Here is a 408,953-nt window from a genome sequence, read left to right on the forward strand (position 1 = left end):
GCTTAAATTCATGGACAACCTCGTTTGCTGGTGCTATTCACCTCGCGCCAACAAACCGCTTCTACCTTACACATCAGCTCATTCTAAACTCGTGAAACGAGGCATTATTAACCTCTGCACAGAAAACGCCTTTCAAAAGTCATGCCCCCATCAATCCGCATCTAGCTTTCATGAACAACTCGCGAGGTTCCTCGAAGCAGGGTACCCTAAAGATTTCGTGGGTTCAGTCGCCGAAAACCTCCTGAAAAAGAAGCTCCGGAAAGAACCTAACACTACAGAAGAAATGAGAGGCAAGGCGGCTGTCATTCCTTACGTCCATTGTCTCGCGCACAATCTCAAGAAAATAGGGAAAAAGGCAAACGCTCGCGTGGTGTTTTCAGCTCCACAAAAGCTCAGTGTGTTATGCAAAAGGTCCGTGCCCTCCGCACATAGCTCCCAAAAGCAGCAGTGTACCATCCGCCACAGGAAAAGATTTGTTAAATGTACTGAGGGCATTGTGTACAACATTCCACTCTCCTGTGGCAAGCAGTATATTGGGCAATCCGGTAAGTGCCTGAACAATAGGCTTCGAGAGCACAATAATAACATGAAGACTTATACCGGCAGCAATCTAGCTTTGCACTGCAAAGATTGCAAATGCGTGCCTTTTTTGGACAAATGCTCAGTCGTTGCTAAGAGTAGAGATAAGCTAACTCGCGGAATTGTGGAAGCTGCACAGATTGCTGCCTTACAAGATAACTGCGTTAGTACTCCGTCCATTTCCTTGTCTAAACGAGAGCTGGCCTTCTTGGGTTCAAAACAACCGTGATCTCACATTTTTTATCCCATTTTATTGCACATTTTTTTTCGATTTTTTTTTTCGATTTTTTATCTTAGGTCAGCGCATGCGCTACTTTTGCTCAGGTTCCGTTCACTTGGTTGGGTTTGGTTTTCTTCGTCAGTCGGCCGGAAGTTAGCGCCTGTGTTGTTGGTGTGTGTTCTCTCCCCTTGTGTCCGTCGTCCTGGTTTTGCGCTACTCTTATGTTGTTTGTTATCACCGGATGTAGCTGACCGGGTGTTCTTGGGAAGAAAAAGAAAACGAAAGGCGGCTTTTTTAGGCGTCTGCTACACAAAGAAGGAGTGCCCATACATGAGCGACACATGAACTGAATGAGCGCGCTTCAGTTTTTCTCGAAAGATGCGGGAAGGCTGCAAGACGACACGTTTTTGGTACAGTGCAGCGTCAAATGTCATTATTATGGGCTTGCATCGGCGCTATAAATACACGTGCTCGTATAATTTAATAAGCAGCATTTTGGAGGGGCAGAGCTGGTTGTTATCCTCTTTTTCGTTGCGCGTTTTAAAAGGTAACACTCTTTCTTATTTTGCGTCTTTCCAACACAGTAAAAGGCTAGATCGTCAGAACAGGGAATACCTTTGGGAAGACACGTGCAAACTAGGGCACAACATTAACCAGTGCCGGCAACATCTCATTAGGCCTGCAACCAGAATAAAGCGGGAGATGTGAGGTTGCAGCCGCTTTTAAATACATAGCTACAAAGAATATTTCATAAACATATACTGAATTATAGAAATTTTATTGGGAATCCCATAAACGTGTTATCCGTGGCGTAAGGTTAGTTTAGCTCACTAATATTTTCGATACTGAGACTGTAGATTGCTGAAAAGAACGTGGTGAGATTACCACTTCCGATAGCTGCTCGGTTTATCCAACCTGCTGTAAGGAACACCTAATGTCGGAGTTATAAAACCAACCAGGAAATATCGTTAGGGAGGAAATAAAACCGGGCTTTCCGTTATTACGACCCAGTCGCAATAACAGCGGCCGTATCCTCGTCGTGCGATGAGAATCATCTGTTGCGGCAATCTTGGGTCCCCCGTCTTGACGGGACTGATGAGTTGTCTTCTTGGCGTCTTTGTCATTGGCGAGTCAAGGTGTTCTGGCCGGCTGTAGAGATATCGAGCACTCCCGGATTCCCGTCTCGTGCTGGCCGGCGCACAGTTCGCATTAGGGCTGGCACTGATGTGGCAGGGGCGGATCCTGGACCCCGCAAAGGCGGCGGACTCTGACATTTGGTGTCGGGCAGACGTCGGGACGATGACCAGGCTGTATGCATATCTGGCAGAATTGCCTGACTGGCCTGTACGTGAAGCACGGGTATTCGCAGGCGTCGTAGTATACGGATCGGGGAGTTGGGGTCCTTTGAGAGTGAGAAGAGCTGTCGTCGAAGAGCCGAGAATTCTGGCATCCAAGAGCTCGATGCGGTTTTCTCTGATGCGCGACCCCGCCATGAGGGCGTCGCGTGCCTCTCGGGAATCGAGTCCGTGAATGACCCCTCGGAGCGCAGTGGTTGGAAATGGGACGTATGCTCGCGCGGGGTGGAGGCTCGTATCCAGGGTTAGTTGTTTAATTTCGCAAAGCTCCGCCGCTTTTTCTTCGTGCGGGGTGCTAACCATGAGGATGTTGGATCCGACATGAGCTAGGTCAGAGTATGTACTTGTCTCTCACCTTGGGTTGGGTCTCGGCAGGAAAGAACGAGCACTGCCGAAATGTTCCCAGTCGGGTATGTCTTGAGCGCAAGTCCACATGACGGTCGGATGACTACTTTGATGTCATTTTTTGAAAAGAGTCGAAGTTTGGGACGGCGAGTACCCAGTTGACGAATTTCTTGAGGTGCTTGTCCTGACGTGTTCGGCGGGTTTCCGCCCACGAAGGCGGAAGATTCCGAATTCGAAGAATTCGGAGCTTGTCTGGCCTGTCTGCGGAGCTGCTTTTCCCGTCGCTTGTGGAGTGCGTGGTTCCAGCTTGAACCACCACCAAAAGGTGAGCTCGCATTCTCACGGATGAAGAGCACAGAAGATCCTGGTTCTTTGGGGAATCGTCATGGGAATCCATTTCGGTGTCGTCGTGGAGCGGGTTTGGCGAGTATGTATTCTTGAGGGTGCCATAAAGTGGTGGCGCACCGCTCGACGACGACCCAGTGGCCATTTGGTGGCCCGTGCTCACACGACAAGCCAAACCATAGTTACGCCACTGACTGTAGTTGACGTAACCAAGCTGGCTAACCTCCGTTTGCGGCCTTTCCGACAAGATGCAGGCGCCCGCGGCAGCAGAAACGCCGATGTCAAGCGAGTCGTCCTCCCAGAGGCGTGTCAACTGGCCTGATGCAGCAACAGCGGCCTTGATACGCATCTGGGAGGACCATCTCCCTGCGCTGCGAGGCAACGCAGCGATCGCACACGAGGTGAACGCCGGGCTAGCGCCGGGCGAAGGCCCAGACACTGCCAAGCAAGTCAAGCAGAAGATGGACAACCTCAACAAGAAATACCGGTAAGTGCGATCTTAAACGAATAATACTCGTGCAATATTGTTTTCATGGTGTTGTTTACACAGTGCAACAAGCTATTGAAGAACTATGGTGCTACTGAGCTATAGCCCTCCATGTGCGGCCGTAGCCCATGTCGCTTGCGATTACTAGTTTCCGAGTCGATCTTGCAGATATGTTATCAAGGTCGTAAAGTTTTCGAGAGTAAGGACACATGACGGAGGCAGCAAACACGTCACTCGGCGTATAGTCGTTCTAATTTGCCTTCGGTCGTGCACGCGTGCATCGTACTGCATGACAACTTCATCTTCCATTTGTGTTGTTGTTGTCTACAATCTGCATCGCCAACAGCGTCGGCATTTCATCATCGGTACGCGTCGGCATTGCACGCACACGTCAGCGTTTCAGGCCTCATGCTATAGCAATAACTGAGCAGATTTATTTATTTCTTTCATATAACTTTCCCGCGTTCCACTCTGTACTGCCTCGCAGATACTTGAATGCCATTAACAGAACCATAGTACGACAGTTGCGGCTTCGCTTTCAAAACTGCAACTGGCAGGATTAAAGGAACATCGTAAATTTAAACTGAATTATTTTTAGCAGCACCTGTGCCTGCTGGTTAGGCACATATTTGTGAAATATTAGTCTCGCAGTGCTGATGTGCACAGTGGCCTTTAATGCACTGAAGATAACTGCTGAGATTGCAAACAGCTCGGGTTGCAAGCTTGAATGTCGTTTATTTAAGCAGTACAATTTTTTATTCAAATAATTTCCATTTTTTCAGGCAGCTGAGACGGACGGGCACTACTACAGGCTCATCCGGTGTGCCATGGTTGTTGTACTGGCAGCTCCAGAGTTTTTTTGGCTGAGCGCCCATCAACGATGATGGGCGAGTCGAGGAAAATATGGAGGTGATTTGCTATTTTTAACATTGTCTATCAGTTCATGAAATCACTGCACAATTCCATCACAACCCATTTCTCAGTGCACTGCGTACTTCGATTTACGACAGGCTGGCCAGTGGCAGACAGTAAAGAGCACACTTGGGAGTTGTGCAGAACAAACTCCTCCCACAAACATGAGCATCTGCAAAGCAGAGCAAAAATGGCACTTGCCTCTTGGAACCATGTTCAGACCCGGCCGCGTTTCGATGGAGGCCAAGCGCAAAAAGCCCTCGTGTGCTGTGCGACGTCAGTGCGCGTTAAAGATACCCAGGTGGTCGAAATTATTTGAGCTCTCCACTATGGCACCTCTTTCCTCCTTTCTTCTTTCACTCCCTCCTTTCAGTTAAGGTGTAAACCAATATGTGCGGCATTTAATGCGCCATTTCCTTTCTTCATTGACCAAAAAAGACCTCTTCAACCTGAGCGCAATGCCGAAATGCCCACCTCACCGTGGCCGTCAATAGCTTCAGTTTTTCTCATAATGCTGTGGCAGCTGGTGAGTGCATTTCATTAGGATGCCTCTAACCTCTCCTTTCAAATGTTAAGAGCATGCTGTTTTCTGTGTTGTGTCATGTGCAGCTGCCAGTCGTCAATGAGGCACCTGACGGTGCAGCAGTGGTGATGTCGTGGGAGGACGGGCTTCCAGAAGCAAGCAGAGACGACCAGCTGCAAACTGCTGCCGGTCCCGCCAGCTGCAGCACCACTCCTGTGGTACATGCACTGGCAATTGCAAGTGGCAGCAATGGCGGTGGAGGAAGCAGTGCTGATACTGCTGGCACAAGTGGTAGCAGACCGAAAACTCAAAATAGTCGCCACAACAGACCGGCCACTACTGTGCAGCAGCTGATTGCCCTCCATAAAGAAGCAGAGGAAGCAGCACGGGCCGAACGAAAAGCCCATAAAGTGCTAAAAAAATGTTCCGCCTTCAAGGAGAAGCGAACGACATTAAGCAAGCATGGTCAGGCATCTGGAAAGATTCCTTGAGAGAGGAAGCAGTCAGTCACAAAATAAGGAGTGATCACAAGTGCTTGTTGGTTTGCAGTTTGTGATGTATACTTTCGAGGGCTTCCTGGTGTCATATTGTTCACTGGACTGTCACGTGCACCTTACCCTAGCAGAGCTTAAGAGGCAATGGAATCAGTTTCTGATACTCGAAAGAAGAGGCGTTACGACAATGCAGAGGCTAATGCAGAGGTGTTATTGCTGCTTATTATTAATTTGTGGCCTTTGTACTTTTTTTCTTAATATTTGTACTTACCTATATTCTGTATGCTCACCCTGCGAAAATCCCTTCCTGGGATTGCAGTATTAATAAATAAATAAATAAATAAATAAATAAATAAATAAATAAATAAATAAATAAATAAATAAATAAATAAATAAATAAATAAATAAATAAATAAATAAAGGTCTTTAGCAGCATGTGATGGGATGAAAACAGCTCTTTTACTTCTGGAATTTTATACTGTGGTTTAAGCAGCAAATTATGCTGTGGAAAGCATAATTATGCTATGCTATGGAATTATGCTATGGAAAGCAGCGAGCTATGGAAAGGAAAATGATAGGTGTAACGCTAAGAGACCGGAAGAGGGCGGAGTGGGTGAGGGAACAAACGCGGGTTAATGACATCTTAGTTGAAATCAAGAGGAAGAAATGGGCTGGGCAGGGCATGCAATGCGAAGGCAAGATAACCGTTCGTCCTTAAGGCTAACGGAGTGGATTCCAAGAGAAAGCAAACGTAGCAGGGGACGGCAGAAAGTTAGGTGGGCGGATGAGATTAAGAAGTTTGCGGGGATACAGTGGCGACAACTGACAAAGGACAGGGCTAATTGGAGAGACATGGGAGAGGCCTTTGCCCTGCAGTGGGTGTAGTCAGGCTGATGATGATGAAGCAGCAAATTACACTGTGGGGGTTGACTACCACAGCAGTGTGCAGTATACATATTGACAATGGGTGTGTGTACACTACAGAAGAATATAGGTGTGGGTGCAATGAACGAATATGGCTGTTGCAAGCAATACTGCTGTTGCTCCCAGGGTATCGCTCCACATACCTTTCCACATTGAACTTCCTGCTGTTGCCTATTCACTGATTATCATTTGCAAGCGGCGTTCATTTTTCTTCCAACCAAATGGGCTTTCTTTAGGGTAAGTGATAGCGTGCGAGGAGTCTGTGGGGAATATTAATGGTAGCAAAATAGTACTGACATGAAAATGCACAGAGAAAGTTTACTTTTGTTAAACAAGCAACAGAAAACGCAATAGCATTTATCACACTGCACTTCTTTCAAAAACTGGGAGTGCGAGACTAAAAGCTTCTCGAACTAGTAAAACAGCAACATAATGGCCAGTCATACACGAATATTGTGAAGAAATACACAGCAAGCAATATAGAGCAACAGACAATGCACAGATCATGCTACAAAATGAAATAGCACAATGACAGTGAATCAGCAAAAAAACCGCAATACTCAACAACAATGACTACTATAAAATGTTAAACTTAAGCTACAAAAATGGGAGCGTAAACCAGTTTTTTATTACTGTGTGCCAGCAAATTGTTTGTTTATTGGAAGGATTCAGATCTGCACGATTTAACAGGTTTGCCAGCGAAGGTAGTGTGTAGGTGAAAGACTGTTTGTCGCAAGAAGGGCTAGTGGTTGGTACGAACCGCAGCTTTTTACATCTTAACATGAGCTTCTAGCTGTAGAAATGATAGATTTTCATGCTTTCCAAAGAAAGTTTTGTGGGATATTAGTAAGGTATGTGAGCACTGTGTAAACAAATTATTGTTTAGTAGTGTTTCCCTTCTCAAACTATATTTTGTTACAGGTGTAAAAGACCAGCTTAACAGTCTGCAGTATGCTTCATCAAGTTCTTTCTTGTCCTTCCCTTGCTTTGTGCTGCATTTTATCCTTACATATGACCTACTCACCCAAACCTTTGGCTTAAAACAGTTAACCTCCGAGTATCATTACACCTGACTCATCTTGGCAAAGCAGTAGCCTCTGCACCAAGTAATCTAGCTGCAAGGCTTTCATCTGGTTTGTAGCTAAATGGCCTTCCTTTATGGCAAGTAAGTGTTGCAGCTGAGATTAAGGCATTTAAAAGTAGAAAATTAGTTCTGACATAAAATTGTACATGTCTGATATGCGTTGCTTACAAGTATTTTATTGCAAACATATTACACTACACTTTAATGTCTTGTTTTTTAGCAACAATCATTTCTAAAGCCATGAATGTTGACACAATGAACTGGATTTATTGATGCTTGGTTACCAGAGCCTGTGTTCATGATTTCAGAATGCACAAGCACACGAGAATTACTCTTATGGGGAAATAATTGCGTATGTGTTGTCTAAACCATTACCAATAAAGGAAACAAATGTGAACTTGGACGTAGATGAATTTCTACTGGAATAAATTTGTGCGAATGATAGTATGACGAGGCTCGTAGCATTCCTGAAATGCTAGGTAACAGCAAGGAGTATACAGTCGTGCATCAATTTCAATGGACTGTCTGGTTCCTGGGCAGTACTGTTCATCAGGAGAGTCATTCGCAACAATGAACCATGGCAAGTAACACAGGAACAAAAATCTCCTTATCAATGGTACATAATGGTTGACATGCACAGCATAAAACTTTCACACTGTGTTTTACTGGTGGCCAAACTAAAAATACAGGACTACAAACATATCGTTGAAGACATGGTGTTACAAGGGGTTAATTCCAATTGCACAATGACTAGGTATCCCAAATAGTACCTCCATCCCCTGCTGCACAACACACACGCACTCTGTCGCCGCTGGATACACTAATATTTGTCACCATAACTGCTTGAAGAGGGAACCATTTTAGCAACTCAAAGGAAGGACAAAATGACCGCCATGCAATAAGACTCTACTTTAGAATGAGTGAAAGCAGACTCTCATGCAGCGTCCGAGATTTGAAAAAAAAAAAAAGAAACAGTACAGGCTTGACAACAAAATTCTCCACATATGGGTGTTAATGTAATCGTGAACAGGTTAAAGCACTGTCTTGCCCACCATGAAGGTGTACACTTCATGGCATATGCAGAGAACGTCATCATCTGATTAGAAGTATGCAAGCGGCGCACACCCACCAAAGTATCACATCCCTTCATGAAGCTTAAGATTCATTTGAGGAAGAGCTTATTACCACAGGCATGCATATGTCTCCAGAATAAAATGAAATGCAACATAATCAAAGAAGCACCGACAAAGAGATGCAAATGGCAGCTCACCATGAGAGACAACGGGTTAAAATGGTTAAAAGAAAGGTAGGTTGGTATTCTTGGAATTCCTGTGAGAAGAGAGCAGTGGCACAAAAGGTACAGAAGTAGAAAGTCAAGCCTTTAAAAGAAGACCTCATAAATGGCACCAGCTATACCAGCAACGTATCAGCTTTGCTGTAGTGAAAGCAAAGCAACCTCGGGCAAAACGCCTTTTATGCCAACCTACAGTCGCCATTTCCCGTCATTATCAATATAAACACAGAGCCAACTCCTGTTACATCGTGCCATCTCTCACGCTGCTACGCAGCTGAACCACCTATTTATTCATCTTGAGCCCATTTATGTGGCCCCAAACAAAACTGAACCTCAAATAGCCCAAGGGCCCCGCCGCGGTGGCTCAGTGGTTACGGCGCTCGGCTGCTGACCCGAAAGACACGGGTTAGACCCCGGCCGATCCCGGATGGATGGATGCATGGGTGGATGGATGGATGGACGGACGTACGTTCGGACGCACGGACGGCTAGATGGATAGATACAAGGTGCCTTACTTGCCATACCCTTTGTAATAAACGAACATCGCCAAGTTGGGAGCCCAAACAAGATGGTTGCGCCATCTAGGAATTTTTGCAAAAGCTATAAGATACGTTTGGCTTGCCCGCCACATTTAAAACAGCTGAACACGAAATTCAATGCCAAAATGACGCAACTGTCTCGAGCTATAAAGTTTCGACAAAATCATCACACTGCAACAACGCGCATGACAGTGCGCAGTAAAACACCAGCTCGTGTTTTTCGGAAGACGGTCATGCAACGCGGACACAACCATATAGTGCCCCAAAACTTACTGCCCACAAAGGTCATTACCCGCCGCGGTAGCTCAGTGGTTACGGCTCTCGGCTGCTGACCCAAAAGACGCGGGTTCGATCCCGGCCGCGGCGGCCGAATTTTGATGGAGGCGAAATTCTAGAAGCCCGTGTACAGTGCGAGGTCTATGCACGTTAAAGAACCTCAGGTGGTGGAAATTTCCGGAGCCCTTCACTACGGCGTCCCTCATAGCCTGAGTTGCTTTGGGACGTTAAACACCAATAAACCAAACAGAGGTCGTTAATTAAGAACCTAAATTTTTTAGCGTGGCTATTTGTGTGCAAATCAGTGTTGTACGCAGCAATACGAGCACGTCAGCCTGAAAACGTTGGTCACGAGGGAAGTAAGGTTTGTATCACGTCTCGGCTTGCGAGTACGTGTGCAGGCGAGGTCAGTGCACATTAAAGATCCCCGGACAGTCAAAATCACCGGAGACCTCCACTATGGCATCTCTTTCTCTCCTTCTTTCACTACCACCTCCCTGTCGTCTTTCCTCACGTCGTGGTTCAGCTACTCACCCAGAAGTAAGATAGTTACTGCGCCATTTCCTTTCCTCAAAACATTTTAGAGTGAAAGCAGTACTTAAGTGGCCCAAACCCATTCAAAAATCATGTGGCACCATTGACCGTGAGGGTACAGAAATGAAATAAATATTGCCAAGTGCCTAATACACCGCGCGGCCTCCGCGCTGAGTCGAACACGACGACGAAGCGATGGTTGCCTCTCGAGGCGCGCTTGCTCTGTAACCTGGGACCTGGCTCTCTAATTAAAAAGAGGCTCTCAGTCTTGCGTTCTCGCCGACATCTACATGCCCGGCCGACCGTTTCGTGTCGTCACCGACCACAACTCGCTGTGCTGGCTTAAAAATTTAAAAGACCCTTGCGGCCGCCTAGCTCGTTGGGCATTAGGCCTGCAGGAATTCGATTTCTCCGTCACCTGTAAGTCAGGCCGGAAACACACCGACGCTGCTAGCCTATCACACGCTCCCGTCGAACCTCCTCCACAAGACACCACCGACGACGATAGCTTCCTTGGAGCGGTCAGCAGGTCTGAGCTCGTCTCCAGACAGCGTGCTGACGCCGAGCTGCGTCTGCTCATCGAACATCTCGAAGGTGCGCGCCCTGAAATACCACGATGATAGTCCACGATAGCTCGTGGACTATCATCGTTCTGCCTGCGGAGAGGGGTGCTTTATAAAAAGAACTCTGCTTACAGTCGGACAACTTACCTGCTCGTCATACCGTCTGATCTACGGGATGAAATCCTCCTTGTCTGCCATGATGAACCGGCTTCCGGCCACCTTGGTGTTACACGCACCTTATATCGAATCCAGCAGACCTACTACTGGCTCCAGATCACTTCAAGTGTCAAGCGTTATGACCGGATGCTGGCAATGCCAGTGGCAGAAAAAACCCGCGCTCATGCCTCCCGGACTCCTCCAGTGCATCAAGCCGCCACAAATACCAATCTACAAAGTCGGCAATGACCTTCTGGGTTCTGAGGCCATTTCCTCTCTCGTCGACAGGCCACGATAGGATCGTAGTCGCCTCAGACTACTTGACCCGCTACGCTGAAACGAAGGCCATTGCACGAGGTACTGCCGCCGAAGTTGCCCACATCATTATGCTCGACATCGTGCTTAGACACGGCGCATCATCGACCATCATTACTGACCGAGACAAATCGTTTACAGCCCGGCTCTTATGTTCAGCCATACAGCTCATCTACCAACAACAGCGTATCATCCCCAAACCAATGGTCTAATGGAACGGCTCAACAAGACATTGGCGGACATGATCTCGATGTACGTCGACGTTGAACATAAAACGCTAGACGAGATCTTGCCGTACGTCACCTTCGCATATAATATATCATCGTCATCATCATGATCATCATCGGTCTGACTACTCCCACTGCAAGGCAAAGGCCTCTCCCATGTCTCTTCAATTAACCCTGTCCTTTGCCAGTTGCGGCCAACTTATCCCCAAAAATTTCTTAACCTCATCCACCCACCTGACTTTCTGCCACCACCTGCTACGTTTGCCTTCTCTTGGAATCCATTCTGTTACCCTTAAAGACCACTGGTTATCTTGCCTTCGCATTACATGCCCTGCCCAAGTCCATTTCCTCCTCTTGATTTCGACTAGGAAGTCATTAACTCGCGTTTGTTCTCTCAACCACTCCGCCCGCTTCCGATCTCTTAAAGTTACAGCCATCATTTTTCTTTCCAGAGCTCGCTGCGTTGTCTTAAGCTGAACCCTCTTTTTTGGCCTCCATGTTTCTGCCCCATAGGTGAGTGAGTACTGGTAAGATACAACCGTTGTAGACTCTTCTCTTCAGGGATATTGGCAAACTGCCATTCGTGATTTGGGAGAACCTGTCAATTGCGCTCCACTCCACTCTTATTATTATAGTTATTTCCCTCTCATGATCCAGATCAGCGGTCACTGCATGCCCTCAGTAGACATGTTCTCTTACTACTTCCAGCACCTCGCTACCAATTACGAGCTGCTGTTCCCTTGCTAGACTGTTGAACATTACTATGGTTTTCGGCATGTTAATTTTAATCCCACCGTTCTGCTCTGCCTGTCTACCTCATTAATCATGCTTTCCAGTTCATGTCCTGAGTGACCAAGCAAGGCAATGTCATCAGTGAATCCCAAATTACTTAGGTATTCTCCATTAAATCTTACCCCCAACTGTTCCCATTTCAGGCCCCGGAATACCTCCTGTAAACAGGCGGTGAATAGCATAAGCGAGATCGTGTCTCCCTGCATGACACCTTTCCTTATTAAAATTTTATTGCCGACTTTACGGATGACTATAGTAGCTGTGCAATCATTATCAATATCTTCAAGTATTTTAACAACAGACTTCTGCAGCCTGATTCCGCAGTGCCTGCATGACAGCTGAGGTTTCCACTGAGTCAAATGCTTTCTCGTAATCAATGAATGCTATATATAGGGGTTGGTTATATTCTGCGCATTTCTCTTATCACCTGGTTGATAGCGTGAATATGGTCTATTGTCGAGTATCCTTTACGAAAGCCTGCCTGATCATTTGGTTTATTGAAGTCTAGGGTTTTCCTGACTCTATTCGCGATTACTTTAGTAAATACCTTGTAGGCAACTCACAATAAGCTAATCAGTATGTAAGTGCTCAAGTCCTTGACGTCTCTTTTCTTATGAATTAAGATAATGTTAGAGTTTTTCCAAGCTCCTGGTACGCTCGAGGTCATAAGGCCTTGCGTATACTGGGTGGCTAGTTTTTCTAGCACAATCTCTCCTGCGTCCTTCCGCAAATCTGCTGTTATCTGGTCCTCACCAGCTGCTTTCCCCCCTCTTTGCATTGCCGCCGCGGTGGCTTAGTGGCTATGGTGCTCGGCTGCTGGCCCGAAAGACGCGGGTTCGATCCCGGCCGCGGCGGTTGAATTTCTTTGGAGGAGAAATTCTAGAGGCCCGTGTACTGTGCGATGTCAGTGCACGTTAAAAAACCCCAGGTGGTCGAAATTTCCGGAGCCCTCCACTACGGCGTCTCTCATAGCCTCAGTCGCTTTGGGACGTTAAACCCCATAAACCAAACCAACCCTCTTTGCATTGCTCCTAAGGCTTTCTTTAGTTCATCCTTCTTTACTGGCCGGATGTCCCATCGCTGTGCAGGACTCCTCTCAGTAACGCTCTGATTACATTCGCTACTATATAGTTTGTGTAAAACTCTTCGGCTAATTCAACTATCTTATCCATATTGCTGATGACATTGCCCTGTTTGTCTTTTAGCACATACATCTGGTTTTTACCTATGCCCAGTTTTCTCCTCACTGATTTTAGGCTACCTCCGTTCTCTTTAGAGCATGCTGGTAGTAAAGTTTCGCCTAAACAACCAGAGGCGAATAGGTTCTTTTCTTCTTCTTTCCCTTTGCACCAGGGGTGCCCCGTCGGAGACAGCTTTCGATATCTTGAAGGCTGAAGGTCTGACTAGACAATACTTGGCAACAACAGAGAACTTGCAAGGGATATAAACTGAAGCTTTATATACAATAGTTTACATATATATACAAGTTGAGCATTGAGCACAACAACAACATGGAACTGGCTAACATTTAGGGGAGGCCCCTACTCGGCGTAGCCGAAGATGCGTTACATCTATCTCCGTAGCCCAGAACCCCTTTTCCGGGCTCCGGGACCCAGTTTTAAAGACACATGGGCCCGGCCCATATTCATCAGCATCCAATCGTGTCAAACTCTTAACACGATTGGTTCTTAGGCGCGTGGCCCTCCCTCCAACTTCCGTAGGGCACATAGCCCTCTCTCAAATATACATATTGTAAAAAGGGCATCATTTTCACCTAAAACATGGTATATTCCGAGAATGCAGACACATACGGATTGGCCCCCTGGGTTACGCGCCCCGCCCCACACTTCCACCGTACTAAACAAACTCTCTCCCCTATGGAAAGAAAAGCGCAATACTTACAAACAACATAGCAAAACACTCCCACTATACCAGACCAACTCTCTCCCCTAAGGAAGAAAAAGCAAAACACACAAAACAACATAGCAAGACACTTCCACGGGTACGTCTGTCTCCCCAGTACCCGTGACCTTCACGCTTCCCGGCACTAGGGCAATTATCGGCCCCAACCCAGCTGCGACTGTCGCAAACAACACCCGGGAGCGCAGATCCACTTTCCGATAAGAGTCGGATCACAATGGACTCCCGACCCCACCAGCCGTCCTCCGGGGCCCGGGCGGCGACATAAGTCAAGTGGCCGCCACTGTTCCCAATTAAGCAGGTGGCTGTGCTCGTTCTGTCCGGTGGTGTCTTCTGCGCGCTCCCGTTTCTTGAGACCGAGTTGTCGAGCCTCGGGGCTATACCGGACGCCAGCCAGCTGCACCGCCGCCCACAGCTCCCATTCATCCGGACGCGCCTGGCCCCGCTTCGTTCAGCAGTGTTCTCTTTTCAAAAGAAAAGCGGTCGAACCTCCGAACGAAGCGTTCGAATCTTAATTGGGCCGCAAGTGGTGCTTATCAAGCCGCGGTGAGCTGTCGGCGTACGATGAAACGGCGGCGTTGACATTTTTATGGCTCTTGCTCTTTCTACACTGGCACAAAGCGGCCCCGGCGAGAAACACGCGTCCTTCCCCGAAAGGGGACAATGGGAGGCTTGGGTGAGCCGGCCGCTCCCTCTCTGGCTGTAGCCCGCTTTGCGCCCTCCTCGCAGCCCCCCTCGCCGGGGGCTCTCCGGGGTCTGTTGCGGCGACACAGGGGACAGAAAGATGGGTACTCCTAATGAGACCGCGCGCATCCACAGATCTCCTTGGGGCCCGCTCAACGGCGAAGCTCCCCTCCCTTAGCTGCGAAGAAAGGAGGGGGGGGGGGGGGTAAGGGGGGAATAAACACACATGGCGCATGCTAGCCCTCTACACTGGACTTTCTCCATGTTAGACTTTCTTATGTCGTCTACCTTACGCTTATTTATTAACTTCGATAGCTCTGCTAGTTCTGTTCTGCCTGTGGATTTAGACGTCCTCATGCTTTGGCGTTTCTTAATCCGACCTTTAGTCTCCTGAGATACCTTGCCGGCATCCTGTCGAACCATCCTACCACCTAGATCTGCGGCACACTCCGTAACGATAGCTGTGGGATTATCATCCATTGTTTCAACATTACTCTCGTCTTCTTCCGTTAGAGCGGAAAATCTGTTTTGCAGCGGCATTCTGAATTCCTCTACCTTCCCTCTTAATGCTAACTCGTTAATAGCCTTCCGCTTCAGTAGTTTCCTCCGTTCCCTCTTCAAACCTAAGCTAATACGATACCCTACCATTCTGTGGTCGCTACAACGGACCTTTCCGAGGACCTCCACATCCTCAGCTATGCCAGGGTGAGCGCACCTTATGAAGTCTATTTCATTTGTAGTCTCACCATTGGGGGCTCTTCCAGGTCCACTTCCTGTTTGCTTGTTTGCGGAAGAAGGTATTCATGATCTGTAAATTATTTCTATCTGCGAACTCTACTAATAACTCTCCCCTGCTATATCTAGAACCTGTCCCACAGTCGCCTACCGCATTGTCTCCAGCTTGCTTCTTGCCGACCTTCGCATTGAAGTTGCCCATCAGTACAGCGTACTGTGATTTTACCTTCCTGTCTATAATCTTTAAGTTTTCAGTGCGTGCCCTCTGTCCCCGTGACATAGTGGTCGCTGGACACTTAGAAAACTCATTTCATTGCTGCTCTTATTCCTTTTTTCCCCTTTGTTCCCCTCCCCAAGTGTAGCGTAGCCAACTGGGCATCGCCTGGTTAACCTCCCTGCCTTTCCGCCCTTTTCTCTCTCTCTCTCTCTACTTTGGTCATTGCTGATTCCACATCTTCATAGAAGCATTCAACAACCTGGTCGTCATGACTTGATGTAGGCGCGTAGGCCTGCACCACCTTTAGCTTGTACCTCTTATTAAGCCTAATTACGATAGCTGCCATTTCTCGTTAATACTATAAACTCCTCTATGTTGCCAGCTATACCCTGATTGATGAGGAATCCCTCACCAAGTTCTCGTCTGTCTGCTAATCCACGTTAACACAGTATGGGCCCGCCCCTTAGGACTGTATACGCCTCATCTATCCTAACATCACTAAGCCCTATGACATCCCATTTAATACACGCTAATTCCTCCAATAGCACTGCTCAGCTGGCCTCACTGGATAAGGTTCTAGCGTTAAACGTTGCCAGGTTCAGTTTCCAATGGCGGCCTGTCCGGAGACAGAGATTCTTACAACTTCGGCTGCGTCAGAGGTCTGACGGCCGCCTTGGTCAATTGCTACGCAACCGCTGTAGACTGAAGGCCGAAGGTTAATTGGTTTGTTCATAGAAGGTTGCGGCGAAGTACTACACCAGGGTGGCCAGATCCTGTTCTGGTGAGGAAGTGCGTTGTCGGTTCTGGTCACCGAGAACGTGCCGCACTCCAGGCCTGGTTATGCAATTCCATCGACACCCGGATCTTTTTTTAAACCCGCTGGACAATTGCGTGGAACTAGGATTCGAGCCCCGGTCCTCTTGCACGCGAGGCAGATGCTCTACCTCTACGCCATCACTGCAAACCTGCATATAATACAGCGACGCAGGAGACCACCCTGTTTGCCCGTTCCGTTTCGTCTATGGCAGGGAGGTCCGCATGATGTTGGACGCGATGCTCCCGTACGGCGGCGCAGAGGTCCCCTCTGGAGCAGGCCACTTCGTGGAACAAGCAGAACAAGCCCGTCAGCTAACCCGCTTGCACATCAAGGACCAGCAATGCGCCTATGGCCGACACTATAACCTTCGCCACAGGGACGTGCACTACGAGCAGGGTGACCAGGTGCGGGTGTGGACACCCGTGCGCCACAAGGGGTTGAGCGACAAGCTAATCATTTCTACCTGCACCGCCTGAACAGCGTCAACTACGAAGTTCCCGATGGAACTATGATCGTCGGCCCTCAGCGTAAACGGCCTGAAATCGTCGATGCCGTGCGCTTAAAGCCGTACTTTTCGCGTGACTGAATGCTGTGTTCACGCTGTGTTTTGTTTTTTTATCCCCTTACGCCACGTGCGGACTTGACTCTCCCCGCATCTCATCTGGCGCGGATTGTATAGTCACCTCACCCCTATTTTTTTGTTCCTTCTCTCCCTGTACATATCCCACTCCACATCGGAGACGATGTTCGCTTTCGGAAGAAGGGGGGGGGGGGGGGGGGGCAATAATGCCACGTGCCTAACGCGCCGCGCGGCCTCCGCGCTGAATCGAGAACGACGACGCAGCCGCGGTTCGCTCTCGATTCGCTCTGGCTCTGTGACCTGAGACCTGTCTCTCTAATTAAGAAAAGGGTCTCAGTCTTGGGTTCTCCCCGACGCCTACCTGCACGGCTCCTCAGGTCGTGACAATATTGCCGCGACTGGTTTGAAGGGTATGTCAAGGCCTTCCTAACTGAACAGCAACGGCAGGATTGGGAAAAATAAGATATGTGTCCTTCGAAGCAGCAAACAAGGGAATACCCCAAGGCTTGGTCGTATCGCGCTACTCTTCAATGTGGCCATGATTGGACTCTCGAAGAAAACAGACAGAATCGATGGAGTCAGATACGTGATGCACGCAGACGACATACCGCTGTGGCCCACAGGGGGATCATTGGGAGAAAAAAGTGAGATTTCAATAAGGGGCAACGACGGTGGACGCGTACGTCAAAAAGCTGTAAACTAGTACGCTCTACAGACAAATCGGAAATTATCAGGCTACACAGGGAAAAGAAGAACGCAGATGTTTGTCGCTGCTCTGAAGATGAACGTGGTGGACTTTACCAACGTTTCTTGTGTAGCTACGGGGTAAAATGGGAATTCGTTGCCCACTAAGCCCTCAACTAGATCAAGAAGCTGACGGCGCACCACATGATCAGACCCACGTTTCTAATCCTCAGCATAGCGCCACAACCTAGAGCTAAACAGCGCGTTCCCAGACACCCTTAGAGCGTGTGAGGGTAGCGGTCTCGGACTCAAAGGAGATGCCCTCGACTCAGCGTGGCAAGCTCAGGCCGCAAGACAGAGAATGGGTCGGAGACAAAGGTTTACAGACAAAACAAACTTTATACAGGAATGAGACGATACAGAGGGTTTAACAATCACTCGTACAAGCACATACAAAGTGATTAACAAAAAATGGCTGAGGCTTAACTTGGTTAAGCCTGGAGAATGCGAAGCATCATCGTGTCGCATAATTTGGAGGCGCACAACCACAGCGACGGCGCGAGGTGGGCCCCCGTTTCTCCACTGCCGTGACTCATCTATAGAAGTATTATTACTCATGCAGAGTTATACTTGAGGGAGATTCCGTGGATAACATCGTGGTGCCGTACGGGACGTGAAAGTCGCCCTGGTGAAGCGCAGCCGTAGAAGGGGTTGGTTTCCTTCATCGACTCCAGATGGCCCAAGATTGGTCACCGGCGCCTGACATGTCGATGGCGGTGCCTCTGGTATCAGCAGCATTCCAGGGAATACTTGTGCAAAAAATGCGAACGGTTGGCGATGCTCATGATGGCGTTGCCGCCGCACCCACTGCGGAAGGAACCAGAGAAGTAGCTTTTTCTACTGCACGTTCTTGATGCCTGTGATGATGCGTTTGTCGCTTCCGTTGATAGCAGCATCAACGGAAGCAGCATCAAAGGGCGCCTGGCATGTTGATGGCGGTGCCTCTGGTATCAGCAGCACCTGTGCAAAAAAAGCGAACGGGTTGGCGATGCTCATCCTGGCGTTGCCGCCGCGCCCAAAAGATATCAGTGGAATAACTTCAATTTGGGTTATATTGTTACGTGACGGCAAGCCGATGAAGACTGGACTACATGATGGATGGCGATGATATGATTTAATGGTTGCGGGCCTAGCACGAGCGCTCCTACCCGCGCCACTGCCCGCTTCGTCGTCTTCTAGTCCGTCACATGACTCGGGGCCACGAAGCGATCGTCCCGATCGCGCGAACTAGAAGAATGCCACAGACGATGACCAGCAGGACGTGGCGATGGGCGTGGCAGAACATATGAACAGAGAAGAGAAGATGAAGGGCTTGCCGTCACGATGAAAGAGACGATGAGCGGGTGAAGCCAGGTCCGCGAAGACTAAGGAGCCACCGGTTTCTGGAAGTCAACGTCGAGGCCCGTGGACACACCCAACGGCAGGGGCTGGGGTACTTGTTTCTCGTCTGAGTGTCAGTGGTCAATGGGTTCTCTGGTCAGTGGCGGCGGACTCGGTTCAGTGGGGTCGTAGGTCGTTGGGTCTCATGTGGGCGGCGAGTGGGGTCACAGGGCAGTTGCGGCGGTCGTTGTGTCGTCGTGTCTTCTTGTCGGGGCTTGGGGCGGGGCGGTGAAGAGCGGCGGCGTCGGGGCATACCTGGCAGGCTGGGGAAGCGCCGGGAGGTGCGAAGCCGTGAGCTCTCCACAGAAGACCTCGGTGTACAGCAGGCTCCTAAGCTCCGGGACCGGGATGAAGAAGGTACCCAGCACCTCCACCAAATGTTACGTGACGGCAAGCCGATGAAGACTGGACTACATGATGGATGGCGATGATATGATTTAATGGTTGCGGGCCTAGCACGAGCGCTCCTACCCGCGCCACTGCCCGCTTCGTCGTCTTCTAGTCCGTCACAATATTACCCTCTTCCCATGACTCTGTATCTTTCATTATCAACGAGCAGCCTTGCACTAATCCCGTAACCATTTCTGAAGCCTTCAATAGCTACTTTCACTCTGTCTTTCATCTTGATGATGGTACCAATCCTCCCTTCATTCATAGCTCGGAACACCAGTTACCCAACCTCGAAGTAAGTTACCCTGGGGTTCACAATCTTTTAGTAAAAATTGACACAACTAAAAGTGCGGGACCAGACGCCATACCTAACATGTTTTTAAAGAGGTACTCGGAATGGAGTGCCCGTTACCTTACAGTGATTTTCAACAAATCACTGGACACATCCTCCGTTCCCCGGGCTTGGAAAATTGCCAATGTCATCCCGGTGTTTAAATCTGGCGATAAACAACGAATTAGTAATTACCGACCGATCTCCCTAATTTCCACTTGCTGCAAGCTTCTTGAGCACATTATTCACAAACACCTTGTTCAGTTCTTAACTTGTCATAATCTACTGTCACACTGTCAGCACGGTTTTCGATCTGGTTTTTCCACTGTCACTCAGCTCATTGAATTTACTCACGACATCGCTTCCGCTTTAAATAACCGTGATCAAATCGATGCAATATTTATAGATTACTCCAAAGCATTTGACATGGTCTGCCATAATAAGCTTCTTCGTAAACTACGCACCATGTTTAACGGCAATAAGTTACTGGACTGGATAACCGACTACTTACACTTAAGATCCCAGTTCGTCACTTTTAACCATGCACAGTCATCGTCAGTCACTGTAACTTCAGGTGTGCCCCAAGGGTCGGTGCTTGGGCCTCTACTCTTTATAATTTTTATTAATGATGTAGCTAATGTTACTAACGACACCGCAGTGAAGTTACGCCTATATGCCGATGACTGTGTGCTTTACCGCAACGCTGCTAACGCCGATGATCAACAGGAACTAAACAAAGTGTTCTCATTGTTCTGTGAATGGAGTAATGCATGGCAAATGAAAATTAATTTCACTAAAACAGTTGCAATGACCTTTGGTAACAAAAAGAATCCGCTGCATTTCTCTTACAGTAACAACGGTAACTGCTTGACCCACGTCAGCGAGTTCAGATACCTGGGCGTTATATTTTCGCATAACTTAAAATGGAATGCTCACATAAATAACATATCTGGGAAAGCACTTCGCAAACTTGGTTATCTCAAACGAACCTTAAAAAATGCCACGAAGGAATGTAAATTAACTGCTTACAAATCACTAGTTCGACCCATCCTGGAGTACGCCTCAAGTGTCTGGTCCCCTCATTACGCGCGCGACATTGACCGTTTAGAATCAGTTAAAAAAAAAGCAATAAGATTCATCTTCAGCCGGTATGATCGCAAGTTTTCACCTTCTTCCCATATGCACAGTTTATCTTTACAAACATTAGAACATAGGCGCACACGTGAACGCATCATTATGCTGCACAAGATCGTTCACACATCATCTGGCATTCAGGCACCCTTCACATTTGTGTCATCAAGCGCACGTGCAACCCGACGGAACCACCCATTAAACATTGTTCCCTTCAAACCACATATAGATTGTTTTAAATTTTCTTTTTCCCCACTAACCGTTGAAATTTGGAATGGATTGGATGGCTCACTTCGTTCATTGCCAATTGAAGAGTTTCTTGTTCAGTTGCCTGACAATTTGACCCGTTGATCTGTTTTTAATATTTCTGTGTTATCTATTTCTATGGTACCCATGTTATTTGTTTTTACTCATGTATTCACCCACTCCTGCTATGTCTCTCCTCAGAGACAGCAGTATTTATAAATAAATAAATAAATAAATAAATAAATATGTTTTTATGTTTTTATGGGGTTTAACGTCCCAAAGCAACTGAGGCTATGAGAGACGCCGTAGTGGAGGGCTCCGGAAATTTCGACCACCTGGGGTTCTTTAACGTGCACTGACATCGCACAGTACACGGGCCTCGAACTTCTCCTCCAAAGAAATTCAACCGCCGCGGCCGGGATCGAACCCGCGTCTTTCGGGCCAGCAGCCGAGCACCATAGCCACTGAGCCACCGCGGCGGCTAAAATAAATAAATAAATAAATAAATAAATAAATAAATAAATAAAGTACTTGAGAATGCAAACAATAGTGCTTACAGTGACAAACACAGCGGAAGAACGACGGAGGACAAACGCTATCCTTCTCTCTACAGTATGGAACTTCGGGACTGTGAAAATGAACCTTCACGTCAGTGCCGTACGAGTCTTTAGGCTGCCTACAAAGCGTTATTCACCGAAATAAAAATTATTAGCGAATGAATATTTTTGTGTGCGAATTTATTTACATTACGCCTCAAGGCCAGTGGCATTACAAAGGGGGAGTGGTCAATATCCAAAAACTGAGATCAAAACAGTCGAATACAGGAATGTTAAACAGCACCTGAACATAGAATGTTAGCGAGTGCTACGCGGAACTGCTCATAATTTTTGGATGCCAGCAAGTTCAGAGGGAAGTTGTTCTCGGTAATATGAGGTTCGCGGCAGGGATGACTGCGAGAAGTACTTCGCGCTTCATGACACAATTCCGACTCTGATTATAATCATTGCGGCGGGGTGCATAAATTGGCTGGGGGATGAGGTGTGGCGATCACGAAAAGCGGGATGATGGTACAACTTGTGGAATAGGGCGATGCGAAACACTTTTCTAAGCGATGTCAGCGATGGTAGGCAGAGATTAGACTTCATAGTAGTTATGCTCGCTGTGTGGTTGCATTTAGCAAGGATAAAACGTACAGAGTTTTTTTGCCCCAGGTCAAGATCATTAATTAAGTTCTCATGAGCAGGGTCCCATACTTGTGTTGCATACTCGTGTTTGGATCGTAATAGTGTTTGATAAAGCAATAGCTTAGAAGTAAATTAGAAGTAATGTGAACGCCGAGGTATTCATATGACGAGGCTGATTCCAAAGAAGTATTATGGATGTATTAGTGAGGTGGGGCGGAAGTTTTTTTAGATACACGCATTACTTTGCATTTGTTAATATTTAGCGGCGTTAAGCATTCTTTGCACCAGTTCCTCATTGTGTTGAGGTCTGATTGAAGTAATGCAATGCCGTTAGCGCTGGTTATATCTCTAAAAATGACGCAATCATCAGCGAATAGGTGAATATGAGAGTTCACAAGAGAGGTGAGATTAATGTAAATTAGAAACATTAGGGATCCAACAACTGAACCTTGTGGAACACCGGAAGACGCCACTGTAAAACTGGGCTATAACCGTTAGCAAAAACATATTGTGAGCAACTAAGCAGACATTCAATCCATTTCAATATGTTACAGTCAATATTCAGTTGTTTTAGTTTGTGAAGTAAAAGTTTGTAGCATACCTTGTCGAAAGCCTTTGAAAAATCAAGAAACATACACTAAGCTAGTGATGATAGATCTAGAATACGATGCAGTGTATGTGTAAACGATGTTAACTGTGTTTCACAAGAGTAAAAGTTTCGAAAACCATGTTGCGCTGACGTAAAAAGTGAGTTTAGGTCAAGGGAGTTGACAAGGTTGGTGAATATTATAGGTTCGAACATTTTGCAACACATACTGGTAAGGAATATGGGACGATATTACTAGGGGATGCTTTGCTTCCTGGTTTGTAAACTGGAACCACCTTTCCGATTTTCTACTCAGTAGGCGGCGTTGACTGGTCAAGTGATTGCTGGAAAAGTTTGGTTAGTAGTACAATGGGCGAATAAGCTGCAGTGCTTTTTAAACTTTGGTTTAACGCTGTCATAACCTGGAACGGAATGAACACTGAGTCCATCAATCAGCTTATTGACACCAGGAGCAACAACAGTTATAGGTGGCATGAAAACATCGTTTACCAGCCTGTAGTCAGCATCATGGCAATCCCAAAAAATGATTACATTGCCCCATCGGACTTTCGAGAAGTCTGTGGAGGGGAATATGCAAATGCTTTCAAACTCTTTCATCTCAATGCCCAGTCAGCACGAAAAAAACCCGCCGAATTTGAAATACTGTTCAGTAGGCTTGATTTTGCTTTTGACGTAGTTATGTTAACTGAGACCTGGTATAATGATGAAGCCAATGCTCTAAAATTACCTTCTTACAACACTTATCTGTTAAACAGAACCACCTCTCGTGGAGGAGGAGTGTCTTTGATGGTGAAGAAACACCTTGTTTGTGACCAAGTGCCAAACTTTACTTGCATGCATGAAGATTATGAAGTTCTTTGTTTGGTAGTTGAAAAATATTTAATCGGCGTAGTATATCGTCCGCCAACTGGGAATGTGCAAAACTTTTTTGTATTTTTAGAATCATTGCTGACATTTTCTAATGAAAATAAGCTACGTGTAGTCATTGGCGGTGATTTCAACATTAATATGCTTGGGGATTTGCCTTTAAAACGAGAACTTGAACAATTAATAAACGTTTACGGATGTAAGAATGTTATTAAGGAACCAACAAGAGTGACTCCCACATCTTCCACTTTGCTTGATTTGTTTATAATAAACTTGCATGGAACAAATATAAAGGCCGGAACAATGTGCACACATATAAGTGACCACTTTGGCATATATATGTGTTTAGAGAAGTGTACTATGCCCAAAAAGAAACTTGTACCGCAATATTTTCAGGACTTTTCAGAAACAGCCATGGACATGTTTAAAATGCAAATTTCATGTGTCGATTGGAGTGTTGTGTTTAATGAGACAGACGCTGAAAGTGCTTTTAATATATTTTTTCTGATATTTTTAAAAATATACAATCAGTGTTTTCCTATGAAGATACTTTCAAAGTCAAAGAAGATACGTAAGCCGTGGGTGACAAGCGAACTTCTGCGAAAGATGAAAACAAGGGACAAACTATATGCTAAATTTCTAGCGACTCGTGATCTAGATGTATTAAAAACTTATAAAATATTTCGCAACAAATTGACAAAAGAGATTAGGTGTGCGAGAAATGATTACTTTTGCAATTCTTTTGAGACCTCAGCAGGCAAGACAGATGAAATTTGGAAAAAACTAAACGCACTCCTATACCGCCGCACGAATCAAACCGTTGTTCGAAGATCGAGCTTGGCAAGGAACAAATCTCAGGGGCACGATTGGCGGACGAGTTCAATAGATATTTCGTCAATCTTAACCCAGACAGTCCTACTGATGGTGCACTCAGTTATATTAAAGTAGCACACCAGGAATCCCTTTTCTTGAGCCCTGTAATTGAGGATGAAGTTGTTTCAGTATTTAAGGGACTAAACAATAGCAAGAGCAGCGATGCAAATGGCATAAAAATCCAGCCTGTGAAACATGTAATTGAAATTATTTCACCTTGCTTGGCCTACATATTTAACGTGTGCTTATTGCAGGGAGTGTTTCCGAAGCGATTACAGCTTGCGAAAGTCACAGTGTTGTATAAAAAAGGTGATAAGAACGACGTTGCTAATTATAGACCTGTGTCAATACTTCCAGTTTTCTCTAAGGGTTTAGAAAAAGTGATTCTCTTCAAAATGACTAACTTTTGCGATAAACACAACATACTAACCAGGTCACAGTTTGGCTTCCGTAAACACCGGTCAACAGAACTGGCATTACTAGAACAAAAAGAGTTCATCTTAAATGCTTTTGAGCAAAAAGAATTGGCCTTAGGTGTGTTTGTGGACTTTACGAAAGCATTCGACTTTCTAAATCATTCTCTCTTGCTTAGAAAATTAGAAGCATATGGAATACGTGGAAATGTTCTAAAGCTGCTGAAATCGTATTTAAATGATCGTCAGCAGTATGTTTACCTCAATGGTTTCTCGTCAGTTGTAAAACCAATAACGTCAGGAGTACCTCAGGGAAGTATCCTTGGTCCCTTTTTATTTAATATCTATTTAAATGACATTGTACATATCGATCCGAACACTAATTATATAATTTATGCCGATGATACGACTATGCTTTTCTCTGCTGCGAATCCTAATGACCTGATCACTAATGCAAACAACTCATTAGCACGGCTAAATGATTGGGCTAAGGCTAACGCATTAAAAATTAACACGTCAAAGACTAAGGCCATACTTTTTCGTCCCAGAAATAAAAACGTTTCTGTTAATACAGATTTGTTGTTAGGCAACTCAAAAATAGAAATAGTCTATGCCTTCAAGACTCTTGGTGTAGTTTTTAATGAACACCTGTCATGGGATGATCACGTGGAACATGTTGTTTCCAAGATTTCAAGCATCGTAGGAGTTACATACATTAATAAAGAGTTGTTGCCATTAAAGGTGAAGGTCATTCTTTACAATGCTTTATTTGACTCTCACATTAATTATGCCCACTTAGTCTGGGGGAGTACTACTGCTACAAATTTAAGAAGAGTCCTTACATTGCAGAAACGAATGCTGCGACATATTTTTAATGTTCCACGGGATCACCCAAGTTTGCCTTTATATGAAAAGTTAGGGATTATAAAAATCACCCAGCTCTACCCTTACCGCCTGTGCTTAACTTACAAAAAAGATGTCAAACAAAACATCAACTTCCTTTCTTCCTTAGCTTCCTTAACAAAGAGAATACCTTCGCATGATACACGTTGTCGGGAAATCTGGAACATTGAGAGATGCAGAACAAACTACGGAAAGCAAATGATTAAACATAAACTGCCAGAAATATTGAATATTTGTTATAGACACACCGTACATCCCGAAAACGCATCAAAGCAGGACCTAAGATTTTTTTTTTCGTGCTCAAATGTGTTTACTTGAAGATCATTTCTACCTTCATCCTACTGTGCCTGAATTGATTTTTTTTCCTCCTTTCTTGGATCTTGTGCTCTTTTTGTTATGGCTTGAAGTCTGCTATTTTCCACGCGTAAATATGCATTTGTAGTTTTGTGTATGTCTAGAGCAATGTGAATGCGATATATCCTAAATAGCACTACAGTTATATCAGTGTCTGTTTGTTTCTTGTTACTACGCTGTCTTTTTTTCATAACTTGCTTTATTACGTGTTATTCTTATTTGTCATGTTAGCTATGATTGTTCTTTGAAATGTATTCTGTTGTCCGTTGATTTCTGCCTTGATGGAAGCAATCATGTATTTGATATGGGGGGGCGGGAACCAGTCAAGCTTTCCAGCTTTTTTTCCCTAACCTCCCCCATCATGTTGATGGAAATAAAGGCTATTATTATTATTATTAAGTGGCGAGTTGTAGGTATGCGAGTATGTGCATCAGGAAACGCACGGTTAAGAATCGTGGTGCAAATGTCGGAAGGAATGGGGTCGCCTAATGTGTCAGATAAGGCGACGCTATCAACGGTGGAAGGATTAATGACACGCAGGAATTTTTTCCCTTCGGCGGTTAACATAAAGGGTAGTGCGTAGGAGTGAAAGTGCTTTTTAGTGCCTTTGAGCTCCTGAACATACGCGTTGGAAGCCACCGAACACGAAGCCCATCGCTCACTAGTTGTCGAGAGCTTTGCGGTGCGGTAGTCATTTTTTTTTGTTACATAAACACGTAATGTGATAATTATACCAGGGAGCGTTTTAGTGGGTGGTAACAGTGCATGGATGAATGTATTGTTCTGTGAGCTGGGCAACTATAGCTGTGAGCGCGCATATGAATGCTCCGAAGGAAAGTATCGATAAAAGAAGATAGCTCATTAACTGTCATATGAAAATTTGCTTTGTTGTAGTCTCGTATTATTTATTTCTTTTGTTAGTATTTGGAGGGGCTAGATTAATGTCAAAGTGCATCAGCAAGCAGTCGCTGATGCCCGGCAGGTATGTAATAGGTGAGGTATGTAACAGGATTAAGTCTAATGTATTCGCCGCGTTGGCAGTTATTCTAATTTCTTGTGGGCACAACTGCACTAACGAGAATACTGAGCACAAATCGAAAAATTTGCCACTTTGAGACGAGAACGGGGACATTAAAGGGGAGTTGGTATTCCATGTTATGTTCGAAAAATTGAAATCGCCAAATAAGAAAACAATAATGAAATAGATCATGGTATATTATTTTTAAGTGTGCCCCTAAAAGAGTATGACACCAGCTCGGGAAAAGCTTAGGTGGTCGATGAGGTTAGACTGATATATACTACAACAGCTTGACACAGGTCAAAACATCATTCATATGTACTGGGACACTACAGGAGCACGCACAAAACAAATGTCCAAAGACAAAAACACGCTTGAATTGAGATTATGGCCCGAAACTGGATGAAATACAGCTACATAAAAGTGTGAACCGAAGCAAAGGATATAATGAGCCAGAAATATGTCTCTCAAAGAATACGCTTCATTAAGAAAATGATAGCATGAAATAAGTGTGCAGCACAAGTGCGACGTACAGGTCTTTATCGAAGAATTTAGTTTTTTCTAATGTCCCACTTCCTGACGGTATTAGCTGCATAAAGGTATTATCAAAATTATCGATATTGCTAATTTTATTTGCTTAAAACATTAGAGTATTAAGAATTTGATTCATAAATACATTTCAAATATTTCCATAAATCGCCATACTCTTCTTCCTGGGCCACAAGAGCTGAGGCTTCATGAGATAATTATTATGGTACATTAACAAAAGTTTGAATGTGCTGCCAGTATGTAATGATTTTATATGGGTCTAAAAAACACATCTTATTTTCAAAATTTTCACTGAGCGGAGGGAGTAACACTTTCTTAAAGGTGCACTGAAGAGGAATCTCAACTCGTCTTATTGCAGCGGTGACTCGATATACGCGTTCCGAGCCTTCTTAGAAGGTTCGAATTATAGCTCCGTGCGGCCGATTTCCTTAATTTAAATCGAGTTAACGACCGGCTCCCGCACTTTTTTTTTAATGATGGGAGGAGTCAACCAACGCATGCAGTGCCTTTCAGGCAGTCGTGTGGCGGCTTTGCTTTTGCTTTTATTTTGTTTTTCAGGTTTCCGTGCATAAACAGATCTAGACAGATACTACATAGCTGCGAATTAGGCCCACGGAAATAAAAATACGCGTGGACTCTTTGCTTTCGCCGATCACTGCGTATCACTCCGCCGATGGCAGAGCGGCAAGCCGCCACGGGTATAGTGAACTAGAATACTTTCTAGTGGCGCGACCGGCGGCTGCTGGGGCCAGCTCGGGTGCAGCGAATTGGCACTGACGGCCGGCAGGGGCGCTGCTGCGCCTTTTCCTAGCCTCCGGCGCGCGCGTTGGCAGGACATGGCAATGCGGTGTGTGGTTTAGCTCGCTTTGCGCGCGCTCTGTTACGCAGATAATTTCACTTCAGCGTTCGTATCTTGCTGCTAAGTAGTGATAGCAGTGAGCAGGAACTTTGTTGCACCAATGACAGGAAATTTGACGAAGCTCTGGCGATAAGAAGAACTGATTCCCACTGTTTTGCGCCAGGTTGCCGCACCGGCTATCCTGGCGCGCCAAAAGCATCGTTGTTTACCGCACCAATATATGTCGGATAGCTTCGGTTGAGTATCATTGCATTGGGTAAATTTAAGTCTTAATTAGCTGCCAATAAAAAGTTACTTGTGATTCGATATTGAACTTCATGCTGCAGTTTCAAGACATATATCGATGGATAGCTTATTTCGAGTACGATTGAAGTGCGCTAATTGCAGGTCCTAATTAAGTTCCGTTAGATAATTATGACTAAAACAAATTCGCGATACAGCAGCAACTCATATCGTTTAAAAGGTCTCAACGAGTAGAATCCAAAAACAAATGAAAACCACGCAAAACCGAGCTATCGCTCATCTATCTCGGTTGAACCATGATTAAACCACTGCCACTTTGTTGTTTAGCTAAATCTGGTATTAACGTAACACTTTGAATGGTTCTTAGCTGTACATGCATCTCATTGTAAGATTGCTCTTGCAGTACCATTCATTCATGGTGTTATTCAAGTCATGACATCACGCTTTCCAGCTGAAGCATTGCCTCCTCTGCATGAACCGAGAAGTTGAATTCTTTTCTGTCGTTTCTGTCAGAGTGGGTACGCCACACAAATGGGCAGCGAGGCTTTCTAAGTCAGTCCGCAGTAACTGGACTGCGTGTAACACTATGCAGTACCTTATCGCTGTTGAAGTAATGACAAGCAGGGTGAGCCAAGACCCCGTGGAACATCTTTTTGGCATCGTCAGGCAGTCATCAGGATGCAGTACTCATCCTACACTTCAGCAATTCATTGCTCTTGCGCACTCTGTGTCAAGAGGAAACTGCGAGCCCGCTGTTCTAAGTTCACTCTTGAATGCAGATGCTGGTGAGCAGGACACTTGCTCTGGGGGGGAGAAACTGATTGACATATTTCTCGATGCCGGAAACTTGAACGCAGCCGACGCACTGCTCACAAAAGCTGTGCCTGACCATTCTTCCGTTGTTGTGGCATCAAGCGACAGCAGGCTAACCTTTTAAATTGCTGGTTATGTCGCGCGAAAGTTCGTTGCTTGGATGCCCTGAGCACGCTCAAACCATAGCTGCAGAAATAACTGCATTTTACCTCACAACTCGTCTGCATTTCTTCACGAAGAGCATTAACGGAGCCAGCGACAGCAGGCGTCTATGTTGTGTGCGTCCTTGTCCTGTTTTGCGCTAACTCACATACCGTGTCAAAGCGCCGCGTTGACTTAGCGCCTGTGTTGTGTGCGTCTTTCTCGGTACCTTGTCCCGTTGTCAAAGCACCTTAAATTGAATAGGTGCTGAACAAGTCAATGGCAGGGAAGTTGTGGATTTTCGCAAACAAGATTTTTTTGTTATCATTTCTGCACTGAAGTCAGTGCTTTCGGGTTTTGATCTTCAAACCACAGTAATGGTCGCGCAAATAATCTGCTCCGCATGTGATGCTGACCGCTTGGTATTCTGCGATGGCGTTTCGCGCCAGAAAATCACTCTGGAAGTTGGAGTTTAGTCAACGACGCGACAGTAGGAACGTTGTATCCTCGCTTAATTACGTGGTTTTCGGACACGCGTTTTAATCCTTAAGAAGGCTAGTCATTGTAACTAACAGGTGGAGAACAGCAAGAAAGAATAAATGAGCGATTATAATGAGTAAATGAGCTGAAAAACGCAAGATAACAGACGAACTTTTCAACACTCCGCGAATTCCCGTGCCTAGGAACAGTTGCGGTGGCGCCATCTGGTGGCGTCTGTTGGAAAATGGCTTGCCTGCCCCTCGCCGCTCGCGCCACTAGAGAGTATTCTAGTTCACTATAGCCACGGGACTGTTTGAAATGTTGGTTGACTCCTCCCGCCGTCTGCGGGAAATTAAAAAAAAGGCAAGAACTGGGACAGTTAATCGGATTTAAATTAGAGAAATCGGCCGCACAGGCAGTAATTCGACGGTCCTAAGAACGGCCGGGAGGGGTAGATCGAGTTCCAGCGGTAAAAATACGAGTTGAGATTCCTCTTCAGTTCACCTTTAACTGCTCTGCTCTGTTCCTAAGTAAATGTAAGAGGAAGTGCACTTAAGTTGCACAAGTGCATGACAAATTAAGGAAAGGAAACCAGCGCAAAGTACGGCGACCCAGAACACAGGAACACAGAACACAGCGTCGTCCTGTGTTCCTGTTCTATGTCTCCGTGCTTCCCGCTGGATTTCTTTCCTTACTTGGTCATACACTTGTGCCAATCAAGTGCACTTCCTGTGAAGTTTGCGCAAAAGTAATCTATTTTTGCATTCGCCATTTTTATACACTGAGTTGTTTTATCTTTTCGTCACTTCAGAAGAGAGGAGTTAGCATAGAAGTTATAGCGCCCGGCGACGCTATAAAGCGCCGGCGCTGAGATCGGCGTTACAGCGCGCGCTAGAAAAAAATAAAGATGAACAGCGCGTGTTCGGGGCGCACGCCCGGCACGAGCAGTTCGGAACTAGAAGCCTGCCACGCTGGTCGTCTCTCTCTGGTGCTCCGCTGCGACCCCACAAATTTTCAACAGTGGTGACCTGGCGAACCGTGCCTTCTATCCCAGCGGCGTCCTAGCATGGCGTACTGGCAGCACCCAAGTTTCGACCCGCCGCTCCCGGCGTTCCGGCCTGCAGGCGTCGGCGGGTGGTTCGCCCAACTGGAGGCTGCGATGTACTTGAACGGCATCACCATCCAGCCGTTTAAACACGCAGTCCTTTGCGACATCCTCCCGCCCGACCTCCTGTGTCGGCCCACCTACTCTGCCTTCGGCTGCCGGCCATACGATGAGCTGCGTGCGGCCGTCTTGGCTGACTACGGCGCCTACTATGTTCCGCCACAAATTTTCAACAAAGTGATTTACTTGGAGCATGCAAGAAAATATTAACTTACAATGGATTTCCTCATATTTTACTTCTGCCTGGTGGGAATGCATTACGAGCCATGCGGCGTTACTCAGAACCAAACCCCCAGCTGGACAAAGCCTGTATCATGCGCCGAAGTGCGAATATGGCCATGGTGGACTGGGTGTCTTGCATGCACAGCAGGAAGTGCTTTTTGCCTTAACTACATAGGAGGGAATGTACAAGGAGGGGAGGATAGCACAAATGCTAACAAAAAGCAAACAAAAGCTAGCTGATGCTCGAATGGCATTTTCAGTTCTAGCAAGCACCAGCGCCGGGGAAAAGCCACCAGTAGTGGGCTCCTTGCAGTAGGAAGGGTAAGAAGAATGAGCGCTTTTGGGAAGCAGAGGTAAGGCTGCATACGGAGCACGCGGGGTCACGAGGTCGTGGCGCCCAGAGAAGCTTTTCAAATGAACCGCGGTATTGCTAGAAGACTGGTCATTGACGGAGGTCGACGAGAGGAACACATCACTGCCAGCGCAAGGGACATCTATGTTTTATTGGCGGAGTGCCTTGGGAAAGGGTGCTCTTTCATCAAATCTGTCCCTTCATTACAGAGATTGTCATCTGAACGAACCCGGTGTGTCCAAGGTGTCCAATAAAAAGGCATGCTTTCCTCTTCTTAACAGGGCTAAGATTAAGTTAAGACATCAAGATCAGCTGGCTAGGGAGTTGTGTGAAGCCTATCTGTCACGAAGTGGGAGCACGCCACCAATTGGGCTCCACACTCTCTGTTACCAATTCTAAGGGAGGAGAGACAAACACCTCCACCCAGGTGCCAGATCTTAAGCAGGACCGAGTGGCTAACCGGCGATAGGTCCAAGCCTGACCAGCCGCTGACCGGAGGCACGACACAGGAGTCGGGAATGAGAGTGAATAGAATTTAATTAACAAAGAGAACAACAATTTCACCAATTCATCAAGAATAGCACAGCGTAAACACAGGGCACACGGAACAAGTTTTAGCTTTGACACACAGTATCAAATATGACAGGCGAGAGGAAATACAAATACAAGTCACTTTTAAAGGAAAGAGTTTAGGGTATAGTTCGTAAATGTGGGAGTGGCGGGGGCTTAGCTGTTCGGGTGGTTGAGGTCCGGTCCGAGATAGGCGTCGGGCTGTCGATGTCGGGTCCCCGAAGTCGCTACTTGTTGCCCATACACTTCGCGACGAGCCGACCACCTCTCGGCTGACACTTCACACACACGCGCGGTTAGCTAACACACCGCCACATCCAAGATCTCCACCTCGACTGCCCTCCGCCACATTCCACAGTCCCCCCGTAGTGTGCCCCCTCTCTCCCTCACCATCTCCAGACAGCCCGGGGCCCGGGACCGACGAATCAGAGGCGGCGACGAAACGTAAACTATCGCGCCGAAACGTCCCCCGCGCCGAGCCCCGGCTGGCCCCGCAGACGCTCGAGCCGGAATTCCGCGTACAGGAGGTCACTGGCCAGGCAACTGCTTTCTCACCGTTGGAGACTAGACAGCGAGAAGTGTGTGCGAGAGGGGGGAGGGGGGGGGTCGCGCGTGGGGATTCTTAGGACGGAGTCCCCGCCGCCGGGCTCAACCGCCGCTGGGGAAAATCGCAACTGGCGCGAATTCTGTTTAACTATCACATTCACAAGAACAGCGACACGTGCGTTAGCACACCTTCTGTAACCATACATGAGTGTGAAATTTCGTATCTGTATTCTTAACTTTCTTTTGTGTGCTTTTTGCAGGAAGCGCAGGCGCTTCGGGTTTTCAGTTCAGGGTATATATCTTGCGTTTTTTCAAATAAACTTCCAGTTGTTAGTAGCGCCTGTCTGTCCTTCCTTCTCTGCCTTTGTTCCTCGTCGCAGCGCTGGTGAAGTTGTGGAAGGGTTAACTTCCACTCGCCGCAGTCGGTATCCACGGAAAGGAACGATGGAACGTTTTGCAGTGCCATTCGCGGGAAGACGCTTCGCAACGCACCGCAGAGCCGACTGCCTTCTCTATTGTTTGTCTACACGGCAGGAGCTACTCGCTCCGGTTCCAGCAGCCGCCGCGGTGGCTCAGTGGTTATGGTCCTCGGCTGCTGACCCGAAAGACGCGGGTTCGATCCCGGCCGCGGCGGCTGGAATTTCTTTGGAGGAGAAATTCTAGAGGCCCGTGTACTGTGCGATGTCAGTGCACGTTAAAGAACCCCAGGTGGTCGAAATTTCCGGAGCCCTCCACTACGGCGTCTCTCATAGCCTCAGTCGCTTTGGGACGTTAAACCCCATAAACCAAACCAAACCGGTTCCAGCAGGGGAGACGAACAATAATCGCGGGTGAGAGCGAAGGGGGGGGGGGGCCCTCACCACATGAATGACGTTAGAATAATGCCACTTGCCCCTCCACTACGGCTCGTAATGTTCTGACGCAGGCTTGGCTGTTGCGTTTAGCCGTAATCGCTTTTCAGCGAGATGAACACGGCACCATGCTTTCCCGTGAATAGCAGAAGCAGGGACGTCGCGGCCACATCGGCATTCGCAGGAGAGTGCCGTGCTGTCGCTTATTTGCTGGCTTATCCTCTGACAAGTAAAAAAGTCTTCCTGTCGTGGCACGCTATCCAAAGCTTACTACAGCACGCTTCGTACTTGTTTCGCTTCTTGCTAAGAAAGTATTAGCCGTTCCGGCCACCAGTTCAAGCAGCGAGAAAAATTTCAGCGCCGCAGGATTCGTAATGAAGGAGCGCCGCTCTTGCCTCGATCAAGCCACCACCAATGGAAGACTTGTTCTTGCATATTAACTTACAGTGATAATTCTCTTCCTTTATGCGTTGTGCCTGGTGTATATTCGCAAACTTTCATCGGGAATGCGAGGTCAAAATTGAAATGCCTTTGAAATAAACTAATTTTCCTGAAATTATCTCTTCTTCTGTCGTCTTCGCTTTGCAGGTCGGGTCGGGCCTTCAATCAGAGACTAGGGCCGGGCCCGAGCGGGCTCAGGGTCCTTCAATGTCGGGCCCGGCGCGGGTTCGAAATTGTGGCACATGTAAAGCTCTATTGAGGAGCATAACCACATTTCCTTTTATGAAAAAAGAGCTATATGTAGAGTTTAAATCGTACAAATATGAAGCCACAATGAAGACAATTACAGTGTTCTGTACAACAGCTTGAGGAATTTCAAGAGCATGCTATGCAGGGTTGTGCAAGGAGCTGTGCAGCTGTGTAGCTGTAGCTGTGTAGGGAGCAAGTTCGCGGCAAACAGTTGAACAGCCAGCTCTCGGCGCATTCGGGCTTGGAAGCGAAGCCTTTGACTGGCGAAGAGCTATTTAGCGTTCATTCCTCGAATTCGGTGGTGTGGTAGGATATCGGGATTTTAATTTGCAATTTTCAGAAAATGCAGCCGCCTTTGTGCACGGTGAAAATGATAGTAGTGTTCCCGAGGAATAATCTGTTTTTGTAGCTTAAGGTCTTGCTTCATCTCTTTAGTCTCCGCTTAAGCAGACAACTTAGCCTTTTCAACTGGTGGTTACGAACATAGCGAAAGCGGGCTACACAAAACCTGAAAAACTTTTTTTTTGTTTAGCTCCTCTCCTGCAAAATACTGCAAAGGTGCCAGCACAAAATATGAAGCATAGAAAAAAATCAACCAGTTTTCCTGCTGCGGCGCAAAGAGAGACTGCGCTAGTGTTTACGCCACACGTTCTGTCGCGTGTGTTGACATATTCCCCGTGTCTTTGTTCTTATTGTTCACCTTGTCTGTTGTTGACAGCGTCCGAAGGTTGACGATAGGCGCCTGAAACGGCGCAAACTTTCGAGTGCGATAGCACACGCGTCGTCCTGATTCCACGGCCTTGGCTGGCTTATTGGCAGGCAGGTGCGTCCGCACTTGCCGCACTCTTTCTTTTTCCGAACAAGGGAAACAGCTCGAGCTTTGGAAGACGAAAGGTTGAAAGAAAAAAAGATTACCGACGATTACGTTACTTCCTAATGCGAAATTTGAGCGCAGCAAATAAGCTGTTTCACCTTTTCGATAGATTGAGGCAAAGAAATCGAGCAACATATGTATGCGCTATCACAGAGTTTTAGAGCGCAGCTCTTTGGCGTCCGTTCCTGGGTTTCGCGTCGTCGTCGGCGTCGGCGTCGGCCTCGTAACCAGCTCCGCCCCCAATGTCATGCTTTTCAATTGGTCGAAATGCTCGTGACGTCACAGTGCGCGAATTTCAAATGGGGCCAATTGTACTTTGGCTAGTAACCATGCAACCAATCAAAGGGATCGTATAGTGATGCTGCAACTAAGTTGGACTGAGTTTAGTTAATTGCTTAATTAACCAATTAGCCTAATTAATATAGAGGAGAATGAAGAGGTCAGCAGAAAAGAAAAGAAAGACGCGCGCCGCAGCGACAACAGCGTCCGCGGAAGGAGACGCTGCTGAAAAAAAAAAAGATAAGTGCGAAGCCGCGTTCCCACCACCACCACGCACTTCCCCACTCAGTAAGACGTTGCTCGTTTCATATACGTTGTGTCGAACATCTTAGACAGTTCCAACAATTGACAGGTTAATGACAGAACACGACGGATAGAAATGCAATAATGTAAATATGAAATAGCCTAATTAACCTTTCTAGTTAGACCGCATAAATCTATAAAACTGAGAACGAAATTGGTCGAGTTGGGGAATCGAACCAGGGTCTCCGGAGTGCGATACGAGCACGCTAGCCACTCCGTAATGCCAGCTGAATGGTTTGGAATGAACAAAGGCGCGTCTAGCTAATACGGCGTCTTCGTTCACTCCCATCTTCCCCCTTCCACTTACGGCGAGGTGCAGGTGTCCACCCAGATATGCGAGAGAGATACATTTCCTTTCCTCAAAAAATAAATTTACCGTCCAGCAAGGCGTACAGCCGAATTGGCGATGGCGTTCTGTGGACTCCCTGGCAGCGTTGCAAGACGCTGTCGCGTTCCACTCTTACAGGCGAAGCTTAACATGTTAACCACACATCAGTAACACACGCAGACAGCCAATGGACGCGTCATTCGCTGGCAGCACTTGATTCATCATTCACAACCACATTCTTAACGTACGCTCCCTTGCCGCACATGCCAAGGACGTACACCACGATCACATTCTGCGCCATTCCTCTGTACTTTGCTTTGCTGAAACCTGGATGGATCCCGAAGAGCCTCTCGAAATCATAGATTTCCTATACTGCTGTGGTGCTCGCAGAGACCACAACAGAGCGGCGGGAGTCACTATCTACTTGCGCACAGGTCTCTCTGCAATACCAGTCGAAATGTTTGGCACGTCACATGAAGTTGGCCAACTGTGCGCCGCAAAGTTGCCCAACGGCTTGCTGGTAGTAGCTGCCTACTTCGCCCCTACCGCACTCACGAAAGACGTCGTGCACTTCCTGCAACTCGCATTAACCGTCCATCGATCCACACCGATGTTAGTAGTGGGGGACTTTAATGTTGACATAAAGACAAACAGCAATTTCCTAACACTTATGCGGGAGAACATCCCGTTCCTCTCGCTCGTAACGCGTCCCACGGCTGTGACAACCTCGCGAGGCACTTGTATAGATCTCGTCTTTGAGAATCAAGCATTGGTGTACCAAGTCGAACATATATCAGTCTATTTCTCCGACCACAAAGCTTCATTCATGACTGTCAAGAACTGTTAGTGGAATCTTTGTTAAAGGAATACGTGTGAAAAATAAAAAAAACTCTGTGATAGCGCATACATGTGTTGCTCGATTTCTTTGCCTCAATCTATCGAAAAGGTGAAACAGCTTTTTGCTGCGCTCAAATTTCGCATTAGGAAGTAACGTAATCGTCGGTAATTTTTTTTATTTTATTTTTCACACGTATTCCTTTAACAAAGATTCCACTAACAGTTCCTGACAGTCATGAAGGAAGCTTTGTGGTCGGAGAAATAGACTGATATATGTTCGACTTGGTACACTTGATTCTCAAAGACGAGATCTATACAAGTGCCTCGCGAGGTTGTCACAGCCGTGGGACGCGTTACGAGCGAGAGGAACGGGATGTTCTCCCGCATAAGTGTTAGGAAATTGCTGTTTGTCTTTATGTCAACATTAAAGTCCCCCACTACTAACATCGGTGTGGATCGATGGACGGTTAATGCGAGTTGCAGGAAGTGCACGACGTCTTTCGTGAGTGCGGTAGGGGCGAAGTAGGCAGCTACTACCAGCAAGCCGTTGGGCAACTTTGCGGCGCACAGTTGGCCAACTTCATGTGACGTGCCAAACATTTCGACTGGTATTGCAGAGAGACCTGTGCGCAAGTAGATAGCGACTCCCGCCGCTCTGTTGTGGTCTCTGCGAGCACCACAGCAGTATAGGAAATCTATGATTTCGAGAGGCTCTTCGGGATCCATCCAGGTTTCAGCAAAGCAAAGTACAGAGGAATGGCGCAGAATGTGATCGGTTTGGTTTGGTTTATGGGGTTTAACGTTCCAAAGCGACTAAGGCTATGAGAGACGCCGTAGTGGAGGGCTCCGGAAATTTCGACCACCTGGGGTTCTTTAACGTACACTGACATCGTACAGTACACGGGCCTCTAGAATTTCTCTTCCAAAGAAATTCTAGCCGCCGCGGCCGGGATCGAACCCGCGTCGTGGTGTACGTCCTTGGCATGTGCGGCAAGGGAGCGTACGTTAAGAATGCGGTTGTGAATGATGAATCAAGTGTTGCCAGCGAATGACGCGTCCATTGGCTGTCTGCGTGTGTTACTGATGTGTGGTTAACATGTTAAGCTTCGCCTGTAAGAGTGGAACGCGACAGCGTCTTGCAACGCTGCCAGGGAGTCCACAGAACGCCATCGCCAATTCTGCTGTACGCCTTGCTGGACGGTAAATTTATTTTTTGAGGAAAGGAAATGTATCTCTCTCGCATATCTGGGTGGACACCTGCACCTCGCCGTAAGGGAAAGGGGGAAGATGGGAGTGAACGAAGACGACGTATTAGCTAGACGCGCCTTTGTTCATTCCAAACCATTCAGCTGGCATTACGGAGTGGCTAGCGTGTTCGTATCGCACTCCGGAGACCCTGGTTCGATTCCCCAACTCGACCAATTTCGTTCTCGGTTTTATTGATTTATGCGGTCTAACTAGAAAGGTTAATTAGGCTATTTCATATTTATATTATTGTATTTCTATCCATCGTGTTCTGTCATTAACCTGTCAATTGTTGGAACTGTCTAGGATGTTCGACACAACGTATATGAAACGAGCAACGTCTTACTGAGTGGGGAAGTGCGTGGTGGTGGAGGGAACGCGGCTTCGTACTTATCTGTTTTTTTTCAGCAGCGTCTCCTTCCGCGGACGCTGTTGTCGCTGCGGCGCGCGTCTTTTATTTTCTTCTGACCTCTTCATTCTCCTCTATATTAATTAGGCTAATTGATTAATTAAACAATTAACTAAACTCAGTCCAACTTAGTTGCAGCATCACTATACGATCCCTTTGATTGGTTGCATGGTTACTAGCCAAAGTACAATTGGCCCCATTTGAAATTCGCGCACTGTGACGTCACGAGCATTTAGACCAATTGAAAAGCGTGACATTGGGGGCGGAGCTGGTTACGAGGCCGACGCCGACGACGACGCGAAACCCAGGAACGGACGCCAAAAAGCTGCGCTCTAAAACTTTCAGTATTAGACCGTATTCCTGCGAGACAAGCTTGCATCATGACTACGGGGCCCGGGCTTCGCATAAACGCCGACCACATGCAACTCTCTGGCACGCCTCGAAATATCGATGTATCACAGTTTATTTTTTTCATTTATTTATTTATTTATTTATTTATTACAATACCTTCAGGGCCCCAGTGGGGCGTTACAGAAGGGAGTGGTTAAAAAAAGTATAGACAATGCAGCAAAATGAAAACAAAAAGTAAATGCAAAATGTAATGTAATACAGCAAAGAAAGAAAAAAACGTAAGCTTCAACAAAATACATATCAGATTAGGTAACAAAACAGCCTAGTCAAACACATAGTTTTCCGCGGCATTTTTAAATAAACAGGTGTCAGAAATATCGGCAACCAAGGTGGGCAGGTGGTTCCAATCGCTCGCCGTCTTGGGTATAAATGAGTTGAAGTATGGATTGCTTCGGCAGTATGGAATGCGTACCTTGTGGCGATGATCCGTGCGAGGTGATATGAATGATGGTTCTGATAAAAGATCCCGTTTTAGCTGATGATTGTGGTAGTAAATCTTGTGAAAAGTTAGCATTCGCGCGAGTTTTCTACGAAGGGAAAGGCTAGGAAGGTTCAAAGTATTTTTCATTGCAGTTACACTAGCAGTGCGGGAAAAGTTAGACAAAATAAATCTGGCGCTACGATTCTGTACTGACTCTAACTGATTAGTAAGAGTTTCATGTCCCGGGTCCCACACAGAGCACGCATATTCTAATTTAGATCTAACTAAGGTTTTATAGACTAGTAGCTTTAAAGAAGATGGAGCCATGGAAAAATTACGACGCAAGTAGCCAAGCATGCGGTTAGCATTGTTAACAACATAATCAACATGTGCCTGCCATGAAAGGTTAGAAGTTATATGAACCCCTAAATATTTATATGCGGTAACTTGCTCAAGGAGAGTACCTGAAATATTGTAGGGAATAAGACTTTCGTTAGCAGATCGGTGTGAAATACGCATGACCTTACACTTGTTAGTATTCAGTCTCATGAGCCAACTATTACACCAATTAGATACCTTATTTAGGTAACTTTGAAGTATGGATGAGTCTGAAGCGGATTTGATTACTCGATAAATAACGCAATCATCTGCGAAAAGCCTAATTGTGGAGTTAATAGAAATTGGCAGGTCGTTAATGTATATTAGAAACAATAGCGGCCCGAGTACGGAACCTTGAGGCACGCCGGAGGTAACAGAGCATGGTGAGGAATCAGCGTTATTTGCAGTGACGAATTGAGTTCTGTTACGCAAAAAACTTTCGATCCATGAAAGAATGTTTGGGTCGATGTTCAGTTTACCGAGCTTAAAACAAAGTAGTTGGTGATTAACAAGATCAAATGCTTTCTGAAAATCTAAAAATACGCAGTCAATGAAAAGTCCCTTGTCTAATGCGTCAAATAAATCATGGGTGAAGGAAATGAGTTGCGTTTCACAAGAAAATGATTGACGAAAGCCATGCTGATGAGGGAAAAAGAACGAATGTTTTTCTAGAAATTTAACCAGATTAGAAAAAATGACATGTTCAAACAGTTTACACGGGACACTTGTTAATGATATGGGTCTGTAATTAAGGGCACAATGAGCATCACCAGACTTAAATATTGGTACCACCTTACCCACCTTCCAGTCCCCGGGCAGCTGTCCTGAATTCAAAGATTGCGAAAACAGTGAACACAAGTAAATGGAAGAATAAACACTTGTATTCTTTAAAAATTTAGAATTTATGTCGTCGATTCCCGAAGATGAAGAAATTTTGAGATTATTAATTAGACTTTCTATACCAATACTGTCAAACACAATTGGGTCCATTAGTGGATTCTGCACAGACTGAAAAGAGGGCAGAGAAACAGATGATTGCTGTAAAAAAGCATTAGAGAAGGCGTCATTGAGCACTTGAGGGCACTCTGATGAAGGAATGGCTGCGCCGCTGCTATCGTTTAGAGCTATTGCTTTATGCTTAGGACCAGAAATGATGTTCCAAAATTTTTTGGCATTATCAACCAACAAAGACGGAAGCGTACTCTGGAAAAAAACCTGCTTGGCGTTTTTTAAGGCTTTTCGATAATCAGATGTTATGGCACGATACAAATCCCAGTGATCAGAGCAACCGGTGGTTTTCGCCCTGCGGTAAACTCGTTTTTTTTTTTACTTAAAAGGCGTTTTAATGCGGTAGTGAACCACGGGGAACGTTGCTTGCCTGATATGACGCGTGAAGGTATGTATTTTTGGACGAGAAAATCAACCTTTTCTTTAAAAAGATGCCAGTTCGTTTCCACAGAACGGTTATAAAAGTTTGGCATGCACTCACCTAAGAAGATTTCGAGTTCTGCGTTAATCGACGGAAAATTTGCCTTTGAATAATCTCTGATATATTTGGGATTGGGTCGCACACGTGTGTTAGTGTCTTTAAGCTCAAACTGAATGAAGGAGTGGTCACTGAGGCCTGGTAGAATTGCCAATGAATGAACTAGCTCAGGAAGCGTAGTTAGAACAAGATCAAGAATATTAGCGCTAGTAGTGGTGGTACGGGTTGGCTGGGTAATGAGCTGGGAGAAATTGAAGTCATTGCACAGATTTGTGAAGCCAATCGTGTCAGGCGACGAATCTAGAGTGGAAGGAAACGCGCCAGACCAATTTATTTTTGGCATGTTGAAATCCCCAAGTAAAAAGATTGGCGAAGAAGGAAACCTAACTAAAATTCGATTGAGCACATCATGAAGTTCACTACAAAAAGATGATGGAGCATTTGGAGGGCGATAGCATGCGCAGAAGATTACGTCTCGATGATGAATGCGTATAGAGGCGCATACAAATTCTAGTGAAGAAACAAGTGACACGTGTGAAGAATGCAGATGATCAGCGACCGCTATCAGAACACCGCCTCCTATTCTGTCTCCACGGTCACATCGATAAGTAATGAAATCCTTTTCGCAGTTTAGTATTTCATCATTCGAAATCTTTGAATTCAGCCAGGTTTCGGTGAGTACCAAAATGTCTGCATCGCACGTGTCGATGAGAGTACACAGTTCATCACGTTTGTTAAGAACACTACGAATATTAGAGAACAAAACGCATATGTCATTTGGAAGGTCATGACCACGAGCAGGTAGCTACGCGGTAGAAAGATCGGCTGGCAAGGCACTACTATCAGGGCTGCGTGGGGTTGCTTTGTTATTGATATGATATTCACAGATGCTATCTGATGCCGAAATGTAGATGTAACACTTATTCTTTATGAACAATTTGTTCTGACGAATAGCGTACTTCTCTCCACTTGCCTGTCCAAAGCCGAAAAGTTTTTTACGTGCGTTGCGAGTTGACAAGCAGAAATCTTCCGTAACCTTTACCCCAGCATTTTTCATTTTGGTTCGGTCAGTAAACACAGCTTCTCGGATCTTAAAATTCGTAAACTTGACTATGATAGGACGGCATTTGTCATACGAAAATTTACCCAGCCGATGCGCACGTGCTATAGCCTCGCTGGGTAGCTCAAGGTCCATTTCAGAAAGAAGCTTTTCACGCACGAGCTTTTCAGATTCATCCCATGATTCGTTTTGCGCGTCAGGGAGGCCGTGAAAAAGTAGATTATCGCGTCTTGACCTGTCTTCGAGGTCATCCAGTCGTTTATGAAACGCCGCTGCTTCATTCTGTACAGCCTCAGACACTTCCCGGGTAATGTCAAAGGGGCTAGAGGCTTGCGAGGCAGCTACTTTTTCTTCGACGGCAACAAGCCTATCGTTCATACTGGCCATTTGACGCTCAAGCTTTGATTGCGTTTGCCGAACTTCATTGAGCTGGGAGAGTATTTCGCCATGGTTCTTATCAATTTTTTCGTTTAAAGGTTTTAACAGAGTGACTACGTCATCATTGGACTGGCTAGCATCTTTTTTAGGGGGCCCTGGGTTCTGTTCAATATCACCACCTAAGAGCAATAATTTCAGCACATATACACATTCGCACACTATGCACATGAATACACTTGGGCATGGTACGAGCAGCAGGTTGACATTACTTGTGCGTTTACAGTGCAAAGAAGGACATGGACTGACCTGCACCAAGAAATAGAAGAACATTGGTCGTTGCTGCATTGCTGCTGCTGTTCCATGCCCACTGAAGGCGCTCGGTGATTGCCAGTGCTTAAAAGGGCGCGATACGCTTGATGACTGTGACGATGGGGCTTGCGCGGCCAAAGGTGCAGACCACTTGAAGGCGATGGCTTCTTCCGGTGGCGTCGGGCAACAGTCGCTCATTCGTAGCGAGTCTGACTTGAACTGTTCAGGCAGCCGAAGAGCTGATACGGCGCGCTCAGTCGATGTCAGGCAGGGAATGTGCTGCCGGTCGCTCGAAACATGACAAAGGCCGCTCCAAGATAGCATCTGCACCAAGAAATAGAAGAACATTGGTCGTTGCTGCATTGCTGCTGCTGTTCCATGCCCACTGAAGGCGCTCGGTGATTGCCAGTGCTTAAAAGGGCGCGATACGCTTGATGACTGTGACGATGGGGCTTGCGCGGCCAAAGGTGCAGACCACTTGAAGGCGATGGCTTCTTCCGGTGGCGTCGGGCAACAGTCGCTCATTCGTAGCGAGTCTGACTTGAACTGTTCAGGCAGCCGAAGAGCTGATACGGCGCGCTCAGTCGATGTCAGGCAGGGAATGTGCTGCCGGTCGCTCGAAACATGACAAAGGCCGCTCCAAGATAGCATCTGCACCAAGAAATAGAAGAACATTGGTCGTTGCTGCATTGCTGCTGCTGTTCCATGCCCACTCAAGTAATGTCAACCTGCTGCTCACCGAGATCTGATCGAGATGCGCTCAATGCAGCCAGGAATGAAATGTGCGAAATCGTGCTTAGCAGCGATCGTAACTGCAGTTTCATCTGACTCGAACTTTCACCTGCAGATACGCTCATGGCGTCATGAATGCGAAGCCTGCGTCTGTGTGTCACTAGGAAGAAGAAAAACATAGGGGGGAACACTAAGTGACAATCGTGAAGCCTACCCGTCCAAAGATTTTCGTAACTTTCATTACAGTCTGCAGACAAATGTTTACAAAGCCTATTAAAAAAAATCAAGTCTTTTAAGTGCCTTGTATTTTTTTTTGTAACAATCTATCAACCATCATTTGACATTTGAGCAACGAAGTTAAAGAAATCAGCTATATACAAACTCTTTATACAACTTATTATCGCCTTAACGACAGTTCTGTGTACTTCCTATCACCGACTTACCAACAATGTATATCAAACCTACTAACGGTCTTACAACAACTGGTAACCAGACACTCAAGTACGCAAAAAGCCTTTAAACCTCCTGTAGCCGCCGTGGTGGCTCAGTGGTTATGGCGCTCGGCTGCTTACCCGAAAGACGCGGGTTCGATCCCGGCGGTCGAATTTCGATGGAGGTGAAATTCTAGAGGCCCGTGTCCTGTGCGATGTCAGTGCACGTTAAAGAACCCCAGGTAGTCGAAATTTCCGGAGCCCTTCACTACGGCCTCTCTCATAGCCTGAGTCGCTTTGGGACGTTACGCCCCATAAACCAAACCAAACAAAAACTTTTGTCATCGACTTATCCACAGTTTCTATATGCTTAAAAGCAACGACATAATGACACTGTCTATCAACAGCATATCAAAGGTCTTCCTACTAATGGCCACCGATATTCAAAAGGCGCATATATATAGAAAGTCTATAATTCTTATCGTCAACATACCAACACGTAAAAAGCGTGCGTAGCGACACTGCCTGATATTTTTATCAACACTCTTCTTGTACCTCAAAAACACTTGTGAACGCTGCTTTATAGAATGTTTAACAAATGATGGCAGCAAATGGAAATTAGTACATTCCTTTATTGTAAACAAGCCCCCGGTGCAAAAATGCTGCAAGACATGCAAGACACTCATATAAAAAAATAAGGGTGTACAAGAAAGGTATTGTCTTCGGTACAAAAGCCCTAGCGCCCCTCAGATCCCTCTTGCTAATAATGATGACAGGATGTTTTTGACATGCAAAACAATCCAGAATTTTTCACTGTGTGCCCCAGAAGAAACTGATATTTGGTTGTACGAATTAATTGTCTGTCTCTCGCAATTTTGTATTATTTATGAAAAGCCCTCTTGAACCATTAAGAGAAAATGCTATTGTGAGTAGGCATTACGGATGTAATTTAACTTCTTCATATGAATATAGATTCTCTCCATATAGACCCTTTCAAAAAGAGGTTTCCTGGCGCTGCTATACTGGGCTGTGCTCGTAGTGCAACAAGGAGTTGAGGATTAAGCTAGCCCACGTCCTCCGCACAGCCCAGAAAACCGCCTTTCCCGAGGGTCGTGAAAAGGTCTATACATACAGGGTGTTTCACCCAGGACTTTAATAAGGAATTTTTGAAAATAGGCTTTCTGGTGGCTTTCTGAGTTAGAGGGCTTTTTTCGGCATAGCATTGTAAGCGGCCTAGTACCTAAAAATACAGCTAAGATGGGCGCGTTAACTAATACTGAATAGTTAACTTTTAACTATTACTCTTAGGCTCATTAATTATTGAGTGGCGTGTAGCCCACGGTAAGTAATATCATTGCCAGACTTTCGAAGTTCGAAAGCGCGGTTACTCTCGTTGTTGTGGCCCAACAACGTTTGGCTACATCGAGCCAAAATGCATGCGATTTCGAGAAGCTTGCAAACAAAGCAACCTCTGCAGTGCACGTCCTGGTCGGAATCCAGAGGAAGAAATGGGCTTGGGCAGGGCATGTAATGCGAAGGTAAGGTAACCGCTGGTCCTTAAGGGTAACGGAGTGGATTCCAAGAGAAGGCAAACGTAGCAGGGGGATTCCAAAAAATCAGGTGGGAGAATGGGATTAAGAAGTTTGCGGGGGTGCGGTGGACGCACCTGGCAAAGGACTGCGACAGTTACGTCGGACTTCTGCTCTCGCCTTTTTTACTTTTACAAGGTTCTCGCTCGTTGGATACCTGAGAAAAATTGCCTAGGCTTTATTTTGTCTTTTTGAAGTGAAAGTTTCACTACGGCGCCTCGGGCTTCATTCGCGGACCGTGCGTATTTGACCTTCAGCTCAAGTACAGGCCAAACCATGAAAAAGAGAAATAGAAATTGAATCAACATCCACCACTGTTAGTCGAACCTGCGGCTGCGTGAACAGATCTTTAAGGGCCGCTCAGCGAGACCACTGGGCTATCGCCGCTTTTTTGTTGCGAAAGCAACACTACGCGAGTCGCCGAGCCATTTCGCGGAGCCGAGGAACAGCCATACTGCGCATGCGCGAGGAGCAGAGACGTCACACGGCGCACAGCTGGCACGCTGCCGCCGTCGCTGCGCGGGTGACTCAGGGGTGCCGCCGCCGCGCTCACCATAATACAACATTTTGGGCGAGTTGGTTACCTACATTCAACAACCTTCAGCTAGCCATGGGAGAAGACTGCAAGATTCTCAGGTCTGAATGGCTTCAGCAAGTGCGAGCGTACAAGGAGCGCTTGAAGGTTTTGGTACAGTTCCATGCTGGGCCAGAACATTCGAATGCACAGTGGCACCATTTATCACGGTCCATTGACCGCACCACCGAGTTCCTTTGGCAACAGACCCTTCCAGCGCTTCGTGCACTTTTTTCCTAAGAGGACTCCAGTTACCGGACAACAGATCCACGTCATGGAGGGCATCTCCCTTCCCGACAACATCAGGCAAGTCCTTGGCCGGGGGTCCAAGTTTGCGGTCGAGCCAAAAACATCGAGACCGGAGCTCTTGGCTATGGTGAAAGAAGTTTCCCGACGCGCGCAGAAGACCGAAGCAGACCGTTGCATCTCTGAAGGTGTCGACGTTTTGGCAAAGTACAGACAGGCAGGCAGGAAGCTCCCCTTGTTCAAAACATTTAATTGGTCAGCGCTGTTCTGACCCCTTCTTGTTCTGTGCCGTTTGCGCTGTAATAATGAACGCGCTCGCCAGTTGCGCATGCGCAGTAGCGGCGCATAGCTAGCGTGCCGGGGCCGCCGCCGCTGCCGCGCGCTCCCCATCGCCTCTCTCTCTCTCCTCGTTGCTTTCGCAATCTTCCAGGTTTAACCAGAGCTAAAACACTACCAATTTTTTTTCATGGTATTTGTTCCACATGGTTATGTACAGAAAGGATGTATATATACATATATATGTGTGTGTGTATACACACACAAAAGAACTATTTACAGAGCACCTAGGTAGGCGCTAAGTGGCGCAAATATTATAGAAAACATAACAGAACTAAAAGGCCGACAAGGATATACAGCATATCAGGAGATTAAACCAATCGGATAAAAATTCCAGTTCTTTGTAAATTTCCGTTACGTGCCGCAACATTCGGCAAAAATGAATTCTGTGCGAAACAACCGGCTCAACGTTGCGGTCTTGCATGCATGTAAGGTAGCGCACACTGTAGGAATTTAGGAGGAAATTTTTCTGTATCGTCGTCTGCAACACATCCTAAAACAAAATCGCGAATTTGCAGTCTATAAAACAATGTTCAATTGTTTCAAGCACATTGCACAAGCGGCACTTTACAAAAGACACAAAAATGTTTTTCCTGTTGAGCCACGGGCTGACAGGTAAAGTTTCGGTGTGTAATTTATAGAAAAATGTTTTTGTGGAAGGAGAAATTGGCATTTTACGTATTCGCTGTAAAACGCCATGATCCATCAGCCCAAGGTAGACAGAACGATACAGTGGGGGTGGAAAGAGCGTCGTTATCAAATAAAAGTACTCATTAGAAAACCTAACTGTCAAAAACCGCACGGAGCCATAAACTTCCTGCATAAAGCCTACTAAACGGGGGCGTTCAGTAAAATTAGAAGAAACTACTAAGTTCGGAAGTAGAGTCATGAAGTTAATCTGCAAGAATGCACTAATAATCGGATGGGAACAATCACGAAAAAAGAAGAAACCGGCAACCAACTGTCTCACATACAGGTGCTCTAGGCCCCGTCCTCCTGCACAAACAGGCCTGAAAAGGTTATCACGCCGCATGGGCTCAAATTTTGAAGACCTAATAAACACCGCAAATATACGATGGAAACGCTGTATGTAATGTCTGGCGCAGTGAAGGACCTGGAGTACGTAATAAATTCTTGTTGCCAGAAAGGTGTTGCAAGCATGGTTTATTGGGGATTAACGTCCCAAAGCAACTCAGGCTATGAGACACGCCGTAGTGAAGGGCTTCGCAAATTTCGACCACCTGGAGTTCTTTAACGTGCACTGGCATCGCACAGTAAGTTGCCTCGACCAAAAATTGACAGCCAATGCGGGACAAACGTCTGAGCATAACGCTCAACGGCCGGAACTCACTATCTCCAGTAATGCACAATTGATTTGAAGGCATGAAGTAGAACAACAAGATATTTTGGAGGCACACAAGATCCTTCTATTCCAACGTACGGGGGCGGATTTGTACCCCATGAATCAAACGATAGGCCAGAACTTTTAGAGCGATTCATTTCAGCACCAGAAACGATGCCAAACCGATCTATCACCAATGCTGGGCTTGTCAATGCAGAAAAATGCGAGATCGTCAGCATATGATAGCAATTTGACTTCATTACCGCAAAAATTGGAGGCTTATCAAGGTTAAGCCCAGTGGATGCGAAGCATGTCCTTAGCGTTTGGAGGCATCTTGACCGCATACACGCCCGGCGCAAAGACGCTGGCGCGGTTGCGGGCACAGAGACTGACGCGATGGTGGGCGCGCGCGCAGTTCATCCCTGGCGTGACGTCACATATCACGTGATGCAGCGATGGTGGCGCCGCCGCCGCGTCGCGCGCGACGGCGCGAAATCGGCGCGATATGAGGCCCCATCTGCAGCCGGTGTGACGTCATCACGTGACGTCACATCATGTGATCTCACTTCAAGGTCAATGGTGGCCACCGCCGGGAGGCGACTGACGGCGCGATATGAGGCCCCATCTGCAGCCGGTGTGACGTCATCACGTGACGTGATGTCACGCGACCTACTTGAAAATCACTTGAAGGTCAATGGTGGCCACCGCCGGGCGTCGCGCGAAGGCCCGAAACCTACGTTAATATGCTTCGCATAAAACAGGGAACCCATAGATGTTACTGATACGCAAAACACTCAAACAAAGCGGTTCCAGGTAAAGAGCAAAAAGCAGAGGAGACATCGGACAGCCTTGTTTCAAGGAAGAGCGGATTGGCACAGGGTTCGAGAGCTGGCCATTAGTTATTAATCGTGTTGAACAGTTGCTGTAGCGAAGTTGCAGCCCCCTCAAGTAAAGTAGACCCCATGTTTGCTCGCTCTAGAAGTGAAAACAGAAATGAATGGCGAACACGGTCAAATGCTTTCGCAAAGTCGATCTGAAGCAGAGCAAGCTGTTTATGACAGCTGGAGGAATATTCAAGAATTGTACGCGCAGTGTGAACATTACACTGAATGGAGCGGCCTCTCAAACCACACGTCTGGTGCGATCCAATGAGTGCCGACATTGCGAATTGCAGGTGATTTCATAAGACATTAGCAAAAATTTCGTAATTCATATTTGTCAATGTAATGGGCCTATAACCCTCTATGGAGCGCAGTTTCTCTTCACCAGTAGTTTTCGAAATAAGCACTGTGTGGCTTTATGTAAAATACTAAGGGATGGCTCCTATATCGAACCCCACCGTGAAGACCTGCAGCAGGACAGGAGTGAGAATAGATTTAAAAGCCTTGTAAAAATTCACCTGAAATTGCGTCAGGACTAAGAGTTTTTGAGACTGGTAACTGATCGATTGCATGTTCTACCTCTTCCTGCGTGACAGAGCCGCTAATAACAGAACAATCGTCTTTTGAAAAGGGCTCACTAAGGTGCTGATATGTGCCAAAATTTGCGAATTATACGCATCAGAAGAAGCACTAAAAAGGTCTGTGTAATAATCCAATACGGTCATCACCTCATTTGTACTGGTCACTAGTTTTCCATTGGACATCATCCCCGAAATAAACTTTGAAGTCGCATGACAGCGCCCACTGTCGTGTCGGGTGCTAACATTGCAAATTACGCTTGGCACCAGATCGAACGCGGGCACCCCTGCAGCGTTCTGCATCAAATCTTTGTAACTCACTTTTGAGACTAGCAAATTCGTCCGTATATAAGCCAGGTGCTTCGAATTCTAATTCATACAGCTTGTACAAATTTTTCCTTAGTGTCTGCTCCTGACATTTCCTGTAAAACAACCTTACAGAACCAATTTGTACAGCTGTAGCACGCGCATCCTGCTTAAACATTTCCCAAGCGGCAAACAACGGCATCTTGCTCGAGAAACAGGATTCCAGTTGCGAGCGGACACGAATGACAAATTATTCATCGTTAATTTCTGATGAGTTCAGCTTCCAAAGCGCCCATTTCGGCCTAAAGTTTGAACATTCACTGCCTCCGAGGCGAGGAACCACCATAGAGTGATCAGAGAATGAAACTGGTACGGTGTCAAAGATCAATCCTCGGGAGACAAGTGCGAAAGATGCATAAATTCGATCTAGGCGAGCGTGAGAATGGCCCTGACTGCGTGTGATTAAGCGGGAACCAGGACATGAAGCTCCGGTATCAATGAACCCTGCATATCCTGTAACCAGTGACAAAAATTCACTGCTCCTATCCCTGGGTGTATGAGGACCGGCACGATCAACTGGATCGCACACACAGTTAAAGTCACCCATTAGCACAACGTGCCGGTCACAGTCCATGTAAGCTGGCTATGATTTCAAAAAGACTGATGCGCTGCGGTGCAGTATTAAATGCATAGACATTAATTAGTCGGCAGGGATTTCCACAGAGCAAAAAATCGCAGCGTATCAACCGGCCCTCATTATAGACATTATAGGTCAAGCCCGAACAGGGCAGTGTCTTGCGTAGAAACAAACAGCAGCCCGCCGACAAGCCCACAACATGCGTTACGAGGACATTATATTCTGTTAAAAAGGGCTGCGGGGCCACCTCGGTATCCTCCTCACTTTCAATTTTCGTCTCCTGGACGGCGATAACATCAAGGTGCCTGCTGCAGAAGAGTCGGCGGAGTTGCATCTGCCTTTGGCGAGACCTAAGGCCACGTACATTCGGTGTGACGAATACTAACTTTGCGGAAGCAGCCATGACGACTGTAAAAATTTATGCCTACAGTTCCATGTGCCTGTCGGTAGGCGGCGAAGCCGCCTTAGAACCACCGCGTGCGTAGCTGTTCCTGTCGGAACCTTCCTGACCTACTTATCGCTGTCCGTGACTGTGCAGGCCCCATCCGCTTGGCTGGCACTAGAATTCCCAGAAATGTGGCTTCTAATGGTGGTGTCAGCCATTTTTTTTCCAATTGACCGAACCGTTCTTGAAGTTTTGGCTTCTTCTCTCTCTACATCTAGCCCTTTTTCTAGAGCATCCATACGTAAGGCTAGTTTGGTGTTCTCTTGGCAAACCCTGTCCAGGCGTGCGCTGCAACACCGTGTTTTGCTGTGCCCCCCACGCACCACAATGGCGAAGTTTTTCTTGCTGCGAAGTTGAAAGGGTTTTTTGCATGGAACACTCATCGTGCTTCCTTAAAAGTGATATTTTGCTTTGTCTTCACGGTTATTTCTCATTCTTCCACGAAGGACATGACCTTGAATAGGAGGGGTGATCACCTTCACAGTTTGTGCAGTGCAGCTACTGCTTCACAGTTTTCAGAAACATGCTGATTTAAGGTATATTTCGCACAAGTTTTCGAACCACAGCAACCCTGCGAGCCATGACCGTATCGCTGGAAGTTGAGAAACCGTAGCGGGTTCGGAAGGTAGTGTCGGACATTTACCCTCAGAAACAGAAAGCGAGCATAGTGGGTGGGGAAAAAATGCGGGTTGATGACATCCAAGACGCAATCAGGGGGAAAAAATGGGCTTGGCCAGGCCAACTAATGCGAAAGCAAGGTAACCGTTGGTCCTTAAGTGTAACGAATTGGATTCCAAGATCATTAAGGCAAGCGTAGCAGGGAGCGGCAATAAGTTAGGTGTGCGGATGAAATAAAGTTTGCGGGAATACGGTGGCAAAGGACAGGGAAATTAGAGAAACAAGGAAGAGGGGGCCTTTGCCCTGCAGCGGGCGTTGTCAGGCTGCTGATGATGATGACAAACTTCTATTGATTCAGGGAGTGTGCTCAACGTGAGGACAAGATGCTAAACGTGAGCAGAAGATGTTTAGTTGCTATTTCCTTGTTTTCCTTCCTGATTTTGGTGCGGTGGACATTGATGACATTTTGGTCTTTGAGATCCTTAATATTTCTTCTCTGAGTTCCAGAAAAGCGGTTTCAGCGATCATACCCCAGACAGTGTTTAAGGAACTTTGTGCAGTGATTGAGAGGGGGGGTATCCCCAATGAACACTAGGTTGGGAAGTTTGGAGTACTGGACAATGTCTTTCAGCTCTGGTAGCAAGTCATCAGCGGGCATTTTTGACAGTTTGTAGCCTAGATCCAAGGCATCGGTTAGAGATCTGGCGATTAAGAAAGAGGATGTAGTTGTTGCAGTTTTTTCTGTTTCTTCAGTACGAAAATTATGGTATTTTGGAACTTTTCTTGCTTTAAGGAAAATTTCAGCTGTGACTTCGGTCCGCACTTTTATCGCAGCGCGACCATCCTGGTGGTAGGTGGAGCCATAGATTATACTTTACGTTCGGTCACGTTGCCAGCTGCCCAACACGGAGTCCAAAAAAAGGACAGGAACTCGCAAGCAAGCCCTGCTCACGTCAGTTGTACACCTCAACTATGACCCAGTATGAAGAAACAGCGTAGTCCGCCGCACAAGATTAACCTTAGCCGCTGGGAAAAGGAAAGAAAAAAACATTGCTGAGGGTCTAACTCTTGTAAACCTAGCTACAGAAGGCGAAAGCGGTCGATATCCGCGGGGTGGCCAGATGTTGTCGCTGGCTGACGACGTTGCCGGGTCCTCTGCGTAGCGGTCCGAAATGCCCCAGCTTCGCTCGGATCCATGGCGAAGAGCGCACGGCCTAGGCGAGCGGTGAGCTCCTCTTTAAAGCGCGGCCAAGCGCTCAACGAGTCACACGGTCGGACAGCAGGAGAGCGCGTGCGCGGCGGCGCCAGCTGCGGCGACGGAACCACCGCGGCGAGTGACTTGAGTAGTCACATGGCCAAGCCGGCACGCTACCGAGCGGCTGAAGGTCACTGAAGGTCAAAGCGACGCAGTTGGCGAAACATGCGGAACGTGGAGTAGTAAAGCTCTCGCTTAAAAAAAGCTGGTGCAAAAGCATAGTGATGATACTAGCGCGGCAGCTGCAATGCGCTTGACCGCGGACCCAGCAGAAAAAAAGGCTGCATTAAATCCACGCTTTGGTAATTATCGCCACCGAACAACATAGCACTACTATCTCCGGCGGTCCAGTCCAATGTGCTCAGGAGAGGAAGCTAATCAGTAGTTTCTGAGAAACACAGCACTGGTAGACAACGGACGAGAACAGAAAGGACTCACAACGGCGCTGACTAACTTTATTTCGGAATGCAGGCAATCTGCACTTTATACTGACAGAAAATAGCGGAGGGAGTGATACGACCGCCCAGGGACAATCAGAGTTAAAGCACGGAAAGAACCAACAGATGCATTACATTTTCGTCATTGTCACCTAGAAACAAAAACGCAGCCCGAACAAGCGGAGAAGAGAGAGAGGGGGAAGAGAGGGCGAAACCGAAGACAGAGTGTAATCAAAAAAATATAAAACCTAAATATTAAATGATGAACCAACACGGCTAAACGAGTGACAATGAATAAGGTACAAAAACAGCAACGTAGCGACAGCCGTGCAAATAATGTGGCAAGGACGCTTAAACCAATTACAACTGAAAAAACCAGCAGGAAAACCGTGTGAAATAAGTGAAAAACGACATGGCTAAAACATGACGGTATTGAAAAGAAGCGTACAACCAATTAAAACAAAAAACTGGAAAAGCTGGTCACAATGATAATAAGCGAGGTCGAGGTCAAAAGGAAACCAAAGCAGATCTATCAGAAAGTAATCAAAAACTAGATAACATGTGAACGGTGGTATCTCATGTGACCGAACTGTCTAAAAGGCTTGAGGAATCGGAGAAAGAACTCCATTTCGCGTGCAAGCGTGGGCACAACATGTCGAGAAAAATCGAACACCTAGAAAATCAATCTGGTCAGAACAATGTCGTCATTCACGGAATTGATCAGGCTCCAGGTAAAACGTACCAGCAGCTAAGCAGCAGTGCAGTACGCGGTGTTTTTCACGGAAAATTGGGCGTTTCTGTCCAGCTCACCGAGCGTTTTCATAGGATAAGACAACCAAGCACATAGTGTCCAGGCCTGTAATGGTTTGGTTTGGTTTATGGGGTTTAACGTCCCAAAGCGACTAAGGCTATGAGAGACGCCGCAGTGGAGGGCTCCGGAAATTTCGACCACCTGGGGTTCTTTAACGTGCACTGACATCGTACAGTACACGGGCCTCTAGAATTTCTCCTCCAAAGAAATTCCAGCCGCCGCGGCCGGGATCGAACCCACGTCTTTCGGGTCAGCAGTCGAGCACCATAACCGCTGAGCCACCGCGGCGGCAGGCCTGTAATGGTGCGTTTTGGAAACTAGAACGAAAAAGTAAAAATGCTATAAGTTCTAAGTAAGACCAAGCCCTATTGAAAGTTTCCATATAGTGAGTCCCATAATTCCATATATTTCCATATGGATTACGTCGAGTCAGATGGACTTTAGGGAAAGTTGGTATGGAAACTTAGGAACTCCATATTCACATAATTCCATACGAGCGACTCGTATACATGGAACCTTTCAGTAAGGAGAAGTTGAAGGATACAAATTTTTTCGTTCGCGTAGATTTCTCAAGTATCGTCAGAAAAATAACGTAAAAATTTTGAAGAGTGCTTCAGAGAGCGGAAAGAACGAACAAAAATGGCTTTAGTTTTTGAAAAGCTGAAAGTAGATGGAGTCATTTATGCGTGGAACGGTGTTGCAAATGAACGTTACCGGGTCCACCTCTTGCTAATAACTCGAGAGAGTGCTTCTGCGTCTACCCAAGACTGACAGACACGCGGAAATGAATTTGATATACTGAACATAAATGCGCGCAGTCTTGTTAACAATGTAGAGGAGTTGGAGCACGTTTTGTTTGAGCACCAACGTGATGTCGTAGTTGACGCAGAAATTTTGCTTTATCCCGATATCTTGGGTACGGAGATATGCCTCCTGTGTATGTCGTTATCAGATCTGAGCGGAGCAGCCGAGGTGACGGCGTAGCTATTTTCATTACAAATACAAAACTTCTAGCTGCTATTCGCAGTTCTTATATATGCCAGGTCGTCGTAATATTGAATCCGCTTTTTGCTGAGTTCATCACGAAACACATGAACTTTTAATTGGCGCCGTTTATCGTCCTCCGGGCGCAAATTCACACGTCATTGAAGCATTAAACGGCTTTCTGCACAACCTGCGAATGCAAAGAAATAACTCGATAATCGCGGGGGATTTTAACGTAGCGGGTGTAAAATGGGATAAAACGATGCCGAACGAGAGGCAGTGCTCGGTCTTATCGATATGTGTTTTCCTCATGTGCAGGCAGTACGAGAGTGCACAAGAGCACGGGGTAAAAGCAGATCAGTTCTAGGCCTTCTGTTTCTAACTCAAGGTCTTGCGTAACAGCCCCTTGAGGTTGAAGTGTTACCTGGCCGTTCCGATCATTGTTTACTTAGTATGAAATTGTCCCACAGCAGATGCAGCTTCTTAGTTAGACGCTTAGTTGCGAGTCAGCGCTTGTGGTGTTCTCTTCTTTGTCCCTGTCCTGTGTGCGCTGGCTTAAGAATGTTGACTCTAGATTTGATGAAAAAAGGTCCCTTTCAGTGCTCCTAATAAGATGCAGCGTGTTTGCTCGATCGATAAGAAAAGCGCAGAATGAGAGCGCCAGAAAATCTGGTTGTTGTGTACGGCATAAATACAACTTTGTCGAGTGCAAGGTTGGCGTTGTGTACATCATTCCGTTGTCTTGCAACAAGGTGTACGGGGGCCAAACCGGCCGGTGCTCGTATGTGCGTTTACAAGAACACGAGAGGTGCATGAAAAATTTGTATGGGTCAGAGCTGGTGGAACACTGTCGAGGGCGTGAAGACCGATTGCTAACCAAAATTGCAAGACGCGCGTATTGTTTAAAGCACGCGAGGAGGTGTCTCGTGAAATTGGCATCGCGAAGCCTTTGACATCGCGAAGTTTGGCGACCAATGTGCGAACAAGCCTTCCATTTTGCTTCATGAAAAGGATATCACGTATCTCTGCCGGCATATCTCGTGAGTTGTGTCATTCCCACGTGTGGGTGCCCGAGTGCGTGTCAATGCGTGACGCTTGGCTATGCGCGAAAAAAAAAAAAACGTTTTTGTTTCTTCGATCCCTTTAAAACTCGTAAACTTTCAGTTGCGAGTCAGCGCTTCTCCTGTTGTGTCTCTGTGAGGGGAAAAGTTCCCGAAGCAGATTCGAGCGTCCTCCGAGGTGGGGCCCTGGAGGATCCAGAAAACTGTCCAAGACCGAGCACATCAGCAGAAAGAACAGAAGTGGTTCTAATTAAAAATGAACCAGTCACTACTAGGTAGAGGACTGTGCGGCCGATGGTCTAGGAGTGGTCTCGGAGGGGGAATTCGCTGTCCGTCGCTGGACAGGCGCCGGGGCCAAGCACCACCGCAGGCCTGATCTCCCAGCGGCCGGAAATCGGGCGCGGAGCTCTCGCAGCAGTGGCCTCGGCGACGCACCAAAGGGAGGAGAGGGCCGCCCAGGTCCGGACACCCGGCCAGGGAGGCACCTTCTCACGGCAGCAGGCCCTGGCCACGGGACGGCAGGCATGAACCGTCTGCAGGGCCGGCAGGAACCCCGGGAGGGCAGCACCTACCTGCCTGTGGCCAGTACGGCGCCCAATCTCTCAGGCAGCAAGAGGCCGGAGACAGCAGGCCCCTCGTTGCGCTGAACCGGGCCGAGACGGCTTCCCCAGGCCTGGTCAACCGGGTTCAGAGAGGCCGTTCAGCCATGAGCTCGCCTGTTCGTAGCTGTTGTTGTCGCCTTGATGGAATGGCACACACCCACGACGGGGGATGGGCCAGGGTTCAGTGAGGAGAGCCGAGAGAAGGTAAATTGGGGCCAAGCTAATGGCTTGGCTTTGATTCCCAAGCTATTGATTTAATTTTGGGTAAGAATTCAGAGGGATTAAAGATAGAATTAGAAATTAAATGAAAAATAAAACATAAATAAAAAATATTTTGGAAAATATAAACGGGCGGAAAGTTTGGAGAATTGAAGACAAGAAAAGTTGCTGAGAGATTTTGCAATGTGGAAATTTCGGATACCGTTAGCAATGGAATCTGCTGGCAGCAATTATGTAATTGCGAAGGTAATCGCAAACTTGATGAAATGCGAAACCTCCGGCAATAGTGTAGGAAATGCTCCAATGTTTCAACGTTTCCACAAGTCGCGCAAAGGTTTGCGGGTCTGAACCCGCATCTGCATAAGTAAAGATTTAAGCTGGGGATTCTGCACCGCATGAGACTCATTGCTACCTCACACTGCCGAGATTTACGTGCACGAACCTTCCATGGGTACGTGAGATGTTGGTAGTCAACGGTAAAGAGCAAGGGATCGCTGCACAGGGGGTAATATACTGAAAGCGCTGAAAGCGAGACATTCTGAAAAGGATGAGATTAGGGACGCTAGAGGCGACCGGTGCATTGAGAGCTGATTTCGTTAAGAAGTCTGCGGCATCGTTTTGAAAAATACCGCAGTGACCTGGGATCCAAACGAAGCGCACCTCTTTCACCCATCCAAGAATGAAAGACGTTAGTTACTGAGCGGCTCAAAAGATCGTCCCGTTTGGACTCCTTCGCCAACAAAACAGAGAGGCAATCTGACAGGAATATCACCTGGGAGACATTGGGGGGAATCTTTTAAGCGGCCAGCCCAAGAGCCATAAAGTCCGCTAGAAATATGCGAGTGTAATCCGGGACTCGAACCGAATAACTCCAAGAGCCTCTGAAAAGATGCCAGCCGCTGCCTTCTGGCCAGCCCCGGACGCATCTGTAGCAATAACAGTGTTCGTTGTCCGAGCTCGTCTCCTCGCGCCGTTCGCGCCACGCCCCGTGTCTCCCTTCTTTTTTTCTGCTCTTTGCCAAGTGAGCGTCAGGCCGACGCTCGTGGTGCAGGGTGCTGGTGGCATCACGGTCTCCCATGTCCCTGTCGTTCGCGCTGTTCGCCACCGTTAACAAGGAAGGGTGTCAAGCAGGGAGACTCGACCTCGCCAGTGGTATTCACCGCTTCTTTACAATTCCGAGGACTGGATTGGGAACAGTTGGGAAAAGAGTTAATGAAGAATACCTAAGTAACCTGCGATTCGCTGATGACATTACCCTGCTGAGTAATTCAGGAGATGAACTGCAGAGCGTGATCAATGAGTTAGACAGGCAGAGAACAACGGGGGGTCTCAAAATTAACAAGAAGAAAACCAAAGTAACATTCAACAGTCTGGCAAGGCAGCATGAGCTCCCAGTTGGTACCGAGGTACCGAGGCGTCTACTCTGGGAAGGTAGTGATCGCTGATCCGGATCATGAGAGGGAAATAACTAAAAGAATCAGAATGGGGTGGAGCGCATATGGCAGGTTCTCTCAGATCATGAATGACAGTTTGCCAATATCCCTCAAGAGAAAAATTTGCAACAGTTGTTATGTCTTACCGGTACTCACCTATGGGGCAGAAACGGTGGGGCTAATGAAAAGTGTTCAGCATAAGTTAAGGGCAACGCAGCGAGCTATGAAAAGAAAAAGAAAAGTGACAGGTGTAGCCTTAAGAGACCGCAAGCGGGCAGAGTAGGTGAAGGAACAAACGCGGGTTAATGACATCCTAAATGAAATCAATAAGAAGCAATGGGCTTGGGCAGGGCATGTAATGCGAAGGCAAGTCAAGCGCTGGTACTTAAGGGTAACAGAGTGGATTCCAAGAGAAGCCCAAGCCCAAGCCCATTTTGTATCCAGAAGGCGCGACCACGACTGGAAAATACGTGAAATAAAATGCCGTACGTGTTCAAACACTCTTTCTTTCCGCACGCCATCAATGAATGGAATAAGCTGCCTCATCGTATTGTTCAATGCCAGTCCGAAGAAAAGTCCCCAGAACTGTTGTCGGAACTGTGATTTACACCCATGTTCATCTGCTCTTTTCCTGCTTTTCCTCTTCTTGTCTTTTCCCGACTAATTGACTAATGTGAATGCCCTGTTGACGCTCTTTTTCATCCTGTGCCATCCATTCTTTCCTATCCTGTACAAAAAGTTGGCACATGCTATACGATTTATAGTTTATGTATGTATTCCCCCCTGCAATTATGCCTTCACGGCGCTGCAGAAATGTAAATAAATGAAATAAATGAATAAAAAGGAAGGCGTAGCCGGGAGCAGCAGAAAGTTAGCTGGCAGATGAGATTAAGAACTTTGCGGGGGATACGGTGGCTGCAGCTGGAAAAGGAAAGGGTTAATCCGAGAGACACGGGAGTGGCCCGGCCATCAGTTGTGCCTTTTTTCCCTCTTTTAATTGGTTTTTCTTAAATTTTCTCTTGGACCTACACCCTCAATTGGTTCGCCTGCGATAACCTCTGGTAGGGTGCGGGCTTCATCTCACATTTATTTTATTTTATTTCTTGAGAGTTTTACATTAAAAGGCAAATGGTTATGATGATGAATTACAGAAGTACTTCAGTTGCTCTCGTAGTCGAAACATGAACAACAACAAAAAAAAAACGTCAAGAAGCGGACAGAGGAGCACCTGCGCACAATGCTGACTGCGAGGGCAGAAAAAAAGCTAAAATTTTAAAGCCGCTCAGGCTCCCAAGACCCAACAGTCGCCGCATTTTTCGTGTGCGACTTGCCTTGTCCTACTCTGTCATGCTATTAAAATTTCCGCAATAAATTATGACATAGCCCGGACTAAAACTTTGATGCTGGTTCTCGAGGATACAAGTCGGGGGGAGCCCCTGTCTGTGCCGATTGGCACGGCGTGTTCCCCCCCCCCGAGGCATCGGAGGAGCGCGCTCTGCAAGCCAGCCGGTCGAGGCCGGTCGGCAAGGGGTGTCTGTTTCCGTAGGCGCTTCCCTCCCCGCCCTTTGGCTCCCTGCCGCGAGCTCCGTACGCACAGCACGCGTCGTCACGCTGCGCATGTAAAGTCTCAACGCGACGCCTCCAAGGGCACCGGGGGCGGCACGCAAAGAGTGCGCTTCGCTCGTCGCCAACTTGCGTCAGCGGGGTTCCTCGAAGGTGAATCACGTCTCACTGCTGAGGAGCATCTTGGCGGGTGCGCCGCAAGGGCTGGTCGCCAGCGCTGCACGGTGACGCAAGGTAGGGCCGAGCGGGTTGCTGTCACCGGCCTCTTTCCAGATCGCCGCGCAGGCGTCATTGAGAAAAAACCGGCCGTAGTTCTGCTTTACGCTAGCCCGATGCGTGCTCCGGGGAAATCAGCCCTTCCGCATTCAACTGTATGCCGTTATTATGCAGTGGAATATGCGGTAAATGTTAATTCGGTTGTGGGAGGCTGGAAGAAGCCACAGAAATGAAGCTGTTTCTACAGTTTTCGCCCGACTTCGCAAAGAATCTTTTAACCTTATCAGTTTTAACCTTATCAGTTTTTTTCCTTATCAGTTTACGTTGACAGCAAAAAGCGTCCCATTGTTGTGAAAAATTTTAACAGAGCTGATGATGTAGGAATTTTGGATTTTCTAGAGACCCACCTTGACAGCTTTAGGGCTGAGGAGAATGTAAATGTGTTATGGTGTATGTTTAAAAAAATATGCGTCGATTGCTTGACAATGTATGTTCCTAGTGTTATTAAGAAAAAAAAACATAACCCATGGATTACGCGGGATTTATTTATTTATTTATTTATTTATGAATACTGCGATCTTGTACACAAGATCATAGCAGGTGGGAAACAATGTATTAAGATACAAAAATACAGACACGTACTAACAAAACATAATTGCACATAGACAAATCAGAATTGCACATTGAATTGCACATAGAACAAAACAGAATTGCACATAGAAAAATCAGGAAGGAAAATACCGCGGCAAGGTCATGAACAAACAATTATTTCAAATGCTCTTCAAACAAATGCAAGGATCTCTGCCTGACAACATCATCCGTAAGGTTATTCCAATCAGTGATGGTCCTTGGAAAAAAAGAATATTTAAAACAATTAACTCGAGAATTTAATGGCGTTATGGTAAGAGAATAGCGATTTCTAGTTTGGTACCCCGAAGAATAAGCAAGGATATTAGAGGTGTCAACTTTGAAATTATTATGAATTAATTGAAAGAAAAATTTTAAGCGACATATGCGATTTATGTTAGGAATAGAGGGTAAGCCGCTTTTTTTGAAGAGATCACTGACTGATGCTCGCCCGTAAGTGTTATAAATAAACCTTACTGAATTCTTTTGGATTCTTTCAAGTTTATTTATGTTTGCCTTTGTGAACGGGTCCCAGATAATCACTGCATATTCTAAGATTGGTCTAATAATAGTGTTGTAGGCAAGAAGGCGTGTAGCAGGGGTCGCTAACTTAAGCGAGCGTCGTAAAAGAAAGAGCTTTTGGAGAGCTTTTGCTGAGACATAGTCGACATGTTTGGTCCAAGACAGGTTATCAGAAATCTATAGGCCTAGATACTTATATTCTGTAACTTCATGAAGAAAATTATTATTAGCAGTGTAGTGATATAGCAGAGGGTTCTTTTTAAGTGTTATTCTCATAAATACGGTTTTTTGAAAATTAATTGACATTTGCCACTTCTCACACCAAGAAACTATTTTTGCAAAATCATTATTCAGCCTTACTTGATCGCCAGTCGAACTAATTTTCTCATACAGCACGCAGTAGTCCGCATACAACTTAATACTTACTGACAGATCATTAACAATATCATTAATAAATATTAAAAACAGTAGGGGGCCAAGGACGGATCCCTGGGGAATGCCAGAGTCGACAGGAACGTGATTGGAGCGGGTTTGATGTATTTCGACAAACTGATGGCGATCAGATAGGTACGATCGTATCCATGTTAATATCTGTTTATTATTTATAACAAAACTGAGTTTATGAAGTAGTTTTTTGTGCGAAACCTTATCGAAAGCTTTTCTAATGTCCATGAATATAACATCTGTTTGCTTTCCTTCGTTGATTGCTGTTGCAAAATTATGGATCGTCTCGACCAACTGAGTGCATGTTGAATAACCTCGTCTGAACCCATGTTGAACATCTGCCAGTACATTATGCTCGTCGAGGAAATTAGTTATATGCTTATGAATGATATGTTCCAATAATTTGCACGTTGTCGAAGTTAATGAGATAGGGCGATAATTTTCTATACACGTCCTCTCACCACTTTTATACAAGGGCTTAATTCTAGCAGTTTTCCAATCACACGTTAAAACACCTTCTTTCAAAGACCGAGTGGATAGGACGCAGAAATACTTAGAACCCCGCTCTGCATACTGTTTAAGAAACGCATTCGGAATATCATCTGGTCCGGGTGATTTCTTAACATCCAGTTTTAACAACAGATTAAAAACACCCTCTTCAGAAATTAAAACATCAGGCATGGGAGGAAGGGACATACTAAAGGGTGGGAGACGCTCGTCATCTTTTGTGAAGACTTTCTTAAAGGTGTCATTATCCACACTAAACATAAGCTAAAGCGAATGCGGCTTTCACGTAATCGGAATGAGTCTAATGAGAGGATGCTAGGCAGTCTATTAAGAAACAAGATCAAGCAAGCTAAGGATTCCTTTTTTAATATTACGCTTGGGCGCTTTCTGAGTGAAGCACCGGAGAAGTTCTGGCGATACATTAATGGCGACAAACAACGCAATGTGTCATTAATAGTTGATGGTTCACCTGTCACAGGGTCAAAAGATACTGCTGGTGTGTTTAATGAGTACTTCCAATCATTGTATACCGATAAAACCTCGAGTTTTCCTTCTAAGCCAGACGGCTACATTTCTCTAATGCCAGATGTTACTATCTCCCGCGAAGGTATTTTGAATCTTCTTCTGAAACTTGACGTTAAAAAGTCTAGTGGGCCTGATAACATCCCTCCAGCTTTTCTCTGCCGTTACGCAGAATGGTTATCACATTACTTACATATTATCTTCAACGCCTGTCTGTCTCAGTGCGCAGTCCCATCAGAATGGAAAACCGCACGTGTCGTACCTGTTTTTAAAGGCAGTGACCCATCTCGCGTATCTAATTATCGCCCGAATGTCTTTGATCTCGACCAGTTGCAAAATGTTCGAGCATGTGATCTGCCGAGCTCTGACGGAATTTTTGGAATCGACCCATTTTTTATGTGATGAGCAGCATGGATTTAGGCGTGGTTTATCTACGGTCTCACAACTGATAACCACTTGCCATGATTTTTTTATTGCAGTTAATAACAAACAACAAATGGACGCTGTTTTTCTTGACTTCGCCAAAGCCTTTGATAAGGTTCCGCACACTAAACTCATACAAAAGCTTTACACTGGCGGAATCAATCCTAATATTATTGACCTTATTAGAGCCTACTTAGAAGACAGATTTCAATATGTCCTTGAGTACTCTGATGAACTTCCAGTTTCATCTGGTGTTCCGCAAGGATCAGTTCTGGGGCCTATCCTATATTTAGTTTACGTAAATGACAATTAATGTGGTTGATTCCGAAGTTAGAGTTAAACTATTTGCAGATGAATGCGTTTTATATTCCTTAGTTAACTCCAGACCGGACCAAATTAAGCTTAAGAATAACCTGCAGAAGATCTCAAACTGGTGTAATCAATGGGGTATGTTTCTTAACGTTAATAAATGTTCAGTACATAGAATTTGTAAAAAGAAAACTGTTTTGATACATCCATATTGTATAGCTGGCGTACCACTTCCAGAAACCTCGTCTGTGAAATACCTTGGAGTTCAGATAACTAATTGCCTAAACTGGGATGCTCACATCGATATTTATTACATGCGGGAAAGCTCTGAAGACTCTGTGGTGTTTGAGGCGTAAACTGTCAAAGGCCCCAAAACATGTCAAACTGGATTTGGTGCGGCCTCGTCTAGAATATGTTTGTTGTTTATGGGACCCATTTACGGCCAAGAATATCTCCAAATTAGAAAGAGTGCGGAGGACAGCGGCCCGTTTCATTTGCAATCGATACAAACGAACAAATAGTGTATCAGCTATGATCAATTCTATTGGCCTAGAATCTCTTCAGACAAGGCGCACTGAAGCATGACTGAAATTTTTGTACCTAATATATAATAATGTGTTTAGAATAAACACCCATGATTATATTACTCCTGTTTCACGCGCAAGTACGTGTTATAACCATGGAAAAATGCTGCAAGAATTTCGTGCATACTCTAACACAGTTAAACACTCATTTTTTTTTTTTCAAATCAATTGCAGAGTGGAATGAATTGCCGAAGTGTGTAGTGAACAGCCCAAATGTAGAAACGTTTGTTGATAATTTGAGAGCCTTTTCTAAGTGAAACCCTTGTCTTTTTGGTTTCTTTTTTCGCATCATCGTTTGCTCTTGCATGAAGTTCGTGCATATCTTGTTTTTTATTTGTATCTGTGCTCATGCCCGTGCTCATGTCTGCTTGGAGTCGAGCGACTCTGCAGTATTAAATAAATAAAATATAAAGTAAACCATTTTATAAGTATAAATCTGACCGCGTGAACACAACACTTGTCACTTGTATTTTTACAGAGATGATCGGCAGCATGCGGAACGCTTTGTGTTCTGGCCTATTGTCGCTCTGTTGGAACAGGGCTCATGTTCCCTGTTGCTCTGCATTGGTGCAGAGCAAATTTTCAGTTATGCCAGTGAGAGAATTTATTTATTTATTTACAATACCCCTAGGGCCCTTGTGCGATGGTAATACATAGGGGGAGATACAAGCATGAAAATACGGCACAGGCACTTGAAAAAAAAACATGTAATAACGAAGTGTGAAATAAAGCTAGTAATTGTACACAAATAACACAACAAAGAACGCAGAATAAAATGCTGAGTAAATGCACATAATACAACAAAAATACAAAATCTGTTAGTCCATGGTTTGCTTTAACGAATGCTGAAACGATTGTAAGTTAACCTCAGTACCTATGTGTGATGGCAAGTTATTCCAGTCTATTACAGTGCGAGGAATGAATGATTTCGCGTAAAGCGATGAACGGCATATTATGCGTTTTATTTTGTTTTCGTGGTCGCGGCAAGGAAAGACTCCAGGGTGTGGCAAAAAGAAGTCGTCGTGGAGGGTTGGATGCTGGTACAGTTTGTGAAGTAAGGTTAAGCGAGCGAAATGGCGTCGACATGATAGTGGTTTCAACTCGACACGTTGTTGTAATGCTGTGACACTAATGAAGCGTGAATAATCTGAAAAGATGAAGCGAATGGCACGGTTTTGCAGGGATTCAGTGTTGTTTATGATGTACGCTTGTTGAGGGTTCCATATGGCAGATGCATACTCAACTTTCGGGCGGTTAGCGTGATGTAACCAAGTTTTTTTAGTGTGAAGGCGCGTGTTTGATATTACGCCTAAGAAGGACGAGTGCGCGATTTCCAGATGCTAAGATCGTGTTAATATGGCGATGCCAAGTATTGTGCCCAGGAAAGGCGAAATTGAAAAAATAGAGAGAATCAACTGCCTCCAATGGCTACGATAGGTGACTGCAGCGTCACAAGAAACACTTCGTAGCAGCGCGTGATCAACTGTTAAAAATTTTGGATCTCACTGACTGTCTACTTTCAGATCTCCGCGTGCGCGCAGTTGTAAGCAGTGCTGCCGGTATTTGTTCAGTCGTCACGCATTTCCCTGCAGCAAACACGGGCCGCTTTTATTTGGTTCTGAACACCTGTGGACACAGTTCGCCGCCACGCTCTACAAACCACTGCGGGAAGGATCGCGCAAAAGGAAATAAGCTCGTCGCTTAGCGGTGTTTCTCTTCGGTGGCGATTTAAATCAGCTGTTTCACCATGCTATCGCATTTCAGTGCCCATCTGAAGTGAAATATCGGCTTTGCTCTCTAACGAAAGGCGAAGGAAAAAACAACGAATTGAAATGTTAAGTCAGCGTGTTTTTTTTTATATGACCCGCCTCAATTGGCGTTCGTGTCAGATATTATAGGCAGTGTACGCCCCACGTATCACAGCTGCACCGCGCTCTATGTAACTCTCTTTAAGCGCCCCTGCGGGCGAATTGGCAATTCTGGTGGCCTCAACCGCTCAATTTCAACGCTTTCTCTGAAGCGCGATGAAACACGGCGGCTATGTGCACCGTCTGCCAACGAGGCGCGTTTCGTTTACTGAGCCGAAGCTGAGAAAGCACTCTTTGAGGGTCAGCCTCAATTGCGTTGCCAAACATGAGCCCAGGAGGGATTCCGATGCTGATCGGGTTCTTTGTTGCGAAGCGCACCGCTGGAATGATAGCGGTAAATATGATTGGTTCTGCAGCTGTGTTTTCACTGCCTTGCGGTGTAGAACAGGCGACAAAACTGGCATTCAGGATAAGCAGGCATTAAGGGTTCAAGAACACCCATACGAAACAGGCCGACCGGAGCAGATCGGAATATAACATAGCTTTAATATTCGTACTGATTAGCGTCGGTTATTTACAGATTGTGTAATAAATAAGGTAGCAGAGAGGCGCTCAGTAACAAGAGAAAAAGACAACCGCTGTAGGAATCAACCCCCGAACCACGCATGTCGCATCCAGTCCTATACCTGATGAGCTTCTGTGGCGCTAGCGACCACTATGGAGGTTAAGTTACACGTAGCACACCTGAAAGCCCCTGCAGCTCACTTAAAAGAGCACACTGCACGCGGCAGGCGGATGTCGTGGACTCGGGTCCCACCGGTGGCATGCAGTTGCTTTTCTTTGTGAGAAGCTACCTTCTTCCTGATAGATTACGCAACTGATTTCCCGCACTGATCACCACGAACGCGCACGAAAAGATGTTGCATTCTCCTCGGCTCTCCATGACTTCAGTGACTTCGGGCTTCTTTCGTATCTCCGCCTATAAGAGCCGGGTCCTCTGCGGCCGCACACCGTTCCGACGCCAAGCGTCCGCAATGCAGGCCCCGTGCCTGGAGGGGAGAGGAAGAAGGGGCGCTGCTCCGTCTGCTCACCGGCGCGCACAACACAGAGCCGTGCGGCACGCGCCGCTAATCGGAGCTCACGGCTATCTGCGCGGATAAGAGGCGCACGCAGTGGCCGCGCCGGACAGAACCATGAGGACGGCGTCGGCGCTGGCAGCGGCCCTGTGGGCGCTACTGGCGCAGTTCTACTGGCGGGGAATTTCCCTCTGGCTGGACAAAGGTGAGTCTCACGATGCTCCACTACATTTGCGTACGTTCGATTCGCATCGAACATTCATGAAGCGCCGATGCGTAGGAAATAGGTACGATGCTTTGAACCACAGCGCTTACTGCAATCGGCCGCCAGCACCACGGCACAGCGGACCTGCGTGGCGGCTGCCATCACAGAGTGACTGAGGACAACTTCAGCGAATTTTTGGTGTTAGTAAAAATTGACCCTCTGGCTACCTCTGACTGTGTCGATGTTTGCCCGGTGGCATAAGAGGCATTTACTGCCGAGGGAATTGGTTTTATAAACGGATGATTTTTAATGCAAAAGAATTAGACGTATAAGTTCAGAGGGAGCCCGGCGTCGCCAGAAACTTGGTCCCAAAAGTGGCGTTCAAAACGAGGGATTGGTCGAAACGATGTAATGTCATCAAAGACTGGAAAGCACGAAACCAGTAACAGTTAGTACTGGAACTCACAACTGCACCACTACAAAAAAAAAAAAAACGAATACGACTCGAATAGAATTGGAATAAGAAGGAAATTTAAATAAATGCTTTTCTATTAGTCACACTTAAGTGGCTCCGGTAATTTTTGTCCCTGCCACTCCACTGAGACTCGCGAGGTCGAGACCGAAAATAACTGCGTGGCCTAGCCTATACCTCAGAGATGCACGCATAAAAAAACTTTTTGTGTCGCGTCAGTTATTTGCGAGAAAGGCCGGTGGGGGCGATGCCTGCATTTGGTAGATTTTTTAAAACCCTCTTCTAGCCTACAAAAACTCAGTTTTCAGTGGAGTATCGTTAAAACGTCTGTCGATGCAGGCCTACTGGAGTTAGTATCGGAGTCTGTTTCAGGGGTCCAGAGAACTGCTCGAGGTTTCTACCCTTGATAACTGCACGAGAGTCATCCTTCACAGCAGCCATGCAACATGGGCGGTCCCCAAGCAGTAGGCAGTCGGGGCTAGGATAAGACCACTGTTCTGCGTACCCTTCAAGTCGGTGCCGTCGGCTCTCCTCAGCCATCGCTTCGCGAGACAATATCTGCTTGCTCGGGGTCGTAACTATTCGCTTCATATGGCAATGGAGTGGGATCGAGCCATGCAGGACTTTGAATGCTAGAGTCCCGCAGGTTGGGCACCTCTTAATATTTTGCTTCAACACCTGATAATTTGGCCGGAGCGGATCCAAGGAAGCATCTTTTATCTGGCGCAAATGTGCGACGCCGCGGGCTTTCCTCAACCACTTGCGGTTTCCAGCAGCGTGTTTGTGTGGCGGTTCAAGTTCAGCGTGCCCATGGAACGAATCACCTCATTTTAGTACTGGAGGTAACAAGAAGCTAATGGTAACTCAAGCGTTCCTGTACCGGTGAGCAGTTGTCGCGTGGCTCAGTGGATGCAACATTGGGCTCGGGAGCACGCTATCGCGGGAGCGAATCCCAGCTGCTGCGAAATGCAGAAGGCATCCGTGTTTTGCATGAAATCTGCGCATCTAACTAATGCCGAGTGGTCTAAAAGAGCGCGCTACAACGACGTCTCTCCATTCACCCCCTGCTCCATCTCTTCCCACCCCAAAGACGCAGTTTGGGGCGTCCAGATACCGCTCTGAGACAGTTTGCAGACCTGTGCCTTTCCCCGTAAGCAGTTATAACTATATTAGGTGCGAAATCCTTCCAACCCTAGCCCTTAAGCCATGGCTGTCGACAATTTCATTCCAACATCTTTCCGAATTCGTGGCGAAATTGACACTGAATCTGGACCCGAAACTAGAACGTATTTCTGCCCGTTGAGCTTTCGTGAAAAAGAAAGCTAAGAAATGTGTTAGGAGCTAGATTCAACCTCCGCTAGCGCAGAACTGGCGGCGCGGATGACTGGCGCCTGAGATCACCTGGGCTCGGTTGTTATTTTATTATCTTTCTGCATGGTGGCTATTTAACACGCTTACGTAAAATATTTCACTCTGTGTGCAGAGGCTATTTCACAAAGCGTCTAGTAGTGGTTGGCGCTCCTAATACTGTTGCGGATCATAGGTAGTGCAGGGTACCGACAGCTCCTTAAGCTAGCATTTCGGCATATGAGCCGCACCAACAAGAACCTCAGTATTGACAGGCTGTATTGTTTTAACTGTGCTGGTACCGACTGCGTGAGACAACAGATGGGGGCCCCTAACGCAGTGGCACTAAACGGGAAGCGATAAGTAGATGCATGTCATCGTGAACAGAAAACTGGGCAAGTTGGAACGGATTCATCTTAAAGCAGCGCGAAACACAGGTCGTAGTGGAAGAAACAAGAGACGACACGAGTGCAATTCTAACAACTGAAATTTATTCCTAGAAGGGTTAGATAGATAAGCACCAAACACAACGATAAAACACAGACACATCACGATAGCCCCTAAAAAGCCCGTACGCGCATGCAGCGAAAGGCTAAACACCTCATCTCAACAAAGCCATTCAGCAATCTTGGCACATGACAAGGACCTGCCATCACCCTGTCGCCACACATTCCTCGAGAGCGCGAATCTCTTTTTCCACGAGATTAATAGAAGACGAGGCGACACATGTTTTTGACTCCTCGCTTATCAGAAACGCCTCAACTAACTCTCTGCAGGTTCGCTCGGCAGGCCTCTTGTTTCTTCCACTACGTCCTGTGTTTCGCGCTGCTTTAAGATGCATGTCATCTTCATGGGCCGCCCTTCGTCTCGTCCCAAGCTGCACGCGCTGCATGATCGCTTGGCACTCCGATGCTTTAGGCGGCAGGAGTTGTCGGATGGGGCTGGGCGACTGCAGGGCCAGCAAGCCTGTTCAGAGCGAGGAGGCAACGCGGGCTCGATGCCGGAGCACAAAGGCGCTCGGCGGACGCCGTATCATTATGCGCCGGCATGCGAAAAGGCGGCCCTAGGCGGCCCAAGAAGAAAAGTCGGGCCCGAAGCCGCCTTAAACGCCTGGCCGAAAGAGGTTCAAAGAAAGACTGTGGCTGGTAGCATCTATGAGCTGTCCGGAAATGTGGCACACCGGCCCAGCTGCGAAGCGTTTCATGCTTGCACCGTTTCCCGACGATGGCATTCACAAATTGTTTTTATTCTAGTCCGCGTAGATTTGACTCTTCAAATAAATAACGTCAAGCTATGATGAAAGGTCAGTCTGAAAAAAAAAATGCCACGATATCATTATTTCTTGGTGGGCTCTTGCTGACCTGCTGCTAAAGCAGAGCACAGTTAGCTTTGGAGGCGGGGTCTACTTGACCAAACTCTGTTATTACAAGAAAGCAAATTCGTACAAAACGCACAGTGTGTGTGAAGGAGCAATCGTCTCTTTATATTTTGATATTCGAGCTGGAATTCGAGTCAACGAACGTGCCTATATCCCGGGCATTGCAGCAAGCGAAAGTGTTATGGCTAGTAAAACTTGCAATGCACTGGGGATCGGGCTGAATCGGGTCAAAAGGCCGAAAGCAAGCCTGTTGCCTTAAGGAATATAGCTCAGTAATCATCGCTGACGAGAAATCAAGCATGATCATGTTGCTGCAATTCAGGGGTTACTGTGCGTGTCCTTTGCGTCTCCCCACTGCCTCCGTTTGCGCAGAGTTCTCTCTTAAGTATTTCTGCATATTACATGCGGCGTTGCACTTCCTTCGACAGAGTTTGACCAAACGCTGCATGGAGCTGTAAAACAATAACCAGCCGGCTATGATTCCAGTCTGAGGTCTTCGGTTTCATAGTCGGAGTAGCTTTCCGCTGCGCCTCACGACCAGGGGTACATTACCAAGGTGCAGCGCCATGCGCGTTTGCGGGGAACTCACGACGCTGCCCATCTGCGCTTGCGTCACTTCACACATCGTAAGAGCATGCTCGCGCTGCCCAAGCTAAGGAGTGTTAGCGTCTTTGTATATCTAAGGAAAAGCATGGCACCGGGCGAGCCTTGCCAAGCTGCTGAAATGCACTTGTTCTCTCACATCCTTCGTGAATACATGAAATAGATGATTTTGGTTTGGTTTTTATGGGGTTTAACGTCCCAAAGCGACTCAGGCTATGAGAGACGCCGTAGTGGAGGGCTCCGGAAATTTCGACCACCTGGGGTTCTTTAACGTGCACTGACATCGCACAGCACACGGGCCTCTAGAATTTCTCCTCCAACGAAATTCGACCGCCGCGGCCGGGATCGAACCCGCGTCTTTCGGGTCAGCAGCCGAGCACCATAACCACTGAGCCACCGCGGCGGCTGAAATAGATGAAAATAAAAAGGAGTCTCACAGTGGGCGGACACTTGGACCAGAGTAAAGGGGCAGATATTTTGAATAACAATGTTACCAGGCATAAATGTAGCAGCTTCGGTGGCTGCATCCTTTTACGCTGTTTCTGTGGCGGAATAGCCTGAGAGCAATAAATCTGCGCAGTCTACAAGAATAATGTGTGAACACGGCAGTGATCTCCGTGCACTGAACGAGCTACAGCGTGTTTAGTGCCAATCGATTAAGAATCGCCGATTACCGAGTGCATATTGGCCACGCCGCTGTTGGTGATGCGCTTCGTGAGGTGCTGCGTGAAGCGCATGGGTTCCTTTTTAGCGAGCAAATAACGCACAAAGGAGGGAATTCAAGCGGCTTACCGACTTTGCACACCGCTTGTCACAAAGGGCGTGCCTATTATATCTCATTTCACTGTCTGAAAGAGCAAAAACAATATAATCAATAGTAAAATGTTCTACCTTTTTCTCAGGAAAGCTATTGAAACCGAGTTCAGTGCTGTTTGAGCAATATTCCGATGAGGGTAGCTTATTAAAAGAAGATTCTGCTCCACCGTGCTCAGTAACGTTCGACATCATTTATACAGATTCTATATGTAGGATCCTTTGCGAAGTTACTCGAAATTGGAGAGGTTGAAACAATGTCAAGCAAGCGTGCTTGCGCTTCTCTGTTAGAAATTTTTTTTTTTTACTCAGCGGCTGTAATTTTCGTGTCTTTTGCGCTTAGGCGTTTTAGGCCCTTCGGTACCCGATTTATAACGTAGCGTCGGTAGCAAATTGCGAGCTAAATCTCATGTTTACACTTCTTAATTTTCGGAAGGTGCTGGAGAGACAGCAGTGCATTTGACTTATATCGTAAGCGTAAAGAAGTCAAGTTTAGGTCAAGCCAAGTCAAGTTTACTTTTTTTCCGTTGAAAGGAAGGAGAAAGGACTAAACATTGAAGGGGAGACTTAAGCTCCGCCACGAGCGCATTACACAATAGCATTAATGTGTTAATGCCTACATATGCCGAGTTCCTCATTCTCCACTTTACACCATGGACCCGAAGGCAGGTACTGTTACCGGTGGAGCTTGTGCAATCCAGGCTGCTCGGGCTCGCGACCTGTGAATAATTTAACTGTCACCTGCAACGGTGGATAGGTTATGATGGCGCCACAGGGTCACATGACCTATAGGTGACCCGCCTAGGTCGCTTCTGCGAGGATTTCTCGTTCACAACGCCGACGATGACGCCGGATTTTCTGCAGAACGGCCGCCGCAACACATACACAGTGTCAGAAGCTGCGAAGAACCGCTGCACAAGGCTCTCGACCCCTTACAAGAGTTGGCAGAATAACGGGCAGGAGGGAAATCAGTTTGGAATGAGTACAACATTTTTATACGTAGAAAATTTTCCTACTATTACTTTTGCACTTGTAAAAATAAGATTCACGACAGAAAAAAAAAACAGAAAAATAAAGCGTCGGCTCTCAGCGGCAATATCGCAGAAACTCTGCTAGCGTCGTACGCTTGCGTAAAGATCAAAGTCTAAAATTTTGAAGCGCGAAATACATGCGCAGCACGTTTTAGAAGACTGTGAACGGGTTCATAATAGTCGTACTCTTTCCAGAGAAAGCAGTCAATAATAATGCTTTAAAAGGGGAAAAGGTGCTCTTTGTGAAAACACCGGCCACTCAGTGCCGATTGTTCGCAAGACAAAAGAGGAGGCAGAGGTTATCTCGCGTCGACAGAAGGCAGACCCGGTATCGGCGCGCGTGCACCCCGCACGCGTATGCTATCGTCTCCTCCGGTATCTACGAGTGACCGATCGCATGAGGTCAAGCAGTAGGGCAAGGTGCCGTCGCAGTGACGGCGCCGAACACTGTCTTCAGAGTAGGCGGCGTTCGCGTCGCAGGTCCTGCGCGAAAGCTTCTACCGGCTCACAACGCAGGGCGATATTAAGGAAGCAGTGTCAGACTTCACGTTGTTTTTTTTGCCGGTAGAGAAACCGTGATCTGAGCTAGTTGGTACATCTTCACAACTTCACCAGCGCCGCGACGAGGAACAAAGACAGAGAAGGAAGGACAGGGACAAGCGCTACTAACGACTGAAAGTTTATTTGAAGAAACACACCGGTTATATACCCTCACAGGACAACCCGAAGCGCCTGCGCTTCCCGCAAAAAAGAACACAAAAGAAAGTTAGCAATCCAGATAAAAAATCTCACACTCATGGATGGTTACAGAAGGTGTGCTAACGCACGTGTCGCTGTTCTTGTGAATGTGATAGGCTTCACACAACTCCCTAGTCAACTGATCTTGTAGTATAAACTTCATCTTAGCACGAACGGCATTTATTTCCACGAATCTGCTGCCGCTCACTCGTCCTAGTAATCGCTGATCTCTTTATCATTATTCTCTTCGTGCAGTGCAAAATCTTCTGCGCCATCTATAGTACTAACCAAAGCCGAAAGTTGGGCAAGTTGGATAACGTTCATGGTGTAACAAAAGCGCACAAGGAACACGGGGGACGGTAAGGAAACGACGCAGACAAGCGCTATAGTGCTTGTCTGCGTCGTTTCTTTTCCGTCCCTCGTATTCCTTGTGCTCTATTGTACACCATCTATAGTGCACTGGAAATAGCGCACTTTCGTAATGAGCGCGCAACCAAGTTTTCCGGGATGCCATCCCAGGCTGCAGTGACCAGCTTGCTACAACTAGCGGTGCGCACTTGCTGCGGGCTGTTGGAGTTAGCTCGCGCGCTTTACTGGTCAGGTGGAATGCCTCACTCTCTTGCTAGCTCTCTCGCTTTGGCTGCTAGCATTTCCGTGGTCACTGCAGGCGGCGCCGACCTCCACGATTTCGTGCCGGTGCGGATTCCACTTCGAGATAGCGGCCCGATGAAGGCCCTCCTCTTTGCGGCGCAAACAAAAATTTCCTCATGCTGTCCCCTCCAACGGCGATTCTCCTTTCGTCTACACCGAAGTTCCGACCGCCCTGCAGGTTTGAAGACTGCTCTGCAGCAAACACAACTTTTCGGTTGAAGGCAGCACGATAATGACATCATCTGCTTGGTGGCATAACGTCGGTGGAAAATCGCGTGTGAAAACTCGCACCGCCGCGGAACGTGCCCAAAGCACCACACGAAGAGAAGAGCAGGTGAATATTGACAGCCAGTGTACAGTGTACAAGATAGCCAGGTTCTAGTGAGTTCTCTTATCGGCATCGGGTACGGATAGCAACGCCTACAGTGCCGTCTGCTGTTGGCATTTCGTGGCGTGCCACCCGCGGGGTACTTTCTTGCGCTTTGATGCGTCATCGTCATATTTTATTAATGCAACGAAAAAAAAAAATCCTCGAATATTATCCGAGCTGAGAGTTTCATATATCGCCAAATATCCTCCGTGCGAAGGAAGACGGGCATATGCGACCGCCCGTCTAGGGCAGGCCAACCTGGGTAGCATTTTGCCACCGGCACCGGGGACTTCATATATCGCGTTTTCTACAATACTATCGGCCTAGTTCGAATAAATACAATGTAATTGTGGTGGAAAGTACATTATGAAATCCGAATGCTCTCATGTATTGAATAAGAACAGCGAGTTTGTTTATATTGCCACGACGCGGAAGGAGGGCCACCACAGGCGTAGAAGCGGAGCTTAGAGTTTTAATCTCAGAAGACTCCACCACCGCCCGAGCGCTCCTCACGCTACTGTGTCCGCTTTGTGATCCTCGCGGCCCAGCGCGGAGGTGTGGCGGGTCAGTCGCGTGGCAATATTGATGAAAAATGACCAAACTTCGGCCTGGGCTGCAAAGTACCATGTCATTTCCACACTGCACACTTGTTTAAGAAATCCAACATCGTTCTCATTATATGACTACGGGATTCAAAAACATGCAGCAAACAAACATGTAATATAAAGTATTGTGCACCTTTATCCTGAAGATTTCAAAAAATTTTATCGCCTCAACTGCTGGCTCGTTTGCGGTAAAACTGAGCACAGAGCTTGCGTATTGTGGTAACTTTTGTCTGATAGCGAGTTTTTCATTCCTTTTTACTACTTGATTCAGTCACGAATGATGTAACTCTGTAATCGACTGCGCCGGGATCGACGAACTGAAAGCCGCCAGCGCCAGATTGCCACAAAGGGTGACAGTGGCGCCTCAAAGGACCTGCGCAGCTTGTAATGCTGACCTCGGCGCCCTTCGCGTCGTGGCGCTTTCCTGTGCACACAACAGATGGCGCGACATACTCCCTTTCGCGAAAACCCAGAGTTGGCGGCTTTCGGTTCGTCGGTTTCTGGGCAGACGATTACGTGTTTGCATCATGCACGGCTGAACCAGGCAAGTACTGTTGACAAACTTACTACAACAAAAAGTTGCCGCAATACCGAAGTTCTGTGCGCCGTTTCAGCGTGAATGAGCCAGCGGTTGCGGCGAGGAAATTTTTAAGTCTTCAGGATAAGTTGGAGAGGAGGAATAACCGCGAACTTGACAGGATTGAAGAACGAGAAGAGGATAGGACGAGCGGTAACTAGCAACTGAAGTTTATTGAAAAAAGACATGTTGCAGCAAAAGTTGCATCTGCGCATAGCGTACGAGAACTGAGATAGTGACACGGGGAACACACGAGATAGTTAATGAAATACATCGAAACGAACAAAAAACGAACAAAAAAACAATGAAATGCCCGTCAATGGTTTAACAGAAACCGGGTCTCTTTATCTAAAAGCGCCACGGAAGGCTCGCTCACACACATATCAAGCCCAAGTTTGCGCATGTGTGCCGCTTCTAAAATCTCCCTTTCAAGCCTCGACCTGCCCCTTCCGATGATGGTGGCTTTGTTCAACTGTGGGTAGCAGCCATCGCATTCCTGCAGTGTCTCGGCAGATTAGCGCCATTATCGGGTTTCAAGGAGCGGAAGTGCTGTCGCAGCCTATCGTTGAGATATTGACCCGTCTGGCCAACGTATGTATACTCTGCCGCATCGCAACGGGAACTGGTATACCACATCAGTGGCACAGTTGACATATCTGTGTTCATGCTTCGTCGTGCACGCGACCCTGCGCCTACCTTCCGCCACGCGCCCGCAGAGCTGCGATAGCTTGCAAGGAGCTGAAAAAACAATTTGAATGCCTTGCCTACTTGCCACCCTCTTGAGGTCATGGGCCATCATGTGCACATAGGGCACAACTTCAAGCGGCCTTTTGTCCAGAGGGATCGCCTCCTCTTGTCCACGCACCTTGTTCCGCAGTTTCCACAACAGAGATTCCACCACTGCTTGAAGAACGGGTGGCGGAAAGCCTGACTGCAGCAGCTTATCCACTTGGCCCTGAAAACTACCTGCAGCTTTCTGCTGGCATGACTTCAAGAGAGCTGACCTCATACAGGTCATGCCTATACCTCTCTTAGGTGGCGAGCCGGCTTGTTCACTGCGCGGTTCTCGAAAGGCGACTACAATCTTTTTCGTTCCAACTGAAGACTAGGCGTGTACGATTCAGAAATGTTATGGTCGAAACCAAATCCAAAAAAATGAAGATAATGCACGAATAATTTCAAACCGAATGCTTGGAACACATTTCGTTCACCTCTCAGATGACCAAGTACACGAAAAAAAAAGGATGCGCTGCAGAGCATGCTGAATTTAATTGCAGTGACTGGTAATGATTTTCACTCTCGATTTCAGTATAATAATATTAAGGAGCATTTCTTTATTATGAGAGTACCATGAACAAATCAAAGGGGTTGGACAGTGCTGATGCTCAGATCAGGGACAATATTGCCGTAAAGGTTCGTAATGATTGTTTTTCCACTTTTCTTTCTTATCGCCGCTGGAGCAGGTCTTTGCCCTTTTGCTACGCAATACGGCACCAGATTTCTTCGGAATTGTTGTAACAGCGTGCAGCAATTTCGGCGGGGTTCGAGATTGCTGTCGGTGTTTTAGGCGCCTCATCTCGAATGTCCTCCGCCACCTCTAAAACTTTAACGTGAAATGTCGCGAAATAGCTGTTTCATTGTATGTCGTGCAAAGGTAAAGAATGAGCCAAGTAGCGCATGGAATGGAACACATTTCTTTTATTGGCGGGTTTCGTAGAGCAGACTGACCGTGGGAGCTGGGCCGTCAGAAAGCCCCCGAGCGGGCTTCCGGTGGGTATAGCAAGCTCGCGTTCTCACGCTACGCACACACGTGCTCCATACACGATAGAGTAGCGACGTAGCATTTGCATGACATATACTGGTTACGGAATGGAGGTTTTGATGAAGACATATAAAATGTTTGACGCGAATGAGGACACTGTGCGAAGAAAAAGCTCGAGAGAATGTGCGGCTTCAACCCTTCGTTCTATAACTCCTCGATTCTCACTTTCTGGCAAATACGGTGCGAAAAACTGGGAGAAATTTGTTGCACAAAAAACTGTCTACTCTCTCTGGGCCCTCTAAAGTTTCTTGTGCCAAAACTAGGTGCTTAAAACAAAGTTTGGGTGAATAATTTGCTCATGTTTGGTACGTCGCAGATTGGCAACTTTGGGAAGTTGCTCCGCTTTTTCCTTATTCCATAAAATACCATGCGTTTCACCTGATTCAATACAGATTTGTCTTAGAAAAGGCATGAGAGGTACGACAATAATGTTTGTGCAAGTGGATTCTGCAGCATGGCGGATATTATGTACTATCGTGGACAAAAGTGGTATACTCCACGCGGCGGGAGCCGGAGCAACGGAAAACTGCGGCAATTTGGGGAGATAAAGCCCGAAACATTTAAACGAGCCAAGCGACATGCCTGCTGACAATAAAGGTCACGGACTGGCTGTCTTGATGCCAGATGCCGCCTGTAGATGGCGTTGCAAAGCAGTTTTCCGTAAAGTCTGAAAGTACCGCAACCAGCGGGCGGCGCGTGGGCAACATTGGGGTGCTGTTGCCAGAGGTGGTCCAGCGCGGCGAGCGCGTCGTCTGCTAGGCGAAGAAAGTCTCCCTTGCGGCCGCCTTGTTCATCGGTTTCGCGCAAAAATTAATCAATGAAAGTATTCATGATTGAGAGCTTATATGAGGTGAGGGTTTCGAAAACCTTGAAAGCGTCACGCGACAGCTGCGCAGCCTGTCGTATTCTTGAGCACACGGATGTGAGCTAACAACGCAAGAAGCAGGCTTGTCCTTCGCTTCCGTGAGAGGTTCGCAAATGAATGTTTTCGGGACCCAGAAAACTTTAAAGCCGGCAGGCTGCGTACATACGAGCAGGATATAGCAAAACGTTTAGTAAATCGGTTCACTTGGAAGTCTGATGCGTAAAAAACATTCCCTTTATGCTTTCTCTTACGCTTTCTCCTGCTTGGGCCTTAACGGCCTGCAGTATTGTAAAAATAAATAAATAAAAAATAAAATACTTATAATAAGGGAGTAATTACTCATTGGCATCCACCCAAGCGCAGCCATACGGCTACAAAGGAAAGCTATACAGCTTTCTCAGAAACTTCGTAGTTAAAGAAAAATTCGTCCTGGTCCGGGTTTCGAACCCAGGACCACCGCTTCACCGCAGCAGTCGCTCTATCAACTGCGCTAACCGGGACGGCAAGCTTATGGTAGGGTAAGAGCGAATTGATCAATAACTCGAAGTGGGAACAGCGTACAGCGCAGCCGTATGGCTGCGCTTGGGTGGATGCAAATGAGTAATTACTCCCTTATTACAAATTTACTCCACCTTGGGGGCTTCCCCTAAACATTTGACTAACACTGTTCCCACTTCGAGTTATTGATCAATTCGCTCTCGCCCTACCATAAGCTTGCCGTCCCGGTTAGCTCAGATGGTAGACCGACTGCTCCGGTGAAGCGGTGGTCCCGGGTTCGAACCCCGGACCAGGACGAATTTTTCTTTAACTACGAAGTTTCTCAGAAAGCTGTATAGCTTTCCTTTGTAGCCGTATGGCTGCGCTTGGGTGGATGCCAATGAGTAATTACTCCCTTATTACAAATTTACTCCACCTTGGGGGCTTCCCCTAAACATTTGACTAAAATAAAATACTGTTTCCTGCCGCCTGTTCTTCCCTCCGTGTGGTCAGTCGCCGGTCGGAGGCTTGTGGGAGGTAGTTGGGCGACCCCAAGGTCGACGAGGGGGCCTGCGCTCTAACTGTGCGGCCAGATAGCATAGCCACATAGCATTCGGACGCGCTGTGGCTGTATTTCGATGGAGGCGAAATCAAAAACTCCCGTGCGCAGTGCGATGTAAGTACGCGTTAAATAACTCCAGGTGGCATAAATTCTCCCCCTGAGCTCCACTTCGGCACCCCTCATAGCTAACGTGTCACTTCGGGACGTTAAACACCGCAATTTATTATTTTTTATTTAAGCCTCATTAGCCAATATCGATGACAAGCAGGGAATAAAAATCTCGTAAAGCAACGTCCCCGAAGACATCGGCCCGTGCACTGTGCGATGTCAGTGCACGTTAAAGAACCCCAGGTGGTCGAAATTTCCGGAGCCCTCCACTACGGCGTCTCTCGTAGCCTTAGTTGCTTTGGGACGTTAAACCCCATAAACCAACCAACCAACCATTTATAGCTGTCACACTCACACAAACGCAGACACACGACGCACAGAGACACGCACACGCACGCACACTGACACAAGCGGTGCACAAAGACGCGCGCGCACGCAGACACGCACTAACAGACACGCATACACAGACACACGTGGTGCACAAAGACACGCGCGCGCACAGATACACACGCAGACACGCGCACGCACACAGACACGCGCGCGTGCAGCGCACATGCGCGCACACAGACAGGCGCGCGCACAGACACACACACGCGCGCGCACAGAGACACGCACATGCATGCAGACATACGCTCAGATAGAGGCACAGACACGCACGCGCACACGCATACAGACACACGCACACAAACGCGATACTGAGCGTGCTACTTCGTAAAACACGCCGTCCAACCACCTCGGAAGCACTGCGCCCCGTCGGCTCCTAGAGCGAGTGGACCATCTATGGAAGCGCCTAATCACGTGATCGCAAATGGCCAATAGGTGGCGCGGCGAAGAGAAAACAGGAAGACAGAAATTTAACGAAGAAGATGACACATGTGCAGTGTGTGGTAGATATGTGGAAACAATTGAACACCTCATAATCAAATGTGATGGTATCCATCCGGATGTCGATGCAGGCACAGTCACTCTTTCTGAGGCCCTAGGGTTTAAAGCATAGAGTTTCTTACTATTACCTAGAGGGAAAGCTGGCGGCCCGTCTATGGGAGTTTGCATGGCGACCCCTCGAGACCACTTCAGCCACCATGGGCGCTCAAAGCATCATGAGGCGGTGAGCTACTTGTTGCGGAACTGCAACTTTTGGCCAAAAAATAATAGAAAAATAGAGCTGTTTGATAACTACAAACGTCCTAACATTCAATATCTGGTCTAATGATTGCAACAAACGAGCAGAAAAGCATTTAAGTGCAAAGTTTGCCCAAAATAAGAGACGACTCGCTCTCCTATTGGCCAAGTAAAGAACACTATAAAAACAAATATTTTGTAATTAACAGGCGCACTCTTAAAAGTAAATATGTTTAAAAAAAAATGTTGTTGCTTAGATACTTTAAGAGGTTTTTTAATGGCATTTCGGAAGAGTAGAACCTTTTATTGGCATCGTGTGTCATCGCGTTTTCACTACTATGACTTTTGCACACTGCGTTCGCGCGAAAGTCGTCTGCGCATACACGAACAGCGTTTTTGGAATGAAACATCTTAGTAATGACACTCCGTGTTCCTGAAAAACTACGACTGTCTCGCAGTCAGGCAGCCTGGCGAACTCTTCGGAAATACCAGCGTATCTCTGCCCAAGCTACCGAATGCTTGTGGGCTCAACATCTGCCACAACTACGGGCCGACCTTGCGAGCAGGACGAAGACAGCCCGGAGCACCGTCCACACCCTGGAGGCCCTGGATCTACCGGATGACGTGTCAAGGGTTCTATCGTTAGGGCCAAAGTTCGCTGTGGAGCCCAAGCCGTCAGCTGCACAACTACTTGCGATGGTACGCCAAGTATCGCAGCGTGCAACGCAACTGGAACACGACCGCTGCATTTCAGAAGGAGTCGACGTTTTGCAGTGCTCAAAGCCAGGATCTTCCAAGCTACCCCTCAAGCGCGTCGAGTCCTTCATCAAGGAACAGGACCTGATCGTGCTGCCTGCTGACAAAGAAGGTGGCTTTGCAATTCTATCCTGTGAACTTTACAAGTCAAAGGCTGACGAAGCCGTGTCTTCTGTATTTAACTGCCGCAACGAAGTAATGGTGTCAAAAGTAAAAGCTAAAGCGAAGAAGCTATGCAACAAGTTAAACCTTACCAAGCTGGCTAAAGAAATAGGCGATGCACGAAAAGATTTTTTAGACGTGTTTTTCAGTGCAAAAACCCATAAACCGGAAAAACCATTCAGGGTGATCATTTCTGAAACTGGCACATGGCAAAAAACGGTTTCAATGTACTTACAAAGCAAACTTAACCTTTTACCGCTTGACGACCCCTTTATGGTTAAGAAATCTGACGAAATTTTAGACTTTGTTCGGTCGCGCTGTGATGACAGCATGGTTGCATTTTCTGTAGATGTTAAGGATCTATATTACTCGCTGCCGAATGACAAGGTGCTGTGCTGTGTAGAGGAGTGCATAGATGAGTTTGGGTGTGTTGCTTTCCAGAATGCGGCGGGTGTGTCGGCGAGCAGTTTTTTAGAAATTTTAGCTATTTACTTGCAGTCAACGTTTATTAACTGGGAAGGAAAACCCTACCTTCAGAAAGAAGGGATATGCATCGGGTCGTGCATAGCGCCGATTTTGAGTAATCTGTTTTTATCAAAACTTGACAAGGCTGTTTCCAGCCACCTAGACAGCTTGGACGTAATCAAGGCCTTTAGATTTGTTGATGACTTTTTTATTCTTGTTAAGTGTGACCACGGCTCACTTGAGTCAAAGGCTCAGAGCATTTTAACTACCATGAGAAAACATTTTAAACCGCTTGTTTTAACATGCGAATTGCCGATCGATAACTCCATTAGATTTTTAGATATTAACTTCATCTTTCACGCTCATCACATATGCTGGGCCTACCAGCCGCGTAGTAACAAGCCGATGCTGCCATATCACTCCGCTCATTCAAAACTGGTAAAAAGAGGTATTGTCAATTTATGTTTTCAAAATGCTCTCCAGAAATCTTGTCCGCACATGATGACCGATAGTTTTCAAGAGCAGTCTGAGAGGCTGACTAATGCCGGGTACCCCTCTCATGTTCAAGTTTCTGTTGCCGAAAAACTTGTTAAGAGAATGAAACCAGAAAATCAATGTAACCTAAACCCGGTTCCTCGTGAACGAAAAAACCTTGTTGTAGTACCTTATCTACACAAGATTTCCCACAATTTAAAAAAGAATTGGTCAACGAGCGAATGCGACCGTCGTGTTCTCGGCGCCGAAAAAACTTGCAACGTTGTGCAAACTGGGAAAAACCAACACCAAAAAAGCGCGCGGTTGCGCAACTAGGCACCAGAAGCCCTACGTCACGTGCGATGAAGGTGTTGTATATCAAATTCCCTTGTCATGCTGGAAACACTATATCGGCCAGACGGGGAGATGTCTGAACGAGCGCCTAATGGAATACGCTCGCAACGTCAGAAACGGGCAAGGCGGATCGCTGGTTGACCACATTCTCGCATGCAAGTCAAAAACCTGTAAGCCTTACTTTGATAAAAGTCTGGTAATAGGAAAAAGTAGAGAAAGGTTAACGCGCGAAATCATTGAAGCCGAAAAGATAAATAGGTCAGGAGGCTCGTGTGTAAGCACACCTTCCATTCTCCTCTCAGATAAAGAGCTCGTTTTTCTAAGAAATTGATACTGTTCGCACGTGTGATTACTGTTTTCTGGTGTATAAAAGTGTGATGCTTCAGGAGAATAAAGTTTGTTGGAAGTTAGCGCTCGTGGTGTTCGTCTCTCGTTTCTTGTGTCCTCGTCTTTTGCTGCGCTACAGTGTCTTTGAAGTATGTACCAACAAGCCCAAAAAGCCACACTACAGTAAAGAAAAATAATAAAGAAAGAAAAACTGAGCATGATGGCAATTGCCACCCCCCGTTTCAAACGGGGCGCTCCCATCCATCCATCCATCCATCCATCCATCCATCCATCCATCCATCCATCCATCCATCCATCCATCCATCCATCCATCCATCCATCCATCCATCCATCCATCCATCCATCCATCCATCCATCCATCCATCCATCCATCCATCCATCCATCCATCCATCCATCCATCCATCCATCCATCCATCCATCCATCCATCCATCCATCCATCCATCCATCCATCCATCCATCCATCCATCCATCCATCCATCCATCCATCCATCCATCCATCCATCCATCCATCCATCCATCCATCCATCCATCCATCCATCCATCCATCCATCCATCCATCCATCCATCCATCCATCCATCCATCCATCCATCCATCCATCCATCCATCCATCCATCCATCCATCCATCCATCCATCCATCCATCCATCCATCCATCCATCCATCCATCCATCCATCCATCCATCCATCCATCCATCCATCCATCCATCCATCCATCCATCCATCCATCCATCCATCCATCCATCCATCCATCCATCCATCCATCCATCCATCCATCCATCCATCCATCCATCCATCCATCCATCCATCCATCCATCCATCCATCCATCCATCCATCCATCCATCCATCCATCCATCCATCCATCCATCCGTCCGTCCGTCCGTCCGTCCGTCCGTCCGTCCGTCCGTCCGTCCGTCCGTCCGTCCGTCCGTCCGTCCGTCCGTCCGTCCGTCCGTCCGTCCGTCCGTCCGTCCGTCCGTCCGTCCGTCCGTCCGTCCGTCCGTCCGTCCGTCCGTCCGTCCGTCCGTCCGTCCGTCCGTCCGTCCGTCCGTCCGTCCGTCCGTCCGTCCGTCCGTCCGTCCGTCCGTCCGTCCGTCCGTCCGTCCGTCCGTCCGTCCGTCCGTCCGTCCGTCCGTCCGTCCGTCCGTCCGTCCGTCCGTCCGTCCGTCCGTCCGTCCGTCCGTCCGTCCGTCCGTCCGTCCGTCCGTCCGTCCGTCCGTCCGTCCGTCCGTCCGTCCGTCCGTCCGTCCGTCCGTCCGTCCGTCCGTCCGTCCGTCCGTCCGTCCGTCCGTCCGTCCGTCCGTCCGTCCGTCCGTCCGTCCGTCCGTCCGTCCGTCCGTCCGTCCGTCCGTCCGTCCGTCCGTCCGTCCGTCCGTCCGTCCGTCCGTCCGTCCGTCCGTCCGTCCGTCCGAACAAACACAAAACCTCCTCAAAATCTCCCAAAAATGACCCATCGGGACATCTGGAATCTCCCCAGGAGGTGCTCATTTTTCCGGAACACATCTAAAAAACGTCCCCACAACTAGCAATGTCCAAAAAGTTGTGCGTCCCATGGAAAGCCCCAAAAGGTTAATGCTCGATTTCTCGGCTCTGGTTCAGTAAAATTATTCCTCCTTTTTCGTGCAGCCTGCAGGCATTCAAGCGCACATATGTGCCAAATTTCAGGTGCATATTTACGTTACAGGTGGTGTAATCCACCTTTCCACTCGTCTGAATGCGTGCTGGCCCGGCCGTTCTGCACTTATCCGTTTACGTGAAATGTCCTAGCATTTTGCACATAAAAGAAATATGAACTCAAAAAGTAACCCGATTTGGCTCATATAAGAGCAAATAGCAGCGCCATGCAGAAGTAATTTCAGTTTACTAGCTGTGCTCTTAGCATGAATTGCATCCTGTCGTCCATGCCGGCGACCGCACCATACACCACCACAATCAAAATGCATTCATGTTTCAGTCAAAGAAAAACAATACAGACCGAATTGAAAGTCCGTGCCGAACAAAACTTACGTCCAACGGCGCAAATCTGAATGAATACAAACAGCAGACGCAAACGTATCCACCATTTAATACACAGTGTACATAACACTACGGCGCCATGCGTATAATGATGGCCACTTTTTTCTCCAGCACTGAGAAATCTGCAATATGAAGCAAGTAAAACAGAATGCAGGCTCAAAGTTGATGCACCTTAAACGAGCATTCTAAGGGCTACAAAAGCAGATATGCACACGCAAAAGAAAACGTATGTAAAGAGCAACTTCGGTGACAAAAGAAAAGACGAGATGGGCGTACGCTGCAGACACGCAGTTTCAGGTCACGGATTTTCTTCAAGTTGAAACCCCCCTCACGCTTACAGACTCGGGGCAAGCTTCAGCGACGTGTTATCGAAACAGAAAAAAAATATTAGTTCTACTAGGCGAAAATAAAAAAAAAGTGTGAAAAGGGCCTGCAGCATGCTTAAATAAATAAATTAATTAAATAAACAATTAAAATACAAAAACATACCTTGACGACGTTGCCTACGGAAACCCAGGGATGAAATACAAGGCTGTAACAGCTGAAACCATAAATTAAACGCAGGCTTCTGTCCTGCGCAGGCCTTCTCACAGCACAGCGAGCGCTCAAACATACGCGTTACACCCTCGTAACGATCCTGGGAGTTTTATTTTCTTGTGACTAAGTGTGGGGATAAGACTGCTTGGAGCCAGGCGGGAAGGTGAACGTGTTCAGGTACGTGCGGTGGCGCGCTGCATCCATGGTGCGGCAGACTGCGCATGCGGCACAGTCCAGCTTGGGAGTCGAGATCAAGGCACGATTAATTCAGGGGGAGAGAGTCAATATAACCACGCGAACACTGCACAAACTATACCGCTGCGGCAGGATGGCTGCGCGGTGGCGAAGTTGGTAGAGCAGGCTAATCCATGGGCACTCGCAGAAAGAGAGTGGTGGGTCTCGGAAGGTCTTTCCCGCCTCAGGCCGTAGTAGACGGCCACGCTGCCACCACCAACGTGCTGCAGTCGTCGGAGGCGCTGAGGAATGCAGGGTGCGTGCGAGGAGTCACCTATTGCCACGAACTCCGCTGCCGCGAACGCCGCCTCGAACAGCGGCATCAGCAGGGCCGTGGCGCTACGCAAAGGACTTGCGATGCGCCGCCGCGGCATCAGTTCCAAAAGGAATGGTGTGGGCACGCCGAGGTGCGCGGGAAAACTTCCGTGAATCCGTAGCTACGAAGTCCACGACAGCCCAGTTGGCGCAGTGACGAGAGCAAGAACTGCCGCGCGCTGGGGCTTGTGCTCGAACGTCTCGGGCAGCACGAATAAGCGCGCGCAAAATGGCGTCCGTCCAGCGAGGAAGCCGGGCGAGCGACGGGAGGCCATTACTGCACTTCTGGTAGACAGCGGCGCAGCGAGGAGTGCCGATAGTCGGAGACGCCTGGAGGGACCACCACATAATGTTGAAGTTGGGCGCAAGCTGGGAAAACGCTAGAAGACGTGAAAGCTGGTGACCGCCGCTGCCGGCGCCGCGATGAAAATGCAGACCGCCGCCGCCTGCCTGCAGCATGGAGCCGACGGCCCACGTGCGAGAAACGCATGCGCCGAGAGAGATGCGGGGTTTACCGTTTCCTTCGGCTGTTCGAATGAAACTGCCGTTTCATCTCTCAAAACGGCGAGTGCAAGAGGAAAACCTTCTCTCCCCGCAGCTTGTGGCGCGAGGGAGAGAGAAAAGAGAGCGAGCTGTCAATTTTTATTTCTTTTTGAAAACCATTGGTCCGAAAACGTTATACCCAGTTACCTTTCTGGGACCAAAATGCATTAATTTTTTTTGTTGCTGCTTAAAACTCTCGAAAGAACGTTTCTAGACCTTTAGTGGGAGCACTGCCTTTTTTTTGTGTTTCTATGTCTTGCCTCTATGGTCTGGAAACGTTTGATAAATGCTGTACTGGGACTGGGACATTCCATCCTTTTTTGGAGTTCCTGAGGAGGTTTTGTGTTTGTTGGGATCCATCCATCCATCCATCCATCCATCCATCCATCCATCCATCCATCCATCCATCCATCCATCCATCCATCCATCCATCCATCCATCCATCCATCCATCCATCCATCCATCCATCCATCCATCCATCCACCCACCCACCCACCCACCCACCCACCCACCCACCCACCCATCCATCCATCCATCCATCCATCCATCCATCCATCCATCCATCCATCCATCCATCCATCCATCCATCCATCCATCCATCCATCCATCCATCCATCCATCCATCCATCCATCCATACATACATACATACATACATACATACATACATACATACATACATACTGTGGGAATCCTGGCTTTCCGCCGTCGCCTTTGCGCGGCTGTGCCGGCCGCCCGCGTTGTTTCTCCTCTTTCCCTTGCTCCCGCCTCAGGCGGTGGAGAGGCGGCTGGGTGACTAATCACTGTCATTTAGCCACAGCTCCGCCCCGGCTCCCCAAGGGCCTTTGCCATTGGCGCCTTTTGGCGGGAATTCGGGACCCCGCTTTGGGCGGCCGCGCGCCGCGCGACCGTCCGAGCGGGGCCCAGAGAGAGAGAGATCCCTCCGAGACAGCGTAAGGTGCGTACGTTACTGTTTGTCCGTGCCGGCCTTTGCCGTTCGGACCAGTGCTTACTCGAGCTCGCCCGCACGTGTCCTCTGACCTGCAGCGGTTCGAGCCTGTCCAGCGGGGTCCAGCGACCTCCGACAGGCGTACCTTGCGTTGATTGCCCACTCTCTCTCGCAACCGGCCCAACGGTCGACACGAGAGAGAGATCACAGCACTGCCGCGGGGACATTCTCCTGCAGCGGCGTGTTAGCGGCGCGCATTACTCTGGTCGCTTCGTGCGCGCAGCGGAGCCTTGCTCCTCGCGCGCCCCCGGGACGGGGTGACTATTGAGTGTTTGTGTACCTGCTGAAGGACGACGTGAATAAACGTCTCCTTTGTGAACTTGGAGGCCTATTTCTTTGCGGCGAATCGCTCTCCTCCCAGCGGAGGTTGAGTGCGCTGCAGCGGTGTCCCAGTGTGTGTGTGGTGACGGCTGATCGGGGCCCTTGGCTCGCGCGAAGCTCGAACCCGCGGTGGGTGGTGGCCTGTGTCCACTTAGAAACCCATAACTGGCGCCCAACGTGCTAAGTCATTGGCGCTTACGCCTTTGATGACACATTAGCCGAGCAGGTCGCCTTGCCGATCACGCTCGCGCACCGTGTCTACCCCCAGCGGGGCACTCGGCAGCTACATGTCGGCTCCCTACGGAGTTGTAGCGTCGTTTGATCCGCTGGCTGCTGTTCCTTCGAATAGCCAGACACCGTGGTTTGCCGCGGCCCCCGTTGGGGTTTACGGCGACACAACCCAAAATGTCGACCACGCGGCTCCCATTGGAGCTGTATCGGAAGCACCCTGCGGTGCATCCGCTGGTCACATGCCTCAGCTGTGCAAGCTTTCCGCCCAGTGCGAAAGCAGTTCGTGTCACGCTGCCGCAACCGGCAGTTTCGAACAGCAGCAGCCGTGCCCCGCGAGCAGTCAATTCGGCTCTGGGAACGGCGAGGCGCTGGCCCGGTTCCCTGTGGAAACCACGCCGCTCATCGAACTAGGAGCCTTGCCTCCCTCGTTCGTGTAGCCCGCCCAAGCCTCCACTGAGGCAGGGGTGCAGTGCGCTCAGTTGGCTGATGTGGCTCCGCGAGCCTGCGGGTCGGCTGGCGCGCTGGGCTCTCCTGATACAGCATTACGACTTTTCCGTGCAGTGTCGAAAGGGGAGCACAAACGTGGTAGCTGACGCGCTATCCCGTGCCCCACTCGCCAGCGGCGCCTTGACGCCTGTAGGCGGAGGGGGCGAAACAGCGGACGAGCCGCCGGGCGGCAAGGAGGGGGAACCCGCAAACGGGTTAACCCATTCCGCTAACCAGGCGAGCAGCGCTTCGCAAAGCGGACGAGAGGCAAAGCTCTTCGTGAGCGCCTCGGAGGTGCCGACGCGAACGGAAATTTTTGGCTGCAAACCTGAGTGGGGACGAGACCAGGCTCCCCTCTGGGATGACTGGAATCGTTTTCAGCCCTAAAGAGTTACTGAAAGCCCAGCAAAATGACCCGTTTTGTCGCGAGGTGAGCGACGGTCTCAGGGAGACGGAGCGCCGTGACGCTACTTGTATTGTAGCGGGCGCAGGGGGGCAGAAGCCAGCGTGTGTCGCGGCGAACCCCGGGGATTCATATTTGCTGGACAATGACGGGCTCGTGCTGAAGTACATAGCCACCGATGACGAGTCCATCGACCCGTTCTAGGTGGTTATCCCCAAAAGTCTAAGAGGCGCACTTTTGCGATTCTCTAATGACGAGCCACTGGCCGGTCATCTGAGTGGCTCCAAAGTTTTTGCAAAACTGAGTCATTCGGTGACGTGGCCCGGCATGAAGCGTGACATTTTCCGCTATTGCCGTTCCTGCCATGTCTGTCAAGCGGTGAAGTCACGGGGCGGCAAGCCGCCTGGAATGATTGATGAAACCGATTGACAGTGTGCGTCCGTGGCAGATGGCCACCTGCGATTTGATGGGGCCTTTCCCCAGGAGCAAGCAGGGGTTCATAGACCTGAAGGCCTACGCGTCACGGTCTGACGAGCTTGCGCCGGTACCCATTGGTATCAAAGGCAAGCGCAAAGGCACAACTGGTGCTGCGGAACGCAAGCGTACGGAGCACCGGTACAATCTGAGGCGACGGTCACCGGTGTGATTGATGTCGGACGGCGGACTTTTCCGCAACCGAAGGCACGCAGCCTCAGCTAGCTGGCGAGCTTTCTCGTCAGGCCCTACCTAGGCGAAGCACGGTGTGTTATTTTTTTTTGTTTTTTTTTGTTTTTGCAGCATGCTCAGTTCCAGCCTTGTGTGTTTATCAGTTTATTTATTTGTTTTGTTTAGTCAGTTTTTAGCCACTTTCGTTTCCAGCTTGTACGTCGGTTTTCGTTCTAACGTACCGAGATGTAAATAGGTAACATGCGTCTGCGTTGGCGTTCAGTTTTTTTTAACCAGACTTGTACATATGTATACTTCAGCCGCTCTCTCTTGCGCTTATCTTTTGAAGCGCAGAGTTTGCCTGTCGTTTGTACGGCGCCTTTTCTCATTTCCGGCCCGACTCTGGGTGGTTGGCTCGTTAAGGAGCCGTGTGTCGCGGTGCGAGTTTTGTGCGGCCCGTATGGAGGGGAAGTTGGCGGGGCGTTTGGGACGATGGGGGGAGGAAAGTGCACCCTTTGACCCTCGCCGCGGCGCCTCTGGACGCTTCTGATGAGGGGTCGTTGTCGCCGACCAGCGTCCGCGCACTTGCGGGTGTATGCGTGGTTGTGGCTGTGACTGTGTGCGCGCGTAACCATGAGCCAAGGTGACGCCTGTGAGTTGTGCCGTTGTGTCCTTCTGCGTGAGCGCGAGGATGAGAAGGACCCCTCGCTGTGGACAAGGACGCCGCCGAACGTCCTCGCCCGTTTCAGCCGGCGTGAAAGGGGTGCACTAACTTTCTTGTGCCCGAACGTGATGCCGTGTCCAAGGGCGCGAGGTCAGTGCTCTGCCGCGGCCCCGTCGTCATCAACGCACCCTACATCAACGGAAAGAAGACCGCCATCAGTCGTCTGCCTTCCCAGCCCGTTCAACTTGAAGTCTGCGAGCGGTGAGTCGCCGACAGGCCCATTGGGCCGCGCCACCGAACTTTGGGACTGTCACCCACCTGTCACATAGTTGTACAGTTGAATTCACATCGTCTTGTGTACCGTGTATATAATCTGCAAGCTGTTTTGATTTACTGAAGCGTCCGCAAGTGTTTGTTTGTTTGCCTTGTTTTTCCTTTGTTTTCTTACGTTGTTCTGGCTGGAACTGAAGGGTAGCTAGTTTTTTTTTGTGTATTCATTTATTTATTTTGGAACTGAAGTGTAGTTTTTTTGTGTATTGATTTCTTTATTTTTGGCCGCGTGCTTTGCCGATGGGTAGGAGGGCATTTAAGGAGAGGGGGATGTGGGAATCCTGGCTTTCCGCCGTCGCCTTTGCGCGGCTGTGCCGGCCGCCCGCGTTGTTTCTCCTCTTTCCCTTGCTCCCGCCTCAGGCGGTGGAGAGGCGGCTGGGTGACTAATCACTGTCATTTAGCCACAGCTCCGCCCCGGCTCCCCAAGGGCCTTTGCCATTGGCGCCTTTTGGCGGGAATTCGGGACCCCGCTTTGGGCGGCCGCGCGCCGCGCGACCGTCCGAGCGGGGCCCAGAGAGAGAGAGATCCCTCCGAGACAGCGTAAGGTGCGTACGTTACTGTTTGTCCGTGCCGGCCTTTGCCGTTCGGACCAGTGCTTACTCGAGCTCGCCCGCACGTGTCCTCTGACCTGCAGCGGTTCGAGCCTGTCCAGCGGGGTCCAGCGACCTCCGACAGGCGTACCTTGCGTTGATTGCCCACTCTCTCTCGCAACCGGCCCAACGGTCGACACGAGAGAGAGATCACAGCACTGCCGCGGGGACATTCTCCTGCAGCGGCGTGTTAGCGGCGCGCATTACTCTGGTCGCTTCGTGCGCGCAGCGGAGCCTTGCTCCTCGCGCGCCCCCGGGACGGGGTGACTATTGAGTGTTTGTGTACCTGCTGAAGGACGACGTGAATAAACGTCTCCTTTGTGAACTTGGAGGCCTATTTCTTTGCGGCGAATCGCTCTCCTCCCAGCGGAGGTTGAGTGCGCTGCAGCGGTGTCCCAGTGTGTGTGTGGTGACGGCTGATCGGGGCCCTTGGCTCGCGCGAAGCTCGAACCCGCGGTGGGTGGTGGCCTGTGTCCACTTAGAAACCCATAATACATACATACATACATACATACATACATACATACATACATACATACATACATACATACATACATACATACATACATACATACATACATACATACATACATACATACATACATACATACATACATACATACATACATACATACATACATACATCCAACAGCTGCGGTACTTTCAGAGTTCCAGTGACTTTAGTTTTCCGTAAAACCCCTAAAAAAGCTAAAGTAGCGACAAGACGCCCTCCCTCTTCTATCCTCCTCCCCCGCGCGCCGGGCGAACGACTTTTGTTTTCTTTGTGATTTCATATGATTGCGGTGCCGACCTCTAGCCCGCTCCGAAGAAACTAACGCCCCTTTTCAATTCGTTGCGCTGGATTCCCGTACTTGCCGAGTTCTTCTCGATGCCTCCGCATTAAGTGCGCGTTCCGCTGCATAAATACATCGGTGACTTAGGAGAAACATTTGCATGCTTTACTGATTCGTCTAAAGGCAAAAATAAGCACGCATAGATGGATTGTTTTGGTAGAGCCGCACGCGCAAAGTGTACGGGTGCGCCGGGCTTTATGCGGCGTGCCAAGTTTGATATCGAGAGTGGGGCGTGCATTGAACGTGACCGTGAATAACGAGGCCGTAGAATGAATTTGCGGTGATCTGTTTTGGTGAAGAGGAGTATACAAACAGAACGACCGCACCCGCCGGAACGCTGGACGTGCTACAACGTATGCACAGGTTTGACATTCCAAAAGACACCTGCAAGTGAAGGCATTCTAAATGCCCGTAGTTCATCCGCTCTCCTAGTGGCTTTTGGTCTGCTGCAGTGTATCGCGGGCCAGGTAAGACGCTTAAGGGAGTGCTCGAAATACGGTATGAAGGCCACGCTACGTGTGTACTTATCTGTGCCTCCCCTAATGCTCTCTCGCGTGCATGAACTGTAACGATATAGACTCCCGCATTAAAATTTTCTTTGGAATAGTTACTTAGGAGGAAACCTACCTCGCAAATATCCTTCGCCTGCCAGCAAAGGGATAATAAAGTTCTACGTAAATGTTTCATCGGCATCAGTCATTTAGTGAGAAGCAAAACCTACCTCGCTTTTAACACATCTGTCCGATAATCTTCCATATTCGTATAATCGCTATTAGAGCACTGCACGGGCCTTAAGTATTCACGCGTCCCGAGCCCGTCAACCTTTTTCGTAACCCGCCCCAGCCCGCCCGATTTTTTCGATATAGGCCCGAACACGGCCCGGCCCGCGAGGTAGACATGCCCGGCTAAGGCTCGGAAACAGCTCGAGTACTAAATGAACATCGGTAAAGCCAAAGCCTTTTGTTATACGGATCTCATTTAAAAAACAAAAAGCGGCTACAAAACTTTTAAAAATGGAGATAATGGAGGCCTCACTGCGGGCAACGTTAACAAAAAAAAAACGTTTTAGCATAAATAAAAGAGGTTATCACAGATTTGCTCGCATTCGTAGCCTCTTCCTAACTAGTTAGGCGTCAAGGGGAAGCGAGAACGCGGAAGTGATATTACAAAGTATGTGACAGGAAACGAGCGACCCACTTACGATGGGCACTATCACGCATACCCACAGCTACTGGCCAAATTTCGAGAGTAAACGCAAGCCAGAGCGCGCTAGCTGGTGTTTCCACCAACGGTGCCTACGGTGCCTTGACGATGCATATCGGCGCGATAATTCTCTTTTTGTCTTTTTCTGTAATATATCTATATATAATATACACGCACGCACGCGCGCACGCGCGCCACTGAAGAATGTAACGCGTGCGCTTCACCATGTCAGAGCGCAGTTTGACCTGCGCTTAAAGTACGCATGTATGTCTGCGGCATGCGCTCAAATTTAAGGAACGTCACTTTACAGTTAGACGTGTGCCTCGGGTCAGTTACAGGTTTGCGTGCGTGCAATCACGATGCGCTCAACGCAAGCGCCCTTATGTCGAGCTTACTGCGGCCATACGCTCGATTGCGAACAAACCACTGCAGAGCGTAGCTTGAAAAAAAAAAAAGGAAAACTCAGCAGCTATTGAAAGCAAGTCACTGACCTCGCAAAGTCTGATCGATGGCGTTGCGTTAAAATTCGCCGGGCCAATTCTGTGTAACCAAAACTTCCTCCAGCCCGCGTCGGTTTCCGATGATGGGATCGCGAAGAACCGCTTTCCACCTTCGTGACGTTTCATGCACCCGAAGGCGCAGCAGCCCGTCATGCCGCACAGATAGACGGCTTGAAGTTGGGTGACTGACACGCATTCCGAGCAAAACAAAAGGCGCTGTTCTTCACAGCAAGCAAAAGCGCAGTGTCCGCAACGACGCCTGCCGAACCTACGGTGCGCGGTTGGAGCGGACAATATGGCGTCTGCGGCCGCGAAAAGCGCGGGTTTAAAGGACTCTTGCGCGCGAAACCATCGACCAATGGGAAGAGGCGACGGGCGCAGGAGAGGGAGAGGCGGCGTTCTGCAAAGGTTGTCGTTACTTTAAAAATTTCCAGGGGCTTTAGTTTTCCGGGGCTCCGGCTCCAGCCGCGTGGAGTACACCACTTTTGTCCCCGATAGTACTTACATTTCAGCATACTGAAGAAAACGGCACTCGCCGAGATAACAGAGGAAAAGAAAAAACATACAAAACATAAACACATTGACGTTTCGGCACCGCTCCGGGTGAACAAGGCACCCGTAGCCGTGGCGAAACGTCAATGTGTTTATGTTTTGTAGGTTTTTCTTTTAACCTCTGTGACCTAGGCGAGTGCTAGCTGTTTTCTTCAATATGCTGAATTTCCCTCGCCGGACGGGTTTCCGTCGAATCCTAAAGTATACTTTCATTTTATTTCATTTTCATTTTATTGCTCTCAGGACCGGTCAGGCGTTAGAGAGAGTAGTGGGAATATAACGAGAAAATATACAGAAGATAGGAAGGAAACGAATGGTCGCAGTACGTGAGTAGAAAGAGCATCCTTGAATTTTACGTGGTCCATTATGGTGACGACGGAGGAGGGCAGGTGGTTCCAATCCGAGCCAGTTTTGGGGACGAAGGAGTTTATGAACTGGTCACTCCTGCACTGTGGAACATGAACCTGTAAGTGACGATCTCTGCGAAACGATTAGTACATTGTAGGAATAAACGAGGGATTGCTTTGAGCTCTTTTTTGTGTAATATATTTCATGGACAGTGCACAGGCAGCAATGTGACGTCGTATTTGATACAGCTCATAACTAAATGATGAATTAAATTTAACTAATCAACTTTCTATTGTTATATTTGGGGCCAAGATTATATGGCGAAATTGAAGGCCGGCAAGATTCAAGTTTAGCTGTCTTTGAATTCCTTTGATCGCAAATGGATTTCGAAATATCAGACTTCAAATAAAAGACTTCAGACCTTAACCTAAAAGAAATCAGACTTCATTATAAAGCTCACTGAGTTGGCTTTCACGCGCTGCTTATTTATAAAATGTCGGCGCTCGCATTTCCGATACATCAGATACAGACGCCGTTCGTGCATTCGACGATACTGAAGAAGTTAACATAACTCTGCGATCATGCCGCGCGCAACGACGCCACTTTAGAAATAGCAATGAGGAAAAGCCGCCTTTCAAATCTGTATTTTTAACGTTCGGTGTTTCGATGCACACTGCCGATAAGAAAATTTAAAAAGGGGGCTACCTTCGATTTTTACAGCCTTCAATTTCGCATTATATAATTGGCCCTAAGTGAAAAATAAATGACCGATTATTTTCATTTAGTTAATTATTCGTATATTTATAGGGATGTATACGCATTGCACACAAAGCCTGCCTCGCTGTAGAATTCACCTGCACAAACCACACTGTCTTATCTCTCATGCATTAAAAAATAATGTGTACTCATTAATTTGAAACATCCGGTAATTAATACTCTTTCACCACGGACGATTAGGAACAACCTACACGAATCAATTTCTATATAGAATTGGGCTTACGACAATCCACCGATGTGCATGCGGCCAGGACGATAAGGATGTGCCTCCTCTGCTACTGGATCGCCCAGAGCATGAAAGTGTTAGGACGCGAAGAGAGCACGTGAAGAGAGACTTGAACCCCCCCCCCCCCCCCCCCCCCCCTTGATATAAGGCCCTTCAGTCTTCAAAAAGGTGTTAGGTTCATGGCCGACGCATGCGCTACAGAAACGGGTGATCACAGCACTGAAATCTTCTCTCGAGGACAGTGGCTTCCTCGATACGTACTAGCTATTACTGGTGTAACTACTGTTATCGTTCGTCTCGACACGTGCCGTCCGGTGCCCCAAAAATCATTTACATGTGTTTCTATTATGTATTTGATGTATGTGATATTTTTATTGTTGCAGCTCATTGTTTCTTTTTAATTTCTTGAGTTTGTGGTTTTTATACCGTTTACTCTGATTCGTACATATCATTTCTTACAGAGGTATCCTCATTTTATGTCACTAGGTAGTAGCGTTACTTACAGTTCATTTTTTTTAATTTTATGTAAGCGTTGCTGGCGTGCCTTGCAGATTGTGCGTTTGAGCTGTGCTGTGCTGAGCGTTATGTCGCCAGTTCGTGTTTTTCTTTACCTAAGCGCTAAGCAGGGGTCGGAGCCATAATCAGGCGCCAAGATCTCCTTGTATACCAACGTAAATAAATAAAAACTTCTTCCGGGGGGGGGGGGGGGTTGAGGGGGGGAGTGAATCGTCTCTTTTTTCCTTGCACAGTACTGGAAGCTGTTACAAGTCTAGTAAGCTTGAACGGCAACTGCATATAGGTTTTAGAAATTGTGGTGTTCTTCCGTGCAAGCAAGAACCACGAAGCTGCAGCAAAGTGCGTCGACGGAATTTCTTTATTCCATCTAACAAAGTTACTGGCGAGCGCCAGCAGAAGGGCCGACGTCAATGACAAGCTAGGAAGAAGTGCCCGCGACAGCGCTCGGTGCCGCGGTATATAAGCCCTTATCAAAGGGGCGTGTCCCAGTAGCGCGCGTGTTGTTATCATAAGTAGGCGCGCAGCCACTACAGAAATCAACGAGCTTAAGAGGGTCGAATGTGTGAAGCTTGCAGGTAAAGCATGCGAAGTATTTTTGGGAGACTTCGGAGAAAGCAGGATAGCAGTGGCTGCCTCAGTACTTCAATGGCTGCCCTGACCGAGGGGACGAATCGGGTAGTCGGCAGCTTGCTCGGCCTTCAGAATTTTGTACTGAAACCTTTCCAAAACGTGGGGCTCCCAGCGTCTGCACTGCTAACGCACGGAGAAACTTGTAGTCACATATTGGCTTGTTGAAATACTGTGCAAAAGACTGCCTGCTGCCGCCGCACTTTTCTTTCCCTTCCAGTTATGCGGTGTTCAAGCATCGCTAGCACGCAGTGCATAAGAGCAACCACTTGTGGAAACGTAGTGTACCGTGCGTAGTGTAGTGTATCGTAGAGTATCGTGCAAACATCTTTGCTGTAGCTGGTGGACTACCTGCACACACTGGCATCTCGGATAACAAGCTGTCTTTATTCATAAGCGAGGCACTACATTTACAACACAATGCGACGCGACTGCGACTGCGCGCTACAACAGCTACAACATTCACTGGCTAGTACTATTATTTATTCACGTTGCCTCACAGGCTTCAAGCATGGAGTATTGTGTGAGGGGGGGATTACATAAATAGGGGTAATAACAGGAGCATGAATGACATGATTATATAATGCTGATTGGCTGTTAGTACTCATTAAACAGTAAGAACATCATTACACAATGCCAACTGACTGTTAGTACTTACCGTCAAACAATGAGAACATCATTATACAATAGTTATTGACGCGTCAGTAATTAGAAAAAATGGCTGTTATTTCGGTCCTAAAAGAAGCTGGATCACGAATATAGACGATGTGTTCCGGTAGACCATTGCAGTGAACAATAGCCTGCGGCAAAGCGGATGAATTGAATGCAACGGTTTTACCTGAAAGGCGTTGGAAGCTGAGATGGTTGTTTAAACGGCGCGAGGTGCGGTGAGGTTGGGCAAGAGGGAGAGTCGAATGATTAGTGCTATAGACTATCTTGTGAAATAAGCAGACTAGGGCAATTAATCTTCGTGATTGCAAGGTACAAAGAGAGAGCGATAATTTAATGTTTGTGACGCTTGAGTGACGGTCATAGTTTCTGGAGATGAAACGCGCAGCACGATTTTGGACTGATTCAAGGGAGTTAATTAAATAAGCCTGGTGAGGTGACCAAATGGATGACGCATATTCGAGTTGCGGACGAACAAATGTTTGATAGGCGAGCTTACGGGTAGTAGCAGGAGTTCCATGAAGATTACGTTTTAGGTAGCCTAAGGTCCGGGATGCTTTAGCTGTTATTTTCTGTATATTGCCACGTATCATTGTAGCGTCTGTTCGTTCGCGCAGAAAAGGGGTGTTATCATTTGTGTTCGTGACGCGAGAAGCGACCGGACTAATCTCGATTGATCACAGCCATGCCGAGCTGCATCTACGTGTTTCCAGATTACTCTAGATGATCTCGACTTGTTATCTCGAAGTTTCCTTGCCGGCTTTAAATTTAACGATGCCGCGAGCAGCGGGCATTCGTAGTTCGACGATTGACGAGCACGCTTGTTGCTTACGCCGCCACCGAGTGATTCAGGTCTTTTTTGCGGGCGCAAGTCAGCCCAAATAAAGAGCTTCGTTTGCAAGTCTTTCTGGTGTCTTCCTGACCGCTGGACTGCCGTCACTACAACGTGACATCTGGTGGAGGTGCTGGGTAGCCTTCCAGGTACCGGACAACCCCTGCAAGTCGTGACGCCAGCCCTGTGAGTTATTCACTGGAGGAGCTGACTCCAGTCTACCACGCAGCCTCTGGAGCCTGCAGCCATGACTTACGCCGTAGCAGTGCACCGTCCTGTACTTCGACGACGGGACTCAAGCACCCATCGCCCTTAGCCAGATGCGCTGGAGCGCCGCCCTCTCGGCCCAACCCGCCCGTCCTACGAGCGTCGCACACGGCCGAGGAAATGCGAGGAGTGGAGAACACCAGACCAGCGCCGCCCACTATGCTTCCACTGTGGACAAGCCGGTCACATTCTCAGGTACTGCTCATACAGGAGAATGGGCATCCGAGGGTTCTCTTACGACGCCCCACGACCACCACCCGGCCAGCGACCAGCCGAAATCGTAGAGTTTTTGCGTCGGGAAGAGTACTCATCGCCCAGCCGCCTATCACGTTCCCTGTCGCCATCGTCACCGCGCTATGTATCTCCAAGCCGAGGCTACGCAGTGCGTGGACGCTCACCCAGCCCTCGAAGGTTCAACTGAATAAAGCAGCCTCTGGAGGTGAGGTTGCTTCTGAGTGCAGGAACTAAGTTCTTGCATCGACGAAAACACAAGACTATGCCTAAACTACGACGAGAGCTACGACGACCCCTACTACGACGACCCCTACTACGACGACCCCTACTACGACGACCCCTACTACGACGACCCCTACTACGACGACCCCTACTACGACGACCCCTACTACGACGACCCCTACTACGACGACCCCTACTACGACGACAACTACGACGACAACTACGACGACAACTACTACGACAACTACTACGACAACTACTACGACAACTACTACGACAACTACTACGACAACTACGACGACAACGACGACGACGACACGGCTAGACTTGAAGCTTTTACCGCTGCCCTTAAACCTTATTATGAACGCTAAAGGACTCGAAGTTAGAATTCTGCGCGTTTATTTTAATTTTAAAGCATCGAGACGATGCTTCTTTGAGAGGGGGGTAATGCCACGTATCATTGTAGCGTCTGTTCGTTCGCGCAGAAAAGGGGTGTTATCATTTGTGTTCGTGACGCGAGAAGCGACCGGACTAATCTCGATTGATCACAGCCATGCCGAGCTGCATCTACGTGTTTCCAGATTACTCTAGATGATCTCGACTTGTTATCTCGAAGTTTCCTTGCCGGCTTTAAATTTAACGATGCCGCGAGCAGCGGGCATTCGTAGTTCGACGATTGACGAGCACGCTTGTTGCTTACGCCGCCACCGAGTGATTCAGGTCTTTTTTGCGGGCGCAAGTCAGCCCAAATAAAGAGCTTCGTTTGCAAGTCTTTCTGGTGTCTTCCTGACCGCTGGACTGCCGTCACTACAACGTGACAATATGAGTGGACCAGGACAAGTTACATGAAAAATGGACACCGAGGTATTTGTAAGAAGACACCTGAGAGCCTTTTATCGAGCATGTAATTGAACGAAGAGTTAGATTTTTTGCGGCTGAATGTCATTAACTTGCATTTTTCAGTGTTAAGTGACATTTGCCATGATGAACACCAAGCGGTTTCATGATCGAGGTCCCTTTGAAGTGCAAGATGATCTGCAGGTGATCGGATTTTGCGGTAAATTATGCAGTCATCTGCGAACAAGCGAATGGTTGATGTAATGTTGGATGGCAGATCATTAATGTAAATCAGGAACAGCAACGGGCCCAGGACTCTTCCTTGAGGAACACCAGATAGAACATCGCTAAACGGAGATGAGTGGCCGTTAACAACTGTGAACTGTTTACGAAAAGACAAGAAATTCCTTAGCCATGAGATAGTTAGTGAGTCTAGGTTGAGGGAAGTAATTTTACCTATTAAGCGTGAATGCGCAACGCGGTCGAATGCTTTTGAAAAATCTAAGAATATGCAGTCTGTTTGGAAGTTCTCGTCCATGTTGTGTAGTAGCTCGTTAGTAAATTCCAGTAGTTGAGTCTCACAAGAGAAGCCTTTCCTGAACCCGTGCTGGTTAGAAAAAAAGAAATTATTACTATCTAGATGCTGCGCCACTGCTGATACGATGATGTGTTCGAGGATCTTACATGGGACAGATGTCAAAGATATAGGGCGATGATTTTGCGCGTTCGTTTTATCACCTGATTTGAAGATGGGGATAATTTTACCAATTTTCGAATCCCTTGGAATCTCACCAGTTGATAGCGACTGACGAAAGATATGGAAGAGAATATTGCTTGAATGGATCACTGTGCTTTTGAGAATTTTTGTATTAATATCATGAATACCGGCAGAAGTCGAAATCTTGAGATTGTTTATTAATGCTGCAATACCGGAGACACTTATTTCTATGGGACTCATGTACTGGTAATCGGCATCTACTAATGGTGGATTAGTGGAATGGTCTTCCTGTGTGAACACTGAAGAAAAATAATTATTAAATATAAGTGGGCATTCTTCTTCTATAACTGGAGCACCAGTGTTATCCAACAACGAAACAAGAACCGGAGTGTCAATAGGTGATATCGTTTTCCAAAATTTTTTAGGGTTGTGTGTCATAAGGGATTGAAGGTCATGGGAATAATATTTAAGCTTTGCTTTGCGGATGGCACTACAATATGTTTTTTCGGCGATTTTGTGTTTCTGCCATGAAGCCGGTGTGCCAAGGCGTTTGGCAGCTTTGAAAAGTCGCTATTGTGTCTACTACTAAAAGTACTATTGTGTCTCAGTTTTCAACATTATTGGATTCAGACAGCTCCTTGGATGCCGCGACACCATGTTTCAACAGCACTGCGTGTTGTATCAAGCTTTGCACTGCACTGCACTGCATCGAGCTTTACAGCACGAATCAGTAGAATATTGTCATATGAATGTGTAGAATCCGCTCCTGCCCGTACACATATCTTCTAATGTCCAACAATAGATCTTGATTTTGTAAAAGTCGACGGAAACTAGCAACGTCCTTTTTTGTGCCACCGACGCAAATTTATATGACACGGGGGCAATAATCTGCACATCTTGCGTTTTGTCTTTTCGCGTACATGAGGCTTCTTACCACATGCTCCGCCTGAAGCCTGTCAGGTGCAATCAATAAATAAGAAGCCACGGTGACCTGACCTGGCGAAAACTCCAACAAAGCTTATTTCACGAAATGCTCCCAATCCATTCGAACTTGATTTTTTTTTATCATATCGTAGTCTTTTTGATCAGAAAAAAAAGGCGACGTAATTAGCACAGACCAAAAACTTAATTTTACACTTTATTAGGGGCCAGCCGCGAGTAGCAGCGTTTTTGAAGATACTGAGCTCTAGGGGCGTAATGCAGATTACAAACGTGATGCCTAACAAGTTTTTTTTTAGAAGAAAATATGTTTGGTTAACTGTTTGTTGTTAGGGAGAGTCAGTGTTCCTACGAGGATCCTGTTTAATGGGAGATGCGTGGTTAAGGAGATGCTCGCATATTCTCATACTATGTGCAAGAGGCTCGATGACTACTCAGAAAGGGGGGGGGGGAGGACGAGGGTATCTGACAAGTCTGTTTTGGGGCTACAGAAAGGTGTGTGTGTGTATAGTTGTTGAAGTTGAAGTTTATTTGTCGTACTTAGTGGTACAGGTATCACTGGGAGAGAGAGGACGCAGGGAAAAAAAGCTGCTTGAATGCAGCTTGAGAGGCACCCTGCGCCCACACTGCTGGGGCAACGTATTGCCTCAGTTGTTTACAAGACAGCTGCAGGTGAGGCAGCCGAAAAAAAATAAAGTATCATCATGAATGGTATATTTACAGCGGCATTTCAACATTAGTATCACAATCACAACAAAAAAATTGGCGGGGGCTTAGCTTTGGTTACGCCGGGTAGGTTGCGAAAGCAGGTGTTTTGGATGGATGGATGGATGGATGGATGGATGGATAGGAGCGCCCCCTTTGGAACGGGGTGGTGGCAATTGCCACCATGCTCAGCTTTTCTTTATTTATTATTTTTTTTTGTTTACTGTGTTGGCAATTCTCATTAAGATTCTCCATCACCTTTGCCTACGGTTTCCTACTATTCTAACCTTATGCCACATCTCTGCTTTTCAGCCACCAATCCTCCAATCGCTTTTTGCTGACTTCCACTGCAGATTTATTTACATGACCATTGTTATCTTTAAACCCTAGGGCCTCAGAAAGAGTGACTGTGCCTGCATCGACATCCGGATGGATACCATCACATTTTAGTACGAGGTGTTCAATTGTTTCCACAGATCTACCACACACTGCACATGTGTCATCTTCGTTAAATTTCTTTTTGTAGCTGCGCGTTCTAAGACACCCTGATCTAGCTTCAAAAAGTAGGGCACTGCCTCTTGAGTTATCATAGAAAAATTCTTTCCTGATCTGCCTTTTCCAGAATCGATATAGTTCTACACTATGTTTCTTTTCCATTGAATTCATCCAATTTTTAACTTCCGCGTTTTTAACCTGTCGTTTAATGCTCTTTCTTTCTCCGTCCTCATGACCGGCATACTTACTGGTTAGTTTTCTAGTTCTTTTCCGCCACTGTGAGTCAACGTTCTTTCTGTATAAATATTTAAATACCTTAGCTGCCCATCTGTTATCGTCCAATTTCCTCAGGCGTTCTTCATATAGTATTTTACTCTTAGCTTCCCGTGCCTCGAACGATGTCCAGCCCATATCCCCTTGTACTGCCTCGTTTGTGGTTTTGCCGTGGGCACCTAGTGCTAATCTTCCAACAGCTCTCTGATTTACGTCTAATCTCGACTGAACTTCTGCCCTTAAGCACAGAACCGCATTGCCGAAAGTAAGTCCCGGCACCATTATTCCTTTCCAAATACCTCTTAGTACTTCATATTTGTTGTACCCCCATAATGCCCTATGTTTCATTATCCCGGCGTCTCTTCGTCCTTTTGCCCTAAGGGCCTGTTCATGCTTTTCCGTGTATATCTGCCCTTCGTTTAGCCATATCCCGAGGTATTTGTATTCGGCCACTTTGGGTATTTCGTGGCCTTGTATTGTAAGCACCTGATCAGTTATATCGTTAAAAATCATCACCCCTGATTTAGTTGCTAAAAAACTGAATCCTAGAGCGTCTCCTTCGTCTCCACAGCAATTAACCAAAGTTTGTAAATCTTCCTGGCTATCTGCTAACAGTACAATATCGTCCGCATACATTAAACCCGGGAGTCGCTGCTCAACTACATTTCCGCCTAATCTGTACTGCAGTTTTGTACTGCATATGCAGCGCCTCTAGCGGGAAGAGCGCAGCGCGCCGTGCCAAGCGGCCGCCGTTACCCGACGGGCCGAGTTGGTAGCCCGTCTCTCGCTTCTGGTATGACGTCACGCTGTGACGTCACAAGGCATGGTATGACGTTAGGGGTCGGTGGTCCCGGGTTCGAACCCTGGACCACTGCTTCACCGGAGCAGTCGCTCTACCAATTGAGCTAACCGGGACGGCAAGGTTATGGTAGGGCGAGAGCTTATGGCTGCACTTGGGTGGACGTCAACGAGTAATTACTACCTTATTACAAATCTACTCCACCATGGGGGATTACCCTAAAACTTTTGGTCAAGGTTAACGCGGTACGGCACAAACATTACGACGAGAAACATTCAGCGACAGGACGAAGAAAGGAGTTCAAGAGAGTGGGGAGAAACAGTGGCTTAGCTGCGGATTGGCGAGGATCGTGGAGTGTTGCGGATACGGGCGAAGTTGGGCCACGCGTATTCGGGCCGCTGCCACCGCGCTGCACACGTCAGGCCCCCGCCTAGGTTCGCTAAGCGTGCCGACCACTTCCCTCGTTGACCTCACGCACGTCCGCACGCACCGATATCTCCAGGCCAACTGCCTGGCCGCGTTCTCATGACAAACAGACAAACAAACAAACAAACATACCGACAGACAGACAAACAAACAAACAAACATACAAACAAACAAAAAGCTCAAAGTACAATGCACCAACGGTTCGCAGACGTCAAAAGGAAAAAAAAATTCGCTGTGGCTTAGCTTGGTTAAAATATCCGTACCTACGCCATGGTTCAGCTGGTAGTGTAGCTGGTGGTGGTGCTTGTGGTTAGACTTGTGGCGATGCATATGTTATACAATCCAATCCAATGTAATCTTGTTGAGGATTTTGCGTGGTCGCAGCGGAGCACCAGAGCAAGACGACCAGCGTGGCAGGCTTCTAGTTCCGAGCAGCTCGTGCCGGGCGTGCGCTCCGAGCACGCCCTGTCCATCTTTATTTTCCTCTATCGCGGGAACGCCGATCTCGGCGGCGTATTCGCCAACTGCAGCCTGTACAGCCACAAGGCTTGAAACCACGGTGAATTGATCACGGTGACTGAAGATTGTCACAACGGCTTACCTAAAAGGGATAATAAATCCTCTTAAATGGCGTTATATGCCACTAAGCATCACGATTTGCGACCTAAAAGGGAAAAAATGGAAAAAAAATGAAATTAAAAAAACAATAAAATTACAGTACAGAGAGCGGAGTCGAACGGCCGACCTTCCATACGCAACACGTGCCTCTAATCCACTGCGCCATAGCGGCGATGTCAAGCCGTCGTTCTGAATGAATATTTATAACCAGCCTTAATGTGGCTGCTACCTGCCGGTGGGCGGCGCTGTCATCGCTGGCTGTACCGGCTGCATTTGGCGAACACGCATCTCGGCGCTTGCGCTGTATAGCGTCGCCGGGCGCTATAGGGCCCCCCGCCTAGACGGAACGTCGAAATATGCGCGCCAACGGGGCAGGGATGGAGTAGCCATGGCAGGCAAGCAGGCAGCTAAAGGAACAGTGTCCCCACGGGGTCGCTACAAGGTCCGGTAAGTTCATGTCAGGGGCCGGGAAGAGCCGTCGTGTGGAGGGCGCGGGCTCAGGTGGACGAGCCTGGGTGTTGTGCAATGGGCGAATGATGCAGGGTGCCGAGCTGACAATGGACATGGGGACAGGGGAGGCCATGGTCGGGCCGTCACCGACTGTGGCTGTGGGTGTCTGCAAGAAGGTTGTGGCAGTGACAGGCCGTGTAGTTGAGACTGCTACATCAGACGGCTGGCAGACAGCAAGAGACACAGCTGGTGGATGGAGAGTTGCCACACTACTCGGTGGGTGTAGCTCTACCATTCGTGGCTGAAGGTTGCTCAAGTCAGGCACCAAAGCAGACGCTTGCCGCGACAGTGTCGAGCTGCCAGGGTCAGACTCCGAGAAGCGGTTGACAGTACTAAGGGCTTGGGGTGGGGCCTCTTGGGCAGGCGATGTGCCGCCGGGGTAGTGGGGCTGGTATGTGGCATATGCTGCGGTGACAGCAATCTCACTTCGCCTTTAGCACGATCGCTCAGGTCAGTGACTGACGGCTTTGGCGGAATGAGCGATGAGGCGGCAGGTGAGCTTTCGGCTGGCAGCGATGCTACGCAGTAGGTTACAGAAATTGGCGGAATGGGGCACTCGTCGAGGAAGAGCTCGACTGACGGCGGCACTATTGCAGAGGAGAGAAGTTGCTCACCGGGCTGTGCCGAAGACACTGTATCGTCCTTATTGGAGGCGGTATGGCCGGAGGCGCTGTACAGGGTGGCGCGAGACGCATCTGTCGCTGAATTCGCTGTATGTAATCTAATGTAATCTAATGCAATCTAATCCAATCAAATCCAATCCAGTCCAGTCAGGACGCCGTTCATGTGCACTCCCGTCGCACACGGACGGCGCGAGATCGCGAAGCAATGTTAAGCCGCTGGTGGTTGGCACAGCTACTGCTTTCTAGCGACGTGAGTCGAGCCTAATCTCTTACGCCACAATCGCGCTCCTAGCGGAGAGCGCAGGAGTTAGGCGTCGGTGGTGGCACCGCCGCGGCTTGCGACGGCGCGAGTCGGTCGCCCTTCTCTTCGGCGTGACGTCACAACACCTGTTACGCTCCTAGCGGAGAGCGCAGGAGTTAGGCGCCGATGGTGGCACCGCCGCGGCTTGCGACGGCGCGAGTCGTCCGCCCTTCTCTTCGGCGTGATGTCACACATGACGTCACACATGACGTCATACATGACGTCACACAGAGGTCAACTAAAGGTCAATGGTGGCACCGGAGCGCCACGGCATAGGCTGAAAGTGCAAGTAGTAAAGCTTTCGCTTTAAAAAAGAAAACAAACGGCGAAGGAACGGGAGAGACAGCCACGGTCTTAAAGAGGAGCGTATGCGAAGGGTGCCGTGGCATTCGACGCGAAGCGCCCCATCCCCGTCGCGGCCGACACCGTTTAGCCGCGTGAGTGGCCATTTGCTATCGCGTGTCAACGTGCAAGCGCCCGCGTCCAAGCAACTACACGGAGAGGGGACGGAATGGACTTAATAGTAGGTTAACCACGCGCAAAAAAAGACAAGGACACAGAGAGAGACGTACGCAGACTGTGCTCTAAGTCCGTCGCTTTCCGTCTTCTTGTCTTTCTGAGAACTTTCACGATCTAAACGCTTTCACTGACATTGCAGAGTAGTTGGTGGCTAACCGTCGAAGCGGGAGGTCAAAATCGTCGCCGCCATGCTGGGAGATGTTCCTTGGCGCCTTGGCTATCTCGACCGCAACAGTGGGCGAAGGACAGGGCAGGCACGAACATTTTGACAATCCATTTACGCCGCGTGGCAGGAGTCAGGTGCCATTTCGCATAGCGACTTCACTATGTGTGAGAGAGATCACACAAAGAAACTACCACACATTCGTGATTTTTGCCGTGCGTAGGCTTGAAGTGCTTGAAGAACTTTTGTGCTGCCTAAAATGGGAACGCAAGTACAATGCGCATGGTGTACTCAGGGCGGCTGCGTATTCCCTTTTGTCCTCTGTATGTATTTGTGCGATTTCGTGAAAACTCACAGTTGTCGCTTTTCATCCCGCGTTCCTTCTTTTTTGCGCTCTACTCATATTGAGAGGTGCGCACTTCTTCACATTAATGCAACGCTCAGTGGCCTTTTTTTTGTTGCTTAGGACTGGGCCATCTGCTGCGGTACCTGCTGGTCGTGGCCCGCTTCACGTACCTGCAGAGGAAGAAGAAAGGGCGACGTTTTCACTTCCTGCACCCCGAGAGTCGAGACGACGTCATCAACAATGGCGCCCACTGCACGCCTCAAGAGTGGGCGCAAGAATGTCCGTGCCCGGCGAAAGAGCACCTGCACAAGGCGAGCGCTGTTGCTTTGCGCATAATCTGCATCATGATCAGCCTGACTACAACCACTGCAGGGCAAAGGCCTCCCCCATATCTTTCCAGTTAACCCCGTAGTGTGACAGCCGTAGCCACCCCATACCAACCAACTTCGTAATCTCATCTGCCCACCCAATTTTCGGCCGCCATTCGCTACAATTTCCTTTTCTTGAAATGCAAACCGTTTACCTTAGTGAACATTGCTTATATTGCCTTCGCATTACTTGCCCTCATCATCATCATCATCACCACGATCATCTCTGTAAGCCTGACTATGCCCACTGCGGGACAAAGGCCTCTCCTATCTCAATGCAATGAACCTTTTCCTATGCCAGATGCGACCACCATACCCCCGCAACTTCTTAATCTCATCCGCCCACCTTTTTGCTGCCCCCTGCTACGCTTGCCTTCTCTTGCAATCCATCCCGTCACCCTTCAGACCAGCGGTTATCTTGCTTTCGCATTACATGTCCTGCCTATGCCTATTTCTTCCTCGTGATTTTGACTAAGATGACAATAACCCGCGTTTGTTCCCTCACCTACCCTTCCCGCTTCTGGTCTCTTAACACCTTTTTTTGGGGCTAGTTGGTGCATACTTAAATTAGAGAAAAAAATAGCGCCAAACCATGCGCACCGCGAGAAAGGAACGAGGACGAGACACAAGCGCTAACTCACAACTGAAATTTTATTGAAGCCAGGAAGCACTTGATATAAGGTGAAGTTTGAAGGGCAAAGAAGGGTGACATGAAGGAGAAGGTGAACAAACGCAGCCATCTCGGAACGCAGAAACAGGCATGGGCTGCCTGCCTGTTTCTGCGTTTCGAGATGGCTGCCTTTGTTCACCTTCTCATCCTTTCACCCTCCTTTCCCTTTGAAACTTCAGCTTATATAAAGTGCTTCCTGGCTTCAATAAAATTTCAGTTGTGAGTTAGCGCTTGTGTCTCGTCCTCGTTCCTTTCTCGTGGTGTGCATGGTTTGGCGCTATTTTTTCTCTAATTCATGGTCTCTTAAAGTTACACCTATTTTCTTTCCAAAGCACGCTGCGTTGTCCTTAACTTAAGCTGAACTCTTTTTCGACGCCCTCCACGTTTTTTGCAAAGAGGTGAGTATACCGGTAATATACAATGTTATATACTTTTTTTCTCTTGAGGGATATTGCTAAACTGGCATCCATGATCTGGGAGAACCTGCCAAATGCGTTCCGCCCCATTCTTGTTCTTGTTATTTCGCTGCCGTGATTCAGATCTGCGGTTACTGCCTTCCCTAGGTAGTCGTATTCCTTGATCACTTCCAGCACCTCTCTACCAATTGTAAACTGCTTTTAGCTTTGGCGATTGTTGAACGTTACTTTGGTTTTCTGCATTTTTAGACCCACAGTACTGCTTTGCCTGTCCATCTGACTGACCATATTTCGCAGATCATCTCCTTAATGACTTAGTAAAGCAATGGTAGAGGCAGGTTGGTCAGCTGCTTCTTGATAATGACACAGTGAACCAGGGAAGTAAAACCTCAGGGTGCTTGCGAACGTTTCGAGAAGCAATGTCATACCAAGGTATTCTCCATTAACTCATACTCCCAACTGCTCCCAATCCAGGCCTAGGAATACCTCCTGTAAGCAGGCGGTGAATAGAATTTGCGAGATCGTGTCTGGGCATGACACCCTTTCTTATTGGAATTTTATTGCGGACCTTATGGAGAACTATGGTAGCTGTGCACCCGCTAGAGATATCTTCCAGTACTCTCGCATAAGAGTCTTCTACACCCATTTCTTGCCCTTTATTTCGACTAAGATGTCTTCACCCGGGTTTGGTCCTTGACACATTCTGCCCTCTCCCTGTCCGTTAGCGTTCCACCTATCATTTTCCTCAAAAATGTGGCCTCGAAAAACTTGCAAAAGAAGTGAAGACAAGTAAGGAAGTAACTTTTAGACCATTCTTCACGATAAAAACACATAAACCTGGCGCCCCATTTCGAACGATAGTAGAAGATGAGAGAACCTGCAAAGGAAAGTCGCTGGATACCTGCAGATCCATCTGAACAAGCTTCCTGTGAAAGATCCGTTCATGATCAGAAATTCGAATGAGGTCATCGAATACCTAATGAATGAGCCTAGTGTGACATACTTCTCCATTCACGTCACCGACCTATTCTGCAGTGTTCCCCGGAACCAAGTGCTAGAAGGCGTCACAATGTGCATGGAACAATTTGACCCTGTCAAGTTTATAAAGGAGTGTGGCATCAGGAGTACAGATTTCCTCGCGCTTTTGAACGCTTATCTCACATCATTGTGTGTTGAGCTGAAAGGAGAGGTATTCTCTCAGAATGAGGGGATATGCATTGGAACCACCATAGCTCCCCTTCTCTGTGACCTCTTCCTTGCCAGAGGAGACAAGAAACTTGAAGAAGCGTTGGCTCCGCTTGGTGTCACAAAGTGCTTCCGCTACGTCGATGGCTTTTTAGTCTGCGCTGACAACACTATGGCCATACCCAACCTGGTAAAAAAACTTTGGAACAATTCAAGTTAGCCCACCCAGGACTGTCGTTCACTCATGAAGTTCCCACAAACGGCAACCTGCAGTTCCTTGATCTGGCTATATCTCTGGAAACCCACTTGTGTTGGGAGTACGCAAGACGCAGCGAAAAAGGCCTACTGCCATATGACTCGGCCCACTCAAAGCTGATCAAGCGAAACATGGCAACGTCTTGCTTTGAGAAGGCCATAAAAAAGTCCTGCAGCCACAAGATGCGAAGTAGCCTGAACAACCAGGCAGCAAGACTGGAAAAAGCCGGTTACCCGAAACCTCTGCTTGTATCAGTAGCAGAAAAAGGGCTTAAAAGAATTGTGATAGGAACGGACAAAGGCAAAAAGAAAGAGAACGAAAGGCCTGTGGTACTACCGTACATTCATGCCCTTTTCCACAACTTGAGAAGAGTTGCTCAAAGGCATGAGGTGCTAGTAGTTTTTTCCGCACCAAGAAAATTCAAAGGAATGTGCACGAGGGTGAACGAAGAAGCCATTCCTAGAGAAGAGCAATCTTGTGGCGTCAGGCACACAAACAGGTTCGTCGAGTGCTGTGAAGGGGTGGTCTACAAGATACCGCTATCTTGCGGCCGAGCATATGTGGGCCAGACGGGCAGATGCCTAAATGAAAGACTAAGGGAGCACAACCGCAACTGTCGCCAGATTAACTCACCTGGAAATCTGGCGACGCACTGCGCCAGGTGCGATAGCTGCAAACGCCACTTCCAACAGGCCACAGTTCTGCTGAAATCCAGAGATAGGGCAATCAGGGAGCTGTGGGAAGCTTACTGCAGGGACTCGGGAAAAGGGACTTGTGTAAGTGACCCCTCGGTTTTGCGTTCCAAACAGAAAAGGCAACTCTTGGATCAGTATTAACGAATATAATCCAATCAGCTGGGACAAAATCTTTTTTGATGCTTGTTCACATGATTGCAAAATTGGTGCTTAACTGCGTTCTTTGGGGATTTCAGTTATGACATGTGAAACTTATATATGTCTGCTCATCGCAATAAAACTTCAGTTGACAGTTTGGCACCAGAGTTCGTGTCGTCCGCGTGTTGTTCCAAGTCTTTTTCAAAAACGCAATTATGTGTGACCGTGCTCTGTCTCCCTGGCTTTCGTTCCTTTGCGGCAGGTGCGAGGAACGAACCCTTTGCTGTTACATTTGTAGCATGCATCACCGATGTGAGGACACGCTTCGCTAGAGTTATTGGGTGACCCACATCGCATGCAGATTGCGACGTCGTAGAGAGTTTTTCGGCTCTGACTTTGCTCAGATCTGTTACCGCGGGCACGCTGTTATTTTTTATTTTTTTTTTATTTCTGATACCCTCATGGCCCACAGGGCATTGGTACATAGGGGAGTGGAGGGAGTGAGGGGAGTGGTACATAGATGTAAAATGAAACTGCTACAAAAAGGGGGGTTACGCATACATAGACATGCCTACAAAAAATGATACGCATGATAGCAAAAAGAAAACTAGCTGCAAGAAAATACATGATTAAAAAAAGCGAAACAATACAATAATTAGGAATACCAACACCAAAACGAATGAATTCACAAAAATAGTCGAAAAACTTTGCAAGTAAACACAAAGATATGAACTAGAACATCCCCATTCGTAGAAACATTGAACGGGTACGATGGCAGAAGGCTGTAAATAAAAGAAAGTGCATGCGAAAAAAAAGAACAGAGCTAAATACACAATATTCAAAACGAAGTGAACCAACTGAGGTTATGGTAAACCATATTGTAATGACAACATTGTCCTAAACTCATCGACGTCCTTTGCAGCTACAATATGTGGTGGTAGGTGGTTCCACTCCGACGATGTTTTTGGAATAAAGGAATTTATGCAGGATGTTGTCCGGCTACGAGGAACGCCAATTTTCCGTGAGTGATCGATGCGGGATGAAACATATGTTGGTGTTGTGATCAATGCATCTTTCAGAGTAAAGTTCATGCTGTAAATTAAAAAAAAAACCGACACAGACGGGACACTTTTCTGCGCAGAGCAAGAGGGGTTAACGATAAACTATTTTTTATTTCTGTGACACTGGAAGCACGATCATAGTTGCGCACAGTAAAACGCGCTGCTCTATTCTGCACAACTTCTATGTGTTAGTGAAAGGGTCCCATACAGAGTTAGCGTATTCTAATTTTGAGCGCACAAGTGACTTATACAGAAGAAGGTTGACAGGGGTTGATGCGAAGTAAAAATTGCCCTTAAGGTATCCAAGCATGCGGTTAGCGGAAGCTATGATAGAGCTGACGTGTGCTTTCCAAGTTAGATCTGATGTTATAATGACGCCGAGATATTTATAAGATTCCACGGGTGTTAGCAAGGAAGTAGAAATAGTGTAGGCAACGGGACTTGAATTTTCGCGTCGGGAAAAGCGCATTACTTTGCATTTAGTCGCATTAAGAGTCATTGGCCATGACTCTTAATGCCTGTGCCCCTTGGTTTCTGTGGCTGTTTGCGTCTGTCACATTGTGAACACCAGTTAGAGATAGTGGTTAGGTCTGCCTGAAGTAATTCAACATCATTCACATTTTTTATGTCGCGGTAAACGACACAATCGTCAAGACAAACGACAAGAGTCCTACTGAAGATGTTACATTGTTAGGCAGGTCATTAATACATACAAGGAACAGCAAAGGACCTATGACAGAACCTTGTGGGGCTACCCTACCCAATTTCCAGCCATCTGGGAGTTTCCCGTCTTGTAGGGATTGCTGAAATAATTTTGACAGTATTATGGCAGAATATACTTTAGTGTTTTTAAAAATTTTACTGCTGATATTATCTGGACCGCAAGAAGAGGATAGTTTCACGTGATCTATGATACTTATGATGCCTTCAAAATGAAAATGAATGGGATCCATTGGGAATGTGATGTGACCATCATAATCCGGCAGTGATGTGGTAGAGGAGAGATAAAATGCCCCAGCAAAAGTTTCGTCAAGTACCTTAGCACTGTCGCTAATAGGGATGGGATTTGATAGTGCATCGAGAAGAGATACAGATGGCTGGTCTGAACCGTTGACAACATTCCAGAACTTTTTTGGATCAGTTTGTAAAAGTGATGGCAGAGTAACGTTAAAATATCGCTCCTTGGCTATTTTTAACGCATTTTTGTACTCTTCAACCACACCTCTGAGTGCTGTCCAATGTTCAGGTTTTCCCGATGACTTTGCCTTGGAAAATAACCGTCTTTTTTTGTTACCAAGGCGTTTTAATGACAGGGTGAACCATGGTGACCTGCCATTAGTAGTGATGATTCTTCGAGGAACATGCAATTCAGTTAGCTCATGCAGTTTGTTCTTAAATAAGCACCAATTATCATTAACAGACCTTTGGTCAGACTTTATGAGAAAATCATCCAAAAATAGCTGAAGGTCATCATTAATTGACGTAAAATTTGCTTTAGCATAGTCGTAAATGGCTTTAGTTTTATTTCGCGATTTGTTAGACGGTAAGCTTAATTCGATAAGGAGTAGGCAATGATCGCTTAAACCTAATTAATCGCTTAAACCTAATTAATAAATAATAATTAATTGCAGCCGAGAAGAGACAACGACAACGAAGGAGCACACACACAAAACGGGAGGAGCATCGTCCTTATCTGCGTCTTCGTTCGTTATCAGTGTTTATTCTCTGCTGCAGTTTATTATGAATTATGTATACAAACTAACTTATCTATCTAGCTTATTAACGCTTTTATGAGTCAGCGCCACCTTTTTAGAAGAGGTTTCCTTGGCTTAGGCTCTTCTGTAAGGTTAGCTTTTAATCCCCCGTGAAAAATGCACGCTGAATGTCTTCTCGGAGCAGGCCGCAGACGAAACAGTCCCGCAGCGCTTCATCCAGGAAGCTTCCTTATTCGTAACTGTCCACCAGGCTTCGAAGTTCAGCAGCAAATTCGGCAATGGACTATAACCACTTCGCTGCGGTCGCTTGTAAAACATCGCTCGCACAGGGATGTGGGAAAGGCCCCGTCCTGCAGTCGACACGCTGAGGAGAGCAGTAGTTCTCTCGCATGCAGGCCGAGGACAGCCTCGTGTTCAGCGGGATGAACTGCCGAGGCGATCGGCTGGCGCTGAGCGTGTCCCGCCTCAAGAACCGCGTGGCCCGCGCCTGGCTGGCGCTGTACACCGCCGACGGCGGACGCTACTCGCTGCCGGACACCTTCACGCTGGACCGAAGCGAGGGAGGGTGCTTCTCGGCCGCCGGCCTCCGGCTGCACTGCCTGGCGCCCAACCGTCGGTGGCGCGTCGCCTTCAACGGACTGCTCAGGTGAGACATGAAGTAGTTGGAGGCACAATAAATGAATAATAAAATAAGCCTCTCCCGCACCACTACTGTATCGCGGGTTCAAGCCAATCAAAATAAATGAACTGGCCCGTAGGCAATTGTAATTTCACCACCCGAAGGTAGAAAGAAATCAATAAGGGAGTACTACTATAGCGACCCACAGCCAGGAGAGCGGGCCCGGGGAGGCTCCCCTGACCTCCCCTGGGAAGTAGCGGAAAGGGAAATGGGACATGGGAGGGGAATGGGGACAGCGAGTGTTTTGCTCTGATCCTTCAATGACTCGACTCCATTACTGGCCTGCCTGGCCAGGACGGGGAGAGCGTCGAGTTGCCCAATGGTGCGGCCCCGCTCACGGGATGCCCGACCACCCACCATACGCAACGGGCTCTGACCGACGAAGACAGGAAAACCTAACACGGGGTCAGCAGCTACTCAAGGGCCCCTTAACGACTGGGTTTTTTTCCAACATGCCGGCTACCAACCGACGAGGGCTTTTCACGGTTTTTCAGACTCCGGAAGTATGTGTGATGAGTCCGGCCAGCAGAGGCCCCAGATCGCGGACCTACGCGGCACCACCAGCCCTCGGTCTCGGACCTGACACACTCCATGGGGCCCATCTGTGCTTCCTACCAACCATCCATGCACTTATTTCCTCCCCTAGCTTGCTCGTCTCCTACAGAGGAGCGAGTGTTCAAGGCCGGGCGACCGGGCCACAAACCAAGAACGGGGCTTAGGGTGAGAGGACCGGGCCTACTCCACCGTTACTCCACCACATCGCCGGAGTCACTCGGACTAACAGTCGTACTCCATCCCCGTTCCTCGGCGTCCCGCAAAGGCCATGACAGCCCTGCGGCCGGCCGTGAGGCCGCTTCCCCGAGGTGCCGTTTCAGTGCCTGGCTACTGTAAACCCCCGCGCGGACCTGGTCTCTCCGGAACCAGAAACCGGCGCGTCGGTAGCCAGACTTGCACGCCCAGACAGCATCATCATCATCATCATCAGCCTGACTACAACCACTGCAGGGCAAAAGCCTCTCCCATGTCTCTCCAGTTAACCCTGTCCTTCGCCAGCTGCGGCTACCGTATCCCCGCAAACGTCTTAATCTCATCCACCCACCTAACTTTCTGCCGTCCCCTGCTACATTTGCCTTCTCTTGGAATCCACTCCGCTACCCTTAAGGATCAGCGGTTATCTTGTCTTCGCAGTACATGCCCTGCCCAAACTTACTTCTTCCGCTTGATTACAACTAGAACATCATTAACGTGCGTTTGTTCCCTCATCCACTCCGCCCGCTTCCGGTCTCTTAACGTTACACCCATCATTTTTCTTTCCACAGCTGGCTGCGTTGTCCTTAACTTAAGCTGAACCCTCTTTGTTAGCCTCCGTGTTTCTGCCCCGTAGGTGAGTTCCGGTGAAACAGCGACTTCACGCAATTTTCGTTTCGCTCTTTCTGCCTGTGAGCTGATGAACCAAAGTGGCCGTTTGGCCTTGTTGGTGGAGTGATCAGGGTTGAAGAATGCAGTGCGAAAAGACAAGGACAAACGAACAAGTGAACAGGACTGGCGCTGACTACCAACACATTTATTCAGAGAAACGAGCAGCTGTTGTTTCTGTTTCCTCGTTTCCTTTTGGTCATTTAGTCATGTAGTTTTTTTAGGGTGACGTTGTGTCACCTCGATGTGCTGTTTCTTCGATGTTGTGTGCAGCGATGTGTATCTGTGTTAGATAGTTTCGCCACGCCTGCTGCTTTATGTGGTCAGGTGGGTCTCGGATGGCATTATAAAAGCTGCTCGGTTCTTTGAATAAATGTGTTGGTAGTAGTCAGCGCCGGTCCTGTTCACTTCTTCGTTTGTCCTTGTCTTTTCGCGCTGCTTTCTTTAACCATGTGAGCTGATGCCTGCTCCGCAGCAAATGCCGCATTTTTATGTTAGCGGTCTGCTTTCTGAATACTCATTCATCGTTTCGAGGACGAGTGCGTATTGTACCGTCCTTGAACCAGCGAGTCGTGTGTTTGTCTCCGAATACCACTAATCCTGTACTGAGTCCTATGCACCATCGCCGAAGCTGCATACCTCATATATGCAAAATTGACGAAAGATGCGTTATCTTTCATCATCATCATTAGCCTGACTACGCCCACTGCAGGACAAGGGACTCTCCCATGTCTCTCCAATTAACCCTTTCCTTCACCAGTCGCGGCCACCGTACCCCCGCAAACTTCTTAATCTCATCCGCCCACCTAACTTTATGCATCAACTATTTTAAGTACCTTCGTTTTCACCTAATGATTTTTCATGCCCTTGCCCCGTTAACCACACAATTAGTTCCTCTAACTGAACGAGCGGATACCTCTGCCACAACCGCTCCATGGTAACACTTCTCCAAAGCTGCCAGCTTAGAAAGCGCATCGAGGGGATCAAGGCAGCGCGAATAGACAACAACGCACTCGAAACTGACGAGACTGGGGCTGAAACTACCAAGAGTAAAACAGTAATCGAAGAAATAATAACAATAGTAAAGTACCGAATTACAAAGGAAATGGTCATCTGCTGATGAACCTAAACACAAACTCAAAACTTTTTATTCAGTTTGTTGCACGTTCTAATAACGTGAATTTAATATACAGTAGGAAGTCTCAAGGTAAACAAACCGTAGACGAGACCTACTAGCCCCGAAAAATACAGAAAAAAAGTCAGTCGACACATGATTGCGATTTGACAAAATCGAGAAAGAAAGCACTCCATTTATAGACATGAAAAACCAGCGGCAAGTGTTCATGACGAGCTTCAGAGAAAAGGAATCACCAATTAAACTGCGAGCACGTGAAACATATTTAAACCTTTGGTGGTGAGCAGCAGCGCAGAAAAAACAAGGACAAAGAAAGGCAACACAATACCACCGAAGCATGTCAACTAGCGTCAACTAACCCAGTTTGCAATTCTTACTTAATTATACGGAAAACAAATTTTAGATAATTGCGCACATTTTTAAAACATACAAAATACAGCTCACTACAAAATCGAGGATTTGAACAGTTAACACGAAGTGTATTTGAAGCATTTAGAGCAAGAAGTTAATTTTTTAAGGTAATTTTGAACAGTCGAACTAATTTACTTCCCAATGCTGGTGTTTTGGGTATAGGCAAGGTTAGTGACTTCAGCAAGGTGAAGTCTGGCTGGCTGACGCATGATGTTGTGGCGAAAAACAGCGCTAGATGAGTGTGGGTGTTGTTATCATGTTGTTTCAAACCTCCTCTTTCTAGTTTAAGCGCTGCTTTTCGCTACGAGCATTAGCAACTATAGCTGAAACTACCAAGAGTTAAAGCAAAGAGCAGGAATCATTTGCCAGCCGTGACTAACGTGACAACACGGAATCAAAAGCAAGAATTAATCAAGGAAATATTAATAACAGCACGTTATCCAAAGAAGAGGTCTTCCTTTGATAAACCTAAAGCACGATTACGCCAAGAACTCGAAACACAGTCACAGTCAAAAGCGATTAGAACCAAAGGCCAGTTGACGACTAACTAACAGTTAAGTCGTGGTGGAGCAGCGCAAAGGACGGGACACAAGAAACAAGGAAAGACGTACACAGGCGCTGTCTATACAACTCATTAGTTCCTGGTGCGGCAACGAATAGTACAAGTCTTTGATATCGACGGAGAATCCTTTAAGATCTTGGTGATGAGACGAGGATAAAAAAGTGATGATCTGTTCTGAGCTGTCAACCACAAAAGGGTCGTCAATCACTAAAAGTTTTAGATTGTTTTTAATGAAGGTGGCGAGTTGCTTCTGCCAGGATTCTTGCTCGGAAACAATGACCCTAAACGGATAACCTGGTTTGTGTGTCTTGGCAGAAAAAAAGACATTTCCTGTTAAACGGTTGGTTGACTTCAGGTTCCGGGCTAGCGCGTCAAGTTTTGCGGTCTTGCATAGGCGCAAGGCTTGGCTTTTTACCTTGGAAAGGTTTACGGTGTCCTTCCTGTGAAAAGCTGACTCCAAGGCAGAGATGGCTCTCGAGTTGTACTCGCCTGTGGTGAGCACTGTGAAGCCCCCTTCTTTGTCAGACGGCACCAAGAAAAGTCCATTGGTTCGAAGAAAGGTGGCGGTGCGGCGTACAGGTAGTCTCCTGGAGGACGGTATATGCTTGACCAGAACGTCCACGCCCTCGGAAACGCACCTGTCCTTGTCGGAATCTGGAGCTTGTTGTCCCACTTGCCTCACAAGGCTTAGAAGTTCCACAGGCGATTTTTTCGGTTCCACGGCGAATTTTGGGCCCTGGCTGAGAACATTCCGAATGTCGTCCGGTAAGTCCACGTCGCCAACGGTGTGCACGGGATTCGGGTCCCACTTGGGTCTCTTCGGCTTCCAGTCCCGTAGCTGGCGCAGACGTTGTTGCCAGAGAAATTCAACTGTGGTGTCCAGGACTGTGGTGCACACCGTTGGCGACGTGGACTTACCGGACGACATTCGGAATGTTCTCAGCCAGGGCCCAAAATTCGCCGTGGAACCGAAAAAATCGCCTGTGGAACTTCTAAGCCTTGTGAGGCAAGTGGGACAACAAGCTCCAGATTCCGACAAGGACAGGTGCGTTTCCGAGGGCGTGGACGTTCTGGTCAAGCATATACCGTCCTCCAGGAGACTACCTGTACGCCGCACCGCCACCTTTCTTCGAACCAATGGACTTTTCTTGGTGCCGTCTGACAAAGAAGGGGGCTTCACAGTGCTCACCACAGGCGAGTACAACTCGAGAGCCATCTCTGCCTTGGAGTCAGCTTTTCACAGGAAGGACACCGTAAACCTTTCCAAGGTAAAAAGCCAAGCCTTGCGCCTATGCAAGACCGCAAAACTTGACGCGCTAGCCCGGAACCTGAAGTCAACCAACCGTTTAACAGGAAATGTCTTTTTTTCTGCCAAGACACACAAACCAGGTTATCCGTTTAGGGTCATTGTTTCCGAGCAAGAATCCTGGCAGAAGCAACTCGCCACCTTCATTAAAAACAATCTAAAACTTTTAGTGATTGACGACCCTTTTGTGGTTGACAGCTCAGAACAGATCATCACTTTTTTATCCTCGTCTCATCACCAAGATCTTAAAGGATTCTCCGTCGATATCAAAGACTTGTACTATTCGTTGCCGCACCAGGAACTAATGAGTTGTATAGACAGCGCCTGTGTACGTCTTTCCTTGTTTCTTGTGTCCCGTCCTTTGCGCTGCTCCACCACGATGCAACAGCACCAACTAGCCCAGCAACTTGCTCTTCTAACAGTTAAGATTGAGCAACGCTAAAAACCGCAGAGAGAGCATAGTAAAGTGCAACGGAGCAAAATCTGAGTCAGAAGTACAACTTAACAACGTGACCAAAACAAAAACCGGTTAAAGTGAAAGGTGAGTTAAATCTTCAGCCGCCGCAGCCAAAAAGCGGGCTGCAGTTTCAACCAATAACTAAAAAAAGCAGATTAATGGGAAAGCAGTGCCCGTACATTGGTGCCGAAGCAGAATCAGTTTGACACAACGGTGTCAAACTGATTCTGCTTTGGCACCGAAGTACGGGCTCTGCTTGACTGCACCTACGAGCATTTTGAAACCGTTTTGTCAAACTGCTAAAAAACCAAACTGCCTTTCATGCAGTAAAATCAAAGGTGTGTTCTCAGGCTAGCCTCCGGCTTTATTAATCAGGAGTGCCCGGATGATCACGGTTTAAATGTTAACACCAGCGTGGGCCTTGACCTTCGCTCTTGAGTGCATTGCTTCAAACCCTTTGTGCGCATCAAAGTGCCGGCATTGTTAGGTGCAAAGGCGGCGATGTTAAAGAAATATTTACTGAGGCACCTGCCAGTTTGGCCGATGTAAACACTTCCACACTTCAAAGGAATCTCATAGACAACACACACAACACAGTTCGTGCAACGATCGATGTGTTTCTCTCACGCCAGCTTCACGGAGGTGCACGGAGGCGCAAAGGTTCCGCGCACCGGTTACCAAGAGGACATATCCGCTCACGTGGCCATGGTTTCACCTAAACAACCACATCAGCCTTTCCTCAAATAAACCAGCTCTTGGTTTGCAACCATCTTATATCTGTGTTTTTCATTCCTCGATTTTGCCCGTCGCAACGTATCGTCGATGTGCAGCAACTTCAAAAAATTTCTTTATCTTATTTAGGGAAATTTATGCGCTCCATTTGCGCGTCACATTGTTTAGTACACCTGGCCTACGTTTCCGTCTGAACTTATCTTATTTCGCGCAAAATGACCTAATCTAAAGCTGCTTGTGTTTGAAAATAGAGAACTCGAATTTTACGAGTGTTGGAGAACATTTTACTTTCGCACCTGCGTAACCTTGCTGCCCAGAAGTACACAATTGCGCGATGCGGTTGTGCGGTGAGAAAGGAGGCTTAATGCGATCTTTTCCCCTCATTTATGGGAGCAGAAAAGGCCTGACTTTCATTTTCATCCCATTGTTATTCCTCTGTTGCTTGTGATGCTCCTCAGTCGCCGTACATTTGCGTGCTCCTTGATTGCCGCGGTCCTGAGCTCCAGAAGTCGGGAACATTCCCACCCATACCTCTCCTATAATGTGCGCATCATAGAAATGCATAGCAACGACTTTAATCGAGTAAACAACATCCGTAGCTTTTTAGTCGTGGTCAGTATGAATGTTGCAAGAACAGGGATGATTTTAAAGGTTGTTTATGCAATTTAGCCACATTCTGCATTGGGCTGTGTCTGAAATGAAGCAGCTGGGAATAAGCGATTAAAATATTTTCACGCCACACCTTTCTAATGAACCCTGATTTGCTATTTTCTCCACAGTAATTTAGGCAAAAAAGCATGAGGTGCATGCATTACGCTGACCACCATCTGTATGCATGCCATCCACTACAGGTGTGAAGGTAGGAACACCTTTTAGATGTCTCAAGTAGCTGCTGTGAATCAGAAGATGTGGGTCGTCCCTGTTGTAACTCTAAAATTAGTTATCTACGCCGTTGTCTATCAATGAATTCATATCCTCGGTATTGGAAACCGTGCTCCTAGCTCTTTTTGCCTTAGATGTCCTGGCGTCAATAAATACAATCAGTAATGACCATTCCGAAAAGCCACGAACAAGTCGAGTATTGGCAGGCTTGTGAAGTGGTAAGTCGAGGTCTCAAAAAAAGGTGATTTGTTAGTTTTTCAGCGCAAAATCCCCGTGGGTAATGTTTTATACATGCCAGGAATTCCCGGAATCGAATCGAATGCCAGGAATTCTCACGGAAGCAGCCTGAAGACCTTGTAATCAATTTCTATTTTCAAGAGGCACGATACGCTTTAAATTGTAAAAATAAAAAAATTGTGCAATTGCTGATGGAAAAATTTGCGTTCATAAAATTGGCGGACATGTTGCAATGCTCTCTTTCGAGAAAAATTACTTACTGCGTTCGCTACATAGCATAAAAATAATATTTTGCGACATAGAGGCTGAAAAATTTACCAGAAACAAAGAAATTGCTGCTAGGTGCAGCTGACTTTCAGAAAAGCTGTTTGTGAAATACATCTTTGGAATATTTTCTTGCGGTATGCAGAAAGCATGGAGAAACAGGAGCTGCAAGCGTGAAAGAAGCCGATGTCCATGTGAAGTTTGGGTTTATGTGAGTAAGGCTTATTTTGATGTTTGTGCATGAGTTTTCGGTTCGACAAATAATAATGATTATAGAAACATAATGATTTTAATTGTAATTTAAATTTTTATTTCGCTTGTGTTCTTTTCATCTGTGATTCTTTCCTATTTCAATTTGTTGTTTATTACTGTCAGATAAAACTTAATTTCATTTTATTTCACGCAGGAAATGTTTAGGTTCGTACGCTAAAAAAAATTGGGAAACGGGGTCCCCATGTCCGTGAGAGAACAGAGCTACTTGAGAAGCACAAGAAGTGAGCTAGAAAGTGTGTTTACGAACTTTCTGAAGAGCACAGACGCACTAAGCTTCTTTTTGGTCCATCCGAAGAGCAACGAAGTTGCGCTGAGTGCGAGGAAGGTAGACGAAGGTTAAGCGGACCTGCATCGTCGCAGGAGGAAGCGAGAATGTAACTTAAGAGATTGCCCAAAAATGTGATCCTTCTTTGTCCTTCCCTTCTGTGCAATGGGCGCAACTCCGCTGGGCTCACCGAGAGTGGACAGAGATGGAGGGGAAAAGAGAAGGCTCTTGCGGCTCCCGAGGTAGGCAAGGCGGCATGTGCATTCAGCGCCAAACTAAATGCCAACGAGAGAGTGGAAAAATGAACTGCCAAACTGGAAGATGTTACACTAGGGAGACAGAGTAGTACAGCGGTTCATTTTCGCATCGAAGGCGTAAAGACCCATTACCAGAAATATTGTTAGGCCAAGCCTGTATTTCCTCTCCAGTAGCTAATATTTTTGATTGCGCTCGCGTTTCCGTTTTGTTCGAGTTTCATTTACGCTGATGCTACAGGGGAATGCTGCCCGTCGACATTGTGTTAAGAGGTGGAGTGGCCTCAACCTCTCGTTTTTTCTCTTCTTAATTGCGGTGACGGCCCAGCTGGTCGGCCGTGTCTCACACACTGGATCAGCCGGCCGAGCTGTCTTCGGCGCTGCTGGCGGAGAGTCTCTCCAGGAGGGCCACGGCGGATGCGCTCTGCGACGTCGACAGGTACGCGTGGCCTTGTCCAGTTTCACTGGCTACCTTTTGTTTTATCTTCCTTTGAGTTTTTGTTTTTTACTGCTCGGATTTTCGCTTTACATGTTTTTTTTAGCATTTATCTCTTTTTTAGTTATCTTGATTTGGCGTTAAGCCAGGCAAAGCGTCGCTGGTCCGGGCTCCCTCGTTCTTTTTTTATTCTTTTTTCTTTATTATTTATTCAAGAGTAGCCCCGCATTTGCCTGAAGGCGTTATAGCAGGGGGGTTACAGAGTGGCAAAAAATACATCTTCACTTGCAGAGCACACTTGCATTTCGGAAAGCCGGTTCCACTGTTGCACTGTTTTAACAAAAAAATGAATTTGCAAGCAAGTTCGTCCTGGTACGGTACTCTATAATTTTACGGGAATGGTCATATCGTTGGGAAACGTAAAAGGGCTGTTTTAAGTAACTTTTAAAATCAATCAATAAATCATCATCATCATCATCATCATCATCATCATTTATTGAACCCTTAAAGATCCCGTCTGGGACATTACATAAGCGGGGAGGAAGACAGTGATGTGAAACAGTCATACAAAAGCATGTAAGCATAGAAAAGTATAACAAAAGAACAAAAAATAACAAGAATAACAAATTTGACGTGAAATTAGCGTCAGGTGATTCAAATAGAACAGAATATATATGGCAAAGCAGTAGTATATAAATTACACATTAAAAAGTACGGAAATGAAATAAGTGGGAAAACACTTGGGGGGGGGGGGGGGGGGGTGTCGCAATAACACAAGCAGTTCAAATTGCACTCAGAGCATCGCGAGGGAAGTAGCTATAGTTGGATCAAGTGGTCTGTTATTAGCTGCCTAAATCTGGTGGGATTAGTTTCGATGACAACGGTTTCAGGAAGATTGTTCCATTCCTCTATGGCGATGGGAAGGAAAGATTTGTTGAAAGCGTTGGATGAACCATGCAACCGCTGAATGCTGAGGGAGTTGAATAATCGGCGAGATGAGCGTAAGGGAGCAGATAACAAAGTTTGGCGTAGTGCAGGGAATTTAAAGTATAGTTTTTGGAAAAGACAAAGCATTGATACTTTTCTGCGGAATGCTAATGGTTCAAGGCCGAGAGACGATTTTAGGTTGGTAACGCTGTGTCGAGACGAATACTGCGACGTTATGAAGCGCGCTGCCCGATTCTGGATAGCTTCGAGCAGTTGTATTAAGTAGGCCTGGTGAGGGTTCCATATTGCTGAGGCATATTCCATTTTAGCGCGAATGAATGTTTCGTATGCTTGTTGTCTGATTGGTGGGGGGGACATTGATAGTGATCTTCGGATAAAGCCAAGTGCTCTGGAAGTGCTTGCGCAAAGTTTGATAATGTGGTCTGACCATGTTAATTTGTTCGTTATTTCGACGCCAAGGTACCTGTAAGAATTCGTTACTGACAGCGCCACAGAGTTCAGGGAGTACTGGAAATTAGTAATGGAACGTTTGCGTGACATGTGCATGCATTTACATTTCGAAATATTAAGCTGCATGAGCCAGTCGGAGCACCATTTCTGTATTTTATTTAGGTCGTCCTGTAATAATTCCTGGTCAGTGTTATCAGATATTCGGCGATAAATGACGCAATCATCCGCAAAAAGACGAACAGATGACGAGATTCCAGATGGCAGGTCGTTGATGAAGATTAGGAAGAGAAGTGGAGCAAGGACGGAACCCTGGGGTACACCGGAGATAACTACGGTAGTTGCAGATGCGTGATTAGCGATGACGGTGAACTGCGAGCGATTAGTCAAGAAGCAGCGAATCCAGGAAAAGACTAGAGGGTCGAGTGACAGGCATGCGAGTTTACAGATGAAGCGTTGGTGAGGAACGCGATCAAGTGCTTTAGAGAAATCTAGGTAAATGGCGTCTGTTTGAAATAAAGAATCTAGACTTAGATGAAGATCAGTTGTGAATTCGAAGAGTTGAGTTTCACATGAGAAGCCTGCCCTGAAACCGTGCTGTTTGGGAAAGAAAAAAGAGTTTTTATCGAGGTGATCTGCAATATTGGAGTACAGTATATGCTCAAAGAGTTTACACGAGATGCATGTTAATGAAATAGGACGATAATTCGAGGGGTCAGAGCGGTCACCGGTCTTAAAAACGGGCACAACTTTGCTTGTTTTCCAATCGTGCGGAATTTGGCCGGTCTTTAGAGATTGGTCGAAAATGAGCTGTAGGATTTGGCTAGACAGTTCTTTGGTTCCTTTGAGGATTTTGGCAGGTATGTTGTCGGGTCCTGGGGAAGTAGACGGCTTGAGATTTTCAATGAGCTTAGAAATTCCCTCAGATGTGTTGGTAACAGGTGGCATTGAATCAAGATTAAGTTGCGGTAAAGTAATCATGTTGTCCGGTGGTTCGTGGGTGAAGACTGAGGTGAAGTAGGAATTCATAGTATCAGAGCGTTCTGAAAGCGGAACGTGTGTGCCATTTTGTCTTTTCAAAGAAATGTTGTATAAGCTGTTTTTGTTGGGCGTTATCAGATTCCAGAATTTCTTTGGGTTAGAGCGCATTATGTCTAGGAGATCATGATTGTAGAATTTTCTTTTAGACGACCGTATTAACTGGGTGTATTCGCGAAGACTGGTGAAGTATTTGTTCCATTTCACAGATGATGTAGAATTTTTGGCATTACGGAAGAGGCGTTTTTTCTTCCGCGATAATTTGCGCAAAGCATTCGAAAACCAAGGTTTAGTGGCGTCGCCGCGGATGCATATGAGTGGTACGTAAGCGTCAATGAGCGACAAGAGTTTGTGCTTAAAAAGGCACCAGTTTTCATTAACGGATCTCGTAGACATGGATAGGAGGAAAGCAGCGAAAAATTGTTCGAGGTCGGAGTTCACACTGGCTAAGTCGGCATTACGATAATCGCGGATGTATTTGACGGAAGGTTGGTGGGCGGAAAGTTCAATGGTTAGGTCGAAAAACAAGAGACTGTGATCACTGAGTCCACTAGATTGCGAAAGTGATTGGATTAATTCTGGACTGGAGACAAGAATGAGGTCAAGGATGTTTGAGCCCCGTGTTGGCTCATGAACTGCTTGGAAGAGGTTGAATGTAAGGACGAGTTCAAGGAAGTCTTTAGATTGGCGAGACGATGCTGTCAAAGCTTCCCAGTCGATATCCGGGTAGTTGAAATCGCCACAGAGTATAAAATTGGCGTATAAAATAAAATAATCCCCGTTTTCCCGTTAACTATTAAGTACAGCAATTTTAGCCTCAATTTTCTTCTACGGGAAGCGAGTGGTTCTCATTGCATTGCTGTACAACTATCCCTTCGCCCGTACCTGCCCAAGACGAACCTTGCTGCTTTGTTATGAATTTTTTCAAGTTTGTCAATTAACACCCGATGTGCAGGGTCCCATACAGTACACGCATATTCGATGATAGGTCGAACACAAGAGGGAAAAGCAGTTTTCTTGAGGTTTGGCTGCGAAAACCTTAAACTCCGCTGTATGAAATTTAGCGCCCTACCGGCTTTGGTATCCATATGATCCACGTGAGCATTCCAGGAACAGTCATCTGTTAGTATAACACCTAAGTATCTGCAAGTACATTTCTGTGTGATCAATTCAATACTTATGCGATACTGAGCTTGGACTTTGATTCTTTTTCGTGAAAAACAAAGATGAGCGCATTTCTCGGTATTCAAAGACATTTTCCATTTCAGACACCAATCGTGGATAAGTGTTAAGTCAGTTTGGAGTTGAACGACATCATTGGCTTGTTAATTTTCCTGTACAAAATGCAGTCATCTACAAACAGACGTATACTTGAAGAGATACCGAGTGAAATATCATTTATATAAATTAAGAACAGGAGTGGCCCCAGAACCGACCCCTGTGGGACCCCTGATGTCACATCAACGTAATCTGAACATACACCGTTCAGGACTACACGTTGGCGGCGGCCGAGCAAATAATTCTGAATCCATATTATAACAGCTGAGTCCAGATTCAACATTTTTAGTTTATGTATTTCTTTTGTAAATTTTCTGAGATGAGCAATAAAACGGGTAAAAGCCCTACCATGGATCCACTCACTTCTTTCCTGTCTCGGAGAAATATTGACTCATAATTATTGAATGAACGAATGGCTTTATTTTCCATTCAAAGAGGATGGTCAGGCCTCAGACGGGAAAATACAAGCACATGGCTTGAAAGTGCACATCTCTTGGACATCTTGGCAGACGGAGCTCACTCATTTGTACGCTAACATTTGAAAACAATTGGCGGCACTTACGTAGAGGAGAAAATGATGCTCACCGATAAACAGCTCAATTAGAACAGTGTATTATATACTATATAGGGTTGAAAAACTCACGGGCTCAGGAGTAGAGCATTTGAGAGATGTTCCGAAAATAATATGCAGTATTTTTTTTCGCTCACAGGGAGCGTAATGAGGACCCCTTGCGCAGCTGGTCTGATAGCCTGCCTAATTTCTGCCTCGCAAAAGTATCTACATGTCAGGGGTGGCCGTAGGTGTAGGGGGCAGGAAAAGTTGTCGCGCCCCCAAGCGAGAAATCTTAAATAGCAAAGCCGTGCTGAACACCATTCTCTGGACGGAAAAGACCAAGAAATAGGTGGTTGCAAAGGCATCGCCTCCGCCAACTGCCTCATCTAGGGGTGAGCAATAAATCCACCCCTGATATGCACCTTTCCATCCAGCGAAAATGATATCGAAACGCTTCCTCTCTGGGCTGTTGCGAACCGGTTCCGTTACCAATTATACATAAGTAACATTGGCTCAGTGTGTATACATTGGTTATACATTGGCTCACTGGTAAGGCTGACCGCGGCGGCCGCGTTTCGATGGAGGCGAAACGTAGGAGGCGCCCGTGTGCTCTGCGATGTCAGTGCACGTTAAAAGATCCCCAGGTGGTCGAAATTATTCCAGAGACCTCCACTACGGCACCTCTTTCTCTCTTCCTTTTTCACTCCCACCTTCCTCCCTTCCCTTACGGCGCGGTTCAGATGTTCGCCGAGATATGTGAGCCAGATACTGCGCCATTTCCTTTCCTCAAAAACCAATTTAACAATTTAAAATATCCGACAACACTAAGAGTGCTTGCTCCAGTGTCAGAAGTAGCAGCGGGAACGCGTGAACGAGCTAAACAGCACTAATATACTGTTAATGTTATACCATCGCAGTGCATGAAAGATAATTTTGCTGTGGCTATTTGTGCCAACATCTCCATTAGAAGCACGATGAATAGATAAGAAATATGAAAATGTATTTAGGTAATAAAGAGACCCTTTACCTACAGATATCAATGAGGCCAGTGGTATTCTTCCGTGTCCGTGGCAGGCGTTTAGGTTTCGGCCACTTCTCAGACAGATAACCGACCATAAACAGAATCAAATTAGCTCTTCCAGGCGCATTTTACGAGTGCAAAATCGCGGTGCTGCGGCAGTCGTCCAGCACGGTTAAAACAGAGAAAGTACGTGCATGGATGTTAAGAAGCGTTGGGTGACTCCAACCATTCTTTCTCTCCCATGTGCGAAGTATGACGAGGTCAGACCGGCATGTTTCCAGCTTCTCACTGTGTGAACCACTGGTCTTTAGTTTCAGCTCGGAGCATCTCAGTTGCTTTGCAGGGCTCCGTATAGCGAATAATCTCCGGAGAGCATTTATGAAATTTGACTTAACAATTGACTCGATCACTCTCAAGTGAACAACGCGAACGCTCATACAAATGAAGAGCACGGTCCGATGTTTGCTGTTGGCCTCGCCGCCTGTGGTCCGACGAGACGTGACTCGCCACTGCACAAAGACATCCGATCTAACGTAAGTGAATGACGGCTCCATGCAAAGTCGTTCTGCCAGCAGGTCTGCCAACTTCTGCGTTAGTTGTCTGCCTTGGAGCTTGCAAAGTGCTGCATAATTGTGTACGTATGAGGCGATGCTGCGCTAAGCTCTGACGATCCGGAACCCAGTTGCTCAGACTGCGCCCACAGTGAAGTGGCGCCCTTCAATGTTTGACCTGCTTGTGTTAATGCCACAAAATCAGGGTGATGACATGGTGTAACTCAAGCATGATGGGGGGCTTCGGTTCCTGCTGGTTCAAGTGGCTGGCCCTGTCGATGCGGCTACCGCTTCTGGAAAGGCCGTCAGAGTCAAACCATGGGTCAAGTTTCCTCAAAGAGGTTGACCTCGGAAGTCCCTTTCTTTGTCGCAAGCTTTTCAACTCCCCTGAATAGGCATCTTGCTGGACGGAGAAAATAACGACTGCCTTCGCTTGGGCTAGATGCTCTGCACAAGGTCATAGACCGCAAGACGAGCGGTTTCGCAATAACGACATCCACAATGACGTCACATGCACCCCTCAATCTGTTTGCCAGACGTATGAGCGCTGTCGCTGTAGGAATCAGCCTAATACAGCCTAAAAGAGCTCAAACCGCTTAGTGTCCCGTTCTTGGCACCTGCACTGGTTGCGTGAACATCCGCCTGGGGCCGGACCTCCATGTCGCAGTCAACATCGGCCAAGTGGAACTTCAGTAAGCGTGAGAAATATTGGGGCCTGTCAGCCAGTTTGATCCTGCCAGGTGGGCTGCAGGCATAGACCTTGTTCCGAGATCCACAGGGTTCATGTCAGAAGTAACGTAGTGCCATCGTTATGGCCATGTAGAGCTTCCGATGCGTTACACCCTGTTACTGGCACATACATAAAACCTCCCAGCCTCATTATGCATGTCACCTAGGACTCCCTTGACTCCAGTATAAAAGTTTAACGCATCAATGCCCATGTCCATTTCACGATTAATGAGCTCTTCTAGCTCCTCTGCCAACACACAGCTCAAGCCTCGGAATGGTGTGGTCCGGACGTGGCGCTAGATTAGCCTACCTGAATATGTCACTCTGAGTTAAACCACCGCAGCAACAGCTTCGGTTGATATATCTTCGAAGATGTGCAGTTACTTGCGGTGTGCGATGGGAAGCGATGCAGGTGTATAGGTGCAAGGTTTGTCGAGCTGCTTAGACAAGGAGTCTTTCCAGATTTCCTGCCTAGCTCTCTTGTCATCAGGAAGTGGACAGTCCCAGCCACACGTCTCAGTGACTAGCTCTGGGAAGAGGGACTTCCTTTGGATTGTGTTTGAAGCAACAAACTTAAATGGGTTATATAGACTATTGAGCACTGACAAGACACCGTGCCGAGTGAATGGTTTCTCTTGGAGCTTTGGAGGTGACCACATCCTTCTTCAGGTCCCAAGAAATGTCCAGTTCGCGTTGCGGTTCACCATGGCGCAAATGAAGATCATTCAGATTCTTAGCACAGTCTTCTTCCGACAATGCTTCGAACACTGTGGGGTAGTTTGAGGCTATTTTGTGCACCGTAAGCTTTCAGGCTGCCAGCATTTCTTACGTGCGACTTATTAAAATGATGACTGCTTTCGCTGTAAAGAGAGACTTGAAACAATCGTCGACAAAGAAATCCTTTTCGACGAAATGCCTCGCATCACTTCCAAATCCTTCCTCCTCCTCGTACTGGTCACCGAAGCCGCAACTGCTGGCGAAGGGCTATTTCCAAACACATGAACCTTCATTCGATACTCGATAACGTCATTGTGGATGTCGTTGTTGCGAAACCACAAGAATCTCAGATAATTCATTCCGAAGTTCCATTGCACGAGGAAGCAGTAGACGTGTTGACTGCCCACTGTTAGAGTGACGGGTTCCTACCTGAACAGGATCAGCACCCCACAGCAGGCTTTCAATCATGTCTAGGCAGTCAGCAGCACACTTTTTAGTGACGCGGTATCAAAGTATGCACTGGAGTGAAACATGACTCGTGTTTCTGCAGCCATTCGTGGATGGCCAACTTCAAAGACGAGGAGTTACCAACACTCTTCTCTCCCTCGAAGCGGTGGGACTTCCTCTGCGTGGCCGTTCTTGTACATCTTGCTAATGAAGTCCGTGAACTGTTCCCCCGGTTCTGGCTTCTTCTTCAAGGTCCATAGCAGGGAAGCGAGGTGCGATTTGGCCGGGTTTTTGTTATACGGAAGCCGAGGTATTGGAGCGTGAAAGGGAAGAGGCGCTACCCAGCTGCTTAATTCGTACCTAGATAATTATCTGTCCATGATCTTCAAGAACTTGCTTTCCTCCATAGAAAGAAAAGGTCTGTTTTCGTCCTTTGTTGTCTGGAACAGGGTTTTTGCAATCCCGTACTGGAAACTGTCGGTGAGAGTAGATTCGAAGCGGTGTGTCAACTCTAGAGTATCAGCGAGTGTCTCCTTGACTAGGATATGACGCTTCTATGGTCAAAGAAGAGAAGGTCATCCACTTTAGAGCATAATTGTCTTGTGCATCTTGACGCAGTAAGGTGTACAACTTCGACCTGCGCAAACGTACCCTGCGATAACCCACCCGAGGTCCCAAACTGAGAAAATGGAGCGTCAACAGTTCCATTGCGCTGTTGTCGAATCTTGCCTGCTTTATGGTGTCTCTTCCAAGGAGAAACACAGTTTAGGCCCCTGAGTCCAAGTAATATACGGAAGCAGCTGCTGCTCTGAGATGAGAGTAGTAGAACACAGCTTCCGGTGTTATAATCTCGTTGCTGTTGTTAGGAATCTTGTCGCGCTCAATCACTGTTGGTAAAGGTAGCTTCACGGAGCTATGAATGTCTTCAATGAAAAATCGAGATGCCTTTCTTCCTGCTGCCTCCGTTTTAACGGCAGATGTCCTTAAAACGTGGAGAGAACTGTGCCCATGAAGGCCGAGAACGTTGAAGCACTCCGTTCTTGCCAGGGAGCTTTCGCTCTGATCGTCGAGGATGGGGTACATTTTTGCCGTCTTCTGAGGCTGACTTGGATGACTCGCTTTCACCAAACGACCCTTCGAGCAGAACTTGCCACTGTAGCTTTGACCCGACACTTTTGTGCACTAAGACGCTTTAAATGACTAATCCTGGTCTGTTCTGGCGTCTTCTGCACTGTGGTCCCAGGCAGGATTCCAACGGCTGGCACTGCCCGGATGAAGTGCTACAGCATGCCTATCGCTACCGCAATAAGCGGACTTGAAAACCGTTTTGCAGTGTCTCGCAAAGCGATGTGTAAAAGTGCAGCCCCTGAATCAGATCCCATACTCTTTCAGCAGGGACTTTCGTTCATCCATCGGCTTTCCTGTGAAGCAATGACACTTGTGGAGAGAGCTATGCTTGTTTGTATCGTGCAGCTTCTTCGGCATGTTTAGAAGCATATGCTCAATGCCGACCTCCATATCAGTCAATTGGAATTAGATGGGTGCTCTCCTCGCACGTTTTCTCTGCACATCTCTGTGATCTTGGGAGCTTTGAAAGCGTGCTCGCTGAGCCGAGTTTGAAATTGGGGTCGTTCTTTTCGTTGGCCTGGTTCCTGACAAAGCTGGAGAAGAACGCGAAGGGGGAAATGCAACGTGATGCTCTGGCTTGTACTTCGATCCCTTTGTAGGCACCGTTTCTACGATGGGATTACCCCTCTTGCGGTGTCCAGATAGGTCAGCCCAGTTAGGTGAGGGTCGCCCTCCGCAGCCTCAATCTGAAGAAGGAGAGCTCCCTGGTCTCTCAATTTGTGGGTGCTTGCCGGACAGTCTGGGGAAGTTTCCGGCCTCCTTGAGTCTTTCCCATACTTCTTAACCCGGACTTCAGGTCATCAGTGCGCACTTACCGTAGCCTTTTTGGATAGCTAATGACTCAGTTCCTAGCCACTTTCGCCATTTAGATTTTCATGACCGGTAGTTTTCAGGCCGGTCATCGAAATTCATTAGCGCGGTGCTCAGAAAATCGCGTCCAATCAGATACTTTGCCATGGCGGTCAGTTCAGGGGCGTTAGCTTGAGCCACTTGCTGATAACGCGATAACATTCTGCGTGACCCCTTGTTTGAGAGCGCTTGGTGTGCATGGGGCGTAGCCTTAAAGAACCTTAATTACGTTCAGACAGACGTGGTGCTCCCCGTTGTCATACTGTTGCGGTTGTGGGCGCGGGGCGTTGTGCAAGAGGGCTTGGTCAAGCACGTTGTCCAAAGTGTGCTAACTCGGCCTTGGGATGCCTCTGAGACAGTCCGACAGATGTCATGCTCCCCGCCTCGTTGATCTGCGGCAGCCTTCAGGAGCGACGCTTGCGCTTCTGTGGCGGCCATTTCCGTTTCCAACGGCCAATCTTCCAACATACTGTCCAGCTGGGCGTTCTTGCCTTCAATGGCCACAACTGCGCTTTTCTGTAGCTTTCGAGTCCGGCTCTTTCCAGCTTCACAGCTGCTTTTTTCTTAGAAACGCCTGCTTTCGCGCCGCGGCTGCCGCCGCCCTTGCTTTGGAGGCTCGAGCATGGTGGCGGTGGTCGAGGCAGAATACTTAGAATGAGCTGACCATAGAGATGCCTTGACAGCTGCGAGTTTGCGGTTTTCTCAGAACGTACAAAGAGGAACTGGTCCGGACTGACGTGAGCAGCAGGCGACTTGCGGTCTGTTGGCTCCATGTTGTCCGTCATTGCGATGTGAATTCGTGAGTGAGTGAGTGAGTGAGTGAGTGAGTGAGTGAGTGAGTGAGTGAGTGAGTGAGTGAGTGAGTGATTGAGTGAGTGAGTGAGTGAGTGAGTGAGTGAGTGAGTGAGTGAGTGAGTGAGTGAGTGAGTGAGTGAGTGAGTGAGTGAGTGAGTGAGTGAGTGAGTGAATACACTTTTATGGTCCAACAGAAAATGCGTCCCGGCCCCTCGGCGCTAAGCCCAAGGGGGCGCCGCCTAGACGGGAGGTGTTGATCCCTGACGGAGCATTCGTGAACCTTGGCCGAACAGCGGGGCGGCGACGCTTAGCTGCTTCCGAAGAGCCTGCAAGATGCCGGCTTGACGATCATCCCGTTTTTACTGTTCCGAGTCACTGGCACACGTTTGGCCTGCGGCCACTCCTCGGGCACAGATCGCAATACACAAGCAAATGAAAAGTTTATAGATCCGTTTTACGACTGTAAAAACGCGGTGCTGCAGTAGTCCTGTAGCGTTTTTATAAAACGAAAGTATACGTTTGAGACAAAACCGCGAGAGGGCGACGTGTGAGAGAGAAATCTCATGACAAGGAGGAGTATGATGTTACCGAATAAAATGGGTGAGAAAAAAACGTTCAGGTACTGGTTGCAGAATGTGTACACTTCAGCTGAAAGTACACCGACAAAACATTTTCGTTTGCTCACAGGCGCTGTTCGCGTTTCATTCCGGCCTGTTTGTACATGCCGGTGACCTTGTCCCTTTCGACAACAGGGATAAAATAGATAGAATATTCAGTGCTTTCAGCACTACACATACACACGGTCTGTCGTCGCAAAATTGCCTTTCTTTCTTTTTATGATAAATTTTTTCTCACTTTGAACCACGGAGCTGCCCCTCTCACACGTGTTCATCGTATACCTCGTAATAGTCACCCGAATGCTGTCGGTCCCAAAAAAGTACGCAGAAAAACATTTCCGCACGTGCAGTACGAACGACAAGAAAAAAAAGATACAATGCAAACCGCTTTTCGACAAAACAGTTCTATTCAGGCACAGGGATCAACACATGCGTGAGCTCATGGAAAAGTTCATATGCGTATCAGTGGAGATAAATGCGCCAGTCAGACTTCGGTCCGCTTCTCTGGTAGGGAGTTTCGGATTTTGGCCAACTAACTCTGGTACACGGGGTGACACGAGACGTTCATGATGACAGCCTTGCTGTGGTCTTGTTTTGATTGCCCTATGTATATGTACAAGTATTTGGAATAAACTTAAGTTGAGAGTTAGCACTCATACATGATTTTCTCGCCTTAAGCCTCGTGTTACTGCTAACTTTTTAGGTATGCATATCATCCGTATTTTTCATCAGAACAGCCAGCGGCTGGAATGACCCTCCTTCCGAAGTGGCGATTACGTACAGTCTTCGTCAAAAGTAACCAGGCTGCATGGTTTTGCTTCTCAGTCCTATATTTAAACTATTATGCTAGCCCTCAAGCTCTAATTCTCTGTATGGTAAGGAGAACACCTGTCCTCACCTTAAAAGAACTTTTAGACCTTAAGGAAAGCCGTAAAGGCTATAATGTACCAATGAGAAGCAAACCATGCAGCCTGGTTACTTTTGACAAAGGCTGTACGTTCTGGTTCACTTCAAACCCGTCATCATAAACAGTAATGAAGTTTCTCAAGATACGATTGTGTATATGTCATGCAAGCTAATTCAATTAACTGCAACTATGGGTCTAAAACCTGGTGCAAAATTCTGACTGCCGGCCCGACACCAGCAGAACTAATTAACCTACTCTGAAGACATAAAACTACGCAGGAGACAGGACATAGAAAAGATGCAGACAGGACGAGCGTAGACTAGCAGTCTACGCTCGTTGTTAGTCTACGCTCGTCCTGTTTGCATCTTTTCTGTGTCCTGTCTCCTGCGTAGTTTTATGTCTTCAGAATGTCTTACCAACTAGCCTCTCATCACACACTTCTATAATTAACCTAGTTTGGACTCCGGCTCACGAAGGCCTCCGGGGAAACGAGACAGCGCAGACATTGGCCCGAGGACTCACACACCAGGACCCCAATGCAGTCTCGTCGAGCAGAGAGCCCCTTCAGAGGGACGAGGAGCTGAACACGTACCAAGATATTTATAGCCATTACAGACTTAGAAGACAGACACTACCTGGAGCATGCAAGGGCCTCAGCAAAAAGAAAGAGGTCATATGGAGAAAATTACAGGCAGCAGTGTTTCCGAACCCACTAGCACTAAGCAGATGGCATCCGGCGATCCAAGACCCGAGGTGTAAACAGAGTAATGAAATAGCACACATGATCCACATGGTGTGGACATGCCCTAGCCACAACAATCCAGACAGGAATATAGAGTCCTGGAAGGCTTTAATGGCCACCCAGAAAGAAGAAGAACAAAAAAGCCATCCGTCTGGCCCTGGACACCACTGAATCCCAAGGGATCCCAGCCTGCTGAAACCGGAGGAAGATGACGGCGGTCAAGACTAAAGTCTTCATCGCCCTGTGATTCCTTGACGTTTGCAAATAAGTCATTTCATCATTCCGCCAAAGAGGACGCCCGAACACCGCAGAGTACTTGAACAGGCCATTGAGGAACACGAAGTCTTAATTCTTTTCAAATCCAAAATGCTAGCGAGAGATAAAATGATAACCGGCCAATCATCAGGCTATCACTCGCGCGTGCTCTTTCAGCTTTCAATTGTAAATCTTGTATAAAATGCTAAGCGGTCAACATTATTAACTCTCCTTCCGGCAAAAATACCAAGCTATTAAAGCAAGCTTTCACATCTACTGCGCTTGTAATCTGTGCAGTTTGAGAACCAATTGCGTTGTAAACGAAAATTGTTTGGATAAAATTTGGATAAGCTATAGTTGACGGCCCAGTTAAACAATAAGCGTGAGATGGCGGCTGGGCGACGGCGGCTGCTTCGCGACGATGGTTCCTGCAGTCTCGCTGCAGCGCGGCCAACCCTGCTCGAACCTCGATTCCAGACGGCAGTTCCGGCACTTGAATGTTCGTCCTCTACGCGGTGTAGCCGGCGCCGCTCTGGATACTGCGAGGACTTGATCGCCCGAAGATACTCGTACTGTCTTGGCGAGCACCAGTTCTTGTCGACGACAAGCCTTGCGATCGCGGTTAGCGTCCTCCGCGTCAACCATGCCACAACGCGGCAGCTGCTGCGCCATCCGTGCGCGATGGCTTTTCGGTTTGTTAGTTTGTTTCTCTGCGTCCGGTCGCAGAGGAAGGAATCTTGGTTGAGCTCCCTCTCCCTGCGCTGGTCTCTCACTTAGCAGGAGGACATACTAGCCCGCAAACTCACCGCCGAGCACTCACTTCTCTCTCAAGCTGCAGCGGCTCGGACGCAGAGAGAAATACAGAAACGATTAGACTCAATCATCTGAAGGCAACGACATGTACTCCTCCTCTTCCTATGCTCCATCTCTCGGCTCGTCTTGGGCGCTGATGGTGGCCGCACGTACAGTGGTGAGCAGCCTTGTCTAGAGCGCTTGAGCAGTGCGCACTTGGTAACAAAAACCGAAATTAGAGAGCAGCCCCTCATTACAGGGCAAAGTTTTCGTGCCTGCTTTGTTTACGAGGCTATCTGGCGCTACTTCCGTGCAAGCGTTGCAGCTGGACCCTAGAGGCTGCCACAAAATCTGGATTTGTTTGCAAGGAAGTGCATCGCCCGAGCGCTCTAGACAAGGCTGCTCACCACTGTACGCCGCGCACACCTATCAGGCGCTCCAAACGCTCGCTTTTTGAGGCGCAGGAGACCGAATGAATTGTCTCTTGCATTCTCTGCCTTTAAATGAGATCATGGCAAGCAAGATTCAAAAAGTAGTTACTCCAATAACTGCCGCGACTCACGTTGCGCCGCTTTATCGAAGCTTTTTCCATTGTGATCATTTTGACTGTGGTGTATACGGTAACGGCAAAAGTGGCGTTCGCGAGCGTACTCGCATTATAATACTGGATATTCTCGAAGTGTTTTCCGGATGGCCTCTTTAGCCCTATCTCATTTGAAACTTAATCCCGGCAAAAGGAAGTGACACGACATACTCTCTGAATGTGGATATTGACCCTTTTACTTTTGTTGGAGGCAACGTTGCTACCTGGCCTTTATTGAGCCGATGTTAGTGCAAGGCTTCTGCATTACATTCTTCTCTCAAAGGCGTGGGCAGTTGTCCATTCGTTTCATTTATAATTTTTTTTATTGCAGGATTTTTCTTTGTCGAGTGTTTCTAAGTTGCTATGCCTCGCAGACGTCACAAGTTAACGTACAAAGGATCCGACTGGCAGTGTACAGCAGCTATAGTCGCGATTCGTACTCGAAGAAATGCTATGTTAGAACTCGTATGCAAAGAAATCCGCTCATGTATGCCAACGAGCGATTGTGTTTAACTGCATTTTCTAACGGGCTGTCTTTCCCTTCGACAGGTTGGTCACTGAAATGGACGCCTACGACCAAGCGGGAATGATGACTGGCGAAATCACCGTGGCTGAAGAAAGAAAGGAGTTGTGCCTCTGGGGCTACAAGGTCCGAACAAGAGGTGCGTGTTCAAGGAAACAGCCGCTTTTGGCGACGCAAGGTCTGATAGCAACTATTAGTTGTCAAGAATACTTCGCCACCACTACAAAAAATACGCTGGTTGCTTGGCACTCCCTAGCGCCAGGATGGACCGCAGACAAACGCAGGGAGATGAGGGTGGAACCCCTTCAGGCGTATTCGCATGGGGTATTCGTCTACTCTTCGCAGTGTTGCTCCACTTATGCGGAATGGTGGCGTACGTCACTGCTGGCATTACTGACCCCCGATTAAGCTCTGCCTGAGGAAAAAAATTGGCAGTGGCTTAGCTCTGGTTAAGCCTGGATATACAAGCGAAAAGCTGCAGTTATGCTTTGACGTCATGGCTGTCGCAGTTCGCGCACAATGCACTGGGAGCACCATGGTAGCGGTGTAGATTTTGAGCCAACTCCCTCGCTACCACTTCTGGGTCTTCTTTTCTTCCTTCCATGGCGAATGTCTGGGCCTCTTCTACGGCCGCCGCCGCCGCTTACGTGAGCGTTTTCACAACGCCTTGGGAAAGAACCTTCTCTTGGGACGGAGACCGCCGTCCCAACCGTCCCAAGCGGTTAACCGATGGCGAGGAGGAGAAGTAACGACGAAGCGCGCGCCGCGGCGCGCGGCCTCTTATGTCCGCCGCCGCCGCTCGGGCGTTATCGCAACGCCTTGCGATAACGCGATAAGAACGCGATAAGAACCGCTAGCAGCGACGAAGGGTAAACCGGTGCCAAGGAGAACGGAGGGGTGGCGAGGAGGAGGAAGGGCGCACCGCGGCGGCGCCAAGGGGTGGCTCACGCGAAGCGCGTTGTTGACGAGCCTAGTGAAGCTTTTCGCTTCAAAAAATAATTGTTCGCCCATATCCCGCAGTATGTTGCCAGTTATTAGGAGCTCTCCTCCACTCTCGTATGCACGGAGCAGACGCGAGTTGGGAGAAGGGAAGAAAGGTCAGTTGGAGAGGTTTGATTCACCCAAAATGGCTAGCTTATGGGGCCGCCATTGCAGTCAGGAAAGTGTTAGGATAAAAGCTTCGATCCTTCCCGTTTTACAGTATTATTTCTTGTTGTCGCACATTTCGTATATTTTATTTTCTCTTAGGTGGTCTCTTTCAATGCAACGCAATTGAATACAATACAAGCCCTCAAATGGCGGTGCCTAGCGGTCAGATCACAAAAAGTGCAGAAACTATTAGCGCAACACAAGTTTAAAATAAAACAAAAAAGTTGTCTCGGACATCTGATGATATAAATGTTGTCCTGATTTTACGTATTGTGCTTCCATTTAATGCAGGTAGTGCCAAGGTATGAAAGTGGTTGGAATGAAATATTCACGTGTTCTGGTTTTATATGCTGCTGCTAACTGGGGGATCAGGTGTAGTTTTTTTTTTAAATCTTAGTCAGTGGACAAGGGTATACCAAGGGCTGTGACTTTTTGGTGCTCATTTTTTTAAAATTCGGCAGAACTTTTGCTGTGTGTATTTCAGAACAGAGCCCTCGGTTATTTTTAGCATACGTTATTTCCTGCGGATGAGGAATGGTTTTTTATTCGGTGATATAACGTGGTACTCTTGTGCAGGGATGAGTCCTGAGAGTTTATCTTGGAGTGGACGCCATCTTGGAGCCATGCTCAGTGTGCCATTTCACGCCATCTTTCAAACTAAACGATTTGATCAGGCGTTGTAAGCAAAGAGATTAAACCGGCATCGTTGCTCGATACCGATAGCGTATATCCGGGGATGGGAATCATCCGGACTAGCTCCCCCCCCCCCCCCCGCGTAGCTGGGCCCCAACCGTCGACGGAGCCGCTGCCTGCTGAACGTGTGCCTCGTGTGTTGAACAGCGCGCTCCCAAAGTCAAGCACCCAGTTTTTGCTTAATTGTTCGTGTTCCTCTGCCGTCATAGTGTTCACTGCGTTACCAGTACAGTCCTCTCTCTCCAAAAGAGTAGCGGGCCGCTCATGCGGGGCCGTGAGCGATGCAGAGAGAAGCACCCACAGTCGGGGATCTGCAGATCACGTGTTCCTCAAATGAAGCCGATACTCTGTTATTAGCTGGAGGCCCCACTTGTAGAGATGAAAGAGTACAATTTCGAGTTCCACATTCACAAGTGTGGTCTTCAGCCGCCGGATAATAGCAGAGCTATAGGCTTCGTTTGAACAACCAATGCTCCGCAGACTTTTGTCCCCGGCTGTACATCTCCCAAATACGGGCCTGTACATATACCGCGTTGTTGTCCTCGTTTCATCAGTTTACACCATCACGGTTGTTCAGTGGTTATGGCGCTCGGCTGCTGACGAGAAAGACGCGGGTTCGATCCAGGCCGCGGCGGTCGAAATTCAATGTATAGGCGAAATTCTAGAGGCGCGTGTAATGTGTGATGTGAGTGCACGTTAAAGAATCCCAGGTGGCCGAGCCGTAGTCGTCCCTCATAGCCTTGGCTGCTTTGCGATTATAAAAGCCTCCATAAACTAAGCCAAAAGCATCTTTTCATCACCTTGAAGAATTTTGAAAATAGCGTGCGCTTCCCGTTCTATTTTTATCGTGCGAGGCACACGATATTAAGAAGTGGGTTGCTACTTTGAAGAACGAAGGCTTAAAAACCAGGGAGAACAAAACGACAAGATTGTATACAAAATTGTGTGGGTACCGGGGCACACGGGGGGGGGGGGGGGGGGGGGGGCAGGAAACCAAGAGGCCGACAGGATAGCTAGAGGATACATCACTTTCCGAGCATCCGACGAGCCCGCGGAACTCGCGCCAGCACCCAGGGAATACTCGGCCATACTACAAAACTATAGAGGCGGAAGAATGCGATATCCCCCACCGCACAAATCTCTCAGCAGAGAGGAAGCTGTCGCTTGGAGACAATTACAAACAGGCTCTTTCCCAAACCTACATATACTAAACAAAATGCACCCTACGATATACGCGGACCAATGTCCCTGGTGCGACAAAAAACCTACTCTCTATCACATCACATGGGCCTGCCAAAACATAGACGTGGTCCCCAAAATACAAAACCCGAATGCGGAGCAGTGGGAGACTGCTGTCCAGCGACCGCTGTGAAGACCAACAAGGTCTGGCACAGCGAGCTCAACGGGCGGCATTGGCCAGCGGAGCCCTGGACTGAGGGCAACCGACCGTTTATTAGAGGCGGACGACTTCGACAGAGAAGAGTGCTGGGGATAGAACCAAGACGTCTCTGAAGATGCCCCCAAACCGCAGGAGAAAGGATTAGAGTAAAATGAAGTTTTCCTTTCCTTCCTTCGAAGCGATAACTTCCCGACCTCCAATCGGAAGAGAGGAAAGGCTCAGTTAGGCTTCCATTTGCGCGCGTGTTCGTGTAGACATGGGGGAACTGGGATGCGCGCAGCGTATTCAGGCTGAGGCAGGATAAATGATCGTGCACCACGCTCCGCTGATTTGAAGGACTTGATTTGTGCACCACTCTCCACTGATTTACATCCAGCGCCTGGGGTGACTCATCGACGAGCGCAGCTGACGTCATCAAACGGATGACGAGTATCCACCGAGGTATGTGAGACAGCTATTGCCTAATTTCCTTTCCTCAAATACAATTTTCATTTTCTTCATTACGGCCCCTCTTCTTTTGCTCCCACTTCCTCCCTTCCTGTACGGTGCGGTTCGGGTGTTCACCGAGATAAGAGAGAATTTCCTCAAAGAGCATTGCGTTCCAAGGGCAAGGCGTCGTGCTGAACGGGTGGCGTTCCGTGGACACCCTGGCAGCGCTACAACACGCTGTCGCGTTCCATTCCTAAAGGCGAAGCTGAAGCGTCATTAATTAGCGGTTAATTAGTATTTAGTCATTAATCAGTAATTAGCCATTAATCAGTAATTTGTCATTACTTAGTAATGAGTAATTAATTCTGTGTGACGTGATCCAGTGGTGCCGTCACCAGCGCCTCAGAGGCAGTCAAAGTGGCGCGGAAAACGCTTTCGCCTCTGTGCACTTTAGACAGAAACAGAAGTGCCCCCTGAATTTTGAAGCGAAAAGCTTCACAAGGCTAGTAAGCACTGCGCTTCGCGTGAGCCGGAGGCCAGATTTGCCACAGCTGCGCATGCGCGAAACCGAGTGACGTCACGCGGAGCTCAGGTGGCCGCTGCTGCCACAGCCGTCGTCGCCGCCGCGCGCCGACTCCGTCGCCTGACCTTTCGCCGCCGCCGCGCGCTACTGCGCATGTGCGCCGCCGCTTCTCCTCCTCGCCACCGTTTGACCTTTCGCCGCAGCCGTGCGCAGTGCGCATTTGAAAGGAGGGGTATATAAGGCGCGCTTGCCCATAGAACAGGCGCAGACGATCGCCATGGAAGGAGAAGAAGAAGCAACAGTCGGACGGCGCAGAAACACCGATCCAGAAGTGGCAGCTTGGGAGTTGGCTCTTTGAAACGCAGCGAGAGCTTTTCGCTTCGAGATATCCAGGGTTAACCTTAGCTAAGCCACAGCCAATTTTTTTCCAGGCGTCGGTGATAACATTTGGTGGCAGAATTCGTTCGACATCTGAGAAAATGCTTTGATCGACACGGAGGATTAATTCTTTCTCGATGAAAACGATTCTAGGATTTCCCAGGTCTCAAAGTTCTGCTTTTGGCGGCAGTTCTTGCAGCAGAAGAGCAAGGCTTACTTTTGCAGGAGGACTGAACGTGCAGTGGCAAGTGCCTACCTTGGTTGTTTTCAATGCAACCGTATGTTTCCTGAATCGTTCCCTGTTCCCGTTCGTTCATGCACCCACTGGTTTGGCATGTGAAGGACCCACCGCGTCTTAACAGAACTTCGAGACCCACCTGCGTGAATCAGGACGAGGGAATAGGCCAGCTTAGATGGTTCCTTCTGGAGTGGTCTATGTTACTCTGTCAGTGAATGTGTGCATGGATGGTGGCACTGCAATGGAAATTGTTCTACTGTGCATGCATAGATGGTGACTGCGGGAGTGGAATATGTGCTATTATAAATGACTGTGCGCATAGCGGGGCAGATGTGACCGGTTTTACGACGTTATTAACATATCAGTGACGCTACGGTGGAGCAATTGCCGGCAGAATAAGCCAGGCTAATTCAACCGGTAGCATCCAACAACTCAACTCAACTCAACTAGGCCACCGAGATTGTTATGGGTAGAAATCGAGAGAGAGCCCCGCACCAAGCCAACTCCCTCAGGTGGTGGGCGCCTGAGCAGCGCGTTCTTGAGCCGAAGTGCCACGTGTTGCCACTGCGCCGCTTAAGGCCGGTTCACATGCAAGCGACTGAGCGATTGAGCGGCGCGTCGCCGCGAAAATTTCCAACTTGTTGAAACCTCGCCGCTCATCGCAGCGAAGACTCAAAACAGGTTTTTCCGTCGCGGCGGCAGGTTTCGCTAGCATATTCGCTTGCATGTGAAACAGGCTTTAGGCGTTCGCTCACTTGGGCTAACCGTTTTTGTCCGTTTTTGTTGTTGTCCTCAAGTTACCCGTCACTGTCTCTTCGTTGCGTATGGCTCCAAGGAGGCGACTTACGGCTCTTCGTCACTTGTCTGCGTGTGCAACCTTGCAGCCCCACACTTGCCGCGCGTCGTTCGTATTTTCGAGGCGCCCGAGTCTCCAAGGACGGGAAAACTTTATTTTCAGTAATGCTTTTTCCTGCGGTTTGGGGGCATCTTCAGAGACGCCTTGGTTCTATCCCCAGGAGCCTTCTCTGTCGAAGTCGTCCGCCTCTAATCAATGGTCGGTTGCCCTCAGTCCAGGGCTCCGCTGGCCACTGCCGCTCGTTGAGCTCGCTGTACCAGACCTCGTTGGTCTTCACAGCGGTAACTGGACAGCAGAGTCTCCCACTGCTCCGCACTCGGGTTTTGTATTTTGGGGACCACGTCTATGTTTTGGCGGGCCCATGTGATTTCGTTGCAACACGGACATTTGTTCGCGTATATCGTTGGGTGCATTTTGTTTAGTAGATGTAAATTTGGTTAAGAGCCTGTTTGTAACTGTCTCAAAGTGACAGCTTCCTCTCTGCTTGACTAAAGCTTTGCCGCTTCAAAGAGGAGTGATTGATTTTGAAAAGAAAGTGCCGAAATTAATTTATTCTTTTTGCCGTGGAATGACTGCCACAAAACATTTCATCAGATTGCATTATTCGAGGGCAAGACTTATCCTTTACATAAAGATATCGAAAAGTAATTAAACTATTATAATTTGAGGCCAAGTATGCTATCGTTTTTCTCGACAGGACTATAGTATCTCGTATCTTCTAGTCGTATGTATCACACTGCCCTATTATTTCGTGCCATCTGGCATGCTGCTGCATAGCAACAATGTATCTTACACTACACAGTTTTAGTTCTTAGGCGTCCACCTGACACCACATCTTTCTGGGTTGAACATATGACCATCACTTTCGGTAATGCTTCCAGGTTTTTACGGTTGCTTAGCGTCAACGTGCAAAGCAATACCGCTCGCGTGCGTAAGCCGGCCTGTATAACTTTGTCAGAACGCAGCTAGAGTACGCTTCATCCATCTGGTCACCTCATTAAAAATACTTACCAGGTTGGAAGCTCCCCAGAACAGGGCTTGCCGTTTTATTTCGCGAATTATAGTTGCCAGTCTAGGGTGGCCCAACTGAAGCTCCAACTTCCACTCCACGCGTTGAAAATTCATCGAGACATTGCTCATTTATCCCTCTTTCACAAATGCGCCTTGGCCACTCATTCACCGCCAGCACAACTGCTACGCCCCCCCCCCCCCCCTACTTATCACGCTGTTTACAAAATAACTGCATCCGCGCCCGCATTTATGACAGTACATATGCTTTTAACTTTTCATCACTACCGCGTGCCACCCGCCTGTTGAACAATCTTCCGGACTCCATCGCCGTGCCGCGCAATCACGGCAACTGTCGCGAACATCTACTCGAACACTTCGTTGATAACGCTTAGCGCGTCATTTATATACTCGTGTTCGTATAACTGCTTTCAGCCACTTGAGACTATTGCCTCGTTGGTTCTGTTTATGCGCAGCGGTCCCCACGTGTGCTTCATGTTTTCTTTTGTGTATTTGTACTTGCGCATTTTGCTCATTTTGTTCCATGACATATACTTCTATTGTAGTTGATATCTCTTCTCGTGAATTGCGGTGTCTTGAAATTCGAGTTTTTGTCTGTTTTGTTGTGCTTACAGTTATGTCTTTGTTTCAGACCTACTTTAAACACACTTTTGTATTTGAGCCCCCTTACTCAATGCCTCTCTTGAGGCCTGATTTAGTAAACAAAAGAAAATAAAATTAACAACATGCATGACCAGTGCCTTTCCAGTATGCTGGCTGCAGCACATTGCTCGCGTTTAAACGTGTTTCTTAAATTGACTCTGAGAGCAGCAATCTTTCGCAGGTCACATCATTGACGAACCTTACGTTGAGGATCATCACTTCGGGTTCTTCGAGGTAAGTGCACGTATATTTTTCAAGGCGAGAAGCTTTAATGCCTCATACTGTCGTTCGCAGCCGTGTCGGCAGATTTGTCCGCGTTTCGGCGTCACTACTTAGAAACTGCGTGGAGGCTGGGAACCGAACCCAAGGAAGAGAGCCCAAGTGCCTCCTGAATTTTTCTGTTATTCTTTCCAACTACCAAACAAGCTCCCTCGCCGTTCTCTCACCAAGGTCGGGGGCTCGATTTCAAAGCGCGTTCGCACTTCGGAGTGGAAGCAAGTTCCAAAAACACCGCTGTGCGCTTCTTTTCTGAGGCACCCTCCGCCTGGGCCTCCACTACGCCCGTGAGCTCTAGCAGTCGGTGATGATTATTTGCTCCTATTCCTGCTTCGCTAGCGTCATATCGGTACATATGGCAGGGGATGGCAGACAAGAGCGAATTGGGTAGCTTACTGTCCGTTGCCTACAAGCCATTTTGGACGGTAATCACTTCCAGAAGGTTATCTATTTTTATTTTATTTACAAAACGCTGCAGATCAAATCGGTCCAAGCAGGAGAGGGTACATTACATACTGTAATGGGCCTTGGAAACAGTCAAGGGCGTCCGAAGAACTTTTTCCAGGGGAGGGGGGCGGGGGGTGCACCCGATGGCTTGGGATGGGGGAGGCGGTAGGTTAGCACCGAAAAGGAACTATTTGTGATCTAAAGTGCGCACATGAAACAAAAATTAGAAGCAGCAAATTAGTGCTAGGCTTGGAGAACAAACATTAAAATTTATTAATGAACAAAGTATTGAGCTCAATAAGCAAGATCCGAAAAGTTAATATCACCTAAGCGTGCTAATCAAGCTGTGTAGTTGTTTTCTGCTAGTGCATAAATAATATCCGCAATTCCAGGAGAGAGGGGGAGGGGGGGGTCCTTCCTTTCCCCCCCTTCCGGACACCCATGCAAAACAGCAACAATAAGGCGGCTACAAATAAGTTTACGCCAGAAACTATTCATTAACATAGAAAAACACAGTTACAAAACAAATTATACATGGTGTGGAATTACATGTCGCAAACACTGCCGAATAAAGATAGAAAAACAGTATGACTCCGCAATTAAGTGACCCTTTTATGCATGGTGCCAGATATATGAGTTCTTATGACATTGGAGAAAGGAGAGGTAAATCGTCAGCAAGGAGTTCAGATCGGGTATTGCTTTGGGAACAATGAAAATTTGCGCGAATTTGTACGCGCAAAGGTTGGCTTGATGCTACAACCGTGTTTATGTCGGGATGGCCTGGCTGCGGGCTGTTGGAAGTAACCACGTGGCTGAATGCCTACTTTATCAAAATACAGAGAGCGAAAAAAGCGCAAGTCAGCCAGCCTTTCTTTCAGCCAACGGTTCAAAGCCTGCCTGAAGTGACAAGGCGGACGGAGAGTCTCTTCGCTTGTACCGGTTATATATTAATCGAACTCCTAACCATTAGGCATTTTTATAATTTTTCTATGTTCGTTGGAGTGTGGGTCCCCATATAGGCTAGCGTATTCAAAAGTGGATGGAACTAAGGATTTGTACGCTTGATGCTGAAGTGCACTGGATGAATTGCTTAGTCTGTGCTTTAAGAAACTTAGCTTGTTCCTTGCAGAGGAGGAGATGTAGGAGATATGAGTTTACCATTTAGATCCAATGTTAAGGTCACCCCCTGATACTTATATTTATCTGCTTGACCAATTAAGTTGTCCCTACAACCATACGTAAATTTGATTTGTTGATCTTGTTGGCAGCACACAAACAAACGGTTTTGTCATAATTAAGAGAAGTTTCATCATAATGTAGACAAGCTGGTCGGATACAGAATATATTTGAAAGGTGCAAGGTACACAAGTTAAACTAGGGAACGTTAGTCAGACAAATCTGAAAGGCGGGCGACACAGCCAGTCAGTGTACACAACCTTGCACCGTACGGCCGCGCTTCGTCGTTTTCATCTTCATCAGCCAGGGCAAGATCAGGCGCGTCCGTCGTGGTTCGCAACAATACCTTTAAAATAAGACAGTCATCGGCGAATAACCTGGCCGGCGTTCTCGGTTCCAAAACACTTAACAGATCGTTGACGTAAATATTGAGGAAAACAGCTCCCATACCGAACCCTGTGGAACATCTGAGTAAACAAACGTCTAGAGAGCGACAGCAGTCCCCTTCTACATCCACAACATCATCATCAGCTTGACTGCGCCCACTGCAGGGCAAATATCTCTGAAATATGTCATAACCCAAAGTGTGGTTTGAGAAGGGATGCCTATTGCTTCATTTTAGTTATTAGCTAATTGGAAGAACCCTATCGAATGCTTTGGAGGAGTTCATTAAGGTAATATCAACCTGAACGTCTCTGTCGAGAGTTTTAGGTAGTTCGTGTACAGTGACAATTAGTTGCGTAATAGTAGAAAAATGTTGCCGGAAGCTATATTGTGCCTCTTGCTAATTATTCCATTCATATCTAAAAAACTGTCTAGATAGTTCTGTATAATATGCTCAATTAATTTGCAAGAGAAGTAAATGATATTAGCGTTAATTATTAGCGGTTTTTCTTTTTTTGAATACAGATAAAACGAACGCAACACGCCTGTCATGAGGCACAACGCCTGAATCTACAGATTTCTGAGAGTTTATGAGGAGAAATCTCGCTAGAATTTATGCATACATTTTTAATAATGCTGCGGGGATATTATCACGGCCAGGTTATTATTTTTGATCCAGCCGCAACAATAGTTCGATAAATTCTTCTAAGGAAATGTTAATGCTGTTTGTCCCACAAACGACTGGCGTCCTTTGACTTTTCGGTCACCCAAGAAAATAGACTGGCTTAACGGAAGGGGTAAACGGAGTATATCATACTTACACCATGAGGTAAGATAAAGAGGAGTTGCCAGGATAATTCATTCTATTTATCGCTTTTGCAGATTGCAAAAAAAAAAATGGTTTCCTTCGAAACATCCGCAGTCATGCGTCTGCACGGCACAAAAAGGGTGTGGTAGAGGCACAGAAAAATGCGCTGGCACAGTGAGCTGAGAGTAAAAATCGCGAAGCGTCTAAGAAAAGGCCACAAACTCTCTCCTTTGTCCAGTAAGTCATGTTGGCGGGCTAGTTGGTTATTCATCTTGAAACTTGGGAAAAAACCCACCTAGGCACAAATGACTTTCACGACACAAAATGAGACGAGGAGACAACGGACAGGCGCCTGTCCGTTGTCTCCTCGTCTCTTTTTGTGTCGTGAAAGTCATTTGCGCCTAGGGGGGTTTTTTCTCCTTTGTATATCACTGAATGTTCACAGGAGGCGATCAGAAGTTTTGTTGGGAAGCCCACGGTATAAAACCTCATGAAGGACACTACGGAACTCTCCAATTTCCTCATGGCAGTGCTCTGCTAAGTAGCCCGAGCAAGAATTACTGCGCGTGATTGAGGACCCAATCACTCAAGGCAGAAAGATGGGCCCATGCATTAATAAGGTGCAAAGGATTCAACACTCTGGGAACCGGTCAATGGTGAATGAGAGGCAGCAGTGTATTGGAAGTTGCTTGGGAACACATGTGGGGAAAGTAGCGACCGCAGGTCTCAACTCCGAAAGTGAAATACCTGGATAAACAAGAATGTGAAGGATTGCTTATGGCAGCTACTGTAAACAGTTCAATGGCAGCTTGCGAGCATCCGTCGGAAGAAAAAAAATGTAATACGTAGCTTCTATCTTGTAAGTACTGCCCAATATGGGGCAGCAACATCGATGCTAGGAAAAGGCAAATTGAATACAGCGCAGCCAGCTATGGATAGGAAATTGAAACTGCAACGTTAAGAGTCCGGGAGACAGCCCAATGGGTCAAGGAACAAAGGCGAGTTGATGATATCCTAGTCGAAATAAAAAATAACGAACAGGCTTGGCCACGCAGTTCGAAGGAAAGATTACGGATGGTCCCTCAGGAGCGGGCGTCCCTCATGGCCTGAGTCGCTCTGGGTCGTTAAACCCCCATAAACCAAACAAACCTTAGGCGTGGATTTCAAGTGAAGGCAAGCGCAGCCGGGCCAGCAGACTGTAAGGTGGGTGGATGGGATTAAGATGTTTAGTGGGGCGAATACAGTGCACAAACCTGGCACAGGTAGAGGTTATTTGAAGGGGTATGAGAGAGGCCTTTGTTATGGAGTGGGAGTAGCTTCGGTGATAGTGATGATGGCGCCTGTCTCCGTGTCACCGACGAGCGCTGGTTTTGATACCGGATCCGGCGACTCACCATTATCAGTGACTATCGGCCTTGACGTGACAGAGTGAGGCTGCCAGCGGCTGAAAAATAATTGGGGGCAGCACACCCCAAAATGCGGTCCTAGATGGAACCTTTTGAGACGAATATTTTGTCGCGAGAACTACACATGCAGCTATAAGGTAGTATTATTACGGGCGTTGGCTCAGCAGCAGACGCGACAGGCCGCATTAGGAAGGCGCAGCAAAACCAGGTCACCCCAAGCACTAGCTGCAGCGTCCTTGTCGTCGTCAACTGCCCAGCATCAAAACGACACCCTCTTCTCACGAGTGTGCACCGTAACACTACCCCCCTCCGCCCCGCAGAAGGAGGTGGTGAGTTCGTATGGTAGCGCTTAAGACGGGCGACGTGTACGAGCTGTGTGGAGGGGGCCGCGGGAGGAATGTGGGGGTGCAGGAACGTGATTTTGTAGGTCACATTGTTCATTTGCCATAAGACGCGGTAAGGACCCACGTAACGAGGCAGCAGCTTCTCACACAGGCACACACGGCTCGCCAGAGGAGTACGAGAAAGCCGGGAGGGTAGTGGGCGTCACGGTGATGAAGATCGTAACGACGTTTTTGAGCGAGCGCAGAAGCGTCGAGATGATTCTGAGCGATTTGGCGGGTGGCGTCTGCACGGTGAATGGCGTCACAAGCGTAACTGCTGGTAGAATGGTCATGAGGCAGTGTAAGGCACTCAGAACAAGTGTAAGGCACTCCCGCTCCGTAATGGAATAGCTACGTTCGGAGGGAGATAGCAGGCGGCTTGCATAGGCATAGGCATATCGCACAAAAGTGCTCGTGTTGGCCCTGCTGAAGGATGGCGCCAATACCATGGCCATGCACTGGCGTCTGTGCGAAGTTCCGTAGTGGCAGAGGGGTTGAAATGGGCCAACACAGGTGCAGCATTGAGGGCCGCAGCAAATGCTGTGAAGGAGCGAGCTTGGTCAAGGCCCCAGGAGAAAGGCACATCCTTCTTCAAGAGGGTGGTAAGGGTACGGATGGTGTAGGCGAAGTTCGGGATAAACCACCGGAAATACGAGCAAAGCCCGAGGAAACTTCGCACATCGCTTGAAGACCGGGGGTGGGGAACTCAGTAACGGCAAGAACTTTGTCAGGGTCGGGCTTTACACCAGAAGCATCAACCAAGTGGCTGAGGGCACTAAGTTGGCGCTGACCGAAGCTGCACTTTTTGGAGTTCAAATGGAGACGAGCCAATGGAAGACGGCAAGGAGGTAGAAAGACGGTTCTTTCGAACGTGGGGGAAAATGACAACGTCATCTAGGTAGTACAAGTACTTCGTTCATTTGAAGCCACGCAGGAGCGAGTCCATCATGCTCTAAATAGTGGCAGGACATTTGCAGAGGCCGAAAGGCATAACTTTTAATTGGTACAGGTCATCGGTGGTGAGTGACAAAGGCAGTCTTCTCACGATCCCGTTCGTCAAAAGCAATTTGCCAGTAGCCCGAACGGAGATGAATAGATGAAAATAGCTGGCATCGTGTATACAGTGGAGGGCATCATCAATTCTCGGAAGATGATAGACGTCTTTTTTTGTTACCTGATTAAAATGGCGATAGTCGACACAGAAGTGCCAACTGCCATCTTTCTTTTTGACCAACACTACAGGGGACGCCCAAGGGCTGCTAGAAGGCTCGATAATATCGTTCTACAGCATCTTGTCCACCTCTGTCTGGATGACATAGCGCTCAGGGAGGGAGACACGATAGGGCCTTCTGTGTAAGGGGCTAGCATCGCCCGTAATCATGCGAATATGGTCAGAACTTCAGACATAATTTCAGCTCGAAGGAAATAATAAAAAAGAACATGCAAGCTAAGGACAACCTCTGCATTTCCAACTGTTTATCGAAGACAAATATAACATATCCTGGACCCTTACCCTGCAGTTATTTTACCCTTATGAGCGAGAAACCCATCTTGTTAATCCAGACAATTTCGATCTGATACTGAGTAAGCAGCTCTTATGTGTATTAGTTGATCCCGTACTAGTCTGAGTGGTTCAAATGGGTTGAGTATGAATCTGTACAGCTAACCTCTACAAGCAGCTCTAACGGGTGTTCTTTAATCCCGTATGAGTCTTAGAGGTTCAAATGGGTTCAGTATAAATCTGTGCAAGTATCCCTTACGGGTCCTGTTTGATCAAATTTGAGCCTAAGATGTTCAAACGGGACTGGTCTAAACCTTTTCAAGGCGCCTATACTGGTGGAGTTCAAACCCATACGAGGCCAAAAATGGTCATTCATACGCCGTTTAAGCCTGTGTGCCTTTCTAACGGACCATTTCAGCACCCTCCTAAAACATGTTTAAAGTCGTGCGGGTTTTTTCTAATAGGGAAGGGATTAATCTGGAGCCGAAAATACAGCGGTGTTGTCTGCATCAGCGCGACGACCGCTGCTGAGAAAAATGAAAATAAAGAATTTTCCATCTTACACGATCTTCTCCAAGGAAGTAAGTCCACGGGCACTTTCGGATAAAGGGCGTTCGCTGCTTTAAAGCGGAAGTGGGCCTGAGCCCAGCTCTTTAGTGACGCTCAAAGCAAACAAAGTTCGCTGCTCGTCGTCGCATGTGTGCCCGTCAGCAACGAAGGAGAAACGATGCAAACGGGAGCACTGTGCGTGACGAGAGCGGTGCCCAATAGAGAGAGGGGCCCCGAGGTGATCTTTTTCATCCTGTTCGAGCAGTGATCAAGAACCGGTCTACTATGGACGGGATCTTAAAAGGGGATGTGCGCACGCAGCTTCGTGTACTGCGCTGTGATTTCATTGTATTTCGCCGACAATCAGGGAATGCTTTGTGTCTTGTGCCCAAAATGGTGAATGTTGTTTCGTTGCTGTGAAAGCATGCTGGGATGTGATGTCATTGGTCAGGTTATTACCTTTATAAAACGTAGCTGTTCCTTTAGTGTTCGCCGGTGGCTCAACAAACGTCTGAACCACTGTCTTGTAACGTGCGCTACAGCTGAACGGTACACGTGTGAACACACTGCACAAGGGAATAAAAGGACAAAGCGGACAACTGCGTCGTATTATCTCGCTGCAATATCATAGCTGGTCTTTTAAGGCGAAAGCCTTTAATGTCTCATCGTTGTAAGCAGCAGTTGTCGACAGAGAATGTCACGCTTTTCAGTTGGTCGAAACGGTCGTGAGGTCACAGTGCGCCAATTTCAAACGGGGCCAATTGTACTTTGGCTAGTAACCATGCAACCAATTGAAGGGACCATACAGTGATGCTCCAAGTAAGTGGGACATAGCTTAGTTAATTGCTTAATTACCCAATTAGCCTAATTAACTTCTCTAGTCAGGCCATATAAATAAATAAAACCTAGTAAGAAATTGGTCGAGCTAGGGAATCGAACCCCGGTCTTCGGAGTGCGAGACGAGCATGCTATCCACTCCGCCATGCCAGCTCGATGGTTTGGAATGAACAAAGGCACGTCTAGTGAATACGGTGTCTTCGCTCACTGCCATCCTCCTCCCTTCCCTTCCGGCGAGGTTTAGGTGTCCACCGAGATATGAGAGAGAAATACATTTCCTTTCCTCAAAAACCAATTTACCGACGAGCGAGGCGTAGAACCGAATGGGCGATGGCGTTCTATGGACTCCCTGGCAGCGTTGCAAGACGCTCTCGCGTTCCACTCTTAGAGGCGAAGCTTAACATCTTAACCACACATCAGTGACCACACTTTAGGTCAAAAAAGTGCACCCCCCCCCCCCCCCCCTGAATTATGACGGGTGTCCACCGAGATATGTGAGACAGTTACTGCGTAATTTTCTTTCCTCAAATACAATTTTCATTTTCTTCATTACGGGCCATCTTCGTCTTTCTTCTTTCACTCCCACTTCCTCCGTTCCTCTACGGTGCGGTTCAGGTGTCCACCGAGATGACAGAGATTTACTGCGCCATTTCCTTTCCTCAAAAACCGTTGCGTTGAAACGGCAAGGCATCGCGCCGAACGGGTGGTGGCGTTCTGTGGACTCCCTGGCAGCGCTACAACACGCTGTCGCGTTCCATCCTAAAGGCGAAGCTTAAGCTTAAGCTTAATTAGCAGTTAATTAGTATTGAGGCATTAATCAGTAATTAACCATTAATTAGTGATTTGTCATCACTTAGTGATTAGTACTCAATTACATGTGACGCCACCAGTGCCACAGAAGCACTGAAAGTGGTGCGGAAAACGCTTTCGCCTCTACGCACTTTAGACAGTCAAAGTGCCCCCTGAATTTTTTTGTGGCTTTGTTAGCCTCTCTTCACTCTCGAAATACGAACGTGCCGCTTAGAAATGTCCAGTTAAATTGAGAATATTGTTTCTCGCTTCTACATTTCAAACTCGTGATATTGTGATTACGTTAATTGCATAGCTGACTCCGTAATCGCAAATAGAAAGAGGTTAATAGCGCACTCTGGTCCGGACGCATGAGAAAAAACCAACAAGATCGAGACTTTACAGCGACTTCTTTGCGAACACCGGCCTTGGTATTTCTAAGGTATAAAAGCTTCGTTATAATGTAAGTAGCTTCCTTGCCTTTAGAACATGGCAACGCGAAAGAAGGGTAACGTGGCAACATGCCACAGGGACTACCTTCAATTAGCCCTTACTGTATCTTCACAAGAGTCGCTTTAGTGCGGCGAAAATGTGTTAAACCTCAGCGCTGTAGTCACTACACTCATTCGCCTGTAGAAATAATCTATTTTATTCCAAGGACAACGAATGCGACCAAAAGTGCGGACAAAAAGAGAACACCAAAGCCTCGTTCTCAGAAGCTTTGCTTTCCAAAGCAATTAGGATGCATCTAGGACTGGTATTATTACACCATGCGAGGAAGTTGCTACTTACCAGCACCTCTGAAGTGCCTCACTAAACATGACTCAACAGTGATAGCTCTCTAGAAAGCAGGGTATTTAGGGTCGTTTTCTGAGCTGGAGCCAAAGGCGTTGCATTTTGGGCGACTTGGGTCTTCTTACTTTTGGAAATAATTTCTCCCACAGAAGAAAGGACACACACAGGAGCAAAATTCAATTAGGTTTCATTGCGATAGATATGCTTCCACAATCAGGATGATTATTCGGACATGATAAATAGAAACTATCAATGACACGCGTGTCGAAACCCTAATACGACTTTGTCGTATCAGATGCCCGTCCAAGAATTTCACTTCTTTCTCCAGTGAACCTCCCGCGGAGCACTCACGCAGCCAGGGTTATGCCTAAACATTTCCCTCGCCTCGGCAACCTCTCGTGTCCTGTCTTGTTTTTGCGCAGTTATTTTCAAAAAGACTTTGGCCAAAGCTCATCAAATGCCTTACAGTTGGCGTTTCAGTTGGGGCCATTGGTTGCTAAGACAAATGGTGCATTGTCGTTTTTTTTTTTTTTCAGGATGGCAACATGTTCCATTTGGTTCACACGAACCGCTACGGTGGACGAAATGGGTAAGCTCATTCGGCTGTCCGGTTAAAGCGGAGTTTTGTGAAAGCGGAAGTTCCGAAACTCTTTCTAGTGTACTTCCACTGCCGAAGGTGTACAGTTCACTGATAGAAGCCATTGCTAGGCCCTGTAGCATTTCGCCCGTTGTGGACTTCAGAGAGGTTGGGTATAGCGAAAGTGGGGCTCGAGTTTTGGCCGTCTACGTCTAGCTTGCGAAAAAGGAAGGGGACATAGGTATCAGAGTTATGGGGTATGCTGGGAAGTTTAGGGCTGTGACAGTGGTCATGCGCTTTCGGAATATCACCGCATCGTGACGACGGATAGCGTTGCACTGTGACGCTACTATCCCCAGGGTACCACCGGTAGCCTGTAGCCGCGAAAGTAACATTGGGAAATGCATCACTATAAATAAAAAAGAACTCAATGTCGAAACCAGACCACGAGTATTTGCAAATAAAAAACGCGCGAAAAGGAGTCCGCTTGTCATGCAAAAATAAGGAAGCAGCAGAATGCATGAATGAAAGTGTTCAGGTGTTCAATGTGAAGTAAATACTTCAAAACGACTGCGAGTTAGTGACGCAATACTATCGAAAAATTCACTATTGATAGTATCGATAGTTTTTTTGAAACTCTCGGTAGTGTAAAAAAACTATCGATAGTGCTACTGTCGATGGACTATCGATAGTGTCGCTATCGATAGTATTACTAGCGATAGTACTGCTATCGATAGCAAGAATATCGTTAGTGAAACTGTCGATGGTAAGACTATTGATAGTAACAATATTGATATTATGCATTCGTTGGCCAGCGATATAACCAAAACATCTGCGATACCTGATTGGATTCACGGTCTCATGAGGCTTAACGTCCCATAGAGACTTAAGCTATGAGGGATGCCGTAGTGCAGGTCTTCGGGTGAATTTCGTCCAGCTATGGTTCTTTTGCGTGCACTGGGACAGTTCGGAAAATACTTGGAACTGCATCCGACGAAAGAACGAACAGCATAAGTTGTGCTGGCTTACATGAAACTATCGTGCACTGCAGACGTCGTCTTGCTGGCGTAACCGCTGCAGAAATACTTTTCGTGCACATGCTTCGCAACTAGGACATTCACACGCTAACAATTTACCCAGTAACTTTACGTAGGGAACGTCTGCAGAGCTCGGTGATGCGTAGGCCACGAAAAGGGGCGAGTCCTGTTAGTTACCCATGCCATCACCTCCATGCCACACACTCGGGAAACCAAGTTTAGGATGCAGGAGGTACGCGGGGTTGATTTTATAGAATCTATAACACTATATATAACAAGTAGTATCGACACGGCTGCCGATAGCACTATCAGCAGAACTATAGAAAGTACTATCGATAGTACTATCAATACAACTATCGAAAGTATTAACTCTCGATAGTCTTTTTTACCATCGATAGTTCGATAGCGACGCACTATCGGTAGTATCGATAGTGCTATCGATAATTTTACATCACTACTACGAGTGCGAGCCACGGCTGCTGGTCGCTGGCACTCTTCGCAGCGTGTACCTGGGGTCCGTGTATGCGCCGACGTCGGTGATGCGGCCTGTCGACTGCAGCCTCGTGAGGACCCAAGACGCCGCTCAGACCGGCCGCGCTCTGCTGCACGTCGGAAGCGGTAAGTGCCGGAGACATCTAAAACATGTAAGCACTGTATTTAATTGAGATTTAAGTTAGCAACGAGTGTCAACCAAAAAATAAAAAAGAAACACTTCCTTTCAGAACCGTTCCTTCTTCAGGTTCAGAGTAGGATCTGAAACTTTTTTTTCTCATTTTTTGATTGGCGTTCTTTTGCAACTTAAGTTCCTTTTCGCAACCAGACAGGCCTCTGTCGAATGTTTTCTTTTGAATGTAGGCACTGCTTCTTCATGATTGATATGTGTTGCCCTAGCGGTAACGAGCAACGCCATGGTCCATACTGCAACGCTCCACTATACAGGGTGTCCCAGCTAACTTGGACCAAGATTTATAAAAAAAACTAAGCGTTCTTCACAACTGAAACCGCATGGATGTTGTTAGTGTTTAAAGTTACAGCACCATTTTTTTCACTCGCCCTATTTGAATAATTACTCAAGATAGGTAAATTAACTTTTTAGATATTGTCTGAAACGTTCAGGCGTCAATACGAAAGTTGTGGAGCTCCACAAATATTGTCCAACCCAGGCACTTTCAACGAGATAGACTTAGCGTGGCCGTTTTTATTCGAGGAAAACGGAAGCCCGCAGAGTTTGAAATATACCACGTGACAACGCGCTCCGTGCGCCCGGTTGCGCCGCGATTACAGCGCTCTCATCCGTGCTTTATAAAAAGCATGCTTTGCGCTTTTCGTGCTGCCAAAGACAGGGCTTCGCGCTGTTCTTGGTTCCAAGATAAGCGCCAGTGGGTTCGGGCGGCAGTTGAAAGAAAGCACGGGTCCTGTTCCTTCGGCGATAATCGCGCTGTCACCTTAGCAGAATGCATTCGGAGGAACGATGACAATCTCCTGAGTTCGAATTTGGGAGCAAGATCCCAACAAGCAAAGGCACATATAACAAGCCTGATAACGTCGTGTCAATTACGCTGAAAACAGGAGCCGCGCTTTCTTTCAATTGCCGCCCGATTCCTCTGGCGCTTATCTTGGAACCAAGCACAACGCGAAGCCCTGTCTTGGGCAGCACGAAAGGCGTGAAGCGGGTGATGCTTTCTACAAAGCACGGATGAGAGCGCTGTAATCGCGGCGCATCCGGGCGCATGGAGCGCGCTGTCACGTGGTATTTTTCAAACTCCGCGGGCTTTCGTTTTTCCCGAATAAAAAGGGCCACGCTAAGTTAATCTCGTTGGAAGTGCCTGGGTTGGACCATATTTGTGGAGCTCCACAACTTTTCTATTGACGCCTGAACGCTTCAAGCAATATTTAAAAAGTTAATTTATTTATCTCGACTAATTATTAGGTTTAGGTTTAGGTTTAAGGGGTTTAACGTCCCAAAGCGACTAAGGCTATGAGAGACGCCGTAGTGGAGGGCTCCGGAAATTTCGACCACCTGGGGTTCTTTAACGTGCACTGACATCGCACAGTACACGGGCCTCTAGAATTTCTCCTCCAAAGAAATTCTAGCCGCCGCGGCCGGGATCGAACCCGCGTCTTTCGGGACAGCACCCGAGCACCATAACCGCTGAGCCACCGCGGCGGCCGACTAATTATTCAAATAGGGCGAGTGAAAAAAATGGTACTGTAACTTTAGATAAACCCTAACAACATCCACGCGGTTTCAGTTGTGAAGAACGCTTAGTTTTTTTATAAAGCTTGGTCCAAGTTAGTTGGGACACCGTGTATATGCCGCCAGCCCTCTTTCGCCGGCCTGTCACTGGGCGCTCGAAAGGAACAGGCCTTATACGGTCTGTGTATGTTTGAACATGATTGGAAGCAGCCTTACCCACGCTCCTCGTACAATTGCACGCCATGGATTGCTGTTCTTGCGAAGCGTAAATTGCAATGGGACTTTTCATTTCATTTTAGAAGTTGAGGCGTCGTTTCCTTTTGCTTTCGTCAACGTGCCGTGGGTGATGGCATGTTACTTCGCCCTGGATAATTGCCTATTCAGTGCTGATTGCAGATTTTAGACTTTGAAACTTCTGTTGACTCCCGACATTTAATATTACTGCACTGTTCGAATTTTAGTCATTTGCCTTAGCGAGCACCTGTCTTCAGCTCCCTAAAAATGCCAACTACTAGCTGCACAATATCATAAAGAAGTCGCAATTGCAGAACACGTGTTTTATGGGGACTGGACACTAAGCGGTGCGATACAAAAAAGAAAAGTTTCAGAATGACTGACCTTATTTCAGAGTTCTCTTGTTCGCACTGAGCGTTGGAACCTCGCGGCATAAGGCGACGAGGATTAGAGAATAGCTGCCGGCAACATCGAGACGGCGGTAATGTATAGCAGCGCCATTTCAGCCTAAGAGTGAAAGGCGAGGCTGTTTTTCAAAAATTTCATTTTCCATACACGTTATTTGCGCCCAAACAATAAGTAAATAAATAATGAAAACAAACTGTTCATCAAAAACCCTCGTAAGCTTTTGAAACTTATCCCCAACCTGACTTTCTCCAGCGTCTTGACACGGAAACACGCGCTATATAAACACACTCCTATCATAGCACACCACTGGGCTGCAATACGTAGGAATAAATTTATTTATTTATTTATTTATTTATTTTACAATGCTTTGAACCTGATTTCCAGGCTCATTCAGGACTGGGCTGCACAATATAGCTCAAGCAAACAGTGCTTCTTGACGCGACGTAAAGTGCAGTCACAATAACATATCCCAATAAATGAAGAAATAGTACGTACTGAGTGCACTCGTTTTATGTTTTTTTTTTCTGCGTCGCTCTTTGTTTGTAGGTCCGATTTCGATGCCAGTGGACGCATTGTATCGGACGCCATCTCTGGTTTTCAAAAGCGAAGACAATTCCTGCGAAGTTCACATGACGGACGCTGACCTGTGGTGCGGAGAGAGCAAAGGATCCGGCCTCTCCCTCTCTGTGAAGCGGTAAGAGATAGGGCAGAGTCCTCCGCGCTAGCCTGAAGGGGCTCGGCGCAGGTCAGTGACGGGCGCAGCAAGTTTCAAAGTTAGGGCGCTGTAAGTCGCTTTCGATGCGGTAGAGCCCTGCGGGTTGCACCTGCGGCATTAATGACACTTTCTCAAGGTTAAGCGACTGCGTCGATGCAGTCGGCGCATGTCAGAATAGAAGGGTAGTCCACGTTGGCCATGCACATGATTTCTCACAGTTAGCCGGGCTTTCAGGAACGGTATGAAAAATGTTATAGCGGCGATTTCCGAGAGTAAATCACCTCTATAAGATTTCTCGAACTGCTGGCTCATTTCAGGGCTTTATTTTTTTTTTTTCAAATGCGCAAAAAAGATTTATGGGAGGGGGGAGGGGGTTAACGTCCTAAAGCCACTCAGCCTATGAGGGACGCCGTAGTAGTGGAGGGCTCCGGAAACTTCGACCACCTGGGGTTCTTCACCGTGCACTGACATCGCACAGTACACGGGCCTCTAGAATTTCACCTTCATCGAAATTCGATCGCCGCAGCACGAAAAAGACGCAAGAGAGAAAACGAGCACGGACGAGCGCACACCGTAGTGCACAACATATTTTAGAGATCATGCGCCAACTAGCCTGCGCAGTTCAAACTAAGCGCGGAAAATGGGCTTAAGTGCTGTTCGAATACTTGTAGTTAAAAATAACTGATCGCTGATTTATCCGCTGAGACGACTGTAACGCTGTGCCTGGCCTTCTGCTGAGTGAGCTCCTGGTTCACTTTTGAAGGCTGCTCTCGCGCATGCTCCACTCTCTCGGCGGCTGCTGCAGTGCGCGAGAGAATGGAATTCTCAGCAGCTCTTCGTTGCGCGCCTGCTAGAGCCAGCCGGAAGTTTGACGCTTTTCGGGGAGCGGACGAACCCTCGTTGCCCTCGCTTTGCGTCGCCTCTAAGAGCAGCCACGTCGTCTGGCTTCCTCCCACAGTTCCCGTGAGCCAGCGTCCCTTAAGGTGATGAGCGTGTGACATTTTTTGCTCCTTCTCTCGTTCATTTCGAACACTTCGACTCACTCAGCCCAGCTACACTTCCTTGTAGGGAGTAGACACTCAGAAAGCACCGTGCTTGGGTTTTGCCTGGATCTTTTCTTTTCTTACATCGGCATCTATTGTGACGGAGCCGTACATTTTACTGCCAACCTGAATCGGTCATCTACTCCATCCAAATAGCTCTGATATAGGAGGTAATCTTCACCAGTGCTGTAGGTCCAACACGACCCATTACGGGAAAGGCGATACCGGTAGTGTTTTTCATCTTATCTCTATAGTTTTGCGCTCTCTGTCCTCCCAGAGTGCCTAGACGCGCAATGTTCAGTGCCTTGGCAGCTGCTATCCGCCTGCAGTAGTGCGAAGACAAGCTGGATGATGCGAAGCTAAATCTCCGGTGTTGAGAAGGGAATTCACAATTCCTCATTAAAACTTCCTGTTGGGCGAGTTGGTAGTTCATCTTGAATTAGAAATGTTATAGCGCAAACAAAGACACGGACAAAAAGAGAGGAAACACACACACAAGCGCATAGCGCTTGTGTGTGTGTTTCCTCTCTTTTTGTCCGTGTCTTTGTTGGCGCTATAGCATTTCTAATTCACAATTCCTCATATTTTCATTTCATCACTCGTCGCTATCACTCCTCGTGCATTTCATCATTCGAATTAGCACAGCATTTTCTCTGGTTGGGTTAAAAAAAGAAAACTAAAAGAAATTACCATTTTCTTGAACTCTTCTGCAGGATCTACCTGAACAACTAAAATTGGAGCCTGTTAGTGCAGCTCCGTATGAGTGCGGCATGGGCTACTCAGGTTAGACAAAGACCTCAGAAACATAAGTAGGGAGATAAGACTTATCTTCTGGTCGTTTGCGCACTTTCGGTAGCGTGTGTTAGGTCGCTGAGCACAAGCTGCAATCCAGGATAGATCCAGAAAACTTGCTGCGCTTGTACTTCTGGAGCACTGAGACAGCAATTTGGGAGGTTGATGGCGCCGTTATATTATTTTACTAAGGCCATGACATTCAGCGCAACTTGTTTTTATCTGGAGGAGCTGTCATAGCCGCTTAACAAAAGCCTTTGACTCACGGGCGAAGTGTTATCACTTGTGGACTTGTGTTTTTTACTTTGCGTTTGTAGTACATTACATGATTACACTTGCTTGAGTTAGAGGAGCGCTTTTTCGGCATAGCATTGTCGGCGGTGTAGTATATAAGAAAACAGCTGAGATGCGCTAACTAGTAGGCTGGTTAACTAATATTGAATAGTTAACTTTCTAACTGTTACCGTTAGGCTACTCAATTATTGAGAGGCATGTAGCCCACTGTAAGTAATATCCATATTAGGTTTTAGAATTTCCAAAACAGTGGTTGCTGTCGGCGCTCAACGAATTTTGGCTACACAGAGTCAAAATACAGGCGCTTACGACAAGTTTTCAGGCAAAGCAACCTTTTCAGGGCACCTAACTCGTCGAAAAAGGCGTAATTTGTTGAACTACCGAGCCGAAGGTAACCGCTTTTCTGAAATTCTAAAAAGTGACCTGGCTATTACGTACGGTGGGTTACTCGCCTCTGAATAATTAAATAGGCTAACAGCAATAGTTAAGAAGTTAACTATTCATATTAGTTAGCACGCTAGTCAGTAGACTAGTTAGCACATCTCAGCTGTACTCTGATGTACAGCACCAGTTACCCTGCTATGCCGAAAAAGCGCTCTTCTAAGTCACAAAGCGTATTAAAAAAAATTGTGTAAAATCTTAGGTAAAACACCTTGCATATTGGTCGAACACCGGACGCGAAATTCGTAGGTCGTGGGTTACGATCCCACCGGCAGCATGGCTTTTTTCTTCTTTATAATCAATTGTTTTTAAGCGAAAGATTAATCAAAACATCATTCTCTCATTTATCAACACGACAAATTAAAAAAAAATGGGCACTAGCTTAGTTCGGCTATGCCCGGATATACGTAGCGATAGCGAGCGCAACGACGATGCAAGCGGTGCGACGTCACACCAAGCGGCGATGGCTGCTCCGCACCGAGGCGCGCGATGTGACGTCATGACAGGTGGCGCGGCGAGCGCGCGCCGTCCGCAACCTGCGGCGGTTGCTAGGCAACGGCTCAAGGTCGGTCTCTGTGCTTCCCCGGAGCACTGTCATAGCGAAATCGCAAGTTCGTGGCCAATGTAGCTTTCGCTACAAAAGTAGAATTCCCCTATGCCTGTCGGTTTCGGTGGCCGTTGGCTTCCTTCACACACACGCACACCCACATCCACACACAACACACGCACGTACACACGCACACACACGCAAGCACGCCCGCACACGTACATACATACACATACATACATACATACATACATACATACATACATACATACATACATACATACATACATACATACATACATACATACATACATACATACATACATACATACATACATACATACATACATACATACATACATGCATGCATGCATACATATGCATGCATGCATATACATTAATGCATGCATACATACATGCATGCATGCATGCATAGACACATACACACATGCACGCATACACACATGCACATACACGCATACACACATGCATGCATACACACATACACGCATACACGCATACACACGCATACACACATACATACACACATACATACGCACATACATACACACATGCATACATACACACACATACATGAATACATACATACATACACACACACACACACACACGCACACACGCACGCGCAAGCACACCCGCACACACGCACACACACACACGCACGCACACACACACACACACACACACATATACACACACACACATACACACACACATACATACATACATAGCCCCGCCGCGGTGGCTCAGTGTTACGGCGCTCGGCTGCTGACCTGAAAGACGCGGGTTCGATCCCGGCAGCGGCGGCTGAATTTCTTGAAGGCGAAATTCTAGAGGCCCGTGTGCTGTGCGATGTGAGTGCACGTTAAAGAACAACCCCAGGTGGTCGAAATTTCCGGAGCCCTTCACTACGGCGTCTCTCAGCCTCAGTCGCTCTGGGACTAAACCCCAAATAAACCAATAAACCAACATACATACTTACATACGTACATACATACATACATACATACATACATACATACATACATACATACATACATAGCCGCGGTGGCTCAGTGGTTACGGCGCTCGGCTGCTGACCCGAAAGACGCGGGTTCGATCCCGGCAGCGGCGGCTGAATTTCTTGAAGGCGAAATTCTAGAGGCCCGTGTGCTGTGCGATGTGAGTGCACGTTAAAGAACAACCCCAGGTGGTCGAAATTTCCGGAGCCCTTCACTACGGCGTCTCTCAGCCTCAGTCGCTCTGGGACTAAACCCCAAATAAACCAATAAACCAACATACATACTTACATACGTACATACATACATACATACATACATACATACATACATACATACATACATACATACATAGCCGCGGTGGCTCAGTGGTTACGGCGCTCGGCTGCTGACCCGAAAGACGCGGGTTCGATCCCGGCAGCGGCGGCTGAATTTCTTGAAGGCGAAATTCTAGAGGCCCGTGTGCTGTGCGATGTGAGTGCACGTTAAAGAACCCCAGGTGGTCGAAATTTCCGGAGCCCTTCACTACGGCGTCTCTCAGCCTCAGTCGCTCTGGGACTAAACCCCAAATAAACCAATAAACCAACATACATACTTACATACGTACATACATACATACATACATACATACATACATACATAGCCGCGGTGGCTCAGTGGTTACGGCGCTCGGCTGCTGACCCGAAAGACGCGGGTTCGATCCCGGCAGCGGCGGCTGAATTTCTTGAAGGCGAAATTCTAGAGGCCCGTGTGCTGTGCGATGTGAGTGCACGTTAAAGAACCCCAGGTGGTCGAAATTTCCGGAGCCCTTCACTACGGCGTCTCTCAGCCTCAGTCGCTCTGGGACTGAACCCCAATAAACCAACATACGTACATACGTACATACGTACATACGTACATACATACATACTGCAGCAGGAGATCCAAAAGTCTAAACTGCTAGTAGGGCCTGATATATCTGAAAAATTTACAATAAACTAGTGCGTGCAGATTTCGTAGTTCAAAGAAAAACAGTGAAATGACGAAGAAAAGAAGCAACAAGAGAGATAAATATGTAGTAACAGGTCTTGATAAAGAATGCCAAAGGACAAAACTATATTAAATATCTAACTGTTCAAATATGTGCTGCTTTAACACTTCTTTAGCGAAAAAGGCCAATGGTGATTTCAGTGGAGGATGCAAATTATTCCCAGTGGGATTGGCAAAGAAGGAAGCGATTGGCTCGCACAAATATTCCGTGCTTCCGGTAATAAGAAATTGTTCGACAAAGCAGAAGGAGTCTTATTGTTAGTAGTAAATAAATTTTTGAGGGAGACAATTAATAGAAATACATTTATTGGGCACTTTGAAAAGGTAAACCAGGACCTGAAATTCGTGCAGCCTTTTTTTATTTTTGATGTTTTTCAATAGGCGGGTGACCAAAACGTAACCGAAGATGGGTGGCCAAGAGAAGAGAAAGTGATCACTCTAAACGCTTGCTTCTGCATATAAATTAGTCTTGAAGAGATGATTTCTGTACATGCTATGTAATTAACTGCTGTAAATTAGTATGGGAGTGTATGAATGAGTGATATATGGAGAGCAATTCATCTAAATTGATAAACGGCCTTTTCTCACGAGCGGTCTTATTTCAAAACCAACTTGATGAGCTACACAGGCAACAATATGATTAAATTTCAAGCGGTAGTGAAAGATCACACCACGTAATTTATCACAGTATTTTTGCGGTGTGGCATCATTACTGATGTCTATTGATATGTCAGGAATAATTTTTCATTGAAGGGCGTGGAATGCCACAAAACTGTTTCAACGTGTTTTGGCTGTGTCGAGCTATATCCCTGCCTCCTCTGTTTGAAACAGGCACGGGCCAACAACGTATCGCATCGCGGATCATTTTAAGCACAAGATTGTTCACGGTAAGTGCTGAAAATTTTATTTTTTGTTTGTTTGTGGTTTGAATGTTTAGTTTTTTTTGTGTGCGAAAATAATGTTTCTTGAAAAATAAAGAAGCTAAATAAATATGGTGCTTCGTGAACTACTAGCAGTGATTTTGTACGCGTTAAGTGGGTTTAAAAAATTTTTCAACTACATTTCTAATAAAAGCCTGCTGACAGGACACTGTAGTATTAAATTATTAGCGACAAATCGTCTTTAAAAGTGAGCGTTCCTCCTGCTGCATGGTGAAGTTTTTATATTCCAGACCATGTCCTGGTTTGGATTAAAATGCATCTATAACGCTGCAGTTTACTCGAGTGATATGCAAAGTACGACTTTCGTTTCCATGAGCAAGGTGACTGAGGTATATTTATGGTTTTTGGCTTATGCGGGTTTAACGTCCCAAAGCGACTCAGGCTATGAGGGACGCCATAGTGAAGGGCTCCGGAAATTTCGACCACCTGCGGTTCTTTAATGTGCACTGACATCGCACAGGACACGGGCCTCTAGAATTTCGCCCCTATCTAAATGCGACCGCCGCAAAGAGGTTGGCTTCGTCGAGAGAGAATGCGAACGGGCTTTGATGGAAGTTTTCACGGCTTTTCAGTACCCGCCTGGCTCAAAAATGAGAACGAATTACAAGAGTAACAGAAAGTAAAGAAATGAAAACAATGTTACGCTCACAAATACAACCGAGGATAAAAATCATGCTTACAGAAGACTGAAACGCATGCTTCTGGCAGCAAGTTCCACTCTTTCACTATTTTTGGTTGCGAATAATTTTGCAAAAGTGTTCGTTTTGCCGTAATGTTTGCGTGCCTTTTCGGAGTGTTCATGCTAAGTCGGGACTTTGGTTGACTCCGACTGGTGGTTGCGCTTATCAAAAGGGGGGCAGCGGATCGGGCTAGTTCCCTCCCTCCCTGTCTGCTCCCTCTGCGTCCTTGTTGTTTTAGCGCTTCTGAAAATGTCAAATCGCTTATCAATGCGCTTTTGTTAATAGAAGATACTGCGAAAGAATTTGAGCGTGAATTATTTTCTTCTGGCGCGTAACGTTTCCTAATCCAGCGCGGCCTTTACCTAGGTGATACCCTGAAATGGGTTATAATTATCGGAGACCAAGCATACACCCTGAAAAAATAAATAGCAGCGCAAGGAGACGAGGACTAGACGAGACAACAAGGACGGCGCTGAACTTCCAACTTTTATTTCCAACGAATCGTGCGAACATATATGCACTCTGAACAATGCGGCGTCATTGTCAGTGCATTCGCAAATATTTCAGCTCTTTATCAGAGAGAGTGATAGAAGCGGAGCTAACACATGCTTCTCCCCGATTATAAATCAACTCCGATTCAATGATTTCGCGCGTTACACGTTGATTATTCTTTTTTCTAATGACGGTGCTAGTAAGATCTGGGGAACATTCTGCACACGTAAGGCAGTGGGCGGCCAGAAGTCCTTCAAAATATTTTCCTTTAAGGGCATTACCTACGTTTTTGGCATGTTCCCTCAACCTGTCATTCATGCATCTCCCAGTTTGGCCGAGAAAAGTTTTGCCACAGTTTAACGGAATTTCTGCGCATTCAACAAAGGGCCGCCGATGCTTCTTTCCACACTTCTTTTGCTTCGCTGTCTCGGGATCAGTCATCTTGCACAGCTTTGACAGCTTGTGAGGAGCAGAGAAGACGACTTTCACGTCGTACCGCTGCGCTACCTTTTTCAGGTTGTGTGACAGTTGTGAATGTAAGGTATCACAGCTACCTTTTGTCTACGCTGCGCGTGGGCGTCACACTTACTCACGTCAGTGCTCAACTTTTTGAGTAGGCCTCCAGCAACCGAAATGAGAAGGTGCTGCAGATAACCGGCACTGCTCAGCCTATCGACTTGATGGTTCAACGCTTCTGCGGCGAGATGCGGGCAACTTTTGCTAAGCGCACTGACGTGAGTAAGTGTGACGCCCACGCGCAGCGTAGGCAAAAGGTAGCTGTGATACCTTACATTCACAAGCTGTCACACAACCTGAAAAATGTAGCGCAGTGGTACGACGTGCAAGTCGTCTTCTCTGCTCCTCACAAGCTATCAAAGCTGTGCAAGATGACTGATCCCGAGACAGCGAAGCAAAAGAAGTGTGGAAAGAAGCATCGGCGGCCCTTTGTAGAATGCGCAGAAGGCGTAGTATATGAAATTCCGTTAAACTGTGGCAATACTTATGTCAGCCAAACTGGGAGATGCCTGAATGACAGGTTGTGGGAGCATGCCAAAAACGTAGATAATGCCCTTAAAGGAAAATATTTTGAAGGACTTCTGGCCGCCTCTGCCTTACGTGTGAAGAATGTTCCCCAGATCTTACTAGCACCGTCATTAGAAAAAAGATTAATCAACGTGTAACGCGCGAAATCATTGAATCGGAGTTGATTTATAATTGGGGAGAAGCATGTGTTAGCTCCGTTTCTATCACTCTCTCTGATAAAGAGCTGACATATTTGCGAATGCACTGACGATGACGCCGGATTATTCAGAGTGCATATATGTTCGCACGATTCGTTGGAAATACAAGCTGGAAGTTCAGCGCCGTCCTTGTTGTCTCGCCTAGTCCTCGTCTCCTTGCGCTGCTATTTATTTGTTCTAGACATGTACCAACGCGCCCAATTTTCACAGTTGGTCCTACACACTGACTTTGGAGTTTTTCTATTGAATGTATCAAATAGTCCTGGTATGGGTCCCAAACAAGGCTTGCGTAATCGAGTATAGACCTAGCGTGCAAAAAATGAAGTGGTTTTTAGACATCTTTGGACGTTTGTTGAAAACTTCTGCGAATAAAAAACAACGTTTTACTTGCCTTAGATACTGACTGCTTAATGTGTTCGTCCCATTTAAGTTTCTGTGAGAAATGGCTAGGTAGTTGCATTATAACACGCTTTGCTTGTTATGTTTTCAATTTTCTATCGTGTTAGAGGTTCTGGCTTTTTATTTCAAAAACGGTTCTGATTACACCAATATTAAAAAAAAAATAGCGACTGAGGCAATCTATACGGCATCGTCCTTACTGGCGCCGTAGTAGTCGCATGGAGAACAACGAAACCAACGACGCCGCTGGGATGTATTCGTGTAAAGTTAGCGGGGACTGCCGATGAGCAATGTGGTGAAGCCACAGGTAAAAGGTTTTATTTATTTATTTATTTTTTTATTTACATATACTGCAGCCCCGATGGGGCTATTGCAGGAGTGGGGGGAAGAAAAAAAAAATCATCCGTTCTAAGAGAGGAAACTGACATCTCCACAAGCGTAGACAGCTGGGCCTGAACAATTTTGCTTCTATATCCGGATGGAGTGTTGGGGCAACAGGTTGGTCGATATTAAGCGCTTTGTGCTAGAGGTTTGCTCGAGTTCAGGTTCTTTTGCTGTAAAATTCTGCCAAATTTTTGGAAACAGCATAATTAACAGAATAATTAAAAACGCTAGTGATGGCAAGCTTCGGATTGTAATTGGTTGTGGGTTTCTTGCGCAAAAAACCCACAATGCTTAGGCACCAACTAGCCTGCAAAAACATACTCGTAATTGGTTATTAGAATTCTCGGCGTTGACGGTGTTGACCGCGTCTCAGAGAATACGCAATTTACACAGCCATTAGGTAGCAGCGCATTTTGAAAACCCGTTTTCTTCAGACCACTGCTGGTCATATCAACATTATAGTAGCCGACAAGTATCGAACGGTACCCACTTTCGTTGACGAGTGAAAAATGATTACTCTAGAAACACAAGGACTTCGGGGTCCCGTCGGCTTGCATCGACATGGGACCTATTTCGAAAAGGAAAAGCAGAACGATTCGATCTGTCGTTGCACGACACCTACATAGGCGAGGCAGTTAAACAGCAGACCCATCGAACGACTTACATTAGGTCATCATCATCAGCCTGACCACGCACACTGCAGGGCAAAGGCCCCTCCCATGTCTCTCCAACTGACCCTGTCCTTCGCCAGTTGCGGCCACCGCATTCCCGCAAATTTCTTAATCTCATCCGCCCACGTAACTTTCTGTCGCCCCCTGCTACGCTTGCCTTCTCTTGGAATCCACTACGTTACCCTTAGGGACCAGCGGTTATCTTGCCTTCGCATAACATGCCCTGCCCAGGCCCACTTCTTCCTCTTGATTTCAACTAGGATGTCATTAACCCGCGTTTGTTCCCTCACCCACTCCGCCCTCTTCCGATCTCTTACCGTTACGCTTATCATTTTTCTTTCCATAGCTCGCTGCGTTGTCCTTAACTTAAGCTGAACCCTCTTTGTTAGCCTTCACGTTTCTGCCCCATAGGTGAGTACCGGTAAGATACAGCTGTTGTACACTATTCTATTGAGGGATATTGGTAAACTGCCATTCATGATCTGAGAGAACCTGCCATATGCGCTCCACCCCATTCTTATTCTGCTGCTTGGTTTTCGCTTTTCTCATCTTTTGGAGATAAGCGTGGAGGCATAGAAAAAAACTGAGGAGAACGTAACGGGCCATCGAGAGGACAACGCTAGTGTGACGTTAAGCGAGATGAAAGGACACCGACTGGATATAATGACTTCCTAGCGGAAATCAAGAAGACGAATCAAAGGCAAGGCAAATGCAGCAGGGGCGGCAGATAGGGATGAAACCAGGAAGTTCGAGCTGCGACCCCAGCTGGCACGGTGGGACGCGATTCACGGGAGACGCCTCTTTTCCCCGCGTGGTACCTGACTGGAGTTATGACAACGAGTGTTCGGGAAAATGTGAAAAAGTTTGTCAAGACGGCCATGGCCGAGGAGCGATCGCTCTGTTGTTCTTGCCTCAAAAACGATGGGTCTCCTCCACTGCCATGTCGTCGTCTTCTTTCCCCCGTAACATTCATTTCTTTGAAAGGCCGGAGTGGGCAGTGCGATAAAGACATGAACAAAATGAAGAGCACTAAAAAGCATTATGAGAACGAAAGTAAAGAACAGCAATAAAAGTACTGCAAGAAATGACTTGGCTTAGAACGGTTGCAGAAAAAGTTGCCTCTGTTAGAGATACTGAAACATTTCTTGACGCACACAAGATGTACACAAGATTCCTGCTATATGCAACGAAGAGCGAAAAAAGTGAGAAGGAGGGAAGATGTAAGAAGAGATAATGCGAACGAAAAGGAAAATGTGACATCGACAACAAGGAGCAGGAAAGGCATCCCATTCATACTGATACGCTGAATGACATCCGGACGCGTACACCGATTAACGAAAACCAACAGGAGAGAGAAACGGAGACCAAGAAGCAATAGACGACGAGGACGATGCTGCCACTGACGACTGAAAATTTATTAGAAAAGCCAGCCAGCCAGCCGCACACACGCACACGCGCACGCACGCGCACACACACACACACACACGCACACACACACACACACATATATATATATATATATATATGTATATATATATATATATATATATATATATATATGAGAGAAGCCAACAGCCACAGAAACCAAGGGGCACAGGGGATTTTTTATTTTTTTTTATTTATTTTGTGGTGTTGATCAATTTATAATATTACTGACTATGTTATCGCTTAAAGCTAATTGATTAGAAAAGCAGAAGAAAAAACAACCACACGCCGCCGGTGGGATCCGAACCCACGACCTCCGAATTACGCGTCCGGTGCTCTACCTCTGAGCTACGGCGACTGCTGTCAAACCTTCTGCTTTCGGGGGTATTTATGTTTACAAATAACCTAACCTTGGGAGTGTTCACCAGCGCCACCCACGTTCTTAAGCGGCGGACATGGCACGTCCTGAGTTACCGCTGATGTGACGTTGAACGTCATCGAACGAAGAGGGCGGAAGCTGTGTGAGAACCCTCTTATGCTTCCTAAGGCATCAAGGCTGCCAGAACCGAGGCCCTCGTTAAGCAATTAAGCAGACAAGGAAAGGGGATTGAGGGGCTCGTTATAAATATGAGAGAAGCCAACAGCCACAGAAAGCAAGGGGCTCAGGGGATTTTTAATTTATTTTATTTATTTTGTGGTGTTGATCAATTTATAATATTACTGAATATGTTATCGCTTAAAGCTAATTGATTAGAATTGATTCTCTCATATTTATAACGAGCCCCTCAATCCCCTTTCCATATATATATATATATATATATATATATATATATATACGCAGGAACTGCCACCACTTTGAATGATTTCTTACAAATATCGGCATCCATCGCCACGGAGGAAATTCATTTCTTTCTTCGTCAAGCCAACCCATGATGCTCTGACGCATTGCTCTCAGGAATCAAGGATTGCCCTGGATTCAACAAAGATTTCTTGAGCGAGCTTGTCTGTGTTGTTTTTCAGCACCTGCACGTTGCGAAGGTCGGCTAGACTTTTTTTTTTTTGCATATCCCACATTCCTTGCAGTGCATCGCAAGGTTGGTGCCCCTGCTATCGCCGTTGCGTGCTCTCTTGTTCTGTCGTTTAAACGTCTCCCCGTCTGTCCTATGTAATGCTTTCCACAGAATAAGCGCATGCGATCAACAATGCCTTGAATGCACTTAGAGTACTTGTTACGGTGTCCGATTTGACACAGGGATTTGTTCTCCTGTCCATTCTCTCGGGCACATATGCTTTCCGTCTTGTTGGATGCTGTCGAAATTATCTGGAGGTCATGCTTATTCAAGATCTTCTTGAGGTTGTGGGTCAGCCCATGGACATAGGGAGAGACGGAAAACTTCTTTGCACGGTTTCCTCGGGCGCTGTTTCCCTCTCTCAGCCACGCTTGTTCTGCAGCACGAGGCTTTCTGCTATGCCGCTCAGCATTGTCATAGGGAACCCGCTTCCTCCAGCCTAGTAATTTGCCTCTGAATGCTCTGGCTCATCTGACTTGTTTAGAGCGGACTGCAACACCGCCGTCGCGATTCCTCTTATGACCATCTTGGAACGACTTGAAAGGGAGGAACTGCTTATTTGCTTGCAGTTCCTCAGTATAAATATGCGGCTTATCTAATGAATCTTCAGCTGTCAGTACAGCATCGTCCTGGTCGGGTGTGAGTTACTTCTTGGTCTCTGTTTCTCTCTGCTGCTCAGTTTTAACTGATCATGTACCAACATGCTCAGCAGTCCACTTTGTTAACCGTACGCCGAGTTCCCGTTATTTTTGAAACCGTATTTTTGGCCACACCAGATTTACCGAAACGCCGGAAGCGGATGTGGCAGCTCGGATGAAGCGCACTCTGTCGAAGAAACTGGACGATGACGTCACACACATATCGTGTGCTTAAGGGACCCTGGGCCACAATGAGATAAACAGCCAAGTTGGCGGTACGCTCTGAAGCACAGTCTCTCGCTTCGCTGCGAACTCGTCGGTGTTACTGCGTTTTTCGGCACTCCAACTGGCTATAGGTTGTTACATGGCTTTCTCTTCGTAATATCTTGCTTATAACAAAATTTTGCCTGACTTTTTCTTTCATTATAAAATTCGGTAACTGTAGCATTTACGAGCACTCGTTTGTCGCAGAATGGTTCACTTTATGAAAACCAGATGGTGTCACTATCACCGGAGTTATCGTTGCGCCCGCGTTTGCCGACGTGGACGATGTGACGTAAAGCGCAATTTCCCGCAGAATGCTTGTGTTCTCTCTATGCAGACGCTCATTCGCTACTGTAGAACAGTCTGTTAGCTGTCAGAGCGCCCCGCATCACAATCGTGTGCAGTCTCGCAGCATGAACCCGGTCATCAAGTGGATGACCCGCAACGCGTCGCTACACTGGCATGTTTGACATCCCAGAGGTGGTTTGTAGCATTCGTGCTGCGGCTCTGCGTGCGCTGAGACCACGCGCCAGCTCCCAAGTTTTCAGGCGTCAGTGCGCATGCGTACGCTTCGTACAATGGCGAAGCTCAGAAAAGTTCGTCTGCGAAGTCTCCCAATGCATACATGAAGGAAAAGTCAGCAAGAAATTTTTTTACCTCCTGCGTTTTATTTGCTGCAGAAAAATAAAACTCCTAACAATGACACATTTCGTTTTGTGTTTTGTGTATGTCCTCATTTGCAAGAGCTGTGATTCCACGATGATTGACAAAAACAAACTAGAACAGCAGCTCACCATGCATAAGACATTTCGCAGTTCTTGCAGTGGCGGCATAAAATAAATGACAAACACAAATTATCTTGTGAACAAAGGCCCGACCACTGCAGCAACTTAGGCTTAGCGATTTTGCAGACGACAAGCCGTCTCGGCGTCGTCCTGGTTCGAGTGAGTGAGTGGATTCAGCAAACTTTCTTCTACGGTCCACTTCGTCTTCGAGATAAATGTTAAACGCCGTGTTGCACAAACAGTCTGACGGTATTTTTTTTACCATAGGCGATCGGCGGCTACAACGGGCACCATCTGTCTCTAAAATGTCCTGCGCGTGGTCCACATACTCAAGTCCACCTCAAAACACTCTGGCAGTAGTGTTGCTTTCAACAGAATACTTGCTTTACGCGTCTTCTTTCAGCTATCTGTCTGTGTGGAAGTCGGCGAGTTATGTGTCGGAGGATGTAAGTTGCGGGGCCGTCTGACAGAACAGGGAGTCCCTAAGAGTGGTTACGTAATATTTTTCGGGATATGCGCTGCCGTAGGCCGTGGCATGGTAATGGCCGTCCATTGCCGGTCCATTGTCTCTCACGAAGTAAGCATCACGCTAGCACCAGTGTTGACCTCGAAGTTAGGGTTGTGAAGTTGAAACTGTGAAGTTGGTAACAACTTCTTTGCGGAAGAAACGTTACTTACTTGCCAGTAATCGATTACCGCAGAAATAATTTAATTGGCCACAAGGTTACCATTGTACCCCCTAACGGAAACATTTCTTAAGAGGCACTAACTGGTCATTTGTTACCCATGCTGTCATATTGGAGCGAACCCCCGAAAAGATTATGGAAGATTCTAAGCAATTCTAGCGATGTGTACATACGAGAGTGTTCCTTGCTAAGTTTAGTGCAGCGGTGAAATTTTGCTGAGTATAGTTCTACTGTGTCTGTAGTGCGAAAGCACTTTCAGCCACACTCCCCAGGTTTCAGCGGTACAGCAGGTTTCAGCCTCTGTACAGCAAGTGTAACGGGCTCACTGGGTCAGTGGACAGACAGAAAGAATAAGTTTTTTTTATGCGAATTTTAGACCTCGCTGTGTCCCTGGGCCACTGCGCTGTCCCGCACTGCACCAGGCTGGTCATGTCGGATCATAACTTCGGCAGCCCGAGTCACCGCAGCAAAATGTGATGTCGGGTCTGCAGACGTGAGCAGGACCTCCCAGTCCTCCCAGTTCGAGATGGCCTGCAGTCCCTGCGGGGGAGTATCAGCAGGGCAGCCGAATAGGATGTGGGAGAGTGTGGCGTGAGGGTTACCGCATAGGGAGCATGGAGGGGACTTGCTACAGTAGTGGGATAAGAGCTCAGGGGATGACAGAGAGTGCGTCTGGAGGCGTCTGAAGAAGATCTTTTGGGAATGGGTAAGGGACGGGTGTGGAGGAGGGTAAGTCCGACGGTCCAAACGGGGTATTTTCGGGAGCTAGGCAAAGGTGTGGGCCCAGTCCCTCGAGAATCCCGGATCGAGACTGTCCTGAGCCCGGAAAATGAAACCTCGGGCCTATTTATCGACAGCCTCAATTCCAGGCTTCCCAGAGTGAGCCGACGCCACTGGAGCTCTACCCTGCGCGGTAAATTTTGTGCAGGGGTGTTCAACAAGTGCCAGGCAAGGGTGTGAATCCTGCCTCTGGCAAAGTTGTACAGAGTAGTTTTGGAGTCGGTAAAGATGTATTGATCGTCGGAATGTACATGGGCTAGGGCGATGGCGGTTTTCTCTGCCTCCTCAGGCGTAGAGCCCGAGGGAAGACGGTGAGTTAGGGGGTGGGGTAGGGTTATATTGTGGCCAACTACTACCGCATCATGCGCTGTACATGTGGCGTCTACCCAAATGGCAGCGTGCTCTTGCCCATAATACTTATGAAGGGCATTAGCGCGAGCTACGCGGCGAGGGTTATGATACTGGGGATGGAGGTTTCGAGGAAGGTGTTTCACAACTAGAGGTGTATTGATATGTCGAGGATTGGCTATAATGTTTCGTAAAGCTGAGATCTGGGCGAGTTGGTATGCATTCATACAGGTGAACAGCGCAAAAAGGCGGGACAACGACAAGACAAGCGCTGACTATCAACTGGGTTTATTGAAGGTTTATTGAAGGGTTCATTGATACATACCACAAAGAAGTAAGAAAGAGTGAAAAGGGTCGTGAAAATCAAAAACTGTCACATGGGAAGTGATGTATGCTAATTCCTTGTTGTTAAGTGTCACAGAAGGATTGCTGATGCATTTGTCACCTTGCCTGTGGATGAAATGCGCTTCCATTATTTCGCGCGTGAGCTTATCTTTATGGCAAAACAGAACTTCGGTTTTCTTGTACTCAGGTGCGCACTTGCACTTTTTGCAGCGGAACTTTGTGCGCGGAAGCCCGCCATTTTGTTCCGATTTCCTTTGTGGTATGTTTTCGTATATATACCCGTCCGTCCTTCAATAAACCCAGTTGATAGCGCTTGGCTTGTCGTTGTCCCGCCTTTTTGCGCTGTTCAACAGTATAATGTTTCACTGGTTAGCGGGTATGTTGATGCGAAGGGAGGAGAGTATAGGGCGGCCAGTGGCGCTCGCGGCAAGTTCAATGCAATGTGTCTGAAGGTTCACGTGAACTAGTTCCCATAGAGTGTTATGCATGCCTAGTGCAAGGATTTTGGCTGTGGTAGTGCTACGAGGTAGGTTTAGGGCAAGCGTCAATCGGGTTATGAGCAGGCGATGGCGTCTATTTAAATATTGACCCAGTTATGCGCCTTTCCTTTTCTCAAAGTCAACGGAAGCTTTAGACTTCGTTGATTACGAAGAAAGGAAAGGCGCGTAACTGGCTCAGTTTGTAAGTGGACACCAAAATCTCGCTTTGAGGTACGCGGCGGTGGGGACGCTGGCGGCGTATTGCTACAGGAGGGTGATGACGTCATTTGGGTTCGCACCATGAGCCAAATAACGGATGTCCTTGCATTAAAATATGCTTTGATGTTTCTTACTCGCCTTAAACCGGAAGCACAGTTCCAGAAAGCGCAACAAGAACTGATGTCCTCCTGGAATGCAGGAATGACAGTTGGCTTATGACGAGCCTGCCTCGTCCAAGTCCGTTAGGGGTTAAAAAAGCAATCAATCTGTTAAAAAATTTCAGCAAGCATGATTTATTATACATAATTAATTATTTGGCAATGATTTATAAGGAAAAGCAACTCCAAAACACGGGAAGAGAAAGAACACTACGCCGCAGCGTACACTCTTCGTCAGAATCATTAAAAGCGCGTCATAGAGACATGGTTCATGTTTTGTGACAGCGTGATCTTTATCGGTGCTCAGCTGGTTGTTTTTTCAATAGTCCGACAAAACTTGCAAGAACGGGATGTCTTGGTAGTATTATCATTAACAATGCAGGAAATGTTATTTCTCAGTGCTCAGACGAGTAATTAGCCAGACTTGACACTTCAACAAATGTAGCAAACTCACCAATCGTGATGCTCCTCTCCATGAGATGCTCATTTGTTCCGTACTACCTGCGTGTTGTTATTCATGATTCATGGCTCACATCGTGTTTCTGTTCCTTTGTTCAAGGCTTTATCACCCTTACATTGTACAGAACCATATTTATTTCCCCATATTCCAGAACACAAAGTTCCCGACCCGCCTCCCCTGGTATCCGATATAGCGAACGCGTGCAGCAAGTGCCCACAGCTGACTGGTGGCAAGGGTTCGTCCCTTGCGGTGTTGCAGTCAATCGCCACGCAGTTGCAGACGGTGAGTGCTTTATGCGGCCTGTTTTATTGCAGCAAAACAAAGACAGTCGTTACAGCGAGCATAGAACGTCCGGGAAATGTGTATCCACATTTTTAAGAAGGCTGTCGGCTTTGTACTGCCAGAAGAACCGCATGTTACAAAACTTTGCGCAGCGAAGCAGATACATGACCCTGCCATATGGCGTTTGCCTGCTCTACAGGTTTCTTGGTGGCAAACTGATCAGCTAACGGTTATTTTCTGCTCACTGTCCATGAACGTCGTTAAGAACTTTAGAACTTTAGAAGGGCGCACAGCAAGAGGCAGCAAACGAACATTGGGCATCCTCCCAAATGAGGCTGCAGTTCTTGCACTGCTCTATTAAGACAGATATAAAAGAGTCTCTAATTCCTTATCCAACTGAAAAAAAAACATGGAGGAGAAATTCCGCGACAGTGTTCTGTTACCTAATGAAACAAGGCATTTCGCCTAAACCCTCGCCAGACCCAGCACACATTATAGGCATGTCTGCGTTTTGCAGTGCTTTAAAAAGAAAACGCGTAAGTCCTAACCGCACTAGAAGCAATAATGCGCTCTTACGCTCTTAAGAGCTGCGCCACAACAAGGGCGCTCTGAGCAGCCGTAGATCTCGACTGAAGTTGGCTGTGGCATGCCACAGCGTTCTTTTGAAGACACACGATAGGGGCGCTGACATAGTGGTCTTAGGTCGTCAGCAACGATAATTCGGTGCTTGGTAAGCGGCGTGTGTCGCACCTTGGAAGTTGATGCAAAACAGTCGCGGAAGGAATAGATGAAGTTTTCTAAGCAGTGTTTCTGACTGGCCAAGAGGTGCGAGTTTACATCGGTCGGAATGGTTGTCGTCGCCTTGTCGAGGTCTGACGTGGTGGAAAAAGAGGTACACTCGCCTGGTGCACTCTCCAAGCTCGTCAAAATAAGCGACGGCCTGTCTTCGTTAGATGTTGCGGTTGACGGGTAAAATTGGTAACTAAGATGTCAGTGCGACGTTTCGCGAGCTCTACTAGGCCTCGAGCTACACAAACTTGCGGAGCGAGTAGAAGCGACATGTTTGCTTCAGCGATGCCTAGAGTGCTGATGCTGTCATTACACTCGACTGTGACGAACTTGCTGGCTCGCGCAGTGATCGTTATGTGGTCGTCACAAAGGCGCAACATTACTCTGCTGGGCTCAGCGTTGGTGTCAATGCTCGCTGGGCGGAAAAAGATTCCATGAGCTCCCTAAGGTCGATGACCGCACCATACTCTCGAAGGAAATCCATGCCAAGAATCAGATCTTTGGAACAGTTCCGTAACACGGCAAGGGAGCCAGTGAAAATAAGATCGCGGATCTGGATACGGCAGGTGCAGAGGCCGATCGGCGTCACTACATTGCCAGCGGCGGTGCGAATCATGGGTCCACACCAAGGTGTCAGAACCTTACTGAGTGTCGTAGCAAGCCGACTACTCATCACAGAAAAATCAGCGCCGTTATCGACGAGTGCGGTCACTTCATGACTGTCAGCGGTTACTAAAATTTCAGCAGAATCAATTCCTTCGTAGCACGTCGGTGAGGTCGTCGGATCGGGTGGTTGCCGCCCGGGTCGTCGCGTCGAATCGTCGGGTGAAGGCTGTTGACTCTGTGCAGTGGCGGCGGCCCTACCCCCGGAGGACGCCGTCTTCAGTTTTCCCGGCGAGGGGACGCGCGTCTAAACTGACCAGAAGTTGAGGGCCGACTGGGCGAAGCAAAGCGCCTCGGGGATGGCGATCGCGACTGGCGCTGCTGCGAGGTCGGGGGCAGCACGCGAGCGGCGAGGTACTCCTCTATGTCCTGTGGTCTTTCACCATAGCGCGGTCGAGGCGCGTGTGGTGGGAATCCTCTCAAACCCATACGCCGGTACGGCAATGCCGCAGAATATGGCCAGGCTCCCCGCAGTGGTAGCAGAGCGGGCGATCGTTGGACGTGCGCCACACGTGCGCTTTGCTGATAGGAGGGCGCAGGTCTTGCTGCTGCTCGACGGGGCGCAGGTAACGGGGGGGTGGTCGTGGTCCGGCAACGGGACGAAACGCTTGTCGCACAGGGGCAGGTCGGCGCAAGAGAGAGAGAAAAGGACGGAAAGGCAGGGAGGTTAACCAGGCGATGCCCAGTTGGCTACCCTACACTTGGGGAGGGGAACAAAGGGGAAAAAAGGAAAAAGAGCGGCAAGGAAATGAAAGCATCGCTGTAAGACAAGGACGTGCTGCTCCGGTAGTGGCGCTGGTGGTCGCTGCACCACTCGCTGGATTTCGTCAAGGAGGACGTCCACTGTGCCCTGTTGAAGAAAATAGGCGAGGTGAAAAAACACCACTTTGCGTGACGTTTCGGCCCGGTACTGTTTGGATGTACCCATGAGATCATAAATGTCGAAACAAAGGTATTTGTACTTGCATTTATTTGGAATAAAATAAACGGAGGCGACGCACACCCTTCGCCGTGCATGGCGCATACTACGTGGGTAACACTGATTAACCTCGCGAACAGAACTTGGCAATGGCCAAATGTTTAGGGGAATCCCCCAGGGTGGAGTTAATTGGTAATACGGGAATAGTTACTCAATGACATCCACCCAACCGCAGCCACATGGCTGCAAAAGAAACGCTGAACAGCTTCCGCAGAAACTTCGTAACGAAAAATTCATACTGGTCCAGAGTTCCAGACCCGCACCATCGCTTCAAACGAGCAATCGCTTTACCAACTGAGATAGTCGGGCCAGCTAGCAAATGGTAGGGCGAGAGCGAATTGATCAATAACTCGAAGTTGAAACGGCGTTGGTCAAATGTTTCGGGGAATACCCCATGGTGGAGTAGATTTGTAATAAGGGAGTTATTGCTCACTGGCATCCACCAAAGCGCAGCCATACGGATGCACAGAAAAGCTGAACAGCTTTCATCTGTGCAGCGTTCCCTTATAGCCGTATGGCAGTGCTCAGCTGGATGCCAGTGAGTATTCCCTTATTAGAATTTTTGTTTGGGCGTTCGTTCGTCACCGTCCTGAGCTCCGTATTAGTCATAAAAAGCACATCTGCAGTCCCCAGCCGTCTGGCTATTTATGCACAGTGCTGTGCTTAACATTGCTCTTTCTTTCAGCGGGAGGCTAAGGAATAAATTTCCCGTCATAAGCTACCCCTTGAAACTACTTTCTTTCCGAGCACTGCAGCCTTGTCGTAGCTGCATAATATAGAATCTCTTGTCTTACTCGATTAGTTTTCAGTTCCTCGTGGTTTCGTGGTAACAACGGCCTCTTACAAGCTTCTAGCTTCGAGTGGGGAGTTTAGAAGCCTTGTTCAGCAGATCGAGAGGTCAAGAGCGAGGTAAGTGTTTATTGGAACATGAGTATTCCAGACTACTTTCCTTTGCTATATTGGGGGGAAATGTAAGGGGACACCCATAGGAGTGAGCTCTGAGGAGAAATCAGTTGAATACGTGGACTTCACTGCAAGGCACAAACATGAGAACAAATGACGCTGACGCGCAGCCTGCTAGGAAAGTAATTAAGCAGTCGAGAGGAGTTGTGTTGAGCGCGGAGTCTTGTTGATGCTCTTTCTAAGAGGAGGTCCCTCATTTTTCCTGCATTCACTAAAAAGTGCCGTGTGAGGCAGATATATTATTTGATCATTTAAGCATTTGGTCTGTTTTTATTTTGTTCCGAACTCTGAGTAGGCTCGCAGTTAAGGTCCTCACAACGGTGACAGTTCGGTGAAGTGAGCGAAGCACTCCAGTTCATTGAATTATTCCGGTTCGCTCAGCTCACAACACCAACGCACGTTTGTCCTTTCGTGTTTACTAGGAGTTCAAAAGCTGGAAGTGGATTATATCCAGTACCATCCAAACAGATGCAAATAAGCAGAAATGGTTGCTCAGTTTCGGAATCATTCCATTAGGCGGTAGCCTAAAAAGTTCATGCAGTTTTTGTACTGTAATAATGCAGCTTTTAAAAGCGAAGGTACAGAAGAAATTTGGTGTCTGTTCAAAAATGATTAATATCGGTATTTCTGGTAGATGTCGGTCCTTCCACACAGAGCATATGTTGATTCAGAAAGCTTGAAAGCTAGGGACATTTCTTTGTCGCAGTTCTTGAGCAATGAGCAGCACTGCTACGTTGCCTCAAATTTGCCCTGAGGCACTTTGCTCGTTTCGCCCTGACGTAGTTGCTCACCATGTGAGTGCCAAATGCGGTCCATTTTTAACAGCGATGCTGTTTAAGCCGGAGGCTTTTCCCTTAGTTTCGCGCAGCGGCTGTGTTCGCAGTACTGAGGTCACCCACGGACACCTAACGTCCTCTGTCGGAGCGAACAACTATTGTAGTAGTTGTCCGCTCCGGCAGGTGGCGTTAGGTGTGCGTAAGTTGCACTGATATAAACACTTTTACGTACTGATGAATGAGTGTTGATCTTTGTGTGTGTGTGTGTGTGTGTGTGTGCGTGTGCGTGTGTGTGCGTGTGTGTGTGTGCATGCGTGTGTGTGTGTGCGTGTGTGTGTGTGTGTGTGTGTGCATGTGTGTGTGCGTGTGTGTGTGTGCGTGTGTGTGTGCGTGTGTGTGTGCGAGTGTGTGTGCGCGCGTGTGTGCGCGTGTGTGCGCGCGCGTGTGCGCGCGTGCGTGCGTGCGTGGGGGAGCACTATAGAGGACAACAGATAGAAATGACGAGTATAATCACGGTTACCCCGCCGCGGTGGCTCAGTGGTTACGGCGCTCGGCTGCTGACCCGAAAGACGCGGGTTCGATCCCGGCCGCGACGGCTGAATTTCGATTGAGGCGAAATTCTAGAGGCTCGTGTGCTGTGCGAGGTCAGTGCACGTTAAAGAACCCCAGGTGGTCCAAATTTCCGGAGCCCTTCACTACGGCGTCCCTCATAGCCTGAGCTGCTTCGGGACGTGAAACCCCAATAAACCAAACCAAACCATAATCACGGTTAACTTAGTCGAATCAAACTAAAACAGCATTGATGTGTCATCAGTCTTACAGGAGGGAGTAATCTGCCTCCAATTTTTTTTTTCAGGGATGATAGCCACTCAGCGCTGAAAGACGTCTGCATCCGGTAAGCACGGTGCTTGTGAGCGAGACTAAGTTGGAAAGATCAAACCTAATGTTTCAGTTTGACGAGGTTTTACATTCGACACGGGTAGACCCGGCTGCAAAAATTAATCTGAAGCACATCGGATCTGTCCGCGCGCAAGGAAATCTCAATTCACTCGTGATAAGAGTCACAAGTGGGGCAAGGTGATTTGGCTACACGACAGCTCAAATGGACCGATTGTTTCTTCGTGACGATGTTGGGGGTGTTCTTAAAATTCGTCGCCATTGCATTGCCTATAAAATGGAACCCGCGGACTATCGCTGCTGAGCAGCCAACCCATCGTGAGGGGCAAAGCTCCAGTTCAGACTCTGCACTGCAGCTGTTACTGACGAAAGTACCCCGAATAATTTGGAACTTGTTAGAATTGTCCGGAATTTCTGTGAATAATAAATTAATACACTGGTCAAAGGTTCGGTGAGGAGCCGTTAATACGGACGTTATTTTTGAGACCATGAGGAATTTTGAGGCTTGCCAAACTTTGATTCCATAGGAGCGAATGTAACTCCTTCCTTCGGAACGAAAGCACGTCTCAAGTTGCAAAGGAATACGAGAGGACGCACCCTACAGAGTCTGGCTATGCCCATAAGTGAGCCACTTTTGATGCGATAGTGTCACAAAAATAATTCCTCCATATCTGTCACGAAATTTCATGATTGGTCAGAGGGTCATGATGCAATCAGCAGCGCCAAATTTAAAAATCTGTGGACTGCAGTGATCGAGAACATTCTCTTGGATTATTATATGAGATTAAACTACTCCGATTCAGTATTACACCCTAATTAAGCCACCAATCCTTCCTAACTCTGCCACCAATCCACCTTAATTCGTTTTCAGGGGTTGGCCTGCTTCCGAAATTTCTGGGGACATTTGTAATTTTCGGACGCGGGCCAACATCCAAAGCTAACACATTTCTTGCACAAGAAAGTTGTTAAGAAAGCCCCCTCTCTCTCCCTGTTTTTTTCTTTCTGTCCAGTGACAGTTATGATGCTGTGCAGTAGCCATTACTACAGAGCCAAGGCTTAGACAAGGCTTGCTAGTTTGCGTCCCCTTTCGCCGGTCCTGTTAACGATAACGAGCGGGGCACCAATGAATGCCACGGGAAATTGGCAGCTTGTCTGAATTTGAAGGATAAACCGATAAGTCACTATTGCCGTCGTGCTCGACGTTGCAGGAACTATGCCAAGCGGACCATTATGTGCTCGTGTCTCCTTCAGGATTGGCAGACTGACTTCTGCCCGTGTATTATGCAATGATTTTTAATTTTTTATTTGAGTACTGCAAGCCCTTTTCGAGCTGTTACAGAGTGGTGAAAACAATGCAAAAGAAAGGCTCCTTATATAGAATGAAGGCAAATGATACAGAAGAAATGCGTGTTAGAACAATTAAGAAGCACAATTCCATTATCGTCGGCAACCATTCTTGTTTGGACAGCATGTGAGGCTTGATGCATCCTCGCACCTCTGGACAAACTTTAGCTTGCAGAGATAAATCAACATTCTGTGGAGTCCCATTAGGTGTCCATGTATATAGGAATGAAAAATACTCTAATTTAACCTTAAACAATTACCAGCCTTGCACATGTCAGGTGCAGAAACTGCGGGTTAATTAACCTAAGTTCAAGACTCTCAACTAAAGCTTCCCACTACAACTCAACACGCCCTTAAAGACAGTCGTTCTAAAAGCCCCCATCTTTAGTGCTGTCATGCTTTAATAACTTTACTATAACAAGCCCCTGTGTATTCTCGTGCAACTGCCCTTGACATCGCGGCGTGTACAAACACACAGTTTCATGTTAAACACATGAGTACCAGTGGTACTTCAAGAGGGTACGTATGTATTGAAATCTTAGGAATACGTTGCGGAGAAAAACTTTCAGCCCGCTTAAAGTTGTTGCTTTTCGACCATATGACTCCAGTAATTCTTCCCGCAAGGCTCAAAAGCAGCACACCGCAGTATGACAAGTTACGTTGTAGAATATGAAACATATGGTGCTTGAGGGCTTGACATATATAGAGCGGCGCGAATGTGCGCCAAGACGAAATTAGATTGAGAGAGGAAAGAGCACTGAATGACTATTGATTTTTATTGAGCAAAATGTGCACAATATTGAGCAGTGGCAGTGGTAATCAGGTGCAGTCAACGTCACATGGTGTCATCACTATCTTGCACAATATTGAGCAGTGGCAGTGGTCATGAGGTGTAGTCAACGTCACATGGTGTTATCACTATGATGCACAATATTGAGCACTGGCAGTAGTAACCAGGTGCAGTCAACATCACATGGTGAAATCATTATCTTCATTATTACCTTGATTACACCCATTGCAGGACAAAGGTCTCTCCCATGTCTCTCCAGTTAACCCTGCCCTTCGCCAGTTGCGGCCACCGTATCTCCGGAAACTTCTTAATCTCATGCGCCCGCCTAACTTTCACCGCACCCTGCGACGCTTGCTTTCTCTTGAAGTGGTGTAAAGAATAAAAGCGTTAAAAGACATAACAAGGTGACAAGGCTAAACGACCATTAAATCTTAAAAGGGATGGTGCAAAAAAAGTGACGTACACTGCATGAATATATAAGACTTAATTTGACGTCTTGTAAAGAGCCATAAAATCGATATAAGACACCTATAACAGAGTGACAAGGGTCAGTATGGACTTTACTTAGGTGAGAATGGGCCAATTAGCCCAGCAAGGAGTTCTACTTGAACACCTTTAGGGTTTTTTCGGCCGTGAGCACGAATCTGAAGAGCTCGCAACAGTCCGCTAACAATGCGAACATTGAAAAGAGCGCGTCGCTGTAGTAATTCTTTTTTTTTGTTCGCTTTGCTAGCAGTAAATCCACTAATACACGCAGCTAGCACAACAACGGGGAAAGTTCCCATAATATGGAGGGTGTAGTCAGGAAGTTTGGATTTCTTTACAAACTTGGCCGTTTTGCTTATCGAAGTACTCTGAGAAAAAGGCGTAGTGCCTCATTCATACTTCTTACGGGCTCACGTGATTATCGCGTGCCCAGACAAGTAGGCGGAAAAATTTCCGCTTCGGATATAGAGCTGAGTTCCGAGGAAAATTTCCGCAGTGTGGCGGCCGGGATAGAAAAGCTGGAGATCCCAGCCGAAGTGGAGAAGGAAATATCCAGGTGCCTGAACAACTTCGAAGAGGACACAAGGTTTGCCGTCAGGTCGTCGGCGCTGGGTGAGTGCTGACGAAAGCCAGAGAATAAAGGTGAGCACCGAGCAAAACTGTCGCATCATGCAAATCGCAGGCGAAGATTCTGAGGATATGTCAGCGGCCGGCCAGATGACGACATTACTCGGGCTCCGCACCAAGAAAAAGGTAACCGTACATGCGAAAGCATGGTGCGGCGCGCCTGTATACGTCTAACAATTTCGTACTAATACCACCGTTCATATGTGTCGCAGGTCATCGGTGGCGTGCTGAAATGTTGGGCTTCGCAGTTCAGCTTCACGAATGTCAACTATAAAAAGTAAGTGCGAACTTTTGCAACGGAGCGGCTGGGAGCGGCGCGCGCAGCAGCGCGGGCGAGACAGAGATGGTCACGTGGGACATGCGCCAAGGAATGACGCGATTTTATGGGCGTCTCTGTGCGTGCAGCACAGGCTCGCGGTGTTGGCCAATTTTTTTGAGCTACAGCGGCGTGGGTTATCCCGTTGCCGAAATTTTAAGAACTAATATGGCGATTGCTTATAGCCAGCTTTAAATCTGATTGCAAGCAGGCGCCTAAGTGTAATAGTTATAAAGGTAACTAATAAAATTTACTTAATCACTTCGCTACTTATATTTGCATATATTCAAGTGTCCACCAACATTGGTATTGCTATGCCTCAAAAAACTATTTTAAAAAATTGATGGCGGGCTTCTATGAAACACTTCGTATATACGCGTACCTGCTGGGCGTTTGTCGTTTCTCCCGCAGCTCCCGTTTGTCTCCTCGCGACGCGGATCAGTACCCGTCCGCAAACAGTCTGCACATTGCTCGGAATGGGTGTAATTTTTAATATGCGCATTATTTGCAATGTTGAGTGCTTTCTGAAATCTTCAGTGCGAGGGGAGGAGGAGGAAAAACATTTATTAGGTTTGTTTTGGTTTGGTTTGGTTTATTGGGTTCAAGATAACTGATCCCATTCGAGTGGTCGAGTGAGTGGCTTCTCCATTCCATTACTCTACTGGCCATGGCTGCTCGACGAACTTGCTAGACAAGGCTTCTTGTCCAGCCAGGGTGTCACCGGACAGCTGTACCTAACACGGCTCGAATGATATGTGCCAGGCGCCTTTAAGTGTTGGGGTTTGCACCCCCCTCCGAGATGTGGAAGAGTGTGGGACATGTGTCGGCGCAGCAAGGAAAGACGCCAGTGGGTACATTTTACTGTATCTGTGTAGCTTTGGGAATGAGTTTGTTTGAATAAGTCTTCGCGCTACGGCGTCTTCAGTACTGAGCTTGTTGTGAGGGGGGAATAAATCCTGAGCTTTAGCCAATGATTTCGAGGTTTCCGCCGGAATCGAATGGCAGGGGCAAGGAAGTATAGGGTGGGTATGATCAGATGATTGGTTTTGCCCCGCTCGGTTGGTTAACGGTCGAGCGAAGACGCCCGCCGTTTCGGTCCCCTCCAGTCCAGCGTGGCGCGGCGTCTACGTGACTTGATTGCAGTTTTCCTGCTTCGGGGCCCAGGATCTGAGCCGCCAGTCTCGGTGTTCGCCGGTTGGTAAACTTCCTGCAGGCTTATTGCGAGTCGGAGACGACGTGAACCTCCGTGCCCAACCTGTCGTGGTGCTTGATGACTAGCGCTGCGGCTATGGTTTCAGCCGCAGCTGGGCTCTTTGCCCTGACGGTGGCCGCGAGGTTCGAGGAGCTGTCGCTTGAGTCACGGCGGCTAGCGCAAAGAGACCCCTTCAGACACGCCACTACATTCCACGTATAAGTTACGTGCCCCTTGAATTTTCGCCGTCGTCGGTGAACGCGTACCTTGCGCCGACCTCCGTGAAGTTTGTGGTTCGGGATGGGGCTCGCCTTGGTCCTGCTTCTGACCTCGGACGGAAGCGACCGTTGCCCATCGAGAGCCCGAAGCTCTGTTACCGTTCCGGTCCGGTGGAGGATTACTCTGCCCGCCGCCGTGGTCTGCAGTCTGGCCTTTTGCGACGCCAGAACCGCGTCCGACAGCTCGTGGTGAGAAAACCGGCGGTGACTCTAACCTTCATCGACCGGCGACACGTTTTTTGCCGTCACCGTCGTAGAGTTATGAACGCAAGTGAGAGTTTCCTCTGGGAGTCTTCCTGGCTGCCAGCCTGCCGTCACCATGAGGTGCCAATACGAAACACTCTAGGCTGAAGAAGTCGTTCAAACACTCGCAGTGCGTCATTGCGCGTGCAATGCGGCATGGCATTACAGAAATCGGAATTGTTCCAGTGACTCAACAGGCGACTGCGCTCCTGGCTGCCGCGCCTGTGGTCGCGTCGGTGTGTGTCAGCATCAGCAGAGGTTAAATGAGCTACCATGTAGCGGCTTTCTGAGACATTGCCGTCAAGACGATGGCTGACACTAGCGCGCAGGCAGCCGCTCATCCGCGTATGCTGCTTCCCTGGCCTAGGTTGACTTCTAAGGGCCTAAATCAGTAAAGGCGACGCCAAAGCTTCGCCCGCACACAGAAGAGCAGTGTTTGGTTTGGTTTTTTAGGGTTTAACGTCCCAAAGCGGCTCAGGCTAAAACGGACGCCGTAGTGAAGGGCTCCGGAAATTTCGACCGCCTGGGGATCTTTCACGTGCACTGACATCGCACAGTACACGGTCCTCTAGAATTTCGCCTCCATCGAAATTCGGCCGCCGCGGCTGGGACCGAACCCGCGTCTTTCGGGTCAGCAGCCGAGCGCCGTAACCACTGAGCCACCGCGGCGGGTTAGAAGAGCAGTGTGGCAGTATTTTAAACTATGGTTATTTCGGAAGTGATTAATTACTTTAGCCGCGATATTGCTGTCCCAGTGTAATTCATTCCTTTTATAAATTACTACCACATGAAAGAATTCACAAGTTACAACGTATTTCACTGCAGGAACTTAATTGCAATCTTGAGTGATTCTAGGTAGCGCTTGGAGTGTGTCATTCCTAGTGAAATGGGTTTGAAATTGAGAGGAGGCGTTTCCGTTCGTGCGCAGGCAGTACGGGCAGCCACTGGACGTGCCTATGGCAGTGGTCGTCCAAGAAATGGTGGGGGCAAGCGCGGCCGGAGTGATGTTCACGTGCGACCCCGTCACCGGCAGCCCCGAGCGAATCACCGTCACAGCGAACTACGGTCTTGGCGAGGTGAGGACACAGTTTCGTTCGCTTTTTGTGTGTGTGTGTGTGTGTGTGTGTGTGTGTGTGTGTGTGTGTGTGTGTGTGTGTGTGTGTGTGTGTGTGTGTGTGTGTGTGTGTGTGTGTGTGTGTGTGTGTGTGTGTGTGTGTGTGTGTGTGTGTGTGTGTGTGTGTGTGTGTGTGTGTGTGTGTGTGTGTGTGTGTGTGTGTGTGTGTGTGTGTGTGTGTGTGTGTGTGTGTGTGTGTGTGTGTGTGTGTGTGTGTGTGTGTGTGTGTGTGTGTGTGTGTGTGTGTGTGTGTGTGTGTGTGTGTGTGTGTGTGTGTGTGTGTGTGTGTGTGTGTGTGTGTGTGTGTGTGTGTGTGTGTGTGTGTGTGTGTGTGTGTGTGTGTGTGTGTGTGTGTGTGTGTGTGTGTGTGTGTGTGTGTGTGTGTGTGTGTGTGTGTGTGTGTGTGTGTGTGTGTGTGTGTGTGTGTGTGTGTGTGTGTGTGTGTGTGTGTGTGTGTGTGTGTGTGTGTGTGTGTGTGTGTGTGTGTGTGTGTGTGTGTGTGTGTGTGTGTGTGTGTGTGTGTGTGTGTGTGTGTGTGTGTGTGTGTGTGTGTGTGTGTGTGTGTGTGTGTGTGTGTGTGTGTGTGTGTGTGTGTGTGTGTGTGTGTGTGTGTGTGTGTGTGTGTGTGTGTGTGTGTGTGTGTGTGTGTGTGTGTGTGTGTGTGTGTGTGTGTGTGTGTGTGTGTGTGTGTGTGTGTGTGTGTGTGTGTGTGTGTGTGTGTGTGTGTGTGTGTGTGTGTGTGTGTGTGTGTGTGTGTGTGTGTGTGTGTGTGTGTGTGTGTGTGTGTGTGTGTGTGTGTGTGTGTGTGTGTGTGTGTGTGTGTGTGTGTGTGTGTGTGTGTGTGTGTGTGTGTGTGTGTGTGTGTGTGTGTGTGTGTGTGTGTGTGTGTGTGTGTGTGTGTGTGTGTGTGTGTGTGTGTGTGTGTGTGTGTGTGTGTGTGTGTGTGTGTGTGTGTGTGTGTGTGTGTGTGTGTGTGTGTGTGTGTGTGTGTGTGTGTGTGTGTGTGTGTGTGTGTGTGTGTGTGTGTGTGTGTGTGTGTGTGTGTGTGTGTGTGTGTGTGTGTGTGTGTGTGTGTGTGTGTGTGTGTGTGTGTGTGTGTGTGTGTGTGTGTGTGTGTGTGTGTGTGTGTGTGTGTGTGTGTGTGTGTGTGTGTGTGTGTGTGTGTGTGTGTGTGTGTGTGTGTGTGTGTGTGTGTGTGTGTGTGTGTGTGTGTGTGTGTGTGTGTGTGTGTGTGTGTGTGTGTGTGTGTGTGTGTGTGTGTGTGTGTGTGTGTGTGTGTGTGTGTGTGTGTGTGTGTGTGTGTGTGTGTGTGTGTGTGTGGAGATGCACTGTGTACAAAACAAGAACCTGGATGCAACTCCTCTGCAACCAGACGGGGGCGCCGAGCCGAGAATGGGCCGATTTCGGTGCAGCTTTCACTGTTCACTTTCTCCCGCTTAGCATGCCAGCCGCGGCAGTCTGTAGCGGGCGCTTGTGGGCACCTTGAAGGCGTTTCCACTGCTGGTTTATTTTTTCTTCCATTGACGGAGAAGAGGGCCTGTTTTCTGGCAATACATCACGGCTGTCATTGTGTCCATAGATACAAAAAAAAAAGAACTGCTATGGAAATTGTTTCGTATTATTTGTCTTAATAGGATTGGTTGGTTTATGGGGTTTAACGTCCCAAAGCGACTTAGGCTATGAGAGACGCCGTAGTGAAGGGCTGCGGAAATTTCGACCACCTGGGGTTCTTTAACGTGCACTGACATCGCACAGTACACGGGCCTCTAGAATTTCTCCTCCAAAGAAATTCCAGCTGCCGCGGCCGGGATCGAACCCGCGTCTTTTGGGACACCAGCCGAGCACCATAGCCACTGAGCCACCGCGGCGGCCTTAATGGGATTGGCATTTGACGTGACAAGTACATTTTGACGAGGTCTCAGCGCTTCGATCTCTAGCACAAAATGCGGAATTTCGGGTGTAAAACTGAATTTGGTTAAACCATAATTTTTCGGAATACTGCGCGAGTGAGATAATCTGCCATCCCTTGCAAATAAAATTGTAGATAATGCATAATTAGCATTAATTTTCTCATCTCTTTTGTACGTTTGCTTTCTAAGGTGGCCATGGACTTGCGTGGTACTTTATTCTACTCTATAGCCCCATCTCCCTCGACTGTAATGCTATAACTTCATTTATCCAATATGTCCAGCCACAGTAAATAAATAAACAAACAGAAGTTGGGCCTTTATCATCTTTCGTGAGCCCGTGTCTAGTGCTAATCGTGGCTGGATGATGAAAAATGTCTGTTTTAAGGACGGAGTTGTATACTTAAATTTTCTTTAAAAAAGGTACAGGAGGCTTGTTTACAAATCCATGGACAATCCATGGATTTACGGCCGCACACTTTTCGTAAATTGGTGTCTATAAAAAGTCTATAGACTGTTAATAGACAAACGGTAATATCTGTAAGGAGGCAATACAGTCCATGGAAAGTCTGAAGAAAGTCTATAGATCCTTTTTTGTCAGTGCTGGTAGCTTTGACAGAGCTGGAAAGAGCGAAATGTGCACCGCGAGGACGTGCTGAGGAGCGGCAAAGAATTGCGGAACGTTCTCAGCGCGCAAGATAAAACACGAAGTTGCAGAAGTCGAAAAAAAAATTGCCAAGAAATGTTGCAGCGATCAAAGTTTATCTTGACTGATGTAGAGTAGAAGCTATTGCGCATTTAGCCCATGAAGTGGAATTGTGATGCGAACAATACCGCCCCGAGTGCAGATAGTTGTGAACACGCTTCGGCAGGTACTATCAGCAACAAATGAAACGCGAACAAGGCGACAGAACCTTGAACAGCAAAGTAAGGAGCTCTCCGCTGAGGGAAGTTCAATGCTAGTAAAGGATCATTTTACTTCAGAGGCGGAAAGACTGTCCAATCTCGCTTGTATTCCTCTCCAGCAGCTAATATATTGGTGTTTTGTGTTTACACCCGATTTCTCTTGTTCACATTTCATTCGTTGCCGATAGGGCAGTGACAGGATAGAGAAGCGGGGAGGATCGTGGTAGCCGTGAACCCGAAAGCCCCGAAGGTTAGGTCGCAAGAAGCACTTCGAATTCGCGGAAATAAAAAGAGCAGTGCGAGAAAGAAGCAGGCGTGGCGAGGCATCTTGAACGACGCGACATTCATTTCGTTGGAAGGCAGGCAAGGCAGGCTGACCACTGACGGCCGCGCAGTGCCTTTATTTAGGAGCCCCACAGGCACCCCGGGTTTAAGACCATGCGCCAGTAGTGAAGAGTGCCCAATCAGGGGATGTCAGGGTCAACAAATTAGCGAGTGGGGAGATAATGAAGAGAACAAAAATAGGAGCAAGCTTAATGGCGTAGACCTGCAAGGGGGTAAAAAAAAAGACCTAATGTTTAACAATGGAAAGATAGCTAAGGGAAGAGGCAATATGAGTGCATGCCTCCTGTGGGACACATGTCGAAAGGGCACGTGGTGACGATCGCTTGAGAAAAAAGAAAAGATACCAGGCATTAGCCATACAGACCTCCTGCTGCTGACTTGACCTCGAAATGCGTGCAGAGTACCTGTATGGGGCAAGCCCAGGGACGTATGTAACGGAAGCGAAAATCAGAGCAAAGAAAGAAACAAGCACTGCAACCTCTCATCTGTATGCTGTGCCAAGAACAGCGTCTTTTGTATAGCAATGGCCAGCAGTTGTTGTGAAACTTATTGAGTTTCGTGCAAGTGTGCACGGTCAGGTGAAGGTAATTCATGCCCCTTTACCACCTCTTCCAATGCTCATATATTGAACTGAATGTAGTGATTTGCCTCTATTCTTCGCATTTTAGAAGGCATCTGAGGAGCAAATGTTTCTTGCCGTTGCACCGAAACATCGTCCAGTGACCGTAACGAAAGTCACGAGTTTTAAGCATGAAATGCTTTTAGCCCCCGTTGTCGGCAGTGTGGTGACGTCACGCCGAGACCGAGAGCCATCATCCGGGCACTGAAATCCACTCATCCGGGCACTGAAATCCAGTCATCCGGGCACTGAAATCCAGTCATCCGGGTACTGAAATCCAGTCATCCGGGCACTGAATTCCACTCATCCGGGCACTGAATTCCAGTCATCCGGGCTCTGAAACGAGAACATCCGGGCACCGTACGAGATTTAACGAGATTTAACGACTCTCTCTAAGCCCTCCTACGCGACCGGCATGCAAGCGCCGGTTGGTCTCCAAACGAGACAAAAAATAACTGCTGCCAGTGCCTTCTCAATGTTTATCAAGATATCAGTGGAGCTGTGGGTTTGATAATGCACGGAATTATAATTTCCGATTTCTAATAACGCGTGCAAAAAGCACATAAATGTCACGTTACACTTCGTTGTCATACGTGATCTCTTAGGGGCTTCGCGCATCGAAGCAAAGCCGCGCAGGCGCACAGGGGCCCGGGGGAGAAGCGCTGCGTTCAAAGGGCAAGGCATCGCGCCGAACGGGTGGTGGCGTTCCTCCCTTCCTTTACGGTGCGGTTCGGGTGTCCACCGAGATGGCAGAGAATTACTGCGCCATTTCCTTTCCTCAAAAAACCTTGCGGTCAAATGGCAAGGCATCGCGCTGAACGGGTGGTGGCGTTCCTCCCTTCCATTACGGTGCGGTTCGGGTGTCCACCGAGATGACATTAGGCCCGTAAACATTTCATGCTTACTCTACTCTCGTTTACGGGAGAGGCAGAGATTTTCTACCTCTATATCTGTTACTTCTGAATGGCCGCAGTTCATCATCCGGATCTTTCCGCAAAGGAAAATAATCCGCGGGGCAGTTTTAGTGCTTTAAATAAAAAGCCACAACCCTGTTATTAAGAATCTCATCCTAGCTCCGCCTACGAATCAGGCTACCCACTAAGGCGCATCGTCCTCAAATGTGGACATGTAACTATATTTGTTACCAGGGCACAGACACATCTATGTGGTTACTTTTCTCCTGAAAAGTACAAAAAGTGTGCGAAATTATCCGTACGCTCAAGGAAGTAGTTGGGGAGGAATAAACGTCAAAATATGATTTGATTTATTGGGGTTTAACATCCCAAAGTGATTCAAGCTATGAGGGACGCCGTAGTGGAGGGCTCCGGAAATTTCGACCACCAGAGGTTCTTTAACGTGCACAGACATCGCACAGTACACGGGCCTCCAGAATTTCGCCTTCATCGAAATCCGGCCGCCGCTGCCGGGATCGAACCCGCGTCTTTCGGGTCAGCAGCCGAGCGCCGTAACCACTGAGCCACCGCGGCGGGTAAACGTCAAACTTGTTCATTCCGTGGCGTTCTTGGCTTGTGTCACGCATCGCCTTCCTCAACATTTTATAATTCGTCCTCTACAGGTGTTCTCAAAGTGACTTTTATTAAGCAGACACTGCAAAAAAAAAAAAAATACAGAGCAACACTATGTTCACGTCGAGACCTTTTAGCGCCGCCTATTTCACCACGTCGCTCAACCAAACCTGCACCTCGTTGGTAACACTTGTACAGCAGTGGACACGATTTCAGCAAGCTCACTGTCTGCCATGTCGTGGCGTCACTTATGTGTCTTATTAGACACCTTTAGCATATCGTGTACCGTGTTACCGCTACCGGTACCGGAACCGGGAGCCTGTGCGCAGCCAATGCGCATGCGCAAATCGCTTTGAAAGCGCCAGATGGCGCCATGTACCCGGCAGCTGTGGGCGCGCCTGCAGCATCGGAACCAATCACCGCGTGCTCACCGGCGGTGGGCGGTCTTCCGGTACACCGGTAAGGGCAACTGTAACACGGTACACGGTATGCTAAAGGTGTCTATTGAGTGCCAAATACTGTTGAGCCTTTCACTTTCCCCTCCGTCCCTGTTGCAGTCCGTGGTGTCGGCGTCGGCAGAACCGGATGCGTTCGTGTTGAAGAGGACGGGGGCTGCACGGCCGTTCGTCCACTCCTTACATCTCGGCCGGAAATCCGTCTACACCACCGTGTCCGGTAAGATGCAGTAAATACGAAGTATACGACCGCACAAATCGAGGCGAAAGCAACCGAAGAAATAACAGAAGGCAGAGATGCCGCCTTCTCTCCCCTTTGCGTTCTCCTTAGCCTTGCCCGCACGCGAACTTTGCAAATGCAGCCGCGAGACCGGAGACAAACTCGAAAGCTTTTTATGACGTGAACCAAAAGGAAAAACACACAGAAGAGACAATCTAACTTATGCAGTATATTAATGGATTTTTTCAGACACGCCTAATAAATTGTCAGAGGAATATAAATTCAGTGATTACAGAAGTTATGGAGGTCCTAAGAAGGGTGTTAGCATCGCAATACCTAACCTAAATAGGAACAGGCAAACAGGGAAGGTTTAACTGATTTTGTCCACGCCGAAAGCTCGGTGATTACCCTCTACTCCACAGCAAGTGCGTGCTATTAAATCCTAGCATCCTGAATTCCACCCAATTAACTGCCAGCTTTTCTATTTATTTGATTTATTTATTGAGAACATGCTGCTAGCCTCCTTCGAGGCTGTTGCAGGAATGGGGAAAAGTTGGTTTTATTTTTTCACACACACGAAATTCACAAAGAGGGTCTACAGGACGACGATACAGGCGCGTGTTTTCTCTGTTTTGTAGCGCCTTATTTCTTGAAGTGTAACATGCATACCCAAATAGCCCATCACCAAACGTCACTTAAGGAGACCATCAAGGCGTTTGCCATCACTTCCGTTTTGAAGACGTTACTCCCAGTCATCACCTTGGGCTTGGTGCCGTCAGCACCCCTTATCTGTCCCGGTATGATGACGTAACTTCTGGTTTGGTGGTGCCACGTGGTAGTTTACCTTCCATGATATTGCCCAGAATGTTAGTAGTGTTTGTTCATTCTTCAAAGCTGCCAGCACGCCGCTTCATCGCTTCGTTTGTGATGCAAGACGCGCCTAGGTATATCTCGATTGATCGCGCCCAGGCGGAGACGATTCTACGTTGTTCCAAAATGTCCTAGAAACTTCCGAAGCTTTACCTCGAAAGTTCGCTATCGGCTTTAAAGAGAGCATGGCCGAGAACGGCCGGCATTCTGTCCGACGACCGCCGAGCACGCTTGTTGCTACGCCGCCGCCAAGCGATTCAGTTCTTTGCGGGCGCAAGTCAGCCCAAATAAAGATTTTCGTTTGGAGCCATTCTTGCTGTTTTCTGGTTCGCCGGACTGCAGTCACCACTACGTGACATCTGGTGGAGATGCTGATCTGCTATGCTGCTATGCACCCCACGATGGAACCTGGCGCACAGCCAACGCCCGTCGAGCTTCGTCAGCCCCGTGATCCTTCGTCTTTCTGCGGAGAACCACACGAGGATTTAGAAGAATGGCTGGACAATTACGACCGTGTGGAAGCGCTGAACGACTCGGACGACAGCGCTAAGATTCGAAACGTTTATTTTGCGTTGGATGGCACTGCAAGAACGTGGTTTGAAAACCACGAATCTTCCCTCACGACATGGGCGACCTTCAAGAAGCAGCTAGTAGGTATGTTCCCTAGCGTCGCACGCAAGGAAAGAGCGGAGGTCCTGCTGTAGACACGAATTCAACACCCAAACGAGAACTTGACTGCGTATGTGGAAAAAATGAAACTCCTTTCCAGGCGCTGCAACTCTAACATGACTGAAGAAAAGAAGCTCCCCTTCCTGATGCGTGGCGTAAAGGAGCAACTGTTCGCCGGCCTGATCCGGAATCCTCCTAAAGCCGTCGCCGAGTTCGCAGTCGAAGCTTCTACCGCCGAAAGACCCTTGACGCCCGGACCCGGAAGTGCAACCGACAACTTCAAGCGCTGACGGCAAGCCCCCCCCCCCCCCCCCCCCCCCCCCCCCAGAAGATACCCCTGCAAACGGGGATAACCTGCGAGATCTAATACGCGAAATGGTTCGCGAAGAAGACTGTTGCCATCTCCAACAGAGCAGACGCAGCAGACTCAGGCGGCGTCGCTCACGCACTGCATCCATGAAGAAGTAGAGCATACACTTCGCTCCTTGTCACAGACGACACCAACGGAAGCTGAAGCCATGACCTACGCCGCCTCACTACGCAGTCCTCCTCCCCGGCGAAACCCCCCAAATACTCTTCGACGGCCACCAGCTCTACAAGAACGACGGGCCCTAGCTCCGGCACGCCCACATTACTAGCGAACAGCTCTAGTAAATGCGACGAGTACACGACTCCCGATAACTGCCAACTCTGTTTGCACTGTGGCCATGCCGGGCACATACTTCGCCGCTACCCGCACAGACGCATCGGCCTCCACGGCCAGCGACCACGGGAAATCGGCGACTACCTGCGCAGAGGGCAGTACGTGTCGTCAAGCCGCCTCTGCCGCTTCCCGTCGCCGTCCACCATACGTTTTGCATCTCCGGGCGGCAGCTACGGCCCGGCTGTCCGAGGAAGGTTCCCTAGCCCACGTAGGGGAAACTATACAAAGCAACCTGTGGAGGTCGGGTTGCTTGCCGAGGAAACGACGAAGATCCTCCACCGACCAAGCCGTATGAAGACGCCGCACCCACTAGGCCGACGCCGTATACAATGACAACCTTGACCACGACTTGAAACGGCTTCAAAACGACGCCACCATCCAAAAAAGCTTCGACCATGAACCCCACCCACGATTCACATACCCGACGAAGCCGTGACCCGACGCGGAGGACGACGTGCATTGCGCAGAATTAGCTCGAAGACTTGCCCGATTAAGGATCAAAGACAAGCAGCGGACCGACGCCAGACGCTACATCCTATGAAGACGCAACGCGGAATACAAGCCAGGAGACCGAGTCTGGGTTTGCACGCCCATTCGCCGCCGAGGATTGAGTGAAAAGCTTTTGCGCCGCAATTTCGACCCGTACAAGGTTATTCGTCGGCTAGGTAAGCTGGACTATAATGTCGTCCCTGATGAAATAACTGTGCGCAGCAGTTGCGACGTTAACGAGCACATAGCGCCAAGCGATTGGTGGTAATCGAAAAATGAAGACGTGAAGATTATGCCGAAGAAAAAAATTATGTCAGTAGGGCGAGTAGTTAATTAATTAGAGCTAGAAATGAAAAAAAAAAACGTCGAAATAGCGTGGACGTCGATATAGTGAGCGGACGGGAAAACAGTAGCGGATGGTAAAGTAGTACAACATTGTGCAAAACAGCGAAATAAAAGTTTGAAATGAATTGAAAAGTGTTTGATGAATGAAAAGTAATCAATTAAAAGAGTTGGGTTGACCGGGAGTAATTAGGGAATTACTTATAAGCAAACGGCAATGGACGGTTGAACAGCCTGGACGGGTATATAGTAAGCGGGCGAGAACAAATCATGGCACCAAATTTGAAAATTCAAAATAGGTAATTGAGATGAAAAGAGGATATAAGCAGAGCAAAGTGATAATCGATAAATAATCAATTAGTTAATGATTGGTAAATGAAAACAACAGTAATTAAGGGAATCAAAGAGAAGCAAAGTCGGGCGACGAGTGCCGCGGAGGCGTCAATGCTTTCGCATCCCTCCAAAGCGGGTAGCCGCAGTGATCTTAAACGTTTTCTATTGTTTGGCTTAAAGTACACTAACCCTGGAATATGGGCTGCATCTGGAAACTTGATCACAAATGTATGCAAAAAAAAAACTAGACGCGACAGTCAACCCAACAAACATCGAAAGAGCTCACAGACTGGGAGTATTGGATAACAAAAACAGACCAATTATTCTTTATTTTGCTCGCTATAAAACAGAAGAAAAAAATATTTCTTGTGCTAGAAAAGTAAACGACACTAGATATAATGTTTTTGAAGTCTACTCTGAAACTACTCTCTTTTCCAACAAGCAGCTACTTGCATATGGAAAATCGGAAAGCGAAAAATACAAAGTCCGCTATAATAAGCTATTCATCGGTAACACCATCTACACATACGAGCAAGTTTCAAACAAAGTCTTTCCTCGCACTCCATATCTACTCCATGACCCTCCCGGAAAGCCAAAGCGAGGCCCTTGGCCATTCTTTACAATAGCATCCGCAGCCTTCCACCTAAGCTTGACACCCTCGACAGACCCGTCCGCATGACCGAGAGCGGCGGGATTGTACTAAGCGAGACACGGCTAAATTTGTCTATAGGAGACTCCGAGATACTTTCCACATTTCCCGGCTTCAATATCTTTCGACGTGACAGGATAAGTGGGCGAGGAGGAGGCGTACTATTAGGTGCTCATCATTTATGTCGTTCTTCCGAGATTAAACTTGCATCCCTCTAGAACTGCTTTTCATTCTATGTCATGCTTCGTTCCCTTCAGTTATCATCATCGTTTGCTACCGACCACCATATCTAACCGATTCCTTTGTTGCTCACTTCCACGAGGCACTCCGCGTCATAACTACGTCACATCAGCGCATTACCATCCTTCATGGTGACTAAATTTCCTGATAATACCTGGTCTGATCTCACCGCTATTAAATCCAAATATATCATCGAAAGTGACGTTATTAACACGTTCCTACCTTTGGCTTGTCTCAGCTCGTGTCTAACCCTACCAGGAAAAGTGATCGCTCTTACAACATTCTTGATCTCGTTTTTGCATTCCACCCTAGTAACTTTTCACCGCTACTTCATTTACCCGGGCTTAGTCACCACTGCGTAATACTGAACACTTCCTTACCCACTGGAATGCCTGAAAAGCAAAAAAAGAAAAGAAACACTCAGCTTATAGCACAAAGCAAGCTACACAGCCATGAACACAAACCTATCCAATTTTTGGGTGTGGCTGGTTCTTGATTTCCCAAACCGGTCAATAGAAACTAACCGGTCTCTCATCAAACACAAAATGCATCAACTGATATAGATTAGCACATCCGTACGACCTCCATCACCGAAACATCAACGTCACCGTGGTTTAACAACGAACTGAAGCGCCTGAACAACAAAAAGATAAGATGTTTTCGAACCACCAAACGCCTGGATACCGCTTGTGCGTGGAAGAAGTATCAGCCTGCCGAAAAAAACATTCCAATCTTTAGCAAGCTGAACCAAACATCCCTTTTCTTCGTCAGTGCTGCGGACCAACCCTAGCAAGTTTTCGAAAACTATTAACCCTAAACTCCACAAGCCTCTAACATTACGCAACGATGACAACATTCTCATCAACATCATGACATCAACAGACATCATGTTCCAGAATGAGAATTAGTTTTTACTAGTGAACCTGATGGCGAATTACCATACTTCCCTTTCTTCGATCACCCAGCTATGGCAGATATTTTGTTCGATCCTAATGGAATTATGAAACCAATCCAGTCATTGAAAGTGCCATCATCGTCTGGTATTCATGGCTGAAACTCGAAAGTCCTGAAAATACTAAGCTAGTCTTAGTATTAGTAATACCAGCTAGCCTTAGTAATACCAGCTAGTAGGAGCCGCAAGGGTCAAGTGTACACTGTAACGGTGCCGTGGCGCCGCGGCAGGGATTGAACAGCGGTCCTCCCGTGCATAAGCCGGGCGCTCCAGCCACTGAACCACCGCGGCGCGGGGGTGCACATAATTCAATAGCATTTATACTGTCGTCTCGCAGAAAACTTCAGGCTTCTCGGTCACGCAGTTCCCTGATTGGTCCACAAGGTTAGGCGTCATCAGTGCAGCCAGATTTCAAAATCCAACAACTTGAGTGTTCGAATATCTTCCATTGGATTATCATATGGTGCTTATACTAATCCGACCCACTAATCCACCTTAATCTACCCACTTAATCTCTTTCACTGCCCTTGTCTCGTTGTGCGCTTCCCCTTTATATCATGTCTCACCAACACGCCCAAACAACCACTTTGCTGAACTTCATTATCTGAAATATTCTTGATTGCCACATCTTGGGCGTCTGGAATTTTTATTGGTTGGAACACTTCCAAATGTCAAATTTTCATATTGCCACGTATCATTGTAGTGTTCGTTCGCGCTCAAGGCTTCAGGAAAGGGGTCTTATCATTTTTTTCCGTGACGCGACAAGCAACCAGACTAATGTCGATTGCGGGCATTCGTAGTGCAAGGACTGACAAGCACGTTTGTTGCTTACGCCGCCGCCGACTGATGCAGTTCTGTTGCGGGCGCAAGCCGGCCCAAATAAAGAGCTTCGTTTGCAATTCTTGTTGCGCCCATTTTTTTGGAGGCCGAGTGCCGTGTAGCAAATAGCGTCTTAATAGAAGGGGAACTGAGTTGAACCTCACTTTTTGCTGAACGTTGCAGTGTCCCCTGCAGGCGAGTATAACAGCCAGAGCTGTTACTGCTAAAAGTGCGGCCTATGAAGGGACCACCCCGTTCACGCACTCTGTGGCTCAGTCCTTGTGCAACCACCGTCGTCATTGTGTCGGTCACGCTGTCCTAAGACGGCGCGGCAAACTTCGAAACACCTCTCGGACGACTCTAGTAGCCGGGAGGCCAGAATGAGCCAACTAGGCAGCTGGTTCGACACGCTGAGCTCATCGTGTTGGACGCACGTGATGCACACGCTCGTGACACACCTCTCATTGTCGTCATCATCAGACAGACTACGCCCAATGGTGGACAAAGGCCCCTCCCATGCCTCTCTAATTGATGCTATCCTTTGGCATCTGTTTCCGCCTTATCCCCACATATTTCGGTATTTCATTCGCCCGCCTGACTTCCTGCAGCCCTCTTCTACGCTTACCTTCTGTTGGAATCCAGTTCGTTACCCTTAAGGACCATCAGTTATCTTGCCTTCGCATTACATGCCTTGCCCAAGCTCATTTCTTCCTCTTGATTTCGACTGGGGTGTCATAAGTTCACGCTTGTTTCCTTATCCACCCTGGTCTCTGCCTGCCTTTCCGCGTTACGCCCCTTAAAACAGGGCTTATTACTCGTATGGATGAAAGGAGCGTTCCGAGAGTAGGTTCACACCTGGACCGTACCGTTGAGGAAGGGATTAAAGAAAAGGTGAAAGGCTTGCGACGTTGACATTAGCTCTCCAGAGTTTCGCGAATTACGTAGCACAGCGTACACGTAGTTATTATTTTATCGGAACTGCGAAATACAAAGACAGAGGAGACACCTCCAGAGTTATGCCCCTTGTATTGCCTCGACTAGTGCGGTCGCTGCCTAAGTGCGACGTCAGGAGCCATCCTTAGAACGCACGGTCGCTTTAGATCTCCCTAGGTGGGCGTCTAATCGCTTCCAGGTTGATACGGAGTGCGCTTCAGCCTTCTAACTCTTTCTAAGCGTTACTCGGAGGTGTCAGCGGCACTTCCATATACATTTATCATCATCATCGTCGCACTTACTAAACCCACTTCAGTGCAAAGTCCTCTTCCATTGACTTCCTGTCCGGTGCCTGCAGCTGCGGTCACACTGTCTGTCCACAAACATGCTATCTCATACGCCCGCTTTCCCCAATGTAATACATTCCAGTAGCCAAGGGATCATCATTTATTTTTTTCTGCCATGGCATGCACTACCCTGCCCATTTCTTCTTTCTTGATTTCTGCTAAGATGTCATTAACTCGCCTTTGTTCGCAAACTCACTCTGCTCTGTTCTCGTCTCAGCGCTAAATCTATCGTTTTTCTTTCAGTAGGTCGCTACGCCTTGGTTAATTTCATTTCAAACCTTTCCGTTAGCCTTTCTGCCTAATAGATTAGTACTGGTTAGATACAACCATTACATACTTTGTTCACCGTGTGGATTAAATAGCACCTAATTTTCTGGCTCCTAGGTTAGTACTGGTGAGATACAACTTTAATATGCTTCCCATTGCCTCTTCTATTGCCCGTCTCCTCAGCAGTCGGGTTCCTACCCCCCACCTTCTTTATCCATCACCACCTGGCTCGACTGGCTTGGCACTGAAGGGGAGGAAGAACAGCGACTTCTGGTCGTCCAGGCGTTCGACATGCTCGACCTGTAAATTATGGTCGAATAAAGGTCTTTACTACTACTACTTTCCTCCATGTGTGGATTACATCGTTCCTAGTTTTCTCCACGTCAGGCAAGAGACGAGTTTGATAGCCGAAGTGTGCTCCCTGTTATAATGGCCGCTAAATGCTTCACGCGGCCGAGCCGAACTGGTAGATTCGCCTGGCTGGGACCGAGACTTCGTTCTCACTGGTCCCGGAGGTAATATAACAAATAGCATCAGTGCGTTATATGACAGATCGTGAAATGGCTCTTTTAAAGTTCCTTTATAGAAAGACTGCAAAATCGCTACCTGAATTGCACTGATTATGTCTCGAGTTGCTCAACTTTAGGGTTTTGAAGCAGATGTACAAAATTGTCAGTTGCACTGAAGAGACCTCACATCTTGTGTTGTTTCTCATTGTTCGCTGGCTCATGACACATTCTTTGCAGAGAGCGATGGAGTCGTGATGCTGCCAGTGGCTGAGGACCAATCTCGAGCGGCTTGCCTCTCGAATGAAGACGTGGAGACATTGGCTTACATTGGCACGCAGGTAAATGAAGGAGGCGTTCCTAGATTTTCGGAGAAGCTTCTGAACCTGAAAAAAAAAAAGAAAACTAGCGTACTTGCATACGTAATGCCTCACGCAGTCAAGTGTACAGTCGCGTGCAAAAAATATTGACACAGATCCCTGGCGATCAGAATGGGGATATCTCACCACGCGGCGCTGCGGTTCGCAGACCTGGTTATCGGGCCGTTTCCATGTTTGCAGCGTAGGGGGGGGGGGGGGGGGGGGGACGGCAGGAAGTAAGCTTTATCAAGCGTGCACCGCCCGAGTGCCGAAGTGCCGACCCCACGTGACTGCGCATGCGGAACTTATTTTGGCTCGGTTATCATGAGCAAAGATGACTTATTTTTATTACTGTTTTTTTTTTATGTCTGCGATGGTTTGTCAAAAGGAACTCGCGGGAACAATAGATGATAGCGCTGCTTTTAGCCAGTAATTTTGCTGGTTCGTGACACTTCGCTGAACCTCCCTAATACTGTAGAATGGGAACGGCCCGGCACTCTCGTTATCAGCCTCTTCGCCACCCGCAGAGCCACGCGTTGCCATTCCGGCGCTCCGGTGTTCCGTCATGTGTGCTGATCTTTTTTATTCGCGACTGTACCTTCAACGCCGCAGAAAGATGCGTACATAATATTATTTAGTTTAACGCTAATTTAACCAGAACAGTGAATGAAACAGTTTTGAAAACTGTTGACCTTATAGCTTAATCAGCATTGCTAATGATATATATACTAACAGAATGAAGAGATTTAGCGTAGCGAAGGCTTACTAGCGTAGACGTATGCCGGCTTACGGGACGGCGGCTGCGCACGAGCAGTTACATGGGCGCGGCCAGGAGGAACCACCGGGTTTGTGCGTCCGGAGTCCGGTAAGCCTGTATACGTCGACGCTAGTTCGCCTTCGCTACGCTAAATTTTTCTAATTACTAATGTGCCGTAAGATAATGAACCATGTGTTTTACTCATGTCGAAGAGAGAGAGAAAACTTCATTGTCAGCAATACGTTGGTGATGATGTTCTTGGGTACTTCAGCCGCTCCAGGCGGCCGGCAGTTTGAGTCTGTCGGCGATCTCCCGCACTCTTGCCGTGGCCCTGGACTGAACGTCCGGGTCCGGGCTTCCGAGAACAGCTTCCCATTTTTCAAGCGTGGGAGATGTGACTAGACCTGCCGGAGGCGGATCCTCCGTGCAGTCCCAGATTATGTGGTCTAAGGTGGCAGGCTCGCCGCACAGCTGACAGTAAGAATTTACCAAATCGGGAAAGATATTGGAATACGTCCAAGGGTTTGGCTGCGACCGCGTTTACAATCGCCTCCACATGGTAGCCTGTTCGCGGCTGAGCGAAACGCGCTGAGGAGGCAGGCTCACTCTAAGCACCTTGTAATAATTTGTTATGGTCTGATATGTAATTAGCGAAAAACCACAATGTTCTTGACCCAATACAGTATGGATTCCGACGAGGATTTTCTAGTACCACGCCAGCTGTTGGGCTGTGTGCATGCAGCGTTTAACGCGGCAAGGTTACAGCGGACGTTCGGAGGAAAATGCGTGCGTGTTGTCACACTAACTTAGGATTGGTCAGAGAGGCCTGTGTGGTCACACGTTAAGCTGTGGAATGAAAATGTCTAAATGTCGAGTTCAATTGTGATTATGAGTTTATGACGTGCCTGGAATGTTTTTATTAGATTTAAGGCTGTAAAGAACATAATAACGCCGAAAAGCGGATCGGGGTAATCAGTAGCCACTAACAACAACTACAATCATTTGGGAACCCAACTAGGCCATTGAGACACGATCGTTCGGCTTAAATCGATACCTTGTGTGCATTGTGGTGCATCACACGATTTAGTATGCCTATTGCTGTATGCTAATGAGAGTGCGTAATTAGAAATGTATTTATTAAGAAAGCAGCAAATAGCCATGAGCGCTGTCGCGTCATACCTTTAAGGCAGATCTTCTGTCCCCTTAATTTGATTAGTTGTATGGAGCATACTACCTGAATGAAAACATTATCGACTTGATCGACGAATACCTTCTCTTTCGCAGCAGTCATTGTAGCTCTTTGTCTTTTCTTTTCATGAGTGATATTAGAGTCACTAGTCATATTTCACTTCAAATATTCGCCGATTACTATGGCTTATTCGTAAACAATGGAAATTCCAGTCATCCTACGTGTAAACCTACACGCGTGCAGAATAGCCTAATGTAGCACCTTGGTGATAGTAAAAACATTTATTTAGGGCTAGTTATATAGCCGTCCATGATGGGCGGAGCCCTTATCACAGGACCTCGATGGCTGACGTGATCCAGCACTCATGCTCGATCAGCGGTTGCTGGTCGCTCTGGTCCCAGCCTGACAGGGCAAGAGGAGAATGAAAGGTGGGAGGTGGTTGTTTGCGTTCCTGGAGGATTCGGGCACTCCCAGACAGTGCTAGAACGTTGAGTTTGGTTTGTTGCACTGGGACAGCATTTAGGGTACTGCCTGGGGAGAGAAGGTGCTTCCGCGAAATGGAGGTAGGTATTTGAGAGTTTGGAGCCGGTGCCAGGATATGGCGTTCACCCTGTTGAGGGTTTTGTGGGGTAGATGAACCATTCTTCTTTGTGCTTTGTACTAATCGGTTATATTCGTTCAAGTGAGTGGTTCTGAGCATGGAGGCCGCGCATGCCTCGTTAGCGATGCCAGTGGTTGAAACTTCCGGAGCCCTTCACTACGTAGTCCCTCATAGCCTGAGTCTCTTCGGGACGTTAAATTTCCATAAACCAGCCTTATCGTTTCCATTGACTGCAGCCCGGTCCTGGACGAGGGCTCTAGCCTTTTCTTCGACTGGGCGTTGTTTCCTGTGTGACAAGGCACGTACCCACGAAGGAGGGCTGGCCAGGGTTCAGTGTGGAGGGCCAATGGAAAAGGATGAATTGGTTGCAAGCTAGTTTAGATTTAGATTTATGGGGTTCACTTTGGCTATGAGGGAAGCCGTAGTGGAGGACTCTAGGAATTTCGACCAATTGGGGTTCTTTAAAGTGCACTGACATTGCACAGTACACAGGCCTCTAGCATTTCGCCTTCATCGAAATGCGACCGCTGCGTCGGGATCGAACCCTCGTCCTTCGGGTCAGCACCCGAGTGCCATAACCCCTAAGGCACCGAGGCGGCTGGTTGGTTGCAAGCTAATGAATGTGCTCAATGTACGAATTCAAAGATTATTTAAATTATAAAAAAGTTTAGAGAATTGAATAAAACAAAACACTGAGAGTTTTTGTATTTAGGAAATTTTGAATACGATTAACAAAAGAGTATGCGGGTAGTTGTTTGTAACCGTGAAGGTATTCGAAAATATGTGACAATGCGAAACCTCTGGCGATCGCGCGTAAGGAGAGAAGAAGAGGGACCGACGAAATAAGTCCAACTTTGTAATGTGGATTTCTATATGCGTCCTTTTCTGATGCGCGAACCCCCGGCAAGAGAGTTAGAAATGCTCCATTGTTTGTAGCTCTCCACAAGCCTCGCAGAAGCTTTGTAGTACTGAACCGTATGTACATAAGTAAAGATTTAGGCGGGGGATTCTGCTCCGCATAAGAATCATCGCTACATGACACAGCCGTCATTTACATGCCCGAACTTGCCATGTGTACATGAGATGATGGTAGCCAGCGCGCGGTAGAAAGCAAGGGATCGTTGCAAGTGGAGGGCATACTATATCGATAGCGCTGAAAACAAGACATATTCCGAAAAGAGCGAGGTTAGGGACGCTAGAGACAAGGCGCCAGAGCAACTACAACAGTCCGGAGCAATGTGGAAATAGCCGCGCCTGGCTGCCGTCGTTCTAAATAAGGCTTGTCGCTTCTAGCGTCACAAGCAAACTAGTAAAGCCATCCGAAGGCTTTGAGCGGGAGCAAACAAACAGTACAAAAATTTATGCAATGTAGCCGCGGAGGCAGCCAGAGAAAGAAGTGTCGCTCTAGCTCAAGAAACAGAAGCGGGCAAGGGGACCCAGTGAAACAACTACTCCGAATGCGGTTGCCGTATCAAAAAGTTCAGCCTAGAATGCGCTACGCCGTTTGAGGCATACATTTTGCGCCCCGAATAACCGGCACTTTCTGTCCTTTGGGATTTCAATTTTATTCGCAACCCTGCTTGTCTCCCTCCTCTCGCAGTCTAATCAGTTTCGTCTGCATGATTCCAGCTAAGACGCCATTGTATCACATCTTTCACCAACCAACTTCTGGACTCTAAATGCTATCGCATTCATTTTTCTTTACATTGCTCGCTGAGTCGTCGCCTAATGAATCTGAAAACTTTCGCTATCCAAGTTCAAATTTGAAAAATTTAGGTCTTTATTCATCTTATTCCCTAGTCTACAACTGATTACGGCCCCGCCCCGGTGGCTCAGTGGTTACGGCGCTCGGCTGCTGACCCGAAAGACGCGGGTTCGATCCCGGCCGCACCTGTCGCATTTCGATGGAGGCGAAATTCTAGAGGCCCGTGCGCTGTGCGATGTCAGCGCACGCTAAAGAACCCCGGGTGGTCGAAATTTCCGGAGCCCTCCACTACGGCGTCCCTCATAGCCTGAGTCGCTTTGGGGCGTTAAACCCCAATAAAACAATAAAACAAACAACTGACTACGTAGTTTTTTGATCGGCGATCATCGGCTAGTTTTCCCAAATAGCCACTCCTCTCCATTGCGCCCTGTGATTTCTACTTTACATCACGGTTTCGTTCTGGGCCAGCTTCTCGTCTTAATCTACATCACTGGCCTCCCTAATGATATATATTTTAACATACGTGTATATGCTGATCACTGTGCTATATTCCGGCTCATTAACGATAGCTCAAATCACTTAATTCGACAAAACGACTTACAAACAGTAGAAAAATAGTGTAGCACATATTTAATCTATTTAAATATCAGGAAAACATCATGAATCTCTTTCCATCAGCTCCATCCTTACGTAGCACCCGCGTATTTCTCTGGGATATCTTATAAATATTGTCATGTAGTGGTGACCGCAGTCGAGAGAAGAGGAAGACAGCGGAAATGGCTTCCAAACAAAACTCTTTATTTGGGCTGACTTGCGCCCGCAAACAACTGAATGAGTCGGCGGCGGCGTAGCAACAAGCTTCTCGGCGGTCGTCGAGCCCAATGCCCGCCGCTCTCGGCAGTGCTCAACTTATAGCTAATACCGAACTTTCGAGGTAAAGCGTCCAAAGTTGCTAGAACATTATGCAACAGCGTTGACTCGCCTCCACCTGGATGCGATCAGTCGAGAAAAATCTGGTCACGTCTTGCATCACAAACAAAGCGATAAATCGGCGTGCCGGCAGCTTTGAAGAATGAACAAATAAACACTACAAATATTCGCGGCATTACTCCCCTTTCAAAGATGCATAAACCGGATGCTTTAAAGCAGAAGCCGACAACATAAAAAAAATAAAACGGATTGTGCAAAAATAAACACCGAGTTTGGAAACACAGCGTCCTTTAGCGCGCATAATAGCGCTTCAGGCGGACGACATGGAGAATATCTAGCCGCGCGTGGCGTCGATGTGATGCAAGAACCTTCTACGGGTCGAAATAACGGCAAAAAATCTTTTCGCTCAGTTCGCGGCGGCGAATGGGCGTCTAAACACAGACTGGGTGTCCTTGCTTGTATTCCGCTTTGCGTTTTTGTAGGTTGTAGCGTCTTGCATCCGTCCGCTGCTGGTGTTTGATCCGTAATCGGGCCTCCGGGCTTCTTCGCTTTGAAGGTAGGCGGCGACGTCGACGTTATCTTCTTTGGTAGTGTTGGGCAGCATGGCGTCTAGCGTAATCATGGCCTACATGCCATAGAAGAGCCTAACAGGCGTCATCTGGGCGGTCTCCTGCACTGCAGTGTTGTAGGCGAAGACGATGTAAGGTAGGAAGACGTCCCAGGTCTTCTGTTCGGCATCGATATACATGGCCAGCATATCGGCGGAGGTTTTGTTCAGGCGCACGGTCAGTCCGTTGGTCTACGCATGGTATGCAGTTGTCCTCCTGTGGCTGGTTTGGCTGTAACGCAGGATGGCTTGCGTCAATTCCGCCGTGAATGATGTTCCTCTGTCCGTAATGTGCACATCCGGGGCGCCGTGTCGCAGAAGAATGCACTCCACGAAAGATTGGGCGACTTCTACTGCTGTTCCATTCGGTAGGGCCTTTGCCTCGGAGTAGCGGCTTCGGTAGTCGGTCGCTCTGATGATACACTTATTTCCAGACTTTGAGCTCGGGAAAGGGCCAAGCAAGGCCATGCCGATCTGCTGAAGGGTTCCCGAAGGGGGCTCAATGGGGTTCAGAAATTCTGCTTCTCTGATAGGAGAGGTATTTCGTCGCTGACAATCTCGGCAGGTTTTCACACAATGTGCTACATCCGCAGCCAGTCAGGGTCAGTAATGCTTGTCTTGAATGCGACGTAGGGTGCGAGAAAACCGGAGATGTCCACCTGTCGGCCCGTCGTGTGAGGCCTGAAGAACTTCTCCGCGGAGATATACAGGTACAACAAGGAGGTAGGCTGTCCTGTTCGCTGCAAAATTCTTCTTCACGAGGACGTCATTCTGTAAACAGAACGAAGACAATCCTCGCTTGAGCGAGGCGGGGGGTGAAGAAACCTTGCCTTTCAAGTATTCGATGAGGCATTTTATGTCGGGGTCCGCGCGTTGCTGTTGTACAAAAGAGCTGGAGCTGATGGGTACCAGGAAGGCGTCCTCATCGTCGTCCGGCGGTGGTGCATCTACAGGGGCTCGTGATAGGTAGTCGGCGTCAGAGTGCTTGCGTCCGGACTTGTAAACGACGGTTACATCAAACTGCTGGAGCCGCAGGCTCCATCGAGCGAGGCGGCCGGAGGGGTCCTTCAAACTGGCGAGCCAGCACAGTGCGTGCTGATCGCTGACCACCTTGAACGGTCGTCCGTACAGGTAGGGACGGAATTTCGACGTAGCCCAGATGATGGCAAGGCACTCCTTCTCAGTTGTCGAATATTTAGCTTCGGCTTTGGACAGGGAACGGCTAGCGTGCGCGATGACCTTCTCCACTCCGTCAATTTTCCGAACGAGAACAGCGCCTAGGCTCACACTACTTGCGTCGGTATGAATTTCAGTCTCGACGTTTTCATCGAAGTGCGCGAGGATCGGTGGGGACTGTAAACGACGTTGAAGTTCATTGAAGGCTTCTACTTGCGGCACATCCCGTTTAAATGACATGTCTGCGTTTGCCAGTTCTGCCAGAGGCTAGGCGATGCGCGAAAAGTTATTGAGAAATCGTTGCTAATAGGCGCTCAGTCCGAGGCTGGCGTCGAAACAGTTTGATATTAACTGTTTTCTACTGGTCTCACTCCTTTCTAACGATGTGGCCTAGAGACAGCAGCTTTTCATAGGCAATGTGGCACTTCTCTGCTTTCAAGGTTAGGCCTGACGACTTGACTGCGTCTAGTAATGTTCGAAGCCTTTTTAGGTGCTGTTCAATGTTCGAGGCGAGGAAAACGATGTCATCTAAATATGAGAGAAATGTGGCACTTCAAGCCTGCCAGCACTGTATCCATTGCTCGCTGAAACGTCGCTGGTGCGGAACAGAGACCAAACGGCATCACCTTGAACTCGAAAAGGTCATCCGGAGGGATGAATGCGGTCTTCTCGCGATCTCGTTCTTCAACCTCAATTTGCCAGTAGCCGCTCTTTAGGTCCATCAATGAGAAATACTTAGCGCTGCAGAGCCGGTCCAGGGTGTTTTCAATGCGGGGAGACGATAGACGTTGTTCTTTGTTGTGTTGCTCATGCGCCGGTAATCAACGCAGAATCGAAGTGCGCCGTCTTTCTCACTAGAAACACAGGTGTCCCCAGGGGCTCTTTGAAGGCTGGATGACGTCGTCGCGAAGCATTTCTTCCACTTGGTCCCGGATGGCTTGTCGTTCTCGAAGTGACACACGGTAGGGAGCGTTGGCGTAGAGGTCGGACGTGCTGGTCGGTTATGATGCGATGCTTGGCAATTGGAGTTTTTCAGACCTTCGGTGATGACTGCATCCCAGCGACCCCGAGTACGACCAGAAGTTGTCCATGTCATCCGTCAAAAGCCCTATTATGCGCGCTAAAGGATGCTGTGTTTCCACAATCGGTGCTAATTTTTGCACAGTCCGTTTTATTTGTTTCTAGTCGCCGCATGTTTTAGCTTCGGGTCGTTACTTATTAATGGGAAAGCATTTCTAGGCTATGCAGGCGGGGTCGTGTCACCAAAACGTGTCCGAAAAACGTGTCCGCAGCAATTGTGATGTTCTCAGAAGTAGCAGCATCAAACGAAACGATTGGTTGTGATCGACAGAGGACGATGGGAGGATGATGCGCCAACAAAAAAACATGCCACTAAGGTCATAAGGAAACCAATGACAGACAATAATTAGTCAAAATGTCGAAATTCAATGCCGAAATAGCGCGGATGGACAATGTATACAAAATGAGTGAAAAAATATAAGTTCGGAATGGATTGAAATGTGTTTGGTGAATGAAATCCAAAGTAATCAATCGAAAACATTTCATTGATTTGTAGTAATTAATTAGAAGCAAAACTAATGGAAGACTGAATGATTTAGACGGGTATAGTAAGCGAACGGAAAAGCAATTAACGCGTTGAATTTCAACAACAAAATGGGTCAATTATCAATCGATAAGGTGAAGAATCCCTAATTAGTTAATTAATTAGACAGAAATACAATGAAGGGTTGAATGACTTGGACGGGTATATAGTAAGAGAACGAAAAAGCAACTAAGGCGCCGAATTTGAGCAACAAGATGGGTCAATCATCGATCGATAGGTTAAAAATCGATAATTAGTTAATTAATTAGACGCAAAAAGCAATGGAGAGTTGAATGGTTTCGACAGGTATATAATAAGGGGATGGAAAAACAATTAAGGCATCGAATTTCAACAACGAAGTGGTTCAATCATCGATTTATGAGGTTTACAAAGACATTTACAAAGCTGCATTCAACTATGCCCGACATAACTGTCACGCCAGAGGGCGTATCCTCTGCCATAGACCGTCTACCCGCTAACTCCGCACCCGGCCTCGATGGGATATGTCCCAAATTACTCAAAATAGCAAAACCTGCAATATGCCCCATCTTAGCTGCTATCTTTCAGCAATCCATTGACACAGGTTGTGTTCCAAAGGACTGGAAAATTGCACGTGTCATTCCCGTTTTTAAATCTGGCGATGCTTCTAACCCTTCAAATTACAGGCCCATTTCGTTAACTAACATCAGCTGCAAGTTGCTCGAGCACATACTCTCATCTGCCATCATGGGTTATCTGGTACAGCACAACTTCTTTTTTGTCAATCAGCACGGCTTCTTACACGGTCGATCTTGCGAAACACAGCTGTTTGAACTGATCACTGACCTTCATCACGCTGTTCATGCTCACTCTATAATAGACGCCGTATTCGTAGATTTCGCCAAAGCATTCGATAAAGTCCCACACATACGTCTAATAAATAAACTTGAGAATCTGAACTTAAATCCTAAAATTATTTCTTGGATCAAGAGTTTTTTGGCCAGTCGGTATCAAACAGTCTTTGTTAATGGGCATTCATCGTCCCTCTCCCCCGTTAAATCTGGAGTACCGCAAGGGTCTGTACTCGGACCTATCTTGTTCTTAGTTTATATTAATGATATAAGTAATAACCTAAATTCCACGGTCAGATTATTTGCAGATGATTGCGTGATATACAGACAGATTACTGATCCTTCCGACTCTACTCGTCTACAATCAGACCTTAACAAAATTAATGACTGGTGCACACAATGGCAAATGGAGATTAACACCTCAAAAACAAAAGTTGTTAGATTTACCACAATATCTAGCGCCGAACCTTGTCGTTACACTTTGAACAATGTGCGAGTAGAATCGGCACCCATCATAAAATATTTAGGCTTGCATTTAGCAGCAGACCTCTCATGGAACAGGCACATCGATACAGTTATTAACAAAGCTTCCAAAACACTCGGCTTCCTCAGACGTAACCTGCGTTTAGCTAATCCAGGCACAAAGCTATTAGCATACACTACATTAGTTCGCTCGAAATTGGATTACGCCTCTTTGATCTGGAACCCCCATCAAGCATACCTAGTAACAAAATTGGAGTCCCTGCAAAATAAAGCCGCCCGGTTCATATCGAAGAACTACTCTCGATCAGCGAGTGTAACTGAAATAAAAAAAGCTCTAAATTTACCTCTTCTCGACAAACGGAGAATGGTTTCCATACTGTCATTTTTCTACAAATTATATCACAGTCATTCTTCCTTTGCTTCGTACCATATCAAGCCGGCTCATCGGATATTCCCACGCATTGATCACCAACTTAAAGTAGAACCCATTTTTGCTAGAACTAATCTCTTCTTTCATTCGCCTCTCCTCATCGCCATCCGTCAATGGAATCTACTCCCTGGCACCATTGCGTCTGCCAATGATTACGAAGCGTTTGTAACCGCTCTAAAACGTCACTTCGAGCTGTAACCTTCATATTTTTGCATTCTTGTTGAAGCACTGCTTTTGAAGGAAACCTGAGTGTTCTTTGTCATGTGCCTTTATATTTTGAGTGTTTGATGCTTTTCAACAATGTGTTCCCGGCCAACGAATTTTGTACTCATCGGAAATTTTTTCTGTTGTTCCCCCCTATGTAATGCCCGCTCGGGCCTTTAGGGTATTTGAATAAAAAAAAAATAAAAAAAAAATAAAATATTGATAATATTGAGAGGTGGCGGTGTCCTTCTGGCTGTCAATAAAGTGATCACTGCTGTGCCTATCGAGGTCAAGTCGTACCTAGAATCGGTATGGGTTCGGTTGAGTTGTGGTCCCACGTTCGTCATTATTGGCGTCATTTACCGCCCTCCGGACATGAATTCTTCTTTCGCAAGTCAGTTTTCTAATTTGCTAAGCGATCTTACTTGTCGTTTCCCGAATTCAAGCTTACTTTTGCTTGGTGACTTTAACTTTGCGGCTATTAACTCGTCGTCATTAACAGCTCCTGCCAATGATTCTGAAGCTCAGGCTTTCCTCCAGTCCTGTCTCGATTTCTCTTTGCAACAACTTATTTCTGAACCTGCGCGTCGTTCCGCCACTACAGCCAATATTCTCTATCTTATCCTGACAAGTGATCCTTACCTTTGCTCCAACATTGCGCTCTTAGAAGGCCTTTCGGACCATTCCATAATCACGGGTAACCTGAATATTGTGCCCCATAAAAAGGTAACTCATACTAAACAAATAAGGTGGTACAACCGAGCAAACTTCGGTGAAATAAACGCTCAGTTGTCAGTCTTTGCTGATCATTTTCTTCACGATTTTTCGTCACACTCCGTGGAAATGAACTCGACCCTGTTCAGCGTGAAACTTTCTACTCTCATTGACAGATTCATGCCCGTCATCAGTGTGCCATGCACTAACACAGCGCCTTGGTTTAATAGGCATCTAAGTCACCTTAATAACAAGAAAAAGCGCCTTTACAGACTAGCCGACAAGAACAGACACTTCGAATCTTGGCAACGGTACAAACTATGTGATAAGGAATATCAGTCTGAGTTGATATCTGCACGTAGGCACTTCTTCACACACGATCTACCGGCAATGCTAACAAACAATCCACGGAAGTTCTGGCAGATAATAAACCCCGCTAATCATCCTGACATTACTCTTACCAACGCGGAAGGCAGCAGTGTTCCAGTGGCCGAATGCGCCGAACTTTTCAATAACGCATTCACATCCGTTTTTACCCGTGAAGATCTCCCTCTACCTCCTATTTCTGTCACCACTTCTAATACGTCAATGTCCGAAATATGCATCAGTGAGACCGGTATCTTATCCTTATTAGGGAAGCTTAAACAACATCAGCATCAGATCACCTTTGCTTTAATAACAAAATACTCAAAAATTCATCTGATTGTATTCATCGAATCTTGTCCGCTATTTTTTCACAATCTCTATCATCAGGCGTGATTCCACTGGACTGGCGCCTAGCTAAAGTTGTGCCAATTTTTAAGTCTGGCGATCGTTCCTCACCACTAAATTACCGACCCATTTCATTAACTTGCACTGTTTGCAAACTTCTTGAACACGTAATTCACTCGCAGGTAATTAACTATCTTGAAGAACATAATATTATTTTTAAATATCAGCATGGGTTCCGTGAAGGCTACTCATGCGAAACGGAACTTGCCGGATTCATTCAAGACATACATTCATCGATTGATGCTAGCATTCAAGTAGACTCCATATTTCTTGATTTTTTCGAAAGCTTTCTACAGAGTACCTCACAATCGGTTATTAATGAAACTAGCACTGCTTAATATTCACCCTCTTGTCATTGCATGGGTTAAAGATTTTCTCCTTTCCAGGCCTCAATTTACAACTGTCAATAACCACAATTCGTCTTTCAGCCAAGTACACTCTGGCGTCCCGCAATGAAGTGTGCTTGGCCCCTTACTTTTCCTAATATTTATCAACGATTTACCGGATTCCATTTCTTCTCATATCAGACTTTTTGCTGATGATTGTGTAAGTTATCGCAAAATTTATTCTAACACCGATTGCCAATCCCTTCAATCTGACCTGGATTCAGTAACAGCACGGTGCTCAACCTGGCTTATGCAACTTAATCATTCAAAAACAAAATTGATATATTTTACTAACTGAATGTCTCGAATTCAAACAGCATACTCCTTAAATAATAGCTCACTCGAGCTAGTCACCACGTATAAGTACTTAGGACTCTGATTATTCACGTAACACCAGCATCACAGCCTTGAAGAAACGCGCATGTCTCAAGGATTTATGCCTCCGCCGCAAAGTTGCACGACTATCACTTTTTCATAAACTTTATCATCATCCATCACTTCATAACCACTTTTTTTCTTTGCCTCCTACGATTTTTGACCGCCGCGATCATCCCTTTAAAGAGAGGCGTTTCACGTGCAGAACATCTAACTATGCGCATTCATTCTTACCACACAACACAATCTGGCGGGCTAGTTGGTGGGAATCCATACGATTTCAGCAGCGCGAACACGGTTAGGAAAAGACAGAAGGCGGACAGGACATCAGCGCTCTGTCCTGTCCGCCTTCTGTCTTTTCCTAACCGTGTTCGCGCTGCTGAAATCGTATGGATTCTTACCACGCACAATATCTGACTGGAACACTCTGCCTTCACATATCGCAACCACAACTGATCCTGATAAATATTTCAATCTTATATCTTCAATAACTACTGCTTAACTCTTCGCGTACATTGTTACTTTATTTGTTCATGGCTTCCTTTCTTGCAGGGTATGTTACTAAAATGATTCATTGCATTAGTGTTCTGTTTGTTTAATTTTAATACTGCAGTAATTTTCGTTCTTTGCCGCGCTGCATTCTTTTGATTCTTTCGCTTATTTATGTCATGCAAAGTGTCTTATTTGTGGTTTTGTTGTTTTATATTTGTGGTTTTGTTTTATTCTGTTCAATTGCCTGTGCCCCCCCCCCCCCTATGTAATACCGTCTCGAGGGCCTTTAGGGGTATTTTGTATAAATAAATAAATAATTAGTTAATTAGATGCAAGAGCAATGGAGGGTTGAATGGTTTGGACTGATATATAGCAATTGAACGGAAAAGAATTTAAGGCATCGAATTTCAACATTTAAACGGGTAATCAATCACCGACCGGTAAAGTTAAAAATCGATAATTAATCAATTCGTTGAAAATTATTGAATTGATCTATGATTAATCATTTGACCCACAATAAATCAATAAATTGATCGGGAACTTACCTGTTGATCGATGAATAATCAATTTAAGAACACTTCATCAATTGATTGATAATTAATAAATTCGTCTATAATTACCCAATAAAGAAAGGCAAAGAGAGGCGACGAGTGCCGGGGAGGCTTCAGTGCTTTCGTATTCTACCAGTGCGGGTCGCCGCAGGGGTTTATAATTTTTTTTCAATACAGAATCTTTCGTAGTCCTCTCACATAGCGAACACACGGAACGAGGCTGATCGCATCCTTCGCTCTCTCTCTCTGCCGACATCTGAAGTTTGTCACCCCTTGCGTAGAAACCCTTGCTTATACGTCTCTTGTAAGGCCCGAGCTAGAATATGCTTGCTGAGTTTGGGGCGCTCATCAGAGTAATACCCCACCGCGGTGGCTCAGGGGTTAGGGCGCTCGGCTGGTGACCCAAAAGACGCGGGGTCGATCCCGGCCACGGCGGCTGAATTTCGATGGAGGCGAAATTCTAGAGCCCCGTGTGCTGTGCGATGTCAGTGCAACCCAGGTGGTCGAAATTTCCGGAGCCCTCCACTACGGCGTCTCTCACAGCCTGAGTTGCTTCGGGACGTTAAACCCCAATAAACCAAATAAACCAAATCATCAGAGTAATCTTTCTAATTCCGCTGAATCTATCGGAAACCACGCAGCTCGACTTATCTTCCACGACAATTCTTCCTATACTAGTGCCAAGAACTAATGCAAATCTTCCCAATATATAAGCTGTATCATTGGTGCTGTCGGAACAGTAACTGCCGGGACCAGTTCCGAGCGAACGAAGATGCCCCTAGCGTTTATTCTCGCTCGTAAAATAACCGTTATGGGGAAGGCAACACAAGCGGCGAGCATGCGCCGAAGATGCTGCATGCAGGCTCGCATCGGATCAGTCTTATCTACATGATAGAGACACAAGATGCAAGATACCCAGGCATATCAATTTTTATCGTGTGCGTGTTCATCACACCGTTATATCAGTCGCCCCATGTATTGATCTCGGACAGTCATTCCATGTCGGTATACCCTTTGCACGGGCGAACGTCATCGCACCTTCGCTCGTTTTTTCCACATACAAGGAACAGGGAAAGAGTGGAATGATCTACCTTATGAAGCAGCACACCACTCCAGTGTGACGAATATCAGGACTGCCATTCAGAACCTTCTGCTGTGATGCCGCCCACCACTCATGGCAAACCGCTGCCACCCAAGGGCATTTAAAGGTTAATAAATAAAGAAATGAATGCAAAATGATAATAGAGCGAAAGTAATGTGCAGCAGAAGGTCTCAAGGTAATAAACCGTAGGTGGGACCTCCCAACTTAGTAAAAACTTAGTGAATTGAAACTGTAAAATGGAATTCGTTAAAAAAGGAAGAGATTGCATGAAAAAGAGCAAAATGTTCCTGTGCAGGGATACAAAAAAAGTCAAGTTTTTACAAGCTTCAGGGAAGCCTGATCACGACTTCAGCTCCGAACATGGAAAACATCTTACAACTTTGCCAGTTTGCTAATGTTCACATTACTGAAGCTGATAACACACTTCAGTATGCAATGATTAATTTCAGAGGCTAACGTAAGAGTATGTAACGCAAAGGCGATAAAAATTAGTATTCATTTAATTTTTAGCGTGTGCTGTGCGATGTCAGTGCACGTTAAAGAACCCCAGGTGGTCGAAATTTCCGGAGCCCTTCACTACGGCTTCCCTCATAGCCTGAGTTGCTTCGGGACGTAAACCCCAGTAAACCAAACCTAATTTAATTTTAAAAATATTGAACGCAGTTATAACTACAAAATGTCCATGCTTTAGAAATAAAGAGGTGTTGACGGCATGCAGCCAACGAAAACCCGTAGTCGTCTTTATATCCTGCGCTTTATATCCTGCGCTGCGATTCACTATTACGAGTAAATAGTGAATCCTAGTCGAAATCAAGAGGGAAAAAATGGGCTTGGCCAGGGCATGTAATGCGAAGGTAAGATAACCGCTGGTCTTTAAGGGTAACGAACTGGATCCCATGAGAAGAGAAGCGTAAAAGGGCGCGGTAGGGTGGTTAGGAGGGCGATTGAGATTAGGAAGTTTGCGGGGTTAGGGTGGCCGCAGCTGGCACGGGGCAGGGTTAAATGGAGGGAAATGGGAGAGGTCTTTGCAGTGGGCGTAGTCAGGCTGATGACGATGATGATTACGATGATTGAAACTATAAGTTTAGCACGGAAATAAGTAACAATCCTAATTTTTTTTGTTGCTGCCGCTTTCGTTTGCGTCTTCAACAGATCGAGAAGACGTATACAACGCCTCAGGATATCGAGTGGGCAATATGCAACGGCAAGTTCTACATGCTCCAGGTACGTGGACAGCCGCGTCTACTTCTGGAGGCTGTGATGCATATGTCGCCTATATTCATATGTGCTTTTTAAGAGATGTAATGAAAAATTACACTTTTCAGTCAAGACCGGTCACAACGTTCTTCAGGGAATCGGACTGCGAGATGATTCACGAATTCGACAATGGCCTGAAGTCGGAGAAGGAAGTTCTCAGCAAGGCAAACATGTCGTGAGTTGGCAGTTATTTCCTCTAGTTAATTCGGATTCAGTTTCCTCGACAACTGCATTGCAAATAATTTGGAGCGACAGAACGTTTTGTATTGTTCATTATAAATTCATTAAAAGCTTAAGTGCGACGTTACGCAGGGGGTTCCAGAAAACTTTAGCCAAGGCATAAAACAACCAGTGAACTATAGACAGGCCTCCGAAACTTAAGGTGTGTCGTTGGCCTCTCTTTACAACGACACAATATTTATTGAGTTCTCAGTGTTGGAATATATCATTTTATTAAGGCGCAAGCGTTACTAGTCCCATTACGAGAAAAGCCGGCGGTGTGTGTTACTGTGTGTGTACTCGCAGATGGTGCAGAAAACCCTAGCGATGGCAATAGGGAGAGGTCAGCGAGCGGCCGTAGCAAGGCAAGCAACTCCATTTCAAACATTCGTATAGATATCGCTCGACTCTATATACACCCCCAACTGGCCGAGCGTAATGTGGCACCAGTTAATGTGGCACCAGCACCGAAATTGAGCAAGCGATTCTCGTACAGCGTTCCGGGTGTTGTCAAACGATTTCTCGTTGCATACAGCTTACATGGGCTGGTCAAGTTTGAGGGTTATAGCTTGCGACAGGGATTTGAACCGACGACACATGCACCTTCAATTGTATGCCTTCTCAGATTTTTTTAACTCTTGCTTTAAGGCGCGGCTGAGCTGCCCACCGAGATGTCAGACAGTTAATGCGCTATTTTCTTGCGGTATTCTTGCTATAATCACAGACCCAAAAAATATTGCAGAGTGGAAAAGGTTTCCCGTACCGGGATGATACCGGGAAGCAGTGTAGTCAGCTGCTTGCTAGTGCATTCAAAGCTTCCTCTTGTGGAGCATGACCTATCATTTTTTTTTGTAATTGATTTGTTTCCCAGCTGATAGAATTGCCGGGAAAGGTTGTACTGTTGTGAAATGAAAGAACCCCAGGTGGTCGAAATTTCCGGAGCCCTTTCACTACGGCGTCCCTCATAGCCTGAGGCGCTTTGGGACGTTAAACTGCCATAAACCATACACGATTTCCTTCGGAACAATATCATCATGTGTTCATTGCGCCCCCTGGTAATGATTGTGGTTCCACTGGCAGCTCGACTTTGCAGGTCTTGTTGCGGTTTCCGATCACAGTGGCGGTAGCTCACAAAGTAAGTTGCAAACAGTTTCTGATCGCTGCCGTCCTGCTGGCTGCACTGCCTGGCCCGAGGAAATGCATAAATTTAGCTTGCCGGCCTCAAAATGCGCCAGTAGCGAAGTTTTCGTCTCGTACACTCGCTGCTCCTCTGTCATTGCTTTTTGGTAGGATTCATACCACCCCTGCAGCCGAGTTTTCTTGGTGCTTCGCTTTCTTATTCAGGGTGCGGCCGGTGCGAATTCTTTTAGCGTCACTGCAAGGTAGATCCGCCTTGGCCAGTGTAGCACGCTTCTCGTTGTTTTTTTTTTTAAAGCGCTTAGCGCTATATGACATGACGAGCTCGCGGCACGAGAAGAAACGGTGCTCCGTGGCATATTGCGACAGCTTGGACTCCACTACCGTCGGCGCCATACTGCATCTGTTCCCGCTGGACCTTCATAGGTGATCAATTCTGGCATGCAAGAGTAAACATAGCTGTTTTCTTGCAGCTGACCAAATACAGATCTGAACATTAATCTGGCTTCTCTATGCTTCATGTGCATCATGCTGCACCGACATTCCATCTCATGCTTGTCTCTGTTGCCGCGATCCTAACGTTTTTTTCCCTGCACATTTTAGTTTCTTACTTGGTGAAGCGTTGCAGCACTTCACGCCTTTTGTGTCGGTGCTGTGATCAATGAGCTATTTACAAGCTATATGTCTTTGTTTGTACTGTCTGTAGCATAGAGGTCGGTATGATTCATCACTATTTGTGTAGTGATATAATAAATCCCGAATGTAATAGACATACTTATCGGTCGATCCACTGCGAATTGTGCAGCTACGGCAGCGCTTTTTAGGCGATACCCCTCTGCCGTGTGAGGAAAAATACATTCTCAAGAATTTCTACCAATAATTGAGCTGGACTGTTCCCCTGTAAGGGCTGCTGCCTATCTGCGCCGTTTTCTTTGGCAGCTACTTTTGTCGGGTTACCAACTGCACACATATAGCAGCAACTCAAGGCAACAACCCTCAGAGGGACGGGCTCTTAAATGCGACGCAGCGAATGAAATAAAAAACTCTTTGTAATTCGCGTCAAAAGCAGACGTAGGCGTTACTTCATACAACGTCATGAAATTGGCTGCCTCCCCCCCCCCCTCCCCTAGCATCCAGAGGCGCTGGTGAGCTCATGAGACCAGATGTTTTGAACGTATGACCATCTATGGAAGCCTCGCTACTATTTTGCATCTACCTTGCGACACCAGCAGATGTGCAAGATTAACAATATTCTTACGTGACGGCAAGCCGATGAAGGCGAGACTACATGGCCGATGGGGATGGAATTATTTAATGGCGGTGGCCCTAGCGCGAGCGTTCCGTGCCGCGCCACGGCGAAGTTTGTCGTCTTCTAGTCCATGACAATATTTGTCTGGAATTCGGCGAAAGGTGTGAGAAAACGCGAAGTTCCCAGCTGTCGGCTCGTGGTGTGAAGACCGCAAACTTTCTTTTCGAAGGCTTGCAGGTGCCAAAATAAAACTGATTTTGTTCGGTGCGAACAAAATTGGGGACATCGTTACGTGCGCGAAGGGCCGAAAATCCGCGTTTGAATGACGCTGCGATTACCGAATGAGACGTTGGAGGTCGGTGTGCGAGCGTTGCTGTTGCGAGGAGGTGCTGGCACTGAGAGCTCAAAGGAAGGAGTACTCATCGTCGTCGAAGGCGCATCGACAGGGACATGTGGTCCTCAGTCGGCACCAGACTGCTTGCACCGGGACTCGCAAACACTTAGGTCCGTAAGCTCCAGCGAGCGAGACGGCTCAAGATGTCTTCCAAGATGGAAGACCTCTTGCGACTCCGCACAACAACGCGTGCTCTAAACTGGCTCGCTTATAACCTCGACTTCCTTCCATTGGGGTAGGGCGATACTTTGCTGCAGCCGAGATTATCGCAAGGCCGCCTCTTTCCTTCTCTGGATTGTCCTCTGCCTTTGATGGCGAGCGGCTTACGTAGGCGATGACTCGCTCAGCACCTCTTAAGGACGACCACGGCTGTGAGGCACGAACTGCTTGCGTCAGAACAGACCACGGTTTTGTCGTCTTCATCGAAGTGGGCGAGACACACGTGGCTCTCGAAAACAACGATGAACTTCATTGAAAGCTTCTATCTCCGGCACCTGACACCGGATTGGGACATCTGTTTTGCCATGCTCGTCAAGGGTTCCGCAATGCTCGAAAAGTTGCTTACAAAACACCGCTATTTTATGCGTATTTCGACATATTTGCGGACAATTTCTTTGTCGGCAGGCTGCGCTAATTGGGCTACAGTGGCCATCTCTGCTGGATCGAGCCGCACTCCGTACTTGCTGATAACGTGGCCTAGAAACGACAGCTTCGCATTGGCGAAGCCGCATTTTTATAGCTTTAATGTAAGTCCAGGAGATGGCTTCAGGCACTTTACGCAGATGCTTTGGGCGTTCGTTGAAGTCTGCTGCGAATACCACGACGTTATCGGGATAAACGACGGAAGTTAGCCACTTAAGGCCTGCCAGCATGTGTCCAGGATCCGCTGAAACAGAGTGGGTGTGGTGCAAAGTCCAAATGTAATGACGCTGAATTCGAAGAAGCTGCGGGGCTTCATAAAGTCTTCTCGCGGTCTCTTTGTTCGGCATCAACGCGCCTGTAGTCTCGCTTGGATCGATCGACGAGGAGTACCTGGCGTTGCACGTTCGGTGCAGTGTGTGGTCGATATGTGGGAGGGATAGACATCTTTCTTGTTTATATATTTCAAGTGATCGAAACCGCCGCTAAAACGAAGTGTAAAATTTTTGTCCTTGACAAGAACAACCGATGACGCCTGGTAGCTTTTCGATGGTCCGATTATGTCGCCGCGTAAAATGTCGTCGGTCCAGCCAACGTGATGCGATGTTTCTTTACTCATGCTCAAAGCCTCCAGCATGCAGCTTTGATGAGAAATGAACAAACGTTAGCAAGAATAATTTTAGGGGCCTAAGTGCTTCTGCAGGCTGCGCTAGCCGGGCCGCGCTGTGTGCTATGGCTGCCAAGCAGGCTACATTCTAGTACAAGCACGTAATGCTCTGAGCAGAGCTCCGTTTACGGATAAAACTGCGTCTCTGTAGGCTAGCTCATCTGGTGGTAAAACAGTGCGTAACGAGGCGGGACGAAGCAGGAACACACGACGACACAAGCGCTCGTTCGGCGTGTGTTCCTGCTTCGTCCCGACTCGTTACGCGCTGTCTTACAACCACGGTTCACCAACTCGCCCAACAAGCATCGCTTCTAGCTCAAACATTTCATGCGCATACTACCTCAATGGCCTCAATGCTTTGAAAAGCGGAGTCGCAAGTTTTACATGAACAGCTGTTAACTTGGTTGTTGTGCCGCCTACGCGCTGACTGGTGTCCCTTCCACCATCCATGGAAACGCAGCACTCTCAACACAGTGGCTTAACGAGTGACAGCATTACGGCATCAGCAGCACGCCACCAGCGGAGACGACAAATGAATAATTAATGCACAGTACTACATGCACCGGCGCGAGCAGCTGTGTCTGCATCTCTCTTTAGACGTTGGCGAACACCTCACTCTTTTAAATTTACTGTCCATTCTTGCCTGTTCATGTGTTTGTCCCGGCCTTTTTCAGTACCACCTTCAATGGCGACCACATTCTCTTTTCAGGGAAGTGCTACCCGGAGCGACGTCCCCCTTGAGCCTGTCCTTTATGCGTGTCGCCTTCGACGCCTACTGCAGGGTACTTGCGTTGCACCTTTTTTGTGCTTGTTAACCTCGAGTGTCAAGTCCTTAAAATGAATTTTCAGGGTCCAGTGTTTAGTGGAACCGTCATTTCTCTTTTACCCATTAACTCTTAGACAACTCCATGCAATTATTGTTCGGGGCGAAAATTGCTTCTGTGGGCCTTCCTTATCGTGTTGACTTTGTCCAGCAGCAGAGACCCAGTTATCGGATCCAAATATGCATTTAGAAATATTCCGGAACCTCCATTCGACACCCTAACATCCTTGCAGAAAACGAGGGGTTGACACCTCTTTTAAGTGAATGGAATGTGGCGTAGCCTCTCTGATCCCAGCAGAGAAAATATAGGTCTCGACGCACGCACTAGAATGCGATACTCTATTGACAAGGCCAGCGTCTATTCGTCCTGAGTGCCCCTTTAACAGCAGTTTGTTGTCGTGCAATGTATGCCGAGCCTACCATGGCAATTATCGATTAGCATGGAAAAAAAAGGTAGGCTCCGATCTTTTGGCAGAAAATACGTGTAGACACTGAAGATGTGCCTTTTGTTTGGACACTACTGACACCTATCATGACGGTGCCTATGATCTCCTGTTACGCAAAGCTTGTATTCTCTGTATGAAAAACGCACGGAATGTAATGTAGAAAAAACAGGGAGTTTTCCCAGAGAGCAAAGGGTCTCCTGGACAAAGGGACACCTTTGCAATCGTAGGCCCCCGTGTCGATGAAATTGTACTCATAGTGTCTTTAAGAGAAAAGAATTCCCTGTCGTGTCAACGCCTTCGGTCGGCGCATGAAAGCGTGCGAATTGGGGGTGTCTAGCGGGGCTTTACATAGGCTCAAAGATAGCAGGAGCCAACCGAAGAGGACACAGAGAGGGAGGCTGGCTTATCTTCATTTGGGCCTACGAACAGGTGAATCAGGAGGAAAACGGCGCCAAAAAAGGTGGACAAAAGAGAAACAAACACGACAGGACCAGCGCCAACTTGCAACTGAATTTTATTTCGTGCCAAACCCGCCTTTATGTAAGCCAACACGCCGTAACATCAGTGTAATCACGCACACGCAGTAGAATAGATCACTGAAAGATATCTAACACATGAAGCACGATAGCAACCACGTAACATAGTATCATGGCTATCCGCAAAAAAAAAAACAACAAATGAATAGCAAACAGCTCTACAACGCTAAACAGTCATGACCAAGCAACTCTTAAACACCGAAAACGATAGAAACCCATGAGTGATACGAGATGACCAACAAGAAACGTGGGAAAAAGGTGAAGAATGAAGCGTTGAGACCAAAGCAGTGTCAATTCTTCACCTTTTTTTTCACGTTTCTTGTTGGTCATCTCGTATCACTCATGTGTTTCTATCGTTTTCGGTGTTTAAGAGTTGCTTGGTCATGACTGTTTAGCGTTGTAGAGCTGTTTGCTATTCATTTGTTGTTGTTTTTTTTTTTGCGGATAGCCATGATACTATGTTACGTGGTTGCTATCGTGCTTCATGTGTTAGATATCTTTCAGTGATCTATTCTACTGCGTGTGCGTGATTACACTGATGTTACGGCGTGTTGGCTTACATAAAGGCGGGTTTGGCACGAAATAAAATTCAGTTGCAAGTTGGCGCTGGTCCTGTCGTGTTTGTCCCTCTTTTGTCCACCTTTTTTTGCGCCGTTTTCCTCCTGAATCATGAACCAATTAGCCCAAACTAGGGTTCTTCTTGAATGGGTGAAAATGAGAGGGGGGACAGGGCGACAGAAGCACGGCATGCTGCGCAGTCACGAGATAAGTAGCTAGCGTCAAAGCTTAACATCTGAAATAACAAACAAATGAAAATGTGCAAACTCCAAAAGACGTAAAGAGCCAACACGGAAGGAACATTACCGAAAGCGATAAAAATCTGAAATCGAGGTATGAACACATGGTAAAAAAAGGTCAATGACAGAACAGTAAACAGCGTAAAAGCAGTTGAGAAGGGGCAAATAAAGATAGCCACCCCTTCTCAAAAAGCGGTGCGCTTAGTTTTATAACTTATAAAACTGACCAATTCTTTTTTTTTCTTCCTCAGTAACAGCCACGGAGCCACAGAGCTCAGATACAGATTCTTCAGCAGTACCTTTACATAAGCGTCCTTTTTGGCACGAAATATGAATTTTTCAGTTTTTTTTATCAACATAGACAAAAGGAGAAGTTGATGCCCTATTGTAGAGAGGGCTCCTCCTTTTCAAAAAATGGAAGAGAAACATTTATTTGGGCTTTCTAGGGAAAACAGAGTTTTGCGTCGTAAACAAAGAATTCTATTGCGATCTCTCTCTCATTGTACAAAAGTTAAAAGGAGAAACGCCCAGAGGTGCCTTCTGCAGCCCCTTACATTATTTTTTTAATTTATTTGTTTGAGTCAATCAACGGTCACTATCATGCTGTTTATACGTGCGCTGTTTTATGAATGATGTGTGAGGGTGTTTCCTAGAGGTTAAGAGTTCTTTCCTGTGTCTTCTTTTGTGTTGTGCTTTTCCGAAAGAACTCCCTCTTTTGGAACTGGCAGCAGCAGCAGTGGCAGAGCTTATCATTCAGCAAATAAGATGTGCTTTTATCAAAAAGGCACAAAGTACAAGCCATGCAGAATTACCGAACTAGCGTTACACCGGCGATTGCCGTTATGTTGAGAGCTTCCCGTTGCGGAGAACATGGAAAGAGCAACGCCCATTTTTTTTCATTCCCTCAATGTGGGGTCGCTCGGGCGCTTAGGCCTGATGCTGGATTTAAATGGAAAAAGCCCCGAGTGGCGGCACAGTTGGGACAAGAAGCTGAGTGCAGAGCATGAAAGCACTCGCCTCACCGCAGGACATTGGCACCAAGCTGGCGCTCACGTACAGCCCGGACCCGACGCAGTACGTGCCCCTCTGGATGCTCCAGCAACGCTACAACTACTTCCTCTGGCTCAGCGATGTAAGTTGCCCGAGTGAGAAGAACCGCTTTTCTGCTGGCAGTCAGCATTTGTTATTTTCTTAAAGGTGCACCGAAGAGGAATCTGAACTCGTCTTTTTGCTGCGGGAACTCGGTGTACACGTTCCGCACATTCTTAGAAACTTCGATTTATTGCCCTGTGTGGCCGATTTCCCTAATTAAATCGGATTAACGTCCAGCTCCCGCATTTGTTTTTTTTTTTTATTCTCCCAGGATGGTGGGCGGAGTCGACCAACGCGTGGAGTGCCTTTCATCCAGCTCCGTGGATGCTCTGCTTTCGCTTTATTTTGTTTTTTAGGTTTCCGCGAATAAATAGTTTAATTCGCAGATAACATAGCTGCAAAGCAAGCCCGCAGAAATAAAAATGCGCAGGGATTATTTGTTTTCGCATCATCATCATCAGCCTGACTACACCCACTGCAGGGCAAAGGCCTCTCCCATGTCTCTCCAATTAACCCTGTCCTTTGTCAGTTGCCGCCACTCTATCCCCGCAAACTTCTTAATCTCATCCGCCCACCTGACTTTCTGCCGTCCCCTGCCACGTTTGCTTTCTCTTGGAATCCACTCCGTTACCCTTAACGACCAGCGGTTATCTTGCCTTCGCATTACATGCCCTGCCCAAGCCCATTTCTTCCTCTTGATTTCCACTAAGATGTCATTAACCCGAGTTTGTTCCCTCACCCACTCCGCCCTCTTCCGATCTCTTAACGTCACACCTATCATTTTCCTTTCCATAGCTCTCTGCGTTGTTCTTAACTTAAGCTGAACCCTCTTTGTTAGCCTCCACGTTTCTGCCCCATAGGTGAGTACCGGTAGGATACAGCTGTTGTATACTTTTCTCTTCAGGGATATTGGTAAGCTACCATTCATGATCTGAGAGAACCTGCCATATGCGCTCCACCCCATTCTTATTCTTCTAGTTATTTCCCTCTCATGATCCGGATCTGCGGTCACTACCTGCCCTAAGTAGACATATTCTCTTACTACTTCCAGCACCTCGCTACCAATTGCGAACTGCTGTTCCCTTGCTAGGCTGTTGAACATTACTTTGGTTTTCTGCATGTTAATTCTTAGCCCCACCGTTCTGCTCTGCCTGTCTAACTGATTGATTATGCTTTGCAGTTCTTTTCCTGAGTGGCTTAGCATATTGCTACGTATTACTCCGCCGATGGCAGAGTGGCAAGCCTCCACGGAGCTGGCTGAAAGGCACTCCACGCGTTGGTCGACTCCGCCCACCGTACGGGGAGAATTAAAAAAAAAGGCCGGAGCCGGACGTTAATCCGATTTTATTAGGGGAATCGGCCACACAGGGCAAGAAGTCGAAGTTTCTGAGAACGCTCGGAACGTGTAATCGGGTTCCCGCGGCAGAAAGACGAGTTCAGATTCCTCTTCACTGCACCTTTAAGTCTTGATGAACGGCGAAGGAAAGGATAGACACACAGAACCAGCAGTATTGACTACCAACTCTCGATCGGCGCAGGGCACGCGGGCCACTGGCCAGGCCGCCACGCTGCTGGACAAAGCGGTCATGTTCAGCACTCTGGGGCGAGACGTGGCCGAGGAAGTCAACGCCGGCGTCAAGAGGGCCCGCCTGAGCGACAGGGCCAAGCTGCCCCTGCAGATCTACTACGCACTGAAAGTGAGTCAGCGTATGCGCTTGAGCTCCCCAAAGAGCAGAAATAGCAGTGGTAAAAGAAACGAATGCTGTCATCTGTTTGTTTTCTGGGCTATCTAAAAATGCATATTTTGGCAGTCCATATCGTTGTCAGCTAAAAACTTGAGCTGCCTGATATTGTTGCCCAGCAGCGACGGCAGTCAGGCAAACGGAGGTTCCGAAAAGCAGACTGGCTTTACTTTCAGATGAAGTACAGCCTTTGTCAAAAGTTTAGAGCACAGGGGGTTTGCTTCTAAGCACTGTTGTGGCGCTCCTTTAGCACCTGTGGAAGTCGTACGCATCGGAGGCAACAGGACAAAACATCTTCTTACCTTACGAACCAGACAGTGTGCTTCAGAAGCAAACCCACTGGGCTGCAAGTTTTTGCCAAAGGCTGTACGCTCGGCAGCAATGGGTAGAATGGCTGCTCCGTCTTAAGACAGCGCAGCACACTTTTCCGAGAAAAAGCAACACGGATAGTAATCTCGAACATCATAGAAAATGCTCGAGCCAGCGGGAAGTGGTTCCAAATCGCGCTAGCTGCGTCTTGCCTGGCAAAGAGAAAGCTCTAAGGCCGAAATTTGCGTTTCTGCGAACAACGCAGCGACGCATGCTATGAGGAACACCGTGGTGGACGGCGCCGAATCAGTTTAAACCAGCTCCAGCGCTTATTTACCATACACTGACAGGAACACCCACTGACACCAAGTTTCGCCCACACAAGCAGGCGTAAAAACAGCTTCCTCCCCAGAGCTGTACATGAATGCAATGCCTTACTTTCCCACATTTTTTATTCAGGTAATATTAGAGCAGCATTAGAACGTCACCTCCTTGTTTCATGAATTCTTAGTTTCATATGAAGATGCCAGACAGTTTATTTGTTTTTGTTTGTTTTTCTCGGCTATTTTTGTCTGTATAAGCTTGTTATTTCTTGTTAAATGACTGAATATGCGGCTCCTGCCAGGACCATACATGGTCTGTAATATTTCAAATAAATAAATAAATAAATGCAATAGGACACGCTGAAGCTATGGGTAGTGAAGGAAAAATTAGCACAAGGGAGACGAGCAAGGCAAGGCTGGAATATTGGTTGCGTAAAAACAGAAAGCAAGAATTACACGATCAGCCTATAAATGTAATAATATATCTAGAACAAAAGAAAATACATTCGGATGTCAAATAACCAGAATGATACTTAAAGATAAAAGGAATACGAAATCTGTAGGTCATAAATAGGTCAGAAGTGCGAAATAAATCGTTTGCAGTATGTTTGAACATAGCACGTCCCTTTACGTGACGTAATGATGGCTCAGGATAGGACGCAGGTTAGCTGACGATTTCTTTTGTCTTTTGCTGTGCCCCATGCACATGTAACTACAAGTGCGGCAAGAGTATTACCGAGCACGCTTCGGGTTTTAAAATTCTCGCCCGTTTCTTACACAAGATATGATGGTTTCTTAGGTTCATACAGAAGCTCACCAGCGGCATGTGCTAACATGTGTGTTAAATAGTTCCTGACCTTCTTTTGCCCTGCAGTGGGCGTAGTCAATCTGATGATGATGATGACGGCGTGAAAAGAGCTCGGTCGCCGAGACGTGCTCCGTAATGCCATGGCATGGACTCTACATTAATTAATTCGATGCTCAATTTCGTCAGGCAACGCAGCTCCAGCCGCTGCGCTGGTTAGGAGAGAATTCCTGTGTGATCCATACATCGCCAGCTCGCAAGGCCCAACCCTTCTTTCCAGCCAGGAGGCGTTTTCGTAACGCGAGTGGCTGCCCTTTGCAGCTGCTGCTCAACGTGGACAAGGGTCTTGAGAAAGTCGCCAGCAAGGCAGCCGACCTGCGCCTGTCCGTAGAGGGAATGCTGACGGCGACTCAGATGTACCACTACCTCTGCTGCAACCTCCACCATCTTCGGGAGGTATGATTCGTCCCTCGTTCTTACAGCCGGGTGTCATCTCTCGCGCACTTCAGCGGGCGCTCTCAGACGTGTAGGGGTAGCGGTCTCGATCACAAAGAAGATGCAATCGACTCAACGTGGTAAGCTTTGCCAGAGACCAGCTACCAGGGTAGAAAGGGGGTTGGTCGTTTGGTGCCCAGCTTTCGTCGGTCGCAAGCCAGAGAACGGGTCTGAATTCAATTCAATTCAATTTATTTCGAATTTCTTTTACAGAAAGTAGAAAACACCTTTTGGACTCATAGCCATCGGCTAGTTCGGGTCCAAGTACACAACATATGTAAAACCAAATTCAAAATGGGCGGACTTATACAGAATAGCGTAAGCGTAGTACAAGCTTAAAAGCAAAGCAGTCTAATAAGACTGGTAGATAACATTCGGCGGGACAAAAAAGAAAGAAAATGGCTTTGAAAACATGACATGCAAAGAGAATTTCAGACATCGACTGTTAGTACAAACTATCGTGTTACGTACAAAGTACTGCATAATAACAGAAAACTGTGACGAAAAAGAATTTCTGGTTAAATCGATTATTTCAGTTAAGTGTTTTTTCAACATTGTGTGATTTTTTTCAGAGAAATGAGCCAAAGGTTCACAAACAAAAAAAGTTTCTAAAGCAAAGGGACGGTAGAGAAGAATTTCCAAAGTAATTCTACAATACAAGGCAGTGCATCCAAAGAGGCACAGGAGAGAGGAGCAAGACCTTGCACCTAAAGTGCACTAATGCAGGAGAGGGTCAAATACAAAGAGAACGATTTGTTTAGCGGGCACTGCGGCGGTCCGACGACCGAAGGATCCGATCTCGAAGACTGGCACGCGCTGCCTCGTTGCTCCGTGGCTGGGCGACTGGCCGTGAGTCGTGCGGGAGAGCTTCTGCGAAGCTTGAACGGCGGCTCGGACTGACTGACAGCGGTCCACGTCCTTCATATAGTATAGGCGCGCGCCGCGTCTGCTCGTTCTTCGCGCCAAGGCAGACGCGCACATACACACAGTATAGTAGAATGGAGAGTTAGGAGAGTTGGTAAACGTTCATTTTGGGTGCAAAAAACAGCGCGAAAGGGACGGAAGACAAAGATGAAGCCAACCACGCGGACGAGCGCTGGCTCAAAACTATTATTTATTCGAAAAAACAAACAGATATTTATTGTTAAGAAAAGTCACGTGACCTGACATCGCCCGCGGGCATGCCCAGAGTACAGCAGCCTAAGAACTACATCCTGTTTCAATAATAAAAGCCTTACAACTGGATTTCAGAAGACCGTGACTGACCGCAAAAACCCGAGACAGCCCGATAAAGAGGTCTAGTTTTTTGAGAACACGTCATGTTCTTTAGTGCTTTTGGTTTTTTTTTTTTTTCGGGCTGTCTCGTGGTTTTTCTGTCAGTCACGGTGTTCGGAAATCGAGTTGTAAGGCTTTTATTATTGACACATGATGTAGTTCTTAGACTGTTGTACTCTGGGCATGCGCGCCGGTGACGTCAGGCCACGTGACTTTTCTTAACTATAAGTGTCTGTTTTTTTTTAGCAAATAATAGTTATGTGTCAGCGCTCGACCGTGCAGTTTCCTTCATCTTTCTCTTCCGCCCCTGCGCGCTGTTTTTTCCACCCACAATGTACACACAGTATTAACCGCAAAACTTCCCTCTCAACCTCGCGCCAGTCGCGCGTCGCCTTTGGCCAGGCCTGGAAACTGGTTCCCAGTAAATTCGAGTTTTTTCTTCCGATCCGGCAGCGCCGGCCAGCGAGCGAAGTGGAGAGGGAGTCACTCTGCACGGTCAAGGCTACGCCCTCTCCGGGGTTCTGTTCTCCAGTGTGCAGAATACTCTACGGGGCGCGCTGGCGAGATTGCTTGCACTTCTCGAATGTGCGCCGAATTTTGGATGCTGGGATGTCCAGGAGGGTTGTTTCAGTAGCACTGCTTTCGCAGTAAAGCGTGCGCTTTGTGGTAAGACTTACGAAGTAATCATTGGCTGCTTGGCGTTATTTCTATTCGTATTTATTTATTTAAAAAAATACAGCACCGAATTGACATTTTAGGAGAGAGGGAGGGAGTGAATGGGGAGAGGGGAAATACGCAAAAAAAATAGAAGTTAAGGTGACGTTTGGCATGTCCACGCAATATGACATAAAACTGAAGTTAGCCCAGGTTTTGCTTTGCGCGCGACACGCTGAACTTTCCAGTGTAATCGGCAAAACAAATAAATCCTGTAAATGTTGCACTTTTACTGTCCCTTAAATGCCAAAACTTTGAGCCAGAGACACCACATGGTACAGGCGTATTCAAGTATTGGCCTGATGTATTGTCGCGGGCTAATTGATGACGAAGCGGGCAGCGGAGCGCTAGCGCTATGACCACAGCCATTAAAATCGTGCCATCCGTCATGTTTTTCTGTATTCATCGGCTAGCAGAACCGAAAACTGGGCGAGTTGGTGAACGTTCAACATTATGCACAGCGCGAAAAACTAAGACAGGGGAAGAAACACGCAAACAAACAGCGCTTGTTTGTTTGCGTGTTTCTTCCCCTGTCTTAGTTTTTCGCGCTGTACATAATGTTGTTCATCAGCTAGCACGTAGCAATATATCGCATGCAAAAGCTGTTTAATTTCTGAAGGGCGAAGTTTCTGAATCAGTGCGCCCGAAATGTACCCCCTTTGCCAAAAGTAACCGAGCAACAGGTTCTTGCTTCTCAAACGTATAACGGAGCATTTACAGCAGCCCTAAAGACCGACCGGTGCCATAATGTAAGGACAAGGTCTCACCTTTCTTTACACAGAATCTGAGCTTAAGGGCTGCCATGAGTGCTTCGCTACGCGACTAAGAAACAAACCACCTGTGCCGGGTTACTTTTGGCAAAGACTGCACATTGTACTGAAGGTACATTGTACCACCACGTGACAATATGGTCTATTCTCGTGTACCTTTTACTAAAACCCGCCTGATTACTTGGTTAATTGAAGTGTAAGGACGTTCTGACTCTATTTGCGATTACCTTAGTAAATACCTTGTAGGCAACGCACACTAAGCTAATCCGTCTGTAATTTCTCAAGTCCTAGAAGTCTAATGAATTACGGTACTCTGATCGTTCTTCCAAGCTTCTCGTACGCTAAAGGTGAGAAGGTACTGCGTATGAAGAGTTAGTTTTTCTACGGTTAGTTTTTCTAGCACAATCTCCCGTCTACCCTTGAACAGATCAGCTGTAACCTGATCTTCTTCAGCTGCTTTCCCCGCTTTGTATTGCTGCTTAAGCTTTTTTTGCGCATACCTCCGCTCACGTCATACCAGCCCTTTCCACTATAGCCACTCTCCTAATGGCTCCCATGACAACGCAACCACCGGTTACGCGGACGATTTCAAAATAATGCAACATACTACTACCACTACTACTGCAACGATGTCGATCATGCGAAACCCAGGAACGAGCGCGTATAAGGGCTGTCGCCGTAAAAAGAACAATTAGATGAGTAGAAGACACCTACGGCAACCCCGCTGTTACAGTCCACGTACCATCCGCGAATCGTACGCGCGGTCCTTTATGGATAGCTGGATGCGACATTCTCTGTTTTGTTTCCTGTTGATATATGTATGTCTTAATCAGTTAGCGAATTAAACTTTCTTCAAGGCAATGTATAAATATAGATTTAGCTAAACACGTATGACACCCATTTATTTCACATTCTGGAGACGAATGTTAACTCATCACCCTGTCTCAGTGTCACCATACTTCGCGCACATTTAGCGTGCGTTCCCAGACACCCTTAAAGCTCGAAGGGAAGCGGTCTCGGACTCAAAGGAGGTGCCATCGACTCAGCGTGGCAAACTAAGCGGAGAATAGCTACAAAATGAAAAGAGGTTTTTGGTCGTTTGGTGCCCAGCTGTCACCGGTCGCAAGCCAGAGAATGGGTCGGAGCCAAAGGTTCACAAACAAAACAAACTTTATACAGCAATGAGACGATACGGAGGATTTCACAATCACTAGTACAAACACATACAAAATGCTTAACAAAAAAATGCAACTCGTGTAAATTACACTCGAGAGAGATTACAATACAAAAGGGATATTGCACCTAAAGTGCACTAACACAAGAGAGAGGCAAACAAACAAAACACACTTTGTTCACCGGGCACTGCAACAGTCCGACAAGCAGAGGTTCACGACGATGTCGTCCTGCAGGCTGGCGCGCGCTGCCTCGTTGAACCGCCGCTGGGCAAGTGGTGTTGTCCCGGGAATCGAGCGGGCGCTCTTCACTGAAGCTTAAACGACGGCTCGGACTAGACAACAGTGGAAAACAACCTTCTTATATAGGCTTGTTCCACGTCTGTCTGTTCTTCGCGCCAAGGCAGGCACGTACATGCACACACTATCAGCCTTGCAGTCTCCTTCTCTTTTTCGCGCTGGGCGCGCGTCCTCATTGGTCAAAGTCCGGGCGCGGTTTCGAGAAGCATCTGGAACTTTCTCTCGTGGTGCCGCCGCCGACGCGCGAGTGAAGAGGAGGAGGGCGTGTCTTAGCACACGCAAGGCTCGCTTTCCTTCTCACAACATACACCCGAGAACGTCCGGCTTCGAAGAAGAGCTGCGCGCAGAAGACATTGTTCTCTCCTTAGTCCGGCCCGACTTTGTCTTGCAGTTCGGTGGACAGCGGGAGCACTAATTCTTTAGAGAGCCTGAAATGCCTTTGGAAAGCATCATCAGTCATGTCGCTGATAAAGATCACCCGACACTGCGCACATCAGGGAGGCAAAAGGAGGAACCACAATGTTTACATTCAAGCGACATGCTTCATGGTGCTTTTAGTCAGCATTTTTGTATGTCGAATAGATTAGTACGCCGGTAGTAGTGACGAGCACTGTTCTTGCGGAAGTGCGTGTTCTCCAAGTTGCAACTGAACTGTTCCGTGAGCGGAACTAGGAGCTCACGCTAGCGTAGAAAACTCTGCAGACCCCGACGGCAACCTCTGAGCGCCGGCACTGCCACCGAATCACATCAAAACGGAAGCTACGAAAGTTATGCCGGGCCATGGGCTTCCCGCGCAAATTCACAATGAGAGGCACCCTGCCGCGAACGCCAAGGACGACTGCCCACCCCTCGTCCTCCCACAACGTTCGCCCTGCACATACGTACGTAAAAATGGCGCCGCAGCAAATAGAGTCGGTTCGAAAGCGAACTGTTTCGTGGATTTAGCTATTGGGGCTGTATTCTATAAAGAGTTCATTATTTATTTGACATTTCGAATCTATCGGTCCTCTCGCATTGCACGCTGCTCTCGGGTGACCTTGCAGAGCCTTTCAAGACTAAATGAGAAGCGACCGAACGATCAGCTCTTTGGCGGCCGGATGCCACTATTGGCTACGATGTGGTGAGGCCCAGTCGCCAAAGGCATTTTTTTTTTAGTTTGAAGATCACATATCGGGAATGCGTCTCGCGTCATCAGGACCCGCTTGTGATGGCGCTCTATGCTATGCGTGGTGCGATGGAGTGTTTGGTCACTGATTACTGTTTGGCTTGATTACTGTTTGCTTGATTACTGGTTACTGATTACTGTTTGGATTACTGTTGCGTTTGATTACTGTATGGCGACTTCAATTTCCTATCTATCCTTTGGTCTGATCTTGCTTCCACACTTTCGAAATCTAACCATGCCAGCGATTTTGCGCTCACCTGTCTTATTTTCGTGCTGGATCAGTTAGTGGCCCGTTCCACTCGAGTGACTGGCCTTTCTGCTAACATCCTGGACCTTGTGCTGACGTCGCAACCTGACAGCTTCTCGCCCATACCTTATCTAGACCGTCTCAGCGATCACTTGGCCATTCATGCTACATTTTCTTGCCACTACAAAATAGCAAATGGATAAAGAAAACGCTTACTCTTTACAACAAAGATGATTATATAGGCTTCAACCGCGACTTCGCTGCTTTTTTTTACAAGTGTACATCTCGTTTTTAGCTTCGCTCTCTCGAACCTAACAGGCTACTTACCAAGGCCTAAATGCAATGCCTAATCACCATATAGATTCCGACTATCGCCATAACAGAACGCCCTAGTTCCCCGTGGTATAAAAAATAGTTGAAAGACTAGACAACAAACAGAAGCGATTATCTCATGCAGCTAAAACTGTAGGCACTGCCCAGGCTTGGAATAAATAGCGCATTGGCGCTACTAACTATGACACCGAGGTAGCCCCAGCTAAGAATATCTTCTCTACCACCTTACCTAACATGCGGCATGATAATACCAAGCGCTTCTGGAAAGCAATAAGCCCCTCTACTTGTAATGTAATTTCATTGACTGATAATTCTGGAGTTTCAATTCCAGAATCAGACGTTCCGAGGACAACATAGCGTGATATGGAAAGAAATTTGATAGGTGTAACGTTAACGCGCGTTAATGACATCCTAGTCGAAATCAAGAGGAATAAGTGGGCTTGGGCAGGACATGCAATGCGAAGGCAAGGTTATCGTTGGTCCTTAAGGGTAACGGAGTGGATTCCAAGAGACGGCAAACGTAGCAGGGGCCGGCAGAAAGTTAGGTGGGCGGATGAAATTAACAAGTTTGCGGGGATACGGTGGCCGCAGCTGTCAAATAACAGTGCTAATTGGATAGGCATGCGAGAGCGGGGGTTGGGAACTTTGGAAGCTTCGCCTGAAACGAGCGCATCGGTGTCGCCACTTGAAGAAAAATTAACTTCGCCTCATCTGGCCAAGGGACGTGACCAAGGTGCCTGTTTGTGAGTTACACCACAATTTTACACATAATTGGGGCATTCGACAGATGCGTGGCTAGAAAGATCACGGCGCGCAACTGAGCGTATATGGCTTTGATTTCACACTTTCTGCAGTTCTGTTCTAAGCTGGACCATTAGATCGTGCCTGCTGAGGTGGCTCTGTTAGCGTGGTGAGCCTCGTGTCAGATCAGCCAGGGTAACGACAACCATGCAATGACGCTCGAGTATTGCTGCAGGCGGAAGATATATGGATGCACCTTCCTCCCTTCTCTTACGGCGCTATTCCGGCGTCTACCGGTGTGTGAGACAAATGCTCCGCCATTTTATTTCCTGAAAAAAACAAATCAATTGCAAGTCCGTGAAGGCTGTCCACGCTGCAGCTGCAGCTGGACCACGTTTCACGCAGCGTGCCCGATGAGCCTCGTGCAGCAGCCTTCGTTGTGATCTGGAGCGTCGTCCGATCACGAGACGCCACCAAGCGCTTCTCGGAGGCTCTGCGCAACCTCCAACTCCGCCCGATCCAATTGACCTGGGTCCCTGCGCACTCATCCCATCCAGGGAACGAGGCGGCCCACAATTTTGCCCGAGGATTATCGTCGACCGGGATGTGGTGTCGCCCGTCCTGCGGACGGCGAGAGATTTTATGGTTACATTTCATGACTTAACCATGCACTACCGTTTGTATATCCCCCCGCACATAGTTCTCTCACCAAACCCCAAGAGCTTCCGTGGAGGCAACTCCAAACGAACACCTTCCCCAACCCCGCGATATATGCCCTTATATACCCTGGGGTCTATTCCCCTTCCTGTCAACTGTGTGGCGAACATGCCACTCTATCCCACATGCTCTGGGCTTGCCCTCGGTACTCCGCTCCTCGAGGTTTTCAGCTCTCGAATCAAGACCAGTGGGAGGCCGCATTGCTCAGTTCCGACTCGGACGCACAAATCCGGGTTGTGACAAGAGCCCTAGAAGTCGCCGAACGCCACGGGCTCATGGCCACTTGATGGGGCTGTAACCCCACGCCGTCTGCTACATTTGTCGGCGGAAATAAAGTTTATCCTCCTCCTCCTCCTGCGCGAGTCTGTGTGGGGATGATAAAGTTTCAAAGTTTATTTCCCATCTAACACTACAGATGGAGGAATCGTAGAAAAAAGCTGCCCTTGGGCAGCTTGACAAGTCTACAATCCTAATTATTGACAGGTAGGCAACACAAGAGTTTACACAATTTTAAAAAACAAGCACATCAAGGAAGCACCCGAGAATACACGAAACAGCAATATGTATACATAATGAAACCTAAACCGTGTTATTCAAAAACAAATTATGTAGTTCACGACGTGAAAAAGAAAACAAATCGAGGTTAATGTGGATATACCTATTTAGAAGAGATGGACGTGTGTACTGAAGGCATTCCCTACCAAGATTTAGTCGAGGTGTTGGCACGGTCCATTCTTCGCCACGTCTTGTTGGATAGACTGATTCTTTTTTCCTTAGTTCTGCTAAATTTTTAAGATTTGTTACATTTTTCCTGATTTCTGTTTTAAAAGTAACACTGAGGCGATATTTATAAAGATTATGTGCTTTAATAACTCTGGAATGACAAAAGAAAGCTGCACTTGGATGTCGGAATGGTAAATTATATGTATTTCGGAGATATCTTTTTCGCATTAAATGAATACGTTCAAGGTTAGTGAATGTTGTAGTGCCCCACACCAACTAGCAATAGTTTAAATGCGAGTTGAATATTGAATTGTATACCAGCATCTTAGTTTTTGTGGGAAGTATGTATTTTAGACGGCCTATAACACCAGTGATTTAAGCTATTTTTTTCAAGATATAATTGACATGATAATCCCATGACATACTGGCAGAAAATATAACCGCAAGGCATTTAAACTGCTCAACAATTTCTACAGCCCGTGAGTTTAATATAATATTATCGTGCGGTGGGATAACTTTATTTTTCGGCCTAAATATGACAGCTTTGGTCTTACTCTCGTTTATTTGCACCAGGTTAACTGCAGACCAGACCTCAAGAGCTTTCATTGTGGCATTACATTGTTTCATAAGTTCATGCACATTTTCACCTGAAAAAAAAAAAACGCTCTTATCGTCGGCGTAGATGAAAAACTGTATTATCGCTGATGTGGACAATATCGTTTAGATAAATATTGAAGAGTAGAGGCCCTAGCGTATTGCCTTGGGGGACACCGCAGAAGAGCGGCTTCGGTTCAGACCGTATACTATTTATGTACACCGCTTGCTGTCTAAACGACAAATAAGAACTTAACAGTGAGAGCGCTTTTCCTCGGATACCATAGTAGTGTAATTTGTTTAGTAAGAGTTTATGATTTACGACGTGAAAAGCCTTTGAGAAGTCCACAAATACACCAATGACAATAGCTTTGTTTTCAAGTTGCTTTATTATACAGGGTGTTTCACCTAAGACTTTCTGCAATTTTTAAAAATAAGCTATTTGAATTAGATGCGCGCTTTTTCTGGCATAGCATTGTCAGTGGTGTAGTACATCATAATTCAACTAAGACGTGCTAACTAGCAGGCTTGTTAACCAATATTTAATAGTTAACTTTTAAACTATTAAGGTTGGGCTCCTTAATTATTGAGAGGCATGCAGCCCACCGTAAGTAATGTCCATATCCGTTTTTAGAATTTCGAGAACGCGATTATCCTCGGTGCTGTGGCCCAACAAATTTCGCCTACATCGCGCCAAATTACATGCGGTTTGAGAAGCTTGTAGGCAAAGCAACCTCTCCAGTGAACCTAACTCGTCGAAATAGTCAAAATTTGTTGGGCCATAGCGCCGAGGATAATCGCGTTCTCGAAATTCTAAAAACGGATATGGACATTACTTACGGTGGGCTACATGCCTCTTAATAATTAAGGAGCCCAACGGTAATAGTTTAAAAGTTAACTATTAAATATTGGTTAACAAGCCTGCTAGTTAGCACGTCTTAGTTGAATTATGATGTACTACACCACTGACAATGCTATGCCAGAAAAAGCGCGCATCTAATTCAAAAAGCTTATTTTAAAAAATTGCAGAAAGTCTTAGGTGAAACACCCTGTATATTCCTTTTGTTGGAGTAATGCAAGTTCAGTTGATTTGCTTTTGCAGAAGCCAAACTGAAATGGTGTTAGCAAGTTAAATTTATGGATGAAATTTGACATTCTTAGATGGACCATTTTCTCAAATGCTTTCGAAAACACTGGCAAAATAGAGATTGCTCTGTAGTTGGCGAGGGCGTTGCAATCTCCTTTTTTGTAAAGAACAACAACTTTTGCTAATAGCATTTTCTCCGGAAAAACTGCAGTTTCTAAACAGATGTTAAAGATATGAGCAAGTATGGGAGCAATTATATCAACTACATGCTTGACTGGCCGTATTTGGATATCATCAATGTCACAGCTACTGCTATTGTTAAGATTTCTTATCACCGACACTACTTCGTCTACCGTGACTGGGTGCAGAAGAATTGTTTCATCATTCTGAATTCGAACATATTTGCAAGTGTCAGATCCGGCAGCACGTGTTACAGCACGGGGAGCCAAGCTCGTTAAAAAAGTATTGAATACACTAGCCAGTTCAACGCCAGAAACTTCCTTTCCATCAATATTTAATTTTGTTAATGCAGTGCGTGAACTGTCCCGCTGCAGAAGTGTATTTAATCTCGACCATAGTACACCATTTCGAGCATTCTTAACCTCTAGAAGTGACACGTGATAGGCTGTTCGTGCAGACCGCAGTTTTTTAGTCAATTTATTCCTATATTTCTTAAATACCGCAAGGTCCTCAACCTTCCGGCTGCTCAAAAATTTTCTATACAGCTTGTCTTTCATTTGTATTTCTCTGCGAAGCTCTGGCGTTACCCATGGCTTGCGGATTCTGCGACTTTTCACACGTGTTACAAGCAGTCGTGATATATCTGTTTAAAGCAATCGACAAACGTATTATAAAAAAAAAACATTTGCGTCATGAAGTTCAGCTATCTTACTCCAATATACTTTCATGAGCGCATCCCTAAAGGATTTCAATGATGATTCTGTAAGAGCTTGGTATGTGATTGATGTGGACTTACTTCCAATTGTACTAGCGTTCTTAATGCAAGCAAACACAGGAAGATGATCAAGATGATCAAGCAGTTAAAAAGAAAGGAGCCGTAACACTATTATGGGTGGACAGCCTTACCGCGCAGAAAGATTGTAAACGACGCACTCGGCCTGCGTACAGCTGTGCCTAATCAGCTTCAGATGACTGTCCAAGGTGAACTGCTTACTGAGGGTGCTCTAGCAGAGCATTTCAACACCCACTACATAACTGCCATGACTAGCAATGCTGCTCCTTCTGTAACGTCTTGCGCCCTTGACGACAACCTCTTGAACACTGTTTTTATGGTGCCAACTAATACAGCTGAGGTTTACAACATATTTACGTCACTGAAGAACAGTAAAAGCCTTGACATAGATAATATCCAGGTCCGACCGGTCAAATACGTCCTCGACGTCATCTGTCCAGCCCTCGTACACATTTATAACCTTGCACTGGAGACGGGTTTTTTTCCCCTCAACATGAAACGCTCAAAAGTTTCAGTTATATATAAAGGCGGCGACAAAAATGATGCTGCCAACTACCGACCAGTGTCAGTTCTCCCAGTGTTTTCAAAAGGTCTTGAAAAAGTTATTCTGTCTCGTCTCGACCCCTTTTTTACCAAGCATAAACTTCTTTCTGAATGTCAGCATGGGTTCAGAAAAGGGTGCTCTACCGAGTCCGCCCTTTTGATTCAAAAGGAATTGGTACTCAAAAGCATGGATGCGAATAAACTGACGCTTGGGGTGTTTGTAGACTATAGCAAAGCTTTCGACTGCCTCAACCATACTGTTCTCCTTAATAAACTGTACACTATGGCATTCGGGGCGTACCCCACTCACTCTTAAAGTCATACCTTGCAACACGCATGCAGTCTGCAGTTATCGATGGCAGTCTGGCGTCCTTTGAAGAAATACCATGCGGGGTCCCTCAAGGCAGCGTTTTGGGACCGTTTTTGTTTAATATCTATGTGAACGATGTTGTTCGTATTGATAATGGAATTGAGTGGGCGAGTTGGTTTTCCATCTTGACAGTGAAAGCGCTCAAAAAGACAAGGACGACAGAAAAGGAAAGACATACAAAGCGCTTTGTATGTCTTTCCTTTTCTGTCGTCCTTGTTTTTTTGAGCGCTTTCACTGTCAAGATCGTATTGATAAGCATGTCAAGTTTGTTTTGTACGCTGATGATACCAGCTTGTTTTTCACATCAGATAATAGTTCTCACCTACTGCATACCGCTAATGAAACTCTCTGCAAATTGCTTGATTGGTCGAGCAAAAGCTGTGTACGAATAAATCCTAAAAAGGTTTGGTTTGGTTTACAGGGTTTAAAGTCCCAAAGCGACTGCGGCTATGAGAGACGCCGTAGTGGAGGGCTCCGGAAATTTCGACCACCTGGGGTTCTTTAACGTGCACTGACATCGCACAGTACACGGGCCTCTAGAATTTCTCCTCCTAAATCCTAAAAAATCAAAAGTCATTCTGTTTGGTTCAAAAAACAAACCAGTAAGTTTGACTGGCGGGCTCCGCTTGGGCAGCTCTACAATCGATATAGTAAAAGAGCACAAGGTTTTAGGAGTGGTACTATCGCACCGTATGACTTGGGATGCGCATATACAGCAACTGGTGAAAAAACTCTCTTCCGCTGTTGGCTTAATACGTCGATCTCGAGATATTTTTCCAACTAACATTAAACTTCAAGTTTTTCACTCCGTCTTTCGGTCCCACATTAACTACTGCACGTTAATTTGGGCCACGACTACAAAAAAAAACATAACTATACTACATAGGCTCGAAAAGAAAGCTGTTCGTTGCATTGCTAATGTTTAATACTTTCACCACACTCATGACCTCTTAACTCAGTTCAAGATGGTCAGTATACAACAGATTTACGATTACCGTCTACTATACCTGCTGTACTTCTCAAGTGTATCTTACCAGCAGTTCCTGAAGGAGCTGTGTACTCTTACTTTGCAAACTCGCACATATCGAACCAGGTCGTCTGAGGAATGGTTTGTACCGCGGCCACGCACTAATTATCTTCTGCAAACATTAACGTATAACGTACCATTTCTATTAAACAAGATTAAAACACAATTTTCTGGTTCCATTGCCCTAACGCGCACCGCATTGCGCAGCATGTTTGTTTCTGGGCAATTTTCTAAGACTGCGTTCTGATTTTGAGTGGTAATTGTGAAAGTGGGCATACAGAGTGAGTGTGTGTGTTTGCCTTCTCATCGGGATCTCACGTGTAAAACGCTTTATGGTACTAATTTTATTCGTTTGTTGCGTAGTTTTATTGTAGTGCACATTGTTCTTTTGTGGCGTAGTTAAGTTGATGAATGAAGTCCGTGTATTCCATTAGAATATTCACTTGCATTTTAACTATTGTACTCAGTAAGTAGAACGCTGTATGTATTCTGCTGCACATTTCATTTGTATTTGAATTATTGAAGTGTATATGAAGTCGCTGCTGCCAAAATGGTTCCCTGACCTAGTCAAGCTGTTCTTACAGCTTTTTGTCACGGAAGCCATCAACATTGTATCAATGTTGAAAATAAATTTGATTTGATTTGATTTGAAGGTATCAAGTAAGGGACAGAGAATTGAAAAAAAAAAACAAACAAACAAAGAAAACACACAACGTTCCCTGCTGCTTTTCAGGAAAAGTCGCGCAATGTGCGCAGAATAAATAAGTGGTTTTTGAGGAAAGGAAATACGCAGCAAATGTGTCACTTCTCGGTGGGCACCAGCACAACGCAGTGAAGCAGGGGAGGAAGGTGTAATAAGGGGTCGTAGTGAAGGGCTCGAGGATAATTTCGACCACCCGCGTTCCTTTAAGGGAAACTGCATAGGTTTTAGAAATCAACGAGCTTAAGAGGGTCCAATGTGTGAAACTTGAAGGTAAAGCATGCGAAATCTTTTTGGGCAAACACTTGAAATAGTGAAGTAGTCACTGATTAAAATCCGGACGCCTTTCAAGCTTCTCCGCAGCGCACAACGCAAAGTGGGGGCGCACGGTGACGTCATCGAAAGTATCAGTACATTTCCAACGCACAAACGCCTGCTTTGAAGGAAAAGAACCAACGCCACCGAAGGCGAACCCTGCTGAGTGTTGTTTGTCAGCGTCTAACGAGTCAGGGCAGAGTGGGGCCTACGACAGCGGTAATTTGAAATCATACCTTCCGTGACGTCACGCTGAGTTTCTCTGCACTCCTCCGGTGCATTGAGGAGAACCGCAAAATTCAATCGTCGATTACGTCACTATTTTAAATGCTAGTGCAAGAACACTTGGCATGCTTTACCTATAGCCTATATAGATTTGAATACTTGAATATCGCGAAAATCTCAAAAAGTTCTGCAGTTGCCCTTTAACGTGCACTGACATCTCACAGCACACGGGCGCCTTTTTTGTTTCGCCTCCTCGAAACGCGGCCGCCGCGGGCGGGTCCCGACCCGGTTACGCTGGTTCAGTAGCCGAGTGCGCTAAGCCACCGCTAAGGGTGAGCAAAATGCCGCTACACTGCGTGTCTGCATCAGTAGGCTTCAAAAAGTCAGCGAAGATCTGCTGTCTCTTCCACCTCGAAATCTGACGGCGAGGAGTGAGCTGCCTGTCGCTGCTCTCCCCTCCTGTGATTATTCAGTGACACAACCAAAAAGGTCAAAATTGTTCCGCACTTTTTTTCCTTCCCACAACCATTCACCGGTGCTATTGAAGGTCGTCGAATATCAGCTGTAAACGAACTAAGCTATGTACAATGACAGAAAGTCGTCTTACCATCTTCGCAGTTGAGCATTGTTATTCGAAAACGCAGAGGAGTTTGATGCACTTTGATTCCCGCCATCGTCACAGCAGAGTTCCATCTTTCTTTCAGCCCACTGTCACTCAGGTTGGCGCATTCGCATCGTCATCTCTCTACAACTTGATCATCCTGCAAGTTCTTGGCACTGCCAACGGAGGTGAGTCCGATTACTTGTTACCCGTAGCGGTTGAAAATATCTAGGCGCTTCCCGGGTGTGTAAATAAATACTTCCGCCCTGTCGCCAAGTGACCTCATTTCAGGGCGCACCGCTAAACGCTTACGAGCCCACAAGGGTTCACGGCGCGCGCGGAGAGGAAGTCGGGCTCATTCGCGATATCATTGATATTGCCACGTATCATTGTAGCGTCTGTTGGTTCACGCTCAAGGCCGTGAACTGCATAATGCTATCGCATTTGCTTTTTTAAGAAGTTTTTTACATCTGTTTTACAAGTATCGTCCACGAACGAAATGGGCTTCTAACTCGTGCGGGCAAAGGCAAAAACGCGCTCGTAAGCATGCCTCTTGCGGTGCCAGTTTCTTAGCTTGTAATGAACATCAACATCAGCGGTGGTTCATAGCAGCGTTGTTCTGACGAAACGCTATTGAAAAATATTTTATAAATTGAATTGCTTTCTTTTCTGTGCAGAGCTCAATACGGAAGTGTTTTGTGAGCTGTCCAAGATTCTGCTGGGAGGCGATGTGGAAAGTGCGGAAGTGCCCAGAATGATACAGGTGCTTTTCCCTGAATCTGTACATGTCTGTTGGCAATGCCCAATGCCTGTTAAAACAGCGAAAGCTGTCTTTTGAGCGCTAACATCTGATATAAAGTGCAGCTCAAGGCGTGTAGCGTTGAGAAGGACAAAACAGCGCTCACGGTCAGTGTCCGCATACTGTGTGTAGCTGTATTTTGTGTAGTCGTCGCATACCAACGGGTTCACTCTACCGTTGCGATTGACATTGTTCTGCGACGCGTAGGCAAGCATATATTGTTCGAACGACGCATTAAATCGATAAAAATGATCAACGCGAATTTTTTTCGTCACAACATCCTCATAAAACGAAGATACGAGATGAACCAAAACATTTGTGTGTGTCTTTGTACTGTTATAAACTTTTCATGGAAACAATTACAGTTCTTTGCTTCCATTGTGAGAGCCGGCTATGAAATATTTGTTCCTTATATTGGCCAACCGACTCGCCAGAGCGGCAGCCACGCAAGGAGATTTACTGGCCTAACAGAAGCTGCGCTGCTGTCTAGGGAGTCTGGTTGAAGCAGTGTCTTTTCTTTCCTCTTCAACAGCTCTCAAGAAATTGAAAGTGAGTGCGAGAAAGGTTTACAATGAAGGTCAAAACAAGCGCGTGTATTCCTTCGGATTCCAAGAGTTCTTAAGCAGTTTCAAGCACTTTTAATCTCTAGAACCAAACACATAAGCGCTGACTGGAGTGAATAACTGAATGTCATGCACAAACGAGGGTATGCGAAAATTAGGGGATGGTTACAATATGCAGTTGATGAAGGCAACAGTCATTAGAAACGAAAAAAAAAAATCATTGGCGCTTCCTTCACTTTGAAACGAGATGGAGACGTTACGACTTTCTACAGACAGGCAGCGAAAAGTTCAAAACATAAAAAAAGATATTTCAGTTATGTTTTAGAGCCCAGCTTATGGTATTACAGGCAATTTAACCAAATCGGAGACTCAACTTGCACTGCGACCCTAAGGATTAACATATTATGTAAAGGACGCAGGTTGTACAGCATGCCAACACCTTCAGTGGCCGAAACATTCCCTGAAGCAACGACGAAGTGCCCGCTAGTGCAAAGCGTCCCTTCAGATCTTCTGATGGGTCACTTTATGGCTGATTTCCAGCTAGGGAGTGGAACGACGCTATCAGAGGCTCGCTCCTTGAAGCAGGAAGATGGTATCTTAGTAGGCCACACCTTCGCCAACGGTAGCTTTTCGCTCTTCAGTGATCCAAACGATTCAGTTGCATGGAGAGGCGCCTTCTTCCCAGATTCCCATTAGGAAGGGCCTTGCGCAGCCGTATTGCCACTGGGCTCTGGAAGCAGCTTCCCATTTGGTGAATAGGCAGGTTCCGGCGCATGCGCGGTACGGACTAGAATGCGCGTTGCCTAAATCCAGTGAACGGAGGTGTAACCGAACGCTGGAGCTCGACTGTAGAAGCAACCTCATCTGCAACGTTCATCAAAATGCCTGCTGCTGTCCAAGCTAGCCTCGGACCAGCCGTGCACACACTATTGATGGTTGGTCAAATGTTTAGGGGAATCCCCCAAGGTGGAGTAGATTTGTAATGTTGTAATTTGCGATGAAGCGGTGGTCCCAGGTTCGAACCCCGGACCAAGACAAATTTTTCTTTAACTGCGAAGTTTCTGAGAAAGCTGTACAGCTTTCCTTTGTAGCCGTATGGCTGCGCTTGGGTGGACGTCAATGAGTTATTACTCCCTTATAACTGTTGATGGTTGCACTTTTGCCGCAGGAGTTGGGCGCCATTCTGAGGAAGTCACCGCACAGACAGCGCTTCCTGGACATGAGCACCGAGGTAAGCAACGAAGGCGGAAGGGAGCAGAGCTGCCCCGCCACAGATAGCGCATAGCTCCCAGTCGCGCCTAGCTGAACAAGCACTCGACTTGTGCATCCTCCATTCATCAGAAAGGCAGCCGCCCGGGCAGTTTGTCACAAATCCTAGACCCTGATGGCTAGTGCCCTGGAACGGTCATTTCCCACGCGGCGCTATGAAAAACAAAAATTCCTGGTTCTTACGGAACCCTGCAAAGAAGCAGTGGAGACAGTCGAACTCTGCACACTTTTTTTTTCCGTGCTCTACTGCATACAAACAAAACATGCATCATGACACTGCCAAAACGCGTTCTGTCCAGGTTTCATTTGTTGCTGATAGTACAACCAATACTGCTAACGCAGATTTTTCGGATCACATCCTCTGATTCCCACAGTATTTTAATGTGAAATCCTTTAATGCCTCATACTGTCGTGACCAAGGAATGTTAGCAAGTGTGTCCGCGTTTCGGCGTCACTACTTAAAAGCAAAAACTGTGTCGAGGCTGGGAATCCAACCACGGCCTTTGGCGTTTGAAGTGGAGACGCTACTACTCCACCACGAAGGCTCAGGGTTTGAGCATGAATAAAAGCGTATCTAGTGAATGCATGGGTTTCGTGAATAAATAAAAGAATAAAAAAAATTTTAAAAGAAAAGAAACGAAAATAAAAAATCAAAATAAGAAAAAAAAGGCAGGAAATAAAGTTTTAAAGGTAAAAAAATCAGTGCGCCAGGAAACGCTTTCTCCTTGCAGCGCTTTGGGGAGCCAAAGCGCCCTCTGAATATTTTTTCACTACCACCTTCATCCCTTCATCGGCTGCTGATCTTGAGGATGTGGGTCCCATCCCGGGAGCAGGCGGATGCGTTTCACCATCACCAGCCTCAAACGCCAAAGGCCGTGGTTGGATTCCCAGCCTCGACACAGTTTTTGCTTTTAAGTAGTGACGCCGAAACGCGGACACACTTGCTAACATTCCTTGGTCACGACAGTATGAGGCATTAAAGGATTTCACATTAAAATACTGTGGGAATCAGAGGATGTGATCCGAAAAATCTGCGTTAGCAGTATTGGTTGTACTATCAGCAACAAATGAAACCTGGAAATCAAAATAAGAAAAAAAAGGCAGGAAATAAAGTTTTAAAGATAAAAAAAATCAGTGCGCCAGGAAACGCTTTCTCCTTGCAGCGCTTTGGGGAGCCAAAGCGCCCTCTGAATATTTTTTCACTACCACCTTCATCCCTTCATCGGCTGCTGATCTTGAGGATGTGGGTCCCATCCCGGGAGCAGGCGGATGCGTTTCACCATCACCAGCCTGACTACGCCCACTGCAGGGCAAAGGCCTCTTTCATGTCTCCACAATAAACCGTGTCCTTCGCCAGCTGCGGCCACCGTATTCGCGCACGCTTCTTAATCCCATCCGCCCAACTAACTTTTTGCCGCCCCCCTGCTACGCTTGCCTTCTCTTGGAATCCACTCCGTTACCCTTAAGGACTAGCGGTTATCTTGCCTTCGCATTACATGCTCTGCCCGCCGCCGAGGTGGCTCAGTGGTTATGGCGCTCGGCTGCTGACCCGGAAGAAGACGCGGGTTCGATCCTGGCCTTGGCGGTCGAATTTCGGTAGAGGCGAAATTCTAGAGGCCCGTGTGCGGTAAGATGTCAGTACACGTTAAAGAACCCCAGGTGGTCGAAATTTGTGGAGCACTTCACTACGGCGTCCCCCATAGCCTGAGTCGCTTTGGGACGTTAAACCCTCATAAACCTAACCAAAACAAACAATGATGACTATGTGTTGTTCGCGGTCTCCCTATTTCTCTATCACCTGTTTTTTATTGTGAATATGGTCTACTGTCGAGTAACCTTCGCGAAAGCCAGCCTGGTCTTTTGACTGTCTGAATTCCAGGTTTACTTGGTTCTATTAACGATTACTTTAGTAAATGCATAATATGCAGTGAACAGTAAGCTAATCTGTTCGCAATTTTTCACGGCCTTGATCTCCCATTTATTATAAATTCAGATAATGTTAGCGTTCTTCCGAAATTCCGGCACGGTTGATGTCATGAAACATTGCGCATACTGTGTGGCCAGCTTTGTTAGCACGATATTCCCACCGTCCTTCAACATGCCTGCAGTTACCTGATCCTCATAAGCTGTTGTTCCCCTTTTCATTGCTTTTGAGGCTTTCTTTATTTCCCCATTCGTTACCGACGGCAAGTCCAGTTGCTCTGCACTATGGGCTCTTTCATTACCATCCTGATTGCTTCGGCTACTGTATATATCTGTGTACAACTCATCGCCTACTTTAGCTCTTATTCATATTGGTAATGACACTGCCCTCTTTGTTTCTTAGCGCGTAGATCTGATTTTTTGTCTATTCTTAATTTCCTCTTTACCGCTTTGAGCCTAACTGCATTCTTTAGATCAAGCTTGATTCTTTCTCCTAATTATTTCTTCTTGTAGAGCTTGGCCGGTTCTATTCTGTCTGATGGGCTAGAGGCTTCCACACAGAGGAGAGTTGAAAGATTTGGAGTTTCTTTTTGGTATCCTGTCTAACGGTCCTATCACGGCTGCCTATATTGCACACTCTGTAATAATCCCTGAAAGATGATGCTTCATTGCTGTAGTGTTAAGGTCGTCATCCTCATTTAAAGCGGAAGAAACTCCTGGCTTAAAACCGACCCCTGCTACGTTTTACATCTGCTGATGCATGGCGCTTGGATGTATTGGCTGTCCAGGCATCGTGTTCTGGTGCTGCGTGCCCTTTTTGAGCTCGCCGTGCTTACAAACGGTGCAGCTGTCGGCGAACAACACAGACGGTGAAGTAATCGGTTGTCTACCTCATTTTGCTGTATCTTCTTTAAAGAGTATATAGGAGAACCGCCTGTACAACAGCGAACCGTGTGATTCACTGCCGACGCGGGCACCCACAGAAGCATCGAAGCGTGATGCCAGAACTGCAGCTTTGCGGCAAGTGCAGCCGGTTCACCGTTCCCATACCATCGTTTCATGCTGCTTTAAAAAGCTAACGGCGTGGCTGGCTGCAGACAAATGCGGCATTTCACAAATCAAGCGGTTTAGGTGAGCATAAGATGATAACCCATCCATGCGGGGTCAGCTTGGTAAAGTCTGGGAAGCAATCTGGCTGTCCACACTTAATAAAATGCTGCACACATATGTATGGATTTGCTAGGACAGCAGCTTGGGCATTTTGGTAATTCATTTTTGATGGAGCAGAACGAAGTAGCCCATGCGCACTGTCCTCCCACCACGTAGCCCTCTCTGAGCTGGCATTTTATTCGCAGAAAGATCTGATGTGGCTCACGCTGTAATTCAGACGTCTCTGAACATAGGCGGCACCGGTCGACGGTTTAGGCATGATCATATGTGTGGTTCTTCAATCCGATTAGGGTGAAGTGCTCGGCCGCTGTAATCCGCTCTCCCTCAACAAGGCACGCGATTCCGCACTGCATCCTAGAAATAGGATGTATAATTCCCCTGCGCCTCTGTCCCCGTTATTATTATCCTATTTATTTCGGCTACTCTGTAGATCTGTGTACAATTCCTCGGTTATCTCAGCTTTCTTACCCACATGACAACGGCAGTTTTCTCCTTGTGATGCGAAAGGTCTGCGTTACCAGTGCGGAGTTTCCTAGGGTGGCGGTCGGCGGAGGACTGAAGTGCGTGCAGGCTTCAGACTAGCACAGCGCGGTATTTTCGCCCAGTCAGTTCTGTACTGCCAACGCTTTAAAACGCGGCACACGTCGGGACATGCGTCTATTTCCAGCCGTTTCTTTCAGGCCAGTGCTTGTGTAGTCTTAAGAGGGAAGGGCCTAGACACGGGCGCGAGCGAAAAGAACCTGATATGCGAGGAATTCACAACTGTGTGTGAGTTGTTTTTAAACAGATCTATGAATGCACCTTCCTTTTAATGTTTTGCTAGGTAGGAACTTCCAACCCAGGAACTCCAAGTTTTTCTCATATGCTAGGCCTCAAGCAATTCACGAGCTGCCATGTGTTTGTCTCTGCGTAAGACACGAGTCCCGAAAAGGAACAGCAGCTTAAGATAGCGGACCGTTGGAAATGACAGTGAAATACAGGGTCTGTTCTGAAAGTAGTAGGACTGGGTTTTTCCTCGGCGAACGGGCGGGCGAGAGGCGGCCTGCGCGCGCAGCATCGGTGAAGGGGGTTATTGGGAACGGTGGGAAAAATCGGCAGTAGGCTCTCGGCCGTTGAAGAGAGCAGGTCACTTGTACTGCGAACCCCTGTCGAAACGCCTCGTCGCCCAGGATCATGGAGCGTTTACTGGATCACCGATACGTGATGAAATTTTGTGTAAAGTTTGGTAAAACTGGCAAAGATACTCCAGACATGATTACGGAGGTCTAGAGTGTTGCTGCCATGGGTAAATCAGGTGTTTTTGAGTGACACAAGCTGTTTCGAGAAGGTAGGGAAAGAGTGGAAGACGACGACCACTCTGGACGCCCTTCGAGTAGAAAGACCAACGAAAATATATCGAGAGTGAAAACTTTACTGAACAGTGATCGTAGGATGAGTATCAGAATGATTGCTGGTGACTTGAGCATTCCACAGACCTAAGATTCTGAAATCGTGACAGAAATCTTAGCCATTAGGAAAGAGGGCGCGAAGCTGATGCCGCGAGGCTTGTCAGAGGAGCAATAGGCCAAACGGAAAGCGATCTGCCAGGATCTTCACCATATGTATGAGGACCCTGAGCTTTTGGACAATGTAGTGAACTGTGATGGGACGTGGGTGTTTGAATGCGACCCAGAGGGCAAGCGGCAGAGCGAAGAATGGCATCCCACTTCTCCCACACGCCCCAAGAAAGCGCGAATGAGCAAATGCAAGCAAAAGTCTATGCTCATTTGCTTTTTGATCGACATGAAGTCATCCGCAAAGAGTTCGTACCACCCGGACAAACAGTTAATGCAGTTTTTTTTTACGTGGAAGTGCTCAAAAGTCTGCAAAAACGCCTTGTTCGTGTCCGCCCAGCCATCGCCAACAATTGGCGGCTGCACCATGACAACGCGCCGAGCCCCACAGCGTTCTGCGTAGTGGAGTTTCTTGCCCAGCACAAGGTGGCAACGGTGCCTCAGCCCCCCTATAGCCCGGACTTGGCCCCGCCAGGCTTTTTTCTATTCCCTAGAATAAAATCGACACTAAAAGAAGAAGCATCAGGGATCAGTAGAGGTGGTTCAACAGGCCGTGACGAGGGAGCTAAACAGCATTCAGGTCCAGGCGTTACTTGAGGCGTACGAAAACTGGAAAACTCGTTCGCAGCAGTGTGTAGATGCGGAAGAGTGCTACGTTTGAAAGTTGTAATCGTTTGTACTATTCTCATGATTTTTTTTAATGAGTCGTACTGCTCTCAGAACAGACCTTGTAGATCTACTTAAGGCAGGCAGGGATCGCAGATCATGGAAGTTGAAGTGAAACAAGTAGCAGAATCAGAATGGGTCGAAGTGCATTCGCCAGGTTTTCTGATATCACCAGTAGCAGCCTGTCAGTATCCCTCAAGAGTTAACTATGAAGAAGCTATATCTTACGAGAACACGTATATGGGGCAGGAACTTGGCCGCTAACGAAAATGAGTGACCTTAAATTACAACGCAGCCAGCTGTAGAAAGGAAAATCATATGTGTAATCTTAAGAGAAAGGAAGACAGCAGAGTAGATCAGGGAGCAAACGCGAGCTCGTAATATCCTAGTCGAAACCAAGATGAAGCGGGCGCGAGCAGGGCGCGTATTGCGGAGGGAACGCACCGATCGTAGCTGAAGGCACAGTGTGGACTGCAAGGCAAGGCGAGCGTAGCTGCGGACGGCTAAGCTCAGTGGACGGATGAGATTAGCAAGTTTGCCGGGGTAGGATTAATTGGAGGGGCATGAAACAGGACTTTGTCCTGCGATGGACGCAGTTAGGCTTAAGATGATGATGATGAGGGTTAATACTCCTTTCTGACGCATAGGGAAGTGCCTATAAGGCCGGACTTATTGTGCAGACACCGTGCATGCTATCAGATATGCTTCTAAACAAAGCCTTGTCCACACAGACCAGACCGGAGAGGGCCGAGTTCAGCGTCGGGCTGAGCAAGCACACTGTGATTCCTGATTCCACAAAAGCGAATCTACACGAACGCGATACTTGCGAGTCAAGGCTGTTGCGGAGCGCCCACGGAAACGCGAGGCGGCTCCGAGGGCGCTCTGCGATTTCCGGAGCGCGTCAAGTGAGCAACCCTTCGGTTTCTGACGGGTTGGCTGGATCCGATAGCTCGACTCTCCGACCCACACGACAACGTTGGCATGAGCCTAGCACCGGGTTCCTTAGCCGACAGACGGGCTCCACTCTTTCGAACTAATGGTAAACAAGATTTATTTGATTCCCGGTGATTTCCACTAATTTAAAGATTAGTTTCACTACTGCCTTGTCAGTACACGGCGAGGTGGGAGTGGGGTTGGTCTCCTCACGAACAGCTCGCAGAGACAGCCTATGATGTGCGTCAGATAACCCCACGTGATCGCAGTTAATCCGAAGCCCCCAACTCCCGCTGCTCCTCATAGGCTACAGGGCGGAAAAGCGCACTCATCCAACGTGTGCGTAGTTTGGCCACTCTTTCTCTTGATTAGCACCTGTCTACTGGAAAGAAATCCACAGGTTTGGTGGTCTTTCCTTCCGAGCTGGCGTTTTAAAAGCCTTGGTTCTTCCGCGTGTACCCAATGACTGCAGGGCACTGCAGGCCTCTGTAGGAGATCGCATGTTTGCCTCAGTATTTATGGTTGGTTGATTGATTTATGGGGCATAACGTCCCAAAGCGACTCAGGCTATGAGCGACGCCCTAGTGGAGAGCTCCGGAAATTCCGACCACCTGGGGTTCCTTAACGAGCACTGACATTGAACAGTACACGAGCCTCTAGTATTTTGTCTCCATCGAAATTCGACGGCCGTGGCCGGGATCGAATCCGCGTCTTTCGGGTCGTAATAGTGTTTTTTTGTTTAATATTGCAAGCAAGCTCACCAAGTGCTTAACACGCATTTGCTTTTAATTGCGGGTTATTTATTAAGTGGGCGTAATTTCGCTCTTCCCGATTTTTTGTTCCACTCGCTCTGGTTTTTGATAATAATGCTCATTTTGTATGTGGTACAAACACGATGTTGTTTTTAGAGGTGTGCTTAGTGCTAGAGAAAAATTACTTGCGTGTAGGCCCCGGTTTAAACCGCATTTGTGGTCACACGCACTCTCTCCTCATTTTAATGCAACAAATAAAGAAAACAACGAACAGCCTGTCAAATGCCACCTACCTTTTTCTCCAACAGGAAGCATCAGAATGGCTTTCGACGGCTGAAGATGAGTGCGGCGAAATGTTTCGGGAGTTCATCAAGAAGCACGGCCACCGCGCAGTCAAAGAGGTGACCACCGTCGTTCACTGACAGCCTGAAAAAGATCCACATACTGCGCGAAAACAGAAGGCTCTCTGGTTCTACTCACGCTTTTTAGGCGCAGCTCCATCAGAGTTTCCCTACCCCTTTGTGCTTACAAAAAATGTTTTAGATAGTCTATAGAGTATCTATAGATTTCTGTCTTTAAGATCTACAGACTGTCTATAGACAAAGGTCTATAGGCAATACAAATGCCATTGACAGTCTATAGACAATCTGCAGATTTATGGCCATACACTTTTAGTAGACTTTTGTCTATAAGACTATGAATAGACAAAAAGCAATATCTATAGGAAGTCAAAAGAGTCAATAAGAAGTCTATAGACATGTCTATAGACCATTTTTATAAGGGCAACTGCCGACAATTCGCTAGCAATAATTTTTAACAGTGAGGGTGAAGGTCACACATTGCAAAAGGCTTAGGTCATAGAAGAAAGTAAGCGGTGGCGGTCGATGTTAGCCACTCCGCCAATAAACAGTTCCAGCTATTCAAACACATGCCGGCATGACCGAGCGAGCCCGCTGTTACATTGGAAGGAATTAATGCTTTAGCACTGGGAGCCCTATTGTGAATATAAGGCGGCGTCTAGCGTAGTGGTATGCACAAAAATTGCACCTGTCACGCTTGCAGGTAGAAGAGTGGCGAGAGAAAGACATTCTCCTCGCCACTTCTAGGGGAGAGGGGGGAGACCGAAAGGCGGATGTCACGGCAAGAACACCCCAAAAATTTTCATTAAAGATATTGCTTTGTAAAATTGCTAATGACACATAATGACTTAGAATGACTCAGCAAAGTGGGAATGGCTCAGAAAAAATTACAATGACTAGGAATAAGTGAGCAAAGAGCAAAGCAAAGTTGCTCAGCAGTTTTCTATGCAAATTTGAGCTAGGAACCTGTTGTGAGCAAGGAAACACATGGCAGAGTTTATCACAAATGATGAGGAGAAGAAAAGAAGTATACGAAAATCAACTCAAAGCAAGAAGAATACTTTATGCTAAGGCAGTGTAATCGCATATGACAATTAAGTGCCCGTGAAATTTTATTGAACTGCTCAAGCAGAGACAAAGTTTCATAGTCGTAAATAACTTCAACTAAGCGAATAACACGTTCCTGTGCCAAGCGTTGGTACAGGACAATGCTCGATGTGACGCTTAAAAACACCCAGGGTCATGTCGGGGAGCATTATTGTAACAGAACTCGCTTTCCTTCATTTTTTCTATAGTTTGACGTCTATATCAAGCCATGGTCGCTGGATCCTTCTTCACTGATCAAGTCCTTAAAGGTAGGAAAACCCAACATTGGCCTTGATTAAGGAACTGCTGGTAACTTATGTGTAACACTGTGTCAATGCGTGAAAATTTGAGCACCTTGTGGGGCGCTACACTTTTTAGATTATTTTTGAGGGGGTACTGGTCGCATTGAGTGCAGAGCAAGAATAGAAAAAAAATGATCTCCGTCGGAGCGGTATACAGAGGGGTACAAAGGTCGATTGGTTTGGTTTGGTTTATTGGGGTTTAACGTTCCAAAGCAACTCACGCTATGAGGGACGCCGTAGTGGAGGGCTCCGGAAATTTCGACCACCTGGGGTTCTTTAACGTGCACTGACATCGCACAGTACACGGGCCTCAGAAATTTCGCCTCCATCGAAATTCAGCCGCCGCGGCCGGGATCGAACCCGCGTCTTTCGGGCCAACAGCCGAGCGCCGTAACCACTGATCCACCGCGGCGGGGTACAAAGGTCGAAAACGTGTTTTCACATGCAGTGAGGGACATATATGCTTTAAAATAAATACGCACAATCGTTGCGCTAACTGAATGTTTGCACAATTAATATCACTAGAACTTTACTTGGTCATAATAAAAGCAATTCACAATGAGCAATGAACACGAGCTAGATTTCACTCTTTCTTACATAATAAGAATAAAAAGTTAGTATACTTTTTTTTGCGAAAGTGCCCACGAAAATTGTGCTGCAAAAACAAAAAAAAACACATAGTATTGGCCTACTACCACTTTCTGTGTTTTTATACTGAGTACACGAGTAACTTAGCAAGGATGGTAAATGATATTCAGACATCTTACGGCTAAAGGTTCTACGCGAAAAGGCAATTTCCAAATTTCTACACTATCTGCACTAAACACGCTGAGCACTGCATCTTCACCTCAGATTTAGGTTACCGTATTTTCCGGTGTACAAGACGCACCCGTGTATAAGACGCACCCCCATTTACCCAGTTAGGCTAGTGAGGCTTAATTAAACATGCTTATGCGAACATCGCAAAATGCACCGTACGTGTGAGAAGTTCTTAAGCAACGCTAATTGATCGAAAAATGCAACACTCACGCCATACCAGCCCACGTTTTAGCACAAAAGAAAAAGAAAGCGAAAGAACTCTATGTCCATAACAATTTATTTTTACATAAAACCTTCAAAGTCTTCGTCTTCGGATGCGCTGTCAAAAAGGCAATGCGTCTGAAGCATTCTCTTCGCACTACGTACTTGCAAAGGGTCACTAAAAAAAAACATCGGCTTCTCTTGGCTTGTCTTGACAATGGCGAGAAGCGCGACTGGCGCTATCTTTTGTCCTTTCACATTACCTTTGCTTGGGGCCTCCGAAACGGCCGTGTGTTTAAGATCCCGGAAGTGGTCAACCCCTCCGTTTCATGATAAAGTTCACCTAAAAAAGTTGCGCACGGCGGTCCCCGTATTGAAGTATTAACCATGTTACAACCGCGTTATTGGTAGCAATATTTTTTCGGTGGAAAAAGCTTGAACATGAACCTGAGTAATTTTTGAACTCGCAAAAAAAAACCGGAAAATTCGCATATAAGACGCACCCTTATATAGGACGCACCAGCAAGATTTTTGAAAAAAACCCGCGTCTTATACACCGGAAAATACGGTAATGCATTTACCGGAGACCCCTAGGGTGAGTATATTTCAGTTAGAGAGAAATTACTGCTAGCACAGTTCAGGGTGTCGAACCGGAACTGAACCCGAACCCTAAACCGGAACCGAACCCGAATTTTCGCCCGGAACCGGAACCGAAACGAACCCATATTTTTTTCGCCATCTTGGAACTGAACCCGAACCGGAACGATTCAAAAGAACCGTTCCGAACCGGTTCGGGACCCGGTTCAGCCCCACTTTTTTGCATCCCGGCATATTTCTTGTTTTCGGGCAAAATGAGATGATTTAGCGCATAGACTTACCCAGCCGTAGCTGTCTGCACTTGGACGTTCGAAATGGTACCCAGTATATGCGACAGCAAACTTGCAGGAAGTCTGCGGCCAGGGAAGAAGTCTAATTCACGCTTCTTTAATATACTGCCAATTCTAAAGACTTGTACGAGGGGGGACCCAAAAGAAACCGAACTGAGAGCGCGCTGCCATTCGCAGACGTAGTAGAGAGTTCTGCCGCGAGATGGGTTTAGTAGAGACCTTCACGAAACAGCTGTGCAGACGACATAAGTTTGTAGGTAAACATTTGAGCGTAGTGTTGTGTTTCGCTTGCAGTTATTTTGTTCCGCCTGCGAACTCTTTGTGGCAAATTTAAAAGAACCAAGATTGTGTTTGAAGTTTTGTTTCCTGCTTGAAAAATCGGCAACGGAAGCTTACCAAATGTTGCAACACGCTTTTAAAGAGGATGCTATGAGCCGCACGCAACTTTTCAAGTGGCTTGGGCGCTTCAAACGTGGCGAGATGAGTGTCGAAGGCCATGCTCGTTCTGGACGTCCTTCAACGTCTCGAAACGATAAAAACGTTGAAAGAATCCGTGAAAAATGGACGAAGATCGTCGTTTCACGATCGACCATATTTCAGAAGAGACAGGTGTGAGTTGGAGCTCGTGTCAGCGAATTTTGAATGAGCAGTTGCAAATGAGACGTGTTTCCGCTAAATTTGTTCCTCGCATTCCCACACAGGATCACAAGAACATTCGACTGAATTTGAGCCGGGATTTAAAAAAAAAGAGATTGAAAGTGATCCAAACTTCTTGACCACAGTCATTACAGGTGATGAGAGTTTGTGTTACGGGTATGACCCAGAAACTGAGCAAGCGTCAAGCCAGTGGAAGTCTCCCAACTCTCCGAGACCAAAAAAAGCAAGACAGTTGAAGTCGAATGTAAAGACAATGATCATGGTCTTTTTTGATGTTCGTGGAATTGTGCACCAAGAATTTGTTCCCCCTGGCCAGACTGTTAACCAGCACTTTTATTTGGAAGTCTTGAAACGTCTGCGAGAAGATGTGTGGAGGAAACGCCCGGAACTTTGGCGATCGAGTGACTGGTTCCTTCATCACGAGAACGCCCCCGCACACATGGCCTTACGCGTTACCCACTATTTGGCCTCTCGGGGATGGACTGTCGTTCCCCACCCTCCATATTCACCAGACCTAACCCCGTGCGACTTTTTTCTCTCTCCGGGAATGAAGAAAAGTCTAAAAGGGGAAGCGTTTTGGTGATGTGGAGGCCGTTCAAACAGCTTCGCAAAGGGCACTGGACGATATCAAAGTTGAAGAGATCCAGAGATGCTTCAAACAGTGGGAAAAAAGACTTGAGAAGTGCACTGCATTTCATGGAGAGTACTTTGAAGGTGACTGAAGGGAATTTGTGCAAGAGTTAATAAATAAAGTTTTTATACAAAAAATCCGGTTTCTTCTGGGTCCCCCCTCGTACGTCAGGTTTATGTGAAATCTTGAGTTATTACTCCTCCGCTTCTGCTATTTGCGTAAATCTTTAAACAAATTGTTAGGACTGCTCTAGCTCAATAAAGATATTTATAACGATTGCACAGCTACCAATAGTTCTCCATAAAGCCAGCAATAAAATTCCAGTAAGGAAAGGTGTCAGGCAGGGAGACATGATCTCGCCTATGCTATTCACTGCCTGTTTACAGGAGGTATTCCGGGGCCAGAAATGGGAACAGTTGGGGATAAGAGTTAATGGAGAATACCTAAGTAATTTGCGATTCGCTGATGACATTGCCTTGCTAAGTCACTCAGGACATGAACTTCAAAGCATGATCAATGAATTAGACAGGCAGAGCAGAATGGTGGTGCTAAAAATTAACATGCAGAAAACCAAAGCAATGTTCAACAGCCTAGCCAGGGAACAGCAGTTCGCAGCTGGTAGCCAGGTGCTGGAAGTAGTAAGAGAATAGGCAGGTAGGGCCAGATCATGAGAGAGAAATAACTAGAAGAATAAGAATGGAGTGGAGTGCATATGGCAGGTTTTCTCAGATCATGAATGGCAGTTTACCAATATCCCTCAAGAGAAAAGTATACAACAGCTGTATCTTGCCAGTACTCACCTATGGGGCAGAAACGTGGAGACTAACAAAAAGGGTTCAGCTTAAGTTAAGGACAACGCAGTGAGCTATGGAAAGAAAAACGATAGGTGTAGCGTTAAGAGATCGGAAGCGGGCGGAGTGGGTGAGAGAACAAACGCGCGTTAATGTTATCCTAGTTGAAATCAAGAGGAAGAAGTGGGCTTGGGCAGGTCATGTAATGCGAAGGCAAGATAACCACTGGTCCTTAAGGGTAACGGAGTGGATTCCAAGAGAAGGCAAACGTAGCAGGAGGGGCAGAAAATTAGGTGGGCGGATGAGATTAAGAAATTTGCGGGAATATGGTGGCCGCGGCTGGCGAAGGACAGGGTTAATTGGAGAGACATGGGAGAGGCTTTGCCCTGCAGTGGGCGTAGTCAGGCTGATGATGATGATGATGAAGTGATAACGTCTCCCATTACACAATTTTTTTCATGCTTAAGTAACGTAGTAAACACGACAAAAGGAAGACGGGAGACGACACGAGCTCTGACTAACAAATGGTTATTTTATTCTGGGAAAAGTATATAAGGGTAGCAGGACACAGGGAACAACCCCCCCCCCCCCCAGAAAAAAAAAGAAGAACAAAGTTTAAAACGTAAAAACGATACCGCGCATGCACATCACAGTCGAGTCACGACGTCTTTTTCAACGAAATTTGAAGAGTAACTTGTATACTAGACGGCACTCCCCTATCTCCTGGACCTCACACAATTGCCAAGAAAGCCTGACTCCTTATCAACGAAATTGATGGATGGTGAAGCAACACACTCATCTGCTTCCGTCCTGATCACATAGGCCTCGACCAACTCCCTACAAATGCAAACAGGGTTATTAAAACAGGACACTTGTCTTATCGACTGGGGTGGTGGTGGTGAAAACATTTATTACGAATGAGCAGGAGGTATATTTGGATCAGCCCGTAAGGGACCGATCCTTACAAATACTAGGTGGAGGTCCCTAGTATGGGACCCCAGTGGCGGTTGCCGCCGCCCGGGCGCGCCCGACTAAGGCTTGTTGGGCCTGTAAGTCGTGGCAGCCGAGCAGGGTCGCCTCCCAGTCCTCCCGGGTTGGGTTGAGGATGGGGGGAATAGCGGGGTTGGAGGGGCAGGCCCACACCATGTGATAAGTGTCAGAAGACACTGCACTACAGTGTGGGCAGCTGCCGCTAAAGGAGGGGTCAAAATGTTTTAGCGCTGCCGGGCACAGCAATGTATTGGTGAGAAGGCGGAGAAGGAGCCGCTCATCCGCCTTCTTCAGGCCTTTACATGGGCTAGGGTAAAGGCGATGACAATTTTGATAATATGCTGTAATATCTTTGAATGTATAGACCGGATTAAAATCGGGTTCCTGATCGGATGGGGAGGAGAAAACAGCCCGGTGAGAGAGCGCGCGGGCGGCTGCGTCTGCTGCCTCGTTTCCTGCCAACCCCTGATGAGCAGGGGCCCATATGAGGTAACGGTGTGCGGGGTCCGTATCCCGTATGCAATTTCGGTATATTCGATAGGCTAGGAAGGGACTGCAGCCTTGTTCGACGTTCCGACAGGCCCCTCGCGAGTCAGTGATTATGTGTTTTGAATTGGAATGTGAGGCCGCGAGAGCAATCGCGACCTCTTCTGCTTGTGTTGCACTGCGGGCTCTGAAAGTTAGACCGTTAACTGTGTTGCTGTTGTGGACTACCGCGGCCGTGTACCATCCCCCGTGGTGAGGGCCGGAGGCGTCCACGTAGTATACACCTGTTTTGTTCCCATAATATCGGGCTAGCGCTTCCGCTCGTGCCAGGCGCCGACCATTATGGTCTTCATGTGACATGTTTGCCGGAAGAGGCCGCACGTGGAGGGCACGTCTCCACAGTTCCGGGATGCGAAACCTGTCTTCCATTGGAGGGGTGTGTTGGATATGGAGTCGAGCAAGAAGGCGGCGACCCGACTCCGTTAGCGACAAGCGCGTGTACTGGTTTGTAAGGTGCGCCTCCCGGAGCTCCCGGAAAGTATTCACCACCCCAAGAGCCATAAACCGGCTGTTTGAAGTAGTGATGGGGAGGTCAAGGGCACGTTTAACAATTTTGTGAAGGATGACCTCAAGGGCGTCCTCCTCTTGTTTCCGTAGGTGGAGATAAGGAGTCGAATAGAGAATTCGACTAGTTGCGAAGGCGTTTGCCAGCCGCAAGGCATCCTTACTTCGTAACCCTCCGCGTTTGTTGGAAACCCGGCGGACCATGCGGCCCACCTGGTCCCCCACCTTACGGAGTTTGGCCAATGTAGTGTCTGGCCGCCTGTGTTTGTGGATGTAGAGTCCGAGTACCCGTATCTCATCACTTTGGCGTATGGGACCACTCTCAAGAGAGAGATATATTTTAGTTGTGCCCTTCTGTGAGGGGCGGAGGTGCACAAATTCCGATTTTTGAGGGGAACATTGAAGACCGCAGCGGCGGGCGTAGCGGTCTACTATCGTCGCCGCTGTTTGCAGGCTGGTTTCAATGTCTCCTGTGCTGCCCTGCGTGGCCCACAGAGTGATGTCATCGGCGTACAGGGCGTGCTGCACGCCGGCGACACCACTCAGCTGGGCCGGCAGGTCAGATTGAAGAGCAGCGGGGAAAGTACCGCGCCTTGAGGGGTTCCCCGCGTGCCGAGTAGGTAAGGACCATGGTCTCTACCTTGAATTCGAATGTAGGATTGACGATCCATTAAAAATTGGCTTATGTATTGGAATGTGTTGAGGCCACAGTCGGTGTGACTTAGGTTAGTGAGTATGATCTCATGTGTTACATTATCAAATGCCCCTTTAAGATCCAAGGCGAGTACTACCCGGTCATTATGGGGGCATTCGAGGGGGTCAAGGACTTCCCGATTGAGTTGCAGGAGGACATCCTGTGCGGATCTGTGTGGGCGGAATCCGAACATGGTGCTCGCAAAGACTTGTTTGTTTTCAAGATATGTAGATAACCGATCCCGCACCATCGTCTCCATTAGTTTGCCCACACATGAGGTGAGAGAGATGGGGCGGAGGTTATCTGTGTCAATTGGTTTGCCAGCTTTAGGAATAAAAGTGACCAAAGCCGTTTTCCATTCGATTGGCAGGGGGGTGTTCCCGCGCCAAATCGCATTGACGTATTCCAGGAGGGACTCGTATGCCAAGTCGGGCAGGTTCGTCAAAAGCTTGACGGTCACCTTATCCCGTCCTGGCGCAGTGCCCCGTTTCATTTTGGCGAGAGCCGCCCGCAGATCATGGAGCTGGAAAGGTTGATCCAGCTCCGTGTTCTCTCTGCCTGCATAAGAGTACGCAGATCCACGGGGGTCTTGGGCTGTACACAGATACTGGTCCCGAAGTTTCTGTGCCAGTTGAGTCGTGTTGCCAGGAAAAGCGTGCAGGGCTCGGTGCAAATGTTTTTGCGTTTCGGTTCGTGTTTGGGTTGGGTCGATTAGGGCTCGAAAGAGACGCCACGTGTTTCGGCTGGACATTTGTCGCGCGGCCGTGTTGCATCTATCTACCCAGTTGGAGTCGGCGAGTTGGGCCGCGTACTCTGCCGCTTTCTGGGTAAGCTCGGCAATTCGAGCTTTAAGCTTTCTATTGTGTTTCTGGCGTCGCCAACGGCAGACGAGGCTGCGACGTGCTTCCCAGAGGTGTAGAAGCTGGTTATCCACGTCCGTGACCGCCTCTGAGAGCTGGATGTGTGTTTCATGCGAGGAAAGGTGTGCCAGCAGATGTTGGGACCATGCTGTGTAGCCTTGCGCGGAAATGGGTGTATTATCAAGTGAGTTAAAATTTTGCCTGAATTTCGTCCAATCTGGGATATGGGCTTGTGTTCTGGGACGCTTGAGGGGGTGTGTGCGTAGTGTAGTGTTAATGATGCAGTGGTCGCTACCGAGGGTCTCCTCGGTGTTGAGCCAGTCTGCGTGTCGTATGTTGCGAGTGAAGGTTAAGTCCGGACACGTATCCCGTGTCACGGAATTTCCTAGCCGGGTTGGGTGGACAGGGTCCGTGTGGAGGGTGAGGCCCAACGTGGACTCAAGCTCCGCCAGCTTACGCCCGCGCGACTCCTCCTTGCGATACCCCCACTGCTGACTGGGAGCGTTAAAGTCGCCCACAATCAGCAAGGGATCGCGGCCCGCTACTCTTAGCGCGCGAATAAAGAGGTCCGCAAAAGTCACTCGCTTTAGTTTGGGAGAGCAGTACACGTTGAGTATATGCAACGGTGGGTCCCTGCGGCGGACTGGTTGGAGGGTCACCATTACAAAAGAGTACTCTAGTTGGAGGTGAAGCAATCGTTGCACTCGCTGCAATGCAAAGCCAAGTTGTACGACACCGCTACTTTTTTCACCCATCTGTGATGTTCGAACAAATGCTCATTGCTTACCCACTTAGAAAAAAAAGTCTCCTGTTTAATCACCGTGATCGAATTTGAATGGAGATGGTGGAGGCCTTAATGATAAGAAAGGAAGCAGATGAGCGTGTTGCTTCACCATCCATCGGTTTCGTTGATAAGGAGTCAGGCTTTATTGGCAGCTGTGGAGGTCCAGGAGATAGGGGAGTGCCGTCTATCATGGAATATAGTCTTCGAATTTCGTTGAAAAAGGTGTCATGACTCGTTTATGATGTGCATGCACAGTATGGATTTTCAGTTTTGATCTTTGTTTTTCAGTTTTTTGGATTGTTCACTGTCTCCAGCGCCTTCATACACTTTTCCGAAAATGTAATAACCAGTTGCTAGTCAGCGTCTGTGTCGTCTCCAGTCTTCCTTTTGTCCTGTTTACTGCGCTACTTAAGCATGAACCCTTACCAACTAGCCCAGTTTTATGTTCTCGTAAACAAATCTTTGCATTTTTTATTTTGTATACCAATGTGCAACAAAAGAAAAGAAAACGCATAGCAAGGTTGACAGAAACCAATCTGCGTTCTATTTTTTTTCCTGAACCCGTTTGAACCCGTTTGAACCGGTTCGAGACGGTCCGAACCGGTTCGAACCGGAATGGAATGGCCCTCTGGAGCCGAACCCGGAACTGAACCCGAAAGGCGTGAACCCGAACCCGAACCGAACCCGAAAAATTGCTGGTTCGACACCCTGCTAGCACTGCCCACTGTAAATCTGAAAACTTTTAATGCTCTTATTTGAATAAGCTTTCAGTTAGCGCTAGGACGATGGTCATTTATTTCAACGTACAAATATTCCTCCTCATTAACTACGCACAGTATCAGCACATTTCTCAGCGCTGTATGCCTTTCAAAAGAAGGCATACAGCACATTTGTTGGGCATACCAGCCAAGCACTAAAAAAGGACATTTCGGCTTATAATTCGGCCATTCCAAATTGGTTAAGCGGGGTATGGCCAAAAACTGTCTGCGCGGTGCCCTTGTGAGGTCACAGCACCATAAAATTGCGCAGAGCCTGCATACTCAAGCGGTGTGGTTGGCCAGGGGCGGCTTCCCTCGCGAAACAGCGGCGGCAGTGGCAGAATGCTTGATGAGAGAATTCAGGGTGTTAGCCGAAAAAGGCTGCAAGAGGTTGAGGCGAACAGCCGTATACTGTACAGGCACAAGCTATCGCTCCGGCTGAAAAAGTCGGAGGGAAGAGCGTGTCGAAGTTTTGTTGGCTGCTCCCGAAAACCTGATGCGCATGTGAAAAATCGTCAACGACGAAAAGAAGCCAGCCTGCGCAAGAAAGCGCGAATGCAAGTCTGCACCTTGCAGAACTGGTGTCGTGTACCGCGTGCCGCTTTCCTGCGGGTAGCGCTATGTCGGGCAGTCGGGACGCTGTCTAAACGACCGGCTACGATAGCGCCATGCTGCGGTCGACCCATTGGCGAGGGGAGGTTTTTTGGCCAAGCATTGTAAGCGTTGCAGGTGCGTGCCATTATTTCATGCCACGTGTGTGCTTGGTAGAAGTGGAGTGAGGTTACATTGTGAGATATGCGAGGCCTATCACATTACCAGGGAAGGCGATAGCTGCGTCAGCACGCCTTCTCTTGTCATGCCACAAAAAGAGAGGATATACCTGAGAAACTCTTAGCCACGTGTGGATTTGTGACTTCTTTCTCTGTTTCAATCCTGTGCGCGCATGCGCCACAGAACGGTACTTATGTACCTTCTGTCGAAGTAAATTTTCAGTTGATCTTTAGCGCTCGCCCTGTCTGTTTCTACCTCTTTTTCCCAGTCTATTGCACTAGTCTTTTTAATTCAATCATGGCGCACGTGTCGCCTCGTGCAGAAATTTCACTGGGCGCTTGAAACTGAACGACAGTGTTATTCAGAGACCGTGATCAAGTGAGCGCGCGTTGGCCTGCCTTTCACATGTCTGCACGAAAAAACGTTTTGCATTTATCTGTTGCCACTGACTACTAATCCCCTCTTTATCGCTTACCAAGACGACCCACTTCACTTATCCTCTGTGTGTATATGTCGCGTTCTCTCCTGCTCAAGATAGAAGAATCGTAGTTTGGTACGTGGTTACGGAAAAAACCACCAGAAAGGGACGCGTTCGCAGGAGCATTGAGTGGAGCCCGGCACCCAGTCTACTCCTTTTCTTGCGAACTCGCTCTTTCAGCAGCTTTTTTTGTGTAACTCTTCTGTTCGGCTTGCCAGTGTCTAGTTCACTGCTGTCTGCATGGATTCCACTTCTGGCCAGTATGTGTGCGCTGTTACTCACTGAAGACGCATGCCGACAGGCCTTGCTCCCGGATCTGCGGCAAGAAGAGAGCGGAAAAAAAGACTGCGAAAGCCAGTGCCAAGATGCGCCGAATTGGATGTGGAACTAAAGCACCTTCGATCACTCTGACTGGCGCACAAAGTCGCCTCTCGGCCTCAGAATTGCAAACCTCATTCAGAAGAGCTGAGGCAAAGCTGCACGGCAACCCTAGCATGCAACCCTGCACGGGAAAGCTAGCAAGCCCTCCGTTAGAACTATTTTTGTGAATTGCTTTTTCTTTCAATATTATTGTCACGTGCCTGGAGGGTGTGCGTGCCCTTCGAAGATATGCTTTCAAGTCTTGTGCTTCACAAGAGGCGATATTGAAGTCGCCGAAGAGTTCTCCGACCTCATTGCAAGTCTCCATCCGCAACGCTGACTTTGAGCGAAGTTTCTGGCTTTAGAGATTCGCTCATGCATCTCATCTTTTCCATTGAAAAGCTAGATGCCTCTCTTGGTAATTACAGACGCTCAGTGGTGTGGCGTATTTTCCCCTGCACTTTCGAGCCAATATTTCGACATTGAGGGGGGGTACAGTAGCCTAACGAATGGAACTGCAGCGGCCTGGTTCCAGTCTGTAAATCTGGAAAGGCTGCGTTTGACCACACATCATATCATACACTTGCGCTGGACCGGATGCGCCGGACAAGTCATGTAAAAAGTTGGAGTCCATGGTAGAGGGATGCCAGGCGGATGGTTTCTTCATACACAGAAAGTGGGTGGACAAAGGGGGGGGGGGGGGGGGGGAAGCCTCTGGGTGCTTGTCAACGTTTTGGCAAGACAAGGCCTCCTGTCGACATGTTGGAAAGCAACCTGTTCACTTTGTGTGGATCACGGAAAAGATGCCATTTAAACGCAAAAGTGCGCTACCTGAAGTGTTACTAAATATACCCCCTTCCTATATGACCAGGCTCCGATGTAGGCGCTTGTATGCCTACAATGCGCTTTGGCTTGTGACATCCGTGCAGAACCAAAAATACCCTGCATGCTAAAGCGTGGCTTTTTGTTCGTGGACGTCAAAGACGAACGACAACGTAATACCCACGGCCACTCTGGAAGCTGTGGGGTCTCGTGCTCCGCTGTATGCGCAGTCACTTGTCTAGTTCTTGAGGAGTCTGAGGATGCGCCAACCTCTTCTTCACGCAGAGCCCCTCGGGGAGGACTGATAAGCGCAGCCCTTTTAAACCTTGCTCTTGTGGGCCCGATCGTCATGTTGCCACAGTCGTACTGGTCTTCATTTACGCAGAGAATATATGTGTTTAGGGCGACAGCGTCTTCGTTGGATCTGGGCTTCACACTCACAGCCGAATCAATCTGTCTCAGGTCAAACTGCCACGACGAAGTGAGCTATCAAGCTATCGCTAAACTGCGCCGCAACTGCCGCCGTCGTCTCCGCGAATGCCGCAATTTTTCCTTGCTGACTGGTGAGCTGCTCAAGGAGTGGAAGCTGGCGAAAATTGTCCCCCGTTCTGTTATCTGGTAAGGAGCCAAGAAGCTACGCATCTTTTCGACCCATCGCGCTACTGAGTTGAGTAGGTAAGCTAATGGAATGCGTGATCGACTAACGCATCACATGGTTCCTCGAACGCCGAAGTTAATATCCCCAAGAGATCAACGGGTTTCACCAAAACACGTTTGCGATTGATGACGTCATCGCACTCATTTCACTATTTGAAGGGGACTTTTATGCTGGACACATCCTGACAGCGATGATCATCAAGGCCTTTTTCGACTCTGTTTATCGCCATGCGCATCCTTGGCCTCGGAGAGTGGCTACGCAAGTGGATTGAAAACTATTTAAAAGATGGGAAAGTTTTACAAACAGCTCAAATGGTCCAACGTTGTTTCACGCAGTGAAGAAGGGCGTACTTGTGCTCCTTTGCACGCTATCTATATCTAACAGTTGCGCGTCTACACAGACGGCTCAGTTTCTTCCACTAGCTGTGCGGGCCTATGGCCTTGCCGGCTAACATCTTATTGATCGAGGTAGACACCACTTCCCACAATTCCTCGAATGGTGCGAAATTCCACTGAGTTGATTAATTAGACCAGAAAATTAAGAAAGACAGTAGTTTTTCTATTACAAACAAGCCCTGCAAGGCCTCCAAGCTGCTCTACGCATCGTTCTGCATGATGAACTTCTATTTCTTGCCCCGCCGCGGTGGCGCGGTGGTGGTGAAAACTTTTAATTGCTGAAATAGAGTTTGGGAGCCACAGAGTGGCCCCGCTACATTGTAGTCGGCGTCCCTAGTCCGGGACACCGCATGACAATGCCCCGTCTCTCGCCCGTTTCACCACAGCCCTTTGGGACTCAAGCGAGGAGCAGTTGAGGAGGGCAGTCTCCCATGCCTCTCTGGAAGGGGTTGGGGAAGGGGGGAGGTGGGGATTTTGAGTACATGCCCACACCATGTGGAAGATATTAGAGGTTTCCCCACAGTGCGGGCATCGCCCATCCGTGTTAGGATGGTAATATTTTAAGATTGCAGGACAGAGTAGACTACCTGTCTGCAGGAGCCTTAAAGTTCGCTCCTCCGTCTTACTCAGCCCCTTTGCAGGGGCCGGGAAAAGGCGGAGGTTGTCGCTATAATGCGTTATTATTTCCCTGAATCGCAGCATCGGCTGGTTAGTTTCCGGTTACGCCGCTCGGCTGCTGACCCGAAAGACGCGGGTTCGATCCCGGCCGCGGCGGCTGAATTTCGATGAAGGCGAAATTCTACCGGCCCGTGTGCTGTGCGATGTCAGTGCACGTTAAAGAACCCCAGGTGGTCGAAATATCTGGAGCCCTTCACTACGGCGTCCCTCATAGCCTGAGTTGCTTTGAGACGTTAAACCCCAATAAACCAATAAACCATAATAAGGTACGTACTTGCAAGCAGAAGACAGGACACAACGAAGGAACACATGCGACGCGCACAGAACGCGACTCACAAAACATAAAACGGTCAATCAACAATATAAAAAAGTCGCGAAGCAAGGCAGAGTTATACTTGAGGGCAGATAGAAGTGCAAGGACGTACCTTATTATAAATGAAGTAACTGGCCAAAACAAAAGTAATAAATGATGAACTTGTTACGAAAATGTGAGAACATTACTCATGCGCAATCATCCACTAGCTCATCCAGGAGATGAGCCGCAAAGCATGATCAATGAGTGAGACAGGTCTTCTTAGGGGATTTAGTGGCCGCTAATACGGATCACGTCAGGGAAGTAACTAGAAGAATGAGAATGGAGTGGAGCGGATACGGCAGGTTCTCTCAGAACATGAATGGAAGTTTGCCAATATCACTCAAAAGAAAAGTATACAACAGCCGTGTCTAACCGGTACTTGCCTATTGGGAAGAAACGTGGAGGCTATCGAAAAGGGTTCATCTTAAGTTAAGGACAACGCATCGAGCTATGGGAGGTGTAATGTTAAGAGATCGGAAGTAGGCGTAGTGGGTGAGCGAACAAACGCTGGTTAATGACATCCTAATCGAAATCGAGAGGGAGAAATGGACTTGGGCAGGGCATGCAATGCGAATGCACGGTAGCCGCTGGTCCTTAAGGGTAACGGAGTAGATACCAAGACAAGGCAAGCGTAGCAGGGAGCGGCAGAGAGTTAGGCGGGCGGATGAGGTTAAGAAGTTTGCCTGGATACAGTGGCTGCAGCTGGCTAAGGAGAGGATTAATTGGAGCAACACTGAAGAGCCTTTTGCCCTTCAGTGGGTGCAGTCAGGCTGAGTATGATAATGATTATTAATCATAAAATGCTTCCGGGTTGACAGCAGCTTGGCAGGGAGCCGCCACACTCACGACACCCGCCGAAGGGGTCCTGATTGCCATCGCTATCATGCGGGTTGACGCAGCGGCACGCTTGTCATGTTTGCGCGGTAACTTGCACGTGCTGCAAGAAATCAGTTCCAGATTGACAGCGAACACCTCCGTTCTTTCAACCTTTCACTTTGGATCCGCCTTGTCTCCCACTGCCTCAAGCGAGTTCGCTTTGTCGCCTGCCCCTCTGGACTGCTTTCATGAACCGGTACTGATTCCCGATCGGCGGCGTGGCACCTCTGGATGTGATGAATCAACAGCGGCTTTGCGAATGCAATCTGATTAGCGCTGAAAGAGAAACATCGTACTAATCTCAGACCGACGGGATCATCGAGAAAACAAAATGCACGAGCTGTGGCCGTATCGATAGTCAGCCATGCAAGCTTGCCAAAAAATGCATCGGTTTCTGAGTGCGGCGTGCTTGCCCGACATGCCATTCTGCAGCGCACATCTTTTCGTTTCATTTTTTTTTGCTCCGTCTCTCTATTTTTCTTTTCATCGCCGTTTCCTTCTCCCCACTGCAGGGCAGCCGATATTCTAAGCTTTCCTCTCCCGCATCCTTCATCGAACTGTATAAGCGGAGCTCTGCAGCAGTTGAGAATTCTTGGGCAGTTCTGGATTATTTCCCATAAATTATACAAATAAACTACAGCAATGAATAAAAATCCTCGCAGGTTCTCACTGTCGTTTGGGCGTGCCTGCTTGAAGAGCGGGACATCGAGGCAGAAAGACAAACAGGAGGCACCACCTACCACGTTTGTCTCTCTACATCCGTGTCCAAACGTTCACGCTTGTCCGTTCACGCGAAGTCGCGCCGTCTACGACTCACGGTCGTGCTCATCCGTCTTTTCTGCCTTCCAGGCAGCTGCGGCAGTGGCTCCGGACACAGACAGGAAGATGCCATCCGCACCTTGGGATGCGTCGAAGCTTCCGTACAAACTCACATTTCTTCAGAGGTACGTCCGTTTCAGTTCCGGTCCAAAAAGCGTGCGTCAGTGGGAAAGTGCATGGGAAAAGCACACTAGCTTAAGCACAGCCTTGCGTTAGTCCAGCGTTTGTGGTTCTGCGGCTACAGCACTCTAATGCTGAGTTGCCGCACTGATGGTTCGGAGAGCGGTCGATGCAGTGACTCTGGAGGAGCCTTGTGTAAAGGTATCATAACTCGTCATAAAAGGACTTCCCATGGTAGAACAAATGTGGGCCCTCCGCGGCCACATCCCTAATGCTCATGCTAATGCTGAATTCTCGGCCCCGCTGCAGGAGCCAGATCAAACGGCCTAGTAAGAGGACTGCCAACGCCAACTTCTGTAGGATCATCATGACCTTTATAAAGGCAGCGGAGAACGCTGAGAAACACACCAAAGCATCAGATGAGAGACGACTTCGACAACAACCAAATGATTTATTGCTACACTCTTTGCAGCATACACATACATAGAATACAGAGTAAGCGCGAAAAGAAACAAAACAAAGTGTGGGATACATCATCTACGTTTTCACTCGTCGCTGATGAACGAAAGCCGCGCGGAGTTCAGCCACAGGCATATGAGAAACTCATGTCACTGTGCTTGCTAGTGTTGTTGGCCTAGTGAGCAAGATATCTTTAAATTTAGCCACTCAGAAACGCCTCACAATCTTCGCGCTCAGCCCAAACAAGAGCTATGTGGTTTCAGCGTGACTGGTTCCTTATGTCGCTTCCATGATATAGTGTAGTTGATCGCATATTCAGCGTGGTCCCGAAAGAGACTTCTGCCCTTTCATCCGGTTCTCCCTTGTCTTCTTCCGGCTCTCCGGTCTTCTTGTGTCCTCTCCTACTCTGCGCTATATTCGCTCGCTATGATCGTGCACCAGCAAGCCCGAAAAGCCACGCTTTTTAACCACAGTCTTGCTAGAATCATTTCGTTGGCGTATACAGCTTGACAATACACTGACGTGCGTGTCAGTGATCCATAGGCGACAGTACCCTCAGAGGAAACGCTTTTCCTTCATCATTGACTGGGGAAAAGATTGGCGCTCTTAGACATACCGGAATTCGGTTTGTTTCTGTGCTCTCTCTTTATTTCTGTATGTATATGCTGCCAAGCCCATCGCGATAAAGAATATGGTTCTTAGCGTACTCGTCCCATGTCTTGTCCCGATTCGTAGCTCTGTTGTCTGCCTTTGTAATGAAGATTACGCAAGCAGCTGGTGTCAGCCCTCCTCATTACAACACGTTTTGTTCTCAAATAAAGCCTGCGATTAAAACATCATTCCCGCAGCTTAAATGAGGCACAGGCGGGTTTTCGCTGAGGCTAAACTGAAGAGTTTGGGCTTTGCGCTTCTCACTCATGTGCCGTATTTTTTTTTATGAACGCCGCAGATAAGTTGTTGCAAATGGAAATGTTAACGCGTTAGTCTTTGGTATAGTCAGGAACTGAAACCGAAATGGACCGAAAAAAACCTTTTTATTTGAGGCGTATTAACATGAAAATTTCTTTCAGGCTCATATTGAAGTTTGTCATTCCGAAAGCACGGGGTGCGGTAGCTGCGCGGGAGACAGCCAAGGTGAGTCTCCTGCGGAGTAGAACATTTGCGTCGGAACAAATTGTCCTGAGGGATCGGATTAGCGTATGAATCCCAAGGTCCGGCAAACGTCACATGTTTGCAGGGCGCGCAAAAGTGCAGTTCGTTCCAGCTTCGTGCGTAACTGCTCATTCATACCCGAAAAACCTTCGAAATATTTTGTTTAAATTCCTCTTTCTTCTGGGAGCAACGAAAGCAGGATATTCTTTGCGGCCACACCTGTGGGGAACGAGCGGTATATTGGCCGCTGTGATTGACTGCACTGTGGCACAGGGCAGACTTCTCTCCGAAAAGTGCCAGCTTTGTCAAAGAATATGTCCGCCGAAATGCAGCTGTTGCAGCAGTTCTTGGCGGGCAAGCGCTCTGGAGGGACCAGAACGGGAGAAAATTGGCCTCATTAATATACCACCCCTTGCAAAAATTAAAATACACAAAGATTTGGTCCGTATATTTTTAGAAAGGCTGTACCTGCATTGAGAGGACATAGTAGTAGCGCTGAAAAACAGGGACAAGGGTAGACGAAGACAACACAGGCACTAGACATCAACTGACTTTATTCTCGAAAAGAATCACGAATTTATACGTGACAATCAGGAGCATAAAAAAATCAACAATCGAATCGCATCTGTGACGGCACTTGCCGATACAGGAACTTCAAATCTTTAGTACACAGCGCCTCTGTTGTCTTCGTCTACCCTTGCCCCTGTATTTTTAGCGCTACTACTATGTCCTCTCAATCCAAACACCAACTAGCCCAGCTTTCTGCCTTAAATGTACGTGCATAACACAAGGCATGAGCCAAGTCCACGTCAGCATATTTTCTAACGGCAGTCAGTTCAGTCACTACTCTCGGTCAGGTCTAAGAGTAAATACGGCCTTTATAACGATGTGCTCCCCTTAAATGTAGAACACCAAGGGCGCCTATGCTGTCCGTTTAGCCTGACCTTCGTGGGGCAACGTGCAGTCTTTGACAAAAGTAACGAGGCTGCATGGTTTGCTTCTAGCTCGTACAGTCGATGCCTTACGGCTTCCCTGAAGTTGAAACGGTCATTAAAGGTAAGGACTAGGGGTCTTCTTACTTTCGAACACCTTTTGATCTTTAGAAAAGCACAAGGGCTCCACTATACAAGCTAGAAGTAAACCATGAAGCCTGGTTACTTTTGACAAAGACTTACAAGGGCGCGAGTACTAGGAAGGGCAGCCGGACAGCCGTGTGTGGCTCTTCCTGAGCGGCCTGTCATTATACCTCCTGTGCGCAGTCTGCCGTGGTGCGTACCATCCACCAGTTGCGGCTCGTGTGCCAGCGCATGGCGCAGCGCATGGTGCGCGAAGGTCGGCTGCCGGACGCCGACCTCCTCTTCTTCCTCACCTTCGAGGAGATCGGCCTGCTGCTGAGCACCAGGGCGCCCGAGCTCGTCCTCAGGCGAGTGCCGCATTTGCGCGCCATTTTTGCATTATTATTGTCCTACGCCTGGCGGAGGAGGCTTACTCCAAGACCTTCTCTGCGGTCACGGCGCAGGAGGGTCGGCAAGGGGGAGACCCTCCCTCTGGCTAAGCCCCTGCCCCGAGGCCCATGTCGGTGTCGTCTCTCCCTCTCTCCTCCGCGTAACTCTATCAGTGCTTCTTCGAATTAAATTTAAAAAAAAAAACACGGGGCGGGGCCAGTTGGCGACGCACTGTTTGTGAGAAGCGATTGAGCGCTAGTTTTTAGAACGTCAGCTCTACCTGTCGCGTTTGGAGCCTCCGAGTTATGCTGATGGAACGGATAGAATCCAAGACGGCAGCTTCCACAGCAACGAAATTGTATTAGTGCGTCAAGCTCTAGTTCTTGCGTTTCGGATGTTAGCGTTATGCTTGAAAACGTAAATCGTAACCCAATAGTTGCCATGGTAACCAAGTGCTTACATAATGGAATAAAATAATAACAGTCGGCCCGGTGATACACGAGCACCATAGCTCGGAACTAAACTACGTACAGGGTTCGTCAAAAGTTCCCAGGCCACATGGTCCGCTTTTCATCGGTATATCCTGGCACTTAAGATTCCGATTGAGCTATCGAGGTTCTCAGATGGTAGAACGATCCTTCTTCTATTCTCTACAGATATTTTGAGCTTCGAGGCTATCTCAACAGCCCGACTATGCTTCTCAAAAGCAAACCCTGTGGCCTTGGAACTTTTGACGGACCCTGTACATCTGGTGTGTGTGTGTGTATATATATATATATATATATATATATATATATATATATATATATATATATATATATATATATTGTAAGGCTAAAGAAGATGCGTCTGATGGTTTTGCAAAGACGAAGACGAAGTGACAGTGCTCTCGAGAGTCTTTGGCCAGCGCTACGCTTGTGTGCCTTTCGCCGACCTGATCCCGGACTGCTGCCGTTGCCATTCCCGTCGCCCCAGTACCTCGTACTAAACCCCCCGTTACATTTGATTGTAAGGCTAAAGAAGATGCGTCTGATGGTTTTGCAAAGACGAAGACGAAGTGACAGTGCTCTCGAGAGTCTTTGGCCAGCGCTACGCTTGTGTGCCTTTCGAAGTTCGTTGTGGACGCAGTTCTCGCCTCAGGAACTGCGGCGCCTAGTTTTCCTCCTGGTTAGCGGTGGGGCGACGTCGCATAGGCGAGATAGACCGGCGTCGTGGAGAAGAGGGCCGGCGGCTGGAGAGGGTAGAACGGTCCGGCGAGAAAGTACGACTTTGCGGCGGCGCAGCTGGCACAGAGTACTGACTCGGTGGAGGCCAGTACCCAGGAGCTTGGGGAGGAATTTCCGCGTCCGGGCGACGACGGCGGCAATGCCGAGATACATGACCTGGGAGACCACAAAAGAAGCAAATCGGCCGATTGTCCGTTGTGCGCCAGTAATCGCTGACCCTTGGAGTAGGTCGACGGTAAGCCACTGGCCCTCGCAAATGCGCCGGAGGCGCATTATAGATTTGCGGCTGCGGTCTTGCGACGACATCGGCATACGTCACTGGAGCCGCGACAGGAGGCGGTCTTGCGACGGCTTCGGCATATGTGAGCGGAGCCGCCACAGGTTGTGGTCTGGCGACAACGTCAGCGTATGTCAGCGGAACCGTGACAGGTGTTGACGGATGGGCCGGTGGAAGAGCCTCAGCAATTTGTTCTTGAATTGTATGTCGGAGGGCTGGAGCCAGATATGATGGTTGGTCGTGAGCGCTCGGCAGAAAGGAAAGTTGACGTGCCACTTCTTCCCGCACGAAGTCTTTAATCTGCTGTAGCAGCGATGGGTCAGGAGCAGGCGTGAGCCCGGCAAGCGACTCAACCTGCTGTGGCCGCTGGCGTGTCAGCATCCTCTGCTTGCGCAACTGCTCAAAGCTTTGACACAGCGTGACAACTTCAGCAACGGTACGCAAGTCGCGCGCTAGAAGCATCTGAAAAGCGTCGTCATCGATGCCTTTCAAGATGTGTTGGATCTTGTCGGCTTCCGACATACGAGCGTTGACCCGCTTGCACAAGTCGACGACATCCTCAATGTAGCTAGTGAAGCTTTCACTAGCCTGCTGAGATCGTTCGCGCAATCGCTGTTCGGCTCGGAGTTGCCTGACAGCCGGCCGACCAAATACTTCGGAAAATTTAGTCTTAAAGGTGGACCAGGTTTGAATATCTGCCTCATGGTTGCGATACCAGAGGTTAGCCACACCGGCGAGGTAAAAGATGACGTTGTTTAGCTTCGTCACATCGTCCCATTTGTTGTATACGCTCACCCGCTCGTACGATGTGAGCCAATCTTCAACATCGTTCTCGTCGGTGCCGCTGAAAATGGTCGGGTCCCGTTGACGAAGGGAGCCGGCACAGATGACAGCCTGGCCCACTTGTACGGCCTGGTGTTGGACGTCCTCAGGCATCTTGCGCGTCGGGAGAGCACGACTACGGAGCTCCAGGGCCGATGTTTTTACCCCGGCACTTCCACCAAATGTAACGGGGGGTTTAGTACGAGGTACTGGGGCGACGGGAATGGCAACGGCAGCAGTCCGGGATCAGGTCGGCGAAAGGCACACAAGCGTAGCGCTGGCCAAAGACTCTCGAGAGCACTGTCACTTCGTCTTCGTCTTTGCAAAACCATCAGACGCAGACGAATATATATATATATATATATATATATATATATATATATATATATATATATATATATATATATATATATATATATATATATATATATGCGAGAGAAGCCACCAGCCACAGAAACCACGGGACACAGGGGATTTTTAATTAATTTATTTATTTTGTGGTGTTGATCAATTTAGAATATTACTTAATATGTTATCGCTTAAATCTAATTAGCTTTCAGCGATAACATATTCAGTAATATTCTAAATCCCTCTTATACCGTGGTTTCTGCGGCTGTTGGCTTCTGTCATATTTATAACGACCCCCTCATTTACCTTCCCTTGCTCGCTTGCTTATATATATATATATATATATATATATATATATATATATATATATATATATATATATATTCCCTGCCTGGCAGGCGTCAAATTCGGGCCACTCAGACCCGAAATTTGTGTAAAATTTATGGGCCAACCATTTACCGCACAATGTTCCGGATAGCGTCATACGATTCAGCATTTTGTGGAGCATAAACCTACTAGTCAACTTACAACCTATCTCGCGGTATGGATTTCAACTAGCGACCTATTGTAATCCCAAAAATCCACTTTAAAAATTGTCACATGAACATTGCGGCACAACCGTTTGTCGCACAGTGTTCGGGGTGGTGGCATACGATGTCTCGTTTTGTGCCGCATAACCTTACTAGTGAAGTTAGAATCTATCTAGCGGCAAGGATTCGAACCGGCGACCTATGTTATTTGTTTTAACGCTCACCATTCGATCGCTGCCTCAGCATCGGCAGCGATTGAATATCGATATGATCGATATGACAGGACCGCCGTTGCCTGCAAGTAAGTTTACTGAAATGCACAATCATTCCATTGGTTTAAAACGAAGGCAGTCAGCGCATGCACATTTAAGGCTGTAGCAACAAAACAATGCACTTATCGAAAGTAGACACCACCTATCACCTATTTTCTACTGAGCTTACTTCACAAGCTTGCAAGGATATTGAACTGGCATGGCCTCTTCATTTCCCAACAAGTTACCGTCGTTTTCCTGTGTGTGTATGGCGACGCATTTCAATTGAAGTACCTTCATATGGTCCTGGAACTTTCAAGAAGCCTGCTTATCTCCTGTCCGGATACCTGTCATCCACATTTTGGTTGTAGCCTTAATCTTTTCCTGGATCACCTTTCGGGCATCGTTCTTTCGTTCTCTGTACTCATCCCATTTCTCTTGAATTTTGGCCAAGGGTCTATTTTTCTTGTTTTACTTTCCGGTATGCTCTGCAAGCGGCTTGGCGGCTTCATATTGGAGCTCTAGTAGCCGCGTTCCAGCAACATTTGTGTCCTTTTTTACCCCTCCTCTGGTTTTTTTCAACTGCCAAATCTATCTCTCTCTAAATTATTTTTAGGACTTCATCATAAGTCCATTATCTACTGGAGACAACTCTTTACATGTCTCTACTGCTGGTGATATGGTCATCAAATGACGGTCATGTACCGAATTCCGTGTTGCATGTAATGATTTCAGGGACCAGCTGCATCTTTTATGAGTCCATTCATTGCAATTAAACTAATATGGTGGCTCCCAATAGTGTTTATTACTTCCTCCTCTATTTTCGTTATATTCAGACTTTCATATGAATCTCCCGTCATTATACAGCATTCTGTGCTGGAGGGGAAGGTCCCGATTCCCAAGTGATTACGCCACCATATTTCCCTTCCCTATTTAATATAATAAAGTCATTCTTCTCACACGTGGTCAAGATAATGTTTCCTTTACAGTCTAGGTATTTATCTAGTTCTTCTACGTGAGCGTTCATATCGCCCGGTATAAGAACCTCCCCTTGCCTCGCATTTATTCAATATCTTCCGATAGACATTTGATCAAACTTCTCGCATTGCTGTTGCTTCCCTTCCACAGATACACTACTCCTAACAGCACTTCTTTTCCTGCAGTTAACCAGTACAGGCTCCTCACTTCGTTTATTTACTTATTCCCAAGTGAGCCCATGCCTAAGAAACATTCTATATACTCTCGCCTAATGTAACCTTCCCAATTACGGCCTGGAATAAGCGAAGCTTCGTCGAGGCCCCTAAGGTGCGTTTCCATGAACTCGTAATTTGTAATATTCTGTTTCTATCTGTTGCTTTATTTTCAGCCACTTTCTCTCTCTCTCTTCCGCTTCTCTTCCGCTCTCTTCTTCATTTTCTTATTTGTGTAAGCTATGTTGCTGAGCTTCTCCTTTTTATTCCTCTGCTTTTTTTTTCAAGATTTAGCTCATATTCCTTTCTGCGCTTCGTCTCCTTGCTTCTATCTGGGCCCTCCAGCCCACGTTTGCGCTCAGCACAGCGGTCTTCACAGCGTACTATCGGTTTAGGCCCCGAAAGGTGTCAGTTTTCCATTACTCCCTCTTTCTGAGCGCCTTCGGACCCCTAGAATAGCTGCTGCCCTACCAACAAGTCGCCATCCTATTGTTCCGCCCATACCGTAGCTAAAATGGATGTCATCCCGTTAGAAACCTTTTCTGCGTCCAATTACACGCAGTTCCTTGTTGATGGGGCAGATAGCGGCATCTGCGGAGCCTTCTAACTGGACGTGCCTAGCAAATTTATTGTAACTGAGAGAAGATACTTGTTTACTTTCGACGTTTAAATTTGCTCGGTGAGCTCGAATATGCCTTAATAACAAATATTAAGAAAAATACCTGGGGGCCTGCTTAATCCCATTCTTAAAGAGGAAAATGCGATAATTTAGGCTTCTTTCTGTGGTGTATACGATGAGTCTTTCATGCTCTTCTTGCAATTTTATCGCCAGAACTGCAGCTGGAACCATTTCAATTGAGAGGATATGGCATGCAAGAGTCACCGCCTGCTGGAATGCCTGAGTGCCTTCCATAGGATTACCATATGGGATTATACTGACCCCCAATAAGCCTTACTAATCCACTTTAATTCATTTTCTGGGGTGAGCCTACTTGCAAAAGTTTGGGTGTCCTTTGAAGTTTTAAAGCGCAGGCCAACTTCTGAATTTTGGAGTCCGCAAATTTTCAAATTTGGCAGTGCTATATGGGTGGCCCCCTGGCGGTCATGTCGTGTTGGTGTTATGAATGTTTCGACCAACCAGAAAATTTCGTGACATAGAAGCCGGAAATTTTTTTGGAGACGCTGACCTGCTCGTAAATGCTCTCCCATTAATATTTATTATTTACAGATACTGCTGTCTTAGGTATGAGACATTGCAGGAGTGGTTACATAGAAATGAAAGTCACAGTGCATAAATAGGCACTTGTTTCACGAACTACTCAGGTGGCAGCTGTCGCAAGAAACCATCAGGTTTATTCTACATCTCACCTGTGTGCGGGAAAAAGGAAACTTATGGCAATCAAGGAAGAACCTGAATGGTGTAAAGTTCGTAGGATCAGCCCGGTGGGTGACGTGCAGATTGACTCGTGAATGAAATATCTTCATTCTCTTTATTACTCATCTTTATTACTCTCTCACAGCAGGCGCGTAGTTATTATTAGGGAAACATGGTTAAATAGCTCAATTCCCAGCGATTGTATTATTCCTCCCGGGTATAAAATGTTCAGGCAGGATAGGGACTCTAGAGGTGGAGGCGTAGCCGTAGTTGTGAAATCATCAATTAGAGCTGAAAAATAGACTGTGGCTTTTCGGAAGCAGCATGGTGCAAAATATCATTAGCTGGCGTTGTATTCATAATAGGAGGCATTTGCAGCGCTCCTGCTACCACGCCTGAGTTCTCAGACAAATTAAACGCTTTTTTGTGCTCATTTGAACAATAACATGCGGCTAATAATGACTGGAGATTTCAAACGACCCCACATAAATTGGAAAACTCTCTCGGCCGGCCACACTGAAGTCTTGAGTGCTGAAAAACTCCTGGCAATTATGTTTTGTCATAATTGGAGGCAAATTGTTACAGAGAATACACGAGAAACGTCGTATTCCCAGTCACTGCTAGAACTTGTGTTCGTATCTTACAAAATAGCTGCTAGTACGGTGTCAGTCGAGCCGGGAATGTCAGACCACAAAATGATATCCGTCGATATGCCAATCGGCACACACACTTGCCGGCGACCATCTATTCCTAAACTGATAAAAGACTACGCTCGGTTTGACGATACTACAATCGTAGATGTTTTAAGCCTATCATTTAGTGAATTTGAGCTTGCGTCATCTAATGAGTCTGTTGAACTCTGGCAGCGTTATAAGGGCACCATCAAACATTGCGTATATGCCTTCATTCCTACCCCCATGAAAAAGACGAGGCAACATAGCCCTTGGGTAACTCGGGAAATTATCCACAGGAAACCCAGAATAAAACGGTTACGCAAGAAGAAACAAAACTCAGCCGAATTGTCCAATTCGTATGCTCAACTGAAAATCTTTAAGGAAATCCAAGAAACAGTATTTTAGCGAAACGCTCCTGGGCTGCCTCAAGCCTTCGCCGCAGAAATTCTGGAGGTACTTCAGCGATAAACAAGAAGAAACAGACCAGATAAAAAGTGAATCTGAAATGATCATAGAAAAGACGCAGATAGCAGACTGTTTAAAAGTATTCTTCCAGTCAGTATTTACGAAAAAAGCAACCGATCATGGAAACGATGAGTGCGATGATTTGGTGCTTGCGTAATGGGCCCTCTAGAAATCAACCAACCGGGCATATTCTAGCAGCTGCTTGCGCTTGATACAAAAAAAAAACAAGCGTACCAGATGGGATCCCTAGTGAATTCTTGCGGAGATATGCTGAATGGGCATCATTTTACCTAACAATAATCTTTCGAAAGCCCTTGGCAACCTGTTCACTACCTCAGGATTGGCGCAGTGCTGTTGTGATTCCTGCATTTAAATCTGGCAGTCGAAGTCAAGTAACCGACTATCGTCCAATATCGCTCACTTCTGTGACTTGCAAGGTTATAGAACACGCCATAGCAAAGCACATCATTCTCTTTCTTGAGGCAAATAACTTGTTCTGTTCGTCACACCATGGATTCCGAAGTGGTTTATACACTGTTTCACAACTCACTGAAACGGTTCATGATTTCTGTGCAGCTTTAGATGCCCGCGAACTGACGTCATCTGCATAGATTTTGCCAAGGCATTTGATAAGGTTCCGCATGATAAACTGCTGTTTAAACTTCGGAATGCAGGTATTGATTCAAACATTGTAAACTAGATTGCAGCTTACTTGAGTGACCGTGTACAGTCGGTCCGCATTGGAAACTACACGTCTAGCTCACTAGAAGTTTTGTCTGGGGTTCCAGAAGGGTCAGTATTGGGGCCGTTATTGTTTTTGGTAAATGACATCCCTAGTGTTGTTGAATCACCTGTAGAAATTAAACTTTTTGCTGACGATTGCCTAATTAACTCTAGAGGGACCGATTCAACTGATCAAATTAAAATCAACCGATGCCTGCAATGTTTATACGACTGCTGCGTAAAATGGGGAATGGAAATCAATTACACTAAGTCGACGCTTGCTCATATCACAAGAATTAAAACCAAGCTTTCCTTTGATTACAGAATTGGGGAAAGCTCCTTGTATTATGTACGTAGCTTTAAGTATTTAGGAGAAATTATTCATGACGATCTGTGCTGGCGCATCCATGTAGAGGAGGTCTGCTCTAAAGCCTATCGCAAACTATGATATTTGAGAAAAAAATTACAGCATGCACCAAAAAGTTTGAAGCTAACTGCATACAACACATTTATCTGCCCGGTTTTGGAGTATGCCTCCTCTGTTTGGAGCGCCCACCAAGTGTACTTGGGAGATAGGCTCGAAAAATTTCAGAGCCCCGCAGTGCGTGTTGTTTGTTCGCGTTATCGGAAGGCGGGTTCTCTAACAGACATGCTGAAATGTTGCGACCTGGAACTGCTGGAAACACGACGAGAAAAACAACGGTTCAAACTGTTTTTCCAGATCACCGGGAGTCAACTAAAAATAAACAAAGAAACGTATATTCACCCCCCTCTAAAGCACAGTGCGCGTTTAAACCACAGTGCCGCAATACGGCCGTACAGTACCCACCTAGCTGCTTTTCAAAGCTCTTTTTTCCCTTCATGTATTAAGCCACAGCCATTTTTTTACGGTTCAGTAGTTTGGCATCATTGCTGGAAAGGATGTCCCGGAGTGAAGACCGTTTACACGGGCCAGCAGGTGAGGAGCAGCACTTTGGAGGGGACGGAGTGCGCAACGCGCTTTGTCCCCTTGCTGGCAGTGTGGCTGCGCTGGGCTGGAAAACGAATCATAAATTCTTTAGCATCCCGGGAATTAGTGCAAGCGGGAATGGCGGCCATCGTGTGACGTAATAGCCCGCACGGCTACGAACGAACTTCGTATACTGCCTATACCAACTTGAAGTGTGCCACCTCGGTTGTAACGATCTTTCGTGTGTTAATCTCGGAGAGAGAAACGTCAGTCTATTATCCAAGGATTAATGAAGTTTCATGTTTAACAGCGCATAAAACGACTTTTCGTATGTTACCTCGGATACAACGAAGCCAGGTATGCCACCTCCGATATAACGCACTTTCGTGTCCACCTCGGATATAACAGTGTAACCTCTGATATAGCATGTAAGGCGAAGGCAAGATAACCGCTCGTCGTTAAGGGATACGGAGTGGTTCTAAGAGTAGGCAAGCTTTGCAGGAGGTGGCAGAAGGTTGGGTCGGCGGATGGGATGAAGGAGTTAGCGCGGATACGGTGGCCACAGCTAGCAAAGGACTGTGTTAATTAGCGAGACATGGGAGAGGTGTTTGATCTGCTGTGGGCGTAGTCAGGCTGATGATAATTATATAACAATCTTGGGTATAACGCGTTTGGCTGCTATGGCATTCAAACGATCCACCGAGTATCGCCTGAGTTCTTTTTGTTCTTGCACATTTTGCGCATCCTAGCTAAGCGTGATCCTCCGGTAGCGGATGAGCCCTCGGCAGGAATATGTAACCTGTCGAATTCAGAGGGAAGAAAAACGAAAAGAGAAACGTGCACTGCGCTGGCGGTCACTGCGTTCCTTGGGACTTCCATAATGGCATGCATAAACACGGTATAGCTTTTTTCTGGTTAGGCACTGGCTAATAGTCGCGTATTAAAAAAAAAACTTGCATCCGGAACCACGTCATTACTTTCTATCCTAGGGAGTTATATACTTCACGCTTTGTTTACAAAGGGGCCAAGAAATTTTCATGGTAATTAAGTACAGAAAATATTCTTTTAGAAGAGCCAAATACCTCTCTGTGTGTAGATATCTCGAATTCGAAGAGTAAAGAGCCCTGCTTTTTGTTATAGCTCTTAAAAGAAAGAAAAATTAATGAAGCGTAGATAAAGCCCGGACTAGGCTGGCCCTGCCGCGCTCGAAGCCAATACGAGCGCTCTGGAAGAGCGTATCTTTACGTAAAAATAGTGGAGGTTAAATATAGCGGGTGCACAGCTGCCGTAGTCGTATACATAAGCTCAGCAATAAAATTCCAACAAGGCAGGGTGTCAGGCAGGGAGACACGATCTCGGCAATGCTGTTCACCTGTTCACAGGTGTTCAGAGGCCTGAAATGGGAACAGTTGGGGATAAGAGTTAATGGAGAATACCTAAGTAATCTGCAATTCGCTGATGACATTAACTTGATAAGCCGCTCAGGACATGAACTGCAAAGCATGATAAAAGAGTTCGACAGGCAGAGCAGTACTGTGGCTCTAAAAATTAATTTGCGGAAAACCAATGTTCAACACTCTCGGAAGTGATAGAGCCCTTTACAACTGACAGCGAGGTGCTGGAAGAGGTAAGAAAATGTCTCTCTATAGAGCAGATAGTGAACGCAGATCCGAACCACGAGAGTGAAATAACTAGAATATACTAAGAATGAGGTGGAGCACATTTGGCAGGTTCTGTCAGATCATGAACGGCAGTCTACCAATATCCCTCAAGAGAAAAGTATAGAACAGCTGTATCTTACTGGTACTCATCTGTGGGGCAGAGGATAACGCATAGGATTCAACTTAAGTTACGGACAGCGCAGCGAGCTATGGAAAGCAAAATTATAGGTGTAACGTCAAGTTAAGGAAGGGACATGAAGTTGGCAGAGTGGGTCAGGGATCAAAGACGGGTTAGTGACATCCTGGTCGAAATTAAAGAGGACTAAATGGGCTTGGGAAGGGGATGTAATGTGAAGGAAACATGACTGATGGTCGTTAAGGGTAACAGACTGCATTGAAGGGAAGGCAAGCGTAGCAGGGGGCGGCAGACAGTTATGTGGGCGGATGAGATTGAAAAGTTTTAGAGGGTGGAGTGGCCGCAGTTGGCGCAAGATAGGCTTAATAGGAGGGATATGGGAGAGGCCTTTGCCCTGCAATGAGCGTAGTCTGGCTGATGATGATGATGCTGACATCTGTCCTCCGGCAGATCATTCGTTCCCCGCGCTACGAAATATTTGAGTGAAATATGCATTAGGTAGGACAAACGCAATCCACGTAATGAATCAGCACATAAACAAATAAGTGATTAAATTAAATAGGCATGATTGTTTCCAAGAAAATGGAAAGCATTATGAGAACAAAGAATAACTGCGCAAAAAGCACGGGACAAAGAAGAAGAACCACACGGGACGAACGCAGAGTAGTAACTGATTTAATCCACCAACGCCTCCTTCCTTCAACAGCAAAGCGTATGCGCACCAACCACAAATACACAAGCCGCAGTCATCCCGTGAAATCGAGAAACTCCAACTCCTGGCGGTACAGGTGTACTGAAGCACCGCTAACACATTTGTCAGGCCCTAATCTCGCGATTTCCAAGGCTTCGATAATTTCCCGTACTTTCTTATCCCTCGAGTTTCCGATAACCTTAGTCCAGTCGGAAAGCGGATTACAATCTTTGTCATCATGCTTGCAAGTGTTACAATGCTTAGGCAGATGCTGCCCCCTTGAATTGGCATGCTCTAATAATCTAATATTGATGCGGCGGTCAGTTTTCCCGACGTACACCTTACCACAGCTCAGCGGAATCTGATAGATTAAAAGGGTGGAAATTTGGGCTGGTTGGTGCATGATCTGAGGCTAAAAACAGCGCAAACGGGGACGAAGCAGAGAGAGGGACACGACGCTGACTAACAACCAAGTTTTATTGCACGTTCACCGGTTAAATACCTCTCGTTCGTGCAAAAAAGGAAGGAAAAAGAAAGAGGGAAGGCGTGATAAACGAAAAACCACGTGGCATGAGATTATGCATTCATACACAGATAATTAATTTCGCTGTAGCGAAGTGAAATGGAAGGGATGCTGACGCACTTTTCACCATTTTGCGAATGTTGATGGCTTCTTCAATTTCTCTCGTCCGTTGGTCTGGGTAGGTAGATATCATTGTGGTGTTGCCAAGTGGTGGAGCGCATTCATGCTCTCGGCAATGTCTTGCCAGTTCACTGCTGATGGCGCCTTTCAAAGATCTTTTATGCTCTTGCAGCCTTTCATTTAAACTGCGCCCTGTTTGGCCGATGTAGGTGTGCCCGCATGACAGTGGTATCTGATAGACGACGTTTTTAATACATTTCACGTGCATGTTCTTGTGCTTCTTTTGGCGCTGCTTCCTTCCCGTTCGCTCACTATTTACCTTGGCACACATGCTCCTTAACTTGTTAGGTGCTGACATCAGCACTTTTACGCCAACGTTTTCGCCTACCTTCTTGAGGTTGTGCGAAAAGCCATGAATGTACGAATTACTGCATACGGCTTCCTTTCTTGTGATGTGGCCTTGATCTCTTTCCTGCCTCTAAGCTCTTGCCGTACTCCTTCTGCGACACTGGACAGTAGCTGCGTCGGGTAACCTGCTGCTTCCAGCCGACAAATTTGGGCGTCGAAACTAGCTTGTACATCATGGTGGCAAGATCTTGTCAATGCGGCTTTCATTGCTGCTTTCACTATTCCCCGTTTGATGATCTTGGAGTGGACTGAGGTGTAAGGAAGCAGTCCCTCTCTCTGCTTCGTCCCCGTTTGCGCTGGTTTTAACCTCTGATAGATTACTTTGCATGTACAGTGTACATGCAATATACATTCTCTCTTGTCCCGTCCCTTTTGCGCAGTTATTCTTTGTTCTCATAATGTCCTACCAACTAGCCACTCACCGCATCATATGGAAAGCATGTTCTACGTATTCTCTCTTACTGTTATTTAGCAATCGGTGAGTCGAAAAATAAGCGGCAGCACTACTAACGACGTGTCATGACGGGATTTCTGCTCTGTCCTTTCAACATTGCTCGCAACTTGTAGCTCCTGCCCCTCCCCCACCTCCCCCCCCCCCCCCCGCACCCCCTCGTTTGTTTATTCACATTAAGGGCTTCTTCCTTGTGGGACACAAATTCGGTGGTGCGGAGATGAATGCAGTGCTAGCGACTGATATGCAAGATAAGGGTTTGCAGTAGTCGCGAGCTAAGCCGATATGTTCATCAGTATTTTGACGAACACATGCCAGAGAACTAAAAATACACAGCGAAGCCAGTGGCTGCTTCCGCTCAGCCCAACGCCGCTGCGGCCGGCTTCCTAGGCCAGCATGGCATTCCTGACCGGACCAGTAGCTAAATGGTACAACTTCTAGAATATGCCAATATGCTCCTTTCTTATAGACACCAGCATTTTAGCTCATTCCATGGTTGTCCGAAAATATTGGGCACATTTTCATTGCTGAGTTCCAGGTGCGCATGTTGTGCCGCGAAGGTGCCCTTTCCGAAGTGAGCCGGCATCAGAGCGCTGCTGCAGCCTACTAGCACGCGTTAGTGCAAGACGCAGCGCTCACAGCTGAAAGAAAACAAGCGCTCGCGGAAGGCGCCGTGTGCTTACTTCCGCTTCTTTGTGTGAGTGATGTCGCGGCGCAAGAAGAGCGCACAAAAAAAAAAGAAAAACTTGCGGGGCCCTTCTTAACCATATTGTTATAGAAGAAAATCCCCTACGAGTGAGGTTGGCTGTGGCGGCGTCTACAATGATAACTCAAGAGGCAGTGCCCTACTTTTTGAAGCTAGATCAGGGTGTCTTAGAACGCGCAGCTACAAAAGGAAATTTAACGAAGAAGATGACACATGTGCAGTGTGTGGTAGATCTGTGGAAACAATTGAACACCTCATAATCAAATGTGATGGTATCCATCCGGATGTCGATGCAGGCACAGTCACTCTTTCTGAGGCCCTAGGGTTTAAAGATAACAATGGTCATGTAAATAAATCTGCAGTGGAAGTCAGCAAAAAGCGATTGGAGGATTGGTGGCTGAAAAGCAGAGATGTGGCATAAAGTTAGAATAGTAGGAAACCGTAGGCAAAGGTGATGGAGAATCTTAATGAGAATTGCCAACACAGTAAACAAAAAAAATAATAAATAAAGAAAAGCTGAGCATGGTGGCAATTGCCACCACCCCGTTTCAAAGGGGGCGCTCCTATCCATCCATCCATGTTGTTGCAATTTTCATGCCAAAATTCCGATTGGAGCCGGTCCCACTGAAGTTATGTGGTATGCATGAGTCATCATGTTCTAGAGTCTTCGAGTACATTAGACTGGATTATCATAAGGGATTATACTATACCGACGCATTAATCCATCTTCATCCACCAACTAATCCTCGCTAATCCACTTTAATCCCTTTTTTGGGGTGGCCCCACTTCCATACTTTTAGGGATCGTATAGAATTTTCGAGGTGGCGCAAACTTCGAAATGTTTTGAGCCATCAGATTTTCCTTTTTGGCGGCTCCCTCTGACTAGTCCACTGGTGGTCACAGGAAGTGGATGACGTCACGATACTTTCGAGAAATCGGATAATTTCGTGACAGAGAAGCGAGACGATAACCTAAAAGCTGTCGCATTAGAAGAAATAGCTGAGAGAATGCGGTCACATAGTGCCCACAGCTTTAAGGCTGGTAGAGAACCAGCCAAAACAAGGATTTACTCAGTGTCTGCCGAAATCACCCGCCCATCTTTGCTTCTGGGTGCAGAACAACGGATAGGCTGGTGGTGTAGCGGATGGAGGTGGGGGTGCACAGCGCGACAGAAACGATGTACACAGTTCAATACGACACAACGGGCTGGAAAGGCATAAAAACGAGACGACACCCAAGACAGCAAGAGGCTGGAAAGCAGGAAAGCAGGAAAACGCAAGATGTAGCAGACATCCTACACGGCTGTTCGGTTCCCAAGCAACGGCAGATACTGAAACACGGCCAAGCAAGAAGGAATGGCTGCTAAAGATGAAGTGGTCATCCGCACAGCTACAGCCGAGCCGCCCGGAGGTGCCCCACACAGATGCTTTCAGCACCCATATGAATGGAGGTATCTGCATCGGCATGCCGTCAATGCGCCTTATAGAAGGACGGATATCATGCCTTTATGACTAGCTGCAAACGAAGCGCTCAAACTAGATACGTTTTAAGCAGCTGGATCATTTTGTGTTCCTTTCCTTTCTCCTCGCTTCGGTATCCCGAGATCCTGAAGGCGACCTTTGTTGTTGTTCTTGCCTCTGAAGCCATAGAACATATATACCCATGGTGGGTGGTTCGATGCAGATTCAAAGAGAAAAATTCATCCAGACATATCTCAGCCACTTCAAAACTAAAAACTGAAGCATTTGTGACAGCAAATAAAGAATTTGAAGAGATTGGAATGTAAATCGAGGAAACAAAGATGTGAGGGTTGAAATAAATAATTTAAAAAGCAATAAGAATAAATAAATAAGCTTTCACAGAAAAGTAAATAAAAAGAACCGTTAGCGCAAAAATCTCCCTGTCTCGATGAAGATGTCTCGATGAAGACGCTCACACACCAGCTTAAGGGCTTGCCCTTTAACGGTTGCGGCTGAGAAGGAGATGAGGACGGTAATAGTAAACGGCAGCCCTAATCGAGTGAGAGAATCCTGCTAATACTTAATTCTCTGTCATGCACACCGCCAGCAGGAGAGAAGGCAACGATGTAAGGATTCGACGTTCCCGCATGAAGCGCAGAGATTCGGCGGCGTGAAACCAGAACGGCATAAATAAAGATTGACACGAGGAATCCTGCAGCGCTCCCGTTCCGCAGAATGTCCGGCGTTGTCGTCGGCGCTGTGAGCGAGAAAATACCCGGGGAAGCAACCCAGTCACGCGACTTTGTGCCGGGATCACAACGTGCCACCGGATTCTGAGCAAATTTTCCACCGTTGATGGTGGGGTTTAAATTAATGTTTGTTTGCCAGAGGTTGCTCGGGAAGCGCAACATGGATCGCACAAGCTCCATGGGTAGCAGCACCTCCCATCGCAGGCCAATCAGTGGCGCATTGCGTAACCGTTGCACCACTGCGCTGGCAGTGGTACGAGGACTCCCAGGGATGTATGAATGTAATTAATGGAATGACCAATTCCACATATAGAGGCATTAATTCATTGACGCTATCGTGTTATAGCCTTCAGGCGGGGTTTAAGTGTTCCCTCCAGCTTCATATTTGCAAACTTGCCTATAGTACTCTCAATTAACATGAAGAAATGACTAAAGAACGGCCCCAGTACACTTTCTTCCCCTTCAGGACTCTTCTTTTTTAACGAACAGTTTGCAGCCAGCTCAGTGAGTTGTTTCCCCGTCCATGTGTGCTGTTCTTGCACCCCCGCTTTGGGCCTCACAGTGCTCCCGTCAGTGTTGTCTTCCTAGCCGCTTCTTTTCGAGTGCACAAAAAAAATGCTGGATATGCTTGCCGCGCGTGCTTCTTCCCAGGGCTCAGCGACGCCAGCGGATTTACGCGGAGGTCGACAAGGCCACGTACCCCAGCATCTCTGTCGGCATCCCGAAACCGGTGAGACTTGAATGCCTTCAACAAGGCCCCCGTTCTGGGCGCCGAAACGTCAATTTCAAATTTCATTTAACTGGTCGGCGTCTCTGTTTTTGAAATGTATTCCCCCGGCCAGACGGGATTCCGTCACACTCTCGACTTGAATGTCTTCAAGTGCGACAAACTAGGGCCTAAGACAACGCATGTTTTGCCTTATCGAGGCTAATATACGCGAAAAAAAAATGGCTGAGGCTTAACTTGGTTCAGCCTGGAGAATGCGAAGCATCATCGTGTCGCGTAATTTGAGGCGCACAACCACAGCGACTGCGCGAGGTGGGCCCCCGTTTCTCCACTGTCGTGACGTCATCGTGTCACGTGGTGTGACGTCATGTATCACGTGATTTGGAGGCGCACAACCACAGCGACGGCGCGAGGTGGGCCCCCGTTTCTCCACTGTCGTGACGTCATCGTGTCACGTGGTGTGACGTCATTTATCACGTGATTTGGAGGCGCACAACCACAGCGATGGCGCGAGGTGGGCCCCCGTTTCTCTACTGTCGTGACGTCATGTATCACGTGATTTGGAGGCGCATAACCACGGTGAAGGGCTGAAGTGGTAGCTAAAGTAGTATGCTTCGCATAAAAAGAAAATCCCGCTTAGCCGTCATCAGCAGAGCTACTGAAGAAATGTGTATTTGGGATGAAGGTTACGCTGCTAGATTGAGTTCGGGATGAAAAAGAGCGTAGATTAGAATATACACAAATTTCGCGAAGCTCCATTCACAGCTGCAGAAGCTGCAGAACATGCGAGCGTTGTATGCATTTCACGTCCCCGCTGGCTGAGCGAGCCAGTGAATTGGCTACAGTAGTGCTCGTTATGTGGGCTGGACAAAAATCAAACAGTAACTAACGGCTAACACAGAAGCGTTGTCAAATTTTCAGTACTAAATCCCAAGCTCGGCGCCAGCTTAGGGCACACCGCGAACGCCTATCCTGCAGAAGCCTTTAAACACCCGTGGCCCAAATGACTTCTCAAGGAATGTAGCGGCTGTCTTCTCTCCCCCGTGTTTGTGGTGAAGGTGACGAGCAGCCTTCGCTCCACAAAGAACGCCTGCAAAGACATCAGAATTGAGCGAAATCTCGCAGCTTCACCGGTGGAGCGAGTGATGTGCGGAGGTCGTTGACACTTTCGTCGGTGCCGCCTTGTTACCTTATGGTGCCGTGGTCTCATTCTTGTTAAGACTGTTCGGTCAGGTCTAGCTTTCTAATGAACATGTGAAATGTACATATTTTTGCCAAGGATGAGTTTTGTCTACGCGGTATATCTGCTTGCGTGTCCTTGCATGTTTTCGCGGTTTGTTGCGCCTTGCGTACGCTGTTATACCTGCACTAGCAACGCACACTGACAACCAGCAGCTCTCTAAAGCTGCGGTGTTGAGAATGCTCCCTGTGTAACAGCGTGGGATGCCCTGGGTCACGAGAACCAGGGGTACACGAATGCACGAAAAGCGCCATCTTCGGGAGGATAACCTTATGGGGGGCTCTGAGTGATTACGAACGATACCATTGATTTGTTATCTCCTTCTGTTGCAGATCGAAAGAGCGAGGAAGCACATCGAAGGGGACTTCGAAATTAAAGGCAAGTGTGCAACCTATTCCACTGACCTGCCGTGACAGCCTGCACTCTCATGAAAAAGGTTGGAGATTCACTAAGTACGGAGAATTCACTTGGACATAAACAACCACGGCTAACTTTTTCTCATTATGTTTTTCATGGTTAGTAATTGATGTTTTTTCAAGAACGGTTCAGTGTTGCTTGGGCATGGAGCATTCTCAAAAAGGCGCAGAATTCATTTTTTGGAGCAAAAGCAAGATTATCATTTTTGTTTTTGTTGCTGTTGCTTAGATAAATAGACAGTAGTAAAGCCTCGAGGGGAAGAGAGTGTAATACAATGCATTTCTTAGCCAGATTTGCAATAAGTCTATCATCATCATCATCAGCCTGACTACACCCACTGCAGGGCAAAGGCCTCTCCCATGTCTCTCCAATTAACCCTGTCTTTTGCTAGTTGCCGCCACTGTATCCCCGCAAACTTCTTAATCTCATCCGGCCACCTAACTTTCTATAAACCTGCATAAAATTCAAACTAGCCGGGATATTTCGGTTTCTATTTTTGTACTTGAGGACACCAATTCAGATTTTCTTGGAAAACAACGCTGCGGGAGAACTGTGCGTGGGGACTCGCTCTTGGATATGTCACCGTGAAATTTAATAGACAGTGTGTGGTGAATGGCGTTGTTACGTGGATGAAAATAATATACTTTGTCTTATTCGTGCTCAACTCCATCTTGTTTTTCTGCAGAGAAATATTCCTCCCCCTCTCTAGCTTGAGCACGTTTGTGCCAGAAAAGAATACATTTGTGTCGTCGGCATAAGTATGATGAATGAAGTGCTTGCTGTGTGGATTATGTCGTTGATGTATACTAAGAACAGAATACATCGTGGCAATGTACCGTTTCTAGAGCTTGAAATCGTCGGAATCGAAAGTCGGAAGCATTTTCTTGGTGTGCGGTTCATAGCTCCAGCGGATACGAGCACGTTTTAAAAAGTTCTGCAAATTTGCAAACTGATAATGGGAGTTACAATTTGGGCGAACTGGTTTTACAGCGTAGTAAAAGTGAACAGCGCGAAGAAGACAAAGGACACCGTACAAGTACAAGACAAGGGACACCGCGCTTGTCCCGTACAATTTAGTCATTCACGACGATTTTGTGTGATGTCAAAAGGACTGATGAAAATTTCAAGCATATCCAGCGACCTTCTGCTTTACATTAGGAGGCATGCTATTCAATATTTGAAAAAAAAAGTTATCAACAAAAAAGGAAGCATTCCAGAACATTCCAGTCTTTTAGAGAACTATTCAGGCGCTAAGTCAGTGAGAACACAGGTTGCTAACAGGTGCAGTGCAGTCCCCAATACAGACCCTGCTTTTGCAAGTGTGGGATCCCTTCACACATAAGTGCACTGTAAATAAAGGTAAAGAGTTGTAACTGCTCACTAACTGGAACAGCACTCGAATTTTCGAGACCAATGCACGCGTATTTGTCGAAAAACCTGCCGACGTATTCAAGCAGGAGGCCATAACGTGAGGAATAAGGAAGATCTCTCTATCAACCGAGAAGGCCTTGCCCCCCTTTCTAAAAAACCCTGAAACATGGTTAAAGTTGCTCCTGATGAAAAACATAAAATCTTAAGGATAACGCGGCAAAAGCAGTACATTGTAGTGACGCAAGCCGCAAGCAACAAGTTATGCCCAAAGGTAAGAAACAGCGAAATCATAGTAGATGCAAGGAGCTGCTATCGCTTGGCCATTCGGTTTAACACAGGTATGACAGAATTATACCACTGTCATTTTTTTCTGCGCTTCGTTCTTAACAACGATCGGTTGATCTTGCTTACGCGGGTAGTAGAACACCTGACCTCATTTTCATTAGCCTTATCGCCGCCGCGTTGGCTCAGTGGTTATGGTGCTCGGCTGCTGACCCGGAAGACGCGGGTTCGATCCCAGCCGCGACGGTCGAATTTCGCTGCAGGCGAAAATTCTAGAGGCACTTGTACTGTGCGATGTCAGCCAGGTGGTCGAAATTATCCAGAGCCCTTCACTACGGCGTCCCTCATAGCCTGAGTCGCTTTGGGACGTTAAACCCCCACAAACCATAAACCAAACCATTAGCCTTATCGTGCAACATCATCATCATCATTAGCCTGACTACGATGATGATGATTACGGAAAACAGCGAACAGTGCAGGACGACCCTTAACGACATGCTCTGCATGTGGTTTCGAAACGAGGCTTATTATCAGTCTTTTGCTTACTAAAGGGAGGCCGCCGACATGCAATAGGCGGAGAAAATGTGTCGATCGATCTGCTGCATCCTGGCTCACATTTCATAATGCTATTCTGAGAACGAAAAATCTATTCGTCAGCATCTTAACAGGTTGATTCTGACGAGAACTCCCTAGCGGCTAGAAGATAGGATTCGTCACCGTCTTAGTTTTCTTAGTTATTTCTACCAGATCTTGCAGAATGCGTGCACTTGTTCTTGCGTAGTAACTTACGGTGCGTCGAAATGAAGCAATCCATGGTTGATTCTAAGGCGGCAATTCAATTCTCAGTAACCAGCTTCTTGTGTTTGACCTCTTTGCCTTAGGAAGCCCCATGTCTCAGGGCGTGGCAAAGGGCAGAGCCCGTGTGGCGCCGAGTTTCGAGGAAGCTCATCTGATCCAGGTGAGACCGCTGTTTTACACAACGATACGTCGAAACTGAAAGGTGCTTGTTGGCTCATATTACAAGAGCAAAGAGCAGCGCAGAAAAGAGGAGGACTCAGAAAGGAAGAAAGCGCTGTGTGTGTCTGTCTTTCTGAGTATTATTTTTTGCGCTATGCTTGACCCTTTCAAGGAAACTGCAGTGACATTCGAGTAGACATGACTCGAAAATCAACGTGTGGCGAACCGCTGGAAACCTCGCCGAGAATCCTGACATTCGACGCTCCTCTCCCTATTCATTTCTATCGCACAATTTTCCTTTCATTCTGTCCCAATGTTTATAGCGGTGCGGGCGGGCCATTATTATTTTTCATTCCTTTTAATCGCCCACTCTATCTTTTGTCCCAATGTTTAGGCGAATACCCTCTGGTGTAGTAAATTTGTGAAAAGAGAGCAATTTCTCATATCCACCCGAGCGCCACAATACGGCTAAAAAGGGAAGCTATACAGATTCCATGGCAATTTCGTAATTGAAGAAAAATTCGCCCCTGCCCGCGTTTTCAACCCGACACAAGCGCCTCACAGGGGTAGCAGCTCTTCCAACTGAGATAACCGGAGCGGTTAGCGTGAGGTAATGCGAAAGTGAATTTATCAATAACTGGAAGGGCGAACAGTGCTGGTCCAATGTTTAGGGGAATGTCCCCAAGGTGGCGTAGATTTTTAGTCTTTAAAGCCGTGTGGCTGCACTTGGGTGCACGCAATTAAGTGGTTATTCTCTTTCCTTTCGGCCCCGCCGCGGTGGCTCAGTGGCTACGGCACTCGGCTGCTGGTCCCGAAAGACGTGTGTCGATCCCGGCCGCGGCGGCTGAATTTCGATGGAAGCGAAATTCTTGAGGCCCGTGTACTGTGCGATGTCAGTGCACGTTGAAGAACCCCAGGTGGTCGAAATTTCCGGAGCCCTTCACTACGGCGTACCTCATAGCCGCAGTCGCTTTGGGACGTTAAACCCCCATAAAGCAAACCAAACCTTTCGTTTCAATTCTTGATAAAGTGATAAGATCTTGCTAAGGAGAGTGCATGGTACGAAAAATGGGAAATATACTCTGAACACAGCCGAAATGCTTCAACATGCTGTTTACAAACGAAAAGAGAACAAGCTACGCAGGAACTATGTTTTCAGTCAAATTTTGTCCGGACAAAGCACAGCGTCCAGTATCTCGATATCATGTTTACAGCTTCATTGGACTGGACTGCACACGTTGACTCTATAATTGCAAAAGCGGCCAACCTTCTCTGCTTCTTGCAAAAAAACTTTAAGCATACAGCTTCACCCCTGAAAGAAAAATTGTACGTCACAAATATTAGGCCAATTCTTGAATATGAATGCGTGCCTTTGCATCCATTTACGAATATTTTAAAAGACAAATTAGAGCGTGTACAGAAGCGTGCTGCGAGATTTGTAACAGGGAACTACAATTTCCATGTTAGGTGCTCTGAAATTCGAGAATCGCTGGTTTGGAAACTCTTATTCAAGCGTAGAAGAGCACTGAGATTGAAGTTCTCGGATGCAGTCTATAGCAGTTAAGCCACATTCGATAAAAACACTCTACTTAAAGCAGCCTCACCATGTTTCAAGGAGACGGGATAATAACATGAAAATGAGAAGTTATAACTGCCGAGTAACCCTAAAATACTCTTTTTTTTCACAAAACAATAAATAATTGGAATATGTCACCGAATGAAGTTTTGACATCTTCAAATATCCAGGCTGCCTCAGAAAATGTTGTGCCCATTAAATATTTGCTATTCTCGTAGTTCATTGCACGGAAGTTTAATGCACAGAAGGATGTAGCCGACGGAGGCGAAATTCTAGAGGCCCGTGTGCTGTGCGATGTCAGTGCACGTTAAAGAACACCAGGTGGTCGAAATTTCCGGAGCCCTTCACTACGGCGTCCCTCTTAGCCCGAGTTGCTTTGGGACAATAAACCCCAATAAATGAAGCTAAACCTAAACTGAAAGTGTGTTAGGGTTTCTCTATATGTGCCACTGGTGCTGTCAATGCTTCTGTATTTTTCTTTCTTTCTTTCTTTTTATTTGTTGCTTAGACGTTTGCTTAAGAAGGGGCTGAGGCTAAAGGCACAATGTTTCTTGACAGGGCCTCAGCCCTCTACTACATGAGAAACATACAAATTACAAGTCCGGCGGGCCGGTACAAAATAATATCGTTGATAAGGACAAAAAAAACAAAATGAAAGAAAAACAGGCACAAAAGTAAACATTATACAGAGGAAAATACACACACTCTCAGCAAAAAAGAGTCCTCGTTTATTATGTTCTGTTTGGTGGTGTTCATTAATTATTTTTGTGCGTTTGATATACTTAGGTCCCCTACAATAATGTCTTGGGGTATGTAGGTACACTGAATAAATAAATAAATAAGTTCCTTCCAAGACAGAAAGGCGTAGCTCGAATGCTCGAGGCCTGAGAAACACGAGGCTCTGGGGTTCACGGCTATTGAATGTCCTCTCCTAATGACAATACCACCCCAATCATCACCGTGCCTGTAACGACTCCATCGGTGCCTTGTGTCTTCGCGTGTTCTGCACCTCGATTACCTGTCACGGCTAAGCACGTCTCGCTACTGGCTCATCGTCGACACCGAGGCAGCTCCTGTTTGCGTTGCTGCCAGTTCAGCTGTTACATCGTAAGCAGACGTCAAGCGTCTGCCACGATTGATGGACCACACGAGTGAAGTGCAGGCGTCAGAAGAACGTTTGTTGCTATCGAAGCGTACCTTATACAGCAGAGAAGGGAAAGGGACCGCAAGGAAAGGGAAGGAGGGGCTCGGTCGACTAGGCTCGCCCAGCTCGGCCGCTAAATGATAAGCTGCGATGGGGCAACTGAGACTGGATAATACACCAGCAGATGTTTTTCGCCAGTCCTTGTCCATGATAGGAGGCAAAGTCATATTAAAGATAATGCGGTTATGTACTGCACATTGCCTGGACATCGGCGCACAACCGCTCGGAGAGAACTCGGGCAACATGCCTCTAGTTCTCGGTCGGCTGGCATTCCCTGTATGTGTTCATAGGCTTGGCGTAGGACAGCGGAGCGTCTTAATAGCCCGTTCTTCTCTCAGAGATTTTGACGTTCACTGTGCGTATTCCAGCAAAAGGGTAAAAAAAAAAATTTCTCATCCGGGTCGTCTCACACAAATGCAGCCATTTCTGTCGAATATTTTGATTCTATGATCCGAACTGTAAGTTATTCTTCCCCTAAGATACTTTACTTTGCGCGTGAGCGTATCACAAGGGCTGTTTCTGCGCATGCTTAGCAACTGGGCGTGACCTGTTTTTTACTTGGCAAAAATCTGCACGACCACGCAGCTCACACATCCGACAGCCCTGCCAAACGGCCTTTTCGCTTTCTCTCACGTGACAAGGACGGCGCATTCAATTTGTCCGCCCCCCCCCCCCCTTACGCAGAAAGGCGAGATCCTCGTCACAAACGCGACCGACACTGGCTGGACTCCGTACTTTCCTCTCTTGGCCGGCGTTGTGACCGAGATTGGCGGCCCCCTCTCACACGGTAAGCATTTCGTCGGTTCGTTAAAACGGAAAGCGGGCCGAGTTGGAGCCTGTTCACGATTAAAGGTGAGGGCAATCTCTACGACCACCCACAGAAAAAAGACAGCATAGTCGGCACACTTGACTGTTGGCTCGCCTCACGTTGGACGCAAGGGTGGTAACTTGGTCGTGCTACGTTAACCAAAGTGTTCGGTGAGTCGATGGAGTCGAAAGAAAGCATACAATAACCCAAAAAAGTTTCCATCCACATAGCATGAAAAAAAATTCAAAAATTGTTTTTTGAGAAAACGAAATGGCGCAGTAATTGGCTCACATCTCTGCGGACACCACAAGACCGCCATAAGGGAAGGGAGGAAGGTCGGAGTGAAAGAAGACAGAAAGAGGTGCCGTAGTGGAGGTCTCCGGAATAATTTCGACCAGCGGGGATCCTTAACGTGCACTAACATCGCACAGAACATGCAAAGGCGCCCGTGTGGTGTGCGATGTCAGTGCTCGTTAAAGATCCCCAGGTGGTCGAAATTATTCCGGAGACCTCCACTACGGCACCTCTTTCTCTATTTCTTCTTTCACTCCCTCCTCCTACCCTTCCCTTACGCTGCGGCACAGTTGTGAATGTAAACGCAAGCAGCGCACATCTCTCTGCCTCTACGTCGACGTAGCTCGGAGCAAGGTAAGCGCGTATCCTTTCTAGGCTTTCTCGCACAGATGGGAAGTTGAAGACGACGGCGTGCAATAGACTTCGCGGGCATGTGCTGCAATTTAACATGCGGCGTGATCGAATGCGGCGATAGCAAAGTGCTTTCGTGCAATGGCCAGCGAACTTTATTTGTTGGCACTGCAGCCGGTTAGAAATCCAGTCGCGGCAATGTTTATTTTATTTCTGCAGGTATCTCAAGAGCAGAGACTCCCCAGAACTATTGGCTGGGTTTTACCGCGTTAAGTAGTGCTTTAGCACTAAAAAAAATAAATCAATAAAACCAACAGTCCTCGGAACCAAGGAAAGCATAGAGTATTTTTGTTTTTACGTGTGGTGTTTATTAACGGAAAAATAGCAGTGTAATTACTTCATGGCTGAGGGTTATTGATTAGAAGGAAAAAGAGCCACATACCGTCGGTGGCACGCGAGCCCTTGACCTACGAATTTTGCTTCTAGTGCACTACGAACTGAGCAACGCAGGATGCTGCACATTCTGCTTTTACAACGAGTAGTAAGGTGGGACAGCCGCCGACGTAGTTTATTTGGTAGAGCACAGGATGCAAAATTCGGTGGTCGCTGGTTCGAATCCTACCGATTGCATGACTGTTTTTTCTTTTGCTTTTCTAATCAATCATCTTTCAGCCACAAAGCAATTACGCTGTTAACTTCCATCTGATAAACACTGCAACAGTACACTGCAAACTTCGCTAAGGCCTTTTACAAGGTTTGTCACTCGTTGCTCTTGATCAAAATAACCATATTAAACATTAACGCTGCCCTACTTAACTAGAGTAGTAGTTTCTCTGCATCAGGCGTACACTTTGTTTCCGCTAATGAATCTAATTCCTCACTAGGTCCTGTTGGCTCTGTGGTTTTTTTTTTGCGTTCTGTGGTCACTCCTGTCGTATTGTATACCACACTTATGTGTTTATATGTTGTTTCTGCAGCTTTGCATTCCTCAAACCTTTCAAGTAGTCACGCGCTGCCTAGCTTGTATCTTTCGCTGCTGTTTGGCGAAAACACAGCAAGAAAGAACAAGAAGAAACACACTACACTGGACGGGCGCTGAGCATACTCCGCTTGTCCGCGTCTTTATGTTATCCTTCAATTAGCAAGGCAGCTACGAGCCCAGACAAAAGTGCTGGCTCCCTCTTAATACTATCTGTTGTTGGTACTCCTCCGCGGTGACTTCACTTGCACCAGAGTAAACCAAACTCACGTCACGCACGACGTCACGCGAATGTAAACATTGGAAGAGAGGACTTTTAATTACAATATAAAGGTCGGCGCATGTCTTAAGCGAGTTCACTTTATGAAGCTATTAATTTCACTTAAAGAAAAGATTCCGTCAATTTTAGTGCCCATTCCAACCCACTACCGTCGAGTAGCCAGCATGTCACGCTACGGGCTAGGCCACATAGGCATGCCGTCTTGACTGAGGTATAAGGAGGGATGAGGTGTATGTGGCGTTGGCTTAGCTTGAAGGAAACATAGTAATGTGGTAATAGGTGTAGTGAAATCCATACGTGCTAATTAGTGAGATACTAAATAGAGTAACATTACGTGCGTAAACTGGATGGAACAGTTCAAAGACAAGAGTGATGAAACTCTTTTGTGATGAGTGAATGTGAACAAATAAAAATGACTGTGTCAAGAGAAACCGCTGAATGGAGCAATTAACGCCGTCATGTCATACCTTTAGATGCGGAGCTTAGGTGTATATTCGTAAATTGATTTTTGAGGAAAGCAAATGGAGTAGTATCACACATCTCGGCGGACACCTGACCCACGCCGTAAGTGAAGGGAGGAAGGTGGGAGTGATAGAATCAAAAGAAAGAGAGGTGCCGTAGTAGAGGTCTCCTGAATAATTTCGACCACCTGGGGATCCTTAACGTGCACTGACATTACACAGCACGCGGGCGCCTTTTGCGTTCCGCCTCCATCGAAACGCGGCCGCAGCGGTCGATGGAGGCGGGAACCTAACGTTTTCATGCAGATCTGGTCATTGACCTTCCAACTTGGTCTCCATCTATACGATATGCTTCCCGTGCGTATTCAAGATCGCCATAAAAATCTGTATTTGTCAATGCCTTCCTGTGTGGAGGCGTACAGTATGGTTTACGAAGACGCCGCGTTCTGTGTTCCCAGGTGCCGTTGTGGCTCGGGAGTACGGCTTGCCGTGCGTCGTCGGAATCGAGGGGATCACCAACATGATCGCCACCGGTACGTACTTTCGTGAGTGCACGCAGGTTGCATTGCTAGCATTGTACTGCTAAAGAGCGCACTTCCTGGGCTTCATTGCGGCAGAAGAGTGGTTAGGTTGTCGTCTGTTTGAACGACAAGGGTCACGTGGCATTGTAACGTTATCACAGACTGTCCTGATGGACCATTCTGATTGGTTGAAAGAGGTCAGGAGACCTTGTGAAGTCATCACAACCTGCCCACCGTGGCAGCTGGCAACCTGACCACCGGGTTGGAAACAACCTGCTCGTCGTGGAAAGTGGCACTGAAATAATGGTTTGGTCGAGGGACCCCAAAAATTTGAAATTGTCACGGATAGTGAAAACTGCATAGCAATGACGAGCATTAAATAATTTGTCACAAACTTTTACAATGTGTACACGGTCAGTGCTCCACTCCACCATATCTCAGATGTGCTGTGGCAGCCCGTGGTCGAGGATTTGCCAGCAGTGGTAGTTGTAGGGCAAACACGCGAGCAACTGAAGCTGAGGAAACGACACAGGAGTTAATCGCAAGAAGGACATTAGACGCTAACTGTGGACTCCATAGCAGGCAAGCAAACGCTATCGCACTTTCTTTTTTTAATATTATGGTGAAGAAAGCCCACAAGTTTGTTCCTTTGTTTTTTTATGCTAGCCTACGCGTTTTTCGTGCTCCCTGAGGTGTTCCATAAGCAGGGAAAGCAGCACGTTTCCGATGTAGCCGAGGACGGTTGGTGCGCATCAGCACCTGAGGAAATTGACGAATTTTGTCAAAGGAGCAGGCGCATCGAATCTGGGCTGTGTTATTTCTTCGGAATGATCCTCAAGACACTAATAAACATGGATGAGCACGCGAGAGTCACGCGTGACCAGTAAATATTTTATTCCCCAATTTTTCTTATGTGTTTCTGTTCCACCGTGCGATCAGTGGCTGTTAAGTAGAAGACCAGCTGAGGCACGTCATACATGCGGAAACTGCGATATAATCGGTCTTGTCACTTTAATTGATCGCAGCTCTTACGCATTCATTTTTGAAACAGCGCAACAAAGACGCATCACTGCAGAAAGTGCAAATGTAAACATGAAAAAGATTACGAAAAAAGAAAATCAGAAGGAGACCCTCTCGCTAAAAGTGCATTCCGTTGCAAGAAATGCAAATGTACCCCCGACTATAAGAACACAAACATCGTGTTCCGCCATAGTGATAAGATGACGCGAAAAGTTATTGAAGCTTTTCTTATACGTGAGAAAGGCGCAACGTGCATTAGTTGCCCATCGGTCGCCCTTTCCGAAGGGGAGATTGGGTATCTGGCGTCACATGTGGCATGAGTTGACTATGGTGGCGATTAATCTTTCCTAACTCTGTCTATATATTCGTGTGTTTTTTTCAATAGACCCAGTTGTTAGTCAGCGCCTGTTTGTCTTTACCCCTCAGTTTCCACGTCCCGTTTTTGTTGGGCTGTTTCAAAAATGAATACGTACCAACTTGCCCAAATTTCTGCTTTAGCTCTTACGCAAGCTCGCCCCAACAACTTAAATGACAAGAAATGAAATAGGAGCTACAACATCGCACTTTTATTTGCTTTCTGATAGCGATGATGGCTCGCTGGATTAGTGGTCATCCCCGTGGTCTGGCTGACCCGCGCCCTGTGCGGCCATGGCCGCCCCCTCCATGCTGGCCTCGTTGTTGTTGTTGCGACTGAGAGAAGGTTGAAAAGGAAAGTGCACGGGCCTGCCGACTGGCTCGAGCCGAGCCACCACCGCTGCCACGTGCAGATAGAGGAGAGTTCACAGATAAGAGGAAAGAGAAAGAAAAGTAACGTTGGCAACAACCGCGTCCGCCGAAGCGGACGCTGGCTAAAAAGACAGATAAGCGGCTGTCCAGTTATAAATGCTGGCGCCGGAGCAGCCGTACCCTTCCCATAGGGACACTACCGCTTTGAAGATGCGGCCGTCTTCGAAGGAAATAAATGCAATAAGTTCGAGTTAGCAAAAACATGATGATGATGATGATGATGATGATGATGATGTCCTCAGGCTTAATGGCACATACCCGCAGCGGGGAAAAACATGAGATCTGAGGCGACAACAGATCGAACAACGTCTTCTCCGCCGAGTAGGGTGCTCTTGCATTTCTATCGCATTGCGGGCCATCGAAGTGGAGGCCAAGCGGAACTGCGTGTTCCGTCAGCCAGGGTTGGCTACGATGGCCGCCAAATTGGCCACTTTACGACCTCGTCTGCCGTTGAAAATTTCAGGTTGGCTCCCTGGCTACATTGAACTTCTGTTTTGGCGCATTCACGAGGCATTTTTTATTGACTGCGTATACAAACAAGCATAAAGGCGACCCATTCTTTCCTAGCTTTGTTGCCACGGTGGCCGACGCGGGCGCGCGTCCTCCCCGCCGGCGGGGATTTCATTTCATTTTATTACCTTAAAGGCCCCTTAAAAGGGGTGTTACGTGAGGGTTGGCAAGAATAAAAGTACAAATCCACAATAACAGGAACGCTTCTACATTATCAGTGAAAAGTCTTGGGCAGGTGATGATGGCAACGTTGTTTGGAAGGCCGTTCCAGTCTGCGGCTGCACGAGGAAAGAAGGAATGAGAAAAAGTGACGGTGCGTGATCGTGGACGGGCAACTTGTAGGTGATGGCTGGTGCGGTGAGATATGCGTGCGGGTGGAAGAATATAAAGTGCGATGGGCATAGGGCTGTGGAAGAATTTGTGAAATAAGGACATGCTGGCAATGCGACGGCGGAGCGATAAGGGTGATAATCCGGATGCTGATTTTAAGGACGAAACACTGATGTCATAAGAGTAGGATGAATGAATGAAACGAGCAGCACGATTCTGAACAGATTCGAGGGTATTGATGAGATATGCTTGATGAGGATTCCAGATGGGTGACGCAAATTCTAGTTTGGACCTGACAAATGATTTATAAGCTAAAAACTTGACATGGTGGGGAGCATGATGAAGATTGCGCTTTAGGAAGCCTAAAGTCATGTTTGGTTTGGTTTGGTTTGGTTTATGGGGTTTAACGTCCCGAAGCGACTAAGGCTATGGAGACGCCGTAGTGGAGGGCTCCGGAAATTTCGACCACCTGGGGTTCTTTAACGTGCACTGACATCGCACCGTACACGGGCCTCTAGAATTTCTCCTCCAAAGAAATTCTAGCCGCCGCGGCCGGGATCGAACCCGCGTCTTTAAAGTCTTGTTTGCTGACGATATTATATTAGTAACATGCAGGCTCCATGAAAGATCGTTAGAAATAGTTATGCCTAGATACTTGTATGACTGAACTAGTTGTACCGGAACTTCAGATATTACGTAAGAGAAGGTTAGAGGGTTACGGCGACGGCTATTGGACAAAAGATTACACTTACGTGGGTTAAGTTCCATTAGCCATTTATTACGCCACTCCTGAACAGCATTGAGATCATTCTGGAGAGAAGATTGGTCAGCGGTGGTGAAAATAGCTCGATAAAGTACACAATCGTCAGCGAACATGCGTATGTTAGATGTCATGTTTGAAGGCAGATCATTAATGTATATGAGAAACAGTAGTCGGCCAAGCACAGATCCCTGTCGGACGCCCGACGTTACTAAGAGTGAGTTAGAGTTCTTATCGTTAACGGAGACAAACTGCGAACGATTAGACAAAAATTCTTCAATCCACTTCAAAATATGAGGGTGCAAATTTAATCGAGAAAGTTTTATCAGCAGGCGTTTATGGTGTACTTTATCAAAGGCTTTAAAAACATCTAGAAAAATGATGTCAGTCTGTAGATTATAATCAAGGTTAGCATGCAGATCATGAATGAATATGGCAAGTTGGGTCTCGCAGGAGTAACCCCGGCGAAACCCGTGCTGAGCAGGATGGAAAAAGTTATTCGAACCAAGGAATGTCATGATGTGGGTATAGATGACGTGTTCCATGATTTTGCAATGAATACTAGTTAGAGAGATGGGGCGGTAATTAAGCGGCGAGTTCTTGTTACCTGATTTGTAGACTGGAACGGCCTTCCCGTTTTTCCAATCTATGGGCAGTTGACCTATGAAGAGTGACTGAGCGAATAACAAGCACAATAGAGATGAACATATATCTTTGGTATTAATCAGTATTTTAGCGTTGATATTGTCAATTCCAGCAGAGGATGATATTTTAATGTTTTCTATTAGTGACAAAATTCCTGCAGAAGAAAATATAAGAGGAGGCATAGTATCTTGAATAACTGGGGGGGTTGGAGGAAATGTCGGATCTGTTTCGTTAGTAACCACGGATGAAAAGGCTGTGTTGAACATGCTGGCGCATTCAGTTTCACAGACAGTTGCACCCGAAGCATCGGTGAGGGAAACAGTGCGTGTGTGCTGGGGGTTAATGACTTGCCAGAACCTACGGGGGTTAGTTGACAACATTTTAGGCAGATCTGAGTTAAAAAAAAGTGCGTTCGGTTTCCCGAATACTTGATAAATAAGTTTTTTCGGCTTCACAATATTTATTCCAAGCGTTCTGACTAGGAAGCAACTTGGCCGATCGGAAAAGCCGCTTCTTTTTATTTTCAATACGTTTGAGTGTATTTATTTATTTACAAAATACTGCAGCCCGAGGGCCAAGCAGAGTGGGCAATTTAACAACAGCCAAAGATCACACCAAACTTCAAAAAAGAAAGAAAGAAAACAGACAAACACTACAAAACACCTGAATGATCAACATAAAGGCAGTCAAAAGTAAAAGGTTGCTGTATGAACAATATTGTCAAGAAGAAAAAAAAACAGGAAGAAATATTATAAAACACCAGATGTAGGATTCCAAACAGGACTCAGATGAGAGGGAACAAGAGTTCTTCAAAATCATGAACATTACGCGCGGAAAAGACGAGAGCTGGCAAGCTGTTCCACTGAGCGATAGTGCGAACAAAAAAAAAAGCGTTTTTAAAGAGGTTTGTACGGGCAGAGTACGGCGTAAGGCTTTGGTCATGAACGTTCCTAGTATGCCGGGTTAAGCGTGGGCGCAGGTAGTCCTTGGAAGAGAAATTGAACTGTTGGTGATAAAGTGAAAAAAGAAATTTTAACCTAGCGAGTGCTCTTCTTTTTTCCAAGGATGGAATATTATTTACAGACATGATGGCGGACGGTGAAGAATTCCGATGATAACTGTTGAAAATGAACCGGATTGCTTTTCTTTGTATCATCTCTAGTGAATGTATATCTTTTTTGAGAAATGGATCCCATGACACACTAGCATATTCAAGTTTAGGTCGAATGTACGTGTTGTATGCTAATAGCTTCACAGACTGTGGGGAAGACTTTAATTTGTGGCGGAGAAAGCCAAGTTTCCTTGCAGCAGCAGCGCAAATTTTGTCGACGTGACTAGTCCAACTAAGGTGCTTATTTAATGTTACGCCAGTAGGTTTTCGTGGTTCAGTGTGTATGTAAACTGGAAGGGATTCTTCTTTTTCGTGACCCGTAGGAGAACAGTTTTATCAGTATTTACTTCCATTAACCATTCCGCGCACCAATCTGCAACTGCATTAAGGTTTATCTGTAAGCGTGCTTGATCCTGGTTACTATTAATAGACTTAAAGAGAATGCAGTCATCTGCGAATAACCTAATACTTATAGCTGCAGTGTCAATGGCCGAAACGATGTCATTGATGTAGATGAGAAAGAGAACCGGGCCAAGGACGCTACCCTGGGGCACTCCAGAGGACACCGGTAGAATGTGAGAGGAGCAGCCCTTTACCTGAACAAACTGCTGTCGGTTGGAAAGATAAGAACGAATCCAATTAACAAGGTTATCGGGGAGGCCAATGTTTCGAAGCTTAAATATCAGTTTACTGTGACAAACGCGGTCGAACGCTTTACTAAAAGACGCGAGTTCGATCCCGGCCGCGGCGGCTAGAATTTCTTTGGAGGAGAAATTCTTGAGGCCCGTGTACTGTGCGATGTCAGTGCACGTTAAAGAACCCCAGGTGGTCGAAATTTCCGGAGCTCTTCACTACGGCGTCTCTCATAGCCTTAGTCGCTTTGGGACGTTAAACCCCACAAAACCAAAACCAAAAACCAAGCTTTACTAAAATCCATAAAAATTGTGTCAATCTGTTCGCCCTTATCTAGTGATGAAGCAAATTCATGAAGAGTGGTCACGAGCTGCGTGGTAGTTGATAAGCCTCTTCTGAAACCGTGTTGAAAGGGTGAAATAATTTTGTTTTCCTCAAGGTACGAGACGACGTAGTTTGATATGATATGTTCAATAAGTTTACATGTACTGGAAGTAAGTGAGATAGGTCTGTAGTTACCAATATTTAAACGGTCACCTTTTTTAAAGACCGGAACCACTCGAGCCACACGCCAGTCATTTGGAAGAATGCCTTCGGTGAATGACAAACGGAAAAGGTGGGTTAAAATGTGAGCGAGTGGTTCAGCGTAGCGGTGCAAGAACACATTAGGTATGTTGTCCGGGCCGACTGAGGATTTAGTTTTGAGTTTGAGTATCATGTTGAAAACACCTTCATAAGTTATGAAATTGGCTTCAATGACAGAGGACGAGTTTACATGCATTAAATCAGCAATCGGGAGAGAGAAGACAGATTGAAAGCAACGGTTGAAGTGCTCGGCCACGTCAGATACGTCGTCTACGACGGACCCGTTTATTGATATTTTATCTACCTCATCACTTGAGTCACTAAGGTAGCGCCAAAATTTATTAGGGTTACTTTTTAGGAACTGTGGAAGGGAATAACTAAAATACCTTGCCTTAGCTTCAGACAATTTAGATGCAAGCTCACATCTTAAGTAGGCTAGGTTTGAAGGATGTTTACCACTTTTTCTAGCGCGTTTAAGTCTTCGACGAATATGTATGATTTCCCTAGTCACCCATGGGTTGTTTTTGTTCAATCTAACGCGCTTATTAGGAACAAGTGTACTAATGCAATTATTAATGGTTGATTTCAGCATATTCCAAACTAAGTTGGTGGTTTTCGGAAGGTTGTCGCAAATGAACCAAAGGCGGTCAAGAATGGATTGGTCGTCAGCTTTTGAATAATCCTTCACAGATTTGTAATGCTGATCCTTGTGCATTTTGGCGTTTCCGAGAAATAAGGACAGGTGAACAATCTTGTGATCAGAAATTCCGTCATGAATGGACACAGAATAACAAGACAAACTAGAACTGATGAAGAAAAGGTCAAGTATAGATCGGGTACTGTCCGTGACTCTGGTGAATTCTGTGACAGTCTGAGTTAAATCACACATTAACATGATATCGCCAAGAGGATTAGAAAGGTCATACACAGAACGTGGATCGCTCCAGTCAACACCAGGAAGATTAAAATCACCAGCCAGAATAATGTTATCATCCTTAAAAGAAAATAAGTGATCGTGTAATTTCAACAAAAAATCAGGAGTAGAAGATGGAGGCCTGTAGACCGCACATAAAGTGAATAAATGGCCCCAGCAGTTGACCTTAACGAACAAGCTTTCGTGTTCATCTAGTTGATTCAAAAGATGACCACTTAGGGGTTCCTTTAAAATGACAGCAACGCCACCACCCCGGGAAGGGCGGTCACGCCGAAATATCTCATAACCTGGAGGAATAAGAACTGAGTTGTTAATACCGTCATGCAGCCAGGTTTCCGTAATAACTGTTATGTGTGGATTATAGGCTAAGAGCAGGTATTCCAGTTTATCGGTTTTATTTACAAGGCTCTGAGCGTTCACGTTCAGCAGTCTAAGCTCTTTTGGTGCAGTACGCGACTGAACAGAATGTCAAAAAGCACGCGTCGTCCTGGAAGGAAGTGCCACTCGTTCATTCTTTGCGTCATCCCATATAAATAATGTATCGTTAACCTTTAGCTTGTCATGAATTAAAGACACACGTTTCCTGTTATTCCTATCGGCCCTCGCACTTTCCCAGAGCAACTTTCGCTTGCGTAAAGTGGGTTGGCTGTAATCGTTTTGAACAAAAAAGTTAGTATCCTTCAATTTTCCAGAGTTCATCAAGACAGCCTGTTTTTCGTTGTAGTCCTGGAAGTAAGCAATGCAAGGCCGGCGGCTTCCCTGGCGGCCAAGGCGGTGAATGCGTGCAATGGACTTGCATTTGACGCCAAGACGCTTTTCAAAAACATTGCTAATGACGCTTTCCTTCAGGGAATCCTCAGTTTCATCAGGCGGCTCAGTAATGCCGTAAACTACGATGTTTGAGCGCCGACTGCGGTCTTCAAGATCAACTAATTTACTTCTATGTGACGCCATCACGCCATGAAGAGACTCTGTTGCCTTCATAATGGATGCTATTTGATGCGAAGAAGCGTTGGGCTGTTTAAAGAAGACTTCAAAGGAACGCAACCGAGAATCAATCTCAAGTAGGATTTTACGATCAATATTCATACTTGCTTTAAGTTCAGCTACTTCTTTAATAATATCAGCCTGCCCATGGAGGAGAGCGTCAAGAATTTCAATGGTTGTGGGACCCGGATTTAGTTCAACATCGCCACAAACGAGCAGCCTACATACAAGGTAGCACTCGTAACAAATGCACAAAACACTATGTGGGCACGGCACAACAATCAAGAATATTTCTTTCCCAGACCTTATTTTGGAAACGGAAAGACTAACCTGCACAGTGAAAACATATTTTGCGGTAAGCGGCATGGTTCCCATCACATCGCCGAGCCCACTGGTGGGGAAGCAGTCCGGCGGTCCTTTTATACGGCCATAGTCCGAAGACGTCACAGATGACGGGAGTCCTTGATCATGCGCATGCAGGTGGTAGACGGGGGGGTGATGAACGCCCGTGGTGATAAGTGTCCAGTTCGAAGGCGATAGCTGGGTGTTCGAGGCACGTGTTGTTAGGGTTTGTAGAATCGACGATCACTGCGAAGAGGGCCTGCACAGTGAAAACATATTTTGCGGTAAGCGGCATGGTTCCCATCACATCGCCGAGCCCACTGGTGGGGAAGCAGTCCGGCGGTCCTTTTATACGGCCATAGTCCGAAGACGTCACAGATGACGGGAGTCCTTGATCATGCGCATGCAGGTGGTAGACGGGGGGGGGGGGGGTGGGGTGATGAACGCCCGTGGTGATAAGTGTCCAGTTCGAAGGCGATAGCTGGGTGTTCGAGGCACGTGTTGTTAGGGCGAAGAGGGCCTGCACAGTGAAAACATATTTTGCGGTAAGCGGCATGGTTCCCATCACATCGCCGAGCCCACCATTGGTTTTGAGGGTTATTTTGTATATTTATGTTCGGAATAAACCTGTCGACCAAATCTTCGATTTTCCTCTTAAACAAGGACCAGTGATCATGGATGGATCTTTCATGAAACCTGGATTGAAATCCTGGTAAAAATGCGCGAAGTTCATTATTTATTGTTGTATAGTTTCCTTTATCGTACAGTCGGATAGTTCGTTTAGTTGTTACGCGTAAAGATGGTTTAATCTTGAAGCTGGCATGTATGACGTGGTGATGGCGTGGTGACGTGATGGTGCGCATCAAGGCACCCGAAGCCATGCGCGAATCCATAGCCAGCGAGAAGCACAATATCGGCGAGAATGCACTTGTGCAGCCCTAGGTGACACAGCTTCCGTTTTATGCCTCCAGCCTGCCGAGACCGCCGTATACAAACGGAAGGCACGCACGTGGATGAATGCTAATGTAGACGTGCGCTGTGAGTGAGTTAAGGCTAATGAATAATTACATCCTGAATGCAAATTTAATCTACCTCGGAAATTCCCCTAAACATCGGAACAAGAAAAATATTCATGGTAGATAAGCCATGTGCACTCGTACTGAACAAATAATTATTTATTTATTTTCAACGTGTCTGGGGCATGAAGGTCGAGCAAAAGGGCCGAATTGTTGTGCCATTTATTCTATTCGTGGTGGTCATTAATATTGTCGTTATATATTCTTCATTAACAAAAATTGTGTGCATGATATCGCTTCTTTGATATTTAGCTGCAAATTTGGCGCTAAGATTAAATCGCATAGCTACATTTGGCTACTTCTCTCTTGAAAGAAGGCTCATTATAAAATCTGCTCAACGGTAACCTTGCCGTCAGTAATCGCCTATACTTCTAATTCGTCAGCATACGTACTCAGATTTAGCATTAGAGAAGCGTAATTGACGGCCAAGTTTTTAAAGGCAAAAAATATGAGGCTAGCTTTTGGTATTGGTATAACGTTAAGATTCCATCTGTTTCCCGCCGATCGCAAGTAGCTGAAGTGACAGCAAGCCCAAGAAAAGGGCTTGAGCGAATTAGCCAACGGCGATGGAAGTGCGATAGAGCAGTGAAATTCAGGCGGCTTTAGAGTTGGCACATTACACGGGCACTCGCCTTGATGTACAGCATACTAGAGGAGTGCTAAACTGGCCACTCATATCTGATTAGTTTGAAGGCAAGGCTGCGCAAGTTATAACAGCTGCTATTCGTAATAGGCTGTTGTTTTTTTTTTCAGGTGATTATGTCGAGCTCAATGGAAACACCGGCGTCTTAAGGAAGATTCAAGCTGCGGCTGTGGAAGACGACTAAAGTCACTCTCGAGAAAAAAGTGAAATGTCTCTCTCTGCCTGGACAAAATCAGAAGACGCGAGACAGCTCTGTTTTAAACTTGTGACCTATACATGATGTTTTTAAATAAACGCTATCACATCACCTTTCAACTTTTAAAGACTTATGATTTTTTAGTGCGTTCATTTCACATCTAAGAGCACAGGTGGAAAACTGCTGTTGGAAAACTGCAAATCGCCAGCATCATGGGCCCAGATTTCACCACCCACTGATCTGTGAAGGTGAGCGCAGCACGCCATCAATTTTTGGCCCGACTACGCCATTTTTCGGGCACCCACGGCCCCCCTTCCCGCTGTGACCGCTTCGCCTGAGCTAGGCCTACTCCGACGGACGCTTCCGCCACCAACGCCAGCATGGAGGTGGAGGTGCAAGGAGAAGTTATTAACCCCCGCGACTATGACCCAAGGGACTGGACTCACATCCTTGGTGTGGCTGCCCGATCCAAGGTCGTTCGTTCAGCAACTGGAAGCCACGAGGCCGCAGCCTCTGCTACCGGTCCCCCAAGCCTGCATGGCTTGACAAGTCGGCGCACCTGAAAGTAACGCGCTCAGCTGCGCAGCGTTCGCGGCAACAGCCGACGCTTCCTGCTGCAGACTACAAGATCGTTTTTAGATCACGAAGCGGGCTGCAGCTGGGCCTGCTTCCACCCCCACTACTACGGGAGGTGATCCTCCAAGCGGCGTCCCAGCTTCACGAACCAACGCGTACCCAACTCAGGGCACACGCGGTCAACAATACATGCACCGTAAGCACGCCCCTAAAAGATGACGTGCTCGCTCTAGTTCGAGTGACCACCATAAAACACTAAGGCAAGGACTTCTCCGTCGCACCTTACACAGCCCCGCCGAACGGAGCGGTACGCAGAGTCATCTCCAATGCTCACTGGAATGAGACCCCGACAGAGCTCCTGCAAGACCTCATCACCGGCAACCCAGATGCCCTCGCCGTGGACGGCCGCCGAATGGGCGCCACGCGTTCCATTTTAATCACGTTCCGTGCCGGACCAGTCCCACGCACCGTTCTTTATGGAGGTGCCCTCCACAGATGCACACCGTGCCGAGGGCATATAGACGCCTGCACGAACTGCCGCGTCCCAGGTCACCGGGCGGATGTGTGTGTCCACCCAAGATCCAATAAGTGCGCCTGCTGTGGGCAGTCCCATCCCAATGAAGATGTGCCCTCATGCACCCCCAGCTGCATTCTCTGCGGAGGCCGTCATGACCGGAACTGGGAACTGCAAGGCACGGGGCCGTAAAGTAGCGTCCCCGAGGAACGCTGTCTCTCCTCCGTCTACATCGTGGTGGTGGTGGTGAAAAACTTTAATACTCAGAGAGAGTTTGGGGGTCAGAAAACCCCGCTGCATGGTCGGTATCCTTAGTCCGGGACACAGCACGACGAGGCCCCGTCTCACGCCCGCTTTACTAGAGCCCTCTGGGACTCCAGCGTAGAGCAGTTTAGCAGGGCAGTTTCCAATGCCTCTCGGGTGGTGGTGGGGGAAGGGGGAAGGTGAGGATTCTGAGTACATGCCCACACTATGTGAAAGATATCGCAGATCTCCCCACAGTGCGGGCAGCGCCCATCTATGTTCGGAACAAACTGTTTTGCTATGGCAGGGCAGAGAAGAGTTCCTGCCTAAAGGCGCCGCAGAGCTTCCTCCTCCGCCTTACTGAGCTTCTTGGCAGGCGCCGGGTGGAGGCGATGGCTGTCGCAGTAATGACTTAAGATTTCTCGGAACCGCAGAAGCGGTTGATGAGCTTCTGAGCCAGGAGAGCTAGGATTAGGAGGCCGGTGTGTGAGCGCTCGGGCGGCCGCATCAGCGGCCTCATTGCCTCGTAGACCCTCGTGGCCAGGAGCACAGATTACGTTTGTGCAAGTTGGATTGGTGGGAGCGCATTTTAGAATTTGGAAGGCAAGAGGTGATATTTCCCCTGCAAGATAATGTTCTCAGGCCCGGGGAGAGTCTGTAATAACTGTTCTCGATTTTGGACCGGCGGCAGCGATGGCTATTGCAACTTCCTCCGCTCGTGTTGAATTTGGGGCCCGAAAAGATAGCCAATCGACATTCATCCCCCAGTGGACTACGGCAGCCGTGTAGAATCCCGCGGGCGACGGCCCTGTGATGTCCACGTAGTAGACGCCCTCTTTAGACCCATATTGCATCTCAAGCGTGCGAACCCGCGCATGTCGTCTGCCTTCATGTGAAGGCATGTCCATGTTACGCGACAGCGGAGCGACCCAGAGCATGTGGCGCCACAGCACCCGGATGTCCTCCGTCCCCTCTGGTATGCATGTGTGTTAGATGTGTAAGCAGTTTAGCAGGCGGCGCCCAGGAACCGTCTGCGATAGCCGCGAATATAGGTTCACGACGGGGGCCTCCCGCAACTCCTGATAGGAGTTTACCACCCCCAACGCCTTCAGTTTGGCATTGGAGGTAGCCACCAGGAGGTCCAGTGCTCGCTTTGTTGCCTTCCGGATGATGGCGTCAATGCGCTCGTCTTCTTGTTTGGTGGGGCGTAGGTACGGCACGACGTAGAGGATCCGGCTGGTCACGAAGGCATGGGCGAGCCGTAGCGCGTCCCTGCCCCGCAGACCACCCCGCTTGTTGGAAACGCGGTGGATCATGCGCCCTACCTGTTCACATATGCGCTTGAGTTTCGCTATAGTAGAGTCCGACCTAAGCTTGTTATTGATGGACAGACCCAGGATCCGGAGTTCTGCCACTTCTCTGATGGGACCGCCCGACAGAGATATGTGTAGAGACGTGTTGTCCTGACGTGAAGAAGCTTTGATTTTGCGGGAGCACATTGGAGACCACAGTAGGCCGCATATGCATCGACTATGGAGGCGGCCTGCTGAAGGCGGTCCTCCATCTCCCCAAGGCTCCCCTCGGTGGTCCAGATTGTAATATCGTCTGCGTGGAGTGCGTGTTTTATGCCCTCCACCTGAGCCAGTCGACCGGGCAGGTGCATCATGGCGATGTTGAAAAGGAGCAGTGATAACACCGCCCCCTGTGGTGTACCTCGTGTACTCATAGAGTACTGGCCGTATTCCTCGTCCTCGATGCAGAGGAGTGCCTGGCGCGCAGAGAGGAAGTCTCTGACATATGCGAAGACCTTCGCCCCGCAGTTAGTGGTGTTCAAGTTAAACAGTATGGTACCATGTTTAACATTGTCAAACGCCCCCTTAAGATCGAGGGCGAGAATGGCCTTGTCGTTTTGTTGCATGGCTGTGGGTCGTATTATGTCTGTCCCTGTGTAGTTGGAGTAGGACATCCTGTGCAGACATGTGCGGGCGGAACCCGAACATAGTGCCTGCAAAGAGGCCCGTACCCTCCATGTATGGAGAGAGGCGATCCCGAACCATCGTCTCCATGAGCTTTCCCACACACGAGGTCAATGAGATGGGCCTCAAGTTGTTCGTAGTCACGTCTTTACCTGCTTGCTTTCCCGCTGCGATCAACCCAGCACAGCCACCGGACGCAGCTCGACGGCTTCTCGGTCGCCTTCCCGAACCCGACAGAATTGCAGCAAGAAATCCTCGCGTCTCACCTGGGCAGACCGCGTTTCTGCCAACGCCACCCATCATCCCCTACCACCCCAGTCCTTCCAGGCAGATCCGAGGGACCAGGAACTCAAGGGTTTGCGTGACGAGGTAAACCGCCTTTCCTCCCTCCTAAGCACCCCACCTCATCATCCACAGACACTTCGAGAACCCCTCCTGCATAGAAGCAGCGCACCTCAGACGCAACGCCCCCTCCCATGCCCCCAGAAATAGAAGCTAAATCAGCAGCACTCGACAGTTTGACCACAAACTAAAAGAGCTAGACGCCCGCCTCGAGGCCAGGTTTAATCCCCTTGCCGCCACCCTCACCGAAAAAGTTGAGCAACGCATGGACGCTACGCTGACCAAGCTGATAAAGCTCATGGAACATAATCTTACCCAACGTTTCAACCAACTTCTAATCCCCTCCACTCCCTCATCCTACCTCCGCAAGCACGAAACCACCTTTCGTGAGCAACACATACCAATCTACACCCGTCTCACTACCCTCCTCAATCCCCCCCTATCCAGTATGGCGGGGGGAGCACTAGTTATCTCCCGACTTTAACTTGGAACTGCCGCGGCTTCCGGGCCAAGGGCACACCTCTGCAACTTCTCCTTCCCGCCATCACATCCACGGCCCACATACTTCTCCTCCAGGAGACTCTACACAGGGCAACCCTCCCCAGCTACACATCTACACACTCAGATACCACTAAGACACCCAGGGCGTCCACACTCATCCACCGCAGCCTCACTTACAAAACTCACTACATCACGTTTGAGACACCCTGCGTGATCACGGAACTTATACATCACACACATTCACTTCCTTTTATATTTATAGCAAACTTATACCATTCCCCCCGTCCCTGCCGATGGCTCCGCTAGAATCACTTCTGCGAAACCTACGCCATCTAGCAGGGAAACATCCCCTACTCATCGGTGGGTACTTGAACAGTCAGCATACTGACTGGGGATACACAACCACGACATATCGAGGTCGCAGGCTCTGACTGCTCCTGCAGAACCTCCAACTCACTGTGCACAGCACGTAGCAGACGCCTACGCGGATCGGCAACAGTGTCAACTTGGACACCAGTCCGGACCTGACGCTGAGCCGCTACATCCGCGGTGCTACCTGTAACAGAACAGAACATACACTGGGCAGTGACCATTATATTATACAAATTACTGTCCCATACAAACCACCTCGTCACGCAAATACAACACACAAACTCATTAACTGGGATGCCCTTCGCTTTGCACGCACCACCCTCCCAGACACTCCCATCGCAGGCATCGACGCATGGGTGCAATCACTCAAGCATGACGTTCACCACAACACGCGACGCATTGAAACTGCAACTGAAACCTCTACCATCATACACACGCCTAGTCCACCTCTGGGAGGTTTATCACAGCCTCCTGGAACGCTGGAAAGGCAACAAAAATAACAGGACACTTAAAAAGCGGCTGGCCGCGCCTCAGACACAAATCCAACAACACTCTGAGTAGCTCTGCCGGTCCAACTGGGGACAGATATGTGACGGCATCGCCGGAAACCTGTCCAGCAAACGCGCATGGCAACTCCTCCGACACCTCATTGGCCCCACACACATCAAATCAGCAACACAGCACCACGTGACACGCCTCACACACGAACACATTGACGATCCCGACACCCTGCTAGACACACTTAAAACCATGTACACCTCTCCAGGCGCCCGCACACCTCTACCCTACTACACAGGACCAGCAAATCCCACACCCTACACCGACATCTCGGAGACGGAAGTCAGGGCGGCCCTCCTGATTCTCTGTGTGAACTCCGCACCTGGTGCAGACCAAATCACAAACTCAATGCTCCGTAATCTGGACGACCAATCGATCACCCAGATTACGGAATACTTCAACCAGTGCTGGAGGGGTGGCAACCTCCCGCAGTCCTGGCGCCACGCGAAGGTAATACCCAAACCCAACAAACCACTTATAATCCAAAATCTTCGCCCGATTTCGCTAACCTCATGCCTCGGGAAGCTCCTTAAACATGTTGTGTTAGTGAGACCCACAAGTCACATGGCGGACAACAATCTCTACCCGCATAGCCTGGTGAGATTTCGCCCCCATCTATATGCACAGGACTCCATCCTGCAACTCACACACGACCTTTTCGACCCGCTTCTTCCAGGTCGCACCAAGGCAGTCTTAGCTTTGGATCTTTCCAAAATCTTTCCAAAGCTTTTGATCGCAATGAACACCAGGCGATCATGTGGACCGCCAGGGGGCGTCGAGGAGTACGGACGCGTCCACGTCGGCTCCGCGAACTAAGTGATTTCATGGCGGATTTTTTCCTACGTTGACCGTAATTGTGTTTGAAACCTGTTTCCTAAGGTGCAAGCAACCCGAGGATACCACATTTGTGCCTGTAAGTGCATCTTTAAAGACTGTATCGTCATTCTAAGTTCGCCAGCGCTACACGCCACGATAGGCCTACTTCGACCGGAGAGGCGGCGACCGGCGACCTCCCGCCATCGCCGACCACGCCCGGCTCCACGATGAGGATGGAAGTGACGGTGGTGGGAACCGACATCGACCCCAAAGAAAAATACAAAGAAAAAGAGGAATGGACTATGAGGCTGAAGAAGTGAGCGGAAAGAATCGAGAACGACGAGCGCCACCTAGGACGCCAACATGGTGCCGGAGACGCGGCGGCAGCGAACGCCGCCACTGTTGCGACGGACGGCAGCGACACGAGAGCCTACAGAGAGGCGGGACGGAAACTCGCTGAACGTTCAATAGCCTCAGACCTCCCGAGACTTCCAGCTACCGGATGGAAAGTAGTTCTGCGGCCCAAAGTAGGACTTGCAATGCTGAAGAGCACCACCGAGATGAGAATAGCGGCGGCCATCAGGGAGAAAGCCGGAATCAAGGACAAGGAGGCACTGAAGGACCGACTAGCTATAAAAGCCAAGCAAGGTACGATTACCGACCACTCGCCTAGCTACGAAAACGAGAGGAAGGTGGAGAAAATTGAAACTGTCAAGATCGGAGACAAGGAACGCGGGGTGACCACCTACATGCACGCACCAGAGAGTTGCGGCAGGTGAGTCATCCATGGAATCGATGAGGAACACACACACAAGTACGTACTAGAAGGACTGAGCATTAACGGATTGAACCCTCTAGTCATAGATGCACGAAGAATGGAGAAGACCAAATCTTTCCTAATCACCTTCGAAGAAGAGAAAGTACCACGCAGAGTAGTCTTGAGCGGAATAACTTTCAAGTGCTTTCTATACAAGAAACGCTATGAGGTCTGCTGCAAGTGCGGAGGACTTGGCCACCGCTCGGACGTCTGCGACAGTGAGGTGACGAAGTGCCGCGGCTGTGGCATGACATCGCCCCCTGAGGGGCACCAATGTACACCGCAGAGCCAACTATGCGGCAAAGAACACTACACCGGGGACAAGAGGTGCAAAAATCTCTTTCGCACCCCTTATATTGTCAAGAAACGCCAATGGGAAGCCAAACAGGAGCCTGTGGAAGCGAAGCAAGAAGACCGCAGGAACAGCCGCTCACGTAATAGATCCGGCAGCAGAACGAAGTTTCGGTCAGACTCTTTCCCCCGGCTACAAACCGGACAGCAACAGCAACGCAAGGAGCAAGCTGCAAAGGTGAGCTGGCCAGCTACAGTTTACCAGGACTCCGGGACAGTTAAAGAATTAAAAGAACTTAATAAACATCAGGCAGATCAGATTAAGACTCCAACTGATTATGTTAAGAAGCAAGAAGAGCGGATCAAAATGCTAGAAACGACAGCTAAACAACCCGAGGAAAACAAACCGCAACAGGAAAAGGCAATGGCGCCTATACAAGTGGAGCACGATAAAGAGGTAGAGACAGCGAAGGTTGAAAAACCCCCGTCAAAAAGAACGTACCAAATAGTCGGATCTTGAGACAAAATTCGAACAACTAAACGACGAACAACAACAGGACATGAAACTACTGAACGGAACACTAATGCAATTCATGAAACAAGTCACAGAAACGATCAGAGTAGAATTTGCAAAGCGAGACGCTGCTCTCACGGCGGAATTAGAGAAAAGGGACCAATGGATCTACGGGGAATTCCAAGCAACCAAAAATGTCTTGGCCAAAGAACAATAATACTATCTGGCAGTGGAACTGTAGGGGCTTTCTGCGTAGACAGGCCGTTTTAAAATCGTTCCTTGCAAACGGAGACAAACCCGAAATTATAGCTTTACAAGAGTGCGGGAAAAACGCGAAGCTGCCAGGTTACAAATCGTACCCGGGCCGACGGGACAATACACAGGTTGCCACCCTTGTCAAACGCAACGTTACGGCGCTGCAGCGCGAGACAGGACACGTCCAATTAGATCACACTCTAATCTAAATGATACCGCGTAAGCAGAGAGAGAAAAGCCTATTCGTGTTAAACGTATACAGCTCTCCGAAACAGAGAAAGGATTGTGGGTTCGACAAGCTATTCGCCAAAACGAAACAGATAGCGGGCAAAAACCCTATCTTCATTGTCGGGGACTTTAACGCTCATCATCCCACATGGGGATACAAATATACGCAAATCAAGGGCAGAGAACTCGGGACAGCATTCTCCCCAATGACTCATCTTGATCACTGACCCCATCCAACCAACAAGACAGGGCAATAGCGTGAGTAGGGACACTACACCTGACTTAACACTGACCGGAGGCCAAATCACGGCAAGGTGGTGTAACACGGGGGAGGACCTAGGAAGCGACCACAAAATTATTGAAATCGTGGTAGAAGACGGACCGCCCACACCGAAACCCAAAAAGGTCGCAGCGGTAAATTGGGATCTATTCAGGGCGAACCTTCATACCCGAGACGCAATCAGGGACATAGAATCTTCGGGCACAGACATTCTCGCGGCAGTTAAAGAAGCCACCGAAGAGGTGGAAGCAGACGAAACGCAAGAAGAGGTGGACAGGCGTATGATAGGCCTGTGGCGCAAGAAAACGGAGCTGGAAGAAAAACTTGCTCAACACAAGGGGAACAGAAACATACGTAACCCCCTAGCCAAACAGAATAGAGATATCGAGGAGCACGCGCTGAACTTAACCAGACAAAACTGGGGTAGTATCTGCGAGCAGATGGACCGCAGAATCAGCAAAGCCAACACGTGGAAAATGCTCAGACATCTCTTAGACCCGGACAAGACAAAGTATGAGGAACGACAACAACTACAGAAACACGTATATAAATACGAAGGCACTAGCGATCAACTAATCTCTGAAGTGAGGGAGTTGAGGTGCACACCACCCACACCCCTCCCCGAGTACAAGGGCGCAGAGAATCCTCTTCTAGATGGGCCCATCACCATCGGAGAGGTTAGGGCGGAGTTGAACATACTCAGAACTAAAACTGCGGCAGGTCCAGACAGAATCAGCAATCGCATGCTGAGGAATTTGGATGATGCATCAATTAGAAACCTAACAGCGTACATGCAGGAATGTTGGGACAAGGGCCGAATCCCACCTACGTGGAAAAAGGCCAACCTAGTCCTTATTCCAAAACCAGGTGTATCGTAATCTGTATCTAATCTGCTCAGCATGCAGCGCGCTCTGTGTTCATGGCAAGATACGCCCCCATGTGATAAGGGCGTTACCCGCATGTTCACATCGTGTATAAAACCAGTGCTGAATAAACGCGAGGGCTCACTTTGGCCCAGCAAGTGACACGCGACGTGTCGTCGTCTGTTCCACTCGATGCATGGTGACAGAAGTGGTTAGCATGGCAATGCACTTCCTGCACGACGCGTGAAGACCAGCGACCCTGTGGCGGAAAATGGATTTCCTCAAAGCACCGGAGCCGCTCCTTACAACAGGCGACCTTCGCAAGAACTGGCAGCTCTTCAAACAAAGGTTTGAAATTTTCCTCACGGCGTCAGAGGTCGCAGGAAAGCCTCGGACTGAGTCCAAGAAGACAGCGTTGCTTTTGAGCGTCGCGGGCGCAGAGGCCATTGAAGTCTTTAACACCTTCACGTTTGCAGAAGGCGAGAAGAACGACGACTATGCCACAGTGGTGAAAAAATTTGATGAGTATTGCATTGCACAGACCAATGAGGTTCACGAGCGGTACATATTCAGGAGAAGAATCCAAGCTGCTGGCGAACCAGTGGAGCATTTCTTACGAGACCTGAAGAATCAAGCACGTGCTTGCAACTTTGGCGCTTTGGCGGAATCGATGGTGAGGGACCAAATTGTGTTCGGGATAAATGACGACACGGTACGTGAAAAACTCCTCAGGGACAACAACCTGACCCTGCAGAAAGCAGAACAAGCCTGTAAAGCAGCTGAAGCATCAGCAACTCACAAGGAAATGTGGAACCAGGAACACCAAGTGCATCCTATCAGCAGGACTAGCACGAGCCGCGAAAGCCGAGAACAGACACGTTATGACTGCCGAAACTGCGGCGGAAAACACTCCCCAAGAAGGTGCCCTGCTTTTGGGAAAACGTGCCGTAGATGTCAGCGGAAAAACCACTTTGCCAGATGTTGTAAAGCGACGGCAGTCGTTGGCGAGTTGCAAAGCGGCGAAGACGATTTCGACATTCTCGACGTATCCGCAAGGAACGTGTCCGGCAAGCATGACTGGACGGTGGAAGTCCAAATCAAGAACATGGCAGTTCAGTTAAAGGTTGACACTGGATCGCAGGCAAATTTGTTGCCTTATGGATTATACGCCAAAATGAACCCACAGCCGCCCCTGTACCCCAGCAGTGCGATTTTACGCTCCTACGGCGGAGATGTAATCAAACACATTGGCGTCATGCGGGCCGAAGTCTCTTTAAATGGTTGCATTGCCATGCTGAGCTTTTTCGTGGCACGAAAGGGGCGCCAAGCAATCCTAGGACTTGAGGCGAGTGAACGCCTGGGACTGATTTCACGCGTAAACAGCGTGTCGCAAAACAGCTCTGAAGAAGTGGTTGCCAGCTTTCGTCACCTTTTCACTGGCACCGGCTGCGTCAAACGAGTATACCACATGGTGCTTCGCAAGGACGCCACGCCAGTGGTTCAGAGACCTCGTCGAGTACCACTGGCTTTAGAGGAGCCACTTCGGGACGAGTTGTCACGTATGGAACAAGCCGGAATAATTGCAAAAGTCACTGAGCCAACAGACTGGGTGAGTCCCCTTGTTATCGTACGAAAGAAAGACGGGAAGCTGCGAGTCTGCATGGACCCCAGGAAAATAAATGAGTGCCTCAAGCGCGAGCACTACGCGATGCCGAGGCGGGAAGACATAGAGGCCGAGCTGGCCGGCGCAAGAGTATTCTCTCGCCTAGATGCAAACGCAGGGTTTCACCAAATTCCCTTAGATGACGAGACGTCTAGGATATGCACTTTTGCGACACCCTTCGGCCGCTATCGATTTTTGCGGCTGCCTTTCGGAATATCATCAGCGTCCGAAGTATTTCAGCAAACCCTAAGTGAAATTTTTGACGCGCTTCCTGGCGTTAGAGTGTATGTCGATGACATACTTGTGTGGGGCAATTCCCAACAAGAGCATGACCAACGTCTCAGATCAGCACTAGAAGCGGCAGAACGTGCGGGCCTTACGTTCAATCCAGCAAAGTGCGAGTTTGGCGTTCAACGAATTGAATTCCTGGGCGACGTGATAAACGAAGAAGGAATCCGTCCAAATGCATCCCATGTCGAGTGCATGTTGCAGATGCCACCCCCTAATGATAAACTAGCCGTTCAACGCATGCTGGGTGTCGTGAATTATTTCGGAAAGTTTTTGCCAGCACTAGCAGAAAGGACAACGCTTCTCAGAAGCTTGCTAAAAAAAGATACTGTTTTCGAATGGTCGGCAAATCACGAAAAAGAGTGGAGAGCGCTGTGCGACAGCCTTAGCAAGCAGCCCTTGTTATCAGTTTTTGACCCTGAAAAAGAAACCAAGTTGTCATGCGATGCGTCACAAAACGGAATCGGTGCTGCCTTGCTCCAGTATCACAAAGGTGCATGGAAACCGGTTGCTTACGCCTCCAGAGTGCTTACAGATACGCAGCAACGCTATTCACAAATTGAAAAGGAAGCAATGGCCATAGTTTTCGGCTGCGAAAAATTTCACCATTTCATGTATGGGCGGAAGGTTGTCGTTGAGACTGACCATCGTCCGTTGATCTCCATTTCGCAGAAGGCGATCGGTGACATGCCGCCAAGACTGCAGCGATTTTTTTTGCGTCTGCTACGCTATGACATTTCCATGCATTATGTTCCAGGAAAACAGCTTCTATTGGCGGACATGCTGTCCAGGGCTTCCGTTAAGGACGCAGCAGATAACGCAGACAACGACGACGACGTCGAAGTGCACGCAGTAAGTGTGGTCGATTCTCTTGTCAGCGAAACCACGTGGAAAGAACTGGCTTCCGAGACACGGAAGGACACGCAGCTCGCCGCTGTGCTAGAGCACCTGGAGAACGGGCAACCAATTGAAGGACCGCTCAAGCCTTTTGCCGCTGAGCTATCGGAAGTAAAAGGGGTTCTCTTGAAAGGCTGTAAGATTATCATTCCGGCAAGTATGAGGCGCGATATGTTGGCAAGAATTCATCAAGGCCACATGGGAATTAACAAGTGCAAAGAAAGGGCACGGCGCCTGGTGTTCTGGCCAGGAATGAACACTGATATCGAGACGTTTGTACAGGCATGTTCTGTATGTAAAACGCACGCTTACAAGTTGCCGCAAGAGCCTTTGATTATGCGTCCCGTTCCAGACCAACCATGGTACCGCGTCGGCATGGACATTTTTTGCCACGCAGGTCGGTCATACTTGTGTATTTATGATGCCCTATCCAATTTTCCCGAAGTCCAACAGCTCGTAGACACTTCAGCAAAAAGTACTGTAGATGCAGCAAGTGCCATATTTTCCAGATATGGCATACCTGTCGAGGTATGCACTGATAACGGGCCTCAGTTTTCCAGTAGAGAATTTGCCATGTTCTCAAAAGTGTACGATTTCAAACACGTGACCTCAAGCCCGTATTTTCCCCGCTCCAACGGACTCGCCGAGAAGGGGGTACAAGTAGTCAAGAGAATCTTGAAGAAAACAACTGAAGCTAAACAAGACTTTTGGCTTGGTCTTCTCGCTTACAGGTCAACTCCACTGGAATGCGGCTGGTCACCAGCCGAAATATTGCAGGGACGCTCGCTCCGAACAACTCTACCAGCCGTTCAGGTCGGACAAAGCCGGCGGGTTGACAAACGCCAGCAAAAAGACTACTCAAGAGGGCCACTCGCACCACTCAACAACGGCGAAACGGTTAGAATAAAAGACGGCTCATCATGGAGAAGAAAGGCTCGGATTCTTCGGTCGTCTGGTCAACCAAGGTCATACGTGGTCATGACGGAAGATGGGCAACTCTTGCGACGCAACCGCGAGCATCTGCTACCAGCCAGAGAATCTTTTCGCCTTAGGGGTCCTCCTCACGACGACGAAGGTGATTTTGAAGAATACGCTGCCCCTGCCAGCACACAACACGACCCAGAGGCGGCGCAAAGTCCAAACAGTACGGCGAGCATTGTGCCGACAGTTCCGCAACAAGCAGCTGCTCCAAGGAGGACTACAAGACAACGCAGACCACCTCGGCGCTTAATGTATGACGCGAACTTTCAACAAGTGCCGTGACTGTATTCAGTGCTCTGATCTTTGCTGTTTTTGATGTGCAGTGATTCTTTATTTAACTTCCTTTTTGTTCTCCCGAGCTAAAAGCGCTCCTTGTCCTTCGTTTTTTTTTTTTTTCTCTTTACGAAGGGGGATGTATCGTAATCTGTATCTAATCTGCTCAGCATGCAGCGCGCTCTGTGTTCATGGCAAGATACGCCCCCATGTGATAAGGGCGTTACCCGCATGTTCACATCGTGTATAAAACCAGTGCTGAATAAACGCGAGGGCTCACTTTGGCCCAGCAAGTGACACGCGACGTGTCGTCGTCTGTTCCACTCGATGCACCAGGTAAGAAACTAAGTCTCGAAGACCTGAGGCCCATTTCGCTTACCTCATGTGTAGGAAAGCTAATGGAGCACGTTATTCAAACTAGGCTAAACAGATTCCTAGAAGAACAAAAGCTTTACCCTGACACGATGATCGGGTTCAGGACACATCTTTCTGCATGCTAGTTATGCTTCAACTTAAAAAACAAGTGCTAGACAACGAAACAGCTGATACCAGAGTAATAGTCGGCCTAGACATGGCCAAAGCTTTTGACAACGTTGACCACGCAGCCATACTAGAACGCTTAGAAACTTTAAATGTAGGGGGAAAGGTATACAACTACGTGAAGGACTTTCTTTCAAACAGAACAGTTACTATCAGTCTAGGAGGGATGGAAGAGAAAAGCATAAGGCTGGGCAACAAAGACACTCTCCAAGGCTCGGTCTTATCACCAACACACTTCAACATTGCAATGATTGGCTTACCAGAGAAATTGGCGGGTATAGAAGGACTCAACCACACAATATACGCGGATGACCTCACCCTCTGGGTTACCAGAGGCAGTGACGCGCACATCGAAGGTACCCTCCAAAGAGCGATCGAGGAAATTGAGTCGTACCTAAAACAAGTAGGACTCAAATGTTCTGTCGAGAAATCGGAAGCGCTTTTCCTCAGCCCACAAAAGAGACAACTAAAGCCCCATGAACATGGGATAACGCTAACGGTAAATGGGGACAAAATACCCTCAGTGGAGGTGATGAAGTACTGGTCTTAGGATACAGACAGACGGTAAGAACATCGAAACGATGCAGAAACTCGAATCGAGTGTAGGCCAGACGTGTAGGCTACTCAAAAGAATAGCAAATAAACACGCGGGAATGAAGGAGACGAACCTCTTAAGACTAGTTCAATCATTTGTAATCAGCAGAATCACATACGTGGCACCATACCTACGGCTAGCCAAAGCAGAAAAAAGCAAGATTAAAATCCTAATTAGGAAAGGCGTCAAAACCGCTCTGGGCCTCCCCCCGTACACATCCACCCAGAAAATTCTAAACATGGGGATTTCAAACACACTAGACGAGCTCGTTGAGGCTACCAGAGTAGCGCAACAACGACTCCTACGCAGCCATTCGGGGCTAAAATACTAGAAAACCCAGGCTTCGAACCTTGAGCGCGGCTCAAACACACGGAGAATATCCCAACAGACATAAAGGACAAAATCAGAATTCCACCACTCCCAAGGAATATGCATCCGGTACACCATGAGAGAAGGCGAAAGGACAGAGCGAGAGCTCTGCAGAAAAAAAAATTAGCCAATAGACAGGACGTGGTTTACACGGACGCGGCGGAATATGAAGGCAGAACGGGTTTCGTAGCCCTTGCGGCCAGGGAGGGCGGAGACCGAGTCTCGTGCTGCAGCACCCAACAGAGAGATGCAACAGCGGCTGAGGAGGTAGCCATTGCGCTGGCTTTAACTCAACGGAATGTCAGGGTGATTATAACAGATTCCAAATCGGCTATCCGCAACTGCAACGCAGGCAGGTTACCTCTCGAAGCAGTCAAAATTCTGACTGCCGGCCCGACACCGGCAGAACTAATTAACCTTGTTTGGACTCCGGCCCACAAGGGCCTCCAGGGAAACGAGACAGCGCACACATTGGCCCGAGGACTCACACACCGGGACCCCAATGCGGTCTCGTCGAGCAGAGAGCCCCTTCAGAGGGACGAGGAGCTGAACACGTACCAAGACATTCTTAGCTATTACAGATTAGGAAGACAGACACTACCTGGAGGATGCAAGAACCTCAGCAAAAAGGAAGAGGTCATATGGAGAAAGTTACAGGCGGGAGTTTTTCCGAACTCACTCGCACTAAGCAGATGGCATCCGCCTATCCAAGACCCGAGGTGTAAACAGTGTAATGAAATAGCAGACATGATCCACATGGTCTGGACATGCCATAGACACAACGAACCAGGCAGGAATATAGAGTCCTGGGAGGCTTTAATGGCCAGCCAGAAAGAAGAAGAACAAAAAAAATTGCTGAGGCTTAACTTGGTTAAGCCTGGAGAATGCGAAGCATCATCGTGTGGCGTAATTTGGAGGCGCACAACCACAGCGACGGCGCGAGGTGGGCCCCCGTTTCTCCACTGTCGTGACGTCATCGTGTCACGTGGTGTGACGTCATGTATCACGTGATTTGGAGGCGCACAACCGCTGCGACGGCGCGAGGTGGGCCCCCGTTTCTCCAGTGCCGTGACGTCACCGTGTCACGTGGTGTGGCATCATCGTGTCACGTGATTTGGAGGCGCACAACCACAGCGACGGCGCGAGGTGGGCCCCCGTTTCTCCACTGTCGTGACGTCATCGTGTCACGTGGTGTGACGTCATGTATCACGTGATTTGGAGGCGCACAACCACAGCGACGGCGCGAGGTGGGCCCCCATTTCTCCACTGTCGTGACGTCATCGTGTCACGTGGTGTGATGTCATGTATCACGTGATTTGGAGGCGCACAACCACAGCGACGGCGCGAGGTGGGACCCCGTTTCTCTACTGTCGTGACGTCATCGTGTCACGTGGTGTGACGTCATGTATCACGTGATTTGGAGGCGCATAACCACGGTGAAGGGCTGAAGTGGTAGCTAAAGTAGTATGCTTCGCATAAAAGAAGTCATCCGTCTGGCCCTGGACGCTGAATCCCAAGGGATCCCAGCCTGCTGAAAGGGTAGGAAGATGACGGCGGTCAAGACTCGTCTTCATCGCCCTCTGATTCCTTGACGGGTGCAAATAAAGTTATTTCATCATCAGGCGATCATGACTGCCCTATTCCCACTGAATGTGGGTGTGCGCACGTATGCCTACATGCAAGCGTTCCTCACTGACCGCATGGCTGAGATACACTTCGGCCTTCTGTTTTCCGCCTCTTACACGCATCAGAGTATCGGCACCCCTCAAGGTTCCGTCCTTTGCTCCTTTCCGTTTAACACTACCCTCATCCCCCTCGCCTGAAAACTGGCAATTATTCCCCACCTGAAGCACAGTCTTTATGCCGACGATATCACCCTGTGGACCATACACGGCAGTGACGGCGAAATAGAGAACACCTCACAGGAAGCAGCCACACTCACCCAAAATTAAGTACGGACCATCGGACTGTCCTGCTGCCCAGAGAAGTCCTAACTGCTCCTCATCCGACCTAAGAACCACCGCTGTCCTCGCTCCCCCTGCCATTGAACTGAATGGCGACCCGGTACCTGAGGTTCGCACCCTCCGTGTATTGGGCCTGCACATCCAGAACGATTGCAAAAACACCACCCCCCTCAAGAAGCTCAAGCTGGTTGTAGGCGCGATATCGCACCTCATCCGCAGGGTTTCAGGATATCATAGAGGCATGAAGGAGCGCGACCTATGTCGCCTCATTCATGTCTTTGTCCTCAGCCGTGTGCTTTACACTACCCCATACATACAACTGTCCAAACATGACATAAACGCTTTGGATGCTTTGATTCGCAAGGCATTTAAGGTAGCACTTCATCTTCCCTTCAACACACTAACAGATAGATTACTAGGCCTGTGCCTCCACAACACGATCGGGGAACTGGTGGAGGTCCACCGGCAGGCCCAATACATCAGGCTCACCACAGGTCGGTATATCCTGGACTCCCAAGGAATCAGAATACCGTCCAACGACACAACCCTCCTCGCCATCCCACGACCCGTTCACCGGGAGCTTCTCATCAGTCCGCTCCCGAGGAATATGCACCCCTCCCACCCTGAGCAGCGCCGCAGAGGCCATGCGAAGGCACTCCATCGAGGGTACGGCTCCGACCATCGCCACCGGCCGTGCTGCCAGTGTCATGGGCCTTAGGAACATAAACACATGAGTGCAGTGAGGTCGTGCGGGGACCGTGGGGCGTGACCTGAATTCGTCTTACAATAAAGTTTTTTTCTCTCTCTCTCTCGCGATAAACCATTAACTGCAACCTGCCAGGGTGGCAGTGTGGGTGGGACTTGAATGTAGATATAAAGATAAAAAAGAATTTCTTGCCACCTATGCGGGAGAACATCCCGTTCGTCTTACTAGTAACGCCTCCTACGGCTGTGATAACCTCGCGAAATACTTGCCTAGACCTCGTCTTTGAGAACCAGGCATCGGTGCAGCAAGTCGAGCTTACATCCATTTCCCCGACCACAAAGCTTCCTTCATGAAAATCTAGAAATGTTAGTAGAGTTTCTTGAAGATAGATTTTATGTGAAAAATAAAAAGTAGTATGTTTTGTACATGCATGTCTTGCTCGAATGCTTTGCCTCAATCTTTCGAAAAGCTGGAAAAGCTGATGAGCTACGGTCAAATTTCGCATTAGGAAGTAACGTAATCGTCGGCAATCCCGTGCCCAAAAAAAACCGCTGCTCTTCGCTGCACTCAACTTAAAACTTGCCAAATAATATCTCTTCGAATCTTGATTCAAATAGTGATAGAGCTGCGCACACGCGAATTTCGGCATGAGGAAATGAACCTCAGATATATTTGCGAGAATATAATTTAAGGCACGAGCTAACCGCTGCATAAACTCGGTAACACTCAAGCCACGTGGGTGATGATGAAATAACTTTATTTGCACCCGTCAAGGAATCAGAGGGCGAAAAAGACGAGTCTTGACCGCCGTCATCTTCCTCCCCTTTCAGCAGGCTGGGATCCCTTGGGATTCAGAGTCCAGGGCCAGACGGATGACTTCTTTTTCTTCTTCTTCTTTCTGGCTGGCCATTAAAGCCTCCCAGGACTCTATATTCCTGTCTGGTTCGCTGTGGCTAGGGCATGTACACACCATGTGGATCATGTCTGCTATTTCATTACACTGTTTACACCTCGGGTCTTGGATCGCGGGATGCCATCTGCTTAGTGCGAGTGGGTTCGGAAAAACTCCCGCCTGTAACTTTCTCCATATGACCTCTTCCTTTTTGCTGAGGCCCTTGCATGCTCCGGGTAATGTCTGTCTTCCTAATCTGTAATGGCTAAGAATATCTTGGTACGTGTTCAGCTCCTCGCTCGTCTGAAGCGGCTCTCTGCTCGACGAGACCGCATTGGGGTCCCGGTGTGTGAGTCCTCGGGCCATTGCGTGCGCTGTCTCGTTTCCCCGGAGGCCCTCGTGGCCCGGAGTCCAAACAAGGTTAATTAGTTCTGCCGGTGTCGGGCCGCCAGTCAGAATTTTGACTGCTTCGACAGATACCCTGCCTGCATTGTAGTTGCGGATAGCTGATTTGGAATCTGTTTTAATCACCCTGATATTCCGTTGAGTTAAAGCCAGCGCAATGGCTACCTCCTCAGCCGCTGTTGCATCTCTCTGTTGGGTGCTGCAGCACGAGACTCGGTCTCCGGCCTCCCTGGTCGCTAGGGCTACGAAACCCGTTCTGCCTTCATATTACGCCGCGTCCGTGTAAACCACGTCCTGTCTATTGGCTAATTTTTACTGCAGAGCTTTCGCTCTGTCCTTTCGCCTACCCTCATGGTGTACCGGATGCATGTTCCTTGGGAGTGGTGGGATTCTGATTTTGTTCCTTATGTCTGTTGGGATATTCTCCGTGTGTTTGAGCCGCGCTCGAGGTTCGAAGCCTAGCTTTTCCAGTATTTTTAGCCCCGAATGGCTGCGTAGGAGTCGTTGTTGTTGCGCTACTCTGGTAGCCTCAATGAGCTCGTCTAGTGTGTTTGAAATCCCCATGTTCAGAATTTTCTGGGTGGATGTGTACGGGGGAGGCCCAGAGCGGTTTTGACGCCTTTCCTAATTTGGACTTCAATCTTGTTTTTTTCTGCTTTGGCTAGCCGTAGGTATGGTGCCACGTATGTGATTTTGCTGATTACAAATGACTGAACTAGTCTTAAGAGGTTCGTCTCCTTCATTCCCGCGTGTTTATTTGCTATTCATTTGAGTAGTCTACACGTCTGGCTTACACTCTATTCGAGTTTTCGTATCGTTTCGGTGTTCTTACCGTTTGTCTGTATTCTAAGACCCAGTACTCTGATCATCTCCACTGAGGGTATTTTGTCCCCGTTTTCCGTTAGCGTTATCCCATGTTCATGGGGCTTTCTTTGTCTCTTTTGTGGGCCGAGGACGCGTCACTGTGGGCGCGTCACTGTGGGCGCGTCACTGCCTCTGGTAACCGAGACGGTGAGGTCGTCCGCATATATTGTGTGGTTGAGCCCTTCTATACACGCCAATTTCTGTGGCAAGCCAATCATTGCAATGTTGAAGAGTGTTGGTGATAGGACCGAGCCTTGGAGAGTGTCTTTGTTGCCCAGCCTTATGCTTTTCTCTTCCGTCCCTCCTAGGCTGATAGTAACTGTTCTGTTTGAAAGAAAGTCCTTCACGTAGTTGTATACCTTTCCCCCTACATTTAGAGTTTCTAAGCGTTCTAGTATGGTTGCGTGGTCAACGTTGTCAAAAGCTTTGGCCACGTCAAGGCCGACTATTACTCTGGTATCAGCTGTTTCGTTGTCTAGCACTTGTTTTTTAAGTTGAAGCATAACATCGCATGCAGAGAGATGTGTCCTGAATCCGATCATCGTGTCGGGGTAAAGCTTTTTTTCTTCTAGGAATCTGTTTAGCCTAGTTTGAATAACGTGCTCCATTAGCTTTCCTACACATGAGGTAAGCGAAATGGGCCTCAGGTTTTCGAGACTTAGTTTCTTACCTGGTTTTGGAATAAGGACTAGGTTGGCCTCTTTCCACGAAGGTGGGATTAGGCCCTTGTCCCAACATTCCTGCATGTACGCTGTTAGGTTTCTAATTGATGCATCATCCAAATTCCTCAGCATGCGATCGTTGATTCTGTCTGGACCTGCCGCAGTTTTAGTTCTGAGTATGTTCAACTCCGCCCTAACCTCTCCGATGGTGATGGGCCCATCTAAAAGAGGATTCTCTGCGCCTTTGTTCTCGGGGAGGGGTGTGGGTGGTGTGCACCTCAAGTACCTGTCCCTCACTTCAGAGATTAGTTGATCGCTAGTGCCTTCGTATTTATATACGTGTTTCTGTAGTTGTTGTCGTGCCTCATACTTTGTCTTGTCCGGGTCTAAGAGACGTCTGAGCATTTTCCACGTGTTGGCTTTGCTGATTCTGCGGTCCATCTGCTCGCAGATGCTACCCCAGTTTTGTCTGGTTAAGTTCAGAGCGTGCTCCTCGATATCTCTATTGTGTTTGGCTACGAGCTTACGTATGTTTCTGTTTCCCTTGTTTTGAGCAAGTTTTTCTTCTAGCTCCCTTTTCTTGCGCCACAGGCCTACCATTATACCTCTTCTTGCGTTTCGTCTGCTTCCACCTCTTCGGTGGCTTCTTTAACTGCCCCGAGAATGTCTGTGCCCCAAAATTCTATTCCCTGATTGCGTCTCGGGTATGAAGGTTCGCCCTGAATAGATCCCAGTTTACCGCTGCGACCTTTTTGGGTTTCGGTGTGGGCGGTCTGTCTTCTACCATGATCTCAATAATTTTGTGGTCGCTTCCTAGGTCCTCCCCCGTGTTACACCACCTTGCCATGATTTGGCCTCCAGTGAGTGTTAAGTCACGTGTAGTGTCCCTACTCACGCTATTGCCCTGTCTTGTTGGTTTGATGGGGTCAGTGATCAAGATGAGCTCATTGTGTAGAATGCTGTCCCAGAGTTCTCTGCCCTTGATTTGCGCATATTTGTATCCCCATGCGGGATGATGAGCGTTAAAGACCCCGGCAATGACGATACGGTTTTGCCCGCTATCTGTTTAGTTTTTGCGAATAGCCTGTCGAAGCCGGAATCCTTTCTCTGTTTCGGAGAGCTGTATACGTTTAAGACGAATAGGCTTTTCTCTCTCCGCTTACGCGGTGTCATTTTGATTAGAGTATGATCTAATTCCACGTGCCCGGTCTCGTGCTGCAGCGCGGTAACGTTGCGTTTGACAAGGGTGGCAACCTGCGTGTTGTCCCCTCGGCCCGGGTAAGATTTGTGACCGGGCAGCTTCGCGTTTTTCCCACACTCTTGTAAAGCTATAATTTCAGGTTTGTCTCCGTTTGCAAGGAACGATTGTAAAACGGCCCGTTTACGCAGAAATCCCCTACAGTTCCACTGCCAGATAGTATTATTGTTCTTTGGCCAAGGCATTTTTGGTTGCTTGGAATTCCGCGTATATCCATTGGTCCCTTTTCTCAAATTCCGCCGTGAGAGCAGCGTCTCGCTTTGCAAATTCTACTCTGATCGTTTCTGTGACTTGTTTCATGAATTGCATTAGTGTTCCGCTCAGTAGTTTCATGTCCTGTTGTTGTATGTCGTATAGTTGTTCGAATTTGGTCTCAAGATCCGACTCTTCGGTACGTTTCTTTTTTGAAGGGGGTTTTTCAACCTTCGCTGTCTCTACCTCTTTATCCTGCTCCATTTGCATAGGCGCCATTGCCTTTTCCGGTTGCGGTTTGTTTTCCGCGGGTTGTTTAGCTGTCGTTTCTAGCATTTTGATTCGCTCTTCTTGCTTCTTAATATAATCAGTTAAATTCTTAATCTGATCTGCCTGCTGTTTAATAAGTTCTTTTAATTCTTTAACTGTCTCGGAGTCCTGGGAAACTTTAGCTGGCGAACTCACCTTTGCAGAGAGAGAGAGAAACAACTTGATTGCCATAGATTGGTGGGATTTAGGGCAGGTGGGCTTGGTGTGGCCCCCAGGTGGGGGCGACTTCCTGGGCCCACGAAATGAGTGCCAGTTGGATGCTCTTGTCTGGCCTTTTGAGGAGTTGGTTCCATCCTTCTTCGGAGGGAGCTGGCAGTAAGGTTCGAGGAGGCGGATTTCCCGCGCAACCCCAGAGGACGTGTGCCTGGGTGGCGATTTCTCCCTGGTAATAATTTTGGCAAACGGGTCGTATTCCCCGTCGGTGATGAGTGAAAGTCTAGAATGGCTAAGGATAGAGTGTGTCTGCAACCTGCGGAGCAAGGTGGCTTGCGCTCGATTCAAGTCGGGGTGTGGAGGCGGGAACTGCCGTCTCATCTCTCTGTAGAGGTTGGTAATTTCGGCAAAGGTCTGGGGAGCCTCGGCAGGAGCGTCTGGGTCCGTGGGGCCGGCCGCTCGGTTGGTTAGTCCTCGGGCTAGTCGGTCGACCCCTTCGTTTCCAGAGTTTCCCGCGTGGGCGGGTACCCAGACCAGGTTGATCTTATGGTCGGGAGTGCAGCCGCGAAGGATGCGTGCAGCGGGGTGGCAGATAAAACCTGCCGAGTAATTTTGTATTGCTCTTTTGGAGTCGCTGAGGACTGTGCGTGTACGTGGGTCAGCGATGGCCAGCGCGATGGCGGTTTCTTCTGCCGCTGTCGGAGAGTGAGCTACTACTGTGGCGGCGGTGACGAGAGTAGATTGTGGCGTGGTTGCACAAGCCACGTATGTGTTTGCACTTTGCCATGCAGCATCTACGTATATTGCGTGTTCGTCGGCAAGGTATGTGGCATCTAGTGCTTGAGCTTTCAGCTGACGGCGCGTATCATGGCGGCCAGGTAGCATGTTTTTGGGGATTGGTTTTATAACTAGGCGGCTATAGACCCCTATCGGAATGGGCATCGTGGGGTGTACGTCGCCTATGGGGTTGATGTTGAGACGGTCAAGTATGAGCCGCCCGTGTTTAGTGCGGGAGAGGCGGTGGATTTGGGCGGTCTTGTGTGCCTCCATGAGTTCTGTGAGCGTGTTGTAGATGCCGAGTTGGAGGAGGTGCTGTGTGCTGGCGTACTGAGGTAGCCCCAGTGCCGCTTTGTACGCTGAACGTATAATGCTGTTCACAGCTTCCTCGTCCTTCCGGCGGAGGTGATAGTAGGGGTAGGAGTAGACTATCCTGCTAATGAGGAAAGCTTGCGTGAGCCGACAGAGGTCATCCTCCTTCATACCTTTTGCGGGGGGTGCTGATGCGGCGGATAAGGCCGTTGATCTGATTGGCTGTGGTGCGGAGGCGCTGAATGGCCTCTCACCTTTGCAGCTTGCTCCTTGCGTGGCTGTTGCTGTCCGGTTTATAGCCGGGGGAAAGAGTCTGACCGAAACTTCGTTCTGCTGCCGGATCTATTACGGGAGCGGCTGTTCCTTCGGTCTTCTTGCTTCGCTTTTTCAGCCTCCTGTTTGGCTTCCCATTGGCGTTTCTTGACAATATAAGGGGTTCGAAAGAGATTTTTGCACCTCTTGTCCCCGGTGTAGTGTTCTTTGCCGCATAGTTGGCACTGCGGTGTACATTGGTGCCCCTCAGGGGGCGATGTCATGCCACAGCCGCGGCACTTCGTCACCTCACAGTCGCAGACGTCCGAGCGGTGGCCAAGTCCTCCGCACTTGTAACAGACCTCACAGCGTTTCTTGTATAGAAAGCACTTGAAAGTGATTCCGCTCAAGACTACTCTGCGTGGTACTTTCTCTTCTTCGAAGGTGATTAGGAAAGATTTGGTCTTCCCCATTCTTCGTGCATCTATGACTAGAGGGTTCAATCCGTTAATGTTCAGTCCTTCTAGTACATACTTGTCTGTGTATTCATCGATTCCATGGACGACTCACCTGCCGCAACTCTCTGGTGCGTGCATGTAGGTGGTCACCCCGCGTTCCTTGTCTCCGATCTTGACAGTTTCAATTTTCTCCACCTTCCTCGCATTTTCGTAGCTAGGCGAGTGGTAGGTAATCGTTCCTTGCTTGGCGTTTATAGCTAGTCTGTCCTTCAGTGCCTCCTCGTCCTTGATTCCGGCTTTCTCCCTGATGGCCGCCGCAATTCTCATCTCGGTGGTGCTCTTCAGGATTGTAAGTCCTTTTTTGGGACGCAGAACTACTTTCCATCCGGTCGCTGGAAGTCTCGGGAGGTCTGAGGCTATTGAACGTTCAGCGAGTTTCCGTCCCGCCTCTCTGTGGGCTCTCGTGTCGCTGCCCTCGGTCGTCGCAACAGTGGCGGCGTTCGCTGCCGCCGCGTCTCCGGCACCATGTTGGCGTCCTAGGTGGCGCTCGTCGTTCTCCAATTCTTCTTCTTCTTCTTCTTCACCATAAGAAAATGGCACATACCCACGCGGGGGGATTGGCCAAGGTGCGGTGGTGAATGCCAAGGAGGTATGAGTGCGGGAAAAAAGCTAAGTAAAATAGTAGAATGTTTGAAATCAGAAAATATGTATGAATTGTTAGAAATGTTAATAATAAGCAAATTAGATACATCAGGAAACAAACTAAAATACGCTTTTGGACATTCAGTGGAATTTTATATGGATTTAACAGGGTAAGCGCCCAGTTGCAATGATGTAATCATGAAGGTAGCCGCAAATAGTGCTTAACGAAAATCCCGTGGCGCTCGCACCAAACGAGAGCAGAACTGGTAAAGACAAAGGGAGTCCTAACCTCGAAAGAGGGTCTTCCAAATACTGTTTTCTCTGAAAAGCGAACCGCCGGCAAGAGAGGAGATAATGGTCAATTGATTCAACTTCTCCGCATGTGTTACAAAGGTTACTCGTAGCGAACCCGCATCTGCATAAGTACAAGTTGAGGTGGGGGATTCTGCATCGCAGAAGCGTCATGGACACCTCACACCGCCTTGTCTTACATGATCGAACATTCCATGGGAACTTTAAATGTTGAAAGTCCACGGTATTCAGCAACGGATCACCCAAGCTTGCTGAGATATGTTGGAACCGCTGGAAACGGGAGGTCTCCAACATAATAAGGTGCGGTACGGGATATATTACAGGGGCAGTTAGAGCTGACCTTGCCAAAAAATCGGCCACCTCGTTGAAATAGATTCCCGAATGACCAGGTACCCAGACAAAGCGGACCTCCCTTACTGTTCGCGGAACAAAAAACCTAAGGGAACGCATCAATAGAGAGGAGCCGGAAGTTTGGAGAGCGACTAAAACTGAAAGGCAGTCTGCAAGGATAAGTACCTGTGCTACATGCGTCGGAATTTTAAGAAGAGCCAAACCGAGTGCCAAAAACTCTGCAAAGAATACAGAAGTGTAATCCGGGATACGAACGGAATAGCTGAAAGCCAGATCCTGTGAATATATCCCAATTGCCGCCTTCTCACAGCACCCGGAAGCATCAGTGGAGAGAACAGCATGATCAGGAAAATGCTGTAAGTGCTCAGCCAGAAGACCATTTAGGATATTTGCGGGCATGTGTTTTGCATGGGATGGAAAGATATGGTCGTAACAGAAGACGGGATCAGCCAGCGTGTCAGCAACTCGTTGCAAGGAGGTCAGATCGACCTGAAGCGTGGCCAACAGGTTCTGCGTAAACCGAACTTGCGGGAGCTGATAACGTGGCCAATGAGCAGAGAAAAACAGGTGAGGGTGGGATAGAAAAATGGGAGCATTGACACCGGGGGCCGGGTCAAAGGACCTGAGGAAAGTGCGCACCGTGAGTAGTTGGAAGCGGGAATATAGATCGGGAATACGGGCTTCCAGATAAAGGAGAGCATTGGAAGCCGATCTTGGGAGCCCTAGGCATAGCCGTAGGGCACGCCTTTCCAGTAAGGCTAAAGGCTGCAGCTTATAGTTTGCGCTGCCAGAGAATAAGACGCAGCCGAATTCCAGAATTGGTCTCATATAAGCCTTATAGAGTAACAGTAAGGTGTCGCGACGCATGCCAAAATTTTTATTGCCTATCCGTGTCAGCCGGCCTAGAGCACGTTCGCCTTTAATAACATTATTCTTAATATGCTGGCGCCAGTCCAATCTTGGGTCGTAAATAATACCTAGGTATTTAACCGACTCCACCTGCGGAATTGGGGTGTTACGGTAGACTAGCGAGATGTACAAAGGGGTGTCTGGAGGAAATACCAGCACGCCGCACTTGCTCACATTAAGTGATAAATTAATTTGGTCCAACCAATCTTCAAGAGCAGTCAGGTATGCCTGCAAAGACTGGTAAAGCGCATGAATATCCTTTTCTGAGGCGAAAAAAGCTATATCGTCTGCGTATACAAATACTGTAATGTTGGGATGAATGGGGATGTCTCGAACCAATATGTTAAATAGCAGCGGTGACAGAACAGATCCTTGCGGCACACCTCTGGATTGGACATAAGTATTAGAACAGAAAGATCCGTCTGTACAGAAGAACATTCTGTCTTTTAGAAATTCACAAATCCAGGCATAAATGTAGTGCGGTGGATGTAGCTGTGCAAGTTTGTTAAGAAGGACCGTGTGTTCCACGCTGTCATAAGCCTTAGCAACATCAAGTGTCACCAAGGCCGAAACTTCCCTCTTGCGCATCGAAAGTCTGATTCGGCTTTCTAGATCCACATGCGCGGTCCAAATGGAACATCCCCGACGAAAGCCAATCTGCGCAGAGCTAAGGCCATTTACGGCATTAACGTGCTTTGAGAGACGACTATGCACTACTCTTTCGATCAACTTGACTAAATTTGAGGTTAAAGCAATTGGCCGTATATTGTCTAATTGGAATCCATTCTCTGCATTCTTCAAAAGCAAAATTATTTTCGCAATCTTCCATCTCTGAGGAATCCACGTGTTTTCTAATGACGCGTTGACGATATCTAGAAGATGAGTGGTGAAGTCTTCCGCTAAAATCTTCAACATACCCACAGTAACCCCATCAGATCCAGGGGCAGCAGAATGCATCGAAGAAACAATTGGTTGGAGCTCCGACAGAGCAACCTCAGTATAGTCCGAGCTTAGGGCGAGTGTGAGTAATGGTTCTGTTTTCTGCATCTGAAAACGCAAAGCCAGCCCCTGAGCGATTTGTTCAAGGTTTTTCTTAGCCTCCTGAGGAGACAACACTATTGACTTAGTGCAGTTGGCGGCCAGAGAGTTCTTATTGCGCGCCATGAACCTATACAGAGCCTTCCTATTTTGGGGACTTGAGAGATACGTGTTTAAATTTTGATTATATTCCTCTTTGGCTTTTTTGACAGTTCGTTTGAAAGATGCAGAGAAGAACTTATAATTTATCCAATTAGCTGGGCTCTGATTATAGGAAAGGCTTTTCCAGGCAGCTTTGCGACGACGATATGCCTTCTCACACTCCTCCGTCCACCATGGAGACGGCTGTCTGTCAGGAGCTGAAGTGCACACAGAAAATATAGAATGCTCGGCAGCATCTTGCAGAAAGGAAAAGGACTGCTGAGCTCTTTCTGCTCGACTCGAGCTAACTATAGATGGAAGTGAGGCAGACATTAATTTTTTGTATGAAATGTGATTTACAAATTTCATTGTCGCCCCACTTTTTCTGAGGGGAGATGTTAGAATGTTAAAAGTTATTGGAAAGTGGTCACTAGATGAACCCGAGTCCTCTGTGGACCATGCAGATACCCCAACCCCACGAGTAACTAATGTTAAATCTATGACTGAACGGTAAGCTCCTCGCATAAAGGTTACAGCTCCGGAATTGCAGCAGCGCACTGCATGCGTGGCCATCCATGACCAAAGAAGCTGGCCGCAGGAGTCTGAACTACTACCCCAGGTACTGTGGTGCGAATTAAAATCTCCTGCGATGACTATACTGTTTGCGCTGCTAAGTAAGCTATCCAAACTGTCAGTCCTGTGTACGCCTACAGGGAAGTAGACGTTTGCAATAGTAACTTTTGCGCACTGTGGAAGTGAGATGTCGACTGCCAACAGTTCACAGTCAGGAAGCATAATTTTGTTCGAAATAGAGGCCCGGTGACACATTTTGGTAGAGACCATAGTTACTAACCCGCCGCCCCTGCCGGTAACGCGATCAACTCGGAAAACACGGAAGTTTTTCATTGAAAATGATTTAAGTGGAGAGAGCCACGTTTCTTGCAAAATAACTATATCTGGGTTATGTTTACGAAGAAGTAGATCAAGATCAGGAAGGGAAGAAAGTAGAGAGCGGCAATTCCACTGAATAACTTTGAGACCCGCCATGATTACTGACTGAGGAAAGAGGCAGCAACAGCCTCTTTCAGCACATCAGACTTGGGAATTACTTTTGAAGGTCCTTTCTTTGCTTTGGGATGCGGAGCAACTGTCTTCGAGGGTGAGGAAGGAGCTCGACGCTTTTGGGTAGGGCATAGCATTTCAACATCCGTGGTGCAAATATCGGCGCTAGACACACTGCCTGGGGCGGTGGTGGGAGGCGGGACTTGGGATGCGTCCGGAGGCGACATGGAGTGACTAATACTAGCAGCACAAGTTGGGAGAGATGCAGGCGTCGCCGCCTGAACAGATGATTGAGTAAGCGCAGATTGACCTGTAACTAGCTGAGATAAAGCCTCAGCAAAAGTGCTCAGCATTCGCTCTACGACCTCAGAAAGAGCCTTTTCTACTGTGGACACTATAGAAGCAGTCACACTAGACTCGAGTTCTCCAACAGAAGATCGCGCACGGCTAGCGTATGAGTTATTCTTGCGGTCAAGGTGTGCATAAGCATCAGCTCTCGAGCATCGCTTCACCTGGATTATATCTAACAGGCTTTGCTCATCAGCGCGTTTCAAACAGTAGGCATCATCAGCTGGGTGGTTGGAGTTGCAGAGGCAACACAGGGGCTGATCAGAGGCGCAGTTGTCAGCTGAATGACCTTGACCACAAAGGCGGCAGCGCGTCGCTGATTTGCACGCTTTTCCACTGTGACCGAATCGCCAGCAGTTAGAACATTGGAGAGGACGGGGCTGCAGAGGGTCCACACGGTACACAATCGGCCAGACCTTGAGCTCAGAAGGACAGGAGGAGCCAGCAAAAGTTGTTATGACTGATTCTGTCGGTACGCGCGAACCATTTACTTCTCTACTGCACCTGTAGACAGCCAAAACCCCCACACCGGCATCTTGAAACTCTTCAAGTATTTCCTGCGGGGAAGATGCTGGGTCGACGCCACGAACAATGCCTTTGGAGCAAGCGAGCTGTTCCGGGATGAAGGCTTTCACCGGCAAAGAGTCAAAAATTTTGCACTGTAGCAGGTCTGTGGCGCAAGCAATGTCAGAGGACTTGCAGACAATGCCTCTACGACCGAACGGTCTCATAATCCATTCCTCTTTTTCTTTTTCTTTGGGGTCGATGTCGGTTCCCACCACCGTCACTTCCATCGTCATCGTGGAGCCGGGCGTGGTCGGCGATGGCGGGAGCTCGCCGGTCGCCGCCTTCCCGGTCGAAGTAGGCCTATCGTGGCGTGTAGCGCTGGCGAACTTGGAATGACGATACAGTCTTTAAAGATGCACTTACAGGCACAAATGTGGTATCCTCGGGTTGCTTGCACCTTAGGAAACAGGTTTCAAAGACATTCACGGTCAACGTACGAAAAAATCCGCCATGAAATCACTGATTTCGCGGAGCCGACGTGAACGCGTCCGTACTCTTCGACGCCCCCTGGCGGTCCTCGCCACGTGGGTGTAATGCTAATAAATCGCTGTACACTTTTGTCCTACCGTCACGACTTTCCATAGAGTTTTGCAACGGTGACCGGGTTCGAAACTGCATTCTCGTTTCATAAATGATTTATTCTGTAAATATTCATATTGACGGAACAGCTGCTATATTACGTTCCAGAGCGTGCAAGAGTTTATTATTTAATTTTCGTTCCTTATTTGCTCAACACCTAGTAAAGGCTCATCGTTGCTCTTATGGTACTAGCTGCTGCTGGGCAACACCCGTACACAGGGAGTAATTACTCATGGAAATGAAAATTGGTTTTGAGCAAAGGAAACGAGCCATAACTGTCTCAGATATTTCAAGGGAGGCCCGAACTCGTCGTAAGGGAAGGTATCAAGGAGGGAGTGACAGAATTCCGGAAGGAAGAGGTGAGGTAGTGGAGGTATTCTGAGTAATTTTGATCACCCGGGTATCTTAACGTGTACTTACAGAAGACCGGCATAAATTAACAAATTGGTTTTTGAGGAAAGGAAATGGGCAGTACCTGTCTCTCATATCTCGGTGGACATCTGAACCGCACCATAAGAGAAGGGAGGAAGGTAGAAATGAAAGAAGAAAGGGAGAAAGAAGTGCCGTAGTGGAGGTCTCCGGAATAATTGGGACCATTTGGGGATCTTAAACGTGTACTGACATCGCACAGCACTCGGGGTGGTGATAGTGAAAACATTTTGGAGCAAAAAGCGGGTGAGAGCCGAGCTTCACGTGAGCCGAACTGGTGAATTATGCGCATGCGCGAAACCGAGTGACGTCACGCGCCTCGCAGATGGTCGCTCCTCGCGTGCTACTGCGCATATGCGTCGCCTCCTCGCCGTCGCTACAACTGCGTGCGTCGAGCACGCTACCGCTCCGCCATGCCCTCGCTTCGGCGAGCGCGGCTGCGGCCGCTTATCATGGCTTATCTGTTTTTTCAGCAGCGTCCGCTCCGGCGGACGCAGTTGTTGCTGCGACGCGCGTCTTTTCTTTCCTCTTTCTTTTTCCTCTGATCTCTTAACTCTCCTCTATCTGCTCATGGCAGCGGTGGTGGCTTGGCTCAAGCCAGTAGGCAGGCCCGTGCAATTTCCTTTTCATCCTTCTCTCAGTCACAACAACAACAACAGCTACAACTGCGGGCTTCGCCTCCTCGCCCACCGTTTGACCTTTCGTTGCAGCCGCGTGTTGCCCGCGTCGCAACCGGCAAACCCCCCTCTCCGGATTCCTGTGGGCAGTTTTAACCACGCCGATTTCGGTATCCTCCTCCGTACAGGCAGAGTGGATGGCCGAACGCCTCCACCGTTATCGTGGTGCTCCCAGTGCATTGTGCACAAACTGCGACAGCCATAACGTCAAACCAGGCGTAACTGAAGCTTTTCGCTTGTATATCCAAGCTTAAACAGAGCTAAGCCACTGCCTAACTTATATTTTGCAAGGGACAGGAGGTATGTTTGGATAGGCCCGTAAGGGACCGATCCTTACAAGCACTGGGTGGAGGTCCCTAGTATGGGACTCCAGTGGCGTTGGCCGCCGCCCGGGCGCGCCCGACTAAGGGTTGTTGGGCCTATGAATCATGGGGGATGGGGGAATAGCTGGGGGCGCCCTTTGCGTTCCGCCTCCATCGCAACGCGACCTCCGCGGTCCGGTTCGGATCCGGGTACTCCGGCTCGGTAGACGGGCGCCTTAACCACAGAGCCACCGCAGCGGGTAGCATACGGGCGCCTTTTGCTTTTCGCGTCCATACCACCAGTCATCAAACATTTGGACCCTGCGTGCAGAGGGGAGTGCCCGCACTGTAGGGAAAAGTCTTCGGACATTTACCACATGGTGTGGGCATGTCAATAAACCGCGCACCTTCCCCCATCCCCAACCCTACCCGGGAGGACTGGGAGGCGGTCCTGCTTGCTGTTCTGACCTGGAGCCGCCGCGGTGGCTCAGTGGCTATGGTGCTCGGCTGCTGACCCGAAAGACGCGGGTTCGATCCCGGCTGCGGTGGTTGAATTTCTTTGGAGGAGAAATTCTAGAGCCCCGTGTACTGTGCGATGTCAGTGCACGTTAAAGAACCCCAGGTGGTCGAAATTTCTGGAGCCCTCCACTACGGCGTCTCTCATAGCCTTAGTCGCTTTGGGACGTTAAACCCTATAAACCAACCAACCATGTTCTGACCTGGCGAGCCAAAAGGCCCTGGCCGGGCGCGCCCGAGCAGCAGCACAGCCAATGGGCTCCTGTAATGAGCAGCCTATCTAGCGTTTGTAAGGAATGGCCCCTTAAGGACCGCTGAACTCACTCCTTGCACATAGTTTCAACATAAAATTTTTCAATCAGTCGCGTCCATAAAAATTGGTGGGGCTTAGCTTTGGTTAAGCCCGGTAGGTTGCGACAGGTGTTTTATACTGCATATGCAGTGCCTCTAGCGGGAGGAGCGCGGCGCGCCGTGCCAAGCGGCCGCCGTTACCCGACGAGCCGAGTTGGTAGCCCCTCTCTCGCTCCTGGTATGACGTCACGCTGTGACGTCACTAGGCATGGTATGATGTCAGATGTCATTCTAAAGGTCAAACGTGCCAAGCGGCCGTCGCCACGCGATAGGCCGTTCTTGGAAGTAGTATTGCTTTCGCAATAAAAACGCGGCCGCCTCGGTCGGGCTCGAACCTGGCACTCCGGCTCAGTACTTCATACTCCTGTCACACGGGCACTTTCGATCATCATTGAGTCAATGCTGATCGAACTCAGTGCAGATCGGCGGTTGTCACACGGCCACTTTCAAGCGCAATCGAGCTCGATCCTGCTTGACTTGATGCCGACTCCTCAAGAGTGCTTGAGGTACCAAGCACAATCGAAAGCACTCTCGCTCTCACGAAGCTATAAAAATAAATACTAGTTAACAAACAAAACCACAATTGTTGTTGTTGTAATTGATTTAAATGCAAGACAGAACATTTCCAGGCACTATGCCTGCTTATATGCAAACATATTTATAAATGATGTCGACACCACGCCAACCGCGCTCCAAGCTTCGCCGTCAGCGTAAACAAAGATGGCGTCCTCCTGCTCGTCGACGCGCAAACTGTGGAGCGAGCGCGAGACAACCGCTCTCATCGACTGTTGGCAAGACCGCCTAGATGATTTGCAGCGCCACAGTCTACGCAGAAATCGCGGAAGCGTTGCGGACCCTCGGGTTCCATCGCACAGCTATGCACAGCAGTGCGCCACACGTCTGACTACGGATTTGGCTGGCAATGCACCCAACTGCACAGTGTTGCCGGACATCACCATGCTCTGGCTGTTCGAGGAACATTTGTCGCCATCTAACACAACTGAGGGAAACTTCTCAATGAGCATTGAAAATGCCCGTGTAGCACAGGATGTTTCGAGCGTGCTCGAAAATCTCGATGCAGATCGAGTTCAATGAGGATCGAAAGTGCCCGTGTGACAGGGGTATAATCATCAGTGTGGGTTTTATGGAAATGAAATACCGCAGTAACTATCTCAGCTCTCGGTGGACAAAAGTACTGAGCCATAAAGGAATGGAAGAAGATGGGAGTGAAAGAAGGAAAATTGGAGGACGCTTAAGCTCCTAAGAGTGGAACGCGACAGCGTCTTTCAGTGCTTGCAGAGATGGATGGATGGATGGAAACAACTTTATTACACAAAAAAAATTCCGGGATGGTCCCCTACTGGTCCAGGAGTCCACGGGCTTGTGCTTCACGCAAAGCCCGATCCACTAGCCATTTCTGGCCGGCGGGCTGAGCAGTCCGTAAAGCAGCCTCCCAGGAAGAATGAGTGGAATTGGGGATGGGGGGTACTGCCTTTGGGGAAGGAAATTCCCAAGGTAGTGGAAAATTTTGGATCCGGGCACGCCACAGGTGTAACTATCAGGACTGAGTGAGTGAAAAACTTTATTAAACTCTAGATTTGCTTTTCTTCTGCGGTTTTCAGATGGCTTCGTCCATCTACTTGTACGAAGGTCGGTTGCCCTTAGTCCAGGGCTCCACTGGAAGCTGCTGCCAGTTGTGCTCGCTGAATCAGACCTTCTTGGCCGACTCTGCGATCGCTGGAGAGCACTCCCTCCCATTGCTCCGCACTCGGGTTTGTTATAACGGGCACCACGCTTATCCTCTGGCATGCCCACGTTATGTGGCACAGCGTGGGTGGTTCTTGGCACCAAGGGCATTATGTGCATTCAGTGCATTGTGTGGGATACATTTTGCTGAACATGTGTAGGTTAGGGTACGAGCCCGTTTGTAGCTGCCTCCACGCGACAGAGTCCTCTCTGCTAAGGGAGTTGTGTGGCGGTGGATACCGCTTTCTGCAGTCCTTGTAATAGTTTAGTAACGCTGAATAATCTTGGGGTACAGGTTCGTTCTCCTCGAGGCCGCCTACTTTGGATGCTCGGTAATAAGTGTACCCTCGAGCTATCCTGTCCGCCTCTTGGTTCCATGTTACTCCCGCGTGTCCCGGCGTCCGTACTATCGTATGCCTGATTGGTTCTTCGTTTGGTTGCTGTTGTGCTATGTTCCCCCAGAGCGGAGTATGCGGAGCGCTCTGTGCCCTATTCTGCCGCGTAGGTAGTTGCGGCATGCTGTTTGTGAGTCTGTAAGGATTTTTAGAGACCGTTTAGACCGATAGCCCTCCGCTGCCGCTAGAGCGACGGCCGCTTCATCAGCCTCGACTATCGTACAGTCTTGTAGTGATGCGCTGGTGATCTCGCGTAGGGTTGAGTCAATCACCGTTGTTACCGCATTGCTGTTGTGCTGCCCCGCTGTTCTGGTGTATGTGGCTGCGTCAACGTATACCGTCGTTTCTTGGGGTGCTAATGTCTTTTGTAGGTATTCAGCGTTTGCCTCTCTGCGTAAAGCAAAAGCTTTAAGCGCAAAAAGACTAAGAAAGAACGGGGACAGAACACAGACACATAGGAGCGTCCCCGTCCTTTCTTAGCCGTTTTGCGCTAAAAGCTTTTACTTTACCAAAAAGAATGTTGCAGAAAAACAGAATGGTGCGTGCAAATTTTAACCTTTGGTTAGCAAACAAAATAATCGATGTCGTGCCAGCTGTGAAATGTCTTGGTGTTGTTTGGACCGAATCACTTAATTGGGATAAACATACTGAGAATATCTGCGCTAAAATAAACAATACTAATGGCATCCTATGCCGCCAGAGGCACACACTTCCGTCTAGAGTTAAAATATTAATTTACAGTGCATTTATATTGCCGCATATAACTTATTGTCTCATGGTCTGGGGTTAACAACCAAGCAGCACCAAATGAAAATTATAATGGCGCAAAAACGAGCAATTAGATTAATAGCTAATGTGCCGTGGTGTACTCATACGGGTTCCTACTTTGCAAGGTTCAGTATCATGAAAATCTCAGAGTTATTCCTATTCAAGTTAATCTCTATGTATCAAAATGCTGTTTCAACTAAGAATGATCTCCTCTTATCAAGTTTCAACCTCAATCGTTCGATTACATCTTATAACACATGGAACAAAATGTCATGGTCCGTACCTTTCTGCCGCACTACATACGGTAAGCAGTCACTGACATATAGTCTACCACATTACCTCAATATTCTGAACAAGAACAACATCATACTTGAAAAGACTTCACGGCATAAATTAATAACACTTATTCCTTTGTTTGAATGTGCATAATTTTGACATCATGATTGGAACATATACATATAGCTTTGTGTATCTTCTTTCTACTTGATTTGTATCTCGGTTGATTATAAATGCGTTTCCTGTACATAAAAATTTTAAGCAGTTTCTTTTGTCAAATAATGTCGAGTGATAATAGAGGCATAACATCTTGCAAATGTCAATGTATATAGTTTGTGGCTGTATTTTCTTTTGTGCTTGTGAGTGCGCTCTTCCACTGCGGTTGTGATTAGCTGCTAGGCTATACCGCCGGCAGAGGGCGCAGGGTGGCCCTCAAGCTGCACCAAAGCAGCTTTTTGCCTTGCGTCCTCTCTCCTCTGTTACTAATGTAACCTTGTGAGAGTCAATAAAGATGTATGTATGTATGTATGTATGTATGTATGTATGTATGTATGTATGTATGTATGTATGTATGTATGTATGTATGTATGTATGTATGTATGTATGTATGTATGTATGTATGTATGTATGTATGTATGTATGTATGTATGTATGTATGTATGTATGTATGTATGTATGTATGTAAGACGAACCAACTCACCCAGCAGAACGTGTTACTGAACTTAATTTTTCTCTGCGTGCTTTGAGTAGGTTGGGATCCATGTTCCTGGGTATGGGCGTTACTTTTAGTGTGTTGCGATATTCGTCCGAGATTGTTTCTGTCCTCTGTTTCTCTTGAATTTGATCGGCGCGGCCCAGTTTCTTTAGAAGCTCCCTGCCAGGTGGGGTCTTGTGTAGTCTGCGCAGTTGGGGGACTAGTTGTGCCTCTCTCAATTCACCGAAAGTGTTGTGTAGAACTAGGGCTAGGAGCTTGTCGATTGAAGTGCTGTGCTGAAGGTGCAGTGCGGTTTTGTAGGCTTTGCGTAGAATCACGTCAGCCTGTTGTACCTCACTCTTGATGGGATTGTAGTAGGGGAGACTAAGTCACTCGGCTGACTACCAGGCTTCTAATCAGCTGGAGTGTGTCCTCCTCTCGCATGCCATGACGTTTGTGTGAGATGCGCGTGATCATGCGGGCCACTTGTAGAGTGGATGCTCTGAGTAGGGCGAGGGTGTGGGTGCAGCGTTGGTTTGACTGTATCCACATTACCAAGATTCTGATGAGTGTTTTTACTGGTATGGACTTCCCCTCGACGGAGACTTTTAACTTTAAGTCGTCGCTAGTGGGGACTGTGCGATTTTGTTTTCCTCTCCAAACTCTTAGGAGCTCGGATTTCTCGGTGGAGCATGCTAGCCCTCTTGCTCTAACGTAGCTCTGTAGGCAGGTGGCTGCCTTTCGTAATCTCTCTTCTTTCTCTCCGAGCGAGCCTGTGTTGACCCAGATGGTGATGTCGTCGGCATACATGGCATGGTGTATGCCGTCGATTGCTTTTAACTATTTTGCCAAGCCAATCATGGCTATGTTGAAGAGCGTAGGGGAGATGACCGATCCTTGAGGTGTTCCTTTCTATGGAGTAAGGAATTTGTCTGATCTGAGCTTCCCCAGTCCAATCGTTGCCGTTCTGTTTGAGAGGAAGGCTTTGACGTAGCCTTGGACTCTCCTCCCGCAGTTCAGGTCGTTCATGCCCGTAAGGATAGCCTCGTGACTTACATTGTCAAAAGCCCCCTTGATGTGCAATGCCATTATTATGTTCTCTCCGCTCTTGGGGACGTTCCCGAGTACCTCTTCTTTGATTTGAAGTATTACATCTTGGGTCGATAGTTTTGCTCTGAAACCGAACATGGTGTGGAGATACAGTTCGCTGTCCTCCATAAACTGTTGTAGTCTGAGCGTCACCACTCGTTCGTACAGTTTTCCTCGGCACGATGTGAGCAAGATCGGTCTGAGGTTCTGAATTTGTAGTTTCTTGCCCGGTTTACGAATCATGACTACCTCCGCATGCTTCTACTCCTCGGGGACGGTCACCGCTTCCCAGTGTTTGTTGAGAAAGTCGGTTAATTCGGCGACTAGCTCATCACTAAGGTTGCGGATGAGTGCGTTATCGATCTTTTCTGCACCCGCGGCCGTGTTTATGGTTGTGTTTCGAATCGCTGCGTAGACCTCTTCTCGCGTGATGCGTCTGTCCAGGGTATCGTTTTCTCTTCCCCGGCAGCGCTCTGCGTAAGCTAAAGGGTTTGTGTCCCCGAAGCACTTCACGCGTATTTTCTCCAGTGAGTTCTGAGTCTAGTCCCTCTAACTGGTGGATTAACCGGTAGATGGCTTTGTTATTTTCTGCCTTGGTCTTGGTTGGATCTATGAGAGCCTTGAGGATACTCGTATGCCACGTCCTCGCTGTGCTCAAAGTTCCGTTCAGGGAGTCGCTGAATTGTTGCCAATTTTGCTTTGCCAATTGCGCCGCGTGCTCCTCTGATTTTGCTGTGACTTCTACGATCTTAAGTTTTAGTTTTCTGTTGTACTTTTGTTTCTTCCACCTCTTGGTGGGCCCGCGTCTAGCTTTCCACAGCTTAAGCAGCCTGGCGTCTACCTCAGGTGTCTGCGTCGTTCGCGCGATTTCTTTAGTGTACTTGCGCTGTTTCTCTTTGAGCATGTTTCCCCACTCTTCCAGCGATCGGATCTCGTTCGCGGCGAAATTCCCGTCGCATGCCTCTCGAAAAGCGCTCCTATCGGCAATTTTTGCTGATCCCAGCTGGCGCTTTAGCCTGTCTGAGGTTACTTGCGTTTTGAGTATGTAGCGGACACTGCCCAGATTTTCTAACAGATTCTCCCACACTGCCTGTTCCGCTCCCCGTATGAATGTGAGGTCGGGGCACGCGGCGCAACTGACGCTGGTTCTGATTCTGGTTGAAGTGTCTGAGTCTGTCAGGAGGTTGCAATCAGTCTTTTCTGCTGCCTCTGCTAGTGCTTTACCTTTTTGGTTAGCTCTTTGGTATCCCCAGCTTTTGTTCAAGGCATTGAAGTCTCCTAGTATGATTAGCGTGTTGTTTTTTGCTAGTTTGCGTGCGCCATGGAAAAGTTCGTGGAATTTTGCTTTCCTTTCTTTTGGAGGGCTTTATGCATTCACAATGAAGATGCTGCGCCTCTTTCTATTTTTCTTTGGTCTAATTTCTACTATCACGTGTTCTACGTCGGTGTCGGCTATCCTGTCGTGGTTTATGGCGATGAGCGCCTTACTGACTAGGGTTGCCGTTCTTCCTTTTTCTTGAGTCTCGTAGCACGTATATCCTGCGAGTGTTGGCGTAGGGCCCGTCTCTTGAAGCACTATGATGTCGCGCGGTGTTTGTTCTGTATGGATGTGTTGTTGGAGTAGGCCCTGCTTCTTGCGGTAGCCTCTGCAGTTCCATTGCCTTATGTCTAGGGTTTCTTGCTTGCCTAAGGTTTTGTTGGCTATATTTAAGCTTCAGTGTTGTTTGTGGGCGAGTTGGCGAGGGCTGCCAGCGTGGGGCTGTGGTAGGCCTTTTCTCTAATGTTCTCGGCGAATTGCTGCATGCGGATGCTACTCCGGAGTTCTGCGACTTGTAGTTACACTTGCTGCATCATCTGCTGCATCATGTGCTGCATCATTTGATGGATTTCTGCCTCAAATTTAGTGAGATCCTCGTTGCCTGTTTGCGACGGGGCTTGGGTTTGTAATGTTTGTGGCTGCGGAGGGCTGTTCGACTTAAGGTCTCGTACTGCCTTCGTGAGCTGTGCTATTTGGCGTTCTAGCTATCTGCCTAGCGCGTGATAGTTCTAATTCATGTCTCAGCGCTGTTTTCTCCGCGTCCTCCTGTCTAGGTTGTTCGCGGTTGCTGTTTTTGTTTGTGTTATGTTTGTTAGTTTTCCCTCCCGAGCGCGGAGCAAACCAGGTGTTTTCGGCTCCCCAGCTCACCTTGACGTCGCTGCTCTTTGCTGCTGTCTCCCTCCCTTGAGGGCCGGGGGTGGCAGGCGCGGAAAGGACCGTGACCGGCTCCGTGAACTGCTCCGTGACGCCCGGGATCTCGAGCGGCTCTGCGAGGTCTCCCCGTCCGAGCTGAACCACCTCGGTTTCTCGCCACGGTCGTTCCGGCTGCGGCGTCTGCTCTCGCGTCCGCCGCCGTTGTTGCCGCTGTTGGCCTTACTTCGCGACTTCCTGGCTTTCTTTAGTCGGTCTTGACACTTCCTCAATTCGGTAGCGTGGTCGCCACCGCAGACCAGGCATCTCGGGGTACACTGCTGGTCTTCTGGCGGGTTTTGCATCCCGCACTGTTTGCTAGCCTTGGCGTCCCGTGTGGGGCACACGTCGGAGCGGAGACCTGGTTGGCAGTAAACGTAGCAGATTTGTCTTGTGGGCCGATACGGGCAGCACTTGTACTCGGCTCCGCAGTAGATGACGTGTTTCGGTGTGATGGGTCCGTCAAAAGTGATGACGGCTGTTTCGGTGGGAGGAAAGGTGGGGTGAAAGCATGATAGACGGTGGGGGAAATAAATCAGCCTGCCTGTAGTTGTCGCCATGTGGCGCTGGATGAGTGCCAGAAGGTACTATGGGGTGGTGGCAGTGTCATGCGGCTGAGTTTGTAGAATGTGGTGATTTGTTGATATTGCCGCGAATCTTCCCTTACAAAAATGCTTCTTGAGTCAGTGTTGAAGTTCTCATGAGCAGACTCAACACGCCATGTTGAATTTTTGTTGTGACCAGGATGGGCTAGTGTTGGTGAATTGTTGAGGCCGAGTTGAAACTCATTGGAAAAGTGGCCACTGTGCTAGAGTTGAGCATTCTCAATGAAATTTCTGCTTTGCGTTCATGTTGAATTCATGTTGGAATTACGGGAGTGAATCAACACGCCATTCTGAATCTTGGCTGGGGTAAAAAAGCAAAAAAATCCTGGGAATACATTCGTATTGCGCCAGATGGACCGACTACCAATGCAATTTTCGGTGGTATATTGATATTTATTGCTGCAATTTCTCGTTAACGTGAAGCCGTCATCCCCTGTGACGTAGTGCTCCACACATACGCATAAACAGGTATGTATATCAATATATATATATACATACATACACCTTAGCCCTACACATCCATCAGATAAAGAGCATGGGACAGTACTGCACACGAGGCTATAGAAAGAACTGAGAGAGTTCATCTTACGATCTTAAGGGCAACCTCGGCTTCGCCCTTATATAGTCCTACTCAGGGGTGTCCGGACCTGCGCAAGTTGTAGACTGCCGATCAGCAAAGTTATGTCAGTTACTACTATTCATATTTATTTATTTTATGTGTAGTAGAAGTAATGAAGTTCATATGCAACGGTCTATTATTTGACAACCTTGATTCATTCATAAACAACTTAAATAAAGCATAAATAAGCGCCCTTTTTTATGAGAGCACATACGAATCATCCAAAGTAGGTATGCCTGAATGAGCATATTGCACTTTTTTCTATGCAAGAAAATGACTTTGAGCGGTTTATAAGAGTTTTAACGGGTGCTGCGTACGTTCTTAATATGTGTAATGTGAACAGGTTCTGTTTACACGATGCATGTCGAAATGATTTCATTTAGTTAGGCTTAGAAACGGCTGCCTTGAGATGATTCAACTTAAGTTCAACAGAAATTGCTCAACAGTAAATCTCTTGACTACGCTCAACAAAAATTCCGTGTAGCAGGTGTTGAGTAGGCTCAACATACATTGAGTTCATGTGGTCTTCCAGTTGATTCAACAGGAGCTCAACAAGGCGTCAACTGAAGCTCAAAAGTCATTTTTGTAAGGATTTGTAGCGTTCGTTTGTAGTATTTGTTTTTTCATGCTTCAAGGCTGCCGACGCGCCGCTTTATCGCTTCATTTGTGGCGCAAGACGCGCCTAGATTTATCTTTATTGATTGCATCCGGACGGAGCCGATTCTAGTTTGCGCCAGAAGGTTGTAGTAACATCCTAAGCTTTATCTCGAATGTTCGCTATCAGCTTTACAAAGAGCACGGCCGACAGCGGCGGGCATTCTGTTCGACGACCGCCGAGCACGCTTGTTGCTACGCCGCCGCCGAGTGATTCAGTTTATGGGCGCAAGTCAGCCCGAATAAAGAGTTTCGTTTAGAAGCCATTCTCACTGTTTTCCTGTTCGCCGTACTGCAGTCACCACTACGTGACAATATGTAGAGAGGACCGATAGGGTTCCTTGCTTCCAGGGAGTTCACTGAACACGATCGCCCGTCCACTGCGACGCGTTGCCCGTTGGAAAAATCGAAAATAGTTTTTTAAGGCAATAAATTTGCGCAGTAACAGTATCACTTGTCGTGGTTCACACCCTCACCGCCGCGTGATGCTTATAGGACACAGGTTCCCCAGATTCTAGGTCGCCGGTTCACATCCCTGCCGTGAGCTAGGCTCTAACTTAACTAGTAATTTTCTGCTGCACGAAATGCTGATCAAATGACACTATCCGGAACACTCTGCGGCAAACGGTTTGCATGATATTATTGTTTTTACGCAGAACCCCGATTAGTTCCGGCACGCAGTGCCGTCTGATCCTGCCACGATAGCTTTTCGACCGAACCAGCTGTATACGCTGTCGCATAACAAAGGTGACGCAGTGGAGGGCTCCGATAATTTAGACCACCACTGTATCCCGTCTCTCTGGAAGTGTGCCAGGTTCTTGCCCTGGAATCTGTTCTTTCCTTACTCAGGCGAAAGCTTTTAATGGCTCATGCTCGTGGCCAGGTCTCAGTCTGTCCGTCGTTACACCTGAAGTGAGCCAAGTAGTCATCACTAGTCACAAGTGATGACTAATTAGTCATTACCCAGTCCGGACTTACTAGTCATTAGCAAGTCATGCCTAGTCATGACTAGCCATGGCTGGTTAGTTAGTACTGGTTTGTCATTAACCAGTCATGACTAGTCACTTCTAGCCGCTTCTTCTCGCCTTTTCCTTTCTCTCTCTTCTTCACGTTTCCTCTGCCTCTCTCTCTCAGCGGCTCCTCTAGCGCGCTGTCTTTCTCTCTTTCTTCTCGAGCCCTCTCTCTTTCTTTCTTAGCTCTGTCTCTCTCCTGGTCCACCTATTTACGCAGTTCGGCTCCGGCCATCCCCATCTGGATGCCGGCCTCTACTAGCTCCTTTATCTCCTTTAACCTCATATTTGGAGACCGAACTGTAAATTCAATGCAACGAATACCTTTGCACGGTGAACCTCACTAACCGCTTCAGCGCGGCGCCTCACAATAACGCTCTGTTGCTAACACTCCTTTACGAGATCTTCGTAAACTCCTTCCGACTCTTTCTCCGACGCTTTCTCCGACTCTTTCTCATTTTAACGTCAGTGTAACTGTCTTACCGCCACTGCTGCTGCCAAAACTGTTGATACGCGAGTTCTGTACTCATTCAGCTGTACTTATTCAGCTTAACTAGTTACCATATTATTGCCGTCAGTTGTGTCCCGCGTCTTGTTCTAGTGTGTGCCGTTTTTTTTTTTATCTGTAGAAGTTTGAAAAATGGCCAAAGAACTTCAGAAATTGTTTGAGGACCTTAAGCGTGAGATGAAACAAGAGTTTCGCGAGCTAAAAGAAAGTTTCGAGCGAGAACTCAGGAAGGATGTCAGAGATATTGAGGCCATCATGACTTTCATAAACCAGTGCTATGAGGAAATGAAAGCTTCCGTGAAAGAAGTTGAAGCAGAGAACGAGGCTCTGAAAGCAAGTACGTTAAAGGAAGAACGCGAAGCTCTCTATACGCAAGTAAAAGAGCAGGAATCCCGACTTATGCAAAACGAGCAACACTCGCGGTGTCTGAACATCGAAATTAAAGGAGTGCCACAGGTAGACGGTGAAAACCTGCACGAACTAACAAAACAGTTGGGTGAAGTAATCGGGATGCCTCTGAAGGACACTGACACTGAAGTCTGCCATCGGGTCCAGACCGCCGGAAATTCTACCTCCCCTAACATAATTGTGCAGTTTACTCACAGAGCTCCGCGCAACTCTTTCTTATGTAGTGTGCCAACTGTGACAGGTTCCGCTACCGCCATGCGCCGACACTGCGCTGCGCCTGACGACGACGAAGTTATGCGCCGACACTACGCTGCGCCTGACGACGACGAAGTTGCCCCGCTCTCTTGGTGCTGGCTACGCCCGTCTACGCTGCCAGATCCTGCACGGCGGTTCGGTCTCTTGAGGACGCCTAATAAACGCACCCCTACAGTTGGTGGAGGTGCTGAGTTCGTCCCCTACCAACCTGGAACTCCGGAGCCGTACGCTGCCGCCTGTGTCAACCATGCCAGATGAGACTGCCCCAACACCGGCGGCCAGTTCAACCACCGTCATCTGTTCTGGCGCCATCCGGCAGCGTGACCCTGCCCTCTTCAGTGGCACTGCCGACCAAGATGTTGACGACTGGTTGTCGTCGTATGAGCGAGTGAGCAGCTATAACAAGTGGGATGACACTATCAAGCTGAGTAACGTCATCTTTTACCGCACGGACGTGGCGAACCTCTGGTTTCGAAACCATGAGGCGGACCTACCCACTTGACCCGTATTTAAGAAGAGCTTTGCGGAAGTGTTCGGCCGCCCTGCGGTGCGCAAGCTCCGTGCCGAACAGCGCTTACGGGACCGCGCTCAACACACCGACGAGACCTTCACAAGTCACATTGAGGACATCGTTGACCTCTGCAAACGTGTCAACGCCGCCATGCCAGAAGCGGACAAGATCCACCATATCCTCAAAGGCATCGCTGACGACGCATTTCAGATGCTCCTCGCGAAAAAATCCCACCACCGTCAGTGCGGTCATTAAGCTTTGCCAGAGCTACGACGAGCTCCGCAAGCAGCGCGCTTCTACACGGCGTTCCGGTGTCTGCGACGAAGCCCTCTCCACTCTGGCCCTGGGCGGTACTACTCCTGAGGACTCCCCTCTTCTCAACCAAATCAAAGCCTTCGTTCGTGAAGAGGTCGCTCGCCAGCTGTCCCTCATATCCCATTTTCAAGACCCCGCCCGCCAAGTTCCTGACTCGACCCCGTCTTTGGCTCCTACCATTCGCCGTGTCGTGCAAGACCAAGTCGCTGATCTGCTACCGTCCAGCCCTGTGCCCGCGCCTGTGACAGCACCCCTGACGTACGCCCAAGCGGTGGCCAGGCCACGACATACGCCGGCAACCGATTCCTACCAGGCCGCCCCTTCTTTCCGTCCTCCGCCGCCGTCTGAGCCCCCGTCTCAAGCTCCGTTTTCAAGGGTTCGCCCACATCCTACCAATCCCTGGCGTACTGCGGACAACCGACCCATCTGTTACGCCTGTGGTCGGCCCGGCCATGTCGCGCGGCTTTGCCGCCAGCGCCTTCCGCCTTCTCGACCTGACCTGCGCTCCTACCCGTACGATGCCGAATATATCCTCGCCGAGAGGGCCACCTGGTCCCCCCTTTGTTTCCCCTGATCGCCAAATTTACACCACTCGCCGATCGCCTTCCCCTCGACGCCGTTCCCCTTCTCCGATGCTGCGACGTTCTAGCTCCGCGCTTAAGGGAAACTAACAGCCGCAGTTCCGGGGGCAAGAACTGCGCTTGTTTCGAACTCCTCAAGTCCTCCGTGTCGTCCCGCTAATGTAATCGTAGTGTTCGTGGAAGGTGCCAAGGTTCTCGCCCTCGTCGACACGGGCGCTGCAGTATCTGTCATAAGTGAAGCTCTCTGCCGCCGACTCCGCAAAGTGACTACCCCAATTTCTGACTTTTCGCTTCGCACCGCCTCATCACAGCGCATTCATCCCTCAGCCGCATGTACGGCCCGTGTCCTCATTCAAGATGTTTTGTACACCATCGAGTTTATTGTGCTGTCTCACTGCTCACACGACATCATCCTGGGATGTGACTTCCTTTCGACTCATCGTGCCGTTATTGACTGCGCTCGAGCTGAAATCGCCTTTTCTCCGTTGTGTGACGCTCCCTTTTGCGACGTACCTACGCAGTCTGCCAAACTTGTGGTCGCGACTGATACCGACATTCCTCCGTTTTCTGCTGCCCTCGTGCCGCTCTCCTGTGTCGGCGTCCCTCATTCAACTGTTTTCTTCACGCCTTCCGAAACCGCTTCCCGCCATCCCTGCCTCCTGCTTCCCTTTGCTGTTCTGACGATCGACCATGGACAAAGTGCAATTTACGTCTCGAACCCATCTTCGTGCCCGTCAGCAGTGCTCCGAGGTGAATGCCTCGGGCGTATTGAAGAACTTGATTCCTGCCTTCCCTACCCTATTCTCGATACCACCGCTTCCTTCGATGTCGATGTGCTCAGCTCTTGTGATGTTCAGAATGATCCACCGCCCTCCGACGTCTTCCACCGTGCCATTGACGCCGACCTTCCACCCGCGCTACGTGATCAACTCGTCGCCCTCCTCCAGCGCTTCAGTTCTTCTTTCGATCTTCCTCAGACTGCCTTGGGCCGTACGTCTGTCGTTGCGCACACCATCGACACCGGTACACACGCCCCTCTTCGCCAGCGCCCCTATCATGTCTCGGCTTCTGAGCGCCGCGTCATTTCTGATCACGTGGACGACATGCTCCGTCGGGGTGTCATACAGCCCTCCCACAGTCCGTGGGCGTCTCCTGTTGTGTTGGTAAAAAAGAAAGATGGTTCCATCAGGTTCTGTGTTGATTACCGCCGGCTCAACAACATCACACGCAAGGACGTCTATCCCCTGCCACGAATCGATGACGCCCTGGACTGCTTGCAGGGAGCTGAGTATTTCTCCTCGCTGGATTTGAGGTCAGGCTACTGGCAGGTGCCCATGGCTGACGCTGATCGCTCAAAAACTGCCTTCATAACACCTGACGGCTTATATGAGTTCAACGTCATGCCGTTTGGCCTTTGCAACGCCCCGGCAACTTTCGAACGCCTGATGGACACTATCCTTAGTGGACTCAAGTGGGAGAGTTGTCTTTGCTATCTCGATGACACCGTCGTCTTTTCTGCGGACTTTTCTTCTCATCTCATCCGCCTCGAGCGCGTTCTGACTTGTCTTACTGACGCTGGGCTCCAGATGAATTTGAAAAAGTGCCGCTTTGCTGCCCGACAACTCACCATTTTAGGACATGTAGTCTCTAAAGACGGCATTCTTCCGGACCCCGCCAAACTTCGTGCAGTTGCCGAATTTCCGAAGCCCACCTCACTGAAGCAGCTCCGTAGCTTCGTTGGCCTTTGCTCTTACTTCCGTCGCTTCATCTTGAATTTTGCCACGATCATCGCTCCTCTGACCCAGCTACTCGCAGGCAGCTCCAACCTCTCCGCTTGGACGCCTGCTTGCGACGACGCCTTCGACACCTTGCGCCGCCTTTTGGTTTCGCCTCCCATCCTGCGCCACTTTGACCCGACTGCGCCAACTGAGATCCACACTGACGCCAGCGGTATTGGACTGGGTGCCGTTCTCGCTCAACGCAAACCTGGCTTCCGTGAATATGTGGTCGCCTACGCCAGTCGAACCTTGAGCAAAGCGGAGGCCAACTATTCTGTTACCGAACGAGAATGTTTGGCCATCATTTGGGCTATTGGAAAATTTCGTCCCTATGTCTACGGTCGCCCGTTCTGTATAGTAACCGACCACCATGCCCTGTGCTGGCTCGCCTTTCTCAAAGACCCGTCAGGCCGCCTAGCTCGCTGGGCTCTGCGATTGCAGGAGTATGACATTCATGTCATTTACCGCTCTGGCATCAAGCATAATGACGCGGACGCTCTTTCCCGCTCGCCGCTACCTAGTGCTTCATCGCCTGCTCCTGTGTCTGCTTACGACTTGTCCTCGCTTGCCACTGCCGACATGTCCACCGAGCAGCGGAAAGACCCTTGGATCGCCACTCTTATTAACTTCCTTTCGAGTCCTACGACTGATAATTCGTCCCGTTCCCTCTTACGTCAAGCCCGTCACTTTTCTATTCGGGACGGTCTCCTCTATCGTCGCAATTACCTGTTCGACGGACGCAAATGGCTCCTAGTGATCCCCCGCCATCTACGCACCGACATTTGCGCCGCTTTCCATGCGGACCCCCAGTGTGCACATGGCGGCGTGTTGAAAACCTATACGCGTCTGCGTCTCCGATTCTACTGGCGTGGCATGTACCGCTTTGTTCGCCACTTTGTGCGATCTTGCCCATCCTGTCAACGGCGTAAATGTCCACCTCACACCTCGCCTGCTCCACTGCAGCCGTTACCCTGCCCTGCCCGCCCGTTTGACCGCGTTGGCATAGACCTCTACGGCCCCCTCCCTCCCACTCCCGCTGGTCACCGCTGGATTATCGTGGCCGTGGATCATCTCACACGTTATGCTGAAACGTCTCCATTACCATCTGCCTCCGCCCGCGACGTGGCTTCCTTTCTTCTAAAGAACCTGATTCTTCGCCATGGTGCTCCTCAAGAACTGCTCAGCGACCGTGGGCGCGTATTCCTGTCTGACGCTCTTGAGGCTCTCCTCAAGGAATGCCGCATTATCCATCGAACCGCTTCGTCTTACCACCCTCAGACCAACGGCCTGACCGAGCGTTTCAACCGAACCCTCAGTGACATGCTGTCCATGTACGTCGACGCCAACCACTCCAACTGGGACCAAGTTCTTCCCTTCGTCACCTACGCATATAACACTGCGACACAAACCACCACTGGATTCTCTCCCTTCTTTCTTCTGTACGGCCGAGAGCCCCCCTGCGCGATGGATACTCTTCTTCGCTACCAACCCGACATTTCCGAGTCCACGCCACTGTCCGACGCTGCCAGGTACGCCGAAGAATGCCGCCAGCTTGCTCGCTCGTTTACCACGCAGACCCAGTGGCAGCAAAAACATGACCGCGACACTTCCGCGGCCTCTACCTCCTACCCTGCCGACTCCCTTGTGTGGCTCTGGGTGCCTCCCACAACTCCCGGCCTTTCGCGGAAACTGCTGCATCGGTATCATGGTCCCTACCGGGTTCTCAAGCAAACATCTCCGGTCAATTATATTGTTGAGCCTGTTGCACCCGCTGCGGACTTGCGTCGCCGTGGCCGCGAAACCGTCCACGTCGACCGACTGAAGCCGTACTACGACCCCTCTGTTCTTCCTTCCCCTTAAGACGCCAGGATGGCTCCTTTTCACCGGGGGGAAACTGTAGTGTGCCAACTGTGACAGGTTCCGCTACCGCCATGCGCCGACACTGCGCTGCGCCTGACGACGACGAAGTTATGCGCCGACACTACGCTGCGCCTGACGACGACGAAGTTGCCCCGCTCTCTTGGTGCTGGCTACGCCCGTCTACGCTGCCAGATCCTGCACGGCGGTTCAGTCTCTTGAGGACGCCTAATAAACGCACCCCTACACTTAGAAAAAGCAAGAAAGCACAGGCTAACGGCTCGTGACCTCGCGATAGAACAAGATGATAAAATTTTTGTCAATGAGCACCTGTGTCCGGCAATGAAACGCCTCTTCGGTGATGTAAATGCCGCGAAAAAGGAACGAGGATGAGAATACGCCTGGGTCAAGAATGGAAAAATCTACGTTCGCCAAACTGAAACATCAACAGTTATTCCTATCACTAGCAAGGATCAGCTCTCTAGGATTGCTTAAAATGTTCCAGCTTATCTGTACAGCTTGTATGCTGTAAACATGGATTTTCTACCGCAGCAAATTCATGAATTTGTCAAAAAGAAAAAACCTGTCCTATCTTTTTTTCATCAGAACGTCCGATCTTTAAGAAACAAAGAAAATTAGGGGTGTGCGAATATTCGAAATTTTCGAATATATTTCAAACATTATAATTTTAGTATTGGAATTCGATTCGAAATCCAAGTATTAGTGTTGTTTCAAATATTCGACACGACGCGAATATTCGTATCAATCCGAATATTCATTGCGAGCACCGGCGTTCATTTCGATCCGCAAGCCCTATCGACAGATACATAACAACATGGCGGCGCCTACACGGAAGGAAAATTCTTTCTTCCTCCAAGTTGGCACGGAAGCAGCATTTGGAACACCATGGCTCATGCAGCGCATCTTTACCCTTCGCAGACGATCTTCGCGTTCTTGGTACTGCTGTGTCCGCCCCCGGCATACTCGGCGGATGACATTTCCACACCGCTGCTACAATCAAGCGATGACGCATTCTACCAGCAGCCCTTCAACTATCTTCACCTGGATCCACTACAGTTAATGCGCCCGGCTTTCTACGTACCTTCACCGTCGACTCTGACGTCACATCGCAGTGGCAATTTAAGCGGCTGTCTGAGCGACAGTCCGTTTAGTTGGCACGGAAGCAGCATTTGGAACACCATGGCTCATGCAGCGCATCTTTACCCTTCGCAGGTGTGTAAAAACGTTTCGCTTTATGCTAAGAAAAGTGACGACCCGTTCTTGCTATTGCTTCCGTGCCAACAAGTGCTTTGTGAAATTGTCTGCGATTGTTTCTCAATGGCGATGCTCATACTGCGCTCCGGTGATGTAGAGACTAATCCGGGGCCCACCACGCGTAATACTGAAGCATTACTTGAACTGCAACATTTGCCCGCCAATGCTTCGGAGCAGATGGAAGTTCTTTTTCGGCTATTAAAGGACCTCCAGGCACGATCTGTAGAATCCGCTAAGAGCCAGGCCGAGTTGGTTAGCGACGTTAAGGCAATTAAGGTTGGTCAAAAGAACATCGAGACCAAAATTGAGGCAATCCAGACGAGGTTAGACAATCTTGAAGAAAAAACAGAGGTATTAGACCGTCTCGATGATGACATTGCTGGAATTCAAGTGTCAGCACAAGTCCAGACAAATCGGCTCGACTCTTTAAAACTGCGTGTTGACGAACTTGAGGATAGATCTCGACGCAATAATTTAATTTTTCATGGAATCCCTGATTCTCGCGAATCATGGGAACAGTCAGAGTCGAACGTAAGGGCAGCACTAGCCGAAGCAATCGACAGCCTACACGACACAGCAATAGAACGCGCCCATCGCATAGGTCGCTACACGCCCGATAAGTGTCGCCCAATTGTTGTCAAGTTCGCCAGCACGAAAACAAAAGACAAAGTACTTTCCGCGCGAGCAAAGCTAAAAGAAAATGATGTCTCTATTTCCGAAAATGTTTCGCCCGCCACACGCCATGCCCGAAAAAAACTCATTGAGTACGCTAAAAGCCAGCCCCAACCATGTACTTTCCAGTTAAGATACACTAAACTAGTCATGAATAAAAAACAGTTCGTCTATGACCCGGCAACAGACACCATCAGCGAAAATGCCGCGTACGAACCACGAGATAGCGGCGAGCATGTTGATTGTGAACACGTCCCAAGTTAGGAAAGCGCGAGGGGAAGTGGACAAGACGCGTCCCACGTATCAGTTTTTTTTTACTAATATTCGTAGCATCATGAATAAACACGCTTCCTTAACTTCTGTCTTAGATACTTTCAATACCGATATTTTAGTGCTTACAGAAACGTGGCTGCATTCACAGGTTCAAGATCACGAACTTTTTCAGACCGCTCATCGTTTTTCACTCTATCGTTGTGACCGAACAATGCGACAGGGAGGCGGCGTGCTCTTAGCCATTCCGAAAGATCTTGCATCCCAGTGTATTCATGTATCTACTGACTTAGAAATGGTTTGGGCCATCGTTGAACTAAACCACCAGAAGATAATCATTGGTGTTTGTTACCGCCCCCCAAACCATTCATCTAACTTCGTAAATGAGGTACATGATATCATTAACATCGTTACATGCCGTTATCCCACGTTACCTTTATTTCTGCTTGGCGATTTTAACCTACCAAATATAGTATGGAACACTGGATCTCCAACCTTACAGCCTTTTTCTTCATTAGCCAATGAGTTCTTAGAAATGTGCTCTGTTTTTTCGTTTTCACAACTTGTTACGCAGCCTACAAGAATTATGGAATCTGTCGCAAACACACTGGACCTTGTATTAACAGCGCAACCTGATCTTGTTTCCGACATCACGTACTTACCCGGCTTGAGCGACCATTCGGCCCTTTCATTCAACTTGAATATCTTGCGAGCAAAAACCGTTAAAAAATTCAAACCGTTTCGAAATTATGCAAAAGCTAATTTTGAAGCAATTAATACTGAATTATCAGTCTTCCTTGACGTCTTTCTACATGACTTTGACTGCCGTAGTGTTCAGTCTAACTGGAATATGTTTTCTTCCAAAATTGCTGAATTAACAAACAAATACATCCCACTTCGCACCCTTGTCTGTAACCATAACGCTCCATGGTACAGCACCTGTCTCAAGCGCTTGTCTAATAAAAAAAAGCGTCTCTACAAATCTGCGAAAGGTTCTGTTAGCATAACACGGTGGACTAAATACAAACTTGCAGCCCATGAGTATTTAACCGCGCTTAAACAAGCAAAGAATAACTTTCTTCATAATACCCTGCCATCAATGCTTAAAACCGACATAAAAAAATTCTGGCGTGTGATTAACCCCAAAGCGGATGACATGATAACCTTGATTGACAGCTCTTCCAATGTTATTCCAGCTAACGAATGTGCGTCTGTACTTAACGAAGTTTTCCTGCGCAACTTTCCTTCAACTACCAATATTACGCCCCAATCTACGCACAACAATGTTTATCCAGCAATGTTTCCCATAACCATTGAAGCAGAAGGCATCGAATCAATAATTTCATCTCTAAGACCATCTTCCGCTCCTGGGCACGATTTAATCAACGCGAAATTTTTGAAAAACACGAGCTGTTATTCTACCATTTTTCTAACAAAGATATTCCAGCAGTCGCTCGAAAAAAGTTCTTTGCCGGCTGAATGGAAGGTAGGGAAGGTGATCCCACTCCATAAATCAGGTGAAAAGCATTGTCCTTTTCACTACCGGCCTATCTCGCTCACTTGCATCCCATGTAAAATTCTAGAACATGTCGTTGCCTCAAATCTAGCTAGCTTTCTCGAATCTAATTCATTTTTCTCACCATCGCAACATGGCTTCCGCAAGACTTATTCATGTGAAACACAACTAGTATCATTCACGCATCAGCTAAACGTCATCCTTGACCGCTGTTCACTTGCCGACTGTATATTTTTAGATTTCTCGAAAGCATTTGATAAAGTATGCCATAACCTTCTAATGTTTAAGTTACATCAACTTAACATTGATCCCAAACTGCTTGCTTGGATCGAATGCTTTCTTTTTAACCGTTCGCAATTTGTTTCTGCTAATGACTCAACCTCGCAGCCAAGTAAAGTACAGTCCGGCGTACCTCAAGGGTCGGTACTTGGTCCTCTACTTTTTTTAATTTACATTAATGATCTACCCTCTTGTGTTTCCTCTAACATTCATTTATTCGCAGATGATTGCGTCATCTACAGAGAAATAATTTGCGACGATGACATATCTTCTCTTCAATCAGACCTTAACGCTATCTGTATTTGGTGCCAATCATGGTCAATGGAATTAAACATCAAAAAATGTAAATTTCTGCGTGTATCAAGAACATCCGGCCAGCTACCTTCCTATCACCTTAATAATGTCCCTCTAGATCCTGTTTCTTCTTACAAATATCTTGGTATCCATATTACTAGCAACCTCACTTGGTCCATTCACACTTCTTACGTAATTAATAATGCTAATCGCATGCTGGGATATCTAAAACGTAATTTCTCTAAGGCACCTTCTTCCCTAAAACTACTTCTATATAAGACACTGGTCCGCTCAAAGCTAGAGTATGCTGCAGCAGTGTGGGATCCCTTTCAACAAAACCTAATTCACTGATTAGAAATGGTCCAGAATAATTGTGCTCGTTTTATTGTATGTAATGTAATGACTGACACCAAGACGCGCTGAGCTGAGCGTCCGCTCGATTGCCTAGCCTTTCTTTAATCCCACTTCCTCGTCTTCCTCCGCCTGCTTCTTTCATCACGACTTCGTCTTTGCTGTCTCGGCATCACACTCGGCCACGACTGCGGACGCCCTGTTGATTGTAGGCCGCGTCGCACCCAGACCTCGTTGTCGTACGCGCGGCCACTCGTCTCGCCCCGCTTCAGCAGCCGCTCCTTCATGGTCTCGTCCTTCACTTCGACGTAGAGCAGATTGGTGCACTTGCACACCTCAGCCTCGAAGCGGTCACCTTGCTCGGTGTTCCTGGGCTAACCGTCAATCAGGAACCTTTGGCTGTCGCCACGCTCTTCCTCATTGCTCCTTTCAGCAGCTGCAAGAACGTGACCAGTGGGACGAGCTCACCCTTCGTCATGATCTCGTTCATCTCCTTGCCCAGGTCGCTGCTGGACTGCACCTCCGCCCGCAGCAGGTCACCGGAAGAGATGTGCGTGAAGCCGTAGTTGGCCGCTATCTTCTCGCATTGGGTACCCTTGCCGGAGCCGGGGCCGCCGAAGACAAACACGACGGGATAGGTTGAGTTTTAGAGGCCCGTCTATTGGCGTTGAAATAGGGGGAGGAGCAGGGGAGCAGGCCTGGCTGGAGGCGGAACTTCCTCAGCCTTCTCATCTGGTTCTTTTCTCCTCCACTTTCTTTTCTTCTTCTTTCTCTTCTTTCTTCTCCTCCTTCCTCTCTGCCTTCTTTTCCTCTTGGCCTTTCTGATCTTGAACAGGTCGTCCATATCATCGTCGGCATCCCTGACATAGGCGCCGTGAATTCGTCCGCTGGTGGATCGGCGTGGAGGGCCGCGGCAGACTACGACAATACCCGGACAGTTGCAGACTCTCGGCCGTGGCCCTGCGAGGTCGTCATGCAAGGTGGTGTCTTCGAAGCTGCGTCGACGCATCAAGGGTGACGCCGGTGGCGGACTATCTTCTGGATCCTCATTAAGCTGCCTGTCCTGCTGCAGCCTCTCTCTATCGGGAGGGGACGTGGGAGCGTCCCATCATCGCTCGATTTGGAACATTCGGAGGCGCGATACGGATGGCCCGTTGCCGCCCGGAAAAGGCGGCAGCCGCGAAGGGTCTACTGGTAGACTGCGTCCGGAGCGGGACCCGGCAGTTGCTGGCTGCCGAGCAGGTGGCACTGGAGGGGTCCGCTTTCCTCTGATGGCCTCGTAACCCTCGTCGATGCTGTCCTCTTCGCGGAAGTCCACGCTGGAAACAGGCTGGCACCGGATTTCGTTGTCTGGAAAAATTGGCTCATGAAACTGACGCCCCGGCAGCAGGGGACGCGGTTGTCCTGGAGTGGCCGTCATCCGTTGAGGTGGCAACCCAGGCGACCGCACTCCAGCCGGCATGCTACCCAGGCTATTACTGCTCGGACTTGGGCACTCGATGACGCTGCTGACAGCCACTGAGCCCGGAACCTCCGTCACCGAGCTAGCGAAGTACGGGTGCCGTGGCGAAGGTGGCGTCACGGATCCAGCACTGCCTGCAAGAGGCGGCTGCGACGCGGGCCGCCCGAAGCAGTGCCCATCATACGTCGATGCCGGAATGTTGGGATGCCTCATCGGTCCATGAGACGGCGGCCGAGACAGCAGCGGGGACGGTGGCACTGCTGAGACGGAGCCCGCGCTCCCGATGGAATTGGGAGGAGCGCTGGCTGCACTTTGGCCGGGAACTGCCGACCCCTCGGTGAGCGAGGCGGTCATCTGAGAGCGGTGCACCACGGGGGACGCGTATCCGCTAGTCGGCTGCGGTGACTGCGGTGGCGGACTGACGATTGTGTTGGAGCCGACCTGCAGGAGCTCGGATGCTTCCACCAAGGCAATGGGCGCCTCAGAGCCCAACGCCTGCTGCGGCCACGTGCGGCCCTGGCAGGCCTGAAGAAGACGTACCTTATCATGATTGTAAAGGGCGACGTCTTCATCTGGAGCCTGGCGCCATTCTCTCATCGTCGTGAGTTTGGCGTTGTGCGCACTGGCCAGGGGTGGAAACGCGGCAAGAAGGGCAGAGGTCCAGGCCGACCAAGTGGTGTAGCGGCGGCCTTCGTACTGGTGCCAAGCGCGGGCAGCACCGCGGAGATGGTCTTCCGCGACGGCGAGCGTCGTGGCTAGAGACCAGGCGAAACGCCGGGCAGCAGCGTCGACCACTTGAATCCACGCTTCAGCGTCGTCAGAAAATCCACGGTACACCGGAATTTGTACCGGGGTTACTGGGTATCCAGAGGACGGTGATGCGCGGCCAAGCGCTGCAGTCAAAGAAGCAGATAGCTCCCGGATGATGGAGAGGGCTTCGGGAAGAAGGGCCAAGGCCGAATCCGCCGAGGAGGCATGGACGCCGTTCTCGGGCGGAAGAGGGGTTCCAGGCGCCGAGGGAGCCGGCCGTGGGACTGCCCGGCCGCTTCGAAGGAGGAGCGACGGGTCGTGGAGGTCCGGGCCGGGCTCGACGTTGGTCGACTGCGCCATTGTAATGACTGACACCAAGACGCGCTGAGCTGAGCGTCCGCTCGATTGCCTAGCCTTTCTTTGATGATGATGATGATGATGTCCTCGGGCTGAATGGCACATACCCACGGCGGGGGATTGGCCAGGGTGCATAGCGGATACAAACGCACTCATGTACAGGGAATGGAGTATAATAAAATCTAAAATTTGGGACACAGAGCTAGAATTTGTACAATACAAAAAATACTGAGAAAGAAAAGTTGTGAATTCACATTCTAGCAGAGGAATCTACCAGATGAAATTATGTAATTGTGAATAGAATCGAACACTGGTTTCAGGGCATATCCCTTGGCGCTTGCCCCGAAGGATAAGAGAATCGGAATAGATAGAGGAAGCCCAAGCCGAGCGAGGGGGATCTCCAAGCAAATTCTACGGAGAGCAGCGAGCCGCCGGCAGGAGAGGAAAAAATGTTCTATAGACTCAATTTCGCCACAAGACTCACAAAGGTTGGATATCGAAAGCCCCGATCGGCATAAATAAAGATTTAGCCGCGGTATCCTGCAGCGCAAAAGGGTCATGGACACCTCACATTGCCTCGAACTGCACATCCGCGCACTCCAAGGAAATGCCAGGTGTTGAAAATCCGCTGCAGCGAGGAGAGGCTCATGGCGCAAGGTGTGGAAACGCTGGAATCGCTGAAAGCGTGCTAGAGTCAAGAAAATAGTATTTGGGACGAAAGGGACAATAGGACCATCAAGGGCAGACTTTGCTAAAAAATCAGCCCTCTCATTAGAAACAATGCCACAGTGCCCAGGGACCCAGTGAAAGCGAACTTCTGAAACATGTGGAGGAATAAAAAATTGAAGGGAACGGCTCATAGGAGTATCACTCGAGTTTTCAAGCGCTGCCAAAACAGAAAGGTTGTCTGAGAGTATAATAACCCGAGTGATACTGCAGGGAATCCTTATTAAGGCCAACTCAATGGCCAGAAACTCAGCTACAAAAATAGGGGTATAGTCAGGGGCCCGAAATGAGTAGCTCCAATCAAGAGCCCTTGAGTAAATACCAATAGCGGCCTTTTCATTTTGCTGGGAGGCATCTGTATAGACGGCAATATGGTTAGGAAAATTGTCTAGGTACTCCTCTATGAGCCCATTTAACATATTGGCGGGCAGGTTCTTAGCATTCCTTGGGAGGGTGTTGTCAAAGAAGACCGCCGTGTCAGCCCGCCTGTGGTTGACCAGTACTAAAGATCTCACTGATACAGAAATATTTGACAGCAGGGAGTTAGTGAACACCACCTGAGGGAGCTTATACCGAGGCCAGGGAGTACCAAAGAAGAGAGTTGGGTTCGTTGTAAATATAGGGTTAGCCAATCCAGGAACAGGCTCCAAAGACCTTAAAAATGTCCGCACAGTGATAAGCTCAAACCGGGAATTGAGATCAGGTATCCGCGCCTCCAAGTACAACACAGCATTAGCTACTGATTTAGGCAGACCTAAGCAAAGGCGCAGAGCGCGTCGCTCCATAACAAACAGGGGTTCACGCTTGTACTTTGGGCACCCAGAAAAGAGAACGGAGCCGAATTCAAGGATTGGCCGTACATAGGTCTTATAAAGAAGTAGGAGAGTGTCTCGTCGCATACCGAATTTTTTGTTGCTGATCCTCACCAACCGGCCGAGGGCACGCTCACCCTTAAGCGCAATGCTTCTAATGTGTGGCCGCCAGTCTAAATGCGGGTCATATATTATACCCAAGTATTTTGTTGAATCAACTTGCGGGATGAGGATAGAGTGATACGACAGAGAGATGTAAAGAGGGGTTGCTTGTGGGAAAACAAGGACGGCACACTTGTTCACATTTAAAGTTAACTTTATGCTGTCTAGCCAAACTTCCAGAGCATTTAAATACTCTTGCAGTAATTGGTACAGGATATGAATGTCTTTGGCAGAAGCGAAAAAAGCAATATCATCCGCATACACATAAACTTTGACGGCAGGGTGAATAGGGATATCACGCATTAGTATGTTAAACAATAACGGTGAAAGAACGGAGCCTTGTGGGACACCTCTAGACTGGGCGTATGTTGTAGAAGTTAACGTACCCTTAGAACAAAAGAATGCTCTATTTTTTAGGAACTCTCCTATCCACGCAAATAGGTACAAAGGAGGTTGTACATTAGCCAGTTTATGAAGCAAAATGCTGTGTTCAACGCTGTCGTAAGCCTTTGCAATATCTAAAGTAACCAGAGCTGATACCTCATTTTGCCTCATAGCAACCTTAATACGACTCTCCAAGTCTATGTGCGCGGTCCAAATCGAACACCCCCGGCGAAAGCCAATCTGAGCCTCGCTAAAACCTTGAAGACTCAGAATATGACTCGTGAGGCGGCTGAAGACTACCCGCTCTACAAGCTTAACCAAATTTGATGTGAGAGCAATCGGCCGAATATTGTCGAGATCAAAACCCTTCCCCTGCTCTTTCAGCAGTAGAATAATTTTCGCTGTTTTCCAATTTTGTGGAATCCAGGTTTTTTCCAAAGACCAGTTCACAATCTGCAAGAGGTACGGGGCAAAATCTTGCATTAGGATTTTAAGCATGCCAACAGTTACTCCGTCAATCCCAGGGGCAGCAGATTGCAGGCAATTAACTACGGACGCTAAATCCGATACAGTAACCTTAGTGAAGTCTCCACCCAAATGAAACGGAGTTGATAGAAAGGTAGTGCGAGCTCGAAAACGCACAGCTAGGCCTTGAGCTATGGACTCTAGTATATCTTTTTCGTCCCGAGGTGGCAATACTGTGGACTGAGAGATGTGAGAAGAAGGCAGCACATGAGTACGTTCCATGAACCTATAAAGAGACTTCCGGTTGACAGGATTAGACAGATAGGTGTTCAGGCTGGCATTGTACTCATCCTTAGCCTTAGATATTGTTCTTTTAAAAGAGGCTGCAAAGAATTTGTAATTTATCCAGTTCTTTGGGCACTGGTTGTGCGTTAGACTCTTCCATGCAGCTTTCCTTCGTCGATAGGCTTTTTCGCAGTCGTCATTCCACCAACTGGAAGGAGTCTTATTTACAACGCCTGACCGGACTGTAAAGACTGCTCGCCGAGAGGCGTCTAACACTGAATTTAATACCAGAGGGCCCCCGTCAGATTTATCGGAGGGGGAAACAGACGAGAGGGCCTCACCTAGGATGTTCTTGAACAGTGAAGTATTTATAAATTTTTGTGGCGAACCAGTCGCCCTGACTGGACTGCACGCAATAGTGAAAGTGATTGGGGCGTGGTCACTGGACGTACCGCAGTCAACTGTACACCACGAAGATACCGCTGTACCATTAACTGCTAGCGTTAAATCAATAGCTGATCGAGAATTAGCCCTCATGTAAGTTATGGCGCGACTATTGTAACAGCACACGCCGTTTGCTGACATCCAAGACCAAAGTAATTTCCCGCTAAAGTCTGATCTGAAACCCCAAATTACATGATGAGAATTGAAGTGCCCAGCTAGAACTACTCGTCTGCTGATGCGCAGTAACGCATCGAGCTCATCCGTCCTACGGACTCCTGCGGGGAAGTAGATATTTGCCACCGTAACAGGGGCGCACTGCGGAATAATGATTTCAACGGCAAGTATCTCACAATCAGGTCTCATAATTTTGTGAGACACTTTAGCTCGATGATACAGTTTCGTTGAAATCAATGTTAGTAAGCCCCACCCCTGCCGTTTGGGCGATCATTTCTAAAAACGGAGAAATTTTTAATTGCAAATGGGCGATTAGGATTGAGCCACGACTCCTGTATTAAAATAATGTCTGGACTATGTTTTAGTATAAGCTGCTGTAAATCGGGGAAAGAAGATGATATAGAGCGACAATTCGACTGCAGAACAGATATTCCCGCCATGATTATTGCTTTAAAAACGTAGCCGCAACAGCCTCTTTCAACACATCTGTTTTCTTTGAAATTCCAGGCGAACTTTTCTTAGTCTTACCATGATGGTCAGATTTCGATGGAGAAGAGGAAGCACGACGCTTCTGAGATGGAGTAGTCATTTCAACATCTGACTCACAAGCGTTAGAGAGGGGGACTTGGTCAAAGTCATTTACATCCACGGACGTGGAGGTAGAAGGGGTGGTGGGCTGAATAGCAGCAGTGGCAGAGGAGGAAGGACAGGTAGACGAGTTGAGGTTACTTAAAGCCGATGAAGCAGCCTGCGCGGAAATGACCTGGGACAAGGCGTCACTGAACGTACTGATCATGCGGTCAAGTACGCCAGCAACAGCCTTCTCCACCGCAGCAACAACGGACTTAGTTAAGGCTGCCTCCACATCAGCAGTGGACGTGCGGGCAATACTTGCGTATGAGCACTGCCGTCTGTCAAGGCGGGCGTATGCATCAGCGCGCGAGCACCTGTCACGCTGAATAATGTCCAAGACGTTCTGCTCATCGGCACGCTTGGGGCAGGTGGGGTCGTCAGCTGTGTGATCAGAGTGGCAAAGACAGCAGCTAAGCGACTCAGAAGTGCAAATGTCGTGTGCATGATCACCGCCACAAACGCGACAGCGCGTTGCGGACTTGCAAGATTTGGCACTGTGACCGAACCGCCAGCAATTCTTACACTGTAAATGACGGGGCTGCAGTGGGTCTACACGGTACACAATAGGCCAAACTTTGATCTCGGACGGACAAGAGTACCCTGCAAATGTGGCAATAACCGACTCCGTTGGTGTTCGAGAGCCTCCAGCCTCTCTGCTGCAGCGGTAAACTGAAAGGATGCCAACACCGGCGTCATGAAAGTCTGCAAGAATTTCCCCTGGTGTAGCGGAAGGATCCACACCGCGTATAATTCCTTTTACGCAGGCTAGCTGCTCTGGAATGAATACCCTCACCGGTAGTGAGGCGAAAGAGGTGCACTGCAGCAAATCAGCAACGCAATCCAAGTGAGCCGATTTGCATAGAATTCCTCTCTTGCCAAATGGTCGCACCTCCGAAATCTCAAGATAGTGGCTGGTGGCTGCCTTCAGCTGCTCCTGGATCAATCGAGAGTTTTTTATTTTAATTACTCCATCTCCTACAGGGACCAGCGCCACAGGGATTAGCTTTACACCGTTTTGACTAAAAGATGGTAACGGCAGATTTTCAGCCGGTAAACTGGCGAACCAGGTTACCGGACCTGAGCCCGGGGAAGACATAGCCATGGCGGAAAACCTGCAAAGCCTTCGAACCTACATCCAAAGGGGGAAAGACCTGGCCAAATCCCCCACTCGCGGAACGGCCTCACCAAAATTTGAAGACGGCCAGAAGACGCAGAGGCAGTCCGTGGTAGAAGCAGCTCCAACGGTGAGGAGAGGGAACAGCAGGAACAGGCCTGTAGCAAGAGTCGCAGAGCCGAGAGCCGAGGTCTTCGTTTTCACCTTCCTCGATATCCCACTTCCTCGTCTTCCTCCGCCTGCTTCTTTCACCACGACTTCGTCTTTGCTGTCTCGGCATCACAGTAATTATAACCGAACTGCCAGCATCTCTGCAATGAAATTAAATCTCAGCCTGCCATCTTTAGCATCTCGCCGTAAAGCCCTTAGACTCTCACTTTTTCACAAGATATTTTATCATCCTTCACTTTGCCACGAACTGATCTCCCGTCCCCAATACATTTCATCAAGGCTAGATCACAATAACAAAGTCGGAATTCCATTTTGCAAAACCAATGCCATGTTTCAGTCATTTCTTCCGCGCACAGCTGCTGAGTGGAATCACCTTCCTGCATCTACCGCTATCATTACTGACAACCAACGCTTCAAAACAGCATTAGAAAACTTTGTATAAGTAGGAGCATCATCTTTTTTTTTTAATTCTATATTCTTGTTGTTTTTTGTACGAGCGTTTTGTTTGTTTGTTTTTCACTGTATTGCTGCGCTGTATATTGTGTATTTTGTGTATTATATACTATTAACCAGCACACCAAGAACCCAACAGCTAATAATGTATAACTAGGAGCAATATCATTTTTGTATTACTAATTAGTTTGCTGCACTGTACATTTTTTTTCTTAAATTTTTGTAACCACTCCCCTCTATAATGCCTCTGGCCCTGAGGGTACACGAAATAAAATAAATAAAAGGGTCATGCCGTAGCTGACTGCGCTGGTGAGCTTTTTTGTGGCTATACCTGCGAAGCTGGTATAGTGAGAGGTGTGCACGAAGTACCTCGCAATACGTGCCTGGTAAGTGACAAGTGAGAGGGCATTTTCTGTGGCTGGAGGAGTCGTTTCAGTTAGAAGGGAACTACTTCTGCCTGACCATATGGTGCAGCTGGTTTTCCTTCACGACAACCTTTTACGTCATCCCAGCAACGCGCTTTTGTGTTGATGGCAAGCTAGCCTTAATCAACGCTGTGTACTAGCCATCTTCTCTGATATTTCCACTCTTCTAAGAATAATGTTCGAGACTTTGATACTTTTTGTGCAGCCACACAAACCTTTTGTGTTCATTTATTCATCGATAGTTGAACTGTGATCTTCTTGGGTGCCCAAAAAAATGTTTTGTAGTGATTAAATGCGTGTGTCCTTGATTATTCGATATTCGATTCGATATTCGGAGCTAAGTATTCGTATTCGATTCGTATTCGAAAAATTTGATATTCGCACACCCCTAAAGAAAATGAAATGCATGCTTTGCTAGAAGTATATGAAATGTCTTACTGTGCTCATGCTTGCTTACTGAAACATGGTATGAACGCGAAACGGCTATATTCTGCCCATCTGGTTATCAATGCTTCTATCGAAATCGTCACGACAGAAGAGGCGGTGGTGTTTCTATGCTGGTAAAAGATAACCTGCTGTGTGATACCGAAGAGAAATTCTGTGCTGTCACTCCTGATTTTGAAGTGCTTACCTTACGACCCCTTGACAATATGTTTTGCGTGATCTACGTAAAGACCGTCATCTTCTACATTTAGCCGTTTTTTGGCCTTCGTTGAAGAACTTTTAGAATATGTGACGGAGCAAAAAGCACAGATTTTCTTAGGTGGAGGCATGAATGTGAACATGATTGTACCTACTCCTTACCAGAAATACTTGAGCCTTACCCATGCTACATATGGCCTATCTAATGTAATCGCCTACCCAACGCGTATCACAGAACAAAGTTGTACATTATTAGACGTATTTATTACCAACGTTAACACACACTACATTTGCTGGTACTCTTTGTACAGGTATAAGTGATCATCTAGGAACCTTTATATTCGTAGACAAGCAATTTCCCATCAAGTGGAATGAACCAAAGCCCGCATACCGTCAAGTTATTACATCTTCGCGTCTTGAATCATTCCGCCACGATGTTGAAAAACAAACATGGGATGCAGTATATGAATGCCGTGAGAGCAACACAGCGTATCTTATCTTTATAAGTATACTTAAGAAAATATACCACCAGCATTTTCCAGTAACACAAGTAAAAAAGCCAAAGAGAGCGCGAAAACCTTGGTTAACGAGAGAACACCTGAGAATGGTCAAGCATAAAAATGCGTTGTATGCCCAGTTTGTAAGGACTAAAGATCTAAATATACTTGCAGAATTTAAGAGCTACCGGAATAAACTTACGTCTAGGCTGAGGAAAGCTAAGGATTCATACCTAATAGATAAGTTCGATGATGAAACTACACTGCGGCCAGATGCAGCCTGGCGCAAGTTGAACTCCTTGGTGCGTCCCGGTACTCCTACGCTTACACTTGGCACCTTTAGGCATGAGGAAAAAGAGCTCTCCGGTGTTCCATTGGCAGATGCTTTCAATCACTTTTTTATTCAGCAAACGAAAGATAATGAACTCGATGGGAGTACCACTAGAAACTACGCTCAGTACGCGCGAGGAAACGATAGGATAAATTCGCTGTTCTTGGCCCCGACTGAAGCAGCCGAGGTTTTCTCTTCCATCAATAACTTGAAGAATAGTAAAACGCTAGACGTAAATAGCTTTCAGATATTACCCGTAAAATATGTACTTGACATACTGTGCCCGATTATCACCTATATTTATAATTTGATTCTCTCTACTGGGGTGTTCCCTACAGAAATGCAAATTGCTCGAGTGATACCCATTTTTAAGAAAGATGACAAGAACCTATTCACAAACTACCGACCGATTTCCATACTGCCTGTGTTTTCCAAATGCATCGAGAAAATAATACATCACAGAGTGACTTCTTATTTTGACGAAAATCGCTTGTTTCTAGATTTTCAACATGGATTCAGGAAGAAAATATCTACGGAGTAGCTCATAAAGAAATTATAATTAAAGCATTCAGTGAAAACAAGCACACCACGGGTATTTACATCGATTTTACTAAGGCCTTTGACCTCATAAATCACGATATTCTTCTTTTTAAGTTCGAAAGGTATGGTGTGCGGGGCCTAGCGCTAACCCTATTACAATCTTACTTATCTCACAGAACCCAATATGTAGATATAAACACAGCATCCTCTCCTACCCTCCATATAACATGCGGAGTGCCCCAAGGAAGCATTCTTGGGCCTTTGCTATTTTTAGTTTATATAAATGACATCGTCTACAGCGCTAGTAATTTTCAGGTTGTGTCATTGGCGGATGACACAACTTTTTTTGTCACAGGTATTTCCGAGGCTGAGGTTGAAAGCAAAACAAGCGAAGCCCTTAATAAACTGTACTCATGGGCAGATGCAAACTCCTTGCGCATAAATCCGTCAAAAACACAAATTCTGTTATACCTCCCTAAGGGAAAGAAAATATCTAGGCCTCTCAAAATAGCCTTAAACAGCCAACCAATAGAGCTTGTGACTTCTGTAAAAACACTGGGAGTTATCTTTTCTCACAACCTAACTTGGAATGCGCACATAGAACACATTTGTTCGAAGGTTTCCTCAGCTCTAGGTATACTTGGTCGCTTTAGACATATTTTTCCAGTAAGGGTAAAGATGTTGCTCTACAACGCGTTAGTACTAACTCATATCCAATACTGCAGCTTGGTTTGGGGAACAACAGGGGTAACAAATCTTCATAGATTGCATTTGCTGCTGAAAAAAGCCGTCCGGTCCATAGCAAATGTGCCATTCATTTTCCCCACAAAACTATCTTTATAAAGTATGATATCCTTCCAATCTTCGCGTTATACTTTTACAGGCTTCTATTATGCTATAAATACTCTTCACAACAACGTGATAATCCCTTCACTGTACTTGGACAACTGAGAGAAAATAACAGCTTCCGTAACACTAGATAAAAAGAAACTTGGATCACTCCAACACCAAGAACTTACTCTATGAACCAGTCCTTAAGTTACAACCTTCCCGTCTTGCTAAACAAACTTATCCATGACAATTTTGATATTACCAGAAATTCAAAACACAATATCCGTGACTACTGCCGAGACAATTTCAGTCTGTCAAAAAAGCAGAGATGATTTTTTTTTGACCAATGTTTGAGACATCCATCCTGTATATTGTCACGTTGTAGTGACGGCAGTCCAGCGGTCAGGAAGACACCAGAAAGACTTGCAATCGAAGCTCTTTATTTGGGCTGACTTGCGCCCGCAAATAACTGAATCACTCGGCGGCGGCGTAAGCGACAAGCGTGCTTGCCAATCGTCGAACTACGAATGTCCGCCGCTCGCGGCATTGCTCAATTTAAAGGCGGCAAGGAAACTTCCAGATAACAGGACAAGATCATCTACAGTAATATAGAAAAACCTAGATGCAGCCTTTCATGGCTGCGATCAATCGAGATTAGTCTGGTCGCTTCTCGCGTCACGAACAAAAGTGATAACAACCCTTTCCTGCAGCCTTGAGCGTGAACGAACAAACACTACAATGATACGTGGCATTACCCCCCTTCCAAAGAAGCATCATCTCGATGCTTTAAAATGAAATTAAACACGGAGAATGCTTCGAGAACTTAGAGTCCTTTAGCGTTCCTAATAAGGTGTAAGAGCAGCGGTAAAAGCTTCGAGTCAGGCCGTGTCGTCGTCGTCGTCGGTGTTGTCGTAGTTTTTTTCGTCGTATTTGTCGTCGTAGTAGTCGTCATCATCGTAGGGATCGTCGTCGTCGTAGGGATCGTTGTCGTCGTAGGGATCGTCGTCGTCGTAGGGGTCGTCGTTGTCGTAGGGGTCGTCGTCGTCGTAGGGGTCGTCGTCGTCGTAGGGGTCGTCGTCGTCGTAGGGGTCGTCGTCGTCGTAGGGGTCGTCGTTGTCGTAGGGGTCGTCATTGTCGTAGGGTTCGTCGTCGTCGTAGGGTTCGTCGTCGTCGTAGGGTTCGTCGTCGTAGTTGAGGCATAGTCTTGTGTTTTCGTTGATCGACGGTCTTAGTTCTTGCGCTCAGAAGCAACCTCACCTCCAGAGGCTGCTTTATTCAGTTTAACCTTCGGGGGCCGGGGGAGCGTCCGCGCACTGCGTAGCCTCGGCTAGGAGATACAAAGCGCGTGGACAATGGCGACGGGGAACGTGATAGGCGGCTCGGCGATGAGTATTCTTCCCGACGCAAAAACTCCTCAATTTCGGCTGGTCGCTGGCCGGGTCGGGGTCGTGGAGAGTCGTAAGAGAACCCTCGGATGCCCATTCTCCTGTATGGGCAGTACCGGAGAATGTCACCGACTTCTCCGCAGTGGAAGCATAGTTGGCGGCGCTGGTCGGGTGTTCTCCACTCGTCGCATTTCCTAGGCCGTGTGCGACGCTCGTAGGACGGGCGAGTTGGGTCGAGAGGGCGGCGCTCCAGTGCAGCTGGTTAATGGCGATAGGTGCTTAGGTGCCGTCGTCGAGGTGCAGGACGGCGCACTGCTGCGGCGTAAGTCATGACTGGAGGCTCCAAGAGGCTGCGTGGTAGACTGGAGTCAAGTCCTCCGGTGAATGACTCGAAGGTCTGGCGTCGCGACTTGCTGGGGGTGTCCGGAACATAGGAGGCTACCCCGCACCTCCACCAGATGTCACGTTGTAGTGACGGCAGTCCAGCGGTCAGGAAGACACCAGAAAGACTTGCAATCGAAGCTCTTTATTTGGGCTGACTTGCGCCCGCAAATAACTGAATCACTCGGCGGCGGCGTAAGCAACAAGCGTGCTTGTCAATCGTCGAACTACGAATGTCCGCCGCTCGCGGCATTGCTCAATTTAAAGGCGGCAAGGAAACTTCCAGATAACAGGACAAGATCATCTAGAGTAATATAGAAAAACCTAGATGCAGCCTTTCATGGCTGCGATCAATCGAGATTAGTCTGGTCGCTTCTCGCGTCACGAACAAAAGTGATAACAACCCTTTCCTGCAGCCTTGAGCGTGAACGAACAAACACTACAATGATACGTGGCAATATTCTAGTTATGTATAACATTTGCTTTGAGTACATGTGTGTATTGCGATTTTCGTTTTGCATGTGTGTTCGCGCTTCGCGTAAATGTGGATCTGCATCGCATACCCATGTCATTACTAATTGATGTAAATGAGTTGACCCTCGCCTTCCTTCTGTACTGCCACTATCTCAAGGAGTCGGGACCCTCAGTCAAGCTGTTACCACAGCTTTTAGTCCCGGCTCCTCCTTTGTAAGAAAGGAAAATAAACTTGAACTTGAACTTGAACTTCTCTGCGCTTACAAACACCAAACGTCCTGTTGCGGACGCCTCAATATATGACGTCCAACTACGCTCACTTTAGGCGTGGCGTTCCCAGACACCATTAGAGCGTGTGGGGGTAGCGGTCTCGGACTCAAAGGAGACGCCTTCGACTCAGCATGGCAAGCTCAGGGGAGACCAGCTACCAAGTGACAAGAGGTTTTTAGTCGTATGATGCCCGGCTTTCTCCGGTCGCAAGCCAGAAAATGGGTCGGAGCCAAAAGTTCACGAACAAAACAAAGTTTATACAGCAATGAGACGATACAGAGGATTACACAATGACTCGCACGAGTGCATACAAAGTGGTTAGCAAAACAATGCAACTCGTGCAAAGTTACACTCAAGAGAGAATACAATAGAAAGGAAATATTGCACCTTAAGTGCACTAACACAAGAGAGACGCCAGAAACAAAACCCAATTTATTCACCGGGTACTGCGACAGTCCGACGAACAAAGGCCCACGACGATGCCGTCCCGCAGACTGGCGCACGCTGCCTCGTTGGTCTGATGCTGGCAGAGTGTATATTTTCCCGGGAGTCGAACGGGCGCGCTTCGATGAAGCTTAAACGGTGGTTCGGACTAGATTGACAGCGGTCAACGCCCTTCTTATATAGACTTGGTCCACGTCTGTTTGTCCTACGCGTCAAAGTAGGTGGGCACTTACACACAGTATCGGCTGTGCAGTCTTTTTTTCCTTCTCGCGCCGGCCGCGCGTCCTGTTTGGTCAAAAGCGGGGAGTCGCTTCCAGAAGCATCTAGAAATTTCTGGCGTGGCGCTGCGGCCGACGTGCGAGTGAAGTGGAGGGGGACATGTCTCAGCGCACGCAAGGCTACGCCCTCTCCGCCGGTTAGGAGTAGAAGCATCTCCGACATTCTAAAAAATGGCTGACTCACTCCCTCCGGCGAGCGGTGGCGGAGTGGGCAACCATATACACAGGGCTAGTAGCTCTCCGGGGTTTTCTTCTCCCGTTTTACGACCCGCGCCGGCGAGATGCGTGCGCGCGGTGCTGTTTTTGTTTCTTTGTTTGAAAAATGCGGCGAATTTTCTGACAGTCACCTACCACAGGCTACTGACGCACTGAGGTCATAATTTCCACTTGCACTGACCGCTCTAATGCGAATGCATTAGTAACTAACCTTTTTGATGTATATACTGTCTGTGGTAGTTAATTAATTATCTGTGGTATTAATTTAGTGCCTTAAGTTTGCATGCAATGAATGATGGGCAGGCGGCTACACCTTTGAGGCCATTTAGATAGAATGCCAATACTTCGTATAGGTTTAGTTAATTTACCATTTAACTAAATATCAGACAGTGTGTCATCGCGAACACTTGTGCATCATTTAGTTCGGACTCTAGTGAAGCGTTTATTGCTTATACTGTGAGCGATGCAGTGATATAGTGCTTTAAGCACGTACACAGGTCTATCACATCACACATAGGAAAAGGCGACCTTTTGAGGAAGTCAGCCAGTGGACTTTGCAGCGACCACTTCACAGCACTAGACTTCAGGGATCCAGGGCACACATGGATTAGAAAAGTGGCCGTACCTACTGTGTGCCCAACAGTATCGGTTTATTCTTGTGTTTATATGGAGCAAAATAAATGTGCACTTCCCATGGCTCTTGGCTTCTCGTTTTTGGAACACTATTGTTGAACAAAAGCTGCGGCGCAGCTGTGTTGATGGAAGCTCAAGAGCGCTCGTAATCTAGTTTACATTCACATTTTACTAGATCAAAAATAAAATTTTCACGCCTTAACAATCGGAGACGGTACAGAGAAGACTAATACCGCCCAATTAGTGTGCCATTAGGGCATCGCATGTGCTAGCATTCAACTGCGCGCGCCTCAACTCCAGCCGCCTAGTGCGTTACAGTCAATTGGACCGATAAGCCCTATGGGAATGTCCGCACTGGGCCACTTCGATTATCCACCTCTGGTTGCCTACGGTTGCTGTTAACTGGAAGGAAAGCTGGCGGGTCTGCACTTTATCCACAATAAACGCCCGAGACATGCCTGTAGGATAGCGGCTTCGGATTGACTTCTGGCGGCTTGTTGACTGTGCTACGCATTGAATTTTTTTGGTTGTTCAGTTTCGTTTTCAGCGATGTTTGTGCGCTTTGTGGTGGTGTAGTTATCCAGTTAATCCCGCAGTCCGTCTGTGATCCGAAGTATCCGAAGACTTGACTCGCAGTGAGCTGAGCACAGTGTCTGGTGCCTGCTAGGCCTGAAGTCCTTTCTCACGATTACTTGGAGCCATTTATGCAGCAAGTTAGCTTTGTCCAGCAGAAGCCTCTGGTACCTGTGCATTGAAAGGTAGGTGAAAGACGGGAACAAAGTTTTTTGTGAATTGAGAACTTAACTTTCTGCTGCTGTGACCACTCAGCACATTTCATGTAGGAGTCTCGGAGAGGTAACATTTTAAAGCGCAAGGTACAGCCTTTGTCAAACGTTTAGAGCCCAGTGGGTTTTCTTTCGAGCCACACTGTATCGTTCTTAATGGATCTCTAGCGCTCCAAATTTCCTGGACACGAGAAGATTTCTGGTACTGCCTCCTGAAATCTTTCATGAATACTCCTAGAGTCCCAATATAAAGTTTGGAAGTGAACCCCCTGGTCTCTAAACTTTTGACAAAGACTGTACTTCGACAAGGACAACTTGTGTTAGCCTTACACGTCGACGATTCTATTTGCTTCATTTCGAGGTTGGGCGGTGGCCGCACATTGCATGCAGGAACGACTTCCCCTTCATGAATTAATTCACCGATATACCCGCATGGTGCACTTGTCAGCATGAAAACTGCCGTCAATTACTTGTAAGAAAGGCTTCCCTTCAGTAAGCATATCGTCAGGACATGGTGAGAGCCGGCTATTAGGACGTGCAAACTAGTTTCTCATACGAGGCTTCGGGCAAGTTTCTCATGGCGCGAACCACAGCCATTGCAAGAACATGGGGTGCGAACCAGCATTGGCAGACGGCACCAATGAAACGTTGCTGTTTTTCTCAGTGCGAAATCGGATACGACTATAGCGACCTATTATAAGCGATGTAGTCTAGCAACCGCGCTCGCTCACTATGGTGAACTATGGAGGTGAAAGACGACGACGATCTTTAGGTGTGAAGCTCGCTCGGAGCCCGAACGCTTCGCTGAACCTTTGCTGAACGTTGCAGAGCGACCTAGGTTCTGCTGAGTCACAAACCCTCCTACATTTGGTAGAGGCTGCTGTAAGTTCCCCCTCTCGTCCTCATTCTGGAGCTCCGTAGCCGCACCTTACCTTTGCCGCCCGTTATCCCCGAAGTCACAAGCCAGACAGCCCCCATCCCGTCGCCTACCATCCTCTGTTCTGGCGGGCTCCGGCAGCGAGATCCCAGCGTCTTCAGCGGTGCCGACGGCCACGATGTTGACGGCTGGTTGGCGACTTACGAGCGCGTCAGCGCTCACAAGTGGGACGATGCCACAAAGCTTGGTAACGTGCTCTTCTATCTTACCGACGTAGCCAACTTGTGGTTCAGCAACCACGAGGCCGACTTTCCTACCTCATCGTCCTTTAAGACCAGCTTCTCGGAGGTATTCGGCCGCCCAGATGGGCGCAAACTGCGCGCCGAACAAAGCCTCCGCGCTCGCGGTCAGCACGCCACCGAGACCTTCACCAGTTACATAGATGTTCTAGACCTGTGCAAAGGCAATCAATCCATCCATAATTAAATTCAAAGGCGCCAAACCATACGCACACACACACACAGGAGAAGAAAGAAAGACGAGACAGAGCGCCTTTCTTTCTTCTCCTGTGTGTGTGTGTGTGTGCGTATGGTTTGGCGCCTTTGAATTTAATTATGAATAACTACCAACTAGCCCAACAACAAGTTCTTCTAAGATACAATCCATCCATGCCGGAAGCTGAGAAAATTAGTAACATCTTGAAGGGCACTCCGACGACACGTTCCAAATGTTGCTAGCCAGGTATCCACAAACAGCGGTGGATGTCATCCAGCTTTGTCAGAGTTATGACATCCTCAGGAAGCAGAGGAATTCTACTCGCCGACCCGCACTGCTCAACAAGTCCCTTCCTGCGCCGGCGGTCTGCAGTCTGGTCTCTGACCCGGCCTCACTGCTTCCCAGATCAAGGCCTGCATACGGGGAGAGGTGGCCCGCCAACTGTCCCTTCTGCCTGTGTCTGGTGACCCTGCGCCATCCCTCGATCCCGCGCTTCGACGCACCATCCCAAAGCAGGTCGCAGACGTTTTGCCCTCTAGCCCTCGGCTTCCGCCTGTGACTGCCCCCCTCACATACGCTGAGGTTGCCGCCAGACCCCGACGCCACGACGCCTATGTTTCCCACCCATCTGTCGTGCCGCTACCACCTGCGCCGGCACCTATCCGTCGTCGTCTGCCGCCTCGCCGCCCCGTCATGAACCCATGGCGCACCCACGACAACCGCCCCATATGTTACGTCTGTGGCTTGCCGGGCCACGTCACACGGCTTTGTCGCCAACACACGCCGAGTTTCCGGGACGGGGCAGGCCCATTCCACTACGACCCTGCACTTCATTCGCTACCAGTTTCCTCCGGCACCCCTGCGGACTCCTTCCATCTTGACCGCTCTTCATATTCTTCACGCCGGTCGCGTTCTCCTCGTCGCCGATCTATCTCTTCCATGCGCGGGCGATCAGCTTCTCGTGCGCAGGAAAACTAACAGCCGCAGTTCCGGTGGCAAGAACTGCGGTTCTATTGAACTGCCTAAGTCCTTCGTCTTCACTCGCTAATGTTATCGACGTGTTTGTTGATGGCGTCGCCGCTCTCGCCCTTGTAGACACGGACACTGCTGTATCCGTTGTTAGCGTAGCCCTTTCCCGTAGACTCTGTAAAGTGACGACGCCTGTTTCGAACTTTTGCCTCCGCACTGCAAGCTCGCACCGCATTCAACCTCTAGCGTCATGCACAGCTCGCCTTGTTATCCGGGATGTTGTGTACGAGGTCTGTTAGAAAAGTATCCGACTTTATTTTTTTTTTTGCGCACACCTGTTGGATATGAAACAAGCGCGCTTACAGCAGCCGACCTTGAACCCTCGTGCGTATGCACGAATTTTTTCCCGCCTGCCGATAGCGTCAAGCGCTGGGAAGTAGCGTTTGAGTGAGGCAGTGCGCAGTGCTCTCGTCGGTTTTTTGTTGCAAGGAATATGGCGGAGCGAGAGGAGCAGCGCTACTACCTCAAATTTTGCCAGAAACTTGGCGATAGCCAAGTGGAAACCATTAGAAATGTTCACACGGCTTTCGGTGATGATGCTATGAGCAGCACACAGATTAAGCAGTGGTGCAACAGGTTTAAAGACGGCCGCACATATGTGGAGAGAGAGCCACGCTCCGGTCGGCCATCAACATGCCGAAATGACCAGGTAATTGCCGAAGTGAACGCTGTGGTGATGCGGGACTGTTGTGTGACTATCCGAGAAATTGCGGAAGAGGTGGACATAGCAATTTTTCTGAACATTCCATTATCACCGAAGATTTGGCCATGGAGAGAGTTGCGGCGAAATTCGTGCCGAAGCTGCTGACGGTGGAGAAAAAGCAGCTTCATGTTGAAGTCTCACAGGAGATGCTGGATTCCACAAACAGTTACCCTGACTTCACCGACGCCGTAATCACTAGTGACGAGTCTTGGGTGTACGGGTACGACCCGGAAACCAAATCCCAGTCGTCACAGAGGACGCATTCCACGTCACCAAGACCAAAGAAGGCCCGCCAAGTGCGCAGCAATGTCAAAGTGATGCTGACTGCTTTTTTGACTCCCTCTGTGTGGCACACCACGAGTACGCACCCCACAGGATCAAAGAATGACTAAAGAGTACTACAGGGATGTCCTCCATCGTCTATGTGGGGCTGTGCGGCGCAAGAGACCGGAATTGAGGTCAACAAGAAATTGGCGCATCCCTCGCGGCATTGCTCCTGCACATTCCTCGCATTTGATTCAGACTTTTCTGGCAAAAAACCAGACTCCTGTAGTTCAACAGGCTCCTTACTCTCCGGATATGTCCCTCTACGACTTCTGGCTGTTTCCTAAAATCAAGAGGCCATTGAAAGGAGCGCGATTTCCGAAAAGAAAGGACATTATGGCTGCAACGACAGCAGAGCTAAATTCCATTCCGAAAAGGGCCTTTTCGGAATACTTCCAACAATGGCAGCACCGCTGGTAGATGTATATGGAGTCCCAGGTCGGATACTTTTCTAACAGACCTCGTATATCGCCGAGTTTTTCGTGTTGTTCCGCTGTTCTCATGACGTCATTCTGGGCTGCGACTTTCTAACCCTTCATCATGCGATCATCGACTGTGCCCGTGCCAGCATCGAACTGTCTCCGCTCTGTGCCACTCTGCCGTGCGAGACCTCTCCCCAACTCGGTAAAATGCTGGTCGCTGAAGACACTGACATCCCTGCCTTCTCTGCAGCCCTGGTTCCCCTCTCTTGCGCCGGCGATCCTGATTCGACTGTTCTCTTTACTCCGACTGATACTGCTGTCCGTCGCCACTGTTTCCTCCTTCCGTTCGCTCTTCTGACTATCTGCGATGCCCACAGCGCAATCTATGTCACGAACCCTTTTTCTTGCCCATCAACGCTTCTCCGCGGCGAATGCCTGGGACATGTCGAATCAGTCGATTACGCTCTTCCATACTCCGTCTCTGAAGAACCTGCACCTCTCCGAATAGATGCCATTGGTTCGCCTCCTGCTGCGCCAAACCAAGGCACCGTTTTATGTTTTTTCCCGATCTATCGATGCCAGCCTTTCGCCGCACCAACGTGCTCAGCTCGTCGCATTACTTCAACGTTTCCGTCTGTCCTTCGACTTCCCGCACACCTCACTTGGCCGCACATCCGTCGTCACACACAGCATCACTGCAAAAAAATGCCGTGAATATTACGTACAAACTCTCCATAACAGAGCAAACACTTGCTCTGTTGCATCTAAAATGGAGGGTCCATCCGTAACACATTCGTGAAGGTGGCTGGCCGTATTATGCATTTTCTGAAACGTATTACTCGCCGTAACTGTTGGCCCCCGGACTAGGCACCACATGATGTCCCATTTCGGATCTGTGTGGTTTACTCTTCTTCAACAATGTCCGCAAACTAGCATGGCGAAAATGAGATTAACCACGTGTGCAAAGGTGAAGATACGAGGGGGGGTGATAATCAAATTAGACCCAAGTGACGCATAATGTTGCTTCAACGTTGAGGGATTGCTACAAGTTGTGAGCAACATTAAATAACAAAGGGCTTACTTTGCTATAACTTTCATAAAAAATGTTTTCACCATGTTGCTAGCCACATGACAGGGTAAAAATTAATAAATGCATTCAATAAATAATTTAGAAATGCAGCGCAATGAGGTCAAGAGTTAAAAAACATTTAGACACAGACAATGGTTAGACAACTTCTCCAAATTAAAACTGAACACCAGCTGTAAATACATTACAAACATGATGAAAGTGCACAAGATGAAAGCAGAATTTCCGTCTGCCGTTTGATAAGGAAACGAACCACTGAGAAACCCAAAAGCATGGGCAAACAAATTTGTGAATGCAGTGCAATGTAGCAGTCACATCTTTGCTACACAACCATCAATCAAAAACGCTAACTCCTTCATGGATAACAAAAGCACAGGCACAACAAAATATTGCTCATTGCAATGTTTAATTTATTAGGTACCTATAGCCGGCCATTCATGCCTGGTCTTCCTGCGGATAAATGAAACGCTGCCAAAAAGCAGTGAGCAGCCATAATTGCTGCAGTGACAAGGAGGATGTGCACCGTTGGTGCTGTTCCCTCATCCTGAGTAGGAAATAATAGCTGTTTTTTCTGGAATGTACTCTGGAAGCATGAATTTCCTATCCACCCTTATTTAGCTTGCACTGACACGACCCATCATGAACTCTGCAGCTTTGACAAACATGTGAGCCAGTCGACAGCCACAGAAGACTGTAGAACCCTGCTAACTTGCAAAAAACCAGTGCTCAGAAAGAAAAATTATAAAAAAAATGAGGAGTTCCTTATACGCACTATGTTTTATATGGTACTAAGAATGCGGCTAAGACATGGCATGAATATTGTTTTTTTCTACTCAGTTACAAACTTTCTCGCCTGTGCTAACATATTACTGCAATGTAAATAACGAAACATACCAGCATTGCACAACATGCTGTAAGACTTACAAAATACACCCCCTGCAAGGCTACCACATGCCTCTTACATGCGGTAATGTTTATATCTACCAAACTATCTAGACTAAAATGAGACACCAAGCCTCTGACATCTGGAGATGTGTACCTCCCATGCAATTAGAGTGATTGCAGATGCTCCTTCTTTATGGCATTTCAGTTGCTAGGTGTGGAATGACCGGATACGAAGGTGAACAACTAGACACCAACTTTTTAGGCAACATCACAATGAGCAATGTGCCTTGGCTTTTCTTCTATCCAAAAAGTTTGATGTTCCATGTTCTGTGTTTACGTAACTGCTTGCATGTGCTCATTTTGGCTTGCTGGGAGGTTCTTTTCTTTGTTAAACTAGCTTTAACTCTGGCCTCAGTCCTCTGCACCTTCTTTTTTGCTAGTGTTCACCTTAAGTCATATGCAAGCTCACGCAGATCTCTACTTTTCTACGTTTCCAACTGTCACATCTTCTCTGCCTTCGTCATGTCCATCACTGTATCCGACGCCTTCAAGTATGCTGTGTATAATCACCTTAACTAATCTGCCTATTACACATGTATTTTTGTTAGCCACCCACTCCTCTCTCTGGCGCTGATAGGCCCTGAGAGTAAATAAATGAATTGGTCTAAGCTAAGTCTCAGCAAGCATGCATTATGTTCAGTTTATTTTACCATGTTGACCAGTAAAGAGTGGACGGAAAAAAGCTGCTAAGTGGAGCTTGACATGCCTCTCGCCCCTACACTGGAAAGCAGCAGGCAAGGAATACATAACCACTAACGACAACAGAACATGCCAAGTGTGAAGTAAATCAGTAATGTTCCTCGCATTTATCACAGGGCATACTCTCTCCTCAGTAATTTATTACCCCCTTAGACATTCTGCAAGGAGTGTATACAATGATGTATCACCACAATACAATGAGAATCATTAACCCTGTGCCAATACAACAGCAAAGAAATTTATGCCCAATAAATGCACTGCTTACATGCAACCAAGAGGCAAGAATGGGACAACCTGGCACATATATGGAAAATAAGCTCAAAATAATAAAGAATTACATTTGAGCAGCCGCTCATTCCCCCCACCCCCTCCCTTAAAAAAATATGAAAAAGGGTCCTCTTCACACGGCACGTTTGAAAGATGCGGCTGTAATGTTTGCGACAGTTCAACTACGTATGAAATTCAGATATAAATAACGCCAACGCATGCGGTGGGAAGCGAGGCGCCAGGGCGCGGGCAAACAGTAATCGTCTTCAGGTATCGACTGGTTCCACCTCCCGAGGGCCGCTGCTCGACGAATACCACTCATGGCCACGTTCACATCCGACAGGTGTTTATCATGACACAGCAGCAGCTCATCACTGCTATTGGCCAGTGCTGAATTTTTTTAGTTTGATAAACGAAATCATCCACCGAAACGCGTGTCGACTGTTCCTCGCCAGATTCTTGCAGTCCCACGAGGGTGAGCAGCTTTTCCGCCGGCTTCGTCTCCTCTTTAGTGCAGGACCACTGGCATTGTGACGCACATTCTGCACGGTCGTTTTACTATGCATCGATGCCGCATGGGACAGCAAGCGGTCGTACACTCCAATGCGGCGTACGGGCCGCACACATACACACACCGTAACGACAATACAGCGCGCAGGACGCACGCAGCGAACACGGAAGAACAAAAACCGTTCTAAAGCGCCTGTTCACTCAACACCACACATACTCCGCAACTCCGCGCATGGTTCCGACCGTTCCGACTGCGGGCTTGGCTAGCGCTTCGACTCGTCATGGCCAAGCTGCATGCCTTGCGCTCTTGTGGTAACAACGCTCATGAAACGAAAATAAAATTTTAATATGTAAAACCATTCAAGTTGTCAGCTAAAAAAGCTACGGTAAAATTAACTACATCTGATATGTTTTCAAGGTGGTGCGCTTTTGCGGCGTCAGTGATGTAAGCATGGAAGCGAATACGCGAATGGGCCTATGAATTTCCCGTGCAGCTCTGCTAGCCACCACAGCTCTGCAAATGGCATCGTGCTCGGCGTTTTGCGCGGCACTTGCCCGCATGAATTTTACTTCTTCCGTGCACACATGGTTGGTGAGGTGAACGGTGGTCGGTGCGAACAGTTTGAAGTTTAATCGACTGAAAATTGCTCAAGGAAAGTCAGCGGCATTGCATTTTTTATTGTTTCTGGGCATCGCGAGTGACTGGCGGCAGCCACACGGCATCGTCTCCGGTTTGGTGAGCTTGTGAGAAGGTGAGCAATTTGTTCTCAAATTTTGAAAGCGGTTTTTTTGTTTGTATTGTAACCCTGTGTCTCGTCGCATGTTGTGTTCACGGTAACATCAGCACAACGTGCATGCGCTTTCTGTTTCTATTTGAAGTAACATTGGTCGGTCAGCGTAAACTTTTGGATTCAATTAAGCACAAGCTGTCCATGTTGGTAGTGCGTGTTGAATGTGCTTGTCCTGTCCGCTCTCCCTGTGTTCTGCGTGTTTTTCTCTGCGCCGTTTTTAGATGGATCGATACCAACTAGCCCAACTTTCTGCTTTACTGAACTCTATTTGAGATCATTCTGCGCTCGAGATGGTCTTCTGATAATTTATTTATTACCAGGCATAGTCTAGAGATTTGGAACCGTTCATCCCACTGCAACAGTGCTGAAAAGCTGTTTTGTGTTCATGCATCTGCTGTCCTTAAACTTTTCGGTAATCATTCGCGTGGTTCCTTTGGATCTGGACAACTGGCTACTGTTGCTAGGGGCGCCTCGCAGCAGAGCCCCTGGGGACGCCCAGTGGGTCAGCTGTTTGTCCAGGTGCCAAGTTACCAAAGGTACCATTCCAGACATTTTTTTTTCTGTTCATCAACCTCATATTCCTTGCAAAAATTACAGTATGTAATTAGGCACTAAAAAAATTGGTAACTTATACACATTTCAGGACAGTTCAGAGAAATGAAATGAAAATTGGTTTTGAGGAAAGAAAATGGGGCAGTAACTGTCTCACTTCTCTCGGTGGACTCCTGAACCTAAGGGAAGGAATAAACGAGGGAGTCTAGAGAGAAATGCACATGCAGCATCAGTATTCTCTCTGTAGACTTTTCGAGACCTGGATTCATTCCTTCTAGGACAGTGCCAAGCAGTAGGTGAACTGCACACACATTTATTTTCCTCTGGTGCAAAGTAAAGAGTGAAAATGTTATAAGACAAGTCTCTACCCTGTTTCATTCTCACTGCATTTGCTCAAAGCATAATGCGAAATGCTGTTTCTTATACCCTGGTTTCCTTTACTTTGAGCAGTAGGTATTGACAATGAACATCAAGGCAACTCCACTCTCATTGCTTGTTGCTGCTTTTAGGTTTCCTCCATGATTTTCTGTTTGCTCAGTCCTGACCTTAACATATTTTCTTCTGCGGCTTAGCTTCGAACTATTGGCTAGGTTACATGGTTCTTCTACTTCTATGTTCACTGTGAGGTTTGAGAGCTTGTTGCTTTGTTCTTTTTTTATAAGCATCTTTGTCTTCTCGAGGCTGATTGGCAGTCCGGAACAGAGACCACATGCATTGTTTATGTTAAGATGATGACATGATAGCCTAACAAGTCGTATCGTTGCCACTCGAGCCTCTTGTGTACTTGCTTTGTCGCACTGGGAGCAAAAAAGTTTAGCGGAAGTCGCTATGAGGCGCACTTTTGTTTAGACTAGTGGCAAAGGTTTACTGTTGCTTCGCAGTAAAGCACTCCCACCTGTTGCGCACGAGCATTTAGATGGCTGTTAAATGCTACTATCAAGGATTTAGCCATTGTAATGTCGCAGGTCTGTTGTGTAGGATTTCAGATCATTGTCTTGCACTGTCCCTGAAGCCTGTTGTCTGTCAGTCACGCCACTATGCTGTTGTATTTCTGTCCGGTGTAAAAAATATTTTCTGTGATTATGCTACACGCACAGGTTCATGGGGAAGTAAATATTTTGTGTCGCTTCAACCGCATAAAGCTTCAAAATGAACACATGCAAAAACACATGCTGTTAAAAAAGCCTTGGCTTGTGTAACCCAAGTGTGAGGAGAATACTATTATGGCCGGGATTCTTGCATTGCAACTTATTAAATTCCTTTTTTTGTAAAAAGAATGGCGTGAGGTTTCATGAGTTACAGCTCTCTTTCATTGCTTGCTCAGAGAAAGCATTTGTTGTAAGTAAGCAGTAGTCGCTTTTTTCTATTGTTCAAGTAGCAGCATCAGCATGCCTCATCATTTTTGTCTTGAATGACTGAAGGTGCTTCCAGAGCATTGCCTTCTTTTTTTCTTGTTGCTTATTCAGCATGCAATATTGTGTCTATAGATTGCACTTTAGCATTATTTTGCATTCTCCCAAGCAAATTTTAGGGGACCAAATTCAGAAGCATCTTGTATTGGCCTTACATGCTCGCTATTAATGCAGAAGTAATTATATGCCACAATAAACTCCAAATCTACATCCTTCAGAGTGGGTGTAGAAGCTTGTCTCCAGACTCTTGCCTTCAAGGAGTTCTTAAAGGTTTCACATATCTGCTTGGTGTTGGAAGTGACAGCCTTGACTGATAATGATATGCATTAGACACACGTTATGCATTTACAGTTAGGCCGGAACGAAGTGCGAACATACATGTGCAGTACTTTTCTACTTTGCACCGAGGTATACATTTAGAAAGGGTTCATATATGTGTATTAGGTAGATCTCTTACCCTGAAACAGGAATCAGGCTAGCTGCATACTCAAGCTGAAATCACACAGGTGAAATATTTTGTCTTGTTCATAGGCGCTGTTTGCATTTCATTCCAGCCTGATTGTGCACTACTGCCATAGCAGGTACCCCATCTAAACGAGACACTCTCTTGTGGCAAATCATGCGCATATGTTTTAGACACGTGTGTGAAGAAATGTGCAGCTACAAACATTGCATACTTGGTTATTCATAATGCTTTTTTTTTTCTCATGTGCATAGAACAATGTCCAGCTACATTGCTTGCTTTGTTGTTACTACTTCTATTTTTCCGCTAATATTAAACTACATATTAATCTCAGAGACCCGATGTTCAACTGAATGATCCTTCTGTGTCCCACAAGGAAGGCAAAAGCATCACGCCTAGGGCTCATTCACAGCCCTTCATCCCTCTTTTGGTTTCAGTTGGTCAGTTATGCTATTAATGAATATAATCACTTTATAGCACAAGTATCAAGTATATATGAAAATATATTTTGGGCTAAATGAGGTTAACAAGTTTTCCACTCTGCACAATGGTATGGTTGGTCTTGTACATCTTTACTTCGGTGTTAATGTTTCTTTTGTGGTTGCTGTCTAAATAACTTTGCCTCCCTATTGTATCCTAAGTCCTTTTATGCCTCTCTTCCTACTGGCTCTCCCTTTTCAGTCATTCCTTTTTCCTTTAAACTGGCGATTGGTCACAAGCCTGCTGTGGGAATGGCAGCTAGCACTAGGCCCCTTTTTTTCATCGAACCTGCACTGCTAATATTAACACTAATAGTACTGTATCAGTATTTATGTGATACTGCATTTTTTGTTATGCATAAACAGTTGGCTAAGCCAATGGTAGTGGTGTTGAATATCGCAATATATCATGCATATACCTTGCATGCAATATCAGTATCACTTTATTCCCAGGCGTCAGCATAAGAAAAAAAAAGTACATTTTATATGAACAGAAGATGTTACATAAAACTATATCAGTATATTCACTATTGCGCTACCCTCTGTTTCTTTCAGCTCGGCCGTTTGGCTGTAGATATTTTGTGCTTCTTTCCTAGTTTAGTCCACTGAAACTAAAACTTTGCGTTCTGTGTTGCAGGTAGAATCTACAATGAATGCCGCACTGTGTCTTGTAAGCAGGAGGCGGTGTTAATGGAGCCATGAAGTTTTCTTGTGGATGACTAGCGTTGGCCTTATTATGTACTGAACCTCAAGTGTGAAGAGGAAAATGTCGTGTTGGATTTCTGCAGAGGTGAGACATCATGGTGAATCTACCAGTGCAAAAGACGAGACAAGACAGTCGCTGAGTCGCGGCCAAAGTTTATTGAAGTGAATAGGGAATACATGAAGAAGCCAAGCAACACCACAAACCACAAAATTACAGATAAGCATACATGACAACATAAGTCAATGCCCCTGAACATTCCCCTGATCGAGATAGTCCAACTCATTGCGTGTTAGTGCGATAGACAACACACTTGCACATTAGTCACCAAATCGTAAGGTGTGTCTAGCCTCAATAGTCTACCATTTAATCTTCTCTAAATTTACTGCCAAAATGTGTGCTGCCAAAAGGAAAGGGTAGCAGCCTTCACATCCCTTACAATATACAGAAAAGTTAGAACCCCTACCCTCTTGTGCTCCTGTAATCTTACATTGATACACCTTCCAGTTTGACCTATATAGACCCGACCACAAGATATAGTGTCTGATACCATGTTCATTTTACAAGGTACATATACATTTCACTCCACATGTGTACTTTTCTCGAGCCACATTCACAGAATTATTCTTAACAATTTTATATGTATTAACTAACTTATTAGGGGCCTAGAAAATCGCTTTTCCATCATACCTTCTGGCCACATTTTTCGAATTGTGCGACAATCTATGTACGTATGGTAACACAACCGGTCTTTTGGCATCTTGCTGGCTGGCCCCGGCCTGATTGCGCCGGTCACCGTGAAAAGCTTTCGGCTTCTTTAACAATTTATTGTATGCTCTTGCAATAACCTGGTTAGGAAATCCTGCGTTCATTAACCTAAAATGTGCTCTTGGAAACTAGTCATCATGCTGTGAAAGCATGACTTCATCAATTCTGAGCCCAGGCTTGACAGTCCAATGCTATCTTTCACTAGCTTGTAATAGCCAACCTGTGCCCAAGTAGCAGCTTAACACTCCTGGGTGAATATCACCAGCACACATGGTGTGTGCAGATCAAGGTAAGGTCCAGAAACCGCAGCTCTTTTTGTGGCGACATTTGCTCCAAGGTAAACCTAAGACAAAGGCCTTGCTCCTTAAACATCTGGAGAATATGTTCATGTCCCAAACTATCAGAGCCTTTGTAAAACACCAGAAAATCATCAACATAGCAAAGATTTTTCCCCCAGTCCATGCAAGTCCTTGACAATCATTCTATCCACCCTGCTTAAAATATCTCTTAGCACAAGGCCCATCTTCGAACCACTACATATACCAGATTTTTGAACACATACCACACTACAATAGTCTACAACCATGCTCTTAAAATAAATGCTATTCACTAGCATGCTCTTCAGATAAATTTCAGAAAAGGGTTCTTTCAAAATTTTGTCTGGTTATTTGCAAAAGCATCTGTCTACTTCACATCTTGAAGATCCGTTTCTTGTACTCAATTCGCAGCGTGGTTGAGTATCTTATGAATGGCAATCTAGCGGATTGTCTGGCGGTTAGTGTCGATGTAGAACTGTTTTATTCCATCCCGTATGAGGACCTCTTGAAAAACTTGTGAATGTGTATATCGGAGCACAATGATGAGCTTGTGTTTGGGAACAGGTGCGTAATAGTCTTTTTTTTTTTGGACCTACCCCCTTTTATTTGAAGAGCATGTTTGTGGAGTATGGCTGTGCGGCATATGTTCAAAAGTCTAGTATATGCATCGATTTAATGCCCCTGTGCTAAGTAATATTCTCTTAAGCAGGGTGGATGGAGTGATTGCCAAGAACTTGCGCTGGGCTGGGGGAAAATCTTCACTGCGTCTGATTTTCTGGTCTTTTACAAAAGGTTGCGATAGTGTGGGACCTGTGCATATTGTCAAGTTGTTTAAGGAGCAAGGCCTTTCTTAACTTAGGTTTTCCTTGGAGGAAATGTCCCATCAAAAAGAGCTGCGGTTTCTGGGCTTCACCTTGATGTTCTGCACATGCCATGTATGATGCTGATATTCACCCAGGAGTGTCAAGCAGCTACTTGACTGTTGGCTGAACCATTCTAAGCTAGTAAAAGATAGCACTACGTCATCTACGCTAGGCTCGGTATTGATGAAGTGATGCTTTCACAGCATGACAAGTGGTCTCCAAGAGCAGATTTTAAGGCTTACGAAAGCATTATTCCCCAACCATGCTATTGCAAGAGTGTGTGATAAATTGTTAAAGCTGAGCGTATAAGATGCTAAAGGTAAGAATGGCACAGCATCATGTAATGAGGACAGCAGGAGAGCACACACGCATTAGTGCCAACCTTGGAGCGGATACAGAATCCAAGAGCGTGTGCTTGACATTCAGCGTTGGCAGTCAAGGATCGGGCTCATTCAATCTTGAATATTCAGATCAGTGTTTTCTCATTTCCTTGACTGTCAGTGCTGATTGTCAAGAACGCGCTCTTGGATATTGTGTCCGCTCCAAGGTTGGCACTTGTGCGTGTGCTTGCTGTCCTGCTGTCCTTATTACTTGATGCTGCGCCATTCTTCCCTTTAGCATGTTAAAGCTAAAACCCCTTCACAGAGATTGGCAGGATACGGCCGGGGCCAGCCATCGAGATGCCAAAAGATCGACTGTGTTACTGTATATACGTAGATTGTCGCACAATTTGAAAAATGCGGTCAGAAGGTATGGCGCAGAAATGGTGCTCTTGGCCCTAATAAGTTGTCTACAATCTGTAAAATTGTGAAGAATAATTTTGTGAATTTGGTCCGGGAAAAGCATATGTGCCTTGTAAAATGTATGTGGTGTATCGGATACTGTTATCTTGGGATTGGGTTTATGTTGGTCAAACTCGAAGGTGTGTGAATGTAAGACTACGGGAGCACAACAGATATTTGGATATTGATAGGGGTTCTACTTATCTGTACATCGCAAGGAATGTGAAGGCTGCTAGCCATTCCTTTTGGCAACACTCATTTTGGCGATACATTCGGAGCAGATTAACCGGAAAATTATCGAGGCTAGACACATCTTATGACTCGGTGACAAATCTGTGAGTGTGCTGTCCATCACGTTAATATGCAACAAGTTTGACTGTCTAGATAAGAGGAAAGTTAAGGGTGATCTTTTACTCATGTTGTGGTATAGCTTATCTGTAACTGTGTGGTTTGTGGTGGTGTTTGGGTATATACTCCCTGTTTACTTCCATAAACTTCAGTTGCGAGTCAGCGCCTGTTTTGTCTCCTTTCTTGTCATTGTCTCGTGCTGGTAGGTTCATGTACTTGCAGAGTAGATTCACTGAATTGTATACTTGCAGAGGCTTGTGAAGAAAAACCAGAGGAATTTTCTTTCCTTTGTCTGGAATCGAAGTTAAAATTTTTTTCGCATGTTTGCAGCATGAAATTCCATTCTGGAAGGGTAAACCCACTAAATTGTACATTTTGTGTGCAAGGGTACTGATGCTTGCATGAAACTGAAAACATTCGTCCAGGCTATCTGGCTAGCTTCCTTCTTCCTTGTGCCCAGGTTTTTTTAAACAATACTTTGTCAGATTTATTTTGACTAGAATTTCTAACATGTTAATACACCACATTTCGTGATCATATACAACAAAATTCAAAACATGATGATCACTGGTATGGTTTAGTCTGGGGTAGAATGATGAGAAGTTCCTAGTATATAGTAAAATTTAATATTACTAGTCTAACAAACAAAATTGCTCTTTTTTTAGTGGAAAATTTTGCTACCAGAGAGTTGGAGTGGCATGGCGTGATGAAGACTTGGACAGTATGCATTCCAAAGTACCTGTATTCATGTCGGCACGAGAACTTGCGCGCACTGCTTCAAAAAGTTGGTGAGTACTTTGGTGCTGTGCTTCTGCTTAAATAGATAGGTAGATATTTTATTTTAAATGTGCCTGAACAGCCAATTGGCCTAAACGAGTGCACGCTAAGTCAATACAAACACCATGACATGAACAGACATAATACAGAAAAATGATCACCAATACGATGATAATAATAGTAAAGAAAAAGAAGCATAATGAAATAAACAATGAAAAAAGCAAATTAGGCAAATATTTCTGTGTCATAAAAAGTTGAATTGTATTATTTGTAAACGAGTCATTGGTGAAATGGCATGCATGTCAGGATAAAATCTATCATAGCATTTGGTGGTTTTTCCCTGAGGCACACGAAATCGCAGTAACATCAATAACTGCTCACAGTCAAAAGAGCCGAGCACAACTTTATGTAGAAAATGCATGTCACATGTGAGTCACTTGTCATAAAGAGGTCTGCTAGAAGAATGTCGTAGTCTTAGAAACGACAGCGCTCAATATATCTATCACAAAGGATGCATACAATCTTCTGCTGAACATTTTCGATTTCATTGCCAGAGGTAACAGAGGCACTATTCCAAGCTACTGATGCAAACTAGAGACGTGGCATCACGAGAGCACAGTGGCCAAATTTTATTTTTAATCTGAATAGGAGTGTGTATCTGAAAATTTCAGCAAAAATTGAGTAGCATTTAGGTATTCTTACACGAAATACCACTGTTAAAATTGGTTATAAATGATGTCTCACATGTACACTTATCTGCTGAATATAGTAAGCATGGATTGCGACCTGAGTGCCTCCGATGTATGAAAAAAATGGCCAGGTTACTGCATGACACGTGGAGCAACCCAGTGTAGCACATTCAGGCTTCATGGAGTGGAAAATGAAGGCAGTAATAACTTTAAGAATAGAAAACACAGGACCAGGAAGCTGACAGAACACACTGACACTCGGTGCATGAAGGGCATTATGGAGTTGCCTGTCGTGTCGTGCAAGATGGAGGTCGCACAGACAGATGTTAAACATGAGTCGATACAGATACCTTCTGTCATTACGTAGTACTCACTGCAGAACTCAACAAGCAAGAAGGAAAGGTAACAGCTGACCATGGCCAGACTCTTGTGCTTTCCTCCGCAAGCAATCTGGAAGCGCACCTCTTCGAAGTCTTTTATGCTTTCGCTCGACATATACATCATTGCTGCATGTGTCGGGGAAAAGTACATACCCTTGATATCAAGTGACAGAGCATTCACAGTGCCCAGTAACAGCTCACTGAGGTGTTCTGATGCATCTGCAGGGCACCTCATGAGAGATTGTTAGGCTTCAGAGCACTCAATCTACAGGGCGCCTCATGAGAAATTCTTAGGCTTCAGAACACTCAGCCCTTGCAGAAATTGTTTCAAAGTTTGTTGCCACATGAACCTCTTCGTAATAATGACCCTAAAAGGTGAGCCTTCCTTTAGTGTCACAAAAAGGCCTAGGACATGGGTCTTTTTTGCTCCTTCATTAGAACCAAAATGTTTGCGAGCGAGATCTTTCACAGATATGGAATGATTTCACGAAATGTCAGAGAAGACTGAAGCTGTGCGAAGCAATACCAGCAACAGCCCTGCTGCAGTGGCTCAGTGGTTGCGGCGCTCGGCTGCTGATCCGAAAGATGCGGGTTCGATCCCGGCCGAATTTCGATGGAGGCGAAATTCTAGAGGCCCGTGTGCTGTGCGATGTCAGTGCACGTTAAAGAACCCCAGGTGGTCGAAATTTCCGGAGCCCTTCACTACGGTGTCCCTCATAGCCTGAGTTGCTTTGGGACGTTAAACCCCAATAACCAAACCAAGCAATACCAGTAGCAAACACATCACAGCTGTTGAAGAAGCTGGAAGATTCATGCCTTCATCCTTTTTCTACATCAGACACATGACGACACTTCGTCTTTCTGGGCCGTCATTTTGAAAAGGTTAACATGGCAGCGGCCTTCAGTTAAATTTCTGCAAAGAGCCGTTTGTGGAATTTGAGCATCTGTTCCTCGTGAGGCACGCTGCAGAGATATTTGAATACCTTAGTGAGCTGCAACCAGCACCTGTGACTGCATTTTCGCTGACATCAGAGATTAGTACATTTTCTTAAGGTGCTGAGATAATGGAAACTATGACTGAAAGCATAAGGTTTCGGGGAAGTATACTTCCTGATTGCTTGTTGGCAAGTGCTGGGTTACCACCAATCCAATGGGTACAAGCTTTCTCCTCACCTGGTGCTCGTCTTTAGGGTAAAATGCCTGCCAAATGGTTCGTTGCCCCACCTTGAGATGAAGAAAATACCTTGTGCCATGGTGCTCTTTGTCCTCAGATTCCCTCGCGCCATCAAAAATCACAATCATCATCATGCTTGTGGGCAAGTGTCCGGCCTTTTTCAGATGTTACCAATGTTCCTTGCTCGCTAAGTTGTGCATTGAGAACTATGTAATGAAAGGTATCTGCATTGAATTGTATTTGGCACCCATCCTTAGCTACTTTCTATTTCCACGATATTGTAGACAACCGTAAAGACTTTCATGCACACAGTGGTGTCCGAGTAAGCGCATTTTGTCTGCTTCTTCCTGGCCCTGTGGTTTTTGCTGTTTACTGTTATGAAAAATGTATTTTAGGCAATGAATCATATGGGTTTGGTTCTCAGTAAATGGCTTTTACAAGCTTCTACGAAAGCCGATTGTTCAATAGCGGATGGTTCAAATGTATTTGTGAAATTTATAATTTGTGTTGTGTGGCTACTAAATGAGGATTTTTTTATCTTTTCAGATGAATCCGACAGCAATGTTTAGAGGTACAGCGTATACAATTTGTCATGAAAATAAAACGTATGTACTTGTACTCACCCAAACACTTGCCACTCTTTCATTCTAAGCTGCATTCTTTGTATGTGTGCAATACATAATATGCATGAAAGTCTTGTACAAAGTACTTATTTCCTCGGCCTCTGGACTGCTATATCTGCAGTGAACATTCTGGACAGAAGCTATACACAGATGCATGTGCATGTACTACTCAAAGTACTATCGAGAGCAAAAATAACAGACCCCTGCCAGCGCGTGCCGATCTGTGCCAAACTGCATGCAAGCGCCGCTTGACGAAGCACTCCAGATGCTGAGACAAGTGCAGTGGCACGCAATGCGTAGCGCTCCTCGAGATGGGCGCACGCCACTGAGCTGGTCTTGGCTCTAGGAGCGCTTCGTCAGGCGGTGCTCACATGCAGTTTGGCGTGGATCGGCACACACTGGCAGGGGTCTTATTTTTGCTCTCGATAGTACATAATTACAATGCAGATTATTTCTGTTCTAGATCAGATGACTTCCAAGTGAACGGAGGAAGTATGCATACACATTACGGGGCCTTTAATAAGGACACAACAGAAGCATTCGTTGCAAAAAAACGATTTCATTATCGTGCATAGCATAGCATAACTTTCCGTTACCAAGAATGTGACAACCGTCAGACGGAGTCGCTGTATTCATGTTGCGGAAAAGCCTCCGGCAACGCATTACCAGCGGGTTTCTCTGTACTGTGGAGCTTTTTTTTTTACAGTGTTGGCTGCATTTGTTTTTCAGTCCCGGACTGTCCGAGACTACTTGCGGACTGGAGTCCGGTATTTGTTTTTCTCGGGCAGCCCGAAAGTTCCGCTCACCTGCCTGCATCACCATAGCAACGCGTTCGTTTTTAGCCTATGGCAGTCCGCGGGCTGCTTGGGGCTGCTGAGAAGGCAGCAGACGATAGCTGCGCGCCGCGCTGGCAGCCATATTAAGTTAGACTCCGTGTGCATTTTGAGTGCTTTTCGTGTTCCTGGAGGTCGATATCATGCGTTAAACCTTCACATGAACTCTGTAGCTCCTCTCTGAGCCATCGCAAGACTTTTTGTTCTTGCATCTTCGTTTATTTTCTTGAAATCCACCGCACAAGGACGCGCGTTCGGAGCTGCTGCGAGCACGTATTGTTTGCTCGTGTCGTCAAGAGGTTCTCGTTCGCTTGTTTTGCGACATGCTGTCTGTACGCTTACCTGAAAGCATCGCAGGTGAAGCACTCGTATACTGGAGCAGCTATAGAGCTTGTTGCCAACATTTTTGCGGAGGCTTTCGTCTATCCGCCTTTCCGCAACGAGTTGGGCTACTATGTGCGAACTTCGCCGCAAGCAGTAGCGGCGAGCATACCTCCGAAGCTGAGTTCTGTAATGCACCTACGTTAAGCTGACAGTACAGTCTTCAAATCGACTCTGTATCATGATCGAGCGCACGGCGTTGCTTCGGCGTCGTGGTGGCCGTGGCTTGCGTCGTCTGCTAGCAGATGACAGCGTCCTTGTACGGTAACCGAGGGGGAGCCCGGCTCTGGCGCCGAGTTCGAAAGCAGCCTGTGGCAAGTAGGTCATGTGACCATGAGGCTGTTTCCTGTCAGAGCGGAAGCCGAGACCTGTCAGCAAGTAGTCCGGGACTGGAAAAACAAATGCGGCCATTGACATCGGAACGCATGCCCCTTTGCGCCAGCGTCCTTTGCGCCAGCGTCCTTATCGCGTGTCGGCCCCTGAACGCACCGTCATTACTAAAGTGGACGGCGTGCTTCAGCGCGGCGTCGTCCAGCCTTCTCACAGCCCCTGGGCCTCTCCCGTTGTTCTCGTGCGGAAGAAGGACGGACCCATCCGCGTTTGCGTTGATTACCGTCGCCTCAACAAGATTACGCGCAAGGATGTGTATCCACTTCCCCGTATTGGACCTCCGCTCCGTCTACTGGCAGGTGCCCATGGCTGCTGCTGATCGGCCAAAGACGGCCTTTGTTACGCCAGACGGCCTCTACGAATTTAACGTCATGCCGTTCGGCTTGTGCAATGCGCCGGCCACATTCGAGCGCATGATGGACACAGTTCTCAGCGGACTCAAGTGGCACACGTGTCTCTGCTACCTGGACGATATCGTCGTCCTTTCTCGAGACTTTTCGTCCCACCTTGTCAGCCTCGAGCGTGTCCTGATAAGTTTGACCGACTTCGGCTTGCAACTGAATTTGGAGAAGTGCTGCTTCGCAGCCCGGCAGCTTACCATCTTGGGCCACGTCGTCTCCAAACAAGGCATCGTTCCCGATCCTGCGAAACTGCGCGCAGTTGCCGAGTTCCCTCGACCCACTTCCCTGAAAGAGCTGCGTAGCTTCATCGGGCTGTGCTCTTTTTTTTCGCCGCTTCGAGCGCAATTTCGCTTCCATCCTGTCTCCCCTTACTGGTGTGCTTGCCGGCGACACCAGCCTCTCGTCTTGGACACCAGACTGTGATGCGGCGTTCGCCACGCCTAACAATTTTTCGAAATAATAGTTGCTCTGAAAATGTATTTGTTGAACGCAAAAAATCATTTTCTACGGTTAGCTATGTTTAGTGGCATGAAGAGAAAGCAGACACCACGACAGGCGAATTCGGTGCTCGTTTACGATGATCTGCTTTTCTGCTCATTTATTGCAATGTTTAGTAAGCACATTTTATTACAGCACATACTGATTGCAAAACGACACTTATTTGCAATATATGTTCTTCGAAAATTTGTATTTCTGCACTCGAAGTCATGTATTAGGGCTTACACTAGCGAAGCCAAGAAGAGCGTTAGTGCTTTTTTTTCCTCTTTCCCACGGTGGATCAAGTGCATTTTAAGGAACTCACATAGACGGCGGCGCCAGCTTACCCTCTAGGTAGTATTTGGAAACTCCATGGCCTGCAGGCTGCCCGCCGGTCAACAGAGAGCGGAGGTCAACACTCATTTTCCTTCGGTTCTTCCGCGCACTTTCACTGGCGGCGCACAGTACGTTCATTTTTCTCTGAGCTGTTTCGGGCTCCCCTCGGGTAGCCAGTCTCACCAGGACAAATTCGTGATTTTGTTCTGGCAGCGCTCGAGCAACTAGCAGATGATGGAAAGGTAGTGCGGAAGTCGGGAGCGCTCGGGGCCATTTATATACACAATAGAAGGACCGGAGTTTTTGCGAAGTTTTTTTTTTCATTCTCTAGCGCTACGCAGCGCTTCTTTAGATTACACCACTTGGCACATCGTCTGTATCGCCTGCAATGACGCCTATTTCGGCAATTCTCGCTCTTTATTTAATTCGCTTCGCAATTTCGTTCGCTATTTAATTCGCTTCTTTAATTTAATTCTCGCCACTTCGCAAGTACAAATTCTCGCTTCCTATTACGATCACGCTGGGCCCACAACCCATCGAAGGCCACTCGTTCGGGCCATCGTCGCAGATGTGCGAGCGCGATCAGTTGTTTGGCTTGTTGGAGACGCAGGGTCCTTGGGTTGTCTGACTATTTCAGTCCCGCAGCCCCGCTCCGAAGGACGGTGTCAAACTCCGCTATGGAGGAAACTGTACAGTACGTTAATTTGTACATATTGGCAGTCGAGATAGGAGTGCCTCGGTACAAAACAACCTCACTTTAGTATTTTCGAGATCCCTGACTGGGGAATAAAGTTCAGAAAACGATGTCCAAACAGGTAGTTGTGTGCACTGGTGGTGCGGCCCACGGCAGGGGGCGGTGCGGGTCCTTTATCGCTGCTCGGTCGATGGAAAGGGGAAAAGCCAGTCATCGAACACTGCCATGTCGAATTCACCATTGTGGAAAGTTAGGAATTGCACGCCGTTTCCCAGCAGGTAAATGAATGGCCTTGTACTCCCCAGCCTGATGTCCGAAACGTGGGCCCTCTGTCAATGTCGCAGCCGTCTTTCGAACAACAACAACAGCTTGACCTTTCACAGAATTACTCCGTCCGGCGACCCGACGGCAGACTCGGCCACCTGACCCCGCCGCCGTCGCCGCTGCGGCCGCCGTCGCCAGTCCTCGCCGCTTCTTTGCTTTGCTTTATGATGATTCATGCCTGCTAGGAATTTCTCCCAGGTCCGTGTTCACCGATCTTAACAGCTCCTCCGCGGCCCGAAAAAATCTCGAATAGCCAGCGTTAACGGCCGCTGGGTGAGAAGGGATGAGGCTGTAACCGGGTTGAAGGGCTGGTCTCCAGAAATATCATCCAAGCTCGAACATTCAACAAAGGAAGGCATCAGTGGACTCAGAAGAGCAAGTTGCTGGGCTAGTTGGTGCTGTTGCATCGTGGTGGAGCAGCGCAAAGGACGGGACACAAAACACAAGGAAGGACGTACACAGGCGCTGACTATCAACTGAATTTTTATTGCGACATACAGAGAATATATAGCAATCATGAGGGGGTGGAACATAGATAAAAGGGTTGCTCGGTCACCGGAATCCAGAAGACAGTCACGTCAGTAGATAAAGTATGTTGGTAAATGCGGTGGCGGCGAAAGACGATAAAGAGAAGCGGAGGGTGTATAGGGCCAAGGCGCGAAATAACGGATGATCGTTAATGAAAGATGAGGTCGCCCAAAAGGGACTAAAAGCTATAGACAATCAATAACAGAAATGATGGCATTAAAAACATAAAAATCGTTAAGAACATTTAAAAAAAAAACACTTTAAAAACATCAATAACTGGTAGGCCGGTAGGTGTGAAGGGCCGGCAATCAACAAACACATTAAGGCCTCACAGAAGATGAATTTTTTAAAGAGGCCTAAAAAGGAGGCTAAAAGCACGAAACAACTAAAAGGAGGAGTAAACGCCTGCGACGAATAAAAAACTAACCCTATGTCACAATTAAAAACCCAGAATAAACACTAAAAACAGGAAGGGATAAAATCAAACAACGCAAAGACTCACAACACATGCCCTGCTGTTCTCAGAAAATCTAATTCTTTCTGAGATAAACTAATGGAAGATGTACTGACACAGTGGTCTTTCGTACGACGGATGTTGCAAGCCTCAATTATTTCTCTCGACGTACGATCTCGTCCTTTCGCAATGATTGTACATTGGTCAAATATTGGGGCGCAAATTTTGTTTTCACATTTTTTACAGTGCTTGGCCAGATTTCCAGTGATGGCTGTATTACCTACATTATTATTATGTTCTTGAAGTCTGACATTGATGCATCTTCCCGTTTGACCAATGTATTCATTCCCGCAGGATAAGGGCACAGAGTACACAACACCGGAGGCACAAGGAACGTGGGGATTACTGTGCGTTTGCCCACAACCACGGTGAACTTGCTGGTTGTTAACTCTCCTGCAGAGAGAGGCGAGCTTGTTGGGCACAGAAAAAACCACGTCGACGCCTGCGCGTTTCCCAACTTTCTTAATACCGTGGCTAACATTGTGCAGATAGGGCACAACTACAACATTTCTGCGGTAATCCTCCTTCCGGGTGGGCAAACGTTTTTTCTTTATGCTGCCTGCAACCGATATCAGGAGAGGTAAAGGGTAGCCCGCCGCGAGGAGCCGACCCACCTGCCCGTGAAGACACTCATGAAGTCGATGTTCGCAGGTTTTTTGAAGGGCATTGCGGAAGCACAGGCTGATGATGCCTCGCTTTATCAACTTCGAGTGGGCTGACGCGTATGAGAGGAGCGGCTTTTTACCTCTGGGTTCGTATGACTAGCAGGCATGCGCAGGAGAAAAATGAAGACGTAGGTCAAGGAACCGCATGTTGTTATCTTCTGGGAATTCAGACGTTAATACGAGAGGATGCAAACATTGGTCAAACAAGGACTGAACTTCGGGAGCTGCAATTTTGAATTCTTCACTACTGCATTTTAAAAGGACGAGATAGTCGTCTACATATCGAAAGATTTTGACAACGCAGGTACTACCGATTCTTTTGTGCAGCAGTCTGTCATAGTGGGCCAGAAACCGGACGACATTCG

General features: G+C 47.6%; 2 protein-coding genes, 1 long non-coding RNA gene and 3 pseudogenes across 6 annotated transcripts; 3 read left to right on the forward strand and 3 right to left on the reverse strand.

Moving 5' to 3' along the window:
* Positions 1–1,799: 1,799 nt before the first annotated feature.
* Positions 1,800–2,989, reverse strand: LOC149367673 (uncharacterized; annotated as a pseudogene).
* Positions 2,990–67,686: 64,697 nt separating this feature from the next.
* LOC149367674 (uncharacterized) lies at positions 67,687–315,007 on the forward strand. 3 transcript variants are annotated; one of them, XM_089556773.1, is made up of 40 exons: positions 67,689–67,880; positions 108,522–108,712; positions 115,301–115,551; positions 123,132–123,197; positions 124,107–124,217; positions 139,161–139,273; positions 146,652–146,704; positions 156,358–156,410; positions 157,938–158,053; positions 160,821–160,968; positions 166,986–167,041; positions 178,771–178,901; positions 182,135–182,241; positions 183,928–183,966; positions 187,085–187,200; positions 187,271–187,341; positions 187,428–187,492; positions 190,173–190,320; positions 196,219–196,336; positions 204,696–204,796; positions 220,873–220,944; positions 221,046–221,152; positions 225,992–226,064; positions 228,912–229,016; positions 230,515–230,673; positions 232,477–232,611; positions 247,346–247,430; positions 247,920–248,005; positions 249,773–249,835; positions 257,179–257,271; positions 258,525–258,584; positions 273,982–274,076; positions 275,601–275,664; positions 276,942–277,105; positions 293,514–293,592; positions 295,162–295,211; positions 297,785–297,857; positions 301,321–301,423; positions 304,268–304,342; positions 314,803–315,007. In XM_089556773.1, exons 1-40 carry the CDS (start codon positions 67,793–67,795, stop codon positions 314,874–314,876), a joined length of 3,957 nt encoding a protein of 1,318 aa, XP_089412899.1. In that variant the 5' UTR covers positions 67,689–67,792; the 3' UTR covers positions 314,877–315,007. The 3 variants fall into 3 exon arrangements, 2 of the variants coding, with proteins under 2 accessions (XP_089412907.1, XP_089412899.1); XM_089556781.1 differs by lacking the exons at positions 204,696–204,796; positions 225,992–226,064 and having other exon boundaries at positions 67,687–67,880; XR_016285090.1 differs by lacking the exons at positions 273,982–274,076; positions 304,268–304,342; positions 314,803–315,007 and having other exon boundaries at positions 67,688–67,880; positions 301,321–301,382.
* Positions 315,008–316,289: 1,282 nt separating this feature from the next.
* Positions 316,290–317,537, reverse strand: LOC149367675 (uncharacterized; annotated as a pseudogene).
* A 46,730-nt stretch (positions 317,538–364,267) lies between these two features.
* Positions 364,268–365,852, forward strand: LOC149367676 (uncharacterized). Its single transcript, XM_089567392.1, has one exon. The coding sequence runs from the start codon at positions 364,292–364,294 to the stop codon at positions 365,594–365,596; it is 1,305 nt and encodes a 434-aa protein (XP_089423518.1). The 5' UTR covers positions 364,268–364,291; the 3' UTR covers positions 365,597–365,852.
* Positions 365,853–368,096: 2,244 nt separating this feature from the next.
* LOC149367677 (adenylate kinase isoenzyme 1-like) lies at positions 368,097–368,886 on the reverse strand (annotated as a pseudogene).
* Positions 368,887–392,449: 23,563 nt separating this feature from the next.
* Positions 392,450–403,050, forward strand: LOC149367678 (uncharacterized). 2 transcript variants are annotated; one of them, XR_016285093.1, is made up of 4 exons: positions 392,450–393,251; positions 396,259–396,411; positions 400,068–400,190; positions 402,969–403,050. It is a non-coding gene; the product is annotated as an uncharacterized LOC149367678 (long non-coding RNA). The 2 variants fall into 2 exon arrangements; XR_016285094.1 differs by having other exon boundaries at positions 392,450–392,676.
* The last annotated feature ends 5,903 nt before the right edge of the window (positions 403,051–408,953 follow it).

Source organism: Amblyomma mixtum, chromosome 1 (assembly GCF_055824585.1).
Source record: "Amblyomma mixtum isolate Tamu chromosome 1, ASM5582458v1, whole genome shotgun sequence".
NCBI classification, from domain to species: Eukaryota; Metazoa; Arthropoda; class Arachnida; order Ixodida; family Ixodidae; genus Amblyomma; species Amblyomma mixtum.

Excerpts from the sequence above, each read along its gene's own strand:
- LOC149367674 (XM_089556773.1), top strand. The coding sequence starts at position 67,793 with ATGAGGACGGCGTCGGCGCTGGCAGCGGCCCTGTGGGCGCTACTGGCG. Across the intron at positions 257,272-258,524 it reads GCCACCGCGCAGTCAAAGAG|TTTGACGTCTATATCAAGCC; the intron begins GTGACCACCGTC and ends TTTTTTCTATAG. Across the intron at positions 274,077-275,600 it reads AAACTCACATTTCTTCAGAG|GCTCATATTGAAGTTTGTCA; the intron begins GTACGTCCGTTT and ends AATTTCTTTCAG.
- LOC149367676 (XM_089567392.1), top strand. The coding sequence starts at position 364,292 with ATGGCTCATGCAGCGCATCTTTACCCTTCGCAGACGATCTTCGCGTTC.